This window comes from Dasypus novemcinctus, chromosome 7 (genome assembly GCF_030445035.2).
Source record: "Dasypus novemcinctus isolate mDasNov1 chromosome 7, mDasNov1.1.hap2, whole genome shotgun sequence".
In the NCBI taxonomy this organism is placed as follows: domain Eukaryota; kingdom Metazoa; phylum Chordata; class Mammalia; order Cingulata; family Dasypodidae; genus Dasypus; species Dasypus novemcinctus.
This window is the reverse complement of record NC_080679.1, coordinates 78,230,379-78,676,153: the sequence shown is the minus strand read 5'-3', so window position 1 is coordinate 78,676,153 and position 445,775 is coordinate 78,230,379. Positions and strand designations below refer to the sequence as shown.

The 445,775-nt window shown below is 37.7% G+C and overlaps 5 protein-coding genes, 1 non-coding gene and 2 pseudogenes across 19 annotated transcripts; 4 read left to right on the top strand and 4 right to left on the bottom strand.

The window, feature by feature from the left end:
• The first annotated feature begins 44,749 nt into the window (after positions 1-44,749).
• Positions 44,750-64,546, top strand: KLHL23 (kelch like family member 23). The gene is made up of 4 exons (XM_058300676.1): positions 44,750-45,107; positions 46,052-47,266; positions 51,619-51,771; positions 62,508-64,546. Exons 2-4 carry the CDS (start codon positions 46,054-46,056, stop codon positions 62,816-62,818), a joined length of 1,677 nt encoding a protein of 558 aa, XP_058156659.1. The 5' UTR covers positions 44,750-45,107; positions 46,052-46,053; the 3' UTR covers positions 62,819-64,546.
• Positions 64,547-92,150: 27,604 nt separating this feature from the next.
• SSB (small RNA binding exonuclease protection factor La) lies at positions 92,151-101,802 on the top strand. Of its 2 annotated transcripts, XM_004460790.5 has the most exons (12): positions 92,151-92,286; positions 94,188-94,262; positions 95,517-95,620; positions 95,708-95,882; positions 96,956-97,063; positions 97,142-97,242; positions 99,083-99,154; positions 99,480-99,522; positions 99,852-99,992; positions 100,611-100,797; positions 100,937-101,068; positions 101,411-101,802. In XM_004460790.5, exons 2-12 carry the CDS (start codon positions 94,197-94,199, stop codon positions 101,497-101,499), a joined length of 1,218 nt encoding a protein of 405 aa, XP_004460847.1. In that variant the 5' UTR covers positions 92,151-92,286; positions 94,188-94,196; the 3' UTR covers positions 101,500-101,802. The 2 variants fall into 2 exon arrangements, with proteins under 2 accessions (XP_004460847.1, XP_012381534.1); XM_012526080.4 differs by lacking the exon at positions 95,517-95,620.
• Positions 92,825-113,266, bottom strand: METTL5 (methyltransferase 5, N6-adenosine). Of its 8 annotated transcripts, none has more exons than XM_058300670.2 (7): positions 112,760-113,266; positions 107,809-107,923; positions 107,252-107,430; positions 106,411-106,493; positions 103,520-103,571; positions 102,038-102,105; positions 99,733-100,174 (listed from the first exon to the last, which is right to left on the bottom strand). In XM_058300670.2, the coding sequence occupies exons 1-7, from the start codon at positions 112,866-112,868 to the stop codon at positions 100,070-100,072; spliced, it is 711 nt and encodes a 236-aa protein (XP_058156653.1). In that variant the 5' UTR covers positions 112,869-113,266; the 3' UTR covers positions 99,733-100,069. The 8 variants fall into 8 exon arrangements, with proteins under 8 accessions (XP_058156658.1, XP_058156653.1, XP_058156654.1 ...); XM_058300671.2 differs by having other exon boundaries at positions 102,038-102,087; XM_058300672.2 differs by lacking the exon at positions 99,733-100,174 and adding an exon at positions 101,487-101,603 and having other exon boundaries at positions 101,987-102,105.
• Positions 113,267-145,794: 32,528 nt separating this feature from the next.
• UBR3 (ubiquitin protein ligase E3 component n-recognin 3) lies at positions 145,795-425,857 on the top strand. Of its 6 annotated transcripts, none has more exons than XM_058300664.2 (40): positions 145,795-146,384; positions 190,504-190,643; positions 194,841-194,996; positions 201,097-201,240; positions 201,576-201,625; positions 212,281-212,347; positions 221,549-221,679; positions 222,948-223,176; positions 229,298-229,477; positions 230,038-230,171; positions 246,119-246,205; positions 257,432-257,497; positions 257,588-257,677; positions 271,154-271,282; positions 271,365-271,417; positions 271,514-271,647; positions 272,019-272,106; positions 273,876-274,015; positions 276,549-276,645; positions 288,566-288,707; positions 292,445-292,549; positions 293,964-294,137; positions 294,339-294,371; positions 296,131-296,591; positions 300,231-300,319; positions 322,379-322,528; positions 328,698-328,831; positions 336,860-336,970; positions 350,988-351,200; positions 352,344-352,480; positions 359,394-359,479; positions 373,435-373,540; positions 381,196-381,296; positions 398,381-398,505; positions 401,285-401,392; positions 401,527-401,652; positions 414,054-414,233; positions 422,308-422,517; positions 423,038-423,177; positions 423,474-425,857. In XM_058300664.2, exons 1-40 carry the CDS (start codon positions 145,834-145,836, stop codon positions 423,589-423,591), a joined length of 5,715 nt encoding a protein of 1,904 aa, XP_058156647.1. In that variant the 5' UTR covers positions 145,795-145,833; the 3' UTR covers positions 423,592-425,857. The 6 variants fall into 6 exon arrangements, with proteins under 6 accessions (XP_058156647.1, XP_058156649.1, XP_058156646.1 ...); XM_058300666.2 differs by having other exon boundaries at positions 194,838-194,996; positions 350,988-351,188; XM_058300663.2 differs by having other exon boundaries at positions 194,838-194,996.
• On the bottom strand, positions 303,488-304,707 carry LOC101421249 (eukaryotic translation initiation factor 3 subunit J-like; annotated as a pseudogene).
• Positions 355,782-355,888, bottom strand: LOC111764724 (U6 spliceosomal RNA). The gene has a single exon (XR_002797266.1). It is a non-coding gene; the product is annotated as a U6 spliceosomal RNA (small nuclear RNA).
• On the bottom strand, positions 390,970-392,250 carry LOC139439357 (phosphoglycerate kinase 1-like). The gene is given in 3 exon segments (XM_071216504.1): positions 390,970-391,229; positions 391,232-391,283; positions 391,285-392,250. Coding segments are annotated over 3 exon segments (1,278 nt in total).
• LOC139439316 (heterogeneous nuclear ribonucleoproteins A2/B1 pseudogene) lies at positions 406,306-407,173 on the top strand (annotated as a pseudogene).
• Positions 425,858-445,775: the final 19,918 nt, after the last annotated feature.

Below are 445,775 nucleotides of genomic sequence, written 5' to 3'. Positions count from 1 at the left end.
GAGAGATGAGCCATTCACCTGATAGTGTGCAGCTGAGCTCAGAAAGAACCGAGCTCCGGGAAGAGAGATGAGCCCCATGCCAGCCTAGAGCTGAGATCAGAAGAAGCTGGACCCACAGAGCCTTAAGAGGGAAGATGAAGACTGAACCCTCACAGATGTCACCTGCCATCTTGCTTTAACATGTGGCAACAGAGTTTGGTAAGGAAGTAACCTTGAATTGGACTCTTTAAGGCCTTGTAACTGTATGCTTTTACTCCAGATAAATAACCTTTTTAAAAGCCTACAGATTTCTGGTACTTTGCATAGCACACCTTTGGCTGACTAATACAGGTGGTCATAGGTCAACGGAAAAATCCAAAAAAATGGGAGCACAGAATTGAGGAAGGCAAAACTAGCAGCCTCTACTAAAAGTGGTTGATAAGTAGATTATATTTTTATTTTTATTCCCAGAGCAAGTAGTCAGATATTTTACTTTCTTAGATATTTATTTCAAAAGAATGTCTAGTGGTTATATGTCTTAAAAAACGACCATGGTATTTTATTCACATGAGAATAAAAAGCTCTTAAATGTATATATTGTCCCATTCCTGAATAAGTTTATCTTAATGATAGGGATGCAGTATCTATTTCCTGGGTTTTCATCAATTTCAGGCTTTCCTTTGGAAATGAAATACAAATTAATGTTATTCAAATATTTTAAATGTATATAAGGATCACAGAATATAACTCCAGTGTGCTGATTTAATCAGTGTGCTATTTTCTATTTGGAAATGCAGTATATTTTAATTTAATTTTATTTTTTTGGTGAGGTACCAGGGCTGGGGATTGAACCCTGGACCTCATATGTGGGAAGGCAGCACTCAACCACTGAGCCATATCAGCTTTCCTGAGTTGGTTATTTCGTTTGTCAGCATGTTACTGTTTTTTTTTGTTGTTGTTGTTTGTTTGTTTCTAGGAGGCACTGGAAACCAAATGCAGGACCTTCCATGTGGGGTTCAGATGCCCAACCAATTGAGCCACATCTGCTCCCCAGCAAAGCAGTATTTGTTTTTTTAAGATTTATTTTATTTATTTATCTGTCCTTCTTATTGTTTTGTGCTCACTATCTGTTCTCTGTGTGCTCTCTGTGTCTGCTCATCTTCTTTTTAGGAGGCACCAAGAACCGAACCTGAGACCTCCTATGTGGGAGAGAGGCACTCAGTTGCTTGAGCCACCTCAGCTCCCTGCTTTCTTGTGCCTCTCATTGTCTTTCCTCTTTGTGTCTCCTTGTTGTGTCATCTTGTTTTATCAGTTCACCACACCTGCCTGTCACACCAGCTTGCTATCTTGCTCATCTTTTCCAGGTGGCAGTGGGAACTGAACCCAGGACCTCCCATGTGGTAGATGGGAGCTAAAATCACTTGAGCCACAACCACTTCCCATGCAATGCAGTCTTTTTTTTTAAAGATTTATTTTTATTTATTTCTCTCCCCTTCCCTCCCTCCCCCCCCCTCCCCCCATTGTCTGCTCTCTGTGTCCATTCACTGTGTGTTCTTCTGTGTCCGCTTGCATTCTTGTCAGCAGCACCGGGAATCTGTGTCAGTTTTTGTTACATCATCTTGCTGTATCAGCTCTCTGTGTGCGGTGCCACTCCTGGGCAGGCTGCACTTTATTCAGGTGGTGCAGCTCTCCTTGCAGGACTCACTCCTTGCACGTGGGGTTCCCCTATGTAGGGGACACTCCCACGTGGCACAGCACTCCGTGTGCAGCAGCACTGCACATGAGCCAGTTCACCACATGGGTCAGGAGGCCCTAGGTACTGAACCCTGGACTTCCTATATGGTAGGAGGATGCTAAATCAGTTGAACCACATCCACTTCCTGTAATGCAGTCTTGAATGATAAATTATATAATTTGCAGTAATGTTCAGTATTTAAGAGACAACTTCATAAAGGGATATTATCAAAATATTAACTGATCAAGAAAATTTTATAAATTCATGCTAAGTTCTGGACTCTCATTGTGTCATAGGCAAAAAATCCAGAATACAGTAATAATAACATGGTTTTCTTTTCAAAATTCTAGAAAACATCAGGAAAAAAAAAGATTTGGTATAATGTACTGGGGGAAAAATGGTTCTCTTTAATCTATTTTGCAAAGTTTAAGAAGGAAATCTTTGTTTTGCATAAAATTGACAGGTTAGATTATGTTGAAACACAGTTACACTGGTATAGTTATTTGCCTACATGTTGAGACCAGTAACAAATTATAAATTATGGAAGTAAAGGAAAAAATGACTTTTATTTTTGGTAATTATTGAACCAATTAATTTGGACCAGATCTGTTGAGAACATCTAGAAAAACTGACAACTGAACAAAAATTTTAAAAATCTCCTTAAAGACATAGCCAAAAACAATGAAGACTCAAGAAGAAACAGAAGATTTCAGCAGCTATTGATCTCAGAACAATAACAAATGAGATTGAATCAGTAATCAAAACCCTCCCACAGAGAGTGAGGGCTATGATGTGGACCTACCATGAGGTGCAGAGGTGCTCAGAGATGTATTCATGAAATGCAATGAATGTCTCATGATGATGGAGGAGATTGTTGTATGGGGGGAGGAGTGGGGTGAAGGGGGTGGGGGGTATATGGGGACCTAATACTTTTTTAAATGTAATATTAAAAAAATAAAGACAAAAACAAAAAACAAAAAACCCTCCCACAAAGAAAAAACGCAGGACCAGATGACTTCACTGGTGAATTTTACCAAGCATTCAAAAAAAAATTAACATCTGTACTGCATAAACTCTTCCAAAGAAACTGAAGAGTGGGAAACATTTCCCAACTTATTCTGAAGCCAGCATCACCTTAATACCAAAGCCAGATAAAGATATCACAAAAAAATTTAAAGACCAATAACCCTTATGATATAGATACAAAAATCCTCAACAAAATGCTAGCAAACTGATTCCAGCAGCACATTAAAAGAATGATACACCATGAATAAGGAGAATTTATGCCAGCCATGCTAGGGTAGATCAACATGAGAAAATCAATGTACCACATTAATAGAATGTAGGACAGACCACGTGTTCCCCTTGGTTGACATGGAAAAGGCACTTGACAAATCTCAGCACCCCTTCCTGATTTAAAAAAAAAAAAAAAGCACTCAAAAAACTAGGCATAAAAGGTGTGCTGGATTGAATTGTGTACCCCAATTGGACATGGTCTTGGTCCATGTTTTGTTGGGTGTGCATCCAAGATCTCTTCAAAATGTAACTGCAGTTAAGGCGTGGCCTGACTGAATCTGGTTGGACTTTAATCTGGATTGCCTGACATCTTTTATAAGCAAAGTGAAAGTCAGGCGGAGAGAGAAGCCACAGGAGCAGCCAGAAACTAGAAGTCAATGGAAGCTGGAAGAGCTAGGGAAGATGCTATCATGTGCACTGTTACTTGGCAGAAAAGCCAAGGACCAAGGATCACTTGCAACCAGCTCCAGAATGCCAGAGTGTTCTGTGAGAATGCACTGCATTACTGATGCTTCGATTTTGTAGTTCTCCCAGCCTCAAAACTATGAGCAGATGAATTCTTACTGTTAAGCCATCATATAGTAGATTTTTTAGCAGCTAGGAAACTAAAACAGAAGGCAATATCCTCAACCTGATAAAGGGCATATATGAAAAACCCACAGCTAACATACTCAATGGTGAAAGACTGCAAACTTCCCCATAAGATCAGAAACAAGGCACAGGTGCCCACTGTCACCACTGTTAGTCAACATTGTGCTGGAAGTTGTAGCCAGAGGAATTAAGCAAGAAGGAGGGGGAAAAAAGGGGAGAATCCAAATAGATAGGAAAGAGAGAAATTAAACACCCTACCTGGAGATGACTTGACCCTAACTATAGAGAATCCTGAAAAATCCACAACAAAGCTACTAGAGCTGATAACAAATTCAGCAAAGTGCTGGGCTACAAATCAGCATGCAAAAATTAGTGGTGTTTCTATACACTAGTAATGAACAATCTGAAGAGGAAATGTAAAAATTCCACTTCAAATAGCAAAAAAAAAAAAAAAAAAAAAAAAGTCAAATATGTAGGATGAAATTTAACCAAGGATGTAAAGGACTTGTGCCCAGAAAACTAGAAAACATTGATGAAAGAAATCAAAGAAGACCTAGATAAATTGAAGTACGTTCCATGTTCATGAATTGGTTAAGATGTCAATTCTACACAAAGCTATTTACAAATTCAATGCAATTCCAATAAAAATTCCAACAGATTTCTTCACAGAAATGGAATTTTTATTATTTCCTTTCAGATTGTTCATCTGGGACAGTGGCTGTGATTGGAGTTACCACCTGGTTAAGTTTATGATAATCTCTCATCCTCTAAGATTCATCTGTTTTTCTGCACAGGCCAAGTAGAAATGTTGAATGGGGATGTGATGGAATCACCATCCCTGAATCCTTCACATCCTTGATGGTGGCACTGATCTCTACATTCCCTCCAGGAATCTGGTATTGCTTTTTTTTTTTTTTTTTAGGTACTGGGGGCCTGGGAATGAATCTGGGACTGCATATGTGGAAAGCCATGCTCAACCACTGATCCATATCAGCTCTCCTGAGTTGCTTTTTATGTTTGTTTTTGTTTTTCCTTAGGAGGCACCAGGAACCAAGCCTGGGACCTCCTATGTTGAAAGCAGGTGCTCAACCACTTTGAGCCACATCTGCTTTTCCAGTATTGCTTTTGCTTTACTATTTTGCTATATAGGGACAGTACTAGTGACTTCCACTTGGCCTTTCCTACCATAATAGCCCTGACTCCAAAAGTCAAGGATCCAGTGTGGGGATTCTGTCAGTTACAAGTATGTCTATTCCAATTATGCATTCTGGAACTGGGGAAATAACCACCAAATGGGTCTGGGGACCCACTGGATCCACTGTGAGATGGACCTAAGCTAAAACACCATTAATCACCTGACCTCTATAAGCCCCTACTCTGACTGTTGGGCCACAGTGACATTTTGGGTCTCCTGGAATTAATGTCACTTCTGAGCCAGTGTCTAATAATCCCTGAAATGTCAGATCATTTCCTTTTCCCCAATTCATGGTTACTCTAGAAAAAGCTTATAGGTCTCTCTGGGGAAAAGCTGGAAGGAATATTAACAATTTAAATTTCTGGCAGTGTAACAGGCTCCTTCCCCAAAGGGCCCTGGCTTTATAATTCAAGGGGCTCTGGCTCTGTAAACTGTCTCAAGTCTGGGAATTAAGGGACCATTATTCTCTGTGTCTGTAGTTCAAGTTAGGGTTTTGTTCACTTAACCTAAAACTCTGGCTTATACAGATCAAGTAGGAATTTAGTAGACTGCCCATATATTTCAATTCTAGGTACCCCATGATCTGTTAGTTAACACCATAGCGCTATGCTATTCAGACTCTTGATTGCTGCTTTGAGTCTACCTTTTCATTGTGGTAGCCACGCGCCACTTTGTCTTTGGTGATTAATTGCTGATACTTGGCTTCTACCAGCCCAAGATCTGAGCATCCCAATAATGTGTAAGGATTCTAGTTCCATGACAGCAGTTCCCACAGTAATATCTGGTCTACAGAGAAGAGCAACCATGGAGCTCTTCAGGGAAGTTGGAGTTAGTCTTACAAATTTATTCCTCACACTCCTGGTGAAAGGTGTGTCCTCTGGACATTCCAAGGGTGGGTGGCAAGGTCTTTAATGGTATATCCATTCTAGCATTCCAATTTCTCAGCTTTTGGACTCCCTCTTCGACCATAATCCAGAATAAATAGGGGATCTTGAACTCAGACATTCTAGGTCATCTTTTTTGTGGCGGTAGATAAGAAGGATTAAAAATGTCTTGTAAGCTATCAACCTCAGGTCATTCCTTTGCATTTTTGTCTGGTGAGACAGGCTTAATCTCTTCAGGCAGGGGTTGGATGGCAGACTCCTCCAGGTGGAGGTTGGGCGGTGCAGGCTGGCAAAGTCTCAGCATAATTTTGGGTTTCACTGTCCCCACCAATATCATCATCAACCCATATGTCTCCATTCCTATCCTCAGGGCTCCACTACTTTCTAATCAGTGCCCTCATTTTAACCTTGCAAGGTTGAGATGTTAGTTTCTGTTGTAACTTTCCTACTTGTACCTATTTGTACAATAGGACTCTGAGTCTGGTTTTCCAAGATCTCAAGTCTTCTGCACAAAACAAGATTATCTTTCACAGCACATGTAGCAACTTCCATATCATTCATGTACTGTTTAAGTTGCCAATTTGAAGCCTTTAGCTCATTCCTGTCTTTTGTAACTGTATCCAGAGTATTTAGGTACAGCCAGTCAATATCATTGTTATCTTTTGACTCCACAAAACTCTGTTAAGGTGTTGAAAACACTTTCACTCAGATCCTTGCCTCTTATAAGCATGGAAGTAGTTGAATCCAGTGGTGATATTTTGTGTCTCTCCATTGCCAACTAATGCCATGGACTGTCAGTGGCCACTTGATTAATGGAAAGGGAGTCATTAGTGCCCTTGAATCCAATCAGAGTAGAGAGCCAATTGCAAAAATGCCAGAACCACTTCAGAAATCCCATTTTTAAGATTCTGTTTCTCAGGAACCACTCCTGATACCAAGCTGTACTAGTCAGGGCTCTCTAGGAAAACAGAACTGAAAGGAGATATCTGTAAACAGTATGAGAGTTTATAAAATTCTTTCATGTAACCATGGGAATGCACAAGTCCAAATTCCATAGGATAGGCTGCAAACCAGGTGCTCCAATGAAGGTCCCTGATAAATTCCCAGGAGACAATGGCTGTCCAAAGTAGAGCTGGGAATTCTTTCCCTGAATGCTGAGATCACTTGCCCTTTTAAGGCCTTCAACTAATTGAATAAGACCTCACTCATTGTTGATGGCAATCTCCTTGGTTGATTGCAGATGTAATCCGCCATCTATGCAGTCATCTCACTGATGATTAAAGTTCATGAAATCCCTTTATATTATAGTTAGCCCAGTGCTTGCTTGACCAAATAAGTGGGCACAGAGTTAACACATTGGCCTAACCATCTCACCATCCATCAAATTCATATGGAACGGTAAGCAACCCTGAATTGCTGTTTTAGTTTTCTAGGCCACTTAAAGAAATATAATGAAATGGGTTCAATGTGAACAATGGGATTTTATTAGCTTGCAGTTTTGGGGCCAAGAAATTGTCCAAATCAAGGCATCATCGAGGCAATACATTCTTCTCAAAAATGAGTTGTCAGTGATCCTTGGCACCTCTGCCACTTGGCAAGGCACATGATGGCACCTGCTGGTCTCTCCCTTCTCTTCTGGACTTAGCTGCTTTCAGCTGCTTGCTTTCATGGCTTTCTCTTTCTCTCCCTGTATCTATTCCATTTACAAAAGATTCCAGTAAGAGGATTAAGACCCATCCTGAATGAGATGGGTCACACCTTAACTGAAGTAGCCTTATCAAAAGGTCCTACTTACAGTGGTTTTACACCCATAGGAAGGCATCAGATTTAAGAACCTGTTGCGGCGGCTCGCTCGGTCGGTGGCGGTGGGGTCTGGCTGCAGACGAGGGGTCGGTCTGGCAGCAGACGAGGGGTCGGTCTCACAGGGGTTGCGTGGTTCGGCTGACGGGGTTGCCCGGTGAAGCCGGCGACAAAGGGGTCACACGGAGAAGCAGGCGACGAACTGGGGACAAGGAAGGCCAGGCCCTTGTCGGGGGCTCTCAGGACTGGAGGGCGCACGGCAGAAGAACTACCGCGGAGACGAGGTAAACACGCAGGTCCAACTTTATTGAGGAAGTGGCTATCGTTTTATAGGGGCTGGGGAAGGCTGATTGGTCGAAGCTTATGCCATGTTCTGATTGGTTGCCGCAAGCAGTTACTGGGGAGAAAGGTCGGTGGGAGGTACTGGAAGGGGGAGGGTTGGTGATTAGGGATTGGCTGTTGCTGTTGCCGGGGGAAGTGGCAGGGTTTAGGGATTGGTGGCTGCTGTTGCTGGGGTAGAGGGCAGACTTGAGTTTCCCGCCTTGTGCCTGGCTGTTGCTGCTGTCGGGGGGGGGGGGGGGGGGGAGGGCAGACTGGAATTTTCCACCCTGCGCCTGCGCAGGGAGAAAGAAGAAGAAGGGTGTTGCCTCATAAGGCATCGTGTGGCGCTATCCGGGAGGAGGGGCGGCCGCGGAAGCATGGCTGCCCAGAAGGGGAGACCCGAGGGCACTCTGCGCCCATGCCGAGCTCCCTTCAGGGGTGGCGGTGAGACCGACCAGCCACCCTATTATGGGGGCAGCGGCTAGGAATTAGGCCTACCGCGGCCGCTCCCCTGCCAGGCCAGCAAACCACACTTCAGCCCGAGGGGTGACTGCATTTCCCCTTTTTTTCAAATAAGGGCCAGGATGGCAGCAGCAACAAGTAGCCGAGGCCCAAGGGCAGTAAGCAATGAGGGAAGCAGGGCTGAAGAGGGAGGTGAGTATGACAGGGATATAAATGTACAATTTGGGGGGCGGTATCTTGCTGTTGCAAGCAAGGGTGGCCAATGTCCAATTCTCGTTGATCTCGGCGGCTGTAAGGTCCATCTGCTGTTAAAAGTCCAGGATGACAGCGCGTTACAGGTAGTTGATCTCTTCTTGGCGGCGAAGAGCGGCCGAGGCAGACTGTGTGATGGTCTGGAGGATCACAGCTGTGAGGACAAGTAGCGTCAGGGCACCAGCCGCGGTGGTGGCGGCAGCGTCGGGAGTGGTGGAGACGTAGGTGAGGACAACAAGAAGGCCAAAGTCTCCATGGGCGCAAGAGAGGCCGATGTTAATGGGGCGGGCCGACCTGGGGCGGCCCAATCTGCAACGCAATGGGGGTTCAAGCAAAAAAGGGGGGGGGGCGGGGGATGAGAAAGGACGCTTTGGATGGCTGAGAAGAGGAGTGAGGTCGAGACAGGAGGAAGCTCTGCAGAAGTATGGGGAGGCAAAAGCAGAAACATTATTAGATACTAGAACGCAGGCCGCGGGCTGGGGAAAGCGGGTTGCGGGCCGTTCAGCGGGGCTGGAGCTGCTTGAGAGCGATGGCGGCATGGGGGGCCGCAGTTACAGAAGACTTGGGGTACCTGCGGGAAGAGTGAGCAGGAAGAGGTCGGGTAGGAGGAGGCCGAGAAGATGAAGTGGGGGGGGGGTGTCCTCGGCAGTGGCGAGTCGCTGATAGCTGACCTGTATGTATGTGCTAAAAATTGCATTAGCCTGATCCTTGGTGAGTTGGATGATCCTTCTAATGGCCCATGGTCCAACTGCCAGTGTGAAGAGCACAATAATTAGGGGGCCTACGAAAGGGAGGATGTAGGGGAGGATGCCATTGAATCCCCAGGAGAAGCCTCCTTGGGATTCTCTCTCCCTTTTTCGTTTTTCCAGGCCGGCCCTGACTTGGGCCAGATTGTCCTGAATGAGACCAGAGTAGTTAGCATAGAAACAGCACTCCTCGCCGAGAGTGGCACAGAGGCCTCCCTCTTTGAGGAGGAGGAGGTCTAACCCCCTACGATTTTGAAGAACCACTTCGGATAGGGAGTTAAGCGATTTTTCTAGGTGGCGGAGGGATGTTTCGAGGTGGGCGACATCCTCGTCGACGGCTGCCCTGAGAGATGAGAAAGCGGTGCTGTGAGTGGTTAAGGCTGCAATTCCGGTGCCAGCTCCTGCAAGACCTAGAAGAGAGGCGATAGTAATGGCAGTAATGATTTTTCTGCACATGGACTGGAAGAAGATAGTGCTGCCAGGAATCAAAGAATTGGTTATTTGTATGATAAAAAACCCGGGGGAATATGATTGCGAGCACGCAGGTTTCGTTGGTGGAGTTGAGGATGCCAACATTAAGACACGGGGTGTGACCTGTGGAGGAACACAGCCATCTTGTATTATTGGGGGGTAAAAGAAATTTTGAGGTTACGTGAGGGGTGACTGTAAGGTTGCAAAGAGTCTTCATGGAGGGGTGAACCGCGCCTCCGATTCTGGTGACGCAAAGCCCGCTTTGAGAGACAGATTGGATTGTCAGTCCTACCTTCATTTGGTTCCAATTACAAGAGGTGGGATTGCTGCTATTAGAAGATTGGTAAGAGGCATTGGTGGCTATGGCCTCGTAGAGAGGAAGTGAGGGGGAGAGGCATAGCCAACAGCTAATGGTAAGGTTAGAATTGGAGGAGTTAAGTGTACGAAAGGTAGCTTGGACTAGAGACAGAAGCGGGTTATGGATCTGGAGTGGGGGTAGAGGGGTAGGAGGGGTACGGATGAGATTAGAGGATTGACTGCTGGAGGTTATGTAGGAGGGAATGGTCGATGGTGGAGGAGGAGGACTAAGGAAAGGGGCGCTGAGGGGTGGGAGTTACGTTAAGGGGAAAACAGGTGGTAGGAGGCGGCAGAGAGGTAGGCGGAGGTGCCCCGGCAGGGGAGGAATATGGGCCCAAAAATAGGCTAGAGGGGGCCGCCCGTGCGGCAGCTTGCCACGGATCAGATGGAGGGGGCTGCCAGGGGGAGGCGGAGCCGGGGGGGCCGCTGGCGCGGAGGGCGCGAGAGGAGCCATTGCCCATGTGGTGTTACAAAATGGCTGCAGGCCGTCCCCAGCGGTACTACAAAATGGCGGCGGGCCACAAAATGGCCGTGGGCTACAAGATGGCCGCAGACCGCCCTGCGCGGAGGGGTAAAATGGCGGGGAGGGAGCTTCCGGCCCACCCAGGCAGGAAGTCGTCAGGGGGAGGGAGGGGTAAAGGGACCTCCCCTTTTCGAGCGAGGAAGAAGGCGGAAGCCCGCCATCTTGAGAGTGCCTCCCCTTTTCAGATGGCGAAGAAGGCGGAAGCCCACCATCTTGGGAGTGCTTCCCCTTTTCAAGCGAGGAAGAAGGCGGAAGTTCGCCATCTTCACTGGCGCTCGGCACTGCAAGATTACACTGTTTAGGGGGACAATTTTCGAGCGCATTATTAAGGCGCTCGACAAGCGACTCAGTCAGAGTCGGAGCCGGCATCAGGATCCCGATCAGGATCCCGGTTAAAGTCGCCGTCGTGACAATCACAGTGGTGGCGGTGGCGCGGCCGGGGGGAGTCGATGGTAGGGGCGCCTTGAAGGCAGGAGCGGATGGTAAAAAGCACCGGTAATAAGCCAGGAGGGAATCTTTTACCTTCCTGCTCCACAGCAGAAGTGACCCTATCTATAAGGCGAGTATAGGTATCCTGGTCCCAGAGCTGACACGTGGTAAGCCATGGATTAAAGGGGAAAAGAAGGTCCCAATATACTTGGAGCTGTTTCAAAGAGATCTTACACCGGTGAGTGTCTAGGAGACCGGTGAGGGCCCGAACTTGCGGGGCTTGCTTAGCAGAAAGGATGTTACCCATTGCTAATGGCCTTTTGGAGCCGATAAGAGAAGGGGCCCTTACCTTGAGAGCACGGCGATGGGAGCCAAGGGGCGCGGTGAGACGAGGGGTCAGAGCCGGTGGGGCTCCGACGGTGGTCGCGGGCCAAGAGAAGGCCCCAATGAGGGGAAAGCGGAACTAAGAGCTCCTTAGGGGAAGAGGAGAACGACGAGCAGTGGAACAAGGTGAAGGGGGTCCTCACCCGGCCCCACGTTGTGCTGTGGTGGGGTTGCTTAGCCCCACGTTGGGCACCAGCTGTGGCGGCTCACTCGGTCGGTGGCGGTGGGGTCTGGCTGCAGACGAGGGGTCGGTCCAGCTTTGGACGAGGGGTCGGTCCAGCTTGGGACGAGGGGTCGGTCCGGCAGCAGACGAGGGGTCGGTCTCACAGGGGTTGCGCGGTTTGGCTGACGGGGTTGCCCGGCGAAGCCGGCGACGAAGGGGTCGCACGGAGAAGCAGGCGACGAACTGGGGACAAGGGAGGCCAGGCCCTTGTCGGGGGTTCTCAGGACTGGAGGGTGCACGGCAGAAGAACTACCGCAGAGACGAGGTAAACACGCAGGTCCAACTTTATTGAGGAAGTGGCTGCTGTTTTATAGGAGCTGGGGAAGGCTGATTGGTCGAAGCTTATGCCATGTTCTGATTGGTTGCCGCAAGCAGTTACTGGGGAGAAAGGTCGGTGGGAGGTACTGGAAGGGGGAGGGTTGGTGATTAGGGATTGGCTGTTGCTGTTGCCGGGGGAAGTGGCAGGGTTTAGGGATTGGTGGCTGCTGTTGCTGGGGTAGAGGGCAGACTTGAGTTTCCCGCCTTGTGCCTGGCTGTTGCTGCTGTCGGGGGGGGGGGGAAGGGCAGACTGGAATTTTCCACCCTGCGCCTGCGCAGGGAGAAAGAAGAAGAAGGGTGTTGCCTCATAAGGCATCGTGTGGCGCTATCCGGGAGGAGGGGCAGCCGCGGAAGCATGGCTGCCCAGAAGGGGAGACCCGAGGGCACTCTGCGCCCATGCTGAGCTCCCTTCAGGGGTGGCGGTGAGACCGACCAGCCACCCTATTATGGGGGCAGCGGCTAGGAATTAGGCCTACCGCGGCCGCTCCCCTGCCAGGCCAGCAAACCACACTTCAGCCTGAGGGGTGACTGCACCTGTTTTCTGGGAAACATACAGCTTCAAACCACCACAATTCCCAAAACCATCTTGAAAAAGAAGACACACATTTCCCAATTTTAAAATAGAGTAATCAAAACAGCATGGTACCGGCATGTCAGACATATAGACCACTGGAATTGAATTGGAAGTTCAGAAATAAACCCGCATAACTTTGGCCAATTAATCTTTGACAAAGATGCCAAGTCCATACTCAGTGGGAAAAGAATAATCTCTTCAATAAATGGTCTTGGAAAAACTGAATATCCATATATAAAAGTATGAAGGTAGACCTCTACCTCATACCACATATAAAAATTAACTCAAAATGGATCAAAGACCTAAATATAATATCTAAAGCTATAAAACTGGAAGAAAATATAGGAAAACATCTTCAGGACTTCGTGTTAGGTGGTGGTTTCTTACACTTTATACCTATAAAAGCAAGAGCACAAAAGAAAAAAATAGATCAATGGGTCTTCATCAAAATTAAAATATTTGCATCAAAGGACTTTATCAAGAAACTAAAAAGACAACCTACACAATGGGAGAAAATATTTTGAAACCATATATCTGATAAGGGTTTTATATCCAGAATATATAAATAACTCCTACATGTGGAGCAAGTTGCTACACAGTGCATAGTGGGAACATAGGCTCAGATACAACAGAGATTTTAGCAAATGACTGCTTTATTACTTGCACAGCACAGAGGGTCTAAAAGAGCAGGGGAAGAGTCCTCATCATGGCCAATTTCCCAAGGAGGCAAACTGCGTGGGTCAGCTGTGTGGATGGCAGCTCCACAAACCCTGCTTGAACCCTGTGCTGCCTGAGCTTGGGTTTTTATACACCCCAGTGGAAGGGGATTCTGCCACTGAGCAAAAAGCATGCATCAAACAAACTTTGTGCAAGTTCAGACCTGGAAAGCAGTTGGGCTGCTTGTTCTCAGTTTCGGGTTCAAGGTACTATCAGACTGTTCCATTCCAGGTTTTCATGGTTGAGACCTAATGTCTCCCCCAGGGTACAAAATGGAAACATAATGAAACATGTGCATACAAACACTGAAGAGGGGGAAAGGAAATGGGTAGGCAAGGACTGGGAGTTGACCACTGAGTGTGTTTGTGACTTCCCCAGTGCTACAACTCAACAACAAAAAGACTACCTGTATTAGTCAGCCAAAGGGGTGCTGATGCACAATACCAGAAATTGGTTGGTTTTTATAAAGGGTACTTATTTTATAAAGGGTGCAAGAGCTTACAGATACCAAGCCATAAAGCATAAGTTAGTTCCCTCACCAAAGTCTATTTCCACGTGTTGGAGCAAGATGGCTGCCGACATCTGTGAGGGTTCAGTCTTCCTGGGTTCCTACGTTCCTGGGGCTTGCTTTTCTCTGGGTTCAAGGTTCCTTTCTTCCTGGGACTGGCTTCTCTTTCCTCTGTAAGCATACTTCCCGGGGCTCCAGCTTAAGTGTTCAGCATCAAACTCCAACATCAGAAACTCCTCCACTCTGTTCTTTGCCATGCCTTTTATCTGTGAGTCCCCACCCCTTGGTGGGGTGCCCTAATCATAACTCAATCATGCCCAGGTACAGATCAGAATACAAATATAATCCAATATCTGTTTTTGGAATTCATAACCATATCAAACTCCTATACTACCCATTTAAAAATTGGGCAGACTTGAACAGACATTTTTCCAAAGACTACAAATGGCCAATAAATACATGAACAGATGTTCAACATCAATAACCATCAGGGAAATAAAAATCACAGTGAAATATCATTTCACACCTACTAGAATGGCCACTATTAGATAGATAGATAGATAGATAGATAGATAGATAGATAGATAGATAGATAGATAGATAGATAGATAGATAGATAGATAGAAAACAGAAAATTACAAGTTTAGAGAGGATGTAGAGAAATAGGAACATTCACTGCTGGTGGAAATGTAAAATGGTTCAGTCACTGTGGAAAATAGTCTGCTGGTTCCTCAGGAAGCTACGTATAAAATTACCATTTGGGGAAACAGACTTGGCCCAGTGGTTAGGGCGTCCGTCTACCACATGGGAGGTCCGCGGTTCAAAGCCCGGGCCTCCTTGACCCGTATGGAGCTGGCCCACACGCAGTGCTGATGCGTGCAAGGAGTGCCGTGCCAAGAAGGGGTGTCCCCCGCATAGGGGAGCCCCACACACAAGGAGTGTGCCCCATAAGGAGAGCCTCCCAGTGCGAAAGAAAGTGCAGCCTGCCCAGGAATGGCACTGCCCACACTTCCCGTGCCGCTGATGACAACAGAAGCGGACAAAGAAACAAGACGCAGCAAATAGACACAGAGAATAGACAACCAGGGGAGAGGGGGGGAGTTAAATAAATAAATAAATCTTTAAAATAAAATAAAATAAAATTACCATATGATCCAGCAATCCCACTACTAAGTATACCAGGAGAACTGAAAGCAGGGGTATGAATAGACATTTGCACAACAGTGTTTTAGCAGCCTTATTCACAATTGCCAAAGGATGGAAGCAACCCATGTGTCCATCCACCAATGAATGGATAAACAAAATGTAGTACATGCATACAATGGAATAGTATTCAGCTGTAAGAAGGAATGAAGTTCTTACACATGTGACAACCTGGAGAAACCTTGTGGACATTATGTTATGAAGTGAAATAAGCCAGACACAAAAGGACAAAATTATATGATCTCACTGATATGGACTAATTATAATAAGCAAACTCACAGCATTAGAATCTAGAATATAGTTTACCAGGAGATAGTATGGGGATAGAGAATAGGGAGCTGATGCTTAATTTGTGCAGAATTTATATTTAGATTGATTGTAAATGTTTGGAAAGGACAGAGGTGATGTAGCAAATTATTGTGAATATAATTAACAGTGCTAAATTATGTCTGTGAATGTGGTTGAAAGGAGAAACTTTGGGTTGTGTAGGTTACTAAAAGGAAAGCTAGAGGATAAAAGATTAGACCATATGATGCAGTGAACCCTGTGGTGTATGATGACTGTGGTTAATAGTACAAATACAAGAATGTTATTTCATGAATCATAAAAAAAATGAAATATCATCTCACACCCAGTAGAATGGCTACTGTTAAAAAATAGATTGTATTAGATTTAATAAGATAAATACATTGATATGTGTGGCAGTTTGAAATTACTTTATGAATCCCAAAAAAGAGAAAGATTATATTTCTAAACTTATCTGTTCCTCCGGGTGTGATACCCTTTGATTTCATTAAATTCAACTGGGGTGTCTTTGATTAGATTACCTATTAAGATTAAGGCTTTTTATATTTGACTCCATCAGTGAGCGTGACTCAGGTTGAGTCCCCAACCCCTCACAGGGTCTAATATAAACGGACACTCAACACAGACAAACACACGGAGAAGAGAGATCTCTTTCTTTTTTGATCCTGCTATGTGACAGAAAGTAGAAAGCTCAAACAACTAAAGTCCCAGGGAGAGATGAACGATTTTGCCTGATAGTTTACAACTGACCTTGGGAAGAGAGCCAAGACTGATGTAGGAAACCCTGAGAGAAAAGCCATATGCTGCAGCTGAAATTGGGAAGAGGCGGACCCTCAAGAGGAAGAGGAAGCCCTGAGGGAAAGGCAGAGACCATCTTGCTTCAACACATGGAATCTGATTTTGGTAAGAAAGAATCTTGAGTTGGAGTTTTTTACAGCCTTGGAACTGTATGCTTCTACCCCAAATAAATAGCCTTTATAAAAACCCAACAGATTTCAGACTAATGCAATATACATAAATTAGGTTTTTAAAATGTAAGATTATTTTTCTTTAAATTTTTCCCTTTGCAAACAGAAGAATCCATATGTTTCCCCCAAAGAGAAGCAAATTCTTCATGATCAGTCTTTATTATACTGAAATGTGAGCTTATACATATGTTAAAGTTACATGTGAGGGAAGTGGTTGTGGTTCAACTGATAGAGCATCCACCTACCATATGAAGGGTTCAGGGTTTGATACCCAGGCCTCCTGACCCCTGTGGTGCGAGCTGGCCCATGTGCAGTGCTGCCTGTGCATAAGGAGTGCCGTGCCATGCAGGGGTGTCTCCCGTGTAGGGGTACCCCATGCACAAGGTGTGTGCCCTGCAAGGAGAGCCACCCTGCACAAAAAAAGCTCAGACTGCCCAGGAGTGGTGCCACACACACAGAGAGCTGATGCAGCAAGATGACACACAAAAAAAAAACGACACAGTTTCCCAGTGCCACATGTCAAGGATGCAAGTGGACACAGAAGAACACACAGTGAATGGACACAGAGAGCAGACAATGGGGGGAAGGGGAGAGAAATAAATAAAATAAACCTTTAAAAAGAAAGTTACATGTGAATTGAAAAGACTATTGAAATCATGATAGGATTGGATAGAATCCTATCTATACTCTATAGAGAGTAGAGGAACCTTCTGTCCTGCTCATGAAACTCTAAGATAACTGTGGTGGACAGATTCCTAAAATGGCCCCCAAGATTTCCTGCTCCCTGATATATAATCTTTGCATAACCCTTGGGACTGTGATTTTGATGGATTTTACTGTTATTAGGTTATGTTATATGGCACCATTGACCTTAAAATAGGGAGGTAGTATGGGTGGGCCTGACTCAGTCACATGGGCCCTTTAAAAGCAGTGTTTTCCCAAGCTGGTTACCAATGAGAAAGTCTGTAATTCAAACCATAAGAAGGATTCAAAATGCTATTGCTTGTTTAAAAATGGGCAGAGTCATGTGGTAAGAAATATGGGCATCCTGTAGCTGCTGAGAAGGTCCTCTGGCTGATAGCCAGGAACAGAGACCTCATGAAGCAAACATTGAAAGAATTGAGGGAGACTATGGGGTTCTACAAAAATAGTAGGAGACTTCAATACACCATTTTCAGTAGTGGATAGAGCATTTAGACAGCAGATTTAAAAGGAAATAAAGGACTTGAACACTATGAACCAAATAGACCTAACAGGACTTTATAGAACACTGCAAACAACAACAATAGAATACATATTATTCTCAAGTGCACACAGGTTGTTTTCCAGGGTAGACCATATATTAGGTCACAAAACAAATCTCAATAAATTTTAAAAGATTGAAATTATACAAAGTATCTTCCCTGACTACAAAGGAATATTCACAAATATGTTGAAATTAAATGACACACTCTAAAACAGACAATGGTGACAAAGAAGAAATCACAAGGGAAATTAGAAACTACAGAGAGGTGAATAAAATGAAAAGTACAACACAACCTACCAAAAGTTATGGGATACAGCAAACACAGTGCTCAGAGGGAAATTTATAGCTGTAAACATCTACATTTTTTAAAAAATCCTAAATTAATAACCTAACTTCAGACTTTATTGGACTTTGAAAAAGGAGAGCAAACTAAACCAAAGTTAGCAGAAGAAAGGAAATAATAAAGATTGGAGGGGAGTGGGATGTAGCTCAAGTGGTTGAGCACCTGCTTCCCATGTACAACATCCTGGGTTCAATCCCTGGTAACTAAAGAAAAAAAGAAAAGATTAGAGTGGTGATAAATGAAACAGAATAGAAAAAAAAAAAAAACAAGATGAGAGGAACTGCAGGAAGATGGTAGTGAATTAGACAGGCAGGGCTCAACTGTCTCACAAAAACAATGGAGGAAGAGCCAAAAGCTGACTAAGGGACCTGCTTTGGGGGTCAGCAGACCAACACAGTGCTACACAACTTCTAGGAGGGAGTTGTGAGTTACCAAATCCATGCAGCTGAGAAGGGCTCCCCTCCCCCACCCCCAAGATATTAAGTTGGGGTAAAAGCCCTGGCTCACTGCAGTGGATTGAGAGGGGAACAGACATCTTCCTCCCTGTTAGTTGTTACAAGGTAAAAAGGAGGGGAAATGGTGGGGGGTGGCTGGCCAACAAGTGGTTGGCCAACAGAACCCACTTTGAATTTTGGCACTGCCAGACCAAAACACAGGAAAAACAGAGAGAGATACACCTCCTTGGAAAGATGTGCCAACAAGCACAATTTGCTGGCCAGTCTGGGAATTTCAAGACAAAACCTTCTGCTGGTACTCTCTGTACTCTAACCCACTGGAGAAAATCTGTGCTCCATTACTGAGCCCCTGGTACAGTTTTGATAACTTAAGGTGAACAATTTTAAAGACTAAGAATAAGTTGAACCAAATATCAAAGAAGAGCTGTGGGGGAAAAAACAATAGGCAAGACAGAGAAAGTGGCCATCAAAGTAAATTCACCAACATATTCAGATGCCTAGATATCAGCAAAAAATTACAAGCAATACTAGGAAACAGAAAGAGATGGCTCAGCCAAAGGAACAAACCAAAAATCCTGAAAATATAGAGGACTTAAGAAAATTAATCAATGATAATCACACTACTCTATTAAGTCAATTTAAAGAATTGAAAGAAAATATGACTAAAGAAATAAAGGCTATTAAGAAGACACTGGATGAGCATAAATAACAATCTGAAAGCCTGAAAAAGAAAAGTAACAGACCTTTTGGGAATGAAAGACATGATGGGTGAAATTAAAAATACATTAGTCACATGAGACAGAATTAGTGATTTCAAAGACAAAAATCTGAACTGGAAAAGACAGGAGAAGAATGGAAAAAATGGAACAGGGTCTCAGGCAGTTGAATGACAACATGAAACACAAATATGTGCATTATTGGTGCCCTACAAGAAGAAGAGAATGTAAAAGGGGCAGAAAGAATATTTGGGGAAGTAATTACCAAAAACTTCCTAAACCTTTTGAAAGACATAAATATCAATATCCAAGAAGGATAATCCACCCCAAATAGAATAAATCTGAATAGACCTACCCCAGGACACCTACTATTCAGAATGACAAATATCGGAGATAAAAAGAGGATTCTGAAAGCAGCAAGAGAAAAGCAAAGCATCACATACAAGGGAACCTCTGTAAGATTAAGTGCCAACCTCTCATCAGAAGCCATGGAGGAGAAAAGAAAGTGATATGATGTATTTAAGGTACTGAAAGAGAAAAACTACCAGCAAGTAATTCTGTATCCAGCAACACTGTCCTTCAAAAATGAGGGTGAGTTAAAATTCTTTACAGACAAACAAAAACTGATAGAATATATTATCAAAAGACCAGAATTACAAGAGTGCTGTAGCCTGAAAGAAAAAATCAAGGGCAAGAGACTGGGAGAAGAGTGTAGAAATGAAGATTACTAAGAAGGGTAAATTAAAGGATAAAAAGACAGACAATAGTATGATATGATAAGAGAAAGCCAAAGGACAAAATGAATGAAGTAAATAATGCCTTTTCAGTAATAATGTTGACTGTTAATGGCTTGAACTCCCCAATCAAAAGACATAGACTGATAGGAAGGATTTTAAAAATATGAGCCATCTATATGCCGTCTACAAGAGACTCACCTTAGGCATAAGAACACAACTGGGTTAAAAGTGAAAAACTGGAAAAAGATTCCATGCAAATAGTAACCAAAAAAGATCTTGAATAGCAATACTAATATTGGTCAAAATAGATTATAAGTGCAAAACTGTTATAAGGGATATATTAATAAAAGGGGCAACTCATCAAGAAGAAATAACTATATTAAATATTTATGCACCTAACCTTAGTCCCCTGTGATACATGAGATACACACTGGCAAAGCAGAAGGGAGAAATAGATGTCTCTACAATAATAGGTGGAGACTCCAATATGCCAGTCTCAGTATTAGATAGAACATCTGGAGTGAGGATAACGAAACAGTTTGAATAATATGGTAAATGAACTAGAACTAACAGACACCTATAGAGCATTGCACCTCAGAACAGTAGGATATGTGGGAGTGCGAACCAACGTTACTAAGCCGACCCGGCAACAGGCGTGTGCACAGCCTGAAGCCACAGTTCAGGGTGGCTGGAACGGGCGATCACGCCCTCAGCCTGGTACGGGCGAAGTGCCCTCAGCCTACCCGGGCCAGAGATATCAATAACGGTCGCCTCCCGCTATCTCCCGCCTAGCCTAACATCTGGTCGGCTCTCACTTCCCCTTTCCCCTCCCCCATTCCAAACCTCTCCACCTGCCCTCTGCCTAGCAACTGCTTACAACCACCTATCAGAAAGCAGTATCTGCCTGCACCTATCAAATCTCTCCATGCAGTCCCCAACCAATCCCTGTCCCTATAGATAGCAGAGCTAACCTGATATCTGCCCCCGTCCCTAGTAACTGCTTACGGCAACCAACCACAAGTCGCCTTTAGTTTAAGCCAATCAGAACCCTATGCGCCACCCTAAGCCCTATAAAAGTGTGTACCCTTCCGGAATAAACCAGACTTGTGCCACCAGCGTGTCTCCGCGAGTTTCTTCCCAGAATTTCGCGCACCCTCCACACCTCGGAGCCACCGAGAGAAGTCGCAGAGGCCTCCAGCGGCTCCTCTCCACCCGCCGGCAAGGATATACATTCTTTTTAAGTGCTCATGAATACTTCTCTAAAATAGATCATACATTGAGTCATAAAACAAGTCTCAATAAATTTTAAAAGATGGAAATTATACAAAATACTTTCTCTGATCATAATGGAATGAAGCTAGAAATCAATAATGGCAGAAAAAGAGAAAATTTATAAATATATGGAAACTGAACAACACACTCTTAAATAATCAGTGGGTCAAAGAAATTGCAAGAGAACTCAGCAAATATCTTGAGACAAATGAAAATGAGAACACAACATATCAAAACCTATGGGAAACACAAAGGCAGTGCTGAGAGGGAAATTTACAGCCCTTAATGCTTACATTAAAAAAAGAATGGGAAGCGGACTTGGCCCAGTGGTTAGGGTGTCTGTCTACCACATGGGAGGGCCGCAGTTCAAATCCCGGGCCTCCTTGACCTGTGTAGAGCTGGCCCATGCGCAGTGCTGATGCATGCAAGGAGTACCCTGCCACTCAGGGGTGTCCCCCGCATAGGGGAGCCCCATGCACAAGGAGTGTGCACTGTAAGGAGAGCCGCTAGTGCAAAAGAAAGTGCAGCCTGCCTAAGAATGGCACCGCCCACACAGAGAGCTGACACAAGATGACTCAGCAAAGGAGACACAGATTCCCGTGCTGCTGACAACAACAGAAAGGGACAAAGAAGATGCAGCAAATAGACACAGAACAGACAACCGGTGGGGAGGGGAGAAAAATAAATAAATCTTTAAAAAAAAAAAAGAAGAAAGAGCTAAAGTTGAAGATCTAACTGCACACCTAAAGGAACTATTAAAAGAACAGCAAACTAATCCCAAACCAAACTGAAGGAAAGAAATAGTAAAGATCATAGCAGAAATAAATGAAATCAAGAACAAAAAAACTATAGAGAAAATCAACACAACCAAAAGTTGGTTCTTTGAGAAGATCAACAAAATTGATAAACACTTAGCTAGACTGACAAAGAAAAAAAGAGAGAAGGTGCAAATAAAAACCTCCCAAAGAAATGCAAATCAAAACTCCAATGACATATCATTTCACGCCTATCAGAATGGCCACTATTAAAGACATAGAGAACTGTAAGTGGTGGAGAGGATGTGGAGAGATAGGAACACTTTTTCACTGTTGGTGGGAATGCAGAATGGTATAACCACTGTGGAGGACTGTTTGGCAGTTCCTGAAGAAGTTAAATATAGACTTGCCATGTGAACTGATAGCAGTGACACAGACAGACATCTGCATACCGATGTTCATAGTGGCATTATTCATGATAATCAAAAGTTGGAAACAATCCAGGTGTCCATCAACCAATGAATGCATAAGCAAACTGGTGTATTCTCATGATGGAATATTATGCAATGGTAAGAAGAAATGAAGTCATAAAGCATATGACAACATGGATGAACCTGGAGGATATTATGTTGAGTGAAGCAAGCCAGACACAAAATACTGTATGATTGCATTACTATGAGCCAAATATATTATGTAATGTATTGCATGATTTTAAAAAAAATTTATATGTATCCAGTACATTTGAGAAATTTGTTTTTATTTAACTGTATTTTCTTTTTAGTTTTTATTTATATTTTTAATTATTAAATGTTCAAAATAAAGTTTAAAAAAAAAAGATGAGCAGACATAGAGAGCACACAATGAGCAGACAACAAGTGCAAACAGTTGGGTGTGTGGGGGGGGGGTATGAGTAAAATACATCTTAAAAACAAAACCAGAACAAACAAACAAAAACCTCCCAAAGATGAAAAGCCCAGGACCAGAGGGCTTCACAGGTGAATTCTACCAATCATTTAAAAATGAACTAATACCGAGCTTTCTCAAGCTCTTCCAAAAAACTGAACAGGAAAGAATGCTACCAAACTCACTCTACAAAGCTAACATCACCTTAATACCAAAACCAGATAAAGATACTAGGAAAAAAGAAAACTACACACCAATATCTCTAATGAATATAGATGCAAATATCCTCAACAAAATACTTTCAAACCCAGTCCAAAAGCACATTAAAATCCATGATCAAGTGGGTTTTATCCCAGGTATGCAAGGATGGTTCAACACAAGAAAAATCAATTAGTGTAATAAACCACATTGATAAATTGAAAAGAAAAATCACATGATCCTCTCTATTGAAGCAGAAAAGGCATTTGACAAAATATAGCACCCTTTCTTGATAAAAACACTTCAAAAGATAGGAATAGAAGGAAGCTTTCTCAATATGGTAAAGTGCATATATGAAAAACCAACACCTGTCAGTGTAATCAATGGTGAAAGATGGAAAGCTTTCTTACTGAGATCAGGAACAAGACAATGTTGCCCACTGTCACCATTATTATTCAATATTGTGCTAGAGGTTCTAGCCAGGGCAATTAGGCTAGCTAAAGAAATAAAAGGGGGGAAGCAGATGTGGCTCAAGTGATTGAGCTCTCACCTACCATGGTTCAGTTCCTGGTGCCTCCTGGAGAAGATAAGCAAGACAGTGAGCTGGTGGGATGGGCAGGTGCAGTGCGCTTACAAAACAAGATGACACAACAAGGAGACACAAAGAGGAAAGACAATGAAAAGCACAAGAAAGCAGGGTGCTGAGGTGGCTCAAGTGACTGAGTGCCTCTTTCTCACATGGGAAGTCCCAGGTTTGGTTCCTGGGACTGAATACACAGACAAGCACACAGTGAATGGACAAAGAGAGCAGACAGTGAGTGCAAACAATAAGGGGGGAGGATGGGATAAATAAATAAAATAATTCTTTATAAATAAATAAAAGAAACAAGCACCCAAATAGGAAAGGAAGAAGTAAAACTTTCACTGTGTACTGATATGATCCTATATCTAGAAAATTCTGAAAAAATCCAAAACAAACCTACTAAAATCAATAGACAAGTTCAGCAAAGTGGTGGGATACAAGATTAAGATGCAAAAATCAATAACATAATCAACATTACTGATGTGCAATCTGAGAAGGAAATCAGAAAAAAATTCCATTTATAAACAATCAAATATTTAGGAATAAACTTAACCAAGGACATAAAGGACCTATATTCAGAAAACTGCAAAACATTGCTGAAAGAAACCAAAGAAGACTTAAATGAAAGGATATTCTGCATTCATGAATTGAAAGACTAAATATCACTAAGATATCAATTCTACATAAACTGATTTACAGATTCAACACAATCCCAATAAAAATCCCAATAGCCTTATTTGCAGAAATGGAAGAGCCAACAATCAGATTTCTTTGGAAGGGCCTGAATAGCCAAAAAATGTCTTTAAAATGAATAACAAAGTTGGAGGTCTCTCACTTCATGACTTTAAAGCATATTACTTAGATACAGTAGTAAAATCAACATGGTACTGGAATAAAGACAGATGGATTGACCAATGGAACTCAGTAATAGACCCTCACACATCTATAGACAAGTGATTTTTAAAAATGTTTTTCCTTTATTATACAGTCAAGTGATTTTTGACAAGGCTGTTAGGCCCATCCAGAACAGTCTATTCAACAAATGGTGCTCGGAGAACTGGATAGCCATATCCAAAAGAAAGAAAGAGAACCCCCCATCTCACACCTTATTAAAAAATTAACTCAAAATGGATCAAGGACCTAAACATAAAAGCAACAACCATAAAATTTCTAGAAGAAAATGTAGGAAAACATCTTCAATATCTAGTGGCAAGTGGTAGTTTCTTAAACCTTACACCTAAAGCTTGAGCAACAAAAGAAAAAGTAGATAAATAGGACCTCCTCAAACTTTAACACTTTTGTACCTCAACGGACTTTGTCAAAAGGGTGGAGAGACAGCTGACTCAATGGGAGAAAGTATTTGGCCATCACATATCTGATAATGGTTAATACCCACTGTAACAGTTTGATATGGTTATGAATTCCAAAAATAGATATTGGATTATGTTTGTGATCTGGTCTATACCTGGGCATGATTGAGTTATGATTGGGGCTTTGATTGGGCCACATCATTAGGGCATTGAGTCCCCACCTCTTGGTGGGTAGGAACTCACAGATAAAAGGCATGGCAAAGGACAGAGTTGAAGGTTTTTGATGTTGGAGTTTGATGCTGAAGCCTTAAGCTGGAGCCCCAGGAAGTAAGCTCACAGAGGAAAGAGAAGCAAGCCCCAGGAAGGAACACAGGAAGACTGAACCCTCACAGACGTCGTAAGCCATCTTGCTCCAACATGTGAAAATAGACTTTGGTGAGGGAAGTAACTTATGCTTTATGGCCTGGTATCTGTAAGCTCCTACCCCAAATAAATACCCTTTATAAAAACCAACCAATTTCTGGTATTTTGCATCAGCACCCCTTTGACTGACTAATACACCCATGATATATAAGGAGATCATACACCTTAACAATAAAAAGGCAATATACCTGATTTTAAAATGGGCAAAAGACTTGAAATGATGGTTGTCCAAGGAAAAAATACAAATGGCAAAGAAACACATGAAAAAGTGTTCAACATCGCTAGTGATTAGGGAAATGCAAATCAAAACTATAATGAGATATAATTTCACACCTATTAGACTGGCCACTATTAAAAAGTTGGAACACTGTAAACGTTGGAGAGAACTGTTGGTGGGAATGCAGAATGGTACAGCCACTGTGGAGAACTGTTTGGCTGTTTCTAAGGAAGCTGAATATAGACTTGCCACATGACCCAGAAATACCATTACCAGGTATATATCCAGAAGAACTGAGAGCAGTGACATGAACAGACATCTGCACACTGATGTTCCTAGTGGCATTATTCATGATTATCAAAAGTTGGAAACAACCCAGGTGTCCATCAACTGATAAATGAATAAACTAATTGTGGTGTATACACACAATGGAATATTATGCAGTGGTAAGAATAAATGAAGTCATGATGCATATGAAAACATGGATGAACCTGGAGGACATTATGTTGAGTGAAGCAAGCCAGACACAAATGCTGTATGATTGTGCTATTATGAACCAAATATATTATGTAAACTCATGGAGTTACTATTTAGACTATAGGTCACCAGAAAATAGAATGAAGAGTGGAGAATGGAAAGCTGATGGTTAATCTGTGCAGAATTCGTTAAAAGGATGTTTGTAAACCTTTGGAAATGAGTAGAAATGTTGAGAGCACATCATGCTGTTTGTGACTAGCAGAGCTATTATTTTGGTATGACAGTGGTTAAAAGGGAGAACCTAAGGACAGTTATATGCTTAGAAGGAAAGCTAAGATATGTAACTTGGAACTGTATAACACAGTGAAACCTCATGGAAAATACAAATATGGGTGATATTGCATATGTAAGACTGCTTTTACAAAATACAAGTACAAATAAAATAGAAAGAAGGAAACAGAATAGAGCTACATATGGCAAGGGAAGCATTGAGATATTGAGAGGAGATGTGTTTTGCTTGTTTGTTTGTTTTGGTCTTTTATATTGTTGTTATTGTTTCTGGAATAATGAAGATGACCTAGGGATGATTGGAGTGATGAATGCACAAATATGATATTGTACCAAATACCATTGATTGTACACTTTGGATGGATTTATGTTCTATTATTATGTATCAGTAAAATTGATTTGTTAATAAAAACAATAGAGAGAATCAATGAAAAATAAGTCAGTTCTTTTAAAAGATCAATAAAATTGACAAACCTTTAGCTAGACTAACAACAAGAAAAAGAGAAAGGGCACAAAAACTAAAATCAGGAATGAAAGGGATGACATTACCATTGACCTTCCAGTAATAAAAGGACTATAAGAGAATACTCTGAACAAGTATATGCCAATTATATAACCTAGATAAAATGGACAAAATCCTAGAAACAAATTACCTAAACTGACTCAAGAAAGAGAAACTCACAATAGATTGAGTCGGTAATCAAAAACCTTCCAACAAAGAAAAAGTTCGGAAGTAGGTGGCTTCACTGGTGAATTCTACCAAACACTCAAAGGAAAATTAGCACCAATCCTTCTCAGACTCTTCCAAAATATTGAAGAGGAGGGAATATTTCTTAACTCATTCTATGAGGCCAATATTACCGAAATAACAAAGACAGATAAAGATATCATGAAAAAGGAAATTATAGGCCATATCCCTTATGAATATAGATGCAAAAATCCTCAACAAAATACTAGTAAACAGAATCTGACAGCACATTAAAATGATTATATATCATGACCAATTGGGATTTATCCCAGAAATATGAGTGGCTCAACGTAAGAAAGTCAACCAATATAATTCACCATATTAACAGAATAAAGGAAACAATCCTCCTTTTGAGAACCACCTACTTAAATCTTAAAGGTCCATACCTTTTATTTGTGAAACAAGTGAAGATAGAGCAACTGTACATACTAAACAGATTATTTTTAAAGTTACTTATACAAATGTCCTTATCACCAAGTCCTCAGCTCTGTTAGAGCACAGCAATCATCCTCTGAGTGTTAATGAATATTTTTAATATATCAATTTTATTGAAACATATTAATAAAGCATATAATTCATGCAAAGTGTACAATTAATGGCATTTGGTATAATCACATAGTTGTGCTTTTTTTTGCTTTGATCATTATTAGAGCATTATTGAGATATATTCACATACCATTTGATCTACCTAAAGTGTGTAATCAATGATTTTAGCAAAATCAAAATGTCATGCATTCATCATCACAAAAAGTTTTTAGAATGATTTCATTACTCCAAAAAGAAAAACTCCATACCCCTTAGCATGCCTTCTCTAGCACTACATAATTACTAATCAAATTTCATCTTTATAAATTGATTTATATCTGCATTTTATAGAAATGGAATTATGCAATATGTTACACAATATATTTGGTTCATAGTAACATGATCATACAGTATTTGTCCTTTTGTGTCTGGCTTGCTTCACTCAACATAATGTCCTCCAGGTTCATCTATGTTGTCCTATTGTCATATTCTTTACAACTTCATTTCTTCTTACTGCTGCATAATATTCCATCCTGTGAATACACCACAGTTTGTTTATCCATTCATTGGTTGATGGACACCTGGTTGATGGACAATCCAGGTCTGAACATTGTGCCGCTATGAACATTGGTGTGCAGATGTCTGTTCATGTCACTGCTCTCAGTTCTTCTAGGTATATACCCAGTAGTGGTATTGCAGGGTCAGGTGGCAAGTCTATAGTCAACTTCTTTAGGAAATGCCAAACAGTCTTCCACAGTGGCTGTACCAGTCTGCATTCTCACCAACAGTGTAAAAGTGTTCCTATTTCTCCACATCCTCTCCACCACTTATAGTTCTCTATCTCTTTAATAGTGGCCATTCTGATAGGTGTGAAATATCTCATTGTAGTTTTGAGTTGCATGTCCCTAATCATTACTGATGTCAAACATTTTTCATGTGTCTTTTGCCATTTGTATTTCTTCTTTGGACAAATGTCTATTCAAGTCTTTTGCCCATTTTTAAATCAAGCTGTGATGATTAGGAGTTCCTCTGGCTTTGCCCAAGCTGCTTGGGGGCGAGGTGTTAGATGGACGCACAGCGGGCACGAAGAATGCTGCGGAGACGGCAAGTGGTAGTAACATGCAGTCTGCTTTATTGAGGAAGTGCTGGACAATATATATTGTGGGGTGAGGGGACGGGGCAGGCAGGAGGTGGCGTGTGGGGCGTTGGTTGGTCGGGGCTGGTGGGAGTTAGGCAATGTGAAAGTTGGTCGGTAGGGATTGGCCAGTGGTCGTTGGATGACGTGACCCCGGCGAGGGGGATGAGGGGGAGGCAGTAGGTCGGGCTTAGCGGTTAGGTGGGAATGGTTGAGAGGGCGTGGCTCGCCCGTGCCTCGGGGAAGAGCGGGCGGCCGGTTCACCAGACAGGGAGGGCGGGACTCGCCCATGCCCCTGCGGAGAGCAGGAAGCCCTTCCGTTCTACCGGTTCCCTTGGCCCACCGCAGCTCGCCTGGATAGCCTTCCCTCAAAGTTGTTTGTCTTTTTATTGTTGAGTTGTAACATCTCTCTCTATATCATGGATATTAAACTTTTATTGGACATGTGATTTCCAAATATTTTCTCCCATTGAGTTGACTGCCTTTTCACCCTTTTGACAAAGTCCTGTGAGGTACAAGAGTGTTTAATTTTGAGGAGGTCCCATTTATCTATTTTTTTTCTTTTGTTGCACATGCTTTGGGTGTAAGATCCCAGAAACTATCACCTACCACAAGGTCTTTAACATGTTTCCCTACATTTTCTTCTAGTAGTTCTATGGTCCTGGCTCTTATATTTAGGCCTTTGATCCACTTTGAGTTGATTCCTGTATAGGGAGTGAGATAGGGGTCCTATTTCATTGCAGATATCCAGATCTCTCCAGCACCATTTGTTGAAGAGACTGTTTTGTCCCATTAATATGGACTTGATAGTTTGTCAAAAGCCAGTTGACCATAGAGGTGAGGGTTTATTTCTGGACTTTCAATTCTATTCCGCTGATCAATGTGTCTATCTTTATGCCAGTACCAAGCTGTTTTGACCACTGTAGCTTTGTAATGTTTCCGGGTCAGGCAGTGAAATTCCTCCTTTCTATTTCAAAATGCTTTTGGCTATTGGGTGCACTTACCTTTCCAGATGAATTTGGTAATTGCCTTTCCTATTTCTACAAAGTGGGCTGTTGGAATTTTGATTGGTATTACACTGAATCTATAAATCATTTTGGGTAGGACTGACATCTTCACAATGTTTAGTCTTCCAATCTATGAATACAGAATGTCTTTCATTGATTTCTTTTAGCATTGTTTTGTAGTTTTCTGCATATAGGTCCTATACTTCTTTGATTAAATTGATTCCTAGGTATTTGAGTCTATTTGTTGCTATTGTAAATGGAATTGTCCCCCGATTTCTTCCTCAGATTGTTTGATACTAATGTACAAAAATATTACTGATTTTTAAAAAATATATATTTTTTAATTTTTAAATGTTTTAGATGACATAAACGTAACAAAAAATATAAAGGATTCCTATATGCTCCACTCTTTCCCCTTCCCACACATTCCTACATTAACAACATCCTTCATTAGTGTGGTACATTTGTTAGAATTGATGAACCCAAGTTGAAGCACTGCTACTAACCATGGACTACAGTTTATATTATAATTTACATTTCATGCTGCACAGTTTTCTAAGTTATGACAAAATGGCCTGTAATGTCATACAGGACAAATCCAACGTCCCAAAAATGCCCCCATATTTCACCTCTTATTCTCTCCTCCATCCCTCAGAACCTCTGGCAGCCCCTGCCTTTACATCAATGATAAGAGTTCTTCCACTGCTAGAATAATAATAAGTCTATTGTAGAATAATAATAATAAGTCTTCTTTAGTCCATTGTTCATTCCCCAATCTTGGAATGCCCACTCTGCTTCTAGTTGAGAGGGGGCTTAGAGCACATGGGGCAGATGGATGAAACTGTCTTCCTTGCCACTGCAGACATTCTGTCTCCCTTGGATGGGTGTTGTCCACCATCATTTCCTGTTATTTGTCCTGGGTGAGTCCAATGAACTGGAGAGTAGATGCTGCAACTCTGCTGAAATTCAGGGCTCAACTGGAACATGAATGGACCAAAGATTTAAGTCTCAAGGACATATATTTAGCAAGTATGGTGCTAATTATAGGTTCAAATAAAAGAGGGCAGAAGAGTTATGTGTACAGAAACTCTAAGTGAGGTTAACTCTGTTATACTGGGGAGCATAAATTCCTAAGTAAGGCCCACTAATAGGTGCTGAATTCCTGAGCTGTCTGCCCTGCTTATAGTTTCTGGATATCTCTAGAGCCCTCAGGAGCCCCACTATTTCAGGTACTGTTTACTGTGGACTCAATGAGATCCTGCAGAGACTTGCATAGGTATAACCCCTGGAATGACCTTCCGGACTTACTTTGAAATCTCTTAGTCATAAACACTCATTTGTATTTACCATTTCCCCCTTTTGGCTAAGGCTTTTTCCAGATGCATTGCTAGTTGGTGCCTGGTCATAATCCCTTGATATCAAGGAAGCTCATTCCCCAGAGTCATGTCCCACACCAGGGGGAAGGTAGTGTGTTTTTGTGCTGAGTTTGGCTTAGAGAAAGGACTCATTTGAGCAAAAAGAGGCTTTCAGGAGGTAACTCTCAGGCAATATATAACACTAGGCTAAGTTTCAATTTCACAAGAAAAGGTTCATAAGTACAGTCATCAATTCAAGGGCCCGACATAATGATCTGTCTTCCTTCACTAGACATTGCCCTTGCACTCAGGGTATTCTTGCTGTTCATTTAGAGAATGTAGCAGAACTTCCCAGGATGAGAATTCAATATTCTTTTGGTTATTCTGTGGCTCTCCACCCATTGAGACAATGTCCCATGAATACTTGAACATATTCATATGTCTTAGAGGCATGTGCGGTCACCCCTCGGGCTGAAGTGTGGTTTGCTGGCCTGGCAGGGGAGCAGCCGTGGTAGGCCTAGTTCCGCTGCCCCCATGATGGGGTGGCTGGTCGGACTCACCGCCACCCCTGAAGGGAGCTCGGCATGGGCGCAGAGTGCCCTCGGGTCTCCCCTTCTCGGCAGCCATGCTTCCGCGGCCGCCCCTCCTCCCGGATGGCGCCACACGATGCCTGTGGGGCGGCACCCTTCTTCTTCTTTCTCCCTGCGCAGGCGCAGGGCGGAAAATTCCAGTCTGCCCTTTTCCCCTCCCCCGACAGCAGCAACAGCCAGGCATGGGCAGAAAAATCCAGTCTGCCCTTTTCCCTCCCCCCGACAGCAGCAACAGCCAGGTGTGGGCGGGAAACTCAAGTCTGCCCTCCACCCCAGCAACAGCAGCCACCAATCCCTAAACCCTGCCCCTTCCCCCAGCAGCAGTGACAGCCAATCCCTAACCACCACCCCTCCCCCGTCCAGTACCGCCCACTGACCTTTCGCCGGCAACCAATCAGAACAGGGCGTGGCTTCGACCAATCAGCCTTCCCCAGCCCCTATAAAACTGTTGCCTCTCCCTCAGTAAAGTGGACTTGCGTGTTTACCTTGTCTCCATGGTAGTTCTTCTGCCGTGCGCCCTCCAGTCCTGAGAGCCCCCGACAAGGGCCTGGCCTCCCTTGTCCCCAGTTCGTCGCCTGCTTCTCCGGGCGACCCCTTCGTCGCCGGCTTCGCCGGGTGACCCCGTCAGCCGAACCGCGCAACCCCTTGTGAGACCGATCCCTCGTCTGCTGCCGGACCGACCCCTCGTCCCAAGTGGGACCGACCCCTCGTCCCAAGCGGGACCGACCCCTCATCCAGAGCTGGACCGACCCCTTGTCCGCAGCCAGACCCCACCTCTACCGACCGAGCAAGCCGCCGCAGCATGCCCCAGATGAACCCCTTCCTGTGCATCCCCACATCACTGAGAATTCATACCAGTGGTCTCCCCCACCACTGCTGTAACCCTTCTGCGATCCAAAACCACTCCAAAAATTGAAGCCAACAAAAAAATAAAATAAAATTTATAAGAAAATGAAATAATTTTAAAATAATAAAACACAAAATTAAAATAATCTAAAATAATTTAAATTTTAAATTTAGACATTATGTCTTTCATCACTGTAAGATCTGTTGTCTTGTATGTACAGTGACATTTTCTTCCATATATTCCCCCATTGTCTTATTTTTTTCATTTTATCTTCAAAGGAGCTTTAGGATACAGAAAAGTCACATAGAGAATACGGGTGATTCCAATATACCCAATGCCCCCTCTCCCTTATTAAGAATATTTTACATATTGATGGTACATTTGTTACAATTGATGTACAAATATTGAAGCATTGCTACTAACCATGGTCAATGGTTTACATTATGGTTTACATTTTGGATTGTACACTTTTTATAGTTTAGACAAAGTGTGAAGGGGCCTATATCCATTATTGCAAGATCAAGTTGAACAATTCTAATGCTGTGAAAATGCCCTAAGTTCCATCTATTCTATTCTTCCCTTCCCCTCCCCCAGGAATCTATGGTAATTACTAAGTTTCAGTTTTTGAAAAATAAGATTCATAGTTACTTGAAATAATATCGAGGGCTTAACATATTGGTCTGTTTTTCGTCTAATTCAGAAGATAGCAGGACTCCCCAGGATGGGATTCTAATATTTTCTTGTTAATGTGTGGGTCTCCACCCACTGATATAACACACTATGACAAGATGAACACTTTGATGTTACACAGAAACCTGCCCGAAGTGTACCCTCTCGCGTATACCCTCCCACACTGACACCCTACATCAGTCACCCTCCCCTGCCATATTTGCAAAAAGAATATTTCCAACATTATAGGTTTAACCACAGACCTGCAAATCCCCAGAGTTCATCTGCTTCTCCCCTCTACCCCCCTCCCAGTCCTATGGATAGTTCCACCTAATCCCCCCAACCTATTACCCCTCACAGACCAGCACCATTGAACCCAATCATGTCACAGCACCACTGTCACACCCATTCACTGCTCAACCACACCCTTCCACCTTATCTTAGATAATGCCCAAATGGGCATAAGCTCACCACCCTCTATTCCTTTTCTGTCTCCTGTAAACCTTCTTCCAGACTCTAGCTCTGTGAGTCTGCTCAGTGTGCTTAATTCATATCAGTGAAGTCATATATTTGTCCTTCAATGCCTGGCTTACTCCACTCAACATAAGGTCTTCAAGATTCATCTACGTTATCCCTTGTATCAATACTGCATTCCAAAAAAAAAAAAAACAGAACAAAACAAAATAAAATACTGCATTCCTTCTTACAGCTGAGTAATATTCCATTGTATGTTTAAACCACAGTCTGCTTATCCATTCATCTGTTGATGTACTTTTGGGTTGCTTCCAACTTTTGGCAATAGTGAATAATGCCATTATGAACTTTCATGTGCATGTTATCTGTTCATGTCCCTGCTTTCAATTGTTCTGGGTATATACCCAGCAGTGGAATTGCTGGATCATATGGCAGTTCTATAGTTATTTTCCTGAGGAACCCCCAAACTGTCCTCCACAATGGCTTCACCATTCTACATTCTCACCAGCAGTGGATAAGCATTCACTTTCCTTCACATCCTCACCAACATTTGAAGTCCTCTGTTTTTTTAAAGACACCAGTCTAATGTGTATAAGAGGATATCTCATTGTAGTTTTTGATTTGCATTTCCCTAATTGCTGGTGATGTTGAACATCTTTTCATGTGCTTTTTAGCCATTTGTATTTCTTGGAGAAGTGTCTATACAAATTTCTTGCCAATTTTTTTTAAAGATTTTATTTCCCCCCTTCCCCTCCTTCTGCCCTGCTGTTTTTGGGGTCTGTGTTGTCTTCTCTTCTCATTTTCTCTCCTCTAGGATTCACCGGGATTCGATCCTGGACACCTCTGATGGGGGGAGAGGTTCCCTGTCAATTGCACCACCTCAGTTCCAGGTTTGTGCACACTTCACCTTGACTCTTCCCTTGTCTCTTTTTTGATGCATCATCATTTTGCTGTGTGATTCACTTGCACAGGGCACTGGCTCACTGTGTAGGCACTTGGCTCACCATGTGGGCACTCAGCTCACCGCACGGGCCCTGGGTTGCCACACGGGCATGCTTTCTCTTCTTTTTCACCAGGAGGCCCCAGAGATTGAACCCAGGTTCTCCCATATGGCAGGCAGAAGCTCTATCAGTTGAGCCACATCCACTTCCCCCTTGCCCATTTTTTAAATGAGGCTGTTTTAAATGAGGTTGTTTGTCTTTTTATTTTTTAGATATAGGGTTTCCTTATACATGCCAGATATTAGGCCCCTATTGGATAGTTGATTACCAAATAAATTCTTTCACTGGGTAGGCTGAATTTTCACTTTCTTGATAAACTCCTATGAAGTGCAAAGGTTTTTAATTCCGAGAAGGTCCCATTTATCTATTTTTTTCTTTCATTGCTCGTGCTTTGGGTGTAGTTTATGAAACCATTTCCTACTACAAGATTTCATAGATGCTTCCCTACATTATCTCCTCAGGGCTTTATGGACTTGACTCTTTAGATCTTTGATCCATATTAAGTTAATTTTTCTATAGGGTATGAGATGGTGGTCCTTTCTCATTCATTTGGAAATGGAGATTCAGTTCTCTGAGGACCATTTGTTGCAGAGGCCATTCTCTTCCAGTTGATTGGGCTTCATGGCCTTGTTGAATATTAGTTGACTGTATATGTGAGAATCTACATCAAAACTCTCAATTCAGTTCCATTGTTCAGTATGTCTATCCTTGTGCCGGTACCACATGGTTTTGACCACTGAAGCTTTGTAGTATGTTTTGAAGTCAGGTAGACATGGGAGGTCTGCGGTTCAAACTCCGGGCCTCCTAGACCCGTGTGGAGCTGGCCCATGCGCAATGCTGATGCATGCAAGGAGTGCCGTGCCACACAGGGTGTCCCCTGCATAGGGGAGCCCCATGCGCAAGGAGTGCACCCCATAAGGAGAGCCGCCCAGTGTGAAAGAAAGTGCAGCTTGCCCAGGAATGGCGCCACACACACGGAGAGCTGACACAACAAAAAGAAACACAGATCCTGTGCTGCTGACAACAGAAGTGGACAAAGAAGAAGACACAGCAAATAGACACAGAGAACAGACAACCGGGGTGGGGAGGGGGGAGGGGAGAGAAATAAATAAATAAATCTAAAAATTAAAAAATTAAAAAAACAAAGTCAGGTAGTGTGATTCCCCCAAATTCTTTTTCTTTTTCTATATGTCTTTTGCTATTCAGGGCCCCTTGCCCTTCCACATAAATTTTCATAGTTAGCTTTTCCAATTCAGTAAAAAATGCTGTCGTAATTTTTATTGGGATTGCATTAAATCTGTAAATCAATTTGGGTAGTATGGGCATCTTAATGATGTTTAGTCTTCCAATCCATGAACAGGGAATATTCTTCCATTTATTTAGGTCTTCTTTGATTTCTTTTAACAATGTTGTATAGTGTTCTGCATACAAGTCCTTTACATCTTTAGTTAAGTTTATTCTTAGGTATTTTATTCTTTTGGCTGCTATTGTAAATAGAACTTTTTTTAAATGTCCTCTTCAGATTCCTCATTATTGGTATATAGAAATGCTACTGATTTTTGCACATTGACCCGCTATCCTGCCACTTTACTGAACTCATCAGTTCTAGAAGCTTTGTTGTTCATTTCTCAGGGCTTTCTATGTATAGGATCATGTCATTTTCAAATAGTGAAAGTTTTACTTCTTCTTTTCCAATTTGGATGACTCTTTTAAAAATCCTTTTCTTGCCTACATGCCCAAGCAAGTACTTCCAGAGCAATGTTAAATAAGAGCAGTGACAGTGGGCATCCTTGTCTTGTTCAAAATCTTAGATGGAAAGCTTTTAGCATTTCACCATTGAATGCAATGTCAGCTGTGGGATTTTCATATATACCTGTTATCACATTGAGGAAGTTTCCTTCTATTCCTATCTTTTGAAGTGCTTTTATAAGGAAAGGATGCTGGATTTTATCAAATGCTTTTTCTGCATCAATAGAGATTATCATGTGATTTTTTTCCTTTCGATCTGTTAGTGTGATGTATTACATTGTTTGATTTTCTTATGTTGAACCATCCTTGCCTACCAAGGATGAAATCTATTTTGTCATGGTTTACAATTCATTTGATGTGTTGTTGAATATGACTGATTAGTATTTTTTTGAGGATTTCACCATCCAGATTCATCAGAGAAATTGGTGTATAATTTTCCTTTCTTGTGGCATCTTTTTTTTAAAAAAAAAAAGATTACTTTTTTCATTGATCCCCCCATTGGCTGCTCTCTGTGTCCATTCACTGTGTGTTCTGTGTTTGCTTATCTTCTCTTTAGGCGGCACAGGGAACTGATCCTGGGAGCTTCCAGACTGGGAGAGAGGTGCTCAATCTCTTGCACCACCTCAGTTTCCTGGACTGTTCTGTCTCTTATTGTGTCTCCTCCATGTCTCTCTTTGTTGCTTCATCTTGCTGCACCAGCTCTACCCTTGGGCCAGCTTGCTGCATGGGCCAGCACTCCACTCAGGCCAGCTTGCCATGTGGGCCAGTTTGCCACACAGGCCAGCATGCCTTCACCAGAAGTCCCTGGGAATCAAACCCTGGACCTCCCATATGATAGACAGGAGCTCATTCACTTGAGCCACATATGGTTCCCTCTGTGGCATCTTTATTTGACTTTGGTATCAGTTGGCATCATAGAATGAGTTAGACAATAGTCCCTCCACTTCTATTTTTTGAAAGAGTTTAAGCAGGATTGGTGTTAGTTGTTTCTGGAATGTTTGATAGAATTCACTGGTGAAGCCATCTGGTCCTAGACTTTTCTTTGTTTGGAGATTTTTTTTGTGTGGTGGATTCAATCATTTTAAATGTGATTAGTTTGCTAAATTATTGTATTTCTTGTAGGTCAGTGTAGGTTGTGCTTTTTTAGAAATTTGTCCATTTCATCTAGGTTGTCTAGTTTTTTGGCCTATAGTTTCTCATAATATCCTCTTATGATCCTTTTTATTTCTGTGAAGTCAGTCGTAACTCACACACCCCGCCGCCCACCCCCCCCCCCCGCCACCCCGTGCATGTCTGATTCTATTTATTTGCATCTTCTCTCTTTTCTTCATTAGTCTAGCTAGGGGTTTGTCAATTTTATTGATCTTCTCAAAGAACAAGGTTTTGGTTTTGTTGATTTTCTCTATTGTTCTTTGTTCTCAATTTCATTCATTTCTGCTTTATTATTTCCTTCCTTCTGCTTGCTTGAGATTGGTTTGCTATTCTTTTTCTAGTTTCTCTAGTTGTTCAGTTAGATCTTTGATTTTATCTCTTTCTTCTTTTATAATTTAGGCATTTATGGCTATAAATTTCCTTCTCAAGACTGCCTTTACTGTATAATATAAGTTTTGATAAGTATTGTTCTCATTTTGTCTCAATATATTTTCTGATTTCACTTGCAATTTCTTCTTTGACCCACTGATTATTTAGCAGTTTGTTGTTCAACCTCTATATATTTGTGAATTTACCTCTCTTCTGTCTATTATTGTTTTCCAGTTTCATTCCATTATGATCTGAGAAAGTGCTTTCTATAATTTCAATCTTTTTATATTTATTGAGAGTTGCATTGTGCCCTAATATGTGGTTTGTCCTGGAGAAAGACCCATGGACACTTGAGAAGAATGTATAATGTGCTGAATTTGGGTGCAATGTTCTGAATAATGCTGTTAAGTTCTCTGTTTCCTTGTTGATCTTCTGTCTAGTTGTTCTATCTAATGATGTGAATGGGGTGTTGAGTCTCCAATGACTATTGTAGAGATGTCTCTTTCTCCCTTCGGTTTTACCAGAATTTGTCTCATGTATTTTGGGGCACCCTGGTTAGGTGAATAGATATTTATGACATATCTTCCTGGTGGATTGTCCCTTTTATTAATATATAATGGTCTTCTGTATCTCTTATAACATTTTTGCATTTAAAGTCTGTTTGTCTCATATTAGTATAGCTACCCCTGCACTCTTTTAGTTACTGTTTGCATGGAGTATCTTTTTCTTTTTTAAGATTTATTTTTATTTTATTTCTCTCCCCTTTCCCCCTTTCCCCCGCCCCCCCCCACCCCAGTTGTCTGTTCTCTGTGTCCATTTGCTGCGTGTTCTTCTTTGTCCACTTCTGTTGTTGTCAGCAGCACGGGAATCTGTGTTTCTTTTTTTGTTGCGTCATCTTGTTGTGTCAGCTCTCTGTGTGTGTGGTGCCATTCTTGGGCAGGCTGCACTTTCTTTCATGCTGGGAGGCTCTCCTTATGGGGCACACTCCTTGCACATGGGGCTTCTCTATGCGGGGACACCCCTGTGTGGCACGGCACTCCTTGAGCGTATCAGCACCGCACATGGGCCAGCTGCACATGGGTCAAGGAGGCCCGGGGTTTGAACCACGGACCTCCCATGTCATAGATGGATGCCCTAACCACTGGGCCAAGTCTGCTTCCCCTGGAGTATCTTTTTCAACCTTTCACTTTCAGCCTCTTTGTACCCTGGGTCTAAGGTGAGTCTCTTGTAAGTAGCATATGGATGGCTCATGTTTTTTTATCCATTTTGTCAGCCTATAATTTTTGGCTGGGGAGTTTAACACATTCACTTTCAATGATATTGCTGTAATGCATTATTTACTTCCACCATTTTATTCTTTGGTTTTCATATGTTGCAACTTTTTTTTTTTTCTGTCTTTTTTACTCTTTTGGTTATCCTTTTTTTTCAACAATGTTTTGTAGTTTTTTAAAAAGATTTATTTATTTATTTCTCCCCCCTCCCTCCATTGTCTGCTCTCTGTATCCATTTGCTGTGTGTTCTTCTGTGTCTGCTTGTATTCTCATTAGGCAGCTCTGGGAACTGATCCTGGCACCTTCTGGAGTGGGAGTGAGGCAATCATTCTCTTGCACCACCTCAGCTCCCTGTTCTGCTATGTCTCTTATTGTTTCTCCTCTGTGTCTCTTTTTTGTTGTGTCATCTTTCTGTGCCACCTCTCCATGTTGGCCAGCACTCCTGCACCGGGAGGCACTCCCATGTGGGCCAGCAGTCTGCGTGGGCCAGCTCACCACACAGGCCAGCTTGCCTTCACCAGGAGGCCCTGGGCATTGAACACTGGACTTCCTATAGGGTAGATGGGAGCCAAACTGCTTGAGCTACATCTGCTTCCCTGGTTATCCTTTCTTTTATTCTTTCTTCTTTACTTTTCTCCAAGCATCTCTCTCCTGTCTTTTTCTTTAAGACTCTAAGGCTTCCTTTAATATTTCCTGGAAATGTGAATTCTTTTTACAAACTCTCTTAGTTTCTGTTTGTTTGTGAATATTTTATACTCACCTTCATATATATATATTTACATTTCTATAACTGTCCTGTATACATATAAATTTTTTTGAATCATATAATATGTTACACAATATATTTGTTCATAGTAACACAATCATACAGTTATTTGTCCTTTTATGTTTGGCTTGCTTCACTCAACATAATGTCCTCCAGGTTCATCTATACTGTCATATAGACAATGTCCTTCATATTTGAAGGACAATTTCTGAATAAAGAATTCTCAGCTGGAAGTTTTTCTCTTTCAGTATCCTAATTGTATTATACCACTGTCTTCTTGCCTCCATGGTTTCTGATGAGACATCTGCACTAAGTCTTACTGGATATCCCCTGTATGTGATGGTTTGCTTCTCCCTTGCTACTCTCAGAATTTTCTGTTTTTCTTTGATGTTTGACATTCTGAGTAGTATGTGTCTTGGAGTAGGTCTACTAGGATTCATTCTGATTGGGGTATGCTGAACTTCTTGGACATGTAAATTCATTTATTTTGTGAGAGTTGGGAAATTTCAGCTATTATTTCCTTAAATACTCTTTCTGCCCCCTTTCCCTTCTCTTCTGGAACTCCCATGGTATGTATGTTGTTTTGTTTTGTGTTGTCTTTCAGCTCTTGAGCCTCTGCTCAATTTTTCCCCCACTCTTTTCTCTCTCTGTTCTTTTCTTTCTTCGATTTCAGCTGTCCTGTCTTCAATATCACTTTTTCTCTCCTCTATCATTTCAAGTTTGCTATTGTATGCCTCTAATGTGTTTTTTGATCTCCCTTATCATGTCTTTCATTCCCATGAGCTCTGTTACTTTTCTACTCAGGTTTTCAAATTCTTTTTTTGTGCTTGTTTAATGTCCTCTTGATATTGTTTCTCTTTAGCCAGTTGTCTTTAGTTGTCTTTAGTTGTCATAAAACTCATTAATTTGATTTTGTCTCTTTAGTTGTCTTTCAACTCATTAATTTGATTTTGGAAATTTAAATGCATCTTGTTAATTAGTTGACTCAAATCCTGCATCTTTCCTGGGACTTTGATATATTCCTTTTCTTAGGACATGGTCTCCATTTTCTTAGTATGATCCATAATTTTTTGCTGATGTCTAGGCACCTGATTAGGGCCTTGTGGAGGGAGGATATAAAGACCAGAAAAAGCCTCTTACTTTTTAATTTTTAATTTCATCACATGCACTTCCTTGGTCTGCCAGCAGATGGTGAGCTTTGACAGCCATCTCAGTTCAATGCATGTTCTGAGTGTGTTTGCTGCAACAGGGTCTGGATCAATGTGATATAGCTTCCTGCCTGGAGGCTAAAATCTTTGTAATTCAAACTTTCTCAGAGACAGTTCTCCATCCTTCAGTGGCAGCACCCTCCCTCTTCCCAGGTAGGAAATGACTCCCAGTTAGTAGACTGGGAGATTGAGAGGGTCGGATCTCTTTAGTCCTGAATCTCTTTAGACACAAGCTGGCTCCCAAGGCAAACAATGGCATGGCCTCATCTGGCCTGGAAGGGCTCGTGGGACAAAGCAGACCAAATGAGTCAGTATTGGGCTGTGTCTGCTTCTCTTCCCTTTCCTGGAGAGTGAATTCCTGGGGCTCTTTTTTTTGTAGCCACCAGCCCCAGTGCTTGAGAATTCAAATGACTTTAGCATGGGGGAGTGTGTGGGCAGTAGCGGCTGCTGCTTTGATTTTATTTTTTAATTTTTAAAAAAGATGTATTTATTCATTTATTTATTTCTCCCTACCCCCTGGTTGTCTGCTTTCTGTGTCCATTTGCTGTGCGTTCTTCTGTGTCTGCTTGTCTTCTCTTTGGGTGGCACCAAGAACAGATTCTGGGACCTTCCAGAGTGAGTGAGAGGGGCTTGATCTCTTGTGCCACCTCAGCATCCTGGTCAGCTGTGTCTCTTATTGTCTCTTCTCTGTGTCTCTTTCTGTTGCTTCATCTTGCTGCGCTAACTCTCCCCTTAGGCCAGCTTGCTGAGCAGACTAGCACTCTTGTGCAGGCCTCTACTCTGTTTGGGCCAGTGTGCCTTCACCAGGAGGCTCTGGGAATCGAACCTTGTGCTTACCATATTGTAGACAGGAGCCCAATTGCTCGAGCCACATCTGCTTCCCAGCTGCTCCTTTTAACTCACAGTTTTGCTATCATGATTCTTTTCCCATCTCTCCTCTGACATCCAGCCTTCCCTTGGTATCCTAAACCTTAGAAGATTTTTTTCCAGGTCATTTGTGTCTGTTCTCTAGCTATTTTTCAGGGAAAGAAGAGAGTCCCATATCTTTATTTAATCTGCCATCTTCCTGGAGGTCCATGCTTTTAAGTTTCTAGAATTCCCTATGCCGTTAGGTAGAAACCATAACATTTTCTACACATCAGACATGGCAAAAAGCAACTATAGCCACAAACATAACTGCCATCTCCATATTTCGGTGGCAAAAGTGGAAAGAAAACCCATCTTCAATTAGTCTTGATCGTGTCCTTGACTGGCAACACCAACAATAACATCACTATCTGTTTTTAAGGACAAACTGTCTATATTTACAATTAACTACAAAGTTCATAATTTTGAAAGAAATGTTACTAAGACGGTGATTTCCAGGAAAGTGGATTTGGCTCAACTGATAAGAGTTTCTGCCTACTATATGGGAGGTCCAGGGTTCAAGCCCAGGACCTCCTAACCTGTGTGGTGAACTGGCCCACACACAGTACTGATGTGTGCAAAGAGTTCTGTGCCACGCAGGGGTGTCCCCCACATAGGGGAGCCCCACGCACAAAGAGTGCACCCTGCAAAGAGAGCTGCCCCATGTGAAAAAAGTATAGCCTGCCCAGGATTGGCGCCACACACAGAGAGAACTGATGCAGCAAGATGAAGCAACAAAATGAGACACAGATTCCCAGTGCCACTGACAAGAATGCAAGTGGACACAGAAGAACACATAGCAAATGGACACAAAGAACAGACAATGGAGGTGGAGGGGAGTAAATAAATCTTTAAAAAAAAAACAAGTAAAAACACGCTGATTTCCAAATTGAGGTTTTGATGGAGAATTAAGTGTAAATATCCCTTTGTTATAACAGCTAACATTTGCATACCATGCATACCATGTCATATGCTTTTGCATTATTTTATCTTTTCAATAACCTTTTTATTAAGTTGAGAAAGTATTGATATTTTCTATATTTTACATATTAGAAAACTAAGGATCAGAGAAACTTTGTAATTTGCTCAAGGCTACATCTTAGATAAGTGGCAGAGGCCAACCTTAAGCCTGAAACGAAATCTCATATGCTTTTCTTCTCCACTAAACTGTACCGGGTGCTGAGAAGTTAAATCTTTAATTTTCCTTCCATTTGAAGTCCAACACACATTCTCCTAACTCTGCATAAAAATCACCTTGTGCCTTTGATTAGAATGCAAATTCCTAGGCCTCCACCCCAGAGATGATCATTTAGAAATCTGGGTGGTGATGGTAGTGGGATGGATTGCTAAATAACCAGAATACCAGATAATTCAATTGAGATGGTCTGACTTTTGTAATTAAATGTTGATCAACTGAATGAAAACAAACAGGCTCTTTATGTCACTTTGGAAAATGTCAAACATCTACAGTGGACATTAGAAATAAAGACCAACCAATATTCTGGAAAGATATTTTAAGTAATGAATGGAAAAAGGGCAGGATTAAAGTATGGGGGGGAGGCTATGCTCTTTTCATTTCAGAAAATGGAGAACAAATTTGGCTACCTGCGAAGAGGATTAAACCTCGGAATGAAGAGATGGGGTCTCCTGCAACTTCTGACGATGGTGATCGTAAGTAGTGAGGAAGCTGCCGGTAATTACACTTATTGGGCCTATATATCTAACCCCCCATTACTTAGAGTGTTAACCTGGAAAGATCCATTCTTTCATATATATCTGAATAAGACCCATATATTCCCTGGACCAATTGATGATCGATTGTCAATTAAACCCTATGAGGAAGGACAAAGAATCTATAATCTCATATTACCATTTGATTATCGACCCTTATGCATTGGTAACCATCCTTCCTGTATGTATGTTAAAAATTGGGCCATAATTATCTTTAAAAATAATATACTCAATGAATTATAAACATTAAGAAAATTTAAAGTAAATAAAGCTTTTGCCAATTGATCTTTTGGTGTTATAATACCATCACCATCTCTTATCACTCTATTACCAGTGCTCAGTTTTGTCAGACACCCAGAAAGCATATAATAATACCATGCTACTGTGTGAATGAATGATAAATGAAAATATTAGATAGTGGCTTTTGTTGGAATAAGAAAATGAACTTTCTGATGTAGCACATGGACAACTTTATGGGATTGGACCCGCCACCAACAGGAAGAAAAGTTTAAAGTTGCTCCTTCCAGTCACTAGGCTCTAAATATGTAACCTGAATCCTAGCACAACAGGGACTTAGCCTTGGCCCTGGCTGGCCCCAGCTTTTCTAGAAGCTTCCAGGTTAACCCATGGGGTGCCAATCAGTCCCTGAGTGCTCTGCTGGGGGTGGAATGGTGTTTATGGAATGTCCTTAGCAACTTCTGTTTCTTTGAAGGCAACCCTGACCCTAGACCTTTAGTTTTGCCGCATTCACTCTAAACCAGGGGTTCTTAACAAGGGGTCCGTGAGCTTAAGTTGAAATTAAAAACAACAACAACATATTCTTGTGGCGATTTGTTGGTGACATTGTGATATATTTATTTCATAATACACAGTGCAGTGTGGAGTAAGAAAGGGGTTCGTGGTACAAAAAAGGTTAAGAACCCCTGCTCTAAACTTTCTTTCTCCTCACCATGAGGGCCCAGGCTGGTGAGAACTACTGAGGGAAGGGGAAAGTCCACGCCCCCCCCCATGGTCATAAATCAGGATTTACAGAGTACATCTAGGTGAGAAAACTTAGGGCTGTGTATGTACGTGTGGGTGTGAGAGAGAAATCCCGAGGAAGGAGCAGCAAGCCAGCGGCTCCCGCATTTTCCTCGGGGAAGGGTCCTACCTGCGGCCAGATGTGTTGGAGGTGGGCGGTACTTCCTGGGAAGGACCCCAGCGGGCTACCCGGGAGTTCCCGCGAGTGGCCCTACACCCAGGACGCGCAGGGGGCTGTTGGGTTGGAGGCGGGGGAGAGCTGGGGCACCAAAATAGGAGCCGCTTGTGGGCTGGAGCTGCACTAGCAGGCAGCCTCCGCCGCGCCTCTTCCAAAGATGGTCAGAGGGTCCGGAGGCGCGCCCGCCCCCGCTCGCCGCTAGCACGCCCGCCCGCCCCGCGTCCGCGAGCAGCCGGCGGAGGTAGGTGCGGCGCGGGCCCGCAGCCCGAGGCTAGCCCGCAGGCAGCGAGCGCGACCCGCGCGGGGGGCGAGGCCGCGCCGCCAGCGGAGCCCGCCCGCCGCCCGGCGGTGGAGGCGCGGAGACAAAGGCCGCCCGGGCGCCGGGCTGGGCCGGGCGGGGTGCGCGGGGCCGCCCGCGGCGGTCTCCTCACACCTGTGCGGAGCCCGGACAGAGGCGCGCGGCCGCGGCCGGGCGGGCGGGGGCACGAAGCCTGGGCGCCGAGCGACCGCGCCAGGCCCCGGGCGCGGCGTTCTCCGGGCGGGAACGAGGGCCGCGGGTTCGCGGAAACCCTGCGGCTGCCGCGGGAGGGGCGGTGGCGTGGTGCGGGCACGGACCCGCTGCGGCGGAGTCGGGCCATTTTCCTTTCTCTCCTTAAGAAAAAAGGCACAAGATTTCCGTTCCTTTCCGAGATTTCTTCTTGTCCAATTATATTTCGACCATGCCTTTCTTGGGATCTCATTGTGATTTAAAAGGGAGACGGAGCCGGGGAGAAAGGTTGATTTGGGGCCAGCCGAAGCGGCTAAGGTCCGGCTCTGAGTTGGGGGATCCCTCCGGAACTTGGCTTGCGAGGTGTGGGGTCTCCTCCCCCACCGCCAGCTCAAGGCGGATTGCGAGAGAAGGGATGAACGAAGTAGCCGATGAATAATTCTTCTCAAAAGGACTATTGGGAAACCTGGGGACCTCATTTCAAGTTCTGAGCTTCCCTCAATTTAAACTGACCGTCCTATCAGTTACAAAACAGTCCATCCACATTTTGCATTTGTTGCTTAGAATGCTGAATTTAGTCTCATTTTGATGTATATCCGATGCTAATCTGTCATTAAAATGATTGGCATATTTAGCATGGACTGTTTGGGATAGCATGCAAAATTGAAAACACGTTTATCGTTTCATATTTATTGCAGCCATGGCTCTGAAAGGACAAGAAGATTATATTTATCTTTTCAAGGATTCATCGCATCCAGTGGATATTCTGGATGCATTCAGAACATTTTACTTGGATGGATTATTTACTGATATTACCCTTCAATGCCCTTCAGGCATAATCTTCCATTGTCACCGAGCTGTTTTAGCTGCTTGCAGCAATTATTTTAAGGCAATGTTCACAGCTGACATGAAAGAAAAATTTAAAAATAAAATCAAACTCTCTGGCATCCACCATGATATTCTGGAAGGCCTTGTAAATTATGCATACACTTCCCAAATTGAAATAACTAAAAGAAATGTTCAAAGCCTGCTTGAGGCAGCAGATCTATTACAGTTCCTTTCAGTAAAGAAGGCTTGTGAGCAGTTTTTGGTAAGGCACCTGGATATTGATAATTGTATTGGAATGCACTCCTTTGCAGAATTTCACGTATGTCCAGAACTAGAGAAGGAATCTCGAAGAATACTGTGTTCAAGGTTTAAGGAAGTATGGCAACAAGAAGAATTTCTGGAAATCAGTCTTGAAAAGTTTCTCTTTATCTTGTCCAGAAAGAATCTCAGTATTTGGAAAGAGGAAGCTATCATAGAGCCCATTATTAAGTGGACTGCTCATGATGTAGAAAATCGAATTGAATGTTTATGTAATCTTCTAAGCTATATCAACATAGATATAGATCCAGTATACTTAAAAACAGCTCTAGGACTTCAAAGAAGCTGCCTATTAACCGAAAACAAGATACGATCTTTAATATACAACGCTTTGAATCCCATGCATAAAGAGATTTCCCAGAGATCCACAGCCACAATGTATATCATTGGAGGATATTACTGGCATCCTTTATCAGAGGTTCACATATGGGATCCTTTGACAAATGTTTGGATTCAAGGAGCAGAAATACCAGATTATACTAGGGAAAGCTATGGTGTTACATGTTTGGGACCTCACATTTATGTAACTGGGGGTTACAGGACGGATAATATAGAGGCTCTTGACACAGTGTGGCTGTATAACAGTGAAAGTGATGAATGGACAGAAGGTTTGCCAATGCTCAAAGCCAGGTATTACCACTGTGCAGTCACCTTGGGTGGCTGTGTCTATGCCTTAGGTGGTTACAGAAAGGGGGCTCCAGCAGAAGAGGCTGAGTTCTATGACCCATTAAAAGAGAAATGGATTCCTATTGCAAACATGATTAAAGGTAAGTATAGATTATGTTTACTCCTTATTTTTCAGAGATTTGGGGTTAGGCCAGTGATTTCATTTCTTCTGCAAGTAGCTTTAAAAAGAATTTATCACTTTGGAATGCTATCTGAGAATTATAGTAGATTATAAAAATAATGTTGCACAAAATGTTCCGAGTAAAAGCATAGCATAGCAGAGTCCCTAGCTTGTCTGAGTTATGTGATTTGAGTACAGTACTCAGATTAGAAAAGAAATATTTATCTAGGAAAACAATAGAATTCATTCTATTTACTCTCTAGCCTGTTTTGAACCTAAATCTTGCTTTGAGTCTCAAGAATTTAAGTCGGGTGGTTTTATTTTTTATTTTTACTTTTTTTTTTTTGGGCAGTGCTGGGGACCGAACCCAAGACTTCATACATGGGAAGCAGGTGCTCAACCACTGAGCTACACCTGCTCCCCAATGAGAGCTGGTTTTTTTGCTTGCTTATTTGTTTTGTTTTTAGTAGGTGCCAGGGATTGAACCCAGGACCTCGTACATGGGAAGCAGGTGCTCAACCACTTGAGCTACATCCGCTCCCTATTAGTTTATTTTACAATATTTATTACATATTTTATTCTCTGGAAATTGAACCCTATTTGATTTTGTACCAGATCCGTTGGCTTTTAAATATTAAACTTCTTTTCCCCTCAAAAGGCTTTGCTTATCTGTCATTTAGGAGACCCTTTCTTAAAACCTTGAAAAGTTTGGACCCTATGTACAAAGTACATTCTCCCAAGACAAATAAGTTCTGCTTTTTGTGAGTCAAGTCCTGTCTCAGTAAAGTGGAGGGGCAGAATCCATACCCTCCTTCCTATGGCCCGCAGAGCCCAGCGAACTCCTGGGTCTCAATATCTGTCTGATAAATATAGTATTTTCTGCTGTGTTCGGCAATGAATTAGCCTTGCTCTCCCTCCAAAAAATTAAACTGAATTCTTAATTTAATTACATTTATTCACTGGGACTGGGGAGCTGTACAAAAACTGGTCAGTTGTTACCAAATTTGTGTCATTTGATTCCAAATGTTTCTTCCCAGACCTTTCTGTTTCTTTTTTAATGCTTGCAAGGGTATGGGAATTTGACCTGGTTTGGGAATCTGGCCTGGTGTGATCCTTGGATGAAAAGCAGGAAGCCTGAGAGGCAGAATGGTCTGGTGATCAAGCACACTGGTTCTGAAACCAAACTCCTTGGGTCCAAATCCTGACTTTCTCCTTACACACTGGTGAGCTTGGGCAGATTGCTTAACCACTCTGTGCCCCAGTTTTGCCATCTGTGCAGTGGCGATGACATTACCTAGATTAGGGTTATGGAGAGAATAGATGAATTTATGCATGTGAAGTGCTTAGAACAGTGTCTTGCACAGGGTAAGAAATCAGGAAATATTAAGCGCTATTGTCATGAATATCAGTAGCTATTAGAAGAACATGTCAACTTTGATAGGGCAGAAATAGCCTCCCTATTAAATCATGACCACTCTCATACATAATACATGCTGCAGGTTCAGCAGTAGTTTATATGGTAGGAGAAGGTAGCTGAAAGCCTATGGCTGTTGCTGCACAGATTCTTGGCACTGATTGAGCTTGATTACCATTTACTTATTCCTTGAACCCTCCCTAGGGTGGTTCTGAATGTTCTGTGTGACTCCTCTCCTGCAAAAGAAACAGGAAAGTTCAGATATTTTAGCAGCTATTGTACATCTAGATAGATTTCTGCTTCTGTTTTTTAATGGTGAGATAATTGCAATGGTTTTGTAGTTTAGATTATATTTCTTTTAGGAAGGAAGTTTGTTGCTTTTTTGAATTTTTAAATTATTTTTTTAAAGATTTATTTTATTCATTTATTTCTCCTCCCTCACCCCACCCCCCAACCCCCATTGTTTGCACTCACTATCTGCTCTCTGTGTCTGTTCATTGTGTGCTTGTCTTCCTTTTTTTAGGAGGTACCGGGAACCAAACCCAGGACCTCCCATGTCAGAGGGAGTCACCCAATGGCGTGAGCCATCTCCGTTCCCTGCTTTTTGTGTTGCTCATTGTGTGTTTTCCTTGTTGTGTCTCTTCATTGCATCAGCGTCCTGTCTTGCTTGTCTTCTTTAGGAGGTACCAGGATCCAAACACAGGACCTCCTGTGTGGTAGGCGGGCACCCAACTGTTTGGGCCACATCTGCTTCCCTTTTGCTTTTTATTTTGAAATAATTTCAAACTTATAGGACAGTTACAAAAATAATACAAAACCCATACAATCCCCCTTCAAATACCCATATCTACCACTTTTAACATTTTGCCATATTTGCACTTTCTTTCCTTCTTTCTTGCTTTTTGTCCTTCCTTCTTTCCTCCTGCCTTCCCTCCAATCCTCCCTTCCTCTCATCTATCTGTTTCTCCAGCTGGGCATGAAATTCCTGAGTTTTATACTTTCATCTTTTTTTTTATGGAGGTACCAGGGATTGAACCCAGGATCTCATACATGGGCGGCAGGTGCTCAACTACTGAGCTACATCCACTCCCCAATGAGGTTGTTTTTCTTTCATTTGTTGGTTTGTTTTTTAGGAGGTACTAGAAATTGAACCCAGGACCTCATATATGGGAAGCAGGCAGTCAATCACTTGAGCCAAATCTGCTCTCCTATACTTCTAAAGTCTTGATTTTTGTTTAAATTTAGGCACCTCAGGAAAGGGTAACACTTTGTTAGCTGTCTGCTGTTTTTACCAGTACTGGCCAGACTCACACTGACTTTTTTTAAAATTTAGTTTATTACACCCCCCCCTCGCTGCCTGCGCTCCCTGTCTGCTCTCTGTGTCTGTTCGCTGCGCCTTCTTCTGTGTCCATTTATCTTCTCTTTAAGAGGCACTGGAAACCGATCCTGGGACCTCCAACATGGGAGAGAGGCACTCAGTCGCTTAAGCCACCTCAGCTCCCTGGCCTGCTGCGTCTCTCACTGTTTCTCCTCTGCATCTCCCTTTGTTGCATCTTCTTGCTGTGCCAGCTGTCTGTGGTGTGGGCCAGTCAACTTGCTGCAGCATGGGCCGTCTGCTCTTCGTGGGGTGGGCCGCCAGCTCTCTGCAGCGCAGACCAGCCTGCCCTCACCAGGAGGCCCCAGGAATTGAACCTGGAGCCTCCCATATAGTAGTCGGGACCCCAGTCCTTGAGCCACATCTGCTTCCCTCACGCTGACTTTTTAGTTTTCCATTTTCCTGTAGAATAGATAATATTCTTTTTCTAAGTTTGTTTTATTTATAGTCATGAGGTGAACTAGCAGCTTTCCATTGTAGTCAAATTTCAAATTCATTTCCATTTTTGACTTAAGGATGTACAGAGAATAAAGACTTGGCTATTTAGGAACTCACAAATCTTTTTTTTTCCCTTGTCATAACTGCCTTGCTAATAAACTCACTTTTATTTGGGAGTAGAAATGAACAAGGAGATTTAATTGCACCTGGCACATAGCAGTGCTAATTATAAGTTGTTTGAAAGACGAGGTTGACATTTTCAACTAAAGCCAACTCCCTCATCTTCCTTTCTTCTTCCTCTGTTGAGCCCATTTCTTCCTCCATTTACTTTTCTTTGGCACCATCATCTCCAGTTTTCCCAGCTCAAGACCTCAGAATCTGTCTCTGATTCAGTCAGTCATCGAGACTGTCTCTTGCCTCCATGCCTTTCCATCTATCCCCAGGCCTCCCTTCTAACCTGGGCCCTTAAAACTTCTCACCTGGGCCAGTTCCTGGCACTTTCTGCCTCTTGTCCTTCCACCTTTTCAGTTCCTCCCTTCTTACTAAAACCTGAAGAATCTTGTTGAATTAAGTCTGTATTTCTTATTTGGGCATATAGGATCCTTTACCTTGTGGCTTCAACTTTCCATTCCAGCCTTAGATCCCACACCACAACCCCCTGTGTGCCCTGTGCACTGGTCAGACTGGGCCACATGGTGCTCACCTTTCCCTCCACTTAGAATGGCTTCCTCTCCCCTCTGCTTGCCAGAGTCCCAGAACAAAGTCAACTTCTGCCACTTCCATTAAGCCTGCCATGATATCCCCGGTCGGAAGCAATGTCTCCTTCCTGTGAACATCCATGACAGTTCATTTGTCCTTCTTTCATGGTACTTCTTCCATTCTGTACCTTGTATTCTAATTATTTGTGTGTCTATCCCACTATCTTAAAAGAGTGTAGATGCTGAGTGCAAGGAGCCTTTTCATCCTTGTATTACTCATAGCACCTAGCAACAATGCCATGCGTCTCCTATTAAGAATTACCAAAACAGCAATAAACTTAGCTCAGTACTTATTGCAAAAAAGAATGAAAAATCAATTTAAAGATGTGATTTTAATTTACACGCAGGTGTGGGAAATGCTACTGCCTGTGTCTTACATGATATTATCTACGTCATTGGCGGCCACTGCGGCTACAGAGGAAGCTGCACCTATGACAAGGTCCAGAGCTACAATTCAGATATCAATGAATGGAGCCTTATCACCTCCAGTCCACATCCAGGTAACAACTGTCTCAAATAACGTATGCCACGATGCAGCTTATCACCATAAGAGATGGCTAAAAATGGGCTGCAGATAGAAAATGTTAAGTTTATAGTAGATTACACATGGGTGTAATTAAAATGCTCAAAATATTCATATGTACATCAAATGATAATCTGATTTGATCACATCCACTAATATTTTCCCTGATATCTTTACATGACATACATTTTAAGTCTTTCTGATTCAAAGGCATATTTTTTAAAAATTCTCAGGTGCTCTTTTGTGTTTCCTATTCCTTTACATGCTTTCTTTCACTTAGTACACACATTGTATAATGCATTATATATATTATAAAACACTTTTTTTACAGACACTAGTCAGCCAAAATAAGAAGGGCACCCATTGATTGAAGTTCATTAGGAGATTGGTTCCTCTTTTAGAAGCATGTTCTTTCTGGATCGCAGTAACTTTTAAGCACTCACTCCTACCACGTGCAGAGCCCCCATTAGGCCTTACCTTAGCAATCATAAAAGTGACGTGCTTTAAGAATGGCCCGCCTTCCATGACATCTTTTGTTCTTTAACTTTTCTCTTTTTGAACAGCTCACAAGAAAGCGTACTCTGTAGCCTGTTACAGTTATGCCATATGTTTTACATTTTTTTCATTAGGAAAGATTCATAGCATGGTATCACCATAGAACTTTGAATCGTTTTCCATATAGCATTAGACTTCTGTGTAGGTCATTGGAGAAAGTAATTGAAATTTACAGGCCTGAACCATCTGCAGGTAATAGGAATAGCTAACCTTCTTGAGCCCTTACCATAGGCTAACCATTTGCTTGTGATATCACCTTAAATTCTCACTTTGACACTGTAAATAGGCATTGTTTACCTCCATTTTACTTATTTGGAGATGGAGGCTTAGAAAGGAAAAGTAAAATGCCCAAGGTCACTCAGTTTGAAAGTAGTAAAACCAGGATTCAAATCCAGGCTGTCTGATTTTAAAACTTTTGTTGTGCCCACTAAGCAGTCTGCCTTTCCTTAAGGGAGCAATAGCATTGTCCAGGCTCTCCTGCTTTTGATCAGTGCAGTTACTTCCACTTCGTACATCATGTATCTCACCTCACTGTTCAGGTGGATCACATCTAAACCTGGCGGTACACCTTCCCATGCCATCAGTGGTTGTGTAAGGCAAGACTTCAATCAGGGAACACGTAGACTTCTGCCTCCTGGTAGCCCAGATGCATTATCCCAGACTTCCTGCCATTTATTGTTATGACCAATGACGTTACAATGGAAAGTAATATTTTTTACTCCTATTGAGTAAAAACTGCTAATATATACTGAGTGCTTATGTGCCAGGCAATATTCCAGTCATTTCACATGTATTAATTTATTTAAACCACACAACAATCCTATGAACTAGGTACTATTATGATCTCATTTTACAGGTCACTTGGGCACATGGAGATCTGCCCTGGGCCAGCCAGCTTGTGCTTATTATACTTGTTAGAGGTAAAGTTCAAACCCAGACATCTGACTTGGAGCCCTTGCTCTTAAAAACTATGTAATTGAGTATCTCATTTGAGCCTCATGTTAACATTATGAGTTAGATATTGCTCTATTTTGTGGTCAGACTTTTCTTTCCAAAGAAAATCCAATATATAACAAATCAGATTAACAATTTAAAGAGCAGTTATTTGCATTATAATTATAATATGTATTTCATAAAGTGGTTCCTTTAAAAGTAAAAGTCCCTTAACATAGTTAAGTTGCTTATAGTTTGCCAACTACTTGAAAGAGAATCTGTAAGGTAGTAAAATTTAAGCCAAAGTCATTAAAGTCATGTCAAATTGAAAAATCAATCAGAAATAAATATTAAACTACATCATACATCAATGGAAACATATCTTTGCATTTATGAAGTTTTGATTTACATTGAACTTTTTCCTATCATAATATAAAAAAAAAAGAGGTATCAAATTAGCACACCACATAATATGTTCTGTTTGGCTCTCAGTGCTTAAAATATTTTTGAATTGGCTTCTTGCCAATATTTAAAAGTTAGGGAATCTCAAATAAAAATCATGGTATCTGGCCTTTAGAAAAATTGGAAGAGCTGGCAACTTGGACCTATATTTCTTCCTAGCAACAGTCCTCTGGAGCCAAACAGTGGCTCTTCCCTTTAGATGGAGCTTGCAGGTTCAGTTTCGCCACAGTCCGTCCTTGAGGACCTGTGCTGCTATTGTTACTACTCCTAGGATACTTCACTCCACTGAACTGCGTTATGTCAGCCCTTGAAAACATTGGGATTTGCGTCCTCTGAATTTTAGCAAGATATACTTCCTGTGCACTTTAGTAGCACCTCTGGGAAATGTAAAATGCCAGTCTTGAATCTACCTTACTGCTGCAGGGAAATGACTCTAATTTTTAAAAGGAAATTTAAGTGTTATCTTATTTCTTAACCTTTTTAAGGGAGGTAGCTTTGTGTAGTTGAAAACGTGGAACTATAATTCCATTGTGCTCAAGATAACATTATCGAAACCTTACATTTCAAATTATATGTAACACACAAAGATGGTTAAGAACTAGTCTGGGGAAATGGATGTGGCTTAACCAATTGGGCTCCCGTCTACCATATAGGAGGTCCAGGGTTTGATGCCCACGGCCTCGTGGTGAGGGCAAGCTGGCCCATGCGGAGTGCCGGCCCATGTGGGAATGCGACCCCACACAGGAGTGCTGCCCTGAGTGGGAATGCCACCTCACACAGGAAAGCCGCCCCACGCAGGAGTGCCAGCCATTGCAGAGACCTGGCGCAGCAAGATGACACAACAAGAGATACAGAGAAGAGAAAATAAGAAGATGTAGCAGAACAGGGAGCTGAAGTGGAGCAATAGAGTAATCACCTCTCTACCACTCTGGAAGGTCCCAGGATGGGTTCCCAGAGCCGCCTAATGAGAATACAAGCAGACACAGAAGAACACAGAGCGAATGGGCAGAGAGAGTCGACAATGAGGGGGATGGGGGGGAGAAATCAATAAAATAAATCTTTTAAAAAAAAGAACTAGTCTATATACCATAGGACCTCATAATCCCTAGCAAATAGACATAGGTAAGGAGAATATAGGACAAACTTTGGTAAGTTCTGTACAAACGGGTCCTCTTGGAATTCAGGGTAGAGAAAGACTCAGTCTACTTAAACCAGGGGTTCTTAACCTTTTTTGTTCCACAGACCCCTTTGCCAGTCAGGTGAAAACCACGGACCCCTTCTTAGAACATAGTGGCAGATAGTTTTATGATACTCAACATCAGAGGTCAGAGAAGATAAAGACAATAAGTTAATTTTTTTCAGTTCAAGCTCATGGACCCCCTGAAATCTTTCAATGGACACCCCTGGTTAATAACCCCTGAAAAATGTCTCTGGCAATTTTGAAAGACTTAGAAGAGGAGGGGTGTTCTGATTTAGGCTAAAAGAATAACTACAATTAATAAAGGTAGTTTTTGAGGAAAGTGCTTTACGGCAGAAAGCTAGCCCAATGAAGAAAGACCGGGGAAAGTTCCAGATGTATTCCAGTACCTGGGAGTAAACATATTAATGGGATGTAAAAGGCTAGAACGGGGAGGATAGTATGGAGGGTTTTGAATGGCAATTTGGAAACTTTTTAAAATGGAGAGCCATTAAAGGTTTCAGATCAAGAGAATGATGTGTGATCAGCTATATGGGGATTGAACCCAGTACCTCATACATGGGAAGCAGGTGCTCAACCACTGAGCTACATCTGCTCCCCAAATGAGAGTTGGTTTTTTTCATTTGTTTGTTTTTAGGAGGTACTGGGCATCAAACCCGGGACCTCATACATGGGAAGCAGGTGCTCAACCACTCTGAGTACATCTGCTCCCCAAGCTGTAGTTTTAAGAAGAGATCTCTGATTAGAGTGGATTGCGGAAAAGAGAGAAGGCAGGGAGGTGTGCTTAGACTATTGTAGAAAATGAGGCAGAGAAATGCTGGAGAAGAAAAAGGGGCAAATATGAGGAATGTTATAAACTATTCAACACCTCAGATTGCTACCTTGGCTGATTAGATATAGGAGATGAGGGAGAGAATGGAGTTGACAGTCATTCCAGGGCCTCTAGCCACCTGACTGGAAGGGGAGGAGCATGGAAGGAAGAGCCAATAGGGAGGGAGAAGAAGAGAGAAGAGTTTGGTTTTGTAGTTGCATGAAGGACTCATTGGATAACCCAGAAGTGCTGCCCAGCCAGCAATGAGAAATGTGGGTCAGCAGCTTAGGAGGAAGAATGTAGCTAAATAGAGAGAATTGGGAGTTGTTTGCGTGGAGATGGTGAGTGTGGGGATGAATGAGATGCCTTGGGAGAGTGGGACTAACAAGGTGGCTGTGGGCAAAATCTTTGGAAAGCCTCAGTTAAGGGATGAGCAAAGAGTGTCATGGACAGGGCAGAAGCAGTGAATGATGAGGAGAATCTGTGGAGAATGGTGGCAAGCCAGGAAAAAGTTCTCTCCTGGCTCTGCTGTTTATTTACATGCCTAACCTTGGGGTGGCATGAACTCTTGGGCCTTAACTTTCCACTAAAACAAGGAAGTTAGACTAGGTAAGCTTTATGAGTCCTTTCGATGAGAAAAACCTTAGGGAAAAGAAAGTTTAAATTGTTTCAGTGGATACTGAGTACCTGAAAACACTGTGGTTGTCTCTGAATCGCTGTTACCACGTTGTTCCTGTCACTCACATAATACTGACTACATTCTGCCGTGTATTTATATTTAATATTTGTGTGTAAACTCTTTAAGCATTGACAGATGGTGTCATTCCCAAGCTTGATTTGAAATTTGCTCATTCATTCATTTGTCCAACAGCTGTTTGCTGAGTACTTCCTTTGTGCTATTTACAGTACTAGGAGCTTGATAAACAAGACACAGTCCCATAGCCATAGAGCTTAGCAGTACTGACCAACAAGAAAGAAGGCAGTTACAGCTAAGGAAGAAGTTCCCATCACTGATACCAGAGCATTGTGTTGAGTTTGGGTGACAGGAGAAAACAATCAGGAATCACTTTATTTTATATATTTTTACTGCTATAGGTAGGTTATGATAGTTCTCTTAACATGAGAATCACAAATTGAGACTTGTTTGTTAGCTTTGATTCGTTTAAGAAAAGTTTAGTAAACTCATTGTTGAATCATTTACACAACTGATAAAATTTTTGAGCCATCATTAATTTTCACAATAACTATGATGAAATGATTCATTTAATTTATAAAAACAGTGTTTCACAAGTACTTGAAATAACTAAATGCTTGTAAAAATTCTACATGTTTATGACTGGAAAGCAACAAATCGTTTTTTCAGTAGTAAGAGAATTCTTATTTTCTTGGATGTTAGAAACTTGAGAACAACAGTACATGAAGTCAAAATAAAAATGCCTATCCTTTGAGACTTCCTTAACCTTCAAAATCTAGATTGCAAGAACTTTACTGATAAGAAGTTGTCCTCGGTTCTTAAAGGGGCGATCACATTTGCAATCTTGCATTCTCTTTCTAAAGAGGGGCTTGCATGCCTTTCTTTCACAAAATAATGGGGCCTATACTGGGTTACAAAGGGAACAAGGTACAATTCATTCATTGATTCAGCAAACACTTATTGAGTCTTTACAATATACCAGGCATATTTGCCATTCTCTAGTTGGGCACGGAATAGTGGACAGGACACAATTCCTGCACTGCTTGGAGGGAGAGAGAGACAAGAAATAAGAAGCATACTGATAATGAGAACTGCTATCAAGAGTATGAAAATAGGCTGGTATGAGGGAAGAGGATGTAGCTCAAGTGGTTGAGTGTCTGCTTCCATGTACAAGGTCATTGGTTCTATCCCTGGTACCTCCTGGAAAAAAAAAGACTGATGTGATAGAAACACCTGAATGGCCACTTCAGGTTGGATGGTGTGTGCTGTTGGTACACTACAGATTGCCTGCTGCTGGCTTTCGGAATAGCATGGTAAAACCTGAAGGAACCTACACCAATAATTATGTATGTCTGCATGCAAAAAGTACTCTACTGCTATCATCTTTTTCAGATAGGTATTGAATCAAAAGATGTCTTTTTTATGGGAGAATTCCTGAAGTGAATGGTCTGAGGATGTGTTCCTCCCTGGCACTTTGCACAGTGAGCGTAAGACTAACCTGAGGGGCAAATGGGTGTGTGGCAGGAGTAGGTAATCTGAATTAGGTGATAGGGGGTAGATTTTTAGCCACAGCATTGCTGTAGTGTGTGCCAGAACCACTATGTCATTGTACTCTTTTTATTATTATTATTATTGTGGTGACAGACAACATGGCAGCTGGGAAAGGCTCACTTGCCCCACCCCCAAGATATTAAGCTGGGGTAAAACATCTGGCTCACTGAAACCAACTGAGAGGGGATCAGACATCTTCCTTCCTGTCAGCTGTTTCAAGGGAAAAGGGAGGGGAGGTCAGAGTGCTTTTCTTCAGTGAATTCAGCTGGCAGAGCCTGCTTTGAATCTTAATCTAGAGATTTCAACACAGGAACACAAGAAAACCAAGACTGAAACACCTCTGGAAAGGTGTGCTGTCTAGCACCATCTTCTGGCCTGTTTGGAAATTTCATGGACAAAACCTGTTCATGCTCTTGTGTATCCAAACCCTGGGAAAAAATCTGTGCCCCACTAGTGAGTTCCTGGCCTGATTTTGTAAAGTTAAGCTGGGAAATTTTAAAGACTGAGAATAAGCTGAACTAAATATCAAAGAGCTGTGCAAAAAACAATAGGCAAGAGAGAACTTAGCCATTAGAGTAAATTCACCAACATATTCAGATGCCTAGACATCAGCAAAAATATATAAACTGTACTAGGAAACAGGAAGAGATGGCCCAGCCAAAAGAACAAACCAAATATCCTGAAGAGATGCAGAAGTTTGTACAATTAATCAGTGATAATCACACAACTCTACTAAATCACTTCAAAGAATTTAAAGGAAATATGATTAAAGGAATAAAGAATATTAAGACGACACTGGCAAAATATAAAGAACAGTTTGAAAGCCTGCAAATAAAAGTACCAGACCTTATGAGATGAGAGACACAATGGATGAGATTAAAAATACATTAGAGGCACATAAGAGCAGATTTTAATTGCTCAAAGACAGAATTAGTGATTTCAAAGACAGGACATCTGAACCTGAAAAGACAGAACAGAAAGAGAAGAGAATGGAAAAAATGGAACAGAGTCTCGGAGTTGAATGACACCATGAAATGCACAAACATTCACATTATTGGTGTCCGAGAAGGAGAAGAGAATGGATAAGAGGCAGAAAGAATATTTGAAGTAATAACGACTGAAAATTTCCCAACCCTTATGAAAGGCATAAATATCAATATCCAAGGACAATGCAATGCAAATAGACCTACTCCGAGACACCTACTATTCAGAATGACAAATATCAGAGAGAAAGAGAGGATTCTGAAAGTAGTAACCACTTGGCCCAGTGGTTAGGGTGTCCATCTACCCCGGGCCTCCTTGACCCATGTGAAGCTGGCCCATGCGCAGTGCTGATGTGCGCAAGGAGTGCCGTGCCATGCAGGGGTGTCCCCGGCGTAGGGGAGCCCCACGCGCAAGGAGTGCGCCCTGTAAGGAGAGCCGCCCAGCATGAAAAGAAAGTGCAGCCTGCCCAGGAATGGTGCCGCACACACGGAGAGCTGACACAAGATGATGCAACAAAAAGAAACACAGATTCCCGTGCCGCTGACAACAGAAGCAGACAAAGAAGACGCAGCAAATAGACACAGAGAACAGACAACTGAGGTGGGGGGGCGGGGCGGAGGAGAGAGAAATAAATAAATAAATATTTTTAAAAAAGAAAAGAAAAATACCACACAAGGGAAACTTGATAAGATTAAGTGCTGACCTCCCATCAGAAACCATGGAGGAGAGAAGAAAGTGGTATGATGTATTTAAAGTACTAAAAGAAAAAAACTACCAGCCAAGAATTCTGTATTTGGCAAAGCTGTCCTTCAAGAATGAGGGTGAGTTCAAAGTCTTCACAGATAAACAAAAAATGATAGAATATGTTACCAAAAGACCAGATTTGTAAGAGATACTAAAGGGGATACTGCAGCCTGAAAGGAAATAACAAGGCGAGAGGCTTAGAGAAGAGTTTAGAAATGAAGATTATTAGGAAAGATAAACTAAAGGATAAGATGACAGACAATAGAATGATATGACAACAGAGAGCCAAAGGACAAATGGATGAAGTAGTAATAATACTGAATGTTAATGACTGAACTCCCCAATCAAAAGCACAGACTGATAAAATGGATTAAAAAATTCGAACTGTCTATATGATCCACCTCAGATGTAAGGACACAATCAGGTTAAAAGTGAAAACTTAGAAAAAGGTATACTATGCAAATAGTAAACAAAAAAGCTGGAGTAGACCACATAAATGTAAAATAACAGTATTATAGTATATGAATAATAATTATTCAGTACAACTGGTAAATTGTTCTTGTGATCAGTATTCTGTAAATTTTTTTCACACAAAATGCTTCTTTTAATTAAAGAATGGAGAAAAGATATGTTTTTGAATACTTCGTTTTTCTTTAACCCTTTCTTATTCATACTTTAAAAAAAAAAGATTTATTTATTTCTCTCCCTTTCCAACCCCCACCCCAGTTGTCTATTCTCTGTGTCTATTTGCTGAGTGTTCTTTGTCCGCTTCTGTTGTTGTCAGTGGCACAGGAATCTGTCTCTTTTTGTTGTGTCATCTTGTTGTGTCAGCTGTGTCAGCTCTCCGTGTGTGTGGTGCCATTCTTGGGCAGGCTGCACTTTCTTTCGCACTGGGTGGCTCTCCTTATGGGGCACACTCCTTGCGCGTGGGGCTCCCCTGTGCGGGGACACCCCTGTGTGGCACGGCACTCCTTGCACGCATAAGCACTGCACGTGGGCCAGCTCCACACGGGTCAAGGAGGCCCGGGGTTTGAACCGTGGACCTCCCCTGTGGTAGACGGATGCCCTAACCACTGGGCCAAGTCCGCTTCTTTATTCATACTTTTTAATTAAAATAATCTGTCTGTATCATTAATGATTTAGCATGACTACTATTGAATAAGATTTTGAGTTTTTCTGCCTCATAAAATTATGAGTTGAAAAATTGTTATCTGGGAAATAGATGTGGCTTAACCAATTAGGCTCCTGTCTTCCATATAGGAGGTCCAGGGTTTGATGCCCAGGGCCTCCTGGTGAGGGCAAGCTGGCTCACGCGGCAGGCTGGCCCATGTGGAGTGCCGACCCACATGGGAATGCTGCCCCATGCAGAAGTGCCACCCTTCATGGGAATGCCGCCCAGCGCAGGAGAGCCACCCCACGCAAAAGTGCTGACCGATGTGGAGAGCTGGTGCAGCAAGATGACGCAACAAGAGACACAGAGGAGAGAAAATAAGAAGACGTAGCAGAACAGGGAGTTGAGGTGGCACAAGAGAGTAATCACCTCTCTCCCACTCTGGAAGGTCCCAGGATCGGTTCCCAGAGCCACCTAATGAGAATACAAGCAGACACAGAAGAACACACAGCGAATGGACACAGAGAGCAGACAATGGGGGGAATGGTGGGGTGGGAGAGAAATAAATCTTTTTTAAAAAATTGTTATCTGCTGTAATTCATTCTAATAATATTTGAAGAATTCCCAAATAGGAATTTGATTATCTAGAAAGAATTATGGCCTAAATGGATGTTAAGTAACTAAACTAATAATTTATTTCATTCTTAGAGATTATTGTGTCCAATAGTTAGAGCTGTATTATAAAAATTAGAATTACTATAATTAATTTCCATTATATTTTAATTATTATTTACATTTATAAATGTTTGTTGTATGCGATCTATTTTTTATAATTATGTTAAATCTAACCTGGCCTTGCATCTTGTTTAAAATTTGTAATTTCTTTCAATCTATTTTTCTGTTTATTTTATAGTTTTACAATAAAGGACTTTGAAAAAAAATTTTTTTCATTTTTCTTTTAGTTTTTTCCTTCTGTTTCTATGTGGTTTTTTCCTATCTTTGTTTTATTCTCTTAATAAAAGACTTTTAACAGCTAAAAAAATGCCATTTATTATACACTTTGGATAGATCGTATGGTAGGTAAATATATATCAATAAAACTGCTTAATAAACAAATAATTGTGCAAGAATAGCCAGAAATAGCAGCTATGTTCAGCAGGAGAAACAGAGATTGAGAGGTGAGGAATTTTCTTATTTGTTTGATTGTCTGTTTTTTTGTTTATTATTATTATTATTGAAATAATGAAAATCCTTAATAATGATTGAAGTAATGAATGCACAACTATGTGCTTATATCAAATACCATTGATTGTACACTTTGGATAAATTGTACACTTTATTAATACGTATCAATAAAATTGAGTTGTTTTTTAAAAAAATCAATTGGCCATAGATGTGAATGTTTATTTCTGAAATTTCAATTCAATTCCATTGGTCTACCTATCTGTCCTTATGCCAGTACTACACTGATTTGATTACTCTAACTTTATGGTAAGTTTTGATATTGGGAAGTGTAACCTCCAACCTAGTTCTTTTTCAGGATGATTTTGGCTATTCACCCTACTTTATTGTTGTATGCTAAATTGTAGAGGATTATTATATCACCATGCTTTTGTATCTCTTATGTTTTTTATCCTAACACAATTTTGCTCTTATTTTCTTTTTAAAAGAATATGGACTGTGTTCAGTTCCATTTGAAAATAAGCTCTATTTAGTCGGTGGACAAACTACAATCACGGAATGCTATGACCCTGAACAAAATGAATGGAGAGAGATAGCTCCCATGATGGAAAGGAGGATGGAGTGCGGTGCTGTCATCATGAATGGATGTATTTATGTCACTGGAGGATATTCCTACTCAAAGGGAACCTATCTTCAGAGCATTGAGAAATATGACCCAGACCTTAATAAGTGGGAAATAGTGGGTAATCTTCCAAGTGCCATGCGGTCCCATGGATGTGTTTGTGTGTATAACGTCTGACCAAATCCACAGAAATAATCGAATAGTCACTAATTGGGGTATAGGGTAAAAGAAGGCAGAGTTTGGAGTCCCTTACTTGTTATCATGACTGGGCATTAGTAAATTTTAATTCTTAACCCTCACACCTAGGAATTCATGGTTAAGAAAACCTTATGTAATTATAAAGTTGAATCTGGGATTATCCCCTAAAATCTCTGCTTTTCAAAGTTAAAACAGAACGTTGGTTTCTTGGTGAAAGGTGAAATACCTTTGTGATGACTCTTCCTTCTGGTAGCATCAATACTGGATGTGGGTCAAAATCATTTTATGGCCAGAAACGTCTCTTGTGACTCTGTGCTGTCACAAGCATTGTATATTATGTTTCCATTTAATGAGCAGGAATTTGAAATTTAAAGAGGGAGTCTTTTTCTACCTCTATAAAATCAACATTTTCACAGTTAGTACTGTTAGAATGTGGACTGACTTTAAGTCTAGCTTTTTTCCTTTGTAGCGCACATAATTTATTATTATTCTTTATTTTCTGGCTATCAGATATACAAAAAACTGCAAAGATCATTACTGTTCAAAGAATTTACAAATGCAATTTGAAAGATTAGGAAATGGAAAAATTGCAGAGAAAATAGTCATTTGCTAATGCTAAATGCTATTTTTAATTTTCAGCTTTGATGTAAACTGCTAGTTAAGGCACGTTAGAAAATTCTTATTCTTTATTCTTAATTATAGATACATGTCTGCATATAACATTGAATTTTAGAGCTAGAAAGCATGCCTAACAGTTGTGATATGGTAGAAAATATGCTGGTGAAAGTCAAGAAATTTGCATTCAGTTCCCAGCTCTGCCACTAACTAGATTTGTGACTTAGGTTGAGTCATTTAACCTCTTTTTGACTTAGAGCTTCCCAAGCCATATGCACTGGCACTGTGTGTCATAGGTTTACCTAAACATGGATCACCTCAACCCTAGGGGCAGCTGGAGGGGGCTTGCAGGGCTGGAGCCTCTGGGCCAGAAACACCTCTGCCCATTTACCCCAGTGTGCCTGCAATAGCACTTTCCAAGTGTGCTATAGCATTGCTTAAGTTAACTCATCTAAACTTTTAGTAATTTGCAAGGTCCTCTATTCCAACCTTTTCATTTTTTTAAAAAGAGACTAATTATTTTTAACTTTGAATATTGAGGTTTAAAGCTACCTAACACTTGTGATATGTATATTTTTTAAATTTTGAAATTCATTCAGATGGCATTTTAAATAGGTACAACCCTTTGGGAATACAATATGGTAGAACATAGCCAAGAACCATAAAAATGACCATGTCCTTTGCCCCATTCTACTCCTGGTATTTTAACATAAAAGAATAATTCAAAAGTGAAAATGGTAAATGCATGAAAATTTTTATGTCCGTGTGATTTATAGTAGCAAAAAAATGGAAATAGACTACATGTCAAAGAAGTGGGCTAATAAAAATAGGGAAATATTATACTGTCATTAAAATGATTATTTGGAAATGATGTAGAACATGGTCATGTCTATGCTATGGTAAGTAAAATAAGCACAATACAAAATAGTATGTATACTATGGTTGTGAGTTTGTAACATTTTTTGCATGTGGAAGGTGATATGTAGAATTGAAATTCCTTGTGTTAGTGTTTGGGGATAATGAGTTTTAATTTATTTTAAAAATTTATTGTTTGTATTTTCAATAAATATAAAATCACTATACATGGTCAAACGTGCTTGAGTGTATACATGCTTGAATTTGGACAGCTGAGTTGAAGGAACAGTCTGAATTAGTGAAATAACTGAATTAGACACTTTCAAAAAAGATATTTAATTGTTCTCAAGAACATTCAGTATTTAGTGATGGACCAATAATATGTTGCCCGGTAGAACTTTAGAGGTCTGCTTTATGGAATATGTGAAAACAACTGCTAGCACTATTTTCCTCCTTTTAGCTTATCTAAGTCCTGTAAAATCCTGACTTAAGGCAAACCTTCTCTGGAGTTCTTTCCTGACAGTTACAGCCATAGTAAAACTGCCATTGACATGCTTACAGAGTTTATCATTTATATGTGCACGGTCTATTTCCTGGCTAAAACTGAGAGGCATTATCCAGCAGTCTTTAACTGTACATCCAAGTTTCTTATGGCATTTTGAAGTTGTGAGTCATGGGCTGTTACCCTTACTTGAGCCCTCTGGGTTAGTAGATATGGGGAAGCGGCTGTGGCTCAATCAGTTGGGCTCCCGCCTACCATATGGGAGGCCCTGCGTTCGTGTCCTGGGGCCTCCTTGTGAAGGCAGGCTCCTCTGCACACTGCGGAGAGCCGCTGGGCCCCCAAGCGCCATGGAGAGCCAACTCAGCAAGGTGACCCAACAAAAAAGGGGAGACAAGCAAAATACGCAGAAGAGCACACAGCAAACAGATGCAGAGAGCAGACAGCCCGCAAAAAGCTGCACCCCAGGGGGGGATAAAAAAAACAACCACACATAAAAATAAAATTAAGGGGAAAAAGATACTGCTATGTTTGGGGTTCACTAGGGTGATATTGACGAGCATCTTGCTCAAACCCCAATGAATCTTGTAGATTCCAATCAGCCACATTCTAAGGGTGTGCTGTGCTGGCCTTAGAAGAGTCCCTGTAAATTCTGCCCTGTTGTACACACACAGGATTACCAGCATTTCAACTTTTACCTTTGAAACTCAAGCCGGAATACAAGGTTTTTTACCTCCCGTATATCTGCAAGTGCCCACTGAGGTTCTCCTGGGTGGGGACTCTGAAATACCGGCACTGCACACATCGGCCTTAAAGGGAAGAAGTGTACCACTTCTTACCTGTACCCTGCCCCACCTTTGGTCACCAACATTTATAAGACCGCTGGACACATGTAATCTGAGAACACTTACCAAGCCCATCAGACACTGAAACTCAATTACCTCCTAGGCACATCTTTTATATGAAAATCCTCCAATAAACGCTGTCTCTAATTCTTTCTTGGACAGATGGATACACAAAAGTGGCATCTGTCGTTTCCCAAAAGTTTATTTCTGCATCCTTCTATCTTTTTGACATTTTTCCTCCTCACACTTCCCTCATCACAGAAATGAGACACATTCTTCCCAGTCAAGAGTTTATTAGACCTTGTGCACAGAGCGGAGCTTCAAGATGAGAGCACCAATTTCAGATTTTTTTCCCCACTGCTAAATATAACACAGAAAACCACGTGAAACAAACGTACAGCTTAATGAATTATTCTAAGGCAAATCCCTTTGCATTTGGCATCCATGTCAGGAGAGGAACCTGGCCAGCTGCCCCAGACACCCTCCATGGGCACCTCCCAAACACCCGTGTTCTCATTGTCATGATCATTGTCTTTCCTCTTCTGGATAGTATTACCCAAATGTAAATCCCTAAACACTATAGTTTGGTTTTGCCTATTTTTCATTTTATTTTATTAATTATTTATTTTTGTCCACTCCACCCCCTACCCCGAGATGTCTCCTTTGTCTGTTTTTGCTCATTGATTTTTTCCTACTATTTGGGTTCATTGTTTTTGTTTGTTGTCTGCTCATTTTGTTGTGTTTTTTTTTTTTTTGCTTGTTGTCTGCTTGTTGTTTTTTTTTCTCCTTTAGGAGGCATCAGGAACTGAACCCAGGACTGCCCGTGTGGGAGGCAGGTGCTCAACAGCTTGAGCCACATCCACTCCCTGATCATTTTGTTTTTGCTTGTTGTCTGCTGCTGTTTTTGCTTGTTGTCTGCTCATTGTTTTTGTTTAATGTCTGCCCATTGTTTATCTTCTTTCGGTGGCATTGGGAACCAAACCGGTACCTCACATGTGGGAGGTGGGAGTGCAACTACTTGAGCCACATCTGCTCCGCTGCCTTTTTTTTTTTTTATAATTCATTTTAGGTCTCTTAATCTGTCAGTACCCAATTGATCTCTTTATTTTCTAGCCCCTAGAAATTTATTTGTTGAAGAAACTGGATCATTTATTCTGCTTTCCCAAAGTCAGGATTTTACTGATTACAGTTCCTGTTGTGTAGTTTAGCATATCCTCTGTCCTCTGTATTTCCAGTATTTTGGTAGTTAAGCTAGAGGTATAAACAGATACAGATTTGACTTTTCTTTGTTTGCAAGACCACTTTATAGTGGTGGTTCATTCATCTAAAGGCATACATCTGACTGTCAGTGAAATTAGCAGTCAGAGATGCTCAGTACCTAGTTCCTTATTGCAGGTTGCCAAATGGTAATAGTCAAGGCTGTCATGTCTTCTTGGTGCTTTTATTTAAATATTTCTATAGAGAGAAACTTAGCCTCATTTACTATTTGTTTACCTAAAGGTATAGTTTGTATATGAAATACAGGACAGATGTTTGAGTCTTACCTTTATTTACCAGTTTGCAAAATAAACAGTTATTTACCTAGCATCTTCCAAAATTTAGGGTTGGTTGTTTTGGTGGTGGTTGTTTTTTTTTGACATTTTTAATCATTATGAACTCATGGATTTAAACATACTTAGCATTTTTCAATCCACTGCAGTTATTCTTATTGATGCTCAATTTATTCCATCTTGAACCAGTGGAAGCCTCTGAAGTGGTTCCCCAACTCCTTTTGGCACAGCCCTAATCGTTTTTAATAGTTTCTTTGCTGTCTGTTTTTTTTTGTTTGTTTGTTTTTTTTATTGACTTTGTAATAACATTACATTAAAAAAAAATATATATATGAGGTCCCATTCAACCCCAGCCCCCCACCCCACCTCTCCCCCCCCCCCCCCCCAGCAACACTCATTCCCATCATCATGACACATCCATTGCATTTGGTAAGTACATCTTTGGGCACCTCTGCACCTCATGGTCAGTGGTCCACATCATGGCCCATACTCTCCCCCATTCCATCCAGTGGGCCCTGTGAGGATTTACAATGTCTGGTGATTGCCCCTGAAGCACCATCCAGGGCAGCTCCATGTCCCAAAGACGCCTCCACCTCTCATCTCTTCCTGTATTTCCCCATACCCATCAGCCACCCTGTCCACTTTTCCCAATCCAATGCCACCTCTTCTATGTGGACATTGGATTGGTTGTGTCCATTGCACCTCTATGTCAAGAGGAGGCTCAGATTCCACATGGATGCTGGATGCAATCCTCCCACTTTCAGTTGTAATCACTCTAGGCTCCATGGTGTGGTGGCTGTCCTTCTTCAACTCCATCTTAGCTGAGTGTGGTAAGTCCAATAAATCAGATTGTAGGTGCTGGAGTCTGTTGAGGCTCAGGACCTGGCTATCACATTGTCAGTCCAGAGATTCAAATCCCCTAAATATATCTTAAACCCCAACACTAACTGCACCTCCAGCACATTAGCATGAAAGTCTTATGAAGAGAGATCCCATCTGAGTCCAGATTCATCACACATAAACACCATTTCCAAAGAGGGGCCATCTGCCCTGGTAGTTAACCCCATCGGCCATGACCATAACTCCCATGGGTCTCTTTAGCCCTCAAAGGAACCAATATCTGGGATTTGTATCTGCTTTATCTGTCTCTCAGACTCTGCTCAGTTGTGCATAAGGGTACTCCTTCTGCCAGCCTCCAGACTCTTTTTTAGAGACTCATAGCCATATAAACTCATTTCTCCTTTCCATTTCCCCCTTACATTAGGTCAAACAGCATTTTAAAGTCATGTTATTTTATGTAGACAGGGATATTCTGCTGATCCGCATTGAACCTTCCGTATAAGGTCATTTTCCAGTTGCATCATCAGTTGGTAGTTGATAGTGGTCCCTCAGTGCCAGGGAGGCTCATCCCTGGGTGTCATGTCCCACGCTGGGGGGAAGGCATTGCATTTACATGCTGAGTTTGGCTTCGAGACTGGCCACATTTGAGTAACATGAAGGCTGACAGGAGGAAATTCCCAGGCACAATGCTGCTCTAGGCCTTGTTCTTATTTTAGGCTCTTTGCTGTCTGTTGTAGTGGGATGCTCCTGCTCATTTTGCATGTTTCCTACCTCAGACCTGGAATCTGCTATTTCTTCCAGCAGCCCTGGTTTCTTTCAGTGGGAAATGGTATTTGAACACCACAGTGTTAGGGATACTTATGGCTACTGAATTGGTCATTGTTTCTATGATTAAATTAAAATGCACGATAATAATGCACAAAAAGCAGGAGAAGGGAAGCGGGAATTAAAATTTTCTGAGATTCTAGCCTTGCCAAGGAAGTAGTGAAAGCACGCAGTGTGTTTATCTAACCTCTTTTCCCCTAGCAACTGTAGTCCCCTGTTCCCACAGAAAGTATCTTGGTTCTCAAGGTCACCTGAGGTAATAGAATTAGAATATCATCTCATAGCTCATTTCCTTTATTCCATACACACACACACACACACACACACACACACCATTCTCAGAAGAACAATACCAATTCTCAGTTTGGGTATGAATTGTGGATTTCTTTCATAATTCCAAACAGAAAGAAGATGAGGTTGAAACTGGATAAGCTACCACCTGGTTTTTAGCCAGGCAGAAGGAATGAGTGGTCATGAATTCCATCCAGAAACTCTAAATACAGAAGAAATAAGGAAGTTTTAGAGGATATTGTTCTTCATAATTTTTGAAGTTCTTTGAAACAGTCTTTGTTAGAGCTTCCTTCTGCTTTTCCAACCCCCGATTTCCAGCATAAGGCATTTATTCTTTTTTTTTTTTTTAAGATTTTATTTATTTATCACCCCTGCCCCTCATTGTTTGAGCTTGCTTTCTGCTGTATGTTGGTTTTTTGTTTGTTTGTTTTTAGGAGGCACTGGGAACTGAACCAGGACCTCCCATGTGGGAGGGCGGCATCCAATCACTTGAGCCATCCCCACTCTCTGCTTCTTGTGTCTCATTGCGTTTCTTTGCTGTGTCTTTTCATTGCGTCATCTCGCTGCATCAGCCCATTGCATCAGCTCTTCTTTAGGAGGCACCGGGAACAAAGCCCAGGGCCTCCCATGTGGCAGGTGAGCACCAGCTGCTCGAGCCGCATCTGTTTCCCAAGGCATTTATTCTTGAAGGCTCAGCCAAGAGCTTATAGGAGGACTTTTTCAAATAATATTCCACCCCTCTTAGGAGGTCATATTAACACCAAAGGTAAATAAAATTCTTTCCCAACATTTAAAAATAAATATAGAAACCCAAAGTTACTGGTGAAAAATGTGTCCATTCCCTTTTATACCTCTGCTTTTAAAACAAGTTGGGAAGACAAGGTGGTAGAGTCCATATCCTCTGTGTCCTTGAATAATGGGCAGGAATTGCACGCTGTGTTCAGGAAACCCCATGAGTCTAAACATATACTCGGCCTTTCCAAAGACACACACAAACCTGGTTTTTTAAATTACTTCAAAGTTTAAACCAAATTTGTGCCAAAATAAAAATGATCATTACTCCCCTTGCGGGATACAACTTCAGTCTTGAAGTGCATTTTATGACTTTGTATTCCCTTGAGTTTTTCACCTGGTATACCTGTAATTTTTTGAAAAGTAGTTCTAACTGGGCACCCTTCCATTGTGACATCTGCCTTCTGTGAACCTCTGTGTGTTTATTCAATAAATTATAAATAAAGATGATCCTTGCCATTGCAGTGGATGAGCTGAAGTTTTGGGTTTTTTTTCCAATGAGGAAATTCAAAGTTTAATGAGAAAACAACTGCAAAAATAGAAAACATCTGTGAAAGCACAGCACCCTGTTTCATGAATCCAGTATCAAGAACCACCAGGCTGGGGAGCAGATGTGGCTGAAGGGGTTGAGTGCCTGCTTCCCACATGAGAGGTCCCAGGTTCAATGCCTGGCCCTGGTACCTAAAAAACAACAACAACAAAAATCCTGTCAGGCTCCTTTTCTTTTCTTTCTCTTTTCTTGTCTATAAAAAACCAGACATCTAGAGGAATTTAAGATGAGGTGAAGGAGAGCCACCAACCCAGTTCTCCAGTGCCCTGGTCTCCTGAATTGATAGAGCAGCTTTAGTTCTGGTCTTAATCAGTTCTTTTGTCGGAGAAGTGCCCTGCCCTTTATTAGGCATTCCTTATGACCAGATAAACCCCTACCGATAATAGCAATATAGTCTAGAAGGCACTGTGATTATGTCCCTCCTTTGTTCAAATCCTTATGATGGCTCCCCTGTTCACTGAGGTAAAGTCAAAGTCCTTGGAACAGCATGTGTGTGTACAGTTTAGACTGACACAAGGATGGATAGCCTTATGCCCAGCTGAGAGTCAAGGAGTGTTGTTACTAATAGGAAGAAGTGGGTAATTGATACTAAGACATTTGGCATTCTCTGCCAGATATTAAAATGTTATGTAGCTACTCTAATTAAAATCTGTTGCGTTACATTTCAAAATAAAGAAAGTTAAAGAAAAACTCTGAGGCATTGGGACATGAATAGACAATGAGATCATTGAAAAACCTTTATCATATTCTAAATTTTCCTATGTTTGGGTCTATATGCTCACCTAGGAGGAGTGTAAACTGGACATTTCTGGAAGGCAACTGAGGAAAATGTATCAAAGGTACAAATGAAAACTCCTTTTGAATAAGAAGTGCGCTCTTAGGATGAGAATGCCTCTTCCCAACACCTGATGTCCTACCACGCAGAAGTAGCTCCACTGATTTAACACCCCTGGCCTCTCTCCACCATCTCACTTCCTCCTCCCTAGCGAAGGAGGAGTGACTTTTCTGATTGGTAAATTTGGAAAGAATAGACTAGGATTTCTCCATTCGGTCCCTCCTCTTCCTAAAGATGGCCTGTAGAGGCCTGTAGTTGACCAGTTTTGCCAATGATTGGATGGACAGGGATTCAGGATTAGGCCACTTACCTGCAGATCACTGTCTTCAACTACAGCTTTTTAACAATAATAAAGGTGATGTTTTGATTACTGACCTAACTCTTTTGTCTTATTTCCTAATTGGTTCAGAACTTGGTTGAGAAAGAGGAGTGCAAATTTATTGCCTCTTTTAAGATCCTAGCACACATCTAGGAATTTATTCTATGGTTACTCTTTCTTTTTTTTCTTTTTCCCCCCAGGGCTGGGGATTGAACCCAGGACTTTATATGTGGGAAGCCGGCGCTCAACCACTGAGCTACACTGGCTTCCCTGAGTTGGATTTATCATTCCTTTCACTGTTGTTTTGTTTGTTTTTTCAAGAGGCACCTGGGACCTCCCATGTTGGAGGTGGGCACTCAACTGCTTGAGCCATATCCACCTCCTATACTTACTTAATATGTGTGAAATGACATGTAATGTGTAAAGGTTATTAATTGCAGCATTGTTTATAATAGCAAAATACAGAAAGTAACCTACATAGCTATGTAGGGGACTATTTAAATTGATTAAGACAGTGATACACATGGAGTACACCATGCAACCACAAAAAACGAGGAGGCGCCACAATATAATTTGTAAAAAAGCAAAACCACAAAGCAAGCAAGCAAAAACAAGGTACAGAACTGTGAGTATAGTATATTATCAATTGTATAAGAAGAGGAAAAATATATAAATATGTATAGTATATTCATAGAATATTTCAGGAAGGATATAGAAGAAAGTGGTGCCTAATGTTTTTTTCCTTTGCCTCTGAAGAAGGAAACTGGATGCATTCTATATATGTTGCTCCTTATAATAAAAAAAAAAATAATGGGTAAGTGCAAATTCAAAATAAATATCCTATGTCTCAAAATAATATTAAGTACCTATATCTCTTTGAAGTCTTATTTGGAAATAAATGGATTAGAAATTATTCACTCAATCATTCAGTTAATCAAAATGCATGTGAGGGAAGCGGACTTGGCCCAGTGGATAGGGCATCTGCTTACCACATGGGAGGTCCGCATTTCAAACTCTGGGCCTCCCTGACCTGTGTGGAGCTGGCCCATGTGCAGTCCTGATGCGCGCAAGGAGTGCCATGCCATGCAGGGGTGTCCCCGCGTAGGGGGGCCCAAATGCAAGGAGTGCACCCATAAGGAGAACCGCCCAGCGCAAAAGAAAGTGCAGCCTGCTCAAGAATGGCGCTGCACACACGGAGAACTGACACACAAGATGACGCAACAAAAAGAAACACAGATTCCCATGCTGCTGATAAGGATAGAAGCACACACAGAAGAACACATAGCAAATGGACACAGAGAGCAGACAATGGGTGGGGGGGAAGGGGAGAGAAAGAAATAAAAAAATAAATTTTAAAAATGCATGTGAACTTATTTAGTCATGTAAATGAGGCCATTTTTACTATTTGACTTTTTTAAAATTTAATTTAAATATAATTGAGTACCAAAAAGGAATTTTTAAATAAATAGAATTAAAACAGGCACATGGAAAATTATCCTATATAGCAGGTTTCATCATGAAAAGTTATCTACCTCATTTTCATTTAGTCAGAAAATATTTAGGGAAGCAGATTTGGCTCAACTGATAGAGCACACGCCTACCACATGGGGGGTCCAGGGTTCAAACCTAGGGCCTCCTGACCCGTGTGGAGCTGGCCCACATGCAGTGCTGACGCACGCAAGGAGTGCCATGCCAGGCAGGGGTATTCCCCATGTAGGGGAGCCCCACATGCAAGGAGTGTGCCCCATAAGGAGAGCTGCCCAGCGTGAAAAAAGCACAGCCTGCCCAGGAGGGGCACCGCACACACAGAGAGTTGACGCAGCAAGATGACGCAACAAAAAGAGACACAGATTCCCGGTGCTGCTGACAAGAATGCAAGCAGACACGGAGGAATACACAGCAAATGGACAAAGAGCAGACAAATGGGGGGCAGGGGAAGGGGAGAGGGAAAAAAACTTTAAAAAGAAAATATTTATTGGGAGCCTTTTCTGTGCCAGGTCCTGCTCGAAACACTGGGAAATTAGTGGGTGTATTAGTCAGTCAAAGGGGTGCTAATGTAAAATACCAGAAATTGATTAGTTTTTATAAAGGGTATTTCTTTGGGGTAGAAGCTTACAGACGCCAGGCCATAAAGCATAACTTCCCTCACCAAAGTCCATTTTCACATGTTGGAACAAGATGGCTGCCAATGTCTGTGAGGATTCAGGCTTCCTGGGTTCCTCTGGGCTCAGCTCCTCTGGTTTCTCCACAAGGTCAGCTGTAGACTACTAGGCAAACGGTTCTGTCTCTCTCCCTGGGGGTCCTGCTTCAGCATGAAACTCCAACATTAAAAGCCCGTATCTTTGTCCCTTGCCATGCCTTTTATCTGTGAGTCCCTACCCATCAAAGGGTGGGAATTCAATACCCTATTGACACCAGAGGTTTACTGAATTACTTAAACATATAAACCTATGAATCCAATATAATCTAATATGCCCAGAGGAAAAGATCAGTTTACAAACATAATCCAATATTTCCTTTCAGAATTCATCAATAATCTCAAACTGCTACAGTGGGGAACAAGACACCATCCCTATTCTTAGTAGAGCCTACCCTACCTCATAGGGCAGATAGACAATTGAGTGAATAAGCAAATAAGATCATTTTTAAAAGTGATCATGTTTAAAGAAAATGAAACAGAGCTGAAAGGGTGGAGAGTGGCTGGGGTGGGACATGAATAGGGATTATTTTTCCAAGTTAATTTTTTGGGGGGTTGTTTTAGTTTCCTAGGCTCCTCCAAGCAAATACTGTGAAATGAGTTGGCATAAAAGATAAAAATTTATTAGCTTACAGTTTTGAGGCTGTGAAAATGTCCAAATCAAGGCATCATCAGGATAATGCTTTCTTCCTGAAGACTAGCTGCTAGCAATCTTTGGCTCCTCTGTCACCTGGCAAGACACACGGCAACAGGGGCTTCTTTCCCAGGTTTTTCATTGCTCTCAGCTCTTGCTTCCGTGGCTTTCTCTATCTTTGTCTGAATTTCATTCTCATATAAAGGCCTCCACTAATAGGATTAAGACCCATCCTGAATGAGGTGGGTCAGCCTGCAACTGAAGGAGCCTCATCAAAAGATCCTGGGGACTGGAAGTGGCTCAGGTGGTGGAGCACCTACTTTTCACATACAAATCCCAGGTTCAATAAGCCCCGGCCCCGGGACCTGAGGTTAAAAAAACAAAGATGCTATTCACAGGTTGGGGTCCACACCCACAGGAACGGATTAAATTTAAGAACATGTTTTTCTGAGGTACATACAGCTTCAAACCTTCAAAACACCACAGGGAAATACATTTATTCAACAAATGTATGGTGTGCCTCTCTGTGCCAAGCACTTTTCTGAGCATTGGGCATAAAACAGAACAAAGAAGACAAAATCATTGCTTTCAAGGAGCTTAAATCATTCTATTGATGCAGCCTGACCATAAACAAACACTCGGATCAATAGGTAATATTCACAGATTGAGGGGTGCTAAGGGGTGTGGCGTTCCACTTTTTGGAGTAATGGAATTTTTCTAAATTTTTTTTCTGATGATGAATGCACAACTAACTCTGTGATTATACTAAAAGCCATTGATTGTACACTTTGAATGGAATGTATGGTATGTGAATATACTCAATAAAACTGCTTTAAAATATATATATATATATATATATATATATATATATATATATATATATATATATATATACACTATAAAGGGCCAGATTGACCGTGATGCTCCTGCGAGGGCTGGGAATTACTGAGGATTGTAGAAGTTAAGGCAGCCAGTAAAAGTCAAATTGCAATCACTACACATTCTCACGTCAGCATTTCTGGTAATATGCCTAAAGAAATCTTAGAAGAAAGAACTGCACCCTCAAGCCTCCATCAATTTGTTGTGATTTTTTTTTTCAAATTCTAAATAAATATTTACAGTCATATTTAAAATTGTAATTGTAATTTTTGCATTTTGTTTCTTAAAGAAGCTACTCCCTACCCCCATATTGTATAAAGTTTAAGTCCCATAAAAATTGAATGTGCCCACAATAAGATATCAGGTGGTGATAAGTATTATGAAAAAAGTTAATCATGATGAGGAAGATAGAGCAGGATAAGCATGGGGGAGGTACTGCAAATATTGGATAGTCAACGAAGGCCTCTCTGATTAAATGACATTTGTGCTGAGTTCTGAAAGAAGTGAGACTAGAACCTTGGAGGTAGTAAGTGCAAAGGCCCCGTGATATACATACTGTGAAATCTATATACTTGTTATCTGAAAGGATTTTCCTATGCTTAATTAATTCTTTTAGAATATTTTATATCTACAAAATCAAGAAACAATGATATTAATAAATGTATGCAGTCAGGAAGTAATCAGTCTATTCATAAAATCAAAAGGTGAATTTTCATGAAAACAAGTTGACTTGTATCAGATGAATCTGGAATTTAAGATTGTGCAGAGCCTACAGGCTGATTCACATGTCCACGCTTGACCTTCCACAGTGATATTCCTAAAATCTAAGACAGCTGAGTTCTCTCTAGTTCTATCAGTGGCGCCTTCTAGGGCTCTGACTCTAGGAACCGGAACAAACATCTCTCTGCAAATATCCCAGAATTTGCTGTTTATAGCAACAAAGGAGGCCTGGATAGGAAGAGCCTTTATATTAGTAGCTGTGGGCTCTGTTTTAAAGTAAACACATCCATTTAATGAAAACAGACAATGTATGCACACTGAGTGTTTTATTAAGGGAAACAGCATTGGAGGGGAAAGATGGGGACAAAGAGATCAAAAGGTTATTAAATAGCCTGGAATTAATAATAATGTTTTTAAATGAGTTTCAAACCAATGCAATTTTATTTACTTCAGGGTCAAGCATGTAGTAAGCCCTCCACACATGTTTGTGGAATTAATAACAGGTTAAACTGAACAATAGCCACCACAATTCTTCTATACTGCCTGGTGATACTTGGGTTCAATTTTATATATGGGTCTCTTATTGTTTTTCCAAATATGTAGCCCTTAGGTAAGCCTGTCCATGAAAAGCCCAGCAGGACATAATGGAGAAGTCATAGATCCTGCCACGCAGTCATAGAAAGTGAGAGACTGCCCATGTGTGGGCAAAACTTCAAGACCCAGAACCTGAAAGTTGTCCTGATGACATAGACACTGAATCTCAGAATTATCACCTAACATGGTAGTATAAGTTTGTGTCTGAACTGATGCAGCTGAGAATATAGAGGGCAGCAAATCTGTCATTCTATGCTCCTCTGACTTGGTGTACATCTCGCTCTGGAAAATTGCCAAGAAATGTGAACATTAGGTGATATAAGGAAGGCAGTAGGAAGCCACATTCACCCTCCTGCATCTCTGTCTTGCTTTTAACCTTTGTTCTGTTTGTTATCTCATCCAGAACTAAACCAAAGTAAAAGCAATTTGAATGGAATCTAAGTCTTTATTCTCTCCATTCCTCCAGCCACATCAGATTCCATGGCCTAGTTTTGACAGAGTATCTAACTCTAATATGGCACCCAATGGCCAAAAGCTACCAGTCCTGGGTTTCAGCCAAATAAGATTCTTGGCACTAAATATAATTTAGCACAACACAATGCTTATTGATCTAGTAGGTTCTGAAGCATGCTATTAAAAATTTTGAGAAATGTGGTATAGACTTGAAGAAGGAGAGAAAAAGAAGTTCCAACAGTGTATTCAAGCCAAATGAAAATGGTGAAATGCTCAGTTTTCAGCTTAGCATTATATTGTCTAATTTTGTTCTTACAGTAAACACATATATTTAATGCAAGATGACAATTTATGCACAGTGAGTGTTATTTAAGAGAGGCTGCAAGAATGTATTTTTGCCCTCAAAGAACTGACTGTCTAATGAGGGAGAAAAATGTTAAAAAGCAATGACCATCTAAAGCAACGCCAAAGCTATGGGGACTAAAACCTACAGTGAAACACAGGATACATACTCCATTTGATGTAACAATGTGGAAAATGGCCTTTTCAAATTTCATATATTTTTAAAGAATTTTTATCAGAACAAAAGGTTATCCAATATGCAATTATTTAATCTATCTGAAATAAACCTTTCTTATTAATATACTACCTGTGCACATACATGCAGATTTCTTTGGGGTAAGAGTAGAATACCATAGTACTCTAATCTCTTGGTGGTGTCTACTATGGCTCATTAGTCTCCTTGTAGGTGTGGACATTCTTTCTTTCTCCAACCTGCCTAAGTTGTCACTGTGGACTGGATCTGGTATGAGGGGTCTCATCAAGGTGAGGTCCAGAGCCTCTAGATAGAGACTTAGCCCTGCAGATTTAAGAGGGTGGAGGGACAGCATGTACCCCCACAAATGGGAGTAAGCATCACTGAGCTAAGAAAGCTCAGGACTTTATACTGAGTGAGACCTAATATGTTGGTTCTAGTTATGATGAAGTGTTCTTCAGTGGATGTAGGAAGCACTTATGATTTGGTTCTGATAAGGTGTCTTGGCCAGAATGGGGACACACATAAACTATATGAATTTTTTTTTTAGATTTATTTTTTATTTCTCTTCCCTTCTCTGCCCACTCCCCCTCCCCAGTTGTCTGCTCTCTGTGTCCATTCACTGTGTGTTCTTCTGTGTCCACTTGTATTCTTGTCAACGGCACTGGGAATCTGTGTCTCTTTTTGTTGCGTCATCTTGCTGTGTCAGTTCTCCGTGTGTGTGGTGCCACTCCTGGGCAAGCTGCACTTTTTTCACTTTGGGCAGCTCTCCTTATGGGGTACACTCCTTGCACATGGGGCTCCCCTACGTGGGGGACACCCCTGCTTGGCATGGCACTCCTTGCACGCATCAGCACTGCGCATGGGTCAGCTCCACATGGGTCAGGAGGCCCGGGGTTTGAACCCTGGACCTCCCATGTGGTAGGCAGATGCTCTATCCGTTGAGCCAAATCTACTTCCCAAACTGTATGAATTAAGTGCAGGATGCTACGAAAGCATAGAACAGGGGAATCTTCCCCCAAAGAAATGAAACTGAACTAATGCTTGAAAATTATTTTGACTTGCCTTTGTTTTCCCACCCATCTTAGAAATCCCATCATGCCTCACCTCCCTCTTTTTTTGAAGTCACCAGAAGTTCCAGTGTCCCCAATCATGTCCCCTATATGGTCATTCTCATTCTGTTCAGTTTATCAGACCAAATCCCCCACCCTTCCAGGCATCCCCAAACCCTTTCTACATGTTTTTTAGAACCCTAGAGTTCCAGATGTGTGAGAAACTTATTTCCCTAAATCTTAATCTTTTTTATTAATGCCTCCTTGCCCTCACTGTATAAGTCTCCAAGGACACTGGTTCCCTTGCACCCTTTTCAAGTGAAGAAATTATTTCTCTCCCAGCCCATGTAATTCCAGACCAGAATATGGGATGCTTGTTTTTTCTCCTTGCTTCTTTTAAGTTGTCCCCCCTTTTTTTCCTTCAAAAGTCCCAGATTCTACAGTCTATTGACCTGCTAGTCACTCCCCCTATTCAAAGAAGACTTGACCCCTGGCTCATTGTCTTCCTCTTCATCCCTACTCATCATCATTTTTATCCATATGGTCTTCCCTCAACACCCTGGGCTCTCTAATCCACTGACCTTACTATTTTTTTTTCTAAACTAATTGTCATTATGCTAGACCTGTCTTCATTCTCCCCTTTATTCAACTTTGTTTTCCTGGTCTATCATTAAAAGAACCTCCTTGAAAAACCATTGCTACCTCTTTTGTACTCACAAGCCCTGCTAGACCTTCCCTGGGCCTGCCCCAGAGCAACTGAGCACTGGAATTGTGCCTTAAATTTATGACAACAAAGCTGAAACCAGCACTCAATATCAGCCCCATAATCTTAAAAGGTTTTTTTTTCAGTAAGATCAGGGTTCTACTTTCTGAGTCAATGACTTTATATTTTCTCTTTTTTCCTAATACTCTCAATGCTCCTTTTAGACCCCACTCGCAGGTGATGACATATACTTTACTGAAAGGAAGAACAAAACACAAGCAATTAAACAGGAGAAGCGCCGCTGCGCCATGCAGGCCGGCCCCTTCATGCTGAGGATCCTTCTTCCTTTGTTCTCTCAAGGGCATCACTTTTGCAATTATCATCTCTCTCGTGGACCACTGATGATCTCTGTAGCATAGCTGTTACCATCAGTATAGTTAAACTATGGCCTTAAGACAAAACCCACCCTTAAAAAAAGATCTCACTTGATTCCCTTCCAGCATCAGCCTGTTTCTTTGCTCCCTTCACAGTAAAACATCTCAAAAGAGCTGTCAACCCTTCTCTGTTCCCAATTCCTCACCTCCCATTTGCTGTTCAACCCACTCCAGTCTGTCTTCCATCTCTATCACATCACTGAATCTGCTATTATCAAGTTACCTATGACTTTCATGATGCCAAATTCAATAAATACTTCTCTTTCCTAATCTTACCTGAGGTCTTGTGCAAACTGGTCTAAGCCAGTTTGACCCTTCTCAATTATTGGGTTCTTTTTAAAATTATCAGTAGTCTCCAATTCTGAACTAGGTATGTTACAGAGGGCATTTTAATAAACTACTACTTAGCCTCCCCTATAACCATAAATTCCTTGAGCTTGTCTTTCTCCCAATTAAAAAAAATACTTCTCCCAAATGTCCGTTCCATGATTTACTCTGAGGTTCAGGCTAATATCACTCTAAATGCCCTGAATGTCTTCCTGACCATTTCCAGTGTGCCTTACTTCTCACTGCAAATTTTGATGTAGTACTAAAACATTGGATTTCTACCTTGTTGGCTCCTTTAAAAAATTTGGGATTTACCAACAGAGTTATCACTTGGAATCCACTGTTTATTAATGATTACTCTTTTCAACAAGTTTTCAAAAATCACTTAATTGCTGGGGTGAGAGATTACCAGTGCTGCCTTCTACTGGTTGAATGGTCTACCAGTTATCTAACAGAATTATCAATTCTTTAGATTTCTGGGGCGAGCTAACTTCTCAGGTGGAGTGTTTAGTACTATCTTCAGCATTGTTGGATTTGCTTTGGAGAACCTAATCTCAAAACTTGCAGCCAAACTAATTGGTTACTCTTGACTGTTAGGAAGACAAATAATTATTCTGAAAATTGATGAATGGAAATAATCAAGCATCTATCTTCCCTTTCCTGTATGAGTGGCACAAAAAGGAAAAATAGTGAATGTGGTCAAATTTTTCTTTAAGAAAGAACTCCAAATAATGAGTGTAGAAGAAATGACAGGATACCACCATTTTGCCTCCTAAATGAAATAATGGATCTAGGCAAAGATCATCAATAACTGCTAAAATCATTAGGTGGAAAGCTGATGAAGAGCTTTATAATGGATGGGTTGGGCTGACAGTACTTGAACCTACCGATCAGTATTAATATTCCCACACTACATGATATTTGTAACTAGCAGTACTGTTATTTCGCTATGAATGCCAGTGATTTAAAGGGTAAGTCTAAGGTTATGAATATTACTAAATGAAAAGCTAAAAGGCCTAATATAGGAATGTATAGCATAGTAATACCACATATGAAATATGAATATGGGTAAAATCGCATATGTAAGACCATTTTTCTAATATATGTTAATACTACAAGATGTTAATACCAAACAAAAAAAATTATATAAGTGAAAGAAACCAGACACAAAGTACTACATATTGTATGATTCCATGTATATAAAATGCAAATATAAATCAATTTATAAAGATGGAATTAGATTAGTGGTTATGTAGGCCTGGGGAAGGATAGATTGAGAAGCAACTGCTAAAGGGTATGGGGTTTTTCTTTTTGGAGTAATGAAATTATTCTAAAATCTTTTGTGGTGATGCATGCACAACATTCGATTATACTAAAAGCCATTGATTATACAGTTTGGATAGATCATATGGTATGTGAATATATCTCAGTAAAACTGCTTAAAAATAAATAAATAAATGTGCAAGAATAACCAGAAATAGCTGTGTATGGCAGGGGAAGCATAGAGAGACTGAGAGGTGAAGATGTTTCTTGTTTTTGTCTGTTTTCTGTTTTTTATTATTACTGAAATAATGAAAATGCTCTAATAATGCTTGAAATGATGAATGCACAACTATGTGATTATACCAAATATCATTGATTGTACATTTTGGATGAATTGTATGCTTTATTAATATGTATCAATAAAATTGATGTGTTTAAAAAATATTAATATTCCAAAAGAGAGACAAATAGACATTATATGCCTCCTGATATAATGCAATAAGAAGAAGACAACAATTCTTTCCAAAATATCTAACCTGAATCTTATCAAGCCTCTGAACCTTATCTTCAGTTTATAGGAAATACAGGGAATGGGAAAACATGAGAAGAAATGTTTATTTAAATTATTATATAGTATTTGTTTATGCATTTATTCACCTTTAATTATTTTTCTTTTATTGAGGTGAAGGTCACAAAGCATAAACTTCACCATTTTAATTATTTTAAAATGTAAAATTTAGTGGCTTTTAGTCCATTCATAATGGTGTTACAGCCATGACCACTACCTAATTCCAGATCATTTTTATCACCCCAAAAAGAGACCCTCTAGTCCTTAGGCAGTCACTCCCCATACTCCTTCCTCTCAGCCTTTGAAACCACTAATATGCTTTCTTTCTAAGGATTTGCCTATGCTAGACATTTCATGTAAATGGCATGATAAAATTTATGGTTTTTTGTGTCTGGCTTCTTTCATTTATAAAATTTCAAGGTTCATCCATGTTGTAGCAGTTTTCAGTAGCACTTTCCTTTTTTTTTCCCCTAAGGTTGATTGATTGATTGATTGATTGATTTCCACCCCCTTACAGCTTGCTTGTTGTCTGCTCTCTGTGTCCATTCACTGTGCATTCTTCTGTGTCTGCTTGTCTCCCTTTGTTGGATCATCTTGCTTCACCAGCTCTCTGCAGGCACGGGCCGTCAGCTCTCCATGGGCAGGCCAGCTTGCCTTCACAACGAGGTCCTGGGACGTGAACCCAGGGCATCCCATATCGTAGACGGGAGTGCAATTGATTGAGCCACAGCTGCTTCCCAGTAGCACTTTCCTTTTAATTGTAGAATAGTGTTTCTTTGTATACCTGTACTACATTTTGTTTGTCCAAATATTAATTGATGGACATTTCAATTGTTTCCACTTTTTGATTGTTGTGAATGATCCGGCTGTGAACATTTGTGTACAAATTTTTGCTTGAATACCTATTTTCAGTTATTTTGGGAATAAAGCTATGATTGTAATTACAGGGAAAAAAAAAGAACAACCCAGATACAACCAGCCAAATATGGAATGTGAGAAATTTTGTAGGAGAAATGACCTAATGTCATCTACAAATAAATGGCAAGAAAAAAAAAATGAGACTCTATCCTTTAAAAGAAACTCACATGGTTATGTGGATATCATTTGGATTTTTTTTTTTAAGATTTATTTTTTATTTATTTCTCTCTCCTTCTCCCTCCCCCCCCCAGTTGTCTGCTCTCTGTGTCCATTCACTCTGCGTTCCTCTGTGTCCACTTCTATCCTTATCAGCGGCATCAGGAATCTGTGTCTCTTTTTGTTGCGTCATCTTGTTGAGCTCTCCGTGTGTGCGGCGCCATTCCTAGGCAGGCTGCACTTTCTTTTGCACTGGGCGGCTCTCCTTATGGGTGCACTCCTTGCGCGTGGGGCTCCCCTACGCGGGGGACACCCCTGCCGTGGGGCGGCACTCCTTGCACACATCAGCACTGCGCATGGGCCAGCTCCACATGGATCAAGGAGGCCCGGGGTTTGAACCACGGACCCCCCATGTGGTAGGCGGACGCCCTAACCACTGGGCCAAGTCCGCTTCACTCATTTGGATCTTGATTTGAATGAAGCAACTGAAATAAATTATTTATGAGACAATCGAGAAAATTTGAATACCGGCTTGGATATTTGATGACATTAAGGAATTTCTGTTAATTTTTATTTTGTATTTTGTGGTTATATTAAAAAAGGAATGCTTATATCTTAAAGATATAAACATGGGGAATTTGTGGACGAAGGCATGACATCTGTCTTTTGCTCATGACATCTGTCTTTTGTCAGTCAGATGGGGGCTTTGGGGAAGTAGGTGGCATGTAGATACAACAAGATTGGTCATATGCTGATAAACAAAGTTGGGTGATGGATATTTGGGGGATTATTATACTTTTTGTTTTTGTAGTATACTTGAAATTTCCATAATAAAATTAAAATAAACAAGCAAACCAAAACTAAATAAAATTACAACCTTCTGGACTCCCTGCTTGAGAATTCTTTCTGAAGTATGTGAATGATTTATTGGTAATATCTTTATAGCAATTCATCTGGTTTCTTTCTTTTGAGGCTCCTGATTCTCTCAAAATTCCCCATGGCTCTTTTGAGTTAATTTATTGCTTTATTTCTGTTTTTTGAATGGCTAGAGTAGAACTAGTTCTCCTGGGGTTTTTCTTCTAAATGTGGAGTCATTTGAACTCCCCCAATGAATGGATTAGAGAAGTCCACCCAGTAGGGCTATGGTTTCAGTTACGATGTTATCATGTTAACTGTGGGCCATTTCCTGCAGTTTGCAACCTACCCTTCTCAGCGGGTTTTTATTTTTTTCTTCTCTCTTATTGAGGTTTCTAGGTTCTCTGAAATAAATGCCAGTCCTGTGTCCTGGGGGCAATATTCCATGCTCTAATTTCAGTGCTGTTGTCTTTTGTGTGATCTATGTATATTTAAAAAAAAAAAAGACAATAAAAAATAACTTTAAAAAAAGCTGTTGTCATTCGTTATAGTTAGCCTAATGCCTTCTTTAGTGTGCATTCTGAGCAGAATCGTATCTGAATTTGTGGGGTATGAACAGTAAAGGAAGTCCTCTTTAAGAAAAAGAATACCAAATTATGAATACAAAAATAGGTAGGAAAAATGTATACCTATTTAGAATAAGAAAATAAACCACGACAAAGACAATATCATAAATCTAGGGGTGAAACATAATTTTAAAGTAGATAACTATCAGAAACATTTCTGTAACACATTTTACCTACATTTTTTAGTTGCACAGACTTAGATTGCTTCTTCATATAACAATAATTTTGTAATAATGTATACAGAAAGAGTATAAATATAGTTTATAGAAATTTGTTTTTTATTCTTGGTAGTTTAGAAAAGTGTCAGCTTAACAAATTATTATTGGTGATGTCTTGTAACTAAAAGTATTAACAAATTTGGGAAAATATCTATTACTTCTTTTCACATATGGGTTTAAGATTTCAGGGCAAGAAAGTATAGTTGATATTTACTCCAACAGTTTTACATGAATATGTCCACTATAATGGTGTATTTTTAATTTCATGTTGTATTTGTTGCTGTCATTGTTTCAAATCACCAAAAAATTTAATTTCCCCCTATTGTATTATGATTCACTTCTCTCCTGAATTGGATTATAGACAATCCAATCAGCTTATTCATATGTATTTTTGAAATTTACCTCTTCTAATGAATTACTGCTATTTTTATGTGAAACGTTTTTTGTTGTAATTTACTTCTTGAAGCCATAATGATTTCCACTGATTTTGTTGTTCGTCTCTATCATTTTAGCTTCATATTCTTTTAATTTTATCAGAATTTTTCTCAGTTCTTTTATAAAAAACTGGAAACCTGAAACTTTCTCACATATTTCATCAAAATGTTCCAAAATGTCTGATTAAATTGTAGTTACAATGGCTTTTTGTCAATTCCACTTCCCTTTAAACAGATATTGAAAATGCCCGTATCACTTCAGCACCACCTGAAGTGAGAGGAAGTGGGATTGGGGAAGGGTGGGGGGTGGAATTTGAAATTAAAAAAAAAAAACAGTTTTAATTATTTTAGTTAAAATATCTTACATCTGTGAACATATGACCTTGTGAATACATCACTAAAGTCCCTTCCAGAGTACTGAAGTTTCACTATAAATCCATCTCTAATTTTGAGTAATTAACGAAGATTCTCATTTCCTTCTCTTGGGTAAAGTATTTTCCTGTTTTGTGAGCTGGATCTTCTGGACACCCCTCCAGATCCACTCTCCAGCAGTTTCTTCTCCACTCTGAGGAGGGTGATGTAAATTTCTGGAATCCTGGAGATGTTCTATATCTGTGTGGGTGGTATTACAATATAGTGTTCATTTGTGAGGCTTCATTGAGCTGTACATTTAAAATTTGTTATGTTTCAAATAAAGAAAAAGGTTTACCAAAAATAAGTTGCCTCTTTTCCTCTTTATGTGCCACAAACATTTCATTTTGGACAAAGTATTACTAAAGAGCCTCTGCTGCTTCATCAACTTCCATCTGTTGTCTCCTGTAGAACAACGTCTTTTTATAATCTAAGTATGTACCAACAGGCTCACGGTATCAAAGGTAGCAAATTTGGCTGTTCACAATTATTAGATAATTTGGGGCATATTAGAGGTCCTCACTAGTCAGAGGTAGGGGAGGGCTTTTGGCTTCTCCCCTCCCCCAGCAACCTCACTATGAGGTGGTTTATTTTTACAATGAATGCAAGTCTTAGACAAGATGCTGCCACACATTCAAATATTTGTTAGCAAGAAGACATACAAACAGTTCTACAGCCCGTTCCTGAAGGTCAGGGCAGCCTAGAGTTCCGGCTTTTAGGCACGCTGACATACATTGTGCACCTGCAAAAACAGAAAAGTCTAGTGGACCCAGCAGCCTTCAGAGTGGTGCCCTTGGCCTGGAGATTTGATTAACTTGAGTATTCTGACACTTATGACAGATTCTGCTGTTTGATACTAGCCAAAAGTCTAGAAGTTTGTCCCATCTGCCTTCTGCAAGCTTTTCATGCACCGCCCCCCCCCCCCCCCATTGACGTTCACGTTGGAATGGCAGCTCCACTCGGAAGCCACCAGGGCTGCTAGGCACTGCAGGCTGTTGGAGTCTCGGGTTCCTTCTTGCTTTCTGTTTTGCAATGCCATTGGTGTTACCTTCATTTGCTTGGTCCAGTTTTGCTCACTACAATGTCCACATTCCAGCTAGCGGGAAGAGGATAAAAGCAGTAAAAGAACACACTCCTTCACCTTTAAATAAATTTTTTTTATTAGAGAAGTTGTGAACTTACAAAACAATCAAGCATAGCGTGCAAAATTCCCATACATCACCCCTCCACCAATACCTTGCATTGTTGTGGAACATTTAGTAAAGATTATGAAAGAACATCAACAAAATACTACTATTAACTATGATCTATAGCTTATTTATGTGTAGTTTCCATATTATGAACAGAATGAATTAGTATTGTACATTTATTATAGTTCATGAAAGAAGGCTCTCATATTTGTACCATTAACCACAATCTATCATCTACCAAATGGTTCACTTTGTTATACAGTCCCATGCCTTGTACAACCCATCCAAAGTGTACACTCAGTGAGTCTAAGTTTCATCAGAGTTGGCAGTCATTGCCTCAGTAAATTTTTGAACGTTTTCCTTAGCCCAAAAGAAAAAAATCCCATACTTCCCTATTATTGACCCTTAGCATTGATACAGTACCTTCCTTGACACCTTCACTTCTTCTAGATATATTCCTGGTAGAGGGATTGCTGGATCTATATTTAGCTTCCTGAGGTACTGCCAAACTGTCTTCCACAGAGGATGTACCATTCCACATTCCACCAACAGTGAAGGAGTGTTCCTGTTTCCCCACATCCTCTCTAGCACTTGCAGTTTTCTGTTTTTTCGTTCTGTTTTGTTTTTAAATAACGGCCATTCTATGAGGTGTGAAATGATATTTCATTGTAGTTTTGAATTGCATTTCCCTAATAGTTAATGATATTCCCTAATAGTTAATGAACATTTTTTGTGTGTGCTTTTTCACCATTTGTATTTCCTCTTTGGACGCACTCATTCACTTTTTTTTGGAGGTACCAGGGATTAAACCCAGGAACTTGAACATGGAAAGCAGGTGCTCAACCACTGAGCTACATCTTCTTCCCTCCTCATTCACTTTTTTTTTTAAAGATTTATTTATTTATTTAATTCCCCCCCTCCCCTGGTTGTCTGTTCTCTGTGTCTATTTGCTGCGTCTTGTTTCTTTGTCCCTTCTGTTGCCGTCAGCGGCACGGGAAGTGTGGGCGGCGCCATTCCTGCAGGCTGCCCCTTCTTTCGCGCTGGGCGGCTCTCCTTACGCGCACTCCTTGCGCGTGGGGCTCCCCTACGCGGGGGACACCCCTGTGTGGCACAGCACTCCTTACGTGCATCAGCACTGCGCATGGGCCAGCTCCACACGGGTCAAGGAGGCCCGGGGTTGAACCGCAAACCTCCAATGTGGTAGACGGACGCCCTAACCACTGGGCCAAGTCCGTTTCCCCTCATTCACTTTTTATTTATTTACATGTGTTACCATATTTATTTCCCTCTTCCCCCTCCCCCTTTCCCCTTCCCCCTCCCCCCTCTGCTATTTTTGCTGTCTATGTCTGTTTGCTGTGTGATCTTCTGTATCTATTTCTCTTTTTTGTCTTCTCTTCCATCTTTCTCCTCTAGGATTCACTGGGATTCGATCCTGGGAACCTCTGATGTGAAGAAAGTTTCCCTGTCAATTGCGCCACTTCAGTTTCTGGTCTCTGCTGTGCTTCACCTTGACTCTCCCCATCGTCTCTCTTTTGTTGCATCATCATCTTGCTGTGCGACTCATTTGTGTGGGCACTGACTCACTGCACAGGCACTTGGCTTGCCACGTGGCACCGTTGCACAGGCACTTGGCTTGCCATGCAGGCACTGACTCACCATGTGGGCACTCGGCTCACCATGCGGGCACCCATGTGGGCACTCAGCTCACTGTGCGGACACTGGCTCACTGCATGGGCACTGGCTCACCGCGCAGGCACGGCTCACTATGCAGGCACACTTTCTCTGCTTTTTTATCAGGAGGTCCCAGGGATCAAACCCAGGTCCTCCCACATGGTAGGCAGAGGCCTTATCACTTGAGCCACATCTGCTTCCCCTCATTCACCTATTTTTTATTTTTATTTTTTTATTGTATTTTTTTGAAGATATATAGATCACAAAAAATGTTACATTAAAAAACATAAGAGGTTCCCATATGCCCCATCCCCCAACCCCCACTCCTTCCACATCAGCAATCGCTTTCATCATTGTGGCACATTCATTGCATTTGGTGAATACATTTTGGAGCACTGCTGCAGTGCGTGGATTATAGTTTACATTGTAGTTTACACTCTCCCCTAGACATTCAGTAGGCTATGGCAGGATATATAATGTCCAGCATCTGTCCCTGCAATATCATTTAGGACAACTTCAAGTTCCAAAAATGCCCCCACATCACATCTCTTCTTCCCTCTCCCTTTCCTCAGCAACTACCATGGCCACTTTCTCCACATCAATGCTACAGTTTTTTCCATTATTAGTCACAATAGTTCTATAGTAGAATACCAGTAAGTCCATTCTAATCCATATTTTATCTCTCCACCCTGTGGACCCTGGGACTGTTATGTCCAATTCACTTTCACAAAGACCTGGAAGTTGTAAACATTACTTCCAGCCATATAACAGTGGCCAGAACTTAGTCACATGGTCTTAGTCACCAGCAAGGGAGGCTGGAAATGTAGTTTTTTATTTCTGATTGGCCAAGCACTTGATTAAAAATCAAAGGCTTTATTATTATAGAAGGAAAGAACCAATACTAGGGGATAAATAACAGTCTCTGTCATAATGACAAAATTGGCTTAGGTCAGCCTGCAGCCCTTCTTAACAGAATTTACTCAGTTGGTCACTTCTTCCTTGAAACATTTCTCCCATTTAGCTTTTTTTTTTTTTTAAGATTTATTTTTATTTATTTAATTCCCCTCCCCTCCCCCGGTTGTCTGTTCTCTGTGTCTATTTTGCTGTGTCTTGTTTCTTTGTCCGCTTCTGTTGTCGTTAGCGGCACGGGAAGTGTGGGTGGCGCCATTCCTCAGCAGGCTGCTCCCTCCTTCGCGCTGGGCGGCTCTCCTCACGGGCGCACTCCTTTCGCGTGGGGCTTCCCTACGCGGGGGACACCCCTGCGTGGCAGGGCACTCCTTGCGCGCATCAGCACTGCGCATGGGCCAGCTCCACACGGGTCAAGGAGGCCCGGGGCTTGAACCGCGGACCTCCCATGTGGTAGACTAACGCCCTAACCACCGGGCCAAAGTCCGTTTCCCCCATTTAGCTTTAATGGCCCCATATTTCCACAATACCTCTCTGGCTCTGCTTACTCTGTGCTTTAGTTTCCTTTGTTGGTCAAGCAAACATTGTTCAATGAGTTGGCTTAAATAGGAATTTATTGACTCACAGTTTTGACGCTAGGAAAAAGTCCAGATCAAGACAATGCTTTCTTCCCAATGACTGGCATTCCGAGGCTGGCTGCCCATGCTCAGTTGGTTCTGGGCAACTCTCTCTTTCACATAGCAATGTACATTTCAGTCTCTCCTGGCCTCTCCCTTCTCTATTGGGTTCCATTGACCTTAGCTTCTCACTTCTCATGGCTTTCTCTCTGTCTGAATTTCATTCTAATTTCATTCTAATAAACGACTCCAGTAATAGAATTAAGACCCATCCTCATTGAATTGGGCCATGCCTTAACTGAAGTAACCTCATTAGAAGGTCCAATTTATAATGGTTTCATACCCACAGGAATGGTTTAAGAACATATTTTTCTAAGGTACATGTCTCCTGTACAAACTTCTTTTGCCTTATTCAACATCCAAAATGTTAAAATACTAGAGGCTTTGTCTTGGAACCTCTTATCATCTCTGTATACACTATACACTATATAAGGAGAGCTTATCTTAAATACTATGACTTTAAATGTCTTGTATATGGTAGTCACTCCAAAATTTATATCTTCAACCCCTACTTCTCCTCTAAGTTAGAAACTCATAGGCCAACTATCTACTTGACACGTCCACTTGGATGTCTAATAGGTATTTCAAATGAATGTATCTATTAAAACAATGCCATTAGCACTAATTGTTCTGGAAGGAGTGGGGTTGGTAAACACCTCCTTCTGTTTGGAAATGTGGGGATGATTTCTGATTGTTACACTGACTGGGGTTGCTATATACATGTCTTGAAAATTCCTTTTTTAAAAAAAAGGATTTCATCCATGTCAATGTTTGTGGATTTCATCCATGTTAATTTACGTAGATCTGATTTATTCATTTTCATACCTGTGTAGCATTTCATTGTTTAATTATACCACAATTTATCCATTGTTTTGTGATAGACATTTAGCTGATTTCCTATTCCTTGCATTTATACACCAAGCTGCTACTGATCTTTTTTTAGATGAAATAGACTTTATTATTTTTTTAAAGATACATAGATCACACAAAATGTTACATTAAAAAATATACGAGGTTCCCATATACCCCATTCCCACACCCCCCCACTCCTCACACATCAACAACTTCTTTCATTAGTGTGGTACAGTCACTGCATTTGATGAACACATTTTGGAGTACTGCTACAGAGCGTGGATTATAGTTTATGTTGTATTTTACACCCTCCTAGTCCATTCAGTGGGTTATGGCAGGATATATAATGTACTGCATCTGTCCCTGAATATCATTCAGGACAACTCCAAGTCCCAAAAAATGTCCCCATATCACACCTTTTTCCCTCTCCCTGCCTTCAGCAACTCTAGTGGCCACAGTCTCCACATCAATGACATAATTTCTTTCATTGCTAGAGTCACACTAATTCTATAGTAGAATACCAGTAAATCCACTCTAATCCATATTTTATTCCTCCATCCTGAGGACCCTGGGTGGCCATGCCCACTCCACCTCTAAATCGAGGGGGGCTTAGATCCCCTGTGGCTCATGGATGGGATTCTCCTGCTTGTAGTTGTAGACTCTCTTGGTTCCTTGGTGTGGTAGTTGATACCGATCCTCTTAAACATGTTTCCTTGTGCACAGAGGTGAGAATTTCCCTAGAATATATTTTTACAAGTGGACTTTCTGGACAATTAGCTAGGCACACCTTCACCTTTAGCAGGTACTGCCAAATTGCTTTCCAAAATGACTGTACTAATTTTACACTCTGGGAGATAGTTTTTTAGTGTATTACCTTACAAGGTAATGCTTTGAGCGAGATGGAGATTAGCATGAAAGAGAGTCTTCTGGATGAAGTGTATGGCTTTTCTTTTTTCAGATTGATTTTTTTCAAAGCACAATCTGAAAGAAAGCCAAACACTTCATATGAATGGAGATCCAGAGGAACGGCTGGGGATACAAATGACGTAGGGAAACATTTTTAAATGAGTATTTATCCCCGCAGAAACTGAAAGCTGTCAGCCAACAATCAGCAATGTCTTCAGGTTTCCTCCGAGAGAGGGCGGGATTCCGCCGGCCGTAGGAGTCAATAGCCAGTGCGCATGCTCAGAGCTTGGCTCCCGCGCAAGCCTGCCCGAAGTCCTGCCCACTCGCGCCGCAGAGGCTGCTGGGTCGGCCCCCATCTTTAGCGCGTTAGGCCCACCTCGGAGACGTTGGACGTTCAGGCTGTGGCTGCTAGTGATCCTGTGGCGCGGCAGTGCGACACCAGGACCCTAAAGGTGAGCAACTCTCGGTGGCTGATGAGACGGTACAAAAGGTGCTTTGCTTAGTGCGCGACGGCGCCTTTTTCCTCGCTGCTTCACGAGCGGCATCTCTGCCCCTCGCTTTCCTCAGGATCCGGGGGAGCGGGCCGCGCCAGACGTTGCGTGGGCCGCAGCCCGATGGGGTGCGCTGGGCAACGGAGCGGAGGGATCCCGGGCCGCGGCAGAGCCTCGGAGCCGGCCCCTGGGAAGACTGCGGGAGCTTTGGTTTCTCGCACGTGGCTGGGGCCCAGGCGAGCCAGTGGTTGCTTTAGGACAGGCCTCTGGTGAGGTCTTCTGGGCAGAGGCTGCCCGCATCCCCACCACGTCTTTCAGGTGACGGACCGGTACACCGTCTTTTAATATTGCCGAACGTGGATGCTTTGGGCCATCTGCGAAAGTTTCTGGGGAGGTTGGCGCGGGATAAATGCCGGAGGGTCCCACTGAAACTGGAACTAGCCAGAGCCGGAGAGGTGAAGCCGCAGGTCTTCCCGAGGCGTCACCCTCCTTGGCTTTTAGGGTCCTCATTCACTCACCTTAAGGCGTCTGCTGTATAAAACAGGAAAGCGTGAGCAATATTTCATCTCTAGTTGTACATTTTGGGAAACTCGATGAAACAAGGTATTAAAATAAAATTAGGTAGGCTAAAAAGCCTCTTAGGTATTAAATAGTTCTTTTGTATAGATTGTGGCAGACAGACTAATGCCTAAGAGTGAGCAAATTCAGTAGTGCGTTGTACACTGCAAATTCCCATTCAAGAGCTTCCAGTGATGCATCAAGCAAACCTCCAGGAAGTGTATCAACGATAGTTCATCACTGAAGGCAATTAATGGCAAACAGATATCCTTGATGAGTTTTTCTTTTTTATTGTGCTAACGTATATAAAACATAACATTTACAATTTTAACCACTTTCAAGTATACAATTTATTGATGTTAATTATATTCATAGCTTTGTGCTACCATCACCGCCATCCATTACCAAAACTTTGCCCATACTAAACTGAGACTCTGTAGCCATTAAGCATTTAACTCCTCATTCTGTAACCCCACCTTCACCCCTGGTACTTGTAGTCTTCTTTCCCTTTAAATTTGCATATTCTGGTTAGTTTGATGAGATCATATTAATGTTTTTGTACAATGTGGATGAGAGGTAGTTGAGTAGAGCACTGGGAGCAACTAATTTGCAGGCAGAGAACTTGGTTTTTGATTCATGGCAAACCAACCTCACAGTCTCAATTCTTTTTGCAATACTACTGCCAGGGATGTGAAACAGGAAACGCTGTAAGGCTAATAAATATCTTAGTGAATCAATAGGCATACCTCCCAGTTTAATCTTGTTTTGGTGTCCCCATGCTCTCATATTTTCATTTTCATGTTTGTTAATGTTGTACAGCATCTACTCTACCCTCTCCCCAGCCTCATGAAATATTTGAACGTTTTTCCCCCACATTGAAGTTATGGTATCTAAACTTTGCTGATAAGTTTTTGGTAAATAAGCTTTTTTTTTTTCTTTCTTTCTTTTTTTTTTTGACAAATAGCGATCTGCTTAATGCTGGAAAAAGTGGTTGAAGAGAATTTTCTCCCTAAAGGCTGCTTGACCAGCTAAGTTAAGATAGTGGCTTTGTTATAGAAGACTGGGCAGTCACTTACCGAAAGGGGAGTAGATTTTCAATAGTTTTCAGTTTTCTATCACTTATTTCAAAGTTTTGCTTTGTCAAGATACTTAAGGATTGACTAGAGTAACAACATAATAATGGACACATTATTTTTAAGGAAACAATGGGATGTTGATAATTTTTAAAAATTATCTTTCTGGTCTTGACATATATATATTTTAGAGAAAAATAATCTCTTTATGCCATTTTGGGAAATTTTCAGGTTGCCACAATGGCTGAGAATGGAGATAATGAAAAAATGGCTGCCCTGGAGGCCAAAATTTGTCATCAAATTGAGGTATGATACTTGTGCTATTAAACTTCGAAAACAGGTTTCCTGAAAGGAAATTTAGAGCCTCAAAACAAACACAAAATAATTTGATTTGAATATATTGATATATTCAACATTTTATTTACCTTTGATTCTTTTAAATAGATTAACATATAACAATATATAGTTTTGCTTTTTAATTGATGGAGCCAGTTTGAAATCCAGGGCCAAAAACATTTCAGAAGTTAGCGTATTCTTTCATACTTTGGTCTGTGCTTAGACTAACAATTTTATTTTTCCTCCACCAAACAGAGGATGCATTTTAGTTTTATGTCAACAATAATTTATCCAATTCTCTATTTAATATGTAGGATATCTCCAGTGTTTTAGCTATAATAGTTTTATATAAATAATTTTATATATAAATTTTAGTAAACATGTTTACTGATTTAAGATAAAATTCCAAGGAGATGTACTGGCCACAGGGTTAGAACTTTTGATACCTGTGGCCAGTTTACCTGTCTACTTGTGTATTTTTCTTCAGTCAGGCTAATCATAGTTATTCTCATTTTTAGAATTTTGGCCAATTTGTTAGGTGAAAAATGCTGGCTCATTACATTAAATTGCATTTTTCTGATTAACAGTGAGGTTGAATTTTTCAATGTTTATTGTACAGTTCTTTTTGTAATTGTTTTCTTCATGCCCATTTTTCTGTTAAGAATCCCCATACCCACCCCCAATTTGTAAGACTTCTTAGCAAGCTTTTGTGTTCACCTTTTATGTTACTTTTTAGCATTTCAAGTAATCATAACTGGGGCTTTTCATGTATAGCTTTTTTTTTTCTTTTGCCTTTACATAAGAAAGAGTACCTCTGCTCAAATTAGATAAACCTTTACCTTTTATGTTTTTAACTTACAAATTAGTGATTAACCAGTTTATTCCATTTAAAAAAACCCAACTTTTCTATCCACACTGATCTGCAACAAGCTTTTCTTCATATATTAGATACTTATATTTTTAAAATTTATTTTAGGGCTGTTTTTACCCTTGATTGTCATGTCAGTTATACTGTTTTGGTAATTGCCATTTTAGTTTTATTGTTAACTTATAAATATTTTATTATAGTATATTTAGGGGGAAATGTTTATTGCTGCTTATTGCCTCCTGTAAGTCATGACATAAATTCTTAAAAAATAGAATTTGGTAGTGTTTTGGTAATTTAAAAAATTCTAGGATTGGAGTCAATATTGTATCATGGCCTGAAATACATTTGTCTTCCAGTATTATTTTGGTGACTTTAATTTGCCACGGGACAAATTTTTAAAGGAACAGATCAAACTGGATGAAGGCTGGGTACCTTTGGAGATAATGATAAAATTCAATAGGTAAAAACCTTTTTAAAATCATCTTTAGGTTTTCTGTTAACAAGTGTTATTATTAAGTATTCCAATGATTTTATATATACTCTTTAGGTTAAACCGTCTAACAACAGACTTTAATGTAATAGTAGAAGCACTGAGCAAATCAAAGGCAGAACTCATGGAAATAAGTGAAGATAAAACTAAAATCAGAAGGTCTCCAAGCAAACCTCTCCCTGAAGTGACTGATGAGTATAAAAATGATGTAAAAAACAGATCGGTTTATATTGTAAGTGAACCTTTAATGCATTTAGGTATATCTCTAAATATATTAGAGCAGATAAGAATAAGACCTCAGGAATTAGAGCTTGACCACCCATTCATTATAGGTCCTTGGGCAATGTTCTTTTTTTCTTAGAGAGATTTACTTTTTTTTCTCTCCACCCCTTCCTAGTTTGCACTTGCTGTGTCTGTTCATTTTTGTTTCTTTAGGAGGCACTAGAACCGAACCCAGGATCTCCGTTCCCTGCTTTGTTGTGTCTATCATTGTTTTCCCTCGTATCTCTTGTTGGCATCATCTTGTTGCGTCAGCTTGCCACGCCTGCCTGTCGAGCCAACTTGCTGTCCTGCTTGTCCTCTTTAGGAGATACTGGGAACCTCTGCTCCCTGCTTTGTTGTGTTTCTCATTATGTTCTTCTTGTGTCTCTCGTTGCATCATCTTTTTGTGTCACTTACTGCACTTGCTTGTCGTGCCAGCTCAGTCTTCTTTAGGAGGCACCAGGAACCAAGCCACCTCTGCTTCCCAGGGACAATGTTCTTAACCTCTCTAAACCCTAGCTTCATAAATGGGGTTATAATCTACCTTATAGAACTGCTGTGAGAATTAAATGAAAAAGACCATAGAACATTTATCAAAATCTTTGGTATATAGTAAATCCCACTGTATATTAGCTATTCTTATTTATTAGCAGCTAAATATGATGGCAATTTTCTTTAGCAGATGAATTTTTTAAAAATTTTCATGGAAAATTACAAACAACGAAAGTAGAATGTATAGTGTGTGTTATATTATCACCTGACTTCAACAGTTATTAACACATGAATAAGACTGTCTCTGTCCCTAACTGGATTATTTTGAAGCAAATTGCAGATAAATGAGTCTCTCTTATTGCATTAGAGAATAAGGGCTCTAAACAGGGCTTATAAAAGCATGAGAGAGAGAAAATAAAGGTAAATAGATAGAAAGAGATGGATAGATAGGTAGGTATGTCCTGGGTTCATTTGCAGATAAAATGAGTGAATTTCTGGTGACTTGTTTACCTGAGAAGCCATTATTTTCACATTTCTTCCTGCTCTTCACAGAAAGGCTTCCCAACTGATGCAACCCTTGATGACATCAAAGAATGGTTAGAAGATAAAGGTCAAGTACTAAATATTCAGATGAGAAGAACATTGCACAAAGCATTTAAGGTATGATTATATGAAGTTATAGTCTTTTTTCAAGGGGTGTAATATAGTGATCTAACTTTTAATGCTGCCTTTTTATAGGGATCAATATTTGCTGTGTTTGATAGTGTTGATTCTGCTAAGAAGTTTGTAGAGACCTCTGGCCAGAAGTACAAAGATACAGACCTGCTAATACTTTTCAAGTAAGTTTTTTGCTGGTGCTCCCTCTGGCTGCTTAAGTTATAGGGACTTGACACACAGATAAATAAGATGGACTAACATTCCTACAAAGGCAGTATTTTTACTATCCTTAGGCATTCCTTAGGAAATGCTTGAAATTTGTTCAGTGGGAACTGTATTAGTCCTTTAATACCATAAGGAAGGCTTTCTTTGTGCCTTTTCATTAACAATAAAGGAGGTTAAAAGAAGTTTTATAGTAAAATTTGGGCCTCTCATGTGACTAGGGAAAAAAATCATAGTTTCATCTGTTTCTCGTAGGCTATATATACCTGTATTTTTATATAGTAAAAAAGATTGTTAAGAGAATTTGGTTCACATTCTTTAAAAAATATATATGTATATATTTGTATTTATCTATGTATATCTAAAAATGAAAATGAACTAGAGCATTTTCATGAAGTTAGTTGTAGCCTCACAGTTCCTTACTTTTGCAAAACATAATCTTCTAAATGCTTTGTACCTTACCTTATAGATGCACTGTGGTGGATTATGCTATTGGTGTTCAACCCTCAATTATTTTTTCATTTGCCTTGCTAAAAAAGCTTTTTAATAATGTAACATATGCAACATAACATTTCCTGTTTTAACCACTTTCAAGTATATAATTCAGTGGTGTTAATTATATTCACATTGTTTGCTACCTTCTCCGTCCATTACCAAAACTTTTCTGTCACCCCAAATAGAAACTATACCCATTAAGTATTAACTTCTCATTCCTCACCCACCATTCCTCACTCACACCCACACCCCTGGTATCCTGTGGTCTTTCTGTCTCTATATACTAGTTATTTCATGTGAGATCATTTGTTCTTTTGTATCTGGCTTATTTCACATAACACGATATCTTCAAGGTTCATCCATGCTGTAGCATGTATTCAAAATTATTTTTTTAAACTGCTTTTCATAATTGCTTTCATTCTTGGGGCTCAGGGATTTTAGGAATTTTTCTTTTGTAAAAAAATTTTTTATTTTTTCTTTTTCTCCCCTTCCCCTGCCCCACCCCACCCCGTTGTCTGCTCTCTGTTCATTTGTTGTGTGTTCTTCTGTGACCGCTTCTATCCTTATCAGCGGCACTGGGAATCTGTGTTTCTTTTTGTTGTGTCAGCTCTCTGTGTGCGGTGCCATTCTGGGGCAGGCTGCACTTTCTTTCGTGCTGGGCGACTCTCCTTAGGGGGAGCACTCCTTGTGCGTGGGACTACCCTACGTGGGGGACATCCCTTGTGGCACAGCACTCCTTGTGCGCATCAGCACGGCGCATGGACCAGCTCCACACGGGTCACGGAGGCCGGGGGTTTGAACCGTGTACCTCCCATGTGGTAGGCGGATGCCCTATCCATTGGGCCAAGTCTGCTTCCCATCTTTTGTGAAATCAATACACTGAAACATTCAAGTATTATATGACTTCTGGTTAACTTTTTTTTTTTTCCTGTACTTAAATGATAACTAAAAACCAACCTGAGATTGCTAACAAGTATGGGATTTCTTTTTGGGGTGATGAAAATGTTCTGAAATTAGATAGTGAGAATGATCATAAAATACTGAATACATTAAAAATCATATAAATTATACATTTTAAAAAGGTTAATTTTATGGTATGTGAATTATATTTCGATAAAGCTATTTATTGAAAAAGAAACAACATAAGAGTAATCATTTCCTTGGCATATTTTGGATATTTTGGAAATCAAATATGTTGTAGAAAATTTAACATTCCCGGCTAATGCATGTCTTAAATCATTCAAAATAATTTATAGTCTTATCTTTGTTTTCATGAACCTAGCGTCCATATTTTGTGTCCTTTAGGGAAGATTATTTTGCAAAAAAGAATGAAGAAAGAAAACAAAATAAAGTGGAAGCTAAATTAAGAGCTAAACAGTAAGTGTACTACTAACACATTGAACTAGTCATAACATATTTTAATTCCTTAAATGTTTGAACGGGATAGATTAAAGTGGCTCTGGCAAGAGCTGCTGATGAGCTCTGAAATGGGTGGTAATAGGCCTTTTGGTGGTGAAAAACATTGCGGTCTTCCGCTGCCTTGATAATCTTAGGGCCTCGTTACGTTGCAGCCTAGCATTGAATAGTCAGAAAATATGAAGATTGACTGGTTATTAAGAAGTTTAGTGATTATGATCAAGGTTAACTTTATTGGGATTTAATTTATTAAAACAAGTTCTAATTACAACATTTTTATTTGTAGAGAGCAAGAAGAAAAACAGAAGTTGGCAGAAGATGCTGAAATGGTAATGATATTTATTACAGGTATCTAAGAAATATATAGTTGCCATTGTGCTAAAGTAATATACAAATAACAATGCCTAAATTACTACTTACCTAGAAAGTTTAGTTTAGTAACCAGATGTATGCAGTTTATAAGAAACTAAATATCACTTATAGAAGAAATTAAATCATTTAAAATCAGTAGAATAAAGAATGAAAAGGAAAACATGTAATACTTTAAAAGAGCACTTTAATTTCTAGCTTTTTCCTTTTCATAGGTGTAGAATTGTCAGTTATTTCTGATTTGTGGTTGCTTTTTAAAAATTTCTTATTGCCTTGTACATTTTTTTAGAGATCTCTAGAAGAAAAGGTTGGATGCTTGCTGAAATTTTCAGGTGACTTAGATGATCAGACTTGTAGAGAAGATCTGCACATCCTTTTCTCAAGTCATGGTGAAATAAAATGGATAGACTTTGTCAGAGGCGCAAAAGAGGTTTGGAAACATTCACGTGGTTTTTGCAGTCGTTTTAAAAACCCATAAAAAAATCCTGGCCTTTTAGGAAGATGAAATTAGCATTTTAAAAAATTTATGTATTTATGGGGGAACAGATGTGGCTTAAGCTGTTGAGCACCTGCTTCCCATGTGGGAGGTCCCAGGTTCGGTTCCGGAGCTTCCTAAAAACAACAACAAAAAAACGAAATAACAAGCAAACAAAATGAAATCACCAGCTCAGGAGCCATTATGGCTCACTGGTTGAACACTGACTTCCCACATAAGAAGTCCTGGATTCAATCCCTGGCCTGGTACCTCAAAAAAAAAAAATTATTATATTCATGAAAATAGTCTATACTTGATCATTTACTTCTCATTTTGTTATTGCTGTCACCTGGATGTGATGTCTTTTTCCCCCCAAATTATACTATGAATTGCTGTTGGTATTGAAAACTGCAAGTTAATTTTTGTAGCTTTCCTTTTCTAACATCAGTTAAGTTTATTGAAAGTGGTAATGGTATATATAGGAGATTAGTATGAAAAATATTTTAAGTAACTGAGTTAACTCTGGGACTAAAAACTAACGATGTGGCTTTCATTTTTTTGTCTTTGGTGTAGGGAATAATTCTATTTAAAGAAAAAGCTAAAGAAGCACTGGATAAAGCCAAAGATGCAAATAATGGTAATTTACAATTAAGAAACAAAGATGTGACGTGGGAAGTTCTAGAAGGAGAGGTGGAGAAAGAAGCATTGAAAAAAATCATAGAAGATCAACAAGAATCCCTAAACAAATGGAAGTCAAAAGGTCATTTGTTCATTTGTTCAGAGTTTTCTTAGACAGTATGGTTATTTGTTTTGAGTAAAACTTTTAATCAATGTCCAAAAAACAATATTTAAGAGATTAAAAATTTTTCTTGACTAGATTCTCAATTATGTTTCTATAGGTCGCAGATTTAAAGGAAAAGGAAAGGGAAACAAAGCTACCCAGGCTGGGTCTGTTAAAGGAAAAGTACAGTTTCAGGGCAAGAAAACTAAGTTTGATAGTGATGAGGAACGTAATGAAAATGGTGCAGCTGGTAAGTTTTTTTCTAAGTCTTTCTGTAGTTTCATGGGAAATTTCTACTTTCATAAATTTTTTGCAAGAAAGAACAGGGATATCGTTTTTCAAGGGACATTTCTGGGGTTTTTGTGATATACGCTGTTTATGCTAACTTACAAATGGGAGACAAGGATATCTGGAAGATAAATTTAGAGAGCAGGTATGTACTAAAGGAGAAGCCTTTTCTTATTGGTGTAGGGAAGAAGTTGCTAATCTTTTTAAAAAGTTTGGGAGTTAATACTTACATTGAATTTATTTAACAAGTTCACTGTGTACATACTGTACATTGAATTAACAAGTTAATTCTGCTATTGAATAGGAACAGTGAAAAGAGCAAGAGAAGAAGCAGACAAGGAAGAACCTGCATCAAAACAACAGAAAACAGAAAATGGTGCTGGAGACCAGTAGCTTAGTAAACAAATTTTTTAATTCATTTTAATTAGATTTTAAGCTGCTTTTTTCTTTGGAGGTTTTTAAAAAGAAAACCGAATTAGGTCCACTTCAATGTCCACCTGTAAGAAAGGAAAGATTTGTTTGTCTTTTTTTGTTTTGTCATCCAGTTGAGGATTTTTTTAAATGTATAGTTCTTCTGTTTGTGTTATTTCCAATGATTCAAATATCAAAGGGAAGTTTCTTCCACTAAATTGCCTTTGTAATATGAGAATGTATTAGTACAAACTAATAAAATATATACTATATAAACAGCAAAAACTTAAAAGTTATTTTTTCCTTTATGTGCCGAAAGCATTCGAGAATGAACTTTCAGTGTAAACCACAATCTTGGCTGTTTAGATTAGCCCATCCTACAGATACCTATCAAATCTACCTCACCATATCACCTAGGCTTTCTTATATATACCCAGGAAACCTGATAACAGAATAAATAATGACTTACTACAATGCTTTTTATACTGAAATGTAGTCAGGCCAGAATCAAGAGACTTACTGATTTCTTTTTATGAAATTTGTATGATGCTGGAAGGTCATATCTCAGTTCTGTAAAACAAAAGCCATCTAAGGATAAAAATTGCATTTCCAAACATTTACCACCCTGGTTAAATGCTGATAAACCATTTTAGAATACTGACAGTTTTACTCGTCCAAGAACTGCTTTGGTATATATCCCCAAAGTTAGCCATGGCAAACTGAGGTTGGCAGTTCTGCTATTTTGGTCAATTCATATTGAAATTTTGTTATGGGGAGGAGTTTAGAAGAATAACAAATGGACAAAAAAATGAAAATGACAGTACCTTTCCATTTTTAATTTCCTGATAATCTAAAGCTAACTTAATCATAACATGTTGATTTCAAAAAGTTCTGGTCTTATTTTAGTAATGAGTAAACAGCTAATTGCTTTCCTATAGAGCTCTCAAATGAAAACCGCTTTTTCATATTCTTTTAAAGAACAATGTATGTTCTTTAAATTCTTAAAACTGATCCGTATAGAGGGTGGCAATAAGCCTACCTTAATATCCTTTATTTTTTTGCATATAAATTCTAACCCTCTAGGTCAGAGCTCAAATTTTAATGTGCAAGTAGTTCATTCTGGGATTCTGTAAATTCCCAAAGGATGTCAGTGCTGATGGTCTGCGGACCACTCTTGGAGTAGCAAGGCTCTGAGTTGGTATACTATTAGAACTCCTACATGTTGCATATACCTAAAACTAGGTAAGGCATAAACAATATTAAATATAATAAAAATACCAACAGAACTTCTTACACATGACATTACTAATTATGACCAATAATCTAGTTTTATGTGTAACACCAAACTGCCAATTAATGGTTAGTTTATTATCATGTAAAAACCATTTTCTCTTGCATTTCTTTCAGGCTTTTCAAAGTTATTCGGATTTGAATTATAGTTAGCTTATACTTATATGCTTTTTCCATTTCGATGTTTGTGAATACTATCCAATTCACTAATAATAATAAATATGATTTAATCATTGTGTGGATATTTGCATCCTACGCCCCAATTTTAAAGTCTTAATTTATGATGTTTTAATTGCTCAATATTATTTGACTCCAGGGGCAATTATCTAATTGGAATAGAAAGGTGATCAGGCAGTTCTTATACTTGTCTGCTGGTGGCATTTTCCAAGTCCATGCCCATACTCTCAGTCACTGGAATGCTACATGTTTTGTCTAAACCTGGAGCACCAAATACTTAGGCATTAGTAGAAAATTTCAGTAAAATGCATAAATTGGGATAGTCTCAGGTAAAGTATACATGTTCACCATACCTTTGCTTCATTTCCAACTTCCACATTTTGTCACAAAGAAAAAACAGATTTTCTTAAAGTGCTTTTTTTCCTTAGTACCCTACCCTTAAATAAAAATTTTAGTTGGGCTCATGCATATTGGCCATTTTAGGTAATTAGGGTTGGAATTTGTTTTGTAAAAAATAAAAATTCCATTGCCTTACCTGCAATGATATCTATCTTGATTTTCCATTCTGCAGCTTTCTTTTGAATATGCTGAACATAAATAACATATTAATCATTAAATTGTTCTTTTATTAATACTTGATAGTAAGTTGCTGAACTTTTAAAAATTTAGTTAGAATTTAGACCTTTGTAAATGCTTCAATTGGATGAATAGTATTTTAGGAAATTTTTTAAAAACAGGCCATTTCAATACATTTAACAATATGGACCAAATTATATAAGTAAATCCAAATGTTTAAGGCTTTTCAGAAATCCATCAAAGTGCATAATGTACTTACAAAGTTTTTACGTTATTTCATTAATACAATATCCAGCTATCCTTCTAGAAACCATTTAACACAGATCGATATCCACACACAAAATACAGTGACAGTATGACACAGTAGTTAAGACCATGACTGAAACAGACTACCCGCATTTGAACTGTAGCTCTGCCACTTGCTAGTTATGTAACCCTAAACAACTTACTTACTCTCTCTACCTAGTTTCTTAATCTCTAAAATAAGGGTGATAATGGTATCTTGCATTGAATTGCTCTGGAGGACTGGGTAAAGCCCTTAACATGTAGGCACACTAAGCATCAAATATGCTAGCTGTTATAGTACTAAAAGTCTTAAATCATAAATTATTTTTTTGGTTATGTATTATAAAGATCTTGATTTATGAATTTTAAAAAGTAATATATAATTTAAAAAGTAATATACACTATTCTGACATTAATGGAAATGAAAAAGGAATGTTGCACATAACCCCCTAAATAGATTAAAATATGCACACAATTTTCTAAAAATGATAGAGATATCAATATTTGGTATTATTTTAAACATTCTGTTCAAGTTGGTTAGTCTTCATAATAATAGTTTTTAACTGGCATCAAGTTGATTGGTAAAATACTTAGTTTTCCCCAACATTTTAGTTTCTAATTTTTCTGTTCTAAATAATACTGGCATTAATGCTTGTGCTTGTAGATTTCTCTTGAACTTAAAGATAATTCTAGTTCTGATCTTTTTTTCCCCCCTACTTTGAGATCTAGAATTTCTGTATAAGGAGACAGATTTTTTAACCCAAATAATACTGTAATTTAATGGACTCTTAAGATCCTTGATAACTTTATGAGAAATAAATTATGATGGCACTTCTTTACTATGAGTCCTAAGGTTAGTGAAAAGAGGTTTTAGATACTAGATTATACGGTGGAATATGATTGGTCTGGCAGAGATGTAAAACAACAAATGGGGTCAGGCTGGGGCTAAACATTAAAAGGATAGTGTCCATGTTGTTAAATCTAACTACAGTCAAGACTTAAATTCTCATGATGCCTGATGAGGTACAACATTGCATGCAACAGCTTTGAGCATCGCACAGCTATTAGCATATGTGCCAGGATACTTATTTTTCACCTAAATAGTTCTAATAAAAATTTACTCTATCCACTGCCATTGGAATAATAAATTTGATGTGGTGGTGAATATTTAAAATTAATCAAATGTATCTATGTTATGGGTAGAGAACCAAGCACTTTTAAAGGCAAGGGTCTATAGTTAGATATGTGTACACCCAATGTTCATAGCAGCATTATTCACAACAGCCAAAAGAGGGAAGCAACTCAAATGTCCATAACTGATGAAGAGAGAAACAAAACATGGATGGAGTATTATTTAGCTGTAAATAGGAATGAAGTACTTATGCATGCTACAACACAGGTGAACCTTGAAGACAAGTTGAGTGAAATAAGTCAGATACAAAAAGACAGATATACGATTCCACTTACATGAACTAGCTAGAATATGCAAATTAAGAGAGACAGAAAATAAGAGTATACATGACCAAAGGTGGAGGGTAGAGAAGAGAGAGAATGGAGAGTGAATGCATAATAGGTGCAGGGTTTCCATTATGGGTTATGGAAAGTTTTTTGTAAATGGATAGCAGTGAGGGTAGCACAACATTGTGAATATGATTAATCTCACTGAGTTGTATGGTTGGAAGAGGCTGCGATGGGAAAACTTATGAGGTATATATGTTTCCACATTTGAAAAAGAGTCTAAAGAGATAGTTAAAATTAAATGCAATGCATGGTCCTAGACTGGATCTAATAATGGAACAGAAAATGGCCCAAAAGGACATTACTGGAATAACTGAAAAAAAATGGAACATAGACTGTGTGCTTTATCTCAATGTTAAATATCTTGAAACTCAATAACTAAGTAATGAGGTTAAATAAGTGACCATCCTTCCCCTTAGGAAATAAACATGGAAGAATTAAGTACTCAAGGAGCATGATGTGTACAACCTACTCTCACATGTTTAAAGAATAGATAGAATTATATAACAAATGTGGCACAGTGGTAAAAGTTGGTAAATCTGGGTATCTGGATATGGGGGGTATATTGGAGTTCTCTATCGGTCATAAATTTTTTTTCATAAATTATTTTTGCGCCTGTCTTGTAAGTTTGAAATTATTTCAAAATAAAAAGCTAAAGCAAAAATAAACCCAGGCTTAACTGCCTCCCTTAAGCCTACTGGGCCACATGGGGACACGGGAAAGTCCTCAACCAGGACTTACTCAGGCAAACCAAGACATATGGAAAGCCTAGTTAGACTACACTTTTCTACTTCTGAATTACAGTCTCTTTTGCCAACACTTCCTGTCTGAAGAGATCTCTGACCAAAAGAAGCTAACTATACAGGATGGAAGAAAGCTAATCAGAGATGCTACTAAGTTGAAGGGAAAATTTAGTATCTTAAATGCCAGATGTTAAAAAGGTCAGGAGAAATGGATACTCTGGTATTTGGTATTCACAGCAAATCCTTAAAACACTGCCATGAATTTAAAAATAAATGACACAATATAATGATGATTTGAACTTACTTCTCTAGTTGAGGATTTGTGTAAAGAATATACTGCTGTTCTTGCCATTTCCAGAGCAGTCTTCAGAAAAGCAATATCTATCCCTGTGAAAAGTAGGAAAAAAGCTTCTGTTTACATTTATATGCCTGAAGAAGATTAAAAGAATAACAAACATTTAGAAACATTTTTTCCAAACTCTAAAATAACCACTTAAAAATCTTTCTGCAAAAAGAGAGTACAAATAAATAAAAACATTCTTTTAAGCTTAATAGAATACAACTAGAATTATACTGTCTTGGTTAAATGAGGCTAGAGTAAAAAATACATTCCAAAATTTTGACTTTCAAAGAGGGGAAAAGGAAACAGGAAGAACAACAATCATAATCATAGAGGGGAGCTTTTTAAACAATATGTGTCTTTTCTTTCTCTTACCCCAACCCTCCTTGCCCACAGCACACACAAAATTAATAGCAACAGTGAATCACTATTACTGATGAACACATGTTAAAACCCTTGGGTGTGTTAAGGCATACAAAACAGGTTCTGAAATTTTGTATAAAATCCTTTATAGGTTTCATAATCATTCATAGGGGTTAGGCAAATCATTCCTGAAAACAAATGGAGATAATTAACAAAAATTTTACTTAATGTAAAATTTGGAAAACTAGACTGAGATTGGAAAAGTCGATTGTCAAGCTGTGCATTAAACAAACTGAAATTGAAATTGTAATTACTATCCAGGTAAGAGACTAGCTTATTTAATGAACGGTTATAAAAATTACCTAACCCAAACAATCATGAAATGGTTTTTAAAAACTTACATTTTCTACAAATACCAGTATACCTGATTCTTGTTACTAACCTTTGTTATTTTTTGTTCCAAAGGGAGGATTCATAATTACTGTATCAAATGATTTGGACATTTTAGATAGTGAGCACACATCACTTAAAACCATGTCAATATTTGTTAACTCAAATTCTTCAACATTCCTATTAAATATTTCCAATGCATCTTCATCTATGTCAAATCCAACACACAATCTATAAATAAAAAAACACATACAAAGAGTGGTTACTTTTATATCCTATGTTAAAGCAACAACAATATGATACCTGGTTTACCATATACATTTTTATCCCAGTTAGCAAAATAATTAAAAGCTGGTGAGTGTTGCTCTTTAATAGTATGATATCCTATTCTGGCAAGAGGTTAGAAGCAGGTTCTTTATAACAGGGAGGCAATTGGTTCTTTTACCATTTTTATTGTTTGTGTTCATCTACTGTCCATTCCAAATGTACGAAGTATCAGATTCTTGCTCACCCCTCATCTTATAGAGCACCATAAATATAATTCAGTTGATTCTACTTATGCTTATTAAAGCCACCCCATACCCAAATAGTATATACTGGATCACCTACCCTGCTCCTAACATTGCAGTTCCGATGCTAAGCACTCCACAACCACATCCTAAATCTGCAACCACTTTATTTTCAATGTCATCGTATGTGTTATGGATTGTATAGAGCATACAAGCTAAAGATTAAAAAAAAAAATTAGGAAATAAGTAAGCAACCTGGTGACCAAAATCCAATTTCTGCAGATAACTCTACAGGAGTTTCTTTAGTCTTGCATTATTTAGTCCACCCCCAGTGGTGTTCCAGATTATTAAGAAAATATAATAAGATTTAATAACTTGGTATTATAGCAAGAGGCACCAAAAGAGAGGGTAACACATTGCAGTGGTTTCCAAACACTAGTCTCTGATGATGATGTCAAGAATGAGAAAACGGTTTTTATTTTGCCTCAGGCTGTTCAAAACAATACCACACACACACACATAGTTCCTTCTTTCATGATAAAATATGATTTTATGGAAGGATTGTAAACGAGTTTTTTTTAAAAAAAGATTTATTTATTTATTTATTTCTCTCCTCTCCCCCCCTCTCCCCGGCTGTCTGTTCTCTGTGTCTATTTGCTGCGTCTTCTTTGTCTACTTCTGTTGTTGTCAGCGGCACGGGAATCTGTGTTTCTTTTCATTGAGTCATCTTGTTGTGTCAGCTCTCCGTGTGTGCAGCACCATTCCTGGGCAGGCTGCACTTTCTTTCCCACTAGGCAGCTCTCCTTATGTGGCGCACTCCTTTTGCGTGGGACACCCCTTCGTGGCACGGCACTCCTTGTGTGCATCAGCACTGTGCATGGGCCAGCTCCATACAGGTCAAGGAGGCCCGGGGTTTGAACTGCAGACCTCCCATGTGGTAGACAGATGCCCTAACCACTGGGCGAAGTCCGCTGCCTGTAAACGAGTTTTAAAAAATATTCTTCCTTGTCAAAATATAAATTTGACAGTGTTGTATCAGCCTCCAACATTTTTTTATATTTATCTGAAATCCACAATTTTGGGAACTACTGACAGCAAACAAGCATTAACATTAAAAGGGCACAGAATTTTTTGTAACAGAGGTATAAGCTCAAGCTGGAAGGGGAAAGAAAAAAGCTACATTTATAATGTAGCCTTCAGACATATATTCAGGCAAATATATTCATGATCTACAGAGACATATGTTCATAATCTGCATGAGGTAGACTTGATAAAAAGAGCCAATGGAAAGCAGGGCAAAAGCTTCTGAAATGGGAAAGAGATCTTTCAAATACCACAAGGGTCTTGGGTAAACTGAAGGCTAAGCATAAGCAACACCACTGATGTCTCCCTGTGCATTATCTGAATCCAGCAAGGACTGGCCATCACTGATGCTCCAAGAGCAAGAGGTTTTATCAAAATCACCTCAGGATGACTGTGTTGTCCTGATTGTTGCTGCAGGTGTCAGTGACTTTGAAGCTGGTATCTCAAAGAATGAGCACACCCATGTGCAAATTACATACTGGGTATGAAACAACTGATTGTTTTTATTACCAGAAGACGTTAAAGAAGTAATCATCTAAATTGAGAAAATTGGCCTCAACCCATATAGCTTTGTGTCAATTTTTGGTTGGAATTATAACAATATTCTAGAGTTAAGTGCTAATATGCCTTGGCTCACGGGACATCTGAAAGGGTGGCTATAATGCCTGCAGCTGTAGATTGTACCTTGTCCCATCTTGTCCAACCATTTCTCCCATCTGCCCCTATAAGTTGTCTACAAACCTTGTGGGGTTCATACTGTACCCACGGTTCACAAGGAAACTGGTGATCTAAGATCAGACATGGTGGCCACCCTTGCTTCAAAGTAAAGTCTACTGAAATGCACTGTGAAACTTTATGCAAATGTTTATTGACTAAATTGTTAGGTGTGTGTCAAAGACGTTTATCTTGACAACCTGGCTGATGATGAACAGTCCACCAGTGGAAGCTTCCAGCTTTAGTGCTTAGGTGATCATGACATCCAGCCAAACCAAAGCTGGCTATGCATGGTACTGGGTTATCATGGTGCTCACACTGTATTTACAAGTTCACTTAGCTGAAGGAGACTGACCATAATACAGATAAGAAGATGAAAAATGGCCCTAAATTCTTTATATCAAGTAATGATGCCAAGGCTTACGTGGTTATTAGTAAGCCCACATTTGTGGAGAATGACGAAAAGGCATACACTTCTCATTGCTTAAATCAAACACTAAAATGTATTCCTACTTTTATACATTGCTACAAAACAAAGTCTGCCCAGAAAATTCAGACTAAATGAATACCCTGTACAATATCTGCCACCCCAGTCTTAATCATTGGTGAAAGAAGACTCCTAGAACTAATTGTCTGAATTAGTCACTTAAGTTTAATATTAAAATACTAATTCATAATGATGCATCATAAAAGCTTCGGAAGGAATGTTTTGTAGACCATTTCCTTCATGGCAGTTTGAAGATTTTAGTTTTTAAAATATGCACTTTTAAAAAATGGAAGTGATGACTAAAACTCTCAACAGAATTTTAAGATTTTTAATGCAGGAAAAGAAAAAAGGCATTGGAAAGACAGCAAGAAAGAATGTACCATTTGCTGAAAAAAAATTCAAAAGAATGGTTAGAAGAAAAAGGTATGGAGGGAGCAGATGTGGCTCAGTGGTTGAGCGCCAGCTTTGCACATATGAGATCTTAGGTTCCATTCCCAGTACATAAGAAAGAAAAAAAAAGAGGTATAGAAATCTTCCACATTTCATAATAAGGATCCAGGAACTATAAGAGGAAAGATGAGACAGAGGATTGATTAATCAGGAGGTTGAATATGTAGTTAACAGGAATTCCAGAGAGATCAAAGACAACAAAAGATACTCTGAAACAGTAGATGAGCATCTCTTAGCTTTCAAGAGAGACTAAGTCTTCAAATTGAAACAGACCACATTTCCTTTTGTTCCTAGCATGTACATATAAAAAAAGACTCACACCTACAATGTGAAATTACTGTGAAATTTCAGCACACCCAGGTTGCAGAGATCCTAAAAACCTCCAGAGGAAAAAATAGTTCACTGTTCAAAGACAGACTATAAGAAACAAACTATGTTATTTAAAATCACAAAGGCAATCCACAGAGGAAAAAAATAAAAATGCAATTATTTGGGGGGAAAGTGAGAAGTAATCAACAGAAGAATAAAACTAACATTGTAATTGTTTTGGGGGGAAGAAGAGGAAAATTGCAAATGATATACATCAACTAAATCTTCACCTATTATTGTAGGAAGTCAATGGAGAGTGTTCAAAATTGACAAAGCAAGAAACAGAAGTATAAACACATCTAGCAATTTGGAATTAATAACTAAAACAATGAAATTTAAATAATTTATAGTTGTATCTGAGGAGTGGGGCTAGAGGTGAAGAGGGATGGCAAGACACCTGTACTTTATTATAAGCCCTTCTGTACTTTTTGGTGTTTTCAAACTGTGACATATTATTTTGACTTGGAAAACTTTTTTTAAAAATTAAGAATATATACCCAATTGCATTATGCATTATCATTATCACTTTCGTTGGTTCCCTTTTAGATAAATTAAGTCCATGCTCAATAATTTAAAAGAAAACAAAGAACGGTAACTTCACAAAGCAATTCTGAATGTACATTTGCCTTGGTTATATTTTCAAGCAATTTCATTAAATACATCACAAAATCACACAGCCATAAAATAATATAAAATTTTGCTATCTAAAAATGATATAATTTTATGAGGTTTATAATAATCATTTCCTATAACAATGTGTCCAATGATGAAATGCAAATGTGCTTGCTTTTGCCTTACAGATTTTTAGATTTAAAAGTAAAGTAATATGTGCCTGTGGAAAATTTAAACAATTTAAAAACATATTAAAAATATATATATACACAAACACATAATCTGGGAAATACAGCACATATAGACATATAACTTATTATGTTTTCATATTTAACAGCAATCCTCTTAATTGAGATTATTATCTAATGGTGGGGAAGCAGGGAAGTCTTTCAAGAGGAGGAATCCGTTCCAGTTGTAACATGAAATATTCTCTCAAGTAAATGAATATACCACAGCGCTCACTATAAAATTCAGAAAATTTGTAAAATATCCAAGCACCCATTTTAGTTTCATTTAAATGACACACTTTACAATTTGTCTATGTGGCTTCAGTAGCTTTACCTGGCTGTATGCATATATATTTTTTCAGTTCTATATTTTCAGGTAGGAATGTAGTCTTTGATTTTCATTGGCAGCTTAAAGTGGAACCATGTTGGATCTGGAAGAGATTCCTCATTGCAGGTGCGTGCCTTCTGCAGACTAATCTTAAGGCTCCCCAACGACTCTGGTAATACATGTATCAAATATAAATGGTTTTTACTGTGTTCTCTCCTGTACTCCCAGTATAAATCTCTTGCATCAGGCAACAATGTTGATTCCCTGATAGCCTGTTAAAAACTGAAATGCATTGTTATCTTTATGTAACACCTACTCTGGATTTTTTAAACTCAGGAGCTCAGTTAACATCTTTGGTATTCAATTCTAAAGCAGAGTATAGCACAGGAATCCTTGCACTTTCGTAGGAAATTGATCCTTAAGAAATACTTACTCAGCCCCTAACCAGTGCCAGGTACTTTTCTAGACACTGGGAATTCAGGTGTGAACAAGACCAACACATCCCTTGCCCTCAAGCAGTTTATAGTCTAACGAGGGAAAGGAAACAAACACATTAAAAAGATGTCTGACAGTGCAGAAAACCAAACAGTAAAAGGATAACCTGTGTGTCCGTATGGGGATGTCTTTAGCTGAATTATCAAGGAAGGCCTCTCTAAAGTGACAGGTAATCTTGGTGCAGAATTTCTAGACATTCTTGTATCCAAATAACAACCATTTTCGACATCCAGCGAGTAAACAAGACTAACCATAGACGCAAGGGCGTGGTTACACGCGACCCTACCTGCAATGTGCGGCCTGGTGGGATACTGTTCTAGAAGCAGTTTGGGTTTTACGAATCCATCCACTTGTTGCAGGCGACTCTCCAGTTCCTTAAACTTTAATTTCTTCATTTTTTCTTTTCTTCTTTAAAAACTGTGGGCACGCAATGTTTAACTGCACCGGACCGGCGGAGAAATCTCTTTAATCAGGAACTTGTTTCCACCCGCCCGCGACCCTTTTTCAGGGCCACGAATCTGGGCAGGCGGAAACGCGGAATGCAGGTCGCGCCGAGCATACCCGGCCCAGGCGCTTTCCGCCCTCGGTCCTCCCCTCTCCCATAACCGCGGTGGATGCAGTTTCCGGTCCCGCACCTTCGGCCAGCTCCAGACCCGCCTCTGGGGTATTATCAACCACACTCAGGCCCCTTGGAGGCCTGAGGTGGCTTGGGTTGAAGTCTGACTCCCTCACGTGATATCCCCGCACCTGGAGAAGCCACCCGCGCCTGGGCCCGTACCGGAAGCGCACGCTCGCGAACGCATCTCCAGCCTAGCGTCCCCGCTCCGATCTGAAACCCCAGCCCGACGCTCGCGTTCCGCTGGTTGCCCGGGCGCCTCTTCCCTGTAGGCGCTATGGTTAAGAGCCTGCCCTCCTGGCAGCCCCCCCGGCCTTCGCTGCCTGTCACATAGCGGTTATTATCAAGGTTTGCCTTGAGCACTTGAAGCTTTCAGGAGATGGGAGAAGAGAGAGGTTGAAAATGACGGGTATATCCCAGCCATGGTCCCTTTGTTTTATGGCCTAGTGTAAACTCTTCTGCCCATTCTCCCAAGTTTCCTCTTAAAAAAGTGGCGATTTCCACTCTCCTTTTCTTCCTTCCCCGTTCGCATTCTTTTCTGAACTGTCACTTAGCTTTTTTTTTTCTTTTTTCCTTCTTTTTAGGTAAACTTTGTCACTTGCTTCAGCTCTCACAGGGGTGCATCTGTCAATGAAGTCCAAAGAAGAGTTTAAGTGAATGAATCGGAAGTGGTGTCAAATGCTTTCATAGAGTGGGAGCAGAAACCAATTTGTGGGGGTATTGGGAATGGAAGTTTAGGAAGTAGGAGTCAGTATGAACAATTCTTAAGTAACGTGGCTACGGAAAGAAGCGTGAGAATGGTTGCTGCTTAACTAGAGTAAGATTGAAGGGAGGTTTTTTGTTTGTTTTATGTTTTTTAATTTTTTTAAGTTAAGAGGAGACCTGAACATAAGTAAATTCTGACGGTGTAGAGGTAGTAGGAGGGGAAGGCTTAAAATACTAGGAAGGGGATTTTGGACGGATTTAGGATTCTGAAGGGCCAGGTAAAGGGATTGTTATGGGCACCTCTTTTCATTGTTGAAGGAAGAAAAAAGAAAATAGATGAGGACAAAGTGGAGGGAGTGGAGTCTGAGGCTCTTTCCTCAGAGAAGTAGAATTTGAAGTTATCTGTTTTGAGAATTAAATGCATTAGTACAAATGATGTTCTTAGCACTTAAAGTTTTGTCACATAAAGTTAGTATGTAAAGCTCTTTTTTCCAGTAAATACTAGTTGTTAGTTATTTTTGTCTGTTGAGAGGGAGGTGGTTGAGCAAGGGGTTTGAGCCAAAAAAGCCATGCTTGAAACTAGGAGGAGGGAAGCAGATGTGGCTCAAGCATTTGATCTCCGCCTACCATGAGCAAGACTGCGAGCTGACACAAGGGGCTGGACCTGACACAATGGGCTGGTGTGCCGAACTGATGCAACAAGATGATGGAACAAGATGATACAACGAAGAATATCCATGAGGAAACACGACAGACACAACAAGCAGGATTGGAGGTGGCTCAAGCCGTTGGGTGCCTCCCTCCCACATTGGAGGTCCCAGGTTCTTGGTGCCTCCTAAAAAGAAGATGAGCACACAACAAGCAGACAGCGAGCACAAAACAAGGTTAGGGTGGGGGTGAACAAATAAATAAATCTTTAAAAAAAAAAGAATTCTATATTGTGTGGGTGTAGCTCAAGTGGTTGAATGCCTGTTTCCCACATACAAGGTCCCAGGTTCAATCCCTGGTACCTACCTTAACCTAAAAAAAAAAAAAAAAAAAAAAAGACTCCTATATAGGCGAGCAGGTGCATCTCTGTAGTTGAGCACTTGCTTTGCATATTCAAGGTCTAGGGTTCAATCTCCAGCACCGCCTAAAAATAAAATAAAATACAAACAGAAACATACAATATGTAACCTTTTGGAATTGGCTTTTTTCACTTGGCATAATTCTCTGGAGATCCATTCAAGTTGTTCTTCTGTGTATCAATAGTTCATTTCTTTTTATTTCTAGGCAATATTTCATGATATGTATGACTGCTTATTTAAACATTCATTCAAAGGAGTATATTGGGATTGTTTCAGTTTTGGGCTATCTAAGTTGCTTTGAACTTTCATGTACAGATTTTTATGCCAACCCTAGTTTTCCTGTCCCTAGGAGGAAGGTCCAGGAGTATAATTGCTGGGTCATATGTTAACTGCATGCTTAGTTTTTTATGAAACTGCCAAAATGTTTTCCCAGTGGCTATACTATTTTACATTTTCACCAACAATATATGAGTTACCCAGTTTCTCTGCATCCTAGCTAGGAGTTAGTGTTGTCATTAATTTTAATATTACCCAGTCTGATAGATGTGTAGTTTTTGTGGTTTTAATTTTCATTTTCCTAATAACTTACGATGTTGACAGTTTTTTCATGTGTTTATTTGCCATCCTCTTTGGTGACGTGTCTGTTCATTTCTTTTAACCATTTTCTAATTGAATGTGTGGGTTTATTTCTGTACTCTTCAGTTCTTTTCCAATTATCTGTATGTCTATCGTTGTGCCAGTACCACTGTCTAGATAGGTAGTACGTTTAGAAATTGGGAAGTGTGAGTCCTCCAACTTTGTTCTTTTCCAAGATTATTTTTGCTATTCTGGGTCCTTGCATTTCCATATGAATTTTAGGATCAGTTGACCAATTACTGGGGAAAAAAAAAAAAAGGAAGTTGGAGATTTGATAGAGATTGTACTAAATCTTTAAATCAATTTGCAGAGTATTGCCATCTATATTAGTCAGCCAAAGGGGTGCTTATGCAAAGTACCAGAAATCTGTTGTTTTTTTATAAAGGGTTATTTATTTTGGGTAAAAGCTTACAGTTACAAGACCCTAGAGAGTCCAATTCAAGGTTGCTTTGTGTTGAAAGTCAGTTGCCATGTGTTGAAGCAAGATGGTTGCCAATCTCTGGGAAGGTTCAGCCTTCTTCTTAAGGCTCCATGGACCCAGCTTCTTCCCGTCTCAGCTATGGGCTGGAGGGCTTGTTTCTTTCCCGGCCTTCTCAGCTGCTGGGGGCTCTTGTCTCTTCAGCTGCAAACTATCAGGCAAATGGCTCAGTTCTCCCCAGGGCTTTAGCTGTTTGAGCCTTCTCCTTTCTATCATGTGGCAGGGCTGAAATGACCAAGTTCTCTCCTCTTCTGTGTCTTCTTCTTAAGTCTTCTTGAGTGATTGTCTATTTCTATCAGCCCATCAAGGGGGTGGGTACTCCATCCTGAGTCATGCCCTACTGATGTGGTCAAATCAAAGACCTAATCTTGATTTGATCAAGTAAATGTAAAATCTTTTAATTTAATATAATCAAAGGTTCCCAGAGGAACAGACCAGTTTACAAGCATAATATGTTTTTTAAAAAATTTATAAATAGTATCAAACTGCTACACCATCTTAATTATAAGTCTTTCAATTCATGAACGTGGAAAGTCTTTCCATTTATTTAGAATTTCTTTCATTTCTTTCAATAATGTTTAGTGGATTTTAGTGTACAAACCTTGCATGTAATTATTTTTTTAAAGATTTATTTATTTTTATTTCTCTCCCCTTCCCCCCCAGTTGTCTGTTCTCTGTGTCCATTTGCTGTGTTCTTCTGTGACCGCTTCAAACCTTACCTGCGGCACCGGGAATCTGTGTTTCTTCTTGTTGTGTCAGCTTTCCATGTGTGCGGAGGCATTCTTGGGCAGGCTGCACTTTCACGCTGGGCGGCTCTCCTTATGGGGCACACTCCTTGCGTGTGGGGTTCCCCTACGTGGGGGACACCCCTGCGGGGCATGGCACTCCTTGCCCGCGTCAGCACTGTGCATGGGCCAGCTCCACAAAGATCAAGGAGGCCCGGGGTTTTGAACTGCGGACCTCCCATGTGTTAGGCAGACGCCCTATTCATTGGGCCAAGTCCACTTCCCTGTAATTATTTTTTGATGCTATTATAAATGGAATTGTTTTCTTAATTTCAGTTTTGGATTGTTCATTGCTAGTAAATAGAAATACAACTGACTTTTGTTCTTATTCTTATATCCTGCAACTTGCTGAACTTTTTTATTAGCTCTGATAGTTTTTTGTGTATTCCTTAGAATTTCCCATATATAACACCATGTCATCTACAATTAAAGACAGTTGTATTTCTTCCTTTTCCAATCTTTCTTGGCAATCTTTCAGTCTTTTATTTATTTTTCTTTCCTAAATCCCTGGGCTAGAACCTCCAGTATAATGATGAATAGAATGGAAAGAATGAACATTCTTATCTTGTTCCTGATCTTCAAGGGAAAGCTTTCAGTCTTCATGATTAACTGTGATGTTAGCTATGAGTTTTTCATAGATGCCTTTTATCAGGTTGAGGAAGTTTCCCTAAAGGTAATTAGAAATACACTTATTGTATAACATATACAACATAAATTTCCACTTCCATGTGTACAATTTAGAGATTTTAATTACAGTCAGACTATTGTGATCCTGTCACCACTCTCTGTTACCAAAACTTTCCATTACTCAAAACAGAAACTCTATTTAAGCAATAATTCCCATTGCTTCTCCCTGATCAGCCTCTGGTAACCTGTAATCTACTTTCTGTTTATGAATTCCCTTATTCCACATGTTTCATATAAGTGGAATATTTGTCCTTTTGTGTCTGGTTTCCTTTACTCAACATGATGTCTTCAAGACTCAGCCATTTGTACCATGTTATAGGATTTCATTCCTTTTTAAGACTAATATTTCATTCTATGAATATACCACATTTTGTTTATCCATTCATGAGTTGATGTACATTTGGATTATTTCCATCTTTTGGTTATTGTGAGTAATGCTGCTCTGAACTTTGGTATACATAATATCCGTTTGAGTACCTGATTTTATTCTTTGGGGTATATACTCAGGAGTAGAATTGCTGGATAATATGGTAATTCTATGTTTAACTTTCTAAGGAATTGCCAAAATGTTTTCCACAGTTGCTGCACCATTTTACATTCCCACAGAAATGTATGAAGGTTCCTATTTCTCTGCATCCTAGACAATGTTTGTTATTTTCAGCTTGTTTTTTTTTAATAACAGCCATCCTAGTGGGTATGAAGTGGCACCTAGTGGTCTTGATTTGTGTTTCCTTAATGGCTCATGATGCTGTGCATTGTTTTATATGCCTACTGGCCATTTGTATATCTTCTTTGAAAAATGTCTATTCAAATCCTTTACCAATTTTTAAAAATTTCTATTACATTTAACTGTCATTTGCCATTGATGGAAGTCTGGTTTTTTGTTTTTTATTCTTTCAGATGATTACTTTTATTTATTTAAAAAATTAAAAATTTATTTATTTGTTTGTTTATTTATTTATTTATATTTCTCTCCCATTCCCTCTTCCCCCCAGTTGTCTGCTATCTGTGTCCATTCGCTGTGTGTTCTTCTGTGTCCGCTTCTATTCTTTCAGCAGCACCAGGAATCTGTGCCTCTTTTTGTTGCGTCATCTTGCTGTGTCAGCTCTCTGTGTGTGTGGTGCCACTCCTGGGCAGGCTGCACTTTTTTTTTTCATGTGGGGCGGCTCTCCTTATGGGGTATACTCCTTGTACGTGGGGCTCCCCTATGCAATGGACACCCCTGCATGGCATAACACTCCTTGCACACATCAGCATTGCAAATGGGCTAGTTCGCCACACGGGTCAGGAGGCCCTGGGTTTGAACCCTGGACTTCCCATGTGTTAGCTGGACACTCTCAGATGATTACTTTTAGAAACTACTGTTTGCTTTGGTTATCCACTACAGTCAGGAATGCTGCTGATTCTTGTTTTCAATGCCTTTAGGGGAGGGAAGTCAGAAAGAACAGAAGCAATGAGCTCTTCCACCTCAAAATAACTTCTATCACTTGTAGGTCTGCCCAGCTTAATTTGTTGCCAATGAGAAATTCCTCTCCATGGCCTTTCAAAATCTTTTCAAAGATGGGGAAGTAATAGATGTTAGCGTTTGTCACAATTAAAGGTTCTCCTCTTTTTCTTTGAGTGGTTTGAACTGAGCCACTGCAATCATCATCTGGTACTGTGTGCCATTAACATATATTCTATGCTGGCTGTCTCCTTCAGATACTTCCCATAAAGATGTACTTTGCAGCAAGGTAACTGAAGGTGGCTTGAGTCTGCATTAGCCCCATTCCTTCAATTTCAACCAAAGGCACTTGGCTGAAAAGCAGGTATCCATCCTTCTGCAAATCATATTATTCTCATTTCAAGAAATTCTTTGACGTCTACTCCAGCTGCAGTCAGAAGTGAGCAGATTGGCTACATACTGCCTCTACCACAAACGTAGTAGAGCTTGGATTTGGCTGCCATGACTCCTGATCCAGAGTTTTCTTAACTCTTCCAGATTCTTTGTCTCCTGAGTCCTTTTACTCATTTTTAAATTGGTTTGTCTTCTAATTGTTGACTTCAGGGAGTTCTTTATGTATTCTGGATGTCACACTCTTATCAGATATATGATTTTCAAATATTTTCTCCCATTCTGTAGGTTGTCTTTTTGCTTTCTTTGATAATATTTTTTGATGCACACACGTTTTAAATTTTATCTTTTTCCTTTTGGTGCTCACACTTTTGGAGTCATATCTAAAAACCCATTGCCTAATACAAGGTCTGAAGATTTTCCCCTATATTTTCTTCTAATGGTTTTATGGTTTTAGCTCTTTCATTTAGGCCTTTGACCCACTTGAGTTAATTTTGATGTATTCATTCTTTTACATGTGGATATCTAGTTTTCCCAGCACCATTTGTTGAAGAGACTGTTCTTTCCCCCATTGAATAGACTTGGCTATCAAAAATCAGTTGGCCACAAAAGGAGTTGGGAGTTTATTCTGGAAATCATGCTTATGCAGGTTTCAGGCAGATTTCATAAACTACCCGGGTAAACAAAACCTCAAACAAAAATGCTCCTGAGGAGGCATTTTTGGGACTTGGAGTTGTCCTGTGGTGCCGCAGGGACAATTACCGGACATTGTAGATCCTCCCATGGCCCACTGGATGGAATGTGGGAGAGTATGGGCTATGATGTGGACCATTGACCATGAGGTGCAGCGATGCCCAGAGATGTACTCACCAAATGCAATGGATGTGTCATGATGATGGGGGAGAGTGTTGCTGTGGGGGGAGTGGTGGGGTGGGGGCGGTGGGGGTGAATGGGGACCTCATATTTTTTTAATGTAATATTTTTAAAAAATGAATTAAAAAAAAAATGCTCCTGAGGGTGCTAGGGACATCTGGACTCCATAGGCAAACCACATGGCCTCATGAAATTTGTACCCCCTTGGCAGGCCCTATCTCAGAATATAAAAAAATTTATTTCCCCAATATAGCAGAGTTATACTCAGTTATATTTTCCCTAATCATGATTCTTCTACTCCTTTTATTTGAATTTATAATTTCCAATTAACCTGTTAAGTGTATTCTCAGAGACTTAAATCTTCCAATTGTTCATTTGCTGGTTGAGTCCTGAAACCCAGCCGAGTTTTGGCTAACTCCTAATCTCCAGTTCTTTGGGTTTGTCCTGGACAACTAACAAAATGATGATTTTGGACCAGTCCCATCCCCCAAACAAGGAATATCTTCAACTGCAAGTAAAGCAATTTCTTTCTTTTGCCCCATTATGTCGCTTCTCAGCCTGAAACAGAGTGGACATTGTCCCATATACCTCAATATTGAGGTATGAATGAAAATAAGGATGGAGTATAACCATGAACCAAAGCAGATTATTGTTATCGTGGTTATTATCTTGTGTTAACAGAAGAACTTTTAACATTGATATAAAAAATAAAAATTATGGTGGACTGTGGTTAATAGGATAAGTATGAATATGTTTATCTCATGAATTATAACAAATATATAATACAGGGTGTTAATAATTGGGTGGGTTGGGGGAAAAAGACACCAAATGTAAGATATGAGCTATAGTTAGTAGTAATATTTTGATGATGTTCTTTAATAGTTTGTAACAAATGTTTCACAACAATGGAAGTTATTGGTGGTGGGGTGATGTATGGGAGCCCTGTCTGATCATATGCATGTTTGTTTTGTAAGTTCACAACTTTTAGCATATACTTATTGTTTATGTACATTCATGTATGAATGATATACTTCAATAAAATTTTATTTTAAAAAATTAGAATTTAATCTAAAAAATCAGTTGGCCATAGTTGTATGTAATTTCTGAATTCTCAGTTCTATTCCATTGGTCTATTTTCCTGTCCTTATGCCAGTAACACATTGCTTAGATTATGGTAGCTTTGTAGTAAGTTTTAAAATCTGGAAGTGTGAATCCTCCAACTCCTCTTTTTCAAGATTTTTTTGTCTATTTAGGACTCCTTGCCATTCCATTTACTTGATAATTGGCTTTCATTTCTGCAAAACGGCGTTTGACATTTTTGTCGGGATTGCATTAAATCTGTAGATTGCTTTGTGTAGTATTTATAACTTAACAAAATTAAACCATTCATCTACAACCATGGGATTCCTTTCCATTTATTTTGGTCTTTAATTTCTTTCAGCCATGTTTTGTAGTTTTCAGGGTACAAATCTTTCACATCCTTGGTTAAGTTTATTCCTAGATATTAATTCCTTTAGATGCTATTGTAAATGGAATTTCTTGATTTCCTTCTCAGATTGCTCTTTGATGATTTATAGAAACACGACTGATACTTGTGTATTGATCTTGTACCCCACAACTTTGCTGAATTCTTTTATTTGCTCTAGTAGTTTCTTATGGATTATTTTGGGATATTCTGTATATAGAATCAGGTCACCTGCATATAAAGATACTTGTACTTCTTCTTTTCCAATCTGGATGCCTTCTATTTATTTTTCTTGACTAATTTCCCTGGCTAGAACTTCCAGTATGATGTTGAAAAGCAGTGGTAAAAGCGCATATCTTTGTCTTATTCCTGATCTTAGGAAGGCTTTTAGTCTTTTATCATTGAGTATGATGTTACCTATGGATTTTTCATGTATGCCCTTTATCATGTTGAGGAAGTTCCCATCTATTCTTAGTTTTCTGAGTGTTTTTTCAAGAAAGGGTGTCATAGGCAGTATTTTTTAATGCACTATTTACAAAGGTATATGCTCTCTCAAACATTAGCAGAAGCAAGGAAGATCTAACAGTTGAATAGATTCATGATTGCAGTTTTGCCAGAGAGATAAAATAGAAGCACAAGAGACAGGGTATGGATAGTTTTGGCAAGAAAATGGCTATAGTGATGGACCAAGAAGTCCTTGGCTGGATGGAGAATGCTAAAAAGGAAGAGGCTGAGATTGGAAAGAGTAATAGTAGGATGCAGGAGTGCGGGCTTGGTGATGCCAGTAACAGGTTTAATGGGGGACAGGGAATGAGAGACCTAAAATGATAGAGATTGAGTACAGAAATGAAATGCTGAGGTTTAAGATTTGTATATAGTGCCATAAGATGTGGTGGGAGCAGTGATTGACTGCAAATCATATGAATGATATTTTTGGGCAATGGAAATGGTCTAAACTGTATTTTGGTGATGTTTTCACATCTATGTAAATTTACCAATAACCATTCTTTGTATATGTAAAAAAGTCAACCACTTAAATGTGTCAATAAATGATTAAAAAAGAAAGAGCATATGGATCAGTTCAGGAGATGACAAGGCCGAGGCCATGAGAATGGTGGCTATAATGGAGCAGATTATCCATATAGACACAGAAATCTCCCATAATGGGGGTAAGGACTTGAGATATAGAGGAAGGCTGCTTTTCTTTGCCACATATTTAACAAATGTGGGGCAAGATCATTTGGTTTATACAGGACACTGATAAAGAGGGTTCAAGATTGGTAAAATAAGTGGATAGCTCAAGCCTTACAGTCAAGTACTCTTCCCCTATCGCTATTTGTACCTCATTGATTAAAGTTTAATTGATGGATTAGTAAAATTTGCTTTTAGTTCCATGTAGGAGACACTATTGTAATGGAAACTGGAAGCTACATAAAATGTATAATCCTTAACAATAGAAAGCTAATTTACTAGGGGATACCAAGCATGAGCATATGAAAATTTAATAACAACTACTCTGCATCTCTTAGTACGGCTAAAATAAAAGAAAGAGAAAAAGAAAAGAAGAAACTAACAAAACCAACTGCTGAAGAAGTTGTGAGCACCTGGAATTACACATTGTGCATGGAATATAAAATGATTCAGCCTGTTTGGAAAAACATTTTAGCAATTTCTAATAAAGTTAATTATATACGTATCATGTAACCCAGCAATCACACTTGCAGGTATTTTCCCAGGAGAAATGAAGACATGTCTACACAGACACCTGTATGTTAATGTTTATAACAACTTTGTTTATAACTGCTAAAAACTGTAGAAAACTCAAATGTTCATCAATTGATGAATCAATAATTGTGATACATACATACATGCAAGGAATAATACTCAGAAATAAAAAAAAGAATGACTGGTACATGCAACATTTGAATGAAAATCAAAAGAAGTCAAACTCAAAAACTACATACTATTTTTTTTTAAAAGATTTATTTATTTATATTTATCTCTCTCCTCTCCCCACCCCCCATCTGCTCTCTGTGTCCATTTGCTGTGTGTGTCCACTTGCTGTGTGTGTGGTGTGCGTCTACTTGCTTTCTTGTCAGCGGCACCGGGAATCTGTGTCTCTCTTTGTTGCATCATCTTGCTGCATCAGCTCTCCGTATGTGCTGTACCACTCCTGGGCAGGCTGTGTTTTTTTTTTTCTCATGGGCGGCTCTCCTTGCAGGGTGCACTCTTTGTGCGTGGGGCTCCCCTACATGGGGGACACCCCTGCATGGCACGATGTTCCTTGCGCACATTGGCACTGTGCGTGGGCCAACTTGCCACATGGGTCAGGAGGCCCTGGATTTGAACCCTGGACCTCCCATGTGGTAGGTGTACACTCTATCAGTTGAGTCAAATCCACTTCCCTGCATACTGTTTTATTCAATTTCATGACATTCTGAAAAGGCAAAACAATCAGAATATAATACAGATCTTATTATCCAGCTAGGAGGGGATTGACTCTACAGGGGCATGAAGAAGCTTTCACAGTGCTGTGCCACCATCACTGCTGTTCATTACCAAAACTTTTCTAACATCTCAAATAGAAACTCTGCACAATTTAAGCATTAATTTCTTATTACCTACCCCAACCTTATCCCCTGGAAACCTAAATTCTAGATTCTGACTCCATGAGTTTGCTTATTCTAAGTATTTTATATCGGTGAGATCATACATATTTGTCATTTTGTGTCTGACTTATTTCACTTAACATGTCTTCATGTTTACCCATGTTGTTGCATGTATCAGAATTTCATTCCTTTTTACAGCTGAAAAATATTCCATTACATGTATATTTGTAGGATCTCATTTTATGCGACCAATAATTTCCAGGACCCTTCATGTAAGTTGAAATTGTGCATAATAGTGTACCCATTATTTAAGAAATATTTCTTATGTAAATATATCTATCACATATTTTTTATAAATAAGAAAATTAAACACTCAAGTAACAGTAAAAATATTTAAACATTATTAATCACAGAAATAATTTTTAAAATTGCATTTCTCTTTTTCTCTACTTTTATTTTATTTTGTTTTTTGATTGCCAGTCATGTATACCCAAATTTGCTGTGTGTTGACTTTGTGTAAAACAAGATCTTAGTGTAGCACATTTTAAAAATCATATCATCTATTGCTGGATACTAGGGTTGCTTCTGTCTTTTGGAAATTGTGAAATAGTGCTGCTTTGAACATCAGTGTGCAAATATTGTTCAAGTCCCTACTTTCAGTTCTTTGGCGGTATTGTGATGGTTGGAGATTATTTTTGTGAATCCCAAAAAGATGAAGATTATGTTTGTGAACTAATCTATTCTTCTGGGTGTGATACCTTTGATTATATTGGACTCAGTTGAGGGACCCTTGATATAATTACTTGTTAAGATTAGGGCTTTGATGGGACCATGTCAGAAAGGAGTGACTCAGGTTAAGTCCCTGCCCCCTTGGTAGACCAATATAAATGGACACTCAAGAAGACATGTGGGAAAACAGAGAAGCCATTTGGATGACAGTTTGCAGCTGAAGAGCTTTGCAATGACATAGTAAGTCCTAAGAGAAAAGCCCTATGCTAGCTTGCAGCTGAGATTGGAAGATGCTGGGTCCACAGAGCCTCAAGAGGAAGAGGAAGCCCAGGAAGGAGAGACCAGGCAGAGATCAGCAATCACCTTGCTTCAACATAGAGGTGAGGATTTATTCTGTACTCTCAATTCAATCCCATTGGTATATATATATCTGTCTTTTGCTAATACCATGCTGTTTTAATTACTATGGCTTTGTAATAAGATTTAAGATAGGAAAGTGTGAGTCCTCCAATTTTATTCTTCTTTTTGAAGATGGCTTTGGCTATTTTGAACCCTTTACCCTTTCATATATATTTGATGATAAATAATTATATATACCTGAATCTATATATGTTTATATGAATATGGCTTTCCATTCATTTTTTTTTCCAAAGATTTATTTATTTATTTTTCCCCACCACACCTTTGCCTGCTCTTTTTGTCCATTCACTGTCCGCTCTTCTGTGACTGCTTGTCTTCTCTTTAGGCAGTACAGGGAACCAATCCTAGGACCTGCTGTAGTGTGAGACAGGTGCTCAATCTCTTGTGTCACCTCAGCTCTCTGGTCTGCTGTGTCTCTTATTGTCTTTCCTCTGTGTCTCTTTTTGGTGCATCATCTTGCTGTGCTCTCCTCTTGGGCCAGCTTGCTGCATGGGCCAACACTTCACCCAGGCCAGCTCTCCACTCGGGCCAGCTTGCCATCACTAGGAGGCCCCAGGAATCAAACCCTGGACCTCCCATATGGTAGACAGGAGCCCAATTGCCTGAGCCACATCTGTTTCCCTCCACCCATTTCTGCAAAGATGGCTGTTGGTATTTTAAAAAAATCTTTTATATATATATATATATATATATATATATATATATATATATTAATTAGAGAAGTTGTGTGTTCACAAAACAATGATACATAATGTGCAGAATTCTCATAAAAACACCCCTCCACCAACACTTTACATTGTGGTGGAACATTTGTTACAGATCATGAAAAGCATTACAGAATATTACCACTATGGTCCATAGTATACACTCAGTATACTTTTCCCACAGCCCCTATTATTAACACCAGGTATCATTATTGTATATTTGTTATAGTTCATGAGAGAATACACTCATTTTTGTATTGTTTAACACAGTTCATCTTCCACCAGATGTTTCACTGTGTTATATAGTTCTGTGCCTTGTACAGTCCATTCAGATTGTTCACTCAGTGGCTCTCACTTTCATCAGAGTTGTGCAGTCATCCCCTCAGAAAGTTTTTTAACATTTTCATTAGTCCAAAAGAAAAAATTCCATACCCCTCATTACTGACCTTTAACACTGATATACTTTTTTGACACTGATGCAAAAATATTACAATATTGCTGTTAACTAGAGTCCATAATTACATTAATTGTATTTTCCCATGCCTCATCATCTTCTTTCCACCTTGTAATAGTGATGTATATTTGTTCTAGTTCATAGAAGAACATTCTTGTATTTGTAGTATTAACCACAATCCTCATCCACCTCTAGGTTCACTATGTTATTCAGTTCCTAGATTATTCTCTTTCTTTCAATTCACATTTACATCCCTAGACTACCACTTTCAGCCACAATCCCATTTATAAACCAGCCCTGTTAGTTATACTCACTATAATGTGTTACCATTAACTTTAAACATTTCCACACTCAAGCTAATTGAACATTCTATATACATTAAGCATCAGTATACCTTCTCAGTCCTCATCCTATCTCCTAGTAACCTACAGTCTAGGTTTTAACCCCGTGTGTTTATTCTTCATATTTAGTTCATATTAGTGAGACCACACAGTATTTGTCCTTTTGTATATGGCTTATTTCACTTAGCATAATGTCCTCAAGGTTTATCCATGTTATTAGATGTGTCCCAATTTAATTTCTTCTTACAGCAGCATAGTATTCCATGTATGTATATACTACATTTTGTTTATCCATTCATTGGTTGATGGACATTTGGGTTGTTTCCATCTTTTGGCAATTGTGAATAATGCCACTATGAACATTGGTGTGTAAATGTCTGTTTGCGTCACTGTTTTCAGTTCTTCTGGATATATTCCTAAGAGAGATTGCTGGATCATACGACAATTCTATATTTAGCTTCCTGAAGAATGGCCAAACTATTTTCCACAGAGGCAGCATCATACTACATTCCCACCAACAGTGAAGGAGCATTCCTATCTCTCCATGTCTTCTTCAGCACTTAACGTTTTCTGTTTATTTATTAGTGGCCCTTCTATTAGATGTGAGATGATATCTTATTGTAGTTTTTATTTGTATTTCCCCAATAGCTAGTGATATTGAACATTTTTTCATGTGCTTTTCCCCCATTTACATTTCTGGAGAAATGTCTATTTAAGTCTTTTGCCCAGTTTTTAAAAAACAAATCAATTTTCTTGATATATATTAATAAACATATAATTCATCCAAAGTGTACAATCTGTAGTGTTTCATATAATCACATAGTTATGCATTCATCACTTCAATCATTATTAGAACATTTTCATTATTCCAATAATAATAATAATAAACAAAAAAACAGACAAGAAAATTTTCACCTCACACCTCTGAAATATGTCTTTTGCCAATTTCTAATTGGATTGCTTGTTCTTTTATTGTTGAGTTATATGATTTCTTTATATAGCATGGAAATCAAACCCTTATCAGATAATGTGGTTTCCAAACATTTTCTGCCATTGAGTGAGTGTGCTGCCTTTTCACCTTCTTGACAAAGTCCTTTGAAGCACAAAAGTATTTAAATTTTAGGGGGTCTCATCCATTTTATCTCTTGTTGCTCATGATTTTGGTGTAAGGTTTATGAAACTACCACCTACATCAGGTCTTGAAGATGTTTCCCTACATTTTCTCATAGGAGTTTTATGATTCTAGCTTTTGTATCTAGGTCTTTCATCCATTTTGAGTTAATTTTTGTATAAGGTGTGAGATAGGGGTCCTCTTTTTTTCCTTTGAATATGGATATCCAGTTCTCCCAGCACCATTTGTTGAATAGACCATTCTGCCCTAGCTGGGTGGGCTTAACAGGCTTGTCAAAAATCACTTGACCATAGATGTGAGGTCTGGTTCTGAACCATCGGTTCAGTTCCATTGGTCTATATGTCTATCTTCATGCCAATATCATGTAGTTTCACCACTGTAACTACATGTATGTATGTATGATTTAAAGTCTGAAGTAAGAGTCCTCCAACTTTGTACTTCCTTTTTAAGATGTCTGGCTCTTTAGGGCCCTTTACCCTTCCAAATAAATTTGATAATTAGGGTTTCCATTTCTTTAAAAATAGCTGCTGGAATTTTTTTGGATTGCATTGAATTTGTATATCAATTTGTGCAGAATTGATATCTTGATGATATTTAGTCTTCCAATCATGAACACGAATGTTCTTCCATTTACTTAGGTCTTCTTTGATTTCTTTTAGTAATGCATTGCAGTTTTCTGAATACAAGTGATTTACATCCTTGAATAAGTTTATTCCTAAATATTTGATTCTTTTAGTTGCTATTGTAAATGGATTTTTCCCCCTGACCTCTTCCTCAGATTGCTCATTGCTAGTGTATAGAAACATTACTGAATTTTGCATATTAATCTTGTATCATGCCACTGTTTTGAACTTGTTTATTAGCTCTAGTAGCTTTGTTGTAGTTTTTTGGGAGACTTTCTAGTTACAGGATCATATCATCTGCATATAATGAAATTTTACTTCTTCCTTTCTAATTTGGATGCCTTTTACTTTTTTTTTTTTTTTTAAAGATTTATTTATTTATTTAATTCCCCCCCTCCCCTGGTTGTCTGTTCTTGGTGTCTATTCGCTGTGTCTTGTTTCTTTGTCCGCTTCTGTTGTCGTCAGCGGCACAGGAAGTGTGGGCGGCGCCATCCCTGGGCAGGCTGCTCTTTCTTTTCACGCTGGGCGGCTTTCCTCACGGGCGCACTCCTTGCGCGTGGGGCTCCCCCATGCGGGGGACACCCTTGCGTGGCACGGCACTCCTTGCGCGCATCAGCACTGCGCATGGCCAGCTCCACACAGGTCAAGGAGGCCCGGGGTTTGAACCGCGGACCTCCCATATGGTAGACGGACGCCCTAACCACTGGGCCAAAGTCCGTTTCCCCCTTTTAATTCTTTTCTTAACTAATTGCTCAGACTAGAGTCTCTAGCACTATATTGGACAACAGTGGTGACAGTGGGCATCCTTGTCTTGCTCCTGATTCCAATAGAAGAGTGTTAGCTGTGGGTTTTTCATATGTGCCCTTTATCATTTTGATAGTTTCCTTCAGTTCCTATCTTTTGTAGTATTTTTCTTTGTAATCAAGAAAGGCTACTGTATTTTGTCAAATGCCTTCTCTGCATTAGTCAAGATGATCATGTGATTTTTCTTCTTTGATTTATTGATGTGGTGTATTACATTGATTTTCTTTTGTTGAACTTGCATGCCTAGTTTAAAACTCACTTGATCATGATTAATGATTCTTTAATGTGTAGTTGGATTATATTAGTGAGTATTTTGTTGAGGGTTTTTGCATCTGTACTCATTAAGGAAATGGGTCTGTAATGTTCTTTTTCATAAAATCTTTTAAATATTTTTTATTTTTAAGAAGGTTATATAAATGTTACATCAAAAATATAGGAGATTCCCATATATCCCAGCCCTTCCCTTTCCCAGACTTTTCCCCATTAATAACATCTTTCATTAGCATAATATCTTTATCTGGGAAGTGAATGTAGCTCAACTGATAGAGCATCCATCTACCATATGGAGGGTCCAGGGTTTGATCCCCAGGGCCTCCTGACCCATGTGACGAGCTGGCCCATGCACAGTGCTGCTGCCGCACACAAGGAGTGCCAGGCCACGCAGGGGCATCCCTGCATAGGGGTCCCCACACACAAGGAGTGTGCCCCACAAGGAGAGCGACCCCATGTGAGAAAAGCGCAGCCCGCCCAGGAGTGGCAACGCCCACACAGAGAGCTGATGCAGCAAGATGATGCAACAAAAAAGAGATGCAGTTTCCCAGTGCCACAGGATCATGCAAGCGGACACAGAAAAACACACAGTGAATGGACACAGCAGACATTGGGGGGGGGGGCGGTGGGAAGGGGAGAGGAATAAATTTAAAAAAATAAATCTTTAAAAAAATATATCTTTATCTGGCTTTGGTATTAGGGTGATATTGACTTGATAGAATGAGTTTGGTAGCGATCCTTCCTGTTCAATATTTTGGAAGAGTTTGAATAGGATTGGTATTAAATATTCTTTGAAAGCTTGGTAGCATTCATTGTGAAGCTGTCAGGTCCAAGTCTTTGCTTTTGGGAAGTTGTTTGATGACTGTTCAATCTCTTTACTTGTGGTTGGTTTGTTGAGATCTTCTATTTCTTCTAGGGTCAGTGTAGGTTGTTTTATACTTAGGAATGTTTACATTTCCTCTACATTGTCTAGTTTTATTTTGTTTTTGTTTTTTGCATATTGTTATTCATAGTATCCTCTAGGATTTCTTTTATTTCTGTGGGGTCATAGTGATGTCCCCATTTTCATTTCTGATTTTATTTATTTGCATCTTCTCTCTTTTTATATTTGTCAGTCTAGCTAAGAGTTTGTCAGTTTGGTTAATCTTCTTGAAGAGCCATCTTTAGGTTTTCTTAATTCTCCCTATTGTTTTTTTGTTCTCAATTTCATTTATTTCTGCTCTGATCTTTGTTATTTCATTTCTTCTGCTTGCTTTCGGAATAGTTGCTATTGTTCTTCTAGTTCCTCCAGCTGTGGAGTTAGATCATTGATTTTAGCTCTTCTTTTTTTAATATGAGCATTGAGGGCTATAAATTACCCTCTCAGCACTGCCTTCACTGCATCCCATATGTTCTGATGTGTTGTGTTCTCATTTTCATTTGTCTCAAGATATTTATTGATTTCTCTCATAATTTCTTCTTTGATCCACTGATTATTTAAGAATGTGTTGTTCAATCTCCTTATATTTGTGAATTTTCTCTTTTTCTGCCTGTTGTTGATTTCCAGCTTTATTCCATTATGATCAGAAGAAGTGCTTTGTATCATTTTAATCTTGCTGATTTTGTTGAGATCTGTTTTGTGACCCAACAGATGGTGTATCCTTAAGAAAGATCCATGAGCACTTGAGAAGAATGAAGAATGTATATCATACTGTTTTGGGTTGCAATGTTCTGTGTATTTCTCTTAGGTTTAGTTTATTTGTCATATTATTCAAGCTCTCTGTTTCTTTTTAAATTTATTTCTCTCCCCTTCCCCCTGTTGTTTGCTCTCTGTGTCCATTTGCTATGTGTTCTTCTGTGTCTGCTTGCATTCTTGTCATGTGGCACTGGGAAACTATGTAGTTTTTTTTTTGCATCATCTTGCTGTATCAGCTCTCTGTGTGTGCAGTGCCACTCCTGGGCAGGCTGTGCTTATTTTGCACGGGGCGGCTCTCCTTGCGGGCCACGCTCCTTGTGCATGGGGCAACCCAACGTGGGGGACACCCCTGCATGGCAGGGCACTCCTTGCGTGCGGCAGCTCTGCATGTGGGCCAACTCACCACACAAGTCAGGAGGCCCTGCATATCGAACCCTTGAACTCCTATATGGTAGGCGAATGCTCTTATCAGTTAAGCCACACTGCTTCCCTCTCTGTTTCTTTACTAATCTTCTGCTGAGATGTTCTATCCAATGATGAGTGTGAGTCTATCCAATGATGAGAGTACTGAAGTCTTCAACTATTTTATGTAGAGACATCTGTTTCTTCATTTAGTTTTGCCAGTATTTACCTCATGTAGTTTGAAGCACCCTTGTTAAGTGTATATACATTTATGATTATTATTATTTCCTGGTGAATTGCTCCTTTTATTAATATATAATGCCCCTCCTTGTCTCTAATAACAGCTTTGCTCTTAAAGTGTATTTCATCCAATATAAATATAGCTAATCTAGTTATTGTTTTTGTTGTTGTTGTTGTTGTTGTTACTGCATGCATAGAATATCTTTTTCCAGCCTCTCCATTTCAATCTATTGGTATCCTTGGGTCTAAGGTGAGTCTCTTGTAGACAGCATATAGATAGCTTATATTTTATTATCCATTCCTCCAGTCTGTCTTTTTTAAAAAGGATTTGTTTTATTTATTTCTCCTTGCCCCTTGCTGTTTTGCACTCACTTCTCTCTGTGTCTGTTCATTGTGTGCTCATCTTCTTTTTAGGAGGCACCAGGAACCAAATCTGGGACATCCCATGTAGGAGGGAGATGCCAAATGGCTTGATCCACCTCCATTCCCACTTGTTGTGTCTCTCATTGTGTTTCTTCATTGTGTCTTTTTGTTGTGTCACCTTGTTGCATCAGTTTGCTGTCTGGCTTGTCTTCTTTAGGAGGCACCTGGAACTGAACCTGGGACTTCCCATATGGTAGGCAGGTGCCCAACTGCTTGAGGGACACCTGCTTCCCAGTCTGTGTGTTTTGATTGGGGAGTTTAATTCATCCACATTCAATATTATTATTGTAAAGGCAATTCTTACTTCACCCATTTTGACCCTTGGGTTTTTTCTGTTGTATCTTATTTTCACCACTGTTTTTTACATTTTCAGTTACTTTTTTTTAAAAAATTAATTAATTTATTTATTTATTTAATTCCCCCCCCCCCCCCGTTGTCTGTTCTTGGTGTCTATTTGCTGCGTCTTGTTTCTTTGTCCGCTTCCGTTGTCGTCAGCGGCACGGGAAGTGTGGGCGGCGCCATTCCTGGGCAGGCTGCTCTTTCTTTTCACGCTGGGCGGCTTTCCTCACGGGCGCACTCCTTGCGCGTGGGGCTCCCCCACGCGGGGGACACCCTTGCGTGCCAGGGCACTCCTTGCGCGCATCAGCACTGCGCATGGCCAGCTCCACACGGGTCAAGGAGGCCCGGGGTTTGAACCGCGGACCTCCCATATGGTAGACGGATGCCCTAACCACTGGGCCAAAGTCTGTTTCCCTTCAGTTACTTTTTTTGATGTAATTTTCATTTTAGACTCTCTTCCAAGCCTCTATCTCCTGTCTTTTCTTTTCTGGCTGTTTTCTCCCTTAGAATTTTCTCCAAAGCTGGTCTTGGTTATGGATTCTCTCAGTTTCTGTTTATATGTGAATATTCTAAACTTGTCCTCCATTTTGAAAGGTAGTCTTGCCAGATATAAGAATCTTGGCTGGAAGTTTTTTTCTTTCAGTATCTTAAATATATCATACCACTGCCTTCTTACCTCCATGGTTTCTGATGAAAAATCAGCACTTAATCCTATTAGGCATCTCTTGTATGTAATGTGTTGCTTTTCTCTTTCTTCTGTCTGGATTCTTTCTTTACATTCTTACTAGTATGTGTCTCAGAGTAGGTGTATTGGAAATTATTCAGATGGGAGGATGTTGTGCTTCTAGGACACAGATATATATGTCCTCCAATAGGGTTGGGAAATTTTCTACCATTCTTTCCTCAACTATTACTTCTGCCTTTTTACCCTTCTCTTCTCCTGGGACACCCATGTGTGTTGGCATGTCCTTTGCCATCATTTTTCCCTGAAATTCTGTCTAATTTTTTCCATACTTTTCTTTATTTGTTCTTTTGTAATTTTGCTTTAGGAGGCCGTGTCTTCAAGTTCACGGGCCTTTTTTTCTTCCTCTTCAATCTCCCGTTACATGCCTAGTGTATATTTGTTATTTCATTTATTGTGCTTCCCATTACCATAAGATCTGCTATTTTTCTATATATGCTTTCAAATTCTTCTGTGTACTCACCCAGTATCTTCATAATAACTTTAATTTCTTTAGCCATCTCATTGAATTTATTAAGGAGATTTGTTTAAACACCTATGATTAGTTGTCTCAACTCCTTTATAGCATCTGGAGGCTTAGCTTGTTCCTTTGGCTTGGCCATATCTTCCTGTTTCTTGGTATGGATTGTAAATTTTTGTTGGTGTGTCACCATCTGATTTACTAGATATATTTATTCTGGGTGCAGTTTCTCTCTAGTCTAGGGTTTTCTATTTGATTGGCTTTTTGCTACATCCCCTCTTTGATTCTTGAGTCAACTAAATTTGGAACTTTATAATAGCTTGTGTTTAGTCAATCTGAAAATATTCAGCTCTTTTTCATCTGTTTTTTGCTGGTTGTAGAGAAGCAGCCAAGAATGCAGATGGTACTGTAAACCATGGAGACTGAAGCTGCCCACTTTGCCCCAGGAACCAGTGACGCTTCTCCCACCTTTCTCTCCTGCCATGGGTAGGGACAGAGTCCTAACCGTGTACAGTAATCCAAGCCATTCAGGCCAAGACTGTGTGTAGTTGCTTGGAGAGACTGATGAAGGTCTACGTCCCTTCCTCCCCTGCCTATGGTGAAGCTGGAGTTGCCCTTGTGGGCAGCAACCTAGGCCATGTGGGTCAAAACTGACTACAGGAAGCGGACTTGGCCCAGTGGTTAGGGCATCCACCTACCACATGGGAGGTCCATGATTCAAACCCTGGGCCTCCTTGACCCGTGTGGAGCTGGCCCATGTACAGTGCTGATGCACGCAAGGAGTGCCCTGCCATACAGGGGTGTCCCAGCGTAGGGGAGCCCCACGTGCAAGGAGTGCGCACCGTAAGGAGAGCCGCCCAGTGTGAAAGAAAGTGCAGCCTGCCCAGGAATGGTGCCGCACACACGGAGAGCTGACAGAACAAGATGATGCAACAAAAAGAAACACAGATTCCCAGTGCCGCTGATAAGGATAGAAGTGGTCACAGAAGAACACAGAGTGAAGGGACACAGAGAGCAGACAACTGGGACGGGGGGGCGGGGAGCGGCGGAGAAATAACATAAAATAAATCTTAAAAAAAAAAACAAAAAAACCTGACTGCAGTTGCCCAGTTAGACTGACAGAACTCTGGACACTCTTCTCCCCTGCCAAGGGCAGGGATGGAGCCCCAGGCTTGTCCAACAATTCAGTCTGTGCAGCCTGAAAGCAACTGTAGCTGCTTGGAGAGGGTGAGGATCTCCTCCTGCTCTTTCAGGGGTGGGGATAAAGTCACAGATACATCCAACAATCTAGTTCCTGTGTGCTGAAAGAGGCTACAGTTGCCTGGAGAGGCCAAGGGAGCCCTGTTCCTTCTCCTGCCATGTTAATGGCAGGAATGGAACCACTGGTGTGCCCACTTATCTAGTTTGTCTGGTCCAAATGCTATCTGGTTCTCTGGAGAGGCTGAGGGATCATTGTCCCTTCTGCCTTTTCAGCGGTGGGGATGGAACCACAAGGGTACCCAAATATCTAGTTTGTGTGGGCTGAAAGCACTTACAGTTACCTGGAGAGGCTGTTGCAGTTTCCCCCAGCTTCCTCCATGTTGGAGGTGGGGCTAGGGCCTAGATTAGGGTGGCAATCTGACCTGGGTGGAAAGGTGCCTATCATTGCTATGATTTTCAATCAACCCACTTCTCCTCATGCTGGGGTCAGAGTTAAAGAGGAGGCTACCAGCCTCTTTCTGACTTGGAGATGTTCAAACTCTTCCTTCTATTCTTTGAAGGATGTTTTTCTAGACCCCTGGATCCCCCAAACAGGTTCTTTAGATAGAACTGGGTGATTATTAACTGCACTGTAGGACAAGCTCCTCTTGGAACTCCTTATTCTGTGATCATTTTACCCCTATCAGCTGTTGGGATTTTGATTGAGATTGCATTGAATCTGTAAATTGCTTTGGATACAATTGACATTTTAATAATAGTCTTTCAATCCATGAACACAGAATATCCCTTGATTTATTTAGGTTTTCTTTGATTTCTTTTATCAATGTTTTGTAGTTTTCTGTGTACTAGTCCCTTACATCCTAGGTCAAATAGCCCTTTTTTTTTTTTTAAGATTTATTTTTTATTTATTTTTCTTCCCTTCCTCTCCCCTCAGTTGTCTGCTCTCTGTGTCCATTCACTGTGTGTTCTTTTGTGACTGCTTCTATCCTTATCAGCGGCACTGGGAATCTGTGTTTCTTTTTGTTGCGTTATCTTGTGTCAGCTCTCCGTGTGGGCGGCGCCATCCTTGGGCAGGCTGCACTTTCTTTCAGGCTGAGCGGCTCTCCTTACGGGGCGCGCTCCTTGCGTGTGGGGCTCCCCTACGCGGGGGACACCCCTGTGTGGCAGGGCACTCCTTGTGCACATCAGCACCGCACGTGGGCCAGCTCCACACGGGTCAAGGAGGCCCGGGGTTTGAACTGCGGACCTCCCATGTGGTAGGTGGACGCACTATCCATTGGGCCATGTCCGCTTCCCTTTAGCCCATTCTTAAATATAAGAAATGTATAAATAAATTTCATTCTCTTTTAGAATAAAATATTAAATCCTAGAAAAATAAGTTTTAGATAATATTTTAAAATTTAGAAACATTTTTAAAAAATCATTTTTGCAAAATCATTATTGCAAAATTTCATTTCATAGGTGTGATGTAATCTTCAGGATTTCAAAATAACAATTTAGTGGATGATAATGAGATTATAGAGTCTATAGCAGATATAACCTAAATATATCCATTAAGTGTATGATAGAAGTACTGAGAACAAGCATAATCTCTTTTTTTAAATTAAAAAAATTTTTTTTCATAATCTCTTAAAATACACATATTTACACCTAAATCAAGTACCTCAGAAATACTAAAATTCACTAGAAGAACTGTGAGAAGGATAATATATTCATGTATCATATAGCATCTGGGAAACATCACTGTAGAGCCTGAGAGAATGTCAGTTAAAAAAGCAACTAATGTCTTAAAATTATGATGAAAATAATTTTGACTTTGTGGATACCCTGGGAGGGTCTTTGGGATCTCCAGGTATCTGCCAACCATATTTTGAGAACTGATTTGTGAATATTCAAATACTGAATATTGAATGCTTGGAATTTTAAAGATATGATGTGAGATACTGGAAAATAATTAAGACATGCTTCCTAGTGCTCAAGAAACCCAGTTTCTATCATAAAATAATATTTGATTAATTGACCAAGTCAGTGTGATGGTACTGTATGTGCTTGGAGGTCAGAAGCTTTCCTTTGCTGACTCTTAGAGTAGGACACCAACACTTTTAGGTCATTTCTCTAAGCATCATCCTATGAAATCTTATCTCAGGCTTTGTTCTATTTGTCATCCTTTCTTCTCTTTCTAGACTGGTCCATGAATTTAATTTTCTTTCATTTTCTTCTTCTTTGCGAACTTTGCCTGCTTTCCATAGAAGGTAAAAAGCTTGTGTTCCAAGTGGCTTCATGTTTATGTCCTTCAGGGACCCACAAGAGATAGCAACACTTCCCATTAAAAAAAATTATTTTTGTTGAAGTACCAGGCACATGGATTGAATCCTGGACCTCATATGTGAGAAACTGGTGCTCAACCACTGAGCCACATTGGCTTCCCTGAATTGTTTTTTTTGTTTGTTTGCTTGTTGTTTTGCTTGCTTGTTTGTTTGTTTTGTTTTGGGAAGGCACTGGGGACGGAACTTGGGACTTCCCATGTGGGAAGCAGGTGGTTAACTGCTTGGGCCAGATCTGCTCCCAACACTTAACAATTTCTGAATTCTCATTCTGACTCTCCGAGCATGAGTCACTATGGTTTTTTTTTTTGAGGTGCTGGGGATTGAACCTGGAACCAGGAGACACTGGGAACCAGTAGGCACTAGGAACTGAACCCAGGACCTCCTGAGTGGGAGGCAGGCACTCAACTGCTTGTGACACATCCACTCCTTCACTATGGTTTTTGTATTGTTGTCATTAAATGAATTTTATAGGGAAGCGGATTTGGCTCAACTGATAGAGCATCTGCCTACCACATGGGAGGTCCAGGGTTCAAACCCAGGGCCTCCTGACCTGTGTGGTGAGCTGGCCCAAATGTAGTGCCGATGTGCGCAAGGAGTGCCGAAAAAAGTGCAGCTTGCCCAGGAGTGGTGCCACACACACAGAGAGCTGATGCAGCAAGATGACACAACAAAGAGAGACACAGATTCCAGGTGGTGCTGACAAGCATACAGGTGGACACAGAAGAACACACAGTGAATGGACACAGAGAGCAGACATCTGGGGGAGGGGGGGAAGGGGAGAGGAAAAAAAATCTTAAGAAAATATATATATATATAAACGAACTTTATGATGTCTCCTTCATAAGAGGCAAAGAGGCAAAGAGATTTTGTAAAATTTAAGTACAGTCTATTCTAATATTCTAATATTTTAATATTAGAAAGTATATCCTAATATTTCAATTTAAATATGTCCACATTCATAGTTATCCTTTAAATTTTGAATGTTTCATATCTAGTACTGGAGATTCATTCATTCATCAGTTATTAACTGAATACATACTATATATGCATTTTCCCCACAAATAGTAGTAATTCTTTAAAAACATTTTTTATTGATGTATAACATGTGTAACTACAAAGCATATGAAGAGCTCAATGAATAAATGAACACAGTGAATAAATTGGAATAACCATCACACAGGTCAAGAAATAGAACATTATCACTACCCCTAAAGCACCCACTTTTCTTGATCCTCCCAGTCACTCCTCTGTGCCTCTTCAGAAATAACCATCATGCTGACTTTCAATACTATAAATTACATTTTCCAATTTTTAAACTTTTAACATAAATAACTACTCCCATTGTATCAAATTTCTTTTGCTCAACATTATATTTGTGAGATTCATCCATGGTTTCTCATTTTAATTGTATAGTATTCCATTATATGAATATACTGTAACTTATTCATTTTACTCTTGATGAATATTTAGGTGGTTTCCACTTTTTTAAATTTAATTTTTAAATTTAAGGTAAAGCTCATATAAAATGCATGGTTTTTAAGTATATATGAAACCTGAATAATGCATACACATGTAAGCACAACCCCAGTTAAGATATAGACGATTTCCATCACCCTATTAATTTCCCTTCTGCTCCTTACCAGTCAATTGCCCCACCCCAGAGGCATCCACGTTCTGATTTCTATCATCTTGGTTTAGTTTTGCCCAATGTAGAACTTCAGATAAATGGAATTATACATACACACTTTATTTATATTTGGCTTCATTCACTTAGCATAAAGCTTTCGAGATTCATCTTTGATGTAGTTCATTCCTTTTTGTTGCTGAGTAGTATTCCATTTTATGAATATACCAAAATTTGTTCATTCATCTGTTGATGAACACTTGGATTGGTTTTAATTTTTGGCTAATATGAATAAAGCTACTATGAACATTCTTATACAAGTCTTTTTTTGTATATATGTTTTCATTTCTGGTAAGTGTAATTTTTTGGGTAACAGTAAGTGTATGTCTAACTTCATAGAAAACTGCCAAGCTGTTTTCCAAAGTGGTGGAACCATTTTCTCTTCTCACCAGAACTATTTGAGAGTTCTAGCTTCTTCATATTCTTACCAATATTTTAAGTACTTAAAATTTCAACCATTACTTGGGTAATGGCTTGGGTGTAAAGTAGAATCTCCCTATGGTTTAATTAGCAGTTGCCTGATTACTAATGATTATTAATTTTTTATATTTATTTGACATCTAGATATCTTATGAAGTACCTGTTCAGGTCTCTTGCCCATTTTTCTATTAGGATGATTTATAGGAGCTCTATATATTCTAGATACATGTACTTTTTGGATTATATATTATAAATAAACCCTCCCCTTCTATGGCTTGCCTTTTTATTACATTAATGGTATCTTTTTTTTTTCTTCTTTATTTTCTTTTAAATGTTACATTCAACATTGATGGTATCTTAATGAACAGTTTTACTTTTAAATTGACCTACTTTATCAGTCTTTCCTTTTGTGGTTAATACTTTTTGTGTCCCTTAAAATATCTTTTCTCACATCAAGATAAAAAATAATAATAATTATAGGAACAGTAATAATATATTTATAGCTGTTACAATTTATAAGATGCTTCCATCAGACCATAAACTCTATGTCATCAGTATTGTTGCTCTGTGTGAATGGTGTCCTCTCCCTAGAATTGTGCCATGTGAGACCCTCCCAAAGGCTCTGCTTCTTTTCTTTTCTTTTAAAGATTTATTTATTTATTTATCCCATGGAGCACTCACATGGCACTTGGCTCACCACGCAGGTATTGGCTCACCACATAGGCATGCTTTTTCTTCTTCTTTTTCACCAGGAGGCCCCAGGGATCGAACTCTGGTTCTCCCATATGGTAGGCGGAAGCCCTATCACTCAAGCCACATCTGTTTCCCAACCCTGCTTATTTTGATAACAAGGCTTTTCTCAGCTTTAGGAGAGAGCAAATGGTAAGGGCTCAACAAATATTTATTGAATTAATATGTTGCATGAATAAGACAATGGCTAAAAATCCTTTCGGTTTAAATAGATCTGCAGAGAGGGAAGATTTTCTGGTTCATGAAAAAAAAAAGGGAGGGAAAGAAAAGAGGCCAACTTGTATTCTTATAATATTGTAATAATATTAAAAGATAATAAAAAGACACCATAGACTTGATAAACATTTGTAAACTTGGAGAAGTTGAACAACCCCATCTGTAGGGTTGCTAATATAGGTCAAATTCTGAATATACTGTCATGCTTTATCCCAAAAATATTTCTAAAGCATGAGTTGAGAAACTTACTAAAAATGTCCTGTCTTTAATATTTAACAAATGAGAGAATTGCAGTAAGTAGAGTTGCAAGGTGTTAAAGGACTCAGTTAAAACAGAAAGGAAGGAAGGAGTGAAGGGAGGGAGGAAGACACCTGTAGACAATGATTATTTCCCTCCCATGGTTCTTATGTTTTCACAGGCAATGATATAAAGGGTATGATTGCTGCCTGCAATAATTACCTCTCAGGACTGTTAAATGGATTACCTGGCAGAATACCTTGAACATTTAACTCTCAACTCTTCCCTAAAGAATACTGCAGTACTCACTAATGCCAAAATATGACAGCATACTGTCTAATCCTTATTAGTAAATTATGTGAAAATGTGAGAAGTTGAGTATTTATATCACATCATATTAATTTTTTGATAAATTAATGTTTCTAATGTGAATTTCAACAGTGCCATTGGAATTGGTGAACTTATGGTGCACACAGAGGAGTTCTAATCTATAGTTTGAGGCTAGGCAGAAAATTTGAAGTTAATGTTGTTGTGGGCATCTAGTATGTTTATATACCCAGGAGCTATCTCACCCTCTCCCTCTGGTAATGGGGGAGGCACTGGCTACTGGCTGGGCCAGTTAGAGTTCTTCCCCAGGTTGTAAGTGGAGTTGGCAGGGCAGAGGTCCTTTTCCTCTGCTGTGAAGTTGTGGCCTGGAGCTGGTTTCCAGAGGCCCATGTGCAAAAGTTGCTGGAGACAATGGACCTATGTTCAGGGAAAAGCACTGGGTGTCCTACTGTTTGTAAGATCTTATATGGCCTCTATTGGCTTAAGTTAGTTCAGGCTGGGTTTTTGTCTCTTACAACTGAGTCCTGATAAATATAAAAACTAGTAATAGAAGAAATTGTAGCACTGAGGTGGAGACAGTGGCCACAGTAGTTGCTGAGGGCAGGGAGAGGGAAGAAGAGATGTGATGTGGGGGCATTTTTGGGATCTTGAGTTGTCCTAAATGATATAGCAGGATCAGATGCTGGACTGCATATATCCTGCCATAACCCACTAACTGTACTGGGGGAGAGTGTGAACTACAGGGTAAACCATTATCTATATGGTGCAGCAGTGCTCCAAAATGTGTTCACCAAATGTGATGAGTGTGCCACAATGATGGAGGAGGTTTTTGGTGTGGGAGGAGTGAGGTGGGGGGGTGGGGGGTATATGGGAACTTCTTATATTTTTTAATGCAACTTTTAAAATATATATCTTCAAAAAAATACAATGTACAATAATGATGGAGTGGGGGGGTGGGGAGTGGGGTATGTGGGAACCTCATGTATTTTAGTTTTTTTAATATTTTTTAATGTAACATTCTTTGTGATCTATTAACTTTAATTAAAAAGTGTAAAAAACAAACAAACAAAAACTAATAACTTTTAGAATATTTAAAACAATTTTGTGTTGCTTACATTATTTTATAAGTATTCTGTTAAGGACTTTAAATAATTTTGGAAGGAATTATGTTATCTGTCATTTATAGGTTTTACCTTATCTGTGTGTTATTTTTTAAATTTGAAAAGCCAATTTAGAAATATCACAAGATTCTTCTTCCCATTAATTAAGGTAGAACACAGTTTTTTTTTTTTTTTTGGATTATTTGTAGCTTTCCATAGTAGCAATATGTTGCATCTTTAAAATTTATTAAATGTCTTTTGTAAAGTAATAGTAGCATGCTTAAATACTGTAATTTTATGAGGAACAGCATTTAAGTGAGTGCAGAGTTTTCAGCTGAATTTCAATCTGGCTTTTCCTCATGGAAATATGATCACTGTAGGAATTCCCCATGCACAGCACAGTGATTTGCGAGGCAATTTAGAAGCAGTTTTTATATCACACTACAACATTGAAGTAGAAAAACATAAGACTTCCTAGATCCAAATGATGTAAACCCCGGACATCCAGGGAAAGCAAAGATTTGAGAGCTTGTCATAACGATTTTGAAAGCTAAGGTAGAAAAGTAGTTTTTATCTTGGCAGAAACTTATTTCAGTCATCTCAAACAACAAGTAATATTATTATAAGTAATAATTATTATTGCTATTTTAAACAATTTATTGAAATATAATTTACATACCCTAAGTCACCTTTTTAAAGAGTACAAATTATTTTAAATAAATTTACATTTACACCACAATCCAATTTTAGAATATTTCCATCACCCTAAAAAGATGCCTCATGCCCATTTGCAGTCACTTCCTATTTCCACTCCTAGTCCCAGTAAACCACAAATCTATTTTTTATCTCTATGTATTTAACTTTTCTGGAGCTTTCCATGCAAATGAAATCCTATGATATGTTTGTGTGTGTGTTGCATCTGACTTTTTCCACTGAACATAGTATTTTTTTTGTTAAAGATTTATTTTTTATTTCTTTTTCTCCCCTTCCCTGCCTCCCCCCCCCAAGTTGTCTGCTCTCTGTGTCCATTCGCTGTGTGTTCTTCTGTGTCTCCTTGTATTCTTATCAGTGGCACCAGGAATCTGTGTCTCTTTTTGGTGAGTCATCTTGCTGCATCTGCTCTCCTTGTGTGCAGTGCCATTCCTGGGCAGGCTGCACTTTTTTGCGCTGGGTGCCTCTCCTTACGGGGCGTACCCCTATGCGGGAGACACCCTTGCGTGGCAGGGCACTCCTTGTGTGCATCATCAGCACTGCTCATGGGCCAGCTCATCACATGGGTCAGGGGACCCTGGGTTTGAACCTTGGACCTCTCATGTGGTAGGCAGATGCCCTATCTGTTGGGCCAAATTCACTTCCCTGAACATAGTATTTTTGAAGTTAATCCATATTGTAGTATGTACCAATACCTTGTTCCTTTTTATTGCAGAATAGTATTCTATTGTATGATTATGACACATTTTGCTTATCCATTCATGAGTTGATAGACCTTTAGGTTGTTTCCAGTTTGGGGTTATTATGAATAATGCTGTTACAAACATGCACGTACAGGCCTTTGTGTGGACGTATGTTTTACTTTCTCTTGGGCAGATCCTAGGAGTGGAATTACAGGTTTTGTGGTTTTTGGTTTGTTTGTTTTTTGCAGAAACTGCCCAGCTGTTTTTCCATATTTTCACCAACACTTGTTATCATCAGTCTATGATTACTGTCATTCTCATAGGTGTGTAGTGGTATCTCATTATCCTTTTACTTGCATTTTGGTAATGGCTAATGATGTTTGGTATTTTTTTGTATGCTTATTGACCATTTATATATGTTCTTTGGTGGAATATCTATTCGAATGTTGTGCCCATTTTTAAATTGGGTTATTTGTATTCTTATTACTGATTATTTTTAATGTCTCTCTGATTTTGAACATGTTTGATAGGGTCATGAACAGAATAGTTAGAAAATGTGGTAAATGCCCAGATTTCTGCACATGCCCTGCAATGTCTGTGCAACAGAAAAAGAGGGCAGTATTTAAACATTTTGTTTTGGTTTTTCTTACAGAACCAAAGAGGCACTGATGACAAGTGGTGAAATTTTGTTGAAACTTGTAGAAATTTAGGAGTGTGCATACCATTGTGGAATATTGAAAAAAGGCTGCATTTGCCAGCATGCATCATCATTGTCTCAAAGAGCAGGAACCCATGTTATTATTCTCTGCAGGAAAGCAATCTTGGAGAGATACCAGCAGGCTTCCACAACTATTTCAACCTACAGACATTGATTAGTAAATACATGTTACTTATACCATATCTTGAAGAATGTTCCTGGATCTTATTTGGTTTATAATTTAGTGATTCATAAAGAGAATTATTGAGAAACTTTTGAATTACTTATCACTATTAAACAATAACTTTGATAACGCTTTGCTAATATAGGTCAGACCGTGTAAAATAGCATGCTTTAGATATGTTCAATTCATTTCTAACACCACGTTAGGCGTTGAAAACACTCTTGCTCTCCTTCCTTGAATTGCTCCTCCTACAGCTTTTTCATTCTCTATCCTTGTCCTCTTTCATGTGTTTCTAAATTGTTTCTACATCATTTCCAGCTCTCTGGAGCTGAGTTATAGGAATTTAAGGAACTTTAGAATTAAAATTCAGATTTTTATAGATGTGTCAGTATAACCTCTGGAGATTTTGGTTCTTTAGCTCAGGGATGTATTTTTATGAGCAGAGCGTCAGGTGATTCTTAGGATCACACAGGTTTGGGAAGTATTGGTGCATTGGAAAGAGTAGGGCTTTGGAATCAAAGGTGGATCTGGGTGCCACTCACAGCTTATTTAATTGCCAGCTGTGTGTTTTGGGACACATTAAGCTGCCTCAAGTTTTAGTTTTCTCTAATAACAGTGCCCATTGTCACAGGATTGTTGAGAGTATTAAAAGAAATAACACATACAATGAGTTTGTACATAATAAATACTCAATAAATGGCATGTTTTGTAATTATATCCCATTTAACAACAATCAGACTAATATTTGAGCACTTTTGGGCAATGATGAAGACTCATTCTTTGCTTTCAAGAAATTTACCAATCAGTGTGAGGGTAAGAATTGATTCAGGGGGAAATTTTAGGCTGTCTCAATAATAATAATTATACAGTAATTCAATAATAACTAAGGCTTTGACCTAGGTGATAACAGTGGGAATCTATATCTCAATACGAGCTGCAGATGCCTAGGATACTTCTGAAAGATGCTGTATATAATTCCTATAGTCCAATCATATAAAGAAAAAATTGCCCATACTAAGGATTTTATTTAAGGCATGTCTTTTCTATCAGTAGCTCTTAACTTTTTGAGAACCTTGACGTAGACAGCGTAGAGGCACAGTGAAGAAGCAGAGAAGGAACGCAGGTGAGAAGTCTGGGGAGAAGGCACCGCAACCCGAAGGGGCTGTGCAGGGGCGGGGACGCGGGCGGAGGTGCGCGGCAGCTCCTGTGTATCGCGAGAGTTGGGCGGGCCGAGCCGTCGCAGCAGTCAATTACCCCACCCTCGCAGGAGGAGCCGCCGGCCCTGGACTCTCCAAATTCTGAGCTCTCATCATGGCGGCGGCGGCGGCCGCGGCAGCCGCCGGGGGTCCCCAGCCGCCCCAGCCCGAGCTGCCCGCGTCGGTGCTGGCCCTAGACAAGGCAGCCACCGCCGCGCACCTGAAGGCGGCCCTCAGCCGGCCGGACAACCGTGCGGGTGCCGAGGAGCTGCAGGCGCTGCTGGAGCGGGTGCTGAGCGCCGAGCGGCCACTGGCCGCGGCTGCCGGCGGCGAGGAGGCGGCGGCGGCCGGCGGCGGCGGCGGCGGCCCGGGGGCGGCCGAGGAGGAAGCCCTGGAGTGGTGTAAGTGCCTTCTGGCGGGCGGCGGCGGCTACGACGAGTTCTGCGCGGCGGTGCGGGCCTACGACCCCGCGGCGCTCTGCGGCCTGGTGTGGACAGCCAACTTCGTGGCCTACCGCTGCCGGACGTGCGGCATCTCTCCCTGCATGTCGCTGTGCGCCGAGTGCTTCCACCAGGGCGACCACACCGGGCACGACTTCAACATGTTCCGCAGCCAGGCTGGGGGCGCCTGCGACTGCGGGGACAGCAACGTGATGCGGGAGAGTGGGTGAGTGGAGCCCTCCCACCGGGCGAGACGACCCGGGGCGGCGGGCACCGGGCAGCGGGAGCGACCGGACGGGGGTCCGAGGAGGCCTGGCGGGCCCCGGAGCCGACCCGGAGCTGTCAGCGAAGGGAGTGGGGGAGGGCGCAGCCACAGGGGGATGGAGGTGACTGAGCTGTCAGCGGTGGAAAGGGGGTGGGGAGCAAGGGAGGGCCGAAAGCAGGTTTCGGGAACGCGGGGCTGTGGATTTTAGGAAAGGCAGGGCGGTTTAGTGATAGCGAGAAAAGAACCAGTGTGTGTGTTGGGGGGGGGGGGGGGGGGGAAGGATACTTGAAGAATCTGGTGTCAAGCTGTCAGTTGTGTACTTGTAAACACAAGTAAAGCTGCCTGGTTCTTGGGAAGACACTGACGATGTGCTTTGGATTGATTGGGACTAGGGTGGAATTGTGGACAGAATTGGTTTGCGGGATAATGAGGGTTTGGGAGGTGGTCTTGGAACTAATGCCAGGAGAGGACGCTCGGGAAAAAAGAGTTCGGAACTGTCAGTTTGTCTGTCAGTAGGAGGGTAGGAGCACTTGAGCTGAGGGAGGAGGAAAGGGGAGGAGCCTACATGAAAAGTGACTGTTGAGCTGTCAGTGGAGTATTTGGTGTGCTGTAATGACATCTTGAGTTGGGTTACTGAGCAATCAGTTATAGAATACCCTCCATACCAGAAAAACAAAACACTGAGCCAATTAGGAATTGAGTGCTAGGTCTTCCAGTTACTTGGTTCACTGACTAACATGCGAACGTCTATCTAAAAGAAGACATTCAACAAATGCTTTTTTGGGGAAGTGATATACCAAGATAATGGGACTTGGGACAAAAGAAATTATGTCAGAAGTTGCAGTGAGTTGTCTTCGGACATGATGTCAATGTCAGGGGAAGTGTTGGGGAAAAAAGAATAAACTGAAAGAGATTCTGGATGGGCAGTAGTTGAAAGTGTTAGCAAATCCAGTTAATGCAAGTTTTCAAATTTTCATGTCTTATAATTAATGATAAAGTATAATCACTTCAGAAATTATCATTCCTTTTTTATTCTTTGGAATAGATTAGTTACTCCACAGTGTTTGTTCCTACTATGTGCAAGCAAAGCTCCATGGATATTAGAAATGAACAAGACATGGACCTAGTCCTTAAGCTGCTTCCACTAAGTAGAATGTGATAAATTCCTTAAATAGTAGTCTGGGAGTTAGAGGAGGGATAGGCAGCTTCTGCTCAAGGGAGTAAGAAAAAAGGTTTCAGAGAGAAGGTACTTTGAGCTGGCAGGTAATAACAATAATAATTGCAGCTAACATTTGAGAGTTTAAGTTATATTCCTAATACTTTAAAAATGCTTTTTAAAATTTAATATTTGTATAGGTAAAATATTCATATAGTTAAAAAAGCAAAAAACTGTAATAAAAAGATACCCGTTCTGAAGTCTCCCTCCCATCCTCTCTCCATCTTCCCAGTTCCTTCTCACTGTTACTTAGTGCAGATACAAGCAAGGATGAATATGTATTCTAATTTTTTAAATCTTTTTTTTTTTACACAGGGTTCCTTACCATATGCACTCTTTTTTTCACTTAATTTAGAGCTTTTTCCATATCAGTAAATTCCATATCAGTACATCAGTGACCTTATTCTATTTTTAAAAAATAGACTTTCATGTCATGAATTTGCCATTCTTTATTTAAACATATCTTTTGATGGACGTTTGAACTTCACAGGTGGGATTTCCAAATTGCCCCCATAAGGTACTTAGTGTAGAAGACTGCCTGTTTCCACATCTTTATCAACTTTGGATTCTTGCTGGCTTATTTGGAAGAAGGTGTTCCAATTTTAACTGCTTTACTTGATAGCTCATTTAATGTTCATCTCCAGAATTGATTATTATCCCCATTGTACGGAAGAGTAAAGTGTGACATAGAGTTTTAAAAACTTGCCTCAAAGAAAAGGACAACAAAAGTAGAAAAAAACCCCACAAAACCCAAAAAACTTGCCTGAGATTACACAGCCAGTAAATTAGGCATACTGGCTCCAGAGCCTGACTGCTTAACCACTTCTCTGGTCTCTACTAAATAGCATTCTTTCTGGTACTTTCATTTAATAGTGTATTTTGTCTTAAAAAACAACAGCACCATTCTTGTTTGGGCTTGTGTTTCTTTTTCTTTTTTCTGTCCCTCCCTCCCTTCTTTCTGTCCTTCCTTATTAATTTATGAATGACTTTACTTTATAAGGGATATCAAAGCATAGAGAATTTGGAGCAACCCTTTACTGTTACTTAGGAATTTTTATTTCTTGGACCAGATTAGCAGAGCTACATTAGTTCTTCCTTGAATTTTGGAGCACAGTGGTAATTACCAGGTTGACTTGGATGAGGTGCAAGTCTGATCTCTCATTGTGATGCTAATATGTCTGTTAATACTCATGTAGGTTTAGGGGGTCCACGTCCTAATCTAATGGCATTTGCCTTTACCTACATCTCATAGATTCTTTTTTTTTTCCCCCAGCCTCATAATTCTCTGTGAGTAGATATGTAGTATTTAAAGATTTATTGTCTGTCTAAAACACAGAACTCCTGCATGTGTCAGCAGTTGCCATGTTCAATTTCTTAAAGGATAAACTTGAATGAGTAATAAATGGTGTTGAAGCCATGTGATTATTCCAAAATTTTTGCGACTCCTTGGGTGAGATATAATTCTGGGCTACATACATAATTTGCTGCCTTAAGTGATGTAAAGGGCTGTTGGCTAACAGTATAGGTTGGAAGGCTGCATCTGGTGCCTTTTCAAAACTGGATATTATTGACAAATTATAGTGGTGTTCTTGATGAGCAAAGCTAGACTACCTAGGTATGGACAGAATATATTTAAACTTTCTCAGTTTTTGACATTTAAGAAGATGCCTGTAGGTTACTAAAGATGCAAGATGTATTGGTTTTGGGGTTTTGTTTTTCTGCCATAGAAATTTGTAAATATCACTGTGTAGTCTCAGTTCTTTTTTTCCCCACTTAAAAATTGTGATCACATAAATAGAACATAAAATTTTCCATTTGAATCATTTTTAAGTGTACAATTTTGTGGCATTAATTACTTTTATAATGTGCTACCATCACCACCTTCCATTACTAAAATGTTTTCATCACTCCAAACAGAAACTTTATATCCTTTAAGCAGTAATTCCCCATTCCCTTTTTCCCCAACCCATGGTGACTTCTAATTTACATTGTTTTTATGAATTTTCTTATTCTAGATGATTCATATAAGTGGAATCATACCATATTTGTCCTTTGTGTCTGGCCAATTTCATTTAGCATAATGTTTTCAAAGTTCATCCATGTTGTAGCCTGTATCAGAACTTCATTCCTTTTTATGGTTGAATAGTATTCCATTGTGTGTGTGTGTGTGTGTGTGTGTGTGTGTGTACATATACCACATTTTGTTTATCCATTCCTCTGTTGATGGACATTTGAGTTTTTTCCATCTTTTGGCTATTCGTGTAGAGTCAATTCTTAAGGGTGCCATCTTTCTTTGTATTACTATTAAAAGAGAATCCACTAGAACCTTTATTAGAATTTAAATAAATTTGTAATTATAGAAACATGGGGTGGGATTTAGTTATTTTTGATTTAGTGATATTGATATAATCAATGTGACAATTTTAGCAGACTTATATACCAAAGGAAGAAAACAACTGAGGATTCATTTGTGGGATGAGATCACAAAGGGTACTGTGGAAACTATGTATTAATAGCTGCATGTATAACAATATAATTTTGCCATTAGTGAATCATTGTCATAACTGGTTGATAGATGGATGAACTGAAAAAAACATGTAGTTGAAAAGCACAAATAATGTCTGACTGGCCGGTTTTGGGCTCTGTTGGCATACAGAAATTGGGATTTTAAACATTTCATTCTCAGATTTTGATGCAGAGGATGACCATTTTCATGCCTAATCCTATACTATTAGATGTTTTTGCCTCCTTGTTTGTTCTTCCTTCCTAGATTCTAAGCTCCTTAAAAATTAGGGACCTTATGTTGCTATTAGTCAGAGACCAGCATGGACTCTTACACTTAGTAGGTGCTTAGTAAATGTTGAATTAAATTAGTAAAAATAATAGCTGTTATACCTGAAAAGTAGCCCTAAGATTACAGCATTGATTATTAAATCTGTAGCAACTTTTTTGGAGTACTTAAAGGATAATTTTCTCTTTTTTGTTTTAAAAGTAATACTTATAATTTATAACATAAGAATAAGTGGATAAAGGAAAAAGTAAAGGTTCCTCTTTCCTCCATTGAATTCCTCAGTGTAAGATTTCCCTTACTTTCTTTTTAGCTTAGTTATACATTTAAAAGATATTTGCTATAATTTATCTGGCATTTCTAGATGCTACATTGTAGGAGGTTTTTAGGTTATTTGTAGCAATGCCTAAAATGGAAGCAGCGAATGTTTGGTTGAATGGTGTTTATATTCTTTTGTACCTTGCTCTTTTCCTTTAACAATATTTATTGGACAGAGTTTCCTATTTGTACATATAGGACTGTTTCATTTTCTTTTTTAAAGTAAACAGTATTCTATTGCATTTTCACATTTTTTGTCTGTTATTGTAATTAATCAGTCTGTTCCCTACTGACTTCAGCTACTGTAAACATTGCTGCAGTCAGTATCTTTGCATATACTTCTTTGTGTATACTTATATACATATACTTCTATGTGTGAGGATAAAGGAAATGTGCATTTTAAACTTTTATGGAATCCTCCAGAGAAATTACTTAGTTTCCACTTCCACTGACAAAGCATGAAAGAATATAATTCCCTATATTCTGGCCAATACATATAGTGTTTTCAAAGTTCTTGATCTTTATTAATAGAGCTAGTGAAAAGCAGTATCTTCTGTTTCACCTGTTACCCCATCCCACCCCCCAAACTGGAATGTTCTGAAGCAAATCTCATATATCCTATGATTTTTTTTTTTTATGTACTGCAGGGCCAGGAATTGAACCTGGGACCTTGTATGTGGAAAGACTGCACTCAACCACTGAACCACATAGGCTCTCCTGAGTTGGTTTTTCATTTGTTTTGCTCATTTTTTTTTTTTTTTTTTTTTTTAAGAAGGCATTGGGAACTGAACCCAGGACCTCCCATGTGGAAATCAGGCACTTTACTACTTGAGCCACATCTGCTCCCCACCTATAATTTTATTTATAAACATATGAGTATGTATTTCAATAAAGAAATATGGACCTTTAAAAAAAAACATAACCACAGACCATTACATACTTAAAATATTCACAATTGTTCCTTAATGTCATTAAGTATCTAGTGAGTGTTCGGATTTTCCCAGTTGTCTCATAAATGATTTCTTAGAATTGATTTGTTAGAATCAGGATCAAACAAGGTCCTCTTATTGTAGTTGGTTATCTCTTTCTGTTTTTCTGTTTTTTTTAAATTTTAAAGTAATTTTTACAAACACTTTCTATTCTCTTCCTTCATCCCCTGTTAACGTCTAATCTATTTTCTAGCTCTGTGAATTTGCTATTTCTAGTCATCTCTTATAAATGATATCGTACAATACTTGTCTTTATATGCCTTGCCTATTTCACTGAGTATAATGTTTTCAAGGTTCATCCATGTTGCAGCATGTATCATAACTTCATTCTTATGGCCAAATAATATTCCATTGTATGTATATACTATATTTTGTTGATCCATTCCTTTGTTTTGGACACTTGGATTGTTTCCATTTTTTGGCTCTTGTGAAAAATACTGTTTTGGTTTGCTGAGCTGCCAAGGCAATATACCAGAGATGGGTTGGCTTTTACAACGGGAATTTATTACATTACAGATGTATAGTTTGAGACTGTGAAAATGTCCATATCAAGGCTTCATCAGGTGATGCTTTTCTCCCTGAAGACTGACTGCAGTGTTCCTGGACTCCTCTCTCACGTGGCAAGGCACATGATGATATCTGCTGGGGGGGTCTCCCTTTTCCGGGCTTCCTTGCTTCCTGGCTTTCTCTCTGCTTCTGTGTTCCATTGATTTCACCTTCTGGCTTCTGGGGCGTTCTCTGTCAGTTTCTGGGACTTTCTTTCTATGTCTCTCTCCCTGTTCATCCCCTTTATAAAGGATTAAAGTAAGAGGATTAGGACCCACCCTGGGCCATACCTTACTTAAGTAATCTAATCAAAAGGCCCTTAACTGAAGTTATCTAATCAAAAGATCCCAACCATAATAGATTCACACACACAAAAAAGGATTAGCTCTAAGGACGTGATTTTCTTGAGTCCATCCAACATCAAAGCATCACATACTGCTATAACTTGCTATACTTGCTATAAACAAGTTACTGTTTGAGATCTTTTCATTTTTTGGGTATATACCTAGAAATGGAAGTGTTGGTCATAAGTTAATTGTCTTCTTAACTTTTCGAGGAACTGCAATATTGCTTTACACAGTGGCTACACTATTTTACATTCCCACAAATGGTACACTAGAGTTCCAGTTTCTGTTTTTATTATTATTATTTTTTAAATAGCCATCCTGTTGAGTGTGAAGTGATAGATGTGTTTTTTCCTTCTTCTTCTTTATTTTCTGTTAAATTTTACATTAAAAAAATATGAGGTCCCCATATATCCCCCACCCCACCCACGCCACCCCTCCCACATCAACAAACTCTTCCATCATTGTGGCACATCTACTGCATCCAGCAAATACATTCTGGAGAACCACTGAAGCCCATAGACAGTGGTCCACATTGTAGTCCACACTCTCCCCCAGTCTACCCAGTGGGCCATGACAGGACACACAACGCCCAGCATCTGTCCCTGCAACACCACCTAGGACAACCCCAAATCCTGAAAATGCCCCCACACCATATCTCTTCTTCCCTCTCCCAACCATCAGCAGCCACCGTGGCTACCCTCTCCACATCACTACTACAATTTCTTCCCTTACTAATCACAGTAGTTCCCGAGCAGAACACCAGTAAGTCCACTCTAATCCAAACTCTATTCCTCCATCTTGTGGGCCTGGGATGGCTATGTCCAGTCCCCCTCTACATCAAGAGGGGGTTTAGATTCCACATGGATGATGGATGCAATTCTCCTGCTTGCAGCTGTAGGCACTCTTGGCTCCCTGGTGTGGTGGTTGACCCTCTTCACCTCCCTGTCAGCTGGCCAGGGTAAGTCCAACAAACCAGAGAGTAGGAGCTGCAAGTCTGCTGAGGCCCAGAGCCTGGCTGACACATGGACAGTTCAGAGATTCAGGTCTCCTGAGTATATGCCAACCCAAACACCAACCACAGGTCCGGTAAAAATAACAGAAGGGGCATGTGTAGAAAGGTCATATCTGAGTCCAACTCCATCACACTCAGGAACACAAACTCCAAAGTAGGGCTAACTCACATGGCCCTGAACTCCAGAGCCATCTGCCTTGACCATAGAACCTGTGGGTCTCTGCAGCCCTCAGGAGAACCAGCGCCTGGGTTTCCATCTACCTTGGCTATCTCTGGTACCCTGCTGAGGCATGCATAAGCATCACCCCCTGATGACTTCTGACTCTTTTAATGGAGACTCTTAGCAATATAAACTCACTTGTCCTTTCCATTTCCCCCTTTTTATCCAAAGTCAAAAAACAGTTTTTAACACCTGATATTACATGTAGGCTGAGATATTCTGCCGGTCTGAGTTGACCTCTTTGTTCATGGTCTTTTTGTAGTTATATCATCAGCTGGTGCTTGGTAGTAATCCCTCAGTGCCAGGAGGCTCATCCCTGGGAGTCATGTCCCATGCTGGGGGGAAAGCAATGCATCTACATGCTGAGTTTGGCTTAGAGAGCGGCCACTATTTGAGCAACGTGGAGGCTCTCAGGAGGTAACTCTTAGGCACCCCACAGCTATAGGCCTAGTTCATATTTCGGGCACACAGGCTCATAATTAGTGCCATCAGTATCAAGGGCTCATTGTTGGACCATCCATCTTTATTGGTCTTTGCCATTTCACTTGGGGAATTGTTGTTCCATTGGGGAATGTGATAGAGCTCCCCTGGTCAGAAATTCAGCACTCTCTCATCTGTCGTTTCCAACTGAAACCACTATGAAAATATCCAGACCTTTCTATGTACCAGTATACATGCCCTGGAGAACTCCCTCCCAACTGTGTGCCCCCCACTAATGACACCCCACACAAGTGCTCCTCCCCCACCGTAGTTGAACCTCTCTGTATTCCAAAACTTCTTCAAAAAGGAAGCCCAATATATTGCCAGGTTCCATTAATAGAAAAATGGAATATAGTGATGCATTTAAAGGTTAGATACAGAATACATAGAAATTTAGAAAAATTAAATAAAGGAAAGGTAAATTAGGGTATCATAGAAATGAAAAAATGAAAAACCTTTGTTTTTGATATTTTGCCTTTCATCACTGCTACAGGTGTTGCCCTGTATGTACAGTGGCAAGGTGATTTCTTCCATTTCTTCCTCAGTGTCTACCTTCTTTCTTTTTTATTTTCCTGATTATTAAGTTTCTCTTGACATAAGTTTTAGGTCACAGTAATTCACATATACAATATATGGTACTCTCACATATCCCACATCAAACCCTTTGTCCCTTCTCCAACAGTGATCTTTTTACATGTTCATATTATATTTGCTATAGCTAATGTACACATATTGAAACGATAGCTTTCAAACATAGTTCCATTTGGGTTTACATTATGGTTTATATTTTAGACTATACAATTTTCTAAATTTTTAGTTATCTTATGTTTTACATTATGGTTTACATTTTAGCCTATAGCATTTTATACATTTTTGGTGTAGTTTAACATGACCTATATCCATCATGGCATGATCTTGTGGAACACTTCCATTGCCCCACATTTATCTTGATTCCATGTATTCAACACCTCTTTCTCCCTCCCCTCAGGGCCCACCATGACAATCAATCTTCATTACTTGAGGGACCATATTCAGAGATACTTGCAAAAATGTTGAGGGCTTGACATACTTGACTGCCCTAACCCATTGGCAGCCACCGATTCTCTCAAGAGATGCAATTCCCTCTGTTTGAGAACATCAGTCCTCCCCATGATGAGGGTATACCTTCACTCTCATTGTATGGGTTTCCACCCAATGATATAATCCACTATGACAAAATGAGCACTCACACACTCCCCAGAAGCGTGCCCTGTGACAGATGACCCCCCCACCCTTAAGCATCCCAAACAGGCAACCTTCCATATTACATTCTCTAAAGAGTTTTCTCTGCACCACAATTTCAACCACATTCCTGACAATCTCCCATGATCTAATGTTCCCCTCACCCTCTCCCCAATTTCTTGGGCAATCTGACCCATCCTCCCATCCCTAGTGCCCCTAAAGCCCACGCAACCCCACCCAAAATTATCCTTATGCCCCCATTTTATCCCTTCTCTGTACGAATATTTACCTCCAGCTTATCATAGATTTCACCCAAGTAGCTGTCAGCTCACAACCTTCCTCTACCCTCCAGCTACCTTAAAGTTTATCATACAGTCTCTAACTCTCTGAGACAGCTCATATCAGAGAGGTCATGTAGTATTTGTCCTTCAATGCCTGGGTTGCTTCACTCAACATAAGGTTCTCAAGATTCATCCATGTTATCACTTGTGTTTGTACTGTATTTATTCTTATAGCTGAATAGTATTCCATTGTATGTATATACCACACTTTATTTATCCATTCATTTTGTTGATGGGCATTTGGGTTGATTCCAACTTTTGGCAATAGTGAGTAGTGCTGCTATGAACATTGGTGTGCATGTATCAGTTTGTGTCCTTGTTTTTAGATCTTCTGGGATTGCTGGGTCATGTGGCAAATCTATAGCTAGTTTTTGGAGAAACCGCCAAACTGTCCTCCAGAATGGCTGGATCCTTCTGCATTCCCACCAACAGTGGATGAGTGAACGTTCCCATTCCTCCACATCCTCTCCAACAATTGTAGTCTTCTGATTTTTTGATAGCTGCCAGTTTTATGGGAGTAAGATAGTATCTCATTGTTGTTTTGATTTGCATTTCCCTAATAGCTAGAGAGTTTGAGCATCTTTTCATGTGTTTTTTAGCCATTTGTATATCATCTTTGGAGAAGTGACTGTTCAAATCTTTTTCCCATTTTTTAAATGGGCTATTTGTCTTTTTATTTTCAAGATATAGTAGTTCTCTATATATGCAAGATATTAGTCTCCTATCAGATATATGGTTACCAAATATTTTCTCCTATTGTGTAGGCTCTCTTTTCACTTTCCTGACAAACTCCTTTGAGGTGCAGAAGGCTTTAATTTTGAGTAAGTCCCATTTATCTATTTGTTCTTTTGCTTCTCGTGCTTTTGTTGTGAAGTTTATGAAGCCATTTCCTATTACAAGTTCCTGTAGCTGCTTCCCTACTCTGCATTCCAAGGTCTTTATGGTCTTGGGTTTTATATTTGGGTCTTTGATCCATCTTGAGTTGATTTTTGTGTTAGGTGTAAGGTATAAGTTGGTAATCCTCTTTTATTCTTTTACATATGGATATCCAGTACTCCAGGCACCATTTGTTGAAGAGGCCATTCTTTCCCAGTTGAGAGGGTTTGGTGGCCTTGCCAAATACCATATGGCTGTATATATGAGGATCTCTATCAGAACTCTCAATTCGGTTCCATTGATCAGTGTGTCTATCCTTGTGCCAATACCATGCTGTTTTTACTTCTGTAGCTTTGTAGTATGTTTTGAAGTCAGGTAGTGTGATTCCTCCAATTTCATTTTTCTTTTTCAATATGTCTTTGGCTATTCAGGGCCTCTTTCCTTTTGAAATAAATTTCATAGTTTCTCTAGTTCATTAAAGAATGATGTGTTGATTTTTATTGGGATTGCATTGAATCTGTAGATCAGTTTTGGTAGGATAGACATCTTAATAATATTTAGTCTTCCTATCCATGAACAGGGAATATTCTTCCATTTATTGAGGTCTTCTTTGATTTTCTTGAACAGTGTTGTGTAGTTTTCTGTGTATAAGTCTTTTACCTCTTTAGTTAAATTTATTCCTAGGTATTTGATTTTTTAATTTACTATTGTGAATGGTATTTGATTCCTGATTTCCTCCTCAGATTGCTCATTATTGGTGTACAGAAATGCCACTGATTTTTGTGCATTTATCTTGTAACCTGTGACTTTACTAAACTCATTTATAAGTTCTAGAAGTTTTGTTGTAGACTTCTCAGGGTTTTCTATGTATAGGATCATATAATCTGCAAATAGTGAAATTTGACTTCTTCCTTTCCAATTTGGATGCTTTTTATGTCTGGTTCTTGCCTCAGTGCTTGAGCAGGTACTTCTAAGACTGTGTTAAATAGGAGGGATGATAGTGGGCATCCTTATCTTGTTCCTGCTCTTAGAGGGAAAGATTTTAGGATTTCACCATTGTAAATGATGTTAGCTGTAGGTTTTTCATCTATACTCTTTATCATGTTCAGAAAGTTTCCTTCTATTCCAATCTTTTGCAGTGTTTTTATCAAGAGTCTGTATTTTTTTGAATGCTTTTTCTGCATCTATAGATATGATCATATGATTTTTTTCCCCTTCAATCTGTTTATGTGGTGTATTACATTAATTGATTTTCTTATGTTGAACCATCTTTGCATACCAGGAATGAACCCCACTTGGCCATGGTGTATAATTTGTTTAATGTGTTGTTGAATACGATTAGCAACTATTTTGTTGAGGATTTTCATGTCAAGGTTCATTAGAGAGATTGGTCTAATTTTCCTTTCTTGTGGTGTCTTTGTTTGGCTTCGGTACTAGAGTAATGTTGGCATCATAGAATGAGTTAGGCAATGTTTCTTCTGTTTCAATTTTTTGGAAGAGTTTAAGCAAGATTGGTGTTAGTTCTTTCCAGAATGTTTTGTAGAATTTGCCTGTGAAGCCATCTGGCTTAGGGCTCTTTTTAGTTGGGAGGTTTTTAATGACTGATTCTATCTCTTTACTTATGTTTGGTTTGTTGAGATCGTCAGCTTCTTCTTTTGTCAATGTAGGCTGCTTATGTGTTTCTAGGAACTTTTCCATTTCTTATAAATTGTTGTTTTTGTTGGAATATAGTTTTTCAAAGTATCCTCTTATGATAGTCTTTATTTCTGTGGGATCAGTGGTAATATCTCCTTTCTTATTTCTTATTTTGTGTATTTGCATCTTCTCTCTTTTTTTCTTTGTTAATGTAGCTAAGGGTTTGTCAATTTTATTGATTTTCTCAAAGAACCAGCTCTTGGTTTTATTTTTTCAAGTGCTTTCTTATTTTCTATTTCATTTAGTTCTGCTCTGATCTTTGTTCTTTCTTTCTTTCTTCTTCCTTTGGGGTTAGTTTGTTGTTTTTTAAACTAATTCCTCCAAGTGTACATTTAGTTCTTCAACTTTTGCTCTTCTTTTTTGATGTACGAATTTATAGCTATATATTTCCCTCTCAATACTGCTTTTGCTGCATCCCATAAGTTTTGGCACGTTGTTATCATTTTCATTAGTTTCAAGGTAGTTATTAATTTCTTTTGAGATTTCCTCCTTGACCCACTCTTTTTCTAAGAGTGTGTTGTTTAATTTCCAAATCTTGGTGCCAAATCTGTGTCTCTGGCCCTTGCGGATTTCCAGCTTCATTCCACTGTGGTCAGAGAAATTATTTTGTATGATTTCTATCTTTCTGAATTCATTGAGACTTTTTCTGCGGCCTAGCATGTGGTCTATCTTGGAGAATGATCCATGCGCACTTGAGAAGAATGTATATCCTGCTGTATTTGGTTGTAATGTTCTGTATATGTCTATTAGGTCCAGCTCCTCTAATATATTGTTCAAAGTCTTTGTTTCTTTATTGATTCTCTTTTGAGATGTTCTGTCCAAAGTTGAAAGAGTAGTATTAAAGTTCCCCACTATAATTGTAGAGGCATCTAGTCCTTCACTTAGTTTTTCCAGTGTTTGCCTCACCTATTTGGAGCCACCCTTGTTGGGAGCATAAATGTTTATGATTGTTATTTCTTCTTGAAAGATTATCCCTTTCACTAATATGTACTGTCCATCTTTGTCTCTCACAATCATTTTGCGTTTAAAGTCTATTTTGTCTGATATTAATATAGCTACTCCTGCCCTTTTTTGGTTATTGTTTGCTTGCAAGATTGTTTTCCAGCCCTTCACTTTCAACCTTCTTGAATCCCTGGATCTAAGATGTGTTTCTTGCAGACAGTGTATAGATGGGTCATATTTCTTTATCCAGTCTTCCAGTCTGAGTCTCTTGACAGGCGAGTTTAATCCATTGACATTCAGTGTTATTACTTTCAAGGAATTACTTATATTAGCCATATTTTCTTTGGATTTGTGTTTGTCATATTCTGTTTGATTTTCTTTTTCTGTTTTTGTCTTTTTAATTGCTCGTACACTGTCCTCTAACTCTGTCTCTCTTGTTTTTTCCTTTCTGCCTGCAGAACTCCCTTTAGTATTTCTTGAAGGGCAGGATTCTTGTTGGCATACTCTCTTAGTTTCTGTTTATTTGTGAATATTTTGAACTCTCCATCATTTTTTTTTCTTTATTTTAAGTGTTACATTAAAAAAATAGGAGGTCCCATATAACCCCCACCCCACCCATGCCACCCCACCCACATCAACAAACTCTTCCATCATTGTGGCACATCCACTGCACCCAGCGTCCATCATTTTTGAAGGCTAACTTTGCTGGATAGAGTATTCTTGGTTGGAAATTTTTTTCTTTTAGTACCTTGACTATGTCATACCAGTGTCTTCTTGCCTCCATGGTTTCAGATGAGAAAGCAGCACTTAATCTTATGGAGCCTCATTGTATGTGATGGTTCTCTTTTCTCTTGCTACTTTTAGTATTTTCTCTTTGTCTTGAGGATTGGATAACTTGAGAAATATGTGTCTTGGGGTAGCCTGTTGGGATTTATGCTGTTTGGGGTGCGTTGTGCTTCCTGGACATGTATATCCATCTCCCTCAATAGGCTTGGGAAGTTTTCAGGTATTATTTCCTCCAACACCCTTTCCTTCCCCTTTCCTTCTCTTCTCCTTCTGGGATACCTATTATATGTATGTTTGCATGTTTTGCATTGTCATTCAGGTCCCTAAGCTCTTGCTGGATTTTTTTCTATCTTTTTATCGACCAGTTCTACTATCTGTTTGATTTCAGATGTACTGTCTTCCACATCACTTAATCTCTCCTCTGCCTCTTTGAGTCTGCTTTTATTTGCTGAGAGTGTATTTTTGATTTCTTGAATTGTGCCGTTCATCACCATCATATCTGTTACATTTTTGTGTATGATTGCAATTCCTTCTGTATTCTCTCCAATTGTTTTCTTCATATTCTTAATCTCTTCCTTCACCTCATCAAATTGGTCCCTAATATATGTTTTGAGATCTTTAATTACTCGTTTGATGTTCTGCTCCTCTTCCTGGTTTTTAGTTTGTTCATTGGATTGGGGCATGTTTTCCTGATTATTGGATTGGGTTGTAGTTTTTTGTTGCTGTCTTGTCATCATTTTATCTTGACAGGTTTAGTTAGTTGCTTAGCTTCTTTGTCTAGTTTGGAGTTTAATTAGTTGTTTTTGTGTGCGTGTTAAGTCTTCTCTTTGTCACTTTGTTCTTCTTATTCTATTTCCTTGTTGTTGGCTAAGTTCACTTGAAGGAAAATGTTAGGGCCAGAGAAAGCAATAGGAGTAAGAAAAGAAAATGAATAGTAGTATTGATAGTCAATATTAACAGAGGAACCATGTGAGATCTAGGAGAATGGATATTAGACCCATGTAAAGTATGTAGAGCTATAACAGTAAGAAAAGTAGAGTACATAAAAATCTGATTATGGGGAGGAATACAGTGTGAATTAAAAGGCCTTTGTATTCAGGAGAGAGGGAGAGAAAAGAGAGGACAATAATATAAAGAGTCAATATAAGGCAGAAAACAGAACAAAGGTATTAGTAATAAAAAGTAAAATAAAATAGGGGGGCAAACAAAGTAATGTGTAATATAAGAGAATCAATGATGGAGGATAGAAAGATGTAGAGGAAAGGGAATAGTGTTGGTGGCCAAAATCAATACACACAGAAAAGAGTAAATGGAGGATGAGGAAATACAGCAAATGTGAAGCTCTCCCTGAAGCACCTAATGGAAGAAGAATAAGAAAGCAGAGAAAGAAAGAAAGAGGAAAAGAAAAAAAAAAAGGGACAAAAGGAAGTGGGGAAGTAAATAGAAAAAAGAAAAAGAGAAAGAAATAAAAAAGAAATAAGAAAGGGCCTTAGGGGGATAAAGAAGGAAAAACAAGGAAAAACCAACCAAATACTAGGGAAAGTTTCAAGCAAGGAATCCTATTTATAGTTAAGTAATATGCTTAGGGATCTGACGTTCCCCCTTTTCTCCCTTCCTCACTTCCTTCTCTCCTAGGCAGCAGGAAAGCTGCCTGAGAGGTCCGGTAGGAGATTCAAGTGGGTCCTTGTTGAATCAGCTCCACACAGAAAACAGTGACTCTTAATTTCCAGAGAGAGAGCACCCACACCTCACCAGGAACCTCAAATATGCTATTGGAGGCTTGGAAAGCATCTCCTATAGTCCCTCTCCTTTAGGTGTGCTATGAGAGGGCTTGTTGATTTTCTGACTCCACCTTCTCCCAGGCCAAGTTTCCTATCCCAGGGTATTTAGGTGAATTGGGCTTTCTCAGCAGTTTAGCCACTCCTCTCTTCCCAGACTCTTCCCAAGCCAGCCGGTATGCTCTCCAAGTGCAAGAAAAGAAAAAATGAAAAGAAAAAAAAAAGGGGGGGGGGGAACACCAGAAAATTGAACCCACACTAGCCAGGCCCCCTTACTGCACCCCCCACCGAATCCCTCCCACCTACGGAGTCAGCCCAAAACCGGAGGGCTAAGGCAATTCCGAAACTCCGGGTGCGCTGGACTTGGGAAAGGAAAGTCTAGGACTCTGCAGACCCAGGGTACGTAGGTCCATGGAACACAGGTATGAGGGCTAGGGGACACTGACCTGGGGACCATGCATCTGGGGACCACGGGGCCCAGGAACATCACCACACAACTGACAGTTCTCAGGAAACACCGCCGTAGATGTGGTTTTGATTTGCATTTGCTTACTGGGTAATGGTGTTGAGCATCTTTTCCCGTGCTTACTTGCCATTTATATATATATCTTCTTTGGAGAAATGTCTATTCAAGTCCTTTGCCCATTTTTAAAATTGGGTTGTTTATCTTTTTGTTGTTACATTGTTCTTTATGTATTCTGAATATTAAGCCTTTATTGATGAATGGTTTGCAACTTTTTTTAACAAATCAATTTAATTCATACATAATGATAAAGCATAAATTCATACAATCAGTGGTATTCAGTGTAATCGTATAGTTGGTCATTCATCACTCCAGTCATTCCTAGTATATCTTCATCATTCCAACAATACTAAAAGACAAAAACCAACCAACCAAACAAACAAAAAAACTCATCACCTCTCAATCTCTCTATGCTTCTCCTGCTGTGCATAGCTGCCATTCTATTCCTCTAGTTCATTTGTATTTATATTTTGTAAAAGTGGTCTTATTTTGTAAAAGCGGTATCACCCATATTTGTATTTTCCATGCAGTTTCACTATGTTATACAGTCCCAAGTTACATTTTTTAGCTTTCCTTTTAGTAATATAACTGTCCTTATGCTTTCCCTTCAACCACTGTTATACTAAATAATAGCTCTACTTGTTAAAAACAGCATGATATGCTCTCATCATTTCCATTCATTTCCAAAGGTTTACAAACATCCTTTTAACCAGTTCTGTACAGATTAACCATCAGCTTTCTATTCTCTACCCTCATTCTATTTTCTGGTGACCTATATTCTAATTATTAACTCCATGAATTTACATAATATATTTAGTTCATAATAGTGCAGTGATACAGTGTTTGTCCTTTTGTGTTTACCTTGCTTCACTCAGTGGAAAGTCCTCCAGGTTCATCCATGTTGTCATGTGCTTCACTACTTCATTTCTTCTTACCACTGCATAATCCATTGTGTGTATACACCACAATTAGTTTACTCATTCATCAGTTGATGGGCACCTGGTTGTTTCCAACTTTTGACTTTCATGAATAATGCTGCTATGAACGTCAGTGTGTAGATATCTATTCGTGTTTCTAATGTCAGTTCTGGTTCTGGGTATATACCTAGTAATGGTATTTCTGGGTAATATGGCAAGTCTATATTTAGCTTCCTTAGGAAGTGCCAAACAATCCTTCACAGTGGCTGTACCAATCTACATTCTCACCAACAGTGAATAAGCATTCCTATTTCTCCACATCCTCTCTAGCTTTTACAGTTTTCGGACTTTTTAATAGTGGCCAGTCTAATAGGTGTGAAATGATGTCTCATTGTAGTTTTGATTTGCATTTTCCTAATCACTAGTGATGTTGAACACTTTTTCATGTGTTTCTTTGCCATTTGTATTTCTTGATTGGGCAACCATTTTCTTTTTTACCCATTTGAGATGATCCTGGGCTTTTTCCCCTTTGTTCTGTTGATGTGATGTATTACATTAATTAATTTTCTTATGTTAAAACACTCCTGCATACCTGGATGAATACCACTTGATCATGGTGTATAATTCTTTTAATGTACTGTTAGATTCAGTTTGCTAATATTTTGTTGAAAATTTTGCACTTATGTTCATAAGAGGTATGAACCTTGTTGTATGTTTATCTGACTTTGGTATGAGGGTAATGTTGGCTTCATATAACGGTTAGGGTTAGGGTTAGGGTTAGGGAGTGTTCCCTCCTCTTCAGTTTTTTGGAAGAGTTTGAGCAAGATTGATGTTAATTCTTCTTGGAATGTTTAGTAGAATTTGACGTCATCTGGTTCTGGGCTTTATTTGTTGACAGGTTTTTGACTACTGGTTTCATCTCTTTGTAGTTATTGATTTGTTGAGATCTTTTTTTTTTATGTTTTTGCATTTAAAAATTTTTAAATTCCTTTTTTTAAAGATATGTAGATCACAAATAATGTTCCATTAAAAATTATAAGAGGGTCCCATATAACCCTTCTATTTCTTCTTGAGTCAGTTCTAGGAAGTTTGTCTGTTTCTAGGAATAGGTAATCCAATTTCTTGGGTGTGCAGTTGTTCAGAGTATCCTCTTATAACCCTTTATATTTCTGTGCTGTCAGTACTAATGTCTCACTTCTCATTTCTGATTTTAGGTAAGTGTGTCCTCCCTCTTTTTTCCTTTGTCAGTCTAGCTAAAGATTTGTCGATTTTCTTGATCTTTTCAAAGAACCAGCTTTGGATTTCATTGATTCTCTCCATTGTTTTTTATTCTCTCTTTTATTGCTTTAATCTTTATTTTCTTACCTCGGCTGTCCGTGGGCTTAGTTTGCCTTTCTCTTTCTAGATTCTTCTGTTGTGAGGTTAGTTCTCTGATTTAAGATCTTCTTTTTAAAATATAAGCATTTAGAGCTTTAAATACCCATTTTAGTACTGCTTTTGCTACATTGTTGTGGAATTTAAGAGAAGTTCAATTATTTGAGTATAGAGAGGCCAGGACTCAGCAATGATTTTGAGAAGGAAAAATGGTTTATTGACGGCCGGCGGGACTCGGGAGCTTTCAGTTTGAATCCCGAGCCCCGAACAAGATTTTCAAACGTCTTTTATACAGAGAGGAAAGGCCAAATGGTCCCTTTGTTTCAGTTCTCAATAGGCTTCAATTAGCATATATCTTCCACATCTTAGGTAAGCTTTTAGCATGGACTCCAGACATTCTAGATAAACCTTTAGCACATTTGGTTTTTGCATTTCCCCTAAATACTTAAAGTTTATAGCCCCCGCATTGTTAAACATTTCCTGGGACTGGAGCCGCTGCCAGTCCCCAAGGGCAGGACTGCAGCCCCCCACCGTTCCACACCCACAAGTCAAACAACTTAGTTATCTCTGAAGAGACAAAGAGCCCTCCACCCATAGCCCACATCAACATCGTACAAGTTTTGGCATATATTTTCATTTTCATTTGCCTCAAGATATTTCCTAATTTCCCTTGTGATTTCTTCTTTGGTCAATTAATTGTTTAAGAATGCATTGCTCAATTTCCATGTATTTGTGAGTTTTCTAGTTCTTCCTCTGTAATTGTCTTATAGCTTCATTCCATTGTGGTCAGGGAAGATACACTGTATGATTTCAGTATTTTTGACTTTGAGACTTGTTGAGAAAGAACATATGATCTTTCCTGGAAAATAATCCTTGCGTACAACAAAGAATGTATATTATGCTGTTGGGTGAAGTGTTCTTTTTTGTTGTTGTTGTTAGGCCAGAAACTTATTCAGGCAGGGAGGGAAGAGAAATGGGAGAAAATAACGGATCATGGGTTCCAGGTAGAAAGGAAGGGCTGAAGAGTGATAAAGCGGGCTGATTTACAGACTAAAATTTCCCATTATAGATTATAAATGCCCAAGTTTTACTTGTGTGTTCATTGTGGAATGGCGAGAGCAGGGCGCAGAGGGCAAGAATAGGGGTTCAAAGGCAAGAGAGAGCAAGAAGTATTCTTTATATGTCTGTTAGTTGGTTTGTAGTACCTATCATTCAGGTCTTCTATTTTCTTACTGAGCTTTTGTCTAAATATTCTACCCATTATTGAAAGAGGTATACTGATGCCTCCTATTATTAGTATAGAACCATCTGTTTCTCCCTTTAAATTTGTCAATATTTGCTTCATGTATTTTGAGGCTCTGCTTTTAGTGCATATATATTTATCATTGTTGTCTTCTTGTTGAATTAACCCCTTATCGGTATATGGTGACTTTTGTACCTTGAAACCCTTTTTGACTTAGTTTGGTTTATCTGATTTTCTTTTTTTTTATTACTTTTTAAAAATTTATTAAAAAAAATTTCTCTCCCATTCCCTGCCCCCCCCACTTCCCCAGTTGTCTGCTCTCTGTGTCTATTCTCTGTGTGTTCTTCTGTGTCTGCTTGTATTCTTGTCAGGGGCACCCGGAATCTGTGTCTCGTTTTGTTGCATCATCTTGCATCAGCTCTCCATGTGTGTGGCGCCATTTCTGGGCAGGCTGCACTTTTTTTGTGCTGGGACGCACTCTTTGTGCTTGGGGCTCCCCTAGGCATGGCACTCCTTGCACTCATCAGCACTGCACGTGGGCCAGCTCATCACACAGGTCAGGAGGCCCTAGGTTTGAACCTTGAACTTCCCATGTCATAGGCTGACGCCTTATCTGTTGGACCAAATCCACTTCCCTTATCTGATTTTCTATAGCTATCCCAGCTCTTATTTGCATATGTTTTCCATTCTTTCACTTTCAGCCTCCTTCTGTCTTTAAATTTAAGGTGAGTCTCTTGCAACAGGATATCATTAGGTCATGCTTTTTTATCCTTTCTGCCAATTTCTGCCTTTTGACTGGAGAGTTTAATCCATCTACATTTAAAGTAACTGCTGATAATGTAGGAATTTCTTTTGTCATTTTGCTATTTGGTTTTTGTAAGTCCTGAATCTTTTTGTCCCTCATTTTTACTTTTAATGCCTGCGATCATATTTATTTGATTTTATGGTAATGTACCATTTTGTGCCCATTCTCATTTCTTCTCACTTTTTTCTGAGTATACTTTTGCTGTTTTTTTTTTGGTGGTTACTGTAGAACTTAAATTTAACATCCTAAATCTGTAACAAATCACATTTGGTTTGTTACCAACTTAACTTCAATAACATACATACTGTTTCTTTACCCTTCTGCCCCCCCACCTTTTTGTTGTACTTGTTGCAGTTTTTATCTTTGTATCTTTTGGTCCACAATCCTAGATTTATCATTATTTTTTATGCAATTGCATTTTAGAACCAATAAGAAGTAAAAAGTGGAGTCATGTACCAAAAAATACAATATAATAGTACTGGCATTTATAATTAACCCATATGGTTACCTTTACCACAGGTCTTTATTTCTTTATGTCATCTTGATCCACTGTCTAGTGTCCTTTCCTTTCTGACTGAGGAATTTCCTTATCATTGCTTGTAGGGCAGATCTTAGCTGTCATTTATCTGAGAATGTCTTAATCTCATCCTCATTTTTGATACATAATCTTACTTGATAGAAAACATTGATTGTCACTTGTTTTCTTTCATCACTTTATTTTATTCCATTGCCATCTTGCCTCCATGGTTTCTGATAAGATATTGATATTGGCACTTGATCTTATTGGGACTCTCTTGTGCATAACAATTGCTTTTCTCTTGTGGCTTTTGGAACTCTGTCTTTGTGCTTTGCATTCAACAGTTTGACTAGTATGTGGGTGTGTTGGTACTCTTTGCATTTATTCTGTTTGGGGTTTTTTGGGTTTCTTGAATGTGCATATTCATGTTTTTCCTTATATTTGGGAAGTTTTCTGCCATTAATTATTTGAATATTCCTTCTGCCCCTCTCTTCTCCACTGGGACTCCCATACATTGGTATGCTTGATGGTGTCCCTCATGTCTCTTAGACTCTTACTTTTTTTCATTCTTTTTTCTTTTCCTCAGCCTGAATCATTCTCAATTCTCTTGTCTTTGAGTTCAGTGATTCTTTCTTTGCCAGCTCCAATCTTCTGTTGATGCCTTCTAAGGAATTTTTAATTACAATTATTGTTGTCTTCAATTCCAGTATTTGTTTAGTTTCTTTTTACAGTTTCTCTCTCTTTGTTGAGATACTTATATTGACATTCATTCCCCCCCCCACCCAATATTCTTGAATTCTTTTTCTTTGTTTACCTTTATCTTTTAAGCATATTGAGAATCTTTTTTTTTTTTTTTTTTTTTAATTCTCTGTTATATTCAAAGTCTGGTCTTCTTTGTTGATGGTTTCTACATTTTTATCTTGTTCCTTTCATTGAGCTAACTATTCCTGTTTCTTTGTCTTGTAATCTTTGGTTGCACCCTGTACATTAAATGTTTTAACATTAATGTTAAAGTGTTAACTGGGGAATTTTGTCCCTGAGATATCTATGTTCTTTAAGTTTGTATCCAGCTAGTGATGTGACAGTGAATTCCTTGAGTGTGAGGAACTAACAAAAACAAGGAAACCAAAGCAGAAACACCTTCACAGTCTTTCAAATTGGCTTTAAATTGCTTGGTGCTCTCATTCACAGTTTAGCCCTCCTTGGGAGGAGATTAACCTGAGGTGAATAGGAAGCACTGGGTCCTTTCTGTCTTTTCTAAGCCTGAGTCTTGTCCTGGGCTTGTGCTTGGTTGTGACCTCAGGAATCCCCCTATTTACAGGAATTTGAATGCCCCATCTCCTCCCTATGAAATAGACTTTCTCCCCTCCTGGGTGTCTTTTGTATAACTTAAAGTAGGTAATCCTGTAATCCTTTGTACCAGGCCTCTTTGACTTAATTATTTCTTAGACTCCTTTAACTGTTCAAAAGACACTTCTCTGTATAGGGTACACTGTGGTAGGGTGAGCCTGGAACAAATTTCCTTTTAGGCTGCTACTTCATAGATTGGCACTATATTAGATTGGCATTGACAGATGTGAACCACAATATGTACATAAGGATTATTCTGCCTCAAGAGCATGGCCAGGGACCCACAATTGAAGTGAAAGACTGGCCCCACCCTATGCCAGAGAGGGGATGAGAGGAGAGCCAGGAAAGGTGCCACGAGGTTCTCCTACTGTTTTTTAAAAATGGGTTTTCTTGATTTGACATTTGCCCAGTTATTTCAAGAGTTTAACTGTTTTGCAGAGTTCTGAGGAAAAGTTCTCTTCCAGTTTTTGCTAGTTTTTCAAAGATTTTGTGGGGGAACAGTGCCCCAGAGTGTTTTTATGCCACCATTTTGGTTCATTACCATTGATTTTTCCCCCTCCCCCCTCCCCCACCTTTGTCCTGCTGTTTTTGGTGTCTGTGTCCATTTGCTGTATGATCTTCTGTATCTCTTTCTCTTTTTTGTCTTCTCTTCTTGTCTTTCTCCCCTAGGATTCACCGGGATTCTATCCTGGGGACCTCTGATGTGGAGAGAGGTTCCTTGTCAATTGTGCCACCTCAGTTCCTGGTCTCTGCTGTGCTTCACCTTGACTCTCCCCTTTGTCTCTTTGTTGCAGAATCAGCTTGCTGCATGACTCGCTTGCACAGGCACTGACTAACCACGTGGGCACTCGGCATGCTGTGCAGGCACTCACATGGGCACTTGGCTCACCATACGGGCACTCGCATGGGCACTTGGCTTATCATGTGGGCACTCAGCTCACTGTGCGAGAACTTGGCTCACCATGTGGGCACCGGCTTGCTACTCAGGCACACTTTCTCTTCTTGTTTTTCACCAGGAGGACCCAGGGGTTGAAGTCGGGTCTTCCCATATGGTAGGCGGAGGACCAGTCACCTGAGCCACATCTGCTTCCCACCATTGATTTTTGTATATTGATCCTGACTCTGTCTGAAGTCTCTTCTAATTAATTTGTAGGTACTTTTATTAATGTATGCTTATTACCTATGTGGAATTTATATTTATCTCATTTAACATTCTCAAAGAACCCTAGGTATTGATGTTGTTATCTACCTGAGTAAAATATATTCTCAGGGGAGTAACATGACTAAAAGTCATACAGCTATTATACATAACCATTTCTGTTCAAACACATTGTTTGCCCCTGTTAGCCTCCACTGCTACTATTGATTCTGCATACTGGTTAGACTTAAGGAAAACTTTACAAAGAAGGTTATATTTGAATTTAATTTGGAGGGAGATTAGGACTTGGCAGAAGACATTATGGGGAGTTTGGTAGCCAAGCAATCTATGTTTGAAGTTTTCATTTTTGGAATGTCTTTCAAATTCAGTTTCTTAAATGATTTAGTACTATTTAAGTTACCTTTTTTCCTTGCGCAAAGTTTGACAATGGGTACCTTTTAAGGAATTTGTTCATTTAATTCATTGTTGACTTTATGGGTAAAATGTTGGTTGTGATATTTCCTTATTGTGTTTTCACTGTAGGATTTGTAGTTTCCTTTTTCATTTCTTTATAACTATTATCACTCTTTTTAGGGAATCACCTTTCACTTTTATTGATTTTTCTGTTTTTCTCTTCTCAGTTTTGTCAATATCTGCTCTTATTTTCTTCTCCTTGCTTTGGAATTTAATTTTCTTATCTCTTTCTAGTTTTTAATATAGAAGCTCATTGATTTGCAACCTTTCTTCTTTTCAAAATTTGTTTAATGCTCTAAATTCTTAGTAAGCATGGTTTTAGATGTGTCCCACAAATTTCAATGTTATGTTTTCATTTTCATCTAATTCAAAATGTTTTCTCTTTTCCATGATTTCCTCTTTGATCCATGGGTTATTTAGAGGTTTTGGGGATTTTCCAGATTACCTGTTAGTAATTTCTAGTTTCATTTTACTATGGTCAGAGAACATACTTATATGATATCAATTCATTTAAAATTGTTAAGATTTCTTTCATAGCCAGTGAATATGGTCTGTCTTGATGAGTGTTGCATATACAACATTATTCCCTCATTGGGTGTAGTGTTTTATAAATGTCAATTTATTCAAGTTGGTGTTGCTTAGGTCTTGTTTATTTTCATTGCTTTTCTGTCTTGTTCTTTTGATTAGTGAGAGAAGTGTCAAAGTCTCCAATTATATTTTGATTGGTCTCTTTCATTTCTCATGAATTTTGAAGCTTTATTGTTGGGTGCATGGGCTACTTATTTGTACATGGGCACATAGAATTTTAATTTTGGAGGAAACCATGGAGATCATTTACTACCAGCTCTTCATTTTGTATCTGAGAATGCCTTAGATCTTTGAGCCAGTGATTCAGATCCCTGTGTATTAAACACTTTCCTCACAATCTGTAGAGTACTGACCCCATTTGATTACTAGATCAGTGGATTAATAGGTTTTGATTAAGGGATTAAGTAGACTTTTGTGTTTTCTATTTTATGGCGGTACATCCTTTGGGTCCTCTAGAACAGGGGTTGGCAAACTACTGACCGAGTTGGCCTCTTGTTTTTGCAAATAAAATTTTATTGAAACACAACTTTGCTCATTTATGTATTGTGTGTGGTTGCTTTTGCTTTACAAAGGCAGACTTGAATAGTTACGACAGGAACTGTATGGTCCTCAAAGCCTAAAATACTAACTTCCTTTTTCAGAAAAAAATTGTGGGCTCCTTTAATAGAGCCATGGATTTTTGTGGATCTAGAAATATCTGTTCTTTCTTGACCAAGTAAAATTATTAGGGAAGTGGATGTGGCTCAAGTGATTGAGCTCCTGCCTACCACATGGGAAATCCCAGGTTCAGTTTCTGGGCCTCCTGGAGAATACAAGCAAGACTGAGCTGGCACGATAGGCAGGCGCGGTGAGCTAATGCAACAAGATGACTCAAAGAGAAAAGACAATGAGAGACTCAACAAAGCAGGGAGCTGAGGTGGCTCAAGTGATTGGGTGCCTCTCTCCCACATGGGAGGTCCCAGGTTCAGTTCCTGGTGCCTCTTAAAAGAGAAGACGAACAAACACAGAGAGCAGACAGTGATTGCAAACAATGGTGGGAAGAGGGAATGAATAAAATAAATCTTTAAAAAATACTATTAGCAAACATGTACATCCCTATTAAATGAATAATTAATTTGAGACCTCAAACTAAAGTACATTGACAGAGTATAAAGTTCATAACTATTCAGTAGATGTGTTTTGGCCTTTTCTCTTATAATACAATAGTTTAAGCCAAACTTAACAATCACTTAATCATCTGAATTCTAGTTTAAAAGGTGAGAGGGAGAAGTCATTTATGAATGCCTGAGAAAATGGTGCTGCCATTTGCTGAAATAAGGAACTCAGGAGGAGGAACAGGTGAACAGGGTTCATAGAGAAGAACTGGACAGGAGGCAGGCAATTTTTGGAAACTTTCCATGTTGTCTAGGAATGACTTATTTATCTATTACTGATCTGGGTTTATTATAAGTTATGAATGGAATATTTTTATCAGGTAGTTACAAAGAGGTGCTGGTTCGTATAATATAAATACACTTTTTTTCTATAAAGAAAGGTTGTTTCTTTGAAATCTGCATGCATTTATGTGCAAGTGTATGTATGTGTGTGTGGAAGGGAAGGAGGGAGATACAAAAGAGAAAGGAAAATCTGTTAAATTCTGGCAAAAAGGTCTCCTGAATATACATTGGAGTATAGTTTATTTTATTTTAGTAATGATAACAGGATAAAAATAAGGTAGGTGGAGTATAGTTTATTTTAGTAATGATAACAGGATAAAAATAAGGTAGGTGCTCTTTGTAACTGTTAATTTAATGTGTTACCCTAGTTTTATAATTACATTTCATATTATTTATTCAGTTGCCCATCCTGTAACAGATACTCTGGAAGAAGATGTTTAGGTTTTTATAAATCTGAGCTTTAAAAAAGTTTATGTCAAAAATTTTTATACAAGATATTCTCTTTTTATTGAAAGACAATGGGATAACTTATCAGTAGTGCAAGTGACTTTTTTAATTTTTAAAAAAATTTGTTGAAGTATATCACTCATACATGAATATATATAAACAGTAAGAGTACATAATTGTTGTGAACTTACAGAACAAACATATGTAACATAATACAGGGCTCTCATACCTTACCCTACCACAAATACCTTCCATTGTTGTTAAACATTTTTAACTAATAATTAAAGAGCATCCTCCAAATATTATTACTAACCAAAGTATTTTTCCCCAACCCACTATTATTATTGTATCATTGATACATACATAAACAATAAGTACATTGTAAAAGTTGTCACTTACAAAGCAAGCATGCATAATATCATACAGGGGTCCCATACATCAATCTTCCACCAACACCTTGCATTGTCGTGAGACATTTGTTACAAATTATGAAAGAATATTGTAAAAATCTTACTACTAATTATCGTCCTTATATTACATTTGGTGTATTTTCCCCCAACCTACCCTATTTTTATTTTTTAAATATATATTTATAACAGAAGTAAACTTACAAAACAATCATGCATATGTGCAGAATTCTCAAAAAACTCACCACACCCGGGTAAACATTTGTTACAGAGTATGAGATAATATCATCTGATTATTACCAGGCCCATGGCATACATTTGGCACACTTTTTCCATACTCCCCCATTATCAACACAGTACATCTTTGGTATAGATAGAAGAATATTACATTATTTTTGGTAACTACAGTCCATAGATCAGTTGTATTTTACCCATGCTTCTCCACATCCCTACCACCCTGCAATAGTGATGTACATTTGCTCTAGCTCACAAAGAACATTCTTGCATCTGTACCATCAACCACAACTCTCATCCCCCTCTGGGTTTACTGTTGTTTTTTCAGTCCCTGATTATTCTGTAACATTCTGTCAGTTGGCATTTATATACCTAGACTGCCATTTTCAGCTACATCTCCATTTATAAACCAACTGTTACTCACTATAATATATGACTATCAACTCTGTACATTTCCACACTTTTACAGTTAAGTTAATTAAAACTTCTACATCCATTAAACATCAGTAGTCCATTTCAGTCCTCCTCTTATCTCCTTGAAGAATCCACCACCTATCACCAGGGCTTGAAGATATTTTCCTCTATTTTCTTCTAGAAGCTTTATGGTTCTTGCTTTTTATATTTAGATTTTTGATTCATTTTTAGTTAACTTTTGTATAAGGCATGAGATTAGGGGTCCTCTTTCCTTCTTTTGGCTATGGATATCCAGTTCTCTCAGCACCATTATTTGAATGGACTGTTCTTCTCAAGCTGGGTGGGTTTGACAGGCTAGTCAAAAATCACTTGAGCATACAGTGAGGGTCTGGTTCTGAACCATCAGTTTGGTTTCATTGATCTATATTTCTGTCTTTATGCCATTACCATGCTGTTTTTACCACTGTAGCTAGGTAATATATAAAGTCTGGAAATGAGAGTTCTTCAACTTTCCTTTTCCTTTTTAAGATGTTTCTGGCTATTCAGGACCCCTCACCCCTCCAAATAAATTTGATAATCATGTTTTCCATTTATTTAAAAAATGCTGGTGGAACTTTTAATCAGGATTACATTGAATCTGTATATCAATTTAAGTAGAATTGACATCTTAGTGATATTTATTCTTCTAATCCATGAGCATGGAATGTTCTTCCAATTATTTAGGCCTTTTAAAATTTCTTTTAACAATGAGCTTTAGCTTTCTGAATACAAGTGCTTTATATTGTTGGTTAAGTTTATTCCTGAATATTTGTGTTTTATCTGTTGTTTTATTTTCACAGCTCTTTTGAAATGTTTAGTTACTTTTATTGATATAATCTTCATTTCTAGAGTCTCTTCAAGACCTCTCTCTCCTGTCTTTTCTTTTCAGGCTGTAGCAAACTCTTTAGTATTTCCTGCAAAGTTGGTCTCTGTTACAAACTCTCTCAGTTTTTGTTTGTCTGTGAATATTCTAAACTCACCCACATTTTTTAGAAGACAATATTACCAGATATAAGATTCTTAGCTAGAAGTTTTCCTCTTGCAGTATCTTAAATATATCATACCACTGTCTTCCTGCCTCCATGGTTTCTGGTGAGAAATCATCACTTAATCTTATATGTTATGCATTTCTTTTCTTTCGCTGTTCTCAGAATTCTCTGTTTTTGGCATTTGACATTCTGATTACTGTGTGTCTCGGAGTTGTTCTATTCAGATTTTTTCAGATGGGAGTACATTGTTCTTCTTGGACATGGCTATCTGTGTCCTTCAATAGAGTTGGGAAATTTTCTTCCATTATTTCTTCAAGTATTCCTTCTGCCTCTTTTCCCTTCTCTTCTCCTTCTCGGACACCGATGACATGAATGTTTCTATGTTTCTTGCTGTTGTTTAGTTTCCTGAGACCTTGTTCAATTTTTTCCATTCTTTTCTCAATCTGTTCTTTTGTATGTTCACTTTCAGAGGACATTTCTTCAAGTTCAAAAATAATTTCTTCTGCCTTCTTAAATCTGCTATTATATATTCAAATGTATTCTTTTTTAAAAAAGATTTATTTATTTCTCTCTCCTTCCCCCCATTGTCTGCTCTCTGTGTCCATTTGCTGTGTGTGCTTCTGTGTCTGTTTGCATTCTTGTCATGAGGCACCAGGAAATTGTGTCGCTTTTTTGTTGCATCATCTTGCTGAGTCAGCTCTCTGTGTGTGCAGCGCCACTCCTGGGCTGACTATGCTTTTTTTGCATGGGGCGGCTCTCCTTTTGGGGCACACTCCTTGAATGTGGGGCAACCCTATGCGGAGGACACTTCTATGTGGCACAGCACTCCTTGTGCACCCAAGCACTGCACATGAGCCAGCTCACCACACGGGTCATGAGACCCTGAATATAGAGCCCTGGACCCTCCATATGGTAGGTGGATGCTCTATCAGTTGAGCCACAATCGCTCTAGTGTATTACTTTTTTTTTTTTTTTTAAGATTTTTATTTATTTCTCTCCCCTTCCCCTTTGCGTGTGGGCCAGCTTACCACATGGATCAGGAGGCCCTGGGTATTGAACTCTGGACCCTCCATATAGTAGGCGAAAGCTCTATCAGTTCAGCCACATCCACCTCCCTCCAATGTATTCTTAATTTCATTTATTACACCTTTCATTCCCATAAGATCTGCTGTTTTCAATGCATACTTTCAAAAATTCTTCATTGTGTTCATCCAGTGTCTTCTTAATATCCTAAATCTTTTTAACTATCTCATTGACTTAAGGAGATTTGTTTGAACATCTCTGATTAGTTGTCTCAACCCCTTTATCTCAACTGGAGGCTTATCTTGTTTCTTTAACTGGGCCATAGCTTCCTGTTTCTTAGTGTGGATTGTAATTTTTTATTGGTGTCTTGCCTTCTGGCCTACTAGAGTATTCTGGGTTCAGTTTTCCTCTTTAGTTTAAGGCTTCCTGCCCTTTCTCCCTTGCTGGTTGTGTAGTAGGAGTCAAGGATATAGTTGGTGCTGTAAGGTGTGGAGGCTCAAGGTGCCCTCATTGCTGATGAAGCTTCTCTCAACTTTCTCCTTTGCCAGGGGTAGAGACAGAGCCACAGCTGTGTGGAATAATCCAAGTTGTGCAGTCCTAGACTATAGTTACCCAGAGAGACTGATAAAGCTTCCTGCTCCTTTCTCCCCTGCCTGGGGTAGGGATGGAGCTGCACGTGTGGGCAGCTATCTATGTAGTGCAGGTCCAAGATGACTGCAGTTGCCCCAGTAGACTTCCGATGATTCAGACTGTGCCAGCCAAATATACTTGAAGTTACCTGGATAGGCTGGTGCAGGGCCCTCCAGCTTCCTCCCTGCTAGAGGTGGGGCTGAAGCCTAGGCTGGGACTGCAGGCCAATCTGGGTGAAAGAAACTGGTCTCTACCATCACTGTCATTTTCAGTCAGCCAGGCTTCCCCTTATGCTGGGGTTGGAGTAAAAATGGTGGCTACTGACCTCTTTCCGACTTGGACAGGTTCAAACTTTAGCTGTTCTTAGGGTTATTCTTTAGGCAGCTGAGTTTACTAATCAGTAGCTGAAATCGGTGGCTAACTGTCTCTTCTTCCCCTGTTTTTGGGAAATGGAGTTTCCAACTCCAGCCTCAGAATATCTCCTGAGGCAGCTTGCGCTGCCAGAGTAGGTGATCCCAGCCTCTGTGGCTTGTCTTGTATTTTCCTGGAGAGGCTGGTGCAGGTTCCCACAGTTTCTTCCCTGCCGGAGGTAGGGTTGGGCTTATGTTAGGGATGCAGTCAGATCTGGATGGAAAGAAGCTGGTCCATACCAGCACTGTGATTTTTAATCCACCCTGCTTCCCCTTCTGCCAGGTGTGGAGTTATGATGGTGGCTACCAGCCTCTTTCTGACTTGGACAAGTTTAAAAACTTTAGCTGCTCTTAGGTTTATACTTTAACCTGCCAAATTTACTAATCAGTAGCTGAAGTTGGTGCCCAACCGTCTCTTCCTCCCCCATTTTTGGGAATTGGAGCTTCCAATTCCAGCTGCAGAATAGCTCCCAAGGCAGCTTGTGCAGCCAGTGGAGGACGGGCACCGGCCTACTGGGTATGGAGCTCTCTACTTAGGTATCTTCTCTGCAGATGGGCAGTCTCCTCCTTCCATTCTTTCAAGGATGTTGCAGGATACTCTTCTGGTCTCCTGGAGCCCCCAAACAGGTGCTTTAGATAGCTCCAGAGAGCTCTGGGTGATTACTGAGTGCCCTGTAGCAGGAGCTGACTCTAGTGCCTTCTTACTTTTCCTGTCATCTTGCTGGTTCTCCTGATTTGTTTCTGTTGTTATTTTTGTTTTATTTTATCTTAAAGTAATGGTTCTGATGGATTTGTACTGTTTTGATCCTTTGTACTTTCATACTTGATATTGCTCAAGAACATGGGAATGCATTGTGCCCAAGGGTCATAGAACAGACTTGCCATGTTGAATTAAACCTTCATCATTTGATCTTTAAACAACTAAGTTAATTAGCCATTCTTAGGTATTTAGCCCACATATGTAATACTGAACTGTCCTATAACTTATTCATATCAGTAATATAATTAATTTAAGGAATTAAAAATAATTGTATTGCAGTTCAAAATAATGAAATATGTTTTACTGTGTAAATCTTTAGGTTTTAGTAAATGTAACTGATGCACTGTCATCTTCAACGTCTCATTTCTTAACTAAGTCATTTTGACTCCATCTTAGATTTGGGAAGCATATTGGTAATTGGGGCTGACACTTTTTTTTTCTCATTTACGAAGTAGGAATTGATGACCTAGATTTATTGGGAGTAATATTGAGGAGGGATTTTTAATTGTATTATGAGTCTCCGTATTGGTAAATTTTCTTTTCTTCTAATTTTTCTTATTTTGGTAAATTTTAAGTGTTTTTTATGTAATGAGATTTATGCACATAAGAAAGATATATAAAATGTATATTACAGTTTAAAGAATAGTAGTAGAACATTCATATACCACTGTCCACTTTAAGAAATGGAACATAAGGTACTGATAAATATTTTATATTACTTTAATTCTAATTTAAAATGAATTAAAGCTAATATAGTAATAAAATCTCAAAGTGATGAAAGATTATTTTTCTCTGGTCTAAAAAAAGCCGGGGAGAAGGGATTATCCAGTGAGATAAGGAAGATGTTAGAGTGGTTCATCATTATTGCTGTTTTTAAAATACTATAAAAGGGAAGTGGATGTTGCTCAATCACTTGGGCACCTGCCTACCACATGGGAGGTCCAGGGTTTGGATCCTGGTACCTCCTAAAGAAGAAAAGCAACTGCTGCACCCGCTGTGATGAGGTCGATACCTTGCCTACCTCAACGAGAAGATGCCACAAGCCAGCAGAAGCCACAGCCTATGTGGAGCAGATGTGCCTCAGGCCACTGGGTACTCATCTCCCATGTGGGAGGTGCTGGGTTCGCTTCCTTTAACATTTCTTGTAATACGGGTCTGAATGGCAAAGAATTCTCCCACTTTTTGTTTGTGTGAAGGTTTTATTTATCCTCAGTTTTTTCCCCTGTTTTTAAAATCTTTTTTTTAAAGTAAATCCATTTTTTTGATACGTATTAATAAAGCATACAGTTCATCCAAAGTTTACAATCATTGGTATTTCATATAATTACACAGTTGTATGTTCATCACTTCAGTCATTGGAGCATTTTCATTATATCAATAATAATAATAATAAACAAAAAAAACAGTCAAACAAGAAAATTCTTCACTTCTCAATCCCTTCTGTTTCCCCTACTGTACATAGCTGCTATTTCTGGCTATTCTTGCATGTTTATTTAGTTACTTATTAAGCAGTTTTATTGAGATATATTCCTACATCGTATGATCTATCCAAAGTGTATCCATAATCAGTGACTTCTAGTATAATCACAATGTTGTACATTCATAAAAAAATTTTAGAACATTTTCATTACTCCAAAAAGAAAAGCCCCACACCCCTTAGCAGTTGCTTCTCAATCCCTCTATCCTCCCCCAGCCCTGTATAACCATTAATCTAATTTTATATTTTTATATTGATTTGTATTTTACCATTTTATATAAATGGAATCATACAATATGTAGTACTTTATATCTGGTTTCTTTCACTTAGCATAATGTGTGTTTTTTTTTATCTGTTATTAACATGTTATGGTATTCACATATATTAAGTTTCAAAGAAAAACAGTCTTATATATGCAATATTATCCAGATTCATATTTCACATGAGGTTTTACTATGCCATACAGTTCCATGTCACATTTTTTGGCTTTCCTTTTAGTAATATACCTGACCTTAGACTTTCCCTTTAAATCACTGTCTTACTCATATAATAGTACTGCTAGTTACAAACATTATGTTGTGCTTTCGCCATTTCTATCCATGTCCAAAGATTAACAGAAATCCTTTTTTACCAGTTCTGCACAAGACAACCCCCAGTTTTCCATTCTCCAACCTGATTCTATTTTCTGGTGACCCATATTCAAGTCATTAACTCCATGAGATTGCACAATATATGTAGATCATAGTAGCATAATCATATAATATTTGTACTTTTAGGAATGACTGCTTCGCGCACATAATGTCCTCCTGGTTCATCCATGTTGTTATATGCTTTATGACTTCATTTCTTCATACAGCTGCATATTATGCCATCATTTGACTACACCACAGTTTGTTTATCCATTTATTGGTTGATGGACAGTGGGTTGTGTCCATCTTTTGACAACTCTGAATAACGCTGCTAGGAACATTGTTGTGCAGATGTCTGTTCGTGTTAACTCTTCTCAGTTCTTCTGGGTACCACCCAGTAGTGGTATTGCGGGGTAATGTGACAAATCTATATTCAACTTCTTCAGGAACTGCCAAACAGTTCCTCTACAGTGACTGTAACAATTCTACATTCTCACCAACAGTGAATAAGTGTTCCTATCTCTTGACATTCTCTCCAACACTTGTAGTTCTGTCTTTTTAATAGTGGCCATTCTAACAGGTGTGAAATGATATCTCCTTGTAGCTTTGATTTCCATTTCCCTAAAGGCTCGTGATGTTGAACATTTTCTCTCTTTTTTTTTTTTTTTTCCATTTGTATTTCTTCTTTGGACAAATGTCTATTCAAGTCTTTTGGCCATTTTAAAATCGGCTCGTTTGTCTTTTTATTGTTGACTTGTATGATCTCTTTATATCATGGATATTAAACCCTTATTGGACATGTGATTTCCATATATTTTCTCCCATTGGTCGGCTGCCCTTCACCCTTTTGACAAAGTCCTTTGAGGGGCAAAGTGTTTAATTTTGAGGCAGTCCCATTTATTTGCATTTTCTTTTGTTGCATATGCTTTGGATGTAAAGTCTAAGAAATGACCACCTACCAAAAGTTCTTGAATATTTCCCTACATTTTCTTCTAGTAGTTTTATGGTCCTGCTTTTATATTTAGGTCTTTCATCCATTTTGAGTTGATTCTTGTATAGGGTATGATAGTGGGGTCCTTTGTCATTCTTTTGGTTATGGATATGCTGTTCTCCCAGCACCATTTGTTGAAGAGTCTGTTTTGTCCCATTAACATGGATTTGGTGGGTTTATTGAGAACCAATTGGCCATAGAGGTGAGGGTTTATTTCTCAACTCTCAATTCTATTCCACTGATCCTTTTGTCTGTCTTTATGCTAATACCATGCTGTTTTTTTAAAAGATTTATTTATTTATTTCCTCCCCCTTCCCCCCGCCCCCCACCCCAGTTGTCTGTTCTCTGTGTCTATTTGCTGTGTCGTCTTCTTTGTCTGCTTCTGTTGTTGTCAGCAGCACGGGAATCTGTGTTTCTTTTTGCTGCGTTATCTTGTTGTGTCAGCTGTCTGTGTGGGTGGCGCCATTCTTAGGCAGGCTGCACTTTCTTTCGCGCTGGGCGGCTCTCCTTGTGGGGCGCATTCCTTGCTTGTGGGGCTCACCTACGTGGGGGACACGCCTGCGTGGCACGGCACTCCTTGCACACATCAGCACTGTGTGTGGGCCAGCTCCACACGGGTCAAGGAGGCCCGGGTTTTGAACCACAGACTTCCCCTGTGGTAGATGGACGCCCTAACCACTGGGCCAAGTCCACTTCCCTACCGTGCTGTTTTGACCACTGTGGCTTTATAATATGTTTCAAGGTTAGTCAGTGAAATACCTCCCATGTCGCTCTTCTTTTTTAGAATGCTTTGGCTATTGGGGTGCACTTTCCTTTCTAAATGAATTAGGTAATTGCCTTTTCTGTTTTTGTAAAGTGGACTGTTAGAATTTTGATTGGTATAGCACTGAATCTATTATATAAATTAGTTTGGGTATGATTGACATCTTCACAGTATTTAATCTTCCAATCCATGAACATGAATGTCTATCCATTTGTTTCTGTCTCCTTTGATTTCTTCTGGTAGTGTTTTGTAGTTTTCTGAATGTGTAGATCCTGTATTTCTTTGATTTGTTTCCTAGATATTTGAGTCTTTTGTTGTCATTGTAACTGGAATATTTTTGTTGATTTCCTCAGATCATTCAATGCTAGTGTTTAGAAACATTAACTTTTTTTGTGTGGATCTTATATCCTGCCACTTTGCTGTACTCATTAGCTCAAGTAGCTTTGTTGTAGACATTTCAGAATTTAAAAAATGTAGGATCATGTTATCTGTGAATGATGAGAGTTTTTACCTCTTTTCCTACTTTGATACCTTTAATTTTTTTTCTTTTCTTGTCTAATTGCTCTAGCTAGAACTTCTAGCACAATGTTGAAAAACAGTCATGACAGTGGACTTCCTTGTTTTGTTCCTGATCTTAGAGGGAAAGCTTTCAACCTTTCCCCATTGAGTATGATGCTGTGGGCTTTTCATATATGTCCTTTATTAGATTGAGGAATTTTTTTGTATTCCTATGTTTTGAGGTGTTTTTATCAAGAAAGGATGCTGAATAGACACAGAGAACAGACAACTGGGGTGGGGGGGCGGTACAGGGAGAGAAATAAATAAATAAATCTTTTTAAAAAAAGGATGCTGGATTTTGTTGAATGCCTTTATTGCATCAGTTGAGATGGTCTTGTGTTTTATTTTCCTTCAATTTGTTAATGTGGTATATTACATTGATTTATTTTCTTATGTTTAACTACATTTGCATAATAGTAGTAAATCCCCCTTGGTCATGGTATATAAGTCTTTTGATGTACTTTTGAATTCTATTTGCAAGTATTTTGTTGAGAATTTTTATATCTATGTTCATTAAAGAGATTGTTCTATGATTTTTGTTTCTTGGCTTTATCTGGCTTTGGTATTAAGGTGATATTGGCTTCATAAAATGTGTTGGGTAGTTTTCCTTTCTCTTCAGTTTCTTGGAAGAGTCTCAATAGGATTGGTGTTAATTCCTCTCAAAATGCTTGGCAGAGGGAAGTGGACTTGGCCCAATGGATAGGGCGTCCATCTACCAAATGGGAGGTCCGCGGTTCAAACCCCAGGCCTCCTTGATCCGCGTGGAGCTGGCCCACGTGCAGTGCTGATGCATGCAAGGAGTGCCGTGCCATGCAGGGGTGTCCCCCGTGTAGGGAAGTCCCATGCGCAAGGCGTTCACCCAGTAAGGAGAGCCGCCCAGCATGAAAGAAAGTTCAGCCTGCCCAGGAATGGTGCTGCACACACGGAGAGCTGACACAGCAAGATGACACAACAAAAAGAAACACAGATTCCCTTGCCGCTGACAACAACAGAAGCAGACAAAGAAGAACACACAGCAAATAGACACAGAGAACAGACAACTGGGGTGGGGGGGGGGGGGAAGGGGAGAGAAATAAATAAATAAATCTTTAAAAAAAATGCTTGGTAGAATTCACCATGAAGCTGTCTGGTCCTGGACTTTTCTTTGTTGGGAGATTTTTGATGAATTATTCAGTGTCTTTAAATGTGATTGGTTTGTTGAGTTGTTTTATTTCTTGTCATCAGTGTAGGTTGTTTGTGTATTTATAGTATAGGAATTTGTCCATTTCATCTTGGTTGTCTAGTTTATTGGCATACAGTTTGCTATAATATCCCCTTCTGATTCGTTGTATTTTTGTGGTGTCAGTTGTAACACCCACCTTTCATTTCTGATTTTATTTATTTACATCTTCTGTTTTTTTTTCTTCTAGTTAAGAGTTTGTCATTTTTATTGATCCAGCTTTTGTTTTTATAAAATTTTCTCTTTTTAAAATTAATTTATTGAAGTATATCACTCATACATAAATATACATAAACAATAAATGTATAATAATAGTTGTTAACTTACAAAACAAACATCCATAGCATCATACAGGTCTCTCTTAACTCACCTTACCACCAATAACTTGCATTGTTGTTAAACCTTTTTAGCTAATGTTTAAAAAGCATTGTCAAAATATTACTACTAACCGAAGTATTTCCCCCCAACCCTATTATTATCTTTATATCGTTTATATGTGAACATATATAAACAATTAAGTGTATAGTAAAAGTTGTGAGTTTACAAAGCAAACATGCATAACATTATACAGGGGGTCCCGTACATCAACCCTCTACTAACACCCTGCATTGTCATGAGACATTTGTTAGAAATTATGGAAGAATATTGTCAAAATCTTACTAGTAATCATCATACATTTGGTGTGTTTTTCCCCCAACCCACCCTATTATTATTTTTTAAATATATTTTTTATGACAAAAGTTGTAAACTTACAAAACTATCATGCACATATGCAGAATTCCCAGACAACACTCCTCCATCAACATTCCACACTGTGGTGGACCATTTGCTACAGATAAGATAATATCATCTGATTGTTACCATGTCCATACTGTATATTTGGCTCACATTTTCCATACTGCCTCATTACCAACACAGTATATCTTTCGCATAGATGCAGGAATATTATTACGACTAACCACAGTCCATAGGTCACTCCAGCTGTATTTTTCCCATGCTTTTCCACATTCCCAGCACCCTGCTAGTCGTGATGTACATTTACTGTAGTGCACAAAGGATACTCTTGCATCTGTACCATCAACCATAGTTCTCATTCCATCTCTTGGTTTACTGTGCTATTCAGCTTCTAGATTATTCTCTAGCATTCTGTCAATTGGCATTTACATACCTAGACTACCGTTTTCAGTCACATCCCCATTTATAAACTAGCTGTTACTCACTGTGTATGTGTTACCATCCACTCTATACATTTCCATACTTTTACAGTAAAGCTAATTAAAACTTCTATATACATTAAACATTAATAGTCCACTCAGCCCTCCTCTTATCTCCTTTAAGAATCCACCACCTACCATCAGGTCTTGAAGATGTTTTCCTAAAATTTCTCCTAGAAGTTTTGTGGTTCTTGCTTTTATTTTAGTTTTTTTTTATCCATTTTGAGTTAATTTTTGGATAAGGTGTGAGAAAAGGGTCCTCTTTCCTTCTTTTGGCTATGGCTATCCAATTCTTTCAGCACCATTTGTTGATTGGACTGTTCTGCCTGAGCTGTGTGAATTTGACAGGCTAGTCAAAAATCACTTGAGCATACATGTGAGGGTCTATTTCTGAACCATCAATTTGGTTCCATTGGTCTATTGTGTCTGTTTTTAGGCCAGTACCATGCTATTTTTACCACTATAGCTAGGCAATAAGATTTAAAGTTTGGAGATAAGGGTTTGCTTTTCCTTTTTATGATGTTTCTGGCTATTCAGGACCCCATACCCTTCCAAATAAATTTGATGATAGTGTTTTCAATTTTTTCTTTAATGCTGGTGGAATTCCTATCTGGATTGCATTGAATCTATATATCAATTTGAGTAGAATTTATTTCTTAATGATATTTAGTCTTCCAGTCCAGGAACATGGAATGTTCTTCCAGTTATATAGACCTTTTAAAATTTCTTTTAACATTGAGTTTCAGTTTCCTGAATATAAGTGCTTTACATTGTTGGTTAAGTTTATTCTGGATTATTTGAGTTTTACCTGTCATATTTTATTTTCACCACTTTTGACAATTTTAGTTACTTTTATTGATATCTTCATTTCTAGACTTTCTTCTTTTCAGGCTCTAGTACACACTTCAGTATTTCCTGAAAATCTGGTCTGTTGCTTAGAAATTCTCTCAGTTTCTGTTTATCTGTGAATATTCTAATCTCACCCTCATTTTTGAAAGACAGTCTTGCTGGATATAAGATTCTTGGCTGGAAGTTTTTCTCTTGTAGTATCTTAAATATATCAGATCACTGTCTTCTTGCCTCCATGGTTTCTCGTGAGAAATCAGCACGTAATCTTATTTGATATCCCTTATATGTTATGCATTGCTTTTCTCTTGCTGTTCTCAGAATTCTCTCTTTGTTTTTGGCATTCGACGTTTTGATGAGTATGTGTCTTGGAGTTGGTCTGTTCAGCTTTTTCTGATGGGAGTATGTTGTGCTTCTTGGATATGGATATCTATGTCCTTCAATAGGGTTGGGAAATTCTCTACCATTGTTCTTCAAATATTCCTTCTACCCCTCTTCCCTTCTCTTCCCCTTCTGGGAAACCGATGACATGTATGTTTGCACACCTTTTGCAGTCATTTAGGTCCCTGAGACCTTGTTCAATTTTTTCCATTCTTCTCTCCGTCTGTTCTTTTGTAGGTTCACTTTCAGAGGCCATTTCTTCAAGGCTACCAATCCTTTCTTTTGCCTTCTCAAGTCTGCTATTATATGATTCCAATGTTGTTTTAATTTCATTTATTGCACCTTTCATTCCCATAAGATCTGCTTTTTTTCTCTGTATCCTTTCTTTTTTTTTTTTTTTTTTTTTAAAGATTTATTTATTTATTTAATTTCCCCCCCTCCCCTGGTTGTCTGTTCTTGGTGTCTATTTGCTGCGTCTTGTTTCTTTGTCCGCTTCTGTTGTCGTCAGCGGCACGGGAAGTGTGGGCGGCGCCATTCCTGGGCAGGCTGCTCTTTCTTTTCACGCTGGGCGGCTTTCCTCACGGGCGCACTCCTTGCGCGTGGGGCTCTCACGCGGGGGACACCCTTGCGTGGCACGGCACTCCTTGCGCGCATCAGCACTGCGCATGGCCAGCTCCACACGGGTCAAGGAGGCCCGGGGTTTGAACCGCGGACCTCCCATGTGGTAGACGGACGCCCTAACCACTGGGCCAAAGTCCGTTTCCCTCTGTATCCTTTCAAATTCTTCTTTGTCCTCATCCAGTGTCTTCTTAATATACTTAATCTCTTTAGCCATCTCATTGAATTTATTAAGGAGATTTGTTTGAACATCTGTGATTAGCTGTTTCAACTCCTTTGCGTCATCTGGAGGCTTATCTTGTTCTTTTAACTGGGCCATAGCTTCCTGTTTCTTGGTGTGGATTGTAATTTTTTATTGGTGTCTTGGCATCTACCTTACTAGAGTATTTATTCTGGGTGCAGTTTTTGTCTTTAGTTTAGGACTTCTTGCCCTTTCTCCCTTACTTGTTGTGCAGTAGGAGCCAGCATGTAGTTGGTGCTTTCAGCTGTGGAGGCTCAAGCTGCCCTCATTTTGTCTAGGAACAATGAAGCTTCTTCTAACTTTCTCCTTTGCCAGGGGTAGGGTCAGAATCACAGCTGTGTGGAATAATCCAAGTTGTGCAGGCCTGGACTGTACTTGCCCGGAGAGACTGGTGAAGCTTCACATCCCTTTCTTTGCTGCCTGGGATGGGGATGGAGCTGCAGGTGTGGGCAGCAATCTGTGCAGTGTGGGTCCAAGATGACTGCAGTTGCCTGGTATACTTCCGATTTTCAATCTGTGCCAGCCAAAGTTAACTGCACTTACCTGAATAGGCTGGTGGAGGACCTGCCAGCCTCCTTCCTGCCAGAGGTGGGGCTGAAGCCTAAGCTAGGGCTGCAGGCCAATCTGGGTGAAAGAAACCGGTTCCTACCGTCACTGTGATTTTTGATCCTGGCTTCCCCTCAGGCTGGGGGCAGAGTCAAAATGGTGGCCATTGGCCTCTTTCTGACCTGGGCTGATTCACAGCCCAGGTGTTCCTAGGGTTATATCTTAGCCAGCCAAATCTGCCAATCAGTAGCCGAAATCGGTGGCCAACTGTCTCTTCCTCCCCTTTTTTTGGGAAATGAGCTTCCAGTTCCAGCCACAGAAAAGCTCCTGGGGCGGCTGGTGCCACTAGAGTAGGATAATCACCAGCCTCCATGGCTTGGCCGTTAATTTCCCGGAGAGGGTGGCGCAGGTCCCTGCAGTTTCCTCCCTGCTGGAGGTGGCACTTGGGCCTAGGCTGGAGCTGCAATCTGATCTGGATGGAAAGAAGCCAGTCCCCACCAGCACTGTGATTTTCAGTCCACCCCACTTCCCCTCATGCCAGGTGCACAGGTAAGGTGGCGGCTCTCCGTCTCTCACTGACTTGGAAAGGCTCAAACTTAAGCTGTTGTCAGGATTATACTTTAGCCCCCTGAATTTACTCATCGGTAGCTGAAATTGGTGCCCAACCACCTATTCCTCCCCCGTTTTGGGAAGTGGAGCTTCCAGCCGCAGAAGAGCTCCCAAGGCGGGTTGTGCCTCCAGTGGAGGATGGGCACTGGCCTCCGTGGTGTGGAGCGCTCTATTTATGAATTTCCTCCTTCCATTCCTTCAAGGATGTTGTAGGATGCCTTTCTAGCCTCCTGGAGTCCCCAAACAGGTGCTTCAGCTAACTCCAGAGAGCCCTGGGTGTTCACTAACTGCCCTGTAGCAGGAGCCGACTCTAGGAGTGCTTTACTCCGCCGTCAGTCATCTTGCTGGTTCTCTCTTCTGTACTGTTTTTTTTCCCTTTCTTCTCATTTCATTTATTTCTGCTCTAAGCCATTATTTTATTCTCTACTTGAATTGGAAATGGTTTGCTCTTCTTTTTCTCGTTTCTCCCATTGTTCAGTTAGATCTTTGATTTTAGCTGTTTTTTCTTTTTTAATGTAGTCATTTAGGACTATAAATTTCCCTCTCAGCACTGCCTTTGCTGTATCCCATAGGTTTTGATAAGTTGTATTCTCATTTTCATTAATCTCAATATATTTACTAATTTTACTTACAATCTTTCTTGATCTACTGTTCACAAGTGTGTTGTTGAGACTCTACACATTTGTGAATTTTCTTGTTTCTCATTTATTACTGATTTCCAGTTTCATTCCATTATGATCTGAGAGGGTGCTTTGTATAATTTCAGCCATTTTATATTTATTGAGTCCTGCCTTGTGACCTAACATGTGGTCTATCCTGGAAAGGAAAGATCCATGAGCACTGAGGGTGCAAGTTTCTATATATGTCTGTTAGGTCTAGATAATTTATCATTATAACAGTCTTATCTCTATGTGGGAAATTTCCCCTTAACCATTTCTATAATGGCTTCATCTAGTGATGAATGTTGCATGGATCAGTTATTTCAGCAGGTATTACAAATGCTCATTTTCTAGTTCCTTATTTTTGTTTTAATAAAATTCTCTGCTTTGGTTATTAGAGAACTTCAGCATTTTTAAAATGCTTATTGACTTTCCATGACCCAAGATAATGTAGGGAGATATTCTGTTTTCATCTTGTTACCTTTTTACACACATAATTTAAACAGTATTTAGAATATGTTTTAGTTACGTTGTAAGCTAGGAATCAAATTTACCTCATACTTGTAGATAACCAATAGTTCTAAACAGTTTGTTCAAAATCTTTTCCATACCACCTTGGATTAAGATGCCACACCTGTCATTTATTAAATTCACAAACTTATGTAGTTTGTTTCTGCACTCTGCTTGTGGCCCATTGATGTAATCACATTACCAGTGTTTAATAATAGTATCTTTGTACTATGTTTTAAGGTTGCATTTACCATCATTAATTATTTTTTTAAAGTTTTACTGATTTATTTACTTATATCTCTTCCATATGAACTTTAATATTAGTTTGTGAATTAAGTTCCTCAGGACTTATATCTGATACATTAAGTTGAAGGGGGTGATGAACTTTAAAAAAAAATAAATTTGAATCTTTTCATTTGGGAATGTAGTTTTTCTCTATCAGATCTTTTGTTTTTCAGCTAGCGTTGTTTTGGCACTCTTTTAAATAAGTGTATTACTAGGCATTTTATAGGTTTAGTGTGGTTACTTGTTTTTAGCTACAAAGTAATTTAGGATTATTTGGATTGTGACTATGGAGTAGTTTGCTTCATTTTTGATCAGGTACACACCCACATCACACTTTAAAATGAGTATAAACAGGATTAGAAGGGATCTGTTACAGTTGTAAGAGGATGAACTTTAAAAACAATCTTCAGGGAAGTGGACTTGGCCCAATGGATAGGGCGTCCGCCTACCACATGGGAGGTCTGTGGTTCAAACCCCCGGCCTCCTTGACCCGTGTGGAGCTGGCCCATGCGCAGTGCTGATGCACACAAGGAGTGCCCTGCCACGCAGGGGTGTCCCCTGCGTAGGGGAGCCCTATGAGCAAGGAGTGCACCCTGTAAGGAGAGCCGCCCAGTGTGAAAGAAAGTGCAGCCTGCCCAAGAATAGCGCCGCACACACAGAGAGCTGACACAACAAGATGATGCAACAAAAAGAAACACAGATTCCCAGTGCTGCTGATAAGGATAGAAGCAGTCGCAGAAGAACACACAGCGAATGGACACAGAGAGCAGACAACTGGGAAGGGGGGGAGAAGGGGAGAGAAATAAATAAAAAATAAATAATAAAACAAACCAAAAAAAATCTTCAATTATATAGATCACTTTTTATTAATATGTTAGAAATAGTTGACTTAATGAAAGGAAAATGCAGATTCTTGGGAATTGATCAATTTTTACTTAATGGCTTATAAAAGGCTGGAAGTAATAAAGTAGTACTTGAATGTAATAACTTGGCAATTCCATAAATTCTGTAATGAAATTTTCTTTTGTACTCTAGTTGGAATCTATCTACTATGGTCTTTTATTAGGAAAAAACTCCTTCAGGATCATTTTTCATTTAAAGACTGATTAAATTATGTTCTTTTAACTTGATGCCTTAAGAAAGGAGTTATTTATTGGTTTTGATGTTGGTCTGAATTCTGTTTATGAATATTGTGAATAGAAATAATATATTCTTATCAGATTAAACATTGCTGATAATTTTTTTCTTTTTCATATTACAGGTTTTGCAAAAGGCATCAACTTAAATCAAGTTCAAATATTCCCTGTGTCCCCAAAGACTTACTGATGATGTCTGAATTTGTTCTTCCACGATTTATTTTTTGTCTTATTCAGTACTTAAGAGAAGGCTATAATGAACCAGGTATGTCTTAATACATTCATTTTTAGTACTTTTCCACAATTAAAGTTTTTACTTTAATAATGCAGTGAATCCTTTCAGAGTTTTTTTTTTAGGAGGTACTGGGGATTGAACCTGGACCCTTGTACATGGGAAGCAGGCACTCAAGCCACTGAGCTATGGCTGCCCCCTCAGATACTTGTTTTTGCTTAACAATTTTCGTGAGATGACTATAAAGATAAAGAGACTGAACAGAAACACACTAAATTATTTAAGCTTTTGGATGCCTTGTTTTGGGCATAGCCTGGCATGTTTTGCTCCTGGAGTCTTAGATATTGTTTTTAGGAGGTACCAGGAATTAAACCCAGGATCTTGTACATGGGAATCAGGTACACAACCACTTAAGCTATATCCACTCCCCAGATATTATTGATTAGACTTATTTTGCCTTTTGAAGATGAGGAAATAATCATTTTATGGGGTTAAAGTGATTTTATTTGTGGTCATATGATGATAGAGCAGAATTAATCCTGGGTATGTTTAACTCAGTTTAACTCAGATTTTTCAGAAGATAAGCTATTTTGCCCATCTTTTTTTTTTTTTTTTTGTAGATGTCTATATATATCTTTAGTGCCTTCCATATCTTTAATATCTTATGAGAGGATCTAATTTTTCATTCCCATATTACTGATAGAATGTGTAAGGGTAGGCATCATATTAGTATTAAAAGAGAAAGAAACAGTTCAAATTATAGGCATTTTTCTTACCTTTTAAGATTTCATCACAATCTTGGTTATTTTGCTTTAGTTAAATATTTGGATTTAGATTTATCTATTAAAGGTAAATTTATTAACATTTATTTATTTATTCCCCTCCCCCCCAGTTGTCTGCTCTCTGTGTCCATTTGCTGTGTATTGTTCTTTTTTTTTAAAGATTTATTTATTTTATTTTATTTCTTCCACTCCACCCCAATTGTCTGTTCTCTGTGACTATTTGTTGCGTTTCTTCTTTGTCTGCTTCTGTTGTTGTCAGCGGCACAGGAATCTGTGTTTCTTTTTGTTGTGTCATCTTGTTGTGTCAGCTCTCCGTGTGTGTGGTGCCATTCTTGGGCAGACTGAACTTTCTTCGCGCTGGGTGGCTCTCCTTACGGGGCGCACTCCTTGCGTGTGGGGCTCCCCTACATGGGGGCACCCCTGCATAGCATGGCACTCCTTGCGCACATCAGCACTGCACGTGGGCCAGCTCCACACAGGTCAAGGAGGACGGGGTTTGAACCATGGACCTCCCACGTGGTAGACGGACGCCCTAACCACTGGGCTAAGTCTGCTTCCCTGCTGTGTGTTCTTCTGTGTCTGCTTGTATTCTTGTCAGCGACACTGGGAATCTATGTCTCTTTTCCTTGTGTCATCTTGCTGCGTCAAACTATCCGTGTGTGTGACACCACCCTGGGAAGGCTGCACTTTTTTCATGCTGGGTGGCTCTCCTTATGGGGCGCATTCCTTGTGCATGTGCTCCCCTATGCCGGGCCACACCTGCGTGGCATAGCAGTCCTTGCCTGCATCAGTACTGCTCGTGGGCCAGGTCATCACACGGGTCAGGAGCCCTGGATTTGAACCCTGGACCTCCCATGTGGTAGGCGGATGCTCTGTTGAGCCAAATCTGCTTCCCAGCTTATTAACTTTTAATAGTGTCTTTTTAACTTTCTAGTGATACTTGCATTTTTATTATATAAGAGATTGCATTTTGCATTATTTTTAGAAATTTAAATTATTTAATACTATAAATGTCTTATAAATTCAATTTGAAGCTATGGCATACATTTTTATTTTCTATCTCTCCCTCACCCTTAAAGTGTGAGGAAATATATAACATCTTCATCCTTTCTAAAACTGTCTTGCTAGCTTGATTGTAAACAAATCATTATACTTACTTATTTCTACATTTTAAGCAAAATATACAATCTTAAGTACTTCTCTCAGAGTATATGTCTTAAAATATAGAAAGAAATATTATTTTAATTTAGTCTTAAACTACTGTCTTTTTGGAATGAAGGAAACATATCAGCTGTGTTATTGAAATTGCCTTCTGCATTTTTTCTCATAAACTAATTAATAGACTTTTTGTGAATTTACATTTTTGTTTAACAGATGCCCTATTTTAGAAAAGTAATAATTAGAAATAATTTATTATGAGAACCTTAAAATTTACCATTAGTTAAGTCAAAGAGCATTTTACAGAAAAGTTTATGCTATTTTTTCCTTTGATCACATTTAGCAATTTAAACAGCAGATGGCATATGCACATAACTGTGATAATTATCTGTGACTATTATATTGAAAACGTGAAAGAATGAATGGAGTTACATTTTTGTCTAAAGATGAACTTCATGATCTTAGGTTCATGAAGTTTTCCTCTTTATTTCTCTTTATATTATCACTTGTGCTCAACATTAATTTCTACTGTCTGTGTGAAACATACTGTTTACTTTGTGTGGAGAGCGCTGCTTAGAAAACAAAATAAAAAACAAACACAAAAAAATGGGCTTGAAGTCATCTAATCCAAAAGATAATGGAAGCTCAGTGATCTCATGGTTTGACATTTTCCTTATTCCATTTTTCAGTTTGTTCTACAAACTTTAGACCAGTTTCAGAGCTCATGTCAGAGCTCTGGGATGTAACAAAAACCAAATATTAATTAAACATTTAATATGTTACTGTATATGTCATTGGGGGAGAGTATAAAGATGAATCATATACAGTATTAGTTTTGTAGTGAGTAAGGTTTTTTTTGGGGGGGGGATCCCAGGATTCAGAGAACAGAATTCTATCCACACATTATCTTGGGGGCAGGAACTATGTCTTATTTAATTTTGCTTCTCAGTGTCTAGCATATAGTAGGTGCTGAATAAAAAGTTGAATGAACTTGATGTCACCTTCCCTAGACACAGAGGCCCCCTGTTTGCTCCCTTATATGCTTTCTTTTTTTAGCCAATTATGGCTAAGCTCTAAATCTCTTTATTTACTTCTTCCATTTAGGTCTCAGTTTTCTGAAATATCTTTTTTTTTTTTATCTTTAATATTCTTTTTTATTTAAAGATTTATTTTTTAAAATTTATTTCTTCTCCTTCGCCCCCCGTTCTCCCCTCCCCCATTACGCCCATTTTCTGCTCTCTGTGTCCATTCGCTGTGTGTTCTTCTGTGTCTGCTTGTATTCTCATTAGGTGCCTCCGGGAACCAATCCTGGGACCTTCTGGAGTGGGAAAGAGGCGATTACTCTCTTGCACCACCTCAACTCCCTGTTATGCTACATTTTATTTTCTCTTCTCTGTGTCTCTTGTTGCATCATCTTGCTGTGCCAGCTCTTAGTGTCGGCCGGTACTCCTGCGTGGGGTGGCATTCCAGTGTGGACTGGCACTCAGCATGGGCCAGCTCGCCGTGTGGGTCAGCTTGCCGTCACCAGGAGGCCCTGGGCATTGACCCTGGACCTCCTGTATGGTAGACGGGAGCCCAATTGGTTGACCCACATTCATTTCCCTCTTTAATATTCTTTTTTAGTTACTGTCCAAGTTTCTTATCTCTCTCTCCAGCTCTACTTGGCATATCTTGCCTTGTTTTTTATTTTATTTTTTTTTATTTCTAGTAAAAATATTCAGGTTTATGAAAACAGTTATCTTTTCTTTTAGTTGCTTTGGTCTTCAGATAAAATAAGTCTGTATTTTTGAAATATTATAAGGATGGGAATATTTGTTCTATAGCTTTAAATTTAGAACTGACATAATTTTATGCTTGTGTTCTTATACTATTCTTAAAATATTTGAATTTTATCTTCATTAGTTCTAGAGAGTGATTTTAACTTTTCTTAAGCACTATCTTATTTTGAAATGATTTAGGTTTACATTTATATATTTCAAAGTTTAAGACCCTCAACTCTAATGCTTCTTACACAAATGAAAGTGCTTCAATACTTTATGGGTCATCTCCTCCTTCCCACATCTGCTTTTTCTCAAAGGGCTGAATTCCTGAGCAACCCTACCCTAGGTTGGGTGCTGTGCTGATACCAACTTTCTAAACAGAGTTCTTATAGTGACTTTTTTTTTTGTTACAAAATACTGTCATCTAAATCATATAATTAAAAAAAGAAATATATATATTTAGTTATTCTTAGCAAAATATCTTAAAGTTACCCTTAATTATTATTATAATCTTTTTTTTTTTTAAGCAGCTGATGTACCATTAGAAAAAGATCTTAATAAAGTCCTTCAGCTTTTGGAGCCACAAATTTCCTTTTTAGAAGACCTAACGAAAATGGGAGGAGCAATGCGATCTGTTCTTACTCAGGTTTTGACAAATCAACAAAACTACAAAGATCTGACTTCTGGTGAGTAAAATATTAGAATAGAAAAAGGTTACTCTACTTATATTACTGTAATCATAAGAAGTTTACTTTAGAACTTAAAGTAAAAGGTAGATTTTTTCATAGAATGCTAAAGCTGGAAGTTATTGAGAAAACTTATTTTTTAGACAAAGAAAGTGAGCTCAGAAAATTTAAATGTCCTGTTTAAGACCTCACAACCAATTTATGGTGGAGTTGGGACTAGAACCCAGGTCTCCTAATTTAGTCTGACATTGTAGTGTGACATATTCATATTATATTCCCTCCCCAGTATTAACAACCACCTGTCTTCAGTTTTGATATTCTAAACATTTGGGTTGTATGATAGGCTTTTATAATGATAACAATGGTAAGTTATAAAACTTAGTATTGTGTGCTCATGATTTACCATTATATTAATGCTTTAGTGTTTACACCTTTAGTTTTCACACCTCAAATTTATGGTACCAAAAAATATATCAATTATTTTAAAATCTTGCTATAGCTATTTTAAAGTGCTCTTTTGCTGGACTATAAGTAGCATGTTTTGAAAATTGAAGTTCAGCATGTGCTTTCAGAGCAGTGAAATTTTTATGTGTACTGTTAACCATGCATTATTTTGAGATAGTCTTATCTGGTATATTTATTTCTTCAGCAAGTACTTATTAAACAAACCACTATGTACTTGGCTCTTCGGTAGGTCCTGGCAGTTAGGATGGGGATGATAGGCAGTATACTAGGTAATTCTGACCCTGCCTTTATAAAGCTTATGGTCTAGGAAGTAAGATGACAGTAATAAAACCCCCAAATCAAAATATTTTATATTATATATTGTAGTAAATGCTGTGAAAGTATAGGATAAGTGGTTATAAACAAGAGTCCTAATTTCATTGGGGAAGGAGGTGGGAAGCTTTGCTGAGGAAATGATATTTAAAGTGAAACCTAAAGGTTGAGAAGAAGTCATTTATTTTTATTTCTTTGAGAGGAAGTCATTCAGCTGGAGAGGAATTGAGTGAGAATGAGTGGAGTTAGATTCTAGACAGGGGAGAAATCTTCTACTTCTGGCTCCTGGACTAGCCCTTCTATCATAAACAACATAAAATTGGACAAACTGTGAGATCTGTTTTCAGGCATTTGCACCATCCAGCATAAGACTATAAACCCTTGAGAGAAGAGAAAGTTGTAGGATGAGTCCATGATTGCTCTGGCTCTTGGTCTGGTAGCAACTTCCAGATTGTAATGTGGCAAGCTGTCATCTAAGCATGGTGGTTCTGCTGAGCTAAGGAGACAGAGATCACAGTTTGGGGCAGCTGAAGCAGTTGGAATTTGTGGTATCTGTGGGGCAGAACACCAAGGGGTGGTGGAGCAGTTATGTGGAGGACCCCTGAAAGTCCCTGGCTAAGTACTGGAATACATATGCACAGCATGTGACTTCTATGGGGTTAAAAGCAGAGCAGAGACATTAAAGGTTGAGCAGTGTTAGGGAGCATTGGAGTTTTAGCCCAGGCAGATTGGAGGGACCTTGTTAATACCCGAGTCATCTAGTTTCAACACAAGAAGGTCAAACCTTAGGAAAATCATCAAGCCTTAGAAAAAGGTCTACTCTAGACTAGCCTTAATCCCTGTCAGTATCTACAAGGGGGATACTGTTTGGAGGTGATTTCTGCCAATATATAAGGCCTTTGAAACACCTTCAGCTATCCACAGATCTGCCCCGAAAAAGTGTAAAGGCACGCCTTCATGAATTCTAGATGATCATTCTGTAATTGAACTGTGTCGTAGTACAAAACTAGTAATCTACAGAGGAAAACAACAAAATCCAAAGTCTTCTATAATGTGTCATTAGAATATCCATATTATGAAAATTACTAGATATGCAAGAAAATAAAATATTCTCTATAGTCAAGAAAAAGAACAGTCAGTAGTAATTGACCAGATGCTGAATTTAGCAGTTAAAGACATTAAAGCAATTATTATAAATATGGTCCAAAATTTAAAGGAAAATATATTCAAAGAATAAAAGGAAAATACAATAAATGAGTTAATAAAGAGAAAAATCTTCACAAAGAAATGTAAATAATAAAAAAAGGCAAAAGGAAATTCTAGAACTGAAAGTTATAGTTAAGTACAGTAAATGAGTTGAAAATTTCATTGGATGGGTCTAGGAGCTGATTGGAGGTAGTAGAAGAAAGAGTTAATGATTTTCTGCATTCTTCAGTTATTCAATCTAGGAACAGAGGACAATGATGAAAGAAAATACAACAGTGCCTCAGATACCTATTAGGCAGTATCAGATGATTTAACATATATGTAATTGGAATTCCAGAAGGACAGGAGAGGAGAGCTGGAATGGGGTAGAATAAAATATTTGAAGAAATACTTAAATTTTCCAAATTGGATGAAAAATTTTGAGTTAGAGATCCAAACAGGATTAATACAAAGTATACCACAGTTAGGCACCTCATAGATTTCAGGCAGAAGCACTAGATATGTGAGAGTATTTATAGGTGAGAATGAACTTATTTTACTGTAAGTGACTGAGAGAAAGCTAGGGTGGTTGAAGTGAAATGAATATAGGAAGTTAGTGGCACAAATAAAACTACTACATTAGACTAAATCTAAATCAAGCAGGTCCTTACAGACCATATAAGATTTTATGTCATCCTGAATGTAGTACTAAGTCATAGAACCATTTTAGCTGAAGACTGACTTGATCAGACATGTGTTTTAAAAATATGAGTTGTTTTGTTAAGAATAGGTTGGAATGGACAAGAAAAGAACCTGAAGTGTGGCAGTATCTGAGGAAGGGGGGAGTGTTGGAGTTCTTTGTTTGGGTTGATATTATTTTTGCAGCTGTCGTTTAAGTTTGAAATTATTTGAAAATAAAAAGTTTGAAGTGCCCCCCCAAATATATTTATATATTTATATATCTTTGGAGTGATTTGTAGTAATTGTCCTCTTTTATTTCTTTAATTAAAAAATTCTAGTTTCTTGAAATAAAAAAACCAAAAATCCTTACCTAACTTTTGGTGGCTGGAATACTTAAAAATCCCATTAGATTTTGATTCAGAAGTTTGAGATTTGTAGTCTATCTTGACTTCTACTGTGTTTGTTTACTCACTGATTAGCCATTTTATTATTGAGACTCGTTTCTTTACTTACAAAAATGGTGATTATACTTTCTCTCAGGGTTGTTGTGAGAGGTCAACAAAATATATTTTATTAATTAAAAAGTGTTACACAATTTTATCTATCATGATTAAGGTAAATACATGGCTTTTATTATTTAAGAGTCATTCATTTCTCATAATATGGGAGAAATGGAAAGTGTGAGAGCTGGAATTTTGTTTTTTTTCCTTCATAAATTAATCATGGTTTTAAATATTGGACTTAAATTGATGGGAACTTCAAAGGGCAGTTTTTTTCCCCCCCTTCAAATCAGCTCAGACAGACTTGAAATTTAAAAAAAAAATATTTTTAATAAACTTTGTTTTTAGAGAAGTTTTGGATTTGCAGAAAAATTACACCAAAATTATAGAGGATTTCCATATAACCACCCCCTACACACCCACACACATAGTTTCTCCTGTTATTAACATCTTAACTGTAGTGTGGTACATTTGTTACAATTGATGAACCAACACTGAAGCATTGCTACTAAACAAAGTTCTATAATTTACATTATGGTTTATACTTTGTGCCGTCCAAAGTTTTATAGGCTTTGACAAATGTGTAATGTCATGTACCTGTCATTGCAGTATCATATAGAACAATTTACTGCCCTAAATATGTCATGTGTTCTAACTGTTCATCCCTTTCCTCCCTTCTGAACCCCTGACAACCACTACGTTTATATCAATGTTATAAGTTATTCTGTGTTAACTACAATAACAATAAATCTACTTTGGTTTGTTGTTACACTTCTCCCTTATGTTTATTCATTGCTCGGTATTGAGGGATTTGGGATGATGTCTGCTCTGATTGCTTCTTTCTGAGAGGGATCTTAGATATTATAAGGCAGTGGAAAGAAATTGTTTTGCTTGCAGTTGTAGATACTCCTTGTTTTTTTTGGATGGGACTTGTCCATCATCATCGTTTTGTCAGTTCAAGCAAGCCTAAAGAACTGGATGGTATGAGTTGGTCGCAGTTCTGCTGGGATTCAGGGGTTAACTGGCATATGAACCATCCAAAGCTTTAAGTCTCTGAGAGAGATGTTTAATGGGTATATTGTAAATTATAGGCTCAAATAAAAGGAGTAGAAGATTTATGAGTAGGGGAATTATAAATGAGTATAACTATGTTGTATTGGGGAAGTAGATTATCATATATTCCCAAATAGGGCCTTCTGAGGTGGTGTTGATTTCATGGGACTTTGCACCACCTTTGGTTTCTGGATATCCCCAGAGCCCTTGGGAGCACTCTTTTTTTTTTTTTTTTTTTTAAAGATTTATTTATTTACTTTTCCCCCTACCCCTCCTTCCACCCTGCTGTTTTTGCTGTCTGTGTTGTCTTCTCATTTTCTGTCCTCTAGGGTACACCAGGATTCAATCCTGGAGACCTCTGATGGGGAGAGAGGTTCCCTGTCAGTTGCGCCACCTCAGTTCCTGGTTCCTGATGTGCTTCACCTTGACTACCCCCCTTGTCTCTCTTTTGATGTGTCATCATCTTGCTGCGTGACTCACTTGCGTGGAGCACTGGCTCACCACGCAGGCACTTGCATAGGCACTGGCTAACCATGTGGGCACTGACTTGCTGTGCAGGCATGTTTTCTCTTCTCTTTCACCATGAGGCCCAAGGGATTGAACCCAGGCCCTCCCATATGATAGGTGGAAGCTCTGTCAGTTGAGCTTGGGAGCACTCTTGTTGGAGACTTTATTTACTGTGACAGTGAAATCTGCTTGAGACCTTCATAAGGGTAACCTCCAGGGTGACCTCCTGACTCTGAAAAAAATTTTTTAAACTGTTCTTTTGCATTTATTGAGGCGAACAAAGAGAGGAAACACAGAAAAGCTCAGCAAAACTAAAGAAACTAATTTATGTATTTAAATAATCAAAGAGATTGAGACCTTAAGATATGTAATCTGCTTAACAGGTAATTTGGTAATTTGGCTGTTAGAGAGTAATTTTTTTCTTTCAATGAACTCTCAAATAACAATCTGTTTATTTTCTTTTATTGTTCACTCCTCCATAGTAACTTAAAAAACAAAACATAAGAAATATTAACAATAATGAATAAGCTGGAATTCCAAAATGAAATTTCTAGGATTGTTTAATTGTAGAATCTACCTCATCAGTATTTTTTGGAATAGCTTCATATCAACTGATAACTCTGTACAAATTGTCCTTTTAATTCCTTAAGTGTGATAATCAAAATCTTATTTAAAACAGGAATGAAAAGTAACCTCGTTTGTAATATTTGAATCTTTTATTAATGATCTTTTCCTAAGAGCTTTAAAATTGCCATTAGAGAAGAGTTATAATTTTAAATATTTAAAGTTTTTGAGCCTTTATTTGTGCTGTTTTATCTGTCTAAAATGATCTTGACAACTTTCTGCACTGTGCTAAGTCCTATTTATCTTTGAAAATCCTATTCAGGCACTATATCCTCCAGGAAGCCTTTCTTAAAATTAAGCACTCTTTGGCCAAGTCTGCCTACTCCATTTTAGGAGAGCACAGATTGTCAAACCAAATGGTGAAGTCTGCTACATAATTGTCATCTACCATATTATTTGTCTGCCTTTCTTTGCCACTAAATTTACAATTTTTTGATAGCTGGGATTGTGCCCTATTAATTTGCACCCTCTGTTCCTTGCATAGAATCTGTGGCATATTTTAGATGCTCAACTATTTAGTAAACTTTGCTATTTGTTATAAACATGCTGTGCATTCTGGGACTGTTAATGCCAAACATAAGCACCAAAATATTATCTGAAGCCATTTTATGTTATTCTTCTTGGGTTCTTCCTCCACTAGAATATTCAAGGACTAACATTGAGTTGCTGTTTTTGTACACAAATATACACACATGCATATTAGTTAATGAGATAATTGTACTTAGATTTTGAATGAATTTTTTTTCTGGTTTTTAAATTTTAAAAAATATTAGGTCTTGGAGAAAATGCCTGTGCAAAGAAAAGTCATGAAAAGTATCTTATTGCTTTGAAGAGCTCTGGACTTACATATCCTGAGGATAAACTTGTCTATGGTATGCAGGAGCCATCTGCTGGCACTAGCACTCTGGCAGTTCAAGGTTTGTCTAAATATTTAACAACAATGACATTTATATATATATATATAAATCTTCACACTTTACTCATTACCAAAGAACAGTGTTATTTTTTGTAAGTAGAAAAGTAAAGAATGCTAATTTAGTGGCAAGAAAGAATAGGTAGCCAGAGAATGGAATTGCAGTTTTCTTAGTTGGAATTTTTTTTTTCCTTAGTTGGAATTTGATTAGTTTAATAAAGCTCTTGTGACTCATGAAAAATGTAGCAATTTGATCTTTGTATGTCTCAAATTAATTTAAGAATAAAGTAATATGTATCAACTATGAAAGATAACTTTAATTTTTCCCCCTCTCCAAAGGTTTTGCAGGTGCAACAGGAACATTGGGACAAGTTGATTCTTCAGATGAGGTGAGATTTAAAGTTAAAAAACAATTTTTTTTAAAAATAGAATTAAAAACTTTTAGGTTTGTGGATATCTGGTTTAAGCTTCTCAATTTATAGACAAAGAAACTGAAGCTCAGAGTGGAATAATTTAACCAAGACCACACAATTATTTAGTAATAGAACAGGGACTAGATTTTTACTTCTCATTTATGATTCCTTTCTCTTATCATAATTAAAGAATAGGAGCAGAAAGATAGGGTTTTTCTGCTAGGAAGGTATCACCAAGTTTATCCAAATAATTGTCGTGTGTACAATAGAATTATTAAAAAAGTGTAGCTAATTCTAGAATAATTTACTAAAAGAATATGAAATGTAACTGCTTATCCAATATCTGCTTATCCAATATCATTAAAATTAGATCTTATATGCCAGGATTATTTAAAAAAAAAGCGATGTATGAGAAATAGACTGTGAATTTGAAATTTCAATTTTTATGGTATTAATAATGTTTATAATAAACTCTTTATAACATTCCTGTGTTTTGGTCAATGTACAATTTTTAACAAAAATTGCTTTTTGTATTTGCTTGTAATCTTGATACTTATAAAATTGAAATTTCATAATTCAACATTTGATAACTGAAAATTTTAAAATAAAATTGTGCCACATTTAAATATAATATATATATATATTTTTGAAAATCCTTTTTGATTTGATAACATAGTATGAAATAGGCCAAATATCCTCCTCTTGGAAATAAGTTATGAAAGTCTTCTAGTTGATTTAATGCCTTAAAATTTAACTTCAGTTCTTTTTTGGAATATACCTAGGAGTGAAATTGCTGGGTCATATGGTAATTCTATGTTTAACTTTTTGAGGATTCCCTGAATTGTTTTCCAGAGTTGGCTGAATGATTTTACATTCCTACCCAGATTATCTTTTAAATTTCCAATGGAGACTTTAATTGTACATAACTACTTTGCAGCAATACCGTATTTTATGATTGGGTCTTAGGAGAATTTTTTATTGGGAGGGAGGCTTCTGAATCTCTTATAGAAGTAATTTCTAAGGGGATAGCAGAGATTTTGAAATATGGCCCCTTCTTTGTTCATTTCCTTTGCTTCTAATCTGTCCTCCTTAGGACTTGTCTTCTGAGCCTTGCATCTTCTGTTCCCCTTAGATTCTTTTTTTTTAGCAAATTCTGAGTGTAATATGTTTTATATAATAATTTGTTCTCTAATTAAGATCATTTCATAGTGTGAGTATCATAGTAAATACTTTTGATTGTGATAATCTTAAAATACTTTATTTCAGGTCCTGTCCTTGTAATACATATATTTGTAATAGTACCAGAGACCCATGCTTTATTTTGTATTTGCCTTATATATATTCAAAAGTAGTTTGACTTTTTAACTTTTAAATCATAATTTGTAATTAAGCTGTTAGTCTGTTTACACTTTTGTAGTTTATATATATATCACATTTTCTAATGTGGATAAAAATGGAGTCATTTGGGTATTTGAAGGCTTAAGAATTTGAAGTAGAGTTGTTTAGCTAGAAGTAGATTTACGGGCTATCTATTTTAGTTTATCTTTTTTTTTTTTTAATTAATTAATTTATTTAATCTCGCCCCCCCTCCCCTGGTTGCCTGTTCTCTGTGTCTATTTGCTGCGTCTTGTTTCTTTGTCCGCTTCTGTTGTCGTCAGCGGCACGGGAAGTGTGGGCAGCGCCATTCCTGGGCAGGCTGCACTTTCTTTCGTGCTGGGTGGCTCTCCTTACGGGCGCACTCCTTGCGCGTGGGGCTCCCCTACGTGGGGGACACCCTTGCGTGGCAGGGCACTCCTTGCGCGCATCAGCACTGCGCGTGGGCCAGCTCCACACGGGCCAAGGAGGCCCAGGGTTTGAACTGCGGACCTCCCATGTGGTAGACGGATGCCCTAAACACTGGGCCAAGTCCGTTTCCCTACTTTAGTTTATCTTTGAAATACACTTTAGAAGCATCATTTTATTTCCTTTTACTACACAGTTAATTCTTTAGTTTCCCAATATAGTATGTATAGTGGAAAGAAATTGAGCATTAGATTTAGGCAGAGCTGAGTTTGAATTTTTGGCTCATAATATCCCTGTATTTTTCGGCAGGTTACTTAACTTCTGAATTTCAATTTCTTAATGGAAAGTGATGATAATTCTAATGTTAGGGTTAAATGGGATACCATATATAAAGTATCTATCATGGACCAGGTACAAACTAGTGCTTTATGTGTAGAAGGGGTTGTTGAGCTACCATAGGTCATACCATAGAAATGCCTGCTATTCTTTCCAGAGGAAATATTTTACTAAGGTATGGTTTAAAAGCAATCAAGCTTATCTTTTTTTTTTTTTAAAGATTTATTTTATTTACTTCTTTTCCCTTCAACCCCCCCACCCCCCGTTGTCTGCTCTCTTTGTCCATTCACTGTGTGTTCTTCTGCATCTGTTTGCATTATCAGGCAGCACTGGGAAACTGCATCTCTTTTTTGTTGCGTCATCTTGCTGCATCAGCTCTCCATGTGTGCGGTGCCACTCCTGGTTGGGCTGTGCTTTTTTTATGCAGGGCGGCTCTCCTTGTGGGGCGCACACCTTGTGTGTGGGGTCCCCCTACACAGGGGCACTCTGCGTGGCATGGCACTCCTTGCGTGTGGTAGCCCTGCACATGGGCCAGCTTAGCACATAGGTTAGGAGGCCCTGGGGATCGAACCTTGGACTCTCCATATGGTAGACCCTCTATCAGTTGACCCATGTCTGCTTCCCTCAAGCTTATCTTAAAAGATTACCTATGGAGAGTGGATGTGGCACAAGCAGTTGGGCTCCTGCTTATCACATGGGATGTCCCTGGTTTGGTTCCTGGTGCCTCCTAAAGAAGACAGTGAGCTGGCATGACAGGCAGGTGTGGCAAGCTGACTCATCAAGAGAAACATAACGAGAGACACAACAAAGCAGGGAACAGAGGTTTCTGGTGCCTTCTGAGGAAGATGAGCAGGACAGCAGCTGATGTAACAAGATGATTCAACAAGAGACACAAGGGGAAATACATAATAAGAGACCCAACAAGGCAGGGAATGGAGGTGGCTTATGTGATGGGGCGACTTGCTCCCACATTGGAGATCCTGGGTTCGGTTCCCAATACCTCCCAAAGAAACAAGGAAGATCAACAGACACAACAAGAGCAAAACAACAAGGGGGTGGGGAGAAATAAATAAATAAACCTTGAAAAAAATACAGATTATGTAAGTATTACATGAATATAATGTAGTTGTTTTGTCAGAAAATTCAGATAAAATAAAACTCCCCTGTTTACTTACCCTTCCTAATACCAGTTCCTCCTCATGGAAATTATAGTTAATTGTTTGGATGTCTTTGACAGACCCTTTTCTGTGTAGTTAAATAACTGTGTGTTTATAGAAATATTGTGTGTGTGTGTAAGAGAGATTAAATTAAAAAGGTAAATTATTTTGTGACCTACTTTTATTTACCCTGTAATATGTCATGCATATTTGTCAGTGCTCTGTTTTTTCTGTCTATACTACTCTTCTGTCTATACAACTATAGTATTCTGAAATATGAATAAACTAGTTTATCCTATCATTTCCTTGATTTCCAGTTTTTAAATTTTAAGATATACACTTACATTTCTTTTTGTGCAAATGTGCTAATAATTCTATGAGATGTGGAACTGCTAGGTTGCAGGGTATGCATATCTTAAATTTTAATAGATTATATTTCTTTCAGATTATAAAAATCACACACATATACATATTTAAGGTGAAAAGTAAGGAAAGTGTAAAGATAAGACCATAATGCAGAACCAATCATAGAAGAGGTTTATTGATTAAATTAGTGAAGTTTCTGTTTGAAGATTGTGATCATAGATAATTTTTAACACAAAATATGTATTCATTTATGTTTTAATGTATGTACTGTAAGGTCTTTGCTTTTTGATTCTAAATGCATTTTAAAATCTTGAGTTGGAAATGAAAGTCATGTAATATATCAAAAAGCAAAAGCAACAATTCAGCAGTGGTAATTTGAAGATTATAAAAATTATGAATGCTAATGCTAAAAGGGACTCCTTAAAGTTCATTTTTTCCTAATTTCATCATTTATTAATGAGGAAGCTAAATTCCATAGAATTAACTGATTTACTGTTTTAAACATCTAGCTATTGCTGGAGTTGGAATTGGACACAAGGTCTCATATCTCCTGGTCTAGTAGTCTTTTTATGAAGTGGGTAAATGGTAAACCAGTGTTCGCATTACTTTTGCTGTTTAGAAAATTAGTCCAAACTTTGTCACTTAAAATAATAATTTTATTTTGCTCATGATTCTATGGGAAGGCGAGCTGGGCAGTTATATGGGTTATTTCATGTGGCTGCAGCTAATTGTTGGCTAGGGCTGCAATTATTTGAAGGCTCAATTGGGTGGGCATTTAAGTTGACTTACTCATTGGTCTGTTAGTTGTTGCTGGCTGTCCACTGGAATCTCAGCTGGCCAGTGACGAGGATACTTACCTATGACCTCTTCAGCGTGGTGGTCTCAAGGTTGTTGGACTTCTTTTATTAGGGGTTCTTAACCCTTTTTTGTTCCGTAGATCCCTTTGCCTTTCAGATGAAATGAATACTACTGTAATTTATTTAATGCATACATTCATAAATGAAGGAAATGCTAGATTTCAGTTAAAGGTCAGAGAAAATAAAGATAAGTTGATTTTTTTCAATTCAAGCTCGTGGATCCCCCTGAAATCTTTCCATGGACCCCTGGTTAAGAACCCCTGTCTTACATGGTGGATGTCTTTTCTGAGTGAGCAGTCCAAGAGCAGAAACTGTAGAGTCTTTTATGAACTAGCCTTGGAAGTTACATAGTTTTTGCTTCTACTGCATTTTTTAGATATATAAGTGAGTTAAGGTAGGCTCATATTCAACAGGAGGGAACACAGATACCGTTTTCCAAAAAGTATTTGTGGACTTGTTTTAAAATTGCTATAATCAGGGTGTGGCACCAGCCATTTTTTCCCCTGGACTCTCTCTATATCCAGCTAGTGATTATAGTTAAGTAACATACCAAGAATTGATTACAGATTTTTTCCTCATTCATTTCATTGGCATATGCATATTTGAGAAAAACTTTAACATGATAATGAAGTACCACTGTAGCCAGATGGCTGTTTTTTCAGGGAAATAAATAGGACTTCAGGGTTTTAATTAAGCCAATTTAGAACTATTTCTTGAAAGTATCTGGAATGTCCCAGTCTGGTCCCTCTTCATTGATGACCTGGGCCATCACCTCCTCTTTCTTTATAATCTTTTGTTGAAACCTGATATTTTGATATTTTAGTGTGTTATCGCTGTAATTTAGAATCTGAGGCATCTGTTCCATAAGCTTGTATCAAGCTAGTGTTATGATAGATGCTGAGACCAGCTCAGCAATAGGTTTGCACAAAGGGAAGGTGACGCAGAAGTGAAGAAATAAAAGGGCAGAAAGAAAGACACAAGAGAGAAAATAAAGATGGGACCAGGGGACTCAACAGCTTTTGGAACTGAGAGCCTCGACTCTAGTTTCCACATCGTATTTGTTAGAAATTACAAAGCAGTAGTTATTTATGTTTACTTTCAAGACTGCTTGTTATTAAAGCTGCAACACCTGCAATGCTAGGGAACAGACCATACAAAGTTTGAATACTTCCTCACGCAAACAGTTTTTGTGCTGACCAGACAGCATTCCATCTAGTCAAGGCTGGTGTTCCTAAGCCCACACTTGTTATCTGTGTTATGGAAATGTTTGAACTTCAAGCCAGATTCCCACACTCAAATTCAAGCTATTTTCCCACAGACAGAGATTTCTTTTGAATGCCAGGACAACAAAAAGACAAAACAAAACAAAAAACAAAAAGGAGAAAAAGAAAACACCTTTCTCAGTCTTTGCAGATTGACCTGTGTGAGTGTTGTTCTTCAGAACTTACTCATATAATGAGCTTGGAGAATAGTCCCAGGCCAAAGCATAGGGGTTCCTGATCTTTTCTGCTCATGCAACCTGTCATTGGCATGTACTTGTGGCCCTGGGAATTACTCCTTTTACATGGATTGAATGTCCTTTCTTCCCTATGAAACAGTTTTCTTATGGTCCTGGGCATTGTGCTGTATGTCCTATGGCTAACAATCCCTTGTCCCAGGCAGCTACTTGACTGCTTTTCCACAGTGTTCTATAGGAGAGCTCTGTGAGCTACTTTCTACATGGAGGTCAAATTCTGGGATGGTGAGTGCCTCTCCACAAGTAGACATTGGGACAGATATACATGCTCCAGACATACATAGACCCAGGAACAAGAACCAAGGATCCACACTGAGAGCACAGGTTGGCCCTACACTAAGCCAGTAAGGGCTGCCAGGAGATCCTGCTGCTTTAAGTTGGTCTTTTCCTTGATATGGCACTTGCTCTGTTACTGTAATCCTTTAACTGTTTCCCTGAGCTTTGGGAAAGATGTTTCTGACAGTTCTTGCTGGTTATTCAGGGCTTCTGTAGGAGGATGGAGCCCTGAAGTTTGTCTCTGCCATCTTGATCAAGGCCCAAAGTATACTTTAGAATTTAATTTATAATGAAACTATAAAATTACTGCGACTTTTCTGCCAGTCTCTTCTTTGGGTCTTCTGTCATATTTTATTCTACTTTTGTTTCTTAATGGGAAACATTTTATCAGAACTTGTACCCCCCTGCCCCGGAAAAAAAATTCATTTGGGGATTAGCATCATAAGCAAGAAGCAAGTTAATTGAGTCTTGAGGTCAGTTATTGAGAGAGAAAATGAAAATGTCCACCATCCACTTAAAAAATAATGACATGAGTATTTTAAATTTTTTTATTTTTATATTTGTATTGTGCTTTTGTTCTTTTCAAAGCATATTTCCATGCATTGCTTAAAATGATTAAAAATGTAAGAAGTAGTTTTGTAAAAGATAGAATGGATAGGTGAAGGATAAAGGGGATGAAGGAATAAGACAGAAGGAAAACAGTATGAGAGGAAGAGTACACAGGAGCTGAAGTTCTTGAAGAAAAACTTAATGCCATTTCCCAATTTCTTTAAGGCTTTTAATGCTATGTTGCATATTTTTGCAACAGTAGGTAAAAGAGTCTATATTCTTTAGTATTTATATTTGATATTTAAATGAATAGTTGACTATGACTTGAAGATTGGTGTTTTTACATGCTTCTACACGCCTATGGGATAATCAAGTAAACCCTTTTCATGATGTCGTTTTTGTAGTTGAACAAATTATATATATATAAAGAAAGACAGGAAAAGAAAAGTGTAGTGACATATCAATTCATATGGTAAAAAGCGAATGGTAACAATTAAAAAATGCTTCAAGTTAGATTTAGAATTGGAAAAGAAACCTTAGAGGTAATATAATTCAACGACTTCATTTTAAAAATAAAGAAACAGATATAAAACAATAACAGTGGCAAGATTTATTTCTGTTTTCAAGTAGTTTTATTTGATTGAATATGTGTATTACTACATTTTATTCATACAAGTTGTGTCAGATATTTGTCCCACTTTCCCTGCAGAAACAGAATATTATGTACTCAGCAGCGCTAATTTATACACATGACATTCTTCATACTATTATTTCTTATTCTTTTTATGTGTAGTTAATATAAAGTCTAGAAAGTGTTGCATTATATGGAACAAAAAGGAAGTAAAATAAGAGCATAGCCTAATTTTTTTTTAAATTAGAGAAGTTGTGGGTTTACAGGAAAACCAGGCATAAAATACAGGGTTTCCATATACCACCCTATTATTAAGACCTTGCATTAATCAACTGATGAAAGCATATATATTGTAATTTTGAGGTATTTTTAAAATTAAAATTTATTTTTATTCCTTTTCTGTTGAAATTTATAACCATCAGATAATTCAGTTCAAAAAGTTTTTATCTAGTATTATATGTAACTGGCCCTAATTGGAGAGTTTTTCAGCAGAAATAGGGTCTTAGAGATAAACTTAGTTTTTCAAGGGGAAATTATATTACTGTGGATTACCACAACCAATATCCATTTATCTGCATGTAATGTTTGGTATAAACCAGATTGTTTTCTGTGATTTTGAGGTGCATAGCTGTTAGACAAGAGAAATAATTTAAAACACTTCCCACCCTGTGAAAATATAAAAATATGATGTTCATTGTGAAAAAATTGAAAACTTGAAAAAATGCAAAGGAAGCATTTGCCTTCAGCTCTACCATCAGAGATAATGTTACATTGTTTATTAAATTGCTTATGGTTTATTAATTGGGAAGTAATCACTTAAAATAGTTACTGTGTAGACATGCTTTGAATATTCTTGCCTTTATTTGGGGCATAATCCAAATGAACAGTTAGAAGTAATATGTGAAAACTTGTGACAAAAACAGGATAACTGAAATTAAATTCAGAGACACTTTACATAAATCAATAGGTGAAAGAAAAAAATAAATTTTTTTTGGGGGGGATAAGATTTAATTCTATTTTATTAGGTATAATAAATTATATTAATAATGAGGAATGGAGTGTGGAATCATGTAAACTTTTGGTGCAAAGGAGCATGGAAATATCTAATGTCTTTTTTTTATGCTATAGGATCTGATTTAATAACATTACTGGTAATTACTAGGGAACTTATCTACTTAATGGGGCAACTTGTTCCTTTGCTTGCTAGCTCAAATTCTTCTCAGTGTTGTGTTACATATTGTAATTTTCACATATTCTTATTTTGTCCTGTAGAATTCTTTTCACTTCCATATGAAATCCCTTAAAATATTTACCTTTCGTTTTTTAATATTCACTGTTGTACATAGCTCTTTGACCTGATTGCTCCTTTTTAAAAATCTGTGATCTGATTCAGTGCACAGTGATGGGACACCTTTTGCTAAGTATATTGTGGTTTAATTAGGACCCAAGGCTTTTTGTTAGCTTTTTAGCAGCTGTTCTAGATTTTGGTGGGAGCCCCCACTTGTCAGCTGTGAATTTGGAAGGGAAAAAAATGTCCAGGTTTTTTTTTCCCCTTCCAAATTTACAGCTGACAAGTTAGTCTCTCCCTGCTTTGTACTTGTAGAGTTAATGAAGCAAGCAATTTTAAATTACAGTGGCTTATAATTTTAAATTTCAGCTTTTTCCTTCTAGTCTCTCAAAATACCGTCTGGATTTTATTTTTATAACCTGATATGTTAAATGTGTCTTCTAGCTCTCTATATTTTGTATCTATTTTATTTTATTTTTTTGTATAATTTTAGCCAACTGTGAAAATACTGTGGAGTTCACAGTATTTTCATCTCTCTTTTTTGTAAATCCATCAAAGAAAGAAAGATTAATATGGATTGATTTATTCTAGGTGAATTTTTGGGGACTTTGCCAATCATGGTAGGCAAGTGTTAAGAAATCATCTGTAAGTTTTGGAGATCTGTTTTTGAAACTATTTTTCTTGGGTCTTCTTGTCTCATTTTAGACCAATGTCCTTATTTTGTGCCTGAAATACATGTGACAGTGGTGCCTACTCCCTTGCTGAGATTAGTTAAGGTCTTCTTATTTATTTTTTTAAAAAGGATATTTAGATTATGTAAATGTTACATAGAAAATATAGGGGATTCCTATATGCTCCACTTCCCACATTGCCCATATTTACCCACATTAACAACATCCTTAATTAGTGTGTACATTCATTGCAATTGATGAGCACATTTTGGAGCATTGCCACTAAGCATGGATTATAGTTTACATTGTAGTTTACACTCTTGCCCACACAGTTCTGTAGATTATGGCAAGATATGTGTTGGCCTATATCTCTTGTTGCAGTGTCATTCAGGACAATTCCCAAGTCTCAAAAATGCCCCCAAATTACATTCGTTTTCCCTCTCCCTCATCTCAGATCCTCCAGTGACCACTGCCTCCACATCAATGATATAAGTTCTTCCATTACTAGAATCACAGTAAGTCTATAGTAGAATACCAGTAAATCCACTCTAGACCATAGTTCATTCCCCAATCCTGAGGATTCTGGGATGGTGATACCCACTCTACCTCTAATTGAGAAGGGGCCTCATTACCATATGGCCAGTGGATGGGACTCTCTTGCTTGCAGTTGTAGACTCTCTGGGTTCCTTGTTATGGTTGTTATCCATTATCACCTCCTTGTTAGTTGTCCTGTGTGAGTCCAGTCAAGTGGAGAGTAGGTATTGCAACTCTGCTGAGGCTCTGGGCCCAACTGGCACATGAGCAGCCTTCCTTTCTGTGATAATCTGTTCTTCCACCACTTTCTTTAGCTTCTTTGTGAATTCAATGCTATTTTTATAAGGTTAGGAAATTTTTTATTTGAGCATTTTAGAATGTTTGAGACTTCATTAGAAGCACAGCTTAAATTTAAAAGTTCTTGTATTTTAATGGTAAAGCTATTTCACTATGTATTTTAATTAAAATTAGCAACATTTTATTAAGGTATTTATTCATTATGATATGTATTATTTAAGGTGTTTTATTACAGCAAGTATGTAAAAAATAAGACATGTTGGTTAATATATAAAAATGTATATATTATAATTTATAAGCATGTTTATACTTACATAAAATTTATGTTTATGACTGTAACTATATTTGATGCTAATTTTGTTTTCCTCCAGGAGGATCAGGATGGGAGTCAAGGTCTGGGCAAGCGAAAAAGGGTAAAACTAAGCAGTGGCACCAAAGGTATTTATATTCTGTTTTTTCTTGTATAAAAAGCTTCTAAAATACTTAATCAGTAAGAATATTTGATTGACTAGCCATGTTGACGTTGTAGCTGTTTAAGGGAAGAGTTATATTATTAGATTTGTTTAATGTCAGGGAAAGTGTTGTTAGAGGGTAGTAGTGAGGGACCTCAGAAGCAAATAAAGGGTAGCGGACTTGGCCCAATAGATAGGGCGTCTGCCTACCACATGGGAGGCTCACAGTTCAAACCCTGGGCCTCCTTGACTTGTGTGCAGCTGGCCCATGCGCAGTGCTGATGCGCGCAAGCAGTGCTCTGCCACACAGGGGTGTCCCCCGCATAGTGGAGCCCCATGAGCAAGGAGTGCGCCCTGTAAGGAGAGCTGCCCAGCGCAAAAGAAAGCACAGCCTGCCCAAGAATGGCACAGCACACATGGAGAGCTGACACAACAAGATGACTCAACAAAAAGAAACACAGATTCCCGGTGCTGCTGATAAGATAGAAGGGGTCACAGAAGAACACAGCGAATGGACACAGAGAGCAGACAACTGGGGAGGGGAGAGCAGACAACTTGGGGGGAGGGGGAAGGAGAGAGAAATAAATAAATGAATAAATTTTAAAAAAGCAAATAAACCCTTACTATTGAAATTTTGTTGTTTTCATAAAATATGCATGGTGTATTTTTAAAATTTATTGAAGTGTATCATTCATACATGAACATACATCAACAATAAATGTATAGTAAAAGTTGCGAACTTAGAAAAAAAATGTGCATATCATCGTACAGGGCTCCCATACATCACCCTACCACCAATACCTTGCATTGTTGTGAAATGTTTGTAATAAATTATGAAAGAGTTTCATCAAAGTATTACTACTAACTATAGTCCATATCTTACATTTGGTGTATGTTTTACCCAACTCACCCTATTATTTTTCCCATAAACCATACAGTTTATCTAAAGCATACAATAAAAAAATTTAATATAATCACAGTTGTGCATTAATCACTTTAATCAGTATTAGAACATTTTCATTACTCCAAAAACAACAACAACAAAAAATCCAAACCACTATCATACCCATATGATAATGTGACTAATTATAAATCCTATGATGTGCTTTCACCATTTCTATTCATTTCCAAACATCTACAAACTTTATACCAATTCTGCACAGATTAAATCTCAGCTTTCCATTCTCTAGCTGCATTCTGTTCTTTCGGTGACTTTTATTCTAGCTATTAACTACATGAGTTAGTTTATTATATTTAGTTCATAATAGTGAAATCATGCAATATTTGTCCTTTCGTGCCTGGTTTGCTTCACTCAACATAATGTTCTCCAGGTTCATCCATGTCATATGCTTCCCAACTTCCTTTCTTCTTACAGTTGAATAATATTCCATCATGTGAATATATGTTTGTCCATTCATCAGTTGATGGACACTGAGGTGGTTTCTGTGTTTTAGCAATTGTGAATAATGTTGCTATGAATGTAAGTTTGCAGATATCTGTTCATGTCACTACTCTCAGTTCTTCTGGGTATATACCTACTAGCAGTATTGCTGGGTCACATGGTAGATCTATATCTAACTTCCTTATAAAACACCAGACAGACTTCCACAGTAGCTGTAACACCTTCCCACAAACTGAATAAAGCATTTCTGTCTCTCCACATCCTTTCCAGCACTTGTAGTTTTCTGTTTTGTTAATAGTGGCCATTATAGTAGGTGTGAAATGATAGGTCATTGTAGTTTTGTTTTGCATTTTCCTAATAGTGCTTGATATTGAACATTTTTTCATGTGTTTTTTTGCTATTTGTATTTCTTCTTTAGAGAAATGTCTATTCAGATCTTTTGCCAAAATATGCATTATATTTGAGCCAGAAAAATGAAAAATAACTTTTTATTGATATGTTGATTTGAATATAAAGTTTTTGGTATAAAGTTTTAATATGGATTATGTATTTTTATATTCTGGGGTATATAATTTCTAGAGTGAAAAAAGATGAGCAAAGAAAAGATGGTGAGGGAGAGGGCATGAATGTATATGAATATGAATGAAAATGAATAGCACTTAGCACAGAATGCATGTTTACTCAGAAGAGGAATTAGATATTCCTATAGTGAGGGAATAGATGAATAATATTTATTGAATATTTCGTATATGCTAGACATAATTCTAAACACTTCCCATGTATTTTTTCATTTAATTGTGAAACAGATTTTACTATTTTGTGAAGCAGATTTTATTGTTACCATTTTATGAGTAAGGAAATGGAGGCATGTTAAAGATCACAGCTAATAGGAGGTAGATCCTTTCAAATCCCAGAGCCAAAGCTTTCAACCTATATGTTTTCTTGACCCTCTAAAAACTCTTATTGAGCACTTGCTACTAGTTTATAGCCTATGTTTTGGGTTTTGCCATGGATTTCCAAAACTTAAATAAATACTTTGTTTCTGGGTTCATGTGATCTGTCAGAGACTCTCCAGAGGTTAAAATATTGTTTTATAAGGTGCTTATTTCTGATGCATCTTTTGAAATGCCTAGGGCTGTCTGGAAAGGTAGAGCATGGAAGCAGTTTCAGATGCAGACTTACTTTGTAAGTCTGTTGCTCCTGCATTTTAACTTGTGGGCCATTAGAGCAGAGGCATAAATTTGATCTGTGGTCCAGGATGTACACTTGCATACCTGCTCCCCTTCTTTCTGCTCAGTAGAGAACCTGTGATACCTGAAGGAAATTAGAAACCCGGGAAACGGATGTAGCTCAACCAATTGGGCTCCCTCTACCATATAGGAGGTCCAGGGTTTGATGCCCAGGGCTTCCTGGTGAGGGCGAGCTGGCCCACGCCCTGTGCAGGAGTGCCACCCTGTGTGGGAATGCCACCTTGCATGGGAAAGTCTCCCCATGCAGGAATGCCGGCTGACAATGAGAGCTGGCATAGCAAGATGACGCAACAAGAGACACAGAAAGGAGAGAAAATAAGAAGACGTAGCAGAACAGGGAGGTGACGTGGTACAAGAGAGTAATGGCCTCTTTCACACTCCAGAAAGTCCCAGGATCAGTTCGCAGAGCCACCTAATGAGAATACAAGCAGACACAGAAGAACACACAGTGAATGGATGGAGAGAGCCGACAACAGGAGGAATAGGGGTGGGGAGGTGAGGATAAATAAAATCTTAAAAAAAAAAAAAAGAACCCATATGACTCTCTTGTCCTTTGACTTACCAGAGTTGTCCATGGATTTTGCTGAGTCTTTAAGAGATTGCTAGGCACATATTTATTTGAGTTTAAGCTTTCAACATGCCCATGAAATACCTGTCATAGTGTAAAAGGTCATTGTTTTCCTTCAGCCTGGTTAAACTCTGGTTGAGATTTTTTTTTATGCAGATTTAAAGTGAAAATTTATTTTTTTATATCTGATTTATTTTCACTTTTAGGATTGGAATGAGTACCTTATGAAATCCTTCCTCTAGTGTGGAGAAGTTTTTAAAGAGATTTAAGACTTTATCATTTATAGTTTAAGTATATACAAGGAAGAAATGGCTTTTTCAATTAGAATTCCAGGTGTTTTCAAAAAGTGACTGTTGTTGTTGAGGGTATCTTCAGTTCAGCGAGTGGTTCAGTTTTTGCAGGAATTTGATTCAGCAGTTTGAAAGTGAGCTGGATATAAGGTATGTAATGATAGGCAAGAGGCCAGGCACTGTGCTAAACACATAATTCATTGCTTGTTCTCAAAACCTAAATTTTAAGGATGAAGAAACTGAAGTAAAATGTCCAAGATTATTGATCTAGTGAGGTATAGAACCTGGATTCTGCTGTCTAAAACTTTTGCCTTAGGCATGCTTTTATATCATATACTGATTCTTCAAAAATGTTTTACAATTTGGCTTAAGGTAGTTTCAGCATTATTAAAAGTCATGACATTCTAATAAAAAACTTAAATACTTAACTGATAGAATTAGCTTTTCTAACCACATTTCCATAGCTAGTCAAGCTCTTTAAATATCTTGGGAGACTGACATCACCTCTGTTAAAAAGCAATAATAAAGCCATCCAACACAGTGAACCCTAAATTAAACCATAGACCATAGGTATTAATAGTACAGCTATAAAAATGTGCTTTTATCAGTTGTAACAAATGTACCATACCAATGCAAGGTGTTAATAATAGGGTGATATATGGGAATTCTGAATTTTATGCATGACTATTGTAAACCCACAACTTCTCTAATAATAAGTTTTAAAAAGCACCAAAAGAACAATGAAACCATTGCTGTTTGTTTCTGTTTTGTTTTTTTTTGGTCTGAAAATGAAAAAAATTGAATTCCACATAATTGGAACTATTCTTATTTTAATAGAAGTAAGATTTTTCTGGTACATTCTGATTGTTTTGTTTATTTAAAACAAAGTTTACTTTTTTTTTCTTTTAAGTGCTTGATGTAAAATAATGTTATGGTAGCTTTAGACTTTGGATTTGGCTAATGCAAGCTTTCAGAGTTTATTGTCATAACTGTAAGAATCCCAAGATTAATATTACTAATTTTGTTCAGCTTTGTAAATATGTTAAGAAATACTTACCTGTGATGATTACCAGAAAGGTAGTCTGTGAAGTTTTTAATCATGTAGTGCCAAGTGAATTGTGAGAATTAAATTGGGTATACTACTGTAGATTATATTTGGATTTTTAATTATAATTCTTACATTCTTGCTACCTGATTCCCTCGGTCCTATTTTTGTTACTTTTGGTTTTCAATCTGCTTTTGAAGATATTTTACCTAATTTCTTTTTTTAAAAAAAATATATTTATTTATTTATTTATCTCCCCCGCCCCCCCAGTTGTCTACTCTCTGTGTCCATTCACTGTGTGTTCTTCTGTGACTGCTTCTATCCTTATCAGCGGCACTAGGAATCTGTATTTCTTTGTTGCGTCATCTTGTGTCAGCTCTCCGTGTGTGCGGTGCCATTCTTGGGCAGGCTGCACTTTGGGCAGCTCTCCTTATGGGGCGCATTCCTTGTGTGTGGGGCTCCCCTACTCAGGGGACACCCCTGCATGGAAGGGCACTCCTTGTGCGCATCAGCACTGTGCATGGGCCAGCTCCACATGGGTCAAGGAGGCCTGGGGTTTGAACCGCGGACCTCCCATGTGGTAGGTGGACGCCCTATCCATTGGGCCAAGTCCACTTCTCTATTTTACCTAATTTCGTGTGAGAATAGTGTATATCTCTTTTTAAATCAGTGCGATACCCTGGAAATGATCTATTTCAGGAGGGAAAGATTTCTCTTTTACAAATAGAAAATGCTCAGTTTTGGAAAGTAGAGTTACTTAGATGTAAAGGGATGTACAGTATAATTGTATTTATATTTTAAGTTCATTTACATATTGCTTATATTGATGGCACCCCTGAAACAGATTGGGAGTGGGAGATATTTTTACTTCTCTGTAGTTAAAATAGTGTCTCCAGAATATGTAGGGTTTTTCTGATACCCTTTTCTTTTTTAGTTATTAGTAAAATTTTTATTTTAAAGTTCTGACTCAAACTTTGGTAAACTCAATATGTTTTATAAAAAAAATCAAGAGATAATGATACACTGAGCTTATTTTTATTCCTTTGGATCCATTACCTGAGGAGATGTTGTATGAAGATATTACCCAGTATTAGAAGAACTGTGAACCTGGGGTAGGTTGATAGAAAAAAACTCTGCAAGGTTGCCTTGCATGACAACTTGAACTTTGATGTAGCTAGGGCTATACCTGAGTATTTTGGTGCATGTGATACTGTATTTTCAAATCTCTCATCTAATTCTAGCCCTTGCTTAAGTAATGCCACTGTGTCAGTCCACTCAGAGTACATGCTAGCTATATCCCCCCACCTTTTTTTTTTAAAGAAGCTTTAACTTTACAGAAAAATTATACAGAAAGTACAGAGAATTCCCATTATAACCCTCATCATCACCCCCTTATCCCACATAGTTTCCCCTATTGTTAGCATTTTACATTAGTGTGGTCCATTTGTTACAATTGATGAACCAATATGGGAGGGTTGCTACTAACCAAATTCTCTAGATTATGTTATGGTTTACACTTTGTACTGTAACAGTCCAAAGATTTAAGTCTCTGAGAAATATAGTTAATAGGTATATTGAAAATTATAGACTCTAAGGAGCAGATGTATCATAATTAGGGGAATTATAAATGAGTATAGCTATGCTACATTGGTAAGTAGATTTTCATGTATTCCCAAATAGGGCCTGCAGAGGTAGTGTTGATTTCACGAGGCTGTGTGCTTTGTCTATGGTGTTTAGACTTCCCTACAGCCCTTGGAAGCACTTTTGTTTGAGGCTTTGTTTATTGTGAAAGCTTGTGAAAACTTCCTGAGACCTGCATAAGTGTAACTTCTGTAATGCCCTTCTGACTCACTTTGAAATTTCTTAGCCATAAAAATTCTGTTTTATATAATATTTCACCCTTTTGGTCAAAGTCTTTTTCCAAATGCATTGCTGAGTAACACTTTGTAATTAACCCTTGGTGCTCATACTCAGGAGTCATGTGCCACATCAAGGGAAAGGTAGTGAGTTTATTTGCAGAGTTTGGCTTAGAGCGAGGCCACATTTGAGTAACAAGGTTTTCAGGAGGTAATTCTTAGGCATTAATTCTAGTTTCCTTTTTACAGGAATAAAGTTCTTAAGTACAGGCATTAAGATTGAGAGCTTGGCATAATGGTCTGTTTCCTTTTATTAGGCATGAGTTATATATCCCAGGGTGGAAGTTTACTGTTTTGTTAGCTGCTGTGTGGGTCTGTATCTATTGAGAAAACATACCTCTGGCAAGAGTGCATTTACATAACATAGAAGTATGTTTTAGGTGCATTTTTTCCCTTCTTATACCACCCTACTATTAATACCCTATTCTAGTGATGTATATTTTTGTTATAGATCCTGAAAGAACATTCTTATAATTGTATTATTTGCCATAATCCTTGGCCACCCCAGAGTTCACTGTTATACAGTCCCCTGTTTTATCCTTTGGCTTTCCTTCTAACAACCGAAATGTTCCAAACCTTCCTCTTTCAACCCCGTTCACACCCACACTTCAGTGCTGTTTATTATGCTCACATTGCTATGCCACCATCACCTCCATCCATTTCCAAACATTACAATCAACCTAATTATAAATTCTGCACAAATTAGGCATCAACTCACTATTCTTTACTCCCATTCTATCTTCTGGTGTCCATACTCTACCTCCTTGAGTCTGCTCACTATACTTAGCTCATATCAGTGAGATCATGCAATATTGTCCTTTTCTGTCTGCTTATTTCACTCAATATAAGGTTCTCGAGGTTCATCCATGTTGTCACAGGCGTCAGTACTTCATTACTTCATTCCTTCTTACAGTGGCATGTAATGTTCCACTGTACATATATACCACATTTTGTTTATCCATTCTATGGTTGATGGATACTTGGGTTGTTTCCATCTTTTGGCAGTTGTGATTAATGCTGCTGTGAATGTTGTGTGCATATATCTGTTTGTGTCCTTTCAGTTTTTCTGGGTATATACCTGGTAGCAGGATTGCTGGTTCATATGATGTTTCTACTAGGTGTGAGAGAATAGCTCACTGTAGTTTTGATTTTCATTTCCCTAATAGCTAGTGATATTGAGTATCTTTTCATGTACTTTTTAGCCATTTGTATTTCCTCTTTGGAAAAGTGTCTGTCCATGTCTTTTGCCCATTTCTTAATTGGGTTGTTTGTCTTTTTATTAATAAGTTGTAGGATTGCTGGATATTAAACCCATATTGTATATGTGGTTTCCAAATATTTTCTCCCATTGAGTAGGTTATCTTTTCACTTTCTTGAGAAATTCCTTTGAAACACAAAAGCTTTTAATTTTGAGGAGGTTCCATTTATCTATTTTTTTCTTTTGTTGCTCATGCTTTGGGTGTGAAGTTTATGAAACCATTGCCTACCATGAGATCTCATTGATGCTTCCCTACATTATCTTCTAGGAATTTTATTGTCTTGGCTCTTTTATTTAGGTCTTTACCCCATCTTGAGTTAATTTTTGTATAGGGCAAGAGATAGGATCCTCTTTCATTCTTTCGGATATGGATATCCAGTTTTCCCAGCTAGCTGTATCCTCTTGGTGTCCTTTTGCTGAGTTGATAATTCAGAGCAACTCAATATCATTTACTATGATGAAGATTAATAGTCAGAGTTTTCTAGTTCATTTTCAGGGAAAACCAAAACAACATTACATGTAGTCAGTGAGAGAAAGAGATAGCAAGAATATTTGAAGTATCCAGTTCACCATATGCCTGTTCAGACCCTTTTATTGAGTAAGTATGGCAAAGAAGTGGAGATTAGCCCTTAAAAGATGGGGCTTATCCTTAAAAATAGGCTTTCTAGTAGTTGATGCTATCGTCTTGTGAATACCTTTCTCCATTTTTCCCCTTTCTGTATTTGTAAAGAGGGTATCTTGAGTCCAGTGTAAGCAAGCATATCTAATAACTGCACTTTTTCTGAAATACTTAAAAAAAAATTTTTTTTATTTTAGTAGCACAAATACAAGCTAAAATTTCCCTCTTTAACCATATTCAGTTATATAATTCAGTGGTGTATTTTAACTAAATTCACATTTTATGTTATGTTTTTACCAGAAAAAAGTAAATGCCTCTACATACTAGAATTAAGCAGTGCCTTATGTAATTATTTTCTGTGAAGTTAGTATCTCACTTATGAAGGATAATTTTAAAGAAATGGATGTCATTAAATCCTATAAAAATTCTCCTTTTTTAAAAATTAAATATTTAAGATTTAGATAACTTTGGGCATTATTATGTCCTTCATATTTATTTTTAGCTTAAAATAGTTATTATTTTAGGTCAATTACCATGACTGTTGTTCTTCTAAGTTAATTATTTTGACTGCTGGTAGTAAAAGTTTTAGGTAGATGACTTATATTTAAGAACAAGTAAGGACTCAGTTTTTTAGTAACTGCTTTATAATAAAAATGTAAGAATTGAGCCTTTTATCTACATATTGTGATGTTGTCAGTATTAGTGCATTATTGAAAGAGTACCCCTAATTTTTTTGATATGTTCAGGTTTTTGCAGTTGATGGGTTATTTAATTATAGTGAGGTAAAAATGAGAGGATTAACGTAAATCATTGTGATAAATTTTCTTTTTTAAATGCAGATCAATCCATAATGGATGTTTTGAAACACAAAAGTTTCTTGGAAGAGTTATTGTTTTGGACTATAAAGTATGAATTCCCTCAGAAGATGGTAACTTTCTTACTCAACATGCTTCCAGATCAAGAGTATAAGGTATCTACATTTTTTTTTTTCATTTAGAAACTTTGCTCCCCTTTCTTTACCTCTTCATTATTAAATCATTTTTCATATATCTCTCAGCTGTGGCTTATCGTATATTAGCCTTGAGGGCTGATATAACACTATGGAAGAGTGTTTCATAGTGTCCTGCTGCTAACACAGAGTCTACACAAAGTATAATATTGTAGTTCTAAGGCAAAGTAGCATAAGTAAGGATTCCTTAGGTTCAGAATTATCTATATATGGAACTTATTGCTGAAGAGGGTGCTGGGGGGGGGGGGATACACATTAAAAACGCAATTGCACAAATAAATACTTAATTACAAATTAATGTAAGTCATCTGAAGGAGAAGTACAAGGTGGTATGAGAATATTTAATGGGGGAAACTGAATTTAGATTCTGAGAGTAGGCATGGGAAAAACATTGGTTTAGGAGCTGCTGGCAGCAACCATTAAAAAGAGAACAATTACGGACTCATGTACAAATGAAGGTAGATGAAGTCTAGTTCTGGAGGGGCTGAACCCACCTTTTGCCACCATATGAGTGTGGCCAAGTGGCACAGCCCAGTACATGAGAAAAAATAAAAATGCTGTAATTTTTCCTATGGTGTAGGAAATAATGCCTCTTTAGGGGTGACACTCTAATAGTGCCATAGTTTTGCATGTCTTTATCCTGCCATAAAAACAGGAATTGTACATATCACACAGAGAGGAAATAGAGTAAATAAAGTAATACTGTAGAACAATTAGATTAGTGGTCAGCTTTCATATAAAAGAAGGTTATTTCTTTTGAAGGAATCATACTGACCCACGTGTTTAACTATATTAAATACTTTGTGGTGGATTTTAAGTTAGACTTTATTTTTTTTTAATTAAAAACTTTTTTTAAACTTAAACTTTAGAGTTTGCTGCTAAAGTAGGCAGCATAGAATAAGGACAGATACTTTGACATCAGTGAATTGATATATTTGTAAGCAAAGTGAAATTTTGTATTCTTAAACCATTGTAGTTGTAATTCTTTAGTAATTTAAAATATATATTAAGTATTTTATTTTAACCATCAAACTATTTTTCTAATGTTAAAAAAAATAAAAATGTACCTCAAGTCTGCTGTCATCATTGGAATTATTTTTTCAATTACCTTGAACATCATCACAGGCTAAGAATAATTTAAAAATGATAATATAATACAATAGAAAATGTTTTATACAATTTAGAGTTAAACTAATATGTTTTCTCTTCCTATTTAAAACTTTTTACAGGTAGCTTTTACAAAAACTTTTGTTCAGCATTATGCTTTCATTATGAAAACACTGAAGAAAAGTCATGAATCAGACACAATGTCTAACAGAATTGTGCATATTAGCGTTCAGTTATTCAGCAATGAGGAACTAGCCAGACAGGTAACAGAAGAATGTCAGCTGCTGGATATTATGGTTACTGTGCTATTATACATGATGGAAAGTTGCCTTATTAAAAGTGAGCTACAAGGTAAACTCAGAATTATTTTCACTAGTTCTTTGCTAATAGTATGACTAGCCTTAAAAACTCCTTCTATACTTAATGATGGTTCTTCAATTCTTTCAAAAATAATGCATATTTGTTAAAGAAATTTTGGAAAATTTCCAGCAAAGTTTAAAAGCAAAAGTTAACATCACTGATAGTTTTGTCATTTACATAAAACTGCAGTTAACAATTTGGGGGTATTTCTTTCTTATCTTTTGTTTGTGCGAGTATATTTATAGATACAGATATGTACTTTTTTATTAATAAAAATTTTACCATACTTGTTAAGAACATGTTGTTGAAAAATTGCAGGTATTAACATCATATGGCTATACTATATTTAGCCATTCCTTTTTAGACATTGTCCCATTTTTTTTAAATTGTAAATTTATTGCTATCAGCCTTAGACATTTTTATAATATAAAAACGGATAAATCTTACTTTTTCTGTGTTTTCTTTCTGAAATCTTTGATTTTTTTCTTTTTTGTCCACTGTATGATTGATAGTCTTCAACCTGCCATGACGTTTCCAGGACCTCTTCCCATTCTCCTTTTTTTGTGGTCTTTCATCTTAACTTTACCTTCCTTTTAATAATTTATATTATTTGATTATTTGCTATCTTCCAGGCACTGTGTTAAATACTGTTCATATGTTGTATCAGTTAAGCTTCTCAACAACTCTCTAAGACTGGTATATTATCCCCACTTCACTCTCAATGAGTACATTAGGCTTAGAGAAGTTAAATCATTTGACCAAGATTTTACAGCTAGTAAAGGACCAAGCCAGGGAGGACATCATGTCTTCTGACAGGAAAACCTTTGTTCTTAAGCGTGACACAGCCAGGCCCATATTGATAGGACTGTGTCTTCACTTGTTGGTATCTGAAGCTGAACTTTAAAGACAACAATCAATACCTCAAATTAAATCTTAGGAAGTTTCTCATAGTTGACACTTGCCATGTTGCACTGTTTCCTCCTTGTCCATAGCAGCTCCTGTTTTCTCTTCATACTGATAGTCTGTCTATATGTTGTCAGATGTGACATTATATCCTGAAAGTTTATAAATGCTCAGTAGAGGGCATAATGCCCTATGTATTACAGTAGCTAACTAATTATGATAGCTGTCATCTTTTGGGTACTCATGGTATGTCAGACTCTTTTCTCAGAACTTTATATGCATTATCTCGTTTAACTGTCAATCCTATGAAGTAGATATTGTTATCTCCATTTTTAGATGAGGCATATAAGTCAATGGTCTTTGGTCTTACAGGTGTAAGTGATTAGGCTGAGCTTCTGACTTCAAAGTCTTACCCTTAGCTCCCATGTGACTCTGCTTCCATCATAGTTATAGTGGGGATATAATACATTATATACATTAAGCAATAAACCTCTCCTTTTTTAAAGGAAATTTTAAAAATTGTATTATCTGTATTATCATTTTTCTTTCTTCATGTAATATGACTTTCCTTTCTTAGAGGTATAGCTGCATATATATATTTTTTTCTTTTCATTTTTGAAATAGTATCTGTCATTCAGCCATATCAATAATATTGTTATATAGAATCGTATACCTAGAGAAGGACTTTTCACAAAAATAGTGTTAATTTATAAACTAGAAATATTTTAAGTCTAAAATTGCTTCTTCTTTTGAAAATAATGTAGAGTCTCTTTCCTTGGCTGAGTGGTTTAGCTGTGCTTATTATATGGTCTACATTTGGTTGGTCTTCAAGGAAGAGTGCCTGGGAAAAAGATGTGAAGAGTCTGCTTTTTATTTTTTCTATAGCCAGCTTTCTTGAGAGAGTTTTTGTATTTGTTTCCTTATCTCCCAACCCACCTCAGTTTAGTGTCTGCTTGCATTGTTTGTTCTCTCTAAAATTATCTGTGACTCAAATGGCCACAGGCTTAGGTTTCCCAGAATAGTCCCAAGTCATGCCAGTTCTCACATAGTTATTAATACAATCTCTATTACACTCAAAAGTGTACCACTTTCTACAATAAATTATATGGTCACCTTTTCTACAACCTACTTGATGAAGCCAGTGGTCAGTCTTTAGACCATTTCTTGCTACTTTTGCTTTTCACACTGTTGATTGTGTGCTCTTTCTGTGGCTTTATTAGTCAGCCAAAGGGGTGCTGATGCAAAATACCAGAAATCAGTTGGTTTTTATAAAGGGTATTTATTTGGGGTAGGAGCTTACAGATACGAGGCTATAAAGCATAAGTTACTTCCCTTACCAAAGTCTGTTTCCATGTGTTGGAGCAAGATGGGCTGCTCACGTCTGTGAGGGTTCAGGCTTCCTGGGTTCCTCCCTTCCTCAGGCTTCTTTTTCCTAGACTCAGGTTTCTCTCTTCCTGGGGCTTGCTTCTGTTTCCTCTGTAAGCTTACTTCCCGGGCCTCCAGCTTAAGGCTTCAGCATCAAACTCCAACATCAAAAACCCTCCAACTCTGTCCTTTGCCATGCATTTTATCTGTGAGTGCCCACCCACCAAGGGTGGGAGATCAATGCCCTACTGGCACAAGGGGTTTACCTAATTAATTAAGTAAACCTCTGAATCCAATATAATCTAATATGCCCAGAGGGAAAGATCAGTTTACAAACGTAATCCAATATTTCTTTTTGGAATTCATCGGTAATATCAAACTGCTACAAAGGGTATTTATTTGGGTAAGAAACTTACAGTTACCAGGCCATAGAGTCTAAGTTACTTCCCTCACCAAAGTCTGTTGCCATGTGTTGGAGTAAGATGGCTGCCAACATCTGTAAGGGTTCAGGCTTTCCTTCCTCTTAAGGCTCTGTGGTCCCAGCTTCTTTCATACCATCTCTTGGCTGGGATAAGTCTTGTCTCTCTCTTTGGGCTTATTTCTCTCCAGGGTCAGCTGCTTTGCTCTCTCCACAAGGTCAGCTATAGACTATCAGGCAAATGGCTCATCTCTTTTCCTGGGTGCTCTGCAGTGTCTAATGGATCCTTCTCTGTTTCCTCACACATCTGCTTCTCTGTGTATTTACTTCCTGGGACTCCAGCATTAAAACTCCAGCATCCTCTTCGCCATGCCATTTTCAGCTTCTTCATCTGTCTGTCCCTTGTCTTCTGGGAAGTTGTTTAGCACTGTCCTGATCTGCTGACCCCCAAAGTAGGTCCTCTAGACAGCTTTTGGCTCTTTCTCCATTGTTTTTATGAGAGCATTCAGCTCTACCTGTTAACCCGTAGCCATCTTCCCTTCTCCCTCATTTTTGAAGGACAACTTTACTGGGTATATTATTCTCAGATAATAGTCCACACACCTCCAGTACTTAATTTAGAAATTTTTAAAAAACATATATAAAGAATTTTTGTTATTATTCTTTTTTTTTTTAAAGATACATAAATCACACAAAATGTTACATTAAAAAATATGAGAGGTTCCCATACACCCCCCACCCCCCACTCCTCCCACATCAACAACTTCTTTCAAAACAAAACAAAACAAAACAAAAAACTCATTATTTCTCTCTCAAGTCTGCTTCTTTTTTTCCATTATCCCTTGTGTATGTGAGTATATATATGCATGTTTTGGTACCACTGTCTAACCATCTAACCGTTTTCAGTTTAAAAACGTAGGAGTCATCTTTGATTTCTTCTTATTCCTTGTAGATATAGGAAATATCACCAAGTCTGTCATTTAAACCTTCTAAATGTCTTCAAATAGCCATTTTCTTCATCTTTGCATATTCTTGTCACCACCATAGTTGAAGCCATTACCATCTCTAGGCCTGTTCCTTGTAGTCATTACCATCCCCTTCCAGTCACATGCCACAGTACAGATCTGATCATGTCTCTTATAATCACTCTGGCTTGCCATTCCCTTCATATGAACCCCATACTTCTTAAGCTGGTTTATAAGACCCTCCAGCCTCCCCTATGCCACCTGTCCCCTACATTCTTTGTCCCAGTGATTCTAACCTTCTTTTATATTCTGCTACCTCTGCCTAGAACACCATTTGCTCCTCCATCCCTACTTTCATGTCCTAATTTGCTCTTCATTCTGTACATTTCATTTTAAACATCACTAGGTGAGTCTTTCCCTGAATTCTAGACTAGCTTTATTTGTTATCATGGCTCCATGTACTTTTCCTATTAAAACTCTTTCACACTTTTTCTTTTTAGAGATTAATCTCAGTGGAGAAAGAGACCATATAAGTCTTGCTTTATTTACTACTCTATGTTCAGAACTTAGTATACTACCTGGCCCTCATTAAGTACTCAATAAATACTTGTAGATGGGCCAGTCTCATTTAATACTGAATCATTGCTCTATAGCTATAGTGAGCAAAGTACCAGTTTGGGTAAAAATAGAAACACTAGTCATTTTATTTCATTAAAAATTCCAAGGCATTTCTATAACAACAAGAGTATTTAAAGCAGTGTCAGGAAATAGTAAATTTAATTAGCCATATTCTGCTTAGTCACCCTCTGGTTTCAATTAAATAGAACAATGGTGGTTGACTTTTTTTTTTTTTAAACCCCAGTATCTCTAAGCACTGTCCTCCATTAATATCAATGGCTCACCAGTTCACAATGTCAGTCATTATCAATGGGGGGATGGGGTGGGTGGGGCCTTTTTGGAATCTCTGTTATAAGTTTTTAAAAGGCCCCTCATTCTCACTCCCTCATTCAGTTACCCTCTCCTATCCCATTGTGAAGCATTAAATTAAGAGAATATACTTAACCTCAATGGGTCTTGTTTGTATATATTGTTAAACTTGGGTAAAATAATTCCATAGACAGAAATTGAAATGATCTAAATTTGAGACTGTTTACTATAAAGAAGGAGAACAGATGACTTCCCCACTGATGGATTTGACACGTAGGTGGTTAATGGAAAAAGTTGGCTAAAGTGAGCAATCATTACAACATCATAAGTAGCTTAACCATTGTATTTTAACTTAAAACACAGAAATACATGCTTATTCTCCAGTCTTTTAATTTTGGGCAAAGCATTTTTAGAATATGGTTTCCTCGTCTAAAGTTCTCAGTCATCTTTCTTATATATACCACATTGTTAAAGCACCATCTGGAAATTCCATGTTCAGCTTCTTTAAAGTAGAATGTGAACATAAAATTTTTTTGTGAAACAATTTGAGTGTAAAATCCTTCAAGGCTTTTAAGATTGTTCAGCCTTCTTTAAAGTCACCTTTATTGTCTGTCAAGAGCATTTGATCAAGTTTTTGTAATACCTCTGTGCATTCATATTTAATCAGTTTCTATACTTTTTAATTTAGATTTTATCATTCCAATAAAAAGAACAATTGGCATGAAGAACAACAAAAACTGTCTCTTGGTATCCACATTATGCAATTTGGGTATTAGGGACTGGGCTTCCAGGCTTTAGAATTCCATGTGTTATGGGTATAGTATGTTTTACAGTGGGAATAGAGGGCTTCTTAGTCTAGTGAATCAGGTAAGTTGGAATAGGTTAAGAGAACTAATGCACTTATAATAATTTTCATATAAAGATTTTTTTCTCAAGCTTAGTTTTTTCCCCTGGAACAATGTATTTATTTAAACTTTGAGGATTTTTTTTAAGGCTTAAGAAGTTTGTTTTCTGTTTTTTGTTTTTTCACTTTGAAATATCATTTTTGCTAAAAAATTATATTCATATATTCTTTGAATATATATTGCTATGATCATTTAGATTTGAATGATAAGACAGAATGAGATTAATCCAAGGATCAATTATCTTTTATTGATAGGAACTGAAAATACTGCATTATGTCATTATAGTCATGAAAAAATAAGGTTTTATAAACATATAGCTAGTTCAGTTTTTATCATATACATGTTGGATATATGGTAGCAATTATTGTAATGATGTGATGAGTGCTTTATGTTAACATCTCATTTAATTCCCTTAAGAGAAGCAGTTTTGTTTTTGTTTTTTTCCAATTTAGAGATTATTAAATTGATTCAGAGAATCTAATAATATGCCTAAGGCCGTATTTGTATCTTAAATAGGAGGCTAGGGTTTGAATTAAGGTGTTTCTGATTCTAAGTCTATACTATTCTGTATCATTGGTAAAGTTTTTTTAAAAATTCACTTATTTTGGTAATGTGTATATCTTTTTTAGATGAAGAAAATAGTTTACATGTGGTAGTGAACTGTGGAGAAGCATTACTGAAGAATAACACTTATTGGCCTCTTGTTAGTGATTTTATTAATATTCTTTCTCATCAAAGTGTGGCTAAGAGATTTCTAGAGGACCATGGTTTGTTAGTTACATGGATGAACTTTGTGTCTTTCTTTCAAGGTATGAGTTTTACCTTTAATTATATATATATTTTTTGTTAACCAAATGCCTAATTTTAAACTACTAAATACTAATTAGAATATAATAGCATATCATTCAGGTTACATGTGATATGTACTTTTGTTTTAACTGATATTTCTTAGTACTTCAGTAAAGTGTGAAAATACAACAGGAAAATGTCAAGTTATTGAAAAGGAAACAGAACAGTAATGTTTTGGAATTTTAAACCATTCGTCTAGAAATGTATTCTCCAAGATTCAGAATACTTTCATTAAGATTTAACTGGTATCAATTAAATTATTTTTTGACTTCCTTATTTAAAATATTCAATTTTGTTATATAAAAAAGAGACAATACATAAAGTGTTTCTAAGAAAACCTGTTTGTAAAGAATTCTGAAGATTTCATTTCAGTGATTTGCTTATTTCTATACATACTATGTCATTTATGCCATCTATATGCATTAAAATGCTTTGGATATTGGGAAGTAGTTTACTTGATTTTTAATCTGAATATCTGCTTTCGTTTAGCAAGGTTTATATCTCCTTTAATTTTTGCAAGGTATGAACTTAAACAAGCGAGAGCTAAATGAGCATGTGGAATTTGAGTCTCAAACCTACTATGCTGCCTTTGCTGCTGAACTCGAGGCCTGTGCACAACCAATGTGGGGACTTTTATCACATTGTAAAGTTAGGGTAGGTTGAAAATATTTTTGTTAAATTTCTGGGTTTACTTTTAGAAATATTTGTTAAGAGAAAGATTTGTGAAAACATTGATCTATTTACCCATATATATAGTAATGTGTAATGTTTCATTCTTTTTCAAATTAAATTTAGCTCTGATATAAAACAGTCATCATTATTCTTAGGCAGGTTGGAATTCATTTATATTATCAGATCTTCCTACCCCTTCCCCAATTGCGAATTGTCTTTGGAGCTTCATAAGTTTCCATATTCATCTTTATTGTTTCATTTTGCCCATTATCAGTTGCCTAATGCTTCTGGTCTCTCAAGGGGTGAGGATAATCCTCAAAAAAGTTTATACTTTTATCAGGAAGCTGAGGTGGCTCAAGCCTTTGAGCACCTCTCTCCCACGTGGGAGGTCACGGGTTTGGTTCCTGGTGCCTCATAAAGAGAAGATGATCAGGCACAGAATGCACACAGTGAATGGACAAAGAGAGCAAACCGTGACCAAAAGCAACAAGGGGGTGGGGATAAATAAAAAAATATATATCTTAAAAAAAAAAAGTTTACACTTTTAGGATTCCAAGCACAAAATCAGTATGTTTCACACAGTTGTTGTTTCTAAAAAGAAACTAGGAGTTGCAAAGCAGCAAAATAAATCCTTATAATTGGATAAGAGAATACTTACTTGTGATTGCGTTTATATCTTGCTATACAAGTATATTTTTTACTTTTGCAATTTTTTAAAAAGATTTCTTTATTTCTCTCCCCTTCCCCTCCACCCCGTTGTCTGTTCTCTGTGTCTATTTGCTGCATCTTCTTTTGTCCGCTTCTGTTGTTGTCAGTGGCACGGGAATCTATGTTTCTTTTTGTTGCGTCATCTTGTGTCAGCTCTCCGTGTGTGCGGCACCATTCCTGGGCAGGCTGCACTTTCTTTCCTGCTGGGCTGCTTTCCTTATGGGGTGCACTCCTTGCGCGTGGGGCTCCCCTACGCGGGGGACACCCCTGCATGGCAGGGCATTCCTTGCGCGCATCAGCACTGTGCATGGGCCAGCTCCACACGGGTCAAGGAGGCCCGGGATTTGAACCCCGGACCTCCCTTGTGGTAGACAGACGCCCTAACCACTGGGCCATGTCCGCCGCCCATTTTGCAATTTAAAGCATTGGTTTGCTAGGTGTTCAGAAACCTTGGGCAAACCAGAAAAATGGAATCCTCTGACCCTGCTATACAGAAGACTTTACTAAGAGTTTGTTTTGTGCATCTTAAGAAGTCCAGCCTGCTAGGCTATGCCAGTAAGCATGTTGGACAAGATTTTTACAGTGAAAAGATATTGAAGACTGAGGTTATAGTCTTGGCTTTGCCTCTTTGTTCTTGGCTGACTTGGTCAAGTCATTTAAAACTGTTTGAACTTCTAAGTCTGTTTCCTTAATAAAAAGGAAACAAAATGGGAATGGAAGGACAGCAAAACATGCACTTCATCACAAAGTTATTGTGAGGCTTTCTACCGTCTACCCATTAAATGTATGTGTTCCTTTAAGCAGATTTGCATTTTCTCCCATGGCTTCATCTGTTCTCTAAATACAGATGATTTATTTTTATACTCTAGCCCAGGTTAAAATTTCCAACATCTCTGGATATCCTTATAGGCACAAAAATTTTCTCAGGTTCCTAACTAACTTTTTAATCATCTGTCCATACTATGTTTCCTTTGCATCATTGATTTTATTTAATGGTGTCTTAATGATACAGTTGCTCACTCTAATAACTCTGGAAGCATCTTCTCCCTTTGCTCTACTACCTGGATTCATTCTGATATCAGATACTAGGAATTTTCTCTTCCATCCCAGAAATGTCGCTCTTCCTCTTCTTTCTTTTATTTTAATGAATTTTTATTTATATTTTTAAAATCTCGATTATTAAGTAGTTTCTTAACTGTTTTTCCTACTTCTAAGTTCTACTTCCTACTCTTATTTGTCCCAATATTAAAACTGATTCTTAAGTTCTATGCATCTCTCTCCTTTGCTTTCATTTGTCTATGAGATAATGTCTGTATTTTCTTTAGAGGCATTTAAGATCCTTCACTATCTACCCTTAACTTGTCTCTCATAATTCATCTTCCTAGATCCCTTTGGCCATGTGTCTTTGTTGATTGATTTTCACTTCTCAACATTGACTATACGTTCTTTCTTTCTTTTTTAAATTAATTTATCTACCCCCCCCCCTCGTTGTTTGCACTCACTGTCTGCTCTCTGTGTCCATTTGCCTTTTGTTTTTCTGTGTCTGCTTGTCTTCTCTTTAAGTGGCATGGGGAACTCATCCTGGGACCTTTTGGAGTGGGAGAAAGGCCCTCAATTGCTTGCGCCACCTCAACTCCCTGGTCTGCTGTGTCTCTTACTGTCTCTCCTCTGTGTCTTTTTTTGTTGCGCCATCTTGCTACGCCAGCTCGCTGCGTGGGCCAGCACCCTGCATGAGCCAGTTTGCTTCACCAGGAAGCCCTGGGAATTGAACCTTGGACCTCCCATATGGTACATGGGAGCCTAATCTCTCTCTCTCTTTTTTTAAAGACTTATTTATTTCTTTGCTCCCCCCCCCCCCAGTTGTATGCCTCTGTGTCCACTTGTATTCTTATCAGGTGGCACTGGGCATATGTGTCTCTTTTTGTTGCATCATCTTGCTGCGTCAGCTCTCTGTATGTGTGGCGCCACTCCTGGGTGGGCTGCGGTTTTGCGCAGGGTGGCTCTCCTTGCTCAGGGACCACTCCTTGCATGGGGGACACCCTTATCTGGGGGCATCCCTGCATGGGCCAGCATTCCTTGTGTGCAGTAGCACTGCACCTGGGCCAGCTCACCACATGAGCCAGGAGGCCCTGGGTATCGAACCATTGGACCTCCTATATGGTAGGTGGATGCTCTATCTATCTATCTATTCCCTTCCCTCCCCTCCCCTCCCCTCCCCTCCCCTCCCCTCCCCTCCCCTCCCCTCCCCTCCCCTTCCCTTCCCTTCTTCTTTTCTTTCAGTGCTTCTCTTGCATTGGAAACATTTGGGAAGCTTAAGAAATACAGATGTATAAGCACCATTGTCATAGATTTTGATTCATTTGATATACAGTAGGACCTGGGCAGCGATTCTAACCAGAGTTAAGAACCATTAGTGTTAGCTCTTCAAAAATTCTATTTACAGAACTCAGCTAATATATAACCTGCTCCTTGAACTTGCTTCGGTCAGATTTGTGATTCTATTTTAAGTAGTCTTTCTTACTTTCTCTCTTTCTCTCTCTTTCTTTCTATTTATTTATTTCCCCTACCTCCCCCACCCCTAGTTGCCTGCTCTCTGTGTCCATTCTCTGTGTGTTCTTCTGTGTCTGCTTGTATTCTTGTCAGTGGCACCAGGAATCTGTGTGTCTCTTTTTGTTGTGTCATCTTCTTGCATCAGCTCTCCGTGTATATGGCGTCACTCCTGGGCAGGCTGCGCTTTTTCTTTTTGCTCAGGGCGTCTTTCCTTACAGGGTGCACTCCTTGTGCGTGGGGCTCCCCTATGTGGGGGACATCCCTGCATGGCATGGCACTCCTTGTGCGCATCAACACTGCACATGGGCCAGCTCACCACATGGGTCAGGAGGCCCTGGGTTTGAGCCCTAGACCTCCCATGTAGTAGGCGGATGCTCTTATCAGTTGAGCCAAATCTGCTTCCCTCTGTGTAGTCTTATAGTACTTTATTTAATGTCCACTGTAGCATTTATCAAAAACTATCATGTAATATGAGGTTTGTTTGTCATTCATTCAAAAAAAATATTTGTTGAATGCTATTCTATGCCAGACACTGTCTACTTACTTAGATTTTTGGTGTTGGACCAAATGTGATTTTTGCTCTCATGGAACAGTCTAATAGGGAAGATAGACATTTGCTAAGTACAGGCATATATTTACCTAACAAGCATTTGTAAATACTCTAATGGAAAATAACAGGTTGCTATGAGGAAGAATGAGGATGGGGACTGATTGGCTGTGAGGGTCAGGGAAGGGTTTTCTGAAGAAAGGTTATGAAGGAGTAACGTGAAGAATAAAAGTGGGATAGTGATGGTCATGGTGATAGGTAGACTGGAATAGCCTACTGCCAGTAGAGAAACACTTGGTACTTTTAAGGAATTTGTGACTGGAGCCACAGAATGGAGTAAGATGGAGTTTGGGAGAGAGGCACAGGTCAGATTATACAGCTCCTTGCAGGTCATAGTAAGGAGTCTCGGATTTAATTTTAAGGAAGAAACCAGTGAAGATTTTTTTTTTTATTTGAACATATTTATAAAGTAGAGGGTCTAAATAACGTGACCAACCATTCTGATTTACCTAAGACTTTTAGTTCTTAAAACAGTCCCAGGCAATTTTAGTTGGTCACTCAATACCAGTGAAGACTTTTAAGTAGGGGTTCGATGTGATCTGATTTATATTTAAAAGGTCATTCTGTACGTTATGGCAAGATATATAATGGTCTGTATCTGTCATTGCAGTGTCATTCAGGACAATTCTCAAGTCCTCAAAATGGCCCTGTATTACACCTGTTTTTCCCTCTCCCTGCCCTCAGAACCACCAGTGGCCACTGCCTCCACATCAGTGGTATAATTTCTTCCATTTCTAGAATCACAATAAGTATATAGTAGGATACTAGTATGTCTACTTTAGTCCAAAGTTCATTCCCCAATCCTGAAGATTCTGGGATGTGATGTCCACTCCACCTCTAATTGAGAGGCTGAGATCCCATAGGGCTGATGGATGGGGCTCTCTTGCTTGCAGTTGTAGACTGTCTTGGTCCCTTGGTATGGTAGTTGTCCATCATAACCTCCTTGTTAGTTGTCCTGGTTCTCCCCTTTTTCTATTAAATTTTACAATGTAAAATTTAATCCATGCTTAGTGGCAGTACTCCAAAATGTGTTTATCAATTTCAATGAATGTACCACACTAATGAAGGATGTTGTTAAAATGGGAAAATGTGGGAGGTGTGGGGAGTGGGGCATATAGGAATTCCCTATATTTTAATGTAACATATAATCTAAGTATCTTAAAAAAAAAAAAGATCATTCTGGTTTCTGGGGAATACTGAATTGGTGGTGGAGTGAGAAGTAAGACTAGAAGCCAATAGACCAGTTGGAGTGCTATGGTAATAGTTCAAACATGAAATTCAGTTAACATATATTCAAGATGTGTTCAAGATATATTTTGAATATTTAATACATATTTTAGAGAGAGAATCAACAAACTTGTTGATTGAGTATATGTTTTATTTATGAGGTAGAGAGATCTTTAGGTAACTATGCATGGGGGTAATATTTATAGAGGTGGAAGAGACTGGTAGAAAAGCAGATTTTAAAGAGATTGAGTCAGTTTTAGATATGTTAAGTTTGAGATGCCTAAGAAACATCCAAGTGGGGATGGTATGTAGGCAGCTGGATTTATAAGGCTCATACTTAAAAGAGAAGTCTGGACTAAGGATATTGATTCTAGACCTTTGGCATATAGATGGTATTTAAAGCCAAGGAATGGGATGAATTCAAGTAGGGAGAGAGGAGAAGTGAATTCTGAAAAAAATGACTCTAGCCTTAAGAGATCAAGGAAAGAATAAGGAGAAAATACGGAAGAATATGGTATCATATAAACCTGAAAGTAGATGTGATTCAAGAAGGAGGAAGGGTTGATATGGAAAAGGTCAATATTTAGGAGGATTGCTCTGACAACTGTGTTTAGGATGGATATACATTATGGAGTTGGGGTTATGTTTATCTCTGTAATACATAGAAATCATTGTTTCCAGGCAGTAGTTTAATTTTCAGCTTCTAAGGCCAGGATTGCAATATGTTATGGTCCCCTTAGCCTAATAACAAGTGAAGAGAGCAGAAACCAGGTTAATATTAGCCTGCCAGTATCTGAGAGAGTAGTTTTCACTTAAAGGGGCACCTAATTCCTAGATAAAATGTTCACTTGATGAACACCTGTACTGTGTCAGCCATTGTACCTAGGCAGTTTACATATATTATCTCATCCTCATATCCTCTCTTATAAAGTAGATAGTATCATCTTTTTTTTTTTCTTTTCTTTTAGAGATTAAATAACTTGCCCACATTCACATAGATATTAGTGGAGGATAATTTTGAAAACAATCCCATCTGACTTCAGAACAGGTGCTCTTTACCACTTTGCTTTAACGTATTTTTTGTAAGAATTACCAGAGCTTTAAGCAGCAGTGCTATCGGGTTTTTGAAATATAAACTAGAAGAAACGCTATTATTTCAAGGAAAAAAATGCTCTTTCTCTATGTTTATAGTCTCTAACTATAAAATATTGGGGAGTGGATGTGGCTCAGTGGTTGAGCTCCTCTTTCCCATATACGAGATCCTGGGCTCTAGTTCCAGTACCTCCTAAAAAAACCAAACCAAACAAAAACAAACTAAAGTATTAAACAATATAAAATGTAACTTTACTTAATAACTTATTTTCTTTGTATGATTGCCTTGAAAACTATTTTATTCTTGAAATTATTAAGGGCTGTTTATAAAAAGAGTACCAGACTAGTAGCGGGCTTATTGGTGACAGTGATGGCATAGTTTTGGAATTCTATTAATTTTTGCTTTCTGAAGGGAACAAATAAGTTGCAAAATTTCTAGAGGCAATTTCAGGTTACTGCAGACTTGATAGAAGTTGAGTCTGGCCATGACTCCTTTCTTGGAGCACTTTAACTACTTGTCAGACATAGTGCTAGAGTATTTAAGATACGTTATCTTATTCACTTCTTCATAACAGTACTACGAAGTAGATAGTATTATGCTTATTTTCCCATATGGAGAAACTGAAACTCAGAAAATTTAAGTAACTTTCTCAAGGATACAAAACTTGTATAAGTCAATATGTAATTTGAGTTTTTAGGGATGGGAATGGTAGTGGTGAGAGAATGGGAGAAAGATGACTGAACATGAATTTAAATATGCTGTATTTAGGAAGTACTGTTATTTGGTCAGTTTTTAAAAGAGTTTTAATAACTACTATTAAATAGTTTTCCAGAAAGGTTTTTACCGTTTATACTCCTGCCAGGAGTGTCTGACTGTATCCCTTTTCCAAAACCCTTGGCAAAAATGTGAGAACATTCGGCTTTCAAAGTTTATCAATGAATGGCAGTGGAAATAAGAGTGATCCTATATGATAATTTCAAGGAAGAATTTACTGGGCATGGAGACTGAGCAGGGTGAAGGAGAAGTCAAGAATGAAAGTGGGACTTTTTAGCGTTCTTTAAAAAAAGCTCTGGGTAATTTTTATAAGTAAGTGGCTGATGAGTTTAACCTGTTTGACTTTAATGCAACCTGCATTTTTGCATTATAAATTGATGTCTGCAGATTTCTTTTAAAAATTCTTTTTTGTTGAGATAAAATTCACATAATGTAAAATTCACTATTTTAACTACTTTGAAGTGTTCTTTCAGTGGTTTTTGTTATATCTACAGTGTTGCAAAACCATCACCACTAATTCCAGGATATTTTTATCATCCCAAAAAGAAATCACAGACCTTCTTATTCCCTTATTTTAATCTCCAAGTCTGCTTAAAGGAATATACCAAAAACGACTTGGCTTAACAAGGAGAGTTTATTAGTTTACAATTTTGAGACTGAGAAAAATGTCTAAATCAAGGCATCATCAAGGCATTCTTTTTTTCCTGAAGACTGGCTGCTGGTGATCCTTGACTCTTCTGGTACATGGCAAGGCACATGGTGACTTCTGCTGGTCTCTCCCTTCTTTTCCAGGTTTTGTTGTTTTCAGCTTCTTCTTTCTGTGGCTTTCTCTTTCTCTCTCTGTATTCATTCTGTTTATAAAGGATCCATTAAGAGAATTAAGACCCATACTGAATGAGGTAGGTCACACCTGAACTGAAGAAACCTTATCCAAGGTCCTATTCACAATGGGTCACACCTACAGGAAGGAATTAAATTTAAGAATATGCCTTTCTGGAGTACATGCAGCTTCAAACCACCGCACTGCCCCCCACCCCCCAAACCCCCCAGCAATCACTAATCTACTTACTGTCTCTACTAATTTGCCGATTCTAGACATTTGATATAAATGGAATCATACTATATGGGGCCTTTTTGTCTGACTTTTCATTTAATAGCACAATATTTTTAAGGTTCATCCATGTTGTTGCATATTTCAATACTTCATTCCTTTTTATGGCTAGAAAACTGCATTCTATCGATATATCACATTTAATTTATTCATCAGTTGATGGGACATTTGAATTGTTTCCATTTTTTGGCTCATATGAATAATGCTGCCATAAACATTTGTGTATACGTGTTTTCAGTGCTCTTGGATATATACCTAGGAGTGAAACTGCTGGGTTGTATGGTAACTGTTAACTTATTGGGAAACTGCCAAACTATTTCCAAGGTGGCTGCAGCATTTTATATTCCCACTGGAATGATGAGAGTTCCAATTTCTCCACATCCTTGCTAACACTTGTTAGTATCCTTTGTTTTATTGTTACAGCAACCCTAGTGGATTTGAAGTAGTTTCTCATAGTGCATTTGATTTGCACTTCCCTAGTGACCAATGATGTTGAGCATATTTTCATGGGCTTGTTGGCCTTTTGTATATTTCTGGAGAATGTCTGTTCAGATAATTTGCCCATTTAAAAATTGGGTTACTTTTCTTTTTGTTGTGGGGCTGTGAGAATTCTTTATATGTTCAGAATACTAGAACATTATCAGACATATGATTTGCAAATATTTTCTCCCTTTGCATGTGTTGTCTTTCCACTTTCTTGATAGTGATTTTTGACTCACAAAGTTTTTAATTTTGATGAGGGCTAACATCTATTTTTTTCTTTGGTTGCTGTGCTTTAGGTATCTTAGCTAAGAAACTGTTGCCTAAATCAAGGTCATACCCCTGTTTCCTTCTAAAAGATTTATAGTTTTTGTTCTTACATTTAGGTCTGTGATCCATTTTGAGTTAATATTTGTATATGATGTGAGGTAGGGATCCAAATTCATTGTTTCGTATGTCGATATCCAGTTATCAACAACTTTTATTGAAGAAATTATTTTTTCCCCATTGAATGGTCTTGGCATTTTTGTTTAAAATCAGTTGACCACAGATATATGAGTCTACTTCTGGACTTTCAGATCTCTTCTATTCATCTATATGTCTATCCTTATGTCAGCCTCATACTGTTTTGATTACTGTGGCTTTTTATAGTAAGTTTTGAAATCAATGTATGAATTCTCCATCTTTGCTTTTCTTTTTCAAGATTGTTTTGGCTCTTTAAGGTCCCTTGCATTTCCGTATCAGTTCCTCAGTTTTAGGCTCAGTGTGCCCATTTCTGTAAAAAACATGATTTGTAGAGCAGATATGGCTCAAGTGGTTGAGTGCCTGCCTCCCACATGGGAGATCCTGGGTTCAGTTCCTGGTGCCTCCTGAAAAAACAAAAACAAACAAGAAGCAAAATAAATGAAAAAAAACCAACTCAGGGAAGCCTATGTGGCTCAGTGGTTGAACACCGGTTTCCCACATATGAGGCCCCAGGTTCAATCTCCGGCTCCTGGTACTTCAAGAAAAAAAACTCAGTATGAAGTTTGATAGAAATTGAATTGAGTCATTAATTTGGGGGGAGTATTACCGTTCTAACAATATTAAGTCTTATAATCCGTGAACACAGGATGTCTTCCTTTTATTTGGGTCTTCTTTAATTTCTTTCAACGATGTTTAATTTTCAGTATTCAAGTCTTATACTTCTTTCATTAAATTTATTCCTAAGTACTTTATTCTTTTTGATGCTGTTCTAAATGAGAGTGTTATTTCATTTTTGCATTTTTCGTCACTAGTGTATAGAAATACAACTGATTTTTTAAATTGGTCTTTTATCCTGCATCCTTACTGAATTGTTTATTAATGATTATAACTTTTTGTGAGACTTCTTTAGGATTACATATATATAAGATCTTATATCTGCAAATAGATATAGTTTTACTTCTTCCTTTCCATTTTGGAAGCATTTTATATTTTTCTTGCCTAATTGCCCTGACTACCTTCCAGACAATGCTGATTTTAGACAGACCTTTCAGTCTTTCACCATTAAGTATAATGTTAAATGTGGATTTTTCTTAGGTGTCCATTGTCAAATTGAACAAGTTCTCTTCGATTCCTACTTTGAGTGTTTTTATCATGAAAAGGTGTTGAATTTTTTCAAATGCTCTTTCTGCATCTATTGAAGATGATCATATATTTTTCTTCCCTTTTTCTGTTAATATAGAGTGTTGCATTGATTGGTTTTCATTCCAAAACGTCTTTCATCTAAAAATGGGCTGACAAATTAGTTTCTTGAGCTAGCATGGTGGGAAGCATCTGGATAGCTGCTTCTTATTTGTTTTGTTTTTAATTTTTAATTTTGATACACTTTCAAACTTACAGAACAGTTAAATATATAATACAAATCCTACATAGAGAATTCCAACATGCCTCTATCCCCCTACATACACGCTATCAATTTTAACGTTTTTGCTACATTTTCAATATCATTCTGTTTTTCTGTCCATCTATCTATCCATCTATCTACTTACCAATCCATGTTCTCAACACTTGAGAGTAGGTTGTATACATCATGCTTCTTGAACACTTAATACTGCTATGTACATTTTCTAAAAACAAGGATATTCACTTATGTAACCACCTTAATAACAGTTAATAAATTCAAGATATTTATCATTGATATAAATATATTTAGTTTATATTCCAATTTTTTCATATGTCCCAAAAAAGTTCTTTTGGGTCTATTTTCCTCCATTGTTCTATCCTGTCTGGGGTCATGTAGTGCATTTAGCTGTCATTGTCTCTTAATTTTTTATTTTTTATTTTATTTTTTAAAGATTTATTTTTTATTTATTCCTCCCCCCCCCCCCCCCCCAGTTGTCTGCTCTCTGTGTCCATTCGCTGTGTGTTCTTCTGTGTCTGCTTCTGTCCTTATCAGCAGCACTGGGAATCTGTGTTTCTTTTTATTGCCTCATCTTGTTGTGTCAGCTCTCCGTGTGGGTGGTGCCATCCTTGGGCAGGCTGCACTTTCTTTCGGACTGGGCGGCTCTCCTTACAGGGCGCACTCCTTGCGCGTGGGGCTCCCCTACACGGGGACACCCCTGTGTGGCACAACACTCCTTGTGCGCATCAGCACTGCGCATGGGCCAGCTCCACAAGGGGTCAAGGAGGCCTGAGGCTTGACCTGCAGACCTCCTATGTGGTAGGTGGATGCCCTATCCATTGGGCCAAGTCTGCTTCCCTCAGTGTCTCTTTAGTTGTTCATTCTGTTAAAAAAAATTTTTTTAAGACAAGATAAATACAACATAAACTTTTTATGTCAGCCATTCCCGAACATACTATTAAATGGAATTACTCATATTTACAATGTTGTGGTATCCTCACCACCTTCTGTTACTAAAACTTCCTGCCATTAGCCTGATCACCCACAAGTGCAACTTGATGAGACAGCATCTCTTGATGTTGCCTTGATTTTGATATTTTCACAGCCTTGGACCCATCTCCCTAAACAGAAACCCTACATCCATTATGCATGAACTCCCCCTTCTCCCCTTCCCTGCCCCTGGCGACCTGTACTCTGCTTTCTGTCTCTCTGAGCATACATATTCTCTGATATTTTCTTTTTAGGTTATCATGGAGCTTAAATTTAACATCTTGAATTGATAACAATCTAGTTTTCTTATATACCAACCTAAATTCAATAGTACATACTAACTATATTCCTGTAGTCTCCCATCCCCCCATCTTTATGTGGTTCTTGTCAAAAATTGCATGTTTATATATTTATGTATGAGTCCAAAATCACTGATTTATCATTAGGTTTTATGTATTTGCCTTTTAGATCCTGTGGGAAATGAAAAGTGGGATTATAAGTAAAAAATACAATAGTATTGCTGTTTATATTTACTCATGTTATTACCCTTAGTAGAGCTCCTTATTCTTCATGTGGCTTCCATCTATTGCCATTTAACCTGCAGAACTCTCTTTAGTATTTCTTGTAGGGGAGGTCTTGTGGTGGTGAACTCCTTCAGCTTTTGTTTATCCAGGAGGGTCTTAATCACTTCCTCATTTTTGTACGACAGCTAGACAATTCTTGGATGGCAATTTTTTGCTTTCAGCACATTAAATATGCGATCCTACTACCTTCTTGCCTCCATGGTTTCTGATGAGAAATTGGCACTTAATCTTTTCTTTCTTTTTTTTTTTAAGGTACCAGGGGCTGGGGATTGAACCTAGGTCCTTATATGTGGGAAGCTGGTGCTTAACCTCTGAGCCTTGTTGGCTCCCTGAGTTAGTTTTTTCATTTGTTTTTGTTTATTCACGAGGCACTGGGAATCGAACCCAGGACCTCCCATGTGGGAGGTGGGTGCTCAACTGTTTGAGCCACATCTGCTCCTAGAACTTAATCTTAATGAGGCTTCCTTGTATGTCACATGTTGCTTCTCTCTTGCAGATTTCAGAATTCTCTCTCTCTTTTTTAAAAGATTTATTTATTTATCCCCCCCCCCCCCAAGTTGTCTGTTCTGTGTCTATTTGCTGCGTTGTCTCCTTTGTCCGCTTCTGTTATTGTCAGCGGCATGGGAATCTGTGTTGCTTTTTGTAGTGTCATCTTGTGTCTGTTCTCCATGTGGGCGGCGCTATTCTTAGGCAGGCTGCACTTTCTTTTGCGCTCCTTGCACTCCTTGCGCGTGGGGCTCCCCTATGTGGGGGACACCCCTGCGTGGCACAGCACTCCTTGTGCACATCAGCACTGTGCATGCGCCAGCTTCACACGGGTCAAGGAGGCCCCGGGTTTGAACCGCAGACCTCCCATGTGGTAGATGGACACCCTAACCACTGGGCTAAGTCTGCTTCCCCAGACTTGTCTCTTATCTTGGGCATTTGACAGTTTGATTATAAGGTATTGTGGTGTTTGTCTGTTTGCGTTTATCTTGTTTGGAGTTCATTAAACATCTGGAATGGGTATATTCATGGTGTTTTTTTGTTGTTAAATTTGGGAAGTTTTCAACCATTAAGTCTTTGAATATTCTCTCTGCTCCTATGTCTCCTTCTCCTTCTGGGATTCCCACAGTGCAAATATTGGTCACTTGATAGCGACGCAAATGTTCCTCAGGCTCTGTTCATTTTTCTTCATTCCTTTCTTCTTTTTCTCCTCAGACTGGATGATTTTAATTATCATCAAATTCATAGACTCTTTCTTCTCCCAGCTCCAATCTGCTGTTGAACCCTTCCAGGGAATTTTAAATTTCTGTACTGTGGTCTTCAGTTTTATTCCTTTCATAATTTCTTTCGTATTCATCTAACATTTTCCTGATTTCATTTTGTTCCTTGTCCATGTTTTCCTTTAGCTCATTGATCATATTTAGGACCATTTTTTAAAAGACTTTGTCTGGTATATCCCAGGTCTTGACTTCTTCATTGATGGTTTCTTTTTTTTTTCCCCAAAGATTTATTTTATTTATTTACTTTCTCCCAACTCCCTTGTTGTTTGTACTTCCTGTGTGCTGTGTCTTTAGGAGGCACTGGGAACTGAACCCAGGCCCTCCGATGTGGGAGGGAGGCACCTATTCTCTTAAGCCACTTCTGTTCCCTGCTTTGTTGCATCTCTCATTATGTTTTTTCTTCTTGTGTCTTTTGTTGCGTCATCTTGTTGTGTCAGCCATGCCATGCCTGCCTGTTGAGCCAGCTTGCTGTCTTCTTTAGGAGGCACTGGGAACTGAACCACAGGCCTCCTGTGTGGTAAGCAGGAGCTCATTCTCCTGAGCCACATCCGCTTCCCCATTGATGGTTTCTTTTTTTGTTGTTTTCTTTCTTTTTTTTTCTTGTTTTTTTGCTTTAAAAAATTTTTTTTTCTTTTTCTTTTTTCCCATTGATGGTTTCTTATGCTTTAATTTTATCCTTTGTTTGGGCCATAATTTCCTGTTTCTTTGTATGTTTTGTAACCTTTTGTTGAAACCTGGACATTTTGATATTTTAATGTCTTATTGCTGGAATTTAGACTTTGAGATGTCTGTTTCCTAAGCTTGTATTGAGCTAGTGTTCTGACAGAGCTTTCCTTGCTTGTCAGGACCAGACAATGACAAGAACAACAATAACAAAAAAAGAAAGGAAAAAAGAAAATACCTTTCTCAGTCTCTGCAGTTTGACCTGTGTGAGAGCTTGGGGGGTAACTGCCCTGATCCTTTCTGCGCATGCATCTTTTCTTGGGCAGTTTACATGTGGCCTTAGGAATTCCCCAGTTTATACAGATACAAATGTCCCCTCTCCTTAGGGAACAGATTCCTCATGGTCCTGGACTCTGCACCATATATCCCCTGACATCTAATAGGCAGCCACGTGACTTTTCCTGCAGTGTTCTGCAGGAGACCTCTGTGAGCTGACTTCTACGTGTAGGGCAAGTTCTGTGACAGCAAATCCCTCAGGCTACCACCAGACACGTTTGGCCAGTCATATATGCTCTCAGTAACCCTCACCTCAGGGTTATACTGTTCCTTCTGGAATTGGGATCAGGGATCTGCACTGGGAGCATGGGCTGCTCTGTGTGGAGCCAGTGAGGGGCAGGGAATGGACCAGCCAGAGTGCCATGAGATACTACTGCTTTTATTTTTTTCTTTTATTTGAGAAGTTTTGGGTTTACAAAAGAATCATGCATAAAATACAGGATTCACACATACCACCCTTCTATTAACACCTTGCATTGGTTGAAACATTTGTTATAATTGATGAAAGCACGTTTTTACAATTGTCCTATTAGTGCTACACAAATAGTGAACCCTTAGTTAAACATGGACTATAGCTAATAGACCATACTGCTTTAAAGTAGCCGTTATCTTGTTCAGTGCTCACTGTATTACTGCAGTTCTTCAGCTGTTTTCTGGAGCTTTGAGAAAGATGATTCCGCCAAGTTTTGCTAATCTGTTTAAAGCTTCTGTGGGGGGATGGAGCCCTGAAGTGTCTCATTCTACTGCTTGGGGTGGACTACATAGCTGCTTTTACTAGGGAAGGAATCTAGCTTCAGACCACGTGACTGGAATATTTTTTGGCCTCCAGTACTAGGGCAAGCCTGATATAAACTTGTGTCCAGCTGCTGCCTTAGGGCTATAATGGGCTGACTCTGAGTCCCGTTAGACCAGTCCAGCCTCTTCTATTAAACCATTGCTTTTCTGTTTCATATAGCATTTCTGTTTCATCCCTCTTGGAGCTGTGGACAGAGATTAGGGTATGGGGACAGAGAGCCAGTTAAGAAGCTTCATTGTCACATATTTTCTTTTTATTTTTTGGTGTGGGCCCTTGACTGTATATGAATTATGTTGCAATACCTAAGGAAGACAAATCCTTTCTTTCAGTCCCTTCTAGCAGCTTAATGAGTCTTGACTGATAGTTTAAATATTGGGGGCTCCTTAACCATCCATTCTGTCCTCTGAAGTAGTTTAGAGGGATAAGTTGAAGAGTAGTTGGAAATAAAATACCAGATCAGTTTCCCCAGTGTTTACTGATGGCTAATAACTGCTTGATGTTCAAATTCAGGCATACCTATGAAGGTTCTTGCCTGTAGATCAAGAGTTTTATGTGACCCACAATTAGGGAATTCATAATATTTTTGGGATTTCTTGAAATGGAATACAGTTTACAGCATATAAATCTATTTTAAATTTTACTTATTTTCAGGAATATCTGATATAAAGGAGCATATTGTTCATGAAGCATCACAATTGTTAGAGGTTGTTACTATTAGTTTTTGAAGGGAAGGTGTCATGAAATAGCAAATGTAGAGCTTATCTTGAAAACATGTATTTTAGTATTATATATACAGTATTTATAACTTATGTATTATATATAATTTGAAGTTTAAAATATATATTTTTATGTTATAAAATTTACTTAAATTGTTGTTCTAGGAAACTCAAGAATATACCCAAAATGTTGTTAGATATTGCCTTGAAGCTCTTCAAGACTGGTTTGATGCTATTAACTTCGTAGATGAGGTATGTATATTTTTGATATACATAAAAAATTTAAGAAAAACATCTATTAGATCTCATTTAACATTGAAAATAATGAATATCTTTTCATGGGCTAAGGGAGAGAAGTCAAAATGAACGTATTGTTAGGCTTTAAAAAAGGAGACTTGAAACAGGGACACTAGTCCCTTGATATTTAGGAGATCCACAGTATAATAATCATGTCTGCTTATTTCCTAGAAAAGAAGAGCATATTTTCTTGTTCCATTATTAAATGTATATATCTCACTATTTCTCTGGAATAGAAATTAATTTCATTTGCAAAAGTGACAGTGCAAATGCTTATAAGATGGGGAAGATTAATGGATAGAGTATCACAGCTTTATTAATTGGACTGTGTTCTTTATTAATTGGACCATGAAAAGATGGGTTTGAGCAAAGGCAATAGTTATTGATGATGAACTGAGAAAGGTTTAAGCAGAATGTACTAGTTATGAATTGAGCAAGGGTTGCTTTTAATTAGTCAACCAAGCTTGCAATCAGAAGCTCTTTTCTATTACTCCTACAAAGTGAGACCAGAATATGTTATATAGGCCATATATACCAAAGGAAGACAGGCTTCTATCCTCTCACTCTGTTCAGATGATTTCTGAATCCTGGGTAGACCCCTGCTGTCTTTTTTTTGCGGGGGAGTGGAGCATTCCTTTCTCTTTTCTTATTTTTAAAAATTTGGTACAATCACAAACTTACTAAAAAGTTGCAAGTACAAAGAATGTTTTTTTTCTAAACCATTTGAGAATTAAATTGTTGACGCAATGTCGCATTACACCCAAGTACTCTAGTATTTCCTATAGAGACGTTCTCCTACAAAATTAGGAAATTAACATTAATATATTATTACCATCTAATTCTTAGACCTTATCCATATTTTCTACTAGCAAAAGGATACAGTTCATCACCACATGTTGCATTTTGTTGTCATGTCTCTAGTCTCCTTCTGGGACAATTTCTCACTCTGCTTGTCAAGATAATACCATTTTTGAGGAGTACATGTCAGTTACCTTTGGCAGGAACCTTTGGCAGGAATATCAGAGAAGTGATGCTACAATCTTTCCATTGCTTCTTATCTGGTGGTTCAAGATTTCTTTTTGTACTATAGTTAATGATGTTCTCTTTGGCCACTTGATTGGGATGTTGCCTTCTGGACTTCTTCACTGTAAAGTTACCCCTTTCCTCATTGTAATTACTGAAGTAATTTGTGAGGACATACTGTAGAACTATGTTGATACCTACTTCCTGATCAAGTTTTCAGTTTCGTCATTTGTTTATTTTATATGTAGGCATTTATAGTTTTAAATTTTAGCCAATAGTTATAATCCATTACTATTATTATTTGATGCCCAAATTGTTTCACATGTGGCCACGGAAAACTCCTTCTATATCCTCTTGTCTTGTCCTATCAATCTTTGACCACTTCTCTGCTTTGTGGCTTAGCAAGATGTTTCAGGTTCACCTTCTGTTTTCCCTATCCCGGCCCTGGATTCACCCATTTCTTCATGGATCCCTGGTTGCTTTTAGTGGAGAATGGTATTTAGAAAGCAAGATTTAAATGATAATGAGGAAAAGGATAACTTAATGGTGAAGAAGTCAAGCAGGTAACCTTCCAAACAAGTGCTAGTTTTGCTCATTGCTGTTGGGGTGTGTCACTGTACCCAGGCCCTCTCAGTGACCAGAGCTAAGGAGTATATGTGTATGCATGGATGTATATATTTACTCACACTCACATATTCACATCTCTGTTTCTGTATCTGTATATATATTGCAAGTTATGAGTTCATACTGATATTTTTAATTCTAGCCTGAAACCACTGAATTCATTATAGTTTTCTCCAACAGTGAAAAACATGACTTTCATTATCCTTAGATTATTTACTTATCTGCCTAATCCTCTTCTATATAACCTGTCTGTCAACCTCAGTTGCCCCCTTTTCCCCCATATGAATGCCCTCTTCTCCTGCTTTGACTCCTCATTCTACTCCCATACCCTGCTCCAGACACATGTGGACACTGTCCTTACCCTACTTGGGCTCTGACTTCTTCCTGGACTGCTCTTCTGTAAGGAAGCCCTCCCCACCCTGTTTAGGTTCTTATATTCCATACCAGACTTCTTGTCTTTGTGGATGTTCTTGTCTTGCTTGGGCTCTAATATCTTACACTGGGGCCCCTGCACATATGGATTACCTCCTCACCATGCCTGAATTTTGATTCTCTATTCCAAGTTCATCCCCTATATCACTGCCCTCTTTACCTTGATCAAGTTCTGACTCCCCATGCCAAGCCGGGCCCCTCATGGACAAGCTCCTCCCCCTGTTTGGGCTCTGACACACTACCCTGAGTTGCTCTGCTGTGTGGATACTTTTGACTCTACTCAGGCTCCAACTCTATATGCCAAGTTATACCCCCTCTCCTGTGGATACTCTTCAGCCTGAATTGTCTGACATTCCATACCAATTCCCCTTTCACTGCCACCCCTTCCTCACACACAGTGGCCCTCCTCATTCTGCTTGGACTCTGACATCCCTCTTTAGGCTTCTCACCTGTCGATGCCTGTTTAACCCTGTCTCCTCTCCCAACTCCCTGGTGGCTTCAGGACTAAATTGTTTAGGAAGGGAAGAGTCCCCTGTAGTCTTTAATTCTAGTCCTTCTTGCCCCAGAATAATTTATCTCCCATCTCTAATCGTTCTTCTCCCCAATAGTTTGGTTCACTTTAGCCTTTTATCTGGATTTTGTCCATTTGGATTCTGATTCTGCCTTCATCAAATCTCATTGATTTTTTTTTTTTTTTTAAATTATTTTTTATTTATTTCTCTCCCCCCACCGTTGTCTGTTCTCTGTGTCCATTCACTGTGTGCTCTTCTGTGTCCGCTTGCATTCTTGTCAGCGGCACTGAGAATCTGTGTCTCTTTTTGTTGCGTCATCTTGCTGCATCAGCTCTCCGTGTGTACAGCGCCACTCCTGGGCAAGCTGCGCTTTTTTTGCGTGGGGCGGCTCTCCTTGCATGGTGCACTCCTCGTGTGTGGGGCTCCCCTACGTGGGGGACACCCCTGCATGGCACGACACTCCTTGTGCACATCAGCACTGCACATGGGCCAGCTTGCCACATGCGTCAGGAGGCCCTAGGTTTGAACCCTTGGACCTCCCATGTGGTAGGCGGACCCTCTATCAGTTGAGCCAAATCCGCTTCCCCCATTGATTCTTTTTTTTTTTTTTTTTCATTGATTCTTATTCTTTTCTAATTCTTGGTCTTTGACCTTAAACTTTTGTTTATATTAATGATGATGAGTAAGTATTGAGAGAAAACATCCTCCAGCCTTCTCAGAGCACCATCCCACTTTCATCCTACTATTTTCTCTTCTTTGCTCCATCTAAGATTAGTCCCTTAGCTGGAGCTTTGCTCAGCCCCATTCACATTGGTATTTGAAACTATAGGAATTATTGTTGAATAGCAGCATTAATAAGACAACAGGAAGACTGAAGTAGGGGGAAAATTGGTTTGCATACAGAGGGTTATGTGGTAAATGTTTGACATGAAATCTGTGGTTGAACTCAAGGGTGGATGTTGTTAAGGAAGGAAGAATCATATATGGTAAACAGAGCAGCTGAACTCAAAGAAATAGTAGACCATTCTGAGTCTATTTGTTTTTCACACCAGAGTATTTTTAGGAAAGTATCAAATGTTGAAAAGTATTTAAATAGATTTTTTTTTCCCATATAAGGAAGCACTTATTTGAGGCTTCATATGAAATCATATAAATAAAATTTGTATAAACACAAATCTACACTGAGGCATCACACAGATAGCAAAGGACAAAGTAAAAACAAAACTAATTGGCAGCTATATACAGTTGTACACAGTTGTGTCTTGTACACTAGGAAGTCTTTTACAAAATAGTCATCTTAGATCAACATATTAAAAAATCTAAATTTTTAACAGAAGGGAAAATATGTGTGGAATTAGAGGAAACAAACAATGTTATGTTTTTTGTATGGTGTTTAAAAGTGTTTTGTTTCTCAAAACAACCTTGTGAAATAGTGAAAATATTATTGTCATCCTCCCCTCCCCCCCTGTTTTTTTGTCTATATGTGAAATTTAGATGCAGGGACTCAGGAGACTGCCTAATAGAAATGTCATTTGATCCATGTCGTAAGGATGTGTTTATCCAATGGGAGAAGGGATGTAGAGCATCTGAGGCAGAGTGAACAGCATATACAAAGGCACAGAGGCATGGTGGTTTAAAGGGTCTACCTATAGTTCATTAGTTTGTGTGAAAGTAAATGAGGCTAGAGAGGTAAGTTATATCTTAGGAGTTGGAAGGTTCTGAGATTAAAACCATAGGGAATCATTAATGAATTGTGAATTATTGTTTAGCAAGACCACCTCCTGGGGACAATAGAGAGATGTGTTAGTCAAGGTTCTTTTGAATGCAAGGAAAAGAAACTAATATTAGACAGCTTTAGTTTAAGCAGGTAATTTATTATGAGCTTAGAGGAGTGTCTCAGGGGATCTTAGATAAACTGGATCTTGGGAACTGACTGGAAAGCTGGAAAGGAATTCTTGTCCTGTGTGTTTGGCTGTACCTTGTGTATCCATTTCATTTTTTCCTTCCCTCTCTTTGCTGCTTTTCCCATGTGCTCAGATTTGGCCTTCCTTTATTTGCCTAACATTCCAATTTTGGGCATACTCCAAGAGTCTGAATCCCGGTCCCAATTTCTAAGAGAGAGAGAAAAACTCATTTCCTAGGTTTGGGTTGGTGTTCCCTGCCCTGATTCCAATCATAAGTACTTACTATAAACTGTCAGGCTCCATTATCTCTGTGTGTATGTGTGTGTGGGTGGGTAGGTGGGTGGGCATGTTCTGAAAAGATGGGGGAGGGTTGTGAGCTTGGCGGATACTCAAAAGGTAAGAGAAGAAGCAGGGACTACTGCTGAAATACAGCTGCTAAATGCTGAAGGCCTAAACTAAGGTTAGTAGGGAAAGTATGGAAAGAGAGAAGGAAGTAGATTTATGAGCTACTTGGAACATCACATAAACATGCTTCGGTACTTAATTGAGCTACTTGGAACATCAAATAAACATACTTCAGTACTTAATCAGATGTAGAGAATTTGTAAGAAGGAAGGAATCTACATTTCAAATAAGAATTATTAGGAGTTTGGAGGAGACATATTGAGGAGGATTTGTTTTAGAGTGAAGATGCTGAGTTTGATTTGGACACAGTTTTTGTGGCTTCCATGGGGCATTAAGTTTTGATGTTCAATAGACAAATGTAAGGTTTGGAATTCAGTAGTGAGATTTCTGTCGTTTTTTGGAAGTCATCTGGGCAGACTCAGCAGTTGAAGCTAGAAATCTGGATAAATTCACCTTGAATGAGAAGAGCAGAGAGGTGAGAATGGTAGTTGAGGACCACCAATTTATATGGAAGAAGTGGGAGAAGTTTATTAAGTGGCTAATCTGTGACTTTGGGCAAGGGCCACTGAAGGATTATAAAATTTAATACTGCGGAAGAGTGCAAGTTTAGAAGAATATGGTACACTAAAGCCTTGATTGACAAGCTATAGTCTGTGGCTTACTAATTAATAGCAATATATGTTGGGTACTGTGTTATCTCACTGAATCCTCATGGCCATATTCCTGTTTATTATCCTTGCTTTACAAGTCAGGCATTTTAGCCAGAGAAATTAAGTAACTTGCCTACACTTTTTTTTTTAAACTCAAAAGAAGCCATGTAATATTGGCAAGCTGCTTAACATTCTGCACTTCAGTTTCCTCATTTATAAAAAGTAGATGATGAGAATGTTTATCCTTGGAGTGGTGGTAAATTAGGTGATATATATAAAGAATTTATAAGACTTGTTCCTGGCAAGGGACATATAAACTCTCACCTTTATTAGATGAATGAATAAAAAAACCATTGTTGAAAGAAAAGGTGGTTAAAAGTAAGGCTAGAGAGAACAACCACATGTAATAAAGGAAAAGCCAAAAACCGTATGTACCTGATAACATTGTCTCCAAACATATTAAGAGCTGACAAAATTATGAGACTTCTACAATTCACTTCCAAGTGGGATATTTTATTAAAAATGTGCTCATTGAAAGATCAAGGAAAAAATATTGTTAGTAAGAGATTTTAAAACACTATTAAATTTGATCAGTCAGAAATGTACCTAACCCTGGACTTACCCAACAATGAAGAAAGTGCAAACAGTTTTGAAACATACAAGAAACAATTATAAAAACTGGTCACACATTAGGTTTGTAAACTAGAGTTGTATTTGTAAACCCTAAAAGTCTCTTAATCCTATTAGAAATTTCTTTATTTCATGTAACAAGTCTAAAAATATGGTGTATGGTGGCTGCAGATACCCCAAAATGTGCCATTGGGGAGTGAGAAATCTTGTATTTAGGTGGCTACTATTGTGACTGTGACCTTCATTCCAGTGGTCCTAAAGTTGCTCGTCTCAACTCAGGGCATTTTGTCCAATTTCCAGAAAACAACGAAGAGAGAGGACAAAGGGAATATTGTTAAGACAAAAAGACCAATGATATTTTTCCCTCTCCAGCAGCTCTCTAGGAGTCTCCTCATTGGCTAGAACTGTAAGCTCTGCCCACCACCACTGAGAAAAACTGGGAAATGCATTTAAAAACATTAGACAGTACTTATTCTGCAAAAACAAATCTATGCTCCCTGATAGAAAAAAATGAAAAGAATGGATATTGCTAGACAACTGACAAAATCAGCCACATTAGCCGCAAATGGAAGTTGTAATAGGTAGCCCAAATCAGTATCATATAAAGCCCACATCCTCTGACCATGATGCAGTCAAATCATGACATCAGTAACATTAAAAATGACAAAAATTTGTCAGAGCATACTATGAGTCCAAATAATGTCACACTGAAAATGAGACCATGCTTTTATAACTGGATTGTAAAAAAGCTACCACATATCAAAATTTATATGAAATTTATATGGAAGGACATTTTGAGGGATATTCATCATATAAGAAGATTGAACTAGAAAATAATAAATTATGGCTTCAATTTAAGGAGGAGACACTGATAAAGGCAATGACAGTGTTTCTCTCCTACCATGTACTCACTTGTGACCAGTAAGTGAAAAACTGGAACTGAAGGCTTCCTCATATTTATTGCAATCACAGACTTTCCCCAAAGGGTGGGTTCTTATGTCATTTAAGGATATTTAAAGAGGTCTTGACCACATTCCTTATTCCCATGAGGTGTCTTGTCTCTCCAGTATGATTTCTTCTATGGACTAACAATTTGAGACAACATTGAAGACTTTTCTGCATTTCTCAGATTCGTAAGGTTTCTCTCCAGTATGAGGACAGTTGTCTACTAAAGATGAATGAAAATTAAAGTATTCCATAGACTTTGCCTTCCTGGTTTTTTTAATCTCCTCAGTGTGAGTTTTCATATTTCTGTAAGATATGAGAATTCAGGGACAACTTTCCTATGTATAGCTTCTTTCCATTATGTCCTCCTATGTGTGGTATGTTGAAAAATTTAATGGTTTTTTCATATTCCTTTCGTTCATAGGGGTTCTCTTAACCGTTAATACTTAAATGTATTTTAAGTCCAGCAGGAATTAGTGAAGTCTTTTTCACATTCCTCACATTACAGGGTGATGTGAGTCCTGATAAGTACAGTAAGTTTTGTGAACCTAATGATGGCTTTCTTGTGTTCCTTACATTCATAGGGCTTCTTCACAATGTGCTTTCTTCAGCGTTGATCAAGGTGTAAGGCATATTTAAAGTCTTTGCCATATTGTTTACATTTATGGGATTTCTCTCTGGTGTGAATTTTCATGTGTCTCATAAGGAATTACTGATAAAGCCTTTCCCACTATAACTAGATGTATACTTTTTCTTGCCAATATTTTCCTGCATAAGACAGAATTTGAAATTTGGGGAAAGGTTTTTCCATCTTGATTATTCTCATCTGTCTCTGCAGTATAGGGTCTTCTCTGCACTACATGGATTGAGTTATTTCTGAAAGTGTTCCCACATTGATTAGATTCTTAAGATTTTCTCTCTAGTATTAGCTCTCCTGTGTGTTGTAAGTGGCAAGTCTTCACTGACAACTCTTCCAAATTGATTCCATGCATGAATCTTATAGCAGTTTGATATAGTTATGAATTCCAAAAAGAGATACTGGATTATGTTTGTAAACTGGTCTGTACCTGGGCATGATTAAATTATGATTAGGGCTTTGATTGGGCCACATCAGTAGAGTGTTGAGTCCCCACGCCTTGGTGGGTGGGGACTCACAGATAAAATGCATGGCCAAGGATTAAAAGTTAAAGATTTTAGGGAAATGGACTTTGGCCCAGCGGTTAGGGCGTCCGTCTACCACATGGGAGGTCCGCGGTTCAAACCCCAGACCTCCTTGAACCATGTGGAGCTGGCCCATGTGCGGTGCTGATGCGCGCAAGGAGTGCCGCGCCCCGCAGGGGTGTCCCCCGAGTAGGGGAGCCCCACGCGCAAGGAGTGCACCCATAAGGAGAGCCGCCCAGCGCGAAGGAGGGAGCAGCCTGCCGAGGAATGGCGCCGCCCACACTTCCCATGCCGCTGACGACAACAGAAGCGGACAAAGAAACAAGATGCAGCAAAAAGACACAGAAGACAGACAACCAGGGGAGGGGAGGGGAATTAAATAAATTAAAAAATAAATCTTTAAAAAAAATAAATAAATAAAAGTTAAAGATTTTGATGTTGGAGTTTTGATTTGGAGTTTGATGCTGTAGTCTTGAGCTGGAGCCCCAGAAAATAAGCACACAGGAAAGAGAAGCAAGCCCCAGGAAGAGAGGACCTGAGCCAGGAGAAAAACACAGAGGATTAGAGACGACTCCTTAGATACAGCAGAAACCCCAGAGAGAGAGACAGAGCCATTTGTGTGATAGTCTACAGCTGACCTTGAAGTGAAAGGCAAAACCTAGAGAGCCTCATAGTCTACTGCTGACCTTGTGGAGGAAACAGAGGACCTGAGCCCAGAGAGAAGGAAGACCTGGCAAGAGATGAACCCAGAAAGCCTGAACCCTTGCAGACATGGACAGCCATCTTGCTCCAACATGTGGAAATAGACTTTGTTGAGGGAAGTAACCTATGCTTTATGCCCTGGTATCTGTAAGCTCCTACCCAAAATAAATACCCTTTATAAAAGCCAATAGGCTTTTGGTGTGTTACATCAGGACCCCTTTGGCTGACTAACACAGATGTTCACCCCATAACAATTTTGTTGTGTATATGAAGCACATTGTTCTGAGTTTCAGTTCATGCTCTTGATTTCTACTCTGTTTGAGTTCTTTCACACTGAATAAATGGAATGTTCTGCCATGAGACTCTATCATATTCATTGTTTTTACAGATTTTCTCATTGTTGAAGGCAGAATTATGTTTCAAAATATTTGAGTCACATTTAAGGATGTATTTTCTTGTAAAATTTCCTTCTGAAGGAGCAAATTTTGAGCTAGTTGAGAGTTGTCCTGCATTTCATGACTTTCAGAAACTAACCAGAGACTGCTTTCTCTTGGGCAAATGCAATTTGCTTCAAATGCCATTTCTTTGTGCAGCTCCTTTATTTTGTGGCCTTTCCAGTTTTCTCCTAATGCGTAGGACTGTGAGTGATGCCCGTGAGATATACTCTGTTCTATAGAGTATTTTTGTAACAAAAATATCCTGCTGAGGGGTTGAATACTTAGGTTTTAATTTGAATCAGCCAATCATTCCCTGCACCTTCTGGGGCTCTGCAGGGCAGAACAGCCCAAGAGTGCTGCAGACAAGAGCAGTACTGGAAAAGAAGAGTCACAAAAAAGATGAAGCCCCCTAAGAAAGTCAGGTGACAGCGGCTCATTGTGCTGCAGGTCCCTGCCAGAGTGCCAAGCCAGGCATTTTGCATCTGTTCTCCAATTGCCTGCTCAAAATGTCTTGCCTACAATTTTTCAGCTGTAGGTGGCAGAGCTAGAATTTTAAATCATGCAATCTATTTCTTAAAGAGTCTGCTCTTACCACTGTGCTTAATGCCTTCAACAGAATTTGAAGGAGATTCTGAATAAGCTAGTTAGTAGAAGTGTTACTAAAATGACTATGATAATGGAGGGCAAACTTCTATTTATTAGAATAATTTTCTGTAGCTGTTTATTCACATATTAAGTTATTTTTGTTTAGAAAATTATTTCAGAAATAGTGACATTATTGCAAGTCTTTATAACTTCTATACTGATACGACATTAGCATAATTATCTGAATGTTCGGGTTAAAAAACATTACTAAAAACTTATAAAAGCATCACAAATAATACCCTCAGTTTGGAGGAAATAATTTTTCTCATGTGTTTAAGAAGGACAGTTGTGTACTTTTGCCCTATACAGATATTGTGACCCATATTTAAATGCAATTTTGGTAATATCTACAAGGATCCCAAAGGTCCTTGACCTATATTATACTAAGTGCTGCTATGGAGGCTGATGTGTTAGAAGCGCTAATCTGGGGAGCATCTCACTGTCCTGGAGAGTTCAGGGCTGTGGTCAGAGTCCTCTTACTACCCCCTCTCTGAATATAGCATTGGGGTTCAGACTAGCTCCTTATTTCACTGCTTATGAACTTTCAGAAGTTACTTACGTTTTCTAAACTTGAATTTCCCTTTTTAAAAAATTGGAATGTTAATAATTCCTACCCCATAGAGTTTTTGTGAGGATTAAATGAGGCAATGTGACTAAAGTCCTTAGCATGGTGACTGGCATACAGTTAATGCCTGATGAATGTTAAATATAATTATCATTATTATTTCTATTATCATGCTTGGCATGTATGTATCTGAGAATTCCCAAATGGCCTACTGTAGAGGGTTATCTATTCTATCCCTTGTTTTTATATGATTATTTGCTTTGGTTTAATTACGTTTATGAAATATTATTTAATCTATCCTAGCTCTTGCAAGAATTCAAAGATGAGTAGTATACAGTTTCTGCCTTCAAGGAACTTGCACTTAGGTGTTTACATGGAATAATTTTATCTATTGACTGCCTTTAGCTATATCTTCTAAAATTATAAGTTTTGATAAGAAAGCTTTAGGAATAAATCAAGGTAAAAGTGTGGTGTTAACATTTTAACACCTTTTTGAATTTCTGTAAAACATTTTTTGATTTGTGGATTTTTGTTTGTTTATTCCAGCCAGCACCTAACCAAGTTACTTTTCATCTACCATTACATCGTTACTATGCTATGTTTTTGAGTAAGGTAAGACTAGCCATTAAACTCTTGTCTTTTTTTTTTTTTAATTTTGGGAAATAAGTATTGAATTAGTAACTTTTTAATTGTAATTTTTAGGCTGTGAAATGTCAAGAGCTAGATTTGGATTCTGTTTTGCCAGATCAGGAAATGTTAATGAAACTAATGATTCACCCACTTCAAATTCAAGTATGTATTTAAGTTTTGAATTGTATTCCTTGGTTAAATGATTTTTCCTTTATTTTACTTTTATATCTCTATCATGGAATTATAGCCCAAGTGTTTGAAACCTTTTTTTTTTTTTTTTACCAAGTTCTCATATTTTTTGTTAGATCGTATTTAGATTTTTTTTTATTCTATGGAATTTGCTTTTAGTTTTAATTTCCCCAAAAATTATTTTCTCGACCTTTACATATAAGGGACTTCTGAAACACTACAGCACATGTTTTGGGAGTCAGAAGACCCAAAGTTTCTAGCTTTGATGCTACCACTATTTTATTACTCAAGAGGTTTGGAGTAATTTCTCTCTTTGGTTTTCAGTTTCCCTGTCTGTAAAGTGAGAGAAGGGGATTAGAAGAATTAGCCTGATAAATACTGTGGTTTCTTTCAGTTCCAACACTATAATGTTGTGGGCAAACTTTTTTATACAGATTTGTGTTTCAGTTTGTTTTTCCTGGTAATTTTAGATTTGTTAATCATTAAATTTAAACTCTGGGGCTTAGGGACAAGTAGGAGACGAGGTTGTAACTATGCTTAGTTTTAGTTGATATACACTGTGAATGCATGCAGAATTAAATATGAGTATAGTAAGAAAACTTTTTATCTATTCCTCTTTTACCTGCCAATTTTTTTGGATGACTAGTTTAAATTGAAGGTTGAAATTGAGGTGAATTAGAGATATAGATTATATTAATTCACTTTGAACAATTAGCTTTTTTAAAAAAAGTATTTTTTTTCAGTTTTGGAGATGATTTGTTGTTTGTTTTTTTAAAATCAATTTATTGAAATGTATTCATAAAGCATACAATCCATCCAGAGTGTACAATTAGTGGCATTTGGTATAATCACATTCATCACTTCAGTCAATATTAGAGCATTTTCATTACTCCAAAAAAATAATTAAAAAACAAATGACAAAAAACTCTACCCCTTAGTAGTCATCTTTCAATCTCGCTCTTTCCCCTGCCATACATAACTACTATTCTTTTTCCATCTCTCTAATTTATTTATATTTATATGTTGTATAGATGGAGTCAAACTGTATGTAGTACCTTTTGTCTAGTTTCTTTCACTTAGTATATTTCTACTTTTTTCTTTTTTTAAATTAATTTATTGAAGTATATCACTCATACATAAACATACATAAACTATAAGTGTATGATAATAGTTGTGAACTTACAAAACAAATATGTAACATCATACAGGACTCTCATAACTCACCCTACCACCAGTAACTTGCATTGTTGCATTGTTGTTAAACCTTTTTAGCTAATGATTAAAGAGCATTGTCAAAAATATTGCTACTAACCAAAGTATTTTTCCCCCAACCAACCCTATTATTATTATCTTTATATCATTTATATATGAACATACATAAACAATTAAGTGTATAGTAAAAGTTGTGACTCCCACACCAAACATGCATAACATTATACATGGGCTCATACATCAACCCTCCACCAATACCTTGCATTGTCGTGAGCTGTTTGTTACAAATTATGAAAGAATATTGTCAAAATCTTACTACTAATCATAGTCCTTATCTTACATTTGCTGTGTTTTTTTCCCAAACCACCCTATTATTATTTATTAAATATATTTTTTATGACAGAAGTTGTAAACTTATTAAACAATCATGCACATGTATAGAATTCCCAAATATTACCCCTCCATCAACATACCACACTGTGGTAGAACATTTGCTACAACTAAGATAATATCTGATTGTTACCATGTCCATAGTGTATATTTGGCTCACATTTTCCATACTGCTTCATTATCAACACAGTATATCATTTGCATAGATGCAAGAATATAATATTATTACTGCTAACCACAGTCCATAGGTCACTCCAGCTGTTTTTTTTCCCATGCTTATCCACATTCCCAACACCCTGCAGTAGTGATGTACATTTGCTCTAGCTCACAAAGGACACTCTTGCTTCTGTACCATCAACCACAATTCTCATTTACCTCTTGGTTTACTGTGCTATTCAGTTCCTAGATTATTCTCTAGCATTCTGTCGATTGCATTTACATACCTAGACTACCATTTTCAGCCACATCCCCATTTATAAACTAGCTATTACTCATTATGTGTTACCATCCACTCTATACATTTCCACATTTTTACAGTAAAGCTAATTAAAACTTCAGCATACATTAAACATCCATAGTCCATCTCAGTCCTCCTCTTATCTCCTTTAAGAATCCACCATCTACCACTGGGCCTTAAAGATAGTTTACTACCATTTCTTCTAGAAGTTTTATGATTTTTATTTTCATTTTCAGGTTTTTGATCCATTTTGAACTGATTTTTGGATAAGGTGTGAGATAGGGGTCCTCTTTCCTTCTTTTGGCTATGGATATCCAATTCCCTCAGCACCATTTGTTGACTGGACTGTTCTACCCAAGCTGTGTGGGTTTGACAGGCTAATACAAATCATTTGAAGATACATGTGAGGGTCTGTTTCTGAACCATCAGTTTGGTTCCATTGGTCTTTGTGTCTGTCTTTATGCCAGTACCATGCTGTTTTTATCACTATAGCTAGGTAATAGGATTTAAAGTCTGGAGATGAGGGTTTGCTTTTCCTTTGTATGATATTTCTGGCTATTCAGGATCCCTTACCCTTCCAAATTAATTTGATAATCATGTTTTCGATTTTTTTTTTAATGCTGGTGGAATTTTTATTGGGATTGTATTAAATCTGTATATCAATTTGAGTAGAATTGACATCTTATTGATGTTTAGTCTTCCAATCCATGAGCATGGAATGTTCTTCCAGGTATTTAGGCCTTTTTAAATTTCTTTTAACATTGAGTTGCATTGAATACAAGTGCTTTACATCGTTGGTTAACTTTATTCCTGACTATTGGAGTTTTATCTGTCATATTTTATTTTCACCACTCTTTTGACACTTTGTTACTTTTATTGATATAATCTTCATTTCTAGACTCTCTTTCAGGCATCTCTCTCCTGTCTTTTCTTTTCAGGCTCTAGCATACCCTTTAGTATTTCCTGAAACTCTGGTCTCTTGCTTAGAAATTCTCTCAGTTTCTGTTTATCTGAATATTCTAATTTCACCCTTATTTTTGAAAGACAGTCTTGCTGGATATAAGATTCTTGTCTGAGAGACAGCCAAGGTAGATGGAAACCCAGGTGCTGGTTCTCCTGAGGGCTGCAGAGACCCACAGGTTCTATGGTTACGGCAGATGGCTCTGGAGTTCAGGGCCATGTCAGTTGGCCCTACTTTTGAGTTTGTGTTCCTGAGTGTGATGGAATTGGAATCAGATATGCCCTTTCTACACATACCTCTTATATTACTTTTACCGGACCTGTGGTTGGTGTTTGGGTTGGTGTATACTCTGGAGACCTGAATCTCTGGACTGTCCATATGATGGCCAGGCCTTGGGCCTCAGTAGACTTGTGACTTCTACCCTCTGGTTTGTTGGACTCACCCTGGCCAGCTGACAGGGAGGTGAAGAGGGTCAACGACCACACCAGGGAACCAGGAGTGCCTACAGCTACAAGCAGGAGAATTGCATCCATCATCCATGTGGAATCTAAGCCCCCTCTTGATGTAGAGGGGACTGGACATAGCCATCCTGGGGTCCACAGGATAGAGGAATAGAGTTGGATTAGAGTGGACTTACTGGTGTTTTGCTGGGGAACTATTGTGATTAGTAAGGGAAGAAATAGTAGTAGTGATGTGGAGAGGTTGGCCACGGTGGTTGCTGATGGCAGGGAGACGGAGGAGGAGATATGGTGTGGGGGCATTTTTGGGATTTGGAGTTGTCCTGGGTGGTGCTGCAGGTATGGATGCTGGATGTTGTGTGTCCTGCCGTGGCCACTAGGTGGACTGGGGGAGAATGTGGACTACAGTGTGGACCACTGTCCATGTGGTGCAGTGGTGCTCTAGAACGTATTCACCAGGTGCAGTGGATGTGCCGTGATGATGGAAGGGGTTATTGATGTGGGAGGGGTGGGGTGGGTGGGGAGGAAGGTATGTGGGGACCTCATATTTTTTGAATGTAACACTAAAAGAAAATAAACAAGAAGAAGAAGAAAAGATTCTTGGCTGGAAGTTTTTCTTTTGTAGTATCTTAAATACATCAGACCACTGTCTTCTTGCCTCTATGGTTTCTCATGAGAAATCATCACTTAATCTTATTGGGTATCCCTTATATGTTATGCGTTGCTTTTCTCTTGCTGTTCTCAGAATTTTCTCTGTGTCTTTGGCATTTGACATTCTGGTGAACATGTGTCTCAGAGTTGGTCTGTTTGAATTTTTTTTGGATGAGAGTATATTGTGCTTCTTGGACATGGATATCTATGCCCTTCCATAGAGTTGGCAAATTTTCTACCATTATTTCTTCAGTATTTCTTCTGCCCTTTTTCCCTTCTCTTCTCCTTCTGGAATACCCATGATATGTATGCTTCCATGCCTTTTGCTGTCATTTAGTTCCCTGAGACTTTGTTGAATTTTTTCCATTCTTTTCTCCATCTGTTCTTTTGTATGTTCACTTTCAGAGGTCATTTCTTCAAGGCCACCAATCCTTTCTTCTGCCTTCTCAAGTCTGCTATTATATGATTCCAATGTTGTTTTAATTTCATTTATTGCACCTTTCATTCCCATAAGATCTGCTATTTTTCTCTGTATGCTTTCAAATTCTTCTTTGTGCTCATCTAGTGTCTTCTTAATATACTTAATCTCTTTAGCTATCTCATTGATTTTATTAAGGAGATTTGTTTGAACATTTATGATTACCTGTTTTAACTCCTTTGTATCAGCTGGAGGCTTATTTTGTTCCTTTAACTGGGCCATATCTTGCTGTTTTTTGGTGTGAATTGTAATTTTCTGTTGGTTTCTTGGCGTCTGGCTTACTAGAGTATTTATTCTGGGTGCAGTTTTTCTCTTTGTTTAGGGCTTCCTGCCCTTTGTCCCTTGCTGGTTTTGCAGTAGAAGCCAAGGTTGTAATTGGTGCTCTAAGCTTTGGAAGCTCAAGCTGCCTCATTGCGCCAGGGACCAGTGAAGCTTCTCCCAGCTTTCTCCTTTGCCAGGGGTAGGGACAGAATCACAGTTGTGTGGAATAATCCAAGTCTTGCAGACCTATACTGTAGTTGCCCAGAAAGATTGATGAAGCTTCATGCCCCTTTCTCCACTGCCTGGGGTGGGGATGGAGCTGCAGGTGTGCGCAGCAGTCTATGTTGTGTGGATCCAAGATGACTGCATTTACCCTGGTAGACTTCTGATTATTCAGTCTGTGCCAGCCAAAGGTACCTGCAGTTACCTGGATAGGCTGGTACAGGGCCTGCCAGCCTCCTCTCTGCCAGAGGTGGGGTGGAAGCCTAGACTAGGGCTGTAGGCTGTTCTGGGTCAAAAGAAACTGGTTTCTATTATCACTGTGATTTTTGGTCCTGGCTTCCCCTCAGGCCGGGGGCAGAGTCAAAATGGTGGCCACCCACCTCTTCCTGACTTGGGCAGATTCACACCCCAGGTGTTCCCAGGGTTATATCTTAGCCAGCTGAGTCTACCAATCAGTAGCTGAAATCGGCAGCCAACCATCTTCTCCTCCCCTGTTTTTGGGAAATGGAGCTTCCAATTCCAGCCACAGAATAGCTCCTGGGGCACCTCATACTACCAGAGTAGGGTAATCACCAGCCTCCATGGGTTGGATGGTAATTTCCTGGAGAGGTTGGCGCAAGTCCCTGCAGCTTCCTCCCTACTGGGTGGAACTGGGGGCTAGGCTAGAGCTGCAATCTGATCTGGATGGAAAGAAGCTGGTCCCCACTAGCATTATGATTTTCAGTCTGCCCACTTCCCCTCGTGCCAGGTGTGGAGTCAAGATGGCAGCTACTGGCCTCTTTCTGACATGGACAGGTTCCAACTTCAGCTTTTCTCAGGATTATACTTTACCCTGCTGTATGTACTTTTTAGTAGCTGAAATTGGTGCCCAACTGTCTCTTCCTCCCCCATTTTTGGAAAGTGGAGCTTTCAATTCCAGCCACAGAACAGCTCCCAAGGTGGCTTGTGCCTCCAGTGGAGCATGGGCACTGGCCTCTGTGGCATGGAGTGCTGTATTTACAAGTCTTCTCTGCAGATGGGCAGTCTTCTCCTTCCATTCCTTCAAGGATGTGGCAGGATGCTCTTCTGGCCTCCTGGACCCCCAAACAGGTGCTTCAGCTAGCTCAAATAGCTCTGGGTGTTTAGTAACTGCCTTGTAGCAGGAGCTAACTTTTGGAGCTCCTTATTCCACCGCCATCTTGCTGTTTGTCTCTCCACTTTTTTTTTTTAACCATCGATGGAAGATTATTAATATATTGTACTATACAGTACTGTCCCTGGCTTGCTTTGGTTGTATTTTTGCCCAAATAGCACCCTGATATTAACATCTTGTGACATTAACATAATTTGTTCTATTTCAAAGAAAAACAGTCTTATATATGCTATATTACTCTTACTCATTTTTCACATGAGGGTTTGCCATCCTATACAGTCCCATGTTTCATTTTTTAGCTTTCCTACTAATAATATACAACTTTAGACTTTCCCTTTAAACCACTCTTATATGAATATATTAGTACTACTAGTTGCTGTCACTATCATGTGCTTTTATCATTTCTATTCTATTTCCAAAGATTTACAAACAACTTTTTTTTTTTACCAATTCTGCACAGATTAAACTTTAGCTTTCCATTCTCTAACCTCATTCTACTTTCTGGTGACCTGTATTTTAGTTATTAACTCCAAGAGTTTGCTCAATATATTTAGTTCATAATAGTGAAATCATACAATATTTGATCATCCATGTTGTCATATGCTTCACCACTTCATTTCTTTCCTACAGCTGAATAATTATCTATGATATGTATATACCACAATTTGTTTATCCATTCATTGGTTGATGGTCACCTGGGTTATTTCCATCTTTTGGTAATTGTGAATAACGCTTCTGTGAACATCAGTGTGCAAATGTCTGTTCATGTCACTGCTCTCAGTTCTTCTGTGTATATACTTAGTAGTGGTATTGCCAAGATACATGGCAAATGGATATTTAACTTCCTTAAGAACTGCCATTCAGTCTTACACAGTGGCTGTATCATTTTTCTTTCCCACCATCAGCGAATAAGTGTTCTTACCTCTACATACTCTCCAACACTTGTAGTTCTCTGTCTTTTTAATAGCGGCCATTCTGATAGGTGTGAAGTGAGGTCTCATTATAGCTTTGATTTGCATTTCCTCAATCACTAGTGATGTTGCATATTTTTTCATGTTTTTTTTTGCCATTTTTATTTATTCTATTGACAAATGTCTATTCAAGTCTTTTGCCCATTTTTTAATCAGGTCTTTTATCTTTTTATTGTTAAATTGTAGGATCTCTTTATATACCATGAATATTGAAACCTTATTAGGTATGTGATTCCAAATATTTTCTCCCATTGAGTTGCTGCCTTTTCATACTCTTGACGGAGTCCTTTGAGGTGCAAAAGTGTTTAATTTTGAGGAGGCCCCATTTATGTTTTATTTTTTTCTTTTGTTGCTTGTTTTTTGGGTGTTAGATTTAAGAGACCCCCACCTATCACAAGGTCTTAAAGATATTTCCCTACATTATATTCTAGGAGTTTTATGGTACTGGCTTTTATATTTAGGTCTTTGATCCATTTTGAGTGGATTCTTGTATACGGAGTGAGATAGGGGTCTTTTTCATTCTTTTGGTTATAGATATCCAGTTCTCCCAGCACCATTTGTTGAAGAGACTGTTTTGTTCTAGTAAAGTGGACTTGGTAGGCTTGTCAAAAAACAATTGGCCATAGAGGTGAGGGTTTATTTCTCGACTCCCAATTCTATTCCACTGATTGATGTGTCTATCTTTATGCCAGTACCATGCTGTTTTGACCTCTGTAGCATCTTTCAAGGTCAGGCAGTGAAATTCCTCCCATGCTACTCTTCTTTTTTGGAATGCTTTTGGCTATTTGGGTGCACTTTCCCTTCCAAATGAATTTGGTAGTTGCCTTTTCTATTTCTGTAAAGTAGGCTGTTAGAATTTTCATTGGGATTGCATGGATTCTTTAAATCAGTTTGGGTAGGATTGACATCTTCATGGTATTTAGTCTTCCATTCCATGAACACGGAATGTCTTTCCATTTGTTTAGGTGTTCTTTGATTTTTTTCTAGCAGTGTTTTGTTGTTTTCTGAATGCAAGTCCTTTACATCTGTATTAAATTAATTCCTAGGTATTTGAATCTTTTTGTTGCTCTCGTAAATGGAAGTTTTGTTCCTGATTTCCTCCTCAGATTGTTCAGTGCTAGTGTATAGAAACATTACTGATACTTATCTTTTGACCTTGTATCCTGCCACTTTACTGAGCTCATTTATTAGGTCGACTAGCTTTTTCATAGATATTTTGGAATATGCTAAATATAGGATCATTTCTTCTGCAAAAAGTGAGAGTTCTATTTCCTCTTTTCCAATTTGACTGCCTTTTATTTATTTATTTTTTCTTGCAAATTCTGTAGCTAGAACTTCTAGCACAATGTTGAATAACAGTGGTGACAGTGGGCATCTTTGTCTTGTTCCTGATAATAGAGGGAAAACTTTCAACCTTTCCCCATTGAGTACAATGTTGGTTGTGGGTTTTCCACATATGCCCTTTATTAGGTTGAGGAACTTTCCTTCTATTCCTGTCTTTCGAAGTGTTTTTATCAAGAAAGGATGCTGGCTTTTGTCGTATGCCATTTCTGCATTGATTGGGATGATCATGTGTTCTTTTTCCTTCAGTTTGTTAATGTATTATGTTAATTTATTTTCTTGTATTGAAGCAATCTTGCATACCAGGAATAAATCCCACTTGGTTATGGTGTATAATTCTTTTAATATGCTGTCAAATGTTGGGTACTTTTCTCTCCTCTTCAGTTTTTTGGAAGAGTTTAAATGGAATTGGTGTTAATTCTTCTTGAAATGCTTGGTAGAATTCATCTGTGAAGTCTTCTGGTCTTGGACTTTTCTTTGTTGGGAGATTTTTGATGATTGTTTCAATCTCTTTAAATGTGATTTGTTTGTTGAGACTTGTATTTCTTGTATATTCGATGTAGGTTGTTGTTTCTAGGAATTTGTTCATTTCATCTAATTTATCTAATTTGTTGGTATACAGTTTCTCATATTCTCTAATATCCTTTTTATTTCTGTGGGGTCAGTTGTAACTTTCCCCTTTTGATTTCTGATTTTATTTATTTATGTATTCTTTTTTTATTGTTAGTTTAACTAAGGGATGTCAATTTTATTGGTCTTCTTCAAGAACCAAATTTTGGTTTTGTTGATTTTTCTCTATTTTTTTATACTCAATTTCATTTATTTTTGCTCTAATCTTTCTTTCTTTCTTTCTGCTTGCTTCGGGATTAGATAGCTATTCTTTTTCTAGTTCTTCCAGGTGTTCATTTATGTCTTTTTTAAATTTTTATTTTTTTAGGTCTTTTTCTTTTTTAATATAGGCATTTACGACTATCAATTTCCCTCTCACCACTCTCTTAGCTTTATCCCATAGTTCTGATAAGTCGTGTTATCATATCATTTGTCTCAAGATACTTACTAGATACTAGTTTTTCTTACATTTCTTCTTCTTTTTTTTTTTTTAAAAGATTTTATTTTATTTTTTTAAATTTATTTAATTCCCCTCCCCTCCCCCGGTTGTCTGTCTTCTGTGTCTTTTTGCTGCGTCTTGTTTCTTTGTCCGCTTCTGTTGTCGTCAGCGGCACAGGAAGTGTGGGCGGCGCCATTCCTCAGCAGGCTGCTCCCTCCTTCACGCTGGGCGGCTCTCCTTATGGGAGCACTCCTTGCGTGTGGGGCTCCCCTACGCGGGGAACACCCCTGTGTGGCAGGGCACTCCTTGCGCGCATCAGCACTGCACATGGGCCAGCTCCACACGGGTCAAGGAGGCCTGGGGCTTGAACCGCGGACCTCCCATATGGTAGACGGACGCCCTAACCACTGGGCCAAAGTCCGTTTCCCATATTTCTTCTTTGACTCACTGATTGTTTAGGAATATGTTATTTAGCCTCCACACATTTGCAAATTTCCCCCTTTCCTCTCTATTATTGATTTCCAGCTTCATCCCTTTATGATATGAGAAGAAACTTTGTATAATTTCCGTTTTTTTAATATTTATTGAGACCTGCTTTTGACCCAACATGTGGTTTTCCTGGAGAAAGATCCATGAGCACTTGAGTAAAATGTCTAACCTACTGATTTGGGTTGTAGTGTTCTATATATGTCTGTTAGGTCTTGCTTGTTTTTCATATTTAAGTTCTCTCTGACCTTGTTGATGTTCTGTCTAGTTGTTCTATATATTTATGTGAGTGCCATTTTGAAATCTCCAACTATTATTTTAGAAACATTTATTTCTCCTTTCAGTTTTGCCAGAGTTTGCCTCATATATTTTGTAGCACCCTGGTGCTGGTGAAGTGCATAGATATTTATGACTGTTATTCCTTGCTGGTTGACTGTCCTCTCCCCCCCCACCCCCCTGCCCCCCGCCAGTTGTCTGTTTGCTGTGTGTTCTTCTTTGTCTGCTTCTGTTGTTGTGCATGGCACGGGAATCTGTGTTTCTTTTTGTTGCATCATCTTGCTGCGTCAGCTCTCTGTGTTTGCTGTGCCATTCCCGGGCAGGCTGAGCTTTCTTTCGCGCTGGGTGGCTCTCCGTACGGGTGCACTCCTTGCGTGTGGGGTTCCTCTATGTGGGGACACCCCTGTGTGGCACGGAATGCCTTGCACTCATCAGCACTGTGCGTGGGCCAGCTCCACATGGGTCAAGGAGGCCCGGGGTTTGAACCGCGGACCTCCCGTATGGTAGACGGATGCCCTAACCACTGGGCCAAGTCCGCTTCCCTGATTGTCCTCTTACTAATATGTAATGGCCTTCTCTATCTCAGCATTTTTTTTTTTTGCATTTAAAGTCTGTTTATTTCCGATATTATTATAGTTATCCCTGCTCTTTTTTAGTTCCTATTCGCGTGAAATATCTTTTTCCAACCTTTCACTTTTAGCTGGTTTGTATCCCTTGGGTGTAAGGTGTCTATCTTGTAGACAGCATATGGATAGTTCATTTTTATTCATTCTGCCAGGCTATGCCTTTCGATTGGGCAGTTTAATCTACTAACTTTCAGTTTTATTAAATATATTATTTACTCTTATCATTTTATTTTGGCTTTCATATGTCCTATCTTATTTTTGTCTGTCCTTTTGTATTTTTAGTTATCCTTCCTGATAGTCTTTACTTTTACACTTTTACATTTTCTTTTTTTTTAAAAATTATTTATTTATTATTATTATTTTTTAATTACATTAAAAAAAAATGAGGTCCCATTCAACCCCACCGCCCCCACCCCCCACTCCCCCCACAGCAACACTCTCTCCCATCATCATTACACATCCATTGCACCTGGTAAGTTCATCTCTGAGCATCACTGCACCCCATAGTCAATGGTCCACATCATAGCCCAGACTCTCTCACGTTCCATCCAGTGGGCCCTGGGGGGATCTACAGTGTCCCGTAATTGTCCGTGAAGCACTATCCAGGACAACTCCATGTCCCGAAAACACCTCCACATCTCATCTCTTCCTCCCATTCCCCAAACCCAGCAGCCCCCATGGCTACCGTTCCCACACCCATTCCACATTTTCTCTGTGGACATTGGATTGGTTGTGTCCATTGCACACCTATGTCAAGTGAGGGCTTACATTTTCTTTAAGCTACTCTCTCCTGTATTGTCTTTTTGGACTGCTTCCTGCTGAGCTGTATTCTTACTTATGAGCTCTTAGTTTCTGTTTATTTGTGAATATTTTAAACTCACCTTCATATTTGAAAGACAGTTTTTACAGATAAAGAATTCTCAACTGCAATTTTTCTCTTTCCATATCTTAATTATATCATACCACTATCTTCTCACCTCCATGGTTTCTGATGAAAAATCCACATTAAGTCTTACTGGGTGTCCCTTGTATGTGATCATTTGCTTCTCCCTTGCTACTTCAGAATTTTCTCTTTATGTTTGACATTTAGCATTCTGAGTATGAGTCTTGGAGTGGGTCTATTCAGGTTTATTCTGATTGAAGTATGCTGTGCATCTAGGCCAGGTAAATTCATAACTTTCATGAGATTTGGGAATTTTCAGCCATTATTTCCTCAGACACTCTTTTTGCCCCTTTTTCCTTCTCTTCTCCCCTGGAACTGCCATGACATGTATGTTTCTGCTGTAGTGCTATCACTTGACCACTCAGCCCCTACTCAATTTTTCCCTGTTCCCTTCTCTCTCTCTTCAGTTTCAGCTCTTCTTTCTTTTATATCACTCATTCTTTTTTCTCTGATTTCAGACCTGCTGTTGTATGCCTCTCATGTGTTTAAAAATTTTTTTAAAGGAGGTACTGGGGATTGAACACAGGACCTCATGCATGGAAAGCAGGCATTCAACTACATAGTTATATCTGCTCCCCAATGATAGTTGTTTTTTTCATTTGTTTTTAGGAGGTACTGGGTATCGAACCCGGGACCACATACATGGAAAGCAGGCGTTCAACCACTTGAGCTACATCTGCTCCCCTGGTGTGTTTTTAATTTCACCTATTGTCTCTTTAATTCCCTAAGTACTTATTTTTCTATTCAAGTTTTTGTATTCTTTTTGCTGGCCCAGTATCTTCTTGATGCCCTTTATGTCTTTAATCATTTGTCCTTTAATTTCTTGATTTGATTTAGCAGATTTGTATGAATGCCACTGATTAGTTGTCTCAAATCCTGTGTCTCATCTGGGGTTTTGATTTATTCCTTTGCCTGAGCCATATCTTCCTTTTTCTAAGTACGGCTTGTAATTTTTTGCTGATCTCTAGGCATTTGATTATGATGGTGAGTTTACTCTGATGCTCAGTTTCTCTCTTGAATAGAGATTTAGTGCTGGGTGGCTGTATATTCCTGCTGTTCTTTGTTCTTGCTTCAACATGTTCTAGGCCTTAAGGATTGTCCCTGTTTAGTTGCTGAAATCAGGGCCACAGATACAGTATGTGGTTGCAGACTTGTTCCTAAGGGCCTCGGGGAGGGATGCTTTCCTGTCACATCTCTTTTTCTAGTCCTTTTCTGTTCTGGATGGTATCCATTCTCCTTCTGGTATCCTAAATCCTAGAACAGTTCTCTGGAAGTTTCTGCCTGTCCTCTAGCTATTTTTTCTAGGAGAGAAATAAGTCCTGCGTCTCTCTAATCCTCTGTCTTCCTGGAAGTCCTGTTTTTTTTTTAGGGGGTGAAATGAGTTAAAAGTATTAACATAAGACTTTATAAAATATTTCACTGACAATGAAATGTCACATACATTGTCTAATTACAATTTTGAAATGTTTGTTCGTTGTGGCATGATTTTATAAACATGACTTTTTTTTTTGTCTGATTTAATTTTTAATTTACTAGGCAAGTCTTGCTGAAATCCATAGCAATATGTGGGTACGAAATGGTTTGCAAATCAAAGGACAAGCCATGACCTATGTTCAGTCTCATTTCTGTAATTCCATGATTGATCCTGACATTTACCTATTACAGGTAAGCCAGCTTGATAATTCACGTGTTATACTGTCAAAGTAAAATTGAATATTGAGAAATAGAACATTTTTTCCTTTTCAAGGTCTGTGCTTCTAGACTTGACCCAGATTATTTTATTTCGTCTATATTTGAAAGGTAAGCATCATTTTATTATGGTAGGTGTTTTGAGGTGTTTGGAATTTAATTTTGTTTTAACTTTAAAAAATCTGTCTTAAATATTTCTTCTTATAGGTTTAAAGTAGTAGATTTGTTGACGATGGCATCACAACATCAAAATACAGTACTTGATGCAGAGCATGAACGATCAATGTTAGAAGGGGCTCTTACATTTCTTGTGATTCTTTTGAGTCTTCGTTTACATTTAGGTAAAAACCACTAATACTAATTATTGGGTATTAACTATTTTATCCATGCTCTTTCCCTCTGCACCCCCTTGTTTTTATTAACTTGCTTATATGGTTAAAAAAGGAAAATATGAATACATTGTTTCAAACTTTTTATATGTTGTACAATTGATAACACTTTTAGAATAGCCTTTAAAAGAACCTTTACTGAAAGAGAACTGCAAACAGTAGGGTGGTTTAACTACACTTATATTTGGGGCATTGCATTCTTTATGCTTTAATTTTTGAAGCATGTCATGTTTGGTAAAACAGCTTAATAAAATATGGGGTAAGTTGTTTCTTTATAATTTGTATTTATTCAGATTTATTAGTTCTATTTTAAATTATTTTAGGAATGTCTGATGATGAGATTCTCCGGGCGGAGATGGTAGCCCAGCTGTGTATGAATGACAGAACACATAGTTCGTTGCTGGACCTCATATCCTTTTAAAAGTTTAATTTGGTTAGTTGTAGGATCTGAATAACTAATTTTATTTTATTTTATTTATTTTATTTTTTTAAAGATTTATTTTTTATTTATTTCTCTCCCCTTCTCCCCCTACCCCGAGTTGTCTGCTTTCTGTGTCCATTCACTGTGTGTTCTTCTGTGTCTGCTTGCATTCTTGTCAGCGGCACCAGGAATCTGTATTACTTTTCGTTGCATCATCTTGCTGTGTCAGCTCTCCACGTGTGCGGCACCACTCCTGGGCAGACTGCGCTTTTTTTGTACTGGGCAGCCCTCCTTACTAGACTCATTCCTTGTGCGTGGGGCTCCGCTACGCAGGGGGGCACCCCTGCGGGGCACGGCACTCCTTGCACACATCAGCACTGCGTGTGGGCCAGCTCACCACATGGGTCAGGAGGCCCTGGGTTTGAACCCTGGACCTCCCATGTGGTAGGAGGTTGCTCTATCAGTTGAGCCAAATCCACTTCCCTAAATAACTAATTTTAAAAGATTAAACGTGAATTTTTAGATTAAATTTTTTCCCCCAGAAATTAAAAAATCACATAGAAAAAGAATAATTTCTGCTGTTTGCTCAAGTCTGTGTTCAGGGCTGGTAAGAAGTATTTTTGCTTCCACTTGTCACCTCTCCAAGGAGTTCTGTTTAGATAAAAGAATTGATGGATCTGGGTACCTTGGGATCTGACCTTTAGGAGAGCAACAGTGAAAGAAAGCTGGACATTCTGTAACAGAAAAACATCCAGGTCTACCGTGTACCCGTGTTGGAATACATGTTTAACAGTTAAAGATATACCTTATAATTCTTATATCCAGGGTTTTGAAGATTCTCATGAATTTTTGTAGATTTCAGTCTTAAGCCAAGAGACCTTAAAGGGCAGAGACTATTGTCTTTAAATTCTGAAAGCTTACTGTGCTTTGCATAGATAGGGCTAAGCTATACCGGGGACACAGTATTATTTTTTCAATGATTGTTAATAAAATTTTAGAAAAAGACTGTCATGATATTTTATGATAAAAATGTTTGACTAAGTTTAATATGCATATATCAGTATGTTTGGAAGAATTGGCTGAAGTTTTGCTTTTGATAAATAACTTTTATTGGAATACCTTGATGATTTTCATAGGGAGCATCACAGAATGTTGTTTGATGTTCTGGTTCAAACATTAAAAATCAATTATTAGGTACTGGTACAGAGCAAAAGCGTTTTCTCTTCGAATTCAAAGAGAATTATGTACTAATGTGAAACAAATGGGAAAACTGCTTTACTTCTTTGCTTAAATTTGCTTAGTAGCCTTTTCTGTTTGCTTTGAGGATGACATTTTGTGTCTTCAGGAAAAATAATCTTTGCTCATAAAAATCTTAACTAATTTTTAGCATATAAAATTTGCTAAGAACAGGATGATTTTCTAAGAAGAGAGTGGCTTTATTTGCAAAATAATGAAAATGGATATAATTAAAATTTTTTTTTCTTATTTTCTGATTAATTAGTTTTTGGGAAAAATAACCCTGGGAACTATTTCAGCGTAAAACTTTTTACTAGGTTTCTAGATTAAAAATATTTAAAAAAAACCTTAACAATGAATAAAATGTTGTATCATGTAGCCCTCTGGTGGCCAACTTTATATATTACAGCCAATTACTATTGCCCTAGTTTTGCAAAAGCAATTAAAAACCAGAGTACTTTGGTTAGGTTATGAATCTGACTTTTTAATCATTAATATATTTTTCTTGACATATGCATTATATTCCAGAAAATCCCAATCCCAAAAGTGGCATTATTCCAGGCAGCTATAGCTTTGAATCAGTTTTATCAGCTGTAGCTGATTTTAAAGCTCCTGTTTTTGAACCTGGAGGTTCTATGCAGCAAGGCATGTATACTCCCAAAGGTATGCTTATATAGATAAATATTCTTTTAAGTATCAGTTTTCTGAAGGTGAATTCTTGTGTGTGCCAGAAGAAAATATTTTGCTTTTTATTTATTCAGTTTTGTTTTTCTTTTCTCAACTTTCTTATAAACGTATGTCTTTTAAACAGTAATAATTGCTTCCATTTATTTACAGATCTATGGTTTTATGACACAATAAGCTTCTTAACTGGCTCTAAATTATAAAAGGAACTTTCTATATGAAACATAGTTCCTTTATATAAGTGAATGAACCATAAATGAACCAGAAGTTATAAAACAAAATACTAAGTTTAAAAATATTTGACAACATCTGCTCTCTAAATTTGATTTCATACAGTTCTCATTAAGTTTTTTATTTTGAAAAGTTCAAATTAAAATCTGTATAGAATGATGATAGCACTTACCTGTGTAAATACATTGAAATCTTTTTCTTAAGTAGTTGGTTTAATGAGTTTTTCCTCTGGGATTCATAAATGACATGCTTGATAAAAGCCAGATGTAGGTGAGGTCTTGTTTCACAGAGTCCTTCACTTTTAAATTTTCACTTCTGAGTTACAATTTTGAAAGAAGTATTAGTTACATGTTTCTTCATTCTTTCAACACTCACTGTCAAAATGCAACACTGATGCCCATTTTGAAGCTGTAAATGGCATGTGTGTTTGGCAAGACACAAGCCTTATCATGTGGGATTTTTCAGGGAGTTCACAAAGGTAGCAAGAAAAATCCAGAGTTGGTTGGAATGTATTTCATTAAAGGAAAAGCACAGTATTTATTTATTGTAGAGAATACTATATCTAAAATTTAGGTAAACTTGGAAGTGGAGTGGAGTTCTGGTGTAGTGCAGTGTTTATTGAAGTGTGATGTGAGGATTACCTTTGTCAGACTTAATTGCGATCTTTATTGAAAACGTAAGTTTTCTAAGTCCTTGTCCTACCCCAGTCTACCCTTATCAGCATCCCTGGGGATGAAATCTGGGAATCTGCCTTTTAAACAAGCTCTGTAGAGATAGTTATATACAATAAAATTTTAGACACTGATTAGTTTCAAGAACTTGGGTATCATATTCAAATACAATACTCAATTGTATTACGTAGTTGTGATGTTGAAAAGTCAGTTTTTTATCTTTGGATTTGGCTTCATATCTGTAAAATAGAGTTGAATATATGAGTGGTTTTTAATATGCTTGAACTAAGCCTTTATTTTAGGGGGACAAAGCCCTAAGTGAATCTTTTATACAAAACTCATAAAAGGAGATCTGCTCTTGTTAAAGTGAGTAGTGAACCTGGCATCTAGTCTCTCTTGCCATCCCTTTCCCCTACAATGACCCCTTTTATACCTCTGTGGAAATCCAGGTTCATGGAACACTGTTTGAAGGCCACTGGACTAATAATCAGTAAAGTTTTCTTCCATTGCTCAAAATCTATAATTCTCATAAAAGCACTGTCATTTTAATTATGCAAATTAATAGACTATAATGTACAGGAGAATAATGATAATAGAGGTAGTAATAGAGATAATTGAGAGAGGTCTTTGTGAAGGCTTGACATAAGATCATAAGTTTTACCTATAATACTCTGTTACATTAAAATAGGGACGATTGGTAACAGTTTCTTATGCTAGAAAGTTGATACTATAGTGGATGTAGGGAGAAGCTTAAACTTCTTAGTAAGTTTACAAATATTAAGAATTCAACTAGAAAGAATGAAAGGGAGAAAAACTTCAACTAGGAAAGAGACACTCTTAAGGGAATGTTTTCTAAAGTTATTATTCTTAGGCTACCCTTTTATATTTTTATCACATCTATATACTACTACTACTTATATATTTTGTACTTTCTTAAATGTACTCTATTTTTCTTTTTTTAACTTCTCTTCATCCTAAGCATTGATTATTCATGAGGTCATGGGTTTTATTTGAATTTTTCAATTTTCTAATACACATTAAAATAAATATATAATTATTTAAGTAAAAAGTTTTATAAACTTAATACTTAAAATGTGTACCAACAATTGTACACATATTACACATGGGATAGTGGTTGCTAATTATGGAGAAGGTAGGAAGCCAATTGTCAATTTCAGTAAAGAAGTAGAAAAGCTTTTATAAACAAAACATATTTATAAAGTGAGATGCTTTGAAATAAAATAGCACGATATGAGCTCACAGATTTTTCAGTCTACTTTTAATATCTTTACCTTCAAATTCTTTAAAAGGTATTAATTCATTGTGTTTCTTACTTTCTAGTTGGCACCTTAGGAAATAAAAACCTTGAACTAAACTTTTATGGTTAGGCATCATTATGTTACAAATTTTTTTTGCTCAGTATTTCTCACTGAACATAAGGATGAAATTATTTTTGACTTAGAAAAGTAGTCATGACATCAAGCTTACTAAGGCAAATAAATAATCAAATTAAACTATCCCATCTTTAAAATTTGAAAGGTAGTAAGTCCTTCTAGATTGATTTTATTCAAGAGGTCAACGTTCTATTTCTGCTTTCTTTTGAATAATAGCTGAAGTCTGGGATCAGGAGTTTGACCCCGTCATGGTCATTCTTCGAACAGTTTACCGTAGAGATGTGCAGTCTGCAATGGACAGATATACAGCATTGTAAGTCCATCATAATGATTAATATAATAATGGAATATTTTGTATTTATAGTACTCATGATATCCTCAACCTTTAGGGCAGAAAATAATAATTTAAGGTTAAAAATAATCTGACTGATATTTTTGTTCCCAAGATCTTGATCCAAAATTTGATGTTGATCTGATAAAAATAAATTCTATAAAGCATAATCACTAGATTAAAAAAAAAACACATTTATTTAGTTACTGTTTGCCAAATGGATTTAAAAACTTTGTTTAGTGTTGTTCTACTTTTTAACCAGTAGAGGAGGCACAAGTTAAGGTAACAATACTGTCTGACAGAGATGCTGCTGGGTGTCTGCCAAAGTGTGATAATATTGGTGTGCTCTTGGTAACCGGGTAACAAAGCAAAACATATATTATTTGTAATATTTAACACAATGGTTTAAAATGTTGATTATTGCAGAAAATAAGGGTTTTAAAGAATATCTTTTTAATGAAGATTTCAATTTTGTATTTTATTCTAGTTGTAGACAGTGGTTTCTTTTTGATATATTATTTTTCCCTCCTTTTAAACCTTATTAATAATATTATACTGATGAACATCATGTCTGTTTTTGTGCTTTTCTAAAGCTCAAGTTAAACATTTTAAAAAACAAGTTTAAAATGATGCAGATGTCTTTGATATATTAAATTTGGTCTTGAGAAAATATTTGCCCAGAAAATTATCAAAGTGAAATTATAGATATTAGTGTAATTGAAAATTCTCTTTTGTAAAGAGTTTGTAGTAATAGGTATATTAATATGTTGCATTTAAGAGCCTTCACAGGTAAATGTCTGAAAAAGTTTGTAGTGTATAATTTTCATATACTCCATTTTACTCTTTCCCCTCCTCTTCACTTCCCACCCCCCATGAAAAGCCCAGCTCATCCATCATCATCTATTCTGCCTTTTTCTTTAGAATCCTTGGGGAGATAGTCTGAGGTTCCCCTTAGTGTCAGCTTTCTTAGTGACCTCTTTTTCTATGCTTTTCATGTGGTTTTGTAGCTATTTGTTTGCGTGTAGGGTTTTACTAGACTCTAGTAAAAGAGTCTAGTATTTTTTTCTCTATGTCTTATTTACATCTTCAGTACTTTGCTCAAAGCTGGCACATAGTAGGCATTACAAATATATTTCTTGAATGAATAAGTGAGCACTTATTGTTTAAAAATTGAAAAATGAGAAGATGGTAGGAGGGATCATTTGCATGGAAAACCTAGTGTGGACTTCATAAACACTGATGTTCTAAGTGACTTTGCCTTTTTTTCCTAAGGAGGGGGGTGAAGTTAGAAATTTTGAATATACAAGAATTAAATATGTAGTGACTTTTATTATATTTTCTTTTACTTTGGAATTAATGGAAATTAGGACTGTAATTGGGCTGAAACAGTTTTGAGGGAGTCATTAAATATTTAATGTAAACAATTTTAAAGGGGAATTTTTATTTAACAATGCACATATATTAAGTACTTGCTATATGTCAGAAACTTTGTAAGGAAAACAGTATTGAATCTTTTATTTTTCACTTAGTGTACTTTTAATTTACCTCTGAATGGTTTATTCCCTTTATTTAGACCAGTGGATCTCAGTCGGAGTTCATTTTTGCCCCCCAGGGGCAAAAATTTTGGCTTTGCCTAAAGACTGGTGGGAGGATTACTATTGACATCTTGTAGAGGTCAGGTCAGCTGCTAAATACCCTACAATCACAGAGCAGTCCCCCACAGAAAAGAATAACTTGGCCCTAAATGTCATTAATGTCAAGTTTGAGAAACCTGGCTGATATATATCCTGACATACAAGTAACCTTTTTCTGATTTCTAATCTATTTTGTATTACTAGTTATTTGGATCTGTATCATATTTTGATCTATAACTACTTCAAATAGACGACCATACCCCCAAAGCAGTTTTTATCTTTTCTTTTGCTCTTTATTTTTCCTAATTTTCTCATTTCTTCCATATGGCTTTTTGAGTTCCTGTACAATGTCTTTATAATTTCTTGGAAGTATTTCTTAAGAACTGTGTTGTTTCTAGGAGTTGGAAAATCTTTTTAAAAAGGAATGTGTATTCAAATTAAGTTGCAGTGACAAATGAATAAAATATACTCTTGAAGTTCAAAAACCTTTGGTGGTAGACTTGGCCCAGTGGTTAGGGCGTCTGTCTACCACATGGGAGGTCCACGGTTCAAACCCCGGGCCTCCTTGACCCGTGTGCAGTTGGCCCATGTGCAGTGCTGATGCGCGCAAGGAGTGCCGTGCCACACAGGGGTGTCCCCCACTTAGGGGAGCCCCACATGCAAGGAGTGCGCCCCGTAAGGAGAGCCGCCCAGTGCGAAACAAAGTTCAGCCTGCCCAGGAATGGTGCCGCACACACGGAGAGCTGACACAACAAGATGATGCAACAACAACAACAACAAAAGAAACACGGGTTCCCGTGCCGCTGACAACAACAGAAGCGGACAAAGAAGACACAGCAAACAGACACAGAGAACAGACAACCAGGGGTGGGGGGGAGAATAAATAAATAAATAAGCCTTTTAAAAAACCACCTTTTTGTTACTTTGTATAAGTTAATCTTTGAAATTTTATGTGTAAACTCTTACATTCATCCAATATTTTATGTACTTAAATATTTTACCTATATACACGTGAGGATATATGTTTGTTTCTATGTAAAATTTAGTTAAAAAAAAAAAGATTATTTATTTCTCTACCCTTCCCTCCCCTCCGCCCCAGTTGTCTGCTCTCTTTGTCTGTTTGCTGTGTCTGTTCTTCCGTGTCCACTTCCATTGTTGTATTGTTGTCAGCAGCACTAGGAATCTGTTTATTCTTGTTGCATCATCTTGCTGCATCACCTTTCCGTGTGTGCGGCTGCCACTCCTGGGCAGGCTGCACTTTCTTTTGCGCTGGGCAGCTCTCCTTACAGGGCCCACTCCTTGCGTGTGGGGCTCCCCTACGCGGGGGACACCCCTGCGTGGCAGGGCACTCCTTGCACGCATCAGCACTGTGAATGGGCCAGCTCCATATGGGTCAAGGAGGCCCAGGGTTTGAACCGCAGACCTCCCATGTGCTAGGCGGGCGCCCTATCCATTGGGCTAAGTCCGCTTCCCTAAAACTTAGTTTTTTAGAAATTTATTTTGTTTGCAAAAGATATCATCTGCTTCCTTTATGTGATGTCTTTTATTTATTATATATTCGACTTACATTTGACTATTTCAGTTTGTATTAGAACACTATTGGGAAGATAACCCTAAACTGCAGGACTTCACTGGCCATTGGTCATTTTCATTTTTTTTTTCAGTTTTAAGAGGTAGAATTGACTTAATTTATTTTACTGAGTAGAATCCCTTTTTTATATGTAAGAAGGCAATCAAAAGGACTTTCGAAGCCTAATAGTGAAAAAGTGTTTAATAAATTGTTAAATAAACATCCTCGGAATCTAACTTGGTATCTAGCACTTTACTTTGTAGGCAATCAGTAAATATTTGTTAAATGAAAAGAAACTTGTTTTTCACTTTTTTTTTTTAGCAAATATTGGGTAATTTTTTAAAAAAATATTTATTTTTTATTTCTCCCCCCTTCCACCCTCCCACCCCAGTTGTCTATTCTCTTTGTCCATTTGCTGCGTGTTCTTCATTTTGTCCGCTTCTGTGTGTTGTTGCCAGCAGCATGGGAATCTGTGTTTCTTTTTGTTGCATCACCTTGCTGCATCAGCTCTCTTGCGGCGCCATTCCTGGGCAGGCTGAACTTTCTTTCGCACTGGGCAGCTCTCCTTATGGGGTGCACTCTTTGCGCATGGGGCTCCCCTACGTGGAGGGCACCCCTGTGTGGCACGGCACTCCTTGTGCGCATCAGCACTGCGCATGGGCCAGCTCCACATGGGTTAAGGAGGCCCAGGGTTTGAACTGCGGACCTCCCATGTGGTAGATGGATGCCCTATCCACTGGGCCAAGTCTGCTTCCCGGTATTGGATATTAAACCCAGGACCTCATACATGGGAAATAGGCACTTAACCACTGAGCTACATCTTCTTCCCAATGACAGTTGGTTTTTTGGTTTGTTCTTTTTTGTTTTTAGGTGGTATCAGAGATCAAACCTGGGACCTCACACGTGAAAATCAGGCATTCAACCATTTGGGCTACATTTGCTCTCTCTTTTCACTTTTGCGCTGAGAGTTTAATAAGTGAAAACAAGCATTTGCTTTATGTGATGTTTAGAGGTATAGAATCTTATGATGTTAATACTGGAAAAGGCCTTCAAGATCTTCAACCTAGGTCCTTAAAAAGTGGCTTAGGGGCCATCACTGAAAAAAGGTTTGGCAACAGAAAGAGGAGACCTAAAGAGAATTGGAGATGTTCATTTTCCTTCCCTCGCTATCTCCCAAATATCCCTTAATGGGCAGTTTAGCTCTTAAAAAGAAAACAAAAGCCAAACAAATGACAAGAAAGCAAACCAAAAGTTGGAGAAACAGCTATTCAATTGAATGTTGTTTTTTATTTATAAGGACATTGCGGCCCGGAGAAGCTCAGCGAAGTGTCTTAGTTAATAGCACTGTTTGAGTCTAAACCATTTCCAAAAGACAAAAGTGATATTTATATGGTGGGTTTTAAAAATTTCAACTGGAAAGTAACATTTTTTATACCATAATTTATGGCATTTCTGTTGTTTCCTGTCTCCCATCTTGAAGGTTACCATGGCTACTTCCCTATGTTTGAAAGTATAATGTATGAGTTTAAATATTAATGGATCGGCATTTTTAAATCTCAAACTAGTCATTAAATAGGTGTCAGTTTGAGTAATTTAAAATATTTTTGTTCTCATATAGCTTTTCTATTCTTAAAAGATTTTTTTTTTCCCCTCACCCCCCGCCCTGCTGTTTTTGCTGTCTGTGTCCATTTGCTGTGTGATCTTCTGTATCTTTTTCTCTTTCTGTCTTCTCTTCTCGTCTTTCTCCTATAGGATTCACCCGGACTTGATCCTGGGGACCTCTGATATGGAGGGAGGTTCCCTGTCAGTTGTGCCACCTCAGTTACTGGTTTCTGCTGCGCTTTACCTTGGCTTTTTCTCTCCTTTTGTCTCTCTTTTGTTACGTCATCATCTTGCTGCATGACTCACTTTCGTGGGCACTGACTCACTGTGCGGACACTTGGCTTGCTGGCATGGGCACTGGCTGGCTATGAGGCACTTGTGTGGGCCCTTGGCTTGCCACGTGGGCACTCGTGTGGACACTTGGTTCACTGCTTGGGCACTTGGCTCACCGCACGGGCACTCACTTGGGCACTTGGCTCGTCACATGGGCACTCACGTGGGCACTTGGCTCGTCGCACGGGCACTCACGTGGGCACTTGGCTCGTCGCATGGGCACTCACGTGGGCACTTGGCTCGTCGCATGGGCACTTGGCTCACCACATGGGCACTCGGCTCACTGCGCAGGCACTTGGCTTACTCCATGGGCACTGGCTTGCTGCGTGGGCACTTGGCTTACCATGTGGTGACTGGCTTGCTGGACAGGCATGCTTTTTCTTCTTCTTTTTCACCAGGAACGCCAGAGATCAAACCCAGGTCCTCCCATTTGGTAGGCAGAAGCCCTATCACTTGAGCCATATCTGCTTCCCTCATATAGCTTTTCATTTGCATTATTCTATTAATGCTTTTGAAAAGAGCAGTCAAAGCGATGTATTACCTGCTGCCTTGAACAAATATAAAACCTTTATTTTAGAACACTTTATTTGTTCTAGGTGCTGCATATTTAGGGGCTAGTACTTAAATAAAATAAAAACTAGTAATTGCTTTTCTATGCTAAATGAAGTAGAATAGCTGAAATACTTCATCATAAACTATTGGGATTGTTTTGAATTATGCTTACATGTAGCCACAGTAGTATTATATAAAAGCCATTTTTTTTGGTTTTTTTTTTGAAGCAAAATTAAATGTTAATAAAGCTGTTAATGTATATACTGAAGTATATCAAATATATTAATCATAGCAGATTGTGGTAGTACTACTTGAATAACTTTATAGACTATAGATATAGATAATTATACAGTGAATTAATATAAAGCATTATGGCTTAAGGAAGCTAGAGGCAAGATGCCTAGGTTTTAATCTCAGTTCCTTCACTTGCTACCAAATGACTTGAAGCAAATTACTTAACTTTTTAGTGCCTCAGTTTCCTCATCTGTAAAATGAAGATAATAATAGTATCTATCATAGGTTTTTTGGGAGGCTTAGATGCATTTATAGATATAAAGTGATTAGAATATTGTCAGCATATAAGTTAATGCCATATGTGTTAACCATGATTACAATAATTCTATTTTACAAATGTTATATTTTTAGTATTCTTCATGGTAACATATATTGTTTAAAAAGCACATAGATCCTGAGTCATTTTACCCATGTTTTAAAGTTTCACTTCTGTGTGTGGATTTTTTTATGGACAATTAATGCTAAAAGTATTTAGGTATTATTAAAAATTAGAAAAGTGGGTGTAGCTCAGTGGTTGAGTGCCTGCTTCCCCATGTATGAAGTTCTCGGTTCAATCTCTGATACCTTCTTTAAACAAAACAAAACAAAACAAAACAAAACAAAACAAAACAAAACAAAAAAGGAATCAACAATGAGTATTTTAGTTTCATAGAGGATACATAGCACCCAGCAGCCTGTCTTGTGCCCTCTGCCAATAATTACCATCCCCTTAGGTAACCACTGTCTTAGCTTCTAAAATCAGTTTTGTCTGTTTTTGAAATTTATGTAAATGGAATCATGTGCAGTCTTATGTGTCTTGCTTCTTTTGCTGAATTTATGTAGCTACATTTAGCAAGCGTTGTTCATTTTGTTATTCCATAGTATTCCTTTGTGCCAATATGTACCAAAATTTATCCATTCTACTTTTGATAGACATTTTGATTTCTTCAAATTTTGGCCTGTTATGAATAGTATTGTCATGAACATTTTTGTATATATCTTTGGTGCACAAAAATAAGCATGTCTTTTTTTTACCAGTCATATCTCAGTTCCTCTATCCTTCCCCAGCTCTGTGTAACTACTAATCTAATTTCATCTTTGTAAATATATATTTATGTTTTATATACATGAAGTCATACAATATGTAGTACTTTGTGTCTAGTTTCTTTTGTGTAGCATGTTTTTCTTTTGTCTGATCTTAACATCTTATAGTATTAATGCACATTTGTTCAGTTTCAAAGAGAAATGGTCTTATATTTGCAGTTTTACCATATTCATATATCACATGTGGTTTTACTATGCATACAGTCCCAGTTACATTTTTTAGCTTTCCTTTTAGTAGTAAACGTGACCTTAGACTTTCCCTTTAAATCACAGTCATACCCATATAATAGTAGTGCTAGTTACAAACATTATGTTGTGCTTTCACCTCTTCTTTTTATTTACAAAGATTAACATACATCCTTTTTTACCAAGTCTGCACAAGTTAATGCTCAGCTTTCTATTCTCTAATCTGATTGTATTTCCTGGTGACCCATATTCTCCATGAGATTACGCAATACGTTTAGTTCTTAGTAGCAGAGTCATAAAGTATTTGTCCTTTTGTGACTGGCTTGTTTCTCTCAGTGTAAAGTCCTTCTGGTTCATCCATGTTGTCATATGCTTTTGAACTTCATTTCTTCTTACAGCTACATAATATCCCATTGCGTGTATACACCACAGGTTTTAAAAATTTGTTCATTTGTTGATGGTTGCCTGAGTTGTTTCCATTTTTTGGCAATCGTGAATAATGCTGCTGTGAACATAGGTGTGCAGATGTCTGTTTGTGTCACTGCTCTCAGTCTTTCTGGGTATATACCTAGTGTGCTATTGCCAGGTCACATGGCAGATCTATATTTGCTCCTCTAAGAGAACTGCTGACCAGTTCTCCACAGTGGCTATACCATTCTACAATCCCACCAACAGTGAATAAAATTCCTATTTCTCCACATCCTCTCCAACCCTTGTAGTTCTCTGTTTTTTTAATAGTGGCCATTCTAATAGATGTGAAATGCTATCTCATTGTAGCAATTACTGTTATTTAGTTCTCAGATTATTCTCTAGCTTTCTTTCAATTGGCATTTATATCCCTAGACTACCCTTTTCAGTAACATTCTGATTAATAAACCATCTGTTTACCATCAACTCTGTGCATTTTCACACTTTTACAATAGTTAATTAAAACTTCTACATACATTAAATGTCAGTAGTCCATCTCAGTCCTCCTCTTTTCTCCTTTGAGAATGCACCACCTACCACCAGGGCTTGAAGATACTTGCCTATATTTTATTCTAGAAGCTTTATGGTTCTTGCTTTTATATTTAGGTTATTGATCCATTTTGAGTTAGTTAGGTGTGAGATAGGGCTCCTCTTTCCTTCTTTTGGCTATGGATATCCAGTTCTCTCTGCACCATTTGTTGAATGGTCTGTTAAGCCTGAGCTGGTGGGTTTGACAGGCAAGTCAAAAATCACTTGGCCTTAGATGTGAGGACCTGTTTCTGAACCATCATTTTGGTTTTGTTGATCTATGTGCCTGTCTTTTTGCCAGTACCATGCTTTTTTTTTTTTTTTAAACCACTGTAGTTAGGTAATATGATTTAAAGTCTGTAAGTGAGAGTCCTCCAACTTCATTTTTCCTTTTTGAGATGTTTCTGCTATTCTGGACCCCTTACCCCTAACCCTTCCAAATGTATTTGATAGTCATGTTTTTTGCTAATTTAAAAATGCCGATGGAATTTTTATCGGGATTACCTTGAATCTATATATCAGTTTGAGTAGAATTAATATCTTTTTTTAGAAAATATTATTTATTTACTTTTTCTTCCACTCCCCCGTCCTGCTGTTTCTTTGGTCTTTGTCCATTCTCTGTGTGATCTTCAGTATCTGTTATTCTTTTTGACTTCTCTTGTCTTTTTCCTCTAGGATTCTGGATTCAGTTCTGGGGACCTCTGATGTGGAGAGAGGTTCCTTGTCAATTACTTTACCTCAGTTCCTGGTCTTTGCTGCACTTCACCTTGACTCTTTCTCTCCCTTTCATTCATCTCTCTTTTGTTGTGTCATCATTGTGCTGCGTGACTCACTTGCATGGGCACTCACATGGGCACTCAGCTCGCTGTGTGGGCACTGACTCGCTGTGCAGGCACTCACATGGTCACTTGTGCAGGCACTTGGCACAGCGTGCTGGCCCTCAGTTCACCACACGGGCACTCATGTAGGTACTTGGTTCACCATGTGGGCACTTGGCTCACCATATGGGCACCCACATGGGCACTTGGCTCTCAGTGTGGGCACTTGGCTCACCATGCAGGCATTCGGCTCACCACATGGAGACTGGCTTGCCACGCAGGCGTGCTTTCTCCTTTTTCACCAGGAGGCCCCAGGGATCAAACCCGGGTCTTCTGATTTGGTCAGCGGGGGCCTTATCACTTGAGCCGCATCCGCTACCCAGAATTGACATCTTACTTATATTTACTCTTCCAGTCTGTGAGCATGGAATGTTCCTCCAATTATTTAGGTCTTTTTTGGTTACTTTTAACAGTGACCTGTAGTTTTCTGAATCCAAGTACTTTACATTGTTGGTTAAACTTATTCCTAAATATTTGATTCTCTTAGTTGTTATTGTAAATGGAATTTTTTTTCTTAACTTCTTCCTCAGATTGCACAGTACTAGTGTCTTTTGACCTCTATTTCATCTAATATAAGTATAGCTACTCTGCCTTTTTTGTTGTTGTTACTGCAAGCATGTAATATATTTTCCCAGCCTTTAACTTTCAATCTATTGCTATCCTAAGGTCTAAGGTGAGTCTCTTGCAGACAGCTTAGAGGTGACTCATATTTTCTTATCCATTCTGCCAGTCTATGTCTTTTCATTGGGGAGTTTAATCCATTAACATTCAGTGTTATTACTGTAAAGGCAGTTCTTATTTCATCCATTTTGACTGTTGGGTTTTATCTGTCATATTTTATTTACACCACTCTTTTGAGATTTTTAGTTACTTTTAGTGATATAATCTTCATTTCTAGACTCTTCCAAGACTCTTTCTCTTGTCTTTTCTTTTCAGACTATACTACACCCTTTAGTATTTCCTGTAAAGTTGGTCTCATGGTTACAAACTCTCTCAGTTTCTGTTTCTGAATATTCTAAACTCACCCTCATTTTTGAAAGATAATCTTGCCAGATATAAGATTCTTGGCTGGAAGTTTTTCTCTTGCAGTATCTTAAATATACCATACCACTGTCTTCTTGCCTCCATGGTTTCTGATGAGAAATTGGCACTTAATCTTACTGGGTATCCCTTATGTTACACATTGCTTTTCTCTTGCTGCTCTCAGAATTTTCTCTGCCTTTGGCATTTGACATTCTGATTAGTATGTGTCTCATAGTTGGTCTATTAGGATTTATTCAGATGGGAATACATTGTGCTTCTTGGTTATGGATGTCCATGTCCTTCAGTAGGGTTGGGAAACTTTATACCATTATTTCTTAAGTATTTTTTCTGCCCCTTTTTCCTTCTTTTCTCCTTTTGGGACACTCATGACACATATGTTTGCAGGTCTCTTGCTGTCATTTAGTTCCCTGAGACCTTGTTCAATTTTTTCCATTCTTCATCTGTTATTGTCTATGTTTGTTCTTAGGGGCCTTTTTTTCAAGCTCACCAATCCTTTCTTCTACCTCCTTGAACTTGCTATTATGTAATTCCGGTGTATTTAAATTTTATTTATTGTGCCTTTTATTCCTATAAGATCTCCTTTTTTCTATGTATGCTTTCAAATTCTCTTTGTAGTCATCCAGTGTCTTCTTTTTTTAAAAAAGATTTATTATTTCTTTCCCCTTTCTGTTCTCTGTGTCCATTCGCTGTGTGTTTTTCTGTGTCCACTTGCATTCTTGTCAGCATAACCAGAAATCTGTGTTTCTTTTTGTTGCGTCATCTTGCTGCGTCAGTTCTCCGTGTGTGTGGTGCCACTCCTGGGCAAGCTGCTCTTTTTTCACACAGGGTGGGTCTCCTTGTGAGACATACTCCTTTTGTGTGGGGCTTCCCTATGCGGAGGACACCCCTGCGTGGCACGGCACTCCTTGTGTGCATCAGCACTCTGCGTGGGCCAGCTTACCACATGGGTCTGGAGGCCCTGGGTTTGAACCCTGGGCCTCCTATATCATAGGTAGATACTCTATCAGTTGAGCCAAATCCAATTCCCTAATATAATCTTAATTTTAAAAAAGTAGAATTTTTTTCCGCTTCCCGTATTGAATGTCTTCTTAATATCTTTAATCTCTTCAGTCATCCCATTGAATTTATTAAGGAGATTTGTTTGAACATCTCTGATTTGTTGTCTCAGCTCCTTTATATCATCTGGAGGCTTATCTTTTTCCTTGAACTGTGCCGTATCTTCCTGTTTCTTGGTGGGAATTGTAATTTTTTGTTGTTTCTTGGCAAATGGCTTACCATATGTATTTATTCTGGGTGCAGTTTCTCCCTTTAGTTTAGTACTTTCTGGCCCTTTCTCCCTTGCTGGTTGTGTAGTAGGAGCCAAGAATATAGTTGGTGCTGTAAGTTAAAACTATGTTTTCAGGTTATCTATTTTGCTCTTTTGTTGGACTGGAAATTTCCTTGCTTGGTATTTTATTTGTATTCTTTCTGTTCTTTTTGTTAGCATTTCAACTCATAATTTTTTTCTAGTTTTCAGCTTAGTGCTCTACTCAGTTTTATCCAGTATGAAAGGAAATAGTAGTTTCTTGTGGAAAGACTAAATATCTGTTTGGTATTTTTAAGCAGTTGGAATAAAAATAGTACATTGTAGAAAAATGTGACAAAAAAACTGATGCCTATAAAACACTGTTGAAACCACAATTCCATTTTAGAATCTGCCATCTAATTTTAGTTTTATTTTATTTTTACAGTTTAAAACAGAGTGGAAAATTCCCTGGAAATCCCTGGCCTCCCTATAAGAAAAGGACACCACTCCATCCCAGCTATAAAGGTCTAATGAGACTTTTGCACTGTAAAACTTTACACATTGTGCTATTCACTCTGCTTTACAAGGTACAGTAGTAATTTGAATAGAATGACTCAGATTAGAATATATTTTCATAGCTTTCAAAATAAAATGCTAACGTAATATTTATATAAAAGCATGACTTATAAAGCAAAGTGTTTTATACATTTAAGATACATTAGAATTTGTCACAATCACATTTATATGCATACCTAGTTGAAAATAACAGAATAGTATGGCATTCTTTGTAGGAAAACTGTTTGCTATCCAGCTTTAGGTAGGAATATTTATGGATCCTATGGAGCAAGAAGTGAAATGTTGTATAACTACCCGAGGAATAGAATGAACAACAGGGAGCAAACAACCACTGGAACTTGCTCAAATGATAAAACCAAGATGGCAGCTGTGGGACCAAGGACCCTTAGCATAAGGTTGCCAACTTTGCTTTTTTTTTTTTTCTGATCAGGATATGATATGGAGGATTTGTAACAGCATCAATAATTTAAAAAAATAAAAAATAAATTTTTTTTAAGGGAGGTACCAGGGATTGAACCTGGGACCTTGTATTTCAGAAGTAGGCACTCAACCACTGAGCTATACCTGCTCCCTCAATAACTGTTTTTAATAACCATCTTAGAAAACTCAAAAGATGGTTCTTTTACTTTCTTGTTGCCTACAAGTAACAAGATTTATTGTTAGTACCTTGTTAGTATCAAGTACCTAGATTTATTTTATTTTTGGGTCTTCTCATGCAAAACAGATTTATTTATTTGGCTAACATTAGGGTACTCAAGAATTGAATGAAATATGTTATGGAGTATGTATATATTAACAGGGGTATTTATTATCTAATCTGGTATAAGAGGTAGATGAAATAGCTATCCTCATGGTATATAAAGTAACTAAACATGTATAAAAGAACTATAGACATGATACCTATTATATGATTAGATACAAAGAAAATCTTATTTTTCCTTTTCCTAATTAGAATTTGAAAAATTAAAAATGAAAAGAAATTTGACAGAAAAGTAAGCATATTTGATAGAAAATTTCCAAATACTACATGCAAATAGTTTTAATTGCTTAAGAAAGTGTACATTAAATTTAGTTAAGTAGACATTTTTCCTCAGCATTTGCTACATAATGAAAAATGCTTTTAGATTTCTGTCCTCCTCCTTTTCGACTCTCCCCATGACCAATTTTTCATTTTGCTAATAAAAGTTATTCCTATTAAGTATATTAAGTATGCCTCAAAAAACCATCCTAAATGGTTTATTTTCATTAATTTCTAAGAGGATCATTCAGTAAAATGATTAAATATTTACTAAATTAAACCTTTTTTTTAAAAAATGTACTGGGCCTGGACATTGAACCCAGGACGTTGTATGTGGGAAGCCAGTGCTTAATCACTGAGCCACATTGACTCCCTGAGTTGTTTTTTTTTTTGTTTGTTTGCTTGTTTATTTTATTTTGTTTTGTTTTTGGGAGGCACTGGGAACCAAACCCGGGGCTTCCCATGTGGGAAGCAGGTGCTTAACTGCTTAAGCCACATCTGCTCCTGATTAATATAATCTTTTTTTTTAAAGATTTATTTTTTATTTATTTCTCTCCCCTTCCCCCCCCATCTGCTCTCTGTGTCCATTCGCTGTGTGCTCTTCTGTGTCTGCTTGTGTCAGTGGCACCCGGAATCTCTGTCTCGTTTTTGTTGCGTCATCTTGCTGTGTCAGCTCTCCATGTGTTCGGTGCCACTCCTGGTCAGGCTGCACTTGTTTCGCATTGGGCAGCTCTCCTTACGGGGTGCACTACTTGTGCGTGGGGCTCCCCTACATGAGGGACACCCCTGCATGGCAGGGACTCCTTGCGTGCATCAGCACTGCTTACTCAGTGTCAGTTTTTTTCCAGAGGCTTTATATATAGTATTTATATATATGTATTACTTTAATTGTAGCCAGAATCCTTATGAGCAAAAGTTCTAGTATTAATCTTTTTTTATATATGAAAATTGAATTTTAGAGATTAAATAAGTAGTTTAGGTGGTGAAGCTGAGTACTATTATAAGTAATGATTAATAAGTAATGAATAAGTAATTCTTGCTTTAAAAATTAAGCCTCCCTGCAAATGATTTGTGTTCTTTCAAGTTAAATATTTTCATTTTCAGTTTTGTAATGTATAAAAACTATTTTATAGAAAAATAAAATTTGGGCAATGTTTTAATTGTTATAAAATCATTATAAAAGAATTTTAGAATTTCAAGTTTATAATAGCTTTTGGACTTCAATGAAAAAAAATTCTGTAATTGACATTGCATTTGCTTAATCTTGTCGAGTCAGTTTTCCAAAAGTCAATTTAAGTAAACCACCTTCATCATGTTTAGACCATGTTTAACATTGATGAGACTTTTAATATAGCACATGTTAAAACACCCTAGAAAAACCACTTTTCTTTCTTTCTTTTTTTTTCTGCAGTACCTAATAAGTTGGTTTTATTTCTTAGTCCTTAAATTACTCAGTTAAACTTGTAATGTCACAGAATTTCAAGTCAAAATTTATTAGAATTTAGCCTTCAGACCCCTCTGATTGCTGCTCCTGTTCCTCACACTATCAGTTTCACCTACTATTTGTTAATGCCAATTGTTAGATATTGAGGGAAGCAAATTATGGAAATTAGCTCATGTAATCCTCATTACTATTGTGGATTATTACTCCAATTTTAGAGATGAAAAAACTAAGGCCAGAGTCTGTTGTTCAAAGTTAGATAGCTCGGGTTAAAAAAAATCAGGTTTTTAAAAAGGTTTTGAAAGCCTATTCTTTATCATACCAGGTATGAATGGAAAAGTCCTCTAGTCAAAATAAACATTGAAAAGTAATGAATGGAAAGTCTTCATTCTTTATTCACAATAGATTAGGTCTTAAATGTCTAAGTTCTAAGTCCCCTCTGCCTAGCTATCTCACCCCACAGCTACTACCATCACTCCATGAACAACTTCTTCCTCATGTCCCTTCCCTCATCTGCCTTTTGATGATAAGACAATAGCTGCCAGGCCATTTTTGTCTTAGGATTTTTTAGGTGTCTTCTGGTTAGTGGTCTATTACATCATATTGAACGGATGATTGGTGTAGGTAGTCCTGAAATCTTCTGTAAAATATGTAAGGCTTGCTTTGTGTAATCTGTGCACATGGTCAGACTTACCAAAATTTTCTAAGTAAAATTTTCTCACCCATATAAACCACACCCTAACACACACTTAGACAACTACCCAGAAGCTCAGAATTTTAATTTTAAACTGATTGTAAGAACATTCATTTTCCTTAAATATTTATTGTGCTCCCAATTAAATGCTAGGTGCTTTGCTGGACATATTTGCATGAATTAGCCAATTTAATGAACTTATTTATCTGACATTCTTGTTATCAGGAGAAGAGTGGTAGCAAATTAGAATATAAAAAATTCTTACTATTTTATTAGATACTGATACATTTATTATTAGTGGATTTAAGTGTACTATTTGTTAACCTTTAAGGAATCTATGAACTAATATTCTTAGATATTGCTTAAAATACTATGTGATCTTGCAGGAACCTTTTTTTTTGGGGAGGGGGGGGTTTAGTCTGTTTTTTCACCAAGATATAGGTTACTTACATATCTGATCATGCTATGTTTATTTTTATATATTTGATCATGTTATTTTCAGATATAACATTAAAGAATTTTTGGATCTTTAAATGAAATGTATTTTGTGGAAAAAAGTAATTATGAGGCTTTTTTTTTTTTTTTTTTTTTTAAGATTTTGATGGATCATCAAAATCTATCTGAACATGTTCTTTGCATGGTTTTATATCTGATCGAATTAGGACTTGAAAATTCTCCTGGAGAAGAATCAGATGAAGAGGTAAATAGTTTATTTTATTTTCAAATAGTAAAGATTTATATGACATGCTTTCATAAAGGTAGTATGTGATCATCAAGTATATTTATGGATTCATTATACTTGTATACGATCTTAAGAACTACTAGAAAATGCCCTTTTTGATTTTCAAGTACGTATTTCTTTTAGAGGTTTCACTGATACATTATTATGGAATTACTGAATTTGAAATTTGTAGTTCATAACAGGTCACAAATATTATTCTAAAAAAAGTGGTTAATGCATTTTTGGTCTTAAAAACATTGATTATTGGTAAACAGTTGTTGTTAGGACTTCAGTCTAGAAATTCTAATAATTTGGGGATTATTTTTGGCTAGCTAATTTTTTGTATAAAGATTTTAAGACAATGGAGTAAATATTGTTACATGGGAGAATGTTTAAAATGCTTAAGAATATAAGTTGTTAATGTATTTCAGGTGTTAAGAAGTATTTCCATAAAAGCAATTGTTACTGAAAAATATTTTTACAAATATAAGATTCTCCTCATAGTTTCCCTTCAAAAAGACAGACTACAACATAATACACTTACAACAAACAAGCTAGGCAGTGCTTTGTAGTCCAAACTGAATCAACATATATATATCCTTTTATAGACATTAAAAGGTCGTTAAGGGAAACGGACTTTGGCCCTGTGGTTAGGGCGTCAGTCTACCACATGGGAGGTCCGCGGTTCAAACCCCAGGCCTCCTTGACCCGTGTGGAGCTGGCCATGCGCAGTGCTGATGCGCGCAGGGAGTGCCGCGCCACGCAAGGGTGTCCCCCGCGTGGGGGAGCCCCACGCGCAAGGAGTGCGCCCGTGAGGAGAGCCGCCCAGCGTGAAAAGAGAGAGCAGCCTGCCCAGGAATGGCGCCGCCCACACTTCCCGTGCCGCTGACGACAACAGAAGTGGACAAAGAAACAAGACGCAGCAAATGGACACCAAGAAGAGACAACCAGGGGAGGGGGGGGAATTAAATAAATAAATAAATCTTAAAAAAAAAAAAAAGGGTCGTTAAGATTCCTCTAAGTCAAGGTCATACTTTTGGTTGATTTTTCAGACTTTCTTCCACAGTTGGTCCAAAATAGTGATATTTTGTTATGAGTTATTACTAATGGATGAATGAGAAATATTCTATAATATTAAATATTTACAAACTGAAAAAAACCCTTTTTTTCAGGAAACATTAACTTATATTTGACTTACCCATGTTAATATTGAGAAATTAATTATTGTATTTAGTGTTTGAATTTGGTTTTATTTGTGCTTTATAATTTGTGAATGAGATTATGAAGGATTCAGGAATGTAACAGGCAATGGTTGATCATTTAGACTTGTTACATCCCCATTGTACCTGAGATCTGACCTGGTATGATTTGATATTATTTTATTATGTTACAGGCATCAGTGGTTGGACCAGAACGTTGCCATGACAGTTGGTTTCCTGGCAGTAACTTAGTATCGAACATGCGCCACTTTATAAACTATGTTAGAGTGAGAGTTCCAGAGACTGCTCCCGAAGTGAAGAGAGACTCCCTTGCAAGTACCAGCTCTGATAGCTTGGGTTCTTTACAAGTAAGTATAAAAAACAGAAAAATAAAAAGAAGAAAAGGAAAGGTTTTTTTTTTTTGTTATATTTGGATATATTGTTTAGATCATCTTCCAATGTCTAAAAGAAAAAAGAATGTAGTTGTAAATAAGTTGTAAATTGTCTTATTTCCTTTGATATATCTAAGCATCTTCTGCTTCACTAGTCTTTTTCCTTTGATCTGCCAGAGTTCACGACGGCCTAAAGTCCTTCAAAGAGAGGTAGATGTGTGTGATATTTGCATTAACTGGCAACGTGGCTTTAACTGGAAATGGGGGAAAATACTTTGAAGTGCTTGTGTGTGTATATGTGTACTTAATATGCTTTAAAAACACTATTTAATATGTATGTGTAGCTTTTTTGGGAGAAAGTTTAGTTTAATTTTAAAGAAAATTCATACTATTAAGCTTAAAAATAATATTGAATATTTAATAGTGGGGCTTTCCTATTAATGTTAGCAGTATTTTAGATTGATTATAGGCTGCACATTTGTTACTAACATCTTAAAACATCAGTTTCCTAATTAAAATAAATTTAATCTTTAATTGTTGGCAGCATGCCCATTTAGAAATTTTTTTTGCTTCTATGACAATTAATATTAACCTTGATAAAATAAGTCCACAAAATCTTAAATGCTCTATATTGTGTATTTAGACTTACTGTGAAAATTGACTCTTTCATTGCATGTAGCTTAGTTAATTTTAAAAAGCAGAAGTGCAAAATTTGAAATTACATGTCATATAACTAAATTTAAGTGCTTCTTATAGTCCTTCCAAGCTAGATTTTTACATATAGAGAGCATTAAATCAGACATTTATCATAGTAGAGTCCATTTGTGGAAGTTTTCTTTTGCTTTTGAGAACATATTTTTATTGTGAACATCTTAAGGATTTTGATTAAAATATTGGAAACTTTGCAAGAGGCCTGTGATACTGGGAGAGAGTACTTTAAAAAAAAACAAAACAGCTTAAGACAACAAAACAAAACAAGAAAATAAAAAAGAACAACAAAAAATAAATACCAGAAAACCCAGCTTGGCTGTTAAAAAAAAGTTTATAACATAATTTGGCTCAGAAAAGCTCAACTGATATTGAAGCATCCTTCCTATGCTAGTTTAAAAACATCAATGATATCCATTAAACTAATACATATCTTAATTAAAAGATGTTTTCCAAGAGCCCTAATGCAGTTGGACTACTTTAGTAAGAAGGCTATTTAGAAGATGTTATTGAGAAAAGTTGTTTAAAAAATATCTGTTCAAATAACAAATCAGTGATATTCAAATATGAAACAGACCAATTTGATTTTTCATCTATACATTTCAATTTAGTAACTTTAAGCATTTATGTAGAAGCATTTGTCAAACTTTTCAAGTTCCTTAAAAATGAAATTAATCACTAGTTCAGAGTTACTAATTTAGAAAATTAAAGAAATTCATTATTTTCTTAAGAGGAAAATGTAGTCTTCCAAAAAGTATAGTATTCTTGATACTCCCCAAGCTTTTATCTATTTTTCTTGGCAGATAGGTTTAGTAAGTTGAGAAGGAGGTGCTATTGTTGGTATTCTTCCTTTTCACTGCAGTTTCCAGATTGAGTGGGGCAAAGTCTATTTAAGAAAGAGAAGTTAGGGAACCGATTTATTTAAAGAGCAAATCTGTTGATGGAAATAAAATTTATATCTTGTAGTATAAAATGTGTATTTTATGGCTATATGTTATCCATTATATAGTATGTATTTAAGAAAGTATTTTAAAAAATCACGGTTCAGACATACATTATCTTATTTTTGGAAAATCCATTTAAATCATCAAAACCTCCTTGGGAATTTAAGAAAGCGTGACCAAAGTATGACTTTAAAAATATTAAGTAATTCTTTGAACTAAACTTTGAATTTTCTTTGGAGAATGTAGTACTAAGTTGTTTTTAAAATTCATGCTGAATAACTTCTCTTGATTTTTTTCCTCCTCTTTTTTAATGGTAGAATTCTGGAACAGCTCAAGTTTTCAGCTTAGTAGCAGAGCGTAGAAAGAAATTTCAAGAGATCATCAATCGCTGCAGCAGTGAAGCAAATCAGGTGGTTCGTCCCAAAACATCAAGTAAATGGTCTGCTCCTGGTTCCGTGCCACAGTTAACTACAGCCATTTTAGAAATCAAAGAAAGCATATTGTCTTTGCTAATTAAACTTCACCACAAACTCTCAGGAAAACAAAACTCCTACTATCCTCCTTGGCTGGATGACATAGAAATTTTAATCCAACCAGAAATTCCTAAATACAGTCATGGAGATGGTATAACTGCAATAGAAAGAATATTACTAAAAGCTGCATTGCAAAGCAGAATGAACAAACGTATCATTGAAGAGATATGTAGGAAAGTGACTCCTCCTGTGCCACCCAAAAAAATCACTACAGCAGAGAAGAAAACATTGGACAAAGAAGAAAGGTAATTTTTTATTTTTTATATTTAAACATGTATGGTACATTGGAAATTTGATATTTTCCCCTTTTTTGGTCATCTGAAGCTAATCACCTGGATGTTTTGCAGCTATAGCCATAGCTGATTAGTTTTCAAGATAAATGGAACTGAATATAGTGTTTATGCGTGTAGAATGCTTAGTTGAGTGTGAGAAGACAAGAGTTTCTGATCCCATCATTAAATTACTACTCTAAACTTGTAGGCCTTTTTGAAAAAATTGTTACTACTGTTATTGCTGTAGGAATCTAATACTTCTTTTGCTGTTTTTAAAAAACTGTTATCATTTCAACCTTAAATGAGAACAGAAAAAATATTTCTCAAAAATAATTCAGCTGAAAAGTTTGTTTCTATTGGTCTTTTGCTATCTTTAACAATTATGATTAATAATTATTTAATAAGTAGGGGAATGAATGGGCTCAAGTGGTTGAACCTGCTTCCCAAATGGGAGGTCCTGGGTTTCATCCCTGGTACCTCCTAAAAACAAAAACCAACAGCAAGCAAGCAAACAAGAAAACTAACTCAGGGGAGCTGGTGTGGCTCAGTGTTTGAGCACCAGCTCCCCACATATGAGGCCCCGGGTTCAATCGGCTCCAGTACCTCAAAAAAAAAAAAGTATTGTGTTTATACACACCCAAATTAACTTATGCCTTTAGCTTTTGAGCCATTAGTTTGCTAATTTGTTGCTAAATGATAATTATAAAAACATCTTTTTTCTTTTCACTTGACTTTTTTATGACGATTTTTATAAGTGGGATTTGGGCCATGGGCTATGAACATGGTATGGTTCTTAGCACACCTAGATTGCCAGAAGTGTTCCTTGTTGTAGTGTCACCAGCTGTTTCCCAACAGTCTTGTCAGCATTGTCTGTCCTCCTGTCTTAAATATGAAAATATAATTGTCAGGCTCCTGAAAGGGTGATTAAAGAAAGAGCTTACCTTCTAATGAATGTATATAAGCCTGAAAAACCCAGTAACATTAAAAAAAGACCTTCTTCTTATATAATTTGAGATAGTCATTGCCCAATTTCCAGTTCCCTGAGATTATAATTTTTCCTGAGAATTGATTTCTTTAATATTCAAAACAAATTTTGTCCACTAAAGCAACAATTATACGGAAAGGCTATATAACTTTTCTTTATGGAGAGTCCAAAGGGATCATCTCAATATTAAATTAAGAAACTTGGACTTTATCTTACTTTCTTTGATATGAGTACAAATCTTTGTCAACGCATTGTTAACTGGACTGCTGTTGTGAGCTGTGAGTAATGTAGTATTTAATATTTAGCTTTGTTAGAGTTATTTTCTGCAGTAATTTCATGTCATAGTCTTACTTTTTTTCCACGATTTATTTATTTCATACCCTCCCTGTTGTCTGTTCTTTGTGTCCATTCACTGTGTGTTCTTCTGTGTCTGCATGTCTTCTCATTAGATGGCTCTGGGGACCGATCCTGGGACCTTCTGGAGTGGGAGAGAGGCACTCATTCTCTTGCACCACCTCAGCTTCCTGATCTGCTGTGTCTTTTATTGTCTGTCTCCTCTGTCTCTTTTTGGTGTGTCATCTTGCTATGCCAGCTCTCTGTGTGGGCCAGCACTCCATGTGGGCCAGCACTTCTGCATGGGGCAGCACTCAGTGTGGGCCAGCTCTCCGCTCGGGCCAGCTCTCCTTCACCAGAAGGTCCTGGGCATCGAGCCCTGGACCTCCTGTATGGTAGACGGGAGTCCAATCACTTGAGCCACATCCTCTTCCCTCCTTAGTTACTTTAAAATGAGAAATATAGATGGAGGGATGGATGAATGGATGGGTAGGTTGATATGGCAAATGTGGCAAAATGTTAAAATTGATGGATCTGGGTATCTTGGGGGTGGGTGGATTATGTTGATGTTTTCTGTCTGGAGTTGTTATTATTTTTGTAACTGTCCATAAGTTTGAAATTATTTCAAAATTAAAGATTTAAAGAAAAAAACAGTTAAACAGTCTTAAAGATTAAATGATCAATGGAAGCCAGCCCAAGATGGACCTAACTCTGTTGATCCCATTCCCCACTTATTGGGCACAAGTCAGGCTATTTTCTTTACATAGATATAGAGCTGTGTCCAACCTTAACCTCAAGGAATTAATGTAGTAGGGAGAAAGACTAGTAAACAGATATTGTTACATAGTATAATAAATACTATTTTAGGTGCTCAGAGTATTTTTGGGAGCAGCAGGAGATAAGGTTAACAAGGTATCCAGATATCATTTAATGATGATAGTTCCATATAGTATGAACGACTGTAGGGAATCCACTGAAGAATTTAAGTAGGGTAATAATATGCAGTGTAATCACATGCAGGTGGATTAGAATGGGTAAGACCGGAAATTGGGAAACCATGCTATTTAGGAATCTAGGAGTTGGAATATGTGGTAAGGATCTGCACTAAGGCAGTGATAGTAAAGAGGGGAGGAGATAAATATGAGTTATTTAGCAGATGTCATTATTTGTTGATCAATTTAATGTGGGGGATGAGAGATTAAGACATTCTCCAACTAAAGCTGAGGAAGTATATCACCGGTAGATCTGCCCTACAAACAATACTATAGAGAGTTCTTCAGACTGAAAGGAAAGGGCACTAGACAATGGTTTAAAGAAGCATAAAGACATATTATTTATCCTTTACCTACTTCAAGAAAGTCATTTTAATTTCAGGCTGGTTGCCAGAGAAAAGCCAAGGGTGGGGATGGAGAGAAGTGAATTAATCCACAGGAATATTTATGCTTAGATTTATAATTTGGTTCTATTATTTATGTTGCATTTGGAGATCTGTTTCAATTACTTATTCATTCATTCATTCATTATTTTTTAACTTCAAACAAATTAAAACGAACTTGAATTATCTCCCAGTAGAAACTGGGAAAATTCCTAGCTTCTGCTTATTCTATTAGGTAAGACCTATTCTTAGGCTAAGAGTAAATCTGATCATTCTTATCTTCTAGATTTGTTCTTATCTGAACATAGCTTCTTCTTGCAATCAATATATTATTTATAATTTAGATTGAATTGTTCCTTGTTAAAAAGACTTCTTGTGCTATCAACTGACACACAGTTAGGAAATCATGTTGTTGAAATTCATAATATTGAATGCATTTTCTAGCTTTCTTAATTACTCTTTCACATTATCAAGTAAAATTTTGGCTTTTTATTATCAGTGACTTTCAAACCTTTTTTTCTTTTTTTGAGGTATTGGGGGCCAGGGAATGAACCTGGGATATTGCTTGTAGGCATTTGGGAAGCTGGTACTCAACCACTGAGCCACATCATCTTCCCTGAGTTTGTTTTCTCATGTGTTTTGCTTGTTTGTTTTTGTTTTTTTCAGGAGGTACCAGGAACTGAACCTCGGACCTCCCATATGGGAGGTGGGAGCTCAGGCACTTGAGCCACATTTGCTTTCTCAAACCTTTTTAAAGTAGTGAATCTTTTTGAGGATAATGAACTTTAATACATACTACAGAAAACCAATTGCTCTCAACTATATACCAGGGGCTTTTCATACATTATATGCTCCTGAGAGATAGTCGATATGCCTTAAGCACATTTGGTACCTATTATTTTATTTCTGTTTAATTTAGGCGACAAAAGGCTAGAGAGAGGCAGCAAAAATTGCTTGCAGAGTTTGCTTCACGTCAGAAAAGCTTCATGGAAACTGCAATGGATGTTGGTAAGTCAAAATTTATTATGAGAGTTCTCAAAATTACAGTGCCATGACCTTAGGGGTGATCTAGTCCTATCTTCCACCTGTTTAATACATTATAGACAGATAATTTCTTGACTTTATTTAAACAATAGAGTTATGGGATATCAGACCTTTAGTGTAGACAGTCCATTTGTTGTTGAGTAACTGCAATTTGTTAGAAAGTTCTTCTTGATGGTACCAGTATAGCATGCTCCCCTTATTCTCTTCCTTTAAACTGCACCTTAGATTTATAAGGCCTGCCATCATACATTTTCTTATTCTGATCTTTTCCAACAAAGTTATCCTAAGATCCTTAAAATAGTTTTCAAACAGTTTGTGTTTCCCTTCACTCTGGTCCCTTCATTATTTCTTAAAATCTGGTGCACTTCTCACCATCAGTAGGATTAGCATTAGGATTTGTACAGTGAGAGGGTATGCCACATATATATGAGAAAAGATGATGATAGATTGTGATGAGTAATTTTTTATGAACATTGAAGACTATTGTTGGAGAAATAGATTAAATCTCAGTCTCAATCTTCAGTTAAACAGGATACTTTCTTCTCTGATTACTTCTTACATTCTTGTGAAATTGCTCTTTTTTTTTTACTTTTAGTCAAAATTGCTGAACGAATATAAGCTATTTAATTTAAATATTATACATATGTGCATTCAGAATACATATACATTCTCATGCACTTGTGTGCCCATAAGTACACATAACCAATATCCAGAGGAGGATATGTAGAGAATGGTTAGTCCAGATTTAACCTAATATCTTCTAAACTGTCATTGGTGGAATTTATGTTCAGAATATAACTTTGGTGAATAAAGAAAGAGTATTTAAATTCTGTGAAAGATGAGGATTTAGTTTATTGAAACTACTTCCCCTTTCCCCATCCCTTTTTCCCCCTTTTTCTCAAAAAATTGATAATTATGTATTTTTTGGTTTTTATGTTTTTATATGTAATTATATCTATTTAAAATAGTCCTTATCTTGATTACTATTCATATAAAATGAACTAAGAACCCTTCCTTTCATTTTTCCTTTCATCATCTCTACCTTCTGCCTTTTACCAGTTACTTGTTTACTTTTAAATTGTTAAGGTTGCTAATATTTTAATTTGCAGTGACAAGTCTTCCATCTAAAGGTTGACTCTAAAAAGTTGAAAAACAATGAACAGTATTTATATTAGTATGATTTTTCGAATGTTATTGAGTACAAGGCTAACTAATATGGTAGGATTCTTTTTTTTTCCCTGAGTCTAGTGTCTAGACTCCTGAGCCATTTTGAGACTATATTTAGTAGCTAGTCTGTTTGTTTTTTGTTTTTTTTTAAAGGAGGTACTAGGAATTGAACCTGGTACCTTATACATGGGACGCAGGCACTCAAACCCTCCTAGTTTCTTTTTGCTAAAAATCATACCACCTTTGGGCCATGACTTTGTTATACTGCTTCTTCTTTTTCCTATAGTTTCCAACTACCTTTTTTCTTAACCAGTGTGCCTTTATGATAGCTCTAGTTTTCTGCCCACTCAATTATCCTATCCTTTACATAGCCATTCCCTTGGGACTTCCCTTCTTGTAGACAATAGAGTGATGATTTCCTGTGTCTTATATCCTTTTCTCTCTCTTATCTCTTTTTTTTTTTGTCTTAAATCTTGTATTTGGAAATAATTTCAAACTTATAGAAAAGTTAATAGTGTTAAGAACTCCCATTCACCATTTATCCACACTCACCCACTCTTCACAGTTTGCATATTTGTTTTATCTATCCATCATCTATCAACATGTATGCATATTTATATGCATATATGTATATAATTTCTTATCTGATCCATTTGACAATAAGTTGTATACATCCATGCTTCCTTATACTTAAATGCTTAAACCTTCACTACAAACAAAGGCATGTTCCTACTTAACCATAGTGCCTTTAAAAGTTCAGGAAGATTTACACTGATACATACCATTATCTAACCTACAGACATACTCCAATTTTGTCAACAGTCCTAATAATGTTCTTTATAACACTTTTTCCAGTCTAGGATTATGTATTGTATTTGAGCATTTGATAATCGTGTCCTCTGATCTCTTTATTTTGGATGAGTCTCCACTATTCTTTGCTTTAATGGCATTGACATTTTTTAAGGAAACTGGCCAGTTATGATTGAGTGTGTGCCTCAATTTGGGATTGCCTGTTGTTTTCTTTCTTTCTTTCTTTTTTATTAAATTAGTTGCTTTATAAAAACTGCAGATGCTGTAATTAACAGTTTACCGAACGTAGTTAACTGATACAATTTGCTGAGCATGTTTGATAAAGGAAAGGAAATGCCAAAACCCTATTAAAGTTGTTCCATTGTAGCCTAGGAGAACAGAGATTTGTTTCTCAGACATTTAAATCAAGCAATTAGGGACGCAGACTTGGCCCAATGGATAGGGCATTTGCCTACCTCCTTGACCCGTGTGGAGCTGGCCCATGCTCAGTGCTGATGCTTGCAAGGAATGCCCTGCCATGCAGGGGTGTCCCCTGTGTAGGGGAGCCCCATGCGCAAGGAGTGTGCCCCGTAAGGAGAGCTGCCCAGTGTGAAAGAAAGTGCAGCCTGCCCAAGAATGGCACTACACACACAGAGAGCTGACACAGCAAGATGATGCAGCAAAAAGAAACACAGATTCCCGGTGCTGCTGCTAAGGATAGAAGTGGTCACAGAAGAACACACAGTGAATGGACATAGAGAGCAGACAGCGGGGGGGAGGGAGAGAAGTAAATAAAAAAATAAATCTTAAATTAAAAAAAATCAAGCAATTAAACCAGGTAGAGTTTTTCTCCCCCATCTGAAGTGCTCCATCAGTAGAAAGGTTCTGATAAATATAAACTAGACAGTCTATGCACTTAAGAGATTCCACAACTTGTAATACAGTACTAGAAAGGTTTACCTTCATCAGCTTCAAAGTTGGAGGGTTTTAGTCATTTAATTTTTAAGTATTAATCTGGTAGTGGCTTTCAGCCACAGGGTCTTCACTCGGAGATAAGCAGTCATCTTCACAATGTATTTTTAATATCCTCAATCTCAACTTTAAAACAAAACAATTTTAACACAAGGTGCACATCACATGCCCTTGCTGTAAACTGCTTTTCCTGACAAGTTTTGATGTAGTTCAAGGAGGTATGGTTAAGGCTGTATTACTGAATGGTGCTGGTAAATACTACACAATTTTCTGTCATGTTGCAACCTTTGCTTCCAATTTAGTGACTGCTGATGTGGAATCAGATAGCAACAATGACAACATTATTAGGATTTTTTTTTTGGAACTATGATTTAGTAGCAACTTGAGTTCCCGATTTTAACTCCTTGGCAGCAAGATCCAAGTTCCCTCATTCGCACATTAGCACCTAAGTGTCAAGGGGTTAAATAACTGCACTTCTGATTGTAGCATTTGGCAAACCTGTAAGGAAAGGAAGTTGTGCTGCATGTTGAAGGAATTGTGGGCAACAGAAAGTCACCAGGAGAAGACAAAATGTCACATGAAGTCTTCATAGTCTTGTGCATATCCACCATCATAACCACCATTCTGCCAGATCGTCTTTCATAGTGGCCTTTAATACCCCTCCAGGAACCACACCTTTCTTCTTTTTAGCTTTTCTTTTCTATCTTGTTTCTGTTTTTCACTGCAAAGCACAGTCAATGATTTGGTAATCTTTTTCAAATCATCAATTTCCAATGAAATACACACATCTCAAACTAAGGCTTCCAAAAAACTGGCATAATATAGTGACTTTTCATATTGTGTAATTTTATCTTTTAGTAACTTCCCAAAGTCTGTGAAATCATGTCTTGAAGATTGGTTCATAGCATCTCTTCCGTATACTGTACTATTAACACCAAAAGTTTCTTTTGCTAATTTGAGGTCTGACTTTTCCTGCAACATCTTTAGCTGCAGTTTATCTGCTAATTGTTCTTCTGGTATTAGAGATTTAGTTTGTTCTTCTTGTTCTAACCTCTTTTTAATTTCTTCTTGCCTTTTCTTCTGCTGCCGTTCTTTCTCTTTGATTTTCTCTATTTTTACTTCTGTGAAATTTTTACTTCTGCTTCCTCTTTTTTTCCATCATCATTGCCATTCCAGTTTTCCTTGACATTCTTGTCCTCATCCTTGCCTTCTCAGTAGGCCCTGCCGGCCGTGCCTCTGCTGCCCCCCACCTTCTGCACCTGGTCCTCCATGGAGGAGTCTGCCTCCTAGGAGTCAGAGTCCCCAGCCACTGCCGCCACTGTCACCATCTCAGGCTGGGTGTCCCGATGTTTTCTTATGATTAGATTCAAGTTATGCATTTTTTCCCCCCCAAAATAATGCAGAAACAGGGGAGCCGGTGTGGCTCAGTATTTGAACACCAGCTTCCCATATACGATGTCCCACATGGTACCTCAAAACAAAAACAAAAACACAGAAACAGAACTTTGTCCTCAGAGCAATTCTATCAGGATGGACATGTCAATTTGTTTCATCATTGACATTAAATATGATCATTTCGTTAGGTTGGTATTCACCGGGTTTCTCAATTTAATGTTACACTTTTTTCCTTTTGTAAATAACAAGAATTTTGTGGGGAGATACTTTGAGTCTTATGTGTAGCCACTGTTCCTTTTCAAAATTTGTCCACAGGGAGCAGATGTAGCTCAGTGAATTGAGCACCTGCATCTTGTTTTGCTGGACTTTAGCCTGAAATATATTCCTAATATCCTGGCAGGGAAGGTAAACTTTCTGATTCTCTTATGTCTGGAAAGGATGTTACTTTGATGTCACACTTGATCATTTGGATGGATAGAATTCCAGATTGAGAGGCATGTTGTCATATGCATCCCAACTTTACTTCTTCTTAATACAAGTAGAATGTGTACATGTATAGATGTACAGATCATTTACACCTTTTTTAGTTTGCTAAGGATGTTGATATAAAACACCAGAAATGGGTTGGCTTTCATAAAGGGAATTTATTAGGGTAAAAACTTACAGTTCCAAAGCTGTGAAAATGTTCAACAGAAGGCATCATCAGAGATGCTTTCCACCAAAGGTTGGCTGTTGGATCCTGGACTCCTGCCATTTGGCAAGGCAAAATGGTGCTCTCCATCTTCTCTGCCTTCTACTCCAGACTACCTTCTCCCAGCTGATTGCTCAGCTGTGAGTAATCAAGCACATGCCAGGGCTTGTCTCTTCAGCTTTAAGCTGCTCTATGGGCCTAGCCTCTTGGGGGCCTTGTTGCTTCAGCTTCTTTGCTGATTCCAGCCTCCATCCTCTCTCTCAGCCTCTCTAGGTTTCTCTAGCTGTAGGAGATTCTGGAGTCTGCTCTTACATGGCAGAGAAAAAGGGTGGCTGTCTTTCTCTGTGCATTTCTGCTTTCAGTTCTCAGGTTTTTGTTTTGGTTTTTTTAACAAATCAATTTTAATGATATGTATTAAAGCATAAATCCATCAAAAGTATACAGTCAGTGGTATTTGGTATAATCACATAGTTGTGCATTCATTACTTCAATCACTACTAGAGCATTTTCATTATTCCAATATATTAATAATAATAATAAAAGACAACAAACAACACTTCATTACTTCTCATTTTCTCTATGCTTCCCCTGCTGTACATAGCTGCTATTCTGTTTCTGTCTCTCTAGTTTATTTATATTTACATCTTGTAAAGCAGTTTTATATATGCAGTATTACCCATATTTGTATTTCACATGAGGTTTCACTGTTATACAGTCTCATGTTACATTTTTTAACTTTCCTTCTAGTAATACACATGTCCTTAGACTTTCCCTTTCAACTACTGTCATACCCATATGATGTGTTTTCACCATTTCTACTCATTTCCAAATATTCACAACCAATCTTTTTACCAGTTCTGCATAGATTAACCCTCAGCTTTCCATTCTCTATCCTTATTCTATTTTCTGGTGACCTATATTCTAATTATTAAATCCATGAGTTTATACAATATATTTAGTTCATAATAGCACAGTCATACAGTATTTGTCCTTTTTTGTCTGGCTTGCTTTACTCAACATAATGTCCTCCAGGTTCATCCATGTTGTCATATGCTTCATGACTTCATTTCTTCTTACAGCTGCAGATATTCCATCCTGTGTATACACGACAATTTCTTTATTCATTCATTGGATGATGGACAGCTGGATTGTCACTATCTTTTGGCAATTGTGAATAATGCTGCCATAGACATTGGTGTGCAGATGTCTGTGTCACTGGTCTCAATTCTTCCGGATACGTAGTGGTATTGCTGGGTCACATGGCAAGTCTATATTCAACTTTCTTAGGAACTATGAAACAGTCCTCCACAGTGGCTGTACCATTCCACATTTCTACTAATAATGAATAAGTGTTTCTCTCTCTCCATATCTCTCCATTTACCACTTGTAGTTTTCCAGTTTTTAAAAAAGATGATTTATTATTTATTTATTTACCTCCTCCCCCCCCCATTGTCTGTCTGTTCTCTATGTCCATTCGCTGTGTATTCTTCTGTGTCTGCTTGTATTCTCATTAGGTGGCTCTGGAAACTGATCCTGGGACCTTCTGGAGTGGGAGAGAGGTGATCATTCTCTTATGCCATCTCAGCTCCCTGGCCCCCTACATCTCATTATTTTTCTTCTGTGTCTCTTTTTGTTGAGTCATCTTGCTGCACCAGCTTTCCACGTGGGCCAGCACTCTTGTGTGGGGCAGCATTCTTGTGCGGGGCAGTACTCTGCACAGCTGAGTGCTCCAAGCAGGCCAGCACTCCGCATGGGCCAGCTCGCCACACGGTACAGCTTGCCTTTACTAGGGGGTCCTGGGCATCGAACCCTGGAGCCCAATTGTTTGAGCCACATCTGCTTCCCCATATTTTTACTTTCATTTGTGGTGCCTTTTATTCCCATAAGATCTGTTATTTTTCTTTGCATGCTTTCAAATTCTTCATTGTGCTTGCTCAGTATCTTCTCAATATCCTTAATCTCTTCATCCATCTCACTGAATTTACTAAGGGTATTTGTTTGAATATCTGTAGTTAATTGTGTCAAGTACTTTATCTCATCTGGAAGTTTAATTTGTTCCTTTGGGCCCTATTGTCCTATTTTTTGGTATTCCTTATAATTTTTTGCTGGTATCTTGGCATCTGATTTTCTTGATGTGTTTTTTCTGGGCTCAGTTTTTCTCTTTAGCCTAGGGCTTTCTTGTTAATTGGTTTCATGCTGAAATTCCTCTTTGACATTTGGTTCAACTTATTTTAGACCTTTGTAATAGTTCGTGATTAATCACTTTCATTATCCCAGTAATAATAATAACTGCTAGTTACAAACACCATGATATGCTTAACCATGTGTTTTTTCCTTTCGGGCTGCAGCATCCCCTTTAGTACCTCTTGCAAATCTGGTCTTTTGGTAACATTCTATCAGCTTTTTTTTTTTTTTATCTGTGAAGATTTTGAACTCACTCTCATTTTTGAGGGACAGTTTTGCTGGATACAGAATTCTTGGCTGGCAGTTTTTCTCTTCCAGTGCCTTAAATAGGTCATCCCACTTTCTTCTAGCCTCCGTAGTTTCTGATGAGAGGTCAGCATTTAATCTTATGGAGTTTTCCTTGTATGTGATGCTTTGCTTTTCTCTTGCTGTTTTCAGAATCATCTTTTTATCTCTGATATTTGCCATTCTGAATACTAGGTGTCTTGGGGTAGGTTTATTATCCTTCTTGAATATTGATATTTATGTCTTTTGTAAGGGTTGGGAAGTTTTCAGTCATTGTCTCCTCGTATATTCTGCCCCTTTTCTATTCTCTTCTCTTTCTGTGACACAATGCAAATATTTATGCATTTTGCATTATGATTCAATTCCCTGAGACTCTGTTCCATTTTTTCGAATCTCTTTCTGTTTTCCTGTCTTTTCCAGTTTGGATGGTCTGTCTTCAAAATCATTAATTCTGTCTTCAAGCAATTCAAATCTGCTCTTATGTGCCCCTAATGTATTTTTAATCTCATCCATCGTGTCGTTCATTCCCATAATGTCTGTTGCTTTTCTTTGTAGGCTTTTGAATTGTTCTTTATGCTTTTCCAGTGTCTTCTTAATACCCTTTGTTTCTTTAGTCATATTTTTGTTAAAATCTTTGAAGTGATTTAAGAGAGTTTTGTGATTATCACTGATTAATTGTATCAAATCCTTTATCTTTTCAGGATATTTGGTTAGTTCTTTCAGCTGGCCTATCTCTTCCTGTTTCCTAGTATGGTTTGTAACTTTTTGTTGATGCCTAGGCATCTGAATATGTTGGTGAGTTTCCTTTGATAGCCAGTTTCTTACTCTATTGCCTATTGTCCTTTTTTTTTTTCCCTTCACAGCTCTTATTTGATATTTGGTTCAGCTTATTCTAGGTCTTTAAAATTGCCCAGCTTAAGTTATCAAAATTGGGTCAGGGACTCACTATTGGGGTGCAGATTTTCTCCCAGGGGTAGTATACAAAGAGAACTGAGAAGTTTTGTCCATGCAATTTCCAGACTGGCCAGCAGATGGTGCTTGTCAGTGCACTGTTCTACAGAGGTGTTTCAGTCTAGGCTTTCCTGTGTTGCTGTATTGAAATTGAGAGTGGAGATTCAAAGTAGGCTCTGCTGACTGAATTCACTGAAGAAAAGAACTCCAACTCCTCCTCCCTTTTCCCTTGAAACAGCTCATAGGGAGGAAGATGTCTCTTCCCCTCTCTGTTGGCTGCAGTGAGCCAGGTATTTTACTCCAGCTAAATAGCTTGGGGGTAGGAGAGGGGAACCCTTCCTGGCTTCTGTGGGGGCTTGGTAACTCAGGTTTGTCATTTCGTCTTCTTCGTCTTTCTGTCTCTTGTTTTGCTAAGGAAGAGGCAGAAACCCTAAATGCTATGCAAAGGCAGATTTATTCAGTCAAATGAGTTTCAGGTTATATCAAATGATTATAACAATTGAGCAATCACAGAAAAGAAGAGTAATTAATTAAAGACATAGGAAAGAATTAAAGTATATACAACCACTCACCAAATCAGGGGAAAACACAACATGTGATCTCTCATGAGGCCAGGAATACCTTTTGCGGCTGATCAGAGCCCTGATTGGAAAAAGGATCCCAGGCATAGTATCCCCTCCGGGGTGAGACTTCAACTGGAACTTGGGGACCATCCTTTTTAAGGGGTTCCAAGCTTCAGAACCCTTGCAAGAACAAGTCTTGCAACTTGTAAGAAATGACCTCATCGAAAGTAATCGAATCCATCCGGGGTGGCTAGCCCTCCAGGAGAGATGTGGTGCCTTGAGGGGTCTTTTGTTGTTTTCTGTTCTTGGTACACTAAACAGGAACATGAAGGTTTTGCTATACATCAACTTTAACTTAATGATACACCAACAAGATGTGCAAATACCATGCCTAGTAACATGTTCCTTTTAAACATTTATTTTTTGGCTAATGGATGATGGGCTTCCCTGCATAGTAATATTACAACATTCCAAAGGACAAAGGACAAGTTAATCATTCACAATTCTAGGCTAAAACAGCAGACTATTGATTAGAAAGATTATGAATTCACTTTTCTTAATAATTTTCTTACAGCACATGTATCCCTTACCCTCCTGGGAGTTGTGCATTCACTGTCCTGGTCTGCTGACTTCCAAAGCAGGTCCCCTGGACAGTTTTTGGCTCTTTCTCCATTGTTTTTGTGAGAACATTGAGCTCTGCCCGTTAATTTGTCACCATCTATACACAATTCCCCCAATGTTTTCACAGTACCATTTTTTTTTTAATTGGAAAGGAGCTAGTAAAAACTACCTTTGTTTGCAGACAACATAACTGTCTTTGTAGAAAATCTGATGGAATCTAACAATTTGGAGGAGTGTTGACGAGAAAGAGAGGCAAAGCAGTCCCATGAGGTTGATGATTTCTAGAATCATAGCCCAAGGACAGCTCAAAGGCCACCACCCTGTCTGAAAACAGATCAGTGGTACCAATTTTGAGATTGCACTATTTGTGCATTTATTTCATCCCCAGGATAAAGCTTCCCTTTCTCTGTTCCTCTTCTGGGAATGTTAATCTGTTGTTTTGTTTTGTTTTGCCTATCTATATTTTAATACTCCTTTTGGTTTCTCTAGCTGGTGTTACCTGGAGGGCTAATTCTGGTAGTAGGGTCCCCCTGCAGACAACTCCCAGATCAGTTTTCCCCACCAAAAGCAGCCCAGGCATCTGCGAGAAGGTGTAGTTCATTTACAATGAGCCCAGGGCTGCCAAATGTTTCTTTGACAATTCCCAGAATCCGTGCTTTCCTGATGTACCCTGCAGGTGAGGGATGTACCCTGCAGGTGAGGCTCTTCAGCCAGGTGTTCCTCACAGCTCCCAGGTATTTCTGTGATTTAATTATCAACTCCTTAGCCTCTGTGGCTGCCAGCCCCTTGGGGATGACTCTGTTGGACAGATCCTAGCCCCTGTGATCTGAGTTCTGTTATCAACCACCACAACCTTCCCTGGATCTTACCCCCTCACTGCCTTCCTTGGGGTAGAGCCACCCTTCAACAAGCTGTTTTCTACCTCCAGGAAGGCACTGTGTCTCTAAATCAACCCCAGGCCTGAAACAGAGGCTGTGGATTGCATTCTGGCCTGAGCAGATTTAAACTGTCTGCATTTCCCCAAGAACCTGATCAAACTCCACTCATCTTTCTCTCCTGCTGACTTTCTGTGCTGGGCGGATTTAAAACTTTGGCATTTCCTCAAGAAACTACTCAAACTTCAGCCTGCTCCCTTCCTGACTGGAGGCAAGGCTGGAGCAGGGGCTCTTGGGAGTCTTCTGGGGGTTCTTCTGGTTTGGGCAGATTGCTCCAAGAAACTGATCAAACTTAAAAATTCTTATGCTTAAATATAATATAAAGACCTACCTCTCAGGTACTGCTTGGCAGTAATAACAGAACAATTTAATATCAGCCTGATCTTCTCCTTCATTTCTCAGTTTGCTTCTGTGTTCTTGCCTTATTTTGCCTATATTTTTATATATAAAGGACGCTCTTCTAAAATTTACTCTAGTAACATTACATACAGAATGTTTCAAATGTATAACACATGATACTTTAAAATCCTCTAATCAAACAGTCCATTATTAGGTAAAATTTTAAATATAACAACTTTTCTCTCCAAATGCAACAGATTTCCCCTCTGTGATTAGTAACTTGTACTTACCTTACCTTGTTTTGTATGCCTTTCTGAATTTATCAACTTCCCTACATGAGGAGGCTCACTGCTGCATTTCCTTCTATCCTTCTCTCCTGATCTCTACCCCACATTGTCCCGGCCCGCGGGACGGTAACGAGGGCTCGAAACCGGCCGAGAAAGAATGGTGGGACAAGAGACATGAAGAATGACAGCAAGACAGTGTTCTGATCAAGCTGCAAAATTTTATTGAGGGAACAAAGCATATACTCTTGGGAAGGGGAGGAGCGGTGGGTGAAGAGGTGGAGGCTAGGGATTGGCTGTTGCTGTTGCTGGGGTAAGTGGCAGGGTTCAGGGATTGGTGGCTGCTGTTGCTGGGGTGGAAAGCAGACTTCAGTTTCGCGCCTTGCGCCTGCGGACTGCTTTATCAGCCTGGGCAGTGGCGGGAAACGGAGAACAAAGGAGTGGGGAGGAAGAAGAACAAGGAAGTGGGCTCTGCTCTGGCGGCCATGTTACTAGCATTGCTGAACTCAGTGTATACTTGTATTGACTGCTCCCAACACCACATCACTTATTTTTACTGCCATCTAGGTTTAGGAGTCAAGAGGCTACTTTTATAACCTTGATCCATTTTTAAGGTTTGCCAAATAGGTATGGCTGAAATGCAAGAGAATTGAATTCTAAGTGTGAGTTAAGATGCTTAATATAGATTAAGAATTTATTTTTGGAATATTTTCTGTTATTAAACATATTATATTTAATTGTAAAAATATATATTGTGCAGAAAAATATAAAGAAGGGAAATTATCTCTCTAATTCTGCCATCTAAATGGCATGCTTTTTGTATCATGCTTTGTTTAACCCAACAGTTTAGGTTAAGTTTCCTATATTATTATTTAAAACTCCTTATAACTATAATTTTTAAGGGCTATATTCTGTTGGTGTAGTGATATTACTGTAGCGTTTTAGTTAAGTCATAGACTCTGGAGCCTGATTAATTGGGTTCATATCTCAGCCACACCATTACCTGGTATAATTTATTTAGTCTCTCTCTGCCTCAGTTTACACATAGTTAGAAAGGGATAACTAAAAAGAATGGTTATGCTACCTACCTGATAGTGTTATTGTGAGGATTAAATGAATGAATACCTATAAAGCATTGTACATAATACATAATACTGTGCAGTTTGCTTCTTTTTTTTTTTTTTCCAACTTAGCAATGCGTCATGAACCTCTCTGCAAGTGACTGTATACAGGTCTTTTTTAGTCTCAAATTTCATTATGTGCACATGTGTTACGCACATTGAATTAATATAAATGCTTTCAATGTGTGTTGTTTTTTTCTTCTCCCATAACCTGTGCTTACCACCTGAATTTTGTACTCTTGTGCTTTTTCTCTGTGTTCATATAGCCATATACAAGCATGGTGTTCATGTAAGGATATCCCATCTTCCCCCCTCCCCCCTATTTTTTTGCATTGTTTACTTTACCAATGGGATCACTTATCTCTGCTCTCTACTTCAATAATACCTCCATGTCTACTGCAGTAGTTTTGATTCAGTGGTTCTTGACTTTGACTGCACGTTAGAATCATTGTAGCCCTTTTAAAATAATATCTGTGGCCACGCTCCAAAAGAATCCCTGGGAGTAGGCTCAGACATAGGAATTTTCTAAAGTTCCCAACTGATTCTAATGTGCAGCTGAGGTTAAGAACCACTATTTGAATTCATTGTGTTCATAATAGTCTGTAGTGAAATGGTAGCAAAATTTACTTAACTATGTCTATTTTTGGATGTTCACTTTCCTTTCCATTTGTTTTATATTCTGCTATAATAAACAATGCTGCAATAAACAACCGGTCTAACTTTTTGACATTGAGATATTACCACATATCTGTTCTTTGATAGCCACTAGATGGAGATAAGTGTTTATACAGTATTAATGTCAATTAACCAATAAAGTATAAAGATCCAGTTGTAGTGATGCAAATCTGACAATGCAGATTTTTTCATGTGTTGCCAATTAAAAGTACAAAATGTTTTTTGTATTTTGAAATTTTATGGTTTAGGAATTTGACATTTCTAATGGCTAGATTACTCTAGGAGGTTTTGGAAGGCTTTATGTTTAAAATTGAATTAGAAGTTATGTTTTAATAATTAAGAATGAAAGATGTTACTGGCTATTATAGTTGCTACTACCACTTGAACTTTTGGTATTTGATAAGTAGTTATATGAATTTATTATTTCAAATGTTTATCATGTGACTTCTGTTTAGGACAGTAGAACTAAAAACACAGCCTTTGTCTTCAAAGCTCTAGTCTATTGGGGGAGAAGGTAATTAGAAGTTTTAATATGATTCTGTATTGCAGAGATGTACCAGCTTCTTGGAGGCCACAAGAATTAGGTACTTGATTTGAAGGAAGGGTAGAAATAGTAAAGAAAATAGTTTTTATATTTTATGTCAATCCCCTTCAGCCGAAGACCTCCAGAACATACCAGTAGTTGAACAAGTGGGTTTATTCCTTGTTGCAGCAAGGGAGAAAACTCACCAAGGGGTGTCTCAGTAAAAGGATGTTAGAAAGAACCTATTATAGGATATACTTTATGATAGCTTGCTATGATTTGGAGTATTCTTTACTAGTAGTAGTATTTTTACTGAACTAAAATTTACATATGATGAAATGAATTAATCCAAACCATACAGTATTTTGATAATGCATACTCATGTAACACCATCCTGGTTAAGATACAGAACATTTCCATCACTCCACAAAGTTTACCTACCTCATTTCTTTTAATTCTAGCCCATTTAATCAGGCAGAAGATTTTGAGGTCTATTGCATTCCCAGTAAAAAGACAGAATTGAAGAAAGTCTGAATAATTTAACTGAAGCATGAATCTGAAAATCAGATATTATAAAACAATATATATAGAATATGAAAAAAAGACCAATTCTTTTATGCTCAGGTTATAATATATTTGCAAGTTATTTATTTTTATTTTTTAAAGATTTATTTTTATTTATCCCCCACTCCCCCCAGTCGTCTGTTCTCTGTGTCCATTCACTATGTGTTCTTCTGTGACCACTTCTGTCCTTATCAGCGGCACCAGGAATCTATGTTTCTTTTTGTTGCGTCATCTTGTTATGTCAGCTCTCCGTGTGTGCGGCGCCATTCTTGGGCAGGCTGCACTTTCTTGCGCGCTGGGCGGGTCTCCTTACGGGGTGCACTCCTTGCGCGCATCAGTACTGCGCATGGGCCAGCTGCACACGGGTCAAGGAGGCCTGGGTTTGAACTGTGGACCTCCCATGTGGTAGGTGGACGCCCTATCCATTGGGCCAAGTCCGTTTCCCCAGAAGTTATTTAAGTAGCAAAAACTTACTGGTAAAATGCCACAAATTGTGTCGCTATAGGTTTGTAGAAAAATCATGGCAGAAATCATCCTATACATGCCCCTGTTTTTAACCTTTTGCATTAGTGTGGTGCCTTTGTTACAATTGATGAGGCAATATGATAAGATTGTTCCATTAACTGTAGTCCATAGTATACATGAGTCTTCATTGTTTGTGTTATATGGTCTTATGTTTGCCTTTTTTTTTTTGAGGTACCTGTTCATATCTGGGGCCTTCATACATGGGAAGCAGGTGTTCAATCACTTGAGCTACATCCACTCCCCTGGTTGCATTAAAAAAAATTAATATTTATTTTAGTAACATATATACCACTTAAAATTGCCTCCTTTAACCACATTCAGATATATAATTCATTGGTGTTAATGACATTCACAATGTTGTATTACCGTCACACCTCTACATTACCAAAACTTTTTCATCACCCCAAACAGAAACCCTGTACCAATTAAGAATTAACTCCCCATTTCCTGCCCTGGCTGCTGGTAATCTGTATTCTAGTTTCTGACACTATGAATTTGCTTATTCTAATTATTTCATATCAGTGAGGTCATATATGTTTGTTTTTCTGTGTCTGTCTTATTTCACTCAACATAATGATATGTCTTCAGGGGTCCTCCATGCTGTTGCATATATCAGAACTTTGTTCCTTTTCACAGCTGAATAGTATTCCATTACATGTATATATCACATTTTGTTTATCCATTCATCAGTTGCTGAACACTTGGGTTTCTTCCATCTTTTGGCAATTGTAAATAATACTGCTGTGAACATTGTTGTGAAAAATATCTGTTTGAGTCCCAGCTTTCAAATCTTTTGGGTATATACCTAGAAATGGGATTGCCAGGTTATATAGTAATTCTATACTTAACTTTCTGAGGAACCACCAAACCATCTTTCACAGTGGCTGTTTTACATTCCCACCAATAAAGAACAAGTGTTTCCATTTCTCCACATTCTCTCCAACATTTATTAATCTTTTTTAGTAGTAGCCATTCTAGTGAATGTGAAATGGTATCTCAGTATGATTTGATTTTCATTTTCCTAATGGCTAATGATATTGAGCATCTTTCATATACTTTTTGGCCATTTGTATATCTTTGGAGAAATATCTGTTTAAATTTTTCACCCATTTTAAAATTGTGTATTTGTCTTTTGTTGTGTTGTAGGATTTCTTTATATGTTCTGGATATCAAACCCTTACGTGATTTCCAAATATTTTCTCCCTTTCCATAGGTTGTCTTTATACTTTTATGAAGAAGTCCTTAGATGCACACAAGTTTTTATTTTGATGAAGTCCCATTGATCACTTTTTTCTTTTGTTTTTGTGCTTTGGGTATAAAGTCTAAGAAACCATTGCCTAACACAAATTCCTGAAGATGCCTCCCCACATTTTCTTAATAGGAGTTTTACAGTCCTGGTTCATATTTTTAAGTCTTTGATCCATTTTGAGTTAATTTTGATATGTAATGGGGGTTAGGGGTCCACCTTCATTCTTTTTCTTAGCACCATTGGTTAAAGAAGCTGTTCTTTCACAATTGAGTGGACTTGTTGTCCTTTTGAAAATCAGTCGAGCATCTCTGTGAGGGTCTATTTCTGAACTCTCAGTTCGATTCTCTTGGATTTATCCTTTCGCCAGTACGATGCTGTTTTTTGGTTCATATAATTAACTTTGTTTTTAGAGAAGTTTTAGATTACATAAAAGTTACATTGAAAGTATAGAGGACTCTCATATACCCAACCCACTTTTCCCCTATTAATAACATCTTACGTTAGTGATGCATTTGTTATATTGTTTTGACCACTGTATAAGCAAACATTTTTCGGTGGGATTTTCTATTTTAGCAACAGGAGCCCAGATGGTTTGTATCTGATTCATAATGCTTGCCTGTTTTACAGCTGTGGGAATATTATAGTGCAAAATAAGATTGGTACAAATATGCTTTACTTTATACTCTATGATAAGCAAAACAATCCACAACAAGCTAAGTTGATCCGGTGAGTCATTTAAATTTTAAAAGCAAGGATATACACAAAATTAATTCAAAATGATCATAGTTCTAAGTGTAAAATGCAAAGCTCTAAAACTTCTAGAAGAGAACACAGTGGGAAATTTCTGTGTTGTTGGGTTTGGTAATGAATTTTTAGATACAACATCAAAAGCATGATCCATGGAAGAAAAACGGAGAAGCTGGACTTTATTAAAAATTAATAAATCTTCTCTGTGAAAGATACAGTTAAGAAAATGGAAAAAACAAACCACAGACGGAGAAAATATTTGCAAAACACCTATCTGATAATGGAATTGTATTTAAAATAAACAACTCTTAAAACTCAATACTAGGGAAACTCAAAAAATGGACAAAAGATCTGAACAAATACTTTACTGAAGAAAATATACAAATGGAAAATAAGCACATCAAAAGGTGTTCAGCATCATATGTCATTAGGATTCTGGTACATCTCTTAGTGCCAGAAATTACAGAAGTACTAAAAACAAAACTACCCCACAATGAATGGGGAGGCGGGATATGTTAAATGGACATAGAAACCAACTGAAAGAGCTGGAACAGTTTGAGAACTAAAATAAAGTAGTATTTGTTCATAATCCAAAGTATAAAATAAATATTTACAAGTCCATAATGATATAAATAAATGACTGAAGAAGTAAATGGGGTAGAATAGAAATCATGTTGATAGTATGTATCCTTGATATGATGTGATGAAAATGGTACTTTACCTTTGTGTCAACTTCCCCAAAACTTGTAACCCTAGACTAATCCTCAGAAATACATCAAATTTCAATTGAAGAACATTCTATAAAATACCTTGCCAGTATTCTTTAATTGATACGTATTTTATTTATTTACTGTCTCACCCCCCCACACAGACTTGCTGTCTGCTCTCACTGTCCGTTTGTTGTGTCCTCATCATCTTTTTAGAAGCACCGAGAACCGAACCCAGGACCTCACATGTGGGAAAGAGGTGACCATTGCCTTTGTGCCACCTCTGCTTCCTAATTGGTGTGTCTTTCACTGTGTTTTCTCATTGTGTCTCTTCATTGCATCATCTTGTGTGTCGCCTCACCATGCCAGCCCATAGTGACAGCTCACTGTCTTGCTTGTGTTCTTTAGGAGGCACTGGGAACTGAACCCAGAACCTCCCATGTGGTAGGTGGTGCCCAACTGCTTGAGCCACATCTACTTCCCACCAGTACTCTTCTAAGCTATCATCAAAAACTGTCTGAGAAACTGTCACAGTCAAGAATAGCTTAAGGTGACATAATATGGAATCCTGGGTGGAATCCTGGAACAGAAATAGAACATTAGGTAAAATATAAGGAAATCTGAAGAAAATATGGGCTTTAGGTAATGTACCACTATTGTATCCTTTATAAAAGGAAAAACTGGGTGTGGGATATATGAGAACTCCCTGTAATGTCTTTAAAACTTTTCTGTAAATCTAAAACTCTAAAAATGAAATGTTTTAAGAATGTTGAGAAAGAATGAGGATACCTTCTATGTACCAAGTGAAAAAAAGGGAAAAGGCAAGAATGACAGTAGTAAAAATGGTGGCCAATTCAAGATAGTATTGATGCATCCTTGCCAAAATTCATGATATTGTGAAGTAGGGAGTTTTGCAATATTAGCAATTTGACAGGGTAGTCAGACTTCTTAGCAGAAAATAGTAAACTCTAGTAAGAGTGCTTAGTTTATGAAAATTAACTCATCTAATAGGTTGCTAGCAAGTATTTCTCATTTATAGTTAAAATTTTTTAGCATACTGTGTGTCCTTAAAACCAAATAGAACACTTAAAATTTTGAATTAATTTATGCAATAAAGAAAATGCTCTCTGCCTACCACTGGAATGCATACTTTACACTGTGCTGCTTGTATTTTGCTGTTGACTTGTTCCCCAGGAGAAACTTAATAGACAAAAATGTATTTCACATGAATTTAAGGGCACTAACTAACCTCATTCCTGCATAGTTTGTCTTTTTTTTCCTCTGTCCATCTATACAATCTCATAACATGAAACAAAATATGAACAAGAAGATTTTTCTGATTGTGTTAAAATACTTAGTTTAGACTAATCCAATGGATTAATAAGTATAAAAGTTAAAAGTAAAGGTAAGGCTATTTTGTAATTAGACTAGATTTTTAAATGAAAATAGACTTTAAATAATTTTAATCAAAATTAGAAAAAGAAATCTCAAGTAACTTATTGTAAACTCTTAAAGTTGAACTTTGTATTATGATTACTGAAAATTTTCATTGTTTGATGATACTAAAATTAATGGTTGTAAAATAAGTAGATATTAAAGTGTTATCATTGGGAAATGAATTTTTTAATCCCTTAAACTTGAAAATCTTCTGTATGGAAACACCTTTGTTACTTTAATATGGTGTTTTAAATATTAACTTTCATGACTCACATATATTAGTAAGCCAGAGTGCTTAAATTCTTTTGGAATCCAGTTGCATAGTGTGATTAACATATAGTAGAAACATATATTAGCAGTTGCCATGTAACAAACCACTGCAAAATTTAGTGATTGGATATTTATTATTGCTCATGAATCTCTGGGTTGGTTGATTCTTTCTGCTGATTTGGGCCAAGGTTGGCTGATCTTGTCTGGGCTCACGCATGGGTCTGCAGTCAACTGGCGGGTTAACTGGGGCTGGCTGTTCTAAGAATGCCTAAGCTGGTGGACAATTTAGCTGTGCTCCTTGGCATCTCCTCAGTGGTCCAGACTTATCCTCATGGAGGCAGCAGAGTTCTAAGAGAGAGTGAAAGAAAGAGAGTGGATGTATGCAAGGCCATTTGAGGCCTGGTCTTGAAAAGGCAAACTATTACTTCTGCTTCACTCATTTGGCTAAATAGTCATTAAGTCTAGCCCAAATTTGAGGAGTGGGGAAATAAACTCTACTTAATGATGGTAGGAGCTGCAAAATCATATTGCAAAGACCATGGATATGAGGAATTTGGGTCATTTTTGCAGTCATTCTCAGATAATGATTGTATGGAGAATGCTGGCAGATTGAAATGGCATTCAAAAGAATCACCTGCTTAATTCAGATATGTTGTTTTTTATTCATCATTTTTGCCTTTATTGGAATAATATCACTTAGACACTACTCTAAAAGGGCAAGTGTCAATTTCACAGAGAAACACATTTTTAATTTCAATTCTATTGAAAGTCAAAGTAGAATCTTAAGGTCAACTGACTGAAGATGCTAGTTCTCATCTATGAAATAACTCCGTGCAACAACTAAGTCAGTGCCTTACCAAACAATTCGATACCATAACCTAGCCAAGTTGACACAAAATTAACTATCACACTTTTAAAAATTCTGGAAAAGATGATTTAATAGCTTCTTTGATAATGCATTTTGGTTTTAGACTTTCCTTATGATTTTTAAGTTGATTTGTACCATGACATAAAAAAGGGAAAACTATGTTTTTGCATGAGATGGGATTATTAAATTTATGTTTTCATAACAGAATAATTCATAACTGAATTATTTTATTACACATTGTCAGGTACTTCTGTGTTCTCTTTACAATTGAGAATAATCAGACTCACTCCCGCTTTTCTGCAGTGAACTTTCCCTAAAATTGAAAGTAATCTCATGTCAAATCATAATGGCTTCTGGTATTCCTTTCTTTTGAAATCTCTTTTTCATATTGACCCATTAATCTCATTTTCGTAGACTGTTACTTTTCTGGTTCTGATTCTATTCACGTGTTGTAATTTTTTTTTCTGATTTCTTTATTGGCTTCTTTTTTATTTCTGTCAATAGTAGCATATTATCCAAAGTTCTATTTTAGATTTCCTGCCCCCTTTCCTCTCATTCTTAATAAATATCAGATATGTGTTTATACTCATGAGTTTTTGATAAAAGTATCTAAACTTGACATCTTTATTTCTGAGGTATACTTTTACATATTTATGTGGCTATGCCGATGTCTTTTTTTTTTTTTTAATAGAACTAGGGCTGGGGAATGAGCCTGGGACCTTGTGTGTGGGATGCTGGCACTCATCCACTGAGCCACATTGGCTCCCCTGAGTTGCCTTCCTTGCCTGATTTACTCGTTGCCTGTCTATTCATTCCCAGGAGGCACCGGGGACCTCCTGAGTGGGAAGCAGGCGCCCAACTGCCTGAGCCACATCCACTCCCTGCCAATGTCTTTTAAACATCTAAAAAATCACTTGTACTTCCCTGGTCTTTCTAATCCATTGTACTTATTTCTTTATCAGAATGGGCAGCATCACTGATCTTCATGAATTTATGGATTTTTATCTGAAAGTCATTATTGATTCAATATTTTATTTTTTCCTGTTAATGAAATTTCATCACCAGAGAATTGCTGTTATTTTCCATAGTAGTTGTGCTTTATTAATATATACTATAGTCATAACTATATTATTTTCCTATATAAATAAACATATTCTTGGTAGCTATTACTGCTGATATATAACTTCCAGAGTTTGGAGTAAGGGAGAAACATATTCTTGGTAGCTATTACTGCTGATATATAACTTCCAGAGTTTGGAGTAAGGGAGAAATAGTTCTTTCCTCTTTTATCTCCTAGTAAATACTATCATTCTTTCCAAGAGTTGCCATTTTATTATAAATTTCCTCTTGTCCCAAGTATGGTGAGGAGCTGCATAAAAACGACAGCTTCCCATTGAACTGAGGTGGATATCAGACCAGAGAAAGACTGGGACAAGTCCAGCTTGGCGAATAATGAACATTTGTTTAGAGGGCTTCACGTGGGGTCCTCATCCTTGATGGTAGGAGGAGAGACAGCATTTTCCCAGCTGGATTGTCAGCACTCACCACAAGGAGGGGGGTCTTTTATAATGCATGTTCACTTGCAGATGCAGAAGGCATGTGTGTAGGAGGGTGGGTAGCAGGACTTCTAAACAATGTAGTGTTACACGATTTACTGATCAGTCACCAGTTCACAACCAGTTCAGGAGGCTTGCCTTTTACCTAGGAATGGGTTTAGGAATGGGTTGCTGCCACTAGAAGGGGAAAGAACTGGAAGGGTGGGAGGAGAAAATGCAAAGTTGTGTATGCTACACCTCTCTAAGGTGCTTCAAGGGAAATTAAAACAACCACCCCATTCTTCCTTTAAAATGGTTACATGTTAAAGTTTTCTGTTCTGATACAAATATCTTTTCCTCTCTGTTATCAATTTTATATGTGAATAATGCAACAATAAAGAAGTTTATTTAACCATATATTCTTTCATTATATCAACTCTGCATTTTTTGCCCAACCTTTTCTGAATAAACATTTTACATTAGTAACATAATTTTTTTCATAGTTTTAAAATTTTTTTATTATACTGGTATTGAAATTCTAAATTAGTTGCACTTTTTTTCTCATATTTTCATTAAAGAGAGATTTTCTCTGCTAGAAATTAAGAGCTGTTACTTTTCCCCCTCAGACTCTCCTGAGACGGATATTCCTATGGAGATAACCACAGCAGAGCCCCAAGTTTCTGAGACAGTATATGACTGTGTTATTTGTGGACAGAGTGGCCCCTCCTCTGAAGATCGACCTACAGGATTGGTTGTATTGTTACAAGCATCCTCAGGTAAAATCAAAGTTAATATTTTTGATGGGAACATTTTAGAGCCGAAGTATATACAACAAACTAGTAAATATCTGTAGGAAGTGAAAGTTATATCTTTGTCTGTATAACTGTAGATCTATATAGGAAGGATCCATTTAGCAAAGATTCTCAATCTGGACATGAGTCTTGGGAGAAGCTCTAAACACAGATCCCTCTATACATTATGTACCTTTTATTTGTTGGTAAAGTGCGACTCATCATCATATCGTCATGTGTGGTGGTGATGGTGTATCATCAGTGCTAGGTGGTCAATACTGAGTTCAGCTTTTTAACAATCTAATTCTTCTAAATTCTGTAAGATTCTTAAGCCCAGAGATATTGGCAATTCATATATTTAAAATTATATAAGGTATGTTCAGGCAGCTCTGTCATTATTTTTTGGACTTTTGAAAGTAGTAATTCTTGAAACACCCTTTTAATTGGCATATTTGTCATTGAATATTAAAAAATATTTTTTAAAAATTTGAAGGTTTGGTCTGAATGCTGTCCACCCTTTCCCATAGCAAAGTATTTTGATATAGTAGTTATTCCTATAAACTGTAGTCTCCATGAATTTAATTCCTTTTTAATAGGAGTATATGTGAAGCAAAGAGAAAAGAGAATTCTTATATTTTTCTACAGAACATTTTTTTTAGGGTGTTTACTTGCTGAATTAGTATGGTAAAGTAAAAGAGTTATACATTAGAAGCTCCCCTGAATTCAGATGTAGGTATTATTTGACTTAATCTGGCATGTTCATTTCCTTTTTTATGTATAGAGAGAATATTGACTCCAAAGGGTTACTGTTTTCATTATGTAGTATACCATAGGCAAAATGGATATAATAGGTACCTGATAAATTAGTTCCTTCTCATCTTCTTGCCTAAAAAATGGAATTCATCTGGGAAATTCTGTTGTGGTACATTGGGAATAGAGCTCTCAAGACCAAAAATGCCTGTTAAAAAGGAAATACATGGGAGTATTGCCTACCTTTGCAGCTACTTTTCTTTTCTACTACTCTTAGGAAACCAGCTTATTTTGATTATTTCCACTTTCCAAAATCGTTATCATCACCAATTAATGTCTTGTTTTATTCATTCATTCATTCTGCAAATATTTACTGAGCACCTAGATGCCAGGCATTACTCTAGTAATAAAGCAAAATCCTTGCCCTAATTGAGCTTATGTTCTTCTTGTTTTAAATTTACATTTATTCATTATTTTGTATTTTAAAAATTGCTTTCATTTGTTACTTCATTTAATCCCTCTTAAACAATTTTGTATACTAGCTAAATCAATTAATATTAGATAATTCCACTAAACCATAGCTGTCAGAGACAGAAGGAAAAGAATAAGAAGCTAACATTAGAAAGCATTAAATCTCGAGTGATTTTAATTGGGAACTCTAGCAGGTGAAATCTTTAGCATTTCCTTCCTTTCCTTATGAGTCTCATCCATGCACTCATACCTTCCCCTTTTTTATTCCTCTTCTTTACTTTTGACTTTGTTAATTTTGATTCCTTTTTTCCTTTTTTTTTCCTTTTTGTATTATTCTAGAACATGAAAAATTTTAACTATACACTAAAGAGACTAGTAAAATAAATCCTATGCCCATCCCTCTTCAAAATGATTATAAATTATAATCTTAAATCATTTATTTCCTCCTCCTTTAATTATTTTGAAGCAAATGATTTCAAACACCATACCATTTGATCTGTAAATATTTCAGTGTTTCTATTTAAGAGAAAGAACATAGTTTTTTTTTTAAAGATTTATTTTATTTATCTCCAAAACCCCCCACCCCCTGTTGTCTGCTTTCTGTGTCCATTCGTTGTGTGTTCTTCTGTGTCTGCTTTGCATTCTTGTCAGGTGGCATTGGAAAACTGTCTTTTTGTTGCGTCATCTTGCTTTGTCAGCTCTCTGTGTGTAAGGTGCCATTCCTGGGCAGGCTGCACTTTTTTTGTGGGGGTGGCTCTCTTTAAAGGGCGCACTTCTTGTGCGTGGGGCACCCTGTATGGCATGGCACTCCTTGCGCACAACAGCATTGCACATGGGCCAGCGCACCACATGGGCCAGGAGGCCCTGGGTACCGAATCCTTGACCTCCTATATGGTAGGCAGACACTCTTCAGTTGAGCCACATCCACTTCCCTAACATAGTTTTTAAACATAATCACAATTATTCCTCAGTGAATTAATTCCTCAATGTCATCAAATACTGCCAGTGTTCTAAATTACCCACTTTCCTCTTATTTATTTGTTTTAATTTGTTTATAATTATAGGGTCCTCTTGTAGCTTTTTTTTTTTTTTTAGGAGGCACTGGGGATTGAACTTGGGACCTTGTATATGATAGACAGGTGCTCAACCGCTGAGCTACATCTGCTCTCCCTCTTGTAGTTTTTTTTTTATTAATAGGTTCTCGCTTCGCTACCTCTCTCTCAGTCCTCATACATTTTACTTTTTGAAGAATTTGGGTCACTGAAACATTGAGTCACTCCTTGGATTTTGCTGAATGCATCCCCATGGTCGTTTAACATGTTCCTTTGTCTCCTTTCTTTTCTCTCTCTTTGATATCTTAGAACCCATTGATTATTGTCTAGATTTGTCAGTTCATCAAGGATGGCAGATTCTCTTTCCTTCTTTCTTTATCAGATGAAATGCTTCTACAAAAGAAACTTCACTCATCAACTATTTGGTTACTGTGAGGTACAGATTGTACAGGAAAAGCAGGATATATGCTGTATTCCCTCCCTTTATTTGCTAGTGCTCAAAATAGTGAAATAGTGGTTCTTGATCATTTTCCAAAATTATTAATTAGTTCTTTTCATATCATTATGAGCTCGGTTGTAGTTTATAATCTTGTCAATGCTGAACTTAATGCATCTTCAAGTTGTCTCTTGAATCAAAAAAGATATAGAAAACACATAGCAAAATAGCAGAAGTCCTTCTTTATGCATAATTGCTTTAAATGTAAATGGATTAAATTTTCAAAATAAAAAGGAGATTTTGGTGGAGTGGATTAAAAAAACAAAACAAAACAACATGATCCAACTATATGTTGTTTACAGGAGACTCAAATAGATTGAATGTGGAAGGATGGAAAAAGATATTCTATGAAAAAATGTAACCAAAGGTTGCTGGAGTAGCTATTCTAATATCACACAAAATAGACTTTAAGACAAAAATTGTTATGAGATGAAGAAAGACATATATTGATAAAAGGGTCAGTCCATCAAGAAGCTATAGCAGCTAGAAATAAATATGTATCTAACAAAAGAGCCCCAAAATATATGAAACAAAACCTGACAGAATTGAAGAGAAATAGACAGTTCTATAATAATAGTTGGAGATTTCAGTACCCTATTTTCAACTATGAAGTACCTGGATCTAACATGTATTTATATGTATAGAATGCTTTACCTAACAGCAGGATACCCATTTTTCTCAATTGAACATGGACCATTTTCCAGGATACACCAAACGTTAGGCCACAAAACAAGTCTCAACAAATTTAAAAAGACTGAAACATTTGAAGAGCCTTCTCTAATCACAATGGGCATAAAATATAAATCTGTAACAGAAGGAAAACTGGAAATTCACATATATTTTGAAATTAAACAACACACTGTTAAACAACCAATTGGTCAAAGGAGAACTTACAAGTGAAGCTAGAAAATTCTAAAACCAATGAAAGCATTCCAAACCAACATACCAAAGCCTATGGGATGCAATAAAAAAACAGTTCTCATAGGGAAATTTGTAGCTGTGAAAACTACTGACAATAAAAAAGAAGAAGTATCCCAAATCAATAAACTAACTTTACATTTAAGGAACTAGAGAAAGCAAAGCATACTAAGCCCAGACTTAACAGAAGAAAGGAAATACTTAGATCAGAGTAGAGATAGATGAAATAGAGAATAGAGAAACAATAGGATCAACAAAACCAAAAATTGGTTCCTTGAAAAGATCAGCAAAATTGACAAACTTTTAGCTAAACTGACCAAGTAAAAATTGGCAGAATACTTAAATTATTAGACTATGAAATGAAAGTGGGGATCTACAGATCTTACAAAAGTAAATAGGATTATAATAGAATACTGTGGACAATTTACGCCAATGAATTATGTAACCTAGATGAAATGGACGAATTCCTAAAAACACACAAGCTACCAAAATTGACTCAGGAAGAGATAGAAAAACTCAATTTTTTAACATACAGTAAAGGGATTGAATCAGTAATAAAAACAAAATGAAACTTCCCAATAAAGAAAAGTCCAGAACCAGATGGCCTCACTGGTAAATTCTACCAAATATTTAAAGAAGACTTTAACACTAATCTTCAAACTATCCATACAAATAGAAGACAAGGGAACACTTTCTAACTCATTGTATGGGTCCAGCGTTACCCTGATACCAAGTCCAGATAAAGCCATTTTAGGAAAACTGTAAACCAATATCCCTAATGAATGTAGAAGCAAAATCCTCAACAAAATACTGGCAAGCTGAATCCAGAAACATATTAAGAACATTATGTATTATGACTAATTATATTTTAGTGGCTTGCATCCACCTACTTCTGTTTCTTCTTTGGCTGCTGCTGCTGTTCCCTCCAAAACTCGGGGCCCACAGTAATATGCCTGATTTACTCTTCCCTAATAGTGTCTCTTCCCAGCCTTATCAAGTCTTTTTGTAACATATGGTGCTATATGTTTGTACCCCCACTCCTTTTTTTGTGCTTAGATGTTTTACAATTTAAAAATCTTAATATTAGTTTTTTTCCTTTTGCCATATACTTATTTCCCCAGCTTTCTACTTTTAAAAGTTTCATAGCTACAGAAAAGTTGAATACTTTCCACCTATATGCACCAATTATTAACTTATTTCTACATTTACTTTTTATCTCCCTATTAATCCACACAAGTGAATTAATAATCTGCACACGTACCCACAAATGTAATTCTTTTTGGAAGAAAATTGCAGACATTATGGCATTTTATCCCTGTTTCCTCAGAACAAGGATATTCTTTTTATACAACCACTGCTACCGTTATACCCAAGAAACTTAATATTTATAAAAAATATCTAATATTCTGACTATATTCAAATTCTCCCAGTTACTCTCACAGTCTTTTTTATAGTGTGAAATTTTTTTTTCCTTTTTATTCAGGATTAAATAAGGATCATGCATCACATTTACTGGTCATTTCTTGTTAGTTGCATTTAATCTAGAACAATTTTTCCTGCACTGTTTTTAAATTTTTCTTCTATGGCATTGACAAATTTGAAGAGTACAGGTTGGTTATTCTGTACAATATCTCAGAATCTGGATTTGTGTGATTGTTCCCTTATTATTAAATTCAAGTTAAACATTTTTTGACAAGAGCGTAATTGATGCTCCTTCTCATTGCATCACATCCAGGGACTTGCATCGTCAGTTTGTCCCATTATTGATGATGCCAACCAAATTTGATCACTTGGTTCAGGTGGTAGATAATCTGTGGGATCTTACATTGAGATTCTACCCATTCACCCTTTTACTCGATGTTTCTTGCCTGAATCAGTTATGTTGGTGGTTGATAGTGATTTTCTATTACTTCTATGTAGTTGGTATGCTCCTCTGAAGAGCCTGCCCCTGCCCTACCTTTTTAAAGTATCATTGTGGACTCATGGATTCTTTTTATTATTCAATTTTTGATCATCAGCTTTCCTCAAATATGGCTACTTCATGTCCGTATGACCTGCCCTCCCCAGTGTTTGAATACTTCCTTGTTCTTTGTCATGCAAAATTCTAGGTTCACCTTATATTTTTTGCCAACCCTAGAATCAACTGTTTTTTCCAAGGAGCCCTGCTTCATTTTAGTGAGAAATGCTTTATTTAGAAATGAAGTTCGTTAATACCAAAGAGTCTAGGATTTTTCCATAAATAGGTTTAGTGAAGTTTCTATCCATCTTTCATAAAAAGTAAATATTGAAATATTTGAAACTTTATTTACTCTGTAGAAGAAAACTAGGATACTACTTTTTAGGTCTTTAAAAATATTTCTAATAGTTGAGAATTAGTTTAGCTTTTGGTAAATAACTCAGCTTTTCTTGGTTAATCAGGTCTATGTGTTGGTTATTTAATTAGCCCTTATCTCCATTGTTAATGTAGTTTTGGGGCAGTGCCGGGACAGCACTGAGCCAAAAAAGCTGCCAATCACTGAAGAGGAACAGATTTACCCTTGGGATACATGTGCAGCAGTTCATGATGTGAGGCTTTCATTATTACAGCGTTATTTTAAAGATGTAAGTACCCTTTTTACTGAATAGTATAATACTCTGCAAAATTAATGATTTTTTCCCCCTCCAAACAGAGTTTTATCTTACATGTTTTCTTCTACCAAAATGTCATTCTGATTTGAAATCTGGAAGTTTATTAGGAAAAAAATTACATATAGATAATAAAGAAATGGAAATATGTTAATATATAATTTTTGGTAATAAGTGTCATACTTATTTTTGTTTTAAATATCGTTTATGCAGTATGAATTCAGTTCAGTGGAATGATGTTTTGGCTCTAAAAACTTTAGGTACGGTATGAGTATTTTATGAAGATTTTTGCCTCTTTTACTTTTTTTTAAGCATATATAATAAAACCACATTAAGATGCTTTTAAAATATAAAGTAGAGACAATTTGATTCATGTCTTCTGTGGCTTCTGATTGTGAATTTGGTGGTTTTTGCCCCTTAGCTCTTTATATTGAGGGACTCTAGCTCAAAGCTTGTGGGAATACCTTTTTCAGTAGTAGCAGCATTGTTAATGTCTCTATAAAACTTGTATGCCACTTTTGCTGTCTCCTGGTAGACTATCAAAAGGGATTTCCTTTCACCTGTTTTTGTGTTTTGGCTCTGCTATATCTTGAATTAAATAAATGTATGATAAATAGCTGAAAATATTTAAAGTATTAAAAGTAAAGCGTTATTTTTAGTTAACTATATGAGATGATTGTCTTGGTAAATTTCCAGATAGAAATCCATTCTTGCCCATAATCTACTGGTTTAAGTGGAAGAAACTAGTAGATAGCTGGGAGAGAGAATACTTGATTAGAAGAAACAGTATCTGACCCAGTGATGATAAAAATAAGTTGTAGAGTCTGGTTCTGTAACAGGCCAGATGGAGGAGAAGATTTCTGGTGGAATTTGGAGGGATGTGGCTCTAGTTAGAGAAACATCATGTAGGTTGAAAAAATCCTAGACCAGATAAACTGGTATTTGATCCTGTTTGTATTTTTTCTTAGCAATGCAAGCCTGGGAAAACCCTTCATACACTCTAGAACTCAAGTTCCTTATCTTTAAAATAGGATCTATAATGGTTGTAAACCACCAGGTTGTGAAAATGAGGTGAAATTTCTTAAGATCATTTTGCACATAATAAAGATAGATTAAATATAAAGCTTTTAAATTTTTATATTAAAGTTCTCCCCTTTAGAAAGTCTGACAGTTTGACCTCCTAAGGCAGTTTGGGTTAGATAATGAGGACCATACTTCCATATATTTTCATAGGCTTTAATATGAAATTAAGGTAATTTCGAAAAAGCAACTTGTATGTTTGTGTGTACATACAACATGTATGTATAAATGTACAGTATATACACACATATTTTTCTGTGTTTTATCTTGGTTTGAATTTTTTATAGGATACAGGTATTAGTTTATTAATCATAAAGATGAATAAATATTTTCATTTTAAAGAAAATGAAATTATGCTAAGAAAATTTGCTGCCCCCTTTATTTATATTTTACTTTCTTGCCATAATTCTGGTTTTAATTTTATCATTTTGAATCACTTCAGAGTGAATGGGTTAAGATAAATCCCAAAACTGAATAGAAAAGAAAAAAATTTGATTCAAAGTATAACTCAGACCTAAGAGCATCATAATTTGGAAAGAGGAGATATCTAATAAAGGAGGAAAAGGTGGAATATCTGTCTTGCAGCAGAATAGTTATTCATTTCTAAAAAAGAAATACTTTATATGAAAAAGCCCTGAACTGAAACTTGGATCTTGGTCATGTTTCTCTTAGTGATTGTATGATTTTATTCTTACATCATTATTTTGTGAACTCTCATATATGTATATATATATGGCATATTCCCTGGATTGTTTGTCTCTAGAGGTCTAGAGCTAATTTTCATATTGGTTTTTTTTTTTTTAAAGATTTATTTTTATTTATTTAATTCCCCTCCCCTCCCCCGGTTGTCTGTTTTCTGTGTCTTTTTGCTGCGTCTTGTTTCTTTGTCCGCTTCTGTTGTCGTCAGCAGCACAGGAAGTGTGGGCGGCACCATTCCTCGGCAGGCTGCGCCCTCCTTTGCGCTGGGCGGCTCTCCTTATGGGTGCACTCCTTGCGCGTGGGGCTCCCCTACGCGGGGTACACCCCTGCGGGGCGCAGCACTCATTGCGCGCATCAGCACTGCGCATGGGCCAGCTCCACATGGGTCAAGGAGGCCCGGGGTTTGAACCGTGGACTTCCCATGTGGTAGACGGACTTCAGGGGCAAGCACGTGTTGTGTGTGTCATAGATGCTTAACGAAGTTCTTAATAAATTACTCTAGAATAGGATACCAGACTTTATGTAGCCATATTATACTGTGTAGAGCAGAAGAGCTATTATCAGTGGGCATGTATACTGATTAGAGAATTAAACTGTGTAGATTCTGTGCCTTTTAGATCAAATGCTTGCATTTCACAGAGTTGTTGTATTGAATTTTAGAGTACGTTTCTTATAGAAGCTAGGACTTTTACATGGGAGATTGCAGGAGTGGAGAAGAGAAGGAACCTGAGTTTTTAGTGTCAGATAGACTTGGGTTTGACCCTGAGTTATTCTGCTTATAGCTGAAACACTTTGATAAACTTTTCTTTCCTCGTTGTAAAAATGGGATAGCACTATTTACTGTACAAGGTTTTAATAAATATGAGGGTGTGAAGATTAAATATTAAGCCAAGTTGACACATTAGCCTAACCCATCACAACCATAGGAATTACTTAAAAAAAAAATTATTGGAGAAGTTGTAAGGTTTCAAAATAATCATATATGTATGGGAATGCTTTGTGGTATGCACAATTGTTTTGTAAAATACCTTGCTGTTTTGGTTACCAGTGGTTTTGTAATAACAAAAAAGATTGGGAATTGTGAGTCTTCCAACTTTATTCTTCTTTTTCAAGATGGCTTAGGATATTCAGGGCCCCTTACTCTTCCATATACATTTGATGATTGGCTTTCCCATTTCTGCAAAGAAGGGTGTTGGAATTTTAATTTTGATTGCATTGAACCTATAAATTGCTTTGGGTAATATTGCCATCATAATAATATTTAGACTTCCAATCCATGTAGCCAGAATATCCTTCCATTTATTTAGGTAGTCTTTAATTTCTATTGACATTGTTTTTGCAGTTTTCTGTGTATAAGTCCTCTACATCTTTGGTTAGATTTATTTCTAGATATTTGATTCTTTTAGTTGCTATTGTGAATGGAATTCTTTTCTTGAGTTCTTTTTCAGTTGTTCATTGCATGTATATAGAAACACTACTGTTTTTTGAGTGCTGATCTTTGCTGAATTTTGCTGAATTTGTTTATTAGCTCTAAGAGCTTTGTTGTTGAATTTTAAAGGATTTTTCTGTGTATACAATCATATCATTTGCAAATAGGGCAAGTTTTAGTTCTTCCTTTCCACTTTGGATGCCTTTTATTTCTTTTTCTTGTCTACTTGCTCTGGCAAGAACTTCCAGTATAGTCTCCTGTGGGCATCCTTGTTTTGTTCCTGATCTTAAAGGGAAAGCTTTCAATCTTTCACTATTAAGTAGGATTTTAGCTGTGGGTTTTTCCTGTATGCTGCTTATCATGTTGAGGTTTCCTTATATTCCTAGTATTCCATATATTTTTGTCAAGAAAGGGCGCTGTGTTTCATCAAATGCCTTTTCTGCATCAATTGAGATGATCATGTGTTTCCCCCCCTACATTCTGTTAATGTGGTATTACATTAATTGATTTTCTTCTTTTGAACCACTCTTACATACCAGGGATAAATCCCATTTGAACATGGTGTATAATTCTTTTAATATGCTGTTGGATCCAGTTTGCTAGTGTTTTTTGCTGTTGAGGATTTTTACATCTATGTTTATACAAGAATATTGGTCTGTAGTTTTCTTCTGATATCTTTATTAGACTTTGATATGAGGGTAATGTTGGCCTCATGGAATGAGTTAGGTAGTGTTCCCTCCTCTTCAATTTTTGGAAGAGTTGGAGCAGAATTTGAGTTAAGTTTTCTTAGAATATTTGGTAGAATTCCCCTTTGTAGTAATCTTGTTCTGGGCTTTTCTTTGTTGGGAGTTTTTTGTTTTTTAATATATGTTTTTTATTAGACAAGTTGTGAGCTTACAGAACAATCTTGCATAATGTGCAAAATTCCTATACCTTACCCCTCCATCAATACCTTACGTTGTTGTGGAACATTTGTTACAGGTTATAAAAGAACATCATCAGACTATTACCACTACTATTGTCTGTAGTGTACATTTGGTGTATTTTTTCCATACATCCCCTATTAATAACATCATGTATTAATATTGTACATTTGTTATAGTTCATGAGAGAACACTCTCATATTTGTACTGTTAACCATAGTTAATCTTCCACCACATGGTTCTCCATGTTATACACTCCCATTATTGGGAGATTTTTGATAACTGATTCAATCTGGGTACTAGTAATTGATTTGTTTAGATCTTCTATTTCTTCTTGGGTTGATGTAGGTACTTTGTGTTTGTCCATGTTGTCTAGGTTATCTAATTTATTGGCATGCAATTGTTCATAGTAGGGTTGGTAGTAATGTCCCCTATTTCATTTCTGATTTTTTTCTGTGTGTGTCCTCTCTTTTTTTTTTATCAGTCTAGCTAAAGGTTTGTCAATTTTGTTGATCTTTTTCAAAGAACCAACTTTTGGTTTTCCTGAATCTTTCTCTCTCTTTTTTTCTAGTTCATATCGCTCTCTTTTTTTTTTAAAGATTTATTTATTTATTTCTCTCTCTCTCCCCACCACCCCGGTCATCTGTTCTCTGTGTCTATTGCTGCGTCTTCTTTGTCTGCTTCTGTTGTTGTCAGCGGCCCGGGAATCTGTGTTTCTTTTTGTTGTGTCATCTTGTTGTGTCAGCTCTCCGTGTGGGCAGTGCCATGCCTGGGCAGGCTGCACTTGCTTTCGCACTGGGTGACTCTCCTTATGGGGCGCACTCCTTGCGTGTGGGGCTCCCCTACACGGGAGATACCCCTGAATGGCACAGCACTCCTTGCGCGCATGAACACTGCGCATGGGCCAGCTCCACACGGGTCAAGGAGGCCTGGGGTTTGAATCGTGGACCTCCCATGTGGTAGACGGACTCCCTAACCACTGGGCCAAGTCCGCCGCCCATATATCTTTAATCTTTGTTATTTTCTTCCTTCTGCTTGCTTTGAGTTTAGTTTGCTCTTCTTTTTCTAGTTCTTCCAGTTTTGAGGTTAAGTCTCTGATTTGAAGCCTTTCTTCTTTTTTAATGTAAGCATTTAGACTTATTAGTTTCCTCTCCATGGTGCTTTTGCTGCATCTCATGAGTTTTGGTGTGTTGTATTTTCATTTTCCTTCACCTCAAGATAATTTCCTAATTTCACTTCTTTTTTTTTTTTTTTTTTAAAGATTTATTTATTTATTTAATTTCCCCCCCTCCCCTGGTTGTCTGTTCTTGATGTCTATTTGCTGCGTCTTGTTTCTTTGTCCGCTTCTGTTGCCGTCAGCGGCTCGGGAAATGTGAGCGGTGCCATTCCTGGGCAGGCTGCTCTTTCTTTTCACGCTGGGCGGCTTTCCTCACAGGCGCACTCCTTGCGCGTGGGAGCCCCACGCGGGGGACACCCTTGCGTGGCACGGCACTCCTTGCGCGCATCAGCACTGCGCATGGCCAGCTCCACACGGGTCAAGGAGGCCCGGGATTTGAACCGCAGACCTCCCATGTGGTAGACGGACGCCCTAACCACTGGGCCAAAGTCCGTTTCCCTCCTAATTTCACTTCTGATTTCCTATTTAACCAATTGGTTGTTTAAGATTATGTTGTTTAATTTCCACATATTTGTGAATTTTTTTCCTCTGTTATTGATTTCTAGATTCATTCCATAGTGGTTAAAGAATATATATTATATGATTTCAGTATTTTTGAACAAATATTGTATTGTAATGCAATGTATGGTCTATACTGCAGAGTGATCCATGTGCACTTGAGCAGTGTGTATACACTTCTTACTGGGTGCAGTGTTCTATATATATCTGTTAGGTCTAGTTGGTTTCGTGTTACCATTCAAGTCCTATACTTCCTTATGGATCTTCTGACTAGAAGTCCTCTCTATTATTGAGAGTAGTGTGTTAAAATCTACTGTCAATGTAGAACTATGGATTTCTCCCTTCAAATCTGTCAATATTTACTTCATATATTTTGGGGCTCTGCTGTTATGTTTATAAATACTTGTAATTGTTACAGCTTCCTGTTGAATTGTCCCCTTTCACAGTATCTAATGACCATATTTGTCCTTCACAACTGTTTTTGACTTAAAGTCTATTTTATCCAATATTAGTATTGCCACCTCAGCTCTCTTTTGGTTACCACCTGTGTGCTTGTCCCCCCACCCCCATCTTTTAACCTTCAGCCTATTTGTATCTTTGAATTTTATCAGTATCATATAGTTGGGTCATGCTTTTTTACCCATTCTGCCAGTCTCTGCCTTTTGAATGGAGAATTTAATCCATTTACATTTAGAGTCAATACTGATTCAACAGGACTTTCTTCTGCCATTTTGCTATTTAGCCTTTGTAAGTCTTACACCTTTTTTGTCCCTTACCTCCATTTATGCCTGCTTTTATATTTTTTCGCTTTCTTGTGTGGCACCATATTTAATGCCTTCTCATTTCTATATGGATAAATTTTTCATCTGTTTTCCTTGTGTTTACCATAGGGTTAAAATTTAACATCCTAAATATATAACAGTTATATTTGGTTGATACCAATTTAACTTCAATAGCATGCACACTTTTCTTGTAGCCCTCTGTTCCCATTCATTTTTTATACTTGTTAACCACTTACATCTTTGTACATTGTATGTCCGAAAACCTAGATTTATCATTACTTTTTATGCATTTGCATTTTATCAACTCTAGGATGTAAAAAGTGGAGCTACATACCAAACAATACAATACTGTAGTACTAAATTTTATAATTACCCAAATGTTTATCTTTACCACAGGTCTTTACTTCTGTATGCTGTTTTGAACCACTGTCTAGTATCCTTTCCTTTCAGTCTGAAAATAGTGTGGCACCACTCCTGGGCAGGCTATGGTTTTGCGCAGGGTGGCTCTCTTTGTGCAGGGGCCACTCTTTGCGCAGGGGGTACCCTTATGCGGGGACATCCCTGAGTGGGCTGGCACTCTGTGCATGCAGCAGCACTGCGTATGGGCCAGCTCACCACACAAGCCAGGAGGCCCTGGTTATTGAACCTTTGGACCTCCTATATGGTAGGTGGATGCTCTATCTGTTGAGCCACATCAGCTTCCCAAGTTAAGTTTTTGACACATTGATTTTATGCTATTTGAGGGACATGGAACTGGAGATTTTTAGTTGGTATCTGAATGTTTGTATTTAGCAATTAGGCAAGAGATCCAGGATTACAGCATAGTTGAAATTACTGATTAAATGGTTCAGAGAGGATAGTTATAATGAAAAGAGAGCAATGCTAAGAATGTACCCTTGAGGAATGTAATATTGAAGAGCCCGTCAAGAAAGAAAAGTGTTGGAAGGAGGCTCAGGAAAAATAGTTATGGAGATAGGAGGGGGGAAACCAAGAGAGCATAGCATCATAGAAGCCTGGAAGAGGTAGGCATTTCTGGAAGGAAGTTGGTAATGTGAAATGTCACAGAGAGATTAAGTACTGTTGAACAGGTAAAATAATAGCACTACAGTTTACACTGAAGTACAGTATAATATTGAGATCTTATATTTTATGGGGTAGGATAAAGGCTAATTCATAATTTTTATTCTCTTTTATTATGAACATAGAAATTTGGGAGTTAAAACTTTATGGCATTCCTATTTTAAAGATATTGCCTTAGGCCTATGTAGTTTGTTACTTTATATCACAATAATTAAATCTCCCTATTAGTATAACGATGAAAAATCACATTGAGGTTTATATGGATGTATTTAGATGTGTTTGACATCTTTAAAATTAATTATATTACATCTAGTTTGTTTTTGTTTTGTTTTAAAGAGTTCCTGTCTCTTGGCAGTATCAATTGGCTGGGAAGGAGGTGTTTATGTACAAACCTGTGGCCACACTTTACACATAGATTGTCATAAATCTTACATGGAATCATTACGGGTAAGTTCATTGGAAAAACTTTTTAATGTTTATCTATCTTTCTAGGTGTTAAATCTTTTGAACATAAACATCCAACTCCAGCTTATCATCGTGGGTTATTTTGAGCTGTCTAGCTAGTACCTTAGCCTCACAGTTCCTTGACCTGGTCAACTTCAGGGGTTCTCTCCCCTCCCTTTCCCTCCCCTCCCCTCCTCTTCTCTTCCTCCTTCCTTCCTCTCCCTCTATATTAGTCAGGGTTCTCTAGGGAAACAGAATCAACAAGGGATATCTGTCGATACTAAGAGGTTTTTCAGAGTCTCTCACGCAGCCATGGGAGCACAAGTCCAGGTTCTGCAGGCAGGCTGCAACCAGGAGCTCCAATGAAAGTCCCAGAGTTCTGGGAGATGTTGGCTGTCCAAACACAAGCTGGGAAATTCTCTCTCAATGCTGAAATCACTTTGCCTTTTAAGGGATTCAACTGATTGGATAAAATATCACACATTGCTGATGGCAATCTCCCTGATTGATGTAATTATAATCAGCTATCTATGATTTACCACTGCAGTAAAGTCAATGGGGACTAAAGTCCATAAATGCCTTGTATTACAGTTAGCCCAGTGCTTGCTTGACCGAACAACTGGGCACAATTACCTGGCCGAGCTGACACAATAGCCTAACCATCACACCTTCCTTCCTCTCCTTCTCTCTCCCATCCATTACAGAAGTTGTGAATTTACAAAACAAAACAATCATGCACAAAAACGCTTCACCACCACACCACACCATCATGGAACATCTGTTACAGATTGTGAGATAACATCAAGAGACTATATTACCAGTAACTATGGCATACATTTGGTATATTTATTCCATAACCCCCTATTATTAATATAGTACATCTTTGGCATTGATGCAAGAATATTACAGTATTCCTGTTAACTGTAGTCCATAGGTTACATTAATTGTGTTTTTCCCATACTTCTCCACATTCCTACCACCCTGTATTAGTGACGTACAACTGTTCTTGTTCACAAAAGAACTTTCTTAATTTGTACTATTAACCACAAGTCTCATCTACCTCTGGATTCACTGTGTTATTCAGTCCCGAGATTATTCTTTAGCTTTCTGTCAATTGACATTTACATCCCTTGATTACCCTTTTCAGCTACAATCCTATTTATAAACCAGCTGCTACTCACTATAATTTGTTACCATCAACTCTGTCCATTTCCACACATTTACAGTCAAGTTAATTAAAACTTCTACATACATTAAGCATCAGTACTCCTTCACAGCCTCCTCTTATTGCCTAATAACTATAGTCTAGGTTTTAAATACATGCATTTATTCTTAGTATTTAATTCATAATAATGAGACCCTGTAATATTTGTCCTTTCGTGTCTGGCTTATTTCACTTAGGATAATGTCTTCAAGATTCATCCAGGTTATCGTGTGTCCCAATTTCATTTCTTCTTACTGCAGCATGGTATTCCATCGTGTGTATTTACCACATTTTGTTTATTCATTCACTGGTTGATGGACACTTGGGTTATTTCTGTCTGTTGACAATTGTGAATAATGCTGTTATGAACATTGGTGTGCAGAAGTCTGTTTGTGTCATAGTTTTAGTTCTTCTGGATATATTCCTGGTAGAGGAATTGTTGGATCATATGGCAGTTCTATATTTAGCTTCCTGAGGAATTGCCAAACTGTCTTTCACAGAGACTGCACCATTTTACAATCCCACCAACAGTGAAGGAGTCTTCCTATTTCTCCACATCCTTTCTAGCACTTACTGTTTTCTGTTTGTTTTTTTTTTAATACTCACTGTTTTGTGTGTTGTGAGATATCTCATTGTTGTTTTGATTTGCGTATCCCTAATACCTAGTGATATTGAACATTTTTTCATGTGCTTTTTGGTCATTTGTAGTAACCTTTGGAGAAATGTTTATTTAAGTCTTTTTGCCCTTTTTAAAATTGGATTGCTTGCTCTTTTATGGTTAGTTGTATAATCTCTTTATATAGAATGGAAATCAAACCCTTATCAGATACATAGTTATCAAATATTTTCTCCCATTGAGTGGGCTATCTTTTCACCTTCTTGATAAAGTCATTTGAATCACAAAAAGTGTTTAAGTTTGAGGAAGTCCCATTTATCCTTGTTTTCTTTCATTGCTTTTGCTTTCCATGTAAGGTTTAAGAATGTGTCACCTACCACCAAGTCTTAAAGATGTTTTCCTACATTTTCTTGTGGCAGCATTATGGTTCTAGCTTTTATATTTAGGTCTTTGGTCCATTTTGAATTAATTTTTGTATCAGGTGTGAGGTACAGGTCTTCTTTCTTTCTTTTGGCTGTGGCTATGTAGTTTTCCCAGCACCAGTTGTTGAATAGACTGTTCTTACCCACCTGGGTGGGTTTGATAAGCTTGTCAAAAATCACTTGATCATAGATGTGAGGGTCTGTTTCTGAACAATCAGTTTGGTTCTTTTGGCCTATATGTCTGTCTTTATGCCAGTACCATACTGTTTTACACTGTAGCTAGGTAATATGATTTAAAATCTGTAAATGAGAGTCCTCCAACTTTGTTTTTTTCTTTTTAAGATGTTTCTGGCTATTCAGGACTGGTTACTTTTCCAAACACAATTTGATAATTTTGTTTTCCATTTGTTTATAAAATGCTGGTGGAATTTTTATTGGGATTGCATTGAATTTGTATATCAGTCTGAGTAGAATTGACATCTTAATGATATTTAGTCTTCCAATCCATGAGCATGGGATGTTCTTCCCATTTTTTTTAGGTCTTCTTAAAATTCTTTTAGCAATGCATTGTAGTTTTTTGAATACAAGTGCTTTACATCCTTGGTTAAGTTTTTTTTGTTTTTTTTTAAAGATTTATTTTTAAAAATTTATTTCTCTCCTCTTCCCCTTTCCCCCAGGTGTCTGCTCTCTCTGTCCATTCGCTGTGTGTTCTTCTGTGACTGCTTCTATCCTTATCAGTGGCACCGGGAATCTGTGTTTCTTTTTGTTGTGTCATCTTGTTGTGTCAGCTCTCTGTGTGTGCGGCACCATTCTTGGGCAGGCTGCACTTTCTTTCGCACTGGGCAGCTCTCCTTACGGGGTGTACTCCTTGCACGGGGGGCTCCCCTATGCGGGGGACACCCCTACATGGGGGACACCCCTGCATGGCACGGCACTCCTTGTGTACATCAGCACTGCATGTGGGCCGGCTCTACATGGGTCACGGAGGCCCGGGGTTTAACTGCAAACATCCCATGTGGTAGGTGAACGCCCTATCCATTGGGCCAAGTCCACTTCCCCGTTGAGGTTTTCTGTTTCTTCTAGGGTTAGTGTGGATTGCTCATATGTTCCTAGGAATTTTTCCATTTCATCTACATTGTCTAGTTGTTTTTTTTTTGGCATATTGTTCTTCATAGTATCCTCTTATCTCTTTTATTTCTTCAGTGTCAGCAGTAATGTCCCCATTTTCATTTTTTATTTTATTTGCTTCTTCTCTCTTTTTTTCTTTGTCAGTCTAGCTAAGGGTTTGTCAATTTTGTTAATCTTCTAGAAGAACCAACTTTTGGTTTTGTTAATTCTAATTTTTTTTGTTCTCATTTTCATTTATTTCTGCTCTGACCTTTGTTATTTCATTCCTTCTGCTTGCTTTGGGAATGGTGTGCTGGGTTTTTTTCCTAGTTCCTTCAGACATGTAGTTAGGTCATTGATTTTAGCTCTTCTTTTTTAATGTAAACATTGAGGGCTATAAATTTCCTTTCAGCACTGCCTTTGCAGTGTCCCATAGATTTTGATATGTTGTGTTCCTTTTTTCATTCACTGCAAAATACTTGCTGATTTGCTGGCAGTTTCTTCTTTGGTTCACTGATTATTTAAGAGGATGTTGTTTAATCTCCATATATTAATATTTGTGAATTTTCCCATTTTCTACCACTTGTTGATTTCAAATTTTATTCATTATGATCAGAGAATCTTATTTAATTTGGCAAGATATGCTTTGTGACCCAATACGTGGTCTATCCTGGAGAAAGATTCATGAGCACTTGTGAAGAATGTATGTCCTGCTGTTTTGGGGTACAACGTTCTGTATATGTTTATTATTAGGTTTAGTCCACTTATTATCCATTGTATCACTCAGGTCCTCTGTTTCCTTATTGATCCTCTGCCCAAATATTCTGTCCAATGCTGAGAGTAGTGTATTGAAGTCCCCAACTATTATATTAGAGGTAATCTATTTCTCCCTTCAGTTTTACCGTTGTTTACCTCATGTAGCTTGGGACAACCTATTTGGGTACACTTGTATTTATGATTATTATTTCTTCCTGGTGAATTGCCCTTTTTATTAAATATAATGTCCTTCTTTAATAACAGTTTTTCTTATGAAGTCTATTTCATCTAATATAAGTATTGATATCTTATAATAAAATAATAATTCCAGCATTTTTTTGTTTACTACATGCATGGAATATCCTTTTTCCTGTCTTTTGCTTTCAATCTATTGGGTGTCTCTATTAGTCAGTTAAAGGGGTGCTAATGCAAAGTACCAGAAACCTTTTGGGTTTTTATAAAGGGTATTTATTTGGGTTAGAAGTTTCCAGTCACAAGGCCATAAAGTGTAAATTATGTCTCTCACTAGTGCCTATTACCTAGTGTTGGAGCAGTATGGCTGCTGGTCTCTGTGAGGGTTCTGCCTTTCTTCCTCCTAGGGCTCTGTGGTCCTAGCTCCTTCTCAGCTGTAGGCAGGATAAAGCTTGTCTCTCTCCCTGGGGCTCACTTCTTTCTGGGCTCAGCTGCTCTGCTCTCTTCACAAGGTCAGCTATAGACTATCAGGTGAATGGCTCGTCTCCCTTCCCAAGACCTCTGCCATGTCTAATAGAGTCTTCTCTAGTCCTCTGTGTTCTTCTCCTGTGTGTTTACTTCCTGGGGTTCCAGCATCAAAAACTCCAGCACTCTCCTCTGCCATATTGTTTTCTCTTACTGATGTGGCCAATCAAAGCCCTAATCATAATTTAATCAAGTAAAAGTGAAACCTCTGAAGTTAATACAATCTAATTTGCCCAGAGGAACAAGCCAATTTACAAATGTAATCCAATATCTATTTTTGAAATTCATAAACAATATCAAACTGCTCCATGTCATGTAGACAGCATATAGATGGGGCATATTTTCTTTTCCATTCCACCAGTCTGTGTCTTTTGAATGGGGAGATGAATCCCTTCATATTCAATGTTTTTACTCTAAAGGCTGTTCTTATTTCACCCATTTTGATCTTTGAGTTTTATCTGTCTTATTTTATTTTCACCACTCTTTTGACACTTTTAGTTACTTAAGCTGATATAATCTTGTTTTTTAAAGATGTATTTATTTATTTTTCCTTCTTCCCCTCCCTGCCCCCACCCTTCTGTTTTTGCTGTCTGTGTCTATTCACTGTGTGGTCTTCTGTATCTATTTATTTTTGTCTTCTCTTTTTCACTTTTTCTCCTCTAGGATTCACTGGGATTTGATCCTGGGGACCTCTGATGTGGAGAGAGGTTCCCTGTCAGCTGTACCACCTCAGTTCCTGGTTTCTACTGAGCTTCATTTTGACTCTCCCCTTTGCTTCTCTTTTGTTGTGTCATCATCTTGCTTTGTGACTCACTTGTGCGGGCATTGGCTCACCGCATGGACACTTGCCTCACCATGTGGGCACTGCCTTGCCGTGCAGGCATGCTTTCTCTTCTTTTTCACCAGGAGGCCCTAGGAATGAAACCCAGGTCCTCCCATATGGTAGGTGGAAGTCCTATCACTTGAGCCACATCTGTTTCCCACTGATGTAATCTTTATTTCTAGACTCTCTTCCAAACCCCTCTCTTCTGTCTTTTCTTTTCAGGCTGTAGCACTCCCTTTAGTATTTCCTGCAAAGCTGGTCTCTTGGTTATAAACTTTCTCAGTTTCTGTTCATCTGTGAATATTCTAAACCTATCCTCATTTTTGAAAGACAGTCTTGCTGGATATAAGGTTCTTGGCTGGCAGGTTTTCTCTTTCAATACTCAAATTATATCATACCAGTGCCCTCTTGCCTCCATAGTTTATGATGAGAATTCAGAACCTTAACTCATTGGGCATCCCTTGTATGTATGGGGCATGAAATTTGCTGCTCTCAAAATTCTCTCTTCGTCTTTGGCATTTGACATTCTGATTAGTATGTGTCTCAGAATTGGTCTATTTGGATATATTTGGATGGGAGTTCCTTGTGCTTCTTGGACATGAATGTCTATATTCTTCAATAGGGTTGTGAAATTTTCTACCATTATTTCTTCAAATATTACTTCTGCCACTTTTCCCTTCTCTTCTTCTTCTGGGACATCCATGACATGTATGTTTACACATTTCTTGCTGTCATTTAGTTCCCTGTGACCCTGTTCAATTTTTTCCATTCTTTTATTTGTTCTTTTGTATGTTTGCCTTTGGAGGCTATGTCTTCAAGCTCACTGATCCATTTTTCTGTCTCCTCAGATCTGTTGTTCTATGCCTCCAATGCTTTTTGTTTGTTTGTTTTGAGGTACCAGGGCTGGGAATTGAACCCAGGACCTAGTATGTGGGAAGCCAGTGCTCAACCATTGAACCACATCAGCTCCCCTCCAATTTTTTTTTTAAGATTTATCTGTTATTTATTTCTACCCTGCCTCCTTGTTGTTTGCACTTGCTCTCTGCTCTCTCTGTGCTCTTTGTGTCTGCTTGTCTCCTTTTAGAAGGCATCAGAAATCGAACCCAAGACCTCCCCTGTGGGAGGGAGGTGCCTAATGGCTTGAGCCACATGCATTCCCTGCTTGTTGTATCTTCTTGTTGGGTCAGCTTGTTGTGTCAACTCACCACACTAGCCCATTGCTTCAGCTCCCTATCTTGTTCATCTTCTTTAGAAGGCACTGGGAGCCAAACACAGGACCTCCAGTGTGGGAGGTAGACACCCAACTGCTTGAGCCACCTGCTCCCAATGTATTTTTTTTTGGTCTGGTTGCATTATCATCTTTTTGGTGCATCACTTTGGTGTGCAGGGGCCTGCACCTCACTATGTGGGTCTGGGATGCCTTTTTTTTTTTTAAAACCAGAAGGTCCCAGGGATTTAACCCAGGTCCTCCATATGGTAAATGGGAGCACAGTTGCTTGAGCCGCAGCCATTTCCCCTCAGTATTTTTAAAATTAATTTATTATGCCTTTCATTCCCATAAGATCTGCTGTTTTTCTATGTAGGTTTTAAAATTCTTCTTTGTGCTCACCTATTGTCTTCTTAATATCCTTAATCTTTTAGCCATCTCATTGACTTTATTAAGATTTGTTTGAACATTTGCAATTAGTTGTCTCATTTCCTTTATGTCATTGGGAGGCTTTTCTTGTTTCTTTGGGCCATATCCTCCTGCTTTTTGGTATGGACTGTATTTTTTTGTTGATGTCTTGGCATCTGGCTTAGAAGATGTATTTATTCTGGGTGCTGTTTCTCTCTTTAGTTTAGGACTTTCTAGGCCTTTCTCCCTTGCTGGTTGTGTAGTTGGAGCCGAGAATGTAGTTGGTTCTGTAACCTGGATGTAGTTGGTACTGTAAGCTGTGGAAGCTGAAGCTGCCCTTGTTTCCCCAGGAACCAAAGAAGATTTTCCTACCTACCTCCTCCACCAGGAGTAGTGACAGAGCTGTAGCCATGTGTAACAATCCAAGTTGTGCAGGCCAAAACTGTCTGTATTTGACCTGAAAGACTGACAAAATTTCACATCCCTTCTTCCCTTCCAGGGGTGGGGATAGAGCTGCAGATGTGGGCAACAGTCTGTGCATTGCAGGTCCAATATGTCCGCATTTGGTCAGATTGACTGTTACACCAGCCCCTTCCTCCCCTGCCAGGTGAGGGGATGGATGCTCTGGAGTGCCCAATAGTCTAATCTGTGTAGGCCAAATGCACCTCCAGTTGCCCTAGAGGCTGTGGGAGTACTGTCCCTTCTGTCCTTTAGGGGTTGGGGATGGAACCACAGGTGCCCAATACTTCAGTCTTTGTAGGTCAAAAGTGCCTCATGTTGCCTGGAGAAACTGAGAAGACACCATCTCTCTTCTTTCCTATTGGTGGGTGGGGGTGGAACCACACATATCCACCAGTCTAGTCCATGCAGGTCGAAAGTGCCTGCCATTGCCTGGAAAGGCTGAGGAAACACAGCTCCCCTCCTATCCTACATGGGGGTGGGGACAGAACTGCAAGTGTCTGACTATTCAGTGTCTGTGGTCTAAAAGCACCTGCAGTTACCCAGAGAGGCTGGGGAAACACCACCCCCCTCTTGCCCTGTTGGAGGTGGAGGTGGAGCCACAGGTGCCCAACAGCCAAGTTCATGCAGGCTAATAATGCCTGCAGCTGCCCAGATAGGCTGAGAAAACACCAGCCCCCTCCTTTTCTATGGGGGGATTGTGGGGATGGAGATGGAATTGAAGGCACTCAACAAACCAGTTGGTGCAGGCTGAAAGCATCTGCAATTGCCCGGAGAGGCAGAGGAAACACAGCTCCCTTCTTATCTTATTGAGGTGTGGGGATGGAGCTACAGGTGTCCAAGTATCCAGTCTGTGCAGGCCAAAAGCCCCTGCGGTGGCCCAGAGAGGCTGAAGAAACACCAGCCCCTTCCTTTCAAATGGGGGTGGAGGGGTGGAGATAGTATTGAAGATGCTCAATAAACCAGTTTGTGTGGACCAAAAGCACCTGCAGCTGCCCAGAGAGACTGAGGAAACACAGCTTCTCTCCTATGAGGGGTGCATGGATGGAGCCCCAGTGTCCAACTATTCAGTCTATGCCAGCTTACAGTGCCTACAGTTACCTGGAGAGTCTGGTGCTGGTCCTGCCAGCTTCCTCCCTGCTGGAGGTGGAGCCGGAGCCTAGGCTAGGGCTGCAATCTGATCTGGGTGGAAAAAGACCAGTCCCTGTCATGCCCTGCTTCCTGTCATGCCAGGGGCAGAGTTAAAATGGCAGCTGCTGGCCTCTTTCTGATTTGGACATGTTCAAACTTTAGCTATTGTTAGGATTATACTTTACCCAGCCAAATTTATTCATCAGTAACTGAAGTCAGTGGCCAATTGTCTCTTTCTCCCCCATTTTTTGGAAATGGAGCTTCCAACTCCAGCCACGGAATAGCTCCCAAGGTGTCTTGTGCCATCAGTGGAGGACTGGTACTTGCCTCCACAGTGTGGAATGCTCTATTCACACATCTTCACTGCAGATGGGAAGTCTCCTTCTTTCATTCTTTCAAGGATGTTGCAGTATGCTCTTCTGATCTCCTGGGCCCCCCAAACAGGTGTTTTAGATAGCTCTGGGTGATTATTAACTGCCCTGTAGGACAAGCTGACTCTTGGAGCTCCATACCCCTCCACTATCTTGTCCCTTCCCCAGTTTTTCCCTTCCTTCCTCCCTCCCTCCCTCCCTCCCTTCTTCTTTCTCTCTTTCTTTCCTCTCTTTCTCTCTCCCTCTCTCCCTCTCTCCCTCTCTCTCTCCTTCTCTTTAGCAACTTACTTCGATGGCTGTAATTTAGATCTTGCCTGTATTGTTTAGTACTCTCTTAGCTTTGAGATATTAATGTCATATTATATCATCTTATTATCTGACTATCTTTCAGATTCTTATTTGCAATGTCACCAGTGTGTCTTGCTTCCTTTAAGATCTCTAGTCCTTTAACCCTTTTGCATTTTTCCTAGTACAATAGGTTTTTCCTAACCTCACTTTATTCTATTTTATCCTTTCTACTCTTATTATCAGGTATTTAAGCTTTTTCCTTTAATCTTAGATCCAGGCAGCTAGCCCTGCTTGAGAAAATCATGTAACTAAGTGAATTGGTCCCACCAGTTCATGGTTTCCAGTATCAGTGTCTTTAGACTAGAGTCATGGGCTGTAAATATTACTTTTCAATTCATTTACCTGCCTTTGATCAGTGTCCTCTCAATTCTGCTCAGCAACTTTTCTAAACCTTTGCCTTCCCCATCCTATATCTTAGTTTAAATCCTAAGATCCCTGTCCTCTCACCAAATTATGTCTCTTCCTATGTCACAAAAACAAAACAAAACAAAACAAAAAACCCACAATGGCTCTGTTACACATTACTAGCTTCCTAACTTTGTGTTTCAGTTCCCTGATAAATGACTCAGCATCCCTCTTAATCCTTTCTTCTACTCTTAGAGGAAGCAGAAGATTATCCCTCTTCTGTCTGTGTTCTCATATTTCTTTCACCCAAGAACCTCAGAGGCTTTGATCATGAACAGTTAACCTCTTTTTCTTCTGAATCTTCAGTTTTTCTGCCCCTGTCTTTTCTTCTCAATTCATAAAGATGTTTAAGTTTCTCCCATTCAAAATTCTTTCCTTTGACCCCACATTCCCCTTTATCTGCAGTCTTCTCTTTCTCCTTTTAGTCTCAGCTCAATTCTTAAAAGCTTGGTCTACTGTATTCCCAGGTTCCTAATTCAGAAGCAGAGTTTTTCTTCTTAGTCCTCAACTCTGACATTCAGGCACTTACCAAATTCTATTGATTCTGCCTCATAAATCTCACTTGACTGCATTCTACTGTCACTATACCCACTACTACATTTTTGTGTATACCCTTCCCTTTCACCTTGACTATTTTGATCACTTCCTTATTGATCTCCTTGCTTCATTTCTAAGTTATCTACTACACTGCTTTTCTATAATGTAAATCCGATGACATATATTCTTGGTTTAACAATCTTTTCTGGCTTCCTTCTATTAGGATAAGTTAACTCTTCTCTGAATGGCATATAGGGAACTCTGGGCTTGCCCGTCGCTGTGGTTTTATCTGCCACCAGCTCAATAATAATAAGCTAATTAATAGTTCCTTCAGTACATTATGCATTTTTCATGCCTCTGCATTCAGTTATTCATTGAACAAATATTTATTCAATGCCTACAGTGTTCCATTTACTGTGATAGACAGTGGGGATGCAATAGTGAATAATATATAGTTCCTTCCCTCAAGGAACTTACTATGTATTGTGTGAGATGGAGAAATAAACAGTTGTAGTACATGTGTTGAGTGCTATGAGACGTGTAGAGGGTCACCTGAGAGGTGTCAGAACATTTGATGGGGTAAGATGCGTGAATGATATCAGATGGTACTGGAGAAGTAATTAGGGATCAAATTGTAAAGGTCACTGTAAGGAATTTGGATGTTATGCAGATTCCTTACAGAAGGCCATTAAAATCATTAAGCAGAGATATGACTTGTCCAGAAAGATTTCTATTGCAGTTGTATAGAGAGAGAACTGCAGCAGGCTAAGAAAGAATGTGGTATTATGTTTTAGGAGGTAAGACATAACAGGGTCTTGGACTACAGTCAAGGCAATGGAGACAGAGAGGAGGTTATGGATTTGAGATATATTTAGTAAGAGGTAAGAGATTGTGTTTGTGTCATAAGTGGGAGGAAGGAGTCAAGATGAGAGATGATGATGATCATTGAAAGATTTTGAGTGGGAAAAACAGTCTCACATTAGGTAGATAATAATGGTAGCAGTATATTTGGGAAACTAGTTAGGAAGGATTAACAAAGGGAGTAGAAAGAAGAAAGTAAATGGAAGAACTGGTGGAATTATTAATTAGGTAATGGGTGGGAGAAAGCAGGAACCTAAAGGAGCTATCATGACTCTCTTCTCTCTGAGACAAAAGGTATAGCCTTTTGCTCCTAGAATAAAGAGTGTAGGGGTGGTGTAGACAAAAGGACTTGACAAATGAGAAGATGCTTTGGAAAAACCACTTCAAAGTGGGTGAGAGAGCACTTCTTAGGGTCTTGAAGAAAGATACGCAGGCAGTATTTCGGGCTAATTTGAGCTTGGAAACAGTTTGTAGCAAGAGGTTATTTGATTTTTTTCTAATAACACTCAGTTTGAGGACAGGATTGGAGAAGGCATATATTGGATTAATTTTATATGAACTTTTTTTAGGTATGTATGATGGAAGTCCACATGACTAGGAATGGAAAGTATTGATGAGAGTTTATGGAGTATAGTAGGTAGGATAGAGAAGGCCTGATAAACTGGGAGAAAGAAGAGGGAATAAATGAGATATGAGTTGGTGGTCAAAATTTAAGATGTTTGGATCTAATATTTTCAGATTTGGAGCAAGTTTGGGTGCTTATGGGGTAAGAGTGTGGTCATGGTAACAGGTGGTAGAATAGAGTAAAGGTCAAAGCCATAGGTGCTGATAAGGTCAAGTTGCTGAGGGACTGAGATATTAGATTGGTCGTCTATATAGGCCTGGAGGTTGCATTGGATGATGGCAGTACTCTGAATGGTGAGGAAAACTGATCTAGGTACAAGACTCTTCAGTGATTGAGGGCAGTGGGTGACAGTAAAAAGGAAGGAAAAAAGGTGGTATCACTAAAGACATGAGCCACAAAGACTAAATGCAGGAGTAATTAATGATCTTGAGACAGCAGTGGAGAATGAGGAAGATGCTGAGATGTGTGGGATTTGGGGAGAATAATCAGTGCTTTGTTGAGAAGGCTTCTGGGGAGCCTTCAGGAAAGAGTCTAGTTTAAATTAAGGAAGAGGACCTAACATTCTTTAAAATTAAGGCCATAGTGAAGAATGAACCTCACTCTAATATTCTGGTAAGCTCTTCTTCTGTGTCTTTAAAACTTAGCTCACAAGAATCCTTCCCAGGGAAATCTTCTCTGTTACATTTATCACACAGTATTATCATTTATTTGTTTTTTGCTTTAAAATGTGAGTATCTTAAGAAAAGAAGATATTATATTAACTCTATGCCAGCATGTGGCACTCCATCTCTAGCACATAGAGGAGCTTTTTAAATGTTTGTAGAATTTGATTTAGGAAGACACGGTGTTACATTTTTAAGGACTGGAAAGAATAAATGTCAAAAAGTAAAAAAATAGAATTTAACTCTTTTAGTCAAAGTACTTGAGATATAGGTATAGTGGAATGAGCATCAAATTGGGAAATAATAAGTTCATCTTGGCATTGTCATTAACTCCTTTGTTACCGTAGGCAAGTATATTCATTTCCTTCTTATTATTTTTGTCTTTTTAGTAATAATGGTCATATCATTGTCTTTATATATATATACACACACACACGCACACATACACACACATTAATGCATTAAAAGCATTTTGAGATAAGACAATAGTTGAGTGGCAGAATAAGAGATATTTCTGGGAAAAAAGAGTAATACAGTGGTTAGAATTACACAGTAGATATGACCTACAAGAGCAAAATAGATTTGAGGTGGTGTCAGGCAAATGAGGGAAGAAAGGCACAGCCTGAATTTCTGCCTTAAGTCCTCTGATTATTTAGATGTATTACTGTCTCTTATGAGCAAATAGACATATGTGCATTACATGTCTCTGTTTCATAAATTCTACTTTTACTGTGCTTCCTATCAGAGAAACATCTGAAGGAAGGAGCATTGAGTTAATTCCCCTCCTCTGACATTTATGTTCTGAGTACTCTAGCTAAAATTTTTCACCATCCACTAAACAAATAAACCTACCCTGTACATTGCAAAAAGTCCAGCCAGTTGAATTAAGCAGTTAGGCACCTTAGATGATGCATCATTTTCTAAAGGCCTGATTTACTCTAGAAAACTATCCTACTTCAGAGAATATCAATGCTGGGCTAATCCTCCCAGTAATCACTTAGAGGTTGTAAAAATGGGGGTGGGGTAAGAGGAAGGTGACCCACTTTAATGTGCCCTGCTTTTTGAATTATTCTTTATCTTAAATCCACATTTCAGATTGATTGCATCATTATATGAATGTTTCATACTGAGAGAAGAGTGAGATACTTAAGCAATTCATTGGTGAGGGCAATAATTGCTATGATGTAAGAAGTAATTTGGTAAGCCTCAACAGTTAAATGAGAGATTTTTATTCTTTATGACATATTTTAGAGATGTCTTTTCTTATATATTTCATTAATTTTTTATAAAATGTGGTGGTGTAAATTTTGTTTTCTGTAAATGTGGGCATCATACATCTGTATGTTTATTTCATCTTTTAGAATGACCAAGTTCTTCAGGGCTTTTCAGTGGACAAAGGAGAATTCACGTGCCCTCTCTGTAGGCAGTTTGCTAACAGTGTTCTTCCTTGTTATCCTGGAAGCAATGTGGAAAATAACCTTTGGAAACGTGCTAGTAACAAAAGCATACAAGATCTCATAAAGGATGTGGAAGAGCTGCAGGGGCGGCCAGGAGCTTTCCCAGTAAGCATCAGTGTAAGGCAAAAATATCCTGGTTAACTCAGCTTTACTCTTTGACTTTCATTTTCATTCAGTTTCTAAATTAGTCTGGACCTTTATAGATTTAGTAGAAATTGCTTTTAGAGGGGTTTCTCTTCTGTTTGTGGTTATTGAAAACAAAAATGAAAGTAGTAGGACAAATTATTACCAAAGAAAGGCTCTACTTATTTTAAATTGTTATAGTTTTAATATACACTTTCCAGATGATGAAACCTATAAGCTGAGCTATAGTTTGGCTCATTTGAAGGTGTTAAAATATTTAAAAACAAAGAAAAACAAAATCCTGATGTATTATAATTTCTTGCATTGTAAAGCACAATCTAATTATTTAAAAATATGCCCATTAAGGATATTGGGATTAAGATTATATATTCTCACACACACACACATTTTATAGAGAAGTAGAGTATGTGTGTGTGTGAGATATAATATTGTATAATTGATTGAGCCATTACCATAAGTCAGTCTACTTTAATGTGGGATTTTTTGTGAATGACCCAATCTTTTATCTTATCCAGCAGGATTTATTTGACTTAAATTCTTAAAATATTTCACTTTCATTTTAGATTTAGGACATATTCCACAGGAGAGCAACAGCTTTGCCTGGATAATGTAGTAAATGTATTTATAAAAATTATGAATATTTAACTTTGGAAACAAATTCATAGTTTAAAACTATTCAAAAAGATTCTTCTCCTGGCAATTCTCTTTTTCAGTGAAGGCTAATTTAGAATCTTTGTGAATTTTTCTTTTTCTCTTTTGTAAATCAAAATTTTTGAGTTTAAAATGTTTCAAGTCAGGGTTTTTATAAACATGAAAACTTTGTTCTAAAATATTAATGGCATCCACTTATTGGCTTAGACTGTTGCTTGGTTAATTCTTGGTTGGATTCTAGTGCTATTAAGCACAATATAGAATTATGGTTAAAGATCACTAAATAAAACAATTTCTATTAGTTTTATCTTAATGCACTAAATATATTTGTAGTAGCTATGTTATATCTGTTTTGACTTTTTAACTTTTATTTCCTATCAAGCTTATGTGATAAATATTCAAGTTTAAATTATTATTAAAGGAAATAAATATTAATAAACTTTATATGTATTTGTATTTTTGCAGTCAGAAACCAACTTAAGTAAAGAAATGGAATCTGTAATGAAAGATATTAAAAACACCACTCAGAAAAAATATAGAGACTATAGCAAGACCCCAGGCTCCCCGGATAATGATTTTCTCTTTATGTACTCTGTTGCTAGGTAAGTATATATAGTAAATACTTTTAATCATTTATTAATAGTTGGTTTTATTGCTTATTGAATTTTTGTTTCATTGTCATTTATATTTAAAGAAAGGATATGTATTTTTAATGTTGGTTGAAATTCCAGCTAGTTTTAGAACCTCCTAATAGGACTATAAATGTATAGTTTCCTTCATTTCCTGAAGTTTTTATTCTTCAGTAAAATATTAGAATAATTTTATGAAATATTGGGACAATTTTGTAAGTGTTATTAAACATTATAGAACATGTGGGGGAAAGTATATTATTAACATTATGGAACAAATAGCTGCCTCAAAGCATGTATTATATATTAAGGGTGTTTTTAAAAAACTCAAAAAGTGATAATACAGATAATATGGAAAAACAAGAAGAGTAAGAAGTAGAACTTATTTTGTTTATTTTAACTTAGTGAAAGATCTGGTACTATCCTAGACAGCTTCTAGTACTATCCTAGAAGGCTAGGTGGTTTAGAAAATCAGAAAAAGGGAGAGGAAGCAAGAAATCAACCATGTTCCATTGGTAACTCTATTTGTAACTAGCAGGGACTTCAAGACTTGGAAGGATTAGTCTGTTAGACTGAGTAGTGTTCAATAACTAAGGAATAGTTCCAGATAGGAATTTTAGAGAACTTAATTGAGTGAAAATGGAGAATTATAAAAGAAGTAAAAGGGAAACAGACACAATTATGAATTAATAAACTGATTCTATTGATACTGATATTGTAGACCCCTGGGTATCTCTGGAAGTATACTTTATATTTTGTCTTTGTTGTATGATAGTAGATAAGTTGTATGACAGAGACATTATGTGACTTGAGGTCATGCAGCAAATTAATGGCAGAGTAGCACTAGAATTCAAATCCCTTGAGTTGAGGTTCAGCATTCTTTCAATTATGATCCTCCTTTTTCCTCTCGTGTGTTCAGCTTTTGTAGGTCTTATACCCATGCAGTTCATCATGGCCATTTTATCTGCCTCATTTCCTGGAGCAGAGGGTAACAAAAGAGTAATGAAGTGTATGTAGTCTTTGGAACCCAGGATAAATTGAAAGAAACTTGGAAAAATTGGAAGCAAGCAAGTTAGAGCTCAAGATAAGGAAACATTAGTCTTTGGTCTGAGAATGCAAATATTGAAAAGGGGTCAATGTAAAAGAATCCTAATGAATTGGGAGCTAATTTTCTAGTCTTTGCATATTTTTAGACTATTATTATTGTTTATACAGAATGCTGTGGGTAAGATATAGCCATTAATTTAATATATTGTTTCTAGAAACTTACCTGTTATTGCACTCTTTCGATAAAATATGCTTCATGTGAAAACTAAACTAAATATAGTTTAATCTTGCCAAGGTTTCAGGTTTTTACAATATTTTCTACAATATTGTGATTATAAAGTTGTGGGAGATTAGAGTGAATGTAGACCAACTCAACATGCTTTTATTTACATGTATACATTTATGCCATCAGCTCATGTATTTATGACTTGACTTTATAAGAAAATCCTGATTGAATGAGAATGATCTGTATATGATATAAAAATAATTAGATTTAAATTTAATTTAATGGAATTTTTAGATCCATATTTTTTGGTTTAAATATATAAATAACATGTAGAAAGCTAAAAATGCAAGAAAATTTGCAATGGTAATGGAAGACTTTTTGGATCAGCCCATTCTGGTTTTCCATTTTGTAGAGAAGTAGGTATAAATATCAAATGATTTACAAAGGGTATAGATAGAGAAGCAAAGAAAAGATGCTTCCCCCCAATCCTTCTTTGATCCCTAATGGCAATTATTCTTAATGATCATGATTTAGAAACATATTATCCCTAAAAATCTCATTGGTTGGGATTACTTAGGCCATTTCAAAATTCTTGCAGTGAACAAATTGACTAAAAAATTAACAAATGAATTAAAAATGTATATTGTATCCTGTTTTGAATGGAATATAATTTTCTCAAGGTAAGAAACCAGGTCTTTATCATTGTCTTATACCTAACATGTAAACTTATTTCATAAATACTTGGAAATATTTATTCCTAAAAGATCAGCATTAAAATATTTAAATAAATATTTAAATAAAATGATTAGCAATGCATTTACTTTGAATTATCTCATTTTTAAATTAAAATGCAAAACTATAATGATTCTTAAGTGCTAATTTATTAGGATTTGCAAATTTATTTGAATTTGACACTAGTAATTTCAGTGGAATACAATCCTACTCTATATTGGAACTCCTCCCATTTGAATAAGTAATTTTTTTTGTTTTGTTTTATTTATTTTTTAAAAATTATTTATTTTTAAAAATTACATTAAAAAAATATGAGGTCCCATTCAACCCCACCGCCCCCATCCCCCACTCCCCCCACAGCAACATTCTCTCCCATCATCGTGACACATCCATTGCACCTGGTAAGTACATCTCTGAGTATCACTGCACCCCTAGTCAATGGTCCACATCATAGCCCACACTCTCCCACATTCCATCCAGTGACCCCTGGGGGGATCTATAATGTCCCATAATTGTCCATGAAGCACCACCCAGGACATCTCCTCGTCCTGAAAACGCCTCCACATCTCATCTCTTCCTCCCATTCCCCAAACCCAGCAGCCACTATGGCTACCCTTCCCACACCCATTCCACATTTTCTCTGTGGACATTGGATTGGTTGTGTCCATTGCACATCTATGTCAAGTGGGGGCTTAGATTCAACTTGGATACTGGATGCACTCCTCCTGCTTTCAGTTGTAGGCACTCTTGGCTCCCTGGTGTGGTGGTTGACCTTCTTCAACTCGATGTTAGCTGAGTGGGGTAAGTCCAATAAATCAAAGTGTAGGAGCTGAAGTCTGTTGAGGCTCTGGGCCTGGGTGTCATATTATCAGTCCAGAGATTCAAATCCCCTAGATATATCTAAAACCCCAGCACCAACTACAATTCCATTAAAGTAGCTTGCAAGTCTTGTGAAAAGAGATCCCCTCTGAGTCCAATTCCATCACGCAGAAACACCAGCTCCAGAGAAGGGCCATCTGCCATGGCAGTGAACCCCATCTGCCATGACCATAGAACCCGTGGGTCTCTTTATTCCTCAAAAGAACCAATACCTGGGGTTGTATCTACTTTATCTGTCTCTCAGACTCTGCTCATTTGTGCATAAGGGCATTCCTTCTGACAACCTCCAGACTCTTTTTTAGAGACTCATAGCCTTATATTCTCATTTCTCCTTTCCATTTCCCCCTTACATTAGGTCAAACAGCATTTTGAAGTCATGTTATTATATGTAAAAATATGGAATGCTTCACGAATTTGCGTGTCATCCTTGCGCAGGGGCCATGCTAATCTTCGCTGTATCGTTCCAATTTTAGTATATGTGCTGCCGAAGCGAGCACTGAATAAGTAATTTTATTTGTTTGATTTTCATTGGTGAGCTTAGATTTTTTTGATAAACAGATTTGTTTCTAGTGAATAACTAGCCCTAAAGTTGATTCCCTTTGTTTTGTTTTAAATAATTGTTTTGAGTTCATTTTTTTGTCGGACAGTACTTATCCATTTGCTTTTAATTTTATTTGCATGGTGAAACCTCGGAGGATTTTGTGAGGGCATCAGAGAAGAAGCCATTGGAATGTTATGTTATTTTTTTCATTGAAATTAATCAAAATCACTATATTCAAATTTTAATGTATTTTCAAAAACAATTATTTTACAAATATCAGTCATTCAAATGGATGCTGGGGAGTTAATTTTTGGGGAAAAAAGCATTCTTCATTTCAATGCCTATTCATTTATTTCATTATTGAAATGATGAATGACACCAATTTGAATAATTAATTTTTCCAAGGATTTTTTGAATATAGGTTCCATATAGCCTAAGGTACTGATGAATAGCACTTGGCCTGTATATAATGAGAAACATGGAAACAGAAGAAAAATAAAACTTGAGTACCTGAGATGGAGATAGAGATTGATGTTTAGATCACGAGTGGATAAAAAACTACTGAGTAGAGTGACTGCCTTGCTTTGTTAATTATGTTATTGTTATTCTAAACTTTATAAACTGTGTGAAATAAAAGGAATACTTGCTAAAGTACCAAATTATGAGCCTTTTTAAAAAAAAGTTTAAAACAACTTTCTTAAAACAAATAATCCTCCCATTTTTTTGTTTACTGCTGGATTTTAGGGACTAGAAGGAAGAGACAGCAAAAGAAACAGAATAAAGTGTAGGGGCTAAAGAGAACCTTTTCTTCGGTAATATATCAAAGCAAAGAGGTTGTCAGTTCCTAAGAGTGTTTTGAACAATTTGCTAGGTACAATGGAGTTATATCTGAAATGGTCTCTATTCTCTAGGAAATTGCAATTTAGTTGGAAAGAGGAAACTAATATACATCAATCTATTTAAAATAGAATATAATTTGTCATTTGAAAATGTCATATAGAGAAAGTGTTGTAGAACTTCAAAAGGGAAGATGAACAAATGGAAATGTAAAGTATATGGAAGTGCTTCTTTTCTGTTCCAGGGAAGCTTCCTGGAGGAGTTAAAACTTCAGTGTGTATATATTAGTTTTTGAAATTATAACGCTAAAAATAGTAGTTGATGCTGAACAGGAATAAAGGAGAAAGCAGACTTTGGTCATGCAAAAAGAATCCTGAGTGAGCATTGTTGGAGGGGATATTATATGGATACATTCAAGTGGCAACCAAGATAGACCTTTCTTATTATTGTAAGGGAAGCTGTCTTAACATTCTTTCAAAATGTAGAGATTCTCTCCCCTCTTTTCCCCCTTCTAAACTAATTTAAATGTACTTGTGTTAGAAAATGTAGGAAGCAGAGTACTTCTCTCCAAGAATGTAAAGCTCAGAAAACTCCTACTCCCAACACATCTTTACTTTTGCATCAGCCATTCAGGAAGGCAGAACCGAGTATTTGTGATTTTTCAACAGTGAGGGATGATTGGACATGGAGCACAATGACCCATTTTTGTGTTCTTTACTCTAGCAAGTATCAAAGGATCAGTTTTGATGTAACCAAAATAAGGAGAAGTTATGGTTGGAGCCTCTGACTTTTTTATTTTTAAAATCTTAGATATTATTATATGAATTGACACTTTGGAAAAATAGTTTTTGTTTTTTAACCCAGAAGGAAAGTTGTGCAGGGATTCTTGCCTACCATGATCTTAAATAATTAATTAGATTCAGCAGTTTTCTTCCAAGTATTCTTTAAATTCAAATTCCTGGTAACATGTTTGTCATCCCTTAAAGTATCTTATTTTATGGTGTATAAACAGATTTGTTCTTGTATTTTTATTTTAAATAGTAGTTTTGCAAATTGTGGTGAATTAAAAGTTGACATTCTGGTTCTGAATTCATTTGTAAGAATTGTTCATGTTTCTGGTTAGCCTTTTTTAAAAGTGCTATCTAGGAAATCTTAGTTTTTATAAGAGAATATAGCCATTAATTTTTTTCTACAGATTAGGCAACAGAAGATTTGTGAAAACAAAATATATTGATCTCATTTATATTCCCCTGATGAAGGACACATGCTGGTCTCCGCTCGCTTTCTGTCCACTAATATGAAATCCTTGTCCCTGCTTCCTTGCTGGTAGGTTTTTAGAAGTTCAGTGAGCAATGCAAATCGCCTGAAGGGTGGAAAATTCCCTTGTCACACAGATGCCCTTATCAGCACCAACCAGATGGAGCTCTGAGCAGGAACATTATCAGTGTTAAATTGCTTTTTTTCCCTCCCCAGTAAAGAGGATTAAAACATTCCTTTAGAAATGGGTGGCAAACGCAACAGTCTTAGGAATATTAATATTTTTAAGGTTGCAATTAAAGTAAATATATAAAATGTAACATCAAAGCATTGTCCTCAAAATACAACCAAAAACAGTTTAAAATGTTTTGTTTTAAATAAAATAGGGTAATATTCTCTCTTGAATTCAGTTGCAATGAGTAAGCTTAAAAAGTTGCCCTTTTTTATGGTGGGATCTCTCACTATTAGTGTAAAATGCATTTCTTGGACATAAGCTACTGTATTCAATTTTAATTGTGGGAAATAATGGTGTGTTTAAGTTTATTAATAGTGTTGAAGTATAAATACACACAATTAAAATTATCACTCAGAATTTTTATTCATTGTTCTGGCATATTGGCTATTTATTATTGTTTTGAATAAATCTTTACATTCTGATTCAATTTGATTTTTGAAAGGTCAATTTACTAATTTTGCCATTGTAAGCTAATAATTGCTAAATATGTTGCAATTTTAGATCCATATGAACAATACTGATGTTTAGCAATGTCAATAGTTACACAGTGTTTTAATAAAACTAATTTTATAAGTACATGAAGAAGACTGAGATTGCTTTTAACTCTATGTGTTGTTCATAGCCACTTTGATATTAATGATTTTGTTTCTTAATACTGATTTCTAGATACTATCTAAGCTCCAATGAGCAATACCATTTCTCTAATAGAAAAATAGTATATGCCTTTGTGTTTCATATACAGTAACTACCCACCCAGTGACTGAAAGTGGATGTACCAATTCTTTCATCACATTTCAATGCAGGTTTATGAAATATATTGCAGGGTTTTTTTCTTAAGGCCTAGTTTTTAGTATTTGCCAACAATTGGAAGTTGCAGCAATTACATTGTAATGTGTGCAATTTTTTGCAGGTACAAATATGAATGTATAAGTGAGAATGGCTAAACTGTTCCCCTTTTATTTCTAAATAGCAGATAAAATATGATTATTACAAATACTTCATAAACAGTGTTTTTGCAAATAATAAAATTTAAGAACTTTGTTATTTAGGTTGATTCAAGCATGTCAATAAAAAATTAAAGAGTGTCGCTTCAGTTAAATGACTAAAATATATTTAAATGCTTTACTTACAGAACAAATTTAGAACTTGAATTGGTTCATCGAGGAGGCAATTTATGTTCAGGTGGTGCAAGCACAGCTGGCAAAAGGTCTTGTTTAAGTAAGTATTAAACAGTGCTAAATTATTTCTATTTCTAATTATGTCATTTCCAAAGCACGTACAGGCAAAGTGGCCTTTTGTTGTATTTTCAAACACTTTTTATGTTCAACTTTAATATTGAGTTATACTTTAAATGGTTACTTTTAGCAGAATCACATAAATGTTTAGCTTTTTCTACACTATTATTACTTTAATAAATAAATGCCATTCTATGCTTATCAGAGTTACATAGGTTCAAAAGGAAAACAATGTAGTAGTCTCAGCTATTAAAAAATTGTTCTCAAACTTAGTCTTTTTAAGAATTTTTACATTGACTGGATTTAAGAAAATCTTTATAAAGGCAATTTGTATTGCCTAGATAGATCATATATTGCTAGCATTGATTAACAAAGACATTTGTACTTTATTTCGAGTGCATATTAACATTTATTAAAATTGTGAATGATTTATTTATGAATATACTTTGTAAAATAAGCATGATTCTTCAATACCTTATATAAAGGTATATTTGAGAGAAGTGTAATCTGGAACTTAAAGTAGGTTTTTCTGTAAGTAAGGTTTTGACTATTACTGCTTAGTCATTGCTTAGAGAATTAATGTGAATATTAACAATAATATTGTAGCTAATAACAAGTATAGCTAATTTTGGCCCCACATCACTGGAGTTGAAAATATTGCCTAATGTAAATGATATGGGAAGTAAAATTTGTTTGAAATCCATAATGTATTCCTTTAAAAAATGAATATATATTCTTTAAATACTAACAACAATTATAATTATTAAAAATTATCAGTACATTTTGGCTTAAAACTAAGTATGTATATATTATTTTAAAGAGGTATTTATGTAATTTTGAATTGATTTCAAGCAAAGAACAGAAAAACCTTTAAATTTTCCAATATGAAATAAAACTTACATAAGATTTCGTTTGGGTTCTATTAAAATTCTTAATATTGTTTTAAATTTACTATTTTATTTTAGAATATTTATTCTTAGAAGTCTATTGTTTTGTAAGTTATTTTAACCTGAGGACTTAGTGTTTATATACCCCTTGATGTACGCACCTAGTACCTGTTTCTGCTTTAAAAGGGAAGTTGTCGTTACATAGGAGTTTTAGTTCTTAGTCTGTTTGAATTAGTAGGTTCATAATTTCAATTAGACACCTTATTCTTTCTTGTTAATTTATTCTTAATTGATTTTTCGCATTGGCTGATAATATTCCAGAAATAATTATTTTAGAAGGTGTTTATTTAGTAAGGGATTTCAGTTTTATGTTCAAAAAGCCCGCTCTACTTTTTCCTTTGAGGTAGTTAAATTGATCCAGTCTTACAAATGATAAACCTATCCTGAATCGTGAAAATATTAATAAATTTCTAGTGACAACCACTTCAATTTCAGCTTTAGTTTTAACTTAAATTGTTTACTTGGTAGTTTACTTCTGGTTTTGTTTCTTTTTTTCCACATTAGTGAATTAGAGATTATAATGAGCCAGTATAGAAAAGGTCATGATGAAGTTCATGCTAAATATCAGTAAATACTGTTTTAGGTTTTCATATGATTTAATTTTATTCAATTGCTTGGTGCATTATTTATGCTAGTCTATATAAAAGCAGCTCTGTAAGTTATGTATATAGAATATATTGTATCTTGTATAAAATCCACTATTCTATATGTATATAAACTTAATGTATTTGTTTTTTACTCAGATTACAACCAATTTATGAAACCTAATTTAAGTTGAAAATCAGGCCTTGAATGATATTTCATAGGATCACATATCAAATATCTCATTTTCCCCCTTATTTTTCAATGGGTCTTTAATAGTATAATTAAACAAAAATCCAGCCTTTTCCCTGGTCTGTATTTTCCCTTTCCCACTCATCTCTCTCTATCACCTTTTAAATATCTTATTTTTAAAGTGCCTTTTCCCCCCTGTAATATCTTCGGGGAAAGAGTGAGAAAATATGTAAAGATAAGGGAACTTTTATTAATTCATTCTAAATATGCCATGCTTTGGAATACTGTTCCATCATACCTTCTGGATGAAACTGAAGATTAATCTTAATAGGAAAACATTTAATAAATTTAGTCTAGAAAGGACTGAATAATGTTAGATATATAACTATGAACATACACACTCATAAACGATTGTTCTTTCTATAACAACAGAAGCAGAAAATATTGACCAAATTTATACTGAGAAATAAAATAAAATTGAAGTGAATTTTTCCAGGCTCTGCCCTGCTAACCTTTCTGTTTATCTCATCTGTTTTCTTTTTTTTTTGGTTTTTTATTTTATTTTTTTAATAAAACTTTTTATTTATTTTTTTAAACTGTAAATGGGAACATTCTTTTTTTTGTCTTTATTTTTTTAATGTTACATTAAAAAAAATGGGGTTCCCATGTACCCCCCACCCCCTCACCCCACTCCTCCCCCCATAACAACAACCTCCTCAATCATCATGAGACATTCATTGCATTTGGTGAGTACATCTCTGAGCACCGCTGCATCTCATGGTCAGTGGTCCACATCATAGCCCTCACTCTCCCACATTCCACCCAGTGGGCCATGAGAGGACATACAATGTCCAGTAACTGTCCCTGCAGCACCACCCAGGACAATTCCAAGTCCCGAAAACGCCCCCACATCACATCTCTTCCTTCCACTCCCTACCCCCAGCAGCCACCATGGCCACTTTCTCCATACCAATGCCACATTTTCTTCGATTACTAATCACAGTAGTTCATGAATAGAATATCAGTAAGTCCACTCTAATCCATACTCTATTCTCCATCTTGTGGACCTTAGAATGGTTGTGTCCACTCCACATCTATATCAAGAGGGGGCTTAGATTCCACATGGATGCTGGATGCAATTCTCCTGCTTTCAGTTGTAGGCACTCTTGGCTCCCTGGTGTGATGGTTGACCTTCACCTCCATATTAGCTGAGTGGGGTAAGTCCAATAAACCAGAGTGTAGGAGTTGCAAGTCTGTTGAGGCTAAGGGCCTGGCTATCACATGGTCAGTCCAGAGATTCAGGTCCCCTGGGAATACACTAAACTCCAGCACCAACTACAGATACGATAAAAGTAACAGGGGAGGCTTGTGAACAAAGGTCACATCTGCATCCAGCTCCATCACACAGAAACACAAACTCCAAAGTAGGACCAACTGACATGGCACTGAACTCCATCTGCCATGACCATAGAACCTGTGGGTCTCTGTAGCCCTCAGAAGAACCAACACCTGAGGTTGTATCTACTTTATCTGTCTCTGGGACTCTGCTGAGGTGTGCATAAGGGTGACCCATCTGATAACCTGCCGGCTCTTTTTGGAGACTCATAGCCATATAAATTCATTTGTCCTTTCCATTTCCCCCTTTTATTCAGGTCAAAAAGCATTTTTAACCCCTGGTATTATATGTAGACTGAGATATTCTGCTGGTCTGAGTTAACCCTTTTATTCAAGGTCATTTTTTTGTTACATCATCAGCTGGTACTTGGTAGTGATCCCTCGGCGCCAGGGAGGCTAATCCCTGGGAGTCATGTCCCACACCAAGGGGAAGGCAACACTTTTACATGCTGAGGTTGGCTTTGAGACTGGCCACATTTGAGCAACAGGGAGGCTCTCAAGAGGCAGTAACTCTTAGGCACCCTGCAGCGCTAGGCCTTGTTCTTATTTCAGGTGCACAGGCTTACAAGCATAGTCATTAGTATCAAGGGCTCATTGTTGGACCATCCTTCTTTTTTGGTCTTTGCTGTTGCACTTGGGGGATTGTTGCTGTTAGATCACATAAAACGTTACATTAAAAAACATGAGTTCCCATATAACCCACACCCCACTCCTCCACTCCAATCATTTTTGTAAATTGTATTTTTTCGAAGATACATACATCACAAAAAAGGTTACATTATAAAAAACATAAGAGGTTCCTGTATTCCCCCCATCTGCCCACCCCACTCCTCCCACACCAACATCCTCCCCCATCATTGTGTCACACTCATCGCACTTGGCGAACACATTTTGGAGCAGTGCTGCACCACGTGGGTAATAGTTTACTCTGTAATTCACATTCTCCCCTGGTACATTCAGTGGGTTATGGCAGGACATATATATATGGCATATATAATGTCCTGCATCTGACCCTGCAATATCATTTAGGATAACTCCAAAGTCCCAAAAATGCCCCACATCACATTTCTTCTTCCCTCTCCCTGCCCTCAGCAACTGCTGTGGCCACTTTCTCCCCGTCAATGATACAATTTCTTCTATTAGTAGTCACAAAAGTTTTACAGTAGAATATTAGTAAGTCTACTCTAATTCATATTTTATTCCTCCATTCTGTGGGCCCTGTGATGGTGATGTCCATTCCACCGCTATAACGAGAGGGGGCTTAGATTCCACATGGATGATGGATACAATTCTCCTGCTTGCAGTTGTAGACACTCTTGGTTCCCTGGTGTGGTGATTGACCATCTTCACCTCCCTGTTAGCTGACCTGTGTAAGTCCAACGAACCAGAGAGTAGGCTTTGCAACTCTGCTGGGGCTCAGGGCTCAGCTGGCACATAGACAGTCCAGAGATTCAAGTCTCCTGAGTATACACCAATGCTAGCACCAACCAAAGGTTCATTAAAAGTGACAGAAGGAAAGCGGACTTGGCCCAGTGGTTCAGGCGTCCGTCTACCACATGGGAGGTCCGCGGTTCAAACCCCGAGCCTCCTTGACCTGTATGGAGCTGGCCATGCGCAGTGCTGATGCGCGCAAGGAGTGCCCTGCCATGCAGGGGTGTCCCCGTGTAGGGGAGCCCCACGCGCAAGGCGTGCGCCCCGTAAGGAGAGCCGCCCAGCGCGAAAGAAAGTGCAGCCTGCCCAGGAATGGTGCTGCACACACGGAGAGTTGACGCAGCAAGATGACGCAACAAAAAGAAACACAGATTCCTGGTGCCACTGATCAGGATAGAAGCGGTCACACAGTGAATGGACACCGAGAGTAGACAACTGGGGGGTGGGGAATAAATTAAAAATAAATAAATAAAAGTGACAGGAGAGGTATGTGTAGAAAGGTCACATCTGAGTCCAACTTCATCACATTCAGGAACACAAATTCCATAGTAGGGCCTACTGACATGGTACTGAGCTCCAGAGCTATCTGCCATGACCATATCTCTGTGGGTCTCCTTAGCCTTCAGGAGAACCAGTACCTGGACAAACTTTGTCTGTTTTCTTTTGCCAACTCTTCACTGGGAACCCTGTTTTTGTTTTGAGTCACTCCTTCAGGCCTTTTCACTTGTCCTGTTTCCTTCTTCCCTGGATCCCAATTAATCCCCTTTTATTCCTCACCAGTTTGTTGGCTGTTTTTCCTTTGATCTAGCTGTGAGCTATCCATATCAGTTCCCATATATAGCTCAGCTCTTGATTCCTGGATTAGAGCTGTAGAACCCTTTTCATCCTGGAGGGACGGTCAGGCATTAAGGACCTTTGGATCAGCAGATAAGACTTGTTCTAGATAATTAACTGTGAGATAGAAAGTATTAAATTCTAAAGGGGGAGATAGGAAATTCTATGAAATTTGGATATTTAGGATCATGACTTGCTGGTAGACATAGTATTTGAAGAAGACTTTGAAAGATAATTGATTTTAGAGTCTTAGTTTTTGTTACAGATAGGCATATGCATTCATAAGAATCATCAGTGTGGGTAGCAAAGATACAAAAGCTGAAGGCAGAAGTTTTTATTAAGAAAAATATTTTATTAAAAGTACAAAGCTAATCTCATCACTCATTATTTGAAAGTAGATACAAAAATTCCATGATTTTAGTGGAGTTTCACAAGCTTTCAACACTTTTTTTGCCATGCAGTTTTTAGTGTATTTCTCAAATAGAAACTTCTGGAATTGGCAGCTGAGAGGCTATTTGATAAATTATAAATATTGGAAAATAATTTTAAAATATTTATCTTTAGGTAGAACATCTTTTTTCCATATTTTTTAGTCTAATACTTTCTGTTAATTACTGTGTTTTAACTGAGAAGCCACAGTTCATATCTCAAATGTATTTCCTGGTGTTATTGAGAGATTAAAATTAAATTTTAGTTGAGAAGCTAAGGCAAGCGTTTCCTTTGGTGTTTTCATTTGGGGGGGCGGTTCTGACTTAATTTTGATATGGTTTATGATCTTATCAGGAAATGGTGCACAATCATTATGATGTCATTTGTTATTCATAACAAACAGTACAGTTTAGCTATGTGCAGGCAACTTAAAATAGTTTTAAAGAATGTGCTCAAAGAATGTGAATGAGTCTTCACAAAATTACCCTTATGTAGTCTGGCCTTATTCTTTTTTTAAAAAGGATTATTTTATTTGTTTATTTCTCCCCCATCCCCCAAATGTGGGGTGTCTGCTCTCTGTGTCTGTTCATTGTGTGCTCTCTGTGTCTGCTCATCTTTTTAGGAGGCAGTGGGAACTGAACCTGGGACCTCCCATGTGGGAGGGAGGTGCCCAATCACTTGAGCCACTTGCTTCCTGCTTGTTGTGTCTCTCATTGTGTTTCCTTGTTGTGTCAGCTTTCTGTCTTGCTCATCTTCTTTTGGAGGTACTGGGAACTGAACCTGGGATGTCCCATGTGGTAGATGGGCACCCAACTACTTGAGCCACATCTGCTTCCTTGCCCTTATTCTTTTAGTGAAAATATTCTGATATTTGTGGGTGACTAAGGCGTTTTTCAGGTTTAAAAATCATAAAAAGCCAAGTGGTGATTCTTGGCTTTTGTTCTTTTTGTTACCACAAACACACAAAAGAGAAAAATCTGGCCATCTGATTATTATAGTAGTGAAAATGCATGCATTACTACAGAGATGTAGACTTGTCTCCTGAGATCAGAGGTCTGTCAGATTGATTTTTTTAAAAATTTCTCTCCCTTTCCTGCCCCCTCCCCCAGTTGTCTGCTCTCTGTGTCCATTCGCTGTGTGTTCTTCTGTGACCGCTTCTATCCTTATCAGCAGCACCGGGAATCTGTTTTTCTTTTTTATTGTGTCATCTTGTGTCAGCTCTCCGTGTGTCCAGCGTCATTCTTGGGCAGTCTGCACTTTCTTTCACACTGGGCGGCTCTCCTTAAGGGCACACTCCTTGCGCGTGGGGCTCCCCTACGTGGGAGACACCCCTGCATGACACGGCACTCCTTGTGCACATCAGCACTGCGCATGGGCCAGTTCCACACGGGTCAAGGAGGCCCGAGGTTTGAACCGTGGACCTCCCATGTGGTAGGCATATCCATTGGGTCAAGTCTGCTTCCCCCAGATTTTTAAAAGTAGATTTTATGAGTTTTGGAAATATTTTCTATCCTGGAGAGCAAGTTGCTTGAATCTCATGGTGTTTTTAAGTGGAAAAAGCAACACCAAACTAAGAGTCAAAGGGATAGGTTTTGGATCTGGCATGTGTTTAGGCAAGATGTTTAATGATTTTAGCTTTAGTTTTCTAATCTGTAAAATTAATAGACTAGATGATCTATGTCCTACAAAAAACATTCATGGGGAAACGGACTTGGCCCAGTGGTTAGGGCGTCCGTCTACCAACTGGGAGGTCCGCGGTTCAAACCCCAGGCCTCCTTGACCCGTGTGGAGCTGGCCCATGCGCAGTGCTGATGTGCGCAAGGAGTGCCGTGCCACGCAGGGGTGTCCCCCACGTAGGGGAGCCCCACGCGCAAGGAGTGTGCCCTTAAGGAGAGCCGCCCAGCGCTAAAGAAAGTGCAGGCTGCCCAGGAATGGCGCCGCCCACACTTCCCGTGCAGCTGACGACAACAGAAGCGGACAGAGAAGCAAGAGGCAGCAAATAGACACAGATAACAGACAACCGGGTGAGGGGGGAGATTTAAATAAATAAATAAATCTTAAAAAAAAAAAAAAGTTCATGGCCGTTAACTACCTTGTTGTTTGTAAAGCTGGAGCTTTTCCCCCCTAATGTTAAAGAGTATCATTAATATTCAACACGAAAGTTAAATAGGTCAAATAGGGAACTACACTCTAGGAACTTTTAGAATTATGTATTAGACAATTTATAATCATATTCAATAGAATATAGCAAGGTTTTTTTAGGGGGGGTCTGTTTTCTTTTGATACTTCTTATAAATTCAGAGGATTTTACTCCTTTTATTTATTTTGTTCTTCACTTTAATGCATAAATAGAAAAAAAGGGAGAAACTGATGATGAAATAACATGATAAATAGATTCAGAGTCTTAGAGATAAATGTTACTTAAGAAGAAGTCACCTAGTCTAAATACTGTCCAGCTCAGGCATCTCTTATATACGATCCTGATTATTTATTCTCTGATTGAACACTTTCTGTGATAAGAAACATTTTTGGGATAGGTAAGGGATTTGGTAAACCTTTCTAAAAGAGGGTGATATTAAGAAGTAAAATAATGTATGCAATTTTGAACAAAGTACTTTGGTTTGAATGAAACCTGGTTTTATTATTTTCTAGCGGGCAGATGTTTTAGGGAAGTTATTTAATATAATGGATTCTGTTCCTCATCATACCCAACACAGAGAATTGTTGCAGGAATTCAGTTTTATTATATATATTCAAGTCTTCAAAAATCTAAATCTCAATATTACTATTTCTACTAGTAACGGTAGTACTGTCATCAAATTGAAGGTGTGGGTAAGGAGACTAAAAGCAAGACAACAGTTAAGTTTTATCTCACTTGTTTTAGCACTTAAGGTTCTGTTGACCTTTTAGGAAGATGAATGGGATTTACCCCCTAAATACTCATATAGTTTATCTGTTGAAAACAAAATACATCATCATTTTGGGGAGGCCTGGGTTAAAGGGATAAGAATGTGGCATGAAACTTGAGTTAGAGGAGTGGCTTTAACCATTCTTTAAGGTCTTTCTGAAGGTCTACATTTGTGGCCCAGGCAGTTGGGTCTTCCTTTATTTACGATTTGGGTATTCCAAGAGCTAAGTACCACAACTAATAGTTTCCACACTCAGGGCATCAGGGTCCTTTGATCTTACTTGGCTTAAGCCAGGCAGCTCCTTCCCTCTGCAGTGGAAATGAACCCACCTCAATTTTAAATAAGGTGCTCAAATGAGACTTGGATTCATGGAATGTGTTCCCTTTGTCAAGGAGGAAATCAGGAGTTTTAAGAACTAATCTTTCTCTTCCCCTTCCTAGGACTATCTATATGAGAAGCAGAATTGTGCCCTCTACTCTGACTTTCTACCTTCTCCATCATCTCACACTTTGTTGTAAAGGAGACAGGGAATTTTGCTGGTCTTTTAAGCCTTAAAGTAGAGAGGATTCAAAGAAACTAATATGAGTACTTGTGCTACTTAGGGCAACTGGAGGATGATGGCATATTTTGGAATGGAGGCATAGGAAGTCCAAGAGGCAGGAGAGAAACACAGCCTGGAAAGTTGGAACATACTAAAGGCAGGCTTTTCATTCTGTATTTTCTTTTTTCTTACAGGGGAGGAAAAACTGTCCCCTACTCTAATCCTGAACCCATACGTGCCTTTAGGCTAGATACAACATAGACTGCAATGCTAGAAAGAGCACTAGGTTGGAATTAGATCTGGATTCTAGTCCTATTTGCTTTTTGATGGATCTTATGAAAGTCATCTAACTGTGGAAATGGGGATCATGATACCTGAGCTGACTGACATATCTATCATGGTTACTGTAAGAATTGAATGGTATTAGATATATGAATATTATACTATAATTATAATTACTAAACTTGCCGCCTGACGCTTTAAAATTCTTTTCATAACTGCCACTTTGCCCTGTGCCTTTGCCTAGAATAGTTAGGAGGGAGATGGGGAGAGATGTATAGATGCGTTAGTTCCTTTTCACCCCATGGCATGAATCTCCTTTCTCCTGGGAACCAGAGCTATGGTTCTTCCTTTCCTCTTAGACCTGTTTCCAGAGCACAATTGGGCTTCCCCTTTCCCATCTCTCTAAAGCTAATTTCTTAGGGGTGTGCAGTGGAACCAGGGGAAGCTGGCTGTGCTATAAGTATTCACCTTAGGATAAATGGGTCAGAGCCATTTCCTCACTTTTGTTGATTAGTTAGAGAGAATTTGAGATTTTTTTCCCATGTTAATTCCAAGAGTCTTGTGTAGTTGAATTTTTTTCACTATTATTTAGCCAGTGATGATTAGGTTCGTGAGTGAAATCTTTGATCTGGAAATGCAGGCCCAGTTAAGTTTACCTTAGGTACATTTTAACAGTGGTACAATTTAAGATTTTTGTGGACTTGTAAGTTTATAAATCTTTAGGATTTATTGTGACTCTAGCAATGGAAGAAATTATATCATTGATGTGGAGACAGTGGTCATGGGAGTTGCTGAGGGCAGAGAGAGGGAAAAAGAGATGTGAAATGGGGGCATTTTTGGGACTTGGAGTTGTCCTGAATGATATTGCAGGGACATTATATATCCTGCCATAACCCACTGAGTGGACTGGGAGAGAGTGTAAGCTACAATGTAAACTATAATCCATACTGTGTAGCAGTGCTCCAAAATGTATTCATCAAATGCAATGAATGTACCACACTAATGAAAGAAGTTGTTGATGTGGGAGGGTGGGAGGTATGGGGAGTGGAATATATGGGAACCTCTTATATTTTTTACTGTAACATTTTGTGTGGTCTATGTATCTTTTAAAAATAACTAAAAAATATATTAAATTTTTTAAATCTCTAGGATAACTCTTTTCTTTAATATGGAGTATTTTATGAACAGTTTGAGTAGGAAATAACCCATCAGCTTTAGATTTCTTACATGTTTAGAAATAACTGACAGACATAGAATTTCCAAGATAGTACTGAGCTTAGTGAATATCTGTTTCAAAAGCATTTTTGGAAGATTTTAGCATATAATGACTTTGGGCTTCAGTTTTCTGGATTTTCCTGAGGTCATAAAAATTGACATAATAGTGTTTCTTTAGTGTATCTATAAAAATGTGTGTGTGTGGTATACATTTACATACATGTAAAACTCTCAAGTGTATAATAAATTTAGTTATATTTTTATTTTATAGATTTTATTTGATAATACAGTCTTACCTTAATCGTAATGCTGTTAAAAATAGAAGGACTTTTTAAATCTTTCTTTTTTGTTTTAGCTGCGGGTTTTCGTAATTAAATCTTAGGTTTTCTTAAGGATAAACAGGTCTTTCAGTATTATTTTCTCAGTTTTAGAAATGATGTGTCTGCTTTGTGATTAAGCACATTATTATACCTTAGACTTGTCACAGTTGTAAAGAGTTTGATTAGGGATTACAGAAAATAGAATTCTTTGTCACAAGTGAGTAGTCACAGCAACCAGCCCAGGACACATGATGATAGGAGCAATAGGTCAAGCGCGGCTTTAGTAGTTAGAATTGAGAGGTCATTCTCTTTTAGGGCTATGGAATTAGGGCTGGTTAATTGGCCTACTTGTTAGTGTCATTATGACAGAAAGTGAAAAGATAAAATCATCATGAATTTTATGCTTACATTGCATGGTATTCTTTGAGGGGAGATTGTAGATTTCTTCATACAATATTCAGGATGCTTTTAATTTTTAAAAATACCATACTACATGCCAAGTACTATGGATAGCATATGAGGTACAAAGATGAAAAGACACAATTGCCTTCTTCAGGGAGATTTTAACATTTAATAGGAGAAGAAAACATGAAAAATAATTACAAGGCGGTATAAGAAGTGCTAAAATAAAATTAACTCTGGGTATAGAGGATGCACAAAGGAAGGGCCAATCAGAACTCTCTGAGGTATCAGAGAAACCCTTACAGAGGAGATCCTTGAACCAGCTTTTGAGAGAGAAATCACATTTGCTTGGAGGACAGGAAGATATTGTTCTAGACTGAGAATAGCTTGCACAAAGGGAGAATCTAGAGACAGCGTGACACATTGGTGGAATAGTTGGGAAGGGAAAGGGAGAAAGGGGAATTAAGATGTAAGACTAATAAAGAAGACAGGGCTAGACTGTGAAGGGCTTTCAACACAGTGTGAAGGAGGTTGGCCTCTATTCTTTCAGTGGTTCTCCGATCATTAGATTTACCTCATTAAATTAGTCATTCTTTAATGGAAATGCTCTGTCTACAATAAATGATTCTAGTTAAAGCAAATACTAAAGACTGTGATGTGTTGTATTAATAGCTTTGAAAGACGACGTATGTTACAATCTAATTTTTTAATAGAAATTGAGAATATGTGTATAGGTGTTAAAAAAGGAATTTTGTACCTTTGTTTTACTTATAAAAACCTTAAGTAGAAATAGGATGGTAGAAATAACTAGGAAGTAGTATATCTTGAATTCTATTCTTAGCTTTTCTGATCATTATTAGGGTGACTGAGACCCTTCTCTGGGCCTATTTCATCATCTTTAAGAATGAAGGAATGTAAGAACATGATAATTTTTTCTTCGTACATTTTATAATTCTTTATTTATGGTAAGGGCTAGGAAAATAGGTAGATTACAGTATTATTTTTGTGCTGGCTATTGTTTCAATGCAAAACAGGTTAGTAAAATTCACCTTCTATGTTTTAGATTAAGCCAGCAAAACTTGTAGATAATTGACCTTCATCTTGAAAGGAGATATTGAAAAGCTCTTTGATCCAGCTATTATATTTAAAAAATTGCAGAACTCCCTACCTTGATATACTTACTATACTTATGCTAGAAGAATTTAGGTTTTTAAATACTTGTAAGTTTTAGTTTTTAATACACTTTTTACAGTACATTATGAGTTGATTTAGTAAAAACAGTCTCCTTATGCATAATTGAATAAAAATACAAATTAATGTATGTTTTGTCATGTTATTCCTCTGCTAAAACTTCCCTTTTGAAGTGTGATGTTTGTATTGTTATTAATAGAACGGATCCTTAGTTTCCTGACACTCAAAAATAACTATTAAATTGAAAAGGTAGGATAGAATTTGAATTTTAGTATTTATGCAACATTTACAAGTTTAGTCTTTTTTCTTGTCACTTCTGCAACACTCTCTTAACCATATTTTCCCCCAGTTACACTAGGTCTAATAAAAGGGATGCTTACTCTGATCATGTTTAAAAATAGGAAAAGTGGTAATATTTCACAAATATTAAAAATGCTTTAAAAATGGATTAAGAAATTACCTATTTTGTATAGACAACATTGCATTTCCATTTGTTGTTTATGTTTTGTTTTTAAAAAGGAATATCTTAAATTCATCCGAAAACTAGGTACTTGATTTTTTTTTCATTTTTAATTATAGGGTTAAAATATTAAATTTGTATAGTAACTCTTCTATGCTAAGCGTACATATATTGCTCTGTTTTCTTCTACAGGCAGCTTAAAATTCTACTCAATGAGGCAGATCTTTAACAAATATTTACTGATTTTTAAAATAATGTTTTAAATTACATGGTTTAGAAAAAACTAATCCTATAAAAATTTAGATTTAAAATGGTGGTGATAATTCATGTTCACAAAAGGTATTTGTCTTGCCATTTGATCACAAACCAAATGTAGGCATGGCCAATGATTTGATATTTCTAAAAGGTACTTTGAATAAAGTGTACACTTTATATGTGGTTTCTTTGTGAGGGTAGGGTATTAAAAATAACAGTAAATTTTGGTTATGAGGAAATCACGACAGAGAGAAATACCAGTTGGCAAGGATGCAGCATGATGTTTTAAGGAAAAGTAAGGTCTGTAGCAGGAATGAGGAAAATAAATCATTCCTCAATTAAGAGTGAGCATAAGGACAGTCCAGATTCTAGTAGACAGTATTTGGGTATGTATTTAATATTTCCATATTTACCTTGAAAGAGAGCTTGAAGTAGATGGTACTTGAACTTGGTGAATTGTAAGAATAAGAGACAGATTTCTTTATGAATTAACTAGAAATTTTGACTGGATTCTGGAAGAACATTCTAATTGCCTTTTCTCCAATTTATTTAGATCAGTTGTTCCATGTTTTAGCCTTGCACATGCGGCTTTATAGCATTGATTCAGAATATAATCCCTGGAGAAAACTCACTCAGTTGATAGAGGAGATGAATTCACAGTAAGTATTATTGAAAGATTAAAGTCAATTAAAACTGTTTTTGAAAAAAGGTTGAGTATAAAAATAGGGTTAAAATTTCTTTATGAATGTATGAATATTTATAGCATTTTCCTTATGAAACACAAATTGAAAACGGTTTACCATTATACACTCTGTAAAAATGGCATAAAAATTCCTAGCAATTGAGAAACATCTTTTAAAATTCCCATTGGTTTTTATGCAGATAAAATATTCAAATAGAGGTACTTAATGGCTGATTGTCCTTTTTATGTCAGAATTGGTCAGTGGGTACAGGTAGGTTAGTTTGATTTCCTCTCTTATCAAGTTCCCCATCAGCCTTTCATGTAATAGTTTTAGCAACCATTGATGATTACTGCAAAAATAGTGATTAAAAAAAAAATTATTCTGAGGAGTGAATGTAGCTCAAGTGTTGAGCACCTGCTTCCCATGTATGAGGTCCTGGGTTCAATCCCTAGTACTTCCTAAAAAACAAACAAACCAGCTCTCATTAGGGATCTGATGTAGCAGAGTGATTGAATGCCTGCTTCCCGTGTACAAGATCCTGGATTCAATCCGAGCTACCTCCATAAAAAAAAAACAAAAAAAACACCCGCATTTTTTCTAATTTATTAGCTAGAATTTTTCAATAAAAAAGAACTATCCCATATCAAGTATTTGGTTACTCTTAAATATAGTTTGGCAGAATAAATGCTTGACTCTTTATTTATAAATTTTCAAAGTAATGAGTTGATGTTGTAGCAACCTATAAATTGTTTGTTTTATGATCTCATGGATTTTTATAGATTTTGGTATTTTTCATCCATCGCAGTCATTTTTTATTACCCCTTTTCAGACTGGTCAGAATCCCTTCAGGTTGTCTCTTTTGTATTTGTTACATGAGCAGTGTAGTCTTTGGTAGTATTCTTGATTTCCTCCACAAGTTGACCCAGGTTCATTTTGTACATTTCTACTCCTGACCTGTAGTCCATGAAGTTTCTTTTAAATGGGAAATGATAGAGACTACAATCTGGATACTGAAGAGTGTTTATAACTACTGGATTATCATTGCTTCTAGGCCATTTCAGTGGACAGAATTATTTTTTAAGGAGAAAATGTTGAGTCATATTGCTATTTCTAATCTAAAGATTGCAAGGTTTTTATTTTTTTTAACTTTTTTGTTATTTACGTCTTTTTTCTTTTACTCTAAAGATCTTGGTTCCTAATGATATTAACATTTTCATAATCTATAGTCCACTTGCAATTATTCAAAAAACAACAACAACAAAAAAAAAACAACCCAATATTACTATAGATGACAGGTTCTTTTTGTCCTTAGATTATGTAACACTAGGGATATATAGGCAAAATACTATGTTTTTAAGTCACTTAAAGTAATTTTTTTTCTGGTGTGGTTATGCCATTAGCTTGATTTATAGTTAGGCTCATTTGTTTTGGTTCTTTTGTTTTTCCATTCAATTTTTAAAGATTGCCTTTTTTCCCTTATTTATTTAATTTTATATAAAACTTACATTTTTCAAAGTAAAAACAGTAACAAAGTAAATTCAGAGACATCTATCTTCCATTCCTTTTTCCTTCACCTTTTCCCTCACCCTCTATATATTTTTATAAGTTTTATTATTTATTTTTCAAAACATGTGTTTGTAAATAAATAAATGTACATATGTTTTCCATCCTTCCTTTTTAATCCAAAGAGTACAATGCTATAAAACTGCTCTTGTATTTTTCTCTTTTCATTTAAAAATAAATGCTGATAATTACTCTCTAGCAATAGGTAGATAGTGTGCAAATAAAGTATTGGAATGCCTAATTCTCTGAGTCTAAAAGGCTTTCAGCAAATAAAAAGTCTCTAAGCCGACTATTGATGAATTAAAAGTTTAAAGCGCAGAGATAGGTACTATACTTTCCAAAATATTGATTGTTGGGTTGTGCTATTTTCAAGATCTATGAGTTAATACATGTTAGCATACTATGCTAGCACACTGTGTAAATGCTAGCAATTAAAAAGTGCCTACTATGGTAGGCATTTTGTGTTTTGGATATATAACCTTGTTTAATCACTGCAAATTACTATATGCAATAGATACAACTATTATCCCAGTTATTAGAGATGAGGAACCTGAGGCTTGGAAAAGTTAATTAACATGTTCTTTAGTGTCACACAGCTAGCTGTTATTCTAGAGCTGGGATTTGAATCCAAATCTTTTATTTTAGAGCCTACATTCTTAACCATTATGTATGGTTTGTTCCCAGTACTAAGACACCTGAGGAATTTCCAGAAACCCTGGTTAATTTTTCTCTTCCATATTTGCTCTTATTTTTATGGTTCTTTAATTCATTAAATTGTTTTATTAGAGTTGATTATGTCATAGCCATAATATTTCATATCTGTTTATTAGATTTTTTAAAAATTGACGAATCTTTATAGTTTCTCACTGTTTGGATTTTTTTAGTAGGTACCAGTGATTGAGCCCAGGACCTCGTACATGGGAACAGGTGCTCAACCACTGAGCTACATCTGCTCCCCAATGAGAATTGGTTTTTAAATTTGTTTGTTTGCTTTTAAGAGGTACCAGGGATCCAACGTGGAACTCATGCATGGGAAGCAGACATTCAACCACCTGAACTACATCTGCTCCCCTATTTTTCACTTTTATACAAATGCTTTTCCACCCTAAAATTCTGTCCTTTGATACAGGTTTGTCATTATATTCCTTTTCTATAATCCTCATGAAAATTATTTCTTTTCTTCTTATTTCATTGTATTGATAACCACTTTGCTTTTTAAAAAAGAGTCCCATTTTAAAAAAGAAGCCCCAGATACTCCCCATTAGTCCCCCAAGAGCTAACAAGTAGGGCAACCAATCAGAACAGCAAACATCTGGGCTCCTCCCCAACCTTAGGAAAGGGAAGGCGTGAAGAATGGCTTAATAAAGGCAGTACCCCAACCCCAAATGCTCCTCTTTGCTTGGAGGAGCCTACACCCACATCTTGGGTGTTAATACCTTTCCTATTCTTTCCTTTTCTGTCATTTCTCAATAAACTCTTTTACTGGCCCAAAAAAAAAAAAAAAAAAGTGAGAAAATTAGTCCCATTTAATATAATCTCCCCATTCCCTCTTATCATCCATAGAGTTAGTAGTATACAGTTTTTATAATCTATATTTTTAAAACTCTCTAAAAAACTTTAGGAGATAGAAACAATTATGAATTTTTAAATACTTTAAAATATTGAGCATTTTAAAGGATAGTTATCATTATGATGGTATAAAACTCTGACGTCTGAATCTGTGATTTTCTTTTCTATGGGGGGTGTATCATTTCATTCATTCATTCAGATAATTTGCCTTTTGTGTGCCATGAAAATTCCATTCCCATGTCCTAAGTATGATTATTACTATCTTTCTAGCCAACAAGCTCTAGGCTATTGTTTTCATAAGTTTTTTTCTGTTGATAAAAGTTATATTTATCATCCAGTGTTTAGAGTAGGCAAAAATGTTTAGATGAAAATGAAATAATCTGTAATTACATATTAACTGCTGTTGACATTTTGAGTATTTCTCTGTGAATTTTCAAATGCTATTCAAATCATGTTATGTAAATTTTAGAACCTGTTCTTTTTCAATTAATATATCACAACCAGATTCCCACATTATTAGAAATTATTTAAACAATGTACCTTACTTGTTTCCTGTTGTTTATCATTTAAGTTATTTCTCCTCGCCACTCTACTATCAGATGATGTGTTGAGCAGTACTTGACATGTGAGATATAATTCTAGGACTATAGTTACTAGATAAAAGCATATGAATATTTTAAATGTTTAATCATTTATTTGATATTCACTCAAAGTCAGCCATTGACATGTGAAAAGTGTAATGCAGGATTGCTTTTCAGAGAAATTTTACCTAATATAATTATATTGACAGTGTAAGAATGTTTTTATTTCAGTCATAAATATTACCATTTTAAAAAATGATAGATAAAAATTGAGATCCCAAAGTAATAGAAATTTATTTGATTTCCAACAAAGTTAAGCATTTTCTTATTTATTAGCAATTATTGTACTCTTTTTGTGAATTGTCTCTTAGGGCCTCTGTCCATTTTCTCTGTTAGCACCTTATTTATTTTTTGAATGATTTGATTCTTTATGATTTAAAATGTTAGACCTTATTTTGTCACACTTGTTGAAACTTTTCCTCCAAGTTATGTTTGCCTTTTTAAAAAAAGATTTATTTATTTATTTGTTTCCCTCCCCTCCCCGCCCCCCGCCCCAGTTGTCTGTTCTCTGTGTCTATTTGCTGTGTGATTTTCTTTGTCCGTTTCTGTTGTTGTGAGCGGCATGGGAATTTGTGTTTCTTTTTGTTGCGTCATCTTGTTGTGTCAGCTCTCCGTGTGTGCAGCGCCATTCCTGGGCAGGCTGCACTTTTTTTGCGCAGGACAGCTCTCCTTGCAGGGTGTACTCCTTGCACGTGGGGCTCCCCTACGCAGGGGGACACCCCTGTGTGGCATGGCACTCTTTGTGTGCATCAGCACTGCGCGTGGCCAGCTCATCACACAGGTCAGGAGGCCCTGGATTTGAACCTTGGACTCCCATGTGATAGATGGACGCTCTATCTGTTGAGCCAAATCTGCTTCCCCCATAAGATCTTTTTGATGCAAAAAGTTCTCAAGACTATTTTATTTTTGTCAAGAATGCAGTAAAGTGGATCTTTGATTGGGCTGGCCTAATTGGATCCATTAAGGGCCTTGTTATTCTAAGTGAGAGTCTTCTAATCAGCTGTTAACAGCTGTAGCAGTTTGATAATCCAAAATACTTTTTATTCCAAGTAATGGACTGGTTTTATTTTTACCACTTTCTTTTCCTTCATCCATAGGCTGGTAGGGATTTTTTCAATAATATTATTATTTTTTTAAGATTTATATTATTTATTCTCCCCAGCCCCCATTCCCCCATTGTCTGCTCTCTGTGTCCAAATTCATTGTGTATTGTTTTGTGTCTGCTTGTATTTTCATTAGACGGCTCCAGGAATCGATCCTGGGACCTTTTGGAGTGGGAGAATGGCGATGACTCTCTTGGCACCACCTCAACTCCCTGTTCTGCTATGTCTTCTTATTTTCTCTCTTCCGTGTCTCTTGTTGCGTCATCTTGCTGTGCCAGCTCTCCACATTGGCTGGCACTGCTGTGCGGGGTGGCTTTCCCACGCGGGGTAGTCCTCCTGCATGGGGTGGCATTCTCATGTGGGCTGGCACTCCATGTGAGCCAGCTTGCTCTCACCTGGGCCTCGAATCCTGGACCTCCTATATGGTAGACAGGAGCCCAATTGGTTGAGCCACATCTGTTTCCCAATATTACTTTTCTCTTACTCTTTTTTCCCCCTTTTCTTTGGTCTGGTTCTATCCTTTTTGCTTATTTCTTTTTGAGTTATTTAGTTTATTCCATTAAGGAAACTATGATAAAACCACAGAAATACAGAAATGTGTTGGACCTGTGTGTCATATTCTTTAAAAATTTGTAATTGGCTATGAGGTCTCTTCCCTGTTCATTTTATGTCTGTCTCTTTATATTCTGGAATCTTAGCTGTCTACGTTTGTCTCTCTTACCAGCTATACATTTCTTCATCTGTCCATTTTTCTATTCATATTTCATTTATTCAACTTTTGAATTAACTGTTTCAATCTAGTCATTGGGAATATAATGGTGAGCAATACAGTTCCTGCAGAAGCCTTATCCAGAGCACTAACAATTTAGAGGATGGCTTGGAGAGATTGGACATTGGAGGAGGCTGAACAGTTAAGAAGCAGTGGCCATAGAGAGTTAAAAAAAAAAAGTGGAGATGGAGATATAATCAGTAGGACTTAGTGCTAATTAAATCTGGGGTTAGTGAATGAAGGTGGGTTTGGGATGCTTCTCAAGTTTCTAGCTTATTCGTTATACTTTATTTTGTGTGTATTATATCCGGACATATAAGAAATATAAGAAATAAGCCAATCAAAAATAAAACTATAGATAACAGAGCAGATTTGTGTTGACTGAGAGGGGCTGGGGGTAGAGTAGAGTAGAAAGAGTATGAATTCAGTGTCAGGCCAGTTGAGGTTGAGCTGCCTGTCAGATATCCAAGTGTAAATAATGGGTATTCAGATATGAAAGTCAAAAGAGCATCAGGGCTAGAGATATAGACTTAAAATTCAATGGGTAGTTGACAATTGAAGTCATGGGATAGGACATCTTTCAAAAAGAATCTTTAGTGTGAAAAGAATGAGAATTGAAACTTGGGGGAACAGCAATATCTCTAGATTGATTGGAGGAAGAAAACCTGTCAAAGAAAATAAAGCCAAGACCAGAGAGGCAGAAGAGTACCTGAGGGGTGATTCACAAAAGCTAAGAAAAGATTTTCCAGCAAGAGTGATCAACTATTTCCAAAGTCAAGGATCAGTATAAGGGAATTGAAAAATGTCCGTTAAATTTTGTAATTAGGAGATCATTGTTGACTGTGGAAAACCATTTCTATAGAGATTTGAGTAATACGTGAGGAAATAGCAAGGAATGTAGATTGGTGTTTTTTTTGTTTTTTATTTCTTGTTTTTAAAGAACCTTAAATTTGTGAAGGAGACAGATGAGAGTGCTTTGGGCCTGAGCGTTTTCTTTTCTTTTATTTTGATTCTGTTTATTTTATTAAATTCTGTTTATTTTATTAAATTCTGTTTATTTTATAAAATTGAAGAAACTTGAGAGACATGTAGTAGTTGGATTCATAGCATTAGACCTTGAGAGACAAGAAGTAGTATGATTCATATCATTAGCTGAGAGTTAGTCTAGAGAGGAAGACAAGTGTATTTGTGGAGAATAGAGACATTCAAAGACATATCTTTTTCTGGCAGTTATAAGTTTCATAGCAGCAGGAATTGGTTTACTCATCAGTGTGTCCAGTGCCTGGCATATATTAAGTATCAGTAAATATTTGTTGAATGAGCCTAATAGAAGAGTAGAGCACTTTTTGCTCATACTAAGTCTAGACTGAAGAGTGGCTTCAAAATTTAGCCAATTCGAAAAATTTAAGACTTATTTTTGTTCTTTCTTATCTTTTAGATAGTTTAAGTTGTTCTGTGGCTATTATTTTGAAACTGCAAATGTTGAAGATTTTATTTAACTTTTATGTTAGTCATCAAGTTGCAACAACTTTTTAGCTAGATATTGACCATTCCTTTTCAGTATAAACTTGATTCAATGTGTGGACTCTGCTATTTTTGATTTATAATATGATGGATTTCCTTTTTAATGCTGAAAAGTTTGTGATAGCAAGTTTTCTTTGTGATACTGACCCCATTTTTAGTGAAATGGATTCTCTCAAGTTCCATTTAATGCTTCATTTACTTTTTGTAATCTAAGAGATAAGACATTTCTAATTAAGTTAATGTGTCCCAGTTTTTTTTAGTAAGGCCTTACTAAATTTTCTTTGTTATTTTTTGTATTAGGAAGAAAACATAAGGCCCCTATCTTTTATCTTTTGTAACTTCTCAGTTGTTTATAAGAATTTTATTTCTGTTCCATAGAAATACATGTGAGATAGAAAATGAATTAAAGAGGAAAGTTATATACAATAGTGTTTAAAGTGATTATACTTTTTTTTCTTTTAGGCTGGGAAATGAAGAACAACCTGAGGTTCCAATTCTTTACCATGATGTTACATCCCTTTTGCTCATCCAGATCTTAATGATGCCACAACCCTTACACAAAGGTATGTTTTTATAATTCAGATTTTTAGGTTATGTAGTATATATAATGAATTCTCTAGAGGTTATAGGGACAAATATAGAATTCGGTCTAGATAGAGGTAAATACCATTATTGTTTTTTCTATTATCAATAAAGAGTAACCGTATATATTTTGTAGATAATGACAGTGAAAGGTTTTCTTGTTTATTTTTTGTCTTGTGAGTCTATCCTTTTCAGAGTTTTGCTCAATAATGTGGTAAAGACTTGGGGAAAATACCTTTGTTAAAAAAATGTAAGGAAAATTTGGAAAATAGAGCCAAAAATCAGCCTCCATTCTATCAATATGCATACATTATTTCTGTGTAGTAGTAATTATAGTTATTCAAAATTGGGTGTCCCATCATTTTTACTTAGTGTTACTGTCATAACACTATGATATTAGCAACATTACTAAATTAGTAATATTTTCATTTTTGCTTTCTAGTCTTCAGACTTTTTTTGAAGATTTAAAAAATATTCCATCAAATAATTAACCATTCTTCTATGTTTGAAAACTATGTTTGTGGGGTTTTTTTGGTTTTTGTTTTTTGCTAGTCTAAGTTAGACTAGAAAGAATATCTGTAGGTGTTCATTTAGTACATTCACAATGCTGTGCAACCATCACCACTGTCTAGTTCCAGAGCATTTCATCAACCCCAAAGGAAACCCCATATCCAATAAGCAGTCATTTCCCATTCCTCCCTTCCCCTAGGCCCTTTGCAATCACTCATCTACTTTATATCTCTATGAATTTGCCTGCTCTGTATATTTCTTATTGATGGGATTATACAATATGTGTCCTTTTTTTAGTGGGGGAGGGGGTCTGGCTTCTTACACTTAGTGTGTTTTCAAGGTTCATCCATGTTGTGGGATGTATCAGAACTTCATTCCTTTTTATGGCTGAGTAATATTCCATTACGGATCAACCACATTTTGTTTATCCATTTATCTGTTGATGGATAAATGGATTTGTCCATTTGGGTTATTGCCATCTTTTGGCTATTGCAAATAGTGCTTCTATGAACATTTGAGTACAAGTTTTTGTTTGAACTCCTGTTTTCAGTTCTTTTGGGTACATACCTAGGAGTGAAATTCCTGGGTCATATGGTATTCTGTAATTGACTTAGTGGGGAGCTACCAAACTGAAGATATTTCTGAATGTTACTTTTGTTGTGTTTGGTTATGGCTATGAATTTCATCAGTAATTTTTTTTTTTTTTTTATGTTTGCAGACTTTGAAATCCAAACCTGTCAAATACCCTCATTGAAATTAATCTCTTTGCATAATGTTTCAAATTCTTTAGGTTCTTTGTGTCACTTTCGTTAGTTTTCCTTAGTTTAGGGAAACAATTGCCTTGGAGTCATGATGGTTTAATCTTGACTTTTCTAATTATACTAGTAGTAATTACACTTTGAAATATAGGGATTTAAAAATATCTGTATTAGTTTGTTTTATAATGTCTTTAAAATATTTATTTTATTTAATATACATTATATAAGCATGGTTATTACATAAATATGGAAAGCTTAAGGAGAAGGAAACAATCTATAAAAGTAATTTTATTTCTATAATCAATAATCTAAAGGGAAAACAATTTCTGTTAAGACTAAAGGTCCAGGAAGCAGATGTGGCTCAACCAGTTGGGCTCCTATCTACCATATAGGAGGTCCAGGGTTTGATGCCTGGGGCCTCCTTGTGGGGGCAGGCTAGCCAGCATGGTGGGCTGGCTCACAGGGGTGCTGGCCCACGTGGGAATGCCACCTCGTGCAGAAGTGCCGGCCTATGTGGAGGGCTGGTACAGCAAGATGACACAACAGGAGACACAGAGGAGAGAAAATGAGAGGATGTTGCAGAACAGGGAATTGAAGTGACACAGGAGAGTAGTTGCCTCTTTCCCACTCCAGAGGGTCCCAGGATCAGTTCCTGGTGCTGTCTAATGGGAATGCAGGCAAACGCAGAGGAATGTGCAGCGGGTGAACACGGAGAGCAGACAGCAGTGGGAACGGGGGGAGAGGAGAAATAAATAAATCTTAAAAAAAAAAAAAGACTAGTGATCCTGTTATGGTAGTATCTGAGAGCTGTAGCTGGTGTGTCTTCCTTATCATTTGAGTGTATCTGTTGAATAACTGTTTGTGTTAGGTTTCAGCAGAAGGTAGAATTAATAATGCCAAAAGAGGATGTAAAATATTAAATAATTGAACCTAGTGAATTTAATTCAGTAGAAACAAATCCTGAAATTGTTTTCTAAATTATGAGTCAAGAAAATTGATCTGCTTAATTTACTAATAATGGTCGAAAGAGTAGAGTCAGGAAAATTTCTACATAAATATCTGTAAAATTCAGTTAATAACCATGTCTTCAAAGAATATCATTTAAAAAATATTGTTTGGTAGACAAATTTAATCAGCAAATGGTTATTTAATACTTAGCATGTGAAAGTCATCGTCTGGTATATGCCAGGTTGTTATGCTTTTTTGCCAGGTTTTGGCAGAACAAAGATGAATAAAACATGGACCTTGCTTTTGGGGAATCAAATACCTAAGTAGTTAGTAGTCATTAACATTACCTCTAGTTAGAATCTCTTTTAAAAACAGATTCATATTATTTCTTAAAATTTTATAATATTAATTTTGTGTACTATATACTGTTTTATAAAACTATCAAATATTGTATAATATCTTGTTCACTGTTACTGTAGTGATGCCTTTCTCTTCGAAATTAGGACCAGAAAAAAATGGCCGTTCTTTATTAAATTATATTTTTAGGTTTCTCACACATTGAGTAGTAGATGGAGACCTTTTCCTTAACTACTAGGAAGTTTAGAGCTTAATTATACTGTTACTTTCATTTTCTTTAGACAGTTTTTTTTGGGGGGGAGGGGAAGGTTGGGTAATTGTAGAGTGGAGGAGGTAGAGTTGTTAATATAAATTTTTTCTTTTTCCATCTCCTATTGACTTAAGGAACTTTGTCTTATGAGGATTAATAGTTGGTGGTTTTCATTACATCTGTGTTTTTATTTTAAGCTGTTTTTATTATAAGAGTATGTATTTGTGTATCTATTTAGTTACTGGTTATTATTAGAATAGAAAAGGAGGGGAAGAAAATATTAATGTTTATATGATCTAGAATGTTAGATGGTTCCCCTGAAAATAGGTGATCAGAAACCTACCTGATCTCTTTTCAAATTTTTAAATTTTTAGCACAGTTTTCAGGTTAAAAGATCTTTTAACATCAATTTTCTCTACAGATGCTCAAATTAAATATATTAAAGGCAAGTATTTGTCTTTGATCTCTATTAATGTTTTTATATCTTATTCATCGTAGTGCCCATCACATCCCTGACTTCCAAAGAATAAACTCAGAAATAACTTCTGATACATCACTTTCTTAAGATATAAATGTTTAGTTCTGTATGTCTAAGGAGAAGGAACTAAATCATTTAGGATCACTTTCAGCTATATATAACAGAGAAGAAATCCAAAATAACACAGTAGCTTAAGTAAGATAATTTATTTTTCTTTCATGTGAAAGTATACATACCAGGTCCTTCTATTTTAAGGTGTGGTTCTCATCTTCATGCTCCAAGGTGATTGCTAAAGTTCCAGCCATCACAAACTTGTTTAAGGCAGCAGGACGGAGAGTTGGATGAGGAAGTTCATCCTCTCTTTTAAGAAGCCCTCTTGGAGATGCCCACAAAACTTACACTTATATTTTTTTTGACCACGATTCTTCCTTCCTTTGAATTCACAGTGTTTAAAGCCTAAAATCATCTTTTTAATGTAGGTCACTTACTCAGGGTTGTATCATGTTTGCTGTTTTTCTCAACTCCTCCGTCATTGAGGAGCTCCACGATTCTGTTTTTGACCATACTGTATAGGATACAGATTCTTTAGGATTCTCCAGAGCATCTGGTATTAGTGATTATAGGTTTTCCTGTGCTTCCAGGATCCCATAGGCAGAGTCTGTAAAAGAAATAGAAAGGTACTTATTATTTCTTACTCACTTTAAGAAAGATAGTACCTCAATTTTACTTTCTTACAAACCCAGGCTAAATAACTTTTTAGAATATTCCAACCATATGTAACAGTAGAGAACAGAGTTTAATGAGTCCTCATGTACCATATGCCCACCAGTTATCAATTCATGGCCAATCTTATTTTTATTTATGCCCTAACCTATTCCCTTCCCCCTCCTGCCCTGAGTTATTTTGAGGTAAATTGCAGGCATCATTTAATTTTATCCATATAGTCATTATGTATCTTTAAAAGATAAGGATTCTTTCAGTAAACATAACCACAATATTTTAAAAATTGACAATTATGCCTTGATATCATTAAATATCCAGTGTCCAGATTTTCCTAGTTGATTGTTATAAATTATTTCTTACAGTTAGTTTGTTTGAGCTAGCATCCAAACATGGCATTTGGTTGTTTATGTCTCTTCAGTTTCTTTAACCTCTGTATTTCCCGTCCCTCATTTCTTTTTCCCTGTATATATATATTTTTTAAGATTTATTTATTTATTTAATTCCCTCCCCTCCCCCGGTTGTCTGTTCTCTGTCTATTTGCTGCATCTTCTTGTTTCTTTGTCCGCTTCTGTTGTCGTCAGCGGCACGGGAAATGTGGGCGGCGCCATTCCTGGGCAGGCTGCACTTTCTTTTGCGCTTGGCGGCTCCCCTTACGGGCGCACTCCTTGCGTGTGGGGCTCCCCTACGCAGGGGACACCCCTGCGTGGCAGGGCACTCCTTGCGCGCATCAGCACTGCTCATGGGCCAGCTCCACACGGGTCAAGGAGGCCTGGGGTTTGAACTGCGGACCTCCCATGTGGTAGACGGACGCCCTAACCACTGGGCCAAGTCCGTTTCCCTGTATATTTTATTTGTTGAAAAATATGAATTGTCTTTTAGAACTTCCCATAGTCTTTATTTTGCTGATTGCAATCCTTTATCTCATTTAATAACATGTTCTTCTATCCCTGTGTGTTTCATATAAACTGTCAGATCTAGACACATGGATTTAGTTTATTACTTTTTCTTTTTGCAAAAAATATTTTATGGATGGTGTTTCATTCTTTCATCAGGAGACATATAATTTTCCTTTTCAACTCTTTGTTTATCCAGTGTAGAACTGGTACAGAAAGGGCAGATTGAATGCTTGATTTCTTAATTTTTCAGAAAAAAAATTAGTGGTTTTATATTTTAGCATTCTCCAAAGGTGATTGAATATTTTGGTTTTTAACATTTTCATGAATTAGTGGATTTTAAAATATTCAATGTCTTTCAGTCCCACTGTATAATAATAACTACTCAAACTCTTCAGTTAAGCTTGCATCCTGTTGATATGACATGACCATGGTGAGTCTTGATAGCTTCGTCTGACCAAGGCTTTTGACTTCATTAGTGAGCTTCATGGAATCCATGAATTTCCTATAGTAGTATAGAAAAATTTTGTATGTGTATGTACTTGTGCATTTTTTTCCTGAGAAGTTTCTTACCTCTCACCAGATTTTCAATATGATCTTGACTCATAAAAAGTTAACTATACACAAAATCCCCTAGCCACAGACAAATAAAAGAAGTAGCTCCAGAATTAGAAATAGCAGTAAGGAAGTTGCTATTGGAGATTTAGAATCAGATGCAGATCGCAGTGGGATGTGAAATGAGAGGGAGTTGAGGAATCAGAGATGGTGACCAGAGAGGGCTGTGAGGGGTGGTGATGGAGGAGGGAATTGACTGCAGAAGGGGCACAAGGTAACTTTCTGGGGTAATGAAAATATTTGATTGTGGTACTGGTAACATTGCCTTTGTCAAAACTCATCAAATTGTACAGTTAAAAATAGGTACATTTTGTTGTATATAGATTATATATCAATAAAGTTCATTAAAATAAAAATAAGAGTCAAGGGGGGAGTGGAAGTTATAAGTGGATCCCCTTCAGAGGGAGTATCTTTTTGTTTTTAAGATGGGAGATTTCTGAGCATGTGTAAATGTTTGCCATACCCCCATTCTTCACTTAATAACTTGTGGCTGTCCTTTAGCTAAGTGTTGTTGTTTCCTGGAAGACTTTTTCTTTGATGTCCCTTCTTCCCTTTCCCATAACAATTTGTTCATTGTGCTGTTTTCACATTTGGTCATAATAGCAGGTACTTGAATATCTTCCTCTCTAGATTACCAGTTTCTCCAGGACTTAGCACCATCTTACGTGTATTGCTAGGTCCAATGTGGTATATAACTTTGGAATGAATGTGATAAAAATTCAGTGGTATTTTCTGGTCAGTTCTTATTTTCTATTTTGAAATTCAAGAAGGCTGTTACTTTTCTTTGAATCTTTATGCCTTATATTTTGATTACTTCTATATAATGTTCTTTGAAAATGTTGGCAGTATATTAACAACCAAACTTTGATTGCCTGAAGTTTACCGAAGAGAATAGTATTAAGTACCTTATTAGTTGTTACATGGACTTCGGATCTTTTTTCAGTTTCTATGCTGAGGCAAAGAAATTCCTATTAAACCGGGTTTTTCACTCATCAAAAATAAAATAGACTTGAACTGATCACACACACACACAAAAGCATGCCACAAATTTATTTTTCTTGCAGACTAAATTTTTTTAGTCTGTAAATAACTCCAGATCATAAAAAGGAAAACTTAGAAGATTTGATGTTTACTTGCAATATGTGCAGAGTGCTTCATAGAAGCAGTGGAATAATTTATTTTTATTAAAAATTTTGTGGTAATTTTTGGAAAAGAATAATATCTGATACCATTTTCAGATTATATCCTATTTACTGATATGATTTTTTTCCCTTAGAGAAACTTGAAGCAGTTTGTATTATTTTAAACTAAAACTGCTTATGGGAAAGGGACTTATGCAAGCTTATGAATCTTGTTTATCTTCTTGTTTATCATGCACTAAGCACAATACTTGAAGGCAAGCCAGCAAATAAATGAATGTTTGTTTAATGACTACATCTCTCCACGACATCATAAATTATTTGGATAAACCTTGCAAAACCTATCACAAATGCCCTTTCATAGTGTGAGTAATCCCTAAGTATACAGTTGTCTCAATTTTGGAAAATTCTCACCATGTTTTATGCCTTCCTCACTGAATAAAGTATGGTTTACTAAGATTTTGTTGATATCATTTCCATAGTCAAACATACCCTAATTAATGTCAATGCCCTTTGAACTATTTATTCTTTTTCTAGGAATTTGTCTTAGGGGAAAAAAACATCAGAAATATGGGCAAAGATTTATATGTGATATTCTTTTAAAATGTTTTAATTTCATGAGTTATATTAAAAAATTTTAAATGACAAAGTACATCTAAGTAACAGTATAAACACTTCATCTTCTGAAATATGTTTGATGAAGTAGATAGAAGCATCTATTTAATAGTTCAGTCCTCATAGCAGCTGAGAATAGGAAGTAAAGAATATAACTTGCATTTATAATTGTAAGGAAAAATCTACTTTTTAAAGGGCTAACATTTCTACCTTACCAGTATCTTGAACTTTGTGTCATCAATAGAAGTAAGCTTTTAGGACGAGCAGCCTTGAAAATACCATTTTACCCTCCTTTTTCCTTTAATGCAATATCACTATGAAAATTAAAATCTATGTCATTGTTTACAGTCTGATTGCTTCTAAGGCTTTTCAAGTAAGCGTTTGTTTTCCTTCTTTCACCCTCAGATAGTAGGTTTTGGTTTTTTTTAACACATTGAATGGAAATAGATGTCTAAATCTTTTCCTTCTTTTAAAATTTTGAGAATTGTGTTAGAAGGATTTTGTTCCCTACTGCAACTTTGGAAGATAGCAACCCGTTGACCAAAAATTGTCTTAGTTTCCTAGAGCTGCTGTAGTAAGTACCACAGACTGGGTGGCTTACTTAAAACAAGGGAAATTTGTTGTCTCAGTTCTGGAGGCTAGAAGTCTGAAATCCAAGTGTCAGCAGAACCATGCTCCTCTGAAACCTGTAGGAGAGAATCCTTCTTTGTCTGTTTGTAGCTTTTGGTATTCCTTTGCATGTGGCAACATTAATTCCAATCTCTGCCTTTTTTTCACCTGCCATTTTCCCTGTGGGTCTATGATTCCTTGTTTTTTCTAAGACCTGAAGAGACTTGATTTCATTCATGGCAATCATTCAATAAATAAATATTTGTTAAATGACTAGAGTGGATGTTTGACTTTAAGCTTAAGCTGTATCTTATAAAACTTCACATTTTAATATTTTTTAAATGTTGATAAGGCAAAGAGTGACTAAAAAAATTAGTACTTTGCTACTCTGAGAAGCTAACAGCAATGTTTGCAGTAGCTGTCATTTCTTTTAATGAATTACTAATGTAAGGAAAAAAACTTATGAAGTTCACAGTAAGAAGAAACTATGTGAATGATAATTTCCAGGTAAAATAAATGACTGCCTGCTTTTAAGATCTTTTTGTTTGTGCTTACAGGCAAATTGTATAATTTGCATCATTCTATTAAAACATTTAATTAAGTGATGGCACACTCTTTTCTCTTGAATTTGATATCACCATCCTCTCTTTGTTCTCCTATTACCTCTTTTTCTACTTATTTTCAGGGACCTTTTAAAATATATTTGAATATCTCTAATAGTATATTTTTATTAGAGAAGTTGTGAACTTAAAAAACAATCATGCAAATGTGTAGAATACCCATACAACACCCCTTCACCTACACATTTCATTGTCATGGAACATTTGTAACAGATAATAATATCAGACTGTTACCACCAATTACGGTCTATAGCGTACATTAGATATATTTTTCCATGTACCCTGTTATTAACACTACTTCTTTTACATTGATACAAGAATATTACAATATTGCTATTAACTATAGACCATAGGTTACATTAATTATATTTTTTCCATGCATCTTCATAGTCTTACCACCTTGTAATAGTGATGTACATTTGCTCTAGTTCATAGAACATTCTTGTATTTGTACTGTTAACCACAATTCTCATCCACCTCTGAGTTCACTGTTATTCGGTCCCTAGACTATTCTCTAGCTTTCAGTTGATATTTACATCCCTAGACTACCCCTTCAGCCACAATCCCGTTTATAAACCAGCTTTGTTAGTTATACTAAGCATAATGTGTTACTGTCAACTCTATTTCCGCACTGTTAACAGTCAAGCTAATTAACACTTTTACATACATTAAGCATCAGTACCCCTCATCAGTACTCCTCAGCCCTCATCCTATCTCCTAGTAACCTATACTCTAGTTGTTGTTTTTTTAATGGATACTTTTTTGTTTATTTATAGATCAATTTAGTACGCTCCCTACCTGCAACTAGAATTTCATCTTGTTTCTGTGCAGAGTAGTGAAATGGTGACAAAACTAAAGAATAAGCTACTTCAAAAAGAGAACTAGGCTAACACAACTCACTTTATTTTAGCAGGCAAAATATATACACACTCTAGAAAGCCACAGTGGTTTAGTCACTAAGAAATTCAAATTGGCTTTTGAAGAATATAGGCAAATCCAGGGTACATTAAATATGAGGTGCTGTACAGCTATTTAAGGGTTCCTGGCACTGCATTTCTTGGCCACTAGCTGAATCATGTGGAGGGAGATATAAGTTAATGCCAAGAGGCAAGGCAGAAAGCCCTAAGTTGTCTTAGGGGCTATGCACAGGAACCAAAAGGCAGGAAACACTGAACATTACTGACAAGTCCTACCCCAGGAAGGACTTTCCCTTCTAGGAGCTCTAGACTGACACCACCCCCAGTGCTGACATGGCTGACTTTATGCTCCGTGTTCCATTTGGCACAGCAAGTGTCAGTATTTCCACCACCTGTGATGGTTATGCAGCCCGTGGAAATGACTTTCACCACCTCATCCATGAGAACTTTGGTTCCTCGGGCAAAAGCTTCCCATTCATATATCCCACAGGACCATTCCACACAATCTGCTTAACCTTTATAACAGCCTCAGCATACACTTCTTGCTACTTTCAGGTCACAGTCCAAGCACAGCCAGCCAGCAGCTATGCCAGAGGCCATAGTTGGCTGGCCAGTCTTGGCATTCTCATTAAACTTGTCAGAAGTAACAAAGTCAACAGGCAAGGTAATCTTCATAACATTCTCCTCAACTTTGGACATTAAATCTTTGACAGTCTTGGCTCCCTCTTCATCAAACAGAGATGTGCCAATCTCCATGTTGTTGAGCACCTTGAGAAAGGTAAAAGCCATTTCACCACCAATAATCATCTCATTGACTTTGTCCAGCATATTACTGATCAGCTGATTCTTGTCTGCAACTTTAGTTCTGCCCAGGATAACCAGGAAGGGTCGCTCTGGACTCCCCAAGGCCTTAACAAAGTAATTCCGCTTCTTCATCAAGAAACCCCCAGCTTTCTGTGGCAGATTTACTCCCACCATGGAGCTGTAGGCTTGGTGAGCAGTGCCAAAAGCATTATTGACATAGACATCCCCTAGCTTGGAAGGTGAGGCCCAGAAGGCTTCTATTTGGGCTGGCTCAGCTTTAACCTTGTTGCCAGAAGCATCTTTTCCCTTCCCTTCTTCCTCCACATGAAAGTGGAGGTTCTCCAGCAGGATCACAGAACCAGCAGCTGGGTCAGCACAGGCTTTCTCCACTTCTGGGCCCACACAGTCCTTCAAGAACAGAACACCCTTGCCCAGCAGAGATCTGAGTTCTATAGCAACTGGCTCCCAGGAGCATTTGTCAGGCATGGGGACACCATCAGGCTGTCCCAAGTGGTTCATAAGAACACCTGACTTGGCTCTATTGTCCAAGCAGAATTTGATGCTTGGGACAGCAGCTTTGATTCTCTGGTTGGTTGTTATCTGGTGGTTCTTCATAGGAACATTGAAGTCCATTCTCATGATGATCTGCTTCCCCATCACATGCAGTTTGTCCAGAGTCAGCTTGTTGGAAAGAGACATCTTGATAATAAAGCAGTGGCGAGAGGCTCTGGGCTCAGACAATGACAAGGGTGGCATTGTATGCTCAGGACATGTGCAGAGTCTATACTCTAGGTTTTAACTCCATGTGTTTATTGTTCATGTATAGTTGATATTCGTGAGACCATGTGATACTTGTCTTCTTCTGTCTGGCTTATTTCACTCAACATAATGCCTTCAATGTTATCACATGTGTCCAAATTTCACTTTTTCTTACTGCAGCATAGTATTCCATTTTATGTATGTACCACATTTTGTTTATCCATTCATCAGTTGATGGGCACTTGGGTTGTTTCCATATTTTGTCAGTTGTGAATAATAATGCCACTATGAATATTGGTGTGCAAATGTCTGTTCATGTTACAGTTTTTAGTTCTTCTGGTATATTCCTAGTAGAGGGATTACCAGATCACATGGCTGTTCTATATGTAGCTTCTTGAGGAACTGCCAAACTGTCTTCCACAGAGGCTGCACCATTTTACATTTCCACCAATAGTAAAGGAGTGTTCCGATTTCTCTACATCTTCTCCAGCACTTACAGTTTTCTGTGTTTTTTGTTTGTTTTACTAATGACCTTTCTATGAGCTGTGAGATGATATCTCATTGTAGTTTTGATTTGCATTTCCCTAATAGCTAATGATATTGAACATTTTTTCATGTGCTTTTTTTCCATTTGTATTTCCTCTTTGAAGAAATGTTTTTAAGTCTTTTGCCCATTTTAAAATTGGGTTGCTTGTTCTTTTGTTGGTGAGTTGTATGGTCTATTTATATAGCATGGAATCATACCTTCATCAGATATGTGATTTCCAAATATTTTCTCCCATTGAGTGGGCTACCTTTTCACCTTCCTGACAAAGTCCTTTGAATTACAAAAGTGTTTAAATTTGAGGAGGTCCCATTTATCCTGTTTTCTTTCATTGCTTGTGCTTTTGGTGTAAGGTTAAAGAAAGAACCACCTACCACCAGATCTTGAAGATATATCCCTACATTTTCTTGAGGGGGATTTATGGTTCTAGCTTTTATATTTAGGTCTTTGATCCATTCTGAGTTAATTTTTGTATAAGGTGTGAGATAGGAATCCTCTTTCTTTCTTTTGGATATCCTGTTCTCCCAGCACCGTTTGTTGAATAGACTGTTCTGGCTCAGCTGGGTGGACTTAACAGCTTTGTCAAAAATCACTTGATCATGGATATGTGAGAGTCTGTTTCTGAACCATCTAATTTGGTTCCATTGGTCTTTGTGTCTGTCTTTATACTACCATGATATTTTACCACTGAAACTAGGTAATATGATTTAAAGTTCATAAGCGGGAGTCCTCCAACTTCTTTGTTCCTTTTTAAGATGTTTCTGGCTTTTCGGAGTCCCTCATCCTTCCAAATGAATTTGATAATTGTATTTTTTTTTTTTTAAGATTTATTTATTTATTTTTAATTCCCCCCCTCCCCTGGTTGTCTGTTCTCTGTGTCTATTTGCTGTGTCTTGTTTCTTTGTCCGTTTCTGTTGTCGTCAGCGGCACGGGAAGTGTGGGCAGCGCCATTCCTGGGCAGGCCGCACCTTCCTCCACGCTGGGTGGCTCTCCCTACGGGGCACACTCCTTGCGCGTGGGGCTCCCCCACGCAGGGGACACCCCTGCGTGGCAGGGCACTCCCTGCGCGCATCAGCATGGCCATGGGCCAGCTCCACACGGGTCAAGGAGGCCCGGGATTTGAACCACGGACCTCCCAGGTGGTAGACGGACGCCCTAACCACTGGGCCAAGTCCGCTTCCCTGATAATTGTATTTTCCATTTCTTTTAAAAAAAGGCTGCTGGAATTTTTATTGAGACTGCATTGAATCTATATACCAATTTGGGTAGGATTTACATCTTAACGATATTTAGTCTTCCAATCCATGAACATGGAATGTTCTTCCATTTATTTAGGTCTTTTGATTTATTTCAGCAATGCATTGTAGATTTCTGAATACAAACGCTTTACGTCTTTGCTTAAGTTTATTCTTAAATGTTTGATTCTGGGCGGCGGACTTGGCCCAGTGGTTAGGGTGTCCGTCTACCACATGGGAGGTCCGCGGTTCAAATCCCGGGCCTCCTTGGCCCTTGTGGAGCTGGCCCATGTGCAATGCTGATGCACGCAAGGAGTGCCATGCCACACAGGGGTGTCCCCCACTTAGGGGAGCCCCACATACAAGGAATGCGCCCCGTAAGGAGAGCCGCCCAGCGTGAAAGAAAGTGCAGCCTGCCCAGGAATGGTGCCGTACACCTGGAGAGCTGACACAACAAGATGACGCAACAAAAGAAGAAACACAGATTCCCGTGCTGCTGACAACAACAGAAGTAGACAAAGAAGAAGATGCAGCAAACAGAGACAGAGAACAGATAACCAGGGTGGGAGGGGAAGGGGAGAGAAATAAATAAATAAATAAATCTTTAAAAAAAAAATAAATGTTTGATTCTTTTAGTTTGATTTTTTTTTCCGACTTTTTCCTCAGATTTCTTATTACTAGTGTACAATAACACTATGGATTCTTGCTTATTAATCTTGTACCCTGCCATTCGGCTGAACATGTTTATTAGCTCTAGTAGTTTTATTGTAGATTTTTCAGGACTTTCTAGTTATAGGATCATATCATCTGTGAATAGCAAAAGTTTTACTTCTTCCTTTCTGATTTGGGTGCCTTTTATTGATTTTTCTTACCTGTTTGCTCTAGCTAGAACTTCTAACACTATATCGAACAACAGTGGTGACAGTGGGCATCCTTGTCTTGTTCCTGATCTCATTGCAAAATCTTTTAGTCTTTCACTATTGAGTATAATGTTAGTTTTTCATATATGACCTTTATCATATTGTGGAATTTTCCTCCAATTCCTTTCTCTTAAGTATTTTTATCAAGAAAGGATGCTATATTTTGTCAAATGTCTTTTCTGTGACAATTGAAATGATCATGTGGTTTTCTTCTTTGATTTATTAATATTATGTATTATGCTGATTGATTTACTTGTGTTGAACCAGCTTGCATGCCTGGTATAAAACCCACTTGACCATGATGAAAAATTCTTTTAATGTGTGGTTGGTTTCGATTAGTGAGTATTTTGTTGAGGATTTTTTTGCATCCATATTCATTAGGGAAATGGGCCTATAATTTTCTTTTTTTGTAATATTTTTATCTGACTTTTTTTATTAGTGTAATATTGGCTTCATAGAATGAGTTTGGTAGTGTTCCTTCTTTTCATTTGTCTTGAGATATTTCATGATTTCTCTCACAATTTCTTTTTTGACCCACTGATTGTTTAAATGTGTTGTTTAATCTCCATCTATTTGTGAATTTTCCCTTTTTCTGCCTGTTGTTGATTTCTAACTGTATTCCATTATTTTCAGAGAAAGTGCTTTGTGTAATTTAAATCATGTCAAATTTATTGAGCTCTGCTTTGTGACCCAACATATTTTCTATCCTGGAGAAGGACCCGTGAGCATTTCAGAAGAATGTATATCCTGCTGTTTTGGGGTGTAGTGTTCTCATGTGTCTATTAGGTTTAGTTCATTTATCATATTATTCAAGCTGTCTGTTTCTTTAATGATCTTCTGCTCACATATTCTGTCCAAAGATGAGAGTGGTATATTGAAGTCTGCAATTATTATTATAGAGGGGGTGTGAGATAAGTCTCTTGTAGGTAGCATATAGATGGCTCATATTTTCTTATCCGTTCCACCAGACTGTGTCTTTTTATTGGAGATTAATCCATTCACATTCAATGTTATTACTGTAAAGGCAGTTCTTACTTTACCCATTTTGAACTTTGGGTTTTATCTGTTGTATCTTATTTTTATCACTCATTTTACACTTTTAGTTCCATTTACTGATGTAATCTTCATTTCTAGTCTCTCTTCCAAGCCTCTCTCTCCTGTCTTTTCTTTTCAGACTGTGACACTCCCTTTAGTATTTCCTACAAAACCAGTCTCTTTGTTACAAACTCTCTCAGTTTGTGTTTATCTGTGAATATTCTAAACCCACCCTTATTTCTGAAAGACGGTCTTGTCAGATATAAGATTCTTGGCTGGAAGTTTTTCTCTTGCTATATTTAAAATATATCATATCACTGCCTTCTTGCCTCCATTGTTTCTGATGAGAAATCTGCACCTAATCTAATTGGCATCCCTTGTATGTGATGCATCACTTCTCTCTTGCTGCTCTCAGGATTGTCTTTTTGTCTTTGGCATTTGACATTCTGAATGGTATGTGTCTCAGAGTAGGTCTTTTTGGATTTATTCAGATAAGAGTATGTTGTGCTTCTTGGACACACACATCTATAGTGTTAGGAAATTTTTTGCCATTATTTCTTCAAATATTCCTTCTGCCCATTTTCCCTTCTTTTTTTCCATCTCGGACACCCATAACACATGTTTGCACATCTCTTGCTATCATTTACTTAACTGAGAACCTGTTCAATTTTTTCCATTCTTTATCTCTTCTTTTGTAGTGTTCACTTTCAGAGGCTGTGTCTTCAAGCTCACTGATCCTTTCTTCTGCCTCCTCAAATATGCTGTTATATGCCTCCAGAATATTTTTTTTTATTTTAAAGGAGGTACCCAAGATTGAACCTGGGACCTCATACATGGGAAGTAGGCACTCAAATCACTGAGCTATATCTGCTCCCTCTCCAGTGTATTTTTTATTTCATTTGAGCCTTCCATTCCCGTAAGATCTGCTATTTTTCTGTGTGTGCTTTCATAGTCTTCTTTGTGCTCACCCAGTGTCGTCTTAATATCCTTAATCTCTTTAGCCATCTCATTAAATTTACGAAGGAGCTTTGTTTGAACATCTGTGATTGGTTGTCTCTATTCCTTAATGTCATCTGGATGTTAAGTTTGTTCCTATGACTGGGTCATATCTTCCTGTTTTTTGGTATTGATAGTAAATTTTTGTTGGTGTCTTGGCATCTGATTTTCTTGATGTATTTATTCTGGGCTTTGTTCCTTTCTTTAGTCTAGAGTTTTCTATTTGATTGGCTTTGTGCTACAGCCCCTCTTTGATATTTGGCTCAACTTATTTTTGAATTTTATAGTGGCTCATTTTAGCCAATCTGAATTTTTGCAGCTCTTTTTCGTCTGTTTCTTGACCTTTCTCCCTTGTTGGTTGCATAGCTGGAACTGAGGATCCAATTGGTATTGTAAGCTGTAGAGGCTGAAGCTGCCCTTGTTGCCCTAGGAACCAGTGAAGCTTCTCCCACCTTTCTCCTCTGCCAGAAATGGGGATGTACTGCACGATGGGACTAACTGACTTGGGGATATGTTGCTGCTCTCTTTCACAGATTGTTTTATTAACCTTTTATTCTTACTCTTAATTGCTCCTCTTTCTTCTCAATTTTATCTCTTTCCTTTCCCATACCTTTTATTCTTATTCTTAATTGCTCCTTAGTTCCTGGTTTCTTTCTTCTCAATTTTATCTCTTTCCTTTCCCATACCTTCAACTGTACTTATTCTCTGGTGATTACAAAATCTCTAGCTCTAGGCTACCAGTCACTGATGAGTGACTCTTGAGTTCTCCTAGGGAGTCATCAAACCTGGGATTGGTCTTGAGGAACCCACTTATACTGGAATTAATAGGACTAAGCAAGAAATGGTGGTAACCCAGTCCAGAGTGGCAGAATTAACTTGAGAAATACTGACGAAGTAAAATTGGCAGGCCTTGGTGATTGTTTGAATGTAGGGCAAAAGAGACAGGAAAGTATCAAGGATGCCTCCAAGTTTCTGACTTCAGCAAGCAGTAACCATTTACTGGAGGAGCAGTATAAAATAATAAAAGTGATACTGGATCTGAAGTAAAATGATCTATATGGATTCAAGTTCAGACCTGGATGAATTTTAGCTTTGCTGTATCAAGCACATCCTTACAAGGCTCATTTGCCCATTTGAGCCTGTTTACAAGGATTGAATGAGACATTTGAGGAAATTCCCAAGTTTTCTGGCATATAATTTTATAATTTCAGATCTGTTGGGTGACAAATAGTGTTGAGAAAAACAATTATATGTTCTAGAAAAGGCATATCTTAATAAAATTATCTCAAGTATAAAATTCTGGATTCCAAACAAATAATAATGTTTTCTTTCTCTTTCAGATCACTTCACCTGCATTGTGAAGGTACTTTTTACTCTACTATATATACAGGGTCTTGTAGCACTTTCAGTTAAATGCAGTGAGGAAGACAGGTCAACATGGAAACACGTGGGAGCTCTCAGAAAGGTTAGTCTCTCTTGCCTGAATTTGTCATTTAGTAGTTTGGTGAACTCCTTTAAGTTGGGATATGAATGAATGAGATTAAGTGCTTGAAAGACAAATGAGTTATTAATGGTATTTTAATTAGAAATAGAGTGCTTTCAGGCTAAAAAAGTTACAAATGTTTTCCTTGTCCAGTGAGGCCTTCAGCATCTATCTCTAAACCTTGGCCTTTATCTCTTCATATTTGTACGGTTCTGTTTTTCTTTCCCTGCAAGCCTTAAAGTTAGAGGAGTTATAAAAAGTGTGCTGATACAGCAAGCAGGTGATAAAATATCTGCAGACTTACCTATTTTATTTACTTGTCATCTTTTTTCCTTGTCCCTATCCCCAATCATAATCCAAAGGTGACTTTTTACTCACCACTTTCTTTTTTCATTTTAAAAAATGGCCCACCACTTCTAAATTTTAAAATCCTAATCTTTTCTTAATTACTCTTCTTTAAATGCTACTTTCCCCCATATTAGAATATTTAACTTCTTAACAAATTCACAGGAGTTTTTTAAAATTAAAGTTATGTAAATAATTTAGAAAAATTGTTAATTTTACAAAAGATTAGTTAAATGTAAGTCTTTTCAATTGCATGAGAACAAATGAGAAACTGTGGAACTAAAGAATTAGTGAGTGGTACTTTAATTCATGACAAAGCATTCTTTCCAATACATACTCTCTTGCATTTCTCAACCTTTGATTCTTTTTTTATTTAACCTGCATATCTTTGCCACTTCTCCCATAGGGTTCTTCTGGTCTTGTTCTAAGTCTCTCAGGCATGTTCCCAGGAAGCCTTTCCCTTAAGTTTCACAGGACTATGTTTTCATTTATTCAGAGATTGCCTGTCTATTATATGTTTTCTTAAGACTTCCATATATGTGAAATTAAGATATTTTCTTTCCTCATCTAATTATCTCCTGGTTCATTTTCATTACAAAGACATGAACATTACATTAAGTGTTACTTTCTGATCTGCAATAGTAATTGCCATGTGTAAAAAATGTGCTTAAAATGCATTTGATAATGATGATTTAAAAGCTGTTATCACTCAGTAATGTACTTGGGTGATCTGAACATTATAAAGTATCATTCCTTGAAATACTTTTCTGTTGTTTTACTCTGTACATTTTTTATTCAAAAGAGTATTCTGGATTTAGGACAATTTTAGGTGGGATTGTATATTTTCAAAACCTTAAATTGGTCTCATTGTTTAATAAGCAGTAAGTCCATGGTAATATTTGCTTTGAGTTTTCTACATTTTAAGCTTAGGTAAACTCTGCCTATTTAAGAATTATTTTGATTAAACCATTAAAAATATATAGCATGTTGCTGTTTTGATACTCAAACATTGATTCTTGCTAATTATTTAACCTATGGGTCATCATATTTGACAAGTGATCATCAGGTTGATTAATTGGGCCAACAGTGGGAGTGAGGCACAAGATGTAAGGAGAGAAGTTACAGAGTTAGGATGTTTTTATAATTTAGAATTAGGAAATGATAACACTACGTAGCTGAGTGGAATTGGCAGAAAACAGATATGTAATGTAAAGATAATGCAAAGAATTTATTTTTAAAAGAGATACATCCAAGCATAAATGCCAATATTACAGAAATTAATTTATTAACTACAGCAGGTATTTACTGCTCAGATTTTTATTAAGCAAAGGGATATGTGGGAAATACAGAGCATAGTGCCTGATATTTTGGAGTTTACAGTCTGCTTGAAGAAAGTACAGTTACATGTGAAACAATGAGAAACTATAGACTGAGTGTCATTATATAGCAAACTCTGTGGACCAGATTATAAATGCCTTAAAAGTTTAGGATAAAGTTATATTCCGTGATGTTTACTTTACTCAAATTCGTATATTTTATTATTTTAAAAGTATAGTTAATAATTAGAATGAACATCATAGAAAAATTACTACTTTATCTACTTCATGTTCTACTGTAATTTGCAACAGCCTCTCATATCTCAGAGAATATAAAAAGAGGTATATTCGTTATATATAAAGATTTTCTTAAATCTGAATTTTTAAATATCCATTATTTTTCCTTTCTTATGAAAATTGGTGTAGTATATAGTCATTAAGCTTAATTAAGTTCTAGGCTGTTATTTAATGTAATTTTTCTGTTTATTTTTACATTAAATTCTTTAATAAATTCTATTAAAGAAATTTGAGGAAATTGAAAAAAGTTGTGGTCTGTATTTTCTGTTTGGTGCATATATAATTTTTAATACTATAACCATATATATACTTCTGTTGACTCTTGCATTCTCTTATAAGCATTTTTCATGTATCTCAAATTTCATAATTGCTGACAGTAAAAATATTCTGTTGAGTTGATATTCCATAATTTAGATAACTGCCTTTTTGTTGACCATTTTTTAATTTTTTCACTGTTATAAGGCTATAACAAATGTCTTGTGCATATAGCTATTTTTTCTTTTGGATTATTTCTTTAGGAAGAATTCCCAGGAGTGGGAATTACTGGGTCAAAAGGTATGATTTAAATATGTTTATTTACATATGCATTATGTAATTTATATGCTGTTTTTAAAAGAAGTTTTGAAATAGCTTTGACCACTTACCCAATTTCATTGTGCATCTAAAAGTGTATTGTTTTATGCAGATTTTGAAGAATGCTTGAAAAATAATGTAATCACACTTATACTCCATTCTTTATAAAATTATACTCCACTCTTTAAAAGTGTTTATTAAAAAAAAAACTTGATTTTTTTTTTTTCCAGAATACATGTGAGGCTGAAAAGTCTTATGAAGTGTTATTGAGCTTTGTGATAAGTGAACTATCTAAAGGAAAGTTATATCATGAAGAAGGAACTCAGGAGGGTGCAATGGTATGTTCTCTCAAGATTGGATGTAGTGGTTATTTAGTAAAAGATTTAGATTTAGTTGTTATTATGAATAAAAAAATTTAAGCTACATTTATTGTAGAATATGAATTATTCAAAAAAAATTTTTTTAACTTTAGGTTAGCCCTATTGCTTGGTCTCCTGAATCCATGGAAAAATACTTACAAGACTTCTGCTTACCTTTCCTGAGAATCACCAGCCTTCTTCAGCACCACCTTTTTGGGGAAGATTTGCCTGCTTGCCAGGTATAATTTGGGGTAGACAGTAGGGTGCCTTGTTTTTACTGTAAGCTAATTTTAAAAAAATATACTGATATGTAGTATAATACCTATGTCTGTAGTAAGATAGAACTGTCAAGAAAGTATGTTAGTCTGCCTCAAAGAAATAAATATTTAGAGTATTTTCTACTGTTGTTTGTGCTTATTAGCATCTCCCATTTTTATGATAATTTTACTAATATTGGATATTTGGATAGTTTTGGATTAGTGAAATATATGTCCAGTACTTGAGCAGATCATAGTATTCAGTCTCTTCTCTTGTAAATCATCATCTGCTTTTAATATCCTTTTTAAAGTTATGTTGTTCAGAAAGTTGCTTGTTTGAAGATATGATGGCATTTATATAATTTTATAACAGCATAATGTTCAATTTGTAACCAACTATATTAAAACTTGGACGAATGAATTACTACTGGTTTAATCTATTTCATAAATCTGTAGGTCAGTGTGAATAGGCAAGAAAGTGATGGTAGGAAACAAATAGGGAAATAAACCAAATTGTACCTATAGGATGATCACCCAACATTATCTGCCATTTGTTTTCCAGAAATTTGATGCGGGAATCAAAATACGTATCATATTTGTGGTCTTTGAAACCTTAAGTATATATTTAAAGGCCGTAAGCTATGGTTCTTGGTATTCTTGTCACCTTATGGTTTATTTTGTCATTTGTTTTTATTGGAGGATATTTTTCTCCCATAAGTTGGAAAATATACCTGGAAACAGAAGCTCATGAACTGGGCATTGAAGATTGGTCTGGGTTTTGGGTTATAGTGATGCCAGTAATTGAGTATCAGGTGTATGCTTGGACCAAGGAAGAAATGCCTCAAATCGGATACATGAAAAGGAACTGTGTGACATAGTGTCAGAAAGATAGATGTAGGTGAAGTTGTAGTGAACCTTGAATTTCTTGTGAGGGAATTTGGACTGTTGAAAAATGTTAGACAAAATTGTGACATGATTCAAATTTTATTTCAGGAAAAACAAACCAAAAGACCCTACCTCATTCTAGTATATGACAGATTGTGATGTGAGGGAAATGGAGAAACTGGAGAGAGAAAGACCTGTTGGGGAAGGACATATTGGAAATTATATTGTATTTGTGTGTGTATATATAAGATAACTCTGGTATGATGCATAAAAAGTTAATGGCCAGTGCTTTGCCATGGTAGTAGAGAGTAGTCTATCTAATGGGAACAAGGATGAGAGAAAGACCTGTTTTTCCTGTTATATCTTTTTATACTTTCTGTGTTTTAAACAGTATAAATCTTTTAGTGCAACAAATAAGTTTATGGAAAAGAAAAATGTATTTTTATATGTAATATATTCACATTTTTCAAAATTCAAAAAGTACAAAAATGTACTCTGTGAAAAAAATCTCCTTTCCCTTTCCCTAGCAGTCCGTTTGCTGTTCATTTCCTCTTGTATTATTCCAGAGGCATTTTGTGTGTGTTGAAACAAATAAATTTATAGGAGGGTATAAATTTATTTTCTTTTAGCCCCCCCCCCCTTTTACACATTATTCTCTAGCTTGCATTTTTTTCACCTAAAGTTTATCTTGGAGATAATGTCATATTCAATACATGAAGACCTTCCTATTCTGTTTATAAGCTCAGAGTATTTCATTTTCTGTTGTACACGTGTAGCAGTTTGATATTATTTATGAATTCAAAAAAGGGATTTAGATTATGTTTGTAACTGGTCTGTTCCTCTGGGTATGAGACCCTTTGATTGGTTTAAATGCAGAGTTTTAAAGTTTACTTAACTAAATGTGTTCAGGGCCTTTGATTCAGCCATGTCAGTAGGACATGTCTCAAGGTTGAGTCCCTGCCCCTTGGGCTATATAAATGGGCACTCAGTCAAAAAGGCGCATAGAAGACACAGAAGAAGATATGCAGAAGAGGAGAGAACTTGGTCATTTTGGTCTGCCATGTGACATAAAGAAGGCTCAAATGGCTAAAGCCCTGGGAAGAGAGATGAGCCCCCCCAGGAGTAGAGACAAACCCTATCCCAACCTGCAAGTGAGTTTGGAAGAAGCTGGGCCCATGGAACCTTAAGAGGAAGAAGGAAGGAGAGACCAGTCAAACATTGCCCGCCATCTTGTTTCAACATGTGGCAACTGATTTTGGGTGAGAAATCAACCTTGAGTTGGACGCTTTAGGGCCTTGTAAGTGTAAATTTTTACCCCAAATAAATGCCCTTTATAAAAACCAACAGATTTCTGGTACTTTGCATTAGCACCTCTTTAGCTGACCAATACAACAAGGATATATTTATTCAGTCCCCTGTTAATAAACGTTTGGGCTAGTAAGATGAATTTTTCCTACCATAAGTGAAGGTGAACATTTTCCATATTTAGGAGCCATTTGTGTTTTTTTTATTGTGACCCACTTGTTACATAACACTTCTTTTAAAAGTAATTAGAAAATAATTAGGAAAAGTATTATTTTCTGATCTTAAAAAACTTAGTATCTCATGAGTTTTCCTTTGTTTAGAAGTCACCCTCCTTTATTTTGTCCAAGTCAAATGATAGGAAATAATGGGAAACTTTTCTTTCATTTTTGTTTTCATACTTTTTTTCTTTTATTTTAGTGACTCACATTTGGACACAAAATCTGCTTCATAGAAAAGGCCAAGTAACCCTGAAGTGTCTTATAAATTCCAGGGGGAATATTGTTGCTCTTTTTCTGCCATCAGTAGTTCCCTTCTTTCAAAGTTATTTTTGTGCTTTATATTTGAAAATAAATGCTCTCTCTCAATAAAGCAGGAAGATATAACAATAGTAAATATATATATGCATGTCTTAGTTTGCCAAAGCTACCAATGCAAAGTATTAATACCAGAAATGGGCTGGCTTTTTTAATGGAAATTTTGTTTGAGGTAAAAGCTTACAGTTCTCAGTCCGTGAAATGTCAAATCAAGGCAGCAGACAAAGATTATTTCTCACCCAGGTCAGATGCTGGTGATCCTGGGGTGGCAATGCAACTAATCTCTGCCAAGTTCCCTGCCTTTCCCTCAAGGCTCACCGTCTCCAGGAGCTCAGGTGTGGGTGATCAGGCATAAGAAATAAAAGCATAGAAAAAAAGAGATGAAAAAATCTATATTCACAAATACCATGATCCTACATGTAAAAAATCCTAATGAATCTGCCAAAAAAAAACCCAAAACTATTAGAGCTAATAAACAAGTTTATCAACTTTGCACAATACAAGATAAATGTACCAAAAAAATTAGTTGTATTTCTATACACTGCAAAATGAGTGATGTGAAATATGAAATTAAGAAAATAATTCCACTTACAATTGTTAAGATAGTAATGAGTCCCAAAGTGATCTACGTATTTAGTGTAATCCCTATCAAAATCCTTGTTCCTTTTTAGCGGAACTTGACAAACTGATCTTAAAATTAATAAGGAAATGCAAGGGACCCAGAATAGCCAAAACAATCTTGAAAAAGGACAAAATTGGAGGTCTCACACTTCTTTTCACAATTTACTACAAAGTGTCACACCATATATAAAAATTAACTCAAGGGAGCAGATGTAACTCAAGTAGTTGAGCGCCTGCTTCCCGTGTATAAAGTCATGGGTTTAAACCCTGCTACCTCCTAAAAATAAACAAGCAAAACAAAACAAAGGAAAAACCCAACTCTAATTGGAGAGCGGATGTAGCTCAGTGGTTGAGTGCCTGCTTCCCAGGTACGAGGTCCTGGTTTCAATCCCTGGTACCTCATAAAAAAAATTAATTCAAAATGGATCAAAGCCGTAAAAGGAAATGTTAAAACTATAAAACTCTTCTTTAACAGGTTTAAGTCTTCATGATCTGAATTAGGCAGTATTTTTTCTTAGATATGACACCAAAAGCACCAGCAACAACAACAAAATAGGTATAATGGACTTCATCAAAATTTAAAAAGCTTCACCCTTCAAGAGACACTACCAAGAAAATGCAGAGAACCCACATTTACATCATGAATATGTAAATTAAAACCACAAAGAGATACCACATCACACCTATGAGAATGGCTATAATTAAAAAGACAAATAATAACAAGTGTTAATGAGGATGTGGTAAACCCTCCTACACTGCAGAGGGAATTTAAAATGGTGCAACCATTTTGGAAAACATTATGGCAGTTTCTCAAAAAGTTAAACATAAAGTTAACGTATATATATTCCTATATATATACTCGAGACATTAAGTAAAGCCACTTTTCTTTCTAGCCTCGTTTGATGTGTCTGTCTATTCTGCCACACAGAGGGAACAAACCCAGCCAGGGACTGCCCCAGTCCCCTTCACAAGCAATGGGATAAACTTATAGACTGTGTGATAATGAGGAATCCACAATTAAAAGGTCAAGAGAAATTGGTTTTGCAACTTTTTCATCCATGGCTGAGGTTGATGCAGTGAGGCTGCAAGACCTCATCCAATTGATGGGAGATTGGCTGAGCCAAAACACGCTGTCACAAGAGAGGAATCTAGAAAACCAGGGCTCATGTGACTGTGAAGAAGCCATTTGTTGGTGGAATTAAAGAAGATACTGCAGAATGGGTGGAGCACAGTGGCTGAGTGCCTCCTTCGCATGTACAAGGTACTGGGTTCCATCCCTGGTATCTCCTAAAAAAAAAATACTGAGAAAGATTACCTTAGAGATTACGTCAAGCAATATAGAAAAATTGATTCCATTGAGTTAATCACTGATAGGCAGTCTGGAAAGAAAAGAGACTTTAGCTTTGTTGCTTTTGATGACCATGATCCTGTTGATAAAATTGTATTGCAGAAATGCCATACCATCAATGATCATAGTATAGAACTAAGAAAGGGTTTATCTCAACAAGAATTGCAGGAAGTCCTAAGTTCCAGGTGTGGAAGAGGAGGCAACTTTGGTTTTGGAGATTCATGTGGTTGCTGTGGATATTTTGGACCAGGACCAGGAAGTAACTTTAGAGGAGGATCTGATGGATGTGGAAGTGGTCATGGATTTGGAGATAGCTATAATGAGTGTAGAGGAGGACCTGGAGGTGGCAATTTTGGAGGTAGCCCTGGCTATGGAAGAGGAAGAGGAAAATATGGTGATGGAGGACCTGGATATGGCAACCAAGGTGGGGGACTTCAGATGTAGTTATGACAACTCTGAAGAAGAAACTATGGAAGTGGAAATTATAATGATTTTGGAAATCATAACCAGCAGCCCTCTAACTATGGTCCATTGAAGAGTGGAAACTTTGGTAGTAGCAGGAGCAAAGAGGGACCATATTGTGGAGGAAACTATGGTCCAGGAGGCAGTGGAGGAAGTGAGGGTTATGGAAGGACGAGCAGATGTGACCATCTTCCTGTTTGCCATGGGCTTTGCTGTATAAAAAGGAGAGGATGAGAACCCAGAGGTAACAGAACAGCTTCAGGTTGTTGAAATAACAATGTTAAGGAAACTCTTATCTCAGTCATGCATAAATATGCAGTGATATGGAAGAAGACACCAGAGCACATACAGAGAGTCATTTCGTGAATGCATCAGATTATCTAATAACATTACCTTACTGTGGAGGAAGGATTGAAAAAAAAAAATGCCCTTGAGAAAGTTTATTGGCTTTTTAATTGTTGTTTCTTTCTAGTGGTCTTTGTAAGAGTATGGAAGCATTCCTTCTTTGATAATGTTAAGTTTCAGGTACCATGTGAAACATTTTTAAAGATTTTTCTCAAAGTTTTGAAAAGCTATTAGCCAGGATCATGGTATAATAAGATATAATGCTTTCCTTTAAAAGAAAATAATTTAAGTGTGTGCAGAGTTAGGTAGCTGTTGTACATTTATGATTTAAAAAATAATTCTCTAAAGGAAAAATAGATAGAAATGTGTCTGCACAAAAACTTGTATGTGAATGCTCATGATAGCTTTATTTGCTATTCATACAATGGAATATTATTCAGCCATGAAAAGAAATGAAGTACTGATAAATGAATGCTACAGCATGGATGAACCTTGAAAATATTATGCTAAGTGAAGGAACCCAGATACAAAATGATAGTTAATATGTGATTCCATTTATCTTAAATGTCCTGAACAGGCAAATCCATAGAGACAGAAAGTAGACTAGTAGTTATCAGGATCTAGGGCATTGGGAAATGAGGAGTGATTGCTAACAGGTGCAGGATTTCTTTTGGGGTAATAAAAATATTCTGGAATTAGATAGTGGTGATGGTTGCACAACTTTACAGATATATTAAAAACCACTGAATTTTTCACTTTAAAAGGGTGAATTTTACAATAGCAAATTGTATCTCAATTAAAAAAAATACATGACAGAATTCTTACAACTCAGAAGAAAACAAACAACCCAATACAAAAATGGACAAAAAATTTGAACAGACACTTTTCAAAAGAATGTACATGAATGGCCAACAAACAAAAAGATGCTTAATATCACTGTTCACTAGAGAAGTGCAAATTAAAATTAAAATGAGATACTCTCCTGGTTTATCTTTTGTGGACCTCAGAAAATTAAGCTCTTAAGCTAACCCATATCTATGCCTGTAAATGCAGTGTAGATGGAGGCTTTTGATTAGATTCAGTTAAGGGACTTTGAGTAGACCACTTGATTAGATCGCTTTAGGGCCTTTGACGAGTATGTCAGTGAGACATGACCCAGGTTAGGTCTCCACCCTTTTGCTGGGGTCTTATGTAAACTGAGAACTAGAAGCAGAAACACAGAGAAAGAGAGCTGCCATTTTGACTATGCCATGTGAAAGAGAGGACTTTAGAAACAGCAGAGATCAGCTGCCTTCTTGCCTTATCATGTGGTAGGACTCTACAGTCTGCCAGCAGACAACCATTGGTGAGAAAACATCTCTGATGGTGTCTTTTTTTTTATTTAAAGATTTATTTTTATTTATTTATTTCTCTCCCCTTCCCCTACCCCCACCCCGGTTGTCTGTTCTCTGTGTCTATTTGCTGCGTCTTCTTTGTCCGCTTCTGTTGTTGTCTGCAGCACGGGAATCTGTGCTTCTTTTTTTGTTGTGTCATCTTGTTGTGTCAATTCTCCGTGTGTGTGGCACCATTCCTGGGCAGACTGCACTTTCTTTCGCGCTCTCCTTATGGGGCGCACTCCTTGCACGTGGGGCTCCCCCCTGCGTGGCAGGGCACTCCTTGCGTGCATCAGCACTGCACATGGGCCAGCTACATACAGGTCAAGGAGGCCGGGGGTTTGAACCGTGGACCTCCCATGTGGTAGGCGGATGCCCTAACCACTGGGCCAAGTCTGCCGCCTCTGATGGTGTCTTGAACTTGGACATTTCATAGCCTTTGAACTGTAAGCTTTTCTTAAAATAAAATTCTCTCTTAAAAGCCAACCCATTGACAGTTCCATTTACCATTCCTTTGGAATATCCGGGCATGCTAGTGGTAAAACACATTGTAGTATAACAGAATATATAAGTAAATTTTAAAAATATATTTTTAATAGAACAAGAAGTTTATATGAGAAAGCCCTGAAAGCAGGGGTAGGGGTGGGGGTGGAGATGGGGGGAGGTGGTACATGCTTTAAAGTGATATATAAATACAAATCCTAGTCTGTGGGAGAACCTGGAAATCGTGGAGGGTTTCTTTGTTTCATAATGTAGAAGAAAGCATATCATTTTTTAAAGCTAATGGCTGAGTTGAAAAATCCGAAAATTTCCTCTTCTAAGTAGTTTGGTGTACAGACTAACCCTTAGTGTCCTTAAAGAATTGCTTGCTATGATTATACAAACACGTAGCACTTCATGATTTATAAAGATATTTTAACGCAGGAGCTGGGTTTAGGCTTGTCTTTGGCTAATACTGCCTTTTTTTTTTTTAAGATTTATTTTACTTCTCTCCCCTCCCCCACCCCTTGTCTTCTCTCTGTGTCCATTTGCTGTGTGTTCTTCTGCTTCTGCCTACATTATCAGTTGGCAGTCTGCGTCTCTTTTTTGTTGCATCATCTTGTTGCATCTGCTCTCCATATGTGCAGTGCCACTCCTGGCCATGGGCTGAGCTTTTTCTCACGTGGGGCAGCTCTCCTTGTGGGGTATACACGTTGCACGTGGGGCACCCCTATGTGGGGGCACCCCTGCGTGGCATGGCACTCCTTGTGCGTGGCAGCACTGCTTGTGGGCCAGCTTACTACATGGATCAGGAGGCCCTGGGCTCGAACCCTGGACCCTCCATATGGTAGACGGATGCTCTATCGGTTGAGCCATGTCTGCTTCCCATGGCTAATACTATCTTGAGGCACAGGAAAGTAAATGAAGTATTTGAGCTCTGGAAATTTTATTAATATATGGGGAAGAGGGGAACGCCATTTCCTTCAGTCTTTTGGGAGTTCTTTAGTACTGAACAGTAAATTTGTTGTGCCTCATATATTATTATGTTCAGTGCCTATAATCACCTCAGTAATATATGTGTGATGGATACTTGACAAAACAGTCCTTCATAACTTTGTTTCTGAAAATTTGAAGACAAAGCCAAATCAGGATCGGAATATGAACTGTAAATCAAATTTTTCTTTTACACAGAGATCTATTAATATAAAAATGAATTTTTTCTTCTGTTTTGTATCTGATTAAATTTAAATGACTATGTTTGTTATTGTTAATATAAATCTTTTTTTTTTTAAAGATTTTATTTATTTATTTAATTCCCCCCCCCCCCCCGGTTGTCTGTTTTCTGTGTCTATTCGCTGCGTCTTGTTTCTTTGTCCACTTCTGTTGTCGTCAGCGGCACGGGAAGTGTGGGCGGTGCCATTCCTGGGCAGGCTGCACTTTCTTTCGCGCTGGGCGGCTCTCCTTACGGGGCGCACTCCTTGCGCATGGGGCTCCCCTACGCGGGGACACCCCGGCGTGGCAGGGCACTCTTTGCGCGCATCAGCGCGCATGGGCCAGTTCCACACGGGTCAAGGAGGCCCGGGGTTTGAACTGCCGACCTCCCATGTGGTAGACGGATGCCCTAACCACTGGGCCAAGTCCGTTTCCCATAAATCTTTATTTTAAAGAATTTATTTGGGAAATGGGGGAAAGAATAGAGCTTGCTGAGAAATGGGAGAGAAAGAAAGAAATACACACCAACATTTGGTGCGGGCTGCTCTAGGCAGAGAGAACCAATATAAATATTTATTATTGTGCTTTGGGAGCAAAATATATATTCTTGAGAGAAGAACTTACCAAAGCAAATTTCTTTATTGTTAGAGGTTCCCTCTCACTAGGTTTGCAATAATTAACAAGCTGTGACTCAGTTCCCTCTGACATGCATTGAAGAAAGAAAGCTACCTGTCTGAAAGCTTACATGTCTGAAAGCATGGCACTTCCCCAAGGGTTGAACAAAGAAACCACGTGGAAATGGGAGTAAAGGGAGCTAGAGAACTTCACTCCCTGCAAATCAAAGCAACATCTACTTCTCTAGCATTCCAAGAAAACATAACTCCCTAACCCATTACCCTCTAGCCATACAAGGGAAATTTTTCACCTCTAGGGCTTCCTTTTGGCCCCTGTATCTCACTCGGACTCTCAGCCCCCTCATTTCCCTGCCTAGGAATATACTGTATAAATTCAAATTCCCCTTTCCTCTCTTTAGACCCCTGCCATGCTGATGGGGAAACTGAAGTCTGTTCTTCAGACCCCCTCCATTGGGAGAGCTTCCCGATAAACTTTCTGCCTGCAGTCAGTCTCCATGTCCCAGTGAGCATGACCCCTTTTCTCCTACATTTATTATTATTCATCATTATTGTTTGAATTCTGTAAACATTTAAGGTCTTTCACTATGTGAATAAAGAGTTGTCTGTGCTCTTTATTGTTTTACTATTTCTTTGTAATAGTGATCAGCTTCAAAGAAGATAGGATTCATTCTTAATGCTGAGGTTTTTTTCTAATATGAAATTATTGTTAATATTGTTTTTGTCCTCTTTCATTATTAGTATGCATGATTTTTGACATCTGCTTAAATATAAATGTTGACTATGGCTTTTATTTAAGAGCTAATGGCACTTTTCTTGACATTTTAAACTTTATTTTAAAATGCGAACAATACGTGTAGACTTTCTCATAAATAAGTGAACAATTTCAACTTAAAAATAAAAACCAACCCATGTTTAGTATTTTGCATTGGCAGCCTTAGCAAACCAAAATAGATACGATTACAAAAAGTCCTGATTAATACCAAGTGTTGGTGAGGATTTAGAGCATCTAGAACTCTCATGCATTACTGGTTGGGAATGCAAAATGGTATCGCCAACTTTGGAGAAAAGTTTGGCAGTTTCTTTAAAAACTAACATACATTTATCATTCAGCCTAACAATTCTACCTAACACAAAGAAATGAAAACATATTTCCACATAAAGACTTGTAAATGAATGTTCATAACAGTCTAATTTGTAATAGTCAAAAACTGGAAACAACCCAGAAGTCCATCAACAGGTAACTGCATGAACAAAATGTGATAGATATTTCCATTCAGTAGAATACTACTCAGTAGAATGAATGGACTTCTAACAATGGATGGCTCTCAAAATCTTATGCTAATTGAAAGGCTAGGCACAAAAGACTACATATTATATGATTCTAAACATATGAAATGCTTTAAAAAAGCCAAAACCATAATAGCAGAACACAGATCAACAGTTGTTTGGAGCCAGGAGTAGGGGCCAGAATTGCCTGCATAGGAGCATAAGGAAGTTTTGCAGGGTAATGGGATTGCTCTAATATTTAATTGTGAAAATAAAATTTTCAAAAATTGATTGTGGTGGTGGTTCCATGGTTAATGTACATTTACTGAAACCCAGCAAACGATAACCTAAAATGGGTGAATTTTATGGTATGTAAATTATACCTTAATGAAATTATATTTTTTTAAATGCCTTCTTGTGGGGAAGTGGATGTGGCCCAATGGATAGGGCGTCTGCCTAAGACATAGGAGGTCTGTGGTTCAAACCCCGGGCCTCCTTGACCCGTGTGGAGCTGGCCCATACGCAGTGCTGATATGCACAAGGAGCGCCGTGCCACGCAGGGGTGTCCCCTGCGTAGGGGAGCCCCACACATAAGGATTGCGCCCTGCAAGGAGAGCCGCCAACGTGAAAGAAAGTGCAGCGCACACACGGAGAGCTGACACAACAAGATGACTCAACAAAAAGAAACACAGATTCCCAGTGCCGCTGATAAGGATAGAAGCGGTCACAGAAGAACACACAGTGAATGGACACAGAGAGCAGACAACTGGAGCGGGGGGGTGGTGGGGGGAGGAGAGAGAAATATAAATAAATAATAAAAAAAAAATGAAAATAAATGCCTTCTTATGTAGTTGTATAAATAAGGATTTGTGGTTTCATTTCTAGATATTTTTAAAAATTAAACATCCTTTCTGCTTGTATATAATTTTGCATTCTCATTTTAATTTCTTTGTAGCATACCTCAGAATTTTGTACTTAGAATCTACAGTTCAGTTTTGCAAACATTTATTGAAATTCGTCTACTAAGTGCCAAGCACTGGGAAGGCAGAATCACTACTCCCAGAGAACTCACAATCTTATGGAGAAGGCTGATTTTTTTTTCCAAAGTAATTGATAACAAATTATAAATGCAACAATAGAGATGCCTACATAGTATGGAAGGATTAATTTTATTTGAGTAAAGCTGTGTGGTCTGTGATCTCATTGAGTGGTTGCTGGAAGGATGATAGAAACACACTAGCCTCCTAAATAGTCTTTCAGTTAAGTAAAGAGGGGTTAGGAAATATATTTTGGTGTTTATGAGACTACCAAACTGTTTTAAAAATCAACTTTAGAAGTCCTTGGATCACTGATTTCTCTGGTTCTTTTAAAACTGGGTTAAGCGTCATCTCTCAAAATTTTTAAAACTTAATTTTAAAATATTATAACTGATTTTGTTTAACACTCGGTGTTCTGGCAAATTAAGTAGCATTCCCTCTTGTGCAGTTCATGTTTTTATTATTGTTCTACTGTGTCTACAGTCTGGCAGCCCATGTCTTTCTAACCAAAAGTAGCTTGTTGTTTGCCCCAAATAAACAGTTGCTTTCATAGAGTAGCTAGGATATATAGACTGTGTTCATAAGGTATGTGACAACTGTGTTTTAAAAATAAATGTATAAAAGAAGAAGATGTTAATGCACTCAGAAGCTAACTTTCAAAGAGAAATGTTTGGGGGATATTTGGATGTAACAACTAGGAACCTTATTAATATATCTCTCTTTTTTGCTCCTTTTACTCCTTTTACTTTTCTTCAGTTGACTCAGTTTAGAACATTTTCTTACTATTCCAAAGTAATTGATGAAGATGACACTTAAAATACCTACAATGAGAAATATTCTTGATGAAATGACTTGAGAATTTTCTGTTTCATGTTTAAAAGGAAGAAGAAGAATTTGCAGTTCTTGCCAGCTGCCTGGGACTTCTACCAACATTTTACCAAACAGAACATCCATTTATCAGTGCGTCCTGCCTGGATTGGTCAGTTCCAGCATTTGATATTATATCTCAGTGGTGTTTTGAGATAAATTCATTTACTGAACAACATACAGAACAAGGAAAGGTATGTAAAAAAGTAGTATTCATTTGCCATGATGGTGATATGCTCATAGGTAAGACAGTAATGATAACTTTTGGAAGAATTTCTAACTTCAGAATTAGATATTCTTGAGAGCATTTATTAAACTGATTAAGTTGGAAAATTATTTATATAAATTTCACTTATGCACATAAAAGCAGAAGTATTTCAGTTAACAAAGGTTAAGATATCGGTGTGTTACTTTTGGTTTCTGTCAACAGATTTTTATTGAATATCTCAAATAATCATAGCACTGGACTTGGATGATAAAAATGAATTTAAGATAGACAAAGAATTTATAATCTTATTGGAAAGAATACTGTGTTAGATAGAAGTCAGCAGTTTGGACTAGAAGATGTAAAAGGTCATGTCTTTAATTTTTAAGTTTTTTTGGGCTTGTACTGCCAGGTCACCTGGGTTTTATGTTAGAGATGAGTGAACTGGAGAGGTAGAATAGGGGAAGCTGTGGATGCCTATGGATGCCATGATTCATGATTTGGTGGTCTGACATTCTCCTATACCTAGAACTACAGTTTTGTTTTGTTTTGTTTTTTAAATTAGAGAAGTCGTGGCTTTACAGATCATTCATAGAATACAGAATTCTCATATACCCCCCCACCACTTATATATACTACTTGCTTTGGTGTGGACTATTTGTTAAAATTGATGACAGCACTTTTTTTTTTTTTAATCATTGTACTATTAATTAAACTCCGTGGTTTCACTTAGGGTTCACTGTCTAGTATAGGTCCATGGAGTTCTAAAAAAATTTTATTGTTTCCATATATACAATCTAACATTTCCCTTTTAATCATATTAAGATATATATATTTCACTGCTGTTAATTGTGTTCACAATATTTTACTATCATCACTGCCATCTATTACCTAAACATTTCCATTATTCTAAATAGGAAGCCTTAACTTCCCATTCCATATACCCTCTGGTAAACTCTATTCTAGATTCTTACTCTGTAAAATTTGCTTATACTAATTGTTTCAAATCAGTGAGATCATACAATATTTGTTTTTTTCTGTCTGGTTTATTTTACTCAATATGATGTTATCAGGTACATACATGCATGAGGACTTCATTCCTTTTTACAGCTGAATAATATTCCATTGTCTGAATATACCACATTTCATTATCCATTCAACAGTTGATGGACACTTGTGTAGCTTCCATCTTTGACAATTATGAATAATGCTGCTATAAACATAGGTGTAAATATCTGTTTGAATCCCTGCTTTGAATTCTTTGCTCTATATACCTAGTAGCAGGATTGCTGGCTGGTATGGTAGTTTTATACTTAACTTTCTAAGGAATTGCCAAACTGTTTTCACTGTGGCTGCACCATTTTACATTGCTACCAGCAATGAGTGAGAATTCTTTTTTCTCTGCATCCTATCCAACACTTGGTATTTTCTGTTTTTTTAGTAGCAGCCATTCTAGTGGGTGTGATGGTATCTCATTGTGGTTTTGATTTGCATTTCCGTAATGGCTAATGATGTTGAGCATCTTTTCATATGCTTTCTGGCCATTTGTAAATCTTTGGAGAGATGAGTTCAAGTCTTTTGCCCATTTTTAAACTAGGTTGTTTGTCTTTTTGTTGTTAAGTTGAGGGATTTCTATATATATTCTGGATATTACACATTTATCAGATATGTGGTTTCCAAATATTTTCTCCCATTGCATAGGTTGTCATTTTACATTCATGATAAAGTCCTTTAAGGTGCAAACTTTTAAATTTTGATGCAGTCCCATTATCATTTCTTTTGTTGCTTCTGCTTTGGGTATAAAGGATAAGAAACCATTGCCTAATACAAGGTCCTGGACATGCATCCCTATGTTTTCTTCTAGGAGTTTCCTAGTTTTAGCTTTTATATTTTGGTCTTTCATCCATTTTGAGTTGATTTTTGTGTGCGTTGTGCTTTTTTTTAAACAAATGGAGATCTAGTTTTCCTAGTTTCTAGTATCATTTGTTGAAAGGACTATTCTTTCCCAGTTGAGTGGTCTTTGCCACCTTGTCAAAATCAGTTGACAATAAATGAGAGGGTTCACTTTTGAGCTATCGGATCTATTCCATTGGTCTATATGTTTGTCATTGTGCCAGTACCATGCTGTTTTCATTACTGTGACTTTATAGTAAGTTTTAAGATCTGGAATTGTGAGTTCTCTAACATTATTCTTCTTTTTCAAATTGACTTTAGCTATTCATAGAACCCTTACCCTTCCGTATAAATTTGATGTTTGATTTTTCCATTTCTCCAAAGAAGGTTGTTGGAATTTTGATTGGGAGGTGCATTGAATCTATAAATTGCTTAAGGTAATATTGACATCTTAACAATGTTTAGTCTTCCAGTCCATGAACACAGAATGTCCTTCTGTTTATTTAGGTCTTTGATTTTTTTCAGCAATATTTTGTAGTTTTAATAGATTTATTCCTAGATATTTGATTCTTTTAGTTGCTATTGTGAATGAAATTTTTAAAAATAAATCTTCCAATTTTTCATTGCTTGTCTATGGAAACATAGGATTTATTGATCTTGTACCCCGCCACTTTGCTGAATTCATTTATTAGCTCTAGGACCTTTGTTGAGGATTTTTCAGGATTTACTGTATATATGATCATATCGGTTGTGAACAGGGAAAATTTTACTTCTTTCTTTCCAATTTGGATGTCTTTTATTTCTTTTTCTTGCCTACGTGGTCTAGCAAGAACTTCCAATACAATGTTGAATAATAATGGTGACAGTGGGTATCCTTGGTAGAGGGAAAGTTTTCAGTCTTTTACCATTAAGTAGGATCTTAGTTGTGGGCTTTTCATATATGCCCTTTATCATGTTAAGAAAGTTTCTTTCTATCCCTACACTTCTAAGTGTTTTTATTTTAAAGGGGTGCTGTTGTGTCAAATGTCTTTTCTGCATCAATTTAGATGATCATATGGTTTTTTCCCCCTTCATTCTGTTAATGTAGTATATTACATTAATTGATTTTCTTATGTTGAACCAACCTTGCTTACCAAGAATAAATCCCACTTGATCATGGTATATAATTCTTTTAAATGCTGTTGGATTCAGTTAATATATATTTTGGTGTTGAGGATTTTTGCATCTATATTTATAAAAGATTATGGTCCATAGTTTTCTTGTGGTATCTTCATCTAGCTTTGGTATGAGGATGACATTGTCCTCATAGAATGAATTAGGGTGTTTTCCCTCCTCTTCAGTATTCTGGAAGAGTTTGCACAGAATTGGCATTAAATCTTCTTGGAATGTTTGGCATAATTCCCCTGTGAAGCCCTTTGGTCCTAGGCTTTTATTTGTTGGGAGGTTTTTGATTACTGATTTAATATCTTTACTAGTAATTGCTTTGTTGAGATCTTCCATATCTTCTTCAGTCAGTGTGGTTAATTTGTGTTTCTAAGAATTTGTCTCATCTAGATTATCTAATGTACTGGCATACAGTAGCTCATCATATCCTTTTACAGTCCTATTTATTTCAGTGGGGTTGGTAGTAATGTCCCTCTTTCATTCTGATTTTAGTTATTTGTATCCTCTCCCATTTTTTTTTTTGTCAGTCTAGCTAAAATTTTGTCAATTTTCTTGGTCTTTTCAAAGAACCAGCTTTTACATTTGTTGATTTTCTCTATTTTTTTCCTTCCTATTTCATTTATTGCCACTCTTATATTTGTTATTTTCTTCCTGCCTGCTTTGGGTTTAGTTTGCTCTTCTTTTCCTAGGAGATTAGGTCTCTGATTTGAAGCCTTTTAATGTAAGCATGTAGAGCTATGTATTTCCCTCTTAGCTCTACCTTCGCTGCATCCCATATATTTCAGTATGTTGTATTCTCATTTTCCTTCACCTCAAGATATTTCCTAATTTTACTTCTTTTTTTTCCTTTTTAACCCATTGGTTAAGAGTATGTTGTTTAATTTCCACATATTTGTTAATTTTCCATTTCTCTGTTATTGATTTCTAGATTCATTCCATTTTGGTAAAACAATATGCATTTTTAAAATTTGTTAAGACTTGTTTTGTGACCCAGTATATTGTCTACCATGGATGATGATCCATGTGTCCTTGAGAAGAATGTGTAAATCTGTTATATGGGTCGCAGTGTTCTCTATATGTATCTGTTAGGTCTAGTTGGTTTAAAGTACAGGACTTTAGATTCAAGTCCTGTACTTCCTTATTGGTGTTCTGACTTGATGTTCTATCCATTATTGTATGTTCTATATTAACATCTCCAACTATTAATATTAATGTAGAACTGTCAGTTTCTCCCTTCAAATCTGTCAGTATTTGCTTCATATATTTTGAAGCTCTGCTGTTATGTGCATATCTGTACCTGCCACTTCTCCCTGTTGAATTGTCCTCTTTATCAGCATATAATGACCATCTTTGTCCCTCACAACTGTTTTTTTACTTAAAGTCTTCTCCTGCAGACAACATATAGTTGGGCCATGCTTTTTTATCCATTCTGCCAATCTCTGCCTTTTGACTGGAGAGCTTAATCCATTTACATTTAAAGTTGCTACTGATAATACAGGACTTTCTTCTGCCATATTTGTAATTAGTCTTTGTAAGTCTTATGACTTTTTTGTCCCTTCCATTTATGCATACTTTCATATTTAATTGATTTTTGTGTAATACCTTATTGAATGCCTTTTCATTTCCCTTTGGATATATTTTTCATCTCTTTTACATGTGGTTACCATGGGTTAAAATTTAACATCCTTAATATATATTAACAGTTTGATACCAATTGGTTTGATACCAATTTTATGTCAATAGCATGCACATATACTTTTCCTATACCACCATGTTTTGGTAAGTTTGCTACTTATATCTTTGTACATTGCATGTCCAAAGCCTAGATTTATGATTACTATTTAAGTATTGCATTTTAGCACCTGTAGGAAGTAAGAAGTATAGTTACATAGCAAACAATACAATACAATAGTACAGACATTTTAAATTACCCAAGTGTTTACCGTATTAGTCAGCCAAAGGGGTACTGATGCAAAACACCAGAAATTGGTTCTTTTTTATAAAAGGTATTTATTTGGGGTAGGAGGTTACATAAAGCATAAGTTACTTCCTTCACCAAAATCTATTTTCATGTGTTGGAGCAAGATGGCTGCCAAAGTCTGCGAGAGTTTAGGCTTCCTGGGTTCCTCTGGGCTCAGCTCCTCTGTTTTTCTCCACAAGGCCAGCTGTAGACTATGAAGCTCTCTGGGCTTTGCCTCTCTCCACAAGATCAGCTGTAGACTATCAGGCAAACTCTCTCTCTCCCTGGGGCTCCAGCTTCAGCATCAAATGCCAGCATCAAAACTCCAACATTAAGAACCCTCTCATCAAAAGCTCCAACTCTGTCCTTTGGCATGCCTTTTATCTGTGAGTCCTCACCCCACTAAAGGGTGGGGACTCAATGCCCTAATGACATGGCCCAATCAAAGCCTAATCATAACTCAATCATGCCCAGTAATAGACAAGATTACAAACATAATCCAGGATCAAATTGCTACAGATAATTTATTGTTGGTCTTTATTTCTTTACACTGCTTTGAACCACTGTCTAGATTCCTTCTTTTTTAAAAATTATTTATTTTTGTTTTTTAATTAGGCACTGGGGATTGAACCTGGGACCTCATGTATGGGAAGCAGGTGCTCAACCACTCAGTTACACCTGCTCCTCCCCGACCTCTCCCCGGCCTCAGCATTTTTCATTTCAGTTTTTATTGTCTTCAACTCCAGTTGTACTGTTTGGTTCCTTTTAATTTTTCTGTCTCTTTACTAAAAAACTCCAATATTGCTCATAAGTTTCTTGGCAGATTTTAAAAGTACTGGTGGCCTATCACCTTCACCTCTTTCCTGCCCAGTACATACACATCCTTCTTCTTACCCATGGAGTTGCTCATCTTCCCCTAGCCAAAACAGTGTAATCATCCCATTTACAACTGCAAATGCCCCTACCACTTTCTCAAATACAAGCCCAAAGTCACATTCAAATGTCATGGCCTCAAAATTCCCTGAATCCAGAAACTCCGGTAGATGTCCATTCTTCCTTGATTTGTTGTACTCACATCCTGATGATCTGGAAAATTTTAATTAGCACTAACTCACCTTGATTTCAATACTAAGAGACAGGAAAAGAAAAGTAAGTAAAAACGTTTCAAAGATATATGACACAGCAAGCAAGAAAATTTGCGACTAGTTACAAAGTGGCAGCTAATATTCCATTAAAAATATGACTTCTTTCACCTCCCTTTTCATGTTCTCCAACTGGTTGGATTTATTTTACCAAGAATGTGACCTGAACTTTCAGAGATTGGTCTTATCTTGTTTATATGAGGCTGTAATAATTTTGTTTTCCATTTTTACCTGCCAAGTTTGGGACATAAATAGGCCCCTCTAAGCTCCAAATGTTCTGCCACCAATCCTCATTGTATAGCAATATTTCTTTTCCTCTTGATAGGGTCAGTCACTCCATGCAAAAAGCCATCCCCATTTGTTCTCTTAGTAATGTGAGGAATTTAGAATGGTCAGGTGGATTTACTTTCCAATTCAGTGAAACTATTGTTATATCCAATCTAGAGGCACAGTTACTTTGTGTGCTTAAACCACAGCAGAATCCAGAATAGCAGGGAAGCAAATTTGAGGTTGAATTTTTAGGTGTAATCATGAGAGATGCCACAACCACCTTTATCCCTTGGTTCCCATACTTGTGTGTTCCTGCGATAAGAAAAGATTGCCCATATATACTTGTTGCTCTTTGGAGCCTATGTGTCATTCTTTAGGAGCACATATTTCATTCTGTAGGTGTTTTCTTCCAGTTGGCATCATCTAAAAATTCATCAGTCCAATAGTTCATCATTTAAATGATGATTGGGTATATGTTAAGACCAGTGAATTCCATGGACATCCACCTATTGCCTTACATCTCTCTTTGTGAAGGAATTTCTTTGATTAGAGGGAGTATGGTGTGGCTTCCAGGTAATGTACGTTCTAACCTAGAATAAGTGTCAAGCCTACTGGGGACAAATTACTATCCCTTCCACTGATGGAAGGGTTCTAGTGTAACCAACCTGTTACAGAATATACCATTTTTGGGCCAGGTGTTGGGCACTGAGTCCTGAAAATGGCATATTGTGAGCCTATATATTGGCTTTATCCTTGCCACCATGGTCAGTTTATGGTGACCAGCACCAAGCTAGCTACTTAATTACTCTATTGATTTATATAGATTACAGCTATAGGTAATGTGAAATAATCACCCTATAAATTGTCTGTCATTTGTATAGTTTCTAAAGATAATAGATGCATACTACATTTTGTCCATTTTATGTGTTAATAGCGTAACATGTAGAAATATTTAGTGCTATTGCCAGTATTTGTATAATGAGTAAATAATACCCTCCAGGAAAATTTAACAAATTTGGTGTGGTTGTTTTTTGTTTTTTTGGGTTTTTTTTGTACTTAGATTAGGACATTTATGAAGAGTTGTAGCTCCAGCACCTATGATGCAAAAGATCTTAACAGCTTGAACTATAACAAATTTTATATCAACTAAGAAGGTTTTGAACAGAAATAATAAATTATAACTATGACCTTTCTTAAAGGAAAAAACCAAGAAATTATTTAGATTATTTGAGAAAGATCAAAACTTTGTGTTTAAAATGTGTAACTATTTTAAACTTTTATGTTAAGCATATTTAAAAACAAATAAATCTAAATATATTTTCCCTACATGTTTAATGGTATTTAATATTTTTCTCTTAAAGTAATACCAAGGTTTTATATGTTAAGATACTTAATCTCAAAAAATTACATCACATGGTGAATTGGAAACTACTTTAAAATAGAGAGGGGTAATTGTTGAAATGCTATTTTAGTCATTTACGTAATGGAACATGAGAACAGTGTTAATAAAGAAAATAAGTCAAATTCTTGGAGTCAATCCTTTCTTAGGGAAAAAAATGTATTTAGTAAATTAAGTATTTTGTTTTAGTGACTTAAATACATAGAATGAATGACTATTTTGGGGTATTTTTTAGGCCTTGCTTATCCAAGAGTCAAGATGGAAATTGCCACACCTACTACAGTTGCCTGAGAATTATAACACCATTTTTCAGTACTACCACAGAAAAACCTGTAGTGTCTGCACCAAGGTTCCTAAAGATCCTGCCGTTTGTCTTGTTTGTGGTACTTTCGTGTGCCTGAAAGGTCTTTGCTGCAAGCAACAAAGTTTCTGTGAATGTGTATTGGTAAGCAATAGTAAATAATTTAAAATTTATGAAAACTTATATCTCATACCACATGGAAATGTGGCATATATGGTCAAACCAGCTCTTCAAATTTAACCTTTGGATTACTACATATAAGGGTTTTGTTTTTTTCTTTTCTTATTCTCCTTAAATCTATGGAAAGTCTTCCTCTGCCATTCTTAAGTACAGTTCCAGTTTCTCTCCCTACTCTCACTGTCCTTTAATAGTACATGCCTTTCAATGTTGTGCTGTGAAACAGTTGTCATGTATGTTTTTGGAGATGCTAGACTCTGAATTAGATTGGCTCTTAATTGCTTTCCTAGATAATCTTTACCCAAATTCCTCTTAATGTATTAATAATAAAGTATCAGGCTTGGGGTTAAAAGCTTAATTTTGATGAAATCTTGTTAAAAACTCTTCTTAAAATCTCTGCTTTTTAGAAGGCATTTAATGAAGTCATTATTTTATTATAAAACCATTTAGTTATGGAGTTCATTGGTATATTTTAAATATTTTTTAGCATTCTCAGAACTGCGGTGCTGGAACAGGGATTTTCCTTTTGATCAATGCATCAGTGATTATCATCATTCGAGGCCATCGCTTCTGCCTCTGGGGTTCCGTGTATTTGGATGCTCATGGAGAAGAAGACCGGGATCTTAGGTCAGAGGTGCATGGATATATCCGGGTGTTTTATTAAAGTTTGGTCATAAGGACAATATGCCCTTCTTAGCTTTGTAATTACATAGAGAGAGAGAGAGAGAGATTCTAACAGTCAGTGACTTAGAGCAATTTGTAGTTTTTTAGATGGTTTCCCCTTCAGCATGCTTATGAAATATTGAACAAACCAAATTGTTCTATGAGAATTTTGCCACAAATAATCTATTAAAAAAGAAATGCATGGTAAATTTCCATTATATTGTATTATTTTTAATACTTTTTTTTTCTTATTATTCTAGGCGAGGCAAACCTCTCTACATTTGTAAGGAAAGATACAAAGTTCTTGAACAACAGTGGATTTCTCATACCTTTGACCACATCAATAAAAGATGGGGTCCACATTATAATGGGCTATGAATCACCACCTCAACATTGCATCATACCATCATTTTCATTACGAATTTACTTTCATCAACAATAAGCTTTAACTTAATTTGGGGGAATTAACACTTTTGCTGGGGAAAAAAAAGAAAACATACATTATGAAGCCTTTCTAAAATTAGGTGCTTGGTAATCACAATAATGGTATAAATTTTTTTTTTTTAATTATCTGGAGAACATAAGTGAAATCATTCTCTTGTGGTAATTTTTTTTTTTTTTAGTCCACAATTAATAAGAAGCACAACTTGTTCAAAAATCGTTTAGAAGTTATTCTCCCAAAAATGCGTATCAGTTACTCATTGGTACTTAGAGTGGGTGTGATTTATTTGACATTTAACTGCTTCCTTATTTGTGTTTAATTTGCATCTGCTAAACGTATTGCATCTTTTCTTCTGCCATTGTTGTGTTGATTTGAGAATTTTGTTGTATGTAAGTAAAAAAAAAAATGTAAAACATGATTTATGTGAAATATTGTATAGTAAAAGTTGGTCTAATAGTAGAACTTTAAAATTTTTTTATTATTGTGAGGAGTCAGATGTAAGTTTAAAGCTTTGCTGAAAACTTAATTCATTCTCAGGAATTTCATAAATATTCTCCCCAGGTAAATAATTGAAATAGCTGTAAAATAAGTAGATAGTTGCTGTTAATATAATATGGGACATTTTGGGATATATGTGTGATTGGGGATTCCTTAAATAAACAAAATTTGCCATTTCAGTTGGGTAAATTGCTAGCAGTAGTAACAAATAGATTTTACTATAAAATCAAAAGTTTTAAGAGCATACACATGGCAGATTTTGATTCTGTGCATGCCCACCTTTTATTTCCAACCACACTTTTGTTTAAATGATTGGATTGGAAATGCGCAGAGTTCTTCATAAATGAAACATAATTTTGCAACTTTCCTATCAGCTCAAGAGGTTAAACTATATTATATCTATGCAGTGTAATCACTGCCATTTCTGCTTGGTTTCCTAAAAGGGAAAAAAAGGCTCATGAATGAGCCATGCATCTGCATTCTTTTAGAAACTGCTGTGGAAAGCAATTTATATTTTTAGCATTTTTAAGTCGTAAGAATGGGAATGATTGAGCTGAAACCCACTCTATAAATAGGGAAGGAAGAGTATCAAAAAAGCATGTTATATATTGCTAACAAGATTTTTTTCCCCAAGTGGCTCAGTAATTCAATGATTATTTCATATACAGTGCTATCAAGCAATTTCTGGTATTTTGGGTTTTCATGGCTTGTATAAAATCACATTTTTTTATGTGTAAAAATAAAGTAAAAAGAAATCTAATGATAAAATATGAAATAAAGAAGATCCATAATATAAAAAGTAATTGAATGACATGATGTTAGCAGAATATGGAAATAGACAATAAATGATGGCCTAGCATTAAAATAGGGAAGGCAGAGCAGTACATTTTCAAATACATTAAAACAGTCAAAAATTTACCTATAGCTCTATAATAAAATACATGGAAATAGCTTGCTATTTTTATATACATTTCCAAAATATTAAAATAACTTTCTCTAAGACTAGAGTGAATCTGTTTGACTAAATACCATCCTTTCCAACACATTGCTACTTTTTAAAATACTGTATCATAAGTTTGGCCTATTATATTTTTTGCATTGGTCATTATGAATACCAGACCATTTTGTAAGTGTGATTGAAGAGCAAAATGCTAATTTACATGTCCAGTAAATACTGTTACAGGATTCACAAACTTGAATAATTCTACAGTTTGAAACTCTGATGCTATGTATACATGATATAATGTACTCAGACTTTGATTACTACATATTTAAAATGGAATGTTTTATGGTTGTGCATATGGATGTGAAGTGAAAATATTAGCCTTAACATTAAAATTTGGGTATTTGATAGTGTTTATTTTCATATTGGTGAATTAGTCACCAATAAATTTTTAAAAAGCACTTGGTTGAAAATTGTACTTGAATACATACATGCATGCTGCTAAACTAGAACTTTAATTTTTCTCCAATAACTTTTATAAGTCCCATTCATAAGCTCACTTTAAAAAATAACAGGTCCAGTTAGAGTGATGTGTGTATATTATTAAAAAAAATGTACTGGTGTGATATCTTGTATGAATGATCATTTAAATACAGTACATTACTGTAGAAGCTAAATCAATCTTTATAATTAAGCAGAAATTATAAAATTAGGAATAATCAATATTGTAAGATATGTTAATAAAAATTTACTGTCATTTAGTTTGTGAAAGGTCCTTACAATTTTTAATGCTTTAATTGTTTTTCTTTGTTTTCAAAGATTTTGACAGTAATAGATGTGAATAAGCATGACTGAAAAGATCAAAGCATAACATAACTTATAGTCATTTTAAGGTAAAATAAGTATAAAGAGATTGCTTTGGCATTTACCCTTTAATTATTAGCTAGTTGTGGTTTCTTCTATTCTTATCTCATAACCAATACAAAGCCTTTGCTAAGTGTGTTTCTTAGATAGGAACGGGGAGAAGGAAATGGGTATGTAGCTTTGTGGAGCATTGGTTGGTCCTCTCTGTTTTCTGAAATTTCCCTGCTAGGCCTCAGGAATTTAAAGTGCTTTATTATACTGTTTATTTTGAGCTATCTGTGGTTTTGTTTGAAATGACCCTCACCCCTACCTCCACCTAGTAGCTTACCAGCCAGTTTCCAGGTCAGAATCTATTTCTGTTCTCAAACCTTTCTTTATGTTTTATGATTCTGTTAATTATTGATTTCTTTGACTTAGAAAGGTGCTATTTAAAGAATTGAAGGCTTGGAGGTAACAACAGTATGAAATGAGATGTTGAGTCTCTGTACTATCTTGAAGATTATAATTAGAAGCTCCCAAATTCCTGTTGTTGGCTTATATGTTGGACACCCCCCTCCCCCCCACAAAAAAAAGGCATGATTTTAACCATGTAGAATCAAATGGCTGAAGCAAGGTGCACTCACTGGTAGTCATGCATGGCACTTGATGTTTAGTGGGAGAGCAGAAAACTTAAAACTGTGTCTCAGTCCCATTCACTGCCTTTCCTCTACCTTTATGATCTAGCTTAGTGATAAGAACTTAGCACTGGTTAGTTTATTGCGGTTGAGCTGGAGTGGGCAGAATGATGTCAGATAATTACTTTCTATTTATGACACTGTAAGCTCCCTTGATATTCAGGCACATCAAGTATGGAAGAGCTATTACCTGCCATGCTGATATACAGTAATCAAACAGTAGTGACGTGGATATAACTCCATCTGATGCAAAACAATGAAAAGGGAACTTCGTGACGAGCTGCCTTTGTGTAAATTAAATTAATGTAAGATGTCATTAATATCAAAATTGATGAGACAGGGCCCTACAGCAAGCCAGAACAAATAGGGTTAAGAGCACAGATAAAGACTTCAGCTTGGGGAGAAGGAAAAGGGACACGAGAATGAAAGAAAGGAATAAAGCAAAATGACTCATAATTGATTCCCTCTATTTTTTTGGTGACAAAGAAGCAGGAATATCTGTTGGGAGTGAGCAAGCCTAGTACATCTGGGGACTTGAGGGGAGTGGTGAAAGTTCAGACATATATCAGGCAAGGGAGTAAGTTAGAAATAAGAGGAAGCACACAAAAGTCATACTGAGAGCCCAGTTGGATTAGAAGCCATAAAATTTTAATGGAGCCCCTGTGATCAGCAGTCCAGGACCTGAAGGAGAGAAATTAGACTGCTAAATTAATTCCTGGTTTGGCTCTTAGAGAGGTAAAATCAAGGTGGTAAGAGAATTAGGGTTGAAATGATTGTGCAGTCCATGCTGCATTTGTAAGTTAAATTGAGTGGTGTAGAGTTAGAAGTCACAGTAAGAATGAATGAGCACATTTAATGGGCACTTTCAAAGTTTTCTTTTGAAATTATGAGAAATTGCCTGTGTTGAAGCATTTGAGTTCATTTATTTTGTGAATATTTATTGAGCTTCTCCTGTGTGCCAAACACTGTGTTAAATACTGGAAATACACTGGAGAAGCCAGATAGTCTTTTCACTCACGTAGTTCTCTGTGTAAGGGGTTTATTAGCTTCAGTCAAAAGGAAGTCTGAAGGTAGACAATCCAGGAAGGGGGCAGCTGCTCAAGGAAATCATTATTGATCCAGGGTCCTCCCACTTTCCTTTTCCTCATTCTTTGATTATAGCTTTCATCGTCATGGCTGAAAGGTGGCTGCTAACTCCATTTTCCAGGCAGGATAAATGCACATGAGCCAAAAGCCTCTTCTGAGGTTTGTCATTTACTCAGCAAGTGAAGCCCTTTCAGCCTTCTTTACATAAATCTCATTAGTCAGTACTGTCATGAGGCCACTTATGCAAAGAAATCTGGGACGGTGAGTTAGCTTTTCAGCTTCAATGCTAGAGGAATATGGGTGGGGTGGCGTGGGGTGGGGTAGGCTGGGGGGAAGAACTGTGAATGACTTTTAGGTAGCTAATTTAACTTTGATTTCTCATCTGTTCAATGGAGACAGTGGCTAATGTGTCCACTAAATGAACATAGACACTTCGGGCATCCAGCAATGGAAGATTAATTCTGATTGCATTAGGTATCTTGCTGTGTAACAAATTATCCTAAAACTTAATGCTCTAAAACAATAAACATTCATTATATCAATTTCTGTGGGTCAAGAATCCAGGTATTTCTGTCCCAGGATCTCTCACAAGGCTGCAGTTAAGTTGTCAGGCAGGACAGCAATCATCTGAAACTTGGCCAGGACTGGAGGATCTGCTTCTCAACTTATTCATGTGGTTATTGTCCAGAAGCTTCAGTTCCTCTTGATATGAAACTCTCTCAGGTCTCCTTATAACACAAAGAGTTGACTTGTCCAGAACAGGTGATCCAAAGAGGGAACACACAAGAAAGTATGACCAAGATGGAAGTTCCAGTGTCTTCTTTTAAAATCTTATCTTGGTAGTGACAAGACTTTCACTTTGCTATATTGGCAACACAGAACCAACTCTAGTACAATATGGGAGGGGGCTACACAAGGTGTAAAAAGAAAAAGGTATAGATCATTCAAGAGCCATTCTTGAGTCTGGCTACTACAATCAATGATTCACATCTTTTCCTACATATGTAATACACTAAACTCCTTCCATGGCCCCCAAAAGTCTCATTCCACCCTCTGAATCATCCTTTTTCAAAAAAGGTAGCACATGTTTGCAGCTGAATAGCTTTCTGAACCTGTTTGTACAAATTTGGGGATTAATGGCCTGTTCTGTACTGTCTTTGTCCCTTCCATCCAAGCTAGTGGTGTGTCTGGTCACATAAATCTCTTAACTTTGTGGGTGTCCTAAGGATTTTTTTTAAAAGATTTATTTTTTATTTATTTCTCTCCCCTTCCTTCCCCCCGCCCCACCCCCCAGTTGTCTCTGTGTCCATTTGCTGTGTGTTCTTCTGTTGACCACTGACCACTTCTATCCTTATCAGCAGCACCGGGAATCTGTGTTTCTTTTTGTTGCATCTCCTATGGATTTTATTGGGGTTCACTCCATTAGGCAAAAGACAATCCCTTGTATTCATTTCCTAGTGCTGCCATAACAAATTACCAAAAACCAGGTGGCTTATAACAGCAGAAATTTGTTCTCTGACAATTCTGGAGACTAGAAATCTGAAACCAATGTGTTGACAAGGTCAGTTCCTTCTGGAGTCTCTGTTGGAGAATCTGTTCTATCCATACCTCTCTCTGACTTCTGGTTGTTGTTGGCAATCCTTGGTATTCCTTGCCTTGCTGCTGCATCACTCACTTTCTACCTCTGTTGCCACATGATGCTCTCCCTGTGTGTCTCTGTGTCTTTATTTGGTCTTCTTATAAGGGCAACAGTTATTGAATTCAGGGCCCACCTTAATCCAACATGAACTCATTGTATCTTGATTACATTTGCAAAAGACACTTTTCAAATGAGGTCACATTCACAGGTTCTGGGAGTAGGACTTAAATATATCTTTTGGGATGATTCCTTGAGCTTTTTTGCTAAGATGTCTCAGGGACAACACTTTTTTTTTTTTTTTTTTTTTAAATTTTTTTATTTTTTATTGACTTTGTAATAATATTACATTAAAAATATATATGTGAGGTCCCATTCAACCCCACCCCCCCACCCCCCCTTTCCCCCCCCCCAACAACACTCGTTCCCATCATCATGACACATCCATTGGATTTGGTAAGTACATCTTTGGGCACCTCTGCACCTCATATACATTGGTTCACATCATGACCCATACTCTCCTCTATTCCATCATGTAGGCCCTGTGAGGATTTACAATGTCCGGTGATTACCTCTGAAGCACCATCCAGGGCCCAGGGACAACACTTTTAAGCTGCCTAGAAAGCCCGTATGTTTCAGAGGATTTGTCAGGCACACTCTTGAATTCTTTTACCTTTTAAAAATGTACTCTGAAGGAGCAAAATAAAACAGGCAGAACATTCCACATTTTGGCTGGAAATTCCTTAGATCACCCAGTTCATTAGATTTATTTTCTATCTTCTACATTATTACAGGTGAAAATGTTACTAAACTTTCTGCCACTACATAACAAGGATACCCTTGCCTTCAATTTCCAAAAAAGATTTCAAGTCATTTTCCTTTAAGACCTCACTGAGAGGTTTATCAAAGTTCAAAATTTTACAAAATTCTACTAGTCTGTTCACGGCAATTTACTCTCCTTAAAGTTGTTACAGTTAGTAACTTTTTAGTAGAGAAACCTGGAAGTCACCACTTCAAGTGATTAAGGTAAACATCACTAGTAATAAGGTATATTGACTTCATGGATCCCTTAGTATGCTTCACAAAAGCATTTATGTAGTATAATTGCAAAAAAGGCACAGCTTCATTCCAGTCATGAAAACATCAGACAAACCCAACTAAAGGACTTTTTACAAAATAACTTTCCAGTACTCTTCAAAAGTGTTGTGGTCATGAAGATGAAGAAAAAGTGAAGAAGTGTTACAGACTGTAGGATAATGAGAAATAACAATGTAATGTGGAATCCTGACTGGGATCCTAACACAGATAAGGGACATTAGTGAGAAAACTGGTGAAATTCAAATAAGGTCAATAGTTAATAGAATTAAACTATTTCTGATTTTGATTATTGTGCTATGGCTATGTGAAATGTAAACATTAGGGGGAGCAGAGTGAGAGGTATACAGGAATGCAGCAATACTCATATACCTTTTCTCTAAATCTAACGTTTGTTCAAAATAAAAAGTTTTAAAAAGACCTATAGTCTAAGAAGACTTTCCTGAAATAAAAGAAGACCTGAAGCTTCACAATGAAAACTCGCATGGAGTACTGGGAAAATTGTCCCTCAGCAATCCACTCCCAAGATATATCCTAGAAAAATTATTAGACTATAAAGAAAAAGAAAAGATCTAAGGGTCTACAGTATGTGTGTATGTGTGTGTTTAAACTTAGAAGGGCAGAAGAATTAGATTGGCATCAAACTTGTCACAGACAACATGTAAAGTGAGAGAAAAGTGAGCAGAATTTTCAAAAACCTCAAGGAAAGAAAGTGTGGCCCAAGGAGTTTATATTAGGCCAATCTGTCCTTCAAGTATCAAGGCCATAGACAAACAGTTTTAAGCATGAAAGTGTGATCCCTTCTTGAAAAAATACATTGCAAGATTGGCTTCATCCAACCACAAATTGGCTTGGAGAACTTAAACAAAATGACTGATGGGGCAGAGGTATTGTACTGCAGCTCTAGAAAAAAATCAAATCTTGTTCATGGACTACTAGTACTTTCTAGTACTTGGCAGAAAGAAAAAGATTTCTTCTGGAGGATGGTACATTATCCAACTTCTCAAATTATTTCTGAAAGTATTTCAAATAAGATAAGTTCATGATGAGATAATAATGCATGTAAACCAGAAAAATAAAAGGAGCAGAGCACGTAGACTCAGATATTAAAATAATTTGACACAGATTGTGATTTTTTTATTTGAAAAAGAACCAATTAGAGATTTCTAGTTCTGAAAAAATAACCAAAAATTAAGGACACAATGGATTTTTAAAATATCAGATGTGACATAGCTGAAGAGAGACTTGGCAAACTGGAATATAAATTAGGAGAAACTATATAAAGTACAGTGACTAAAAGATGGAAAGTTAAAGAAATAAGAGACATAGAGGACATGGTGGAAAGTATATAACACATTTGTCATTGAAATCCCAGAAAGAAAGAGGAGAAAATATGTGGCAGAAACATTATTGGAAGATACAATAGTTGAGAAATTTCCAGGAACAATGAAAGACATTGAACCATAGATTTTAGAAGTCCAACAGATCTCAAATAGGATAAATAGAAAGGAATCCATATCTAAACATACGATATTGAAACAAAAAATTAAAAAATGAGAAAATCTGAAAAGCTCCTCAGTGAAAAAGGGATGGGAATGAATGTGGCTCAAGTGATTGAGCACTTACTTCCCACATGGGAGGTCCTGGGTTTGGTTTCCAGTGCCTCCTTAAAGAAAAAAAAAATTTCAACTCGGGGGAGCCAATGTAGCTCAGTGAGTAAGCACTGGATTCTCACTTATGAGGTCCTGGGTTCAATCCCTGGGCGGGTGCCTCAAAAAAAGGCAGGGGGGAGTTAAGCCCAAAATTTCCCTAATTAAAAATAAATAAAGGATGGCTTGTCCTCAAAAGACTTTCAACTCCTAAGTGGTACATTGGACATTGGAAAGCAGTATAAAAATATCTTCAAAGTGTTAAAATAACTGCAACCAAGAAGTCTTTACATGCTAAAATATTCTAAAGAACAAAGGCAAAATAAAGACATGAAAATAAAAATGGAAAGAATTTAACAGCAGCAGATCCTCACTAGAGAAAGAAAATCCAAGGGAGTTCTTCAGGCAGAAGGAAAGTATCCCTAGTAAAAGGTTGCATTTCAGCAAGAAATGAAAACAAAAAATATAATGAATATGTAACTAGAGCTAAGTAAACACTTACTGCATAAAATAATTATGATAAAGCATTGTGTAGGATTTTAATGTGTGTGTATGTGTTTGACAACAATAGCATATAAACTGATGGGGAAAATGGAAATGTTCCGAAGTTCTTGCATTATCTCTGAAGAGGGTAAACTTATGGTTAATATTACACTTATATGAAATCATAGTTGTTTATTATTGTGACCTTGAATTAGGCAAGAGTTTCTTGGATATGATATAAATCACAAGCAATCAAAGAAAAAATAAATTTGACTTCATCAAAATATAAAAATACTTCTGTGTTTCAAATGACACTAACAAAATGAAAAAATAACCTACAGAATGGGAGAAAATATTTGCAAATCATATAGCTGGTAAGTCTAGTATTCAGAGTATATGAAGAGCTCTTACAATTCAACAATAAAAAGGCAAATAACCCATTTAAAAACAGACAAGTGTTTGAATAGACATTTCTCTAAAGAAGATATATAAATGGCCAACAAGCATATGAAAGTATGCTCAGTATCTTTAGTTATTAGGGCAATGCAAATCAAAATCACAATGAAATAACAATTTTCACCTAGTAAGATGGCTAAACAAAAGCCATACAAAAACAAATGTTGAGGATGTGGAGAAATTTGAACCTTTATACTCTGCTGGTGAGAATGTAACATGGTGCAGCTCCCATGTGAACAGCATGGCAGTTCCTCAGAAGTTAGAGTCCATCAACAAATGAATGGATAAAGAAAATATGCCTTATACATTCAATGGAATATTATTTGGCCATAAAAAGAATGAAGTTCTGATGCATGCTACAACATGGATGAACCTCAAAGACATTGTATTATGTGAAATAAGCAGACACAAAAGGACACATATTGTATGATCTCGCCTATTTGAAATAATTGGGGCATGGGTGGGAGTGGTGAATAGGGAGTTAAAATAATGCTTATTTGATATGGAGGTTCTGTTTGGCATGATGGAAAAATCTGAGTAATGGATGGAACAATATTGTGAATGTATTAATACCATTGTATTGTGTAATTGAAATGGGATAAAATAGGACATTTTAGGTTGTATATATGTTACCAGAATAAACATTTTTTAAAAATCTATAGAATACAGCACAAAGAGTGAACCTTAATATAAATTATGGGCTGTAGTTAATTGTATAGTTATAATAGCATTGTTCCATCAGTTGTTACAAGGGTACCACACTAATGCAAATGTTAATGGGGAAAACTGTGTGTGCAGTTTAGGGAGGGTATATGGGAACTATCTGCATAATTTTTCTGTAAACTTCCAGCTGCTCAAATTTAAAAACTAAGGTCATTGAACACATAAAATGAAGAAAACTGAGTTAAGCAAAAAAAAAAAAAAAAATCAAAGCATTACCACATGATCCAGCAATTCCCTTGCTAGGTAGATACCCAAGAGAACTGAAAATTTATATTCACTCAAAAAATTGTACATGAATATTTATAGCAGCTTTATTCATAATAGCCAAAATAGTCCATCAACTGATGAATAGGTAAATAGAATTTGATTTCTCCATCCAATGGAATGTTATTCAGCTATAGGAAAGAATGAAATACTTATACATTCTACATGAGTGAATTCTGAAAGCATTATGCTAAGTGAAAAAGCCAGGAACAAAAGGACCCAAAAAGACCATTTATTTGACTGTCCATAATAGGCAAATCTATAGAGCCAAAAAATTGATTAGTGGTTGCCAAGGGTTGAGTGGAAGAAGGGAAGGAAATGACTTAATGGGTATAGGATTTCTTTTCAGGATGATGAAAATATTCTGCAATTATATAGTGATGGTTGTACAAATGTGACTATACTGAAAACCACTGAATTACACACTTTAAAAGGGCAAATATAATGGTATATTTAAAAATCAAGTGATAATCGAATACTCTTAAAGTGTTCATACAAATTACAATTTCTGTAGCCTATATTTTGGCAAATCCTTCCAGATAATATGGTGAGAAAAATATAATCATTAGAGACAGGCAGATCTTGGTTCAAATCTAGTCTCCATGTACTAACTGTGTGATCTTGGGAAAGTCAATCTCACTGACACCAGTTTTCTCATTCATAAAATGGATATAATACTTCACCTCAGAGTTGTGAGGATAATTGTTAAAATGTGTATGAAATTACTTGTAAGAGCAACTGTATACCCTGAAATGATAAACCAAAAACAAAATTCAATATGTGAAAAGGATTTATGAAATAGACTGCAAATCTTTACAGTGGGCAAATACTCAGTTGTTTTTACATAATGAAAAATATACTGGCCTGAACTTGGGAGATCTAGAGATTCTTCAAAAATAAAAATAAAAGATTGGCTTAGACTTAAGCTACTAAGGAGCCAGAGACTGTGCTACTCATTTTATCTCTAGTTTTTAAACTTCACTAAGGGTGTGGCATATAGGACATCTTTTCTATTGGACAAAATGGTTCAGGGAAAAGAATAAAAATGTGTCACTCCCACTGAAGTCTGATCAGCTCAATTTACTTCCAAATAAATGGAAACTAGAAAGCAAAGAAACAGTAAATCTAAGAAGACTGTCTAGAAAAGAACTGTTTATATATCTATTGGAAGATAGAGCTGACTGGAATCAAACAGATAAAAGGTCTACTATTTTTTTCTTTTTAAAATTTTTTTTTTACTTTTAAAGAAGCTTTAGATTATATAAATGTTACATAAAAAATATAGAGGATTCCCATATTCCCTACCCCACACTCACACTTTCTCACATTAACATATTTCATTAGTGTGGTGTATTTGTTACAATTGATGAATACATATTGAAGCATAACTACTAATCATGGGCTATAGTTTGCATTATACTTTAAACTGTCCTGCACAATTTTGTAGGTTGTGACAAAATATATAATGGCCTGTATCCGCCATTGCAATGTCATTCAATACAATTACAGTGTCCCCAAAATGCCCCCATATTACACCTACTCTTCCTCTCTTCCCTCAGAACCACTGGTGACCACTGCTTTTATATCAATGATAAAAGTTCTTCCATTGTTAGAATAATAATAGGTCTGTTATAGAATAATATAATAAGTCTACTTTAGTCCATTGTTCATTCCCCAGTCTTGAGGATTTTGGGGTGGTAATGCCTACTGTTTCTAATTGAGAAGGGCTTAGATCCCATGGGGCAGATGGATGGAACTATATTGCTTGCCATTGCAGACACTCTCTGTTCTTGGTATGGGCGTTTTCCATCATCAACTCCTTGTTGTCCTGGGTGAGTTCAATGAACTGGAGAGTAGGTGTTGCAACTGCTGAGATTCAGGGCCCAACTAGCACATGAATGGACCAAAGATTCAAGGCTCTGAGACATATATTTAGTAAGTATAGTGCTAACTGTAGGTTCGAATGAAAGGGACAGAAGAGTCATGTATAGGGAAACTATAAATGAGTATAACTCTGTTGCATTGGGGAACATAAATTCCAAAGTAAGGCCCATTGACAGGGTGCTGAATCCTGAGCTTGTCTGCCCTGCTTATAGTAGCTGGATATCTCTAAAGCCCTCAGGAGCTCCACTGTTTGAGGCAGTGTTAACTGTGGCAGTCAATGAGATAGTGCTAAGATGTGCATAAGCGTAACCTCTGGAATGACTTCTTACTCACTTTGAAATCTCTTAGCCATAAAAACTCATTTGTATTTAACATTTCCTCTTTCTTGTCAAGATCTTTTTCCTTATGCATTGCTGGTTGGTTCTTGGAAATAATCCCTCGGTGTCAGGGAGTCATATTCCACGCCAGGGGAAGGTAGTGCCTTTATATGCTGAGTTTGGCTTAGTGAGAGGCCACATTTGAGCAACAAGGAGGCTTACGGAGGTAACTATTAGACAATATATAATACCAGGCTAAGTTTCAATTTCACAAGAAAAGGTTCGTAAGTACAATCAGCAATATAAAGGGCCTGGCATAATGGTTTGTCTTGCTTCATTAGGTACTGCCCTTATACTCGGGGGATTCTTGCCATTCTTTTGGAGAATTCTATGTTTTTAAGGGTGTTGCATTGTTAAACCATGAGCTGAATATAAGTCTATGACTATTTGTGACTTAAAATGACTTCAACTGTCAACCATTTTTGCAAAAAAAGTGGGCTGAGAAAGCTCCTCAGCTCCAAGGAGGAATACTCAGCTCCAAGGAGGAATGCCCACTTCAAATGTAGAAAGGAATATAATGGTAAAAGAACATATTCTCAGGGGATGGAGCCGAGGTCACAAAGAACGATGGGCAGAGTACTCTACCCAAGGAGCAGAATCAGGACCTAATTCAGGAGTATTGCACAGCCACAAGATAAAGGGTCCTCAAAATATCTTCCCAGAAGGGTTTTTAAATTGCTGTGACTCAATGACCACTGTTTCTTTCATTCTTCTATTTTCTAAATGAAAGTGTTAGGCCCTTTTCCCTTATTATATATTCACATTTTATATTTTCCAATGTAATTATGCATTTTAACTAAACATTTTTTTCTGCAACATATTAATCCTTAAAATGTATGTGAATTAGTTTATAATTCTGTTTTTAAATTGTGTTAAGGAAAACTGGTCACTAAAATAAAACCACAGGGAATATAAAGTTTAGATATAAAGTAGCAAATGTGAACGTTAAGGAAAATATTTTGTCCAAAAGGATTACAACAGTTATAAGTGATATATAAGCATGTAATAAAGATCAACAAATAAATTGGGATAAAGAGAAATGATATGTTTTTGGCTAAAATGTCTGGGAATTTCTATCTTAGGTCAAATATTTTATTTGATATTTATTTTGGCTCATATACTCTAGCATGTTTCCTTTAAAAAAGATTATATTTCTTGTGCCATCTATTTGCTAGTAAATTTTCTGAGATATCAAGCTCATTGTTTCTTCTGGATGCTTTAAAAGAATCATAATTATGAAAATTTATGTCCATATTCTTTTTAAAAATTTGTTTAAATAACCTTTACATTTGTTCTGATCAATGCACTTAAACTTAAGTTTTTCCAAAAGGATATGCATGGTAAATGATTATGTACAAATGATTCCCATCACCTCAGATCTATACAGATTGTTTGACTGGAATGGAACTGATAGTCAAACAATTTCTTCTAAATGTTCTTGATTATTTAAAGGAACAATTGCTCAAAATGAACTGCCTTCTTTGAAATTTTCCACAGTTAATTCTGTGAAATATTCCACTATTATTTATAAACTAAAAGCCTGGGGAGTGGATGTGACTCAAGTGGTTGAGTGCCTGCTTCCCACATGGGAGGCCCCAGGTTCAGTTCCTGGTGCCTCCTAAAAACAAAACAACAAAACAAAACAAAACAAAAAACATACAACAAGCAAACAAACAAAAAACAACTCAGGGTAGCTGATATGGCTCAGTGGTTGAGCACCAGCTTCCCACATACAAGATTCCAGTTTCAATCCCCAGCCCCGCTACCTGAAAAAAAAAAACCTATGATTCTCACCTTTGATATTATTACCATCTTGTAAATTAGAACTAATAAGATTCATCATGAATAACTTTATTTTCTCTAAAATTATAAAATATTAAAGTTCTTTTAAATACATTGGGAAACTTACACCCTTCATACTTCTGTGCCTTTTCTTCTATTTGGTGCTTAGAAACACTGATTTAGGTTTTTTTTCAATTTTTATCTTGAAATGACTTCAAACTTACAGGAAAGTTGCAAACATAATACAAATCTAGTACATAGAGCTCCAACATACTTCCCACCAGATACTTAAATTTACCAACTTTCAGCATCTGTCTCTATCTATCTCTATCAATCATCTATTTTCTAAACTTTGAGAATAGCCTGCATATATCATACTCCTGAACACTTAGTATTTCCATGAATTAAGTATAATGATATTCATTTATATAGCCCCATTATGCGTAGCTATCAAGTGAAAGAAATTTAGCATTGATATAGAGTACAGTCCATATTCCTTTTCTTTTTCAGTTACCTGGATAATGTCCTTTTGGGCAATTTCTCCTTCGTTATTTGTTCCAGTCCAGGGTCATGTATGCGTTTAATTGTCATTGTCTCCTCAGTGGCTCTCATTTTTTAAAAAACTTGTGGTAACATATATACAATATTAATTTTTCATATGAACCACTCCTAAGCATATGATTCAGTGGCATTAATCACATTCACAATGTTGTGCTGCCATCACCACCATCCAATTCAAAACTTTTCATCACCCCAGAGACTCTGTATCCATTATACATTAGCTCCCCATTTCCCCTGCCCTCAGCCTCTAGGCACGTGTATTCCTTCCATCTCTGAATTTGCGTATTCTCATTATTTCACATAAGTAGAATTATACAATATCTGTCCTTTTGTATCTGGCTTATTTTATTCAACATTATATCTTCAAGTTTCACCCATGTAGTAGCATGTATCAGAAATTTATTCTTTTTTTGCAGTTGGATTCTTTTCTTTTTTATGTATGCACCACATTTTGTTTATTCATTCATCTGTTGATGGACACTTGCATTGCTTTTGGCTATTGTGAATAATGCTGCTATGAATATTGGTGTACAAATCTCTGTCTAATCTCTACTTTTAATTCTTTTAGGTATATATCTGGAAATGGGGTTGCCAGGTGATATAGTAGATCTAAATTTAACTTTCTGAGGAACTATCAAACTGTTCCCCACAGGGGCTGCACCATTTTACAATACCACCAACAAAGTACTAAGACTCTTTTTTCCTCTGCATCCTCACCAGCACTTGCTCTTTTTCAATTTTAAAATAATGGCCATTCTAATGGGTGTGAGGTGTTATATCATTGTGTTTTTTTTTTTAAAGATTTATTTTTAAATTTATTCCCTCCCCCCTGCCCCGTTGTCTGCTCTCTTGTGTCCATTTGCTGTGTGTTCTTCTGAGTCTGCTTGCATTCTCAGCAGCACCGGGAACATGTGTCTCTTTTTGTTGTGTTATCTTGCTGCGTCGGCTCTCCATGTGTGCAACATCACTCCTGGGTGGGCTGCGCTTTTTTAGTGCAGGACAGCTCTCCTTGCAGGGCACACTCCTTCATGTGGGGCTCCCCTATGTGGGGGACACCCTGTGTGGCACAGCACTCCTTGCGTGCATCAGCATTGTGTGTGGCCAGCTCACCACATGCACCAGGAGGCCCTGGGTTTGAACCCTGGACCTTCTATATGGTAGGTGGACACTCTATCAGTTGAGCCACATTTGCTTTTCTCATTGCAGTTTTGATTTTAAAATTTTGTGCATTGATCTTGTACCCTGCCACTTTGCTGAATTGGCTTATTAGCTCTAGTAGCTTTGTTGTGGATTTTGTAGGATTTTTCTCTGTATTTCTATAGGGATAGTTTTATTCTTTCCTTTCCAATTTGGATGTCTTTTATTTACTTTTCTTGCCTAATTGCTATGGATAGAACTTCCCATATAATGTTGAATAACAGTGGTGGTGGTGGGCATCCTTTTCCTGTTCCTGATCTTATGGAGAAAGCCTTCCATGTTTTGCCATTGAATGTGAGATTAGCTGTGGGTTTTTATATGCTCTTTATCATGTTGATGAAGTTTCCTTCTATTCCTATTTTTATGAGTGCTTTTATTAAGAAGGGGTGCTGTATTTTGTCAAATGCCTTTCTATGTCAATTGAGATACTAATTATTTTTAATTTTTTATTATTTTATTATTCTTTTGTAGAACCATTCTTGTATTCATGACAAATCCTTGGTCAAGGTTTATAATCTTCTTTATGTGCTATTAAATTTGATATGCTATCATTTCGTTGAGTTTTTGCATCTATATTCATAAGGGATATTGGTCTTTGATATTCTTTTCTGGTTTTGATATCAGAGCGATGCTTACCTCATAGAATGCATAGGAAGTTCTCCCTCCTCTTAAATTTTTTGGAAAAGAAGTTTTGCTAGTAATTCCTTAATGTTTGGTAAAATTTGCCATCTGGTCCTAGACTTTTCTTTGTTGGGAGATTTTTGATTACTAGTTCAAACTCAATTTGTTAATGATCATTAGGATCTTTTATTTTTTCTTAGGTCAGCATAGGTAATTTATCTGTTTCTAGGGATTTGTCAATTTCATCTAGGTTATCTAATTTTTGTTATACCATTTTTCACAGTCTCCTCTTATAATCCTTTCTATTTCTGTGAAGTTGGTTGTAGTGCCCCCCCCCCCTCCATTTCTTACTTTAGTTATGAAGTTTAGTTATGAAGTTACTTTAGCCTTCCTTTGTGTCACTTTGCATTTAGCTTGTTCTTTTTTGTAGTGCCTCCTATTGGGAAATTAGATTACAGATTTGAGATCTTATTTTTCAAAAAATATAATAAACCTTATTTTTAGTGAGATTTTAGGTTACAGAAAAGTTCCATCAAAAGTATGAGGAATTCCTATGATCCCCCCTCCCTCTTGCACACCATCACCTATTTTTTAAAATGTAGCAGTACAATTTATAAAGATGTATCTGTAAAAGCCACTCATTAAAAATATGCACATTTTAAAAATGACTCACTTGTGGAAAGGACTAACTTACCTACAATAATAATCTAAATATTAAACCATGATTGGGGACATTTATCAGTACTTCACACATCTAATAAATACTGAAAGAAGCAAGTAACATTCTTATAACTTCTTTAAAGCCGGAAACTTAAGCACAAATCAGAATTAAAAGAAACTTCAGAATGTTCACATTTGCATGCATTTTTGGTTGAACTTTCAAAGATTCCACATATAAGAAAACCACAACTTTGAATCAAAATGAATATTAAAAACATTTAAGCCTTGTGATAAACGTTCTCTACAGATGCATGAAAAGCAGAGTGAATAGTAACAGCAGTATATTTCTAGGAGAGAAGCAATCACTTATTTCCTTTATCATAAACAAAAGTCAATGAGTCAAGATTTTAATAACATTGACCAAGTTATTTACTATTCAAGGATTTGTTTTTGAAGTTGTCTTTAAAATGTATCTATCCATATACTTGGATTAAATTAAATTTATACATCAAAGACATTTTGCTCAGAATTCTAATCTTAAGTATAAACCATAACTTATCAAAGCATAGTCAAAACACTGCAATAATGTTACCATTTAGATTTATATGCTTCATCTGAAAAATTTATCTTACAACCAGTTTTGCCGTTTCTCAAGAATAAATGCCCCTATGTCTAAAACTTTAAATGATAATAATAATAAAAAACCCAGATTCAAATAACTCATGCTATGCATTTTCCACCATCAGGCTTTGATAAAAAGAGAGCTATCTGGTGTTGGAGCATCATCATCATTCTCAGTCAGTCTCTATAGTCCCAGAAACAGACACAAGAGCCATTGTTATTTGTTGAAGTTGTCTTCTGTTTCTCAGCAATAGCTGCACAAACAACAACAATCTTATCACTTTCAAAGTCATAGTCAGGGATTGACTTTGGTGAGAAATCTGTTATTTCTGCTGATGATTTACTCTTCTTAATCCTCTGTGCCACTTTCTGCTGTTCCTGGAGTGTTCTTGCCTGCTGAGCTTCCTTCAGGCCCACTTTGGGTGCAAGTTGCTGAGAACCAGCTCAGCAATAGGTTGGCTCAAAGGGAAAGCAACACAGAACTTATGAAATAAAAGGACAGAAAGAAAGACACAAGAGAGAAGATAAAGATGGGACCAGGGGACTCACAGCTTCTGGAACTGACAGCCTCAACCCTAGTTTCTACATCATATTTATTGGAAACTACCGAGCAGCTATTTGCTATCAGAACTGCAACATCATCTACAATAATATGGAACAACTGCAGCATCTGCAATAAGGAACAGATCATACAAAGTTCAAATAAAATTTAAACTCTTTTTCCCACACTTGCCCAAGAAAGGTCTTCTTTCCCTATTTCAGGGATCATTGGATGGATGTGAAGAGCTACTTGAAAACTTTGAATTGCATCCATTTCGTCCTTTAGCTCTCTGTTGTCATATCATTCTACTGTCTGTCTTCTTATCCTTTAGTTTACCCTTCCTAATAATCTTCATTTCTAAACTCTCCTCCAAATCTCTTGCCCTTGTTTTTTTCTTTCAGGCTGCAGCATCCCCTTTATTTTTATTTATTTTTTGTCTTTATTTATTTTTTAATGTTACATTAAAAAAATATGAGGTCTCCACCCTCTTCACCCCACTCCTCCCACAACAACAACCTCCTCCAACATCATGGGACACTCACTACACTCAGTGAACACTTCTCTGAGCACTTGCTGTACCACATGGTCAATGGTCCACATTTAAGTTTACACTCTCCCCCAGTCCACCCAGTGGGTCATGGGAGGACACACAATGCCCAGTAACTGTCCCCTCAGTACCACCCAGGACGACTCCAAGTCCTGAAAATGTCCTCACATCACATCTCTTCTTCCCACTCCCACCCCCAGCAGCCATCATGGCCACTTTCTCCACCTCAACACCACATTTACTTCCATCACTAATCACAACAATTCCAGAACAGAGCATCAGCAAGTCCACTCCAATCCATACTCCACTCCTCCATTCTGTGGACCCTTGGATGGCTATGTCCACTCCACCTCTGTATCAAGAGGGTGCTTAAATTCCACTTGGATGATGGATTCAGTTCTCCTGTTTGCAGCTGTAGGCACTCTTGGCTCCCTGGTGTGGTGGTTGACCTTCTTCACCTCCCTGTTAGCTGACTGGGATAAGTCCAATAAACCAGAGGATAGGAGTTGCAAGTCTGTTGAGGCTCAGGGCCTGGCTGTCACATGGACAGTCCAGAGATTCACGTCCCCTGAGTATACACTAAACCCCAGCACCAACCACAGGTCTGGTAAAAGTGACAGGAGAGGCTCGTGAACAAAGATCACATCTGAGTCCAACTCCATCACACTCAGGAACACAATCTCCAAAGTAGGGCCAACTGACATGGCACTGAACTCCATCTGCCATAACCATAGCACCTGTGGGTCTCTGTAGCCCTCACAAGAACCAATACCTGGGGTTGTACCTACTTTACCTGTCTCTGGGACTCTGCTGAGGTGTGCATAAGGGTGACCCCTCTGATGACTTCCCGGCTCTTTTTTGGAGACTCATAGCCATATAAACTCATTTGTCCTTTCCATTTCCCCCTTTTATTCAAGGTCAAAAAGCATTTTTAACTCCTGATATTACATGTAGGCTGAGATATTCTGCTGGTCTGAGTTGACCCTTTTATTCAAGGTCATTCTCCAGCCACATCATCAGTTGGTATTTGGTAGTAATCCCTCGGTGCCAGGGAGGCTCATCTCTGGGAGTCATGTCCCATGCTGGGGGGAAGGCAATGCATTTACATGGTGAATTTGGCTTTGAGACTGGCCACATTGGAACAACATGGAGGCTCTCAGGAGGTAACTCTTAGGCACCCTGCAGCTCTAGGCCTAGTTCTTATTTCAGGCACACAGGCTCACAAGCATAGTCATTTAATCCTGCAACACTGGTCTTTTGGTAGCATATTCTATCAGTTTTTGTTTGTCTGTAAAGACTTTGAACTCACCCTCATTTTTGAAGGATGGTTTTGCCAGATACGGAATTCTCGGCTGGCAGTTTTTCTCTTTCAGTACCTTACATACAACATACCACTTTCTTCTCTCCTCCATGGTTTCTGATGAGAGACCAGCACTTAATCTTATCAAATTTCCTTTGTATATGATGCTTTGCTTTTCTATTGTGGTGTTTGAAATCCTCTTTCTCTCTGACATTTGTCATTCTGAATAGTTGGTGTCTCCAGGTAGTTCTATTTGGATTTATTCTGTTTGGGGTGTGTTGTCCTTTTTGAATATTGTTATTTACATCCTTCATAAAGATTGGGAAGTTTTCACTCATTATTTCCTCAAATATTCTTTCTGCACCTTTTCCATACTCTTCTCCTTCTGGGACACCAATAATATGAATGTTTGTGCATTTTGCATTGTCATTCAGTTCCCTGAGACTCTGTTCCATTTTTTCCATTCTCTTTTCTTTCTGTTCTCCTCTTTTTTCTAGTACAGATGTTCTGTTTTCAGAATCATCAGTTCTGTCTTCAAGCAATTCAAATCTGCCCTTATATGCCTCTAATGTATGTTTTTTTTTCAAATTTTATCTCTGCCATCATGACCTATTTTTTTTTTAACTGATCTCCTCCCTTGTGGCTTGCTTGCTGTCTGCTCTGTGTCAATATGCTGCACATTCTTCTGTGTCTGCTCGTCTCCCTTTTGTTGTGACATCTTGCTGCATCAGCTCTCCATGGGCGCGGGCCATCAGCTCTTCACAGGCATGGGCATGGGCTGTCAGTTCTCCATGGGTGCGGGCTGTCAGCTCTCCATGGGCACGGGCCAGCTTGCCTTCACAAGGAGGCCCTGGGATGTGAACCCAGGGCCTCCCGTATGGTAGACGGGAGGTTAATTGATTGAGCCACAGCCACTTCCCCCTCTGATGTATTTTTAATCTCATTCATCATGTATTTCATTCCTATAAGGTGTATTACTTTTTTTTTACAGGCTTCCAAATTGTTCTTTATGCTCTCTCAATGTCTTCATATTATCTTTTATTTTTTTATTTCTTTAGTCACATTTGGCTGGGTCATCTCTTCCTGTTTCCTAGTATGGTTTATAATTTTTTGCTGATATGTAGGCATCTGAATATGTTGGTGAATTTATTCTGATGGTCAATTTCTCTCTTGCTTATTGTTTTATTTTCTATAGTTCTTGTTTTGTATTTGGTTCAATTTATTCTCAGTCTTTAAAATTGTCCAGCTTAAGTTTTCAAAAGTGGGCCAGGGACTCACTACTTGGGTGCAGATTTTCTCCCTTGCCTCAATGGTAGAGTGTCCACCTACCACATGGGAGGTCCAGGGTTCAAACCCAGGGCCTCCTGGTCCATGTGGTGAGCTGGCCCACATACAGTGCTGATGTACACAAGGAGTGCCATGCCACGCAGGAGTGTCCCCCACGTAGGGGAGCCCCACGCACAAGGAGTGTGCCCCATAAGAAGAGCTGCCCTGTGTGAAAGAAAGTACAGCCTGCCCAGGAATGGTGCTGCACACATGAAGAATTGACGCAGCAAGATGACACAACAGAAAGAGACACAGATTCCTACAGAAGAACACACAGTGAATGGACACAGAAAGGAGAGCAGACAATTGGGGTTGGGGGCGGGGATTGGGGG

Excerpts from the sequence above, each read along its gene's own strand:
- KLHL23 (XM_058300676.1), top strand. The coding sequence starts at position 46,054 with ATGGCTCTGAAAGGACAAGAAGATTATATTTATCTTTTCAAGGATTCA. Across the intron at positions 47,267-51,618 it reads TATTGCAAACATGATTAAAG|GTGTGGGAAATGCTACTGCC; the intron begins GTAAGTATAGAT and ends ATTTACACGCAG. Across the intron at positions 51,772-62,507 it reads CACCTCCAGTCCACATCCAG|AATATGGACTGTGTTCAGTT; the intron begins GTAACAACTGTC and ends TCTTTTTAAAAG.
- SSB (XM_004460790.5), top strand. The coding sequence starts at position 94,197 with ATGGCTGAGAATGGAGATAATGAAAAAATGGCTGCCCTGGAGGCCAAA. Across the intron at positions 95,883-96,955 it reads AAAACAGATCGGTTTATATT|AAAGGCTTCCCAACTGATGC; the intron begins GTAAGTGAACCT and ends TGCTCTTCACAG. Across the intron at positions 99,155-99,479 it reads GCTAAATTAAGAGCTAAACA|AGAGCAAGAAGAAAAACAGA; the intron begins GTAAGTGTACTA and ends TTTTATTTGTAG.
- METTL5 (XM_058300670.2), bottom strand. The coding sequence starts at position 112,868 with ATGAAGAAATTAAAGTTTAAGGAACTGGAGAGTCGCCTGCAACAAGTG. Across the intron at positions 107,924-112,759 it reads CACCAGGCCGCACATTGCAG|CTTGTATGCTCTATACAATC; the intron begins GTAGGGTCGCGT and ends TTTAATCTTTAG. Across the intron at positions 106,494-107,251 it reads TGGAACAAAAAATAACAAAG|GGATAGATATTGCTTTTCTG; the intron begins GTTAGTAACAAG and ends TACTTTTCACAG.
- UBR3 (XM_058300663.2), top strand. The coding sequence starts at position 145,834 with ATGGCGGCGGCGGCGGCCGCGGCAGCCGCCGGGGGTCCCCAGCCGCCC. Across the intron at positions 294,138-294,338 it reads ATAGCTTGGGTTCTTTACAA|AGTTCACGACGGCCTAAAGT; the intron begins GTAAGTATAAAA and ends TTGATCTGCCAG. Across the intron at positions 398,506-401,284 it reads ACGTGGGAGCTCTCAGAAAG|AATACATGTGAGGCTGAAAA; the intron begins GTTAGTCTCTCT and ends TTTTTTTTCCAG.